General features: G+C 35.0%; 1 protein-coding gene and 1 long non-coding RNA gene across 11 annotated transcripts in view; both read right to left on the bottom strand.

The window, feature by feature from the left end:
* Window positions 1–48,267, bottom strand: part of PTPRD (protein tyrosine phosphatase receptor type D) — a 2,135,645-nt gene extending 2,087,378 nt beyond the window's left edge. For 8 of the 10 annotated variants that reach the window (XM_079926379.1, XM_079926370.1, XM_079926373.1 and 5 more), the window contains exon 1: window positions 47,412–47,679. The gene's annotated coding sequence lies outside the window, so the exon portion shown is untranslated. Of the gene's footprint in view, window positions 1–47,411; window positions 47,680–48,046 lie in introns of those variants that run through there. The other 2 variants (XM_079926376.1, XM_079926375.1) reach the window with 2 other exon arrangements.
* Window positions 48,268–120,846: 72,579 nt separating this feature from the next.
* On the bottom strand, window positions 120,847–417,398 carry LOC307189509. Its single transcript, XR_013829201.1, has 4 exons — window positions 417,281–417,398; window positions 218,952–219,027; window positions 139,524–139,667; window positions 120,847–121,287 (listed from the first exon to the last, which is right to left on the bottom strand). It is a non-coding gene; the product is annotated as an uncharacterized lncRNA (long non-coding RNA).
* Between the last annotated feature and the right edge of the window lie 159,318 nt (window positions 417,399–576,716).

Below are 576,716 nucleotides of genomic sequence, written 5' to 3'. Positions count from 1 at the left end.
TGTAACCAACATCCTTTAGATTAGTGAAATCACTGCCTATCTTCCCTTGGAAAATAAAACTGTTTATTTCCCTATTATGTGACACTGTAGACATCAACAAAATTACCTATATGCTTTCAAATTATTAATCATTATCATTAAGAATTTATAGCTGATGGAGAACAATTTCAAATACTAACTATAACTAAATATACTCTTTTGAAGACTGTGAAGGTTGGGAAAATTATTAATATTTGCTATTAAATAACAGAAATTTCAAAAGGAATACTAAAAAGATTTTTCTGAAAATCAAATGGGAAGAAAACAATGTGCTCTACCTAGTCATTGCATTTTATGACAGCAATAATCGAATTTTTTAGTCATGGTCTAAGGTAGAAAAGGAGTTGTAAAACACTAGTGTCTTTGTTCATGATCTAGAAATTAACTGTACACATTCCGCTTGGTAATTAAGAAAAGAACATTGTCATTTAAACCACTCTTATAAAGCATGACTTTATTATACATGCAGGATCAATAAAATGCATGAGTGTCAATCCAGCTCTGCTGTATCTGTCTGCCAACAAAAGAAAGTGGTCACTTATGGTGATTACCAACCACATCAAGTGTAGTCTATATGTCACATCTTCACAAGAGACAGGTGGCAGCTTGATGAATTTTCTTTTTTAGCACCAGTCTCTCCCTCTGTCTGGTCCTCTCCTCCCATCCTCTTTTTGTTTCTCTCCCTCCACTCTTTCTCTCCCTAGGGGTTCAAATGTCATTGCTACATTGCTCAGGAGATGAATCAGTTTTCTTTCCACTAACTCCCCTTCCTGGGAAGATTGAGGATCTCCTCATTGATTCTGACTAGGGAATTTTTAATTTTTTTAAGTAGAACAGACTTCTGACCTTTCAAATGATCAGATTAGGATGGTTATTTTCACATTATTAAGTAATCAAGGAACAAATGTATTAGAAAAGAGTTTCGTTCACAGGCAGGTCGGTCGGATTCTAAAAAAATATTTTGCCCTGACAGCTAACCCAGATTCCATTTCTTCCTTTGCCTGTGAACCACAGGGGAAGCTAAAATGCATTTTAACATTGCATTTTGCCTAAAGGCTATCAGTAAAATTTAATTTTCTTACTGCATTGATTTTTCCATTATAAGTTGTAACAGTCTAATGATACCTCATAAGAATTTCCAGTATTGAGGAAAAGGATGTGAATGGTTTAACAATGATAACTGCTTGGGAACACAGTGTGATTTTAAAACAAATCTTCTATGTCTCTTTTTGATGCACGGTTGTTTAAAACTATGGTATATTTCATACTCTTAGTGCTTAGATGATGCTTTTAATTCACCCATTATAAAGTTTAATATGTAACATTCCCCTTAAAAAAACAGAATCCCAATATTTGAAATCAAAACATTTTATCATAGGCAACAAATTCGCTATGTAGATACAGGGCTGGCTGGTTGTTAAAAATTAATGTGCCACACTGAAATAAGGTGACTAAAAGACACTAGAGTGTAAGGCTCTTGGCTCTTAGTCTAGACTGCATTTAGTAAAGGTCGACACCTTATCCTAATTACTTCAAAAATATCAAGTTGTCATATTTTTATTTTGAGTTTGGACAAAGCAAGTACAAAGATATCACACAGCCATGTCCCTACCAAAAAACAAACAAACAAACAGAAAAGCCTCTGATTCTTTTCTTTTAAATGGTTGTCTCATTGCTGAAGCTTCAGCAAAACTGAAAATAACCATGTTGAGAAAACATATAAAAAAAACAGAACCAGTGTCAAAGTGAAATCAACAGAGAATTCAATGTGCCATATGTTCAATAGCTCCAAGGGAATATTTTAATTATTATTTCACATTGTCATAAACACATGTGATTATAAATATGAAATGGAGATTTGTGAACAAAAAGCTAACCAAGTTAAATACCTCATTGTTAACAAGGGTAGATGCCACCAAATGGAAAATGTCTTAATTGTTATCACTCACCCTTATCTTTAGTATGTTAATTGTGGGCATGTCTCTGATACTTATTTTCACGCAATTTGGTTTCCACTTTTTTTTTTTTTTAACATTTAAAGGGCTTGAAATAGAAATGGAGAACATCTGTTTCAAAGAAATAAATTGTTATTTAAAATGTCATCAAAATAATTTAGAAAGTCAATCGTTTTCCTATTTTAAAACACTAAATTTTAATGTTTAAACTCCAAATTTTAATGTGTAAACCACTGTGCATACTGGGATAACTTTATTGAAAGAGTAAAGAAAATCATGCCTTCACTCTTGAATAAAGATATCCATTTCTGAGTAACTTAATAGACCCTTCCATATCAATAAACTTTCCAAATGTTTAGTTTTAGGAACTAATGTGTCTTGTGTTTAGTCAATATAACCAGAAAAAATTTATAATTATCAACTAATTATTACCCCTTCATTATTCATTGTCACCACTTCTGAGACATTGATCATCCATAGTAAATGAAAAATAAAATTACAGATTAAAGGCAAACGTCTGAGCCAATGGTGTTAATGACCAGATTTCGCTTTTATAATTTCCAACTTATCTTGACTGGGTCATGTTACATTGTTAACCTGTATTCACCTAGTTAACATATTTATTTATAAGTTGTAAAAACATGGGTCACATGGTAATTTAGAGTAGAAAACATCTGAAGTTGATTTTTCATTTTTAAGTTTTGCAATTAAGAACCAGAAGTTAATTTATTCTGAATAAATAAAAACATGACAACAAAGAAAAATTCTTTTAATCAGCCACTCATACTCTGAAATTTCTTCCATCTATGCTTAGGTTTATAAAAGTACCTCAGAGGTATAACACTTATAAATACGCTACCTATTGTACAAGGCTCTCCTGAATGGTCACTTTACCCTAGAAGTCTTTTCCAACATTCCTAAATGGAATTAACAGCTAATCTTAATGAACAAGACATGCATTTACTGTTTTCTTCTACTTCAGCTGGTTGATCTTTAGCCTGTCCCCTCCAAAATATGGTAATTTACTTCATAAAAAAAAATAAACAAAAAGCCAAAATATCCAGAAGAAGATACATACGTGTTTTAGCATGCAGTAAGTCAAGAAAATAAATGTCCTAAATGAACCACCTTTATCTGGTGAAAGTGCTTTTTATTGCAAGTAAGGAAACTCACTCAACTTACTTATGCAAAGGGAAAGAAACTGACTGCAGAATCTAGGAATAAGTCTGGCTGTGTGCTACTAAATATTCAACAAGTGGCCCTCCATCCCACATTCATAGCATTTGACAATTTCCACAGTGTAAATACTCCCATCAGGGTTGAACTCAAGCTACGAACATAAAGTCATTGAATACAGTATTAGGAAGATATACACACACTTGTCTCTCAAAAGCTCGTTCTCCAGAAAACTACTAGAGCTAATCAATGAATTCGGTAAAGTAGCAGGATACAAAATTAATGCACAGAAATCACTTGCATTCCTATATACTAATGATGAAAAATCTGAAAGAGAAATTAAGGAAACACTCCCATTTACCACTGCAATGCAAAGAATAAAATACCCAGGAATAAACCCAGCTAAGGAGACAAAAGACCTGTATGCAGAAAACTATAAGACACTGATGAAAGAAATTAAAGGTGATACAAACAGATGGAGAGATATACCATGTTCTTGGATTGGAAGAATCAATATTGTGAAAATGATTATACTACCCAAAGCAATCTACAGATTCAATGCAATCCCTATCAAACTACCAATAGCATTTTTCACAGAATTAGAACAAAAAATTTCACAATTTGTATGGAAACACAAAAGATGCCTAATAGCCAAAGCAATCTTGAGAAAGAAAAACTGAGCTGGAGGAGTCAGGCTCCCTGACTTCAGACAATACGACAAAGCTACAGTAATCAAGACAGTATGGTACAGGCAGAAAAACAGAAATATAGATCAGTGGAACAGGATAAAAAACCCAGAGATAAACCCACGCACATATGGTCACCTTATCTTTGATAAAGGAGGCAAGAATATACAGTGGAGAAAAGACAGCCTCTTCAATAAGTGGTGCTGGGAAAACTGGACAGCTATATGTAAAAGAATGAAATTAGAACACTCCAAACACCATACACCAAAATAAACTCAAAATGGATTAAAGACATAAATGTAAGGCCAGACACTATAAAACTCTTAGAGGAAAACATAGGAAGAACACTCTTTGACATAAATCACAGCAAGATCCTTTGACCCACCTCCTAGAGAACTGGAAATAAAAACAAAAATAAACAAATGAAACCTAATGAAACTTAAAGGCTTTTGCACAGCAGAGAAAACCATAAACAAGATGAAAAGACAACCCTCAGAATGGGAGAAAATATTTGCAAATGAAGCAACTGACAAAGGACTAATCTCCAAAATATACAAGCAGCTCATGTGGCTCAATATCAAAAAAACAAACAACCCAATCCAAAAATGGGAAGAAGATCTAAACAGACATTTCTCCAAAGAAGATATAAAGATTGCCAACAAACACATGAAAGGATGCTCACCATCACTAATCATTAGAGAAATGCAAATCAAAACTATAATGAGGGCTTCCCTGGTGGCGCAGTGGTTAAGAGTCCGCCTGCCAATGCAGGGGACACGAGTTCGCACCCCGGTCCGGGAAGATCCCACATGCCGCAGAGCGGCTGGGCCACTGAGCCATGGCCACTGAGCCTGCGCATCTGGAGCCTGTGCTCCGCAACGGGAGAGGCCACAACAGTGAGAGGCCCACGTACCGCAAAAAAAAAAAAAAAAAAACCGATGAGATATTACCTCACACCAGTCAGAATGGTCATCATCAAAAAATCTACGAACAATAAATGCTGGAGAGGGTGTGGAGAAAAGGAAAGTCTCTTGCACTGTTGGTGGGAATGTAAATTGATACAGTCACTATGGAGAACAGTATGGAGGTTCCTTAAAAAACTAAAAATAGAATTACCATATAACCCAGCAATTCTACTACCAGGCATATACGCTAAGAAAACCATAATTCAAAAAGAGTCATGGACCACAATGTTCATCGCAGCTCTGTTTACAATAGCCTGGACATGGAAGCAACCTACGTGTCCATCAACATATGAATGGATAAAGAAGATGTGGCACATATATACAGTGGAATATTACTCAGCCATAAAAGGAAACAAAATTGAGTTATTTGTAAGTGAGGTGGATGGACCTAGAGTCTGTCATACAGAGTGAAGTAAGTCAGAAAGAGAAAAACAAAGACCATATGCTAACACATATATATGGAATCTAAAAAAAAAAAAAAATGGTTCTGATGAACCTAGGGGCAGGACAGGAACAAAGATGCAGACGTTGAGAATGGACTTGAGGACACGACGTGGGGGAAGGGTAAGTTGCGACGAAGTGAGAGAGTAACAATGACATATATACATTACCAAATGTAAAATAGCTAGCTAGTGAGAAGCAGCTGCATCGCACAGAGATCAGCTCGATACTTTGTGACCACCTAGTGGGATGGGATAGGGATGGTGGGAGGGAGACACAAGAAGGAAGGGATATGAGGATATATGTATACGTATAGCTGATTCACTTTGTTATACAGCAGAAACTAACACAACATTGTAAAGCAATTATACTCCAATAAAGATGTTAAAAAACAAATTAATTTAAAAAAATTTTTAAAAATAGCTGGTTCTATCACACTATTGGCTTGCCATAAAACTCAAGGGCAATATGAATAGGTAGGCCTCACATGGAGTGAAACCATGAACTAGGAAGCCACGAATAAATGAGGATACTCTTGTGTTTCTTAATGGCCAGGTGGGGTCCTTTCTCTACTCTTCTTTCTGCATGTGCTTCAACTTTTCTTCTGCAGGCAGAGAGGCACTCCACGCTTTCTTCCTAGGCCATATTTCACCCAAAAGGCCTTTTCATCTGGTTTTCTTACCGTATGTCTGTTCAAGTCATAGAAGATACAGATGATCATTCTTAATCTTGAATATATAAATTTTCTAGAGGGACAATTTTGCTCAGCTTGAATGTAATAACCATCTCTGTATTATGACGGTGATGGCAGTAATTGTAATTGTGTGTGTGTGTGTGTGTGTGTGTGTGTGTGTGTGTGTGTGTGTGTTGTATGTTCTTGAGACATATTGGGACTACTGTCGAACATGGAAATAACAGAAATAGAGGAGTACATCACTGTGGATAGAGGCATAGTTTTCCAAGCAGGAAAAAGGGCCTGGCTTAGGCAGCTACCTATACCCCTTTCTGAAAATGTCTATTGTGCTCATTGGGGTAAGCAGAATAATGCCCCTCCCCACTCCAGAGATGTTCATGCCTTAATCCCTAGAATCTTTGAATATGTTACCTTACATAGTAAAAAGAACTTTGCAGATATAATTAAACTAAAGAGCTTGAGATGGGGAGATTATCAGGAATTATCTCATGGGCCCAATGTAATCAAAAACTTCCTTTTAAATGAAAGAGCCTGGCAGGAGAATTAGAGCCAGAAAAAGTTGCTAATGGAAGCAGAGTTCAGAGTTCAGTACTAGCAATAACAGTAATCATATTAGTAGTATTGCTAGTAACTGCCATAAAATAAAAAGTGATTCATTATGTATGAATAATATCTGAAAGTTATAAATTATAATACCCATCCTACAGAGTAAGAAACTAGGTATAAGGGAGATAAAATTATTTCCACTGTATCACATGCGTAGTGTATCTAGACACACAACCAGGAGTATCTGATCCTTAAATCAATTTTCTTTCTACAACATAATTTTATATGCTACATTTGAAGTATCATTAGACACATACAGATCTTAATATAGCATAGATATGCATGTCTGATGAGAAACAAATAGTTCACTGATTTTCCTCAAATATAGGAAATGTTTATCCGAAAAACATTGCTGTCTCAGTCAGTTTGGGCTGCTAAAACAGAATACCATAGAATGCGTGGCTTAAACAACAAACATTTATTTCTCATAGTTCTGAAGGAGAAGTCCAAGATCACAGTGTCAGCATGGTTGGGTTCTTGGTGAAGGCCCTCTTCTTGTTTTACAGACAACCAATTTATCATTGTATCCTCACATGGTGGAGACAGAGAAGGGGTTAGCTTTCTTCCTCTTTTAATAAAGTCACTAATTCCATCATGGGGGTTCCACCCTCATAACCTAATTACCACCCAAAGGCCCCATCTTCAAATACCCTCACATTATGGCTTCAACAAATGCATTTTGGGGATTGCAAACATTCAGTCCATAGCGAGTGTTGCTACAATAAGAGGCAGCAAAACACAGGAGTCTACAGTGAAGATTTAGGTGCCAGACTGCATGGGTTCCCATCTTGCTTCTTCCACTTTCCAGATGTGTACATTTACATAAGTTATATGCCACCTCTATCCTTCAATTTCCTCTTTTCTAGGATGAAGATAGAAATCATCCTTACCCCATTAAACTATTATGACGATTAATAGTCGATATTTATAAAGTACTTAGAATAGTATCTGGTGTATGTAAGGCACTGTGGAAGTATTGGTATTTGTTTAACAAATGAAAGACAATATTAGGTCTCAGAAGAACTGTGTCAATCTTAAAATGAACCAGTGGATTTTAACTGTATTCCAAATTCTGAAGAAAGATTATATGAGTGTGTGTTTTTCATAATATTTTCTATTTATTTATTTATTTATTGCAAGAAAAGATATTTGTCTTATAACTACTCTACACTTGAAAGGAGATTGACAAGTTTATAGTCTGCTGATTCGTTTATTCACAGACTTAACCAAACAGTTTAAACTTTCTCTTTTAATATTATGATGAATGTCATAGCAGGAGCAGTTAAAGAACTGAACTCTTGTCAAATAGTCCTTGAAGAAATATTCAATGAGTGACCAAGCAGAAGCATTCATGATTTCAGCTAATTTAGGACTATGATGCTATCCTCAGTGGTAGTAACCAGGAATCAAATTAATGCCAGTGCATTTAGCAGGGTTTATGTATTTTGTGTACAATTACCCACCACGTGCTGAAGTGAGACGACTCACTTGCTGTGTTAATTGGGTAAATCACCTTTTTTATTTCTCTATCCCTCAGTTTGGTCTCAGCAGTTCAAGTCATTTCTGAGGGATATCAGAGTATTAAATAGAATGGAAATGATATTATAAAAAGTTGAATATATTTAACTTTCTGATAGACATATAGCTTAAAATACAGGTTCTTATATTACTATTAATATTTCTCATAAGGTAATCACCAACAAGCTACATTGCTGATAAGGAAGTGAAGTCCTCTAACATTTTCACCAATGAAAAAAAAAATTAAACCAAGAATCTTGGATTTAAAAGTCCTACCACACAAGGATGCATGAACTCTGGAGTTGGAAATGTCTAGGGGAGTATGGTAGCCTTTTGGCAGAAGCAAAAAAAAAAAACAGTTTTTTTCTAGAGATTTGGTCAAGTGCTTCTTGGAAGTCTTCTCCTTTATTTCTCACAGAAAGTAAGCCAGGTTATGTGAGATCTAACCATATATTAGAGACACAATCTAGCTCAAGATGCTTCTGGATTAATGGGCATCAGGGCAAAGCTGTTAGTCAACAATAAGCAGCATGAACCATTATCCATTTCATCAATGAAGGTCAATTTCTATACCTAGATTTGAATTTTTCATACATTTCTCCTCTAATTTTCCCTTTCTCTTTTAGCTCTGCTTATGTTGTTGGCATTATGTCCCACTCCAAAACATAAGGTCTCAATGAAATGTGAAATCAATGTTATACTAATATCAACTAGCATTAATGCTACAATTTTTTTCAAAATTAACACAACAAATATATATTTGATTAGCTTATTTTTCTACTTTACCAATACTGTATAGACAAATTAATTGTCCTTTCATTTTGATCTAGAAAAAGCAAAGACTCAGAATTTCAGCAAACTCTAGAAATCTCCTCTACCACATCTCTATTGTTACTACCCAACCATTCTTGATTATGTCCATTTTGGAGCAGATGTAATATGTATCCATCCATTTAATACACATTTACTGAATGCTCCCTGTGTTCTGGATAAATGTGTAATAAAACAGACACAGGCCTTCTGGTAAAAAAAAACATATTCTAAGTGAATTAATGATACTAAAGAAAAATTATAGAAATAATTGTAATTGGGATAAATACTGTGAAAATTAATTCAAAGCTACTGTAAAAGTCAATAATAGCATAACCTGACCTAGTTAGCAGTGACAGGAATAATTTACTTAAGAGGAAGTAATATTTTAGTTAACTTACAAGGAAACAATAGAAGAAAATAAGATGAAGTGGAAGGAGGCAAAGGAGAGGAATATTTTTGATTAAGTCTAGCCAGGCCAGTATAGATTACAGGCAATAAAGTCTGTGAGTAGGTAATATTAAAAAAGTGATGAAAACGATACCATGCAGATTATCATAAAAAAGTAACCAAGATAATGGGCCATAGAATCAGGGGAGTATAGAGTGAGAGATAAAGACTGAGAGGATGCACCCATTTACAATTGCATCAAAAAGAATAAAATATCTAGGAATAAATTTAACCAAGGAAGTGAAAAAGCAGTATATTGAAAACTACAAGACATTAATGAAGAAAAAAAACAAAAGAAGGCACAAATAAATGGAGAGATATACCATGCTCATGGATTGGAACAACTAATATTGTTAAAATGTCTAAACTACCCAAAGCAATCTACAGATTCAATGAAATCCCTATCAAAATACCAATGGGACTTTCACAGAACTAAAACAAATAATTCTAAAATTTGTATGGAACCACAAAAGACCAGGAATAGACAAAGCAATCTTGAGAAAGAAGAATATAGTTGGGGGAATCACATAAACTCCCTGATTTAAAACTCTATTACAAAGCTATACTAATTAAAACCATATGGGGCTTCCCTGGTGGCACAGTGGTTGAGAGTCCACCTACCAGTGCAGGGGACACGGGTTCGTGCCCTGGTCTGGGAAGATCTCACATGCCGCAGAGTGGCTAGGCCCATGAGCCATGGCCACTAAGCCTGTGTGTCCGGATCCTGTGCTCCACAACAGGAGAGGCCACAACAGTGAGAGGCCCGTGTACCGCAAAAAAACAAAAACAAAGAAACCCATATGGTATTAATATAGAAATAGACATATAGAAAAATGGAACAGAATAGAGAGCCCAGGAATAAACCCATGATTATACGGTCAATTAATTTCCAACAAAGGTGTCAAGAATATACAATGGGGAAAGGACAGTGTCTCCGATAAATGGTGCTGGGGAAATTGGACAGCCACATGCATAAGAATCAAACTGGACCACTATCTTACACCATACACAAAAATTAACTCAAAATGGATTCAAGATTTGAACATAAGACCTGAAACCATAAGACTCCTAGAAGGAAGCAGAGGCAGAAGAAGCTTCTTAACATAGGTCTTGGCCATGAGTTTTTGAACCTGACGCCAAAAGCAAAAGCGATAATATCAAAAGTAAACAAGTAGGGTTACACCAAATTAAAAAGCACCTGCACAGCCAGGGAAACCATCAACAAGGCAACTACTAAATGGAAGAAAATATTTGTAAATCATATATCTGTTAAAAGGCTAATTATCCAAAATATATAAAAGACTCATACTACTCAATAGCAAAAAATAAACAAACAATCCAACTAAAATGAGCAGAAGATCTGAACACACATTTTTCCAAAGAACACATACAGATGGCTAACAGGTATATGAAAAGATGTTTTACATCATTAATCATCAGGGAAATGCGAATCAAAACCACAATGAGATATCACCTCACCTCACCTCACATCTGTTAGAACAGCTATTATCAAAAAGACTAAAAATAGCAAGTGTTGGCTAGGATGGGGAGAAACGAGAACCACTGTGCACTGTTGGTGGGAATGTAAATTGGTGCAGCCATTATGGAAAACAGTATGAAGAATCCTCAGAAAGTTAAAAAGAGAACTACCGTATGATCCAGAAATTCTACTTCTGGGTATTTATTGGAAGAAAATGAAAATACTAACTCTAAAAGATATATGCACCTCCAAGTTCATTGCAGCACCATTTACTAGACAAGTTATGAAAACAATGTAAGCATCTATCAATGGATGAATGGATAAAAAAAACTGTGGTGTATATATATATGTGTGTGTGTGTGTGCGCGTGCGTGTATGTGTGTGTGTATATATATATATATATATATATATAAAATGCAATATTATTCAGCCACAAAAAATAATGAGATCTTGCCATTTCTGACAAGATTGATGGACCCTGAGGTCATTATGCTAAGTGAACTATGTCAGACAGAGAAGGATAAATACCGTATGATCTCTCTTATATGTGGAATCTAAAAATGAATAAATAAATAAAACTCAAACTTACAGATACAGAGAACAAATTGGTTATTGCCTGACCTGGGAGATGAAGGATTGGGAAAAATGGGTGAGGTTTTTTCAGTTTAATTAAACTTAATTTAATAATAAGAAAACAAGGAGCTACTATGAACAACCCTAAGGATACAAATTAATCAACTTCGATGGGCTTTACTAATTCCTCCAAAAGTACAATTTACCAAAAATTCACACAATATAAGACAGGTAATCTCAATAGTTCCATAATTATTAAAATATATTGTACTTGTAATTCAAACTTTCCAAAAAACTTATTACCAGGCCTAAATAAATTTGCTGGTGCAGACTGCCAGACTTCTAAAGAAGAAATAACACCAGTTCTACAAAATACCTTCCAGAAAATATTTCCCAACTTAGTTTATGATTTTTCATTATCCTGATACCAAAATCAAATGAAAATAGTGAAAAAATAAACAGAAAACAAAAATTACAACCAATACATCAGGAACATCAGGATATATCCAAGTGAAGCTTATCCTGGAAACACAAGGCTGGTTAAATATTCAGACATTAATCAATGTATTCCCAAAGTTTATATTACAACAAAGACATGATCATATCAACTGATAAAGGAAATTTTTTTTAATTCATCGTCCTTTCATGATAAAAGATCTCAGTTAATTTGGAGTGGAAAAGAATCTTCAATATGATAAAGGACATCTTCAAAAAAACCTACAGATAACATCAAACTTAAAGATAGACGCTTACTTGCTAAGGTCAAAAACTGGTGAAGATGTCCTCTCCTCTCCTCATTCCTATTCAACATCATACTGGAAGTCCAAGGCAGTAAAAGAAACAAAAGACCTTCTAATTAGCAGGATAGGAACAAAATTGTTCTTTTTCACAGGCAACATTATTGTCTATGTGTGTAATTCTAAGAAAACTACAAATAAATTCCTAGAACTAATAAGTGATTTAGCAACTTTGTAGGATATAAGATCAACACCCAAAAAAATCAAATAAATTTCATTTTTTAAATTGAAGTTGATATATATATATATATATATATATATATATATACGTATAATGGTATTGCTTTCCATTCTTGTGTGTCATCTTCAATTTACTTCATCAATGTCATAGTTTTCATAGCACAGGTCTTTCACCTCCATGATTAAATTCATTTCCAGGTATTTTATTCTTTTTGATGCAATTGTAAAGGGGATTGTTTTCTTAGTTCTCATTCTGATAGCTAGTTATTAGTATATAGAATCACAACATATTTCTGTATATTGGTTTTACAGTCTGCAATTTTGTTGAATTCATGTATTAATTCTAATAGTTTCTGTTTCTGTTTTTGTTTTTTGGTGGAGCCATTAGGGCTTCTATGTATAATATCATGTTATCTACAAATAGTGACATTTTTACTTCTATCTTTCAAATTTGGGTGATTTTATCTATTTTTCTTATCTGATTGCTGTGGCTAGGACTTTCAATATCATGTTGAATATAAGTGGCAAGAATGGGACTTCCCTGGTGGCGCAGTGGTTGAGAGTCCGCCTGCCAATGCAGGGGACACAGGTTCGTGCCCCGGTCCAGGAGGATCCCACATGCCACAGAGTCGCTAGGCCCAAGAGCCATGGCCACCGACCCTGCGTGTCCGGAGCCTGTGCTCCGCAATGGGAGAGGCCGCAACGGTGAGAGGCCCGCGTATCAAAAAAAAAAAAAAAAGTGTCAAGAGTGGACATCCTTGCTCCTGATCTTAGAGAAAAACCTTTCAGTTTTTCACCACTGAGTATTATGTTACCTGTGGGTTTGTCATATATGGCCTTTATTATGTCAAGGTATGTTCCCTCTATACTCACTTTGTTAAGAGTCTTTATAATAAATAGATGTTGAATTTTGTCAAATGCTTTATCTGCATCTTTTGACATGACCATATGATTTTTATTCTTCATTCTGTTAATACAGTGTATCACACTGATTTGTGGATATTTAACCACCCTTGAATTCCTAAAATAAATCCCACTTGATTATGGTGTATAATACTTTTCATGAGTTGGATTTGCTAATATTTTGTTAAGGATTTCTGCATGTATGTTCATCTAGGATATCAGACTGTAATTTTCTTTTTTGTGGTGTCTTTACCTGGTTTTGCTATCAGAATAATGCTGGCCTCACAGAATGAATTTGGGAGCATTTGTTTGTGGAGAAGAATAAGTATTTACTCTTCTTTAAAAGTTTGGTAGCATTTGACTGTGAAGCTGTCAGGTCCAGGACTTTTGATTTTCGGGAGTTTTTTTTTTTTTTTTCTTTTTTTCCTGACTCAGTTTCATTAATAGTGATGAGTCTGTTCAGATTTTCTATTTCTTCCTGGCTCAGTCTTGAAACATTGCATGTTTCTAGAAATTATTCATTTCTTTTAGGTTGTCCAATTTGGTGGTATATAATTGTTCATCGTAATTGGTTATGATCCTTTGTGTTTCTGGGTTGTGGGTTGTAACTTCTCCTTTTTCATTTCTGATTTTATTTATTTGGGGCCTCTCTTTTTCCCTGATGAGTGTGGCTAAAGCTTATCAATTTTGTTTCTTTTCAAAGAACTCACTCTTCTTTCATTGACCTTTTTCTATTGCTTTTTTACATCTGTATTTCATTTACTTCTGCTTTGATCCTTATTATTTCCTTCCTTATACTAACTTTGAGTTTCATTTCTTCTTCTTTTTCTACTTCCTTTAGGTATAAGGTTAGATTGTTTATCTGAGATTTTTCTTGTTTCTTGAGGTAGGCCTTTATTGCTACAAACTTCCCTCTTAGAACTGCTTTTGCTGTATCCCATAAATTTCAGAACATTTTGCTTTCACTTTCATTTTTCTCAAGCTACATTTTTATTTCCTCTTTGATTTTTTTTGTTGAGTCATTGACTTAGTTTCATGTTGTTTAGCCTCCACATGTTTGTGTGGGGTTTTTTTCCATTTTTCTTCTCATAAATGAGTTCTAGTTTCATACCATGTGGTCAGAAAAGATGTTTGATTATTATTTCAATCTTCTTAAACTTATTGATATTTGTGTTCTGGCATATCTTGTAGAATGTTCCATGTGCCCTTGAAAAGAACATGTATTCTGCTACTGGAGTGGAATGTCTGTATATATCTACTAAGTTCTTCTGATCTAATGAGTCACTTAAGGCCAATATTCCCTTACTGATTTTCTGTCTGAATGATGTATCCATTGATGTAAGTGGGGTGTTAAAGTCCTCGACTATTATTGTATTACTGTCAATATCTTCCTTTATATCTGTTAATAAATGCTTTATGTATTTAGGTGCTCCTGTGCTGGGTTGACAGATATTTAAAAGTGTCATATCTTCTTGTTGGATTGATCCCTTCAACATCCCAACGGGATCCTTTGATCCCTTCAAAGGATGTTATGCAACATCCTTCTTTCTCTCTTGTTACAGTCTTTGTTTTAAAGTCTATTTTGTCTGATGTATTACCACCTCAGCTTTCTTTTTTTTCTATCTGCATGGTATATCTTCTCCATTGCTTCAATTTTGGTTTTTGTGTGTCTTTAAATCTGAAGCAAGTCTCTTGTTTTTGTTTTTTGTTTTTTTGCGGTACGCGGGTCTCTCACTGTTGTGGCCTCTCCCGTTGCGGAGCACAGGCTCCGGACACGCAGGCTCAGTGGCCATGGCTCACGGGCCCAGCCGCTCCACGGCATGTGGGATCTTCCCGGACCGGGGCACGAACCCGTGTCCCATGCATCGGCAGGCGGACTCTCAACCACTGCGCCACCAGGGAAGCCCTGAAGCAAGTCTCTTGTTGGCACCATATACATGGGTTTTGTTGTTCTATCTTTTCAGCCACCCTATGTCTTTTGATTGGAACATTTAGTCCACTTACATTAAAGTAATTATTGAAAGGTTTGTACTTTATGTATTTTGTTAATTGTTTTGTTTGTTTTTGTAGTTCTTCTCTATTCCCTTCTCTTTTTTTTTCCCTTGTTATTTGCTGACAAACTTTAGTGTTATGTTTGGATTCCTTTCTCTTTATATTTTGTGTATCCCTTATAGGTTTTTGGTTTCCATGAGGTTCATATATAACAACCCATGTATATAGCAGTCTATTTTAAGTTGATGGTTGCTTGAGTTCGAGCACATTTTAAAAAACACTACAGTTTTACTTTCCCCCACGTTTTATGTTTTTGACATCATATTTTACATCCTTTTGTGTACTGCTTACCTATTTTAAATATAGATGATTTTTACCATTTTTGTCTTTTAACCTTCATACTAGCTCTATACATAGTTGACCCATTACCTATACTAAGTGTTTGCCTTTACCAGTGAGATTATTTTTTGCAATTTCATGTTCTTAGTTATGGCCTTCTTTTTCCATTTAAAGAAATCCCTTTAACATTTCTTGTAACACTGGTTTAGTGGTGATGAACTCCTTCAGCTTTTGTTTGTCTGGGAAACTCTTAATCTTTAATTCTGAATGATAACTTTGCCAGGTAGGGTATTCTTGGTTAAAAGATATTTTTTTCTTTTAGCATTTTGAATATATTGTGCCAGTCTCTTTTATACTGTAAAGTTTCCACTGAAAAATTGAATATTAGTCTTAAGTCCCTTGTACTTAACTAGTTGTTTTTCCCTTTTCACTTTTAAGGTTCTTTATTTTTCTGATTATAATGTTTCTTGGTATGAGTCTCTTTGAGTTCATCTTATTTGGACTCTATGTGCTTCCTGGACTTGGATGTCTGTTTGCTTCACCAGGTTAGGGAACTTTTACGCCATTATTTCTTCAAATAGGTTCTCTGGCCCTTTCTCTCTTTTCTCCTTCTGGGACTCCTATAATACACACGTTACTATGCTTAATGTTGTCCCAAGGTTCCCTTAAACTATCCTCATTTTTTATTGTTTTTTTTCCTGCTTGCTGTTCTGATTTGGTGATTTTCACTACCTTATCACTGATCCATTTTTCTGCATCCACTAATCTCCTATTGATTTCCTCTAGTGCATTTTTCATTTCAGTTATTATATTCTTTAGTACTGATTGGTCCTTTTTTCTATTTTCTATTTCTTTGCTAAAGTTCTTCTCCAGAATTCAGTCAGCATCTTTATGACTATTACTTTGAACTCTTTATCTGGTAAATTGCTTATCTGTTTCATTTAGTTCTTTTTCTGAGGTTTTGTCTTGATCTTTCCTATGGAAGGTATTTCTTTGTCTCCTCATTTGGCTAACTCTCTGTCTTTTTTCTAGGTATCAGGTATATCAGCTATGTCTCCCAGTCTTGAAAGAGTGGCCATATGCAGAAAGTGTCCTGTGTGTCCAGTGGCACAATCTTCCCCAGTCAACACAATGAGGTGCTCCAGGGGTATCCTCTGTGTGGACTGTGTGCCCTCCTGTGTGGTTGGGCTGTAACTGCTGCAGGAATGTTGGTGGGTGGGGCTGGCCCCCATCCAGGCAGGCTGAGAGTTACAGGCCATGACTGCAGCAGGTGCACTGATGTTTGGGACTAGCCCCCAGCATGACTGGCTATGAGGCCCCGCCATGATGGTTGTGAGTGCACTGTTGTGTGGGGCTGTCGTCCTGGAGCAGGATACATTTTGGAGGGGTGCTGGTGCCAGCTGAGGCCACATGCTAGGTGGGGTGAGGTGAGAGCTGCTTTGGAGGATCAGGCAGACTGGGTGGGGCTAGTACGCAGGGGAACACCTGGGCAGGACACATGGTGTTGGCTTGGTTGATGGAAAGTGACAGATATGATATCTGCTAGTGCCACGCCAGCTAGTTGGGAGTTAAAAAAAAACAAAAGAGGCATCTGCCAGCACTTCCATCCCCAGAGAAAGTTCTACTAGATCCCTATCCTCCCAGCACATGCCCTAAAATTAGTCAATGAATCTCCTTCTTGCATGACCCAGGTGCTTTCCAAGCTGCTGCCTCTGAACTGTGACTTGGAGTGAGTGATCTTATCTGAAAGCCCTTCAAGACCTGTTTCCCACAGCCGTCAGCTCTCCTGGACATAAGTCCTATTGGTTTTCAAAGCCAAATATTATGGGGGCTTGTCTTCCCAGTGCGGATGTCCCAAGCTTAGGAGTCTGATGTTTGGCTCAGAACCTCCACCTCTCATACCTTGGAGGTACCTCCAAGATTGTGATATCCTTCCCACTTGTGGATCACCATGCCAGGGATGCGAGTTCTGACTAGACCACTTTTCTGTCCCTCCTACCTGTATTGATAGGGCTTTTTCTTTATATTCGTAGTTGTAGAACATATGTTCTATGAGTCTTCTCTTCATTCTCAGAGATAGTTATCCTATGTGTAGTTGTAGTTTTGCTGTGTCCATGGGAGAAGGTGAGATTGGAATCTCCCTACTCCACCATCTTGATCCAGATGTCCCCTCAAACACATTTCTATATATGAAGCAAAGTATAATTTGAAACTCAAACCTACATATCAATACTCCAAAATAATAATATTCATTTACCACTATAACAAAATATGTACAGGATCTATAGCTGAGAACTATAAAAATCTGATGAAGTAAATCAAATAAGACTTAAAAAAAAAAGAAGACTGGGAGACTGCAAAAGGACTGAGAGACTGCAAAAGGACTGATGGGCTGCTGCCACCCATGGGTTTAGCAGGCATTGTAGGAATTTTATATTGGATTTGATTAACATTTACAAGTACAATCAATATGCTAATGACTTCAACCAAGTTACTGATGAGATTGTTTTGTGATTTGTGTATTATAACACTGACCCAAGCTCATCAAGCAAAATGGAATGTTCATATAGCCTCAATATTCTGTGCAGTTATATTTTCTGGCAGGTCTTTGATCAAAGTCACGAATCTCAGTATACAAGAAATAAAATTATAAGCTTAAACTAATGACTATAGCTTATCACTCACCAAAACCTCATTCCTCAAATCTCAGGTCCCAAAATGAGTATATATGTTTATACAGATACTCTTTACATCTTGCAAATAGTAAGTTATTATGATTCTCTGTTAATACAGAGGGGAATGTAAGCTATTGGGTTGGCCAAAAAGTGCGTTGGGTTTTTCCGTGATGTTAAGGAAAATCCCAAATGAACTTTTGGCCAACCGAGTATTTGCATCCCAACAAATGATATATACCAGTAGAGATAATCCATTGAGGGCAAGGGCCAAATCCTATTCATCTTCAAAGGTGCAACATAGACTTGGTTGCCACAGAAGTTTGTTCAATGAATGAATATATCAATGAACAACAACAAGTATACAGCTCTAGTTGTTTAATAAGGGAAAACCTCTTGAACTTTTTTTTTTTTTTTTTTGTGGTACGCAGGCCTCTCACTGTTGTGGCCTCTCGCGTTGCGGAGCACAGGCTCCAGACACGCAGGCTCAGCGGCCATGGCTCACGGGCCCAGCAGCTCCGCGGCATGTGGGATCCTCCCGAACCGGGGCACGAACCCATGTCCCCTGCATTGGCAGGCGGACTCTCAACCACTGCGCCACCAGGGAAGCCCTCTTGAACTATTTCTGAACTAGAAATTTGACACCACTGCCAGAGGGACATTCATATTTTAGTTGCACCTTTGACAGCATCATCCAAACTACTCTTAGGCCAAAAATAACATGATATCTAGCTTAACAAATTTGAGCTTTCTGATAATAAATAACTGATGATGGTCTAAAATGTTAAACTAATTTTATCTTCCTTTGAATCATGGTTTACAGATTTGAGCATCCTAAAGTAAATTGTGAAATAGGCTCATAATAATACTTATTATTATATTTTAGTGCTCCTTCCTCCCATTCATCACTATTTGTGCAATTCTCTCATTGATGGAAGCCCACCTGTAGATAATACCTCATATTCTGTACCTTTCAGACAACCTTCTAACTCTTACCCAGACTTACCTGGCTAGGAGATAATAATTTATCTGATTAAATAAATTCATCTTTAAAAATAATAAAATGAATATATTATCCAATTTAGGGAAAAAATTACATTTTCAAGAAGGCTTTTAGAAAATGAATACTTTAAACCCAACAGAATTTTAGGGCTGGAAATTTGGTGGAGAAGTCTCACATCACATAATGGTAACTACTACAGCAACAGATATATTGAATCTAAAAATATATGATTTTTTTATGTTGCTTTTTTCTTCAAATAAAAAAATTGGAAGAAAATTAAAGTGTCTCTAAGCCCTATGAGTACAATCAAAAGACCATTAGGTTAAAAGATAAAACACACACACACACTCACACATACACACACACACACACACATACACACACACACACACACACACACACATACCTGTGTGCTGGGAAAAGGCCCCCCCATTAAAATATTGGAGACTTTTCAGAATAATAGCTGAGCATTCCATTTTTTATCATTTAAATAGCTTAGATTAAAAAAATAACCCATTTCACATGTTTAATGCATGAAAAACTCTATGTAAATGAATTCTACTCAGTGATGTAACTAGGTTAGTACGAAGAACCTGAAATTTAATGCTGATAAACAGAAAGTAATACAGTGGGAGCACAAAACTACAAGTATAAATGCATGGTAAGATTCATACTTAACATGAGATATGTACTTGAAGCTATACAGGGAAGATGTGCTTTTTAAAACACAATCCAGTTAAAAATACATAAAAATAAATTATAAAAAAATTTAAGTAATCAAAAGTTTTTCTGAGGTTTCTGTTTTTGGCTATCAGGCAAATGTCTCTCCACATTTTGCAATAAAATATTTAGTAGAGAGACTCAATAAGGACACACAATTATTTTGTCTAGGATTAAATGGCATGAGCTATGAGCATAATACAAAAAAAAGTGAACCTTACATCTTTGTAGCCTCACAAAGATGGTGAGAGGAGTTTTACAAGAAAGAATGCTAAATATAGACTGGTATCATGCCAATCTAAAATTGCTGTATTCAGCTCAATAAAAAGTGACATGGAAAAGAACATTCATGGGAATGAAAATATTCAGAAAAGATGTCAAAAAGCACTTTTTTTAAAGGAAGCGTAAAAATTACATGGCAATTCTACCTAAAGTAGTTTTTGAGAAAAAATCTTCTGCAGTTAGTCATAAGGGAAACAAACCACAATGATAGTAAGAATCCAAAAAGAATGAACTACATTCTCATGTCTTTCATCAGGTTTGCTTGTGGGCATAAAATTTTCTTGAAAACTAAAATGCAGTAATGACTAAAGTGCAGAGAAAGCCTTATTTCCTTTTACTTAATACTCAGAAAAGAGCAAGGGACTGTCAATCATGAAATGATTCTTCAAAAATTTATGGGTGTGTACACACACACACACACACACACACACACACACAACTTTTAAAACCAATGCTTTTTGTTGTTGATATAATTAAAGTTCCAGATGGATAACTACTCTCAGTTCACAAAAATGTTTCCTTATTTTCCAACCCTATAGAATGTTAACTCAACGCTCTTTCACTTATCCTTTGCATTTTACATGAAAATATCTTGCATATATTTCTCAATGAAATTAACAGTACACTTTAAAGGCAGGCTATTTCACCATCAAGATCCTAGAAATGTAATATCTGATAAAGAGAAACAGTGTTAAAATTTCGAGGTGATATTTATCACTAATAACAAGTCACTTAAATCGATAAAGTGGAGAACGTGGAAGAACAAAGAGACTCATTGTGACAGATGAGGCACAAACTAGCCAGAGCAGCTGACAGCAAAAGTCCTACTTTCAGCTACAAGGAAGCTGCAGAGAACAGCTCAGGCATCTGCAGGCTTGCCGTCCTTAGGAGGCTATTTCCCTTAGCAATGTTCTCCACAAATTTGTATTGTGGAGCAAATTATATTCACTCACCAGTATTTATATAACATGTATTCTAGTGCTACATACCTAATAGAGGCTCAATAAACATTATTTATGAACCTGAATTAATGAAAATCTATGGTATATATAGCATTTTCAATTCAATGCAAACAGCATCTACTTCCTAAACGTGAACTTGTAACAATAATTGTTAATAAGTATTCTTTTCATTATAATAATAAAGTATATCATTATATTTATATATTATATTAATTATATATTACATTAATAATAATTATTATTATAAAGGAGAGGAGGAAAAGTTACAGGAGGAAGAAAACAAGAGGAGATAGTAGACTTTGTTAAAAGTATCTGATCCAGATTATTGCATTTAACCCTCACAACAAACCTCTGATAGGCATGTCATGCTTACATCCATCCTTTCAGAAGAAGCTGACTTAGAGAAACTTAATGGCCAAGAGCACACAGCTTGTCACCAGAGGAGAGCACGTCAGCTTACACCTCCCCAATTAAGGACTATTAATGTATACCGTGTTCTCAGCACTGAACAAGGTACTCAAGATATAAACCTGAAGATGTGGCTTCTGCCTTTCACACAGTCTAGTGAGGGGACCATAGAGCTCAGGCATACATACAAATGCTCTATAAACACAGATAAAGGAAGAAACATGAAGAGCTCAAGGAAAACAGAAAATGAGGGATGGAACCAAAAATTGAATGAAAGCAGATCTTGCTGACAAGAAGTTTATATTCTTAGTCTACTAGAAGGAACTACAGCTCACATATAAGGGTCATCCCTAAAAAGATGAATCCAATACCTATCATACCATATATCTAATATGTAATAGGAAATAATGTTTTGTAAGTTATAAAGCACTATGTAAAACATGTTTTAGAAAGGGAAAGAGATAACTCTCTGTGAGGCCAGCAAGTAGTAGTTTCATGATGGTGACTTTCTAGACACCATTTTACCCTCCGTACCTTATGCAGTGCCTGATTCAAAATAGATGCTCAGCAACAACGCTGAATTATAAGTGGTCTCAGTTTTATAGCTGCAGTAACTCAAGTTTAGGTGTTTGTCAGCATGTGGTCAGACATTAAATTTAGGGGCTAAGATTGAAATCAAAAGTTTTCTGACTCCAAAGTGTGGGCTTTTTCTAAGGCAATCCAAAGTAAGTGACTAAGACGGTGTTCATGAGAGAAACAAGAATTCTGGAAGTGAGGATTCTCCACTTGGTGGTGATTTTAAAAATGCTACCAAGTAAGTATGCCAGCAGCCTATATAGGATCACTAAGTAGGTGTCACTGTGGCTTGCTGTACAAAAAAACACATGTGGTTGTCTAAACAATAAAACTAAAAATAGGTTAATCTCAATTATGTGGATAAATAGCCCATAGAATTAGAACTCATATTGTAATGTTGATGCTAGAAGAGCACCGGTTATACAGAATCATAATGCATACACTCAGGAACATTGCTTATTACTAAAATTTTGCTACTGAACAAGAAATTACTAAGTATATTTCACTGTGAGAAATTATCATCTTTGATGCCTTCTAAACAAGGGTCTGGAAGGCACTTAAAAATTTCTCTTCTGTAAGCTTTTTCCTCATATGCTTCCTTTTCAATGGAAGCCTCTCTGATCCCCTGTTTAAAATTTTATACCCCACTGCCTATAGCACCTTCATTACTTTATTTTTACTTCTTAGCACTTAATATCTAATATATTATGTATATTTTAAATTTTTAATTTATTTCCCCCACTAGGATATAAGTCCTACAAAAGGAAATCTTACTGAATGAATTAATGAAGTAAAGTTTCTCATTTTGCAGATGGAAAAATGGAGTTGAGATGTGCTCTATGACGTCTCAGGCCTGGACCAAAAAGAATATCTTAAGTTCATCTCCTGTATAGAATGTTATCAGGACTAAGGCCTTTAATTCTGGGTAAGGTTGGAATCATATCTGAGTGTCAGGAAACAGAGTAGGAATCCTCAATGAACCTAAACTGGGATTTCAGAAATGTCTGTGTGGGTCTGATACACAGGTCAAACGAATTGAGAAACTTTGTTATCAAAAGAAACTGAGAATATCATTTAAATAGAACATAGCCTAAGAGAAGAGGGAGCCAGACACGTTGAATTTGACCTAATAAAAAAGATTTAGTCACGGGAGAAGAAAGGAAATTATCAGTCAAGAGTGGAACCAGACACTCAAATTACCCAGGGTTGAGTTTCACATGTGAGTCCTATGGAGCAAAGAAGTGTTGCAAAGGAACTTGTACGTAAAACTGAAGGAACTGTCTCAACAAAATGACTAAGGCCTTAGAGCATAAGCAGAAACTCTATAGTAAAGTGTGACAGAAAAATTAAAGGGAGGGAGTGTGAGGAGAAGACATTCTTGTCTAGTTTGGCAATGTATTACCATGGAAACAGCCAGAGGCCTCCAGTGCTTCAACTAGGAGACAGGATGGAAACTATGGGCCCAGCAAATTCCTCACAGAATATAGCAGAACCTGAGGGATCCAGTGGCCATGGGATGTCAGGTGGACATAGCATTGCCCAGCAAGAGGCTTAGAATCAGGAAAAGAGGAAAGCATGACTATAGGCCAAGTAATAGCTGATTTGTTACCTGACTGAATTTGTGTTTGCACACATGTGAAATAACCTGTCTGGGACGCCTCAGAATACTTAGGAAGCATTCTTCCCAAAGGCTAAGAACATGTATAAACTAGAAACTTTCAATAAAAAATTAAATTTATGTTATTACTATTAATGTGACTCCATTTGTAACCACAGGATAATGAGGCCTATAGAAACTCATGCCAGTGAAAGAAGTACGAAAATAAATTTTAAATTTTTAAAAATAAAGTCTAATTGTCTAACTTTGACATCTGTGTCAAAGGAAAACATCTACAATGTCATACTTTCAAAACTGAACTTTTGATGTGCAATTCACAAATATAAAGTGATAATCAGCAAGATTCAAATTCAATGCTTTAAGAAAATTCATATGAATCAGAGTACTCAGGTTGAAACTCAGTCCATCATATTTTGTAATAGTAGGTAGAAGTCAGAAAATGCCATGTAATTATTGCAAATACTTTTGCCGCAAGAAATGGACTAGCAAATTCATTTTAAAAATATTTTTTAAATCAGTTTTATTGAGGTGTAACTCAGGTACAACTAATGCACCCATTTTAAGTGAACAGTTTAATTTGTCAAATATATATACTCATGTAATTATTATCTCAAGATACAGAGCATTTTCATTATCCTAAGATTACCAAAATGCCCCTTTGCAGTCAATATTCTGCATCTTCCCCTCCCTCAGGCAGCTGCTGATCTGATTTCTAACATTGTAATTTAGTATTGCTTGTTTTAGAACTTCATAGAAACAAAAACATATTGTAACTAATCTTTTCCTCTGGCTTCTTTCCATAAGCATACATTTTTCTGAGATTTATTTGCATTCTTAAGCGTGTCAATAGTATTTTGTATTGCTATATAGTACTCCATTATAAGAATACACTATAATGTACCTAGCTATTCTCTACTAAATTCATTTTTGAAGCAGGTTCTTCCATTACCTAAACAGCTCATTCAAAATCTCTCTTTACTTTCACAAATGTAAGGCAACAACCCGCCCATTATTTGTAGTGCAGAAATATGAAACTATCAGTCTGGATGCAGATATTTTATATTGAAAACTCAATACCTGGTGGTATGCAAATTACCTAATCTGCATATGTGCCTGCCTGTATGTGCATGGGGAGGAGGGGTTTCCAAGTGGAGGACAACTTTAAGGGAAGAAATATTATTAAATTTGTATGTATGTAAATGGCACCATTTACATGGCTTATACTACTGTGTGTTTTGGTGAATGTGAATGTTCTTGTGGATCTGTTCATTTTGCGTTGTTCTGGTTTGAAAGTTTCTTGCAGGAAATAAGAAGCCAAGATGGAAAGGCTTCAGAAATGATTTAAGGAGAGTTATCATCTAGCAGAGAAGCAGATGATATAAAACAGTGCAAAGGTGATCCCCCTGTTAATGGTACATGTAGTCTTATTTACTGCACAGTATAGTGACATTGCCTTTTGGGAGTAGAGAACAAAATCATACCTTGAGAGAAGGACCACTTACCAATCACCCTGAGGAAAAGACTGTAGAAAGCAACCTCCAAGATAGCCCCAGTGATCCCAGCCTCCTGGTATTCACACCCTTTATGATTTCTACCTGTTGTGTGTGGACTGCACTTAGTGACTCAATTCTACTGAATTCAAAGAGGGAGAAGAGATGTTCTGTGACTAGGAGACTAATAAAAGGCAGCATGACATTTCTTTCCTTTGCTCTCTCCCTTACTCTGTCTCCTGTCTTGTCATGAGCAGCAACAGTGAGCCACATGGCAAGGAATGGAGGCTTCTAGCTTAGACCCAGTCAGGTCAGAGTGACAGCATCCCCCCCCTCCACCTCTGGTACTTGACTGCAGACTTGTGAGAGACTCAGCCAGAACCATCCTGCTGAAAGCTCCCAGATTCTGGACTCCAGAAACTCTTAGATATGACTGTTAGTTATTTTAAGCCACTGAGTTTTAGAGTAACTTGTTGGGCAGCAACACATTAATAATACAAGATCAAACAATGAGAACTCTAGTGGTGAGCCTTAGACGGAAGTGAGTTAGAAACTTCTTACTCTGATAACACTTCCTAGGAGTTAGGTCTGAAACCCTCAGAAACATATGGTTCAATACTTATGGAAAGGGATCTTATGGCAAAGAGTTGTGAGCTAAATGAGGAAGCATCCTACAGTCCCCTGGAGACAAGTCTGAGCCTGTGAACTAAAAGAAATGAAATGGAGTTGCCAACAGTAAGCTACTCTTTAGGTATGCTGAACTATCATTGTCTCCAAAACTTTAAAAAAGGATGTTTAAAACTACAGCATGTGTGACAAAGTGAGAGAGTGGCATGGACATATATACACTACCAAACGTAAAATAGATAGCTAGTGGGAAGCAACTGCATAGCACAGGGAGGTCAGCTCGGTGTTTTGTGACCACCTAGAGGGGTGGGGTAGGGAGGGTGGGAGGGAGGGAGACAGAAGAGGGAAGAGATATGAGAACATATGTATATGTATAACTGATTCACTTTGTTATAAAGCAGAAACTAACACACCATTATAAAGCAATTATACTCCAATAAAGATGTTAAAAAAAAAACAACTACAGCATGGTTTCTTTTTGTGTGAAATTAAGGGGGGGTGCTTAATGGTTGAGGGAAAGTGTTAAAAGATAGAACATTACAAACATCTCATAAGAACAGAGTTGTGACCCCAGCTACAGGTAACAGCCACGCCAGTTACAAGTGGCCAAGCAGTGACCTAACATGTCCTTTGGCAGAATATAAAGTGACATGGCACTTTGACAAGTGAACCAAATCAGAAAAACATGGAGTTGAATTCTAAAATGCTGCTTAAACCTAACAGGAACTACTTGGGGATCTTCTTAAATAAAGATGATAATTCAAAAAGCCCGGCGTGGGGCCTGAGAGTCTGCATTTTGAACAAGCTTCCAGGTGATACGCATGCCACAGGTCCACAAACCATAATCTGAGTAACAAAGTTTTAGGGCATATGTGACGGTGATTGCCCATGAAGACATAAACAGAGCATTGGAACAGACATTGTTTAAGGCCCCAAATTCCTGCAACTAAAAACAAGGAAGCTCAAAGTCATCATTATTTGAATATTATTACAAAACTGACTTTCCTTTATATTTACAGGCTGGTTCAACCTAGACCAACAAGTTTTGTATAGAAAAAAAGAGGGATCTGGAGGTCACCAAGTGGTTTCAGAACCTTGTTTTTGTTCTAAACATGTCTATATTTCTCTACGGATACATCATGCATAATCCTGCTTCAATATATATGACACACTTCATATTAATACAAAGAGACTGGGAATTCTCTAAGAATTTTGGCAGACAGACAACATTTTGGAACTTGAGCCAAAGAGATTTTAATGAACTATTTTCAAAGGAAGGGAAAGCTTGAAGCAAAATATGCATTTCTATTAAAAAAAAAAAAAAACCTAAGCCTATTTGTAACCTTGACTTTTTTTTTCTTATTGCTGAGACAGAAAATACACAATCTACAATTCAAAATCTTACCTCTATCCAGGAAGGTGCTGCTTTTTTTTTTTTTTCTTAATTCAAGTCATTTCTCTCTCATTGCCATTACTGCCCTCTCCTTTGTTTTTAAAAATATACATTCAGCGCATAGCAAAATCACATTATCATTAAAAGTATTTAGATTTTACTCTTTCTTCCTAAAAAGAAAAATTAAACTCCTTTTTGAGTTGTGCTTCTATCTTTCCTACTTATTTTGAATTGTTTATATTAGTTGCCATCCATTGTGCAGAATAAGCCTAAACAAGCAGATTATATAATTTCCTTTACTGGCAATTACAGAGAACAGTTTCCTCTAGTTGTGAGAAAGCACGTGTTCTCTACTTTCCTTAAAAATAAATAAAGGAGAAATTAAATTGCACATGTCTTGAGTACAATTCAACTGGATATTGCTTTTTCAGTGCTTTGTAGTGACAGATGAAATGACTTTTTATATTTCAATCTTCACTCAACTAAACTCAAAAGAGTAAAGCACCTATAAAATTATGATCACTGATTAATATCAAATCAGTCTAACTGCAAGCAAGGAGCTTAGTATAGCAAAAATAAAGTGATGCTATTTATACCTGAATTTTCAGTTAATTTATGTTCTTTGAACTGCTGATTGCTTTAAGAGAGGCAGATATAAAAATGTCTTCAATAAATTGCTGCATTTCTCAAACAACTTGGTATGTTGTTGGAGTTTTGTGGCTGACAGCCTAATGAGAACGAATGGCTTACAATCAACTGGGACTGACCCACTTAGTCATTCACACCATCCATCAAATGGGAGAATGCTTCAGAGATACAAGGTCACACCCTTGCCACAATTATTCTGTCTAATGAGGTATCACGAGATGTCTACTAGTTCAAAGGTGTGTGGTAAGGGCAGCTGAGATGAAATATTTTGTATCCTTACACTGGAGTACGGATACACATTTCTGAGTGGGTCTTTGTCACAATATCAAATTAAATGAAAAATGCCACTTCTTTATGAAATCATTTGCACTTTAAAGAGGTAGAAGCGATACAAATTTTACTTTCATGTTGTCCAGAAGTGAAGAAAAAAAAAACCCTCAGGAGAGGTTTTTTTTTTTTTCTCCAAAAAAGCTCAATGACAGATTGACTTAATTATTCAAATGGTAATTTTTTATAGTAGATAATTAGATCATATGTTAACCTCAGAATGTAAAATAACCAATTTGCTTACATTGTGTGGTTCTTGTCTAACTCTGTAGAGGTACCATTTTCAGAGTGAAAAATGAGGCTTAGGTCAAATGAAAGCATCCATTAACATATTATTGTCTCCACAGAAATCCATAGCAGTGTATTAATTATCTAGGCAGCTGATCTAAAGAAGTTTTTTTTTTATTGTTAATTGCTAATTAAAGAAAATCAATGGTAAAAGTAAATTAAAAAATAAAAACATAGATGAACTATAAAAGATAATGAGGTAATTTACAATTAATTGAATAGTTTTACATGAATTTTCCCTCAAATAACCAATAATTAATTCCAAACAAGTTGGAAAAATCAGTGACAATTCATTAAGCTATCTTGGCTTTAAATTTCTACAAAGTGAAGCAAACATAACCAAGGCTTTTCAGAAAGATATGTTTCCTTCTCAGTTCACTCACCAAATAAGCTGATCTTCTATAGGCAGTTGGGTTTTGCTTTTTGGCTCATTTTGCTGGGTAGCTTCGGGGTCATAACTATGCCTTTAATACAATTTGCCCACATTATTAATAGTTCTGGGAACTTTTTTATTCAATCTGTGGATGTTATTAATAAATTATAATAAATTTATTTATATAATAAATTAAAATTAGAATTATGTATCAGTGATAAGCATTAACTAATTTCCAAAGCCCACCTTAGTGTGCATTTTAAAATACTTTCCCTACAAGCTGCAGCTACTTTATTAAAAAAAAATAAAACCTAATGAATGTACCAAGTGCTTTTTTCCATAATAAATCTAAGACTTTAAAAATTAAGAACATAACATGATGATCTCATGTAATAAGAGATAAAAATGCATATGCATTAGTCCACTGTATATTAATTAAATACGTTCTATACATTCTAAAAGAGAAAGGACGAGATATTGCCATTATCCCTACCTCTTTATGCATATTATTTGTAGTGTGATTTTAAAAATAATTGAAACTATTTTCCTTTCAAATATTTTCTTCTAATCCCTCATAATCACAGTCACATACATACAAACATACACCTTTATTTATACCTACATTTATGTTCTGACTTAATTCTACAAAAACACCTTAAAGGTAAGTAATAGAATTTCTGCTTTACAGATGAAAAAACTGAAGTTTGCTGACATTAGTAACTGGCTGAAGATCAAGAATCTAATAATTAGTAGAGCTAGAATTGATCTGAGTTTCACTATTTCTAAAGCCCAGGTTCCTAATCAATTTAACTATTAAACACTATACTTAAAAATAGTGAACTGTTTATTTTGTTATCAAATTTGTTAATCATTTATTTTGTTATAGAATGTATATTGAACAAAAAGAAGTAAAAGTTGTCAAAACTTCCCAAAAGCACTTAATTATGTTTATATGTAGCATATTCATCACATCCACATGTGTTGTGTGTTTGTGTGCATATGTATATATATACATATGTGTATATATATATATACACACACATATGTTTGTTAATCTACTCACTCACATTTAATGAGTCCATGTCATACACAATTAGATTAGGCCCTCATAGTCTTGCAATTACTAAGATAATTTTTTTCTAAAATAATATTTTTTGTGTGGTTATAAACAATGACCAAATTTTAAAGAGAGCATAAAATAAAAGGAAACAAAGAATAAGCATACATATTACAATGATTGTATACTATTTCTTATGGGCTTCATAATTTAATATGTACATTAATTATTTTCGTTAAATGGAGCACTGGTTAAATTTACCTTTGGCTCCAAATTGGGTATAATGGTGAACACCTTGACGAGCTGGTAAAATGTGAAAAATGAGAAGCTAGCAGTCAAGAATTGAAGTTACAGAAAAATAACTTATTTTGTTAGGAAATATATAATTTATACATATAAGAATTAGTTAAACTATAAGTTACAAGCCTCACAGTTGTTCAGAGTATTTGAATTTACTATTAGAATAACATTTGGTTACAGGGTATGAGAATAAGTATAACATGTGCAAACATAATATATCTGACTGGTAATAAAGACCAAGTCCTAGGTAGTATATGTAACTTTTGCCAAGTAAATCAAATCAAACATGAAAAATTTATGACTGTTTCTAAAAAGAATGATCCAAAAAGGCTAAAGACATTGTATAGCTATCTTTGTATCATGATTATTAAAGGATTTTCTCTAGTTTCATCATGGTCTTTGATTTATTTTTTGCTATTATACATAGCAAATGAGACACAAAGTATTGCATGAAAAAACATGCTTCATTACCAACAGCACAGATAATAAGAATATAAAAGTCTTCCTCTGGCTTCCCTGGTGGCGCAGTGGTTGAGAGTCCACCTGCCGATGCAGGGGGACACGGGTTTGTGCCCCAGCCTGGGAAGATCCCACATGCCGTGGAGCGGCTGGACCCGTGAGCCATGGCCACTGAGCCTGCACATCCGGAGCCTGTGCTCCGCAAGGGGAGAGGCCACAACAGTGAGAGGCCTGCGTACTGCAAAAAAATAAAAAAGGCTCCCTCAAAATTTCTCCCGCAAATATACTATTATTTGGTGGCAAGATTGTCCATTAAATTATTTAGCATATACAAATACACATGTTAAGTAGTTTATTTGGTGCCAAATAATAATATATTTGGGGAAGAAACTCGGGGGGAGCCTTTTTAATGGCCTTACTTATTATCTGTACTATTGGTAATGAAGCATGTCATTACTTGGTATCATGATTGTCCCTGAAGGTTGTTTAGAATATGCAGATACATGTGTTAAACAGTTTATTTGGCACCCAATAACGTATTTGGGGAAGAAATTTTGGGGGAGCCCTTTTATGTCCTTGCTTATTATCCATACTATTGGTAACAAAGCATGTTATATGTTGGTACCAAGACTGTCCATTAAAATTTTTAGCACATGCAAATATACTTGTTAAATACTTTATTTATAGCCTGTAATAATTTAATAACTTATTTGAGTTTTTTCTATCCAGAGCAAACTGATAAAAAGCTATTCTTTGTATAAACATACATTGAGCAATATCAGAGTTTCATTCTTCAAATGAATTTACTGAACTAATTCAATGAGTCACCATTTGACTCTATGAAGAAAAATTGGCATTTTATTAACACTGAAATACCAAATGAACAGAAATCAAAAAATGCAGTTGGATTCATTTAAGATCCATTTTAAAATAATGCATGACTTGAAACTTTTTTAAGGCATTAAAACAGCACATTTTAGATTAGAAAATATTTTTAATTAAAGCATCCTGCACTTCAACAGCAAGTTCTATAATACAACTGCAACGGTAAGCAAAGATTTCATTAACTTCTGCCAGAAGTCCCAGATTTAGGAATATTGGCTGTAATTAGAAAAATTAAAGCTACACTTCAGTATTAATTGAAATTATTAAAGTGTTTACTCTTGCATTATTTATAGCTAGAATGTCAGCAAGAAGCATTTTACACCTTCTCATAAGCAATTCTACAGTGTATATTAACAACATAACATGACTTCCATTGAATATTGGGTCTTTCCAGATGGGCCTGCTATAAGTTATCATTTTATTCTGATTCCCTGGACAACTTCATAAAAATTCTTCCCTGGGAAAGCATGAAGACTAATGCATTCCTGATGGATGGGTGTGATGCAAGATTCAGGCATTTGCTGCCCTCATCAAATTTACCAGCAGGATTCACCAGAAACCAAGATAGTCTTATCAGACAACTGCACTGTGTATGGAGTGACCAGCAAGCCACAGATTGAGGCTCAGTTTTCTAAAGGCAGAAAATTTTACAAAACCTGAAAAGACACTGATTATAACTGCAAAGTATCAATTCTACGTTTTTATTAACTCATTCTTTGATTTCATCTCAGACACTGTATTCATTTTTATCGTAAGTATTACGTATTTTGAATTTCTTAGCTCAAAGTAGATGTGTCTTCAGAGAAAGGAATTGACCTACTGTCATAATTTAAAGCAAATAAGACTCAGCCCATGATTTCTGTTTGTGAGCTCAACCCACACAGCACAGATAAATTCACTATCATGGACGGAAAATGAAGATTAAAAAGAAAAATTAGCTGCAACAATTTAGCAATCTTCTTTAAAGATTTACATTTTTAGGTGATTCTCTGTATAAAATACATTAAAATTTTACAGAAGTCCAGACACATTCTTTATTGCACAGTAGTCTGAAATGTTAGTTAAGTTACCTGGGTTCTAATTTCACATTTAATTCTGAAAAAATAATTATAAAAACTTGGTATTGAATATCATGGAGCCTCTTGTTCATTATTAGTAATACTGAATGTTTTCACCTAGACTTTTTCTTGCTAATCCAAACAACAGAATAGACGACAAAACATCTCAACTACCTATTCTAGATTCAGAGTATAGAAAAGTTGTGCAAGATATAAAGAAAAGAAGGGAGACAATGTTAAGTTCTCACCAATTTTTTTATAAGATGTAAATAACTAAAGTGGAGAATACTAACTCCTTCAGTATTTGTTTTCCTCTTCCTCCTTTTAATAGAAGTAACTCCCCAATTTAGCTAGTTACCTGGCCACCCAGCTAGGCACTACATTTCCCAGCTTCCCTTGCAGCCAGATATGACCATATGACTAGATTCAATGTGACTGGAATGGAAATTCCCTTAAAGCAATGCTGTTTCCCTTAACTTCCTATCTATTTATTATCTAAATTTGACCTTGAAGATAAGGACTCCTCTCTAGGTAATGGCTGAGCAGCAAGATGGAAGAAACCTGGGTCCATGAATGTCCTTGTGAAACAAGTGTCATCCCATCAGCCTGAGCCACTCAACTGAGGACTATTATGTAAGAAAAATATTTCTATTTCATTTCAGATACTTTGTTTTGGGGTCACACAGTTATAAAGGTTTAATATGTAATCTAACTTGTACAATGTTGAATGCTGACTCTTTATAATTATTTACTACTGATTTATTTTTTGAAGTGTACCATCTGGGTTAATAAGTATTTTAAATTCATTTAATTTTACATCAATTAGGAATACCGATAGATGAGCCAAAATGTGGGCGATGGGCTCTGGAATTCTTAGATTGGTTACTCTATGGGAAAAGACAAACAAATGAACAACCAACTGCTTACCAGCACAAATACTGCAACTTTTTTTCAAAGTTTGGTCATGAATATTTTATAATTTTCCAAACTATTCCAGTGATCCTGTGGCTGTTAAGTTACTTAATCAGAGAACTCAATTCTGAGATTTTGCATGGATTGCAATAACTCAAGATTACTCTATTTTCCAAAAACATAGGCGTTTTTTTCCCCTCAGTTTTGTGACTTTTTCAGCAATAACATCTTGATTCTTTCCTCTTCTGCTCAGCTTTCCCCCTTCCCAGTCCTTCCAATCTCCCCAACAGATCAGACTCAATAATTATCAGCTTTGGTTACTGATACAAAGAAACAGACCCAATAAAATGGGTTCTTTAGGGCTTCCCTGGTGGCGCAGTGGTTGAGAGTCCGCCTGCCGATGCGGGGGACACAGGTTCGTGCCCTGGTCTGGGAGGATCCCACATGCTGCGGAGCGGCTGGGCCCGTGAGCCATGGCCGCTGAGCCTGCGCGTCCGGAGCCTGTGCTCCGCAATGGGAGAGGCCACAACAGTGAGAGCCCCGCGTACCGCAAAAAAAAAAAAAAAAAAAAAAAAGGTTCTTTAGACCACAGAAATATATTAATATGGACCCAATCAATATTTTTGCAGTCATCACATTATTTTGGATGTGTAGTCTAAAAAGGGGTTCATGCAATATTTTCAAAGGTCACTAAAAATGCAGACATGGAAGCTGTGATTACATACTTACTTCATCTTATGATATATCACTTTAAAATCTGGGGTACCTTTCCTAAGACAAAATGGATTAAAAAATCAATGATTTTTTTCAAGCCCTTGTATAAACAAATTTCCTTAAAAAATAATTTCTACCTGGTAATTCAACAGAAAAGCAGTCATATGTTATCTAAATATCCAACAAAGGTTTTTCGGAAGTTCTTAATATCAAAGCTACATTGTAAAAACATACCATGAACTGTTTCCCTTTTTGATCTGCAACATTCTCTTCAAGACAGATTTCATGTTATACAGTGTGTGCCACGATCCTGGAAAGTGCACCCAAATTCTTAAGATTGATGACAGTAACTACATACATGCCATACCCAACAGATGTTACAGTAGCATTTCCAGCAACAAAGACCTGGAGCCCAGCCAAGCTGTGAGCAGCAGAGTCTGTTCTTATGAGGGCTGGGCTACAGTAAGAAACCCACACAGTTCCAGGATGGTAAGCCAAAGGAGGCTGACCACTTTGGAGTTGGCAGGGGAAACACAACATAAAATTTTGCTAGAGATCATTACTTTGTATGGCAGATACTGGCCGCTGCTGGGAAGCAACAGAAAACTGATTGATTTGTTGTGCAGAAATAATATAGTAGGTGGTTCATCTTGAGCAAAGCCACAAAAAGAAAGAAGTCCCTCAAATTTGGCATTCTATTGTATATATGTCATTGACTGGAAAGGATACTCATGATACTCTGAAGTCAGATTCAAAATTAGTGTCTGAAGGACACATACATGTAATAGTGCAAAATTTGAGAAGCCTCTTCAAAAAGGAAAAAGCAATTATAAATCGTCATCATCGTTATCATTTTCATCATAAGCTACCTAAATTATTCAGTTGTTAACTTCAATGTGTTTATATGGCTTTATTATAGAGTATATAGTGCAGCAGGGGAGAAGGCAAGAAATAATGATGAAAAGGTTGCAACCTGAGTCAGGAAGGCCCATTTACCGCACACTAAGTTTTCCTTTCAACATTATACTCCAGGCAATAAAGAATCTTTTAATGCTTTAAGCATGATCAGATTTGCATTTTGGAAAAAAAAAATCTTTTGGTGGCAGAGAAAAGAATAGAGGAGATAAGGTAGAAGTGGGAAGACAGGAAGTAGTCATCCAGATAAGATTTGTGCTATGGACTGAATGTTGCCTCCTTCCAAAATTCTTATGTTGAAATCTATTCCGCAGTGTGATGGTATATGGAGGTGGGACTTTTAGGAGGTGTAGGTCATGAAGGTAGAGCCATAATGAATGGAATTAGTGCCCTTACAAAGAGACTGCGGGGAGCTCCCCTGCCCTTTCCACCATGTGAGAATACAGCAGGAAGAAGGCTGCTTACTAACCACGAAATGGGCTCTCACCAGACACCAAAACTGCCAGCACCTTGACCTTGGACATGCCAGCTTCCAGAACCATGAGGAATAAATTTCTGTTGTTTATAAGCTACCTAGTCTATGGTATTTTTGTTATAGCAGCCTGAATGGAATATGACAATTTGGTAAGACCCTGAAGCAAAATTATGGCATGGGGGAAATTTTAGTAAATAATACAGGGTGGGCCTGACAGAGCTTGGTCACTAATAGTTATCATTTTTGTGGTAGGACCCCACTGAGATAAAGGTGGATGCTGGCACAAATTTGATGAGACAACCCAGACCTTTAAAAAACTTTACTCTCTTGAAGTTGCAGATTCTGCTTATTTTAGCTAATTTTCTGCACCTATTACATTTGTTTGCCTGCAGAGATCTAATCCAAGGTATCTTGTATAACCCATACTGTATATGCAAATTATACTGTATATAATGAGTATATTACATTTTAATAATAATTAGGACTACCCGTTTAAAAACACTTCGGATCTGAAGATTATGTCTTCTTTGTTCATAAATCAAAAGAAATAAAAAGATATTATTGCCAATGTGTGAAAGAGTCCAGGGTTTCTTTGTTTTTTATTCTTGACCACTGCTCCTCCTACAAGCTTTTCAGGGACAGAAGGCCAAACCCTTGCTTGTAACAAGCATTTTAACAGTTTAGCAGTCCTACAAAGGTCTCCAGGGCACAAGTTTGCATCACAGAACTGCCCAGTCTGGCACATTTTCTACTCCTCAATTCTCACTTTGAAAGGAAAATCCATTGAATTTTCTTGGCAAGTAATCAGAACACCTTAGGGAGGAAAGACTTTAGGAACACCTTGGGGGGAAAAGATAATCCAATAAACTTGTTCATTAAGTGTTTCCATACCTTCCACACCTGTAAGGAAGAGGTTTGTGCCTCTTGAAATATGAGTTATAAAATAACTTTAAATTTCTATTTTTGGTATTATGTATTTCCCCCAATATAGGGAACATGGGATTTTTTGTATATGCTTTGCCATCTTGTGGTATTAATTAAAACTATAACTTGACAAATGTATAGCTAATATTTTATTCAGTTTGATTTTTAAAACGTCACAAATTTCTGATAATTTTACAGAACATCTGAGATATTTCTCATGTCCTTTCAAAATTAGGGCACCAGATTTCCATCAATAAGCATCAAGCATTTCTCATATATTAGAAACCAAATAAATGTTTACTAAGATTATTTTATTCAACCTTTTTAAATTTGGTTAATGTACAGGTAATAGTTTAACTTTTCAATTCTTATAATCTTAAAATTAAATCATGATTTATGCTGTGACTCATATTCCCTCAATTTAAGTTTCAAGTAAACAGTCATGCAAAAATTCAAGAAAAGTGATCAACACACTGGAAAAAAACGAAAAGCAAAAGTAGTTTACTATTGCCATCTAATGAAATTTACAATGAATTAATCCAATGTGGTGCAATGGTGTAAATAATACCCAGACTACATGGCAGTGAGACATAAATAGTAAGAGTTCACAAAAATAATTGTAATTAAAATGACTCTTACAGGACCAATGTTTGGTTTACCTCTTCTTAATTTCTTTACTGCTGATAAACAGCAACACTTATACTTTGTACCAGTTAGTTATGCCAGTCTCATGTCATTATCATGGGACACATTCATTAAAGTACTGGTAGATGGGGCCCTCTTGACCCTAAATCTCACTCCATGGTACATCCTGAGCTCATCTTCCCTGCCTTTTCATTTCTATTCCTCTATGCCTTCTACATAAGACAAACTGACTCACACATCTTGGTTGATTCTCAAAAATTGTGGCTCTTGGTCACCAGTCACTACGTGTAACAAGGTATGTAAAAAGCTGATACAGCATAAAATCTATGGCCAAGAAGGGGCCTGCCTGTTTGGTGGGAACCACCTTGCTCAACCTACTCCTGAGAAGGGACCTGAGCTTGGAGGGACACCACTGGCAAAAACAGAGCACATCAGGTTCTCTTTCTACCAGATCAACACTCTCCAAGGAAGAAAAGAAATAGACACTGCTATATATAAAATAGATACCTAATAAGGACCTACTGTATAGCACAGGGAACTCTACTCAGTACTCTGTAATGACCTATATTGGAAAAGAATCTAAAAAGGCATGGGTATATGTATATATATATATATAACTGATTCACTTTGCTGTACAGCAGAAACTAACACAACATTGTAAATCAACTATTCTCCAATAAAAAATTAAAAAAAAAGAAAAGAAAAGGAATACACTATAAAGCATTTGCACAGTCCTTACCCACTCAACTTTGGCAAGAGCTATCTGGAGATAGTTGGCCTTGGTGTGATTTGTCCTCATTTCTTTGTTTCCCTGAGCAACACTTTCACAGTGTTCCATTCCTGTATGTTATCATTTACTTACAATAATTTGTGTTGGCTTCATTTTAAAGGAATTGTATCATAAAAGCAAAGCTGGGATACCTCATGTTTTCCACATTTGACATATAAAACCTATGCAATTGTGGAATTCTTATATACTAATGTTGTACACATGGGAGAACATATTATAAATCTATGTCAAAATGTCAATATAGCAAAGTGGTTTAAAATGTGGGATGTGCAAGCAGAGCACAAAGGTGCTTCACTTGATATGCTACAATGGGCAAATTTCCCTTGCTTCTATGAGCTTTAGTTTCCTCATCTGTAAATTAAAGATAATAACTGTACTGATTCCATGGGGCTGAGGTGAGAATAAGTGAGTTAATGCCCATGAAGCCCTTAAAATACTGACTGGCATACATTAAAGAGTCAATAAATGTTAGCTATTATTATCACCTCCTATCTTAAAGTTTTTTCAGAGCTCACGAGAAGATTCCACAAAACCAAAAAATTCCAAAACCCATGATGCCATCACTGATTAGGGAAAAAAATTGCTTCTTTCTTTTAATGTAATAAGAAGTGATGACTAGAACCATAAGAAGTGATGGACTAGTTATGAAATGTAGATTGTTATATCGATGAGAGCGATGACTGAGATGTAATGGAACTGCACAATACAAACAATGCTGTAATCGATTAACAAATCTTAACAATATACACTTCTATATTCTCACGTGACCAACAGAGTCATCCCTGTGTAACTGTGGCATCGGGTTCCTATTAAGATCAAAGGAAATGAGCAAAAAAGGGAAACTTGGCAGTAGAAATAGAAATGGGAAGAGATACTCAATTCCTATTGAATAAGGGAGAAAGGAAGCCTGCTCTAGTAGGAAACATATGATCTCTTCTGACCTAGCTCCATAAACGGATTTGTCTCCAGGTTCAGCCTATAAGATTTCACACCAAAACAAATATTGCCTGAAATTTCTTTCTCTGAAAACAGCATATATATAAACACACACACACACAGAGCATATATATATTGTCTATATTTATATATATATATATATATTACAATTGGAATATTTCTTTAGATGTACTACTTCAAAAAGCCAGTAAGTATCAATGTGTCTTAGGGAATGTGTAATTTATGCTATTAAATCTGGCAACTTTCCACAATGGAGGTGGTCTATGGGAAAATAGAAAGCACCAAAAAAAAAAAAAAAAAAAAGCACAAGAGGAAGGCATGCCATCCTGAGGGGCAGGGAAATGAGACACTGAAGTGCTGAATTCAATCCTGAGAGCACACAATTCTACCACAAGAAAGCCCTGTTGTCTTGAACCACACAGGTATAAATGATGAGGCTAAGACATGTCTTACAGAGCTAACCACATATATTTCCTAGGAGAAAACAAATGGATAGCACAAATGACACAGAATGAACATATCCATTCAGAGGAGAAGCCACCAGACATCCTTACACACTAAAATTACAAGCAATGATCCATTGCAATAAATACCATTAATAAATATTAATTAAGAACTGAGTATATTATAAAATAAAATGGAAAATAACAAATGATGGGAAGATACTTTCCTATCTTTTTAATGCACATAGTCCAGGATTAAAATTTAGAAATGTAAAAGTTTCCTTGTAGGTGAAACAATACACTATCTCAGGACAGTTTTTCAAATATTACTGTTGAGAAGTACAGTATCTTTGATAAGGGCTCTTAAGGAGAATAAAAACAGAAACTCTTTAAAATTAAATTAGAAACTAGAGAAATCAAGAGGTGCATTTATGGTAATTTTTTAACTCCAAAGATATCTAACAATCCAAGTAAGTTTCTAAAAATTTAAATTACACTTTTGTCTTCCTCTTTGGTTATTTGATCCAAAGTACATATTATAAGACCGCTTATGAAAATAAGCCACACAGCAAAATGTACAGGTAGAATTTCCTCTCTTTTTCTCTGTTCTCTTTCCCCGTAAAACCAATACACTTCTCCAATGATGCTTTGGTTACAACTGAAACAACACGATCGTTGACTATAACTTGTATTGTATCCCATGAATTTGGAAATACAAGGGACTGGTACATGGACTATAAACTGCTACAGTGGTCTGGAGATTTATTTGTGTTTTCCATATCTTGTCAATATGAGGAGGGTAGAGTGATATGCTTATCATACCCTACTGCCTGCCTCTCTGGAACTTTGGAGAGTGGGGAACATGACCAATTAGCATTGGAGTAATACAGCTTTGAAGATGTTGAAAGATGTCAACTTTGCAGTGGAATACAGCATAGCCTACAGCTGCTACATAAGCAAAAAGGATTCCACCCAGCTTCTAGAAGAGATGCCTCTGACTCAGGATGACAGCCAATGAGCAGGGGGAGATGATAAAAGAAGCCATGTACCAAGAAATTTTCCTGTGATTTAAGAGAAGAGATTCTTTAGGGAGATTACATTTTCTCCATGGAATAAAAAATAATAAAAAAAAATTCTTGATAATGGGGAAACATTTCATAAGAATATAAGATGGTCGCAATTTGGGCAATTTTAACTTGCTACCTTACGAGTGTTTACTCAGCGTTGCTTGGAACACTGGAGACAATAAATATTTGGGGATCAAGTGTTATATGGGTTATGCCGCCATGTGGTACATATTGCATAATCCTGACTAGTGATTCTGACTTGAAAATATATCCAAAATGGGAAATAGAAGAGAATGTTACTTCTAGGAGTAGTGCATACGGTGCCTGTATTTTCCCGTCCTTGATTTTTGTGGCAAAATCAAAGAGGAATTAATACAGATCAGGAACTGATAAACTAACCTCCTTAACAGTTCCAGATGGATACAAGGTAGCAATGGCAAAACCTGGGACTATGGCACAGTGGAGGTATGAGCCAGATTCCCTGTTAATCTGATGACCATTTACTCCAAGGTGAAAAGTCATATCTCAAAGTTTGAAACCAATTTGTGGGAAGAATAAAAAGTGGAAGAATATGGCTTCTAAGGCAAGATTAACAATTCTCTCCTTTCTTCCATCCTCTCCGCTCTGCATCCTTCATTCTACCTCTAAGTAGAATTTATGATCTTGATCCTAAAGATTCTAGGTCACTGTACTTGGACAACATCTCAGGGATACAGCATGGATGAGTATTTTTTTTTCCCTACCTAAATAAATATCTTGGACAAGTGGCCTAGAACAGTTCATTTACAAATAGGAAACACTCTACTGCTCTTATTTTTTCTTGGTCTGTATTCTAAATTAACCTTTTCTAGAACTGGAAGGAAGCTATGTTCTAGGCCTTTGTCCCAAGACAATCTAATGAAAGAAACAGGAGTATATCCTATGATACAAATCCCATAACACATGTGTTTAGTGGGTAAGTAGTAAAGAGGTCTATGTGCACACATGCTTGCCAGGCTTTGTTCTCTGTTCTTGTAGCTGCTGAAAAGGTCTATTTTTCAACAGTACAAACTATATTTGAGAAATATAACTTTGGGTAGTCTTTGAAAAGTATAATTCACAGGGGTCCCAACACAATAAATGTATTAATAGACTTGTGTAGCTGATTGCTTACATATTTGCATTCTTAAAATGGATTTTTTGTAAAAGTTCACTAATTCTGCATTTAAGTGTAATATTTTTTGTTCTTTGACAAAGTAAATCAGATAGCATCATATATGCAATGAATCTTACAACAAGACATCCCAGTTAAAATTATACACATTTAATTTGAGGTTAAAGATGGCTGCTTTTAAGTCACCAACCATGTTATAATCAAATATGAATCTGTTCCTTTCCTTTTTTAGCACCTAATGTAAGTACATACACTTAACCAGGTAAGTAAGGTCCATAATAGCACATGTAAAAGAACAGTAATTATGTTCTCTGCAATTCTATACATCTCAACCTTAAGAATATTTAATTATTACAATGTGGTATTCAGAAAATATATGAAATTATTACAAGGCGGAAGGCCTTGGTAATATGGTATACTGTTGAAATTTCATTTGATTTAAGGACTAATCAGAGAGCAATTTGATACAGTACACCCTAATATATGTTCTCTGTTGACTACTCAATTATCGTATATACACTTCTAAACTTTTTAAGCACACTATTTTCACTAATTTCCATCTTGAACAGATGCATTTAAACACACACACATACACAAGGGCACACATGCAAATACACACAAAGAAAAGCAAATACACTCTCTATAATTAATCAGTCATAATTTGCATTCAAAAGTAAACAAATTTTAAATATAGCATGATCTCCCGGTCTCCCATGATTTAAAACATAAAACATTTATAAAAATATAGGCCACTTGCTACCATCCAGAGATTTCTGTCAGAAAAGGAAAGGACTGGGCACACTGATTTTCTTAGAGGGGAGGAAGTTTCCAATTGCATCAGTTATATAACATGAATTGTATCTAGATAAATTGTATCTACAATTTTTAACTGTATAAATTATTGGCTTTTTCTATTTTAAAAAGAGCACTTAAAATTAACACCATATGTATTTTTTCTCTGTGTTCATTTTCCATGATGAGAAGTATGATCACTATAAAATATTTTTAAATGAAATGTATCCTACATCATCAATGAGATTTTTTTAACTTATAATTTACTAACGGGTATATAAATGACTGTCCGTGTGTTTTCTTGCCCATGTAGTATCTTAGATACTATTGCTCTGTGATGGAAAGCCTCTCTGTGAACTTCGGAAATTTATGTCACCTTTATAGTTCTTAATCTTTGAAGTCTTTAGTTTTGTCTTTAAAATATAGGGGTTGAAATAAATTCTTCTATGGTTTCTTCTAGCTGTGACATCTATAACAGATATCACAGAAAAAAATATGAGTTGACTTCAATTGTGCATATTTATCTAAACATTACATTGTAAGATAGCTTACATGAAGTAATTAAAAGAAGTAAAAAGGATGTCAAAAGAGACTAAGCAATTCCTCTTATTTTTACCTTCTCATACCCTCTGGTATTGAATAGAGTAATAAATCCAAAAACACTTATTTATACGATATTCTTTCAGTAGCAAGAGGGAAGGGTGATTTAGAGAAAATTTAATCAACCCCCTTCCTTCCATAATCTCCATCCTCCTCCTTTAAAAGCACTCCAAATAAACATTCAATCTACATGGCAACAGTGTCCAAGCACTTCCAACATGGCTTCAGAACAATTTCTTTAGCCATCCTTCAAACAAGATGGCTGCCCCAACGCCTACATAGATTCTCAAGCTGCCATAGTGTAATTCAACAATTTGCTAAACACTAATACTAACTATATTAGTAATTACATTAGCTTGTTTCTCAGATTTTGTTATTGAAATATTTTCAGACTGTAGGTCAATTTCTCTACAGAGAAGAAAACCCAGGTACAGAGAGTCCAGGTTACCTCCCTGGGGTCACACAGCCAATTATAACGGTGAGAGGAAAACTCAAAACTTCTGATTCTACAATCACATAAATGTTCACTTTGTGGGTAATGTTCATTTTTGGTTCTTCATTCATTCAACACACTTTTAAAGGGTTTGAAGAAACATAACCATTATTGCAAGTACAGTTAACATACACATTGTTTAACTGGACCAGTGGAAATCCATTTATTGTTCATGGATGGCAAATTGCTTTTGAAAAGCCTGATTAAAACTGACTGAACTGACAGTAGTCATAAAAAAATTGCATTTAAATATATAAGGAGATAAACGAATTCAAAAGGCACTCAACTGGATACAAAATCCAATTCATCCAATATTCACCGTAACTTTTAAATTAGCATTATCAAATATATATTTTCATATAATTTGCATTGCTGAAGTTTATTAAATTCAGTATAAGTGTAAGTCCAAAAAAGACATAACTGAAATTGAGGTGTTTTCTCCAAACAATGGAGGAATCTTAGTTATTTGTGATATTAAATTTGAGATTCATAGATAAAGACATATTGATAGATATTCAATTAGGCAATTTTGAAAGTCACATATTTTTCAGAAATGTCTAAAAAGAAGATTTTGGATGGGTGAATTTGAAATGTGTAACATGCATTTCAGGCCATCTGCTCTCAAATTACCATATAAAATCCATCCATTCCCCACCTACTCCCATAAGCCAGTCCTAGAAATGCAGAGATATCAGAAGTTACATCAATATTACTTTTCTAACAGCAAAACAATTTACACCAGTGGTAGCCACAACTGTCATGTGCACTAGTAGCCATTCCTAAAATTTCAACATAGTATCCAGCTAATTATTTTATATAAACCAGCAATATTTTAGCTTTTCTCTTATACTTAATCTCACTAAAGAAAAATATCCTTTGCCCTTGCAGGTTGCATCTGCACCCTACTAGTAGTACACAGGAGAGAAAGGATGTCATTTCATAGAGGGAAAAACAAAGTAATTTTTAACCACAGTTTAGCCTTCCGAAATCACATCTACTTTACAATGTCTTACTTTCTAAATTAAAAGTTTTAAGAAAATAATAATCACATTTAAGGGTTCCCTAAAATGCAAGACCATGTGGTCTACAAAAAACCACCTTTAAGTAATGATAGTGACAGGACTACACCTGTAAATTCTACGTTAATATTAAGAGAAAGAAAAGTATGTTTGCCCTCACCAACTGCAATTGTAAGCAAATGCAGGTATACAGCACTCTATTAGTAAGAACTCCTTTAGTAAGCACATGTTTCGAGGAATTAATCATTCATTCCCTGTAGACTGCTTATGTATTTCATAGGGCCATTATCTGATCTGAATAACAAGAACAATTGCATAATAAAACACATTACTGCTGACATTGGCAACTTTCTTTTTTCAACTTTAAAGTTGCAACCTCTGTATTCCACAAAAAGCTGGTGGCAAAAAAACCTGACAACTGAATCGCCCCATCCAGCTTTGACTTTTTTCTCTCTTATTACATAGAGACAGTGATCAAATATAATATGTGCAAGCTTTACTAGAAATGGTTTTAATTCAGGATATCTTCCCCAGCACTATGACATAATTAGAGTCAGAATGTGTGTCAGATTAGTTTTCATGTTAAGTGTAAATCTTTCAGAAATTCAAACAGGATGAAGAATTCTGTCATGTCTTTTCTTCTGTGGAATATGTGTCTAACAGTAATATAGGTAATAACATGTTTGAACCACTCTTAAGTTTGACTACCTCAGTACAAACTCACCTTTTATTTTTCAATAATTTTTTCAAACATCAAGTATGCTTTCAGATATTTGAGGTCACAAATGAGTAGAGGTCATTTGCTATAATCCAAATCTGATCAACCAAAGGCTTCATTTTAAATTATTTAAATTCACTTTAAACCAATGATAGAAATGGCAGCTGAGAGCAGTAATACGTCTAAGAAAACACATTTGTATAGAAAATAGAGTAATATACAAGAAACAATGATATATCTATCCAAAATGATTTCCATGTATGGTAACTTCATGTCAACAAATTCATCAACTGTCCTAATGTTATTTCATTACCTCCAAAACTTATGTCCCAAGATATTCAGAGCTTCTGATATTGAATAACCATAACAACTCTAAGAAGAGCTTTCACTCTTTTATACCACTGTACGTTAGTTCACTCTTAAATTTTTAAAAATCAATGCCAAATGAATTTAGCTGCTTTTATATATTTACTTGAGTAAATATAAAGGTAATTGTTTTTCACTTTACCATCATCAGCAACTAAATATAAGAAAACTCTCAGGTATTATTTGATAGTAAGGTGTTTTGTTAAAAATAATCTGTGAGATAAGTGATTTTAATTTTCAGTCTGGTTTCTAACTCTTCAAAGGATTTGATTAGAAAAGTGTATATTATACTAACACAGAAAGTTGAAAGTTAAAGATATAACAGAAAAACTTTTCCTAATCACTATTCTACACTTGTCAGTATGAGTGCTATTATGTCAAAGAAGTTTTAATTTGTTAAAAATCACCTCTGTTTTAACTAAACTGCAATTCCTACTGTATCTACTGTATATGTAACAATGCAGGAAGAATTAGATTCAGAATCCATTTGGCAGTGATAAAGGAAAAAAAATGCTGAAATGTTATTGATTCTCTCTCTCTTGTGCAAAACAGACTGACTCAACTATATTTTTCCTGACATAACACAAAGGTTTTATTTAGATATTACAAAATACTGGCAAATGTTAGACTGTATATCTCTCTTTTTTAAATTTTAAGATATTAACCCTTTCACAGAGAGATGAAGAGTGTCCTACTTGTTTTTACAGAAATGCTGCAGCTACTGACATGGTAATGTTAGCCCCAAGAGGGATACCACCTGCAAAAGTTTTTGATGCAGAGATATTCAGTCCTAGGAGACACCTTAAACCTGTCACTGGCTGCTGAGCCCCTGTCACAAGTTATAACCTGCTGTGTCAAAGTCACAGCCTCAGCTCCTGCCCTCTCCAAAACATTTTTCACATTCCCTCTCCAAATTAATTTCATCCAGTTTTTTTTTTTTACAAACTAGGCTAAAATTCCCAGATTTTCTTCCACATCTCCTCTACCTACAAGCATAATGAAACCTCAGCAGGGTTTTATTCCAGTCTTTCAAACCACCTATATTAACTTTCCCTTGACCCAATTTTTTCTTTTTTTTTAACAAGCTCTCTTCAGAACCAAAGATAAAACAAGCAACCAAGTATGTCAGAGAAGGATGAGAGTTGCTGTGGATTAAGGCTGAGGTTGAAGCTAGCAGTAGAAGGGAACCAGTAGGGTTAGAATGTTCAAGCTTTTTTTAAGGAAACCATCCTTAAATCTTAGAACCAACCAACGTTTCACAAACCAGGCTTCCCATAGCCCTTGAACAATCAGCGTTTAAAAAATCGGATTCCCAGCAAGACTGCCCATACTGAAGTCTGCTGAATGCAACGGTCTTCCAAAAAAGAAAGAAGAGAGAGAGAGAGAGAGAGAGAGAGAGAGAGAGAGAAGAACGGAAGGAAGAATGGAAGGAAGAAAGAAAGAAAGAAAGAAAGAAAGAAAGAAAGAAAGAAAGAAAGAAAGAAAGAAAGAAAGAAAGAAAAGGAAAAGAAAGCAAGCTTAGCAAACCACTTCTCAATTAAGAACTAGTGAAGTTATATAAATCAACCTCTTCCCCGGTAAAACGAAAAAACTGCCCGCCCATACCATCGGGGGAAAAGCATTCATTCAGCATATGCCTCAATTTACGACAAGAAATACAGAAGCACAGTTTACTTACTAAAGCAGCCGCTCCAGTCCTCCTTGGAAAGCCTGAGGAGTCTTCTCGTTTCTCCCCTACCAGTCAAATAAAGAACTGTCTTTCTATTCCACACAGGCCCAGAATAAACTGCAAGAAAGGACAGCACAAGAACAGCCGCCCGTCGGGCTTTGGCTTTGGTCGGATGCTTCGGGTTCTGGTTGTTTCAAAAGTGGGGTCTTCTTTTCGGGAGGGAGGGGGGCGAAGACAGGAGAAAATGAGGGCGCTCCGCAAGCTCGCCGGGGTCCTACAAATTATTCTGAAGGCAAAGTACCTGCACTCTCCCCGCGGAGGCTGCCTGTCAGCGCCGCGCTGAGGGGAGGACGCCGAGGGGGAGGAGCAGCCGGAGGGCTCGGGCTGGGAGGGAGCGCGGGGCGGGGGAGGCCGGCGAGCGGCTGGCGGAGAAGCCGGGGGGCCAGCCGCTTTCAGGGCGAGGCGCTGCCCCACGCGCTCGGGCCGCCGGGTGTGGGCGCGGCGGGGCACGGAGCCGAGGCGGCGGGCATCTCCCGGCAGCTCCCGCACTGGCCGGCTCGCTCGCGCTCCCTCTTGCTCCCGCTCGCACACACAGGCACACACCCCACGTCTCCGACAGCAGCCGCCCCGCCGCAAGCACTCACCTGCATTTCCTTAACAAGCCACTTGATGGCTGCCAGCGGCGCGGGCCCGGCTCCCGCTGGCGGGCAGGCGGGAGCCCAGGGCGTGGAGGACGCGGCGCGGGATGTTCTGAGCGCCCGCCCGGGAGGCGGCGGCGGCGAAGGCGGCGGCGGCGCCAACGGCGGCGGCGGCTGTGCGGGCGCGGGCTGGGGCGGGAGGAGGGAAGCCGCGCCGCGCCCCCGAGCTGCCCGGGCGCTGACCTGACTGACCCCGCGCCCCCGGGACCTTGGCGGGATTCCAGGGCTCGGGGCTCCAGTGGTGTCGGCGCAGGGAGAGGAGGACATGTCGGGCCCGGGCTATTCCCGACTACTAAAGCCACACAGGACTTGTCCAGGTGTGAATCCCGCTTGCGCTTCTTCAGGTGTTCGCGTGCTTTCGTTTATTTTACAGGTGTTTTCGCTTTTTGTTTTGGAGGGAAGCTGGCGGTTAGGGTTAGCGGGGGAGGGTTTAAAAATGCAAGGGCTAAAGATTTAACTTGCAATACGATCGATGCTTGGGAAGAGCCCCTTTAGTGAGAGGTAAGGAAGGGGAGCGGAGGCTCCGTGGCGCCCGGGGTGTTCTGTATCTCAGATACAGGATGTATCAATAGTCGTCGTTTGGGGTGCTTGGCACCCTGGCTGCCGGGATACAGGGAGACACTGGGCTCTGCCGAGGTGGTACTTGAGAAGGGAAAAACCTGTAAAAGAGTTGCTGGGAAACAGCCTCGCTATTGAGGAGAGGACGCGGACAGGCATTGGGGGAGCAATTTCTTCCCCACCTGCTCAGTCCCCCACCATAGAGCGGCCAACGCCACTAAGGTGGTGTGCCACAGACTCCGGATACCAGGGAACAGGAACTTAGGTCCCCTGAGCAAAGCTAGAAAAGGGGACTGGAGCTGGGGAAGAGGGTGGGCAGGATGAAAGAAATCTAGCAGAAAGCGTATCACTCCACCGTCATTTATGTCTGGTCAGAGCATACAGCTATGGCAACAAATGCTCTCTCTTTCTTGCTAAAGAGAGAGCAATGTCACTACGTCGGTGCTTTAAAAAAAAAAAAAAAAAGGCCAAAATAATTATCCTGTTTGTAATAACGCAACAGAGAGACTTCCAGGTACCCTTTAGTCAAACGTGCTGTAAGCACTATGGACACAAACAGAAAGCAGTGAGCCATCTACTTATTTGTCCATGACCTAATAGCAGAAATGTCACTTTCTCCCAAAGAGAAACAAAGCTTAATCAATATAGGTGACATTTTCCCCAGGGTGATTTTTCTATTCATGCCTGCTTCATTGCTTGCCATGCCCCTTTGCTCTTCAGGAGTGACCCTTCTTCTGAACCCATCCCCTACCAAGCTCCCTGCTCTGCCACCTTAAACCCACTGAGCTCACCCATTCAAGAAGGTTCACTTGCACACAGTTAGTATCACTTAAAGCTGTTCTTGTAAATAGGATATAAACCAAAAAGACTTCTCCTGCACGTGCAAGTGTGTGTGTATGTGTACTGCATGTCTATCTTTGTATTATGCAAAGCACCTGCCCCCCTTACGGTGTTGTCTGTGCAAGATGATGACTAACTCATTCTCTCTTCCTCTCTCCTTCTTTCCCTCCCTCCTTCTCCCTCTGCACAAATACACACCACTCACCCCTGTCTCAGTTCCTTCCTGTCAGTGTTCAGTAATGGTTTTACATGAACTTTCTGTTAGACAGCCTCTTGACTACGAAGAGCGAGTTGGAGCGGATTGGTAGGAGAAATGCTGGGGCTGAACACTGCTGCTATGTTTCCTGTCATCACTCACTCATTACATACACTACTGTACCTCATGCCAAGTGGCAGCAGAAATGATTTCCGCTCTTGCTATTTGTAATCATGTATTTGCCCTCCCCCGGAAACACTTATAATTAATAATAAAAGAAATAATGCATCTTGAAACGGTGGGAAGAGCAGATGGATGCTGATGTGGTGGCGTTAGTCACCTTTTCTGTTGCTGCTGCAAAGACGGTGTGACCACCTCTCCCTTTCTGCTGCTTCTGGCGGGTTAGGCAAAGCATCTGGCCCTTTCACTGTGTTCTCTTCTCCATCTTTCCCTTGACAATAGTTTGTGTATTTTAAATAAAGATTTCATTCTGCCAACCCGCAGGAAGCTTTTAACAAGATGCAGCTGAGTGTATCGATGTCATATCTTTTTACTGCTCTATGGGGGTGTTCAGGCACTTGAAACTCATCTCAACTTCAGCTCAAAGCTGGCATCTCACACTCACAGTGCTCCCTGGGGCTGATTTACTCTTACTTCTACACAACTATCTTTTGGTGTCCTCTAGAAGAACACAGGATTCTGAAAACAATCAAAACTGAGACTTATAATCAATCCCCTTCCTGCTGTACCTCGCCCCCCCCCCCCAGCTTAATGACACCACACAGGTTAATTGTGATTAGCTTATTGTAGAGATTTTATTGGTGATTCATTAGAGTTGGACTGGGGTGTCTTTTCTGAGGATAATGGCTCCAAGCCTGAAGAATTAAGACAATTTCATTATCTAACTACCTATCTTCACCTCCTATAATATTATGGTTTATTTTTCTTTTTTAAATGAAAAGGCAGCTTTAAATGTCCTCTTTGGGTTATTGTTGTATATTTACTTTTAAAAGGCAGCAACCTCTTTAGATTGGTCATTGAACCATGTGTTTAAAACAATCATAACAAACATGAAGTAGAAATTTAAAAAAAAAAAGTGGGATAGGGTAAAACAGGGTGGTCCTGAATATCAGTCATCTAAGATTAGTCTCTTTTGAAATTCTGTTTATTTTACCACATGATTTAATTTACCAAAACTTTAGTTAGCCATGTTACATTTAAGCTTATAATTGATTTTAAAAGCCTGCTTATGCAGAAGAAATCTCCAAATTTATATTTGGATTTTTGAGGGAATTAAGTACTTTCTTATCTTAGTTTTTGAATTAAGCTTAACAGTGCAACAAAAGCAACTCTGTGGCAATAATTTCCTGTTCTAATATGTCCTTTAAATGTATTAATAGCATTGTGATAAAACTTCCTAATTATTCAGCAGTCTGTATCGTGGAATTGAAAATAAAGGAGAAGGTATAGGTAACAGGGTAGTAAGGGAGCTAGGAAGAGCAAGTAACCTGCTACAAGGGAGACAGTGATCAGTAATTGAAAGAGGATAATTCTGTGACCACCTGATGGGTGGGTTTGATTTGTCAGTAGTAGTCTCTCACACTTTACCATCTTTTTTCTTTCTTCTTCAGTCTGCATAAATGGTGTACACTTAATTTCTTCTCCCTTTTCTCAACTTTTGCTTCTCAAGTTATGCTGACTGGCAGAAACAGTCGTATATTGATAATACAGTGTGAAATCATGCACTTAATGAGTCAGACTGCTTGTACGTATCTCACCTGAGACAAGGATAATCCTCTACTCTTCTACTTTTATTTTGGTCGGTGAGGGTAGAGTTCTAATCGAGTAAATCGGCCTAATTTACCTAATTTGTTACACATGCTTTGCTGCCAAGAACTCTGCTTAGGAAACCTTAAAACACAATGAGAGGGATTCCCTGGTGGCGCAGTGGTTGAGAATCTGCCTGCCAGTGTAGGGGACACGGGTTCGAGCCCTGATCTGGGAGGATCCCACATGCCGCGGAGAAACTGGCCCCGTGAGCCACAACTACTAAGCCTGCGCATTTGGAGCCTGTGCTCCGCAACGGGAGGGGCCGCGGCAGTGAGAGGCCCGCTCACTGCGATGAAGAGTGGCCATGCTCGCCACAACTGGAGAAAGCCCTCGCACAGAAACAAGACCCAACACAGCCAAAAATAAATAAATAAATTTTTAAAAAGCTTAAAAAAACAACACACACACACACACAATGAGAAAAAAAAATGCCTTGGCTGTACCCAATTTAAGGAGCCTTAATGAGTGGAATCATTTGTGATAATTGTCGGCTCATGGTTTAAATGTTATTCCACTGAACTTATCATGTGACTAATGCTAAGTTAAACAAAATCTAAATGCTTGGGAAATATGGGTTTTGATATAATGTATATACTTATTTTTACATTTGTGCTAATCATCTCTATTCTTCACCTATCCCCTAACCTTAGATCCCTCATTTGCCCTTCTTTGTGCCCTAGAGGTTAACCTCTAATAGCTGCATGTACCTGGTTTCCCTTGTCTCCTGGCTTTTGTTGGGGTATTGTCAATGAGAGGTACTGGAAGAGGGCAGTAGCAAAGAAAGGGGGGGCTGTTCTTGCCCCTTTTGCTCTAGAACTTGGACTGTGGTTCTTAATGGCAGTGGCTGCATTGCTGTACAAAGACAGCCCTTTCTTGTCACCACCCTTCCACAGTTCCAGCTCAAGTGTGCCTGTAATAACATCATCTTCTCCCTTACCCCTTTAGCTTTCCACTATGGTTAAAACCTAGGATACTCAGTATCTCTCCTCAGTTTCTCCAACCCAGCCACTCCTCTGGAAAGTATCTGTTACCTAAATTCTCTCTCAAAAATCACTCCTGATTGTGCCTTTTGTTTCCATCAGGTACTCTGACTGATACATTTTTGTAACTTAAATTTAAAGTGTTCAAAGATAACAAGAAATATTTTATTCAATTATTTCAAAGTTTAATATATAGTCTAGTGTGTATAGAAGTGCCCGAACCTTACCTTTACTGAAACTGAAGATAACTTTTACTACAAGAAAATATTTGATGGTACAGCTGATCTATATAGCTAAGTAATACAATATATTAATATTTTTCATAGAGGTGTCAGTCTCTGTGTATTAAATGAGCCAGATTTGTCCAACATGTAAAACTATCTTTTTCTTAAACATATATCTCAATGTTTTATGGTATATGATTGCAAAATAATAATAGCAATATATGTTTTGAAGGCTAGTATTTATTATTTGATGAAGCACACTATAGTTCAAAAGGCATTGCAATTTTCATCAATTTTAAAGAACTAAATGAGTAAGGAAGCCTATATGAATCTACTCTTCCAATTATTAAAAGAAAAGCCAATAATGAGGATGTAAAGGTGACCTTGGTTACCAGTGATAACCCAAAATAAATGCCCCATGTGTATACCTTGGAAAGAGAACAACTGGATATGAATACAAAGAATGTAATCCACCAAATTCTTTTAAGCAAGCATTAAAAAAAAATCAAATTAACAAGGATCAGAGTGAGTTCTTTAATAAAAATAAGCTATAATTTGAGAGAGAATATATAATAGTTCCTATGGATTTTTGGTCTAATTTTGACCTTAAAATTAATTAAAAACAGGTATTGAATGCAAGATTTTACCTATACATCCCTACTTAATAAAGTCATTGTAAATTTTACTTCTTCTGTATCCTGAGTAATTTTGTATTTTCTTTTATAAATTAGGCTTAAGAATGATCACAACCATATATTTATGTGCACACCACGTGTGTGCACATACTACTTTTCTAAATTTTTTAAAGGTCATTAGCAGTACACTGTCTAAACTTTAGACCTAAGAAACATGGAACACAGAAAACTGAGGTGGATTAGCTGACCCCAGAACAAAAAGTTATATTAGCATTTATTTTTATCACAGGCTTTATGTATATTTTCAAAAATTAAAATTGTGGATCTTTAAAATAGAAGCAAAAGAAAGAAATGTGACGACTGCATCATATAGGACTCTGCTTTTTAACAGTCTACATTTTATAGGTGACATGCAAATTAGAAACTTCTCTCTTCTTTACGGAAGGATATTTAAAGTAAATCAAAACAGCAATCCTATAGAGGCTTTAAAATTAATTTTTCCATGTAATTATCACTATTGCAACACAAGATGACTTGGCACAGCACCCTCACCTTCTTCCCCATTTTACACTACTAAACCCAGTGTAGGTGAAATGTTCATTTTTACATGACCAATGAGTGAAGTTCTGCTATTTCCAGGCAACTTTCCTCATCATAATTTAAGGAATACTTTTTTTTTTTAAGGAATACTTTTAATGTAAGAACATTTCATATATACACATATGTGTGTATGTGTGTGTGTATTATTTAAATTTAGTGTTTTTGTTATTTAAATTACAATGTGTGTTTTCATGAGCCCTGTCTCATTATCTTTTATGAGAAAAGTATTAAACTAAATCTTTAAACAAAATTTAAATGAGTCATTGAACAATCACTGCTATACTTAAAAGGGGAAAGAATCAGGAAAGACTTCTAACAGGGAGTCTTCAAGAAAGGGTGAAGAGATGATGTGGCTAGTGAGACATCATCTTTATGAGTTGTTTCACTACTAGTAGTAATCAAAATTCTCATCAGAGTTTCATCTAAGCTATAAAAATGTGAACAAAATAGGAATATAGGTCATGAATATGAATGTGATGGGGAAAGGATTTATTAATGCTAGTGTGTTCCCCACCAAAATCTCCTCCTGCCTCTTCCTCTTTTTCTCAGACACACACATGCATACACACCCCTACAGACACACTCAGAGAATATGAGTTCATATTTTCCTTGCTCAGCTCCAGTTCCTATCCTCCCTTCTATGGCTTTTTTGCCCCCCTTGTTCTCAGGCTTCTGTCATGCAGAAACTAGAGAAGTGGAAGCAATCTGGGAATGAAAAGACTCAGATCAGGGATTTAGGGAAATAGAGATAAGATTTAACACAGTTATAAAGTAAGAATCTCCCAAGCAACTATGAGATGTGGGAAAGTTGGAAAGAAGAGAAAAACACTATGTTTTGTAGAAGTGTCACTGGGGGATATGAATCAGGGCCTCCCAATAATGCTTTTGAAGGGCCCAGTATTAAAGACTGGAATACATTTTTATTACTTTTTTGTTTTTAGTCTTTGTATTTCCTCAGACAGTCAAAAGCTCTTATAGCATACCATAAGGAGAATGGAATTTTTTGTGGTTTTACACACACACACACACACACACACACACACACACACACACACATGCATATACATACACAGACAAATGTTTTCACCCAGACAAATATAGGTTACATAATTTATAAATTGATTTTAAAGTCTTAAGTTATTTTTATAGGGTACCAGCTTGATTTTAATATAAATAGGGTAAATATATTTTCTATATTAAAATTATTTTTCCTAAATCCCATAACATAAATATATTATTTACATTGAAGTTTTAATTAAATAAATTTTCAAATCTTTAGTGACAACTATAATATCTGTTCTCAAAAGAAAATGCTTATACATCATAAATATAAAATATCTAATAAATAATAAAATGCTTTATTTTAACATTGATTTATTTGGTAAAAACGCCTATAAACACTTTTCCTCACTTTGATTCTCTAGGAGAAATGTAAAAAGTATTACTGAAAGTCACATTATTTTTGAGGAATCCAATCAGTGCTTCTCAGATAATTTTATATCCAAAGCTCTCCCCTCAGTCTCTACTTAATAAGTCCTATGCAAGCCCCTGACACACAAAAATCTAGAATATACTCATTTAGACAAAAAAGATACTAACCACATTATCCATCCTTTGTCGTATTCCCATTGTGCCAATAAGAGGTGGCAGTTAGGACCAAAAGTAATACAAGACCATCATACAGTTTATTTAAATACATCTTATATGTCTTTCGGTGTAGTAAAACGGAGGGTACCAAATTTTAATGGACTTAGTGAGGACTTATTGTATGCAAAGTAGATGAGAACACATTTGTGAGAACTTATTGTATGCAAAGTTGATGGTGTATGTGTGTAAGGGGTAGGGGGAGGAAGGGGGGGGTGGAGTGCAGCTAAATGACTAATGCCCATATGCCCATAAACAAACATAATTCAGAAGTCTGGGAGCACATGATTAGATTTAAAAGATTTAACACGGAAAATTTAATCAAATTCATCAGGCAACCTTGCAACTAACATTGTAATACAGAATATTCAAAGAAATCTACATGTCAGCAAGATGTCTTAAGTACTCAGCCTGTCAAAACTCCAAACTGAAATTACTGATGAAATGCTAAATTAAAAAATATTTTTCAAAATCTCTGGAAACTTAGCAAGGGTGCTCTCAACTATTAAAATTAAAAGAAATTCCATAAACTATGTTTGTCCATAAACTATGTTTGTCCATAAACTATGTTTGTTTATAGAATTATAGACAAATAAGATATGTATGGCTAATTTCAAATTTGATCCTTCAGAATATAAGCACAGTGTCAAGGAAAATAAGCAGGAATATTCTGGAAAAACTCACTAAAATCCTTACATTTCTAGGGATAAGGATGGGCCACGAGGCAATAAAGGAAACTGAAAAATGGTAGGAAACAGAAAGTATGAATAAGCAGCATTGCTGGATGTTAAAACAAGGGGAGTAGGTTCCTCCTATTTGCAGTAGGTGGCAGCAAGGGCTAATGAGTAGTAAAAGCAAAGAAATATTTTGGCCCAGTTATCAACATGCTCTTTTAAAGATGAGTAAAGAAGATTTTGTAAAATAATGGGAGGAATGTGGAGGAAGTTATCACTTGAAACAATGTTTGAAAATAAACAAAAAATAGAAATTTCAGAAACACCTGCAATAAGCTTTGTAAAATTAAGAATATAAGGTGCTTTTGAAGCCACAATAAAAACAGAAAAGTGAAAGCAGATAATAGACTATAGTGTAAATTTTAGAAGTTAGCTTTCTGAGGAGGGAGACATAGAAAGAAACAGGTAAAAATTAAATTGTAAAAAGCTACAAATTAGTCAATAACATCAGAATTAGAAAGCAAAATGCAACAGAAATGGCAGAATTCATAATGCCAAAAATTACAGTTGAACATCAAGGTTTCTATTTAATAGTAAATATATTTTTTCTCAAAATTATTTAAAAACAGCATCATTTTCCCTTTATAATGTTAATTAATGCAAAAGATATGTAGGTGTGTGTATATATGTGTATATACTTATATATACATATACATGTATCTGTATATCTGGATATATATATATATGTGTGTATCTATTCATCTATCCTAATATTGTATTATATATGCAAGAACAAGTAATATGCACTGTAATAACTAGAACTATTTTAATTTTTTGTACATCTGTATTTGCTAAAATAAAATGATTCATTTTCATTACCAGAAGTATGTTTTAAATATATATAATTTTAAAATGGCTTTGAAATATACTCTGACAGTAAGTAAATCCTTTTCTTTTAAGTGTTCCCATTGCTTCCAGTAGAAATATACAGAATTTACAAAAGCCGCTAAATCAAAGTAATTACTATATGCAAATTTTTACAATACTCTTAAGTAGAGTTTCATAATAACTTTTCTATTTTTCATCTTACCTTATTTTCTGCTGTATATATTAAATAGTAAAAGATGGTAAAACTAATGTTTCACCTTGTTTGAAAAGCTTTTGCAAAATTAAATTTTGAAGAAAGTCTTTTCTATATTTTCTAAATATCTCCAGAACTTCTTGCTGTAATTAAATTTGTAAAGATTCACTTTGCACATTATGTCTCTCTTGACAAAAATTTTTTCCATTCATAAAGGGAACAAATTGATAACTGAATAGTGCCAGAAATAAAAAAGTTCAAGAAAGTTCAAATATGTGGTCTTTGAATGTTTTGTACAGGCATATTGTTTTTCTAAGTTCAGTTAAATGGTTCAGAATTGTGCTCCAGTAATAACCTTTAAAAAATTAGAAGGTACATTTGCACCAAATTGAATGGCCAGCTAAAATTTTAGGTTTTAACAATTCTAATTGGAAAGGTTTTAAAGTAGAAAAGGAATAGCTCATAATGTGAGTACATAAATGGTAAAACATTTAAAAATATATTTCTTTTTCTTTTAACATTTTAATAGTACTCTTAAATCTCATATAGAGATGCATATCTGCACACTATTGATTGTGCATTATAGAGATTTCATAATGAAATACCATGATATAACTTATGTGAATCACTCTACATTTTCTCAACTAAAGCCTAGGATTTTAAAGCACAGAATGAGAATCATACAGCCCAAAATGCTGAGTGCATAATGATTAAATGATTGCCTTAAATTAACTTGATGACTAAGTGATTTCAAATTTAATTCTGATAAACTAAAATCACTAGTGTTCTAACTACAAAAATATGCTCCTATCAGATATTTCATAAAGAAAGCCAGGGTAAAGGACAATAATTTCATTTATTTTAATTTTTATTTTTATAAGTCATATTTGGAATCAGAGTTGTAAAGATGCCATAGTTAACTTGAAAATCATGATTTTCTGAAACAGAGAGAATGGGAGGAGAGGGAAAGAAGAGAGAGACTTGTTTATCCTTGAGGTTAACCCCCATTGTACTGCTCCATACCATTTTACACTCAAAATAAAAATCTCTTAAGGAGAGATAATGCCACGATAGAGAATGTTTGTGGGTTATTTTTTCCCCTTTTGGACTTTTCAGTGAAATTTTTAAGTCCCTTTTCTAGGATGATTCTTCTCCATGGTAGAGGATTCCCAAGATAAGGAACTGACATTTTCTATTACAAGTGCCAATTTTGTAAGTGGTTTTAGTGGTTTGAACATTTGTCCAAGAGTAACAAGAGGAAAACCACCAATGTGTATCATATACACCACCAAAGAGCCATCAGACCCAAGTGGCTTTCAGTCACCATTAATTTCAGCTGTCTGAAAATACAGTTTCACAAATTTTGCCTGTTATTAACAAGACTTTCTTTCTGCCTTATTTTACTTTCCCACATTTTAATATTTACATACAAAGAGCAAACACTAAAATGCTAAAATAGGGTACCAAATATTTTAAGATTGGATAATATGAACAAGCCCTATCATCAGGCAACTCTGAGTTTCCTGTTCCCATTCTACAGGTGAGTCAGCAGAAAGTAAGAGAAGGTAAAATTTACCTTTCTAAAAAGAATTAGTAACAATTTTACTAAGAGGGAATGATTTTCCTTAAAAACAGTAATGGAAGATAATGCGATTTGAAGGTTATATGTATGCACTCAGGAGACAAACTGCCTAGGTTCACACCCCTGTTTTTCTACTTGCCAATCTGGGTAAATAATTTATGTAGAAGTAAAGTTTTTACTTCTACATAAACTTTCCTTCTCTGTAAAATGGGGATAATAATAAATTTCCTTCAGCCTCCTTCCCTTGTTAAATGTTAATAACCATAATATCTTCCTCACAGGATTGCTGTGAGGGATATCATAAGTAAAGCACTAGTAAATGGTAAAGAGTATATGAGAATTAACCCTTTATATTATAAACAAATATGGATGAACTGTACTGCTCAGCTTCCCTTGCCAGATATTTTATCTTTTATTGCTACTCTGGTTTAAGTGTTCAGAGTAGTTAAATTTTGGAGTGCCTACCAAAATCACACCCCTGCTTTGAAAATACTCCTTACTGATAGCTCCCACTAATGGGATTCTATTTGCACCACCTTCTGGGTGACCATAGCTGATTATGCCAGGAGGGGAAAGCTGATCCATGGGAAAACAGAACATCCTCTTATTTCCTACATTCTATCTTCCAAGGATTTCAATGACCAGATTCAGAAAACATAGCCTGAAGGGGATATGTTGGGAAACTCTGAAGTCATGTAGATTTGGGGCAGACACACCTATTCAGCCTTGCATTAGCAGAGAGACTTGACCACAAAGGGGAAGAGAAAGAGAGAGCCTGGGAGATGGGGAGAGGAAAGAGGCTATGCAATCATCAAGAGGTGTGTCTCAGCTCCTGACTTTCCTTCTCTACATCTAATTAAGCTTGTAATAAGACTGGCTAAAGTTTGTCTTACTACTTGAATTCTAATAAAGACATCTCACCCTAATGAACTTGAACTAGGATAAGTTCTATTTCTTTCAACTAAATGATCTCTGCCTCAAACAGATGTTTTTCTGTTGCACAACTATATGCATAAAGTTCTGTAAAAAATGCATTAAGTGGTAAGTGTAAGCAAACTGTGGGGGAGGGGAGGAATGAGCTGATTGCAGGCAATGCCAAGCATCTCTGCACTGAAAATGAACCTAGAAGAATTAATTCCTCTCACATCAGCAATGGATATTTGGAAAGAAGCACATCACAAGGCACTGTGAAATAAAAAGTGATACATTTTTGCCAAAAGGGAGAGAAGTGTTTAGAAGGGACAACCCAAAAAAGTAATCTCCTACAAGAGCATGTTTAAGGGAGAAGTTCACAAGATGGTATCAGTTTACTCAGAAATTTGGAAGGAAAGGAACCTAGGTAGAAGAAATAATGATGATGATGATGACAGCTGAATATAAGTGAAAAGGAGTAACACTATAGGGAGGTTGCAAAGTGTAATATAATGAGCTCAGAGGGTTACCTTTGATAGATTTGCAGAAAAACCTCAATTCTGCCTTGGACAAATGATTTCACACCTCTCCCCTCTGCCTCGTTATTCTAAAATTGGTATAGCAATGCTTACCATGCAGGGTTGTCATGAAGATTAAGAATAAGAACTTTGTCATCAAACAGACCTAAGTTCCTATCCTGCTCCATAAATTAAAGCTCAAAAAATGGGTTTTGTTGGTTTGTTTTTGCTTCTCATAATGATTTTTATTATTGCTTCCCAATCACAAGAGTTATTCATAAAAGAGGAATGGAGATTTAGCTTGAACCATCAAGCTTTAAACAACAGGAAGATTTTACCATAATCTTTTATTGGAATTCATTATTAAATTGTTCATTGTTTATCCACATAGCAACTTGCTGTTCTTAATAGCACATGAGATACTGAGGAACAACAGACCTCAGTAATGGTTATTTGTTCATGTTTTGTAATGACATTGCTCTCAATCCTCCATGTCACTTAGAGCATAACCCCATCTTTGTTCATGTGTCTGAACAGTTGTCATGTCCTCTCTATTCAGTTATAATAGGGACTCTTAGTTTTACAAGTAAAATCTTAAATCCTTAAAGAATTCTGAAATTAATTCATAAGGAATTTTACAACTTCTATATGCTCAATAAATATCATCATCTCTCTGAACATCAGTTTCATCATCTGTGAGGTAGAATTAATAACTAACTCTTAATATGGCGTCAAGTTGTGAGGACAAACACCAATCTCTCTGGCAAAATCTTGGAAAATGTATACCAACTCTACAGCTACAATCATAAAAGCAAACAAGCATAGCTCAAAGTGCTAAGCTTTTTCAAAAAGTCTATATAATTAAGCCCATTTCCATATTATATATATATTTCAAACCATTTCTCTAAATTTAGCTCTCTTTATTCACCATAAAGCCTATACAGAAGTAGTGGAGGGCTTCCCTGGTGGCGCAGTGGTTGAGAGTCCACCTGCCGATGCAGGGGACACGGGTTCGTGCCCTGGTCCGGGAAGATCCCACATGCCGTGGAGTGGCTGGGTCCGTGAGCCATGGCCACTGAGCCTGCATGTCCGGAGCCTGTGCTCCGGAACGGGAGAGGCCACAACAGTGAGAGGCCCACGTATCGAGAAAAGAAAAAAAAAAAAAAAAAGAAGTAGTGGAAAAGAGCCTCATCATGTACATTAATTAAAGTTAAACCAGAAATGAAAACTTAATCATCAATGTGAGCAAATGTGCCCTTTCAGTGATTCATGAGCAGCCAATATGCACTTGGAATCCTTTGAGAATAACATACTCAAATTCCCTCTGCACTGGTAATACATGTTGTGGTATGTGCTGCTAATTGCCTACTCAGTATCCATTCTCATTGTCTTCCTTATTAACCTGAGCTTGATGGGGGTGGGGGAACATACGCAGATAATATTAGTCATTTTACTAACACTCTTGTAGCTAGGAGTGGCCATGACAAATAATGTTGGCCAATTAGATACAAGAATCACTGGGTGGGGATTCCTGGAAATATCTGCAGAAAGAATATTGATATAGAATGAATGATTGTGTTCCCATAAAATTCATACATTGAAATCTAATCCCCATTGTGTTGGTATTTGGAGGTGGACCCTTTTGGAAGTAATGAGATCATGCAGGTGGAGCCTTCATGAATGGGATTAGTGCTCTTCTAAGAGCGGGCTAGACAGCTAGCTCACCCTTCTTCCATTTGAGGATCAAAAAGAATTTGGCAGTCTGCAACCTGGAAGAAGGCTCTTACCAGAACCCAACCATGCTAGCACCCTGCTCTCAGACCTCTAGGATCCAGAATTAGGAGAAACAAAGTTCTGTTGTTTGTAAGCCACCCAGTCTATGGTAATTTGCCATAGCAGCCTAAATTGACAAGACAGAAACATTCAGTTGCCCATGCTCAATTTTGCCTTTTCAACTTTCATCTTCTTCTTGCTGGTAACCCAGATATGATGTCTATGATGTTGAAAGCCACAGATAGGCATAATGGAGAAAAAAGAAAAATAAAGCTTAGGTGCCTGCTGCCATCACTGAGACACTCCTCCAACCCTGGACCAACAGATCCCTAAATTTCTTGTTTCATGAAAAAAGTAAGTCTTCATCAATTTAAGGCACTGTTGATTGGACTCTTGCCTACAGACAAAAGCCTTCATCACTAATAGTGCAGTCATCTTCAGTATTCTAACATCAAGACATAGGTGCTTCATGATTAAACGTATCTTTATAAGTATGAGAAAGATAAAGAAGAAAAATACAAGATATTTTAAGATAGATGGAATTCAAGAGGTTATTTTTGGGCTATATCAAATATGAAAATGTGTAAGAGGGATTAGAAAACCAAGCAGAAACAGTGAGTCAGATTTAACTGAATATAGTTGACCCCATTTCAGTTTGAGTAAGTCTCCTTTTAAGCAGCCCCTATAGAAAACAGCAATAGAAGCAAAAGACCTTTCTTAAGGTGATATGCACATTTTTATTACTGACATGCACACACCCATACCCATACACACACATATATATGTACTTATAAATCTATGAATTATGTTAAATGTAAGGACGCAAAGAGAGAAATAAATAGGCACACGATTTGAAAAGAAGGAACTATATCAGTTACCAACTTGATTCCACAAATGTTCTGCTTATCTCATCAATTTAAGGTCACTTGCTAAATTTACGTCAGAGCAACTGCATGAATCTACATTAAGAAAATAATAGGAAGATAAAAGCACTTATGGCAATTATATTTTTGAAAGAAGATTAACTGATGTGTGTTCTAAATAATATGGAAGCAATTATTATTCAGTCCTACTAAATTATATATCTTGAATCATCTCTTCATAATATTTTGAAGCTAAAAAAGGAATCTTAAGAGTATGTTGTTCAAATTATTTTTTTTCCATTATGAGAAAACTGAGTCCTGGAACAATGATGGAATTACTCAATGATGCTCCTTCAATTTAATTATTTTTTTAAAAAGTTGATATCAGGGTTAACATTTCAAATTGCTAACAGGACTTGAATTGCCTTCTCCCAATTTACAAATAAAAATGTGTAATTATGGAAATTTGTATATGAAAATTGTAGCTGTGCATTATGGCTATAGAGGTTTAATATTGAAATCTAAGAAAATAAGACACTTAGGCCCATACTCTAGAATTTAGAAAACTTTAGAATTCCTTATTCACCTGAGTGTAGGAAGGGGCAAATTATCCTGAAGTACCTTATAGTTAATAAATTATTTCTTCTGTTTCCTCTCCCAAGCTAATTGTTAAAATAATAATAGACACTAAATGCAGCTTCTTGCTGTATATTAAAGGAGATTATTTTAATGTTGTATGTAAGTCTGTGTCAAATTATGATGAAATAAATATTTTATAACACTTGTTCCCTTGGCATGCCTTGGATCCATGAGATCAATGAAATTAACAACATTCTTACCAGTAAGATTTTGTCTCTGTCTTTTCTAGGCTTCCTGGGACACTGTAACTTCTGGGCAAAGTTTCTTTTCAGTAACACAATGAAAACTAAAGATAAGTGAAGACTGCAGACAGTATGGTTGGCAAATAAACTAATGATTACTTCGTATGGGAACAGCATGCATAACATCATCAACTCACCTATTTTTTTTTTCCTATAGACTGAACATTGACCAAAAGAGCAAGCAATAATAATCATACATCTCTCATCTTTTTTTGAGAGTAAGAGTCATGTTACTCTCAACACTTTCTTCTCTCTTATCCCACTGTTCATGGATAACTCTGTCCTTCTCCATACACTGAGGGACTCAGTGGATATAATTTCCAATATAAAGCATAACTAAGGAAATGCACATTACATAGCTAAAAAAAGAATCAGCTGAAGATAAGCATCAAAGTCAATGGTAAACATAAGAAGAGCAGTCTATGACTGGAGAGAGGTTAGGAGACATGAAGAACATTAGCTCTTTCCTGTATTAGGCAAACGTATTATTTAACAGAGACCGAAAAAACCCCCAAAAACAGATCATCAGACTAATCACTCTTCTACACAGAGGCTCATAATCTGGGTTCCACGATGAGTTTCAAGGGTTCCAAAAATGCTTTGAAATTATATGTGTTTGTGTATTTGCACATATCTATATAGTACAGGACCACTTACTGAAAGCAAGAGAAATATTACAACTCAAAATTGTTTATGAAAAAAGGTGGATGCATTGCCTCATTACCAAAGCGCATGAAAGGACATAGGAGAAATTCCCATTGAAACAACTAGACTGGGAACCTAGATGTCATTAAAATATCTGTCCCTGTCACTCTCTCAACTTTTTCACTTTCCTACTGGTTTCATTATATCCCAAATAGATCAGGCAAGTTGCAAAACACTGGGACATGGCTGGATACAGGTTTGATTCACATACTATAAGCTTAGTAACTAGAGGAGAGATCCTCCACAATTTCCAATTAAAGATGCTGGGAAAGTGCTCTTGTTGGTAAAGTTTGGGTCATAAATCCTCCATATTTCAATTGCTCTATTCAAATAAAGACAGTGTTATTGTTGTCTCAGTTCAAATCATGTACACAATCAATTAATCACAGTGGCAGGAGCTATGATTGACTTAATACAGTTGAAGAAAATGGTTTGAAGAAGCATTTTCCATAATAAGGGAGGGGCTGTTTGGGTTCTACAGTAACCTTTTTTTTTTTTGAAATTGGTCAGCCCAGCACAAGCTGACACACACAATGACATGTAATAAGACAGTGTTAGGAATATTACTAAGAATTTTGGTTACAAAATTTATATTGTTTTTAAATTTTCAACTACATCTCTAATTCCCGATTAGACTTTTATTTTTCATTCTTATAGTGATTCACAGATAAAAAATTTCTAAGAATTTTAAGGCTTGAGGGGAAAAATATAAAACAAATCAGAACTAAATATGTATCCCCTTTTAAAGGATGAATAAACATTGGTAAATGATATTTAGGCTATATTTTAAGTGAAATTTTTAAGTTTTAAAAATTTTAAGTGAAATTTTTAGTTTCAGCACACATTTTTCATTTTGGCTTGTTCTTTAACTGCATATGTGTTAAATTTAATGCAGTCCTCTATAATTTGGAATACTACTAATTTATTCCTTTGTTTCTTAATTTCATAAATAGAATTTAAAAAATCAATTTGTGCTATTTTAAAACTACAAGCTGAAATTCAAAACTTTTTTGAGTAATAGTGAATGCCCTCACCTTTAACCCCTTCTCATTTCCCAGAGTGCATCACTGTTAGCAGTTTATAAGCTATCTGTTCAGATATTTTTCTATACAAATGCAAATATACTAACACACTTTTAAGCTTTATTTTTACTAAAATAGCATATTATATTTTTCTGTCACTTACTTTTTTTCAGTCAACAAAAATGAAGAATTCCTTCCATTTCAGTAGTACATGCTTATTTGTCTAGTTATTTTTTAATTGCATAATATCCCATAATGTTAACGAATGCTATCAAATATTGAGCACAAACCATATGTTGGTTAATATTCTGAGCACTTTAAATGTCATATCTAAATCCTCACTCACCCCAAAAATCTGTGAGTTGGGAATTATAGCTATTTTATTGACAAAGAAAAAGGCAAAATAAGTAATTTTCTCAATAATTTACCTAACCATTCTTTTAGTGGTGGATATGTATCAATAGAATATCACAAATATTTTCACCATTATGAATAAGGCTGACTAGAAAACTCAAAGTGAACATGTTCAGTAAAAAGTACTGTAAGTTCAAGTTTTAGAATTATGGCCCAGTTGCCCTTCTAAATTGCTCACTGCCATGTATAACACTGACAAGTTTAAATCGTAATGTTTTTGCCAATATGATAGGTGAAAATTTGTATTTAACTGTCACTTGACTTTATCTTTTTCTGATGAAAAAGTTAAGTGTATTTTCAGAGATTTTTTAATGATATGAATACATTTTTTACATCTAGGTCTGCTCATATCCTTACCCATTTCTAACGAGTTATTTTACTCTTAATGATTTATATTTGTCTTTTTCTCCCCTGTCTTTTGGAATGGAAATAAAAATATGCTACTCAGATCTCCCTCTGTGGGGAGCAACACTGACTCATGGCCCCCACTGCTGCCCCTCTGGATCAGTTGCCAGGTTCACTCACAGAAGGTGCTTCCCAACAAGCTGCTCTTAACCAGTGACTGAACAGGCAGGGAGCTAAGGCAGGTCCATTTCAGTGAGAATTGGCAGTCTTCTATGTGTAATGTTGGCTTGAGGACTCTGTATGAGACTAGTGAAAATTCTAACTGTGCAGTTGAAAGTTCAAGACTCTTCCTACTCAAACCTCCTTTCTTTGCTCTCTGCACATTGTCTCCTGAATCCTGACCTGAATCACCCCCAATTCTGACTTGGGGTTTGCTTCTAGATGAATCTGAATTTATGCACTTTCCACTTTTGTCTGTGAGGATCTTTCACTGTATAGATATTTATAGTTGATTTGTCTTTTTTGTTGTTTTGTTTTTTGTCAAATATATCTTTACCACTATGGTTTCTAAGTTTCACTCATGCCTTAGAATATTTTCTCTTACATTAGAAAATACATTTATGTTTTCTTCCAATACTTCTATGTTTTTAAAGTTTTCAATACTCCTCATATTCAACTGAAATATTTTAATGGTGTGAGATAAGGATTTTTTTTAATTTTTGAATTTTATTTATTTCTTTATACAGCAGGTTCTTATTAGTTATCCATTTTATACATATTAGTGTATATATTTCAATCCCAATTTCCCAATTCATCCCACCACCACCCCCACTCCCGCTGCTTTCCCCCCTTGGTGTCCATACATTTGTTCTCTACATCTGTGTCTCAATTTCTGCCCTGCAAATCAAATCATCTGTACCATTTTTCTAGGTTCCACATACATGCATTAATATACGATATTTGTTTTTCTCTTTCTGACTTACTTCACTCTGTATGACAGTCTCTAGATCCAATCACGTCTCTACAAATGCCCCAATTTCATTCCATTTTATGGCTGAGTAATATTCCATTGTATATATGTACCACACCTTCTTTATCTATTCGTCTCTTGATGGGCATTTAGGTTGCTTCCATGACCTGGCTATTGTAAGTAGTGCTGCAGTGAACACTGTGTCTTTTTGAATTATGGTTTTCTCTGGGTATATGCCCAGTAGTGGGATTTCTGGTTCATATGGTAATTCTATTTTTAGTTTTTTAAGGAACCTCCAGATTGTTGTCCATAGTGGCTGTATTTACCTACCCACCAACAGTGCAAGAGGTTTCCCTTTTCTCCACACCCTCTCCAGCATTTGTTATTTATAGATTTTCTAATGATGCCCATTCTAACTGTTGTGAGGTGATACCTCATTGAAGTTTTGATTTGCATTTCTCTAATAATTAGTGGCTTTTCATGTGCTTCTTGGCTATCTGTATCTCTTCTTTGGAGAAATGTCTATTTAGGTCTTCTTCCCATTTTTGGATTGGGTTGTTTATTTTTTTAATACTGAGCTGCATGAGGTGTTTATATATTTTGGAGAATAATCCTTTGTCCTTTGATTCATTTGTAAATATTTTTTCCCGTTTTGACAGTTGTCTTTTTGTCTATTTTATGGTTTCCCTCGCTGTGCAAAAGCTTTTAAGTTACCTTAGGTCCCATTTGTTTATGCTTGTTTTTATTTCCATTACTCTAGGAGGTGGATCAAAAAGATCTTGCTGTGATTTATGTCAAAGAGTGTTCTTCCTATGTCTTCCTCTAAGAGTTTTATAGTGTCCGATCTTACGTTTAGGTCTCTAATCTATTTTGAGTTTATTTTTGTGTATGGTGTTAGGGAGCATTCTAATTTCATTCTTTTACATGTAGCTGTCCAGTTTTCCCAGCACCACTTATTGAAGAGACTGTCTTATCTCCATTGTATATCCTTGCCTCCTTTCTCATAGATTAGTTGACCACAGGTGCGTGGGTTAATCTCTGGGCTTTCTATCTTGTTCCATTGATCTATATTTCTGTTTTTGTGACAGTACCATATTGTCTTGATTACTGTAGCTTTGTAGTATAATCTGAAGTCAGTGAGTCTGATTCCTCGAGCTCCGTTTTTTTCCCTGAAGACTGCTTTGGCTATTCGGGGTCTTTTGTGTCTCCATACAAATTTTAAGACTTTTTGTTCTAGTTCTGTAAAAAATGTCATTGGTAATTTGATAGGGATTGCATTGAATCTGTAGAGTGCTTTGGGTAGTATAGTCATTTTCACAGTGTTGATACTTCCAATCCAAGAGCATGGTATATCTCTCTATCTGTGGGTATCATCTTTAATTTCTTTCATCAGTGTCTTATAGTTTTCTGCATACAGGTCTTTTGTCTCCCTGGGTAGGTTTGTTCCTAGGTATTTTATTCTTTATGATGGAATGATAATTGGGATTGTTTCCTTAATTTCTCTTTCAGATTTTTCATCATTAGTGTATAGGAATACAAGAGATTTCCGTGCATTAATTTTGTATCCTGCAACTGTACCAAATTCATTGATTAGCTCTAGTAATTTTCTGGTGGCATCTTTAGGATTTTCTATATATAGTACCATGTCATCTGCAAACAGTGACAGTTTTACTTCTTCTTTTCCAATTTGTATTCCTTTTATTTCTTCTTCTTCTCTGATTACCATGGCTAGGACTTCCAAAACTATGTTGAATAATAGTGGCGAGAGCGGACATCTTTGTCTTGTTCCTGATATTAGAGGAAATGCTTTCAGTTTTTCATCGTTGAGAATGATGTTTGCTGTGGGTTTGTCGTATAGGGCCTTTATTATGTTGAGGTAGGTTCCCTCTATGCCCACTTTCTGGAGAGTTTTTATCATAAATCGGTGTTGAATTTTGTCAAAAGCTTTTTCTGCATCTATTGAGATGATCATATGGTTTTTATTCTTCAATTTGTTAATATGGTGTATCACATTGATTGATTTACGTATATTGAAGAATCCTTGCATGCCTGGGGTAAATCCCACTTGATCATGGTGTATGATCCTTTTAATGTGTTGCTGGATTCTGTTTGCTAGTATTTTGTTGAGGATTTTTGCATCTATATTCATCAGTGATATTGGTCTGTAATTTTCCTTTTTTGTAGTATCTTTGTCTGGTTTTGGTATCAGAGTGATGGTGGCCTCATAGAATGAGTTTGGGAGTGTTCCTTCCTCCACAATTTTTTGGAAGCGTTTGAGAAGGATGGGTGTTAGCTCTTCTCTAAATGTTTGATAGAATTCACCTGTCAAGTCATCTATTCCTGGACTTTTGTTTGTTGGAAGGTTTTTTTTTTTCCTCTCTCCTGTTCTGTGGGTTGCCTTTTCTCTCTGCTGATTCTTTTTTTTTTTGTTTTTGGTGGGGGGTAGGAGTTCATTTATTTATTTATTTATATTTGCTGTGTTGGTTCTTCATTTCTGTGTGAGGGCTCTCTCTAGTTTTGGCAAGCGGGGGCCACTCTTCATCGCAATGCACGGGCCTCTCACTATTGCCGCCTCTCTTGTTGCAGACCACAGGCTCCAGACGCGCAGGCTCAGTAGTTGTGGCTCACGGCCTAGTTGCTCTGTGGCATGTGGGATCCTCCCAGACCAGGGCTTGAACCCGTGTCTCTTGCATTAGCAGGCAGATTCTCAACGACTGCGCCACCAGGGAAGCCCCTGTTGGAAGGTTTTTAATCACAGTTTCCAGTTCATTACTTGTGATTGATCTGTTCATATTTTCTATTTCTTCCTGGTTCAGTCTTGGAAGGTTATACCTTTCTAAGAATTTGTCCATTTCTTCCAGGTTGTCCATTTTATTGGCATAGAGTTGCTTGTAGTAGTCTCTTAGGATGCTTTGTAGTTCTGCGGTGTCTGTTATAACTTCTCCTTTTTCATTTCTAATTTTATTGATTTGAGTCATCTCTCTCTTTTTCTTGATGAGTCTGGCTAATGGTTTATCAATATTGTTTATCTTCTCATAGAACCAGCTTTCAGTTTTATTGATCTTTGCTATTGTTTTCTTTGTTTCTATTTCATTTATTTCTGCTTTGATCTTGATGATTTCTTTCCTTCCGCTAACTTTGGGTTTTGTTTGTTCTTCTTTCTGCAGTTCCTTTAGGCGTAAGGTTATATTGTTTATTTGAGATTTTTCTTGTTTCTTGAGGTAGGCTTGTATAGCTATAAACTTCCCTCTTAGAACTGCTTTTGCTGCCTCCCATAGGTTTGAGATCGTCATGTTTTCATTGTCATTTGTCTCTAGGTATTTTTTGATTTCCTCTTTGATTTCTTCAGTGACGTCTTGGTTATTTAGTAACGTATTGTTTCGCCTCCACGTGTTTGTGTTTTTTACGGTTTTTTCCCTGTAATTGATTTCTAATCTCATAGCGTTGTGGTCAGAAAAGATGCTTGATATGATTTCAATTTCCTTAAATTTACTGAGGCTTGATTTGTGACCCAAGATGTGATCTTTCCTGGAGAATGTTCCATGCGCACTTGATAAGAAAGTGTAGTTTGCTTGTTTTTGAATGGAATGTCCTATAAATATCAATTAAATCTATCTGGTCTATTGTGTCATTTAACGCTTGTGTTTCCTCATTAGTTTTCTGTTTGGATGATCTGTCTATTGGTGTAAGTGAGGTGTTACAGTCCCGCACTATTATTGTGTTACTGTTGATTTCCTCTTTTATGGCTCTTAGCAGTTGCCTTATGTATTGACGTGCTCCTATGTTGGGTGCATATATATTTATAATTGTAATATCTTCTTCTTGTTTTGATCCTTTGACAATTATGTAGTGTCCATTCTTTATTTTAAAGTCTATTTTATGTGATATTAGCATTGTTACTCCAGCTTTCTTTTTATTTCCATTTGCATGGAATATCTTTTTGCATCCCCTCACTTTCAGTCTCTATGTGTCCCTAGAGACTAGGGACACATAGACCTAGGTCTGAAGTGAGTCTCTTGCACACAGCATATATATGGGCCTTGTTTTTGTATCCACTCAGCAAGCCTGTGTCTTTTGTTTGGAGCATTTAATCCATTCAATTTTAAGGTAATTATCAAATGTATGTTCGTATTATCATTTTCTTAATTGTTTTGGGTTTTTGTAGGTCCTTTTCTTCTCTTCTGTTTCCCACTTAGAGAAGTTACTTTAGTATTTGTTGCAGAGGAGGTTTGGTGGTGCTGAATTCTCTTAGCTTTTGCTTATCTGTAAAGCTTTTGATTTCTCCATTGAATCTGAATGAGATCCTTGCTGGGTAGTGTAATCTTGGTTGTAGGTTCTTCCCTTTCATCTCTTTAAGTATATCATGCTACTTCTTTCTGGCTTGTAGAATTTCTGCTGAGAAATCAGCTGTTAACCTTATGGGAATTCCCTTGTATATTATTTGTCATTTTTCTCTTGCTACTTTTAATAATTTTTCTTTGTCTTTAACTTTTGCCAATTTGATTACTATGTGTCTCAGTGTGTTTCTTGTTGGGTTTATCCTGTATGGCACTCTCTGTGCTTCTTGGACTTGGGTGGCTATTTCCTTTCCCATGTTAGGGAAGTTTTCGACTATCATCTCTTCAAATATTTCCTCGGGTGCTTTCTCTCTGTCTTCTCCTTCTGGGACCCCTATAATGCGAATGTTGTTGCATTTAATGTTGTCCCAGAGGTCTCTTAGGCTTTCTTCATTTCTTTTCATTCTTTTCTCTTTATTCTGTTCTGCAGCAGTGAATTCCAGCATTCTGTCTTCCAGGTCACTTATCCGTTCTTCTGCCTCAGTTATCCTGCTATTGATTTCTTTTAGTGTATTTTTCATTTCAGTTATTATATTGTTCATCTCTGTTTGTTTGTTCTTTAATTCTTCTAGGTCTTTGTTAAGCATTTCTTGCATCTTCTTCATCTTTGCCGCCATTCTTTTTCTGAGGTCCTGGATCATCTTCACTATCATTATTCTGAATTATTTTTCTGGAATGTTGCATATCTCCACTTCATTTAGTTGTTTTTCTGGGGTTTTATCTTGTTCCTTCATCTGGTACATAGCCCTCAGCGTTTTCATCTTGTTTATCTTTCCTTGAATGTGGTTTTGGTTCCACAGGCTGCAGGACTGTAGTTCTTCTTGCTTCTGCTGTCTGCCCTCTGGTGGAAGGATTTAGTTTTAAATTATTTTCTAGATTGTTAATTGTCACAGTATCAATAGTGGAATCTGTGCTCTATCACCTTTAACCAGTAAATTTCCATAGAAATATATATATATATATATATAGATAGATAGATAGATAGATAGATATAGATATATATATATATTCCTTGATATTTTAATGTGTTCTACTAATTTATTTGTAAATATTTGCTGTAACTTTGAGATGAAGTTTGGTTATCTTGTATGGTGTATTTCCTTTATTTTGCTTTCTCAAACATTTTTTCCCTATTTTCCTATTCTTGTATATTTATTTTTCCTAGCTGAACATGTGAATCAGCTTAAGTTAACAAATAATTTGGACATATTTTTAAAGTTACCTTTACTCTATCAATTAGTTGAAAGTACAGAAGACATATATTTGAAATAGTAGCTCTCCCCATTCAACAACATGATAGACCTCCCAATTATTTAGGTGTTTTGTGGGCCCTTCTGTAAAGTTTTATAAATTTTGGCATATAGTTTTTGTTGGTATCTTATAAAATTGATCACTAGGTATTTTATAGATTCATAGTATTGCTTAATTTACTTTTAAATTTTTGTTCTTTTTGTTAGAAACTATTGAAGTGTAACATGTTTTATATATCTTAATGGTACTAGGTTATGTGCAACAAAAAAAGTATAGTATCTAAGCGGTCTTTGAACCATAAAGCAAAAAAATATGTTAATGAAGTAAATAAAGACAATATGTTTTCGGACATGATATTAACAATTCATAAGCAGAAATAAACAAACGTTAATTTTTAATGTTAAAAACAATATTAACTAAAATTATTTTAAATTAACCTTGGCTGCTTAGCTACTTGGAGTTTTTCCTAACCTCATAACTTGAGCTATCAATATCAGTAATTTCTATCTATTTGCCTCTTATTTTGATTATCCTTAAAGAATTGTAAAAATTATTTTTCTGTTATTAACACTAATATAACATTCTTCCATATCTTAGCTCATTTTAAGGGGACTTTCTAAATTCTAGTCCTAATGCACTGCTTGGTTTATTATCATGTGAAAAATACAAATAATATTTTGACCACTTAGATTTTGGGCTTTGAAACTTAGATGTGTGGAGCATCATGATAACTCTGACAAAAAATAATTGCTGTATTTCATTTCCTTTTGTTTATAAAAACAAAACAGAGCAAAAATTCACTTGGAAAATCATAAATGGGAAATATTTGTTTTGGAGTGGTTAACAAAGTGTAATAAGATCGTCATTTTACATTTAAAATACTTATTGGGTGCATTTTGGAAATAAATTTTGTGAAATAAGGCAAATATATAATGAACACCTTATCTTAAACATTTTACTTACCAGAATGGCATATAATATAAAAATGCTGAAATAAGTGGTTGCAGGTATATGCTTAAAGAACAAAAATTAATATTTGTATAGTACTCCACAGTTTGTGAAAGCATGTGTATGAAGAGTTTAATATTCAGCAGTTTACTAGGTGAGTCTGGATCTGCTCTCTTGCAGCTTGGTGACAGTGAACCAGTCACTTACCTTTTCTGTTAAATGAAGAATAGTGGATTCTCATGCCTCTCTCATAGGGATTTTTGTGAAGATTAAATAGCAATGTGCAAATGGACATTCTTTTTATAAGATACTATGCATATATCAGTGCTGAACATTCTACAAAATCATAATTCAAACATTTTATTTTAAAATAATTTAAACATTAAGTAAACGCCACTGAAAATGTTTTAGGGAAGAGTGTACCAGATGGCAGGAAAAATGTCAGCGTGTTTAAGTAAAGGAAGGAAGGCTACTCTGACTGGAAAGCAGAGGATAAAGGGGTAGGCAGGAAAGAGAATTTCTAGGGCCAGAGACAGGAATAAGGCGTTTAGGTTTTACTCCACGTATGATAGAAAATAAACTTGATCAACTGCTGAACAAAGTAAAATATGCCCATTTAAATGTTAACATCTTTAAAATATTCATTCTATTTTAATAAAGCTTTCTGCGGAACAAAGAGGGAAAGGCTACAGTTTCCAACAAGATAACTCTGCTCTTAACTGCAAGTTTAAAAGGAAAAAATATGCAACACTTCTATGTGGTTGACTACAGTCTGACTGGTAAACAAACCAATGTGAGTTACAGTCACTAAGCTCTTGGCTTGCAGCCTTACTGCTTATAAACTATTTTTAACACAGCAGTCAGCGGGTTTTCATTAACATATGCATTACATTTATTTCCTCCCTGTGGTAGCCAGAATAATGACCTCCCCCCTAGAAGTCTATGTACTAATACTCAAAACCTGTAAATACATTATGTGGCAAAGGGAAATTAAGGTTGCAGATGAGACGATGTTAGGATTGTTAATCAATTGACCCCAAAATAGTAATATGATTTTGAATTACCCAGTAGGCCCAATATTATCACAGGGTCTTTAATGTGAAAAACGAAATCAGAAAAGAGAACCATCTAGATGCAGGGTGAGAAATATCAAGCCTGACATCGTTCGCTGTCTTTGAAGATGGAGGAAGGAGACTGAGCCAAAGAAAGAGGGCAGCCTCTAGAAACTGGACAAGGGAAGGAAAAGAATTTTACCCTAGAGCCTCCAGAAAGGAATACAGCCCTTCCAACACCTTGATTTTAGTCCAGTGACCACACTGCCCTACAAACTGTAAGATAGTAAATTTGTCCTGTAGAATCCATTAAATCTGTGGTAATTTGTTGCAGCAGCAAAAATAAGCAAACATTAACTTTATCTCCTTTTACATTTCTCCTTGAACTCTATACCTTAGCCATACTGACCTCCTTGCAGTTCTTCTGAGACTTCGCCTGTGCTATACTTCTCTACCTTGAATACTTATCCTCAGATATCCACCTTTCTCTATCACTTCCTTCAGGTCTTTGCACAAACATCCCTTTAGCAGTGAGGTCATCCTTGACCGTACAATTTGAATCTCCACCTTTGGCACATCCTTTCCTTTGCTTTATTGCTCTCAATTACATCAGTACCACCTGCACATATTTTTACTTATTTGCTTACTGTCTGTTCACCTTTAGAACATAAATTATGAGGGGAAATATTTTTGTCTATTTCCTTCTCTGCTATGCTTGGCACATTATAGGTGTTCAACAAATACTTATTGAATGGATCATGCTATCTCAACAAAGACCTTTTTTAAAATGTCCCATACATTGCTACAGCAAATCAAAAGATGAGTCCAGGAGAGCCTGTGGTTTATTGAAGAAAACAAAGACTGACAAAGCTTAGGTTATAGTCTGAAATCTGCAGCAGAACTCAGCCACAGCCAGTGGAAAGGCAGCCAAAATGTCTATAGAAATAAATTCTGAATGTTAATATTATTCTTTGAATTAGTAATGGTACTGAAACAAGAACCAAGCAACCCAGCACAGATTGCATGGGGCAAGTGAACCAAGGGGCACAACAGTGAACCAGAGAAAAACAAGGCTATTTCTTCAGCTCCTAACTTACGTTATTACATGAGTTCTCTGATAGGAAAAAAAAGATAGCAACATAAGACGGCACTGTACGACTATTATAGTTTACTTTATACAAGGCTGTAAATTGTCGTTTTCATTCCCTAAGGATGGAATAAGTGATCCTCATCAAATTCTATTGGTATCTTCATAAAACTCCAAGCCTCTTTAGACATGAGATATTAAGAATTCTATTTGGAATAAAATGCACCTTTTGACTTACAAGAGTCAAGATCTTACTGCTCAAGGTTCATTAAGACATGTAGGAAGGCATCTCGTCAGAATTCCATCCCTGAAAGCCAAGTACTCCTTACAACACACTAGCCGCTCACTCTGTCAACACTATACCTGTAACAATACTATTGTCTCTTCTTATCCAGTGGAGATTGGTTCTAGGACCCTGGAGGATACCAAAATCAGTGGATTCTCAAGTTCCTTATATTTAATGGCATAGTACAGTCGGCCCTTCTTATCTGCAGGTTCTGAATCTTCAGATGCAGAACCTACAGGGATACAGAGGACCATCTGTATCACAATGCATAGAAACCAGTTTTCCATTTGTTCCCAATGAAGAGCAGGGTTGTGCCAGTGCCCACAGAGGAAATCCCTGAAGCTTCTCTTCAGTCCTAAAAAAGAAGGCGAACATGCTCATGCTGCTCCCACGTTTCCCTCCGCAGACAGAGTTTTGGAATCCAGGATTCCATGGGCTATGAGGAAATACATGCACTGTTTTGAGGAGTCAAAATCTTGGATTAACCATTGAATGTAGTAAAGAGATCCTGTAGACAAGGAAGATGAGTGGAAGCTGCTCTGTTGTTGCCTCCTGGATAGTGCTCTTAGGTCATAAGTATTTTATGTTGAGTAGCAGCAAATCGGGGTCCCTGTGTCAGTTTGTTCTAAAGTAGCTCAACACAGTTCTCCCTAGTTATGTCCTTACTCTTATCTTCTGCTAGAGTTAGTTTGATGCAATCAAAATTACATCAAATTATCAGAATCGATGGATTCTGTCTATGTTGGGTTGGTTTTGCTTCTTTGTGTTTATCATGTCCAATTATTTACGTATCCACCTAACAGTAATATGATGACAACAACCAACATTTATGTAGATCTTTATAATTTGCAAAGTAGCTTTTTAAAAATTACTTTCACTTAGTCATTGCAATGACTGGTGAGGTAAGTATTCACTACCTTCATTTTGCAGATGGTGAAAATAGGACGTTAGGTAATTTCCCAAATGATAAATTATAAATGGCAAAGAAAAGATTTAAACATGTATTATATGATTCAAAATCAATGGCACTACATTAATTAAGGAGATAGGTCTTTCTGATGTGTTAAATGTATGTACAACAGAAGAAAAAATTTTATTGACAATCCAGTTATGCTGCATTCACTGTTTCCTCATTATAGAGTAAGAGATTTCTAGCCAAACAAAGGTGAATCATGGTAATATGTATATTAAACTCAATTCTGTAGCCAATTATAACCAGGGAAAAAGGACTCATTGTTTACGATAATATCAATTGTATTAATTAATGCAAATGTATTAATATCATTTATATCAATATAGTCATCAATACTAATGAGGATGAGAAAGGAAGCCTCAGTTTGTTAACTAAAAATAAATAAATAAATAAACTATTTTGAAGATAACTGTAAATAAATCAAATTTTGAATGTACACATAGAGTACAAATTTTTAATCAAACACAGAATCTTTGAATTAGGTTTTTGTTTGCTTATTTGTTTTTTTCTTCAAAGGATTCAAAACTGTAAGGATGTCAAAATAGTATTCATTTTGAGCCATAGAGTCATTGACTCCTATATCGGTCTACCTAACCTGGACATCTAAATTTCCTCAGAGAATGTTTTTTGTTTTAGAGTTTAGTAAAGTAAACATTTCAACTTTACTAACCTGGAGAAAAACCACTAGGAGGAAAGTCTATGTCAAAAAATTCTGGAAACAGTTTAGACTTTAAATAATACTTTGAACAAGAAGCATTTTTCAAACAAATCCTTTAGCAATATTATTTGCTAAAATCTCAAATTTGCTCTCTGTTTATAGCTTTAGATTTACAGCCGGTTAAGATTTTCAGGGTTTTGAGCCATAGTCTAAATTTAGAAGAAGTGTTATATTAATTTTTATTTAATGCAATTCTTCCTTGTCTCCATAATACTGGTTATCTTTCTAAACGTCACTCAATTTTAGTTGAATCTCTTTCTTTCATATTATTTTTCCTAATAACTATAGTTTCTCAGCAATGGAGTGCTTCCAAATATTCAAATAGCCTTTAAAACACAAGACTTAACATGAAGAAAAATATGTCTAGTGTGAATAAACTTTAAAAATTATTTTTATCCATAAAATCTGTAGGAATACCAGGTACCTATTTTGGCAAATATAAATTTGATTCACACTTAACTCCTCCACTCTGGTTTAAATGTCACTTTTTAACTTGTTCCACATTGCTCAACTAACATGAATAAAACATCTTATATTACGTAATAATCAAATCCCTGTTTTGTCAGGTAACCTTAAATGTTCCCTTAAGCTTTTCACATGCCCAGTAATATCAACTGAGAATTGACATCAACATTATAAGTGATTATCTTTTCTCATTAATTGCTTTTTTTATCATCTATAGTGGTTTAATGTCAGTAGCTACTTTAAAATGAGTTTTTTAAATAAAGATGTAAAAACAAACAAAAGAGGAGCTAAAATGATAATAATAACATAACTGCTTTAATTTTGACAGTGCTTTAATATCCATTATATGTTTGACTTTCCCAATAATCTGATAGTTAAGAAAGGCAAGTTATTATCCCTCTTTTATAGAGAAGGAAACCAGGACTCATAAAGTTTAAGTGACATGTCCATGGTCGGCTTGCTAATATGGGAAGAGCAGTCATGAAAGTCAGTGCAAGAATTAGAATTCTGAGGTCAGTGTGTTTTCTCTTCTACAGAAATAAAACACACACTATAATCACCATCAAAATGCGCAAAGCCAGTTAAATTCATTTCAGAGCTGAAGTGAAAATGCTTCATTTTGCTTCTTACATATAGCAACAATAACATGTTTTCTCTTTAATTTAAATATTTATAGATATATTTTTATGGTACACACATACATCAAGGAAGATAGCACATAATATAAAAACTCACTATCTTTATTTTTAACCAATAAACAATTATTATTTTGCTAGAATAAGGTAATTTTTTGTAATTTATTCTTATGTGGCTTATAAAACTCAAATGTTCAACAATTTTTGGCACTTAGTTTCAATACTCACTATCTCACCTTAGTAAACATTTATCCTGAAGACCATTTCAAATATTCTTCTGAAGAGGGTCACTATAATTCTAGTGAAACACTGATCACTATCACCAAGTTAGCCATTTCTCTTCTTCCTTAGAACCTAGTAAGAAGTATTAAATCCAAAAGTCCAGTATACAAATGTACTATTAATCTGCCAGGATTTTGGTAGCCTGAAATAAAGTAGGGGGAAGAACACACATCTATGCCAAAATTAAATCATTACAATTATTGAAATAAAAGTTTTCAATAAAAGCCACTAACATAGTTTAGAAGGGTATATTAGCTATCTATTGCCGTAGATCAAATTACTCCCAAACTTAGCAGTTTACAACAGTAAGCAATTATTACCTCATACAGTTTCTGAAAGTCTGAAATGCAAATGTGGCCTAACTATGTGGTTCTGGCTCAAGGTCTCTTGTGTGGTTTCAATCAGCATCTCAGCTGAGCCTGCATCATCTGAACACTTGACTGGGGCTGGAGGAGCAACTTCCAAGATGACTCCCCGACATGTCTTAAAAAATAAAGTTTTCTTTTTAAGGTTTTTATTTATATCTGAAACTTTCTGACAATTTGGATATTTCAGTTAACCTAAATTGTCCTGAGTGAACTAAGAATATTTCACTCATCTGTTTCTTTTATGTAATTCTGAATATATTAAATAATCTCTCTATATACCACAACTTAAAGTTTAAGCAGTATTAAAAAAATCCCATCACTATTCAGTGTAGTAAATAATGATCCCCATATAGCATGAGACATTTGTAAGGTACCAAAATTTCAATTATTTAGATTAATACAGATCATATATTTTCATAAACTGGAATGTGGGCATATGACCTTCTTTTATATTAATCTTGTTAACTATAATTGAAGTCTTTGACACTTCAGTCTATAAAAGATCGGCTCACTACCTCTGCAGTATGGACAGTCATCTTGCATCATTGAAAATGTTCCTTCTGATTGCGCTCAAATTAAGGTCATTTTGAGAATCAGATATCTTCTATCCCAGCTATTCATTTATGAAGATCCAGAGAATGCTGGATATTATAGTCAGATTTTAGCAAAAGAATCTTCCAGACATTGAAAAAGAGAAAATATTATATTTCTGAAAGAAAAGAAACCCATGAAGAAAAGAGAGGGATAGGAAGGCTTCCATCTTGGACAAGATGGTAAACAATAACTTGAAATAGTATTAGATATTTATAAATCTGTACTTTCTTATAATGAAGCAAATATACATTCAAAAGAAGCAACGTTACAGGCAACATATTAGCACTGCACTTACTCAAAAGATAAACAAACACATTTCTTTACTTTAGTAAAATTTTGTTGCAGTGTATGAGGCCTTACTATCGGACACATAATAAACCCGAAAAGTAGTCATTGGTATTAATTATCTCCATTTTGTTGGTAAGTGAACTAAAGTTCATCAACTAGCTTGCCCAAGTAGGAGCTAGACTTAGAATTCAAATAGAGACGTATTTAACATTAGTGTGCGTGTTCTTACTACTGTGTTCTTTGAAATGACATTCTAAAAGTTGTTTGCCTCTTTAACAACATCTGAGCAGAACTATAGTCTGGAATATTCATTTTTACTACTGTGTATAAAAACTACATTGCATATGTTTTTCATAAATTTGACTGACCTAATCTGATATTCTTCTATCTTGATTGGTATTATAGAAATGTAAACATATAACAAAAATGTGCAGTTATCTCTTTTCTACCATACCGTACTTTATAAATATAGATAATAATGACTAATGAAGTTATTTAAAATTATTAAATTAATGAAAATTAGAAACTTGTCTAAAAATTAATGTGATATATACTTTTAGGAATGATCCAGAAACGACATGAAGTAAGTTAGGATGGTGACATATCAAATGGATATCTATACAAAGCCAGATATCCACCACACACTCCAATATGATTGAGAATGACTGACATTAGATGGTCTGCTAACCCCAGGGATTGAGGAAAGACCACAACAACTGGGAATTAAATCAATTCTATTCCAACCAGTTCCTTCTTCCTGTGCCAAAAACTCAGAGCAGAGAGAATCTGACATTGATTTTTACATACGTGTGTGTGTGTGTGTGTGTGTGTGTGTGTGTGTGTGCGCGCGCGTGCGTGCTGAAAAGAAAGGTAGCGTAACAAGCAGTCATTAAAACATTGTAAGTCTTGTGGTTATTTACTGATTTTGGTAAACATCCAGATACATTTCACTATGCAGCTAAAAGTAACAAAAACAAAATTTCATCAGACTCTGTAGTTTTGGAAAGAACATACAGTGTGGTAACAATGGAGTTGCCTGATTGCTTAACACGTGTGCACTTTGGTTCTTCTTCTGTAGAATGCAGAGGATTATATCAAATATATTACATCACATACTACAAAATGAGATCTAGTCAGACTATCTGGATCTAGACCCAGCAGTTAAGCTATGTTACCTTGGATGCAATTTCAGTTCCTTGTCTCTAAAATGGAAGTAATTATTGTTCATCTTTCAGGTGATTAGAGGCAGTGAGACAGTGTATATTATATGCTCAACACATGGCTGGCCTTCATAAGTATAAATAATAACATATATTATATCAATAAATAATAAGTGTTATTATAGTTTCTGTGGTTATCACCCCAAAACAAACACACATACAAACAAACAAATAAAATATCCATAGACATATTTGCAAAACTATAGTCAAAGAGAAAAATGTAAAAAGGGGTTAATACCATCTTTACCAAGATCATTAGTTTTTACAGGCTGCCTAGAATACAAGTATCCAAACCCAAAGCATGTTGATAAACATAGACTTATTTGTTTAATAAATATGTTTATTCAGTACTGTTGATGAGTTTTAAAAAGAGCGATTGAATAAAGCAGCTAATTTTCAAAAAGAATCAAAAAACATCAAGCGTTTTCATAAAAAGAGTTTAGCTCATTTTCCCTACAAAAAAAACCTGAAAAATAACTCCTTCAAAAATTAGAATATGGTTCCAAAGCGCATATAAACTTGGAGGGGCTTGTCTTACCTGAACTCTCGAACCTGTTGAAAAATTCCCCATGAATATCTTTGTTTCTCTCATTATTTCTCTATCTTTGAAATATTGATACTTGCTTTCCCCGTTTACTTTCATTTTATTTCATCAAGCATTGCATACTTCATTTTCCTCTTGCAAGAGCTTCAAATATATCTGCTATTTATTCTTCAATAGCATGGCTCTTCTGCTTAACTAGTGACAATAAACCTGCAGAAGTACTGAAAAAATATGCCTATCTCAAAACAAAATGAGCTGTTCACCCACAAGCCCTTGATTATATCTCTCCTTCTGATTTTTACAAAAATTCTGCACTTATCCACTTTAATGAATCATTTTGCCCTTGGAATACCTTTTTACCTTTTTTCATTTCCTTTAGTACATATAAAATATGGTAGTTGGAGTGTAAATTGACTAAAAAAGACCTTAAAATATAAGCAGGTGGAGAAATAATTATGTTACCTAAATTACTGTATCAATTTGTTTCATAAAATTCTGTCTCTTCAACTTTCCTTAAAATTATTCAGTGATAATTGGGAAGGTGGAGAACAAACGTTGACAGAGGAAATTAACAGCTCTTTAAGCAGTTACTAAGAGATGGCCTGCTGGATGTTTGAATCAAGCTGAAAAGCTTGCTAAATGAAGAGGCTGATTCTGCTGTCTGCCTGGTTGGGCAGGTGGACCTTCCTCCCTCATGTTTCTAGATTTGCCTGCTCAGTTGAAAATACCTATTTCCTCTGATAGAAAACACACACCCACACACACACACACACACACACACACACACACACACACACTCACACATGAAAAAAAGCATCAGCTGTTTATACCACCAGATGAGATCAATTGAATTTGTCACATTTTGTTTTAAAATAGCCTAATAAGTTGACCGATCTTTACCTACGTGGCTAAGGGTGTGTGTATGCATTTTCAATAAGAGAGCTGAGCCAGACAATGACACTAAATATCTGTGTGACCTTAAATAAATCATTTAACTTTTCTGAAAGCTGGTACCTTCAGTATTACATGAGCTCATCTCTACTCCCAGTTTAAAATTATAAAAAGAAGACTGGCATATTTACTATAAATGAAAATGGTAGAGTTTATTTTTTATCTTTGAAGAAACAATATAAAATTTTCCCATTAAAAAGTATCAAAATGTTTTATTAACAAGCATTTCATCCATTCAATTGTTAGCCCTGATATGACCACACCACTCTCCCTGTAACTGCATTATTAAATATTTGATAGGTGCCTAACAAATGAGGATTCTAATGACACCACCTGCCATTGTTGCAAACTTACCAAATGCCCAGCATTATGATAATAGCCACAGGTAAATTAAAAATAAACAAGCAAATGCCTTGAAAAAGGGTTACTATGTAATTGATCATCCAAATCTGGATACTTCTGAGAAGGAAAGAAGCATTATTGATCATTATACTAGAAAAACAAGAGTAAACTAAGATCTTCATGGGCAAACTAGGGCAAAAGGTCACCTGCATATGTTGTAAATGTTTGCATGAACAAGGAGAAAAAGGTGTTAGGACATGCACAAGAGCATGAAAATTACCATAGTTGGATGGAATCAGAAGTAATGGTGGAGAGAATAAGCTTTTCATTGTATTGTTTCATTGGTTACAATAAATGGATTTACTGTTTTTGAAATCAGAAGTAACATTTAAAAAATTTTTAAAGAAATGATATCCCAGTGATCTTCAGATATCAGTAAATGTTTCACTTCTCAGATGAGTAAACTATCATAAAAATGTTCAGATAAACATTGCCCAAGGACACCCAGTAGGTAAGACAAAAAGCTGGAACCAAACTATGTGCAACAAAACTGCCTCCTGATTATGTTTCCCAACAGAAGATTTCTAGGTTCAGCATCATGGGAATTCATGCTTCTCCATGATAGATAAGGGCTCTCTTGACAATTTCAATTATCAGAATTGTGCCCTTAGGGAATTCATAAATTAAGTAAGAGGAGCATTCCACACATCTATTACTAGAACAATCCTTTGTGGCATTCATCTCATAAATATCATGCAACTGCTGTTCCCAGTTGGAGTACAACGATATCCAGTATATGAAAATGATAAATATTTTGCCAGCTTCAAATCCAAAGTTTTCAGTGAAGTTCATGGAAATATGACATTAAAGCATGTTCAAATAAACATCAAATGAGAAAAGTTATGTGAACTATAAACTGTTCCTAAACTATGATTGCACATTAGGTGGTGACACAGAGTGAGTTTTTCCCTCTTCTTTTGTACATATTTGGACAATATATACAAAATTTGGAGGAAATTTTAAAACAGCATTTATCACAATACATTATAATACAGACGTAATAAAGTGGTCAATTGTGTCATCATGTTATTAAACACGTTTGTTTGATCTCACTGAGCAATAGAAGTGTAAATCAATAACTGGTGAATGTCATCAGTCATTTAAAATATCACTACGTTTTTAAAAGCTGTATTTGAAATAACTTCTAAAATAACATATTTTATGTATTAGCCAGGTATAATGTCAGGCATTCTAAGCATTGAGAAATGTAAGTCTCCTAACTAGGTATATAAAATAACAAACTAGGAATGCAATAATAGACATTCATTTATTCATTCAGTCATTCATCAAATATTTGTTTAGTACCACTGTGTGCCAGGCATTTAGCTAAGCACTAGGATTTAGTAGTGGTAAATAAAATATATACTCTTTCTTTCTTATAGAACTTAAAATTTCTTGAGAATTTAAATATGTAACAATTAACATGTTTTGTGAAAAAAAATGCAAGCTGCTAAAGGGATGTGTTACCATGAGTTGTTACTGAGTGTGAGTAGCCATTTGAGACTTCAGAAGTTCCTGAAAGTTAACCAATCGGGATTGAGAGTGTGCTTGAAAAATAAGACAGAAGAAAGTTAAAAAGCTCTGCAATGGCCTTTCAGAGGAACTGAATAGATGTCAATGTGGGTGACACTACTTTATTTCTAGAAACTTCCGTATTGCAGATCTTTAGGGTCTGCAATCTGATTGAAGGGTATCTTACAACAAAGGGATGTTTCTTGATACTTTATTAGCATAAGAAGCACACTATTTTTCAACTATACTGTATGTTTTCAGTATTCTTGGGGGTAAAGTCCCCCAAAGTCACCTTTTGTGTCATTGCTCTGAAGTAGTAGAAAAAAATGAGGGGAGAGTGGTGAGCAGTTTATGAACAAAATTATAAGAGCTCAGAAGTTGGTATAACATTTTTTGGAGGATAACTAGTTAGGTACTAAATTACTTTCATTTTATTTCAAATTGTTCTTCTGCAATTATTACAGAAGATTGTACTGTTTTAAGAGTTAGTTATTTAAGAAAATCATCTCTCATATTCTATTAAGAGTACGAGTATAAAATTAAGATTCTGTAAACAGGAAAAACAATATTGTGTACAGAAAGCATGTAATGTCTGGTTGTCTCCCCAATAGTGATACTGTTGTTGATTGTTGAGTTAGAGGGTCATTGCTCATTGTAAAATTACACATTTCCTGTAGTAGGAAATGAAGGGTAATCTGGACTGTAAAACTATGCAATCATGCATATATACGTTATGCCCAATGATTAATCCAAAATTTAAAATATTTTCTTCAGATTGAAACACACATAAAGGACCAAGCAAGACTTACAAAAATAAAGGCATACCTTTGCACATATTAATGAAACTCTGGATCATCCAATATAAAGAAAAAATCTTAAAAAAGAAAAAGGTACACTAACAATGAAATATCAGAAAGAGAAATTAAGGAAACAATCCCATTTAACATCACATCAAAAAGAATAAAATATGTAGGAATAAACCTACCTAAGGAGGCAAAAGACTTGTACTCCAAAAACTATAAGATGCTGATGAAAGAAACTGAAGACAACACAAAGAGATGGAAAGACATACAATGTTCTTGGACTGGAAGAATAGAGATTGTTAAAATGACCATACTACCCAAGGTAATGTACAGATTCAATGCAATCCCTATCAAATTACCAATGGCATTTTTCACAGAACTAGAACAAATAATTTTAAAATTTGTATGGAAACACAAAGAAACCCAAATAACCAAAACAATCTTGAGAAAGAAGAATGGAGCTGGAGGAACCAAGATCCCTGACTTCAGACTATACTACAAAGCTACAGTCATCAAAACAGTATGGTACTGGCACAAAACAGACACATAGATCAATGAATCAGGATAGAAATCCCAGAATCAAACCCACACACTCATGGTCAATTATCCATGACAAAAGAGGCAAGAATATACAATGGAGAAAAGACAGTCCCTTTGATAAGTGGTGCAGGGAAAACTGGACAGCTACATGTAAAAGAATGAAATTAGAACATTCTGTAACACCATATACAAAAATAAACTCAAAATGAATTAAAGACCTAAGTGTAAGACAGGATGCTATAAAACTCCTACCAGAAAACATACGCAGAACACACTTTGACATAAATCGCAGCAATTATTTTTTGGATACATCTCCTAGAGTAACAGAATCAAAAGGAATGATAAACAAATGGGTCCTATTAAGCTTAAAATCTTTTGCACAGCAAAGGAAACCATCAACAAAACAAAATGACAACATGCTGAATGGGATAAAATATTTGCAAAAGATGTGACTGAAAAGGGATTAATTTCCAAAATATACAAACAGCTTATACAGCTTAATATCAAAAAAATAAAAAAATAAAAATATGGGCAGAAGACCTAAATAGACATTTCTCCAAAGAAGACATACAGATGGCCAATAGGCACATGAAAAGTTGCTCAACATAACTAATTATTAGAGAAATGCAAATCGAAACTACAATGAGCTATCACCTCACACTGGTCAGGATGGCCATCAACAAAAAGTCTATGTATAATAAGTGCTCGAGAGGGTGTGAAGAAAAGGGAACCCTCCTACACTGTTGGTGGGAATGTAAATTCGTGCAGCCACTGTGGAGAACAGTATGGAGGTTCCTTAAAAAACTAAAAAAAGTCACCATATGATCCTGCAATCCCACTCCTGGGCATATATTCAGAAAATACAAAAACTCTAATTCAAAAAGATACATGCACCCTAATGTTCACAGCAGCACTATTTATAATAGCCAAGACATGGAAGCAACCTAAATGCCCGTCGACAGATGAATGGATAAAGAAGATATATATATATATATATATATATATATATATATATAAAAACATATATATGTATATATATATAATACTCAGCCATAAAAAAGAATGAATTAATGCCATTTGCAGCAACATGAATAGACCTAGAGATTATCATACTAACAGAAGTAAGTCAGACAGAGGAAAACAAACATCATATGGTATCACTTATATGTGGAACCTAAAAATAATAATACAAATGAACTTTCAAAACAGAAATAGATTCACAGAAATAGAAAACAAACTTATGGTTACCAAAGGGGAAAGAGGGGAGGGGTAAATTAGGAATTTGGGATTAACAGATACACACTATTATATATAAAATAGATAAACAACAAGGACCTACTGTATAGCACAGGGAACTATATTCAATATCTTGTAATAAACTATAGTGAAAAATAATCTGGAAAAGAATATATATATGCATATACATACATATATAATGTATAACTGAATCACTTTGTGCACTTGAAACACTGTAAATCAAATATACTTCAATTTTTTTAAAAGTGTATAATTAAATTATACATTTATAATTATAATTTAAAGATATAATATATAATGTAATTATATATTATAATCTATAATTATAAATTAAAGAAAAAAAAGTAAAGCAAAAGGTAAAGCGAAGAACAGAAGAGAAAAGACACAGTGGGACAGAAATTATTTTAACAGCAGAATTCTCATTGGATTGAACAGATTCCAGAAGAAAATGAAGTAAAATCTTCTAAGTTTTTATGAAAAATAATTATCAATCTAAAATGGTATAGTAGCTAAGATATCACTTAAAAGTGAAGGCAAAATAAATTTTACCATCTGCATCTTTCATTGATAGAAAAACTTATGTATTCTGTTCAGAAGAAATGTTACTAAAACCACGATGCAAAGTACATTATGCCAGAAAACACAAAATTGAATTATAGTCACAGCTCTTGTAAGAATGACAGGAAGCCACCTTTCTTAGGTCATAGGGAGAGAGTGACTGTCTGAACCTGAAGACACAGTGACTGTGTGGAGAGGGTCTCCTGACCAGAGCTGTTACTTTGGTAAAAGGACTAAGCTAGGGAGGAGGGAGGAGACTGGAAAATAAATATCCTGATATCAATTTCCTCACCTTAAACTGAAGGTTATAGAAACCTATTAATGGAGTGCATATATTTCAGTCTCTAGGGACAAATAAGGGGTGAAAATGGTGGAAAGTAGATCAGGAATGGCAAACAAAAGTAGCTCATCTCCTAAGACTACAGACTTGCTTTCAATATCCGGTTCTAGTATTATGTATTTAATAACATCTGTTACTCAAGCCCATTTTGAACATGCGTTTGTACAGTTCCATGTATTAAACGGTAAGAAAATGTCTGAAGAGTTGGGGAAATCCAAGAGAAAATTAAAAAATGGGAAATGCAAATGCATATGAAACAATTTTCAACTTCTTCTACTGCAACTTATAATTGTAAATAATTTTTTTAAAAAATTAAATGGAAACATAATTTAGAAAATTAAGAAACAAAAATTCAAACACGTGAAACAACTGTCAAATTCACTATCACCAAGTTATATTAAATGATAATTAGATACTTTTTTTTCATTTTGTATTGGCAGATTCTTACATGCCACTCACTTTACCATAACATTCTATATTATACACTTCTCAAGCATACATATGATAGAAATGATATGGAAATCTATATAGACAGCATAAAATTTGGTAATTGTGTCTCAGTCATTCCTAGGAATCTTTAAGGGAATATATAAAGAATGGTTATTTATGTAAACATATTCACTGTCCACTGCATTAAGTTGAACAATAGTAAATTACATTAACTCCATATAAAGGAATATAAATTTTGTTAACAAAAATTTTTAAGTGAAATCTAATAAGTGACCATTATGCAGAAAAGAAAGGAAATGTAACAAAGGGTAACAGTGGTTAAAGTAATTAGATAAAAAATATCAGTCAAATTTGTTCAGTCAAAAGGTATATATCTATGTATATCTATATCTCTGTATAGATATATAGAGATATATCTTGAAGGGGAGAATAATCTGCCACGATAAAATGTGTCTCTTTAGCTTGTGGATTATTTCGAGTATTATTTCGAGCTGAAAATAATCAAAGCCCAAATGACACAGGAGGAAACTTTAACCTTCCCCCAACTGCCTAAAAGAATTTAGACAGAGGGCTTGTTCCTGGAATACAGCTATTACCACAGAGATCTATAAAGAATATGAAGTAGATGTAGTGGGGGGAACTCAGCAGGGCCTACAGATTAGAGTCCACTCTGTCCCATTGTCTCTGCAAGGCCCCGGTAACGTTTGTTCACCAAATATTTGCTTTTTCCTTCTCCATGTGAATTGCCTTCCTCCCCTCTGAAGTTCCAAACCACTACTCCCAACATCCTCTCTTGTTTTTAGCTGAAGATGGTATTTAAGGTGAAGGTTTCTGCCATTTCCGCAAGTTACTCAGTTCTCCTGAGTCTCTCTCATGTATACATGTTATTAAACTTTCGTTTGATTATTTGCCCGTTAATCTGTCTCATGTCAATTTAATTTTTAGACCAGTCAGAAGAACCTAGAAGGGTGGAGGAAAATGTCTTTCTTCCTGACAATCTCCACACACAACATGTATATGTAACCACACAGCATAGAGAAACTTTATCTGTGCAATAAAATTGAGCTTACTAGTTTATGGTTACATCTTGTATGTGTGTGTGTGTGTTTGTAGGTACATGTGTACCTTTGTGTACTTTCTGTGTAAAGGAATTTATAATACTTTTTATGGGTGCCAAGTTTTCTATGTGTCATTCAGAAAGTGCCTAGGGTTTTGTTTGTGTTTTTCTTCTTAGTAATCAAACTAAACTTCATGAACAAAGAAATAAACATTTTCCCTAGCAATACAAAACAAAGGGAAAGCTTCCTTCAAGTGTTTAAATCTCCTTTAAAAAAAAAATCTATTATAAGCCAGAATGCCATCAGGGTAATAGTTGCATTGCGTCAAGCATCTGATTCTTGTGGTAGACATGGTATAATGATGACTAGGAAACTATCCATCTTCTTCTTGACAGGTGACCTATTTTAGAATCAGGAAGGCCATCATTCAAGAGAAGTTACTTCAGCCATGTTGTTCCTTTAATCATCGCTTACAATTTGCTTGGATGATTTGCAGGACAAGGGCTTTTTGGTTTTCCTTTTCTAATTATACCCATATATATATATATATATATATATATATATATATATATATATATATATAAGAGTTTTCAGTTTTTAAATAATCAATTTTGGAACTATAACAAGCAGGTTACAAATTTAATTAATTTATCAGGATGTATGATTTTCTGTAAATTTATTTTTATTTAGAGTTTATCAGTTACCATTTTTTGTGTATTTTATTTGAAGTTCACATATGCAGAACACTAGAAAGGAGGATATATACGAAAAATTACCTAATCAATTGTTAAAATTCTGCAACTGCTTTATTTTCTAAATATTTGATATCCATTAAGTTTCTAAAAATTTTCATCAATCTCGTTTAAGATAAATGGTCAGTCAGCAAACCATTCTCTTTTGAGATCTATATTTACTTTAATATCCACAAAGCAAACGTAAGTGAGCATCAGAAGGGCCCTTGGTGTTCTGCTATTGATGTCTTAGCTCTAACATAAAAGTAGCAATTTAGCATCATGCTATAAATAGAAAAATATAGTGGACAGCATTGGCTCATCTTATGTTTTTAATATTCTCTTCAGGGTAAAGTATGACATAACTTAATTACAGTGGTGGAGCTTTCACTGTAGGGGATTTTGTTGTTATTTCATTTGACAATCAAGTAAGTAGCTTCTCTACTGGATGGTTTACTGTATGTTATTAATTAAGCTATCCACTGGAATAAAAGTTTACTTAAAAGTTAGTGAAGACACTCCTGTTATAACATTAAAGAAGGCAGCAAATACAATGCGAATTCATACTATGTGATTTTATCAACTAAACATATATACATTTCTCTCTCTAAAAAAGTTACAACATATTCACTCGAGATTTACATCTAGATCATCCGAATATACGTATGTTGTAGCTTTTTGAGTGTGTTAGGTTATAAAATCAAAGTTAAAGACAGTTATAAATGAGAAAAAATTAGTTTTTAGTCTTTAGTGTTTTAAACATGAAAGCAAATTTACAGGATTTATCTAGATGTCTAAATGTGTGTATTAATACTATGGCATTCCACCTTGATGACTAGTTAATTAAAAAACCCTTATTCTTTTTACTACTAAAATTCAGTGAATAATTTAATAGATTAATATAATGCAAATGATTTAGTAGTACTGTAGTTTACTGGTTTGGGGTTAAAACTCTAATTCTACAGGATACTAAGAATGATCTTGTGATGAACAAGTACAGTGAATATCTGAACCTGAACACCTGAACCTTACTGTGTCATGAACTGTGGAACTCAGTGGCCACAAATCCTCCTATGGAGTTCTTGTGCATCTATCATGAAAGACAGGTCACAAACCAATTGTTATAATTCATTACATAACTGCCAGTGTGGAAGTCACATGAGATGTAAATCTCAAGTGAATATGTTGTAACTTTTTTAGAGAGGGAAATGTAAATATGTTTAGTTGAGAAAATCACATAGTATAAATTTGCATTGTATTTGCTGCCTTCTTTAATATTATAGCAGGCGTGTTTTCACTAACTTTTCAGTAAACTTTTATTCCAGCAGATAGCTTAATTAACTGCAACGGTATTGAAGGGAGGATAAACAATGGGGATCTGACACAGTTTGTGATGGTGTCAGAACAGGCTTCTCCCTTGTTGGGCTTTCTAGCCCAAGAAGCAAAGGATAAGCATGAGTTGGTAAATGGGGAGGAGGAAAGCATCCCATGCAGAAGGAACAGCAAGTGCTGAGGTCTAGAGGGAGGAGATCCATGGGACGTGTGAAAAAATGAAATTTCTGGTATGATTTGATAGAAGATGGCGAGTAATCATTCTAATCATTCAACCACTCACTAGCATGTGACCTTGAGCTAGTCACTGAAGCTTTCTGAATGAAATTTTCTTTTTTGAGAAACTTGAGAGTTTCCCTAGAACTTGTTATTAAATAATTTTTAGATTGAACCACATAAATTGCCCTTTGTATAGATAAAAAATAGCCAAATATTTGCAAATTTATATGGTTTAGCCTAATGTAATTTTAATAGGTGCTACTGAGTTTATAGTCAGGAAAAGTTATTGAATTTCTATAATTAAACCAGATCAATAGCAGACAAAAACGTACTTAGGAAACACACCTCCTACACTGTTGGTGAGAATGAAAATTGGTACAGCCACTATGGAGAACAGTATGGAGGTTCCTTAAAACTCTAAAGATACAGTTACCATATGACCCAGCAATCCCACTACTGGGCATATACCCGGAGAAAACCATAATTTCAAAAAATACATGCACCCCAATGTTTTTTGGAGCACTATTTACAATAGCCATGACACGGAAGCAACCTAAATGTTCACTGACAGATGAATGGATAAAGAAGATATGGTACACATATACAATGGACTATTACTCAGCCATAAAAAAGAACAAGATAATGCCATTTGCAGTGACATGGATGGACCTAGAGACTGTCATACGGAATGAATTAAGTCAGACAGAGAAATACAAATATTACATGATATCACTTACGTGTAGAATCTAAAAAAATTGTACATGTGAACTTATGTACAAAACAGAAACAGAGTCACATATGTAGAAAACAAATGATTACCAAGGGGGAGAGGGGGAGATAAATTGGGAGACTGGGATTGACATATACACACTACTAGCTATAAAATAGATAACTAATAAGGACCTACTGTATAGCACAGTAAACTGCTCAATACTCTGTAATGACCTATATGGGAAAAGAATCTAAAACAGAGTGTATGTATGTATATGTATAACTGATTCACTTTGTTGCACAGCAGAAACTAACACAACATCGTAAATCAACTATACTCCAATAAAAATCAACTAAAACAAAATTTAAAAAATAAAATAAATTTTAAAAATGAAAAAAAAAACATGCCTCCTCTTTTGAACTGAATATTGCAAACTCACAATTTTAAGCTTCTGGGAGAGCTGAGTTTTATTATCATTAGACCTTGCCTCTCAGAGTCACTTGTCTGATGATGTCTGCATTTAAAAGAGTGGGTAACTGACTATTGCTGTTTTTTGCACTGCTTTGGCTGTCTAAATCAAGTCAAGACAAATTATACCTTGGCTGTGTTGGCAATAGTTGGTGCACTTTAGTGAACTATCCTTTGATGGTTGGATTACACTTGCCTTGCTACTTCAATGTAAATGTAATTTGAGAGGCTGTTGCCTGTTCCTCATAAGTGTTGTGACTTGAAGAAGAAAATATGTCACCCTGGCTTGTTGGCTCTACTTGGAAAAGGCATAGAACTGTCACCAGCGAGAAGGAGGAAAATGTTTCATCATCTACATTAAACTCTAAGGACCTACAAGATCTGCTGTGTAAACAAAGTTAAGTACTTTTTGTTCACTAACTTTTTGCAACTCTAAAATAAGAGGTGCTCTCGGCCCCATTTTTTCATAGTTATTGAAGATTATTGTTTAAAAGAAAAAGTTTCCCCTCAAGAAAAGAATGGCTTATCACTTCTGTCACATATCAGAAAAAAAGGCAAAACAAATATCGCATTAAGAAAAGAAATGATGGAAAATGTTCACTATGGAATAAAACTTTATCCTCTGAAAATACATTACACTTGAAATAACTTCTATTTTTAGATGAGGATGACTTTGCACTTAGAAATAGAGAAATAATAGTAATACAACAAACAGAAATCACTTCCAAAGATCTCTTTAATTAGTCACAGGGAATATGAACATCAACTAAGTTGTGACCCTGAAAAAAGGAAAGTGGATTTTATTTTACTTTCAGCTTCATGGCCATTTAAAATATGGGCTTGGAGAATGTAGTTGCACTTTATATTCAGTGCAGAATATTATTAAGGTTATTTTGTATATGATTATTATAATACCTCAAGATATCAAAAAATAACGCATACCTATTATGAAACATTTTCATTTCTTCATTTAATACTTAAAACAAAAGCAATGACAAAACCCCACGTTGGCATGGGTATTCAGATTGATGTTCAGATTATGATCTTTATCACAAATTATGATTTTTATCTGGTTTCTTTTTAATGAGATAAAGTCATAATGTATTGGCTCAAATCTAGTAGGAATTGTTATTTAGGTGGTTATTTCCTGTTCTTGATATTGTTTTTCCTATTGCCAGTTTTTCCCATTTCACTTCCATCTGTATTTCAGATTTTAGTAATAGATTATGTGCCAGACATAGTGTTTGTCGATGATGTGAATTTTCATTTCCTTCTGAGCTTTCATGTGTATTTTAGTGAGAAGGTGGGGGAGGTTGTATTGACAGATATACGCAAAATGCAAATTTGAACCAGATTTCAAATATAATCTTTAAGTTATATTTAGATTTAAAAATTTTATGACTCTAAGAATGGGTGGATATAAAGATAAAAGGAATAGAATAAGTGATAGGCAATAGGAAACAATGGTGTCACATTTACAGATAAAACATTTAGTAATTTCAATGCATTAGAAAATATTATAAAATAATATAAAAAAAGGGAAAAGATACGTGACATACAACGACATCGAGAAGGAAAAATAGTAAATTCATGGCAATGCATTAATTTTCTTTGTAAAACAGAATAGATTAGATATGATCACTAGGCTCTAAGCCAGACTGACCAGTAAGCATATATTTGAATTAGGTCATATTTGCTCATTTTGTAATTTTCTCTAAAAGTGCTCTTTGGTCCAGGAACTAGGGTGGGGAACTAATATGTGAGGTTGATTCAGGATTGAATACTGGGTGACAGTTCAGTAAAACATTTGAACACAACAGAATTTTAATAAAAGGTAAACACTAAAATGATCGAAGCAGTAAAGTAAGCTTGAAATAGAATTATGTGGGGGACTTCCCTGGTGGTCCAGTGGCTAAGACTCCATACTTCCAATGCAGGGAGCCTGGGTTCAGCCCCTGGTCATGGAACTAGATCCCACATGCTGTAACTAAGAGTTCGCATGCTGCAAACAAATGATCCGCATGCCACAACTAAAAAATAAAAAAATATCCCACGTGCAGCAACTAAGACCCAGCAAAGACAAATAAATAAATAAAATAAATATTAAAAAAAAGAAATTGAGTTATGTGGACCCAGAGAGTGGGGAGATTTATTTTTTAAAAAGACAGAAAGCTAAAGTTATATTGATGATTGATAAGTGTTGTATGTGCAATGAGATTTTGGTGGGGGTGGATATGACTGACACCACACTTGCTGGAAAGGCTGTTTGTTGACAAGTCCCAAGGTGACTCTGTGAGGGTTAACAGCTAAGGTAGAGAAGAATTAAAGATAAGTGAATCAAAGGAGGGCAAGAAACAGACATTAGTACCTCTCAGATGGGACTTCAATTTGGATATTAACATTGCCAAGAATGACCAGTGTTGGAGAAAAGAGACTCAGGTACTGCATTTGCTAGGGAAGTTGTAAATGGATCAGGGGAAATAAAAAATTGTGGTGAAATGATTTGAAAAGGGAGGTAAAATAGGATAGCAATCCTCCCCTCTCGCACACATATATACTGGACAACAGTGTCCTCAAGTTCTGAAATTTTGTTTTATGCATCCAAATATTCCTAATATCTAACTCAGCACTTGGGATAAGTACATTTGCAATGAAATTTAGTTGAAAGAATAAATGAAAGCCTTTCACAACAGCTGAGATAATTAGTGCTTACTATGGGTTATCATTAAACTGTACATTTTACATGTGTTCATTAGTGCTTTTCATTAAATATTTATAAATTTCCATCTCATCACATGTTAGAAATGCATTCCCCCCACCCTTTGTAGTTAGACGTATTATATGACCTGCTGTTGCCAACATAATGTGAGAAAAATTCTTTAGGAGCCAGAGTGTGATCTATTGCCATCTCTTTCCTTCTGACACAGCTACTAGCAATATTTGAGTTGACGGAGGCACCACAGACTTGTTTCTCTGATTGAGGACAACATGCAATGAAGTCTCTAGCTGCTCTGCGATGGTGGAAGCTCTCTTGTTATTCTATATGCTTACAAGAACGGAGCCCTCAGCCAACTGGCAAGAGACATAGAGCATGAAGCAGAAATATATCTCATTGCTATAGACTACTGGCATTCTGGGATTAAATGTTACTGTCACATAACCTAGCCTATCCTAACATATATGAAAGAGAGTGTCCGCGTACAGTGTAAAAGGTGGGTATCAATGCCTTCATCATTACAGATGAGGAAACCGGCTCAATAATGCTAAGCAAGAGTGAAGGAAATGTTGAGGTGTTATTTCATCCTTTATAGCCTGAAATGTTGGCCACCTTGATGACACACTAGTCCAAACATAGTTGTGGAGTTCAGAAGCATATGTTCCAAGGATTCCTGTGACCTAGCTAGAATTCATAACAGTGCCCAGAGCATTAGTAGAATTTCAGCAACACAAATTCTGAGTATTTCTGACTAGAAGGATTTGAAATTTCTAAAATGATCATAAAGGACTAACATAAGTATATGTGGATGATATGTACAGATGAGTTGAAAATTAAATACTTAGAAATATTTAGAGAAGAGAAGGAAATGTTCAGAAAAAAGAGTTGCTAACCCTGGATGTCATGACTTAATCGTTTTCTGTAATGTTTAGAAAATAATCCACATCTCACCATTTTATTACATTAAACCAAACAATTATAATCTTGAAAATGCGTAATTTTTAAAGTTCTTAAAAATTCATGGCTACATTTTCCTCCACTTTCTTTATGTTCAAAACTTTACATTTAAAAGTCAGACTTCTATTTTAGATTTCAGATAGTATATTATCAAAGGAACATAAAACATTTAAATAATCCTTGCTCTCCCTCACAGGTGATTTACATGTCAGACAGTTTTATATGAATCTTTGTACATTAAAAACATGCACATATAGGAGGCCTTATGAGATGAATTCACATTTATAAACAGAGAGAGAAGGATATTAAGGACAGATGTTACAGCTGGATATTGAAAACAAAGCCATAAAAATATAAAACATGTACTTCACTTTTTCATAAAGTTATCTCATTCTCTGGCAAGCAATTTCAATTAGTGACTATTCAACCAAATCCAAGTCACTCAGATATTATAGTTTCTTAACTGAAAATTGACACTGGTAATGAGACTTTTGTCTCCAAGTGATTAATTTGTGATCATACTTATGCCATACTCTTAGTTAAGGCTCAATAAATAGATGTCAAAAAAACACAGGAAAATGAATATAACTTTTATAATTTGAGGAAATTCTCCCTTTTTCATATTATCCTTTCTACCACTGTAAATTAAGTAAATCTTCAATTGAATCACTGAGAGTAAGGCTTAGTTTCAGGTAAAAGGATTTATACTATATCCTTACTTAATTCGTTTCTACAATCCTCAGGATCCAATTCCTGGAAGGAGCTAAAAGCAAAACTCAGCTATTGGAATTCTCTTTGCAAACTGTCTCCCAAACAAGCCAGAATTCTGAATGCTGATACTGATTGCCATCTAAAGGGATCTTCAAGGAGAAATAGTAATGCTCTCATAAATTCTAGCGTCTTTCTATGACAGTTCAAGATTCTTGCTAGAATTCCTGCTTCACAGTATACCTAGTAAAAGTTAATATAAAAATAATGCAAATAAATTTCAATAACATTTAAAATTCTTCTTTTGGTCTAATGCTAGTGGTCATATAAAAGTTACTTTTGTACTTCTTTGAAATTCTAAAAGGTGGCCATATACTACCATAATTAAAATGTTAAATAATAAAATAATTCATTATCAATCATACTTAAAGAAGAAATACTATTTAATGGTAAAGAAAAATATGACTTTCATCCTCATACATAAAAAACAAAACCTGGGCTTCCCTGGTGGCGCAGTGGTTGAGAGTCCTCCTGCCGATGCAGGGGACATGGGTTCGTGCCCCGGTCCGGGAAGATCCCACATGCCGCGGAGCGGCTGGGCCCGTGAGCCATGGCTGCTGAGCCTGCGCGTCCGGAGCCTGTGCTCCGCAACGGGAGAGGCCACAACAGTGAGAGGCCCGTGTACCACAAAAAAAAAAACAAAAAAAAAAAAACAAAAAAAACCCTCAGTTTTGGAAAATTAGCAAAATGTGGTAAAGCAAGATAATACTATATTAACATGTTTATTAATGTCCAGAAAAGTAATGGAAACAAAGTTACAAGGAATAAGGAGAGGAACATCTTCTAACTGCTGGAAAGAATGCCTTGGTGTCTTTTTAAAGCATGCATGTTTTATAATGGCTACTATCTTGGTCATGTTTTTAAGCACACAACTATCACTTGTGGTAAGATCAGTAAAAAAAGCAAGTTCTCTTAGGTTTTGCATAAGCTAAAAGCAATTGAACCAAACATCCCATAATTATGTATGCGATTTTAAAAATATTTTTCAAATCCATAACAACTTAGTTTAATGAAACTCAAGTTACAATCAAATGGAGAAATCTGATAAAATAACAACCACCTTATCTCTTTGAACTACTTTGCTCATTGTTCTTCTCATATATTAATTAGATTACAAAGATTTTTCTTGTAGAAATTACTGAAGAGAAAGTAGACAGAAACTAATAACACTCATAGTATCAAGTATGAGAATATATATGTCTTGGTTGTTAGATACCTGTACTTGCAAAGGAGCTAGAACTCTTGAGGTGTTATATTTGTTGTATTAGCTCTTTACTCAGTTATCTCCACTGCACGGCTTCCTTTTTTATTTTTATTTATTTTATTTAGCTTTCTAAGGTTTAAAATGTAGATGTGGAGAGAGAGAGAGACAGAGAGCACTGTAGTTTAGCACAAGATCAAATCAATGTGTTGCATGTTAAAACAAAGCAAGGGAGAAATCAGTGGTGTAAAATTGTATCCTGGTTACTAAAAATACTTTATTTTCCTTAGAAATAGGTTACTTATGGTGAACTGCGAAGAAAAAGTGACCTAAATAAGATTCACGATGCTTGCATCATTTATTTATTCCTTAACCATTTAGAAACATCTAATAATGATCACTATTGGTTGTTGAGAACTTACTGTGTGTCAGATGCTTTATATCTAAGGGTTATAACTACCAAGCATGGCAGCTACTGCCAGTCTCATTAAACTGATAAAAAAACTTCAGGTTTACGTATGCTATGTAACTTGTCCTAGCTCTTAGAGTTGGTATGTGCTGCAACTGGGATTTGGGCACAGGTTTGTCTGATTTCAATTCTGTACTCTTTTCTACTGTACCGTGCTGGACATTAGTCACAAGGAAATTTTGCTCAAATTCTAATAGGAAGGAAAGCATAAAAATTTAAGAAAGAAAAATTGTGTTGGTATAGAAGAAAAAGCACAGACCTCTGAAATTTGGCCTATAAATCATGTGAACACAGTATTAGAAATGATTCTCATGTCACACGTCACATATCACACACATAATGCAATATGTAGTCAAAATTCTAGCTCAAATTCATAAATATATGTATGCAGAAGAGGTTAAAAATCAGTGGATCACCCTATACATGAATCAGTCTTGCAATAAATCACTGCAAGAAGAGTAATCTGGAATAACAATTCCTGGTCATTTTTAGCACTATTAAAACATTGAAAATCTTAAAAAGAATAACTGGCAGTATTTTTGAAACCGTACTCATTGATCCAAAAATACTTTATTTTTCCTTTATTTACTTGTTAATCTCTTATACATTCTGATACAAGTTCTAATATTCTAATGGGGTGGCAGTGACCTTGATTTCTGAGCGGGTGACTGTGAGCTGCCATAACTCTTGGAATTACAGAAAGAGAGAAGTAAAACAGTATATTTGGTATCTGTTTAATACTTACATGAAATAGTCTTATTTTATTTTTATACTCAGAAAAGTTGAGGCACAGAGAGAAAGTCAAGGACATGACTAAGGTCTCATAACTATTAAACATCTGAAGCTAGGTTTACTCCATATCTACCTAACCGAAAAGAACAAGCTACGCTTACTACACTGTTGAGTCCCTTCAAAGAAGATAATATCCTCAACTCCTCCAATAAAATTAAACAAATAAGCAAACAAAATATAAGAGAAAGATAGAGAGCCAAAGAATATAGAAATAGATGACTGATCACTTTCCTCTTTTGCTGTCCTCTCTGGATCTCTCTACCTGTTCTGTGAAATTCGACACCAAGGGTCACTGCCAGCATCAGGATACACATTTTAAATAATAATTATTTAAGATAGCTTAAAGAAAACTTCTTGATAATTTTGACTGCAAACATAGATTTCTCAGTGTAATAAGGCAATGGCTAGATTTTGATGATACCTTTGGTTGATTTTTAAAATACCCATCTATTTGCAATAAAATCATTACCCCAAATCTGCTGTTTCCTGTAAAGTCTTTAACATTAAAATTTACAGTATATATTCTATAACAAGCATATGATCTGCAGAAGAAAAAGAATAAATTTTCTTTTTTCTGTTAGCTTCTTTGACAGTAGACAAGAAATGTACTTTCCATTTTGTCCTGATCACTAGGAAGCTTAGAACTAACTGTTGGCCTTCTGTCTTTTACTGTCTTTGTTTGTGTGTGTTTATGTGGGTGCATGTATTTTTATTCTAATATATCAAAAATAATTTTAGCACTTGGTTTATACAAACAAACATGCAAAATAAATATGTGAGAAATATCTGGTGTCATAACAGATGCCCATTTTTTAAACATTCTTTGTTAATGTATTTTATTAAAAGATGTCTTAAGACAGCTCACTTTTTTCTCTCTTCCTCATTGATACGATTAACTCAAGGTTATGTATATACTAAATTCTCCTTATATTAGCTTTTCTCTTTCTTCTTCTCTGAAGGTTTAGAAACTGTGTTCATTATAAAGACATTTTAGAGATGTTTTACTATATCATCCTAAAGGATATTCTTGTGCCATCACTACTATTATCTGACAGTGAACTAAGTTTGCATGTTTTGCTGCGGCACCATAGCTGCAATTAATCTTAAGTAGAATATATATGGTGGCTTCAGTTTAATTCTTAATGGGTTATACTGTACATAATAAAATCACCACAAAGAGTTGATCAGTAGCATTTAATTAGCAGATGACAGCCTGATCTTAAAGACTGCAATATCTAATTTCCCAAAAACATAAATATTCTTGTGAAAAATATAAAAAACATAGGAAAAACATAAAGTGGATTACTTATTTAGACTGCTTAAGCACAGACCACAGGGACAAATGGAGGGGAGGTGATTGATATTTGAAGTATTCACGGACAGTAGTGGCTAAGAGCAGGTAAAGCGTCTGATTTCCTGTGCTCAACTCCTATCTTCTCTATCTTAGCCTGAGTTGCCCAGATAGCATAACCTGAAGCAAAGATTTCAGCACCGCTACTTTATTAAAAAAATTGAAGTGAGGAAAAAACAAAATGAATCAAAGAAAGAGGGAGAGTAAATATATGAATGTGTTACTAAGCTGGCCATCACTGTCAAACATAACTCAAATTCATGAGATTAACTTCCAAAAGATAAAATAAACAAGCTTTTCTCAAGACACTTACTCCTGGGATTCGAAGATTTATCTTTGGCTCTAATCTCTGAGGATTAAATATCACCTCCTGGATTGTGATTTAATTTTCATTTCTGGGTTGCATCTGTGGAGGCCCTGAATAGATCCACATATCTCACTCATCAGGGAATAAGAGAGTGCCAAAATAGGAGACCAATGGTGTTCAGAACATCTATAAAATGAGACACTGATGGGTTTTACTTCATGAATCTTTTCAGAATCTACACAGAATGTGTTACCACAGTAGCAGCTTAGTATGGAACAAACAGTCCAAGATTCCAGAGATAATGAGGTTGAGATGATCTGCAATAACGTATAAGAAGCATCTATCTGACTGACCAGTTCTCAGATCTACTGATGCTCACCCTAATATCCAGGTACTTAATACAACATGGTACTTCCATAGTTGTAAGATGTCCTTACTTCTTCCCAAAGAGGTGAGATACAGGTCTGGTTGGTCACAGAATCTTATTTAAGAACAATATCTCCTTTAAGCCAATTCATCTGTGAAGCAGACCTGATTTTATGTTTATTCTACATCGATTGTTCACAGGAAATACTCCCAGAAGGCTGTTTAGGTGTAACCTTGAGGGAGAAATGCAAATGAAATAGAGGTTAGGTGATATGGGATTTCTGGCCACCAGTTCATCTAATTTTTCATGCTTTCTACATCTGCTCAGCTCAGATCCCTTGTACCATTTCCATCATACAATGGGTTACTGCTTCACACACTCGAAATTACAACTTGCCTGGTCTAATAATACCCACGTTAGGATAACTAGATGTCCTTACATAGGCATAGGATGTCTGGCTACTATGGCCTCGTAGTATATTAGGAATTATTTTTTCAATGATGGTTAATTTCTCAAATGTAGAAAGCTTGAGCTTGCTCTATAGCCTAGGATTTTACATGTTAATTTTCCTGCTGGAGTGTGTCAGAAATTCAATATAGCATCCTAAATATACCAGATACATCTAGTACTATCACATCTCTGGGTCACATATTTTGAGTTACAAAGCAGCTTGCATCAGAGTCTTAACTCACTACAGAATACTTCCTTGCTCGTGGCCATACCAAAACCTGCACTTTTTGGAGTTACCCAATAAAGGATCATAACAGTATTCTAAAACATGTTAAATGCTGCCTCAAAAATCCAAAGAGGCCCACCAAGCACTGTGATTAGGAAATGTGAGGTGTAATACATTTTTAATCATCTTAGAAAGAATATTCTGATATGTTCCAGTTGACGTGAACCCCCTAAAAGATTCACTTTTATGGCAGGCTCCTATATCTTCAACAGGATTTTCTTTCACCTTCTGGCATTCTGGTGTCTTACTAGGGCATATAGAACACTTGTTAGTTCCATATCATTGAGTTCAATTAGCTTGATACATCATTATAGCAGACCAGCATGATGTTCTGCAGCATAGCAAGGGGATCAGTGTTCCTGCAGAGCATGTCATGAACGTGAGCATGAGTGTTAACACAGCCCTGGGGGCAATCAGTGAATGTATACTGCTGCTCCTACTATGTGATGACAAACTGTTCTTGTTTCTCCCTATTGTCAGGAATCAAGAAGTATGCAATTGCCAAATAAATTCCTGTGTGCCAAGTGCCAGAGTTGTGTGGTACTGCACCAATAAAAATACCACATCATGCATGTAGTTGCAGTCGGGGCTACACCCTGGGTAAGTGTCCATAGTCATCTACCAATCAGGATCAATTTTTTAATTGATTTTTTTTTCAGCAGCCCAGTAGGTGAATTGAATGGGGATATCACAGGAACCACTATCCCTGCATTGTTTAAGTATTTGATTGTGGTGCTTATCATTGTAATTCCTCCTGCAATATAGTATGGCTTCTTATATATCCTCCAAAAGAGAGGAGGGCTTCTGCTTTTCTTTTTCTTAACCATAATGGCTTGTAATCCACAGACAATAAATCCATGTGAAGATTCTGCCAGGTAAGTATTTCACATTCAGTTATCCACTTGGGGACCATGGAAATAACTGTAGGGTAGTCATGAGGACATGGTGGATTCACTGAATTGTGAGACAGTGAGACAAACCTGAGCTAAAACTCCATCTATCACCTGGTATCCAAAGCTTCCATTCATGGTATTTCAGACTCAGTTTACAATCCTTATCAAATAGTCCTTAAAATATCTGTCATTCCTCTTTCTCAAAACAGTTATCCTAGCATTAAGTAAGTCCCTTTTGGAAAAATAAGAGGAACATTTATCTAATTTACTTGCAGTGATTCTACAAAGTCCATTCTCAAGGAGACCTAGATTCCCCTTCAGTCAATTGCTTCTGCGTCTGTGAACTGACTTAAGTCTGGAATTTTTGTGAGGAACCCTAATTTTCCATTTTGCTGGCTGATGTCAGTTATCAGTTCACAAGATCTCATTTTATTTATTTTATTATGTAGTTCACATAACACACTATTCTGCTTATCATCTATCTTTCCTCTAGGACACTAAGATTTATTTGCCATCATCACAGATACCTGTGTATCAAGACACCCTGATTTCTGCTCTAGCAATATCACCTATCAGAGTAGTTAAATATATCTTGTCTCTAAATATTAAGCACTGTCACCTATATTCTTCCATTCTAGAATCCTATTATTCCTACTTGTCCTGGAAAGCACGGTTTCATGGCAACATTTCCTACTGTCATTCAAGTTCTATGCGGGATAGGAACATTATGTTTCTTACGGTGTTTGTTCCTTCTTCATGCCCTGAAAAAGCATTATTCCATATTGCCTCAGTGAAGGAAATGGTCTCTGGCAACACTTTGGGAAAATAAATTAATGGTGTATTCTTAAGTTGCACATAGAAATCTATTCTTAACACTGCCAGTTTCTTGAGTATTTCTTTCCTCCTTCATATCTTGGCAGGGAAGTACTGACATCCCCACCTAATTTTCTGTAGGCTATCATTATGTCCAAGCTTTGAAGAATTAACTCAACAAATTATGAGGACTGACTCTACTTCTTGACAGAACATTGACTTTCACTTTAGGAGTGAATGCTTCAAACTCAATAAATTCTCATTTATTATAATGTTTGCTTTGGTGTGCTGCCCAGTTCTCCACTCAAGACTGAGGTTTGATTTTCCCAGCTTTGGCAGTGTTGGTTGATACCTCACAGCTGCATCTGTTTCTGAGAACTGCCCATGGCCACAGGGAGTTACCTCAAACGAATTCCTCTCCCTCTAGGGGTCAGCCCACATCAAATGATTGGTCTGTGAAGAAATTCAAAGGTCTTTTCCCTTGATTCAACTCCAGACAACTTTGATAGTCACTCAACTCCAGAGCTCCTTGAGGCACTGAGACTGCCTCTTCAAGTGCAGCACAGCAGTTCAGCTTCTCCCTTTGCCCAAACCTGTGTTCCGCAGCCTTTGTAAGTGCTACTTCCAAGACTGTCCTCAGTAAAACTTTTGCATGCAATCTCTATCTCAGAGTCTGTTTTCCAGGGAAGTCAATCTAAGATGCCTGCCAGGCCTTATACTCTTTTACCCTGCTCTGACACTTCAAAGATCCACTACACAATTATCCCCCAATTCCTACCCTGTACATATTAATCAGGTCCTACAATTCCAATTTGTGATTAAATAACTTTCTCCAGTGGGAATTACTGAATTTTCATGCTTTGTAATAAGCCTAGAAACAGTAAGTGTTGGTGGGGCAGCTCCTGAAGAGCACAAACAGTATTTGGGGAGGCATTTGCCTCTATGAGGTGCATGTGTTCCAAACTAGGAAAACACTTTCTTCTGTCACAGGAGAGGAACTATTTCTGCCCTTGTTCAGAGGAAAACAGAGTTCAAGATTCTCACTCCAGTCCACACAAATGTCCCCATTCCAGTTCTTGAAATTTTGCTCTTTTCCAACCAAAGTCCTGAACTAAATAGAAGAGATCTCTCAAGGCAACATATTTGGTCTCCTTTGTAGCTCTGTCACGCTTAAAATCAAATCTGGAGTCTGATTTTCTGCAGAGTGTCCTATAGTCATAGATGTTAAGGCTCTGCATAAGTGAAGCCATAGAGGCCCTCTGGCTTTCACAGAGTGCCTCAAGTTGGCAATTGGCTGTTCTAAGCCTATCACTTTCTCTTTTAAAGCTTCCAATATCATTAACAAAAGCCAGCCCAATTCACAGTCCCTATAATTATTATTGTCCCCATACCATATAAGCATACAGCCACTGCACATCCTAAAGTCTTATCTTCCACCTGCACCTTATCCCAATTAACCACATGGGAAAGCCTTAGTAATCATGATGTCACGGCACGCCAGAGCTAATCACCAGCCCCTCTTAGCACTAGCACTGGGATTCTTATTGCTGTGAGAATGGTCAGTAATGCAGTTTCAATTCATTCCCTAAGGGTTCACTTTCTGGGGCCATTTCTGATACCAACTGTTTTAGACTGAGTTTCTTAGAGCCTGAAGCAAAGGCTTATGTGTTAATACTTTATTCAACAGCACAATCCTGGGAAGCAGGGGTGAGGGCAAGGGGAAGTGAGGCAGAGAGAAGGGAAAGCTGATAAGTGGTGCACTCCTAAGCTGACCGCTACATAGTATTAAGTGTGATTGATTGCTTGATCTCATGGGAGTATCTCCCAAGAAGCCTTATTAATGACTGCTTCTTAGGACAGGCTATGCATGGGAGTGGAATGGAGAAGAATTTATTCTCTTCTTTCAGCTATTTTCTGTTGGTCAAAGATCCACCTTCAAGGTTATAATCTCTTCTCACTTCCAGGCTACTTAGGTGTAGGCACCAAATGGTCCCATGGTGTCTTTTTTTTTTTTTTTTTGCGGTACGCAGGCCTCTCACTGTTGTGGCCTCTCCCGTTGCAGAGCACAAGCTCCGGACGCGCAGGCTCAGCGGCCATGGCTCACGGGCTTAGCCGCTCCGCGGCATGTGGGATCCTCCCAGACCGGGGCATGAACCCGTGTCCCCTGCATCAGCAGGCAGACTCTCAACCACTGCGCCACCAGGGAAGCCCCCCATGGTGTCTTTTGCCTCAGAATCAACAGGGAATTTGGGCAAAGGATGAAAGCTGTGCATTGATTCCATGATGAAAGGAATGATAATGCTGTAGCCATTTGAATTCGGTCAGAATTCACATAAAGAGGATCTCTGTGGCTGTGGCCCAGGATGCAAAATTAGTCAAAGGCCTCTGGAATAGGTGAAGCAAAGAAGTTATGAAGGGAAACAAATGGTATCTGATAAAACTACTTACTAGCTTTGTGACCATTTAAAACTTACATTTTCCCTTTCACTCATTTACTTCCTCTATAGCATGGAATTAATAGTTATATAATATTAACTGCATGCTCTATGAATTATGATATCTTATTTGTAAATATTTTTTCACAGTTCTTGGACCATACAGTAAAGTATTATTTATTATTTCTGTTTTCATGAAGAAAAATTCTTGCAACCTAAATAAAAACTTGAAATATCCCTAGGTATTATTTAACCTTCTTATAAAGCACTGAGTATCAGGAAAATACTGCTAGAGGTATTTGGATGTGAGAGAAATATTAGTAAAATATTGATCCTGAATATGGTTTCTTACTTTAATTTAAAAAGACAGATAACTAACTTGCAAGACAACCAATACAAAAGAATAGAATTTTTCATCTCTTACCATAGAAAGACACAACCATACCTTTTTCTAGATGTAGTTTAGACTAGAAATGATTGTGAACTAGTATGCTTAGGGACTCTTTCAAGATTAAGACACCTGCTCATATGCACATTATAGTAGAGATAAAATGGTTTTGCCTTCTTGGTATATAGTACATATTCTTTCTCATAGCAAACACCTGTGCTATAATTGGGTAAAGTCATTTTGGAAAGATAACCTTAGCCTTGGACCACAGTTGGGATGTGATGCTAGTCTGGCTAATCCATGTGTTCAGTTTCTTATGGTGATTGACTCAGGAAGGGTCACATGACCTGAGTCAGTCCAATGTGGATCAATCTCAAGATCTGTCAGAAACATTATAGATCAGGGTTGTTAAGAATACCTATGTGAGCCTGAAGATGTTATGCATACCTTTCCTCTACGTTGGAAATTTCTGTCTGAATTATGCTAACAAAGGGAAGCAGAGCCACTCCCTCTTGTGAGAACACCAGAATCACAACTAGCTGCTGGATAATCATTGACAGGAAGACACTGGAACTCACCAAAAAATATACACCACATCCAAAGACAAAGGAAAAACCACAATGAGATGGTAGAAGGGGCGCAATCACAGTAAAATCTAATCCCATAACTGCTGGGTGGGTGACTCACAGACTGGAGAACACTTATACCACAGAAGTCCACCCACTGGAGTGAAGGTTCTGAGCCCCATATTAGGTTCCCAACATGGGGGTCCGGCAACAGGAGGAGGAATTCCTAGAGAATCACACTTTGAAGGCTAGCGGAATTTGATTGTAGGAGTTCGACAGGACTGGTGGAAACAGAGACTCCACTCTTGGAAGGCACACACAAAGTAGTGTGCACACCAGGACCGAGGAGAAGAAGCAGGGAGCCCAGATGAGACTGAACCAGACCTACCTGCTAATGTTGGAGGGTCTCCTGCAGAGGCGGGTGGTGGCTGTGGCTCACTGTGGGGACAAGGACACTGGCAGCAGAAGTTCTGGGAAGTACTCCTTGGCATGAGCCTTCCCAGAGTCCACCATTAGCCCCACCAAAGAGCCCAGGTAGGCTCCAGTGTTGGGTTGCCTCAGGCCAAACAACCATCAGGGAGGGAACCCAGCCCCACCCATCAGCAGACAAGCGGATTAGTTTTACTGAGCTCTGCCCACGAGAGCAACAGCCAGTTCTACCCACCACCATTCCCTCCCATCAGGAAACTTGCACAAGCCTCTTAGATAGCCTCATCCACCAGAGGGCAGACAACAAAAGCAAGAAGAACTACAACCCTGCACCTGTGGCACAAAAACCACATTCACAGATAGACAAGATGAAAAGGCAGAGGGCTATGTACCAGATGAAGGAACAAGATAAAACCTTAGAAAAACAACTAAATGAAGTGGAGATAGGCAAACTTCCAGAAAAAGTATTCAGAATAATGATAGTGAAGATGATCCAGGACCTCAGAAAAAGAACGGAGGCAAAGATCGATAAAATGCAAGAAATGTTTAACAAAGACCTAGAAGAATTAAAGAACAAACAAAAAAGAGATGAACAATACAATAACTGAAATGAAAAATACACTAGAAGGAATCAATAGCAGAATAACTGAGGCAGAAAAACGGATAAGTGACCTGGAAGACAGAATGGTGGAATTCACTGCTGCAGAACAGAATAAAGAAAAAAGAACGAAAAGAAATGAAGACAGCCTAAGAGACCTCTGGGCCACATTAAAAGCAACAACATTCGCATTATAGGGGTCCCAGAAGGAGAAGAGAGAGAGAAAGGACCCAAGTAAATATTTGAAAAGATTATAGTAGAAAACTTCCCTAACATGGGAAAGGAAATAGCCACCCAAGTCCAGGAAACGCAGAGAGTCCCACACAGGATAAATCCAAAGAGAAACACACCGAGACACATAGTAATCAAACTGGCAAAAATTAAAGACAAAGAAAGAAAACTTATTGAAAGCAGCAAGGGAAAAATGACAAATAATATACAAGGGAACTCCCATAAGGTTAACAGCTGATTTCTCAGCAGAAATGCTACAAGCCAGAAAGAAGTGGCATGATATACTTAAAGTGATGAAAGGGAAGTAGCTACAACCAAGATTACTCCACCTGGCAAGGATCTCATTCAGATTCGATGGAGAAATCAAAAGCTTTATAGACAAGCAAAAGCTAAGAGAATTCAGCACCACCAAAGCAGCTCTACAACAAATGCTAAAGGAACTTCACTAAGTGGGAAATACAAGAGAAGAAAAGGACCTACAAAAACAAACCCAAGGGCTTCCCTGGTGGGACAGTGGTTGGGAGTCCGCTTGCCAATGCAGGGGACACAGGTTCGTACCCCAGTACGGGATGATCCCACATGCAACAGAGTGGCTGGGCCCGTGAGCCATGGCCGCTGAGCCTGCACATCCGGGGCCTGTGCTCCACAACGGGAGAGGCCACAACAGTGAGAGGCCCGCGTACCACCAAAAAAAAAAAAAAAAAAATTAAGAAAATGGTATTAGGAACATACATATTGATAATTACCTTAAACATGAATGGATTAAATGCTCCAACCAAAAGACACAGACTTGCTGAATGGATACAAAAATAAGACCCATATGTATGCTCTCTACAAGAGACCCACTTCAGACCTAGGGACACATACAGACGGACAGTAAGGGGATGGAAAAAGATATTCCATGCAAATGGAAATCAAAAGAAAGCTGGAGTGGTAATACCCATATCAGATAAAATAGACTTTAAAATAAAGAATGTTACAAGAGACAAGGAAGGACACTACATAATGATCAAGGGATCAATCCAAGAAGAAGATATAACAATTATAAATATATATGCACCCAATATAGGAGCACCTCAATACATAAGATAACTGCTAACAGCTACAAAAGAGGAAACTGACAGTAACACAATAATAGTATGGGACTTTAACACCTCACTTACACCAATGGACAGATCATCCAAAATGAAAATAAATAAGGAAACAGAACCTTTAAATGACACAATAGACCAGATAAATTTAATTGATATTTATAGGACATTCCATCCAAAAACAGCAGATTACACTTTCTTCTCAAGTGCGCACAGAACAGTCTCCAGGATAGATCACATCTTGGGTCACAGATCAAGCCTCAGTAAATTTAAGAAAATTGAAATCATATCAAGCATCTTTTCTGACCACAACGCTATGAGATTAGAAATCAATTACAGGGAAAAAACGTAAAAAACACAAACACATGGAGGCTAAACAATACGTTACTAAATAACCATAGATCACTGAAGAAATAAGAAAGGAAATCAAAAAATACCTAGAGACAAATGACAATGAAAACACGATGATGCAAAACCTATGGGATGCAGCAAAGCAGTTCTAAGAGGGAAGTTTATAGCTATACAAGCCTACCTCAAGAAACAAGACAAATCTCAAATAAACAATCTAACCTTACACATAAAGGAACTAGAGAAATAAGAACAAACAAAACCCAAAGTTAGCGGAAGGAAAGAAATCATAAAGACCAGAGCAGAAATAAATGAAATAGAAACAAAGAAGACAATAGCAAAGATCAATAAAAGTAAAAGCTGGTTCTTTCAGAAGATAAACAAAATTGATAAATCATTAGCCAGACACATCAAGAAAAAGAGAGAGAAGACTCAAATCAATGAAATTAGAAATGAAAAAGGAGAAGTTACAACAGACACCACAGAAATAAGCATCCTAAGAGACTACTACAAGTAACTCTATGCCAATAAAATGGACAACCTGGAAGAAATGGACAAATTCTTAGAAAGGTATAACTTCCAAGACTGAACCAGGAAGAAATAGAAAATATGAACAGACCAAACACAAGTAATGAAATCAAAACTGTGATTAAAAATCTTCCAACAAACAAAAGTCCAGGAACAGATGGCTTCACAGGTGAATTCTATCAAACGTTTAGAGAAGAGCTCACACCCACCCTTCTCAAACTCTTCCAAAAAATTGTGGAGGAAGGACACTCCCAGACTCATTCTATGAGGCCACCATCACTCTGATACCAAAACCAGACAAAGATACTACAAAAAAATTACAGGCCAATATCACTGATGAATACAGATGCAAAACTCCTCAACAAAATACTAGCAAACAGAATCGAACTACACATTAAAAGGATCATACACCATAATCAAGTGGAATTTATCCCAGGGATGCAAGGATTCTTCAATATACGTAAATCAATCAATGTGATACCACCATATTAACAAATTGAAGAATAAAAACCATATGATCGTCTCAATAGATGCAGAAAAAGCTTTTGACAAAATTCAACACCCATTTATGATAAAAACTCTCCAGAAAGTGGGCATAGAGGGAAACTACCTCAACGTAATAAAGGCCATATATGACAAACCCACAGCAAACATCATTCTCAATGGTGAAAAACTGAAAGCATTTCCTCTAAGAGCAGGAAAAAGACAAAGATATCCACTCTCACCACTGTTTTCAACATAGCTTTGGATTCCTAGCCATGGCAATCAGAGAAGAAAAAGAAATAAAAGGAATACGAACTGGAAAAGAAGAAGTAAAACTGTCACTGTTTGCAGATGACATGATACTATACACAGAAAATTCTTAAGGTGCTACCAGAGAACTAATAGAGCTAACCAATGAATTCGGTAAAGGAGCAGGATACAAAATAATGCACAGAAATCTCTTGCTTTCCTATACACTAGTGATGAAATATCTGAAAGAGAAAGTAAGGAAACACTCCCATTTACCATTGTAACAAAAAGAATCAAATACCTAGGAATAAACCTATGTAGGGAGACAAAAGAACTGTATGCAGAAAACTGTAAGACACTGATGAAAGAAACTAAGGATGATACAAACAGATAGAGAGATATACCATGTTCTTGGATTGGAAGAATCAATATTGTGAAAATGACTATACTACCCAAAGCAATCTACAGATTCAATGCAATCCCTATCAAATTACCAATGGCATTTTTTATGGAACTAGAATAAAAAAATCTTAAAATTTGTATGGAAACAAAAAGACCCCAAATAGCCAAAGCAGTTTTGAGGGAAAAATACATAGCTGGAGGAACCAGACTCTCTGACTTCAGACTATACTACAAAGCTACAGTAATCAAGACAATATGGTACTGGCACAAAAACAGAAACATAGATCAATGGAACAAGATAGAAAGCTCAGAGATAAACCCATGCACCTATGGTCAACTAATCTATGACAAAGGAGGCAAGGATATACAATGGAGAAAATACAGTCTCTTCAATAAGTGGTGCTGGGAAAACTGGACAGCTACATGTAAAAGAATGAAGTTAGAACACACCCTAACACCATACACAAAACTAAACTAAAAATGGATTAGAGACCTAAATCTAAGACCAGACACTATAAAACTCTTAGAGGAAAACATAGGAAGAACACTTTTTGACATAAAGCATAGCCAGATCTTTTTTGATCCACCTCGTAGAGTAATGGAAATAAAAACAAAAATAAACAAATTGGACCTAATGAAACTTCAAAGCTTTTGCACAAAAAAGGAAACCATGAACAAGAGGAAAAGACAACCCCCAGAATGGGAGAAAATATTTGCAAACAAATCAACAGATAAAGGATTAATCTCCAAAACATATAAACAGCTCATGCAGCTCAATATTAAAAAAACAAACAACACAATCCAGAAATGGGCAGAAGACCTAAATAGACATTTTTCCAAAGAAGACATACAGATGGCCAAGAAGCACATGAAAAGCTGCTCAACATCACTAATTATTAGAGAAATGCAAATCAAAACTTCAATGAGGTATCACCTCACAACAGTTAGAATGGGCATCATCAGAAAATCTACAAACAGCAAATGCTGGAGAGGGTGTGGAGAAAAGGGAACCCTCTTGCACTGTTGGTGGGAATGTAAATTGATACAGCTACTATGGAGAACAGTATGGAGGTTCCTTAAAAAACTAAAAATAGAATTACCATATGATCCAGTAATCCCACTACTGGGCATATACCCAAAGAAAAACATAATTCAAAAAGACACATGCACCCCAATGTGCATTGCAGCACTATTTACAATAGCCAGGTCATGGAAGCAGCCTAAATGTCCATCAACAGACGAATGGATAAAGAAGGTGTGGTATATATATACAATGGAATATTACTCAGCCATAAAAAGGAACGAAATTTGGTCATTTGTAGAGACATGGATGGATCTAGAGACTGTCATACAGAGTGAAGTAAGTCAGAAAGAGAAAAACAAATATCGTATATTAACGCATATATGTGGAACCTAGAAAAATGGTACAGATGAACTGGTTTGCAGGGCAGAAGTTGAGATACAGATGTAGAGAGGAATCGTATGGACACCAAGGGGGGAAAGTGGCAGGGTGGTGGTGGTGGTGGTGTGATGAATTGGGTGATTGGCATTGACATGTAAACACTGATGTGTATAAAATTGATGAAAAAAAAAAAAAAGGGAAGCAGAGTCCAATTTTGACCAAAAGGAAACAATACTGGGGGGTGGATTTTGAGGACAATGTTGGAGGCCTAGTTCCAACCATATTTGAAGCTTTCATTATTCTCAGACCATTTGATTATCACTACTACTACTATTAATACTACTGGTACTACTTTGATTTAGTCTTCTGTTACTTGCAATCACATGTGTATTGGTTCATTTGTTGTACATTTTGGTTGATTAGTTTTAATAAACGTACTGTAGTTACAGGAGATGTTAACAGTAGGTGGCATTTCTGTGGGGTGTATAGAAACTCTGTACTATCTTTGCAACTTTTCTGTAAATTTAAACTAATCTAGAATTTTAAAAAATATTTTAAAAAGTATCATGTATAATACAAATCTGCTTTGCCATGTCACACTGCCCACGGGGATGTAGATCCTCTCGCTAATTAAGTCAAGAATGTCAAGGACAAGCATTTCTCTAATATTCACACTTGGGGAACCTCTGCTTCCTGAATGTACGGATAGAAAATTTTCAAAACACAAGTCAGTATGGTCAGTTTTGGGTGAAAACTTTTCAGTGAAGGGGAGATGAAAGAGGATGAAAAGATAGCATTTCAGTCAGCCATTCTGATTCATGACTGGTAAACAGTGGTCAGCTTTATATCTTGGTTTTCTAGTCATTCTAATGTCTGCTCTACTTATACTATAAAATACTATAACTAGAAGTAGGTTCTTTATTTTTATTTTCTCTGTCAATCTCATATCAATCAAGATATATGGGCATAAATCTAGAGAAAATCATAATTCAAAAAGATACACGCACTCCAATGTTCACTGCAGCACTATTTACAGTAGCCAAGACATGGAAGCAACCTACACACCCACTGACAGATGAATGGATAAAGATGATGTGGTATATTTATACAAAAGAATATTACTCAACTATAAAAAAAGAATGAAATACTGTCATTTGCAGCAACATAGATGGAGCTAGAGATTATTATACTAAGTGAAGTAAGCCAGACAGAGAAAGACAAATATCCTGTGATATTGGTTATGTGTAGAATCTTAAAAAAAAAAAAAAAAAAAAAAAAGAGATACAAATGGACTTATATACAAAACAGAAACAGACCCCCCCAGACATAGAAAACAAACTTATGGTTACCAAAGGGTAAAGGGCAGGGGAGGATAGGAGTTTGGGATTAGCAGATACAAACTACTATATATAAAATAGATAAACAACAAGGTCCTACTACGTAGTACAGGGAACTCTACTCAATATTTTGTAATAACCTATAAGGGTAAAGAATCTGAAAAAAAAAGATATAAATAAGTCACTTTGCTGTACATCTGAAACTAACACAACAATGTAAATCAACTATACTTCAATAAAAATAAATAAATTTAAAAAACCTGGTATTAATTAAGGCTCCACTTTTAATACAGGATTTTCTTTTTGTATTACAAATTCATATAATTTTCTCCTCAAAGTATTTTTTTCAGAATATTATGTTTAACTTGTAAAAACACCTCATTCCCAAATAACAGAAAGATTTTATTTTATTGTTGTTAATTCAGATATGTATCAATAATTTTCAGTGATTATTCTGTGGAGGAATCAGCCTTTAGCATATAACCTGAAGATATCCAATAACTGCAATTTCAAACAAAAAACAGAAATAGTGTAACTAAACAGAATACACTTAACTAAAAAATCTTAGCCCCCAGTCTTACACCTTGTGAAACATGACTTTTATTTAGCCTGCTTTTATTTCTTTTCTAGGCATTTTTTAACAGAAAGATTTGGTTGATTTCACAAAGGGTAGGAAGTGTGTATCAAAGTTCCAGAGGCCCTCCATACTTCCAAAGACAAGCTCACGGTGCTTCTGCTAACAGCATCAACATGGTTCAGAAGGAATACAAAGGAAAAGATAGTATTTATAAGCTAATATTCAAAATAGAATGTTAAAGTCTATAGGCTTAAAAACCAGGCATTGCTGTGAGAGAAGAGATTGTCTTTCCACTTTCCCATTGAACATATTATTGTCTGTGCTTGAGTGTTTAGATGATAGAGTTGGTTGTAGCAGATGTCCGAGGAAGAAAAGTAGAAGTAAATGAAAATCCCACCATTTCTGACTTCATAGAAATTGAGAAGAAAAGGGTAGAGAAGCAAGGAGACTGAAGAAGTGAAGATCAGGGCAGCCACCTACTCTGATTTTCCAGCCCTGGAATTACAAAGCATATAAGGGTTGGAACAGCAACGTTCAGTTTGAATGTGAGGTCAACTCTGTGTGGGATATTGGCCAGCCACCTCTTTGGGAGTTGGGGAGCAGACTCCTGCATAAAGCATCCCTGAGCTAACTTCGGAGGGCTTGGTATAGTTGGGAGGTGCAACAGTGTTTTCAGGCAAAGAGAAGGTCTAACCTGTACTTGCATAGGTCTCTCTCTTCCTGCGTGTCACTGACATACAGAGGATCAAAAGGCAATATGGCCTCCTGTGGTTGAGGGCAAAGTAATCTCATAGTAGATGCTACCATCAGACTATGGGTCAGATGGGAGAAGCAGCAGAAATTCAAAAGGTCAATTCAGCTGGGAGGGTCCTGAGACACTAGGAAATAAGAAAGAATAAGAAATCATCTGCTGCAGAAATCAGCCACTATTGCCAACCCAATCAGGCAAAACAACACCTTAGATAAATGATACATTAGCATACCAGCCAGGGCACATTATAAATTAGGAGAACAATACCCTTTTCCCAGTGTTACAAGATGATGCCATAAGCCACGACTCTACTCCTCTACACACAGATGACATCTTAGAGAATATAAGAGAACATTGATGCATTTGAGTCATCCAAGAAGACACATTTTGTAACGTAAAAAATTTAATGATTGGATTGTACTGAGATTAGCAAATAAAAGTAAGCTTTACTTTCTTTCCCTGCTACCTAGCCATTGGAGGGTAGTGTGAAAGATGAGGCAGTTATAGATAAAATACGGAATCTTTATTTCCTTCACACATCTGAGTGTAATGTGCACCAATCTGCAACCCTGCAAAGCATTTGTTTTCTGACTTCTCAATCTCAGACTACTTTATCTTCAGGTCAGTTGAGCTTCTCTCCATCTCACTTTGCATCAGTTTCTAGATGCAAACTCCAAATTCTGATGGAATTTTGGCACCAAATCTAAACTTTCCTTACTGTTGTTATGTTCCAGATGTCTTGAAATAGCCTCCTATAGTCATTGTCGTAGATTCTGTCATTATAGCTGCTATATCATACTAGCTCATTCATGATTGAATTGAATCTTATTTTTAGAGATTTGCTTTCCAGCAAAACTTCCTCAAAATCATTCTTATAACTTGTCTTGCTTTCTCCAGTCATTTCTCACCATATTTCTCATTGCTGGACTCCAAGCCACATTCAATACTACGAAACATGTCACACTGTTTGATCTCCTTTCAGTTAACTTTCACTCTTTATAAAACTGGCATTCCTGAGACTTGTGTGTGTATGATCATTCTAAAATAACTTTCCTGCATCCAAAAAGGCACAGATGGGAGACACATAAAATTCACTGGGAAAGTGGGTATTAATTACCAGGAAACACATACAGAGCCAACAACACAGATTTACACGCAGGAATCAATTAACTAATGATTAAGGACACTCACAAGGTCTGAAAAGTGCCACATCTTCTGATCTCTCTTAGGTCAAAAGCTATCATTCTTACCTCCTCACTGTCACAGCACCTTAATTGCACCTCAACCATATACATGCTTTATTCTCCTGCCATTACTGCTAGCGGTTTATTTGCCTTCCTTTTCAATATTCCTATGTTTTATTCATATTTCTCTAGCATATTTTCTAAGGCACTACTTTGCAAGATGCTGATACTGACTGCTGTTTGTTGAATCGAACGGCAACTCATTTTATTCTTAATGTGAGACAAGAGGTGAGTTCTAATTCTATATCCAATATACACATACATTGTAAGCAAGATTCTTACGTATTAAGTTTCTCTGAAATGACCACATTAGCTGTGTGATTCTTGTGTGAACAGGGGAAGTGCAAAGTAAAAATAAAGGGACAAGGAGTCTACCCAGATAGGAAAAGTGGAGAGAAAAAACTGTTTTCATTTCCTGAAGTCCCAGGCTAAGTCAAGTTCGTGACTATGGCCTCTTGTGAGAGGCACCATGTGGGCAACAGAAGATCCCTGAAGGTCTAACTCTATGTGCTTTAGCATGTCTTTGAAATGAAGGTAAGGCCGACTTAAAATGTTTACCTTTATGGGAAAGAAGTAGCAAACAAACACTTATTGTGAGCCTTCAATATGGCAGGTCTGTGAAGGGCAGGCCACTTACATATTTTCCTCAGGGAGATATAACCGTCCCTATACCAACTGAAATATCTATGTATTTTACTAAAATAATCACTCAAGTAGCTACTTGAGAATTTATTTCCATCATGGCAGTGGTTTTGCAACGATGCTTGAGGTGTTTGATTTGCAGCCCTGAGCTCAGCTGATTCTAAATATTTCCAGTAATCTATCCCTCTGGTCCATATCTCACTCCAGTTCTCCCCAGTCAATCTTCAAATTAAGAGTCCCCGATCGCCATTTCTCCCAAATATGTAGCTTTTCTTAGGTCTTCCCCTTTCTGATTTCTAATTGATGTTGGTAATCTACTGTGCCTCTGAAATGGCTTTTCCCATTGTGGAGAATTCTTTCAAACGAAACCTCTTAACATTTCTCCCTTTACCTCCTTGAAAGCCAATTTAACCAAATAGCAATGCTGATTAAAACTTCTGTTTCAAGATAGCACACTTTTTACACATTTTACAAGGAAGCATACAGCATCAGGTATTATCATTCCAGGTGTTGGTTATTTCATTCTGTTGTATATCAAATTGTTGTCCAATGTATTTATTTATTACTTTTAAAAGTTTCCAAGGCACCAGGCATTATACTGCAAACTGGGGTGGCTCCTAAAGATATAAAGGCAGCCATGCGTGAGCTTATAGCATGATAAGGGATTCAGATATGACTGGAGTACCAGGTGGCAACTGCTGGGAGAGGGGATTCTACCACTCTGAAACATAGTGGGATGACTAACCGTCCTATGGGGGTGCAGTGGATGCTGTGATGGGCCACCTAGAAATTCCTGCAGGTCTGAGATCCTCATTGTGCCTACAACGGGGCTGCTAACAGGTCTCTATCTATCCTTCTCCAGGAATTATCCTCAGTGAAAGAGATCCACTATGCCCAAGGTTATGCTTCCTCAGGGAAAACGCTTATTCAATGCTGTGCTATGATCTGCTCTCCTTTCTTTAAGTACAGAAATCTTGAACTATCCTCCCTGGCTCTAGGTCACCCAGTTGGATTGGCTAAGGGTTCTTTTCCACTTTATCACATTTCAGCCTCTCCCCTGACCAGTACTGCTTCCTCCATCTCCTTCATGCAGTATTGCCTCCTACCGAAAGAAAGCCATCATAGAGTCTCTAGGAATCCAACCTAAAATGGGGTTGAGTCAGGGAAAGCCCACAAGTAGTTCTTTTTTTTTTTTAAACTTTTTTTTTTTAAATTTTTTATTTTTTTTGCAGTATGTGGGCCTCTCACTGTTGTGGCCTCTCCCGTTGCGGAGCACAGGCTCCGGACGCGCAGGCTCAGCGGCCATGGCTCACGGGCCCAGCCGCTCCGCGGCACGTGGGATTCTCCCGGACCGGGGCACGAACCCGTGTCCCCTGCATCGGCAGGCGGACTCCCAAACACTGCGCCACCAGGGAAGCCCCCACAAGTAGTTTTGAGGGTAGTCCAAATAAATAGAAGTGACATGACCTGGTATTGTATTTAGGGGATAATTAGAGCAAACATACAGAGTGTGCTTATATGTGATGGATGCACTAAAGCTTGGGGTAAGGTGGTAGTGTGGGGAGTGGCTGGCAGTGAGGTTCAAGGCATGGGAAAATGCTGGTTGTAAAGAGCCACAGAAGCTTGCTAAGCAGTGAGCAGAGGCTTTAAATCTGAGGAGTGACAGGACCGTATTTCTCTATGGAGGTAATTGTAACAGCCACGTGGAGAAAAGGGCTGAAGGCAGAGAGATCTGTGATGGGGATTCAGTTTGACAGCTTTTATGATAGACCATAGTGAAAAAAACAAAGACTAAAAGAATGGCAATTATATTAAGATATCTACAGTGATATCTGTAGGATTAAAGACTTGTTGTTAAAAGAGTTAAGAGAGGGTTGGTGCCAAAATAACTTTAGGAATTCCAGGTTCTGATGTTGGAGAGACCACTGACAAAGGTGATAAATACAGAAAGAGGTGAAATGAATTGGACTATATCCTTCCATAATTATCTTCTACAATCCTCAGCACCCAATGCTGAAAATATGGGAAGAACAAAATTCAGGGAATCATCAAAATGAAATACAATAATTTATATGAAGACCTTAGAACAATGCCTGGCATAGAGAACACTACATTTATTAGTTTGATAACAGGGTGGATCTTCACTCTTTCAATTTACAGGTGGACAGATATACCACTTACTACTATTATCCCATCTCTCTTGGAGATGTTTGAAAACATATTACAAATTTCATACCATCCCTGACATATTTTATAAGCTAGCACCCAAACAAACAAAAATTTCAAAAGCAATCTTACATTTTATTTTTAAACCATTGTTACCTACTCTCTTCTTTCCAGGGGCTTGTGTCATGCTTGTGAAATCAATAGCAAGAAGCAAGTATTTCAGGAAGCAGACGGTCAAGGACAGCCTCTTATTCTGCTCTGCAAAGCGTTTCTTGCTCTAGAGGCACTCGAACATGTGATGACGTCTTTACTTTTCCGAAGCCTAAAAATATGTTAAGAAGTTTTTTAAGTATTATCATCAAACTTGGGTCTCCAGGACAGAATATTTCTTTTTAATAATAGTAGCCATTTTCACTGAACCCCCCCTGTGTGCCCGGCACGAAGTGAAAGACTTTATAAACATTATCTTTAATCTTGTTAGTAATCCCACAGGATTTTTATTCCTGTCTTCAGTTTCCACCTCAGGCTTTGGGATGTTGAATAATTGGTTCAAGGTCAACGCAGACCTCTGGTTGCAAAGGAGGCTTTCACCTGGGGCTCTACGCCTTTACAGCTGAATAGCTAAGTCATTCCTGAAAATTATCCTGTCAATTCCAGGTGCAGGACAAAAGGGAATGATGTCTGCAGTCTTTGCTTGCTAACTCACTGGATTGCTTTCAGGTTTCATAAGAACACCAGTGAAAAGAAAGTGAGGGAGGTAGAAATGTGGCCATTATTAGGTTCATACAAAAGACTTAGGCTGCTGAAGGACAGGGAACACGCTCAGTATTGTAAATACTTATGTTTCTCCGTGCAGACCAAGAAGAGGAGAGGTAGGATCTGGTATCAATGGAATCTAAAAGGAATAAAGCAGAATAAGGCAAGAAAGAAAAATCATCAATATGTAGATAATTCACTCTGTATCTGTGCGTGTGTGTGTGTGTGTCTGTGTGTGTGTGTTTAGTTAAAGCATTCTATACTTTCACTTCATTTTATCTCAGATTTTTAGCAGTCTCTTCTCCCACACCCAGGAGACTGTGTGTTAGATTTAGTATGATTGTTTTAAATAAGGCTGCTACCACGGTACCTGTCATTTAACTGTTAATAAAAGTACAGTTATACAATTTTCTCTTGGGCCTTTCGCCTCTCTTCATACTATACTGTCTTTCAAGTATGACAACAGTGGCCAGTATGAACAGGAAAAGTACTTTGAATGTCAGCTTCCTACTCACGGTGGATTTATTGAGTTCACCAATTTTCATGGCATTTTATAGGTTTTGGAGAGATAGATGACCATTAAAGGTAATCAGAAAACAGTATCATGATTTTGTAAAATATGATATAAATGCAGAAACATCTATTAAGTGCAATAAGAGTAATTTTCATTTTATCTATAGAATATTGGTAATTGAACATCTTTACCAGATAGATGAAAATCAATAAATATAGAATAAGATAGAATGATATATATTTATTTCACATGTATTTGTTACATATAGCACTTGTAATAACAGGAATAATATATTTTAAAAGATGAGCAAAAATAGAAATAACCAACCATAACCATTTTATTAGATATAACTAGGATGATCACTTTCAGATATATTCTTCAACACTTGTTTTCCACTAAACCCATACAAACAAAAATAATTTTAAAAACTTTAAGAAGAGATTAGGTGAATTTAGGGTCAATAAGGAAATACTCATTTTTATCAGGTGCTTTTCTTATTTTTATCACTTCCATATATCACTCATGTTGTGTTATGTTAACATGAAAAAGTTCAAATGCTGGATAGCTCTGAAGTCAATCATGCCAACATAAGTTGCATTCAACAATTGTCTATTACCTCTTGGTCAATTATGATAAAACTCAAAGAGACCCCATGATTACCATCATTATTGATTTTTACAATCAAACTTAAATTGAACAGATCTCTCTTATCAAAACGAATTAACAAAGATATATGAAACACAGGAAGAAAAACACTGACAGTCATATCCCATGTATTTCAATCTAACTTGAGAAGCATGTTAATACTATGACATTCTTCTATTTACTTTACAGAATACAGTGGATTTTGTTGCTAAGGAGCTCAAAATGACAGTTGCCTTTCTAATCCATTAGCAAAATGTAAAATGCAATGCTGAATGTCACTATTGCCCTCTTAAACTGTACTAAGTATGGTTTTAATATTGATTCTTGCACATGTCATACATTCCCCAGCATTCAGTACTTTTGATGGCAGGTTGTACTACAAATCACTCATATCTTTCATCCTGATCTTTAGATATACATTTTTAATACATTTTTATTATACTGCCGGTCTTCCTTTAGTCAGGATTATGAATGCATTTTACATGTTGGAAAAGATAGCTTTATTGGAGTAATGTGCCAGGAGAAATAGAGAGAATGAAAAGAGAAAAGGTTAGGAATAATGGGTATATTATGGCCTATAGTGCAAGTATTTAAAAAAAAAAAAGATAATAATAGAGGAAATAGCCTAACCTGAAACATAATCTATTAAAACGATTTTAGAAACAATAATAATACCTTAAAGTTGTATAGCAATTTAGTTTCAAATTATTTCTTAAAAATTAATTATTTATTTATTTTTGGTTGCATTGGTCTTCCTTGCTGCGCGCAGACTTTCTCTAGTTACAGCGAGTGGGGGCTACTCTTCGTTATGGTGTGCAGGCTTCTCATTGCGGTGGCTTCTCTTGTTTTGGAGCATGGGCTTCTCTTGTTGTGTGCAGGCTTCAGTAGTTGTGGCACGCGGGCTCTAGAGTGCAGGCTCAGTAGTTGTGGCACACGGGCTTAGTTGCTCCGCAGTATGTGAGGTCTTCCTGCACCAGGGCTTGAACTTGTGTCCCCTGCATTGGCAGGCAGATTCTTAACCACTGCACCACCAGGGAAGTCCCACTTTCAAACTACTTTTACATACATTGTTTCATTTGATCTTCAGAACCACTCTGTGATATAGAAAGAGTAGTTATTATTTTCTCTATTATCCAAAAACAGTCACTGACCAATAATTATGAGAGATTACGTGGCTTGCCCAAGGTTGTAGGGCTAGTAAATAATAGGGTCAAGATATGGAAGAATGTTCTGATTACTGGTCCAGTGATTTTACCTTACACTCATGAAGGATATCTTCTATCAGAATAAATACAAAAGTAAAAAAAAATATATATATATATACACACACACAAGCACACACACACACACACGCACACACACACATATATATATGAGCCAGGAAATTTATCCTGCCCCTCTTCTCTCATTTTTTTCTTCTCCGGTATTCTGTTGGAAATGTCCCAATATAAACTTGTGCCTGGAACAGTGCTTAGCATTCATGGGAATTCATTCAATGTTTTCAAATAAATGGAAAAATAAAGGAATAAATAAATCTACACTTTTGAATATAGTACCTGAAGAACTTCTGATTCCTGGTCATTCCCATGAATACTGTGAAACGAGTTTATTTTCACTTGTCACTCTAATTGTAGTGTTTTGTTTACATGTATAGAGTGATTGGATAAATTATCATTTGACCTAGCATATTACTGTTTACAATAAATAGTGAATAATGAATATTCAACCAAAATACAATATAGTTACATCAAACTTATGGCTAGAACATTTTATTTTTCTTCTTGATTTTAACTTCTTCTACTATCTCAGAAATAATAGCCATAGGAGATTATACTTACTTAAATTTAGATTAAAGGAGGATTTGGTCAATTGTTCTTATAGTTCTGATTTGGAGACTACTAATGCCCATTAGAATGACACATGAATCATATACTTTATATTAAATATGACTATTTCTAACCTCATTAAGATGTTTCAAAATTCAAATAACAGAGTTGTATAGGCTATATAAGTGATCCACCTAATTTGTGTAAAAACTGGATTTATTGGGTATTTGCTAATATGTCTCAAATTATCAATCAATATGAAGTCATAAAAAGCCATATACAATTGTTTGAATGTGTGCATTGTTTTACACTATATATTGATCATTTTTTGATCCTCGTGTTAGCCTCAAATCACACTGTATCAGGGTTTTGAAGGGGTGTATGTGGGGGGGCAAAACTGGCAAGATGCTCAACAAACTCATTTCATCTTTCTGCATCTATAAAAAGACTACAATTCTCATCTTCACCTAGAGTTATTTTGTTATGTAGGGCCATATAACTGGGTTCTGTCTAATGCAATGTGGGTAGAAGGGTGTCCTGTGCCTAGAAGAGTGTCCTATGCTTAGGCATAAGGCTTGCTCTGTGAGCCTCCACAATCTCTTCTACTTCAATGATGATTAGGACAGTTATATTGAAAGTAGTGACATTATATGTAGAAATAGCCTAGTTTTTCATTCATTTTTAGAATAAAGCCTCCAAGAGAATCTCTGACACCAAATGGAATTTGAATGAAGGAGAAAAAATTTTGTTGCGTTACGCCATTAAGTTGTATGATTTACTTGTTAATGCATCATAGCCTAGACTTCACTAACTAATAAGGATATGGGTAATATGAATTGTTGCTATGAAGTTACAAAAAAAGGACATTTGTAGGCTTAGAAATCAGAGAGTGTACAAAGAAGAAACTGAAATTGGAAGCTAGAAAGCTGATGAATTGTGTCACACGGTGGCAAAATACTTGATTACCAGGGATAACTGTGAAAGCAGACCATGGGCCTATGAAGTTTGTGGGTGTACAGAAAGAAGTTGAAAATCACGAGTTCAGTACAGTTTGTTGTTTATTATTGATTTAAATAGATAAGGAATTATAAGAAATAATGAGCTTAAGGAAGAATTGAAAAGATTATGAGCAAAACTGAATAGAAAAACTATAGAGTTTGGAGACTTCGCATTTGTAGAAAAGCCAACTACTTCTAAATCCCAAACAGGAAGATATTAAGAAATAAAATTTTCAGCAAAACCCAAGAAAAAATTTTCATTTGAATAAAGTGACCCAAGGAAAATATCAGATTAAGTTATAGCCTTCCCATTCAAGTCTGAAAGGTTCCAGATAGGCACCATTAAATTGAATGACACAGACATGGGAGTGAGAAAGTAAAAAAAAAATAAGTGGATTTGAGAACTATGTCTATTAAAGAATTTTAAGTGTGGAACAGACAATAAGCAAGGGGATCTGAAGCCTACTAAGTTTTGAAGAAAACTAGGACCATAAAAAAGTTAAGACTTTTTAAGATTTAAAACAACTCTTAAGACTTCAATCTGCATGAGCAATAGACACATTTCAAAAGCTCTACAGGTCTGCAAGAGTAATTTCCCCCCAAACTATTTTATATATAATACATAAACAATGAACTAGGAAGAACCTCCAGAGTGTGGAGCCAGGGGCCAGGGAAAACTATGGATAACACAATTCCTCTCATAGAGCAGCTTCAGAAATAATAAAAAATCAAAGAACTCCTGGCTCTTCTAGGGTTGAGGGATTGAACGCAATCAGCTCAATGGTGTTTAGAATTGCCAGAGACTGATGCCTACAAGTTCTTCTTTTATTTGCTTTTTCAAATGGGAGTATTTACTCTGATTATCTGGTCTCTACACATTATGTGTGAGTACATGGTCTGCTGTCAGGTAACTTTGTGGTCAAGGCACATGACCACTGAGATTTGTAGGAGATCATATAGGTCATCAAGACCCCAGGGATATGATTGTGTATGATTTAACAATCATGGACTTTGAACTGGGTACAATAACTGGGTGGGTCTCTGTATTGTCCCTTTTAGGGAGAAAGAAAGTATGTTCTAAGTGTAGAAAGAAAAGTGACACATTTGGTGAATAAAAAAGAGGATTATGTCATAGAATGCCTAGATGTTCAGTAACTCCAACAGTTCTTTCTGGGTACTATGTTTTCCAAACACTTGTAGTTAGTTTGGGCCTTCTGACTAGATAATGGCCATGTGACCAGCTTCTTCAGTCAGTGTGGGAACAAGTGATGTGTGCAATTCCCAGGCCTGGATGTGAAACTTCTTGCACACACTTTCACTTTGTCCTTTGCTTTTGTTACAACCAGGAAGGCCACCTAAGAGATGGTGGCATAAGAGGCTGGTAGCCTGGTTCAGTTGATTACTGCTTGAGAGACAGTCACTAAGAAAATCTCCAACCTAAAACATACCCTGTGTATCTTAGAAGTAAAATTTTATTGTATGATTCTACCAACATTTGGGGGCCTATTTATTACCTGAGCTTAGCATAGCCTGCCCTACCTAATCAAATATGTCTCATTCAACTAACAAATTTGGCAGTGTTTCATACATTTTTGTGTGTTGAGCACTTAGCAGAGTTCTTGGCATTTACAATAAGTATTTGTGTTCAATGGGTGTTTGCTTATGAAATGAATCATCAGTTCTATGAAGAAATAAGTTCTAGGGCAGGATTTACAGAGAAAACAAAGATCACATACGTATGCGGTAAACTGAATTATTGCTCCCAATTCTTTACTTCCCTGTATAGCAGGATCACACATGGACAACCTCCAGCCTGTTATTTTTTAGTGTAGTGTCTCTTTGAGGTCAAAATATACTTGCCTACCCCATTGATATTGGGCTTTACCATATGACTTGCTTTAGCCAGTGGCATGCATGTGTAAGTCACAATATATTATTTTCCAGCTGAGGAGTCAAGATGCATCCAGGTTTCCACTTGCCTCTTGGGCTTCTTTCAGGTCTTGAAGATAGTGCTGCCAGGGTGCTGCTTGTCTCAGAAGGAGACATGTAGGAGGATATGAACCCACCTTCAGTCTGGAGCCCAGCCCAGTTGAATCCTTGAAACCTAGCTAGGATTCGTTAAATCTTAAGAAATCAAAGATCTGTGAGTTATTAAAAAAAAAAGTTCTTGTAGGACAAAGAGATTCTGAGGTTGTTTTCTACATGGCAAAAACTGACATTATGGACTTCCCTGGTGGTGCAGTGGTTAAGAATCCACCTGCCTATGCAGGGGACATGGTTCGATCCCTCGTCCGGGAAGATCCCACATGCAGTGAAGCAACTAAGCCCATGCGCCACAACAACTGAGCCTGCGCTCTAGAGTCACAACTACTGAGCCCATGTGTCACAACTATTGAAGCCTGCATGCCTAGAGCCCATGCTCCACAGCAAGAGAAGTCACGGCAGTGAGAAGCCAGCACACTGCAACAAAGAGTACCCCTTGTTCGCCGCAACTAGAAAAAGCCTGCGCACAGCAACGAAGACCCAACACAGCCAAAATAAATAAATAAATTAATTAATTAAATTAAAAAAACAAAAAACCCTGATGTCACAGTAAATTCCATAGGTGGAAATTGAATTCAGTCTTCAAATTCAATGCTTTACCTACTACACAGTGGGAAAGATTTATTTTGAACTTAAGCACAAATTCTTCCATTCAACCCCTACTAAATTTTTAATTTGGAATGCATCTGTAGCTTTTAAACTCTTATTTTTATGTGTTGATATTTATTTTGCTCTGTATAATTTTTTAAAAAATAAAAAACTTTTAACTTTCTAATCTTCACTCAAAAGCAATTTGTTTCTGTAATTATAAAAACTGACAAGAAAAAGAATTACAAAATGGTCATTTTCAAGGATGCTGTTTTTCTTCTCTTATGAAAATATGCAATTGTAATGAATATTGTTAATGCCTCTCAGTTCCTCTATGGCATTTAAGAAATAATATTCACTGGAATTTATACACTATAACTATGCAATTATTTTTACATCTTTGATGTGTAGCATGAAGGAATGCTAATCTTTGTTTACATTTTTTTAGGTTTGCTTTTTATATTTAAAAACAAACTATTTAATGGCAAGGCCAATAAGAGTCCTAATTACTTGTATTTATTATTAGTACTTTCTTCATTAAATTAGACGTTAGAAAAAAGACTTTTATAACTTAACCTCATTGACTATCATTATTGATGTGTTCTTGTCCCTTCAGTAACCCTCCTGTTTTGTGTGCCTCATTGTTTATTTTACTGTAAATCTTTTAAAATAGAAATCTCATTTCCTCTTCTACTCTGAGCTAGATTTAAGACCTCTTCCTTGAAGTGACCGTTAATTTCTTTTAATTCAGTCAAAAAAATGATAAAAACTCTTGGCAGGAGGAATGAATTGACTACTCAATTATAGTTACTAGAAAATTCAGGCAAAATAACTATACTGGCTGTACATTTAGACACAATCTTTGTAATGTTAAACTTTATTACTTCATACACTTCAGCTAAGATTAGGCGAGACTACACTCTAAATTACATATACAGCACATTTTGGTGTAGTATATACGATATATTTGTATAGAATAAGACGATACGATAGCTAGTGGGAAGCAGCCACATAGCACAGGGAGATTAGCTAGGTGCTTTGTGACCACCTACAGCGGTGGGAAAGGGAGGGTGGGAGGGAGGGAGACGCAAGAGGGAAGAGATATGGGGACATATGTATATGTATAGCTGATTCACTTTGTTATAAAGCAGAAACTAACACACCATTGTAAAGCAATTATAGTCTAATAAAGATGTTAAAAAAAGATATTATGGTTGGAAGTTTTGGATACATTTTAAATATCTGCAAAATCACTTATCAAATTTTTTACCAGATGCATTTCTTACTATGTACTTATTAATTACTTAATAATAATTAAGAAAACAGGAAAATATTATGGAAGCAAATCATATACATTCAATAGTAGGATTTTGATATTTGTAAAGAGATTTTTGATTATTTGTTCCTGTGTTTTCCCAATTAGGTGTTTTTCCCTAGCAAACGCAGGTGCAAATTGGTATTGACAACACATACAACATTTAGAAGAGAATATATGTCTTATGAGAAAAATTTTCTTTAATCTGTCTATCCTTGCCTTCATAATCCTATATAACTTATCTTAAAATTTGTCAGAGGAGAGTTTCATTGTTTGTAGTTGTGAAACTGAATGTCAGACAGTGATTTTCAAGTTTATTCAGTAAGGGAAAGTTCTCTCATTCTGTAAGTTTCCCATTTAAAAAACCTCCTTTTCTTTTTCTTTTGAACTTGCACTAGTGAGTTAGCATGAGAGATTTTATTCATTCTGAAATGGTAGAGGAAACTCTGATGTTATCTCCTGGAATATTGGAGGCTTCTCCCAAATTACTATATTTTAAGTTCAAGTTGAAATGAATAGTGTCAAAGCAGTTCAACCACAAGGGAAGGAACATGAAATAGAATAACATGATTCTGAATTTTTTACCCTGACCTGATTTTACCAATACCTGTTAGCCTATGCAACAAAGTTCTTGTGTCCTGGGACCTTGTATCACCTTTGTATCTGTAGTATAGGTTTCTCAATCTTGGCATTGTTGACATTTGGGGCTGAATAATTCTTTGTTTTAGAGTTTTTCCTGTCCTTTATAGGATGTTTAACAGCATAACTGGCCTCCACCCATATAAATGTCTCTGATTCAATGCACATAAAGCATGCTGGAGGATGGCACCTCAAAGCTGGTGCTTTAGATTTTCCTTCAGCAGGCCATTCTAACACTATCAGGGCAGCAGCAGCTGGGTGATGCATTATGTATTACACCCAGTGAATTCTGTGGTCAGAAGCTGTCTGGGGATTACATGCCTGAGGACCAGGCATTCTGTAAGCACCTGGATAGCAGTACTGGCTGAGACCCAATAGCAAGAAAAGGAACCTTCAACTCAGACTAGGTATCTATTCCTGTGAAAACAAACCACACAGCCTTACCTGATAGAAGGACCCAATATAGTCAACTCGGAATTTAGTCTGTTCCAGGAAAAATGCCGTATTGGTCTTTGCTGTAGGAATTTTGGAGATTTGGAGGTAGTGGTAACAGTATTTGGACAAGCCTAGGTAGGTAGGAATCCATGCTTTTGGGCACATGCATAGCTGTGTCTTTGCTATAATAGCGTTGTTTTTCATTTACCCATTATGATAATACTATGGTAGCAGCTGATAGTTCTGCATCAGCTGACATCAACTGGATGAACATTGCTTCCATCTGGAAGTTTACTGCCTTTACTCTAGTGCATCTTTTCTGGTAGGCATTCACTAGTTACCATTCTCATATATCCATCCATATGCCTTTATCCCAGACCTCCTTGTGGCCAATATTCCAATCCTTTTCCTCCCAGATCTCTGACCAGCTGACCCAGTAATTTGTCACTGCCCATCAGTCTATTTATATTATGACCACAAGTTAATTCTCCTTCCATGCAAAGTAAATATCCAAGTACTTATGTATTCTGACTGTCTTTCAAGCTTAACCAGGAGTCAGGCTCTAACAAAGCCACCATTCCTTTTCAGCTGGTTTCCATATAATGTAGCTCATATGTAAAACAAGCTTGGAAATTTGACTTCTTTTGGAGCTGTTTGGACATGATTCTTCCAATGGTCATAGGTATGAGTTGGAAGAGGGAAACTAATGCAACTGTAGTAGGAGGATAAGGGGCCTGGGCTCCTTTCTCATGCAGATTCCTTGTGCTCTCTGACCCTGCTCCTGACTGCTCCCCAATACACCCCTTCTATTTTAAAAATTATTTCTTCTGGTTCCACTGAACCTTACGATTTGGTGCACTTGACAGTACCAAGTTCATGATGGACAGTTAGAGATAATCAAGACCGTTTCTCTGCCAGTGCTCAATAGCACTCCAGGAGCTTTTTTTTTTTTTTTTTTATGGCTTCCAATTTTTTATTGCAGATAGCATACTCTTGCTCCAGAGCCTCGTGATCCACGGGGGCTTGTCATACACGCCATACTGCATCTTTTACAACATCCAAACTTCAATTCCATATAATCTATTGAATCAACTGGGTCACAGTGCAGCTGATCGCACTGCAGACTGGAACTGATGCAGATCTGTGCCCTACTCAAAGCTGGCAGCCTTCACCACGGTCTACATCTTAAACATATATCATTTCTATTTGTCAATTATACCTCAATAAAACTGGAAGAAAAAATAAAACAGATGTAAAAAAACAAAAAATGGTGTGGCATCCTCATCTTCCGATATGTGGTCAGAGCTCTATTCATAGATGAAATATGTTTTCTCCAGAAAACACAGGAGACCTAGTAGGAGTTCAGTTTCCTTCTTTCTAGGTGGGTATGCAAGATACAGCAATTTATCTTTTACTTTGGAAGGGATGTCCTGGAATGTCTCTAACAATTCGACTCTTAAAAACTTTACTATAGTTACAGGGCCTTGAATCATTGTAGAGTTTATCTTCTAGCCTCTAGACTATGTGTATCCTACCGAGGCTTTCAGGGTAGGAGCCACTTCTTGCTTATCCTTCCTAATTAAAGAATTCCCTCAATGTAATGGATCGATGTGATATTCTGCAGGATGTCCAAACAGTCTAGCTCTTTTTTTTTTTCCTATATTATGATAGAGTTAACATAGTTCTAGGGCAAACTATAAATGAATACTCTTATTTAATCCATGGGAATGAGGACTGTTCCTGATTCTCTGTATTAACTGAATAGCAAAGAAGATATTTACTAAGTCAGTGGATGCATACCATATACCTGAGATCTATTAATGTACTTCACCAAAGATACCATATTTGGCCTAGCGGCTGCCATTGAAAATGCTGCTTAATTAAGTCCACCCTGGGCTATAGGCATTTGCTGGGATTCAGGATCCATCTGGTGTCTGCAAGGGGCAGACTGGTGAAGTAGTGGGAGATATGATAAAGACCACTATTTCTGTACCCTTTAAATTCTTCAGTGTGGTACTTATCTCTGTTCTCTCTGGTATGTGATACATATTTTCTTTGTTTGTTTTACTGTCCTAGCTGGAGGGGTAGTGGTAGTTTCTGAGACTTCACAGACATCCCCACTATTATTGCCCTTATCTCCGCAGGTGAAAGACACAAATTCAACAGTTATTCCAATGGCCAAATATGTCAATGCCAAATACACAGTCAGATGTCAGGGTGATTACAAGTGGGTGGGTCTGTGGTCTCAGTGGGCCTTTTTAAGTTGGACTTTAGTCAGGAATTGATTACCTGAACCCATGTGACCCCACTTTATCAGAGGAGCCATGGGCTACTTCAGCTCTGTAGGTATTAGTGTCAACTTAACCTCTGTGCCCAACTATCCTCAAAATGTCTGTGTAAACCCCTTTTTCCAGTGTATAGTAAATAACCAACAGGTAATGGCTCAAGTAAATGGCCAAAGGTCTCTGGGAAAGGCCTGGAGAAAACAATTCAGTGTATCTTTGCTACCAGTGCAGCATCTTTTGCTATGGGGACCCAGTGGTCCCTTCAGATAATAGTTTCTATATCTGAAACAGCTTCACATAATACTTCCCTGAGTCTTTTCATTCCATATTCTACCATTTGTCATGACAATTCAGGCATATCAACACCTGGATGAATGATGCTGTGACTTAATTTTGATTATAGCTCTGGAGGCCAGGAGAGGAGGTGGCTCTCTTGAGTTCTGAGTTGGCAACTGTTGTTTTGTGGGGTAAACCCCTTGTTATTATTTTCTGATACTGGAGGAGTGCTACATTTTAATGTGACAAGGTGAGCCACTTATGAAGGCTCAGAAGGTTAAGAGAAGTCTAGGAGTCAAAATCTTCCAGGGCATCCTCTCAGATGTCCCAATCCTGGGTCAGAGTCCCAGCGTTTCCCAACTAGTGCCCCAACTTTTGTATAACAGATCTGTTATGGTTGAGCACTCAATGATCTTCAAATTTTAGCACCCTGTTTTTCAAACCCTGGGCTTAATGTTATCTTTATCTGTTTGCTCAGAGCAAGACAAGAGGGTTTATTTGTGAGCTGCCAAAGAGACTCTCTGGCTCCAAGTTTTAAAATGATCGTTAACAGCTCTCTGCTTTTCATCACTAGTCTGCTTCAGTGCACTAGCCATACAATTCTGTTCTCCTTATATTTGCACTCCTTCTTCCACTGATACTTTTCAAAGGCCTAGATCATGATACTGTATTCACTTCTACCATGCACCCATCCCATCTCATCATGGGTAATAATTACTTACCCCCAAGCACAGGGTCCATCATCAATCATCTAGCTAACTTCTTGGCTTCCTAAGAGGATGAGATCTCAGCTTGAATCCTGAGGGACCCTGAAGGTGCTAAAAACTAAACTCTGTTGGCTAACCGTACTCATTATAATGGGAAAGCTAACCCTTCCTTGAGGGGGAATCTGAGTGGTACATCTCTATGTCTGCCAAACCATCAAAACATGCATATTTAGACTGTCTAAACTAGTTGTCAAGTTGATTATGTGGAAGAGATAGGAATGAAGATAAACTGTTCTGTGTAATAAACTGGAAAACTTTTTCATTTAGTTTCTTGTGAATAGAAAATGAGAGGAGATAAGGGAAAAAGAGAAAAGGGGAGGGGTGAGGAGCAGTGGAGAATGTGCAAGAGCCTGGAATTTATGAAGAAAATGCCAAGAATATCTGATTTTCAATTCTTAATCTTTTAACTGCTACAACATAAATGCTATGTGGTCTTTTGAAACCCGCAATGAAATTTGATATAAAATATAGATTAGTGCTTTATTTTGGTTGAAATCCAGTAAAATATTTTTGGTTCCACATCTGGGATAATACAATGTGGACCAAGAGAATCACAAGTGGATGATGAGATAATCCATCCATAATTTTACCACCTTCCACAGATGATCCTGAAATACACCTATCTCTTAACAGAGCCAAGGTTTGAATCTTAATCTGTGGATGGACTGTGCACCCATCTAGAGTCATAACATGATGAAGTTCCCTTTAATTTTTTTTTTAGTTCCCAGAGCACAATATTGGGATCATGTTTCACTCAGGTATATATAGATATATAATCCCCAAGCAGTTGATACGATACGAGGGGTCTTTATTTACAGGAATTTTTCATAACTTTCCTTTTACCCTACTCTTATTTGCCAACACTGATATCCAGATCCACAATCTACCAATCCCAAATCTCTGGCACGAGCCTCCTCCATTTCCTCTTTGAATTTCTTGCTTCTAAAATACAACTATTACCCTGTTATTTTAATATTCAAAAGCATTCAGAGGTTTCTCATGGCTTATTATTTTTTCAAATATTTTCGGTGGTTACTAGATGTTAGCAACTGTTCTAGGTGTTGGGGTACAATGGTTAATAAAGGTACAGTCCTTAATATTGAGTGTCATATAGTTGCAAACATGGCAGAACAGAGTTCAAGATAGAGATTTACATGGAGTGGCATTAGTGTTATGGAAAGGGAGATTTGTAATGATTATATCAATTCTGGACTCTTCTGCCTGGCTTTCAATATTGAGATGATTTGTTATGCCCTACTTACCCAAATTTGTCCAGTCACTGCCCAGCACAAATTCTGTTTCTCTTAGAAAAATACTTTAATTCGAGCCCTAGACATAAAGCTCCTGCTCACCTCTTTATCTTTGCTCTTCCCTCCTGCCTAAAATGGCTTTCGACAGCTCGTGTCTGCTTGTCCACATCCTTTTGCTAGCTTTTAAAAGATAAGTACCAAAGCCAAGGTTTTGTTTCAATCACACAGTTTTACCAAAGTCCACATAGTTTGCTCTCTTCTGTACAAACTGATTGCATCTCCCTCTTGGAATTTATCTCTATTTGTTATTGAATTCAGCATGAGAATATCATCTTTAAAATTAGCTTTTTTATTCATGAAGGACTTATTCCATCCTAAGAAGCACAATTAAACAGGCCTGTATTCCTACTATTCACATTATAGAGGAGTAGAAACTGATGAATGGTTTAGCCTATCAATGAACAATTACTTTCAGGATTCCCATCATTTGCCTCAGAAAATGTTTTATGTGTAGGAGATAGATTGGTGAATAAGGCAAAAAGGGTTTTTGTCTTCATTAAGCTTATGATATAAAAATATAGATATATTCAAACAAATAAATATTAAAAATAATAAACCTATATTTATAGACTTTGTAATAATGGAAATAATATGTTGAAGAAGAAGGATATGATAGAGAGTGCCGGGGAGTATGTAGCATCTTTAATGTAATGGAAAAATGCTTTATCAGATGAGTTGATATTTGATATTTATTATGTCAGATCCTCCCTCAGATGGCAAAGAGCTAGTCATATGGCAAGTACAGGAAGGAGTATTTCAGGCAGAGGAGATGATTAACACAAAAGGCCTGAGAAGCCAGTGTAACTAGACAACAGTGAACAAGCCAGGGATGGTGTAAGGGGAGGCCAGAAAGATAGGTTGTTCTTGTTAGCAAATGGTGTAGTTGTTTGAACTTGTTTCTCATTGATTCTCTCATACCAAAATGCTTTTTTCTCACTGGTGGAGTATTGAACACTGGTAGTCCTCGGTGCGTTGTTGACTCTTTTAAGCACATATAAATTGAAAATTAGGATCAGAGTTTTTTATTGAATAATGTCTTATGAAGGTTATGTCCAATCTTCCCAGAATAGCTTTTCAGCTTAGTACTCCTTAAAGTTGCACGTATCAAAAATAAGGTGCTAATACTGTGCTGGCAGTTTTCAAGAGCAAACCAATTCTCGAATTTAGTTGTTAGCAGTAGTGGGACTTATTTCAATCCTTGAATAATTGTGAAAAGTCAACCCATTGACTTGATACAGAGAAAAATACAATGAATATGTTTGCTATAGCTCTGACACAGATGTGTTCAGGTGACATAGAACTGAAATAGTCCATGCTCTGAGTAATTTCATTTTTTTTCAGGTTTAATTAAATTAATCTATTCCCTGCAGTTCTCCTTTCTTCTATTAGAGACAGCCCCTGAGGTAAGGTAGAAACCTGCCAATTGTGAGGGTAGTTTAATTAATGTAACAATTATAATAATATCCAATATTTACTTAGTATATGCCAGATATTTTGCTAAGTATCCTATATGCATTTTTCTCGTTTAATTTTCTCAAAACTGTAGGAGAGAGGTATTATGATTATCCTTATTTATAAGATTCCTAAACAGAGGTCAAGAATGTGAAAGCAACTTGCCTCTGGTCACACAATTAGTAAATGGCAGAAATAGGATTTGAATCCAGGTGGCTTAATTCCTGAGTTTAGACTTAATCATTACTCTGTCAATACAAAACAAAACAAATCATACCAAACCAGCAGATACACTTATTTGGAAATCTGAATTATGTGTGTTTTCAATCTCCAATAATCAAATTAGATAGACAATTATAAAGACACCACATCATCTCATGCTGTATTTTAACAACAGAAGACCTATTTAAAATGTAGAATCAAGTCTCAGTGTATTAAATAATAGATTTTGTAATTCCCGAATGATGTACAGACATTGAATATAAATTGGTGATGTAAATATGGTTTTACAAATAGAGGGTATGGTACAAAAAATTTCCAATTCCATTTCTTTAAATAATTCCCTTTATTAAGTCAGGGCACCTTAATCAATCCTCTGTCTGAGTTTCTCTGTGTATTATAAAGGCAAAAAATAACAGTTTCCCAAACATCGTAAAAATGTTAGTTAATTTTAGAGATCACCATGTATGTTTTCTGCATGCATAATTGTGGGAAACACTTAACAAAAAGGATGCTTTACAATGAACTTGCTATTGTGGACAAGGAGATTTTTAGCCTTCAGAGTGTTATGTACGTGCTTCCCCCATTAGACAATTATGTGCTAGTTATTCCAGGATGATTTTCTCAAATGGTGATCTAAAAAAATATATGTTTATTTTAACTGCTGGAGGACATTCCAATTAAGAAGAGTAATCAGAAAATAAAATATAACTTACATTAGTTTTCACTTTGTATATCAATCCAATAGATTCAGGACCTTTTTAAATCTTGTTTACTTTTTTGAGGTCTTTTTTTTTCTTCAGCTTTTCCTTGACTTCATTTTGAAAGTCTTGATATATCATGTTTGTGTTTGTGAGTGTGTGATACCATGTGAATTATCTCACCTTTTTTTTCATTTTCTTGTATGCTTTCTAGCCTCTTTTCTTTTTAGAAGAAGTCTGCACCTCAAGGGCCAGAGGGTAATGTAAGATGTGAACTGATTCAGGAAGCTTTAGGTAATATATAATACATATACTTACACCAGCAATGGGGAGCTGACTAACAGGAAGGACATTTTCCTTACTGCTACTTAGATTCTACAGGTCTGTCCATAACTGACAGATATCTGATTCTTAAAAAAAAAAAAAAAAAAAAAGTTTAAACTCCTTATTTTTAAAATGTTGGTCACTAATTTGAAATTAAAAAAGAAATTTGTGCCAAACAAAATATGTGCACAGCCTATCATTTGTGACTATGAAGGATAACGGGATTGACTCTGATCTAACTTACGAAGTTTGCTAACAGAATGACTATGGCAAGTTACTTTTGTTATCTGAACCTCTAATTTTCTCACATTTAAAAGAGAGATAATACTATATCATATGGTTGTTTGAGTATTAAAAGATGGACTGTAGATGAAAATTCTTGGCACATTTCCTGACTTATAGAAAGATTTAACTAAATTATAATTAACTTCCCTTTCTTGTCACACTTTTGACTAAATATGTGTTACTTACCTATCTACTCCATGAATCCTCCCCAACTCCCTTTTCTTCCTCAAAGTTGACCATCTTTTACTAATTATTATTACTATTTTAGGATAGACTGTCATTAAATGCATCCCCTCTTTAAAAAAATAATGTAGTTTTTTGTCCCTTTGCTTTGCTGAAATTTTCATTCCAGTGTTGAAAACGAATGGAGAAAACATTCTGAGCTGACCAGCAACTGCATGTGATCTATAGCAGTTTGCTGAAAAATGGATCTACTTAACTTGCACTTGAAGAAAGGAGACAAATAAATTAAATGTATTACTAATAAAGACATAATTGTGTGTGTTTGGATGATCCCTTTGAAAGCCTGCCCTGCCAAGCCTTTCAGGGAATGAATGTGAGGGCATACTGTTCAACAGTCATGGAAATTGTTCCTGATTTTCCTGTTTGATCTATTTGTATTTTTGCTGCATCTTTTATCATTCCCAGCATCAACTCCCACTTCGTCTAATTTCTGTCAAATCTCTCCAGACCCATTATTGCCTTTGTAGTTACCAAACTTTTTCTTTTCTTAGATTTTAATAATTGTCTTTTCCATCTGACTCAGTATTCTCATGAACTGTAGACTTAAATGTCCATGCTTGGCATGGCCTGGGAGTTCTTCAATATTTTTTACTGTCTTGTGGTTCTCCTCATATTAGGTAAGTCTTGCAGGCAATGGGATGTGGAAAAGGGAATGTTGCCCATCATCAAGCCGTTAGCCACTACACAGCGCCCCACCCCCTCCACCCTGCCAATGGTGCACTTTGGATACTAGCCTGAGATAGTTAAGATGCAAATCTAAGGAATAATTTCAATGAGTCCAGATTCTTGCTTCTTCTCATACATAGAAAAGTGCTAAAATCATTAACTTGAGATGTCTGTTTTTCTGATTAGCAGTAATCTTTTGATGTTCAACTACATGTTTCTTTGTTTTTTCTTCCCCAGCAAAATCTCCTATGTATCCTGGCTCCTCCCTTACCTCTTTGGAGCAGTTCCTCAGAGTTGTCTGGGAGGCTGTCTCCTGGGCCATAGTCTTCAGTAAGGTCCCCAAATAAAACTTAACTCGCAATTTTATGTTGTGTGATTTTCTTCAGTGGACAGGGAAATGAATATACCACATATCCTAAGGGAAATTTAAAAATTAACAAATAAATTCACTATTCACAATTTCCTATATAATTGTTTTCATGATTGAGTACTAAAACATATGATTAATTTATAATAGTTCCATTAAAAAAGATTTTATAGTTTTCATGAATAAATTATCAAAAACGTGGTTGTGAAAAAGTTTAACTGAAATATCTTGGATAGCTCATCATCACAAGGCCAGATGACATATACTCCATTTGATCTGTATGCACAAAAATGAATAAACTTTTACAACCCCATATACCTGGAAATATATGTTCCTCTAAGTGTCCAATTAAGAACCCTACATAGTTTATCCTAAAAGTGACACTGAGGAAATCATATGCTTCATTTTTTTTCTTTTATTTTTACTTGTAACATTCCATTTTTTATTCATACACTCATATTTCTTTTTCTCAAATGGTAGTTAAAAGAATGATTTTACTTTTTCATTTTTATAAACAGAAGTAAACATAGAAAACATATTTTCAAATGAAATGTGTCATCTCACATTTAAGGTGAGACTGTTTCATAAAAACTTTATATCACAAGAAAATTTTCCCATAAATCAATATTCTCTTTTCTGCTAGTAAATTTTTAGCAACATATTAAATCAATGAATTTTAGAGATTGTTCTTATTTTACAGTTTCACTTCTCTGATATCAGCTATAGAAATTGATATTAGAACCTGAAATATATAGTGCAAGAAAATTACAGACTAATTTCACATATAAAAATACAGTAAAAACTTAAAGTAGGAGCATATAAATCTATTAATATATTAAATATAATGGATAGTTTAATATTAGGAAATCTATTAATATAGTGCATCACATCAGTGTATCAAGGGAGAAAAACTGTTATGGTCCAACTGATAAATGCCCACCAAACAATATTCAGCATGTATTCCTAATTTAAAAAATCTTAACAAGAAATAAAAGGGTAACAAATCAATATCACAAAGTAAAAGTTGCTATTATACTTAATGATCAAGCACTACAAGCAAATTAAATCAGAAATAAGGATGAAATGATATAAGGGAAACAACAAAAAGCAGTGGGATGATGAAATATCTGTGTATTTCCTTAACATAATATGTTGTTATCTAGACTGAATAAGCTTTTTATCAAATGGCTAGGCACTGGAGACCTTTCCTTTAATCTCGGGGAGGACAAAGTTGGCCAACATAAACAATATTTTTTTAACATCCTTCACAGAAGTTCTAAAATTATTATTCAGGAAAACAAAATTTTAAAAATATATAAATGTATAATCAAAAGAGGAAAAGTAAGCATACATTGTTGATGACATGATTTTCAACTTGGGAAATTCAAAAGAATTAACTAAAAATCTATTAGAACTAATATACACAGTAGTATAGCTTGATTGAAAATAATAGAGAAATAAAATTTTCCTACATACAAATGACAAGCCATTAAAATAAAATAAAAAAATGAGTCATATATAGTAGTCAGGAAAAGTATGAAATATAAGCAATGAACTAAAATAAATTTCCCAGAACTTTATGAGATAAACTACATAAATTTTCTATGGAATTTAAAGGAAAGATGAAAATGAAGAAACGTACTTTGTTCTTCAATAGAAAGATTAGGAAGAGAGTGACAGCAAGATTTCCTAAATTAATCACATATAAGACCATTCTAACCCAAAGTTTAACTTTGGGAGGGTACCATAAACTTGACTAAGTAATTCTAAACATCATTTGGGTACACACACACTTCGAATAAAAAATAGTAAAGCATGGAAAGAGTTTTCTCTCACAACCATTAAAAAGTTTATAAACATATCATTAATAAGACAGTTTAGTAACAGCAACAGAGCATATGGATAGGTCAATGCAATAATGATGAAAGGTGAGAAGTAAAGATAATTATACATAAATACTTAGTTAATGAATCTTAAGTAGCCATTTTAAATCAGTAAGATGACCAAATGGATTAATCAATAAAAGGCAGTAGAATAACTGGTTAACACTACAAATACACACATGCACATACACACATACACATCCTACATCATACTTTATACCAAAATAAATCCCTGATATATTAAAGACTTATGGCTAGCTGTTTCTCACCAGGAATTATGGCCTGAAGCGTCGGTGCAAGGCCTCTGCCCATGGCAACCTATGAGCAACTGAAGCTAGATGGAGCACACAGGAAAACAAAAGGTACTACAGACTGGCCTCTTTGCCCTGAAAGCGCGCTTGCAGCCTGTTTCTAAAGGCCTTCAGAATTGTGTCTTGGAATGGTACTACACCACCGGCTTTCCTGGACCTCCATCTTGGAGAGGTAACTTTCAGCCTCCAAAATTGACTGTATGTCTGACAGGGTCTTGGTGCTCTGGCTGGGTGTCAGGCCTGAGCCTCAGAGGTGTGAGAGCTGAGTTCAGGACATTGACCACCAGAGACCTCCCGGCACCATGTAATATCAATCGGTTAGAGTTCTCCCAGAGATCTCTGTCTCAACACCAAGACCCAGCTCACTCAGCAACCAGCAAAATCCAGTGCTGGACACCCCATGCCAAGCAACTAGCAAGACAGGAATACAACTGCACCCATTAGCAGAGAGGCTGCCTGAAATCATAATAAGTTCACAGACACGCCAAAACACACCACTGGATGCGGTCCTGCCTACCAGAAAGACAAGATCCAGTCTCATACACTAGAACACAGGAACCAGTCCCCTCCACCAGGAAGCCTACACAAGCCACTGAACCAACCTTACCCACTGGGGGCAGACACCAAAAACAATGGGAACTTCGGACCTGCAGCTTGCAAAAAGGAGACCCCAAACACACCAACAAAAGTGAAGCAAAATGAGAAGATAGAGAAATATGCAGCAGATGAAGGAGCAAAGTAAAATCACACCAGACCAAACAAATGAAGAGGGAATAGGCAGTCTACCTGAAAAAGAATCCAGAGGAATGACAGTAAAGATGATGTAAAATCTTGGAAATAGAATGGAGAAAATACAAGAAACGTTTAACAAGTATCTAGAAGAACTAAAGGGCAAACAAACAATCATGAACAACACAATAAATGAAATTAAAAATTCTCTAGAAGGAATAAATAGAATAACTGAGGCAGAAAAATGGATAAGTGACCTGGAAGATAAAATAGAGGAAATAACTACTGCAGAGCAGAATAAAGAAAAAAGAATGAAAAGAATTGAGGATAGTCTCAGAGATCTCTGGGACAACATTAAATGCAACAACATTCGAATTATAGGAGTCTCAGAAGAAGAAGAGAAAAAGAAAGGGACTTAGAAAATACTTGAAGAGATTATAGTTGAGAAAATACTTGAAGAGATTATAGTTGGAAACTTCCCTAATATGGGAAAGGAAATAGTTAATCAAGTCCAGGAAGCACAGAGAGTCCCATACAAGATAAATTCAAGGAGAAACATATAAGACACATATTAATCAAACTATCAAAAATTAAATATAAAGAAAAAATATTAAAGCAGCAAGGGAAAAACAACAAATGAGATACAAGGGAATCCCCATAAGGTTAACAGCTGAACTTTCAGCAGAAGTTCTGCAAGCCAGAAGGGAGTGGCAGGACATATTTAAAGTGAGGAAAGGGAAAAACCTACAACCAACATTACTCTACACAGCAAGGATCTCATTCAGGTTCGATGGAGAAATTAAAACTTTAAAGACAAGCAAAAGCTAGGAGAATTCAGCACCACCAAAGCAGCTTTACAACAAATGCTAAAGGACCTTCTCTAGGCAGGAAACACAAAAGAAGGAAAAGACCTACAATAACAAACCCAAAACAATTAAGAAAATGGTAATAGGAACATACATATTGATAACTACCTTAAATGTAAATGGATTAAATGCTCCAAACAAAAGACACAGACTGCCAGAATGGATACAAAAACAAGATCCGAATACATCCTGTCTACAAGAGACCCACTTCAGACCTAGGGACACATACAGACTGAAAGTGAGGGGATGGAAAAAGTTATTCTATGCAAATGGCAATCAAAAGAAAGCTAGAGTAGCAATTCTCATATCAGACAAAATAAACTTTAAAATAAAGACTATTACAAGAGGCAAGGACACTACATAATGATCAAGGGATCAATCCAAGAAGAAGATACAACAATTGTAAATATTTATGCACCCAACACAGGAGCACCTCAATACATAAGGCAAATGCTAACAGCCATAAAAGGGGAAATCAACAGTAACACAATAATAGTAGGGGACTTTAACACCCCACTTTCACCAGTGGACAGATCATCCAAAATGAAAATAAATAAGAAACACAAGCTAAATGACACATTAAACAAGATGGACTTAATTGATATTTATAGGACATTCCATCCAAAAATAACAGATTACACGTTCTTCTCAGGTGCTCATGGAAAATTCTCCAGGATAGGTCATATCTTGGGTCACAAATCAAGCCTTGGTAAATTTAAGAAAATTGAAATCATATCATGTATCTTTTCTGATCACAACACTATGAGACTAGAAATAAATTACAGGAAAAAATCTGTAAAAAATACAAACACATGGAGGCTAAACAATACACTACTAAATAACCAAGAGATCATTGAAGAAATCAAAGAGAAAATCAAAAACACCTAGAAACAAATGACAATGAAAACTCGACGACCCAAAACCTTTGGGATGCAGCAAAAGAAGTTCTAAGAGGGAAGTTTATAGCAATACAATCCTACCTCAAGAAACAAGAAACATCTCAAATAAACAACCTAACCTTACACTTAAAGCCATTAGAGAAAGAAGAACACAAAAAACCCAAAGTTAGCAGAAGGAAAGAAATCATAAAGATCAGAACAGAAATAAATGAAAAAGAAATGAAGGGAAACCATAACAAAGAACAATAAAACTAAAAGCTGGTTCTTTGGGAAGATAAACAAAATTGATAAACCGTTAGCCAGACTCATCAAGAAAAAAAGGCAGAAGACTCAAATCAATAGAATAAGAAATGAAAAAGGAAAAGTAACAACTGACACTGCAGAAATACAAAGGATCAAGAGAGATTACTGCAAACAACTATATGCCTATAAAATGGACAACCTGGAAGAAATGGACAAATTTTTAGAAAAGCACAACCTTCTGAGACTGAACCGGGAAGACATGGAAAATATAAACAGACCAATCACAAGCTCTGAAATTGGAACTGTGATTAAATCTTTCAACAAAGAAAAGCCCAGGACCAGATGGCTTCACAGGTGAATTCTATCAAACATTTAGAGATGAGCTAACACCTATCTTTCTCAAACTCTTCCACAATATAGCAGAGGAAGGAACACTCCCAAACTCATGTTACGAGGCCACCATCACCCTAATACCAAAACCAGACAAAGAGGTCAAAAAAAAGAAAACTACAGGCCAATATCACTGATAAATATAGATGCAAAAATCCTCAACAGAATACTAGAAAACAGAATCCAGCAGCATATTAAAAGGATCATACGCCATGATCAAGTGGGGTTTATCCCAGGAATGAAAGGATTCTTCAATATACGCAAATCAATCATTGTGGTATACCATATTAACAAAGTGAAGGATAAAAATCATATGATCATCGCAAGAGATGGAGAAAAAGCTTTCAACAAAATTCAACATCAATTTATGATAAAAACTCTCCAGAAAGTAGGCATAGAGGGAACCTACCTCAACATAATAAAAGTCATATATGACAACCCCACAGCAAACATCATTCTCAATGGTGAAAAACTGAAACCATTTCCACTAAGATCAGGAAAAAGACAAGGTTGCCCACTCTCACCACTCTTATTCAACATAGTTTTGGAAGATTTAGCCACAGCAATCAGAGAAGAAAAAGAAACAAAAGGCATCTAAATTGGAAAAGAAGAAGTAAAACTGTCACTGTCTGCAGATGACATGATACTATACATAGAGAATCCTAAAGATGCTAACAGAAAACTACTAGAGCTAATCAGTGAATTTGGTAAAGTAGCAGGATACAAAATTAATGCAGAGAAATCTCTTGCATTCCCATACACTAATGATGAAAAATCTACAAGAGAAATTAAGAAAACACTCCCATTTAGCATTGCAACAAAAAGAATAAAATATCTAGGAATAAACCTACCTAAGGAGACAAAAGACCTGTATGCAGAAAATTGTAAGACACTGATGAAAGAAATTAAAGATGATGCAAACATATGGAGAGATATACCATGTTCTTGGATTGGAAGAATCAACATTGTGAAAATGACTCTACTACCCAAAGCAGTCTACAGATTCAATGCAATCCCTATCAAACTACCAGTGGCATTTTTCACAGAACTCGAAAAATAAAATTTCACAATTTGTATAGAAACACAAAAGACCCTGAATAGCCAAAGCAATCTTGAGAAGGAAAAACGGAGCTGGAGGAATCAGGCTCCCTTACTTCAGACTATACTACAAATCTACAGTAATCAAGACTATACTACAAATCTACAGTAATCAAGACAGTATGGTACTGGCTCAAAAACAGAAATATAGATCAATGGAACAGGATAGAAAGCCCAGAGATCACACATATGGTCACCTTATGTTTGATAAAGGAGGCAAGAATATACAATGGAGAAAAGACAGTCTCTTCAATAAGTGGTGCTGGGAATACTGGACAGCTACATGTAAAAGAATGAAATTAGAACATTCCCTAACACCATACACAGAAATAAACTCAAAATGGATTAAGGACCTACATGTAAGGGCAGACATTATAAAACGCTTAGGGGAAAACATAGGCAAAATACTCTATGACATAAATCACAGCAAGATCCTTTTTGACCCATCTCCTAGAGAAATGGAAATAAAAACAAAAATAAACAAATGGGACCTAATGAGACTTAAAAGCTTTTGCACAGCAAAGGAAACCATAAACAAGACGATAAGACAAACCTCAGAATGGGAGAATATATTTGCAAATGAAGCAACTGACAAAGGATTGATCTCCAAAATATACAAGTAGCTCATGCAGCTCAATATCAAAAAACAAAGAACCCAATCCAAAAATGGGCAGAAGACCTAGATAGACATTTCTCCAAAGAAGATATACAAATTGCCAACAAACACATGAAAGGATGCTCAACATCACTAATCATTAGAAAAATGCACATCAAAATTTCAATGAGGTATCACCCCACACCAGTCAGAATAGCCATCATTAAAAATCTACAAACAATAAATGCTGGAGGAAAGAGAACCCTCTTGCACTGTTTGTTGGAATGTAAATTGATACCACCACTATGGAGAAGAGTATGGAGGTTCCTTAAAAAACTAAAAATAGAACTACCATATGACCCAGCAATCCCACTACTGGGCATATACCCTGAGAAATCCATAATTCAAAAAGAGTCATGGGGCTTCCTTCGTGGCGCAGTGGTTGAGAGTCGGCCTGCTGATGCAGGGGACACGGTTCGTGTCCCAGTCCGGGAAGATCCCACATGCTGTTATGCACACATATACATATGTACATATACAGACATACATATTACACAAACACACAAATTGAAAAAATATATAGCAAAAGAGTAGTAATTGTTAGCAATAATACCTATTAAAATTTGTTTCCTTTTTGTTTTACTTGTATTTTCTGATTTTTTCTTTTCTCTATGGATTATCCATAAAATAGCTATTCTTAAATTATATATATACATATATAATGATGATTTTAATTATAATTTATTTTGTTAATAATATTTTTGTTAATTCTGCTTGCTTTGTTAATTAATTTTTTATAAAGCTATCTGTGGCCCTTATCAGACTGTAAACAGAGTCTTAATGTCTTAAACATTTTTGTATCCCCAATGTGTCTATAATTCTCCTAAATGATTAATAAACATTGGCTATATTACCATCATTTAAAAAGTATTCTCTTAGTGCTGAAAATACAGAGTTTAACAAACATGAACTTATGGTCTCTGCCTTTAAAAATCACATCAAATATAAAATAACAGATGCAGGATCAATTAAAATGATATGAGTAAGCAAATTGTACTATGGCAGAAGGTCATGCAAAGTTTTCTGGAGAAACAAGTATCAGAACTACATTGTAAAGAAGACTTAGAACTTAGCCAGGTGAAGAAGCTTTCAGAAATGAGTCTGTTGCTGAAATGAGGCAGGATGTAAAGAGGCCTAGAAACAAGAAAAATCACTTAAAAAAATTTTTTTTTGAAAAGTTGATTTATTGGATGCAGGTTGGAGTTGGGATTTCTAAGGGGTAAGCGTGGGTAGTAAAGGTGTCTAGATCTCAAAGAGCCTTTGATGTTGTGCTAACAAATTTAAATTTTATCTTTAAAATAATGGAAGGCTTTGATGTACATTAACTGTGAAAAGAGGAAATGGCCCATAGTATTAGAAAGCATTTTGAGATATATTTCATGTGTATAAGATGTCGTAGTTCCTTGGAAACGTTGGTAATATATTCTGGCTCGTGGTATATTTGAGTTTTGAAACTGACAAGATCTAATTCATCCACTTTAAGTGATGTATAGTATTTCACATATAGTATTTAATATACTATAATAATTTTTTCAGTGAGACAGAGAGAGATAACAAATAAGGCTATTTTTCACAAAAGTTCTCTCTGATACATGTTGGCTCTCTTTCATTTAATGTGTATTAGCCTTAAAACATATTTTATACACATAAAGACAAAATTAAAAAGATGAATTAATAAGCATCAAATAATACAGTGAAATTGATAGTCATAAATACTCAATAATGGTATAGCATAAACACAATTCAGGTGTAGATTTCCTGGGTGAGATAACTTTGAAGACAGACTTGAAAGGAGCTCTATATTTTACTTCACTGTGATGAACAAGTATACTAATGTAAGAAGATATGCACAATTTGGATAACAGGAATTGACTCATGTATGGGTTCTTGATACATGATGGAGAGACCTTACAGATGAAGGAGGAAAGAGCTAGGACAATCACCTTTCCATATGGAAGTGGAAAAATATAAATATATTAAAGATATAAATGTAAAAATATCAAAACTTCACAAAAATGATCAAATAAAATACAGATGAATGTCTTTCTTACATATGTAGAGGAAAAGTAAGAAACACACATAAAATAGAAATAATTCAAGAATGATGTGACTATCACAATTAAAAACTTTATTACAAAAGGCATAAAAATCAGGGCTTCCCTGGTGGCGCAGTGGTTGAGAGTCCGCCTGCCGATGCAGGAGACACAGGTTCGTGCCCCGGTCCGGGAAGATCCCACATGCCGCGGAGCGGCTGGGCCCGTGAGCCATGGCCGCTGAGCCTGCGCATCCGGAGCCTGTGCTCCGCAATGGGAGAGGCCACAACAGTGAGAGGCCCGCGTACCGCAAAAAAAACCAAAAAAACAAAAAAAACGATAAATCTGTTGGAAGTATAAATTAGAACAACTTTAAAGAGCAACTGAATATATACAAAAAAACCGACTGTACATATACCATGTCACCCAGAAATCTCACCTCTAAGAAAATCTCTTGCACAAGTAATATAGGAAATGCATAAGAGATGTTACCTGAATCATTATTTATAATATATTGGACATGGAAAGATGTATAACATAGGGGAAGTTGTAAAAAGTACTATAGCATATTCATATACTATACATGAGATACTGTACACCACTTAAAATGAATGGATTAGATTTTACCAATCTTAAAAGACACTGAATAAAGAAACAAGTTATAGATGCATGTGTATAATGTGCAAGCACATGATTTTTAGAAATGTAAAGCCATTTATATAGAAGTAGTAAAAGTATATCAACAGGGATGAGCTACAGATCAAATTTGTGGTAATTGTGTTTGGGGATGGAGAGGTATGGAACTTGGTAGGTGAATATAGGGATTTCAACTTTAATTTCTATAAAAATAAATAAAAAATAAGTACATCAAAATGACAGCCATTTTCATTTGCTTACTTGAACAGGTGAGTACATGGAGGTGAGTACGTAGATGTTAGTCGTTGTAATTTTCTGTTTTATAAAAATATTATTTTTCCTCTTCATAGGAATGAATAGCAAAATGATACATCATTCTTGTGGATGTAGCATAAAATAGCATTCCTTCTTCTAGCTCATACAATACCAGGCGTAGGAAATGGTTTTACTAACTAGATTTCAGCCCTCATTGATATCTCTAGCCAGTAGCTTTTGTGCAGAGCACAAATTTCGTTTTTAGTTATGCTACTTAGGGGATTTTATAACACAAGAAAGGATAAATTCATGTTGTACTTTTTGGCTTGATCCTATATTTTATGTCTTATGAAATGTATCCTCTAATCTAAGGATATGTAAGTTTGGAGTTTATATTAATGAGTAATAGAAGTTTCAACCATTGTATTATAATCTCTGCCAGGCCCTAGCCATAGTGAAGGCAAAGCCTATACCAGAAAAATTGTCAGAATTAGCCTAAAACTCTTGTTTCTATGAGTTTTGTTATATTATAGTCAATCTACCAAAGTTTACTTTCCGGGGTATGTCAGCCAACCAAAAACAAAACAAAAAAATAGCATGTTGGTAATGTGGACAAGATAAGCTTCAGGTACCATCTTTGAACTCACTAGTGAATGGCTTGTGATATCTTATTTTCACTTATATTGTTCAAAGTTGCAACCTCCTAAGCCAACAACCAAAGATGTACTATAGTACCCCCATTGTCTGTAATGTACACAATTACACATTGCACAAAGACACACCCTTTGTGTATGAACACAATCAATACTTGAAATTAATAGACCCACAACTTTTTAATAAGCCCTTTTTCTATGTCAACACAGTGTGACTGACTGTACATTTCCAAATACAATTGTAATGTTATTGTATATAATATATACATACACACAGATGCATGCATACACATGAACCAGGCTATAGCAAATATTTGATGGTTAAATACAGCGAGTTGGCCATAAATAATACAACTATTCCACAAGTACTTTGGGTCAAAATGTAGGGAAGGCAAACTAAGTCCTAGAAACCCACGAGGACAGATGTCAGGGAAGGGTGATAAATAGTTAAGTTTTAACACTTAAACCTCTGTGTCCAGGCAATCTGAATTATATATAGTGGAATAAAAGAGGAGCAAAAGGAATTGAGTGAAGATGGAAGAAAAAAAAATGAGAGGTGGGAAGCATAACATTGGAATGTCCCTGCCCTGAGGAATGCCTTTACCTTGGTCAGCAATCCAAAGTCAAGTATGGAAAGAACACTATTCTAGAAGTCAGGAGACAAGGATTCTAAACCTGGCTAAACTACTACCAAGTTGTTGACCCTGGGCAAATTATCTCCCTTTTCTGGGCCTTGGTTTATTCATCTCACTGCTGTTGAATCTCTATATTCCTCCAAGATACTGTAAGCCCTTTTAGCCCTTTTTCATGGTACTCAGGAATTACTGTTAATGAACTGAAGCATCCTGTAACCTCACCTATGTTATATCAGCTCCACTTCTTGGTTTAAATCTTTTTCACCACAGCATTACTAAAAGCTGGCCATTGCAAAAGTTTTTAATCTATCAACGGACTAGACTCCCAGGAGTGCATGTTATGGGCCATATGCTCCTATGAAAAACTGCTTTTTAAGACATCCTAACGCCTTAGTCATCTACAAACTTGGCGTCAGCGGAACAACTTTGGCATTACAGAATCATCATCTTTCCCTTCACTCTCTTAGTACTTTCTCCACAGAATTTTACCATAATGGGTCTGATTATTTATGTAAGTCCCACCCACTGGTAGAATATTGTTTTGATAAATGTTAAGAACAAGTTCAACATAGCAGAGAGATCAACATAGGTATCACTCAGGTAAAAGGCAAAATTAATTGCAAAATAAAAAGACAAAGGAAGTGTTCAGATCAGTCACAACACCCGGAAGACAGACTAGCAACATTTTTCAAAGTAGATGCACAGATGAACACCTGTGGACCTCTGAAACTCTCATCCTAGGGTTCACCATTGGGACTGTTAATATCTGAATGAATGGGGATCATCTCAGATGTTCAGTAAGCTCAATTATCCCCTCCAAATCTCATCATACAGGAGCAGTTCTAGTGGGCTTGATGAATACTTGCTGGAAACCACCACACCAAGCACTTCATCAATCTCAGGGTCATATAACATGAAATATAACTAAAGTGAGATTCAGAACAGTTAGGCCTGAGTAGGGCCTCAGTTAACACTCTCAACCTTCACAAAGTGAAACAGCCTGGTCAGGATAATTTTCTGAATCCAGAGCTATAGCATGAGGGCCAGGGCCAGTTTCCCAAATGTCCTTGGGAATCGTACCAACAGTCCCTCAAACCTACTACGTAGCCTAACCTACCCAGGATCAAATTCAGGAAGGCTGGAGCCTGAAGCACATGGGGGACCCAGTACCCTACACTGGTACAGAGTAAGGCATGCTGGTCCTTTGATTGCAGGGCATCACGTAAGGATGATCAAAAACAAAAACATGATCAACAGCAAAACACACTGTTAGAACGGTAACAAAAAAGGAAGTCAGCTAGGCTGGGGAAGGGGCAGAGTGCTAGGGAGGGGACAGTTCCAAAGAAGACATCGATCCAAAGATGACCCCAAGAGCGTGATCTGAACTGCAGAATTCAGGCAGGTGGTAAATGGGTAAATGAACTGGAAAGCCATGGCTGGAAACCCGCGAAGGATTCTGAGTACACTGAAGAGAAGAGATATCTTGGAATGCCTAGCTTATAGTTAGGTAAACCTCAGTTAGGCATTGCTCTATCTGCCGAGGCTTCTTTAAAAATGTGATTATAAAGCTCATGCATATACTTTCTCTAGCCAAGATAGATAGATGATAGGTAGATTAAATAGATGATGAATAGATATTCATGGAATTACACACAAAATACTTTTATGTGTATATCATGAATTGCTTTATTGTCTGAACTATACTTAAAAGCATTAACATGAAACGCGTTCAGTCAGGAAGTTCTGCCAAATGTTTGCATTGTTAATGGCGTGGCCAGCGAGGTGGTTAAAGATTCAAGTTCTACGGAGTCAGAGAGAAATCCCAGAAGATTCGAAATTAACTGTGTGGTATATCTTAACATATGAATGCTTCTAAATAAGTTTTCAAAGTTCTTATGGATTGACTGTCCCTCTGAACTTCTTAGAGTAATTCTTAGTGTTGCAGTAGAAAGTGCTGACTTTGGATTTAGATGGATCTGGCTTTAAATTCTTGTACTGACATTTTCTAGGTGTTTGACCTTGGGCTATTATCCTAACCTCTTCCATCATAAGTTTACTTCACCTACAAAATGGAAGCACTAATGTCTTGGTCACAGAGTTTTTATAGAAATTAGTGAGATGATTCACGTAATGCATCTAATGTGTGCTTGCCACATAAAAGATGCTATATAAATGAATTTTTATGACTTAATTTATGAACTTCCAGAAAAAGGTAGATGGCATTTATAAATGAACAATGAGATGAGGATTACAGGATCAGAGCACTAATATTATGAGCCAAATTAATAGAAAATGTAATTTGATATATCAAGATATGAGGGACACATCCAAAACAGAAAAAAGTATTTTACCAATATATTCTATGACACTGCTATAATTTTAACACAAATGACGTCATAAGGTCTAAAGGACCACGGCTCTCTAAATACTGTGAATCACTAAGTAAAACAATTTTTTAAAATTGTATTTAAACATAGCCTTGTTATAAATATTCTCTGCTCTTCATTATTTCTTTATTATACAAGTAACATGTGTAATTACAAAAAATGTGATGAGTGAAAGTATATCTTCATAACTCACCTGTTATTCTACTTCTCAGCAATAACTACTGCTAACATATTGTGAATAAATTTCTACACCATAGGTACATGCATTTATGTCTATGCATACGCATACAGGTATAATTTCTTTAAAAAAATAGAATCATATAATCATGCTATAAATACTCTTTTGTATCCTTATTATTCAACTACACATCCATTTTCTTAATATCCTTAATAACTTTAAAATAAAATATGCTACAATATTCTGTTCAATATGGTGACTGAACAAAACTGTAGCTATTCGAAAATGCAGTTGTAAAGAAGCTGCTCTAGAGACCAAAGGCTTCTGGAAGCTGCGTTATAATTTTATAGAATAAAACACCTCGTTCTATTTAAGTTTTTCGTCTAATCCTGAACCCATATTTTTATTCCATTTTGAGGCCATGACATACTGGTTTGTAAAATACCTTGTGATCTTTTGTTGAAAGTGCTGAATATTATTATAACCATTTATCTTCACATAGTACAAACCCTTGACTGGAAAAGGCATTGTTTTATTTTCCTAATGCACTGGGGAAGTTGTTACATTTTTGGCTCTAGCTATTGCTATTAATTCCTCAACTTTTATGACCATGAACCACGGCCCTCAAATTCTTTTCTTCCCATTTTCATCAATACAGCTATATATAATCTTGCTTTTGCAATGAGAAAACAGACCAACAGTGCATTACAACTGGTTGGCTTATGCAAAATTAAATATTACCTGTTGACTTGAGGAGACCTTTACAACAGCTCTGAATTTATAATTACTTTTCATATGGACCCCATCCATTGATTTAGGTACTGGCAGACAATCAGTAAAACAATATTAGCGTCATAAATTTTCTTTATTAATAAATACTAGGAAGAATGAAATTTCCCATGGTTTAGCATTCCAAGTCACCAAAGCCTTTATATACCTGGGATGGATGACAAAGAGTTTCTTGTATCTTAGTAATATAAAAATTACCTTCTCAATTTTTTTTTAGTATTTCATAAACACAGTCTGAGAATTTAACTCTAAGAGGATCACTATATAAAGAGAAAAATTGGCTTTTAAGTCATGTAAATATAAACTATCCTCTAAAGAATCTGTATCATATCATCTGTCTCTACTTTGTCCTATCCCCATCTATAGCAAGTTTTCTATATCATTACCATTATTCTGATTATTTTCTTTGTTCCAACATGGGTTTTGTTGTTTCCTATGGCCTCTTCTTCATCAGGTACCTATTAGTTGTTAAGATATTAGACTTGCTTCCTAAATCTTAAAGTCTTAAAAAACAAAACAAAACAGAGAACTAAGTACTCTATGTGCTGGGAAGGTACAAGAGAGAATACACCTATAAGGAGATGACATTTTATATTGGGTCTGAAGAGATCATAATTTCTTTTACATCATGGTGGCTAATCTTGTCCTTAAGTTTTCTGAATTGCAGCGCCATTGATCATTGTGTTGCAGTAGAAAAAACACTCCATGGTAATGTAACACAGGACATTCAAATTCTCCTCCTGCCACTGCTGTGTGGATTGAAACCACTGGCAGAAGCAGTAAGACCTTAATTTAGTGCCTGAGTCTCATTTATTTGTCATGTGCCCTGGAAAAGCTACTTGCCCTTTTTGCGCATTAGTCTCCTCATTTCTAATAAGGGAAAAATAAGACTTTTCTTGCAAAGTTGTTGGTAAGATTACAACTGCTGCATATACTGTCAAGACTAACACCCAGTACCTAATAGCTACTCAAGGAAGGGTGGCTGTAATTATAATAGTTGTTATTAATCACTATCCTCAGATTTTCTGAGAAACAGGCTAGACAAACTTTTGTTTCTTTCGCACCCACCCCTTTACAGATCCCATCTGCATTTTAAGACAGAAGAATTTATAATACTTGTTAACGTAATTGAATGCTATAGAAGAAAACAGTACAATAAAATACTTCCTGTAAAAAGTACTTGATTGGACATTTTTAATAAGAACTTATTCTCTCTCTTTCTCCCCACCCTTTCTCATTTTTTACTTTTTTCTCTCTCACTTTTACTTCCCTCTGTACACACATACACACATACATGTATACTCTCACCATTTACTCCAAACCTGTTTTCTCATTCTCCTTTTTGCCTTTATAGATATTCTGAAAGTTCTTTAGGATTTTTGTGCTTAGAAGAAAGAATATCAGTGTCTCTCACTTAAATATTTGAAGAATTAGTAATTTATGCTTATTAGAAATTTGTGTATATAAAATCTCATATAGTAGCCTCAGATAAGTGAAAGTATAAGATTTTAACGTAAAATATGTAGAAGAACGTCTTCAGTTAACTCCTGATAAATTCTGAGGATAATTTATTACACATATTCCTTAGGAACCATTTTTCAAACTACTGTAGTAATGTGGATAGCATACTTTTAAATCAATGTATATATGTTTAAATACTTAGGGTCTGTTTAGATATTTTTTCTAAAGGCCCTCTTACCCATATGAAAGGATCTACTTTTATTTTTCTCTATATATTCTGTCCCTTCTTAATGGAAGGAATGGTATTTCTGAGCTACACACATCCTATTTTTGCATTAAGGAAGAGTTGTCAGTCTATTTATGGAATCCAAGTGTTTTTGTTTTTGCTATGTTCCCTTCTCTAGTGATACAAAACTCCCAAAATAGTTAGGTTAAAAATCTGGTGCTTAGATTCTAAACACTATGATGATTAAATAATCAGTTGTGATGATTAAGTAATGACAGCCCTTTTCTGCCTTCTACTGTCCTATCTGACATCAGCTTTGACATTTGTTTTGAAGCCTCTGAGTTTTGGGTGAAGTCTCCGTCATGGGTGTTAGGTAGTTAGATTTTCCATGAACTGAAAGGAAATGCGAAGAACGAAGTCTTCCATCTAATATGCTTCCCAAAGTTGCAACATCAGGATTCACACAATAATATACCGGAAGAATGTGGCAGTATCACATTGTTCCACAGCATCTCAAACCATCTGAATTGTAAGTGATATTCAGTGACCTCAGCTTGTCCTTGAGGCTCTAGCAAAAATATAGTGTTGCAGTTAGAGCCCTGGCAGCGACCGGAGCCAAGTTTAAAATAAAGAATGCTGCTGTCTTCTGTCTCTACAAAACCAAGCTTGTAGAGCTAATGTATTAAAATGATTTGGGGTAGTATTCTGCCCTTTTATGAAACTTAATGAATTACTTTCTCACAATTAGATAGCAACTAAATAACCCTGTGTGCTTTTAGATATTCAAATAGACTTAAAACCCCCTTAAGCTTTTTTGGATGCAGTTTTCTATTGAGGAAAGTGGATAAAGTAAAAGATCATTAAAAAGATTGACAACTCCCAATGTACTATTAAAAAAAAAATAAATGGTTTGAAACTACTTTTTATCCTTGATTTATCAGAAGTTGTTCTAGCTTTTTCAAGAGAGCAAAAGAGAAAAATCTATTTGCATCCTTTAGAGATTAATGTGAGTTGAAGTTTTGGGTTTTTTTTTTCCTTTTTAAACTTCAAGTAAAATGAGTTGTTATGAAGGATAAAGTGTGTTGAAATAAAGACTTGCTATAGTTGTAGGAGTTGAGGATCCACAATTCTGTTAACATAAATTTATTATAATTCCTACTTAGGAATATGCTCTTTAATGATGTTAAAGATAAAATTTGTTTGTTCTTATTAAATTTATATTATTTATATTATGTGTGATACTCATGCATGAGAAATATCCTTTGAACATGAAGACATAATTCTTTTTTTTTTTTTTAACATCTTTATTGGGGTATAATTACTTTACAATGGTGTGTTAGTTTCTGCTTTGAAGACATAATTCTTTTCTCATTATTAACTTTCAGTGATAGAATAGATCGAGATATTTTAACCAGTCATTCAAAAAAACTCTCAGGTTAGGGCTTCCCTGGTGGCGCAGTGGTTGAGAGTCCACCTGCCGATGCAGGGGACATGGGTTCGTGCGCTAGTCCGGGAAGATCCCACAGGCCGCGGAGCGGCTGGGCCTGTGAGCCATGGCCGCTGAGCCTGCGTGTCCGGAGCCTGTGCTCCGCAACGGGAGAGGCCACAACAGTGAGAGGCCCGCGTACCGCAAAAAAAACAAAAAAAACAAAAAAACCTCTCAGGTTAAACTTTGCATGCAAATTAGATGCAAAGCCTTTGTAAAACAGAACTCTGCAATTAAATACATTGGAAATATTCATTAATAGAGTCAAGGTAGCTCTTTTACACTTACCCTGAAGTTACTCCCAGTATAGCAGAGACTTGAAAAGACTAAGTTAGCCATGGAAATAGATCAGGAAATGTATATGTATTTTTAGTTGCAAGGTAATAACTCAGTGAGATACATGCTACTGACTGAGCTTCTCTAAACTATTGTTTCTTAGTTTTGTTTATGGATTCAAATGTTATTGTTCAATATATGCAAGAGCCACATAAATTATTGTAGTGCACAGGCAGTATGAAACCACCAATTTACTTCACCTCGCCATAGCATTAAATGTCAAGGTGTCAAGTTGTCCCTTCAGGTTTCATTGGAAAACATAAATTATTGCTAATAGAATGCACCAGTGAAATTTCTGAATAACAAATGACTTTGCAAAGCATCACTTCAAGAAGGAACTATAGGATACTTGAGATAATTTATGATACAAATAGTTTCAAAAGCTGGTCTGCCTGGAAGGTTAATTTCTAAATGTAAAATAAATAGCTGACTGAATTTCCTGTGCTCAACTCATCCTCCTGCAATTTCCGTCAAATACATTCTTAAAGAAGTCGTAGCTCTGACTGCAAACCTGAAGTGCCCTTAGGGCATCAGTGGTACAAAGTAGAAGATTCAGCTTCAAATTAATAGCTTGAGCTCTTCCAAACTAACTTCCCCTTTTTTACGGATTCAAATGTTATTGTTTCATAGAACATATAGTGTCTGTTTTATCCCCTCAAATACTCTTAGCTCAAATAGAATAGAATTTCCGAAACTCTAATATCCTGAGTTTACTCATTTTGCTGTACTGCTTCCTTCCCATTTTTATGAGGAACATATAGCGGGGCAAAAAATGTACCTCTACATATTTTTTAAAAAATTATTAGAATTTCTGGCAAAATCATTAACATTTGTAGAAGATTCTGAAGGTAGTTTCTACCAAAAAATCTTATAAAGGAAATAATCCGTAAAAAAATCTATGATGGAAAAACACAACAGATCTCCACCATTTGCGATAGAAACTTGTGTATTCTTTTATATGGGCTCAGACAAGGCAAGACTTGGGTAGGTTAAGTATAGATACAGCTAAGAGAATCACAAAGGCCTGCACATTTCCTCTGTAAGTTGACTTTTCCTTCTCAGGAGCTTGTATCATGAAAAAGTAAACCTAACATGTATCTAACATGTGAAAGTTGATATAATTATCAATACTTTAAAGTGTTATATTTAGGAAAATATCATAACAGTCACACATATATACCTACATGAGATATTAGAAGTAAATTGTTTAGGAAATATTTTGAATATCTCAATACCTATTTATACTTTATTATATTATTCTCTGTTTTTGCAATGTTTCTCATCCATTTTCCTCATGGATATTCATGCACTAACAAACTCAGCATTTATTAGTGATTTTCAGAATACTTGTCTTTAAAGAAAAAAATAAACTATATCAAATAGATTATCTGTAATAAGAAGCAAAATTATTCCTAGGCTTCAATGTAGAAAACATTTCAGTTCTTTTCAGTGTAGAAACACACATTCTAAAAACAACACAAGTTAACCTTGGAAGAATGCCTTTGGAAAAAATATTTAATCCTCAAAATTTAATTTGCTATCATTTAATTTATTTTAACGTCTTACAGTTTTTCCTATCAACCCCTTTATACAAAAAAGTTAGATTCCTCACACTTGTATTATGTGACCCTAAGTTTGCTTTCATAACTTTATTGTTTAATAGCATGTTAAAATTTTTATGCCTATTCTCTTTCTTCTTTACAGACAGATAAATTTGGCGGAATACATAATTCTAGATCTTATGACAGGGTTTCTCAACAGTGGTGGACCACAAAAATTATATGGAGGCTTTATTAGAATCGAGATTGTCCCCTCCGTCTCCAGATATTCTAAATCATGCCCGAAGTGTAGCATGAGGCCCACAAAACTACATTTTAATAAAAGCCCATATGACTCAGTTGTTGGTATTGTATGGACCACACTTGGATTAAAAATAGCCTGAGTGTCACTTGGCAAGAGATTTTTAGCAGTTAAAAATTACCCAATATTCTTAATATGATTCAACTTTTGAATCTGAAATTAAGAATGAGGGGATGCAAGAAGATGTAAGGAATTTTGTGAACTTTGGAATCAGATATGCCTGGATTGAAGTCCCAGCTCTGTCACTTACTAGCTGTGCAACCTCAGGCAGTATTTGTTCAACTGACAAAACTGTATACATTTATTTATTTATTTAATTTTTGTCTGTGTTGGGTCTTTGTGGCTGCACGTGGGCTTTCTCTAGTTGGCGGTGAGCTTGTTGTGGTGCAGGGGCTTCTTATTGCAGTGGCTTCTCTTGTTGTGGAGCACGGGCTCTAGGCGAGGGGGCTTCTGTAGTTGTGGCTCATGGGCTCTAGAGCGCAGGCTCAGTAGTTGTGGCGCACGGGCTTAGTTGCTCCGCGGCATGTGGGATCTTCCCGGACCAGGGCTCGAACCCATGTCCTAGCATTTGCAGGCGGATTCCTAACCACTGTGCCACCAGGAAAGTCCGAAATGACAAAACTAATAATAACTACATCGAAGGGTAATTATAAAGGATAAATTAAATTTTTGTATATGCATGTAACCAGTAGTAGAGCATCTATAAATGCTTCATAAAAGTCTGTAATTATCTTACTTTTTCCTGTTGTAGGAAAATATACAATGACAATGGTTATTTGGTTTTCCTAGCAAATAAGCATACCCTTCTACTGGCTAATTTATTAAATTAGCTGTCAGATCCACTTGCTCCTTTCTAAGGTCAGGCCACCATTATTTCTTACCAGGATTACTAGAAAACCTTCCTAATTATTTTCCTTGACTCCAATCTTACCCCCTTTTCAATCTGTTTTCTGCAGTGCATCCGGCTGATTTTACTAAGATCCAAATCTGGTCAGCCTGCTGAGTCTTTCATGATATGGACATTGCTTATTTCTCCTGTATTATTTCTAGTCATTCCTAATTGACTCTACACTCTAGCCATACAGAAATTGAATATTCCATTAAGAAGCTAAGTTCTCTCTTACTAATCCCTATCCACCTTCACCTGGTTCAACTATACATGCATTTTAGGTCTCACATTAGACATTATTTTCTTCTTAGATGCTTTTTGCTTTCCTAGACTCTCAGGTTACACTTCTGCAGAAGTCTTTCTATAACATTTATAACAAGTATCATGCTGTATTGGAGTTGTTATGCTTGCCACTCTCTTCCAATAGATCATGAGCCCCTTGAGAATAGTTAATACATTTCTTTAGTTATCAGATGCCAGTGCCTAACACAGTGCTTGGCTCATAATACTTCCCCACAAAAATATTTATTGAGAGAATGAAAGCATGTATTCGATGACCTTATTGAATTCTACAGTGTCAGAGGAGTAGTTCCTAGCTCTGGACTTATCTAAAATTGACAGACATGGTAAAGAAGGGGATGTGGTAAGGTTAAAAGCCAATAGGAAACCGTAAGACAATCAAGCGTCTAGACAATGTGAAGGGGTGTTCCAGATGAACACAGGCATTGAAAGCTTTGCAGCAATCCTTGTATGACTGCAGCTGGAGCATATCAATATATTCTCTGTAATACAATATATTTCACAGTGTCGTTCTAGCTCTGAAGTAACAGGGGCTAGTGTCTTCATTATTCTTCATTTCACTCCATCTTGTATATGTTAACATTAAAGGAGAAAAATGCCCCAAATTCAGAAAATAGAGGACTCTAATGATTGGGGTTATATTTGCACTCCTTTTAAAAATAAAAATCATTTTCGTTTAAACCAAAGTTTTCTCTAATGTATTAAAGACATTATTTAACATGGTAAGAAATGTTTCACACATATGTGTAATATGTATGTAAAGATTTTATTTTACCAAAACAAAATACAGCCCTAATTATTTTATTAATTTTTGTCATTATAGATATTAATTTCAATATTAGCAATGAAGACAAAGTCAAAACTCTTCTAGGCACATGTGATCATGACACAAATTTACATTCAGTACAAGTTGTATTTTCAGCAATTATTCTGAAGCATTCTTTATAACTTTTGTTAAGTTTTTCTTTAAGGCAATTTTTCAGGTTGATGTAAATTGGCTCTGATAAAAGACAGTATATAAATTTCTTTGTAAGGAATTTTAAGTATAAAATTTACCAAGTCTTTATATTTGGAGTTATTCTATGCCTAGCTAAAATACTAAATAAATAGGTGGAGGAAAGTTTGAATTGTTTAAACTCTTCATGTCAGAATTAGTGTTAAGTCATGTATCTGATTACTACTGTAATGCAAACCAGTAAGTGTATTATTATTATTATTTAAGTTCAGTTGGCAATACAGCAGGCAGATTGACAAAATGCCTGAATACTGAGAATAGATTTTTCTAAAATAATAGTATAAAGTTAAGGAGAGAAGCCATAAACATATATTAAATACCTGCTGTGTGTCAGACAGAGTGCGAAGACTTTGACATATGCTATTTAAGCCACATAGATGTTGTGAATATTAAATTAATATTGAAAAAATACACAAATTACCTACTACAGTGTTTGGAATACAACAAGTGAATAATAAATTAAAATATGATTATTTTACTCTTTACAAGCAGGCTGAAAGAAAAAAGTTTCCATTTTACAGATGAGGAAAATGAACTTCAGAACATTGCTTCTTGCTCAAACTTCCTTCATTTGTAAGTGGCAAGCCAGGATAACCCATTTCTACTTGCCTTTGTTTTATGCCAAAATCACGTCACTAAATCTGACCTTTTGGACTAAGGGGTCTTGAATGTAGTGAAGGGTATATATTTCCGTATGTAACAATCCTTTTTTTTTTTTGAAGCATTGTTCAGTTATTTTTCTTGCATAATGATAGTACCCTGATTTTCAAGTCCATTTACTCAAAGTAAAGACCTGAGGACACATTGCAAACGTCTCAGTGATGGGTGCTCTATAATACAAGAAATCAGGAAGAGGATGCAGAGAGTACAGTGTTAGTCATTAAGGAAGACATCTTCTCATAGACAGGGAGAAAGAATAGGTAAGTTAGTCATGGTAAAGCTGCTTCGTAGACTTAAGTAAGAATTTGGATCTTGGAAGAGAATAGAAAATATTATTTCTTACCATACTCAACAACAATAAAAGTTAAAAGTACAACATTCAATTTCTTTTTTTTTTTTTAATTACATTAGGCACTGGATAAGATGCATGGTTCAATAGCAGTTACTTTGAAAAAGGTTTCGAAAGTATGTATGTGTCTATATAAGTATATATATATATATGTGTGCGCGTATACATATACACACATATACATATATATATATATATATATATATATACACACACACACTCACACAAATAGCAAAAATAATTGCCAACACTTCAGTGTTATGCTTAGCTACCAGCTAATAGCAGTATAGCAAGGCAGCTAAAAACATAAATGTACCCATAATCTGTCTTAATCAAGACAAGGAAAGCAAGAACCTGAACCTCATCGGGGATATTATGTTCACTTTTGTTCAACATTAAGGTGAATATTGGTTAAAGAGTTGAAAGACTGAGAAATTCTTGGCTTTGGAAAGATGAACTTGGGAAGACTAGCGTACAGATTGGAAGAGTTACCTAAGGCTTTGACTTCCTTGTACCATGTGATTGTCCAGAATTGGCACTAAATAGAAGGAGAGCAGGGAAGTGTATTTTTGCTCAACATATGAAAAAGTGTTTTAGCCATTAATACTAAGTAATAATATATGAACTACAAAACTTCTATTTCTGCATATTTTCAAGGAAAGGCTAGATGCTTTTCTGTCAGGTACATATAAAAGACACTGCTATAACTGGCTAAATTAGATGGCCTTAAATTCCTTTGTAACTCTGAGATGTGTGTTTAAATGTAGATTTTGCCTTTAATTGCCTTTATACTGCAGAACATGAAATTATCTTTTGTTAATAGTTTAGGATGTAGCAGGGTTTTTTTTTGTTTTGTTTTGTTTTGAAACTTGGAAAATAAATGTCTAGTCTTTACCTTACTATTTCCTGGTAACATTATCCAGGGACACCATTTCTTTCCAGGGACATTATCTTTTAAATAATTATTTGAGAGGAAGTCTTTTAAAAATATTTCTGGAACAATTTTGTTCCCAGTGTTCTACTTATTTATATGTCTTTCCTCTTAAATCCATTCATGAAACAAATTCCCTTTTCTATTGATAGGAATATATACATTTTATTTGACTAGTTTAATGATGAGGTGGACCATTGATTATAAAAGATGCTTTGATCAAACAATCTTCACTAACAGCTTAGAAAAGTCTTCAGTACCAAGAGTTAAAAGATGTTGAGGTTCTTCAGGGAAAATATCCTATCTGGAGAAAGAAGATTGTGGCCATTTATTGCAGCAATAAGTAAAGACTTGGAAAAAATTTATCTTTCAGTTTTAATCAGGTTACTCAAGTAGAACAGCTTCAAGAAGAGATTGCTGTTTAAGCTGAAAATGGGAAAGACTCTTTCTTATAAAGTATAATGCTGTAGGGTCATATATGAAAAATGGGACCCTTCTCTGCTCTTTACATAACAAAGCATAAAAGTATGTTTTAACCGGCTTGGGTTCTAACTGGGTATTGATTAATATCACCAAATAATGGCCCAGATATACTTTCAAGGACAAAGGTGGATAAAATAATCAATGTCATCACAAAATTCATTCTTTTTCATACATCTTTTCTTTGGATTATGATTTCCAAATTATTAAAAATCATGAAAATTAGAAGTCTGAATGAAAGTTTCTTTAAATCTCTAAAATACCATCTTTGAGTGAGGTTCTAAGTTACAACAAAAGCTGTTTCTAAAGTGAATCTTGCCTAAACACTGAAGGTTTTAATATTCATTTTTTTATTTGAGGTAAGTGGAGATGCATTAATTGACTCATGATGTTCTTCTTTTTCTTCTTTTAAAGGAAGAATCAAAAAAAATCAGAAGCATGAAATACTTCCATCCTGATTTAATTAACATCGATCTAATGAAATGATATATAAAATGTCAATTTTCTTTAACAACATCAAAGTGATGCCTAGGTTTAATCCTGCAAGTGTTTAAAACTATATAAGCTGTGATGAGCTAAGATTTCTTTTTAAGAAATTGAAATAAAAGACACTTCCTTCATCTACTCATCCTTTGAAGCATGAGAGGAATCAAATGAACTGTTCTGAGGCCATAAGTGACATTCATAAATAACCTGCTGTCTACAGACACTGCCCTTCTTGTTTAGCTGATTCTCCCTGTCTTCCTAGAGGCAAAAAAGAGAAACTTCTTGTAGAAGGAATATTTTCAGTGCATAATAATCTTCATCCCAAGAGCTCTGCTTTTCACTCCAGAAGTTACTGTCTGGGTGTATTTGCCACTCTTTGCTGGACAGCACCTGATCACAACTCTGCTTGAGGGATGTTCAGTAGTGGCACCCTATTTCTTCTCCTTCAGTACAACCCTGGCACATCATCTGTCATTTTAGTAACAACTCTTGGAGCTTTTGAAGCTTATATAACAAAAATTCTGATAAATTTTAATGTATTTTAATAGGCTGTAATGACTACAATAACCCAGTTTCTTTTATTTCGAGATCATCCTATTGACGAAGGGGAATGTGTTGTACAACAGAGAACAGGCAGAAAGAAAAGAATTTAGGTCAATTAGAAATGTGTGTGCACTGCTGTTTAAGATTTGAAATATGTACTTTCAAGGATATGGAGCAAGAAGAATGCTCAAGCAATGTTGGTGCTAGTATAAGTGTGTGTAAATACCTGTCTTTGGGAGATATTTTCAACTAAGAAAAAACATCACTCTTCCCTTCTTAATGCCTTCCACATTGGCTTCAATGACTGGCTCAGTATCATCCCCAGTCCTTAAGAGTTAGTCCTTTTTAAATTTTTTTTCAAAGAACTAAAACAAATAATCCTAAAATTTAAATGAAATCATAAAAGACCCAGAATTGCCAAAGCAATCCTGAGGAAAAAGAACAAAGCAGGAAGAATAACCATCCCAGATTTCAGACAATACTACAAAGCTACAGTTCTCAAAACAGCATGGTATTGGCACAAAAACAGGCATATGGATCAATGGAACAGAATAGAGAGCCAAGAAATAAACCTACACCTACACACCTATGGTCAATTAATCTTCGGCAAAGGAAACAAGAATACACAATGGAGAAAAGACAGTCTCTTCAGCAAGTGGTGGTTGGGAAAGTTGGACAGCTACATGTAAAGCAATGAAGTTAGAACACACCCTCACACCATACACAAAAATAAATTCAAAATGACTTAAATATAAGACATGACATCATAAAACTCCTAGAAGAGAACATAGGCAAAACATTCTCTGATATAAATTGTACCGATATTTTCTTAGGTTAGTCTCCCAAAGCAATAGAAATAAAAGCAAAAGTGAACAAATGGGACCTAACTAAACTTACAAGCTTTTGCATAGCAAAGGAAATCATAAACAAAATGAAAAGACAACCTATGGACTGGGAGAAAATATTTGCAAATGATGCGACAGGCAAGGGATTAACTTCCAAAATATACAAACAGTTCATACAACTCAATAGCAAAAGAACGAACAACCCAATCGAAAAATGGGCAGAAGACCTAAATAGACATTTCAGTGCTTCTTGTTGATGTTATTATGCTTACTTCTCCCTGAGGAACAGAAGATGAATTGTGGGACTTGCAATTGTTGCCTTTGTCTATGCTGTGCTTGTATGCTTTTGATGCAAAATAAAGCTTGTCAGCTGAACAGATTTATTCTGTCAAGTATTGCAGTTAGTGTCATTCTTTCACACTTGGACTCAAGAATGGCACCATAAAACTACTAGACTTCCAAAATACATTGGTAGGAAGTCATTGTTATATGAAAAGACATACATTGTTTAGGGTTTTAGTGACTTTACAGAACTAGAACACTTTCTCTAAGTTGTATTCATATTTTAGTAGGCAGAGTGCCTGATATAAATTTTATTGTGTAAATGCTTGGATTCAAAAGTCTTCAGAATTATGTAACAAATTTGTTAAGTAAATGGTGTGGGGCAAACAATAGCAGCAGCACTTGGCGGGGTCTGGAACTCATGAGAACAGTCAACAAGCTCATCCATCCCCAGATCACTCAGCACCATACACGGAGTGATGCTGATGTCCATTTGCAGCTGTTGTATCCCAAGGCTCTGCCTCTTATTTCTCTTCCTTTGTGTACATATCCAAGAGGAAGATCTCCTGAGCTAGAGAACAAAGGACCTGATCTTGGTATTGGGGATCCTGGAGAGGAAGGACAGGAGACTCAGTCCCAACCTTAGTCTTCTTTTGATTGAAAAAGTTTCACATTTGGGAATTAGTCTCCTATGTTACTATTTATTCAGTGGTGAAAGCATCTACAATATATTATAAGTGACTATCTCCCCTTTTCTCTTCCCCTAAATCTCTAGGACCTCTGGAGACTGTTGTGACTTCCTGGATGGAAAGCAATTGAAAATCATCTCTGGAAGGGAATCCGGCCTAGCAGTCCTTCCACACTCACTGCTCTAGATGCTCCCCATTTTTTTTCCTTTTCAACCAACCATCTGGATGATTTTTTCCTCCTTGTACAGTCTTCTAGATAGTGCTTTCCTTTTCTAATAATGGTTCCTAGCTTCTTACCTATTACTTCCACCCAGATTTTTAAAATAACTTTTCAACTTAACTTCTCATAGATACCATCCCAAGCGTCAGCATCCAGCAGACTAATGAGTGTCACCTAGAGTAGGCACAGCCTCCTACTGACAATTCATCTTATAACTTTCTTAAGACTCTGCCCAGGCTATGTGACAGACTGCCAGTTCCTGAAGCTGTGTTCTACTAGGGCCTCCAGACTATAGACTTGGTTTTCCTAACTTTGCTCCTCTCCCCCGCTCTCCCTGACTTGCTTGCAGTCAATGCACCCACCTATTTATAAGATATTCATAGAACTACCCTTGTCGCCTGGGTGAATGTGTCCCACCTCTGGGTATTACAACTGAACGCCCTCCATGCCATAAAACACTGTGTGCTCCATGTTGGGTGTATCATTTAAGCAAAATCTTGAAATTAGCACTAGCATTATCACTTGGTTAAGATCAGAACTCATACTTCACAGCAAGGTACTTGGGCCAAGGTACAGCTGTACAAGCCATGTGGTAGGATCCCAGAAAAGATTCCCTCCTTACTGTTTTCCTTAACAATGAAAATCAGAATTAGCGTGGTCTTGTCATTGGGGGATGGATATTTAGGGCTTGGCCACTGTGATAGACGTGAAGATACACAGCCGAGATTCCCCATTAAGGAAGAAATTACAGCCCAGGTATAGGGGATGTGGTCCAGGAACAACATCTAGCTGTCAGCTCCTTCAGGATCTGCTTCAGCTGAAGACAGCCTCCTCAAATTAGGTTACACCCTTCCCACAACTACCTGCCTTCTACAATTTAAGACTAAGCCAGGGCTAGGGAGAGAAAGCCAGAGTAGGGTCAGGGATCTAATCTCATCCCATTGCCATTTAGCTACTTGGAATGTAAGGAACTTTAGAAAATTCTAAATTCAAACCTTTCATTCCATGTCATTATACAAGTATATCTGTCAAAATAAAAATACAGAATATTTTACATTTGAAATTTTTAGCCAGATTTAAAATTTTAAAATATTTATACATATTATGCTTTTAATCTTGCCCCAGGCCAAGCAACTGCACACTTGGACACTTGGTGTGCAAATGAAACACTGAAATGATCTAATGATGACCAGAGGACTTCTTCTAGAGCGTAAAGCAGTCATACATTCATGTTTAGTATCTGAGAGAACAATTTGTTTTTTACTGTGTGTATACACTTCTGGACTTTCATTTGAATTTTTCATGAATGACTTGAAAGAGTTTGAACTCAGATTATCAGCTATTATCACTGTTGAGCAAAGGTCTTTGGCAAACATGAGGAGCATCACTTGATATAGACTGGAATTCACAGGCAGAAGCGTTAATGGGTACAGGTATCTTTCTTTGTCATCCGGTGGAGACATTGTGGGCTGTGCATGATCAGAGGTACCTCCATCTCCCTGCTCTCCCTTTGTATGTCTCTAAAATGAAAGTGGTCTTGCATGAGGGGGCTATGCATTTTGGGCTAGGCACCAAGCTGTCTGAGATTATATGTAAGATAAGTCAGGAGGACCTTAGGAAAAAAACCTAACTTCCCCAAACCTAGAAACCTTGGGCGATCCCAGTTCCTGTGGAGAGATGAGCTGTCTGTGTGCAGTCTCTATGGTGGAGAGATGGGTGCTGAGTCTTTGGTTCCAGCTGGCTTGTTACAGGCGAGACAATGACTTGGATCTTATTTTTCTGTACAGTCTACAGAATGAGTAAATAGGTAAGAATGGAACCCATGTTTCCAAAAGCAAGAAATTAATAGGTAAAATATTTACAGAAAAGGAAGGGTTTGTATTCTAGCAGCCAGTTTAAATTAGAGTTGCTTTTCTCTTTGGTTTAGCATTTGAATAAGGAATATAATTCCTCTAAATTACAATGTGATTTTCTCGTTACCTATAAACCCTACATAAGTCCAAGAAAAAAATAATTTTATGTTAAATAAGTATTTAAACTTCACTTTTCATAGTTAGAGAAATTCAATTTTAGACCTGAAGTTTCTCTAGTGTTCATCTAGTGTAAATACGTGACTTTTAAATATTAACTGCTTCAAGTATTATGTATATTTCTTGAGCCAAGGCATTTCTATAACATAAGCGTTTTTATATGATTAAAGTAAGTGGTAAAATTTAGTTCACACATATTCATTGCTTAATAGGGGTGTAAAAAATTCATAATTGAAAAAGTGAAACAAAATATAATATTTAAAAGGAAACATCTCTTGTTGATAGCATTTTTTTTTTTAAATAACAAAACTGCTTGATACAATTATAAGAAAAAAATAACTCTCATTGTTCAGACTGGCCTCTAAAGGTCCAACTTACTTTTACAAAATAGGCGTTTAATCTTCTAATAATCCCAGACAACCAATCAAGAAATAACTTACTGGATTTTTAGAAATCATGTTTCCTTATTATTCTTAATACACTGTGTTCTCTGTCTTTTCTTCTGGGAAACATTAGTGGAACACCCTAGTATCTGCCCTTGCAAATTCTTGAGGCTTTTTTTTTTTTTAAAGAAGATGTTGTTGGTAGGAGTTTATTAATTAATTTATTTATTTTTGCTGTGTTGGGTCTTTGTTTCTGTGCGAGGGCTTTCTCTAGCTGTGGCAAGTGGGGGCCACTCCTCATCGCAGAGCGCGGCCCTCTCACTATCGTGGCCTCTCTTGTTGCGGAGCACAGGCTCCAGATGCGCAGGCTCAGTAGTTGCTCCGCGGCATGTGGGATCCTCCCAGACCAGGGCTCGAACCCGTGTCCCCTGCATTAGCAGGCAGATTCTCAACCACTGCGCCACCAGGGAAGCCCGAGGCTACCTTTATAGAGGCAAATATGATAGCACCTAACATTCAGGAAAGCTTAGAACACTCCTTTAAATTGTAATGTAGTGGCCTAAACGCCAATGCCTGGCTCTCACATGTTTTCTCAATTTTCTTGATGCAAATCAGAAGGGGTTTAAAGTCGGCTAGGGTCATTTTGCTATCATTAATGCCTGCTTCAAGACAGTATAGTACAGGGGTTAAAAGTGAGGACTCTGGGGAATAGTTGCCTCAATTCATGAATGGGTTCTAGGATTTACTGTTAGCCCCACTACCCCAACAATTCATAGCACAGTGTCTGACACACGGTAAGCCCTAAATTTGAGTCCACAAATTAATATTATATCTTAGACTAGATTTTAGTTCACTGGGCTTACCTTTTAAAGCAACTAGTTCCTCCTCAACTTTTGCAGGTCCTATGGTTTAATGAAAATAAATGAACTTTGGAGTTAGATATCCATGGGTTGTTTACTATGTTCCCCAAACAAGTTGTTTTATATCCTTTCAGAGCCTCAGTCCTCAATCTTTTGAAACAAAGATAATATTATATTGTGACAATTAAGATAGATTATCTATATAAGATAATGCCCATCCATGTTAGTACTCAGCTAGGGTTATAGGATCCAACCTAGCCCAGCTCACTGTTCCCTTGACCCATCCACTCAGCTAAAGCATGCTGAGTTGCCACTGTCTCGTTATTAATCCTGACAGTTTCGAAAATCAAAAAAAATTATCTTTTAACTTTCTAATTAAATTGGAAAGCCATGTTTGAACTCTGAAACCTATAAATTTTAAACCTCAACATTTAGTTAATAACAATTATTTTAATTTTTAGTTTTGTCTCACCACAGAAAATCAAACCTTTTCATCACAATAATAAATATTTGTTTCGGTTCTTCATTCATTTACAAATTTCTTGAAGACGTTTAAAGGATTTTGTTTATATTTTTTTTCCCCAGGCCATAAACACTGTTTCATGATACTGAAGTCAAATCTTTAACTTACTAGTAAGATGTGAAAAGCATATTTAATGAGGTGCTAAATACTGGTCTAGTTCAAAAAATGCTGCTAGTCACCATTAACATTAGACATCTACGGTAGCTTAATATGTTACATATAATTAGTACTAATCTTCAATCATTTGGCATTTAAAGGCATTGAAAGCTACTCAAACTATCTAGCTAAGAAACAGCTGGTAATTGATAATATCTACCTCCAGCTTTAGAAAACTGTAATCTCAGCTGGAAGTCTCCAGATGGGGTGAGTAAAAAAAAAAAAAAAAGTTCCTCAATGCTCTCAGTATAGTCTGAACTTCAGATCGAACACAGAGAAAGAATATAGAATGCTAAGAATTAAAAACTGACTTTGTCCATCACTTTGTTATCCTGATATTTTCATTAAATTGGCTGAAAAAAAAATGAATCGTACTACGTCTAGAGGAGAAAGAAATAAATCGATCTATTTAATTTTTCTAGACAAATGTTAGCTCTTCCAATTCCATAACTAGTAATTTAACCCTACAATGTTCTTCTTAACAACAAACAACACTCAGGTTATAGGAATACAGATTTAGAGGAGATAGAAAAATTCCTTGTAAATACAGATGGGATCAATGAAACTCAAAATTATCAAGATGTCACACTTTTCAGCAAGTCATACAAAAAGACTGGCTTAAACTCAGATTTTTAAATTCCTGGTAGAGCCATCCTTTCACCAAACTATAATACGTCAATGAAACTTAAATAGCGAAAACCCAAATTTATCATAAAGCAAATAATAATCAGTATGTTAAGTTTGATGAACTAAAAGTTGGAAATTCTCTAATTTTTACTTCTAGGCAAGATAAAGCAGCTTTGAAAGTCTAAGGTGAATACTAAGACTTTAAAGACAAAACCAAATCCATCTTTCAATTGTGTCATTAAAGCCTAGATGTGCACTCAGGAAACAATTTCTAAAATGATTCAGATAATTATTTGATGGTAATGTGAAACACTTTAACTGGAGATTAGTTATGAAACAAAAAAAATTGTTCTCCTGTGTATTTTTTTTCTTGGCTCCAGGAAATACGTAAAAATACTTAGTAAGTGGGGGGAGGGAAGAAAAAGAGAAACAGCAGGATGTTTCAGAATATTTTTTCCTCCCATGCAGAGAAAGCAAAGTAAAATAAAAACTAAAGTCCTCTAAAGAATGGGACTGTCCTGTCCCTCCTGCCCCCAAGCTCCAGTTTTTCTTAAGCCCTTCATCTGAGAAGCCTGGAGATAAAAGGAATTGGTTATCTTAGTAGATAAAGGATGTCACTGGAGAAAAACTTAAAGATTTAGAGACGGTCAAAACTGTGTGGATTGCAAAAGGACAGCTGGAGAGAATGAAGTCTTGTAAAAAGTGTCAACGAACTTAGTGAAAAAAAATGTAAAAAAAGAGGCTTACAGATGATTTACTTACACAAAGCTCTACGATTTCCTTCTCAGGAGAAAGTTTTCATAGTCGTTATTCTAAACCCTCTCACTTACAAATTGGCTCTTTTGTAATGTGTCACTGGAAACATTTTACATGAGAAAAGCAAAATTCAAATATAAACAAATATTAGCTGTGTTGCCCAAGTTCTCCCATTACATAACTTAATATATTTCCTGTAATCATTTATTGTGTTTCCCTTCAAAGATTGCCAAGCTGAATTAGTCAATGAACTAAAAAATATTTGAAAAGTATGAAATATTACTCTAATTCTGTGCTAGGCAACAACTCCTCACTTATCCGTAGCACACTGATTATGAGAACATAGCTTAAAACCAGGATAAAGAGAAAAAGGACTGCATAAACAACCAAATCAGGTCACACACCTTCTAAGTATTTCATTCTAAAGAGAGCTTTCCAGAATCTTAGGCACTTTTACATTATACGCAATTCAAATACACATGATTGTCTTGTTTCTCAATTTGTAGAAAATAGGAGGTAACAACATCTAAATTACAAAGTAGGATTCCCATTTGGAGGCTCCTAGCCCTTGACCCAGCAACACCATATCTAGAAACTCATTATGCAGATATATCTTTTTGCAATTGGCTAAGTATAAGGATATTTACCACTCCTTTACTTTTTTTTAAGTAGCAAAAAAGTTGTAAACAAAACAATTCCCATTCTGAGGTTAAAAAAAGGATGGTTCATTCACACAATGGAGTAGCATGTGACTGTTTTAAAAAAAAATGATTGTGTTCTATCATACTAATATGGAAGAATTGAAAAAATATGTCAGTAAGCGAATCAGTAATTTTTAAATGTTTAAGTCCATAAATATTTCTGAAAGTTTATATGAGAAAATTTTTAATTGATTACATCTGGAAAATGAGAGTGGGGTGAGGAGTAGTATGCCAAATCACACCCATTTTACAGAAGACACTGAAGCCAGGAGAAGTTAAAGAACTTGAAAAAGTTCTCCTGTTTGAATTCTGTATTCAAACCCAGGAAGTCTAATTCCAGAGTAGGTGCTTTTAATCATTTCACAATGCTGCTTTTCATGAGAATAAGAGCAAGCCTGTATATCATATATTAAAATGCCAATTTGATAGCTAATTCATTTTATCCATCTAGTCACTTATTTAATTTTATTCAAGATTCACTTTAAAACAAAACAAAATAAAAACATGAAACAACAAAAAATAATTCTCTTCTCTCAGATGCTCATTTCTATGTCATGTAGTGTGTATTTGTGTATTTCACAAAATAGACCAAGGTTGTAGAGTCTTTCACAGAATAACTTTGCCCTCTAGAATTCCCAGGCACACAGTGTCTCCAACTGCCACTGGTGGAAAAAGCAGCGATCTATGAGTAGAAACAGGTTTAGAGGCCGTTCACCAGAGCTCTGCAATCAGTACTAACTACTATAGGCTTCAGAGTAAAATTCACGTATTGATTTTAATTTATAAATCCCCTTCTGGTGGCCTGCCATGTTGCCTTATAGATTACCTCTGCACCTGTAAATCATCCCACAGCTGGGATTGGTTGTGCCACTCATAAACCTGATTCTTTGATTTAAATGTTAGGGGACTGGAGGCAGATATTTTCATTAATCTTTTATGTATTTTTTCTTACACATTTTTCTTCAGGATAATATGAAGATAATTATAGAGTTTTAACCCTCCTTGATTTATAATTTAAGATATTTGGCTTATAGATAGTATAGTGTAAGAAAGGTTAGCCCGGGGCAAATTTGTGAAATACGTATTTTTAGAAATCTCAACTTCCTTATTTGGCTTCTTTTTTTCACCCTTTAAGACTTCTCTCCCACTCCCTCAGGCACCTACTGCTTTGACTGTTTTCTCCTCTTAAACATTTTAATATCAATTTACATTGCTATAAATTGCATGCAACTATTGCAAGTTTTTAAATGTTATTTCCATCCTACTGTTTAAACATTGACAAGGATCAGCCCCTTTAAGGGAAGCCTTAAGGTTACCTTGAATTGGAGGTGCTTCATGTGAGGTAGCCAATTTTTGGAACATCCACCAAGTTCATAATAATGTCTTTAACTATCCTTCTGGTAGTCACTGGTAGAGCTATGGTAGCCATATTTATTCTATCCAGCCTTGCCCAGCTACAGCCAGTTGGATGACCATTTGACACTTGTTGGTCCAATCAAATCCTTTCAACTAAGAAGATTCACTTGAGAATATGAGTTTCTAATTGAGATCTGAATAGTGATATAAAATCTCGGGAGTTGTGACTCTGCATTCAAATGCCCAGGGATTGAGTATGAGAGAAATCAGGGCTGCAAAAACAAAGGGTGAAGATTTTAACTGAGAATCAGAAACCAGAGATGGAGAGACACAAACTGTTCAGAAGTCCCTCTTCCATTCTTACCCTTGAATTCGAGCTATTTTTATTTTCTTGTGAAAATTAGGCCATTTCAGTTAAGTTAAACTAAACTGGTTTTTGTTACTTGCGACATCACCTACCATCTCCTTCCCTTTTAGGATAAGATTATTCAATATTCTCTGAGGAAATAAATTTATTTTACCCACAGTCCTTTGGCTCAGATGAAACTGCTTCCACTTCTAGCTCCAGAGTTTACCTTTTGATCTAAGTTAACCAGAGCATCATTTTTTCAGTAAGTGTGACTGTTTACAGATTGAAACATGGTACATTGAGAGTCAATGGAATGAAGTGAAACTTTGATGGAATTTCTGAGACAGCCTCATTTTCCTTTAAAATTTGAACCCGCAAGTTCATAGTCTAGAACAACTTGAACTCCCTTGCTCTGAACAAGAGTTGGTTTATATGAAATCGAGTCAGTCTAAAGAAGTGGCACCTAACAAAAGAAAGAAAAAACAGGATTTTAGTGTCTTCAGCTGAGCCCAGGTTCAAACCCTATCATATGTTATATACTTTGGTTGTACTTTTCAACCAAAAGCCTCCTAACTGATATAACAACCCCCCCGCCAAATACCACTGTGCCATTGTTGCCTTCTTTATCTAAATTATATCTTATTCTTTCAAATAAAAGAAAAATTTCAGTTGGTAAGAGCATTACATTTAAATTTTAGGGCTTCCCTGGTGGCGCAGTGGTTGAGAGTCCGCCTGCCGATGTAGGGGACACGGGTTTGCGCCCCGGTCCGGGAAGATCCCACATGCCGCGGAGCGGCTGGGCTTGTGAGTCATGGCCGCTAAGCCTGTGCGTCCGGAGCCTGTGCTACGCAATGGGAGAGGCCACAACAGTGAGAGGCCCGCGTACCGCAAAAAAAAAAAAAAAAAAAAAAAAAAGACACTGCCTTTTATTCTTACTTTTATGAGAGTTTTTAATCATGACTGGATGTTCAGTTTTGTAAAATAATTTTTCTAAATCTATTGAAATCTTCATATAAGTTTTTCTTCTCTTTCCTTTCCCTATATATAGTGATGAATTTCAGTGGTTGATGTTTAAAATTGTATATTTTTTCAAATAGTTTCATAAAAAATTCCAAACATACAGATAAGATGAAATAATTTTACAGGGAACACCTATGTTACCACCACCTACACTTTATAATTGTTAAGATTTTGCTATAATTGCATAATTATCCATCTCTCCATGCATCAATCTGTCATTTAAAAAATATTATTATTGATTGTTCAACCAATCCTGAACAAATTCCCCTTGGTTTCATATGTCATCTTTTCTTTTTTAATATTTCTGGGAAGATTTATCACTATTTTGTTAGGTATTTGCATCTGTCTTTGGAAATTGTATATTTTCATTTTTTTGCAATGTCCTTTATCAGGTTTTGGAACTCAAGATATATTAACCTCATAAAATGAATCACTAAGGGTTGCCCTTTCTCCTTGATGAGGAAAGTTTGTATGAGATTCTAGGTATATCCTTTTTAAATTTGGGGGGCAATTCAGTAACATAGTTAGCTGGGACTAGAATTTTCTTTTGGGGAAGGTTTTCTGTAATGGATTCAATTTATTTAATAAATATAACTATTTCGTGTTTCTATTCTTTTTTTAGTTTTAGTAGGTCATGTTTTTCAAAATATTTGCCCTTTCCTAAATTTTCAGCTTTAATGGAGAGAAGTTATTCATCATATATTTCTATTGCGTTTTTGTTTGTTTGTTTGTTTGGTTTTGCGGTACGCGGGCCTCTCACCACTGTGGCCTCCCCAGTTGCGGAGCACAGGCTCCAGACGCGCAGGCTCAGCGGCCATGGCTCACGGGCCCAGCCGCTCCGCGGCATGTGGGATCTTCCCGGATGGGGGCACGAACTCGTGTCCCCTGCATTGGCAGGCGGGTTCTCAACAACTGCGCCACCAGGGAAGCCCTCTATTGAGTTTTTAATGTCTGCAATATCTATAGTGATACTACCTTTTCTTTCTTGTTATTTATAATTTGTGTTTTCTTGATTTGTTCATGACTGGTCCTACTATAGTTTTATCAATTATTTTAAAGAACAAGGTCTTGGCTTTGTTGTTTTACTACCCTTTTCTATGTTTTTGATTTCTGTTCTTATCTTTATTTCCTTCTTCTAGTTACTTAGGTTTGAGTCACCACTTTTTAATTCACTTCTTAAGAAGCTTCCTTTCTAATAAGTGTATTTAAAACTATAATTTTTCCTCCTAGCACTGCTTTAAATGCATTCTACATGTTTTGACATGTTCCATTATGACTATCCAGTACAAAACAGTTCTTACTTTCTTTGTGATTTCTTCCTTGAACAATGGGCTATTTTGAACTATATTGTTTCACTCCCAAACTGTTGGGTATGATTTAGTTTGTTGTTGTTGTCGTTATTGTTGTTTATTTCTAGTGATTCATAAAATATTCTGAATCATTTTATATTTATTAGGCTTGTATTATTACCCATCCTATTGGCAGCTTTGGCAAATATCTCATGTGTACTTCAAAAGAATGTGTATTCTGTTATGTTGGGGTAATATATTCTTTAAAATAACTATAGCTTGTTAATTATCTAATTGCTTGTTTTTTTTTTTACACCTTCTCTAATCTCATTATTTTTCTTGCTTGCCCCAGAAGCAGTGTTTAAATATACTTCTCAGATTATGGATTCATCTTGTCATCCTTTTAATTCTATGCATTTTTGCTTCATATATTTTGAAGCTATAGCATTTGATAGAGCTAGATCTAGAAATGTTTAACTTTTCTAGTAGAATGATCTTCTTACCATTTCAAAATATTTCCCTTAGTCTCTATTAATACTTGTTTCCTTGAAGTCAATTTTAATATTAGCATAGCTTCAACCAATTTTTTTGTTGGTTAATGTTTGTGAAGTGTATCTTTCTCCAGGCTTTTACTTTCAGTATTTTCGTGCCTTATATTTAAGGAGTGTCTCATTAAGTAGAAAATAGCCAACTCTCATTTTTTAGTCAAACTAATGTTTTTTATCTTTTAATTAGACTATTTTTTAATGTAATTAATGATAGTGTTGCTTTATATCTACCATCTGACTATTTGTATTCTACTTGACCCACAGTTTAAGTTCCATTTTTATTCCATTTCTTCTTATGTACTAATCAATATATTTCATATATTTTTCAATTAGATTATAAATTACATTTTTATTATTTTATATGTTATAAGGGGTCACAATATGCATCCTCAATTTATTAAAATCTAATACAAATCATTCATATCCCACTTGCCCAATACATTAGAAGCATAGAACCCTTTGTTTCCACTTATCTTTCACTGTCTTTGTATTATTGTTGTCAAGTCTACACTTACATTTTAGTTTGCACAGCATATTACACTTATTGTTTTGTATTGCTATTTCTTATTTAAATTTGTCCATGTATTTCCTCTTTCCATTAATCTTCATTCCTTTATGAATTTGAGTTTCCTGCTGAGAGCATTTTTCCTCTGCTTTTAGTAAAGCTATGCTGAAAACAAATGTTCTCAGTTTTTGTTGTTTGTTTTTTGGTTTGAAAACACTCTATTTTGCCACCTTTATTGAAAGTGTATTTCACTAGGGATGGTCTGTTGATTGGATTTTTCAGCTCCCTTAATATATCATTCGATTTGGTCTACTGCAAGCAAAAAATATAAAATAAAACAACAAACAAACAAGAGAACAAAAAAATCAACAACAAAACCTATCCAATTTTAATTTAACTCTTTCCATCCTACATTTCTCCTTATTCTCCTCTTTGCCAGACTACTACCTAGTTTACAAAAATATCTTCCTCATCCTTGCCTTTGCATCTTTACCTACATTCCTTATTTTATTTACAAAAACCTTTATTAATATTTATTTTGACTACTTAGTATATATATATATATATATACACTAAGTATATACTAAATATATATATATATACTAAGTGTATATATATATATATATGTATATATAATCCCTGTCTTCTATATAGTAATAGCATTCTTATTCTCTTTTAGAGAATCCTTTTTCTTTTGCAGATGACTTGGATGGGATGTCAATCAAAATGAATCATCTTCTCTCCACCAAGGATGACTACATAATCCAGTCAAGGCCAAACATATTTTTCTTTGAAATATGAATCTTGAGCTTAGCTGCCTAAAGACTGAAAATGATTAGAATTAATTCTTCCTGATGATGATACATTATAGAAACACTATAATTGTCCTTATGGCCTTGATATTTTCTACTGTTTTTTTCCAAAACAAATGCTTGTACATAGTAACTAGAAGAGTAAAGATAATATATTTTGCATTGGTAAGACCTACTATAGTATTTAATTAAAAGATGATTAGGGCTTCCCTGGTGGCGCAGTGGTTGAGAGTCTGCCTGCTGATGCAGGGGACACGGGTTCGTGCCCCAGACGGGGAAGATCCCACATGCCGTGGAGCGGCTGGGCCCGTGAGCCATGGCCGCTGAGCCTGCGCGTCCGGAGCCTGTGCTCCACAACGGGAGAGGCCACAACAGTGAGAGGCCCGCATACCAAAAAAAAAAAAAGATGATTATAGCAGAGTTTCTGTAAGAGAACAACCAAAAAGTTGAGGGGACTTTAATCCAAGATATTTGAAGACTAGGCAAAAGAAGATTGAGGACACCAAGATTACACACCAAAACTGCTGTCTTCTGAAAAAGTATTCCCTTCTGCATGTTTATAGACTCAATCTGAATATGGAAAAGAAACAGGGATACATTTTTAATATGTATATTTACTTATTTTGTCCAGAAAGCAAACATGAGGTTTCTGCATATAAGGAGACATTATTATCACTAATAACAATGACTGTATTGGTTCCCGATACTCCATTCTCTTCCTTTGGGTAAGAGAATGAGAGCCAGATGGCTGGGCATGTGTATAAAGGGGTGCATATTTCAAACTTATGAATCTGGAGCTTATATAAAAACTAATAGTGAGAGTGGGAGAGAAACTCTCCTGAGAGTGGGAGAGAAACCTTATCTCCCTAATGTATTCTCTGTGAAGAGAAGAAGTCAGTCCAAGTTTACAACTCTTTTGAATATAAATAAATCACCTTTAGTTTTATTATGTTTTGAAATGTATATCTATGGCTCCAGGTAGCAATAAATCTCTTTATCTCTCTAGAGGCCTCTCTATTTTATTAACCCTTTAACTTTCAAATATTTTCCCTTGTCCCAGGTTGCAGCTTTCCACATTCAGAAAGCTCTAACCATGCAAAAACATGAAAATATTTTCTCTACAGTTGCACAAAGAGTTACTGCTATTTTGCTATAAATAAGAGATTAAATCCAGTTAGATATTGATTAAGGAGCGAGCAGGCTGTCTCAGGGAGTAAGGAGTTCCATGCTACTACATTCATTCAAACATATGTTCACGTTGACCATTTAGAAGAAAAGTTATAATGGGGATTCAAACATCCAACAAGTCCACTGTATCCTCAGGACATGGCAAGAAACAGAATGGCACACTCAAATAGGGATATTGCCAACACTTCAATGAATAAACTCTTTGCAAAAGCATGGTTAAGTTGAAGGGAAACTAACGAGATGGTAGAGCATCTTGGGGCTAAGAATGATGGTGAGGCAGTACCAACCTCGAGTTGAAGGGATAAGGGGAGTGATTGGTTGCCAGAACTCAGAGATCCCTATCCCTCCCTCTGTGGGAGAGGGCCACACAACAGGAAATAAGGCCTAAGATGAACAGCATAACCACTGTAACCTCCTGCAGCCTGGTAGACAGAAAGCTGAGGAAATAAATATCTTGACTACTCTCTGATATCCTTAACCCACCAACTTCAGCCTTCTGCTGGTGATCTTCATTTGTCTAAACCAACAGGACACCAGAAGACAAGAGAGCCCAGTCAACTCAATCCACACAGGCCACCCACCCACTCAGTGCACAGATTCTTCTGGTAAGATGGCATCTGGTGAGTAAGACAGCAAATATGCAGTCCAACCACTTCCAGGTGAATGTGAACTTAACTAATCCCTAAAAGTCTCTGATTCTTTGAAAGGTTAATCCTAATACATTCTTTCAAGAAAAGTCTCATAGCCTGAAAGAAACACTTAAAGAATGAATGAACAATTGCTGTATAGAAATGGATATTTAGAAGTCAGCCATTAAATACAAATTGATATAACTTGATGTCAAAGGTTAAATAAACCTCTGCTAATGGAGAAGGCTAAGCTTTACTTGTTGCTGGCTCCTTTGACCCATATATGCTATTCTGAAATCATCAGGATAGACCATCAGCCAGTTTGCTTTCAATTATTTTCTTATCTCAGGCAGACACTTCAAGAGTCAGGGATCCGTACCATCTGGGCCAGATGAAAGGAGACCCAGTGCTGGGTGCCAATAACATACTGATGACACTACATTATGAGACATCTCACTCTTTCCCTGTGAGGCTTCACTGAAAAGACTTCACAGACTACCATATGTCAGTGAGAACTGCAATATCTAGTCAAGAGTTTGGAGAAGCAAGTGTAAAAGCTACTAGTTCCTTGTGTGTTTAGTTTCAAATCTATACTCTGATAGGTATAGCTGATCTAAAAATGCTTTTATCTGTCACTTTTTGTTTCATTTCAAATTTTGACTGGCAGTCAATAGTAATGCTATCCAGATATTCAAAGCAATTTTATGCTGCCTTCTGTCATAAATTAAAATGTTCCATTAACTAAACAAATTCTCAATGCCATAAATCAGCCCACACTAAGTAAATCACAGTTAGTGAAAACCAAACTGTAATTCCATAAAAGTGATTAAGTGCGGGCAAGATATAGTGAGATATATTATCTGTGGTGGATAGCATGATTATTCAATATCTGTATTCTGTTTTTTAGACTGGCTAATTTCCTCCACAATATGTATTTTTACTGGAAATATTTAAAGAAGAATATATATCACATAAAACTGTGTATTTTGTTCTTGTTTTGGAATGTTTTGTTACAGCCTCCTCATTAGAGCATACTTTGAAATATAGCTGATAGTTTACAAACTTGAAAACCATAACGGATAATTTATTTACCCTAAGATGGAAATAACCTTCCTGTCAGTAGAGTCAATCATTTCTAAATTACAAAATTTATTCTCTCTGATATGTTATGAACACTGTTGGACTGCTTTCAGTTATTCCTTTCAGAAACTCAGTTTTTTTCCCCTTATCAGTTTGCTGACTGCTTAAAGCATGGGAATTTTACAGATTAATATGTGGATATGGTAAATTTACATTTAATAACTTCTAAGAAATTTTGATACAATTACTATATAGATATAAAACACAACAGCAAATAATTATAAAGTACTTATTTGTACAAAGCACTAAGTTTAACTGTTTTCTTTTTTTTTTTTTTTGGTTGCACCAGGTCTTCGTTGTGTCAGGCGGGCTCCTTAGTAGTGGCATGTGAACTCTTAGTTGTGGCATGCGAACACTTAGTTGCGGCATGGGTGTGGGATCTAGTTCTCGGACCAGGATCGAACCTGGGCCCCTGCATTGGGAGTGCAGAGGCTCATCCACTCCGCCACCACGGTAGTCCCTAACTGTTCATTTTTGATGAACTTTAACAAATTCATCACATAGTCTATGATAATATCATCCTAAGTAATCTCCTTGTTTCCATGTTTAACATCACCATTTTGTTCTTTACAATCAAAGCAATCACATTTTATGCTTTTTTTTTTTGTGGTATGCAGGCCTCTCACTGTTGTGGCCTCTCCTGTTGCAGAGCACAGGCTCCGGACGCGCAGGCTTAGCGGCCATGGCTCACGGGCCCAGCCGCTCCGCGGCATGTGGGATCTTCCCGGACAGGGGCACAAACCCGTGTCCCCTGCATCAGCAGGTGGACTCTCAACCACTGCGCCACCAGGGAAGCCCGCAATCACATTTTAAAGAAATGTGAATGAGGTCATAGTATTCTTCACTTAAAATCCTCTAATGGCTTTCCATCACAATTAACACAAAATAGGGAATCCTCTAATTGTCCAAGATGCTACATCCTCCTGTCATCCTCAAGCTTCATGCCCTCCTACTCTCACAGTTGCTCAGTGTGCTTCTTATGCAGTCTTCACTGTTATTCTTTAAAGCTACCAATTAACTTGACTGTGGTAATCATTTCACAATGTATACATGTATTAAATCATCCACGTACACTAAAAAAATTACATATAACAGACATGTTTAACTTTATGTATCTTCTGACCCATTCCTCAATACTCTGCAAGCAAAATTGAACATGTCCACCTAGTTACTGTAGGATGGCATCATGTCCAAACTTTAAAGACACATGCTGGTAGAGTTTTAGGATTGACTCCAGATTTATTTGTCAGGATATTAAATTCTGAGGCACAACATGAGATTCCTCACATGTTAATAAACTTTTCACTACTAGGCTCTTATTTTACCCATATCTTCTATTTCAAAATGCCCTCAAAATCTAAATCTACCCACATTCCACTGTTCCTGCTGTTACTTATTAACTAGTTGCCATAACTCTTTTTCACATATGCCCCATTCAGGCTATGCAGAGATCTGACATCAGTTACTGTCTACAGGCATTGAAAGAAGTCAGGAGGGGATATTTTGGAGAAAAGGCATCATCTTCTATAGAAATAATGGTATGGGAGTTCTTTGCATAGTCTATAGGCAGAGAGGAAGAATGAGAGGGTTACTTTTGCTGGTTTGTACTGTTAGTGGAATCTATTCTCAGGCACATCCACCCAAAAGTCCCTATCCCTGTTCTCAGGGTTTTCATCATTCCCTATAAAGACATGATTTTTATAAGAGTCCTGTCAAGGCTGTGTATTGCGTCTCCTTAGCAATTTTGCCACCTTTTAAATTAAATTCTTGGCTTATCAGAACAATCTTCACTGCAGCTGCAAAAGATGAGGGGCTTTTTTAATAGGGTCCTGGAGCCCTTCTCATTTTCACAGCACACACAGAATAGAGAACTGGCTAACCTGTAGCTGTTAGTCCTTTTTAAAGGCTTTTATAGATATTAACAAATCCAAGCAACTGACAATCTTTATAATTACCATTTTTCCCATTACCTCCAAATGCTAGAGAACTTCTACACAAGTCAATTTTACCTCTTCTTCCATATCTCCTAATCCATAATAGGGGGACAGATTAGTAATTTTTATTTGACAGTATGCCAGGAGTTAATAGTACCCACTTATATAACAGTAATGGGGTCCTTGTGGCTATCTAATCAGGGAGTGATCTAGATCTACATTCCAACCTGAGGGTTGTCTTCCAAGGACTCTTCCATAATCACATGTACTCATTTGCAGCTCCTAAAAGCAAAGCCTTAGAAAAGGATTTAGATGTGGTAGTTTACTTGGCAGGAGATCCCTTGGGAAAATATAAAAGTGAGGAAGATAGTAGTGTGAGAGAGAAAAGCAGTGAAAAGCAACTAAAGATGTCTTATTAAACTGGTTACCACTATGTGCAACTGGAATTAACCCCCTCTGGGTATCCTCTAGATCACTCTGTAGAATATACTTCTGGTTAATTCCTATGCACAAGGAGGCTTCAGTATTACCTCTCAACTCCCTCTTCAACTGGTTGAAGAATAACTCCCACACAATTCTTGTCTGGGTCCCTGCATGGAGTAAGAGAACTTCTATGGTTTTGGAGACAGGGAAAAACAGATAGAATGATCTAGAAAATTATCAAACTCAGCTGCAGCTCAGATGAGCTGAGGGAATGTTGTTTGTAGCATCACAGACATCTGCCACAAGACTCAAGCAGGTTTTTTTTTTTGCGGTACGCGGGTCTCTCACTGTTGTGGCCTCTCCCGTTGCGGAGCACAGGCTCCAGACGCGCAGGCCCAGCGGCCATGGCTCACGGGCCTTGTGGGATCTTCCTGGACCGGGGCACGAACCCGTGTCCCCTGCATCGGCAGGCGGACTCGCAACCACTGCGCCACCAGGGAAGCCCTCAAGCAGTTTTAAATACAAAGATTTCTAAACTTTCAATGAACAGTCATCATTTTACACAAAATATTTCAAAGGAATGAAAAAGAATAGAGGTACCAAATTTATTTATGAAGCTAGTAAAACCTTTAAAAAAATTAGGAAAGAACAAGAATAGAAAACCATACACCCATTTTGCTTGTGAACAAAGATAAAAAATTCTGAAGAAAAGATTACAAGTTGCATTTGGTCATGTATTAAAAATGGTACTACCCAATGGTCAAGTATACATTATTATAACTGCAGAAAAGTTTCAAAATTAAAAAAAACCTATGAATATAGTGCAACATATTAACCAAAATGAGTGAAAAGTTCATATCATCATTTTATTAAATGCAGAAAAATCATCCAATAAAATGGAGTACTCATTCATGATAAAACAATAATTTAGCAAATTAAAAATACAAAATAACTTATTTAACCTTTTAAAGATATATGCCAAAATCTCACAGGAAACATGGTCTATGTTACTATTTTAGAAGTATTTCCACTAGAGAAAAAGGGAGCTATTATAGATCCTATTTATTTAATATTTTACTAGAAGTTCTAGCTACTACATCAATTAAAAATAGGAATAGGCAGATAAATTGTAAAAAGGATATGAATTTGCTCTTATTTGCAAACAATATAGTTGTTTGGAGATAGTTCACCAGGGCTGTTTATTTGTTTGTCAGTGTATAAAAATTTAAACTATTTATATACAACTGGAATGACTGATTAGAAAATGCAAAAGAAAAAATATCCATTTATAATAGCATAAAAACCTACGTGGAGTGAATCTGACAAATATGAATAGGATCTTAATAAAAACATTATAAAATATTATGAGTAAAAGTAGACCCGAATAAATGGAACATTATAGCATATTCATGAAAGAGAAGATACAACTTCATAAAGATGTGAATTGTCCCCATATTATTCTATAAACTTAAGTCAATTCCAATCAATACCACAAAAGGATTATTGTGGAACTAAGCAAATATTCTAAAATTCATATGGAAATTTAAAACCTAATACAGTTAAGAAAAGACAGACAAATAGTAAGACATAAGGACATTATACAAAATAGGTATCAAAATGAAGCATAAAACTGTAGTATGGTTTGACATACAGACTATAAATATATAGATCAGAGTTAAAAGCCCAGAAATATAACATAGCCTGTATAAGAATTTTTTTATAAGAAGAACACTACCAATCAATGAATAACGATGAACTAGCTAAGCAGTGGTGTTAGAATAACTGAATTTTCATATTTAAAAAATGTGGGCTTCCCTGGTGGCGCAGTGGTTGAGAGTCCGCCTGCCAATGCAGGGGAGGTGGGTTCATGCACCAGTCCGGGAGGATCCCACATGACACGGAACGGCTGGGCCCGTGAGCCATGGCCGCTGAGCTTGCGCGTCCGGAGCCTGTGCTCCGCAACGGGAGAGGCCACAGCAGTGAGAGGCCCGCGTACCGCCAAAAAAAAAAAAAAAGTCATTGAACTTACCTCAGACTTTACTGAAGTGTAACTTCTACAGAGATAAAAGACAGAAATTTAAGGAAAAAATGTACAAGGTAGTTGTTTTGACCTCTGAGAAAACAAAGAACATCATGATAGATTTGATTAAATCAAATTAATATTTTATAGGACACAAGATATCATATATGATGTTAAGGACCAGTGTGAGATTAGAAGATATTTGCAACACAGACAATTGATGTAGCATTAGCATACAGAATATATAAAGTCTACAATTTGTCAAGGAAAAGGTAATAGAAATGGGCAACATATATGAAAGCACATCATAAAAGAGGAAACATGGACAATAGCATAGGAAAATATACTGAATTACTTTAGTTACCAGTTGTTAAATGTTAAGAAAAAATTTTATTAAAAAGAAACAAACAATGTTATACTACTTTTGGATTGGTAAAAAACTCATATAATCCTGATGGAGATTAATAAAATTAAAATGTTATGCATATTGAAACTCCTAAATTCTGATTGTAGGTGGAAGAGAGAAACCATAAAGAAGCTTTTGTTGACATACACTAGAAAACAAATCAAAACAAAAAGAATTTTTTTTAGTGTAGGAAAAACTAAAATAATTTAAATGGGAAAATGTAAATGAAGCATATTCATATAATGCAATATACAGAAAAATTAAAAGTAATAAAACGTATATATATAAATCAATATGTATAATTATCAAAATTAACAATGAATGAAAACAGTAAGTTGGAAAATAATAGCTAACATACATCATTAATGTAATTAAGAAAAGCTCTGAAATGATATTATATGTGGTCATCAAATATACATTTAATGAAATATTATCAAATAATATGGCTTGAAACAAAAATAAAGAAAGCTATCATCTTTCACTACAATTTAAAAAGTAATTTCGGTTAGTAGGCATTTGAAATAAATTGGCTGAATAATTGTAGTCCTTTGATGAATTTATAGTCCAGTAGAAAAAAAACAAAGAGAAGAATCTAATTTTAATGTTAGGGCAATGGCCTCCATGCTATGGTATCAAAAAGAGAGCCACTTGACCGAGCTGTGTGGAGTATGTGGGGGTGAGCAGGTTGACATAAAAAATCCATTTCTTATTTTTTGACTTTTTGAGCCACTTTATTTTATACTTTACAGTATACAAAGGAAGTTCTAGCATTCCAACTTCTGAATGTAGGCCACCACTGGGCACAGTTTTCAGTCAAATGACAGAGCAAACAATAGAGACATTCCCAGTTTAGCTGCTCACACTAATATGTACTAAATTCAGAATCTCTGAGCCACTCCTCCTTATCAGTAATTTGTCTCAATCCACCAGGATTTTCCTTTTTCCCTGGTGAAATAGCTTTACCATCTATTCTTAACATATTCCCTAGGTTTCTACAGATATTAAATAGATAATAATTATAAAAATATTGGAATTCTTTTGTTGAGTATAGTACCTCATCCCAGCTCACATCATGGTGTGTACTCATCCTGCTGTGGTGGGTATTTACTCTCCTGTGGTCTGTTAATATCTGAGCCTAGTTAAAGGATCTAGGAACAATGAAAGGTGGTAAGGTTAGGTCTTAGGGAGGGTTGGTATTCACCTAAATGCAGTTAACTCATACTTTAATGATTATGTTTTTCAGACAAGGTGAGATAGGGCTGCTTCTGCTGGCCAGGGAGTCTCGCACCCCTGAAGAATGAGTAGAGTTTAGGTAAGAGTATGAGTGAGGGAAGGAATTCTATGAGGAGTCAAGACAAGGCAAGAGATCAAGTGCATGAAAGAGCATGGTCAGTGTGAGAGTATCCCCCCCATCTATATAGCTGAGTACACAACAATACAGCAAAGCCTGAGACATGAATTAGTAGTTAAAGGAAGACCAGATCTCAAGTGTCCTTGCACACATGTAGGGTTTAGATTTTGGACAGAGAGGTATCAAATACTTTTGAGCAGGGGAGAGACATGGTCATATTAGAAATTTAAATGTAACACTGGCTACAATGTAGAGGATGGAATTAGAGAGAAAAAATGCATCAGATATCAGTATTATCTCAGTCGAAAGTTTGATATTTCTGATGCTAATATCTGGAAATGCATTTTGCAAAAAAAAAGAGCATTTATAATTGATTTAATATAATAAGGAAGATATCACTTGCCAGAAGAAGCTTAAAATTAAGTGGCATGGTAAAAAATCTACTGAACTAGGTGTTAGGACACCTTTTGTTCGGAACAATCTTTTAACTATCTGACCTTGAACACCGACTCAAAACAAAACAAAAAGATATGTAGTTATTTGGTGACTACTGTGTGCCAACCTCTAGGCAAGAGAATAGATAAAGGAAGCAAGTAGACTCAGGTGAAATAAAAAAGAAATTGGGGATATGGCTATAACTATCTATAACTAGTGAGTTTGAAGCACAGAGTTTTGATTGAACATGAATTTGCTTGAAGAAGTAGGGAGAAGTTGTGTGCTTTTATTGTTGAAAGCAATAGCAAATGAACCCAAATGTCCATCAACAGATGAATGGATAAAGAAAATATGGTACATATATACAATGCAGTATTAAGCAGCCTTCAAAAAGAAGAAAAACCTGTCAAACGCTACAACATCACTGAAACTCAAGGACAAAGGACAAATGATATATGATCTCACTCACAAAAAGTATCTTAAATAGTCGAAATCATAGAAAAGTGGTTGCCAAGGATTGGTGCAGAGGGACAGTTAGTGTTTGATGGGTATAAAGTTTCAGTTTTGGGAGATGAAAAATTCTAGAGATCTGTTTCACAACTATGTAAATATACTTAACACTACTGAGCTGTACACTTAAAATGGTTAAGATAGTAAATTCAATGTTATGTGTTTTTTACCACAATTTTAAAAAAAATAGAGAATGTAGTGTAGAATTTGTGTCCATGCTCAGCATGGCAGACTGATTTTGATCCCTTTTGCAGAAAGAGTTCATCCAGAGAGCTGTATTAATTATTTTCCTGAAAGATATTCGAGGCTCTGGATAAAACAAACCCCACAAAACCATGGGAAGAATAAGGAGCGGCAGCACTTGTACAGCTGGGCAGCGTGGTAGGGTAGTGGGAACCTCACAGAGGGCAAAGCTGCCTTTGCAGTGGCGTATTACCTCCCGCAAACAGAAACAATGAAGCCAGAGAGAAAGAAAATGAATAGACTCTGAGATACCCCTTAGGACCTCCTGGGGAACACTCTGAGAGGGGAGGTAAAACCTGTGTATTTTAGGCATAATTGTAATCATGGTGAAGAGCTTGGGCTCTGGACCCAGACTGCCTGGGTTTGAATCTTGGCTTTGCTATGAGTGACCTTGGGTAAGTTTCTTAAGCTCCATATCTTCACCCAGGAAACATGGATTATTATAGTATCTATACCATAAAATTATTTTAAACATATTTTAAAAGAGATACTGTGTGTGAGGTACTTAAAACAGTGTCTGGAACCTATACACATATCAGCTATTACTAGTTTCATTTATAATCTTAATCAGGGAGTCTTGAATTTATATGGGATAATAGTAAGCTAAAAAGTCCAGGTTTTCAAGGGACTCAGACTAATTGTAGAGAAAGACATTTAACAATCCAGACTAAGAAAATTAGATAAATGATATAACAAAAGGTAAGTGCAGGGAGAGGACATGTGAAGGGATTGTATTTTAAGTCTTTTGGGGATATTGTTTCATCTAGGTTGGGAAAGATGAATAAAGATTGCTAGAGGACCAGTTGTTTAAAGTTATAGTGGCTTTAGATTGCATGCATATTGGGGGATGTTGAGGAGTTAAGTGTGTTGTAATGGAATATAAAATGTAGGAATGAGGGAAAGAGAGCAGAAATATCAGGACAGAAGACTGAAGGGGCCAGAAACCATAAAATGCAAAAATTGTAGTTCAATGCAAACAAACTTTAGAAATTAGACCATATTAGTAGTTTTAAAACTTTAGTGCACATTAGATTCACTTGAAGAAATTTCAAAATACTCATTTGTAAAGATCTCTCCCTCTTTTATGAGATACTGATTCAGTGGGCTTGGAAGAAGGCCAGGCACTGAAACAGGTGCTCTGGTCCTCACAATATTTTGAGAACCAGGGCTGTAGACCAGTTGTTGTCCAACTGTGGCATGTGAGAGAGTCTCCTGCAGTGCTTGTCAAAACACAGATTATCACACAGCCTCAGGCTTTCTGATTCAGTACATTTAGATGGAGCCTAGAGATTTGCATTTCCAATAAATCCCATCCTGTGAAGTAAGGCTGATGTGGGGACATATTTTGAGATCTACTAATGTGGATCATTGATTTAGAGCTCGTTTAGAAATCCACAACAGAAGCACTAGAGGACCTTACTCAAAATGTCTACATACAGGACCCAGACCCTGTACTTTCACTTTCTCCTAACCCCTTGCTGCCCCTACCTCATCCTTACCTCTACCTATGATATGCCTGAGAATAGGAGATGTGTGGTTTAAAGCACTTTCTAAGTTCAGTTGTTACAAAATCAAATGTGATACCATAACTAAAAGTGCTTTGTAACTGCAAAGGGCAATATGTATGAAAGACATTAATTTTGTTTCTAACTCAGTACACCGATACTGCTCAACACAATCTCAAGTTCAGAACAATTCCTAGGTGGCCCATGTTACCAAGCTGTATATTTAGAAAGAGAGGGAAAAAAACCTTAGAGAGAAACAATAGAAATTTAATACACTTTAGAAATAGTTATTGAGGATCTATTCTTATGCCCACTTCTGTAAATGTTAGTTTGTTCCTTACATTGTGGGCTAGGCAGAGAACAGCAGTATTTCATAACTATGTGCCCTCGTATGCCTAGTTGCCCGATATTTAGAATTACTTTAGTGCAAAACATAACAGACCCTGAGGGTGCTCAGCAGAGTGGGAATTGTTTTCACAGGCACCATAGGATAAAATCTTGATAGAAAATGAGAACTACCTCACATTCGGTAATCAATATGGAGAGCTCAATGAAAGAAAAAGGGACAAAGACTAGCATTTCAAATATTACCTACTGAATAAAAGTAATCTCTCTGTGATAAACTGAAGAAGTTAATTGTGGGGTAGAATAAGTGCTTTGTTCAGAAAACCCCTCCGTACACAATGATAATTCATGGAGAACTCATATAAAAGGTGTCAGCTGGAGATGGTCATAGTATGAGGTTATTATCATACTTTCTCAAGTTCTAGTAAGAAATAAATAAAAACAACTACTTGTAACTTACTGTGATTACATTTATGGGAAATTAAAGAAATTACTACTACAGTAAAATGACTGCTTTTCGTGAATTTTCTCATTAAAACTGTTTTATAAAACAATATTCAAAATACATTTTCCTTCAAAATATTTTGGATAAAAAATAAATTTCTCAGTATTGCCTTTGTCTTTCTTATGGAAATTTTCATCTGTCTTAAAATGCTAAGAGTGGAAGGAAAGAGTCAGGTAAGAGAGAAAATAGGCAAATGCCCAAAGAACTCAATGTAGGCAGGGGAAATAGGGAACTTTTATATTTAATCACTGACAAATCTGCCCTCAGTGATACAAGCATAATATTTTATAAGTTTATTTAGTTTTTGTTTTAAGCCCTAGAAAGATGAGGCTGTTAATACATTTTTAGTGAATATTTATTAAACTTCATTTGATGTTGAATGAATATGCAGACACTAAGATGGTTAAAACTAGAAGGTAAATGGGTGTCATAATCTTGCTTTTAAGATTACTTCCAATTGCAATCAGACCCTACCAGAGGTCAACACCTTTGCAGACTTGATGAACTCACTTTGAGATAGATAAAGTATAGTAATTAAGTTAATGGCTTGGTTCCCGTATCTTAACATGGCAAAGAGCAGGCGAACTATCAGGAAATAAGCGGGCCAGAGCCAGAGAGAGCATAAACCATTCTAGAAGACTGCAGATGTAAAAGTAAGGGTGAGTGGAACTAGATTAAATCAGTGTAGGTGAAGATGAGTAACTATTGGCAACTGTCTCTAGGAGAAATGAGCTAAACATAATTATGACAAATTACAATGTCTGGTAAAATATATTCATTAGAATCTTTCTTTAAAACTATTACCACTTTACCCTTTCTATAGTGAATAATTTCCATTTCTGTTATATATAAAATGACTTCATGAAAGTAACCTCTTGGTCATTTCTGTCAGAAAAAGGCAAATATATTTACCAAAAAAGTGTGTCATATAGTACAACTTTGGCCCCATTTCCAATTTTTGTTTTATAAAGAATAAGTCTTCCTTCAACCATACAGAACACAACACTTGGAAAATTCACAGTACAGTCTTGAATGTACTGTCATGCTATATATCAAAAACGTATCTGAGACTGTGATCTTTAAAGAAGATATTCAGAGATCAGCAATTCAACTCTAAATTCTTCTCTTAGATTGAGATAGACTAGCAGAATATTGTGTATTTAGAAAAAAGTGGTTAGTTCCACACAGTATCACCTTCTCTGAGGTCATTTCTAATGTAACATCCTCTGCTTTTGCTAAAGGCTATTATAAGAAATAGCCATGTGGAAACGAATTTGTCATTCACCACAAAGCTGTTGTAAGGAAGGTGGAAAACTATATTTCTTATATAAGATCCCAGGTGAAATGTTTCTTTGGGATTTAATTCTAGCAAGAACTTTTTCTTCAACTAAGTAACTTGTTTTCTATGTAACCTTTCCCCAAGGACATATAGCTGAATGGCTAAGGGAATAGATTGTAGAGACTGACTCTATGAGCATATATCCTAGATATGATCTAGGTAAGGTGTTTGTGTCTTATTTCTGTTTTTTAACCATTTAAAAGGAATAGTATCAATGGTTCCCATTTGTGCTTGCTTCTGAAGATGAAATTCACCTTCTGTTTGTAAAGAAGTATGGCTTCTGGCAGTTTCTTGACTCCTCTTATTAATTAGTCAAGACCAACTCATATAATACTTCTCTACTAAATTTATATCTTCTATATTATACTCCTCCTTCCCTTTTCCTCTAACCCACAACAGTATTCCTCACCACAATTTCGGGGCTTTCTGACTCAGAAAGTTTGCTCCGGATATTGTCAAATCAATATAGCAACGAACACAATAATTCATAGCATTACATAATATTAAAACAGTGGGCTTAGAAGAAGACATAAAAGTTATTTAAATCCAATCACTTGATAGAATCCTATCCAGAACATCTATAGCATGCAGCTTTCTACCTATGGATATTAACATCTCTTAAGGCTGCCCAATTCACTTTGTTATAATTCTGTATAACCTACCCACCACTATAGTTATACCACTTTAGAATATTTATTTAAAAAGTAGTATAGCAGTCTTTTAGGTATTAAAAGCTAGTTATTTTCTACCCATGGAAGGTAATTGATAATAAGTATATATATATATAAAGTTTATGTACTATATATTTAGATATATAATTTTTAAAAATGTATATGTTCATCAGCTCGGTGCTTTGTGTCCATCTAGAGGGGTGGGATAGGGAGGGTGGGAGGGAGACACAAGATGGAAGAGATATGGGGATATATGCATATGTATAGCTGATTCACTTTGTTATACAGCAGAAACTAACACAACATTGTAAAGCAATGATACTCCAATAAAGTTGTTAAAAAAATAAATATATATGCTTGATAAAGCCTTTTAAAATAAAAAAAGAAAAGATAATGATCCTGATGACAAAAATAAAAACAAAACAAAAATAAAAACACCTCAGTAGGATAGCAACATTTTCTGATCTAGTTCCTGTTGACTTTTCTAGCGTAATCTCCCACTGTTTTCTCCACAACTTTGCTTTGTTTCAGTAATGCTTCCCTATTTGATATTTCCAAGTGCACTCTCCTTTCTTAAGCCCAGTTGCTTTTATATATGCTATTACCTCTGCTAGGAAAGATCTTAATCCCAATTCTTATTCTGTTTTGAATCTTTTATCCATTCTTTCAAGTTCCAATTTATGAATCATTTCTGGGTATATGCCCTGACTACCCTCTACCTTCATGAATCTCCCCTCCCCATGAGGACCTATGACACATACACACAATCAGGCAGTTAGGCACTCATCCTTTAGTGTGTATTCTTTTCGCAAAGACATTGTTAAACTTGCAGTTTTATACATGTGTTTTCTTCACAACCCTAAATTCTTTGAGGGCTGAAATCATGCTTTATCAATATTTATATCCCCAGGTCCTGGCACATAAAGTGTTTTCAATTCCTTTCTCCAGTTTTCCCTCTCTCTAATCAAGTCCTGTGGAGGTATCTTTCTAAATATAGACTTGGTCATGCTACTCCACAGCTTAAAAAATCTTCATTAAACCTTCACCCTAACAGACATGTGCTAAACTCCTTAGCATGACATGAGAGATCCTTCAAAATGTGTACCCAATATCATCTCCTCTTACTTTCAGCACATCTGACACCATTCCTCAGACATACCACCGGCTATCTAAAACTCATATTTCTATTCATGCCTTTCACTTTGTCTCATTCATCTTTGTATTGTGAAAGTTGCTTAGAAAATAGGGATAGTAAATAAGTATTTGCTAAAAAGAAGAAATAAATGAAATATTGAATATATTAACTTGTTTCAGACGATATAAAAATGAATAGCTATAACAATATATTTCCACTTTGAAACTGACAACTCACTATTTCTACGGAATTGAAATTTTGACAACACAGGCAATTCTACCATAGAATCCTAAAGTAATGAGGGAAACAGAGATAAATCATGGACTGAGAAATGTTTTTCTCCTTTGAAACACCTGTGAGTTTTCCATTTTCCAGGTGATTCAGGAGTACTTGGTATAGTTTCAAGAGTTAAATCATCTTTTAGCCTAAAAAATAATGTTTTTTGTCAGTGCTTTTGCTCTGACAGGTTATATATGGAAAAAGTGAATTCATGGCTTGTTCACTAGATAACAACGAAGCAAACTTTAGTGTATTAAGTATAAAACGTAATGCTATTTTCCTGTGTAGCATCATTAACTATAATGTTGGATTATTATTTTATTATTATGTAATGCCATATATTTCGGAATGTGTGATTTTGGTGAAGGAGGTTTCCAACATAAAGAAAAATTATTACAAACCAATGGAGACTGAGCTTTTATTTTTACCTCCTGTGTGACAAAGTCTAACTTAGAAATATCTCTCTCTTCCTCTAAACCCCTATCTAGGACATCATTTTTTTAAAATTCCTGACTGCATTTAGTAAATGCCTGAGTTCAACTGGTTGTAAGAACTTCATACTAGTAACTCATGTACAAAGGAAAAAAAGCAACAGAAGGTGCATGGGGATAATTTAGTGATAATCTTCTCATTAGTTCTCCTTCTGAAAAGGACTGAGGACAAAACCATAAATGGCTCTAGATTACAGCATGAGTGATTTAAGTTAACCATAAGGAGGATTTCCCTGAAGGGCAATGGTTGTTAAACACTGGAATAGGTTTCCAAAAAGAGGTTGTAGAACAGAGCAGAAAGGGCATAACTTTAAATATGATCTACATTATATTCCAAAATGTTGGCTGAATAATACTTCTGACTAATGAAAAATATGTATGCATGTGCGTGTGAATGTGTGCGTATGAGAGAGAGAGAGATTGAGTGTCAGGGAAGGCATTTTGAAACTCTTTCAATCCTTATTGTGTTTATAATATGACTTGTGATATTCTGTTCCTTGAAAAAAATAATCAACACAATAAACATTGATTAAGACCACTTAATATTGGTCTGTTTAAAAAATTAATATTATATCTAAAATATTATTTTAAGTATACTTAATGCATTTTATTTTAAATATTTGGGGCTAAATTCCACTTTATTATTATGTAAATGAAAGTCATGCTTTTCTAAACAATGCCTATTTATTAAAATAGTTTTTAATGGAGTTTTAAAAGATGCATTTTCCCCCTAAATCCATATTTATAATGGATTATTGCTCTAGATATATTCTATTTTACTTAGAGCATAGATGAGGTGGGACGTCAGCCAAAATATTAATAAAAAGATAAACTATCTGGATCAGACTTTCCTTCAACATTGAGCTCTCCAGTCTCCACAGAGAGAACAGTGGAAATGGCTTTTTAACCAAGCTCATGAATGGAATCCTTCTGCCCAAGAACTGATGTCCCAAGTGGCTGGGTAGAATACAACTTGAGAAGGATAAAATGAGCTTTTCCCTCAGAAACACTAACTATGGCCTATTCTCTTCAAACCAAATTTCTCTCACTCAGGGTGGTTTACTTTCTTGTAAGTTTATCAACTTTCACATGAATGAATCCCAGCAATCACAGCAACTTGCTAGCATGATGTCATTATTGGTTTACATGAGTACAAATAAGCATCTTTTAAGTACATTATAATAAGAAGTTTGGAAAACAACAATTGGATTTTAGAAGTGAAACATAGGGTTCTTTAATGCCAATGCAATAAGATTTAGTTGAGAAAAATGGGGTGAGTTCTTTTTTCATAATTCTCGTAAGTGGAATCAGGAATGAAATGTCAGGAATGGAACTAATTTTCTAGGGGGGAAGAGTACACACATAAACCATTATAATTCCTATAAACTTCTAAATCAGCTAAAATATATTCCAAATAAAAACAATATTCAAGAATGAATATTTTCTGCTGAAATTCTCAAATGCATTGGGCAAACACAAAGTCCAGTAACACACAGGTAAAAAACTTTGTTTCTTCTAAGATAAAGGAGGTTATTAAAAACAAAAAATGAACTCTCTAATCTTTATCTTAAAAAATCATTAGAATCTGGTTGATTCTTTTAATTGACTTTAAGCAATAAATTCCATACTATAAAAGAGGATTTACTAAGACATTTTAATTATGAACTAATTTATCAAGATACATTTAATGAAATTCACATCATTCTTCTCTTATTTCTCCATCCACTTTTCTCTCCCCCCACCCATTCCCCACATATAAAAATTCACCAATGCTTATTAGCAGATTGCCAGGCTAGGCATGATTTGGTCTACATATTTATCCTGAGCACAAAATAATTAATAAAAAGAAAATCTTATCACTTAAAAATGAGTAAATGTTGCATAATGGAAACTTAATCTAGTATAACTGAGAAATCTGCCCTTCCTTGAAGCTTCTTATAAAATCAAGTTTTACAAGATTTTCCCTTCACTAAATTATTTTCAAAAATACCCTTCTTTGACAATAATTTCTCCTAGATAGAAAACAATTTTTTTCTTCTAAACTTAGAATTCTTGAGCTGTCTTTAACTTTGACACCACCTTCAGCCTGATTCGATTCATTCATTTCATCAGATTTTACTGAGTACCTATGAAGTACCAAGTAATGTGCTAGTTCTAGAACTAAAACTCATAGTTCTCTTCCAATGAGCCAAGATCTACTGTGTGGCAGGCACATCAATAGACAACCACAAAGTAAGATGCAAGCACAAATAGCTAAGGAAACAATCAGGAAAGAACCTTAGCAAGGTCAGGTCCTGGAAAGACTCACAAAAGAAATAAAGCCTGGTTTGAACTTTGAGGGATATGAGGAAGTAGGAGCAATACAAGTCTGTTGGGTTGGAAGGGAGATAAGCTCTAGTTCTCTCAGGCAAGGCATGAAGGATATGCCAAAGCTAGGAGTAGACAGGGATCAGGGTTTTTTTCTGGAACCCACAAGTAATTAACTATAGATGTAACTCAGTGCAGAGAGCACAAAGTTGATGGATGGTACTGGAGAAGTAGGTAAAAAATGAATCTTGCTTTAGACTTATGATTTAGCAGTAGGGAATAATAGAATGATTTTAGGCAGGGATGTGATGTGATCACATGACCCAATTAGAAGTATGACAAATGGTTTAGAAGGGGCAAAAATGGTGAAGAGATTATTCCACTTATCAATTGTACCAGCTTGCTAAATTGCATAACTTTTCTGAGCCTCAGCTTTCTAATAAAAAAAACAAACTAGTGGCTACATTTTAAAGTTGTTGTGAAGGTTAGAGGATATGTATATTAAACAGCTAGTATAGTGACAGAAATCTATTAGGCACTTACTAGTAGATTCCCTTCACTAGCTCCTAGCCTCTGGAAATTTAGTCTCCAGTTTTATAAGGAAGATGATTTTTCTCTACAACATAACTCCTCTCTCTCTCATGACAACCTACTCTTTCACATGAGCAAAGAATGAGGAGGTAGCTCTCCTGCTGGGAACTGATTAACATGTACATGTATGTGGTTAGAAAAGGAAAACAAGTCATTTTTAAATAGGTATCTCAAAGGAGATCATACATTGCATGCATTATGCAGCTTGGACTAAAAATCCAGGCAGAAATAGTGATTCAAAAAAACTCTAATACTGCTACTTTGCCATACAATCACAAAGGCGATGTGTTTGCTAGAGCCATCTCAGTGAAGAACGCTAGCTAGCACTGAGCAGATCTAAATATATTTTTGCAGGTGGATAGATTGTTAGTTTCCAAGTCGGCTTGTCATGGTGAGTGATATTTAAGTGTGAAGATCAGCTGCGAAGTTGTTCACATTACCAGTTTCTCCTTCTTGGCTATCATTTCACAAGACAAAGTCAGTGAACCAGATAAAGGAAAATGTGGATATGTATGTTTGCATATGTTTGTCTTTTTTACCCTTTCCTTCTGTATCCTGTTCTCCAGTTGGTTTATCTCCCCTAAATTAGTGCTACATATTACAAAGATAGAAAAATGCTTTCACATAAATACTTTCTGTTTGACCTCAAATTAGTCTTTGAAGGAGAAAAAAGCATTTTCAAATGATTTCAGAAAAGTAAGATTCCTATGTTGAAGCTTTAAAATTTTTTTCAAAGCTATGCCTAAGGAAATTTTCAGAAAATTAGCAACTGAACAGACTGGTTGAAACTGTCTCCCTTGTGGAACACAGTGTTATTTTTAAGGAAAATTTAACTGTGTAATTGAGGGGCAATTAAGTGGTGTAGAGACTGCTAGTCATGGGTTAAAATAATTTGTAAGGCTTAATTAATTGCTAGAACAACTGATAGCCCTGTCAACTTGGCAAGTAAGTTCATTGACCTTAAAATTCAGCTGAGCTCAAGAGAAAAACTGACAAAATAATTTGTAGAATGTGAGAGATAGCTAGAGATAAGTAACATATGAAGGTAGAGGATATACCACCAGAAAAGATAAAATAGAGATGGTATTTTCAAAAAATTTTATGCCCACATATCTCCAGAGACAAGACCCAAGGGGCCAAATATCTATCCTGTTCATGTATTGCACATAAGATTTTTTTATACTTTTAATGACTTCCTACTTTTCAGTTTGCACTGAGCACATGATAAATAGGTCAAATCCTGTGCCATGTCCACTTAATCTCAAGTTTTGAAAGAAGAAATAGCCATAAATCCAGCCGAGTATAGAGCACTAAGTGTCTTCCTTCCCATTAACTGCCAACATTTAGGCTTCCATGTAATCCTCTCAAGGTTGAAATAATGCCACTCCATTCCTCTTTTTTATATTACGGACAAATGGGTATTTTTTTACCCTGTAGTTTGGAGAACTTTTAAAAACTCAAGACTCCCTGACACCTAAAATAACAGGCCACCCCTCCTTGATGTTCACTTGTCTTTAATTGATGGAATGAGAGACAAAGGAAAACAATGGGCAATATTTTTACTTCTTCCAAAGTTTTATAAATGAGAAAAGCCAATCCTTGAACGAAGTGACTGAACTGTGGTACAGAAGTTCTAATCATTTCGGCTATTCCTAAAAACAGAAGCAATCTTCTGATTTGTCAGGGGATGTACTACATCGTCCACAGAGAAGGCTACAGTAATCACATAAGCTATGTTACATTTTATAATTTTGCAGTCATAGAGTAAATAGGTAGTAATGATCTAGAAAGCAATAATTAGAAAGAAGGAGCAGAATACTGACTATAGTGAAGCAGTTCCAGAAAAAAGAATCTGGATAAAACTTAGATACTTTGTATCAGATACATTTTAAGTGCCATATCAGATCATCTCAGCATCATGCATCTCCTGTCTTGGGGACCTCTTTCACTTCCTACAACCATTGCATGACTACTGTGCTCAACTCTTGATTAAGTTATTCTCCAAATTCCAATATCTGTCTAAAGAGAAAGTCATGTCTGTGGCCTTTCTGAAGATGATCATGCAAAGTTGAACAACAAATCATGACTGATACCAGTAACTGGTCCTTGATTTGACTTTTCTTCTTTCCTGTTTCAATCCCTTTGCCCTCACTTCTGCTCTACGGAATTTCATTCCATTGTAAGCTAACAGTAGTCTATAAACTTTTTCCTTGCATCTGCTTTCCAGTAACCTATAGCAAAACATAATTCATTTCAGAAGTAGCAAAAGAAAAATAAATTCTTAAGTAAAAATGCAATAGCATGGTGTCAATAAGATGTAAAAACTAAAATACTATGACTTCTTTTTATTGAAACACAGCTCTAAGTCTTCCAAGGCAATAATGAGGTATTCAGGAGTTCTACGTTACTCATGTATTTAACTGGGACGAACTATTTGGGCAATGAGGATGTTCATACTATTGTCAGTTTCAAAAGGAAGAATATAAGATGTGTGAATTGCTGCAGTCTGTCATAGCTAGGGCACTTTGTCTTTGTGTATGGATGCCTCTGCTTTAGAACTAAGAATCCTTAGTTCTAGTGAATATGTTCATATCCATAACTTCAGTTATTAACAGCCTCAATAGTTGTAGCAGAAATCATGTTTTAGAACCTACAGGCTGTACTGCTATCTCCTCTATCCATTTCTCATACTCTTTCAGAGTCATCTTGCCTGAAGGGCTTCTTTCCACTGGTGTGAAACCAAATTTTTTATTTCTCATTTAAACTGGCAATGCACTACTTTTAGTCATGACTATCTTTCCAGTGGAGTGTTTTTAAAATCTCTAAGGAAGAGTCAAATCTAGTGGAAATTAATGAACTGGAGCTTTCTGAGTTTTTGTTTAAATATATGTAATTTCAATGTGAACTCTAATTGCAAAAAGGCAAGATCAAAGAACTACAGAAAATATCAGACATTTGCAAACACTGGAATCAATGATATTTCCCAGTCCTTGATGAAACGTCGAAGATGTAGTTAAGCTCTCTCTAGAGAGTGATAAATTAGGATTATACATGATCAATGAAATATGCTGCTATATTTTCATACCATTTATTTGTTTTATTTCTAATAAATTATTGGGTTAACTTTTGTGTGTGTAGGCATTTCAGTTGGAAAAAAAGGGAAAATGTGATGCCATACATACCATATTAATGCTTAACTTTTAAAGTTTTGTCTACCAAGTTGATTATTATTTTATCACATAAACACTTATCAGGCAATTTTGAAATGCCAGAATCATCCTTGACATTAAGCTTCTAAGCTTCTAAGGACTACTTAAACATAGTTTTACTGTTCAACTAGTATCTGGAGTCAAAAAAGTAAATTAAACATGACAGTTTATTATAATCCAAGTTATGAGAGATTTATATGTGGAGGATTACTGGATCATGGGGTAGAAGCACTTATATTAGAAACCTTGGGGATAAGAGTTGAGGATCAAGGGACACTTCTCTGAGAAAATAAAACTTCAGTCTTTAAGGATGAGTTGGAGATATTTGGGCATATATTGGGTGTTGAGTTTGTAAAAAGAGTGTATTCCATATAATGTTAAGAGCCATGCTGGTGTTAAATGGTATCATGCAAATAAAGGATCTGCAAGTCATTGCTCATGGCTGGATCAAATGTTGAGGGATAAAGTGGTATGAGACAAAGCATGCAAGACAGGAGTACAAAGCTAAACTAGTAGTTCTGAAATCTGTGGGAAGCACTGGAAGCCTTTTTAAAATAAGTGTATATTGTGATTAGGTTTGTGTTGGAAGAGATCTCTTGATCAGTGTCAGGGAGGAAGAAATTGTCCTATATCCTTCTAGGTTTTTCTGGTTGGTTTAAGAATTCAATTGACATGAGACAGATTAACAGGAAAAAATCAAACAAAAGTATAATAACATGTAAACATGGGAGATACCCAGGTAAACTAAGTAACTCGCCAAAATGGCTAAAATTCTCACCTTAAATACCATCTTTAGCTACAGACAAAAGAGGATGTTGAGGGTAGTGGTTTTGAAAGCAAATATTTGCTGGGCCATGCAGTTTACAATGGGTTACAGAATAAACTCTGATATCCAGGCCCTGCAAGTTTCCTCCACCACACCTAGACCCATATTCTTTTCGGGTATCTCTGGTAAAAATAGCTGTATTCCAGGACCAGGCTCTGTTTCTAAATTCTTAATGCAGCTAAGGGGGAGGTAAAAAGAAAGACTTCCTGAGTCTTCTGTATCTTATAAATAATCAGCCTAAATTAATTCTCATGCCAAAGAGACATTTTGGGGCTGCAAATTTTGCATCCCAACAACAGTATGTAGGAAGACTAGAACAGAGCGCAATTGCAGACAGAGACCAGTTAAGCATCTATTGCTCTACGTGGCTCCATTTCTAGACTCTCTATTTTGTTGCATTATCTGTTTTCTACCTTTCACCAATACCACACTCTCCTGATTGCTATAGCTTTATAGTAAGTTTTGAAATCAAGTTGTGAGAGTCTTCCAACTTTATTCTACTGTTTAAAAATTCATTTTGGCTTCTAGTTATTTATTTTCCCATATAAATTTTCATATTACTTTGAGTTCTACAAGAAACCCTGTTAGGCCTTTGAATGGAATTTTGTTGAATCCATCACTTTGAGAAGAAGTTATATCTTGACAATAAATAGTGAGTCTTCCAATCCATGAAATGGTATGTCTCTCCACTTATTTTGGTCATATTTGATTTTTATTTATTGGAGTTTTGTAGTTTTGAGCCTATAGATCTTGTACATATTTTGTATCATATTTCTGGTACTATATAAATGTTTGTTTGAAAATCAATTTTAAATTGTTCATTGTTATTATATAAACATACAATTGATTCCTGTATTTTGTTTGTATACTCTAATCTTGCTAAACTCACTCATTATTTATTGTCATATTTTTTGTAGATTCTTTGAATTATTCTACATAATCATGTTGATACACAGATAGTTTTATTTCTTCCTTCTCAATCTGTATGCCATTGCTTTCTTTTACTTGTTCAATTGCTCCAGATCAGAGCTACAGGAAAATGGTGAATACCAGTGGTAAGATTGGACATCTTGCCCTTTTCTTGATGTTAGAAAGAAAACATTCAGTCTTTCACCTTTTACATTAGCTGTAGGTTTATGGTACATGCCCTTTCACACACTAATGAAATTATTTTCTATTCCTTGTCCACTGAGATTTTCTATCATGAATGGATACTGAATTTTGTCAATTTTTTTTTTGCATCTATTGGAACGCTCATATAGTTTTCTTCTTTATTCTATTGATATGATAAATTAATCTGATTGACTTTCAAATGTAGCATTAATCTTGCATTCCCAGAATAAACCCACTTTGCCACACAATGTTATTCTTTTTATACATTGTTGGATTTTATGTACTAAAATTGAGTAAGAAATTGGAAGATAGATATTTTTCTCTTCCAATGTCTTCCACTGTTTTTGGTGTAAGTGTAATGATGACTTCATTGAGTAAACAGGGATGTGTTTCCTCCTCTTCAAATTTCTAGAAGAGTTTTTTATAGAATTGCTATTATTTTTTCTTTAATGTTTGGTAGAAACCACCAGTGAAGACATCTGTGCTTGACATTTTTTTTTTTTTTTTGTGGGAAAGTTTTAAACTACAAATTCAATTCCTTTAATAGATTTAAAGTTATTCAGGTTATTTATTTCTCCTTGAGTGTTGGTAATTTGCATCTTTCATGGAATTTTTCCATTTAATATAAATTTTCAAATGAATTGGTATAAAGTTTTTAGTACTTATCTATTGCTGTGTAAGTAATTACCTCAATGTATAATACTTAAAACAACAAACATTTATTATATCCAGTTCCTCTGGTTCAGGAATTCAGAAGTAGCTTATCTGGATGATTCCGGCTCAAGGTCTCTCATTTGGTTGCAGTCAGCTGAAGGCTTGATGAGTCACAGTATCCAGTTCCAAGATGGATCATTCACATGGCTGTTGGAAGAAAAGCTCAGTTCCTTGATGACTCTTGGCAGAAGGCCTTAGTTCCTTACCACATGGGCCTCTCCATAAGCTGCTTAAGTACTTAAGCTTCCTATCAACATGAAAATTTCTCCGAGAGCAAGGAATATAGGAGAGAGTGAGAGAGGAGGAAGCCACAGTGCCTTACATTTGCACAGCATCAATTCCATTTCATCCATTTGTTAGAAACAAATTGCTAAATCCAGCTTACAACTGAAGGAGAGGGCAATAAGACTCCACGTTTCACATATTTTTAATTTTTTTTTACAGACAATTATTGAAGAATTTTTATTTTGGTAAAAGATACACATTTAGCCACCTAATAGTTCTGACATTTGTAAGTGTAACCCTATAAAGCAGTTCTTTTTTTTTTAATTTTTGAATTCCATTTTAGTTATTTTTTTATACAGCAGGTTCTTATTAGTCATCAATTTTATACACATCAGTGTATACATGTCAATCCCAATCGCCCAATTCATCACACCACCACCCCCACCATGGCACTGCTTTACCCACTTGGTGTCCATACGTTTGTTCTCTACATCTGTGTACCAATTTCTGCCCTGTAAACCGGTTCATCTGTACCACTTTTCTAGGTTCCACATATATGCGTTAATATACGATATTTGTTTTTCCATTTCTGACTTACTTCACTCTGTATGACAGTCACTAGATCCATCCACATCTCTACAAATGACCCAATTTCATTCCTTTTAATGGCTGAGTAAGATTCCATTGTATATATGTACCACATCTTCTTTATCCATTCATCTGTTGATGGGCATTTAGGTTGCTTCCATGACCTGACTATTATAAACAGTGCTACGAACAATGGGGTGCGTGTGTCTTTTTGAATGATGGTTTTCTCTGGGCATATGCCCAGTAGTGGGATTGCTGGGTCATATTGTAATTCTATTTTCAGTTTTTTAAGGAACCTCCATACTGTTCTCCATAGTGGCTGTAACAATTTACATTCCTACCAACAGTGAAAGAGGGTTCCCTTTTCTCCACACCCTCTCCAGCATTTGCTGTTTGTGGATTTTCTGATGATGCCCATTCTAACTGGTGTGAGGTGATACCTCATTGTAATTTTGATTTGCATTTCTCTAATAATTAGTGATGCTGAGCAGCTTTTCATGTGCTTCTTGGCCATCTGTATATCTTCTTTGGAAAAATGTCTATTTAGGTATTCTTCCCATTTGCCGATTGGGTTGTTTGCGTTTTAATATTGAGATGCATGAGCTGTTTATATATTTTGGGGACTAATCCTTTGTCCGTTGATTCATTTGCAAATATTTTCTCCCATTCTGAGTGTTGTCTTTTCATCTTGTTTATGGTTTCCTTTGCTGTGCAAAAGCTTTGAAGTTTCATTAGGTCCCATTTGTTTATTTTTGTTTTTATTTCCATTACTCTAGGAGGTGGATCAAAAAAGATCTTGCTGTGATTTATGTCAAAGAGTGTTCTTCCTATGTTTTCCTCTAAGAGTTTTATAGTGTCTGGCCTTACGTTTAGGTCTCTAATCCATTTTGAGTTTATTTTTGTGTACGGTGCTAGGGAGTGTTCTAATTTCATTCTTTTACGTGTAGCTGGCCAGTTTCCCAGCACCACTTATTGAAGAGACTGTCTTTTCTCCATTGTATATCCTTGCCTCCTTTGCTATAGATTAGTTGACCAGAGGTGCGTGTATTTATCTCTGGGCTTTCTATCTTGTTCCATTGATCTATGTTTCTGTTTTTGTGCCAGTACCATATTCTCTTGATTACTGTAGCTTTATAGTATAGTGTGAAGTCAGGGAGTCTGATGCCTCCAGCTCCATTTTTTTCCCTCAACACTGCTTTGGCTATTCAGGGTCTTTTGTGTCACCAAACAAATTTTAAGATTTTTTGTTCTATTTCCATAAAAAATGCCATTGGTAATTTGATAGGAATTGCATTGACTCTGTAGATTGCTTTGGGTAGTAGAGTCATTTTCACAATGTTGATTCTTCCAATCCAAGAACACGGTATATCTCTCCATCTGTTGGTATCACCTTTAATTTCTTTCATCAGTGTCTTATAGTTTTCTGCATACAGGTCTTTTATCTCCCTAGGTAGGTTTATTCCTAGGTATTTTATTCTTTTTGTTGCAGTGGTAAATGGGAGTGTTTCCTTAATTTCTCTTTCAGATTTTTAATCATTAGTGTATAGGAATGCAAGAGATTTCTGTGCATTAATTTTGTATCCTGCAACATTACCAAATTCATTGATTAGCTCTAGTAGTTTTCTGGTGGCATCTTTAGGATTCTCTATGTATAGTATCATGTCGTCTGCAAACAGTGACAGTTTTACTTCTTCTTTTCCAATTTGTATTCCTTTTATTTCTTTTTCTTCTCTAACTGCTGTGGCTAGCACTTTCGAAACTATGTTGAATAATAGTGGCGAGAGTGGACATCCGTGTCTTGTTCCTGATCTTAGAGGAAATATTTTCAGTTTTTCACCATTGAGAATGATGTTTTCTGTGGGTTTGTCATATATGGACTTTATTGTGTTGAGGTAGGTTCCCTCTATGCCCACTTTCTGGAGAGTTTTTATCATAAAGGGTGTTGAATTTTGTCAAAAGCTTTTTCTGCATCTATTGAGATGATCATATGGTTTTTATCCTTCAGTTTGTTAATATGGTGTATCACATTGATTGATTTGTGTATATTGAAGAATCCTTGCATCCCTGGGATAAATCCCACCTGATCATGGTGTAGATCCTTTTAATGTGTTGTTGGATTCTGTTTGCTAGTATTTTGTTGAGGATTTTTGCATCTATATTCATCAGTGATATTGGTCTGTAATTTTCTTTTCTTGTAGTATCTTTGCCTGTTTTGGTTTCAGGGTGATAGTTGCTTCATAAAATGAGTTTGGGAGTCTTCCTTCCTCCACAATTTTTTGGAAGAGTTTGCGAAGGATGGGTGTGAGCTCTTCTCTAAATGTTTGATAGAATTCACCTGTGAAGCCATCTGGTCCTGGACTTTTGTTTGTGGAACATTTTTAATCACAGTTTCAGTTTCATTACTTGTGACTTGTCTGTTCATATTTTCTATTTCTTCCTGGTTCAGTCTTGGAAGGTTACACCTTTCTAAGAATTTGTCCATTTCTTCCAGGTTGTCCATTTTATTGGCATAGAGTTGCTTGTAGTAGTCTCTTACGATGCTTTGTATTTCAGTGCTGTCTGTTGTAACTTCTCCTTTTTCATTTCTAATTTTATTGATTTGAGTCGTCTCCCTCATTTTCTTGATGAGTCTGGCTAATGGTTTATCAATTTTATTTATCTTCTCAAAGAACCAGCTTTTAGTTTTATTAATCTTTGCTATTGTCTTCTTTGTTTCCATTTCATTTATTTCTGCTCTGATCTTTATGATTTCTTTCCTTCTACTAACTTTGGGTTTTGTTTGTTCCTCTTTCTGCAGTTCCTTTAGGTGTAAGGTTAGATTGTTTATTTGAGATTTGTCTTGTTTCTTGAGGTAGGCTTGTATAGCTATAAACTTCCCTCTTAGAACTGCATTGCTGCATCCCATAGGTTTTGGATCATCGTGTTTTCATTGTCATTTGTCTCTAGGTATTTTTTGATTTCCTCTTTGATTTCTTCAGTGATCTCTTGGTTATTTAGTAATGTATTGTTTGGCCTCCTTGTGTTTGTTTTTTTTTATGATTTTTTCCCTGTAATTCATTTCTAATCTCATAGCATTGTGGTCAGAAAAGATGCTTGATATGATTTCAATTTTCTTAAATTTACTGAGGCCTGATTTGTGACTCAAGATGTGATCTGTCCTGGAGAATGTTCCGTGCACACTTGAGAAGAAAGTGTAATCTGCTGTTTTTAGATGGAATGTCCTATAAATATCAATTAAACTTATCTGGTCTATTGTGTCATTTAAAGGTTCTGTTTCCTTATTTATTTTCATTTTGGAATATCTGTCCATTGCTGTAAGTGAGGTGTTAAAGTCCCCTACTATTATTGTGTTACTGTCGATTTCCTCTTTTATAGCTGTTAGCAGTTGCCTTATGTATTGAGGTGCTTCTATATTGGGTGCATATATATTTATAATTGTTATATCTTCTTCTTGGATTGATCCCTTGATCATTATGTAGTGTCCTTCCTTGTCCCTTGTAACATTCTTTATTTTAAAGTCTATTTTATCTGACATGAGTATTGCTACTCCAGCTTTCTTTTGATTTCCATTTGCATGGAATATCTTTTTCCATCCCCTCACTTTCAGTCTGTATGTGTCCCTAGGTCTGAAGTGGGTCTCTTGTAGACAGCATATATATGGGTCTTGTTTTTGTATCCATTCAGCAAGTCTGTGTCTTTTGGTTGGAGCATTTAATCCATTCAATTTTAAGGTAATTATTGATAGGTATGTTCCTATTACCATTTTCTTAATTGTTTTGGGTTTGTTTTTGTAGGTCCTTTACTTCTCTTGTATTTCCCACTTACAGGAGTTCCTTTAGCATTTGTTGTAGAGCTGCTTTGGTGGTGCTGAATTCTCTTAGCTTTTGCTTGTCTGCAAAACTTTTGATTTCTCCATCGAATCTGAATGAGATCCTTGACGGGTACAGTAGTATTGGTTGTAGGTTCTTCCCTTTCATCACTTTAAGTATATCATGCCACTTCCTTCTGGCTTGTAGCATTTCTGCTGAGAAATCAGCTGTTAACCTTATGGGAGTTCCCTTGTATGTTATTTGTCATTTTTCCCTTGCTGCTTTTAATAATTTTTCTTTGTCTTTAATTTTTGCCAATTGGATTACTATGTGTTTCAGGGTGCTTCTCCTTGGGTTTATCCTGTATGGGACTCTCTGCCCTTCCTGGACTTGGGTGGCTATTTCCTTTCCCATGTTAGGGAAGTTTTCTACTTTAATCTCTTCAAATATTTTCTTGGGTCTTTTCTCTCTCTCTTCTCCTTCTGGGACCCCTATAATGGGAATGTTGTTGCTTTTAATGGGTCCCAGAGGTCTCTTAGGCTGTCTTCATTTCTTTTCATTCTTTTCTCTTTATTCTGCTCCACAGCAGTGAATTCCAGCATTCTGTCTTCCAGGTCACTTATCCGTTCTTCTGCCTCAGTTATTCTGCTATTGGTTCCTTCTAGTGTATCTTTCATTTCAGTTATTGTATTGTTCATCTCTGTTTGTTTGTTCTTTAATTCTTCTAGGTCTTTGTTAAACATTTCTTGCATCTTGTCCGTCTTTGCTTCCATTCTTTTTCTGTGGTCTTGGATCATCTTCACTATCATTTTTCTGGAAGGTTGCCTATCTCCACTTCATTTAGTTGTTTTTCTGGGGTTTTATCTTGTTCCTTCATCTGGTACATAGTCCTCTGCCTTTTCATCTTGTCTATTTTTCTGTGAATGTGGTTTTTGTTCCATAGGCTGCAGGATTGTCATTCTTCTTGCTTTTCCTGTCTGCTCTCTCTCAAGACTACTTTTTAAAAGGGAATTAATAAAGAATTATGGATATATTTTAAGACTACTATAAAGTTATTCACATTTCTCCCTTATTATTTTATCTGATTTGTAGGGATATTCACTCTCTCAATATTGATCTTGGTAATTTTGCCATATTCTTTTTTGGAAGTGGATTAGATTTACCGATCTCCACAAATAACCACTTTTTGTTTCATTGATTTTTTTCAGTTGTTTTTGTTTTATATCATTATTCGTGCTTTCATCTTTACTATTTTCTTTCTTCTATGAAAATTATCTTTCCTCTAAAATTGGGCTTGATTCCTGTTTTGGTGTTGTTTGCTTTATTATGTGTAAAATTAATCAGTATTTTGAGAGCTTTATAGGCATTTAGTACTATAAATTTCCCTCTAAGCCATATTTTAGGTACCTCTCATTAATTTTGACATGTTGTGTATTCAATCTCATTCTATGAAAGATATTTTTCTAATTTTTCCTTTACAATTTGGTGTTGGTTTGCTTAGGAATCTGTTATTTCATTTTCATGTACTTGGAAATTTTCAAAATATCTTCCATTATTAATTTTGAATTTAATTCTATTGCAATCAGAGAGCATACTTTATATAGTTTGAGTACTTATAAATGCTTTGCGGTAGTTTTATTGCTCAGAACATGGTATATTCTGATGAAAGTTCTTTGGGGCCTTAAAAATATACATTCTACATTGTTGTGTATCAGTTAGGTGAAATTGGTTGATAGACTGTTGAAGTCTTCTATATACTCACTGATTTTGTGTCACTGTTTTCTCTTAGTTATTGAGAGAACAGTGTTGATGTCTCCAACTATAATGGTGAATTTGTCTACTTCTTTTTGCCATCCTATCCATTTTTGCTTGATGTATATTGGGTTCTGTTATTGGGTTCCTAAATCTTTAGGATTTATGTCCTTTTGATGAATTTATGATGGTTTTATCCATATTAAAATTTTTTTTTGCTCTCAAATCTAATTAATGTGATATTACTATAAGTACTCAATTTTCTTTTTTTTTAACGTCAATTTTCTTTTGATTACTTTTTGCATGGTATATATTTCCATCTTTTTACTTTAAACCTTTAGTTAGGTTTCTTGTGTTTAATACATAATCAGATATAGATTTTCCCAATATAACAGTATCTATTAGGGTATTTACCATTTACATCTAATGTGGTTATTGACATGGTTGGAGTTAAATCTAGCAGCTTGCTATCTGTTTTCTATTCTTCAAATGTCCCTTTGTCCCTTTCACCCCCCCATTTTTCTGCCTTCTAAGGAGTAAATGAGTCATAAATGAGAAATACTGCAAAATGACAAATGCAACTCTAAAGTGATTTGAAAATTCATACTGAAGGTAACCTCTCTTTCTAGGATGACTGCAAAAAAGTGTTATTTAGAATCCTAGGAAGAATTCAGCCAGCCCTATGATTTAGTGTGAGCAGGATGAAATAGTTAATCACTCAACAGATATTTATGAAGCTCCTTCTAGGTAACTACCATTTAATAATGCATTTTCCTCTACTCACATACAAAAACGTATAATTTAACTTTCTCAATTAAGCAGAAAACTGTGTATTTCTTGATACCCATTTGTCAAAGATAAAACCAAAAGCAGTAAAATTATGAATGATGAAATTCACAAAAGTTATGAAGCACTTTTCAGACCAGTTATTATGTTTATAGTTAACTCTATTGTCCAGTAAGATATTTTCTAGTCAGTATCTTTTTGGAATCGTTCAAACTACAGCTCTATTTCTCAATCTTAAGTAGTATTATTATTATTACTATTATTATTATTATCATTATTATCAGTAGTTGTAATAATGACACACACTGTAAAAATTCTAAACATATCTAGAAGTAAACAGTACTTTAAGTTATACATTCAATATCATGGCAAACAAAATTTACTTTCTCAGCTCTTTCAACTGCTGTCTGCTAATTTTGAAGCTGCTTAGTTATTATGTTTATTTGTTTATCTAGATCAGAGTAAGGTCTAAAACACAACTGAGGACATGATCGTCCTGGGCAAGAAGTATACTTTCATTGGTACGATAATGAATGCATCTGAAATACCTTTCTTAACTCTCATTTTGGGCTATACTAGGCAGGGTTAAAGGATTTTAATCTGGATTAAAGGATTAGGTAACTCATAAACTAGTGTTTCATCTTAGAAAAGAAGGAAACATATTCATTTAAATTCTTTGTGTCAAGGGATGAATGACTATTTATGCTTTGCAACCATGCTTTTTTCCCATTTAAGCTACAATAGCAATATTTTTTTTTCAGTCTTTTGATCCCCTGCTCATCTTTCATACTGAATGCTTAGATATGCCTTATGGGCTACAAAAAGTACACTGCAATTAAGTCTCACTGCCTCTGATGATAATGTTCTTAGGTAATCATTGCTGTAAGTCACAAGAAATATGATAGCAAAAACAGAAAAAAAAAACTTAGAAATATAAAAATATTCCCTAAATATTTGTATTTCTAGGAAAAAAAGAATAAAGAATTTTTTTTTTTTGGACATTTGTATTTTCAGCATGGGTTAAAGACTTTGCTAAGGCTTAAAACTCCAATGACTATTTCCCACAAGTGATACATGAAATAACCTCCTTGCATGGTGTTCACTCCTCCCTTTATGCTTTTTTTTTTTTTTTTTTTTTTTTTTTGCGGTACACGGGCCTCTCACTGTTGTGGCCTCTCCCGTTGCGGAGCACAGGCTCCGGACGTGCAGGCTCAGCGGCCATGGCTCACGGGCCCAGCCGCTCCACGGCACGTGGGATCTTCCCGGACCGGGGCACGAACCCATGTCCCCTGCATCGGCAGGAGGACTCAACCACTGCGCCACCAGGGAAGCCCTCCTCCCTTTATTCTTAATGCACAAGCCTTTGATAACTGGCAAGGACAGCCTTGGTTAATTACTTGGTTGGACCATGGTGCTGAGCTGCCAAACTTCCTTAGTCTAAGAGATACTTCAAAGTAAAACTTCCAGTTCTTGCCATCATATTCAGTTCAGAAGCTATCTAAAAATTTAAACTGGGTTCTGTGACAGATTTTGACTCTCCCATGGCTAAAAGCCCATAGGCAGTACTGGATGAAGTATAACCTCATAAAACTGCATAGTGGTTTATTTGTGGAAAGCCATTCTAGACTCATAAATCTCTGAAATGCAAACTTTGATCACATTTCTAATTCTGTTAATTCAAATTATTCTGCCTTCTTTCATCCTTTTCTTTTCACTCTTAGGAGTACCTCTCTCAAAATCATTGTGAAGATTTAAAAAGTTACCCATCAGTTGTCCTATCTCATATATTCCCAGTCTTTCCTATTCTTTCATTAGAAATTTCAACCCCAATAGACCACACTGGAAGCTTACATCTGGTCATTGCCTCCAAAAGGCACCTAGCTACTATCTCCATTTCTTTGCTTATCCTCATATTTATTCTTATTTGGAGAAAATGATGCTTCTATACAGAAGAAACCCCACTGCTAACCGAAGTCACTATAAAATACAGCTGGTAATTAATATTTGCTCATACCTTTAGCTGCAATAGGAACTGTTGTTCAAGAAGTAGTAGTTCAAAACAGATAAGAGCATAGAAAATGGAGCCAGAGAAGTTCGATACACCTCATTTGACCAATTACTATTTGTATGATCTTAACAGCTTGTTTACCTTTTCTGTGCCTTAGTTTCCTTATTTGTAAAGTGAGGAAAAGCATCATGCTTAGAACAATAGCTGGCTTGTAATAAATGCCATAGAAGTGCTAGTATTCTATTTACAAGAAAGCGAAATATAATCATTAAGGCTTTACTCAGAGACATCTTCTCCATTGAGTTATTTCTGGTTCTCAGGTAAGATCTGATTGATTAAGAAGACTCCTGGTAATATATCTTTCATCAAAAACCAATTCAATATAAATAAATTAATTAAGTAAAAAATTTTATTGGAGTAGAGTTGCTTTACAATGTTGTGTTAGTTTCCACTGTAAAGCAAAATGAATCAGCTATATGTATACATATATTCCCTCTTTTTTGGATTTCCTTCTGATTCAGGTCACCCCAGAGCACTGAGTAGAGTCCCCTGTGCTATACAGTAAGTTCTCATTAGTTATCTATTTTATACATAGTATCAATAGTGTACATATGTCAATCCCAATCTCCCAGTTCATCCCACCCCCCCCCCCATTTTCCCCCTTGGTATCCATACATTTGTGCTCTACATCTGTAATTTTGTGTACTACACAGTTTTAAAGTTTCCTTGGATATTTGTTTGGAAATATGTTATAGTAGTATGTTTAAGATGTATGTATTAGAAAACAATACTCAGCCTGTGGTTTTAAATGTTCTTCAGGTTTGTTTTTTAGCAGTTGGTAGCTTCCCTAAAATGCTAGAAAACCATAGCAGATATAAATCAACAAAATATAATTTCATTTTCTTCTACTGTACTACTCAGGGAAATGAGTTTGAAAGAAACTGAATAATTATTGTACTAATTTTAGTTTAGATAATATTTCCTGTTTCATATATTTTGTAATATAAATAAAAATTATGAAACTGCCTGATATTTTTCTACCCCAAGCATTTTTGACTTTAAAATTTTAAACATTGCCATTTATTTAGTTGCCAGAAACAACTATTTACTGAATATCTATTATATGTTCAGCACTTTCCTAAATACTACAGGTCATTTTCAAAACAACACTGATGATCAAGAAAAAATTTGTGGAAAATGTGTAATACAATGTAGAGCCATCAAATAAACAGAATGTACAGAAGTAATTAGTGAGTTGAGGAAAATATGTGATATTTAAGGTTTAGTACATTATTGTTCGTTATTGGAGCCCCCAAATATGTAAGTAGAAATTCAAATTGGACCCAAATATATATAGATATTTATATAGATAGATATAGATAGATAGATAGAGATATTTATAATACACTTTCCTCTGTGAAAATGCAACCAGCAATAGAAAAAACAGGCCCACTTCCACTTGCTTACCTTAAAACCATAGACATTTAAACTTCTATACCTAATCATTAACTACTTTAGAGGGGGGATAAAAATTGAGGATGTTCACGGAACATTCTAATCCTTCAGAAAAATAAATTATGCAATTCATTACATTCAATGGGAATAAATTTGAATTTCTCTTGCAAAATGTATTTTTTTTTACTTTCTTCTACAAATTTTCAAAAAACCAAATGAAAAGAAATATCAAGGGTATTTGTAACTAAATAAAAAGTCCTCAAATCAATGTTCTTAGTTAATTAGTGATGGCATTTCTAATCCAAATTACATATATAGGTCATACTTTTGTTATTAAACTGTAACTGTATTTTCATTGAAATTATTTCAAGTCTAGTTTCATAAACCTTTGCAAAAACATCATTTAATACATTTCCAATTCTGTTAATTCAAATTATTCTGTCATCTTTTTTCCTTCACATTTTTTGGTTGTTTTTTCCACATTATTTTGACCAACTTGACTGATATCAGACAAAAAAAACTGTGACTATTTTGATTAATATTATGTACACATGTATTTAGTATAAATAATTTTTATTCTTTCCTCTTAAAAGTATCTATATTATTCTGTTTATTTCCATTGCATAATATTTTCTTTCCTAAGAAAGTAGAGAATGTTAATAATAGAACCTTAGGACTTCTCCTAGTAAATTCTAGTAAATGTGTCAGATTGACATCATGGTTAAAGTAAAGCAAAACAAAATGCAATGACCCAAAATTACTGACAGAAAAGAAGAAAAGACAGAGACAATTTTAACAAATTTTTAGAAGTAAAAATACGCATAGAGAAGTGGTATGCTCATTGCTGTTAGCCCTCCAGTCATACTTCCTTTGATCCCCTTACCTTTTTCATGGACACTGGCTCTGTTTGACACTTCATTCCCTTTAGCTAATACTAGCATTTCTATCAGAGAACTGTTTCCAGGCTGCTAGAAGCCACCCATTTACTTGTATATACCAGAAAGCAGCAGGTGGCCCTTATCCAATGACTTATAGGTGTGGGAGCCTACATACACCAACTTACTTGCCTCCTGATTGGACCAACACTGGTTCTCCTGAGCTCTCATGTGGGATTGAACTAAAAAAAGTCTCTGGGGCACTCTACTTGATACAATATCGTTGTTTCACCTCCTTCCCTTCCCAGTCCCGCTGCCTCAACTGACTACTGTTTTTCCCTGGGAACACTTCCTACTAAACACTTTCAAAAAATTCCTCATCTTGGGATCTGCTTTTGGGAAAACCACCCAAATACAGTGATAACTGATTTAGCCCATTTGATAAAATCACCACTTAAGTTTGTGCAGAAAGACACATTAATGATAATCCATCATCAATAATAAAATCCTGCAGAACCTCTGAAAATCTCAACACTGGAGACATTGGAAATAGCTTAATGTAACTAACAAAAAAAAAAGAGAGAGAGACCGGTTGAAAATCTCTTTAAAAAGCATTTGGACTTTCATGTCTCACGTCTTCATATATTTATCCTCTGCAAGAAAACAGAGTGGACTTGGAGATATGTGGAACTATAGAAAATATGAGGAGAAGGGATTAGATAAAACAATGCATAAAGAATTGTAAGACCCTCAGCTTTCTCTCCCTATCTAGTTCCCAGAAAGTTAGTATATGTCACCCACCCCAACTGTATACCCCCACCAAGGTTTAGAAAACTATCTTAACAAAATAAATAATTCTGGGGAAAGGAGTTTCAGATACTAACAGTTGGAAGTCTTCCACTGAAAAATGTAAGATTGACATTTAAACACCACCAGGTGAGTGGCTCTGTCAATGCAATCAACTCACTCTTGAATAGGGAGGGACAAATGGGCTCCCCAGCAATGCAGGGGAAGCCTCCACCAAAAAAGAGAGTCCAAAACAAACAGATAAAAAAAAAAAGTGCCTAGGAAACAAACTAAAGAAAACTTCATAAAAAACTAATTTAATTTAATTTAATTTTTGAGAATAAGTAAAATGTTGCAGCAAACATAAAGACTGATATGCTATCAACAAGAAATTCAAAGAAGGAAGCCCTTGGAAATTAAAAAGATAGTTAGTTTTTTCTATGCTTCAGTGTCCTCCAGGGGGATAAGAAGATAAATTCAAGGAAATCTCTTCAAGTGTAGGAAAAGGTAAAAACAATGTGTTGGAAAATAGAGACACAAGTAGCAATTTGGAGTATCTATTCATAATCTTTGACATCTTTCTAATAGGATTTCCAAAAAGAGAGACAGGGAAAAAGGGAGGAAATTGACAACAAAGGGATAGAAAATAGTCCCCCTCCAAACCAAAGATCCCCATCTCTAGAATAAAGGACCCACCAAATTTCCTGTATAGTGAAAGAAAAGAGGGCCACACTAAGATACATTGCACTGCAATCAAAAACAAAGAAACAAAAAACAGAATAAAAGATTTTAAGAGTGTCCATAAATAAGGAGAGGAAAAAAAGTCACACTAACATAAAAGGGGATAAAGTGACATTTCCTAATAACACACTGGATTTTATGAAATAGTGCCTTCATTATTATTCCAAGGTGGGTGGGTGATTTATTCCAGACATTTTCTTACATATAAGCTTTCAAATAATACTTCTTATAGAACCTCATTAGAGATTTACTAGAAAATAAGCTTTAACGAAACAGGTGACAAACTAAAAATGAGAAAGTGATAAGTTCCATAAAGTAATGAAAACTTCCTTCATTGAGTTTATACTCTAATAAAAGAGAGGCAATAAGTACGTAGAAAACAGATGGTGATAAACATTAAATAAAAAGGAAAAGCAGGGTAAAGAGACATAATAGTTAAGAGGATACTTTGGTTAAGGTGCAAGAGAAACTTCACTGGGACCTGAACGAAAAGCAGAAGAGCCAAAGAATACATGGATGATAGTGCTATAGGCAGAGGGTGCAACATATGTCCCTGAGAAGGGAGCATGTTTGGCTTGTTCAAGAACAGCAATAAGGCTAGAGCAACTGAAGCAGAGATGAGCTGGGGTGCACATGGAGAGACAAAGTGGGAGAAGGAGTAAGAGCCTATGTCATATGGGGCTCTTCAGTCTTGGAAGGGACTTCAAATTTTTTTCTAAATATGACTGCCCATGAAAATCTGCTACAGGATTTTGATCAAGGGAGTAGTATGACCTGATTTACAATTTAAAACCCTGCTGTGTGGAGAATAGCTAGTAGGAAATCACGCAAAAAAGCAGAAACACCAGGTAGGCTACTGTACTTGTTTTTATACCTCCTTATCTTTCAGTACTTAATATGACTCTTTTGTTCTCAGAGTAATATTTTACATCAGTACCATTGCCTTATCATTTCCACTTATATTTGGGACATTTTGACACATATATCTATCAGTATGACAGGAACAATAAACAACCTAAAATCCGAGAGATGATCTCCCTAGAAACCTACTCTGACGCAATATGATGATTTTCTCACTTGTAACCATTCATTATGACTTCTGTCAATAAAGAATACATGGAAACATAAAATGGCTAAAGTGTATTTATAAATTATTGAAGCAGTTATTAAAATTGCTGAAATATTTTAAGAGCATGTGGTCAGATATGACATTTTGAAACTTTGAAGTTAAATAATTGAGTAGGAGGGAAAAGAAAAATAATGAGTGATTGGTTTGCACACTTCAGATTTTAAACTTGACAATCATCACCCTAGCATATTGTCATCTTCAGCACATAAAGTTAACCTGATAGTCAAGTTAAATATATGAACAGACAATTGCTTACTTGATATGCATTCCAATTTTCTTTTATTTTGTTTTTTTCTTTTTTTTCCTGGATGCCATTTGATGTTCTTTTCTCACTAGAGAAGACAGAATATTTTTAATTAAAAGAAGTACGTACTTCTTAAGTGGAAGAAATGTCTATATTAAAGCAGCCATTACTACATTAAATTTACCCTGGGACCTATGCTAAAAATGGACGCTGGTGTCATAATGTGCCTCTGGTCCTTTGGGAAACTTTTCTTTTTAACTCAACAGGCTATGAAGATCATCATAAATCCTTAGGGCAGTAACTCTGAAACTGCTAATGATTGCATTCTTGCATGTTAAAGAAGATGTGCAGGGTCAGCAAAGAGCTACTAATGACAAGCATGAAGAAGATGGAAATCATGGCCTGCCTTCACAAGGGATCTTTACATGCAGACTATGGTTTTCAAGCTTAAAAGTTGTCAAGAAGCTCCACTGCCATATATTCCAAATGATGCACTGATTAAGAAAGGTCAGTATGTCTTTTGGGAAGTTAACTGTCATGATATAGTAACTATGCAAAGCGGCAAGTCTCTGGAGTAGTATTTGTGTCTAATATATATGGTCACAGGAAATATAACTGCCAAGGATGCCATATTCATCATCTTGAGTAGTTTTATCAGCACCACCTGATGTCACACTCAAAAGAAAAATCACCAAAAATCTTCTTGGCCATTCAATCATGCATCCTTTGTGAGATGTGCTTGGGGTAAACTCTGTGCCTGGCTATCAGGATATAAAGACAAAAATAATATAACGTCTGTGCCCTCACAGTGCTCTAAAAAAATAAGAGGTAAAAGAAATAAGGAAAATATTACAACATAGTGTGGTAATTGCTATACTAGAATTAAAATAAAAACATTAAGGGAAGTGCTAAATTGGCTTTGATGAGTTTCCATAAAAAGTATATCTATAACCTGTGATTCAAGGAGAACTTATGGAAGATATAATTAAAATGCTTATTTTTGCATGAGAAAAAAAAATTTTCACATTCTCTAAATTCTTTATACTAAGATCTAGTACTAAAATCTCTCAGTTCTGACTGTGACTCTGTTACTTTTTTGATAAACTACACAAGCAAAGGTCATTTCTTCATTAATTTACACATCATATAAATATTTATTATATGTTCATTATATATGATTACATTTTATTTATTTATTTATTTTGCGGTACGTGAGCCTCTCACTGTTGTGGCCTCTCCCATTGTGGAGCACAGGCTCCGGACAAGCAGGCTCAGCGGCCGTGGCTCACGGGCCCAGCCACTCCGTGGCATGTGGGATCTTCCCAGACCAGGGCACAAACCCATGTCCCCTGCATCGGCAGGCAGACTCTCAACCACTGCGCCACCAGGGAAGCCCTATATGATTGCATTTTCTAGAATCTGGAAATAACATTGCAAGCAAAAATAGACATTTTTACTGCAATCAGAGAAGAAAAATAAATAAAAGGAATCCAAATCAGAAAAGAAATAAAACTGTCAATGTTTGCAGATGACATGACACTATACATAGAGAATCCTAAAGATGCCTCCAGAAAACTACTAGAGCTAATCAATGAATCTGGTAAAGTAGCAGGATACAAAATTAATGCACAGAAATCTCTTGCATTCCTATACACTAATGATGAAAAATCTGAAAGAGAAATTAAGGAAACACTCCCATTTACCACTGCAACAAAAAGAATAAAATACCTAGGAATAAACTTACCTAAGGAGACAAAAGATCTGTATGCAGAAAACTGTAAGACACTGATGAAAGAAATTAAAGATGATAAACAGATGGAGAGATATACCATGTTCTTGGATTGCAAAAATCAACATTGTGAAAATGACTATACTATCCAAAGCAATCTATGATTCAATGCAATCCCTATCAAACTACCAGCAGCATTTTTCACAGAACTAGAACAAAAAATTTCACAATTTATATGGAAACACGAAAGACCCCAAATAGTCAAAGCAATTTTGAGAATGAAAAACGGAGCTGGAGGAATCAGATCACTGACTTCAGACTATACTACAAAGCTACAGTAGTCAAGACAGTATGGTACTGGCACAAAAACAGAAGATAGATGAATGGAACAGGATAGAAAGCCCAGAGATAAACCCATGCACATATGGTCACCTTATCTTTGATAAAGGAGGCAAAAATATACAATGAAGAAAAGACAGCCTCTTCAATAAGTGGTGCTGGGAATACTGGATAGCTACATATAAAAGAATGAAATTAGACACTCTCTAACATCATACACAGAAATAAACTCAGAATGGATTAAAGACCTAAATGTAAGGCCAGACAGTATAAAACTCTTAGAGGGAAACATATGCAGAACACTCTATGACATAAATCACAGCAAGGTCCTTTTTGACCCACCTCCTAGAGAAATGGAAATAAAAACAAAAATAAACAAATGGGACCTAATGAAACTTAAAAGCTTTTGCACAGCAAAGAAAACCATAAACAAGATGAAAAGACAATCCTCAGAATGGGAGAAAATATTTGCAAACGGAGCAACTGACAAAGGATTAATCTCCAAAATATACAAGCAGCTAATGCAGCTCAATATCAGAAAAACCAATCACCTAATCAAAAATGGGTGGAAGACCTAAGTAGACATTTCTTCAAAGTAGACATACAGATTGCCAATGAACACATGAAAGGATGCTCAACATCACTAATCGTTAGAGGAATTCAAATCAAAACCACAATGAGGTATCACCTCACACCGGTCAGAATGGCCATCATCAAAAAATCTACAAACAATAAATGCTGGAGAGGGTGTGGAAAAAAGGGAACCCTCCTGCACTGTTGGTGGGAATGTAAATTGATACTGTCACTATGGAGAACAATATGGAGGTTCCTTAAATAACTACAAATAGAACTACTATATGACACAACAATCCCACTACTGGGCATATACCCTGAGAAAACCATAATTAAAAAAGAGTCATGTACCACAATGTTCATTGCAGCACTATTTACAATAGCCAGGACATGGAAGCAACCTAAATATACATTGAAAGATGAATGGATAAAGATGATGTGGCTCATATATACAATGGAATATTACTCAGCTATAAAAAGAAATGAAATTGAGTTATTTGTAGTGTGGTGGATGGGCCTAGAGTCTGTCATACAGAGTGAAGTAAGTCAGAAAGAGAAAAACAAATACTGTATGCTAACACATATATATGGAATCTAAAACAAAAAACAAAATAAGTTCCGATGAACCTAGTGGCAGGACAGGAATAATGACACAGACGTAGAGAATGGACTTGAGGACACTGGGGTGGGGAGTGTGGTGGGAGGGGAAGGGGAAGCTGGTACGAAGTGAGAGAGTAGCATTGCCATATATGCACTACCAAATATAAAACAGATAGCTAGTGGGAAGCAGCTGCATAGCACAGGGAGATCACTAGGTGCTTTGTGACCACCTAGAGGGGTGGGATACGGAGAGTGGGAGAGAGGTTCAAGAGGGAAGGGGTATGCAGATACATGTATATATATAGCTGATTCACTTTGTTATACAGCAGAAACTAACACACCATTGTAAAGCAATTATACTCCAATAAAGATGTAAAAAAAATAGACATTTTATGATATAGCTTTTATTCCATAAGAGAGGCTAGTAAGTTTATTTTTAGAAGTTGACAAGTTGATTCTTACACATATATATGTGATAAGTCAACAATCTAAGAATAACCAAAGCAATAACTGGAAAAAAAGAAAAGTTTAGCACATATACCATGTGAATTCAAGACTTACTGAACATCTGTTTTTATCCAGTAGTGTTATACTTACACAAGGTTATACATATAAATGAACAGGACCAATAAAGTCTAGAAATAGATCTGCACATATATGGTTAATTCACTTTTTTTTTTAACATGAAGAGGCAATCAGCGGGGAAATAACAGTCTTTTCACAAATGGTGCTGCAACAACTGGATATCCAAAAGGAAAAATAAAATGAACATCTACTCTTCCCTCACATCATACATAAAAATTACGGATCATGAGTCTAAAGTAAAAGTATAGCATTTTTAGAAGAAAACAGAAAATCTGTGACTGTGGTGTAGGCGAAGATTTCTTAAATAGGACATAAGGGCAAAAGCAATAATAAAAAATAAATAAATTAGATATTATCAAAATTGAAAAAACCTGCTCTGGAAAGAACTCAGTAAGAAAGAAAAGGCGAGTCACAGCCTGAGAGAAAATACTCATAATACATACAGCTGACAAAGGACTTATATCCAGAATATATAAAGAACTTTTACAAACCAATCATAAGAACATAAATCCCCCAATAAGAAATGGGCATATCTGAACAGACGTTTCACAAAAGAACCTATGCAAATGGCTAAGTGCAAGAAAGGCATGTGTGACACAATTTCTCGTCCAGCAAATGCAACTATTACACACCCAAGAGAATGGTTAAAATTAAATAGCTGATAATGCTTACTATTGTTTATATGGAGCAACTTGAACTCTCATACACTGCTAATGTGACTGTTAAATATTACAACACACTGGAAAACTAAGAAACATGAAAGTTTCTTAAAATGTTAAACTTTCACCAAACATCTGATCCAAGGTATGAATCCAAGATCCATGCACACATACATCAATCAGGTTTATGAAATAAAGACAGACATAGACAACAGGTAGATAGGTAGATACATACATATATACATTCACACACATACATATATACATAAGTACATACATCCACCCTTACATAGATAGGTGATGGACAATCGGAAATCTCAGATCTTATGGGTCAAAGTATAAAGCCATTTTTGATGAAACAAGCAGGCTGACCAACATTTCCCAAGATTAAACAAAGTAGAGGAGTGTATTTGAACTACAAAACTGCTATCATTTCATCAAAAGCAATATATTGAATTGAATAAGCAAGTTGAAAATGGAACAAGTAACTAGAAGCCACATGCTATACAGATACTATAAAAAATAAATATTAGGTGTCAAGGAATATGTCTGTTGATTAATACTAGAGACAAGGTTAGGCATAAGGTCTAAGGTCAAAAGAGAAGTTGCTGTTAACTGAGAACAAAGAAACCTCGAAAGGGAAAATATCTATTTCAGATTAGAGACACATATTTCTGTGTGGGGAAGAAAGATCAAATGTGTTTAGCCCAAGGCTTAATCTACCCAGAGAAAGGGCAAGTATAGACACCTGACTAGAGTAAAAAGTAAGGACTGAAAGATAAAAAGATGGATTGTAACAAGATGCTACTTATTCACAGACCAGAAAAAAAAAAAGGAAAGAAAAAAAGAATAGAGCAAAATAGATTGGGTTTAAACAGGAGGGTGCTAAAGTAAATTGGAGTAATTCTAGGAGCCATAATCACAGAAGTCAGGGTCTAATTAAGCTTTTAGCCTACAGAGGAATAACCAAAAGCAAGAACCTAAAGAGTGTGTGTGTACTTTCTTTATCCAAAGAGATTTAAATCCTTATGTTTCTAACTAGCAAATCACAAACTACAAAGAATCTGAACATGAAAGGCACTACACCTATCCCTTCTCTGGGGGAACCTCCCTGCTACTGCAGGCATTGGGCCTGTTAAGAAAATATTGACTATTCTTAAAGAATTTGTAGATTCTGAAATAAAGGAAAAAAATAGTATGAAAAGTAGAAAGAGCTCATATGGAAGCTAATTCCTAGGTGTAAATTCCAGAGAAGGCTTGTCCCGTCTTTTGGGATCTCCACCCAAATATATATCTTTCCACAATACCTGAGTGTTTATTTTTCCTTGCTACAAAGACTACAGCTTTATAAAATAAAAATTCAATTGGCCAGTATGAGGAACTAGATATCATTCCCACATTATGTGGGTAAACTTAATAATTAATAGATAACATAGGAATTATTATAATCAGTTGTGTTGTGGAAGTTTTGATTAGGTGGAGGCAAATGATTTGGAAGAGTATTACCAAAGAGAGATAGTGAGAAAATAGTAGAACAGAAGATAGAGAAAAAATATAGGAAAGTGACAAAGAAAAATTACAGAAAATGTCCTTATCCTTTTCCAAATCAAAAGTGTGTGGAAAGGGAATGGGGAGGTATCTTTATTTTCTTTCCTATATCACATGACCAACTGCTCTTTGACACCAGAAATAAGCTAGTTATGGTTCTATAGTTGAATCTCATTGTAGATTAAATAGCCTTTAGTAGATTGTTTAGGGAAACCTTAGTACCCATTACAGCATTCCTGTGTTTTTATGTGACAAATATGTGTTTTATATAAAGAAATAATTTATAATTTGGGAATGTGGAGAATGGTGACATACTTCAATTACTAGAAGTGGCCACCTATCCTTTAAGAGTTAGCTATGGTCTTTAACTCTCTATGTTTGAGATAAGGCTAAGAAATGCCAAATCTTAAAGCAGAAATTATATTAGAACAATAGAAACAGAACATGTCATTGCTGACCTGGGGTAACTCCAAAGGAAGCAAGACAGCGGCTTTGAGAACAACTGTTGTGAGCACAAATATCACTAGTGTTCTGGCATTCTAGGAATTCTGTATCATTGGTACCAAAAAAAGTTTAGACAGTGAGATATAAAGGCCTAATTTTCAAGAAGTCCAAAAATGTATAATCAATTTAATCACCTGTTAGGTAAAAATTTGACACTCAAAATTGATATTAAAAATATAACAACAATGGTTGAATTATGTTTATACTTTGGTGGATGTTTTTTCAAATCTGGTGGCCATCACCTAAACTCAAGGACTTTATGAGCTTTTGAAACAAAGTCCCCCTAAAACCAAGTTCCACTGTTGAGTTTATGATTCACCTCTCTATCCAAAACTTTATTCCCTTTCTTGTCCTTCCCCTGTTACCCTCAGGATTGAGAACTATAAAAGAAAAGGGGAGATTGAAACCAAGCAGGACCCTGCAGGGCCATCCTGGGTAGAAAAGCCCCTCCATGTCCCCCATTTCTTGTTTGTTGAAAAGGCTTTAGTTTCCTAGGTCTTCCCTGAGTTCCAAAGAACAGGCACAAGTACTTACTAATCAGGGAAATGAGGGGATGCAGAAACAAAGGGAAATCAGTTAACAAGAAAAGCAACAACAATAGTTCAGTGAAAAACAGAGTCCTAGTTCCTCCTCAAGGGATATACATAACAATCTGACACATATCTTTGAATTGCTCTGCAGGAAGTTAGAACCCCTGCCCAAGTGGCGGATAGTGACTACATTCTGAGCACAAGCACTAGACCCCAGACTGGTTGGAACCAGAAGCTTGATGATTAAGATTCCTGAAACATCACCCTGTTACCTCACCACCAACCAATCCGAAGAAAGTCATACACCCTGCAGTCTTACCCCAAATGCTGCCTTTAAAAAGCCTTCTCTGAAAGATATCAGGGAGTTTGGGTCTTTTGAGCATGAGCCACCTTGCTTGGCACCCTGCAAATAAACACTGCACTTTCCTTCACTACAACCTAGTGCCTGTAGATTGGCTTTGCTGCATGGCAGATACTCAAGTATGGTTTGGTAACACTTCTGAGTTTAGAAGAGTTTCCTTACTGATCATAATCCCATTCTAACAGTTTTGTCTTGTGAAACAGATCCCAATTATTTTCCAAGAGAACCACACTACTCAAAACATTTCTGTGTCCTATATTTCTGAACATTTTACCAAGTAGTTTGACATTTTATAGAATGGGAAAAGTATTCCAAGAAACAGCATCAAGCTCTTTCCTGTTATGGCTAAAATTCACACTGGAGAGAGTAGTTAAGCTTTTAAAAAATCTTCCAAAACAGGAATCTCTAGAGTAAAATCTATCAGGCTGTTCCTGCATACAAAGATAGATAAAAGCCTGAGGAAAGGAAAGAAAAGGATATGTTGGAGGAAATTAAGTTATATAGCTGGTCAAAAATGTACATAGAGTTTTATAAAAAGATCTTAGTTCCTATATTGATATCCAATACATTTATTGTCAAAATATTAAACTTCACATTTGAGTTCCTATTAACTGAATTACTGATGGCAGCACCCAAATCTTGCATCAGGAGTAAATTTCATCTTGAAACTACCTGCTGGATAAGAGTCTTGAAATTGTCAAGTAACTAGAATGCTGTTTAACACCTTTGCCAAACTGATTAATTCTTCACTAATTTGTTTCAAATTCAAACAGGTTTTATCACAGTATGTTTATATTCAAAGACTAGGGGCATGAATCAAAATGTCTGTGGGCCCATGAATTAGTGAGAGGTGGTGCAATATGCCAGCATTAAACTGGTGAATAGCAGCAGGAGGAATTATCTACATGAGGATCAATATTGCTATTAGACTTAATGCTACAAATATTTGTCCTTATAGATGCTAACTATCCTCAGATTACTTTTATCTAATCCTAGGCCCAGATCATGAAAATCTGGTTGGGATAACATTATTTTATTGTTAATGATTATACTTTTTCATGTGTACTAAATGAAAACTGATTAACTAAAATATAATTTACATTCACACATATCTACATTTTATAAGGGAAGAAATTCTTTATCATTCATAGATACTTATGGTATATAAAATTATATATTTATGTCATATATCAATTATTATCAAATAAAAAATGAAAAAGTTTATCTATTTATAAGTCTATATCCTCATACACATATACATATATCTATATATATAGTACCCTCTGCACAGTCAAAAATCTGTGTATAATTTATAGCTGGTTCTCTGTATCCATAGTTCCTCTGAATCAGTGGGTTCAACCAACTCCAGATCATGTGGTACTGTAGTATTTACTATTGAAAGAAACCTGTATGTAAGTGGACCCATGCAGTTCAAACCCCTGTTGTTCAAGGGTAAAGTGTATATATACACATACATATTCATACACATATGTGATTAAAACATATATGTATGTAATTTTACTAGATCCTAAATTCTGTCTAGATTCAGGATCATTAAAAACCAATGAGAAGAGGGACCTTCAAGATGGCAGAGGATTAAGACAGGGAGATCACCTTCCTCTCCACAAATACATCAAAAATACATCTACATGTGGAACAACTCCTACAGAACACCTACTGAACGCTGGCAGAAGACCTCAGACTTCCCAAAAGGCAAGAAACTCCCCATGTACCTGGGTAGGGCAAAAGAAAAAATAATAAACAGAGACAAAAGAATAAGGAAGGGACCTGCACCAGTGGGAGAGAGCTGTGAAGGAGGAAAAGTTTCTACACACTAGGAAGGCCCTTCACTGGCAGAGACGGGGGGTGGGTGGGGGGAAAACTACAGAAGAGAGCGCAGCAACAGGGGTACAGAGGACAAAGTGGAGAGATTCCCACACAGAGGGTCGGTGTCGACCAGCACTCACCAGCCTGAGAAGCTTGTCTGCTCACTCGCCGGTGTGGGTCAGGGATGGGAGCTGAGGCTCAGGCTTTGGAGGTCAGATCCCAGAGAGAGGACTGGGGTTGGCTGCATGAACACAGCTTGAAGGGGGCTGGAGCAACACAGCTAACTGGGAGAGAGTCCAGGAAAATGTCTGGAAATGCCTAAGAGTCAAGAGACCATTGTTTCAGGGTGTGCAAGGAGAGGGGATTCAGAGCATCCCTTAAAGGAGCTCCAGTGACAGGCGCAAGCCACGGTTATCAGCGTGGACACCAGAGCCAGGCATGAAACACTAAGGCTGCTGCTGCAGCCACCAAGAAGCCTGTGTGCAAGCACAGGTCACTATCCACACCTCCCGTCCCAGAAGCCTGAGCAGCCCACCACTGCCAGGGACAACTTCCCCAGGAGAACACACGGCACACCTCAGGATGTTGCAACATCATGCCAGCCTCTGCAACCACAGGCTCACACTGCATTCCATACCCCTCTCTCCCCCTGGCCAGAGTGAGTCAGAACCCCCTAATCAACTGCTACTTTAACCTCGTCCTGTCTGGGCAGGGAACAGACACCCTCAGGCGACCTTCACACAGAGACAAGGCCAAATCCAAAGCTGAACCCCAGAAGCTGTGCGGACAAAGAAGAGAAAGGGAAATTTCTCCATGCAGCCTCAGAAGCAGTGGATTAAATCTCCACAACTTGAAATACCCTGCGTCTGTGGAATACCTGAATAGACAACAAATCATCCCAAAATTGAGACGGTAGACTTTGGGAGCAACTGTAGACTTGGGGTTTGCTTTCTGCATCTAATTTGTTTCTAGTTTTATGTTTATCTTAGTTTAGTATTTAGAGCTTATTAGCATTGGTAGATGTTTATTGATTTGGTTGCTCTCTTCCTTTTTTTATAGATATACTTTGTTTCCTTTTTCTCTTTTTGTGAGTGTGTATGTGTATACTTCTTTGTGTGATTTTGTCTGTATAGATTTGCTTTTACCATTTGCCCTAGGGTTCTGTCTGTCCTTTTTCTTAGTATAGTTTTTAGCACTTGTTATTGGTGGTTTTATTTTTGGATTTGGTTGCTCTCTTCTTTCTTTCTTTTTTGTTTTATTACTGTTATATTCTTTTAATTTTTAATAATTTTTTTTATTTTTTACTTTAATAACTTTATTTTATGTTATTTCACTTTATTTTTTTCGTCTTTCTTTCTTTGTTTTTTCCCCCTTTTCTTCTGAGTCATGTGGCTGATGGGGTCTTGGTGCTCTGGCTGGGTGTCAGGCCTAAGCCGCTGAGGGGGGTGAGCCACATTCAGGAAATTGGACCTCCAGAAACTTCCCAGCCCCACGTAACATCAATCAGTGAGAGCTCTTGCAAAAATCTCCACCACAACGTTAAGACCCAGCTCCACTCAGTGACCAGCAAGCTACAGTGCTTGACACCCTATGCCAAACAATTAGCAAGACAGGAACACAATGCCACCCATGAGCATAGAGGCTACCTAAAATCAAAATAAAGTTGCAGACACCCCAAAACACAGCATCGTATACGGTCCTGACCACCAGAAAGACAACAACCAGCCTTAGCCAGAGAACACAGGCACCAGTCCCCTCCACCAGGAAGCCTACACAACCTACTGAACAAACCTTACTCACTGGGGGCAGACACAGAAAACAACAGGAACTACAAATCTGTATCCTGTGAAAAGGAGACCCAAAACACAGTAAGTTAAGCAAAATGAGAAGACAGAGAAATACACAGCAGATGAAGGGGCAAGATAAAAACCCACCAGACCAAACAAATGAAGAGGAAACAGGCAGCCTACCTGAAAAGGAATTCAGAGTAATGACAGTAACGTTGATTCAAAATCTTGGAAATAGAATGGAGAAAATACAAGAAACATTTAACAAGGACCTAGAAGAACTAAGGAGCAAACAAACAGTGATGAACAACACAATAAATGAATTAAAAATTCTCTAGAAGGACTCAATAGCAGAACAACTGAGGCAGAAGAATGGATAAGTGACCTGGAAGATAAAACAGTGGAAGTAACTACCACAGAGCAGAATAAAGAAAAAAGAATGCAAAGAATTGAGGACAATCTCAGAGACCCCTGGGTCAACATGAAATGCACCAACATTAGAATTTTAGGGGTCTCAGAAGAAGAGAAAAAAAAGGGACTGAGAAAATATAGGAAGAGATTATAGTTGAAAACTTCCTTAATATGGGGAAGGAAATAGTCAATCAAGTCCAGGAAGTGCAGAGAGTCCCATACAGGATAAATCCAAGGAGAAACACGCCAAGACACATATTAATCAAACTATCAAAAATTAAATACAAAGAAAAAATATTAAAAGCAGCAAAGGAAAAGCAACAATTAACATACAAGGGAATTTCCATAAGGTTAACAGCTGATCTTTCAGCAGAAACTCTGAAAGCCAGAAGGGAGTGGCAGAACAAATTTAAAGTGATGAAAGGGAGAAATGTACAACCAAGATTACTCTCTCCAGCAAGGATCTCATTCGGATTCAACAGAGAAATTAAAAACTTTACAGATAAGCAAAATCTAAGAGAATTTAGCACCACAAAACCAGCCCTACAACAAATGGTAAAGGAAATTCTCTAGGCAGAAAACACAAGAAAAGGAAAACACCTACAAAAACAAACCTAAAACAATTAAGAAAATGGTAATAGGAATATACATATCGATAACTATCTTAAATGTAAATGGATTAAATGCTCCAACCAAAAGACAAAGACTGGCTGAATGGATACAAAAACAAGACCCACATATATCCTGTCTACAGAGACCCACTTCAGACCTAAGGAGACATACAGACTGAAAGTGAGGGGATGGAAAAGGTATTCTATGCAAATGGAAATCAAAAGAAAGTTGGAGTAGCAATTCTCATATCAGACAAAATAGACTCTAAAGTAAGAAATGTTATAAGAGACAAGGAAGGACACTACATAATGATCAAGGGATAAATCCAAGAAGAAGATGTAACAATTATAAATATATATGCACCCAACATAGAAGCACCTCAATACATAAGGCAAATGCTAACAGCCATAAAAGGGGAAATCAACAGTAACACAATCATAGTAGGGAACTCTAACATCCCACTTTTACCAATGGACAGATCATCCAAAATGAAAATAAATAAGGAAACACAAGCTTTAAATGAGACATTAAACAAGATGGACTTAATTGATATTTATAGGACATTCCATCCAAAAACAACAGAAGACACGTTCTTCCCAAGTGCTCATGGAACATTCTCCCGGATAGATCATATCTTGGGTCACAAACCAAGCCTTGGTAAATTTAAGAACATTGAAATCGTATCAAGTATCTTGTCTGACCACAACTCTATGACACTAGATATCAATTACAGGAAAAAAAAAAAAACTGTAAAAAATACAAACACACGGAGGCTAAACAATACGCTACTAAATAACCAAGAGATTATTGAAGAAATCAAAGAGGAAGCCCAAAAATACCTAGAAACAAATGACAATGAAAACAGTATGACCCGAAACCTATGGGATGCAACAAAAGCAGTTCTAAGAGGGAAGGTTACAGCAGTACAATCCTACCTCAAGAAACAAGAAACATCTCATATAAACAACCTAAACTTACAGCTAGAACAGTTAGAGAAAGAAGAACAAAAGAACCCCAAAGTTAGAAGAAGGAAAGAAATCATAAAGATCAGATCAGAAATAAATGAAAAAGAAATGAAGGAAATGATAGCAAAGGTCAATAAAAGTAAAAGCTGGTTCTTTGAGAAGATAAACAAAAGTGATTAACCATTAGCCAGACTAATCAAGAAAAAAGGGAGAAGACTCAAAACAATAGAATTAGAAATGAAAAAGGAGAATTAACTGACACTGCAGAAACGCAAAGGATCATGAAACATTACTACAAGCAATTATATGCCTATAAAATGTACATCCTGGAGGAAATGGACAAATTCGTAGAAAAGCACAACCTTCTGAGACTGAACCAGGAAGAAATAGAAAATATAAACAGACTAATCACAAGTAATAAAACTGAAAATGTGATTAAAAATCTTCCAACAAGTAAAAGACCAGGACCAGATGGCTTCACAGGTGAATTCTATCAAACATTGAGAGAAGAGCTAACACCTATCCTTCTCAAACTCTTACAAAATATAGCAGAGGGAGGAACACTCCCAAACTCATTCTACAAGGCCATCATTACCCTGATACCAAAACCAGACAAAGATGTCACAAAAAAAGAAAACTACAGGCCAATATCATGGACGAACATAGATGCCAAAATCCTCAATAAAATATTAGCAAACAGAATCCAACAGCACATTAAAAGGATCATATACCATGATCAAGTGGGGTTTATCCGAGGAATGCAAGGATTCTTCAATATATGCAAATCAATCAATGTGATACACCATATTAACAAACTGAAGGAGAAAAACCATATGATCATCTCAATACATGCAGAGAAAGCTTTCAAAAAAATTCAACACCCATTTATGAAAAAAACCTTACAGAAATTAGGCATAGAGGGAACTTACCTCAACATAATAAAAGCCATATAGGAGAAACCTGCAGCCAACACTGTTCTCAATGGTGAAAAAATGAAACCACGTCCTCTAAGATCAGGAACAAGACAAGGATGTCCACTCTTACCCCTATTTTCAACATAGTTTTGGAAATTTTAGCCACGGCAATAAGAGAAGAAAAAGAAATAAATGGAAGCCAAATCAGAAAAGAAGAAATAAAACTGTCACTGTTTGCAGATGACATGACACTATACATAGAGAATCCTAAAGATGCCATCAGAAATCTACTAGAGCTAATCAATGAATTTGGTAAAGAAGCAGGATACAAAATTAATGCACAGAAATCTCTGGCATTCCTATACACCAATGATGCAAAATCTGAAAGAGAAATTAAGGAAACACTCCCACTTACCACTGCAATAAAAAGAATAAAATACCTAGGAATAAACCTACCTAAGGAGACAAAAGACCTGTATGCAGAAAACTATAAAACACTGATGAAAGAAATTAAAGATGATACAAACAGGTGGAGAGATATACCATGTTCTTGGATTGGAAGAATCAATATTGTGAAAATGACTATACTACCCAAAGCAATGTACAGATTCAATGCAATCCCTATCAAACTACCAATGGCATTTTTCACAGAACTAGAACAAAATATTTCACAGTTTGTATGGAAACACAAAAGACCCCAAATAGTCAAAGTAATCTTGAGAAAGAAAAACTGAGCTGGAGGAATCAGGCTCCCTGACTTCAGACTATACTACAAAGCTATAGTCATCAAGACAGTATAGTACTGGCACAAAAACAGAAAAATAGATCAGTGGAACAGGATGGAAAGACCAGAGATAAACCCATGCACATATGCTCACCTTATCTTTGATAAAGGAGGCAAGAATATACAATGGAGAAAATACAGCCTCTTCAATAACTGGTGTTGGAAACACTGGACAATAACTAGTGTTGGAAAAACTGGACAGCTACATGTAAAGAATGAAATTAGAGCACTCTTTAACACCATACACAAAAGTAAACTCTAAATGGATTAAAGACCTAAATGCAAGGCCAGACACTATAAAACTCTTAGAGGAAAACATACGCAGAACACTCTATGACATAAATCACAGCAAGATAATTTTTGACCCACCTCCTATAGAAATGGAAAGAAAAACAAACAAATGGGACCTAATGAAATTTAAAAGCATTTGCATAGCAAAGGAAACCATAAACAAGATGAAAAGACAACCCCCAGAATGGGAGAAAATATTTTCAAATAAAGAAACTGACAAAGGCTTAATCTCCAAAATACACAAGCAGCTAATGCAGCTCAATATCAAATAAACAAACAGCCCAATCCAAAAATGGGCAGAAGACCTAAGTAGACATTTCTCCAAAGAAGATATACAGACTGCCAACAAACACATGAAAGGATGCTCAACAGCACTAGTCATTCGAGAAATGCAAATCAAAACCACAATAATGTATCACCTCACACCAGTCAGAATGGCCATCATCAAAAAAACTACAAACAGTAAATGCTGGAGAGGGTGTGGAGAAAAGGGAATCCTCTCGCACTGTTGGTGGGAATTTAAATTGATATAGCCACTATGGAGAAGAGTATGGAGGTTCCTTAAGAAACTAAAAATATAACTACCATATGACCCAGAAATCCCACTACTGGGCATATACCCTGAGAAAACCATAATTCAAAAAGAGTCATGCACCACAATGTTCATTGCATCTGTATTTACAATAGCCAGGACATGGAAGCAACCTAAGTGTCCACTGACAGATGAATGGATAAAGAAGATGTGGCACATATATACAATGGAATATTACTCAGCCATAAAAAGAAAAGAAATTGAGTTATTTGTAGTGAGGTGGATGGATCTAGAGACTGTCATACAGAGTGAAGTAAGTCAGAAAGGGAAAAACAATTACTGTATGGTAATATATATATATGGAATCTACATATATAGATTGGTTCCGAAGAACTTAGGGGCAGGAGAGGAATAAAGATGCAGAAGTAGAGAATTGACTTGAGGACATGGGCAGCGGGAAGGGTAAGCTGGGATGAAGTGAGAGAGTGGCATGGACATATATACACTACCAAATGTAAAATAGATAGCTAATGGGAAGCAGCCGCATAGTACAGGGAGATCAGCTTGGTGCTTTGTGTCCACCTAGAGGAGTGGGATAGGGAGGGTGGGACGGAGACGCAAGAGGGAGGAGATATGGGGATATATGTATATGTATAGCTGATTTACTTTGTTATACAGCAGAAACTAACACACCATTGTAAAGCAATTATACACCAATAAAGATGTTAAAAAAATATATATATATAAATGTAAAAAATAATAAATAAAAGATGCTAACCCAGATCTTATAGCTCTGAACTACTGCTTTCCCTACACCTACGAGAAAGCAGCAGCAGCAGAGACATTTCCGGAAGGTTTGTGGTGGCAGCAGCCTTGTGCAAGACAGCCAGTGGGATTTGTTTTTCATCTGCATTTTATATTTACAAATATATTGTGTATGTATTTAGAGTAATTTGGCAGAAAGCTAATAGGCTTTATGAGGAAGCTAAAGTCCCTTGCACAGTTGCAAGCTATTTTTTGGTGCTTCCCCTGAAGGACTATGTGTGAGTGAACAGAATAGAAATGAAACAAGCAGCTGATAAATGGATAATTTTTAATTGCCATTTTTTTGCTGAAACTATTGATGTTTTTCTTTATTCCAGTGAAATATCCCAAGTAAAAAATGTAGAGAATGTCTAACAGTTTTAACACGGTGGAAGGTAGAGCAAACAAATGGAGAAAAAAATCCAGGGGAAGGATTAATAATTGAATAATGAAATGGTTAAAATTAATTTGAAAATATCCTTGAACTTTGACGAAGATATACAATACAATATAATAGATATGTGTCCAAATCCCCTTGGATACTTATATCTGGAAATCCCGAGAAGTAAAAGGAACATACTAAGGAGGAAACTTTAGAGCAGCAGTGGACTGAGTGAGAGTTGAGAGAATCAAGTCCTTTCCCCATTTCACCCCTACCCAACCCAACCCCATTCCATTAGCAGTTCTGGTGCCTTCCTTCCTTCCTTCATTCAAAAAAGTCCTCCTATGTGCCAGACTCTATTCTGGATGCTAGGGATTTGGCAGTGAGAAGGATAAACAAAATTCGTGTTGCATAGAGCTTATATTTCAAAAGAGAAAATAGATAATAGACAAATTATATATAAATATAAATATAAATATATATATATATATAAAACATAGTGGTGTTAGGATAAAAATTAAGTAGGTTAAAAGGGTGAGAGAGTGCCTGGTAAAGGCACAGTAGTATATTTTAGATAGGGTGGTCAGGAAAGCCCTTGGACAAGCTCACTGGGTTGTATCGTAACTTCTAGGGGCTTAGCCCAGTCTCTTCATACATAAAATGGGGGCATCATTAGGTGATCACTAAACAGCTTCAAAATTCTGTGCTTTCTTTAAGAGACATATCTTTGGGTCATGTAATCTTTTGTATGTATAAGTTATGGTCTTCATTGTCCATTGATCTGAAAATGTAATAAGAATATTCATTGATTTCCAAGCTTAATTCCATTTTACATTTAGGGAATTTAAACCGAGAATTCCCAAAGGTTGCATAATGGTAAAAGACAGATTAGAGCTCTTGATTTCTGCTGTTCTCAGTCTGAAATTCTGCCTCACTGTGTGATATGATAAGAAGTGGAATTGCAGCGTCAGAGCAGTTCAAAGTAGAGTTAAGATGTGTGAGCTATGACAGACTAAAATATGTACGAGGAAGGAATTGTATAAGTATATTCCACTGCAATCATTTATGGAAGGCAAGTAAGCCATGTGATATGCTTTAAACCAGTAAAATAGCAAACTCCCTCCAAGAAAATCTATAATTTTAATCAAAAGTTTGTTTCAGTCATTGAAATTCTGTTATTGCTGCTTACAAACATTAAAGTCAATCAAAACATAACAAAAAGAAAATGACAAAAGAGGAAAATGCCTTGAAGACTTTTAAACTTATACCAAGAAAATGAGAATTCTGTATATTTGACAAATGGTATTCATACTCAGAGAATAAAATAATGACAGATAAAACTAACTAAAAATATTAGTATGTGTAAGAAAATTAATATATTAAAAATAGACAAACATCTGACCAAAAAGTAAAAGACTTAAATTTAGAAAAATAACTGACATATAAGGATTGTGACAAAGAGATGGCCAATCTAACACCAAACAATACCTATAAGATAAATGCATACATTTATAAATGTGTGTAAAAATGATCTTCCAAATGCAGCAAATAAATGCATGTGTTTTTGCCCCCTTTGGATCATGGTCCTTACACATTTGGAAGAAAACAATCTCATGTTCTGATTATTATGGAGGAAAACCTGTATGGGTCCAATCCAAAGCAGCTAAAAATACATAGCTATGCCCATTATAATGACATGGGAGGTACAAATACAAGCTTCTCCTTGAGCACAAGGAGTCTTGTACTCAAGGTGGGTGGAATTATAAGGAAACCTAGATACCACAAAACACAAAACAAAGGAGAGTTTTGAGATTCTGTATAAACATTTAAATCCAAATACGCATTTTGGAACAAATCTGTTGTTTTAGTTGTTTCTCCAACTCACTCAGATTTTTGTTGTTTCCTCTGTTCTAATATTTTCCATTGGAGATTGACACAAAGCCCAGTTCTTTGACTAGACATAGAGAGTAAAGGCAACACATAAGTTCATATCATTCTGACTTATTCTCCTGCATTATGATACCGATGTACAAGATCAATACTTTTATTTAGTTATAGAAAACACCACTCAACAGGCTTTTTCTGAAAATTTAATTATTTTCTGGAGGAGTGTAAGGGAAGTCAGAAGTTGGAAATCATAGTTAGCAGAGTGAAAATGTAGAGAGATCAGGAATATTAAATTAAGGTTAAGGGGAAGGAAGGGTGAGGGTGAATCACTGCTACTTTCTTATATTTAGGATCATTCTATGTCTTAGGATAATCAATATTTGGCATATGACTCTCTCAGGTATGCTGGATCTAAGAACATATATAGTCATACCTGCATAAGCATGCACACATACACAAACATAAATGGAATGGGGGGCTTCTTTCATCTGATGGAATATTCACTCTATTAGCAATATCCTAGTGAATAATAGCTTCCATGAAAGGTTTCACCTGCCTCAGTGCAGATAAAACAGATATCAGTAAAAAAGAAGCATACACCTCATGGGTCTCCTAAATTTTGTTGTTATACAGAAGGTAAACGCTATAATGAAAAGTACCCAACTAGTATTTGGTAAAATATTAGAAAAGTAGCTCTCCAGAGGGGAAAAACAAAACAAAAATATTCTGTGTTGAGGTATGGTCGGAAATGCTTAGATAAGCAAAGGTAAAATGTTTCTTCACTCTGAAACTTCTCAGAGCATGTGTGGGGTTAAAACCTGAGTACCCTGCTTTCAGAATCACTGTTATTCAAACCAAATGCTGCTCTATTTAGTTCACAGAGTCCAACACCCTCAATTTGAGGCTCATGTGAATCCAGTAGCTTTGAGAAATGATGCCCTCTTATCGGAAACATCACAAATTCAGGGAAGCTGACCAGGGAAGGGGTATAAGCAAGGGGTACAAGAACAGAAAGAAAATGCAGAGATAAGAGCATTGCCTCTCAAGTCAAAAAGTACTAGATGTTTATCCCAGTGTCACCTTACCGTAGCTGTGTGAACTTGAATAAATAAATTCCTTAAGGCCTAGTTTCCTCTCCTTTAAAATATGATTGTTTAAAGGATTAATACGAGTTTCTTTAATGTTAGCATTACTATTCTTATTAATTTTTGTTGTGTCTAACAATTCATCACTCTTTAAATGGGGTTAGCAGTTTCATCTCCAATTATAAATATTAGCTCTTTCATTGGCTTTCCTAAAATGGTATCAAGGAAAAACAGACAGGCCTTAGAAGAAATTAAGAGGTTTTACGTCCAAAGACACTGTATTAAAACAAACCCAAAGTAATTGTTATTTTAATTAAACTGAGAAAATCAATCTCTCTCTCTCTCTCTCTCTCTCTCTCTCTCTCTCTCTCACACATACACACACACACACATACACACACACACAAACTTATTTTCCCTCTTTCTTATGTTTTGTGTGAAAGGACCTTTACCTGGTCCTAGTGGCATCATATTAATGAGTGATCTTCAGACAGTGTAGAGATTTTAAGGATGATTTCAAGTATGGCTTTCTGTACTAAAATGCTCAGTACCTTAGAGAATAACACACTGATGTCAACCTCTTCTCAGAACCAGAATGAACAAAATTTTATTCTTTTGTCAGTCTGATCATTTAATGTGTTGTCATGCTACTTACTTTAAAGAGATTATATGTTGCACCCTTATTCCTTAAAATTTCAATGCCAGTGTCTATTCCCTAACCTTATTTATATTGAAAACAACGATCTGAGAATAAAAAAGTTAAGCCCTAAGAACTCTTCAACAAGTGTAAACATACTTAAGAATTACTGTTAAACATACTTTAAGACAGAAAAGCTGTGGTTTAAAAAAATTAATTGAAAACTAAAATTAAAGTTATCCTCTCTTATGATAATAAAACTGTGATCGTGTTATTGCTATAAAACAATATTGAAGTGATCCATATGATCTTGTTTAAATAAGTAGTTCTCCAGCTTAATTATATATTAGAGTCATCTGGGAGGCTTTTCCAATAAGGCACTGCATAAACCCCACCCAAGACTAATTAAATAAGTTGGTGGAGCCTATTATCAATATTTTTACAAATCTTTCCAGGTGTTATAATGTGCAGAAAGATATTCCAACCAGGGATCTTGTTAATTAAACGAAAAACCATCAGACCGAGGTGGTTCTAATACCTTAGCTGCCTATATAAGCAAACCCAAACCTAAGACTGTAAATGCTTCAAGGTTAAGCAATGGAAGGCAAAGAACAACCGAACATATACAGCATACTAGGCTTTTCCAAATAAGGCAAACACTTAAGCTATAGCAAATCAAATCATTTCCTTGCTTTATTTCCACCTTTTCTCTACAAAAGTCTTTCCCCTAACTCCTGTAGGTAGAGTGTTTCTAATCACCTCTGCTTGTGTGCTGCCTGATTCCAATCAATTTTTGCTCAAATAAACTCTTAAATTTTTAATATGCCTCAGTTTATCTTTTAACAATCTAAACTGTTGCTCCCTATAAAACAATGGCTTTCTTATAAACCTTTTGCCTCATGGGAACTTTTGAAAATTGGATGTTAACTATTGGTATTTCTGCCCCCTAAAAAATGAACCAGGGCTTCCCTGGTGGCGCAGTGGTTGAGAGTCCACCTGCCGATGCAGGGGACACGGGTTCGTGCCCCGGTCTGGGAAGATCCCACATGCTGCGGAGCGGCTGGGCCCGTGAGCCATGGCCGCTGAGCCTGTGCGTCCGGAGCTTGTGCTCCGCGACGGGAGAGGCCACAACAGTGAGAGGCACGCGTACCGCAAAAAAAAAAAAAAAAAAAGAACCAAAACATATCTACATCCACCCACAAATCCAAATACATACCCACAAAGACACCTAGACACATTCTCATACTCAAACACACATGTGATTTTGCATACAGTTTAAAGGCATAGCCATAATTCCTGAAGCCCTTGTTAAGAAATGTACCTCTAAGAACAACACTTAAATGCATTCAAGAGGAAGAGAAGCTGTTGTCTTTTCAATGGATCAAGTAGCAACACCTTGGCAACTGCCTCACTGTTTAAAAATCTCTAGTATTAATGACATTCCTTTGTAGCTTCAACATAAACCCATTTTACCTGCTCAAGTTCTCAAGTCAAATGGAAATCAATGTGTGCATGTTTTGTGTGACTGTGAGTAATTTACTTCCCTTTTCCAAATCTCAGTTTTCTTGTCTGATAAATGAATAAATTGATAGAGCATAGGTTAATAATTCAATACAACATATCACACTGGCTTTTAAAGAATCAATGAATATTAGCTGCCACTATTAGTGTTGCTTTTTTTAATATAGTCTATTAAAGATAGTTTCATATGCTTGTAGTCTTAATGAAATTTCTCATTTAGTATTTTCATTTCCAGAAAAGTCACAAAAAGTCAAAAGAAAGCAAAACAAGCAAGCCATAAATAAACGAAACAATGTTGATTGTAGCCATTGCTATCTCCTTTCACTTTAATTCATGTTTGAGTAAAGAAGTTTTCAATACAGAGGAAATATTGGGACATTCCTTGTGTTTCCATTTTTAAAATCTATCCCTGTTAGCTTGAATACACTAAGATGGCTATTTAAGGAAAAAGAAAAGTACAGCATTGTGTTTTCCCCCTTTGCCTCTTAGATCAGACTACTTCTATAAAACAAGTCAATTTTGGTTGTTAATTAAATATCATTTTTCATTCATATTTTTCCATACTAAGTATTAGTATTGTTTCCAGATCATACATTTAATCATCTGTGATCAATTTGAATATCAATAATCTGGCTCTTCTTCCATGCAGTTGTTGAAATGATATATGTAAGTATGTTTTTTCTGTCTGTTTCTGTAGCTTTTTATTGAATTATAATTAGCATAAAATATTACATTAGTTTCAGGTGTTCAACATAGTGATTCGATATTTTTTATACATGATGAAATGATCCCCACAAAAGTCTAGTTATCATCTGTCACCATACAAAGTTACAATGTTACTGCCTATACTTCCTATGCTGTGTATCACAACCCCATGATTTATTTATTTTATAGCTGGAAGTGTGTGCCACTTAATCCCAACCTATTTTGTTAGTCCCCCAACAATGGTGCAGCCGTGGTGCAAAACAGTATAGAGGTTCTTCAAAAAACTAAAAATAGAACCACCATACCATCAAGCAATTCCATTTCTGGGTATTTATCTGAAGAAAATTAAAACACTAATTCAAACAAACTTATGGTTACCAAAGGGGGAAGGGGTGCAGGGATAAATTAGGAGTTTGGGATTAACATATACACACTACTATATATAAAATAGATAACCAACAAGGACCTACTGTATAGCACAGGGAACTCTACTCAATATTTTGTAATAACCTGTAGAGGAAAAGAATATCTGAAAAAGAATATATATGTATATATATATATATATGAATCACTGTGCTGTACACCTGACACTAACACGACATGGTAAATTGACTATACTTCAATTTAAAAAAAAAGAATCAATAGAAATTTTTAAAAAAGAAAAGTTATATGTACTCCTATGTTTTCTGCAACACTATTTACAATAGTCAAGGTATGGAAGTAACCTAAATGTCCATGGATAGATGAGTGGATAGAGAAGATGTAGTATTTTTTTAAAAAATACCTTAACCTAGATTTTTAGTTCCTTCTCTTTCTCTTCTTCAAACCTCCAAAGGTTACATACAACTTTCAAACGAATCTAACACTTCCAAGATGTGAAAAACACCTTGAAACTGAAAGTGACAAAGTGAATCACATTCTTCTCCCAGTTAAGATCTACAGAGGCAGAGACACGCATGTGATATATATACACAAACACAGCTGGGCTGAAACCTGATTTACCTACATTCTAACTTGACTTTTAAAATTTCTCTGAGTCGCAAACTTGCATGGCCTTGGTGTTCTGTGAATATCGCAAAGCATTTCTGTTACATTCTCTTGCTAAAGAATTTAAATTCACAATACAAATATTTATTTAATTACCAATTGTTTAAGAAATGAAGATGATATTCTTTGAGGAAGCAAAGAATAACAATATAACCCAAAGTTTACATGCCTAGAAAGCAATTACTCTGTGTCAAGCCATCTATTATTTGCATTACTGTTCATCCATACAACCACTCTATGAAGCAGGTATAACTGACCTCACTTTTACAGAAGAGTGGCCTATATTTTAAAGGGGTTAAGTGCCTTGCTCTAGATCACACAGTGTGCAAATAACAGAGGTGGAATTTATTCCTCTTCTGCCAAGATTTTCTATTCCAGTATATAATTATGACATACTGCTCATTTTAGCTTAAGAGAATCAAAAAGTTAGCTTTTTTTTTTTTTTTTTTTTTTTTTGCGGTACGTGGGCCTCTCACTGTTGTGGCCTCTCCTGTTGCAGAGCACAGGCTCCGGACGCGCAGGCTCAGCAGCCATGGCTCACGGGCCCAGCCGCTCCATGGCATGTGGGATCTTCCCGGACCAGGGCACGAACCTGTGTCCCCTGCATCAGCAGGCGGACTCTCAACCACTGCACCACCAGGGAAGCCCTAGCATTTTTTTTTTTTATACTTAACAAGTTAAAACTAAAAACAGCAGTACTTGTGTAAATCATGGTACTGCAAAGACCAGCATAAGAAAGACTTAAAATCACTTTTGTACTGTAAAGTAATTATAAATGTGAGATAGCAATAAAAATACTAAATGAGAAATTCTGTTGTACTTAATTCCTATAAATGGCTCTATAACTTCTCATGTCTGTTCTCTGTATTTGGATAAAGCTTGAAACTATCACTTAATTCTATATCCTATACATGAAACTCAAATTGTAATAGAATCTTTAAAAATGTCTGAAATGATTAAGAGAAAAATACTCTACTATAATGAGAGTTTTAGGTAGACTTTAAAAAGAACCATAAGGGATAATCTGGTAAAATAAAAGCTACAGAAGACAATTATGATTAAACTCAAATTATATACAAGGTAAAAATAAACAAATAAGAAGTAAACATTATAAACTCTTATATATTGGTATGTTTTTTGTCCCAGTTGAAGATTATATCTGAATATAAATAATATCTTTGGATAATTAATCAATGGAAATAACCAAATCAAAGCTGATCATTTTGCTCTAAGTCATCTGATTTGAGTATTTCCATAAAGTAAATTAATGATATTCACTAGAATTTAGAGAATATTCTTATTATTTTAAACATGTTATTCAGTTTGTACCTCAGTGATTCTATTAAACCACAAAATTTTCATTTTGTGATATTTAACTAAACAGGACTAAGATGAGTGATTTAGATATCTAAAAATATGGATTTTTAGATCCTGTTTAATTGGCTTGAGATTAGCACTCTTTCCTTGCCTAAAAATTGGTAATCCATTAAATAAATCAAGAATTCATACACTTTAGCAGTTTTGCTTTTATAGTTATTGGATATGTCTTGAATCGTTTTTCCTGCTCTTTTCCCTTTCCTTACAGAATGCTTTCATTGCCAACTACTGTTACAGTAGCTTATTAAGATTAGCTTGGCTATGCTATTTGTACAAAATATTAAATTTGATGTATTCTTTGCAGACTAGGCATGGGATGTGTATATTAAAAGACTATATTTAAAGGCATATTCTAGATTCTTCAAATACATGTATGTGTGTGTGTGTGTGTATATATATATATATATATATATATATGTCCCTTTTTAATACTTACAGAGAAATAATACAGCTCCCAGATGTACTAGTGTATTGATTTTTGTGTATTCAATTAAAAAAAAATCATGTGTGACCTAGCTGCAAAAATGCAGCCCACTTTGGTTCAGATTTCTTTCCTGTGTGACTCATGTCCTATGAATTTGGAAGGGAATGACTATGCAGGGATTAAGAGTATTGGAAATGTGCCAGTTGAGTATTCTCTGTGGAGTCTTAGGGAAAAATAAATGATGATAACAACAGGCTGTTACAGAGGACATTCTTATTTGTCTTAAACTTTACTGTACATCCTAGTGGTTAGAGCTCTGGTGTCAGACTTTCTGGCTGTAAATACCTACTGTATCATTTATTAGGTATGTGACCTCAGGAAGGTGAATTACCATCTCTGTGATTCGGTTTCTTCATTGGAAGAATTGAGATAATAATGACACCTACATCATAAATTTGTTGTGAAGTTTTAATTATCTAAAACAAGAGTTAGCATAGTCCCTGTTCATGTTAATTGCATAAATATGTGTTCATGTTTTAAAAGTTATTTTTATATATTTCAGAAGAGTAAAGCATAGCCTACTTTTAATCATTCTCATGTGAGAAACCATTTGTAGTCAGAGTCCTATTTCTAGACTAGGGAAATATCACCTCTTCAACTAACATATAAATGTGAGCATAGACTTCCTTTTTCCCTCTATTGTTTACTGCTGTATCCTCAAGGCTTAGATTAATGCCTGGACCATACATAGTATGCTGTCAGTAAATGTTTGTTGAGGAATCATTGGTCAACTTTCAGTTTCTTCATGTCAGGGAAAGAAACCCTCCGTAATATTTTGTAATAGACAAAATGTTTCCTTTTGGCATCCATCATGGATAGACTCTAACCCATGCTAGGATTCAATCTAATCTTCTTCTTTAGTCTGCTTCCTCCTGCTCCCACTCTCTAATGGATACCTTGGGTTTGGGGAAAATTCTAAAAGTCCTTTTGATATCCCACTTGGGGTTTTCCAATATAGGCAATCCCTTTAAAGGAAAATAATCCCTCTCTATTCAGCTCTATCAAGATTCTCATTCCTGGGTAACATGAAAATAACAATAATGATTGGTATTTATTGGGTGCTTACTGTATGTGGCACTGGGATAGCTTTTGTGTAATCTTGTTTAATCTTCTCAACAACATTCAATGTTGCAGATTGTAGAAACCTTTTAAAGGTGACAAAATAGAGATTTGGAGAGGATAATTATTCATTATAAAGTCACAAACTATAAAGGGTGAAACAGACTTTTTACCAGTCTGATGTTAACATCAATGATCTTAAGAACCAAATAAATTCTTCTACCTATGCAGTTAGTGTTCAGTACTAAAGCTATTAGGAGGCCTTATGTTTTCACACACACTAAGGTATTAAAGATTGATAATACGTTAACTATTATTTAAAAGGTTATCCTGGCTGTATATGTTTTCACTTTGAAAAATGTTACCTTGAACAAAAGTATATTGAACTGAATGAAAGAAATTCTCATGGTGAATTACATACCTTGTGACAGGTAAATAATTTGGGGCTGGAGAATTTTCCAGAGTTAACAACCTTAATATAATTTTGTTGAGTTTCATTTACAAATTTATCTATATAATTGCCCTTTTAACCCCTTTCAGATAAATAGATATTCTCCTCTAGTTAATTAATTCAATTATTCAATTCATAAAGGATTTTGGAATGTCTACTATGTGCCAGACACTGTTTTAGACTTGAATGTAAATGACTAGAAAATTCACAACTTATTGCAGGACAAAGACATTTAGATACATAACTGCAGTACAATTAAAAAAAAAACTATAAGAAAGGCACTTAATACAAAAGTGGGAATGAATGGTACATACACCTATTTGGGTAAAGACACTGAGAAAACCAGAACCTTCACTGGAGCAGTTACATTTATGGCAGAGAGAGTACAGAATGGTGAAAAGAAATTTACCAGCTGGAATAGTTTGTGTAGGGAATTCTAGACAGAGAAAACAACACATGCAAAGGCATGTAGGCTTGAAAGAATGCAATTTGTTGGGAGAATTAAGATTAACTGGCTATAAACAAACATTCTCTGATGACTTTAATGAAAATACTCTCTATTGGTTCTTCCTCTTCTAGGTTTGTGCCTTAAATGTTGGGGCTACTCATCAGACTGTCCTTCTACCTCTCCCAATTAGGTTTCTGTGAGTTGTCTCATTTATTTCAGAGCTTTAATTAGCAGTTATCTGAATGCTGGTGGTGGTTCTTTAGGGGTTTCCAGCATACTGTTACTTAGATGAGTCAGCCTAATTTAAAGTAGATAATTTGAAGACATAGAATAAAATCAGGAAATGTGAAAAAATAAAAATTTGAAAGGTGGGAGAAATTCAAAAGTAATTGTCAGTAAGAACTCACATTTAGCTTAACACTGTTACAAATGGTTACATATAGATATAGATAGATAAACCTATATAGATATGTGTATATATAGGAGTTAATAAACAAATATGTATTTCTTTACTCTGTCAGGTAAGAGAGCCTAAAAGAAATAACACCCTGATAACAATGTGCACACCTAGGGCCCATATCTTGGTTTTGAATAATATTTTCCAATAAAAGAAAACAGGTTTCCTTTGAGAAATGGCTGATTTTGGACTATGGAAGGAAATATATAAGATGAGCCTGGAGAATCTTGCTGTGCCAAAAGTAAGGAAGTGTTAAAAGAAAAACAAAAACACATTATTGGGGTTTGTCAAAGAGCACATGACCTAATGGAAAGAGTTTCCAATGCCCTAAGCTGGAACTATTAGAGCAACAAAATAAATTATTATTGGATTACAATGCAAAGTATAAAATAAGTGTCCATGAGCCCAAGTTGATATAAATCATTGAATGAATTAATGAATGAGAGAGAAGAAATACGTCTTTCAAGAATTTCACATAATTTACATATATTCTCTGCACTAAAAGAGGGAAAATGTAACTCCCCACTCATGAAGTATGGACTGTGCATACAGACGCCCTTTCATAGGACGTCAGAAATAGGGGGAAAAGAGTTACTTTACAGTGGGGAAAATTTCAAACATTATTTCAAGGGGTGAATACCCAAGGTCAACATCAATAGTCATAAACCATGTTGATACTATGTACCCTTGACATGATGAAACTGGCACTTTTTACCTCTGTGATCTTCCTCTCGAAAACCCCAAACCCAAGTCTAATCAGGAGAAAAACATCAAACAAGTTCCAATAGAGGGGGATCTTACAATATACCTGCCAAGTATTCCTCAGGAACTCTCAACCTCACGAAAAACAGAATAAGTTTGAAAAACTGTGATGGCCAAGAGAAGCCTAAGGAGACATGTCAACTAAATGACTGTGGTATCCTGGATGGCCTCTTGGAATAAAAAAAGAACATTAGGGAGAATTCCCTGGCGGTCTAGTGGTTATGACTCTGTGCTTTCACTGCTGAGGGCCGGGGTTCAGATCCCTGGTTGGGGAACTAAGATCCCACAAGCTGTGCGGCATGCCACCCACCATGCCCCACAAAAAAATTATAGGTAAAAATTAAGGAAATAGAAATTAACTCTTCTTATAATATCTATTGCTTACTGATTCTGTTTGCAAAGTGACCTTATATAATTTGTTGTCAAATGACATTGGATGAATGTGTTTTAAGGAGATGTTGACCAAGAGTTTCTTAGAAGTTGTGTGCTGCAGTAAATTGGGAATCAGTAAACTGTGGTTTTTGTCCTCTCACTCACTGTGGGACTTTGGAGAAGACATTCTCACCTGTTTGGATCTCAATTCCTTGTGTCAGCTTAAACCTTAGTTTTGCTTACCATTGCATTCATGCATATAGGAGTTCCACTGAAGGGTTTGAGGGGCCATAAAACATTTATATGAGGAGCTGTGGAGTCTCCTGGAAAAATATCTCATTACCGTAAAACACAGACTTCAGGCACACAAGCCTTAAAAACTACGTCTCAGGGTCTAATAGGGAAGAAGGGACAGACCAGTGTTAATTATCACATTGTTTCTAGCCCAATCTTTAATCAACATGTGCCTAAATCTGAGGAGAGGGAATTGGTAGAAAGTACAGATTTCACTAATTTCTGAAAGTCAAAGCACTGCCTAGAAACTTATGGATTACCATAGTCATGAAAGTGAGATTCTTTCCCCAGATAGGAAGAGAGCACATTGTGTTTCTTTTTGCATAAAGAGCTCAGAGACCTCAGGTTTCTCTGCAGGCTCCAACAGTACTGGGGTATTGACACATCAAAATAGCTTCCATACAATGAGACAAAGTGTGGCACTGACTCAGTGTGACTTCAGCAGTTACCAGAGATGGCTTTGCAGGGACAATACAGACATGGAGGTTTTGGTGTTCTGAATCTCACTGTGTATGCCTAAACAGACAGGTTTGGAAAAGGGTGGGGCCTTTCCATGTACCTGAGACAAATAGGAAATGAATAAAATGGATTCTGATGTCCTACAATTGTAAAGGAAGCTAGACTCAGGGAAATAACATTTGCTACTATCATGCTTGAACAATGGAAGTTGAGAAACAGAAAATAGGAGATTTCCAAGTAATTAATCACTAAAATTGATATTTCATGAAATTTGAAGTGGAACTCCAATATCAGATAAATTGGAGTTACTCTCAAAGAAGAGTAACATGCTCTCCGATCTTAAGATCTCAATTATTGACCTGAGAAGATCCAAGAATATTTCTCAGTGGAACATAAGGGCACTCCAGAACCCAGACTGAAAAACTCCCAACTGAATGATGGCTAAGGTTCTGCCTACCTTTAAATATTTATTGGCTCTAAGCCAGGGAGGAAGTTTAATATAGGAACATTGATTCTGACTCTAGAGATTGTGAGGAGATAAGAAAAAAAACAATACTTAGGAGTAGCTGAAATTATAGCTTGGCTACTTGGCGAAGGTCACACTTCTTTTCCATCTTCAAACAAATAAAGAAATAGTAATATTCTGAACTTTGGGCTCCCTGACAAGTCTCTCCATTCCAAGTTTCCCAAGTTAACTATTTATACATCAGCCACGTACAACAAAACAAAACAAAACAAAACAAAACAACTTGCTCGTCTGAAATCCTTGACTACATGACCAAGATTAAAAAGAATTCTAAGAGAAAGGAAAATCTGGCTGTTTCTACTGCAAGCAGTCTACTTCATTAATTTCATTCCTAAAAGCGCCAGGGGAAAAAAGGCATTGACTTTGTTCAGTCTAGGAGTGAGAAGTTAAGAAAAAAAATGTTGGGAGAGAATGAGTATTTTGCAACTGAATTGCAGGCAGTCCAGGGAAAGAAGAGATAAGATATCAGTCTCCCAGGGCACTTCAAACACAAGGCCCAATGAAAGAAAAAACATATACAGAAATAAGAGATAAGACCTGGGTTTTTTTGAAAAGGTAACTGACTGTGAACTACTTGTCAATCAATGGGTGCCACTGGCCAATTAGATGGAAAAGAAGAGTCCACCAGGCTAGGAAAAAATTTATTTTATTAAGTTGGTGGCCTTTGCAATATAAACAGAGTTTAAAAAGTTACTAGGTTTGTCATTTACATCAGTCAAGAAGATGCTAAAATCAAATGATTATCTCTTAGTATTCAGTAAAACAGTTTAATGGGATTCAAGTTCCCAGTGTCCATTCAAGTGTGTGACATTTCCCATACATGGCCATATAAGAAGTTTTGGGAAGCAAATTAATAGGTTAGTCTTTAAAACAACTACATCTTGCATCATTCTAGTTTGAAATTACTAAGTAACAAAACACATACTTCCACAGTTCAATCGTTGACAGGATATCATAGGGAGAGGTGGTCGGAATAGTTTCAATCATATGAACTAGGATAGAGGAACATTTGTGGAGGTTTCCTTAAGAAATACATTCTCTAGCCTCACTTTTGATATTTACATATTTTGCGAGCTAGAGAAGTATTGAAGAGTAAATATTTCAGTATATCACCTGAGCAATTCTTACAGGTAATACAACACATCCTGCTTATGTAAAATTTACCTTTTCAAGAAGTTTAAAGAAGCAGGGTCTCTGGCTTTTAAGAATCAACTCTTCCAAATTCATACTCACGTTCACTTAGAGAGCACCCTTGAAAATCCTTGCAAAGTATAGTGGGTTTATTTTTTATTTGCAGAGTTCAACTGTGTTCTAAGTTCAAAAGTTTGCAAAAAGCCTTTAGAAAACAATGAGAAAACTTAATCTGAAGCATAAGTATGTCATTGAAAATCTAAATTAAGATATTCAGACTTTGGTTTCAGTTAGAGGGAAATAAAAAGATATTTTTCATTTGTACCTGTAAATGCTTTAGTTTAGTAAGATATTTTCCTTAAAGGCAATTAGCTAACCAAGATAATTACTTCACCTGACATGTGTAAGAATTTATGGATTTGTCTAGTCCATAATTTTGAATTGTGCTCCGTTTAAAAAATGAGCCATTGTTCGGGTCCTCTACAGAGTCAATGAATGAAAATTTTCTTCAGTGCTCTGGCACCTTTCATTTTACAGTATTTATTTACCTACAGGATTTTCTAAGGATCAGGCAGCTTCTACTGTTTACTTAAATGAAGAATAGAAAGAAATTCAACATCAGAAAATCAGTATCTAAATACATTTAACTAAGTGATCTCATATTATACATATGTCACCGAAAAGTAAAATTTTCATCATGCCCAGTGAAAATTCTTTTTAGTATCTTCTTACAATTTTTGAAATATGATCACATTCTTACTTTTATTTTGAACATTTTCCCCTTAAAAATAACTATCATTAGATTAAAAACTTAAATTTAAGACCTTAAACCATAAAACTCCTAGAAGAAATCATAGGGAAAAGCTCTTTGACATTGTAATGGCAGTAATTTTTTGGACATGACACCAAAAGTACAAGGAAACCATTAACAAAATGAACAGGCAACCTACTGAATGGGAGAAAATAATTTGCAAATCACATATCTGATAAGAAGTTAGTATCCAAAATATATAAGGAACTCATTCAACTCAGTAGGAAAAAAATATCCAATTTTAATATAGGCATAAGACCCAATTAGATATTTTTCCAAAGAAGATAGACAAATGGCCAACAGGTACATGAAAAGGTGTTTGACATCACTAATCATCAGGAAATGCAAATCAAAATCATGAGATATCACCTCACACCCGTTAGTATGGCTACTACCAAAATGACAAGACTTGGCGAGGATGTAGAGAAAAGGGAAGCCTTATGAACTGTTTATGGGATATAAATTAGTACAGCTACTATATTAGGTGAATAGATATTTGTGTTCTAAAATACAGAATTTTTAATACAATGAATAAATATATTTGAAGAATATTGATCACAAAGTTAATTTATATAAACCATTCTCTTTTCCAACTTCAAATATAAAAATTGGGAATTGTTTTTGTGTGCCTGTTAGAAATGGTTCAGTTACAGAAAATTTGATTGATGATGAGTTAAAATATAGAGACTCATTTTTCTCTCAGTAATCTGGTTCTGCTGGTCAGTTTTCCCATGATTCAATCTGGACAAGACCCTGGATTGGCATCTGTGTAACTCTCTTGGCTTTACCTCAGAGTAACAGAGGGCTTTTAAACTCCATTCAAGAAAAAACAAACAAACAAACAAGGAAAAGACATGGATATAGTCAGATCTATTTTTCTTATACTAAATGAGAATCTTTCCCAGAAGCCCTGCCCTTCCAGTGGATATGCCCCACCACCTCATAGGCAAAAACTATACCATGCAGTCAACCCTAAGTCCAGGGGAGCCTTACTATTATAATATTTAATTTCTTTAGCCTCTATAGTGGTGGCTGTCATGGGGAAAGGGCAATATAGGTAGATATTATTTGCTGAACTCATAGTGCTTTGTAGTACTGTGCTTCTTAAACTGTGGTTCATGGAACACTTGATTTGGAAACAACTGATGTAGCAGAAACAGAGATCTGTACTTTTTTCCTAACTGTGCTCTTTTCCTTCTAGGCATCTATTTAAATGGCATATCCCAGTTGGACTGAATTTAGGCTAAGGGAATGTGGGTGTAAGTGATGTATATTATTTCATGACGTGGCCTTAAAATCCTCCATGCTCTTGTTTTCCCTTTCATGTTGACTTTGGAGACCAGAGGATGAAGACTGTATGATTACCAGATAAAAGAAACCTGGATTCTCAATTAGCTACTTGGAGTAGAACTGTCCAAGAAATCTACTATACTAGGAGCATCCACATTAGATTTTATCTCATTGTGATATAAACTTTCATTTTGATAAACTTCTCACATAGTTTCAGTGCTGCTGTAATGTTCTTTTCCACATAGCAAATGTTTTCTACTTTTTTTTTTTCCTTTTTGTCTCAACCTTAATATTACTTACTCTCTGAAATTCCCTACTACTAGGTTGGGTGGTCCTCAGTGCTTCCATATTAGCTAATATAATTTGTCACCCATTGTTCTAAGAATGTATTTGATCTTTTTGTTTCTCCTAAAAGCCTATGAGGACAGGCTTTGTTCATCTTTTTGTCATCTTGTTTTAGCAGAGGGCCTGGTTTAATACATAAAAATAAATGTGTTTACTGAATGAATCTGACATCCTGAAACCATATTTATGAACACCCTGGTTAAGGTATCGAAATATATCCAATGCTTGAGAGGAGAGGGAGGAGAATTAGACTAAAGTAAAATCCTGGGAGAGCAGTGGGTTAAGAATGAATAGACAACTGCAAAGAAAGGAGAAGATTGTTTTGTCAGCTTTAGGGAGACTGTATCCATGAAGGAGTAGAATGTGAGGTATGAAAAGACTGTAGTGAGAACAAAAACATGGAGAATTAAATGCAAACCCTCAAGGAAAGAAGATTAATGAGTAACAGTTTTTTCTATGAATGTTCATTTGGAGATTGCAGATGAAGAAACCAACATTAAAAGCTTTTGATGGCGAATTTGGGGGGAGGGGTGGCTGACAAAATCACTGCAGTTTCTCTTCAAACATAACTCTGATTTTTGGAAATTTCTGGAAAACTCTTTGTTCTGGAAGGTTACCACTCAGCAAACTAACGTCTTTAGATGTCTAGTGCTTCCTTTTTAGTCAAGATCTGCCAAAGTTGATGTAGCCTTGGGAAGAGAGTCTAAAACCAACCAAGTATCAGATTCCTTTTCAGTGATTGAGAATATGGGTTTTTTTAACTTGAGTTCATTTTGACTTAGGTCTAAGTTTCTATCCAAACCTGTGCTATAAACTCCGTCCATAACAGTTTAACAGCACTAAATCCCAAGGATCCAACCTAGAAATAAAAATTTCATTCAATAATTACATGGTAACTTTTCTGTGCTGGAAAATTGCCAAAATTTCTGAAAATGGGATAGTACAAAGAACAAGATGCAGCTCTTTCTTAAAGATTAAAAATATTTTAGAGTATGAAATAATGAGTCTTATGGATGTAAAATGACTTTTTTGGTGTTTTACTTATTTTATTTGACTAGTTATATGGAAACCAGTAAGATATTACAACTGGTTTAAAAGAGATTTCAAAATACTACACATTTAGAGGCAGAAAAAGAATACCAAATAAATGTGTAAGTGGATAGAAAAACTGGTTAATATTTGCAGGGTGATAATCAATTGCATTCTACTGGACACAATTTTCGTATTATATCAGTATTCTACAAGTTATTTTCTATTTATGGCTGTAAAATAGCCTAGTTAATGACAAACAGAGGCAAGGAAAGCCTAAAAGGTGAATCTGGTCAGCACATTTACTTTCAAAGTCTCTCACAATTTTTCCTTACATCTACAAGGAACTCATAGCTTACAGTCTAATCTGTAGTGGGGAGTAATTAGTCAGACATAGAAGCATGAAGAAGGGATATTCATTTGAATATGTGAGCAGGGGAGAGACTTTTAGGGGAGATGATACCTAACCTAAAATACATGTAAAATATTTGCAACTAAATTGTATTATTGTTGTCCATTTTACTGACAAGAAAGCTGAGATACAAAGGAGATAAGTAACCTGCCCTCAGTTACCAAGTGGACAAGTTTATTAAAAGAAGGAGAATTCTAAAGTATAGATTTCTCTTCTATACTTGCTGTAATGAATGCCCAACTCTATCTGCAATGGAATTTAGTTTTGGCAAATGATAACACTGATCTTTTTTTTTTTTTTTTTTTTTTTTTTGCGGTATGCGGACCTCTCACTGTTGGGGCCTCTCCCGTTGTGGAGCATAAGCTCCGGATGCGCAGGCTCAGCAGCCATGGCTCATGGGCCCAGCCGCTCCACGGCATGTGAGACCTTCCCGGACCGGGGCGCAAACCCGTGTCCCCTGCATTGGCAGGCGGACTCTCAACCACTGCGCCACCAGGGAAGCCCAACACTGATCTTTTATCTTAGTATTCCAGGGTAGAGATGAATGGTCTAGGTGATTAGACTCAACAGAACTGAACCTTTGGAGGTGTATGATCTTTTCACTTCACTTGGTGTTTCATGAAAGCCAGGTAGCACTCAATGGCAAGTACCTTCCAATAAGGCAGGTCCATGCATTCATACATATGTTTACTCTGTTTTCTGTAGTTTAATTTCCCCTGAGCAAATATCAGCCAAATGATCAATCCTCATGTCTCCTGCAGAGAATTAGAGGGTCAGTTCATACTGAAGTCCTCTCTTGCCCTCTTTACTTAATTCCGAGAACACCATCCCTTCTCTACCCATCCATCCCATTTGAGCCAACCATTTACTTTTCATTGTTAGGTTAGGTATCATCTCCCCTAAAATTTGAATTAATATTAGATAAAATATGTTATATTTCTTTATCTCTGAATATTTATGGTCAGCTGCAGGAAAAAAATGTACCTTATAAGAACCCTCAGTTTTAACATGTTAATAGTATTCAACACAATTTGTGCAAAAGCTGGGAGACATTTTTTGTAGTATATGTGTTATACCATATATAACAAAAGATTTAATATTGAAAAGAATATATTGCTTCTGGAAGGCTTTTTCCGCATCTTCTAGATCACTGTAAATATATTTCTTATTCAATTTTCTGGTATTCCCTTCCTTGTAATAATGCTGAGTTAGATAAAATACTTCAAGAATACAAATTTTTCATTCATAAAGGAAAAAAAAATCCATTGAAAAAACAGCAGAATTGGTGTCAGTTTCTGAGAAACATCAAAACTGGATGTTCTTTTTTTTTTTTTTTTTGCGGTATGCGGGCCTCTCACTGTTGTGGCCTCTCGCATGGCGGAGCACAGGCTCTGGATGCGCAGGCTCAGCGGCCATGGCTCACGGGCCCAGCCGTTCCGCGGCATGTGGGATCTTCCTGGACCGGGGCACAAACTCGTGTCCCCTGCATCGGCAGGTGGACTCTCAACCACTGCGCCACCAGGGAAGCCCTGGATGTTCTTTTTTATGTGCAACATTTCTTCCTTTAACTTCTGTTGTTGCATAGCTACATCAAATGAATCAATAAAATAACACCGACTTCAATAGTATTTTGACCTTCTCTACAATGAAGTGATGGGCTTGCCAAAGCTGAGTGAATTTTTCAAACACTTGCCCTAATAAAACTGGCTAATTCACATCAATTCTGACTGCTTTTTCACAAGTGGTAAAAGTTAAAGGACATATTTGAGTCTCTAAATTGAAATAGCATTTGTCTAGCAGATCCTGATATAGACTTACTACCTTGCAGCTATAATGTTTTTAAAGACAAAGAAAAGGCTTAAAAACAAGCAAATGGTTCTGAAAACAAATATATAGCAAGGACTTTTTATTACAGTATAAGACAAAATCCATGGAATATTAGTGCGATGCAACTAAACTGAGGAGGGAAAAACCCTGGTGGTCTAATAATACTTTATTGCATAAAATAGAAGAATCCCATTTCTGGGATTCTTCCCTCAATTTCTTCCCTCAATTTCTACCTCATAGGTCAGAGCATGGGATTGCAAACTTTCCAATGTAAGGCAGCAGCTCTTTGAGTTTGGATAATGATTTGAGAAAATGTTTGTGAAGTGTCTTTCATATCAGCCTAGTCCATTTTAGAGACTCAATAAATAGTGCATATGTGACTATGATTTCTGCCTCTCCCAAATCAGCTGAAAATATCCCGTGTATACCTACTTTCTCTATGTGAAGCCCAGAGCTTAGCATCCTTCATTGGTTCCAAAAGTATTTTCTCATGAGCGATGTTTTGGAAGCATTAAGTCACTTACTGAAGATTTGTGGGTAATGACAAGTCATCAGTTTATGCACCACTTAATCCTTCCTTCAACACTAATGGGAAGCCGTCAGTGGTAATACCCATCAAATCATTAACTCCCTTCTTGGAAACTAAGTTAGGGAAATGATAATTCATTCACATAGTTAATATATAAAGAATATATATGAGAGCCTTCAAAACAGCAAATATTGGATAGTCTAAATAATAGAATATTATGTCAATATTTAAAATCATGTTTCAAAGGAAATTTAATAAAAAGTGGATTGCTTCCCATAACATAATGTTGAAAGACCAAAGCATAAGAAATTGTACAGCTATGGACTAAGATTATAAATTTAAAAAAATTAGAAATATTTTTTCCCCTTATATTCTAAATTTTTACAAATTAGCAGGAATTTCTCTCAATATGAGAAAAAATAGTAAATATTATAGACGTGGACTTTAGGGTATGGATAAACAATCAATATACAGTGCTAACAAATTTCTTTAGCTTACTTTGTTCTAGAAAATAAAATATTGTTCAAATTTACAATATGGTCATGTAAACTACAGATCTGTATTTAAAGATTGCAGACACTAACATTACTGTTAATATTTGTAAAATATTTTATAATTTATTGTATGTAAAATATACCAAAAGACCCTAAATAGCCAAAAGAAATTCTTGAGAAAGAACAGAGCTGGAGGAATCATGCTCCCTGACTTCAGACTATACTACAAAGGTACAGTAATTAAAACAGCATGGCACTGGTGCGCGCGTGCGCGCACACACACACACACAAACACACACACACACAAGGACACATAGACAATGGAACAGAATAGAGAGCACAGAAATAAACCCACACATTTATGGTCAATTTATCTATGACAAAGGAGGCAACAATATACAATGGAGAAAAGACAGTCTCTTTCAATATGTGGTGCTGGGAAAACTGGACAGCTACATGCAAAAGAATAAAATTAGAACATTCTCTAATACTATGTACAAAAATAAACTCAAAATGGATTAAAGACCTAAATGTAAGGCTGGAAACCTTAAAACTCCTAGAAGAAAACATAGGCAGAACACTCTGAAATAAATAGCAGCAATGTTTTTTTGGATCCGTCTCCTAAAGCAAAGGAGATACAGCCAAAATAAACAAATGGGACGTAATTAAACTTAAAAGCTTTTGCACAGCAAAGGAAACCATCAACAAAATGAAAAGACAACCTACTGAAATGGAGAAGATGTTTGCAAATGATATGACTGATAAGGGTATATCCAACATATATAAACAACTCATAAAACTCAACATTAAAACAAACAACCCGGGCTTCCCTGGTGGCGCGGTGGTTGCGAGTCCACCTGCCGATGTAGGGGACATGGGTTCGTGCCACGGTCTGGGAAGATCCCACATGCCGTGGAGTGGCTGGGCGCGTGAGCCATGGCCGCTGAGCCTGCACGTCCGGAGCCTGTGCTCCGCAACGGGAGAGGCCCGTGTACCGCAAAAAAAAAAAAAAAAAAAAAAGCAAACAACCCAATTAAAAAATGGGTAGAAGAACTGAATAGACATTTTTCTAAAGAGGAAATGCAGATGGACAATAGGCACATGAAAAGATGCTCAATATCTCTAATCATCAGGGAAATGCAAATCAAAACCTCAATGACTATCACCTCATACCTGTCAGAATAGCTATTGTCAAATAGAAGACAAAAATGTTGGCAAGGATGTGCAGAAGAGGGAACCCTCATACACTGTTGGTGAGAATGTAAATTGGTGCAGCTGCTGTGGAAATCAGTATGGAGGTTTCTCAAAAAACTAAAAATAGAACTACCATATGACCCAGCAATTCCATCCCTGGGTATATATCAAAAAATAAAACAAAACAAAACAAAAACAAAAACACTTATTTGAAAAGATATATGCACCCCAATGTTCACAGCAGCATTATTTACAATTGTCAAGGTATGGAAGCAACCTAAGTGTCCATCAACAGATGAATGGATAAAGAAGATGTGGTATACATAAACAACGGAATACTACTCAGCCATAAAAAAAGAATGAAATTTTGCCATTTGCAGCTACGTGGATGGACTCAGAGGGCATTTTGCTAAGTGAAATAAGTCAAACAGAGAAAGACAAACACTGTATGGTGTCATTTATATGTGAAATCTAAAAAATACAACAAACTAGTGAATAAAACAAACAAATAAAAAAAGGAGACTCACAGATATAGAGAACAAGGGAGTGATTACCAGTGGGGAGAGGAAATTGGAGGCAATGTAGGATAGGGGGAAAAAGGGTTATTATGGGATTATATGAAAGCATGTGTGTGAAACTTCTCAAAATTGTAAAGCATTATAGAATTTAAAAAATCTTTCATTCCATAAAAAATAAAATACACAGGTACATAATACACACATATACACACAGTTTGTTTTGTTTTAGACATTTAAATAATTATATAAATCGTATATATGAACTACATTTTTTTCCATTCCCTGTGTGTTTCAGCTTAATGCCTGTTAAATCAGACACAATTCTTAAAATTGACTCTTTCAAAAATGTTCTGGCCATACTAATTTAATCATTACTTCTCGATTTTGTGATCCAGTAGATGTTAGAGATGGTATTACAAATTCCATAAGACTTGCAATACAAATTTGCTTCTTTAGGGTTTAAATTTGTATGCATCTATATTAATGAGTTGTATCTGAAATTCTAAAACTGCTAATGGGTTACTTTCTTTACAGTTTCTCATTAGGAAATAGAGAATCCAAATTAATTTGGTCCTATTTTTCTTTGTTCTCCATGAAATTAAATCCATGATTTGAAAATACTGAGATTTTAATTTTTTTTAAATCAAGGTAAGAGATAAGAAAGAGATAGTCTCTCTCTCTTCCTGGTTCAATATTCTACAAAGATGGCCCTTTCATAATGATGAAATTTTATTTAGTCTTAGAGAAAATTCTAGCTGTCAACCATGTTTTTTGAAGTGTTCTTCAGAGTAGTTAATAAGATCTACAGTAATCTGGGAAATAACTATGAAAACATAAGTCCTATTAGCATATAGTAGTAGTATGCACAGTAATCAGCCAAATAACTCACGATTTCCCTGTTCTTAGATTGAGGAAAAGTGACATGACAATAAAATAAAAATGCCTACCCTGTAATAATTGTGAAAAGAGAAATGTGGCAGATGAAGGTAGAACTGTTACTGAGATTCCATTGTAGCATATTTAACAGATTGATTTTAAATTATTATCAGGAACACGAGAAAACAAATTAAGAAACTTCAGCTAAAAGTCTGTCCTATAAAAACCGTATTTTTATTTATTCTGTACTTTTAATTCTTTATAGACATCACTATAAGCTTTTATGGTCATTGAGAAGTGACAGTTCTGGGATCATTAACAGATTTAAAGGAATCTGAAAAGGTTTGCAAACGATATGGTTGGGCCAGATTTCTTTAGGGCTCAAGAGCTAGTTCTAAAGACTGCTCATGTCTGGTTAAACACCAACCTCACAATGTCATCTCATGATTATGACTTTCTTGACCTTACATTCAACATCAGCCAGTTTTAGACCTAAGACTCTTGAGGAACAACTGAAGGTTATATTTTGGTAGAAGGTGCTATAAATTAGAAATCTGGAGGCCCAGGCTTGATCTGGTCTACCATTAACTGGCTAAATTTATAAATGTATTTATTTTGGCACCTTCTATTGGTGAAGTAATTATGGAGGAATAAACCAGATGATCTCTAATTTCTCTTAACATCCATATTTTCTAAGAAGCTTAGATGCTTCCTAAACATGTAAAGACTCCCATAGTCTATCCACTTTTGAGGGCTAACTAATTTACTTCTTTGGAAAATTCTGAGTCAGAAGGAGATTCCACAGAGAGGATGTCATTTAGAACATGTCCCTAAGGTAAGACTTTGGAATTCTAGACATTTTCAGAACTATTATAGTTTTCAGAAGTGTGTGACAGAGAGATCACATGTGTATTTTAGATCATGAGCACATGTTTTGATTATGGATTATAGGCTAATTTCTTCTCTTGATTCCTGTAGTACACTGGTGGTCCCATAGTAGGTGCTCAATATACATTCATGAATTGAACTTCCCCATTTCTCAGTTAACCCAGGATCTAGCAATTAGATTTTATGTAAGGGAACCTTGGAGGGAATGAGGTTACTTAATTGTTAAACTATTGCTTATCAGGAACTCAGTAGGTGTTCAGTAGCTCTGTTGAAATGATGGATGATGTCTATTTTTATGCAAGACTTGGCTTTGTGTGGCTATTTGTCATTGCTTTTGATAATACTTCTTTGGCATAACATCTCAGGGCTTAGAGACCTGGTTCTTATTTTTTAAGTTTATCCCCTTTAGTTGTATGGTGTTCTTCTAGGAAATTTATAGCCCTTTTGAGCTTCCACAATATGGTCATCCTAATATAAATATTGTTTACAACCAGGATAAACATGTTAAAAAGCAATATAAAAACAAATATCAATCATTTTCTCAAAAAGGACATAAGCTTTCTTTCAAATTTACCATGTAGCAATTAATTTTAGATTGCTTTCTTAGTCGAAAAAGGCAGTAGTAGGTAGAGGTTACAGACAGTTTACAGCCCTAATTAATGACCTGTAGGTAGTAAATGAAATATGGATATTTAGAGCTCTTAAATAAAAATACATCAAGGCACTTCAAAAAATGTAATGCCTTAAATACCATCAGTAACACAGTGATTTTGTATATTAATGAAGCAGTCATTTATTTGAATATGTTTTTTAGACATAGAGTATTTGTAGTAAGTGCTAAAATTGTTAGTAGCTTTGGGTTCAAAAACACCATCAACTATTATCTTTTTGATTCTCCCAAACTCTTTTCTCCTTAAATTTAACAAGCTATATAGCTTGCTAGAAACACTGAATATCAAGCAAACAATAAGTAATATCAGCTAAAGTTCTAAATATGTACATTTACTCTGTAGTTGAATCTCACACAGGTTAGTGACCTTATTTATTTACTTACTTGTTTATTTCTTACAGGCATTAGTTTATATGTCTATGAGTGATAGAAACCTAATGTAGATCAACAGGATATTGTTAACTAGAAAGTTAATAGATTGATTTCACACTGAAACTTTGATTCTTAACCTGTATTTAAGTATAATAATGGGTCTGCTCTCACTAGGACCCCTTACTATATCAAAACCTTCTTGCTGAGTCAAGCTGAATGACATATATCTTATGTTTTCCCACGGCTAATTGTTTTAAAATACCTTTTTATATGCTATAAGTCCTTGAAACAGATTGAATATTTTAGTTAAGTAAATCAATTATTGTGGGGACAGCAGGGCCAAAACAACCTGTTAATTTGTTGATTTTTGATGAAGATAAAGTTGTGAAGGGATATTAACTAGGACACATACATATGCATTTATGAGTAAACTAACTCACTAGAGACAATATCCATTTCAGTATATGGCCATCACTATGATTCTCCAATATCATTAGATTTCATTAAGTAATTATGAATGCATTATACTACCTCAACTTAAAATAAATTTAAAAGGACCTGGTAGGGGAGGGACCTTTAAGATGGCAGAGTAGTAAGATGTGGCGATCACCTTCCTCCCCACAAATACATCAAAAATACATCTACATGTGGAACAACTCATGCAGAATACCTACTGAACACTGGCAGAAGACCTCAGACTTCCCAAAAGGCAAGAAACTCCCCATGTACCTGGGTAGGGAAAAAGAAAAAACAGAGACAAAAGAATAGGGACAGCACCTGCACCTCTGGGAGGGAGCTGTGAAGGAGGAAAAGTTTCCACACACTAGGAAGCCCCTTCGCTGATGGAAAGAGGGGGGCCGGAAGTGGGGGGAAGCTTCAGAGCCACAGAGGAGAGCACAGCAAAAGGGGTGAAGATGGCAAAGCAGAGAGATTCCCACACAGAGGATCGGTGCCAACCAGCACTCACCAGCCTGAGAGGCTTGTCTACTCACCCACTGGAGTAGGTCGGGGCTGGGAGCTGAGGCTCGGGCTTTGGAGGTCAGATCCCAGAGAGAGGACTGGGGTTGGCTGTATGAACACAGCCTGAAGGGGGCTAGTGCACCACAGCTAGCTGGGAGGGAGTCCGGGAAAAAAACACATGGAGGCTAAACAATATGCTACTAAATAACCAAGAGATCACTGAAGAAATCAAAAAATACTTAGAAACAAATGACAATGAAAACACGATGATCCAAAACCTATGGGATGCAGCAAAAGCAGTTCTAAGAGGGAAGTATATAGCAATACAACCCTACCTCAAGAAACAAGAAACATCTCAAATAAACAACCTAACCTTACACCTAAAGCAACTAGAGAAAGAAGAAGAAAAAAATCCCAAAGTTAACAGAAGGAAAGAAATCATAAAGATCAGATGAGAAATAAATGAGAAAGAACTGAAGGAAATGATATCAAAGATCAATAAAACTAAAAGCTGGTTCTTTGAGAAGATAAACAAAATTGATAAACCATTAGCCAGATTCATCAAGAAAAACATGGAGAAGACTCAAATCAATAGAATTAGAAATGAAAAAGGAGAAGTAACAACTGACACTGCAGAAATACAAAGAATCATGAGAGATTACTACAAGCAACTATATGCCAATAAAATGGACAACCGGGAAGAAACGGACAAATTCTTAGAAAAGCACAACCTTCCAAGACTGAACCAGGAAGAAATAGAAAATATAAGCAGACAAATCACAAGCACTGAAATTGAAACTGTGATTAAAATCTTCCAACAAACAAAAGCCGAGGACCAGATGGCTTCACAGGTGAATTCCATCAAATATTTAGAGAAGAGCTAACACCTATCCTTCTTAAACTCTTCCAAAATATAGCAGAGGGAAGAACCCTCCCAAACTCATCCTACGAGGCCTCCATCACCCTGATGCCAAAACCAGATAAAGATGTCACAGAAAAAGAAAACTACAGGCCAATATCACTGAAGAACATAGATGCAAAAATCCTCAACGAAATTCTAGCAAACAGAATCCAACAGCACATTAAATATTTCATACACCATGATCAAGTGGGGTTTACCTCAGGAATGCAAGGATTCCTCAAAATATGCAAATCAATCACTATGGTACACCATAATAACAAACTGAAGGATAAAAACCATATGATCATCTCAATAGATGCAGAAAAAGCTTTTGATAAAATTCAACACTGATTTATGATAAAAAATCTCCACAAAGTAGGCATAGAGGGAACTTACCTCAACATAATAAAGGCCATATATGACAAACCCACAGCCAGCATCATTTTCAGTGGTGAAAAACTGAAACCATTTCCTCAGATCAGGAATAAGACAAGGATTCCCACTCTCACCACTATTATTCAACATAGTTTTGGAAGTTTTAGCCACAGCAATCAGAGAAGAAAAAGAAATAAAAGGAATCCAAATCATAAAAGAAGTAAAACTGCCACTGTTTGCAGATGACATGATACTATACATAGAGAATCCTAAAGATGTTACCAGAAAACTACTAGAGCTAATCAATGAATTTGGTAAAGTAGCAGGATACAAAATTAATGCACAGAAATCTCTTGCATTCCTATACACTAATGATGCAAAATCTGAAAGAGAAATTAAGGAAACACTCCCACTTACCATTGCAACAAAAAGAATAAAATACCTAGGAATAAACCTACCTAAGGAGACAAAAGACCTGTATGCAGAAAATTATAAGACTCTGATGAAAGAAGTTAAAGATGATACAAACAGATGGAGAGATATACCATGTTCTTGGATTGGAAGAATCAACATTGTGAAAATGACTAGGGTTTGACTTAGGGTTCACCTAAGTGATACCATATGCAAGCACATATAATGGAATCTAACAAAAAAAAAAAAGGTTCTGAAGAACCTAGTGGCAGGACAGGAATATAGACGCAGATGTAGAGAATGGACTTGAGGACACAGGCATGGGGAACTGTAAGCTGGGACAAAGTGAGAGAGAGTGAAATGGACATATATACACTACCAGATGTAAAATAGATAGCTAGTGGGAAGCAGCTGCATGGCACAGGGAGATCAGCTCGGTGCTTTGTGTCCACCTAGAGAGGTGGAATAGGGAGGGTGGGAGGGAGACATAAGAGGGAGGAGATATGGGGATATATGTATATGTTTAGCTGATTCACTTTTTATACAGCAGAAACTAACACACCATTGTAAAGCAATTATACTCCAATAAAGATGTTCAAAAAATAAATAAAAGGACCTGTTAAATGAGCATTTCATAACCTATTTACAAACTACATTTACACTCATTTATTTCTTGATTTCCAGACTTGAAAATAGATTATACAGTTAAAGGTTTAAAAATTAATGCAGAATATTTCTTGTTCTCATATTGTGTAGTCTAAACCTCTCAAAGAACAACTAAAGTGAGCGTAAATAACAGCTAATTACTACAACCAAGACTTCCAAAGAAATAAGCTGCTGAGAATCCAAACACTAACGAAATAAACTTAACAGGAGACAGAGAATGTAAGATCTAAGGAGGTTCATTCTTCCCTTTACACAGTATTTCTCAGCCCTCCTTGGGGTATGTTACTGTAAAAGACTAGAATCTCAGTCATCTGGCAAAAAAGACATATTTGGACAACAAAATATAATTTGTTATATATTATTGTTGTTTACATTAGTGACCTGATGTAATGATTCTAAGCTCTGACAATGCAATTCACAAAATCATAAAATCTCAAATTTACTAGTCAGTTCCACAACTGGTGGTCTCTATATGGAGTTATCATTGCAACTTATTTTACTTGTGCATCTACTATGTTATAAGCATAATCAGCATTTAAGGATTTTCAGGTGGTACAGTAAAAAATTAAACATATCTGAGGATATGACAGTAACTTAGATCAAAATATCTGCCTCTTAGAATTTAGTTCAAGACAGTATACCTCTTGGGTGGCAATTCAAATGTGGCAATTCAAATGTGATGCCTGATGATAGTGAAATATTTACATATATTCTGTTTTGCTATTGGTATACTTATCAAAGAATGCAGTTTAGGAAAAAAAAATTAACCAGACTACCTGTCTGGTTAAAAGTAGAGTCTTAAAATATGCCTTAAAAAGATCTTTTAGGATTTAACTGAAAATAATAGTTGCTATACATAACATATTGCATTGATATATATTCACACTCACTGTATTTGAAAGATTTTCAATTTGTTCCTTTCTGTTTTTCACAATTTCTCTGCTTTACATTTTGATTCTAATCCACATGCAGGGCAAATGCCAGCATCAAATTAGGTTGAAATTAATGATAATCATAGAGTCTTAATTAAGGGAAAGCCACTAGTGTTCGCAGGCTATTCTAAAAACTACATTTTGTAAGAGAAGGAACTAGAGTAAAAATGACATTTCATATTAGAGACTTATAACCTGTTCACAGTATAGAACAGGCAGCCATGCAACTGACTGGGGTACAAAAGGAAAAATATTACTGCAGATGCATTAATTTAAAATAGAATTAGATTGTTATAAATTGGAAAGGAAATATACAGTATGAAATAGAAATATTTCTGTTGCTGCACTGAAATAGGGATTACAGGGCAATTTCAGATAAGAGGATTTCCTGTTTTATTCAACTTGAGGTCATTTTATATACTTTGTGTTTCTTCTTTTCCTTCTTTTACTCTTCTGTATTTACTCAGGCAAGGTCAACAGTCTATCTGGAGTGTTCTGCAGCCACCCATTTATTTTAAAGAACCAACCTTCTGTAGTGTTAAAATACCCCCATGCCATTTGTGAGATATTTTCTTGTCTTTCTTCTTCCTGTCTGTTGTTGTGATGCATCCAAATAACAGATGGTTTATTTCTTCCAACTCTTCCACGAGTCAGCAGGTGGTGATCAGTCAATAGATATAGTTTTATTTTTGACTTTCAAACTATATGTGTAACCTTTTCATTATTAACAGGATGATTCAACTATGAAAAGTATTTCCTGACCTAGGTTCAAAGAATTTACTGTATTTTGTGGGGTAAAATATAATATGATATTTTGTTATTGCTAGTATTTGACTGTTGAGTAATGAAATATTGGAGAAAACAAGAATTTCCTATTAGAATTCAACATCTTGAAGTAGTTTAATGAAAGTAAGAACTAGATAGTAAATTGATCTGTGGATGAGGGGAAAGGTGAAGAAAATTAAAATTTTGTAAAGAGTTAAGTACTTCACATATGAAACATAAAATATAAAAATTGAAATTTCATTAAAGAAAAACACATTCCACAAATAATACTCAATAGGTAACACCATGTGGCCATTAGGTCTTATTTACTAGCATTGTGTAAGGTATTTGTTTTGTAAAGAGAGATCATCCCATAGATTTTCTCTCAACCTCTCCCTTGATTGTACATATTTTGAGGTCAGCAATATAGCTTATAGTCCTTTATGTCCTTTAAGTGAATAGCACTATGTAATTGCTGAGAATATATAAATTGATTGGCAAGATGGTATATTCTGAGGTATGCTGCATAACACATATGCCACGTTTCAAGGACATGCAGCTTTTTCTCTCCAATAAAGTATATTTCCTCTGGATCTGTTCAGGATCCATGAAGCTATGAAGTTTAAATGACTTCAGGATATACAGTATGAAGTATAATCCTAAATCCTGACCTTGCCTACAACATAATTTTAGAGCAGCCAAAGGAGGACAATTCTCAGAGTAACATATGTTTTCAAGATGTAATTTCTGGAAATTTACTAAGTAAATCAAAGAATGAAGAATTTCTTAATAACCAGCTTATCCTCATTCATAATCAGTTATCCCAACTACGGAGTGTCTTTTCAAAAACACAGCTCTTACCATGTCATTTCTCTATTTAAACCCTCTGATGACAAACTATTTCCTTCAAGATAAAGTCCAAATTCACAACAGTAAGTGTAGGTGCATCTGAGGGTTCTGTCCTCTGCAGTTTTTTTCAGCTAATCTCTGTTTATTTTTCCTGCATAGTTATGTCTGTTTCTATGATTTGGTTAACACCCAATCCATATCTCCTATCGACACTCCAATTTTGAGAACCAAACTCTACAAATCTGACAACTGGCAATACAATCACCTAACATTTAATCTCCCATGTCTATAACTAACCTCATGATCCTACTTGTAAACCCTGCTTTTCCTAATTTAACGTATTCCACCATCACTTTAGTATTATCGAGGCCATGATAAGCAGAAAAATCTCAGTGCCTTTAAAAAATACAAAAATTCATTTCATTTCATAATCTCACAAATCTGTGTGGCCTGGATAGGGAGTTTGCTTTGCATAGTTTTTACTCAAGGACCCAGGCTGTTGGAGCAGACACTGTTACATTACCAGCAAAGGGAAAGAGAGAGCATGGGAAATCACACTCGTGTTTCTAAAGTTTCCTCTTAGAAGTAGACATGTCACTTCCTGAATTTCATTAGATAAGGTAAGTCACATGGCCACACTCTCCTACAAATGGCAGTTGGCATGTTCTTGGTGAAAGCCATAAATACTGTGATACAAAAGCACTAAAGGTGATTATATCTACCCTCCTCACTAAGCTACAAACTAGCTAATCTTTGCACTTCTTCACTAGCAACTATTGTCCATATCCTATCTATTACCAGATCTTATTAACTCCAGTCGCTAAATATCTTCTCATATCTGTTTCCTTTTCTCCAACTCAACTACTACCTTATTGCTACTCAGATCTCATCATCTTTCTGCTAGACTATTGCATCAGCTTTATTACTCTTTGACTACAAACTCTCCATGCCCTAATCCATTCCTCATACTGTAACTAGAGGATGTACTAAAAGGTGGATTTAATTTTATCTATCTTTTCTTAAAATTCTTCAGTACTATGGATTCAATTCAATGTAGTTTTAGTTTAAGCTTCCTAGCTTGGAATACAGGGTGCTTCATTGTCAGATCCTGGTCTACTTTTCTGTCATCATCTCACACCTCTCTTCTCTGACACTTTTTTATGGTCCTGACATAATGCACTACTTGTTATTCTCCCAAAGAAAATCATCCTTTTTCATGTTCTTAAACGTTGTATGTACTCCCTCTTTTCCAAAATGTTCTTGTTGTCAAACCTCTATTTATCTTTCAAGATAAATAAGTCCATTATCATGGTTTTCTTGGCTCTTCCTTTCAAATGGCAGAATTAATTTTCTCAGCTTCTGCTTTAAGATACTAGAGTACTTAATGCACAGCTCTATTAATCTATCTCTCAAGTTGTATTCAACTGTATGTGCTTATGAGTTCCTTCAGGGCCAAAACTGCATCTACTTCATAGTCTATGACATGGCTAGGGGATTCTCATACATGTATGTATGAAATTTAACTAAGTATTTAAATTTATTCTATTCTTTTTGAGCCATTTTACCAAGTATTACTTTAAAATGTTTAGGTAATTTACCACATGAATTAAAAATGGGGGAAGGGTGGCTCTTAGAAAGCCAATTTTTTAAACAATTTTATTTAAACCATAGTCCAAATTACTCATTAGAAACTGGATTTAAGTAACATTGTGTCAAAAATACTACTATGTAGGCAAAATTTATGAACTGCATATTTAACCTTCTCATTTATAAAACCAATAGGCCTAGTAATGTAGTTTACAATGCAAATTTTAATGTTTAACCTGTTAATTTGAATTTGACTTACAGGACTTTAGAGAATATCAGGACCATCTGGCTTTTCAGTTGGTGGTCCACTGCTACCTAATATAATGGACACACCTTTTTATTTTCCTAACGATTGTTTATACCACAAAGAAATTACTACAATCAATGTTGTTTTACATATTTTACAGCAAAGAAGTAGATATCAGAATGTGTAGTAGAAATAAAGTTTCCTGGTAAAGTTGATGCACATTTGTTGAAAATTTTCAGTAACTATACCATATATACTTAAAAGAGTGGACAGATGTGTGCTTGGTTTTAAGTCATCAACATTATGAATAATTAAGGCATCGCGTACTTATTGATTGCCTGAGATATTCCTGGAAAGGATTTTGCTAGGAATAAAGTAACAAAAAGACATATTGCTTGTTCACAGGATGATTTTAGTCTAGTAAGAGAGACAAGAAGGCATATAAATGGTTTCACTGAGTATAAAAAGGGCAAATATAGAAACAATAGCTACTATTACAGGTTCTCCAGTAAGTGCAATAATCCTTTCAACAGCCAGCTTTTCTTTTCCCAATCTTGAATCATTGTGCTTAATTGTAAGCATATTAACATTTAAGCATCTATACTTATTAGTAATTTTTTCTTACAGATATAATTATACTAAATTGCAATATTACTTTATGTCGTTATAGCAATTATAAATTTAATCTAAGATCTAATGTGAAACACTTGAACATGACTGCTGAAAGGACTTCTAATAGGGCTTCAACTAGATTTTTTCTCCTTTCATTGTGTCATTGGAATGCTACTGAAAAAGGGAATAAACACTAATTTGATAATTTTCCTTTGGAATTATATAGATATATTTTAGTTTTCTCTTTGTTGAAGGGTCGGCATTCTTCATAATATTTAGGGGGAAGTCATAGCTGAGGGTGTAAATCAATTAATTGAAAATAAATTCAATATATAAACATATTTTGAAGTCATAGTGATTACTATATCTATGGCTTTAAATTGGATAAGGGATATTTCATAGTGTCATTATGTTAATTGCCATTGTAAATAACTGTAATACATGAAACATAATTGTAGTCCATTTTTTATTATAATTATAACAGTTAATGTACTTAAATTTAAAATAAGAAAATTTTATTTTTCCAGGGAAAAATATAATGTATTTTATAGGCACCACTTATTATGCAGAGTTCTATCTAAGCATTTCCAATAAAAGTTAATTTCACTTGAAAGTAAACAATGTAAATGAGTTTCTGGATATATTTCTTTATAACTTTGAAAAAAATATCTTCATTCTTACATTTGAAAAAGAACTATGAATATATGAGTTATTTTAACATATGTTAAAATATATGATATGTTTTTTGGATAAAAAACATAAAATAAAGATACGTTTTTTGGATAAAATAAAAGATATGTTTTTTGGATAAAATAAAAGATATGTTTTTTGGATACAAATGTGAATTTAAGTATCAGATAATAAAGAAGACATATTAATTTAGAAAATTTGTCCTCTGATAAAAAATTACATTGGGTTTAAGTCATTTAAGCCAGTTAACCGGCTTAAACCTCACATAAGAGGTAAATGGAGATTTGTCCCCATGGGAGTTAGATTTCTATAATTTTGTTTATTCATTCCCTGAGATATGGTATTTAAAACATTTTGAGAAACAACTTCAAAGTTTCTATGCCAGAATAGTTATTATATGTTTTATTAATTAGTAGTCTATTGTTAATCAGAAGAATTGCTTCATACAATGAATAATTTTATGAGGTCTGAATGTATAAAGATGATGAAACTTAGTAGTTACAGATTCAGACTTATTTTTTATTTTTCTTTTAGCATAAACCTTTTATTTATAGAGAACCATAGTTACCACAATGTTTAGGAATAATGGTTACATAATGGCACTATTTAAAATATTGATGAAAAAATACTTTCTTAATATTAAAGTTTCTCTTGCTTGTTCTAATAAACCAGTTGCAAAGTTTCTAACTTTATTCTATTTATGGTAATTTAAGGTCTTATAAAGGTGTCTAAGATTACTCTATTAATTTTCCTTTCTGTGATGAATGATGTCGTTTCGATGAGAATATATATGAATTACAAGTACTGTACTTATTTTATGATCTATGATTAATTAACTCATATCATTCTGATATTAAGAGAGAAGAGAAACTTCTCAGAATACAAAAAATAAGAGAAAGTAGGAAACTAAATGAATTTAGTCAAGATTTGACTCCAAAGGTCATATTTTCTCAGAGAAACACAACTGACCTTTGCAATTTTGAAAGTAATTTCACATTCATTATATTATTTGATCTTTACTAAATTTCAGTAGATATTGTCGTCATTATATTAATTTTGCAAATGAGAAAATCGAGCCTTAGAAGGGTTAAGTATCTTTTTGAACATATGGATTTAAATATTCATTCTTGCAACAGATCTTTATTGGAAAACCATCATATGCTGGGCCTGCTCTGAGCACTAAGGGTACAGACATAAACAAAAAGTCTGTGTCCTAATGGAGTTTGCATTTTAAAAGGAAAGACAAACAGAAACCAAATGCATAAATAAACAGGTTGCATTAAGTATTGGTAAAGAAGGCGAAGGAAAAAGAATCTGGGAAGGAGAACAGAGTATGATATGAGGGACAGTATTATTTTAGATAGGATGGTTAGAAAAAGCCTCTTGAGAAAGTGGCATTGAGCAAAGGCATATATTAAGTAATGCAATAAGCTATGTGAACATATGAGAGAAGAGTAATCCGGCAAAAGAAAAAATTAGAGCAAAAGGTCTTGAATTTGGAGCATGTTTAGCTTGTCATAGGTGAATCATGAAGGCCTTATATGCTTATATGGGAATGTGTCTAGATTTTATTCTGAGAGACATGAGAAGCCATTAAAGAAATTTTAGCAGTGAAATGTTTATCATGTTTATATTTTTAATTTTAATCATTTATTTATTTATTTTTTTGCGGCACGCGGGCCTCTCACTGCCGCGGCCCCTCCCGCCACAGAGCACAGGGCCCGGACGCACAGCCCCAGTGGCCATGGCTCATGGGCCAAGCTGCTCCGCGGCACGTGGGATCCTCCTGGACCAGGCACGAACCCATGTCCCCTGCATCGGCAGGCGGACTCTCAACCACTGCGCCACCAGGGAAGCCCTCATGTTTATATTTTTAAAAGTTCACTCTGGTTGATTAGAAGGAGACCAAAATCTAAATGGCATGTGTACTGACCAATCAGAATGGTCAACATCTATAATACCTGGTAGTTTCATACTGAGGAACAAACAGATGAATATAAAACTGTCACAGAGAGAGGGAATAATAAATACATCATTCTAAATGCTGAATGAGAATTAATAAGAATTGGTAGACATTTGACTGAAAACTAATACTTCTAATCTGGCATTCTTTTCATTATCCAAGACTCCCTCATATTACTAAACAAAAGGTTCTACTCACTGCACAAGACAGTTTTCAAACTTATTTTCTACATATACTAATATTAGAGTTAGTCAGACAATTCAAGCTTTGATCTGAAAATGTATTTCCTTCAAAAAGGTTGTGATTCTTTTCCATACGAGAATTTATAGAAAAAAATACAATTAAAAAAATATATACCTGATGGCAGTCAGAGAGGCTTATCTCAGCTTAAAAGCAAAGAGAGAATTTAACCTTTAAATTTTTTCTCAACACCACATTGCAAATATATGATAGAAGTCTTAAAATCGTCCCTATGCTTTTAATCTTTTACTCTTTCAATCAACTTTTAGCAATATAACTCAATGAAATAATCAGAAATGAAGCATAAAAAATAAACAGTAATTATAACCCCACTCTATGTAAAGTAGTAAGAGTATAAACTAAAGTAAAGAAGAAAAAACAGGTAATAGAATAAAACAAGTTATGTTATGATCAGAGGATGAATTACTATTTAGTCATTAATACCCACGCTTTCACTGGCTATTTAACATTAGTGTGATATGTTTAGAATTTGTTTCAAGTTTAAATGGTGTCACGATATAGTAGACGAGATAAAATGCAAAATAGTTTTTAAGGTGTGCTCCCAAACACTGATTGCAATTATAAAACTATCAAAAATAGCAATTAGCTATCAACAGGAATACAGTCAAATGCTAATTTTTTAAAATGTCTTCTATCTTATATCTTTTCTATAATGAATGCATTGATTTTATCAGAATATGAGAAAATAAAATTGGAAATAAATCTACTTGGTATGTATTATATAGGTATCTGTCATATATGTCATATATATCAGTTCCCATTATATTGAGTGCTATATTCCCCTTCGACCACCTCTACTTTGTTCCTTTGTACCAAGTGTTGAAAGAGTTTATTTCTTGGCTTTAATTATTTAGAAGCATTTGTTTAGTAAACGTCACTAATTTTAATTTTAGATTTACAGCATGCCTAATTTTACACATGGTTTCACACAACTGCTTTTCGTTAAATTAAGCTCTCTATTATTTGACTAGAATAGAAGTAAAATTTTGATTTATATCTCTTGAAATGCATTAATGTCTTTATCAGTTTAGAATTTAGAGCCCTAGGTTTTATGTAAATTATTTTTACAAAATACATTTTAAATGTTATCCTCCACTAATGATTAATCATAAAATGTTCTTTTCCTTTTAAAGTTATGTATTTAAAATTTTCCATTCAACTTTGGAAATAATATGTATTAATTTAAAACAAGGGCATATCTGATAAGTGTACATAACAAATATATATGCAGAATAAAATATAAATGGATTTCATGCTTTTCTTTAAATCTAAAATTCATCGGCACATGCATATTATGTTACTGTGTAGTTCTAAAGTAATTTGATAAATGAATGCACTTTTGCTCTTAACAAGGAAGTATGAATCTTTCAAGATTTATTTCTGAGAAGTTCATTTTTCACATTTCTGATGCCATAAAACACAGGTCATTATAAAATACTCAAATACCATAGCATAAAATGTCTTTATAATTAAATCATTCTAGACAGAATTAATAATCAATGGATCAGTTATAGGGTCAACATAGCCTGTAAGGTATTTTGCAAAAACTATTTATTAAAAGCAAGTTAGGGCTTCCCTGGTGGCGCAGTGGTTGAGAGTCTGCCTGCCGATGCAGGGGACATGGGTTCGTGCCCCGGTGTGGGAAGATCCCACATGCCGCGGAGCGGCTGGGCCCATGAGCCATAGCCGCTGAGCCTGCGCGTCCGGAGCCTGTGCTCCGCAACGAGAAGCAAGGTAGCTCAATATGAAATATTACTTTTAAGTATGTGCTTTTACCTCATTATTCTATTAAACATTTAATAAAATATAAATAATTTGATAGTCTCTAAATTTCACATTTACATTTCTAAAGCTAAAAATATTTAGACATGTCCCTATCTTGACAGTTTATATGATGGAATTCTAAGACAAGAAATTCTGTATATATAAATGTGATTTTGGCAGGAAATAATGTAAAGAAAGCCTAATATGAATACATCTTGACCTTAACTATTTCACATAAATAAATTTGTCACTTTTGGTTAACATTTTTCAAGTGAAACTGCAAGGAAATATAATTGTACATTCATTAACAGTGTGAAAAGATTTTTATTATATAAATATAGAGGAAGGTTGAAGTATAGAGGGACAATTAGATGACAAAACAGTGTAGCAGAAAGTACTCTGTGGAGAGTAAGGGAAAAATAGAATTGAGAAAGACAGAAATCCCAGAAAAACAGATTAACTTCTCTCTACCTCCCCTCTGACTTGAGGAATCAGGAAAGCTTGTTTAACTATGAACCATTGGTTTGCAAGAAGCCTGCTAGGTGTCTGTGGCCATGATAAGGCCCAGAGGGTTTCTGAAGGCATGAAAGTCTCAAAGAGTACCTTGCAACAACTTCATGGAATCAACATGATATAATTACTGCTCTTGTCTGCCTTGCATATATATCCCTGTCCACAACCTAACTTCCAGTAATGGAGCCCTCCTTCTCGATTATGAGGGGACATGGGACAAGCTTCAAGTCAATCATGGTCATCAATGATGTGTAGTTGAACCAAGCAGGGCCAATCAAGTCCTTTCCCAGGAGCTTTACTACTATAAAGAATTGATAGGAAAACTTCTTTTCCTTTGGCTAGCTGTACAGGAATGACCTGAGAGCTGCCTGGATGATAATCTATCCAGTAAGAGAAACAGAGGCCAATTGTGGAGAAACAGAAAAATTAGATTTAAAGAGAAAGAGAGGAAAAATGATGAAACACAAGTCCTAGATTCCAGACCCTCAAGTTCCTAACTTCTTCACGTCCATTTTTTTTTCACATCTGATGTGTCAATAAGAAGATATGCAAGATATGAGCTATTAATTGTGCCAAGACTTAACTATTCATAGTTTTTTTTTTAACATCTTTACTGGAGTATAATTGCTTTACAATGGTGTGTTAGTTTCTGCTTTATAACAAAGTGAAACAGTTATACATATGTTCCCATATCTCTTCCCTCTTGCGTCTCCCTCCCTCCCACCCTCCCTATCCCACCCCTCCCTGTGGTCACAGAGCACCGAGCTGATCTCCCTGTGCTATGCAGCTGCTTCCCAGTAGCTATCTACCTTACATTTGGTAGTGTATATATGTTCATGCCTCTCTCTCGCTTTGTCACAGCTTACCCTTCCCCCTCCCCATATCCTCAAGTCCATTCTCTAGTAGGTCTGTCCTATGTTCTTCATGACATTTTTTTCCCTTAAATTCCATATATATGTGTTAGCATACGGTATTGGTCTTTCTCTTTCTGACTTACTTCACTCTGTATGACAGACTCTAGGTCCATCCACCTCATTACAAATAGCTCGACTTCATTTCTTTTTATGGCCGAGTAATACTCCATTGTATATATGTGCCACATCTTCTTTATCCATTCATCCGATGATGGACACTAAGGTTGTTTCCATCTCCGGGCTCTTGTAAGTAGAGCTGCAATGAATATTTTGGTACATGACTCTTTTTGAATTATGGTTTTCTCAGGGTATATGCCCAGTAGTGGGATTGCTGGGTCATATGGTAGTTCTATTTTTAGTTTTTTAAGGAACCTCCATACTGTTCTCCACAGTGGCTGTACCAATTCACATTCCCACCAGCAGTGCAAGAGTGTTCCCTTTTCTCCACACCCTCTCCAGCATTTATTGTTTCTAGATTTTTTGATGATGGCCATTCTGACTGGTGTGAGATGATATCTCATTGTAGTTTTGATTTGCATTTCTCTAATGATTACTGATGTTGAGCATCCTTTCATGTGTTTGTTGGCAGTCTGTATATCTTCTTTGGAGAAATGTCTAGGTCTTTGGCCCATGTTTGGATTGGGTTGTTTGTTTTTTTGTTATTGAGCTGCATGAGCAGTTATAAATTTTGGAGATTAATCCTTTGTCAGTTGCTTCATTTGCAAATATTTTCTCCCATTCTGAGGGTTGTCTTTTGGTCTTGTTTATGGTTTTCTTTGCTGTGCAAAAGCTTTTAAGTTTCATTAGGTCCCATTTGTTTATTTTTGTTTTTATTTCCCTTTCTCTAGGAGGTGGGTCAAAAAGGATCTTGCTGTGATTTATGTCATAGAGTGTTCTGCCTATGTTTTCCTCTAAGAATACAACAGCACATTAAAAGGACCGTACACCATGATCAAGTGGGGTTTATTCCAGGAATGCAAGGATTCTTCAATATATGCAAATCAATCAACGTGATACACCATGTTAGGAAAAAACCATATGATCATCTCAATAGATGCAGAGAAAGCTTTCAAGAAAATTCAACACCCATTTATGATAAAAACCCTGCAGAAACTACGCATACAGGGAACTTTCCTCAACATAATAAAGGCCAGATATGACAAACCCACAGCCAACATCGTCCTCAATGGTGAAAAACTGAAACCATTTCCACTAAGATCAGGAAAAAGACAAGGTTGCCCACTCTCACCACTCTTATTCAACATAGTTTTGGAAGTTTTAGCCACAGCAATCAGAGAAGAAAAGGAAATAAAAGGAATCCAAATTGGAAAAGAAGAAGTAAAGCTGTCACTGTTTGCAGATGACATGATACTATACATAGAGAATCCTAAAGATGCCACCAGAAAACTGCTAGGGCTAATCAATGAATTTGGTAAAGTAGCAGGATACAAAATTAATGCACAGAAATCTCTGGCATTCCTATACACTAATGATGAAAAATCTGAAAGTGAAATCAAGAAAACACTCCCATTTACCACTGCAACAAAAAGAATAAAATACCTAGGAAAAAACCTACCTAAGGAGACAAAAGACCTATATGCAGAAAATTATAAGACACTGATGAAAGAAATTAAAGATGGTACAAATAGTTGGAGAGATATACCATGTTCTTGGATTGGAAGAATCAACACTGTGAAAATGACTCTACTACCCAAAGCAATCTACAGATTCAATGCAATCCCTATCAAACGACCACTGGCATTTTTCACAGAACTAGAACAAAAAATTTCACAATTCGTATGGAAACACAAAAGACCCTGAATAGCCAAAGCAATCTTGAGAACGAAAAACGGAGCTGGAGGAATCAGGCTCCCTGACTTCAGACTATACTACAAAGCTACAGTAATCAAGACAGTATGGTACTGGCACAAAAATAGAAAGACAGATCAATGGAACAGGATAGAAAGCCCAGAGATAAACCCTCACACATATGGTCACCTTATCTTTGATAAAGGAGGCAGGAATGTACAGTGGAGAAAGGACAGCCTCTTCAATAAGTGGTGCTGGGAAAACTGGACAGGTACATATAAAAGTATGAGATTAGATCACTCTCTAACACCATACACAAAAATATGCTCAAAATGGATTAAAGACCTAAATGTAAGGCCAGAAACATTCATAGTCTTGAAGTGGGAACGACAATTACAAGGAAGTTTGAAAATGACTGAGTATTTTGGTATTATAAAAGCACAGAAGGTAAAAATAAGCTGATATTTAACAAATGAGAAGGGACACATAAAAATGGTAAAGTATCATCTTTCTTGATTTGTCCCTGATGTGTCACAGTATATTTATTTTCTGAATATTCAAATTTAACATTACCAAGTAAGTGCAAGTAAACTGATAGCTTAATATTCTACTTATGTTCTACATGATTACGTTTATAGTACTGGCCATTCTTTACAAAAACATATTGTGCACTTGTAATGGCTCTGCTTAGAAAATTTCCTTTTAACCCCAATGTAAAAAGAGCTTTTGTTTATAGCCGTATGCAAAGTCTAAAAATATTCTTCTACATTTTGATTTGCAAATACAGGAGACAAGGAATACAAATTATTGCTAAGAACCACTGGGAAGGATTCAGCAAAGAGACTGTCAACAGCTACTATGGGAGAATAGAGTGTATAAGGAAACCAGTGACTGCACATCTACCTAATTGTTACAATATCTAGGTTAGCAATCCCTAGTGATTCCATCCTTGTGATAAAACAATTAGAGAGATCCATACCTAAGTTGTATACGATGCAATGAAGACATTTAAATCCTGAAAAAATGATCTTAAACGCTAAAACGTTTTAGAGTATTTTGCAAAATCTGCAATTTTATTACTGATTGTCTGGTTTACCCCATGAAAGTAGATATAATATCCTTTCCCAAGAAGAAACTATTAAAATTAGCTAAAGGGTAATAAATAAAATTGCCACATTAAAGAAGGTATCATTGCAGAAACAAATCCCCAGCATATTGTCTATTATTTTCCCTTTTAACACTGATCTACAGTCCTTCAGGCTACAGTGCTTGGAGCCATTTACCCTCTACAGTTGTTCTAATTATATCTATCAAATGTGATGCATGTTTAATTGCATTTTAATAGGACTGTAGCTCCTTGTTTAGCAGTAAGTTTTAACAGGAGAGTAATTTATTGCTGATAAGGTATGAGGTCTTCAGTTCCTTCTACTAAATAAGAATTGGAAATGCATCTGAGAACCAATGTCTTGGGTGAAGTTCCTGTTCTGAAAGCAAATCAATGTGGGTGATTATTTTGCCCATGTTATAAGTGGGTTGAGAACAGATATTAAAATGTTTAATAGCCCTGCCTTGCCTATGAAAAATATTGCTTAAAAAATTACTGCCTAAAATTTTCTTCAAGTTAATTAGACACTGGGTGCAAATTTTCATGATAATATTGTAACAACAGGTACATTTCCTGCTTGAGGGAAATTAATTCTGTGAAAACAAACAAGCTAGCTGACCAAAAGTTGTACTATTCATCAAAAAGTCAAAACATTAACATGTAAAGAAGGTGCAGAATTTTTAAATAGTAATTTCAAGGCAATTGAATCCATTACCATGTTAAGTTCTGATATTATTTTTGTAAGAATATATTAGAAGCTTTTTAACTATATTAATGCAGCATGGTGATTTAAGTGGCTGAAACTTAATCACAACCCCATTTTTTGGCTATGATACCAAAAGCTCACAAACTTATCTATCTCAAGTGAGTTGGTTTCCATTTTTATAGTAATGACAGAACAATGGGTAGGTGTTAATTGTTACATTGTCAGAACAGCCCCATGAATGTCTGAGTAGTAATCTGAGGCATCTTTGGAAAAGCAGACACTAAAGGAGACAAGGGGAAGTAGGGCTTCAGCAATAGTGTGCCTTTATCATTAATACATATGATGCCTTTTTTTTTTAATTGGAGTAAAACTGCTTTACATTGTTGTGTTAGTTTCTGCTGTACAATGAAGTGAATCAGCTATATGTATACATATACCCCCTCCCTCTTGAACGCCCCCCGCCATGTCACCCATCTAGGTCATCACAGAGCACTGAGCTGAGCTCCCTGTGCTGTACAGCAGGTTCCCACTAGCTATCTATTTTACACGATAGTGTATTTCTGCCAAACCTAATCTCACAATTCATCCCACCCTCCCCTTCCCCACCTGTGTCCACATGTCTGTTCTCTACATCTGCATCTCTATTCCTGCCCTACAAATAGGTTCATCTGTACCATTTTTCTAGATTCCACATATATGCGTTAATATACGATATTTGTTTTTCTCTTTCTGACTTACTTCACTCTGTACGACAGACTCTGTGTCCATACACCTCTCTACAAATGGCTCAATTTCATTTTTTTTATGGCTGAGTAATACCATTGTATATATGTACCACATCTTCTTTATCCATTCATCTATCATTGGACATTTTGGTTGTTTCCATGTCCTGGCTATTGTAAATAGTGCTGCAATGAACACTGGGGTACATATGTCTTTTTGAATTATAGTTTTCTCAAGGTATATGCCCAATAGTGGGATTGCTGGGTCATATGATAGCTCTATTTTTAATTTTTTTAAGGAGACTTGTTTAACACAAATTAAATAGGTATCATTATTTTCAACTTTTTTAATTTCACAGTAATGGAAAATGACTAAAGTTAAGGCATATTAGAAGAGTTGATGAAATAAACTTTGACAATTGCAGTTGAATCACAAATCATTACCTGTGTTTGTTACTAACATCCTGTTTCTCATACTATTTATTCCATGAAATATATAAAGCTACTTCGAAAATACCTCATTAATACTTATCAACCTTCTGTGCTTAATTGTATGAAGGAGGGCAACAACAGCAAATTCACTTATGAAAACAAGATTCATTATGTGATGTGCAAGTGCAGGTAAACTAAGAAAATACGGAACATTATTTTTAAAAAATCCATTAGGATATTCAAGACTATATTTTCCAGAACTCTAGATCATAAAGCATCAAGATTGGTACACCTCTGCTCAATTAGATTTTGATTAAAAGCATGAGAATATCTTCTGTATGTATGAATGTCGCCTACATCATTGCACCTTGAATTCTGTCATGACTTTGAAGCCAGCAAAGCATAAGTACCTGACATTCATTTTATCTCATGGCTTCTATATGTAGGGCATGGCATGAACTAATTTCTGTAACCTCCTGTAGCAAGAGTGTAAATCAAGGAGCTACATGGTAGGATGCAAAGGGGAATGAATGACCTCTGCCCTTAATTAGGCCAGATACTTCTTGCAGAGAAAGAATATATACATAAAACATAACTCTGCAATACAGCTTATGAAAATGTCAGTTGAATTTAGATCTACTTTTAAACACTGCGGGAAAGAGAATTCTAGCCAATTTCTACAAAAACTACTGAAAAAGTTTTACTATATTACCATTCACCTTCAGGTGTTTATGAATGTCCCTCACTCCCAAGATTTGCAGTGAAACCTATCTTTTCCCAGCTGGTTCACCAAAATATCCAGAACTCACATCTTCTACAGAAGTGTGCATAACAGGGTAAACATAAGCATGACATTTTAAGTCATGTTCCCTGGGTTTCTGTTTCTGGCTCTGCTAATTACAAGTTGTATGATTCTGAATACATTACTCATTATCTATTCTATGAAACTTGCTATCTGTACTTGTAAGATGTGGATTATAATGTTGAATGCTGTTGTATTAAAAGAGGTAAAGCTTTCACTTAGCACACTGCTTGGCTCATAGTAAATGCCCAGGTGCTGGCTGGTCGTTGTTGGTGATTGTCATATAGTCCTCTATCTACATGCTTTCGTTTAAGTTGAATGTGGGAACAGTACACACCTAATACCTGCATTGTAAATATGGACTTTCTTGGACGGAACTAATGTTGTCTAATTGCTGATTGCACTTTGAAGCTGGCATGGCTTGATGAGAGAAAGTAATGACAAGCATACACTCTTGATATTCAATGCTTCTTTTCTTGGCGATTATGGTAAACATAAAGTTGAAAGGATACAAGTAAGATGCATTTATCTAGGATTATGGCTGATATTAATTTGGTCTTCTATGAAATGTGTTCTATTGCCTAATATCATTTAGTGTGAGTATTTTTGTTAATTATTAGTAAGAAAATAAGAGGCATTAGTCTTTTATTTTTGATTATTCTAATTAGCATATTAAATTTGTATGAAAACCAGCAAGATTTAACAGAACTTCAAAGTCATGCAATTAATTTTGTGCATTTAGTTTGGCAATGATTTCATGGTTATGATACCAAAAGCAAAGGCAACAAAAGCAAAAATAGACAAGTGAGACTACATCAAACTAAAAAGTTTCTGCACAGAAAAGGAATCAATAAACAGAATGAAAAGAAAACTTACAGAATGGGAGAAAATATTTGCAGACCTTATATCCGATATGGGGTTAATATTAAAAATATGTAAAGAACACCTACAACTCAGTAGGAAAAACAAAAACAAAACCAAACAAATAACCCAATTCAAAATGGGCTTAAAATGTCCAAAGAAGACATACAAATGATGAACAGATATATGAAAAGGTGCTCAACATCACTAATAGTTAGGAAAAAGCAAATCAAAAGCACAGTGAGATATCACATATTAAGATAGCTATTATCAAAAAACAAAAGATAAGTGTTTGCTAGAATGTAGGGAAATTCGAACCCTTGTACACTGTTTTGGAGAATGTAAGTTGGCACATCTGTTATGGAAAACAATATGAAGGTTCCTAAAATATTAAAAATAAAGCTACCATATGATCCAGCAATTTTACTTCTGGGTATATATCCAAAAGAATTGAAGTCAGTATCTTGAAGAGATATCTGCACTTCTGTGTTCATTACATATTTATTCATAATGGCCAAATACAGAAAAGACCTAAATGTCCATCAAAAGGTAAATGGATAAAGAAAATATGGTATATACATACAGTGGCGTGTTATTTAGCCATTAGAAAAGAAAATCCTGCAATATGCAACAACATGGATAAAACTTGAAGACATTATGCTAATTGAAATAAGCCAGTCACAGAAGGACAAATATTGAATGATTCCACCTATATGAGGTATTTAAAATATTCAAACTCATAGAAGCAGAGAACAGAATGGTGGTTGCTTGGAGTTGAGGGAGGGGTAAATAGGGAGTTGTTCGACGGGTGTAAAATTTTAGTTATGCACAATGAATAAGCTCTATAGATCTGCTGTACAACAGAGTGCCTGCACTTAACAATACTGTATTGTATACTTAATAAATTTGTTAAGAATCTAGATCTCACATTAGTGCTCCTAACACACACATGTAACAAAGGGGTGAGAAGACTTTTGGAGGTGATGGTTATAAATATTGCTTTGATTGTGGTTGTGGTTTCTTGGTTATATGCATATGTCCAAACTATCAAATTGTATACATTAAATATGTGCAGTTTTTGTATATTAATTACATATCAATAAAGCTATTAATTAAAAAGTAAAATGAAATAAATTTATAATTGGGTATTTGAGTTTAGGGGTTGTGAGGATGTGTGCTGAAGTCCTGAGTTCAAATTTTATTTCCACCATTTATGAACCATATAGTCTTGGGTAAGGCGGTTAGCCTGATTGCACCTCAGTTTACCCACATTTAAAATGAGAATATTGATAGTACACCCTTACAGCATTATGTTGTGGTTTAGAAGAGATTGTATTTGTGAAGCACTTTGCATAGTGCCTGACATATTCTAAGTGCTCAATAAGTTTCTGTAATACTATTATCCACAACACAAATTAGAATTTCCTGGGGTTTGAAAATTATTATTATTAATCTAATGCTTGAAACCTACATTAGACCAATTGAATCAAGAATTTTTGGAGAGGAGACTCAGGCAAGTGTATGTTTTTAAAATTCTCCCCGGGCTATTCTAATAGTATTCAGGACAAGATGGAAACTACTAGATTAGAGAAATACTTAGAAGGAAGAATAGACAAGACTTGGTTGACTGGCTGTGGTAGGTTAGAAAGAGGTAGGAGTTAAGAAGGGGTACCCATATATTTCGTTTTTATCACAGGATGGATTATGGTAACAATTATTGAGAAAGGGAATGCAGAGAGAGAGCAAGTTTTTGGTGAAAGGGTGGATTCTGCTTGAACATGCCGAATTCGATGGTCCTATTATACATCCAAATGCAGAGTTAGGGGAGGCAGTTGGGTTTGAGATCTGGGACTCAGAAGAAAAATGTGGTATGAGGGTATCAAGCTAGAAAGCATTGTCTATATATAGATGGCACCTGATATTATGGGAGTGGATACAGTCTACAGAAAAAGCTGACAGTGAGAAGACTACCTGGGATTAAACCCCAAGGAATTTCGACATTGAATATTTAGATAAAGTAGAAGGAACCTAGAAAGAAAACTGAGAATAAACATTGTGGTATATTCAAATCCAAGGGAATAGATTTCAGCTAGGGGATTGTGATCAAATATGTTTGCCTTTGCTAAGACATATAGTAATACTAGTACTGAATGTGTTTACATTTTCACCTGAAAAAAATCCAAGTGCCTTGCAATTCAAATTCTGCCTACCTCTTGTCTACACTGAAACAGCACAAAGAGTGTCCAGAGGAAAATAAAAAGCAATAAAGAATAATAAAACATAGTCCTACCAAAATTTCCTTGGATATCTGATTTCTCATATTCTCACATTTTCTCCAAATTTGTAGCTCTTCACCCCTTGGTCCTTCAATATTCATTCCCCACTTGTTATTCTTAACTGATGGACTGATTCATTTTTACTAAGAAAATAGAAGCAAACAGACTATTTCATCCTCCCAGTTCTTTCTCTATAGCCTATCTGTATCAATGCTTACAATCTTTTCTTTTATTCTTGTTACCATGGAGATATGTCCTTACTCCTATCTTATGTCAGCCCCTCCAGTTTTAAACTGAATTTTAATTTATTCCATCAAAGTCTGCTATTGCTATGAACCTCCCTCAATCCTGCATCACCGTTTTCCCCTTTTTCTTAAATTCTTTAATCTGTTCCTTAATGTGTTTTTGTATACCAACATGCAAACAAATCTCCTATCTAAAATTCATTATCCTATTTTGACTCCAAAATGCCTTTATTTACCTAGTCATTCCTTCTTCCTCTTTTGTACAAACTATTTTTTTTAAAAAATACTTTTTTAAGAGTATTTTTTTTTAAGTTCACAGCAAAATTGAGGGGAAGGTACAGAGATTTCCCATATACCTCCTCACCCCATACCCCCCACATGTAGAACCTCTCCCATTATCAACATCCCCTACCAGAGTGGTACATTTGTTACAATTGATGAACCTATAATTGACACATAATAATCACCCCAAATCCAAAGTTTACATTAGGGTTCACTCTTGGTGTTGTACATTGTACATGCTTGGACAAACATAGAATGACGTGTATCCATCATCATAGTATCACACACAGTATTTTCACTGTTCTTAAAATCCTCTATACTCTGCTTATTCATTCCTTCCCTCATCCCCCAATCCCTGGCAACCATTGATCTCTTTACCATCTCCATAGTTCCCTTTCCAGAATGTCATATAGTGGAAATCATACAATATGTAGCTTCTTTAGATTGGCTTCTTTCACTTAGTAATATGTATTTAAGTTTCCATTATATCTTTTCATGGCTTCATAGCTCATTTCTTTGTGTCTGAAGGTATTCTCTTTTTAATGCTGTAGTTTATTTATTTACATCTTTTATCTAGCCTTTCTTTTGATAATGACCAATATTTTATAGGTGTGAAATACATTTCAGTTATGTTAAACTTTTATGTCATTGATTTTTCTCTTTTTTAAAAATGCTATTTTATTCCTTTCTGTCTTATTCAATGGGGCTTTTGTTCCTATCACTTCAGGGAAGTTATTCTGGTCAGAATCACTAACGGCCACTTCATGTCAAATCCATTAGCCAATATTCACACTTATTTAACTTCTTAGTTACTTATGACACAATCACCCACATCCACTTTCTTCAGACACTTTTTTACTTGGTTTCTAGCATATTACTCTCATCTAATTGTATTTCTACCCCACAGTTCTCCTTCTGAGTCTGCCTTTATGGTTTCTCCTCACTTGTGACTTCTAAAGTTTAAATTATCCCTAATAATTTTCCTTAACCCACATTTTTTTGCAAATTTTTGTTATTTATATTACGTCCTTTTGCGATCACATCCTACCTCATGGCTTCACATTCCGTCTATAGACTGACAGTTCCTAAATTTATAGCACAAAGTCTGACCCTTCCACTGGGCACCAAAATCATATATCATAGCTCCTTTTTGATATTTCTGATTTGATAGCTAATAAGCATGTCTAACTTAACAAGACCAGGCCAGAAGTACTTACCCAGATTCTACCAATGCCAAACTGCCCTGCCCTTAGTTCTCCACCTCTATCATAGTACCATCATTGACATAGTTTCTGGTATAAAAATTTTCAAAGATTTTCTTAATTGCTGTCATTCTTGCAAACCAAGCTTGTTATTGTTTCAGGGACTTTATATGTAGTTCTTTTATTTCTAGAATGTTTTTCAAAACAAACTCCTTGAGGCTCAGTATTTCTCATCATGTGAGTCTCTGTTTAAATATTTCTTTTTCAGAGAGGTATTCTTTGACAGGCATATCTGAAATAGCCTACTTCTCATTTGTCCTCTGTACATAAAAGCAACTTTATTATTTCCATAGCATTTTTCATCATCTGAAGCTAAATTACTTACTGGTTTATTTACCTTCTATCTCCATCATTAAAATGTAAATATAATGATGGTGAGGACTCTATTGGTGTAGTGCAACACTCGACTCATTATCTGGATAATTATGTATAGATCAGGGCTTATATATATTTGTTGAAAGACTATATGATAAAAAGAGGCTACATGTTTAAAAACACATGGAAAGTAACCAGAGCAGTAGAGACTGAGTATGTGTCACTGTCAAAGACAATAAACCAGAAGAGAGAGAGAAAGAGAACTTAGAACTGAGGAGTAAATGAATCCTGTTTTGTACAGAACTGCCCACTGAAGTGTAGGTGTCTCCCGTGTGGTTGGTGGGCATGGATATAGGACATGAATATGCTTGCTAGACATTTATATTTCATTTGGTAGATTTGGTGCCTAAGGTTGAGAGGCAGAGATTTCAGGTTCTTGGAGAACAAATGGAACAACAACAACATGTATGTGTTGTGTGTGTGTGTGTATATATATATATATATATATATATATACACACACACACACACACACGTACTTGTTCAGATATAAAATCTTTAGAGTCTGAATATTGTGGTACATTTAATGCTCAGTTTTATCTTTAAACAACCTTGTATGTTCGAGTTAATTTCAAAGAGGCTCAGGAAACAATATGTTGTGGAAACTAATGTATGGAGTTCAGAGTCATAAGCCTTAAGTACAGATCCTGGCTGCCCTGACAACTGTCTGTATAAGAGGACTATGGCTTATTCATTAATCTCTGCCATCCAATGTTCCATATCTGAATAAGCAGGGATAATGATGACAAGGTTGAATCTGAGGTCAACTGAGACAGTATGTACAACTGTTAATTCTCCCTCCCCTCTTTACCAGTGCTTTACCCTGCATTATTCCTTTTGGATATGGCTGCATGTTCTAAATAATAATGGTTTTGAAAAATTATTCGCTGTGTATAAAATGATAGCAGAAAACATTTGGAAGTAACTTTAAAGGAGTTTTGAGGGCTTCAGTTATGCATGTCTTAGTGAATTTGAAGAGTATTTTCAGTAACAAGGCCAGGTGTTATTTGACAAGGTATCTTCATGTCATGTAATAGTGATTATTCTTTGTTCTTGTTCAAGTATTGTCCTGTAAAGTGTGTATCCTTAATAGATACTATTGGATATGCTGTCAAGTATGCTTTCTCTCTTATTCAAAACTCCTTTTTCGTAGAATTCTAAGTAAAGCAGATAGCTTCAACAAAGTATATTTGTTATGAAGAAAGAGTTAGCAACATTAATGTCAAATGGCAAATTCAAATGTCTTTATGTTTGTAATAAAAAAATAGCTCATGTAAAATATGCATCACATTGTTAGATGCCAGTTTAATAATTTGAAAATGATGGTAAGGTGATGGTAAGTGGTGTCTCAGTGTGTTTCTCATTGGCTTCTGCTTCAAAGAAAAGGCCAAATTAAATTGGGCTTTTGAACTTTGAATTTAAATATGTCTCAGCAAAGCAATTAAGCATCTAGGTGACTTTAGGGTCAAGTGCATGGTTTGTTATACCAGGTTCACCAATTAGTAACTGTGTGACTGTAGATTATTCAAACTTTATGAATCTCAGAGTTCCCCATTTTTTAAATAAATATGAATATAATTATAAAACTAAACCCACCTATTTTATGTGACAATAAAAGGACATAGTACATACAAAGTATGTAGAGCAACCAGCATTTAATAATTCAATAGAAGTTATTATTACTATTATTTTATTAACAATCCAGACTTAACCTCTCCATGAAACATTTATAGAAGCCAACCCTTTTAAACCAGTCAGGTATGTATAATCCCTTTGCAAAGCCACTGCACTTAGAAACTTTTTTTTCATTCTGTTCACATGACTGTCTTCTTCATGAGCCTTGAGTGCCTTAAGGTCTGTGAATTTGTTTCTTATTGGTGTTCCCAGTGCCCAACATATTGCTTGGCACACAATGGTCCTGCATTCAATACTGGTTGAATAAATTGGATGATTCATGTTCATATAACATGGCATTATCTGAAAAAACTTAAACACTCTTTGAAAAAACATTTTATTGGGCCAGCAATTTAAATCATTTTCTTATTTATAAGAATCCTTTGGGACTTCTCTGGTGGCACAGTGGTTGAGAATCCGCCTGCCAATGCAGGGACACAGGTTCAACCCCTGGTCCGGGAAGATTCCCACATGCCACGGAGCAACTGAGCCTGTGCGCCACAACTACTGAGCCTGACCTCTAGAGCCCGTGAGCCACAACTACTGAAGTGCACGCTGAGAACCCATGCTCCACAAAAAGAGAAGCTACTGCAATGAGAAGCCTGTGCACTGCAATGAAGAGTAACCCTGCTCGCAGCAACTAGAGGAAGCCCACGCACAGCAACGAAGACCCAACACAGCCAGAAACAAAAATAAATAAATTAATTAATTAATTTAAAAAAGAAAGAATCCTTTGAAACAGGAGGGAAGGGGGCAGGACACAACCTTTAAAAGAATGACATAGCCACAGTACATGAGGAAAACTAGTGAGAACCAACTAAGTGCAAGATGGTGGAAGAGTCCACTTCCAATAGACCTTGAGCCTCATTATACGCTCATTGTAATACATTAGCATCTAAATGACACTCCCACCAGAGCCATGACAGTTTTGAGGCCAACCATAAAAGGCCAAAAAGTGGGAGGTGGCACAATTCCTGGCAATCTCCACCCCTTCCCCAAAATAATTGGAATAATCCTCCTACTTATTAGTCTATGAAATTACCCAGCCCATAAAAACCACGCTATATTTCAAAGCTCTCGCTTTCTCTCACCTTCTGAGATGGCCCACATTCTGTGGAGTATGTTTCTATCTAAATATATCTGATTCTTACCTATCATTTCATCTCTAAATTCTTCTTCATGAAGAAAGAACCTCAAATTCAGTGGCAACACCCTGTTTTCATAGAATATGTCTGCATGTTAAATTCTTGATGATTTTTACCATTTTAGGAAGTGTGTGAATGCTGGGATAATTAAATTCACTTCCTGATATAATTTCTATAAGAACTAAAGTGGAGAAAAATTGCGGACGTTATATCACATTTTCGTAACACATATCTATTGACTTTTTGTAATCTCCCTTCAGGTCACTGAAGAGACATATAAGTCAGTAACCCTTTGAAAACTCATCAGAGTGACTAGGTCATGCAGAAACTAAATATCCTATTAACATTTTCTAAAAATGAGCTTATTTCCTGTAGCAAAGGTGTAGTATACTATTCTTCAAGGGTTGTTTTTTTTTTTCCCCTACATGATGCATGGTTAATTTCATTTTGAAAAGTGATTAGACTACCTTATTGATTGCAGTGATTGCTTTTCTTGTCTTGAGAAAGGAGACAGAATGTATAATTCTTATTAAAAGTTGATTAGTATTTAATACTGTTAGTCTTGTTGAATGTTGCATAATAAATTCTAAAACTGAAACCTTGCATGGCCAATTACTAAATATAAATACAAAGTAAATCACATCTTCAAGTGGTATAAAAAATTCAAAGGCATAATCTTCAATGTTAAAACAAACCTGAAAAAAAATCTCATTAAAGGCAGTAGCTCTGTGGTCTTAAAGAAGCTTTTGTTGTCTTCTTTGTGGATATGTTTGTGACTTTAGTCCAGGAATAAATACAGCCTGTTTTGTCCCTAATGCATTTAGAATTTACACAACATAAAACCGTACAGCTACCCAATTGTTTTATTTTCCTAAGGATTTTATCTACACCATGAATTACACCATGAATTAAAATGTATATGTCTTCAATGTACAGATCTAATTTACAAACTCATATTCTAATAATACTCTGACAAAATATTTATTTGTATTTTGAAATGGGTTTGCTAGTAAATAGAATCTAAACTGCTGAAACAGATATACAAAATGTTATCACTGTGAAAATATACTTATTTCTTCCATCTGTTGAACAGTTCTCAGTAGGTATAAGATCTCATATGACTGCTGAATGAAAGGACTTCTGGAGAGTGTGGCATGAGAGAGTTGTGACCTTAAGGTGGTATTTATTTTGTGACTCTTTGGCACTGTGACATCAGCTGTTTTCAGAGAGATCAGGGCATCACTCCTTCCTGCCAGCTTAGAGTATACTGCCTATGGCCACTGGGGACCATACACACTGCATACCTTTAAATCTGATATAGAGGAGCAAACCCCCCCCCCCCCACAATGACTGCAGAGTACAATGGAATCTGTGAGTACACTCTGGTTAAATTTTATGCAGTGGTTGCCTGAGCCACCTGCCTCGAATCTCACAGCCCATTGTGCAAAAAGTATATCACTCTGTTGACAGCAATTGAGATTAGTGGTAGTGACATGCACATGTGGAGGAGTGCTGAGTAGGCAGAAAAAAATGAGCAAAAGGGAAATGAAGTGACCTCCTAATAACAGATGAACATGACTCAATCAGCAATGGAAATCAATGAGCTGAAAGGAAGTGGCAGGGAAAATCAATGAGGGAATAATACACTGACCAATGAACTTTGTCCCCTCTTTGTATTCTCGTCTGGCTGTAGCAACCTAAATATCCAAGTGTACCCCTTCCAGATCATTCTAGCCTTTCCATTCCTATTTATATTCTCAGTTGCCTCTAGTTCCCATGCTACTATACATCAGGTTCTGTGCACAATTTAAAGCATCGAAAGATGATGCAACTGTCATCCCCCACACCCACTTCCCATGGGAAAGCAACCAGGGATAAAACTTCTTCTGAGAAAGTGGCTGTGCAAAACATGGCAGAGTGGACATCAGCAGAAAAATTTAGACGGGGTTTCCAGGGCCTCGAAAGCAAGTTTCAGCTTTGCCATTAAGTTGCATCTCTGTGTCATTTACTTAAAATTTGAGCCTTAATTACAATGGACATTATATGTATACAGGTTAAACAACTGTAACACATCAAACAATTGTTGGAAATATCCTTATGTCTCACAGGACCCTAAAGTTTCTAAGTTATACATTATCATTGTGAATTAAGCAAATATTAACATTGAAGAAGTGGTATCATTTTGTTTCAAGGGCAAGTAAGACCCATAAAGTCAATTTTGCATTTAATAATAAGATTTTAAGGTTTATTTAGAGTTTATTATTGTAAACCTGGAGGAAAAAAAAGAGCAACTCATGAGAAGGAACAAGGCCACAAATTCAGCTAATGACTATGAGATTAAATTCTGAATATCTGGAATTTAGTGTTCTACCTTGTACTGTGTGGTCTTCCACAGCCACAGTCACTCTCTGTTCTTCCATTTCCTAACCTAAATAATAAATCTAATCTAAATCTGATGTCTTCCGAATCTTACTGAGACTACATTAAGAAAAAAATTCATAAAAGTATCTCAAAATCTATAAAGTTTAAAATAAAATGTAAGGTACTATGATTGGGAAAAGAGCAACAATCTGTACATACAGACAGAGTTAACAGGGAAAACAGACAGCTCTGTTTTTTTCAGCTTAAAATAAAAATTAAAAAAAATTTGTGGACAGACTCAATACTCTGTCACACTTTGTGATTCTAGTTGAGTTGTTTTCCTCTAATTTATCAGCAGGAGGTGATTTTTTTTTTCCTGATTGATAACGTTGTGGTCATTGATTGAATATTTCAGCCGGTCAACATTTCTGTTTGGTTCTGTGAGTCTCCGATCTGTTCTCTTGGTTCTTTCCCTAAGCAGAATATATACACCTGGATGGCCTGGCTATGATTCAGACTTCTTTGCATCTCCCATCAAATTTAGCAAAGTGCCTCATTTGAGAATAGATGCTTCAAATATAGTTTTTGTTAATGTTGCTCATGAGTTGCCTAACTTGTGTTAAGTACTTACCAATAATAATGTATAACATTTTAACATTAAGTATTTTATTCTTTACTAAATCCTATACATGGATTTTTCAGCTTTACATTTAAGAAAACCAGGATGCAGAGCTTTCAGGAAAGTCAATTGTCCTAGAGTATAAGACTTGTAATTGAAAGAACCAGAACCTTTCAGCTTCTCTCTGCAGCTGTCCTTGAGAAAAAGAAATCGTAAATATAGAGCTCCCATTGGAATAAAAGTCCCTTTTTGAGGCTTTTCTGAGAGTAATTCCTTCTGTAGCCTGAAGAGCCTTCTTGTTTGGTCTGAGTGTCTTTCTTTAGAGAAGGGGATACCCCTCAGCTCATATTGCTGGTGGAGTTAATTTTATTCATACAGATGGGTTCTCTCCAAAGGAATCCCTGAAGAACTCAAAGTCTGTTTTCCATGGGCTAATTTATTGGTTTTCAATTTTTTCAAACTGTTGTGGTTTTTGCTTATTTGGTATGATTTTTTTTCCCCCAAATAACATCTTACATGAAATGTCAAATTATAAGACAGAATGCTGTTCCTCAATTTGAAGTGATGGAGTTAACGGCCAGGAGTCTTGTCCCTTCCAAGCTTTAGACCCAGCCCTACTTTACCACTGGGTTCCAGCATTTTGCAAACTGCAGACCTATGCAAATTGAAAGCTGAAATTTTCTGTAAAATGTGATTTTAAAAATGTTTCTTTCTGGTCAAATTAGAGAGTGAAATAGGGAGAATCAGAAATCCAGCCAAGGGTCACTTTTCTCTTTTGCTAAGGATACTATGATATGTACTTTTATCAACCATACGCTGATGCCTATTTTAGGTATGGCACAACGCATGCACAGAATACCAATCCTGGTTCCAGATGCAATTAGGTTCGAATCTACCACTTACTATATTTATGATTTTTGATGAGCTCTTTAATCAGATTATCAGGGGTTTCTTTTTCATATGAAAAGTGGTAAAACAATTCATCTGACAAGGGGTCCTATGTGGTTATAAATAATAAAATGCATGTATAATGCCCAGCACAGTTAGTGCTCATGCATACTAGGTATGCATATGTTTACTCATATCCTTTGTCCTAATAAATCTCACAAGAGGAGAGAACGCTATTTAGAAAAATACAGGTATTACTTTCACAAAACAACTATCAGCTCTATTAGCTCCACAGAGTTTGCATTCATTTACTTCTTATTTCACCATTTCTATACCCTGATCATGGGACATGCAGTCAAGAAACAACTTAAGCAGGAGCATAAAAACATTATGCCTTCCTGAAGATTATAGTCAAGTGAGGGGACAGGGCTATGGATCAAATAATCACACAGATAAAGGTAAAATTATAACTGGCATGGTGCTCTAAGGTCAATAGAGACTGCTTGAGGAAATGACAGATATGAAGAATGAGTAGAAGTCAACTGCTAAAGAGAAAAGCAACTGTAGCTGGAATGAGATAAGACATGTTAGAGCAGGTGCAGAAGAAATATGAATATAAGGTTTCCAGGTAAATCAGCACTTAAGCAGGCATTCCAGTCAGGACTCAAGCAACAAAATAACTTGGAGTTCAGGAAATAGTAGCATCATTCAAGCAAAGTGATAGAAGAGTGTGGGTAACATGTAGTCTGTTGCCTTAGGAAAGCATACAGTCAATTAGCTATTAGCACAAAAGTGTATCAAAGATGTTATTCTGTGGGTTAGTCTTAAAAGGGACAATTGTGTAAAGGATGGATAGGACATCTGTCAGACAGAACTGAAGGGATATTTAAGAAGGAGCCCCTGAGGATAGAATGGTGATGATTACTGGCTGTTGACCAGAGTCAAACAAAGTGATTGAAGAAAAGAACATCTTGGGCAGCAAACATATCATCGCTGGGAGCTGACAGAACACAAGTTCTCGGTTAATTGGAACTAGACTTTTGGGGAATGAGGCACTGTTAGGGCATGACTGCACATATTAAATTTTGAATACTTTTCAAAACAAAGACAACTCACTACCATATAATGCAATACAGCTTGTAGCAGAATTTGGCTATTGATTGGCCATGAGAATGGAAAAAACGAAGTTTATCCTTCTCATCTCTCTTTTGCACAGAATGTGAATATTATCACTGTTAAGCAGAAATAATGTTGGTTGTTAAAAAGCTGAAAATATGAGAAATAAACAGATTACGCTCAAAGGAAGAATGTTGTCCTAAAATGTTAAAAGAATGAAGTATATCTATTTACATTGTAATGTTGGTTTACAATAAGCAGGATATAGTACTTTATGAGCAGTGTGAAATTGTCTATGCAAAACATATATACAAAAAATGATAAGGAGATATTAGCAATAGTTAGTTGCCTCTCAATGGTAGAACTACATGCAAATACACACAGACACACACAGATACAAATAATTTTTCTTTTTTAAACTATCTATGATTTTAAACTTTTTCTATAACTGGAAGGTAATACTTTTATAACTGGAAAAAGTAATAACAATCACAGGAAATGATTAATATAGAAGAAAAAAACATTTAGAAATCTTAAAGTATTTTGTAAAATTGACCTCCTCCCTAAAACTTAGTTAGGTGACTAGTTCAGAACCAGACACAATTTGGTCACATTTTCAAAATTTTCAAATGAGTTCAAAAAAGCAATGACATTTTTGGGGACAGTATTGAAATTTTGTATACTTAGCTTATTCAGTGTGAAAATGTTTTCAAATATCCCTAAAATTGTCTGAATATTTGTTAAGGCATGTGACGAAATATAACATGGGACATATATCTGCAAAGATAATTGGCTCTTCCATTCTGCATGTGTCCTGTTGATGATCTCACTGTGTGAATACAGGCCAACATTTCCTCACTCATCATAGAATATCAACCTTTCCACTTAAACATCTGCTATACAAAATACCTGAATCTCTCTGAGAATACCTGGGGTTCAGGTTTTTGCAGGTAAATTTAGCCTTACCTTTTTGCTACCACACCTCTGTCAAAAATCGAGCTAAGATAAATGCTACTAAACAAGCTAATCTGAAAAACAAGCTATTCCCTCCTCTACTTTATGTTCAATCTTTGCATAAACTTCACCACCAGATTTTGGCTTAGTTTTCTGTAGCTCTTCATTAACTTGGTTTACAGTAAGAATATGTTCATTGGGTTAAGGTATGATGCTGTGGTAAACAAAATTTCGGCCTCCACAATCTTTGCTTCTTAATGTTATGCCTGGAGATAAATTAGGTAACATGGCAAAAGGGATTTTTCAGATGGAATTAAGATTATAGACTTTAAGACAGGGACAATATCCAGGATTATCTGGGTGGGTCCCATCTAAACACTTGAGCCCTTAAAAGCAGATAAATTTCCCCAGTTGGGTCAGTGAGAAAGATATGGCAGAAAAAGAGGTAGGGGAGATGAGAAAAAGGGGAGATGAGAGATTCAAAGGATAGGAAAAGGATTTCACCCAAGCTGCTGGCTTTCAGCATGTGGAAAGGGCCCAGAAGCTATGGGACACAGGTAACCTCTAGAAACTGAGACTGACTACTGGCTGAGAGCCAGTAAAGAACAGAGACCTCATTCTACAACCACGAGGAACTGAATTCTGTCACCAACCTCAATAAACTTGGAAATGGATTCTCCCCAAAGCCTCCAGAAGGAAACCCAGTCCTGTCAACACTTTGATTTCTGCCTTGAATACTCTATGCACAGAAACCAGCTGAGCCACACTCAGGCTCACAAGTACTTGGGCGTGTGACCTACAAAACTCTTAGATAATATATTTGTGTTGTTTCAAACCACTAAGCTTCTGGTAAAATTTTTTATGGAGACAGTAGAAAATCAATACAATGTTCTACTTCTGGTTTTTATGTGGGGTCAATTCAAGAATGGTCATATAAAGAATGCTTACACATTTTCTAAAAATCTAAGATCTAAAATCTAAGATCTTAAATTGCCCCTGCATAAGAAAATATATGATATAGTTCTATTTGTGAATAATAAAACCATTATCATTTATCTCACCATGAAAATATGAAAAGGCAACCTATGGAATGGGAGAAAATATCTGCAAATCACATATCCAATAAGGGGTTAATATACAAAATATACAGGGAATTCACATAACTCAATAGCAAATAAAAAATTAAAATCAGAAATAAAAAATGGGTAAAGCACCTGTACAGAAATTTTTCCAAAGACATACAAATGGCCAACAGGAATATGAAAAGGTGCTCAACATTTGCAATTCAAAAGTGAAATGCAAATCAAAACTGGTTATTATCAAAAAGACAAGAAATAACAAGTGTTGGCTAGGATTTGGAGAAAAGGTGACTCGTGCACTGTTGGTGGGAATGTAAGTTGATGCAGTCACTCTGGAAAATAGTATGGAGGTTTCTCAAAAAATTAAAAATAGAACTGCAAATGACCTAGCAATTCCAGTTCTGGGTATTTATCCAAAGAAAATACTAACATAAGAAGTTATATGCATACCTATGTTCACTGCAGCATTACTTACAATAGCTGAGGTATGGAAACAACCTAAGTGTCCATCAAGGGATGAACAAAGAAATTATGGTATATATATATACAAGGGAATATTACTCAGCCAGAAAAAGAAGAAAATTTTGCCATTTATGATAACATAATTGGACCTTGAGGGCATTATGCTGAGTGAAATCAGACAAAGACAAATACCTTATGATCTCACTTATATGTGGAATCTAAAAAACAAAACAAAACTAAACTAAAAAAAGCAAAACTGATCTCATAGATACAAAGAACATATTGGTGACTGTCAGAGGTAGGGGATTGGAGGGTGGACAAAATGTGTGAAAGGGATCAAAAAGTATGAACTTCTAGTTATAAAATAAGTAATTCATGGAGATGTAATGTAAAAAAGAAAAAGAAAGAAAATCATCTATCTACACACACACACACACACACACACACACACACACACACACACAGGTATATAATTCATCCTTAAGAAAGAAGGAATTCCTGTCCTCTGTGACAATACAGATAAACCTGGAGGGCATTATGCTAAGTCAGACAAGTCAGATAGACAAATACTACATACTATCACTGATATGTGTAATTTAAAAAAAAATAATAATAAAGAAAAGAATTGAACTCATAGAAACAGAGTAGAAAAATGGTTGCCAGAGGCCAGGGAGTGCAGAAAATAGTAAAAGGTTGGTGAAAAGGTACAGAGTTTCAGTTATAAGATGAATAAGCTCTGAAGACCTAATGTATAACCTGGTGACTATTATATAATTAAAATTTGCTAAGTGAGTAGAACTTAAATGTGCTCTCTCACAGACACAAAAGGTAAATATGTGAGGTGATGGAATATGTTAATTAACTCAATGAAGCAAATCCTTTTACAATGAGTATATATATCAAAACATCACATTGTATACTTTAAATATTGTACAATTTTATTGGTCAAGTATACTTCAACAAAGCTGAAAAAGGATATTATAACATCTTACATGAAAGTAATTGCCAAATGGATTAGAATTAAGTATAAGATAAAACAAACATTACTTTATTAAAATATAAATGTAAAAAGAGAGGTGAATATTGATCAATTTTTATAATCTGAAGAATTTTCTAAATTTAAGAATGATGGAGTATGTCACCAGAAAAAAAAATCTTTAAGGTATAGACTACATGGAAATATACCATATAATGTGACTAAAAATATACAAGAAAAACAAGAAGAAATTCCATAAAACCAAGTGAGAAAAATAACTGAAGTAGATATAATAGGAAAAGTTTTATACCCTTAATGTATAATAATTTATATCTAAAATTTGTTAAATACTTACTGTGTCCTAGGCATTATTCTAGGAGTTTCACACATCTTAAAAGATTTCAATTTAAATTTTACAACATTTTATTCTGAAATTCAGATGAGAGAAATGGAGGTAACAGAGAGGCTAACTTACTCAAGACCACATTAGTAGTGAGGACTGTTGGGAAAGACAAACGGTGGAGTATGTCTGATGTAAATAGTTTGTAAGTCTGGAATCTATTGGAGGATTCTAACATCCAGGGAAAGGCTTGGATGGTAAATTGTGGTTAATTTTGATCAATTTCAACTCTTAGCACTTTACTAAGGCACCCATCTCCCACCCCTACTCCACAGCAGGTAGCCATGCACACATTCGGGAAAGCTTGCATGTAGCTTGTGGCAGCCAAGGTGGACAAAAAGCACCTTGTCCTCCAAATATTGGGGAACTGTGGTCTGATCACTAATTGCTGCTTCTGATCTCAGAGGTGCAAAGAGGCAGGTGGCCATTTTTGATGCACCACCCTCATTTTTTTCAAGCTTTTCCCCCTCTGGCTGAAGTGAATTCCAAGGGACTTAAAAACCTATCCCCCTTCCCACTTTCATTTTTCTGTTTTACCCCTTTTGGGAGCTAGAGATTAAAGACTAGCACATTCAAAAGCAACTGAATATATTCACCATGCATTCCAAGGAAAAGGTACAGGCTGAGAGAAGACTAGAAAGCATCTTAAGTTTATACATTAAGTTGATTCTCAGCACAGAGGCAGTCTACAACAATAACAAAACCCATAAACAACAGTAATAAAAAAACACTAAAAAATACCAAACCCCAGGAAGGGAGGAGAATCCAGTTTCTAGAGTTACCATATTATTAGATTCGAATGTCCAGCTCTTAGCAAAAAGTCACAAAGCATACAAAGAAATAGGAAAGTATAGCCACATTCAAAGGCAAAAATAAATCAACAGAAACTGTCTTAGAAAAAAATCTGATGACAGATCTACTAGGCACACAATTTCAAACATCTATCCTAAAGATGCTCAAAGAGGTAAGGAAGATGTGGAAAAAAGTAAAAATGAAATGATGTATGGAAATATTAATGAAGAGACAGAATATATAAAAAGAAACCAAAGGAAAATTGTAGAGCTAAAAATACAATAACTGAAATTAAAAATTCACTAGCAAGATTCAAAGAGAGATTTTATTGAGCAGAAGAGAAATGTGTGAACTTGAAGATAGGGTAATAGAAATTATCAAGTCTGAGGAACAGGAGAAAATAAAGATTGAAGAAAAAGGAAGAGCAATTAAGGGAACTGTGTGACACCATCAAGCGGCCCAACAAATGCATTTTGGAAGGAGAAGAGAAAGATAAAGGAACAGAGAGAATATTTGAAGAAATAATGGCCAGATCATTCTAAATATGAAGAAAGATATGAATATAAACATCTAAGAACCTCAATGGCTCCAAGTAAGATGAACTCAGGAGATGCACACTGGGATACATTATAATTAAATTTCTGAAAGACAAAGAGAAAATCTGGAAAGGAGCAAGAGAGAAGTGATTTGTCACATACAAAGGATCCTCAATAAGACTGTGAGTAGATTTCTCATCAGAAACTGTGGAGGTCAAAAAAGCAGTGGGCCAATATATTCAAAGTGCTAAAAAAAAAAGTCAGCCAAGAACCCTATATTTGGAAAAAACTGTCCTTAAAAAATGAGGGAGAATAATTACATAGCTATTATTTATGAAATGAGTATTTTATAATAAAATAACATGTATTTCACTAAACAAATGTCTAGAATGCATTAATTACAAAAATATTTTTAAATTAGGGAGAAATTAACACATTCCCAGATAAACAAAAATTTGAGGGAGTTTATTACCATTAGACCTGCTTTGCAAGAAATGCTAAAGAGAGTCCTGTAATTCAACATAAAGGAACACTAGACAGTAGCTAATAACCAAATGAGGAAATAAAAATATCTTTGTAAAGGTAAATACATGAACAATTATAAAACCTCGTATAATTATAACAATGGTATGAAACTCCACTTTTTGTTTCCTGTATGATTTAAGAGACTATTACATTAAAAAACAATCAGTCTAAAAGCTAGTAATATTGTAACTTTGGTTTGTACTCCACATTTTGTTTTTAACATATTTTAAAAGACAAATGCAATTAAAAGAATTATTATTTTATGTTGTTGGGCAAAAGATGTATGAAGATGTAATTCTGTGGCATCAACAATTGAAAGGGGTGGTGATGGGGCTGTAAAGAGCAGAATTTTTCCTATGTTATTAAAGTTAAGCTGATATAAATTCAAATTAGAGTGTTATAACTTTAGAATGCTAAATGTAATCTCCATAGTAACCATAAAGAAAATAGCTATAGAATATACACAAATGGAAATGAGAAAGAAATTTCAATGTTTCATTACCAGAAAATCAACTAAACAAAAAGAGAGTAACACAGGACATGAGGGACAAGAAGCTATAAAACATATGTAAAACAAATAGGAAAATGACAGAAATAATTACCTTCTTACTGGTAATTACTTTAAATATAAATGGATTAAACTCTTCAATCAAAAGACAAAGATTGACAGAATTTTTTTTTTTTCTAAAAAAAGAAGCAAACAAACAAAAAAAAAACCCAGGAACCAGTTATATGTTGTGTACAAGGTACTCACTTCAGATCAAGAGACATATGTCTGAAAAGGGATTAATATCCAAAATATATAGAGAATTCCTAAACCCATCAACAAAAAACAACCCAATTCAAAAATGGGCAAAGGTATTAGATAAACATTTCTCCAAAGAAGATATACAAATGGCTAATAAGCAAATGAAAAGGTGGTCAACATTAGGAAAATGAAAACTACAATGAGATACCACATTACACTCATTAGGATGGCTACTATTTCTTTTTCATTTTTAAAAAAATTTATTGGAGTATAGTTGACTTACAATGCTGTGTTAGTTTCTGCTGTACAGCAAAGTGAATCAATTATACATATCCAATAGGATGGCTACTATTAATAAACAAACAAAACCAGAAAATAATTGTTGGTGAGAATGTGGAGAGATTGGAACTCTTGTGTGTTGCTGGTGGGAATGTAAAATGCTACAGCAGCTATGAAAACAGTATCCTAGTTTTTCAAAAAATTAAAATTATAATTACCATATGATCCAGTAATTCTACATCTGGGTATATAACACAAATAATTAAAAGCTGGGTTTCAAAGAGATATTTGTGCACCTATGTTCACAGCACGGTTACTCACAATATGAGGAAGCAACCCAAATGTCCATTGGCAGATAAACAGACATGCAAAATGTGGGATATACATAAAATGGAATATTTTTCAGCCTTAAAAAGGAAGGAAATAATGGTGTATCCTACAACATCGATGAACAGTGAGGACATTATATAAGTGACAGAAGTCAGTCATAAAAAGACAAATACCATATAATTCCACTTATATGAGGTATTTAAAAGCAGTCAAAATCATCACGATAGAAAGTAGAATAGTGGTTTCCAGGGGCTGAGGAAGGAGGAAATGGGGAATTGTTGTTTAAAGAGTATAGAGTTATAGCTTCAAAATATGAAAACAGTTCTGGAGGTAGATGGTGAAGATGGTAGCACAACATTATGAATGTATCTGATACCACTAAACTGTACACTTAAATGGTTGAAATAGAAAATTTTATGTTATGTATATTTTATCACAATAAAAAACGGGTAAGAAGGTTTATTTATCATTGTATAATCTCTATTCTGAAAACTCAAATTAAATTTGGCAAAATAGACATAAAATGAAAATGTTCTTTAAAAATGGTATTAACAACCTTTAAATAATAGTTAACTTATTTGAAAATGGTAATAAAATGGCATGTATTATGTATTACATGAAGGTGGATCCTTTCAGACTTCCATAGAGCTGTGTCTTCTGTAATTTGTATCCTATAATATCTATAAATTCTTATATAGGATTGTATGATTTTTTTGCTATTGCTTCCTTTAATTTTTTTTACTTAATAATAAACTATGTTCATGTTTGATTATTTTGGACTAGCTCACTGGTGTTCAAGTACCTGTTATATAGCTAGCAGAGCATAAAATTATCCTTTTTTTGTCCTTTAATTGGCCAAAGCTGCAACATCTGTCATTTTTGTGAGAATCATTTCAGTTTCAAAGGCAGCATGAACAGTCTGGCACAGCCACATCAGTATCTCTGGTTTAATCTTCTTGCCCATCCTCCCTCTTTTCACTAATCACTTTCCCCCCTTCAAATCTCCTTCTCTTCACAAAGCTTCCTTTCACCTTATGGGACCCACTACTGCATCTTGTCTGGCTATTGATTCTGCAGAGTGTGCCACCTCAGTAATGCTAGGTCATTCATAACTACATGTAGAATTTTTATATCCCTCTTCCATCATTTTTCCCTTTGCCAAAGAGTAAAATTTCTATCTAGTAGCCACAATAACATGCTATGAACTAGAATTTAATCAGTAATAAGAGTATTAATGATCATTAAAAAGGATGTAATAGTAGGAACCACACAGAATTTTTCTGGTTCTGTGTGTTTTGTTTTTGTTTGTTTGATTTTTTACATTTCAGTCTCTGTGGATTCCTTCTGGGATACTCCTTCTGGAGTTAAATCTGCCCAAACAGATAAGCTCTGCCATGAATTAAAAAAAAAAAAAGGCAAGGTATCATAGAAGTGTGAGCATAAAATTTGTTCCCTGCTTGATAAAATCCTTTAGAATATTGTAATGTTAGTATTATTTTTCTCCCCTTTTCTTTTATCAACTGGAAAGGCAGTTTCACCTTCTGCTATTATAGCACCATACGCTCTAGTCACACTGACACTAAAATAACAAAAAAAGACACCATACCCTTTCTTTTGTCTCCATCCTTTGACAAATTTTGCCAATAAGCATAATTTCTAACTAAAAGAAAATCGAAGGAATAACTCCCTATTTGTTCATTTCTGCTTTTTCTGAGATTACACAGCAGCATGGGCAAAGTTGACTACACTATTAAGTAAAACATGGCACAAAAGTTTTACACTTTAGTATCAAAAATGTATGAAGTTTTTTCCAAATACATGAAAAGGAAAAAAGTAATTTTGGATCAGTGTAACTAGCTTCACCCAAAAAGTTCTGTTACCATAACAACTTCATTATTTATTCACTTAATGTGATTTAATTTAACAGTCAAGGCAATTGATTTTTCTGAGGCGTAATTCCTTTATACTTTGGGGAGTGTAAATAAAAAAATAAAGTAAAATATGTGAAAGTCTATAATGCAGATACTATAAAATTTAGTTGTAAAAATCAAGCAGCACACATAGAAATCAATACATAAAATTGATTGAAAAATAACAAGAAAATAACTTAGTATTCATCATGGTGAAATAATGGCAGATTAACTTTTTGCACATCAATTCCCAATTGATAACTATGAAATACAAAAAGCATGCCTTTGAAGACATCTGAGGTACACCAAAACAACCACAGCTTGAGGGGTGAGAATCACAAAAAGATGAGAAGAATACTAAAATAGATCCAAATTATTCAATGTTTTCCCCACAAGATATATAATATTTCTGAAAGTAGCAATCAAAGGAGAAGCTAATAATGAAGTACAAAGTGATGGCTGTACCTAGTAAAAATTGGTTAACTTTCCAAAATCTCATGGAGCAGGAGGACAAAATTTGAGTTTCCGGGCTATAAGTCAGCCACGACATGAAGGGCTAATATGTTAGAGTGAAAGAAAGTATTTACTTTAAAGTGAGCCCATATGACAAATCCACAGCCAATGTCATTCTCAATGGTGAAAAACTGAAACCACTTCCTCTAAGATCAGGAACAAGACAAGGTTGCCCACTCTCACCACAATTATTCAACATATTTTTGGAAGTTTTGGCCACAGCAATCAGAGAAGAGAAAGAAATAAAAGGAATCTCAATCAGAAAAGAAAAAGTAAAACTGTCAATGTTTGCAGATGACATGATACTATACATAGAGAATCCTAAAGATGCCACCAGAAAACTACTAGAGCTACTCAATGAATTTGGTAAAGTAGCAGGATACAAAATTAATGCACAGAAATCTCTTGCATTCCTATACACTAATGATGAAATATCTGAAAGAGAAATTAAGGAAACACTCCCATTTACTACTGCAACAAAAAGAATAAAATAGCTAGGAATAAACCTACCTAAGGAGACAAAAGACCTGTATGCAGAAAACTATAAGACACTGATGAAAAAATTAAAGATGATACAAACATGGAGAGATATACCATGTTCTTGAATTGGAAGAAACAATATTATGAAAATGAGTACAGTACCCAAAGGAATCTACAGATTTAATGCAATCCCTATCAAATTACGAATGGCATTTTTCATAGAACTAGAACAGAAAGTTTCACGATTTTTATGGAAACACAAAAGACCCCGAATAATCAAAGCAATCTTGAAAAAGAAAAATGGAGCTGGAGAAATCAGGATCCTGGACTTCAGACTATACTATAAAGCTACAGTAATCAAGACAGTATGGTAGTGGCACAAAAACAGAAATATAGCTCTATGGAACAGGACAGAAAACTCAGAGATAAACCCACGCACATACGGTGACCTTATCTTTTATAAAGGAGACAAGCATATACAATGGAGAAAAGACAGCCTCTTCAATAAGTGGTGCTGGGAAAACTGGACAGCTACATGTAAAAGAATGAAATTAGAACACTCCCTAACACCATACACAAAAATAAACTCAAAATGGATTAAAGATCTAAATGTAAGGCCAGACACTATAAAACTCTTAAAAGAAAACATAGGCAGAACACTCTATGACATAAATCACAGCAAGATCCTTTTTGACCCACCTCCTAGAAAAATGGAAATAAAAACAAAAATAAACAAGTGGGACCTAATGAAATTTAAAAGTTTTTGCACAGCAAAGGAAACCATAAAGAAGATGAAAAGACAACCCTCAGAATGGGAGAAAATATTTGCAAACGAAGCAACTGATAAAGGGTTAATCTCTGAAATATACAAGCAGTTCATGCAGCTAATATCAAAAAGAAAAACAACCCAGTCCAAAAATGGGCAGAAGACCTAAACGGACATTTCTCCAAAGAAGATATACAGATTGCCAACAAACACATGAAAGGATGCTCAAGAGCACTAATCATTAGAGAAATGTAAATCAAAACTTCAGTGACGTATGACTTCACACCCGTCAGAATGGCCATCATCAAAAAATCTACAAACAATAAATGCTGGAGAAGGTGTGGAGAAAAGGGAACCCTCTTGCGCTGTTGGTGGGAATGTAAATTGATAGAGCCACTATGGAGAAGAGTATGGCGGTTTCTTGAAAAACTGAAAATAGAACTACGATATGACCCAGCAATCCCACTACTGAGCACACAACCTGAGAAAACCATAATTCAAAAAGAGACATGTACCACAATGTCCACTGCAGCACTATTTACAATAGCCAGGACATGGAAGCAACCAAAGTGTCCATCAACACATGAATGGGTAAAGAAGATGTGGTGCATGTATACAATGGAATATTAATAAGCTATGAAAAGAAATGAAACTGAGTTATTTGTAGTGAGGTGGATTGACCTGGAGTCTGTCATACAGAGTGAAGTAAGTCAGAAAGAGAAAAACAAATACCATATGCTAATGCATATATATGGAATCTAAAAAAAATTGGTTCTGAAGAACCTAGGGGCAGGACAGGAATAAAGATGCAGATGTAGAGAATGGACTTGAGGACATGGGAAGGGGGAAGGGTAAGCTGGGAAGAAGTAAGAGTGTAGCACTGACATATATACAAATGTAAAATGTAAAGTGTATTATTTTACCAAATGTGAAATAGATAGCTAGTGGGAAGCAGCTGCAATGCAAAGGGATATCAGGTCGGTGTTTTGTGACCACCTAGAGGGGTGAGATAGGGAGGTTGGGAGGGAGACGCAAGAGGGAGGAGATATGAGGATATATTTATACATATAGCTGATTCACTTTGTTATACAACAGAAACTAACACAACAGTGTAAAGCAATTATATTCCAATAAAGATGTTAAAAAAATACCTGTAATACAATAGCTTCCAATGCTAATTTGTTTAAAAATGCATTTTCTCTATAAATAAAAGCTCATTCTCAATATAAAATTTGAATTGTTATATACATTAACTATTTTGATATTAAGAGAATGTTTGTTCATGTGGTACAAAAAGCATATTAGAGTTCAATCATCAAAGAGAGTAAAAATGGGACCTTCTTAAGGACAATGATACAGTTCTTACTTTACTTTCTGATGGCCTCACAAATCTCATAACCTCCCACAACCCTTTCATAAGATAAGGCAAATGAGTATCAACCCATGGTTTTTTAACCTTAGAATACTTTGCTATTTATTTTAATTGAATGTCGAGACTCTTCTTCTCATATCATTGACATTATTGATCCAATAATTGACAGAAATCATCACTGGACAATTGTTACTGTTGCTGCCGAAGATGTGGAAAAAAACCAAGAAATTCTTAATTTGCATATTGCAGTCATAATTTAGTTTGTGCCTTCAAGTATACAAGATTCTTCTCATCTACATATTTTGTTTGACCTTACAGGTGACTAAAAAATAATGAGAGTAGTAACAAACTTGTATTTCCCAAAAGATTTCCAAAGCTTTAACTGATCTTTCTGGAATTCCCAAAGATTATTTCATGAGCCTCTGCTGTATCTTCTAGGAATTCTTGACCAAGATAAACCCTAAAGAAACTGTCATGAATTTGAATGGCTGTTCTATGTAAAAGATATGCAAATCAAAGCATTACCAAAATGCATTAAGTGCTCCACTGCCAAACTTCATGAATCAAAGATGGGCGGAGTCACACTGAATTCTATTTCATAATGCTGTGGTTTATTTACTCCCTTAAAAAAACACAAACTATTTTAAAAATCATTTAATTTATAGATACTCAAAAACATTGGTCTGAAAAAGAGTAGTGTTATTTTCCAAGTAATATACAATTTTCAGAGGGGAAGAACAAACACCCAGGTAAGTGATTTACTTACTTAAGACCAACTCATGCCTTAATGTTGAAGAAGGAAACAGCATCTTGATTTGATACTGTACTGGGTTCACTTGAGCTGATTATATGAAAATGGAAGGACAGGAAAATGAAGAAAAGAAAGATGACTTTTCATTTCAAGCTCCAATGACACTTTGCTGAGATGTTATGCTAAGCATTTTTAGACATGTAGTTAAACCACTTAAAGTTAATCTAGGATCCTAGGAGTAGCCATTTTTTGAGATTATGTGACAGGTATCAGAGGGATAGTAGCCAGGAAAAATAAAGGCTAATAATACATTTTTATTTCATGGTGATTAAAACAATAATAGAAATGAAAAGAAGAGTTCATAATAATGAGTCAAATGTTTTGCGTCTTTTGCAGTTCTCAGTTTATATCCATATTAAGATAAGAGCATGCCACTTTAGGACTAGGTATATATTATTAGACGTTGTCAAGCTCAACTTTCTTATTTCATAAAATACTGCATCTGGTATTTCAAGAAAGGTTTATGAAACATCTTCACTACCCATAATATGATATAAAAAATTCTGTATTAGAAAGCTTTCTGTTTTAGTGTTGATATATTAAAATAGCAACTTCCCTAAAAAATAAATAAATAAAATAAATAAATAAAGTGAGCGCGACAGTTGAAAGTACTTTTAAAATCAAGGCATTTACTGATTTCTAAGTGGTGTTGCTATGATAGACTTAACACCAGAGAAAAGGATAGTAAATAGGTTAGGAAGCTGATGAGAGCTTTCAGGACTTTCACAGTGATGTGGAAAAAAAAGTGTGTTTCAGAGGCCACCATGTATTAGTGATCTTCATAAACACTTTTACAGACACACACACACACACAGAAGCCCACGTAAGAGCAAACTGGAAATAGGCTAGGCCTTAAAAAAGACTGAATAACAGCTTTGACCAAAATCAGTCTCAAGGTTAAACTAATCTGCTCCTGTTCTAAGAATATGACATATTTTTAAGAGGAAGTTAACTATATATTTGGAGGACCAATTTATTTCTAATTTGTTTTCATATAAAATGGCAAGAATAATTTTTTTAAAAGACTGGGATGTCAGAAGACAAAATCAAATAAGTAAAATTGGAACAAACAAATAGTAATATCTAACATAGAGATGATCCTAAAATTGTAGTTATCAGAGGAAAAGAATAGACAACAAAAGGGATATTTTAACTCAAAAAGGTGAAAACTATAAAATAACAATTAAATTGAAATTATAAAACTGAAGACTCCAACAACTGGCATTCAGAAAACACTAGAAGACTTAACAGCAAATTAGGCATAAAAGAAGGGGGGGATCACTGAATCAAAAGAAAATACCCAGATGCAAAATACCAGATGTACAGAATAAAGTTCAAAATGTACTTGCAAGACCAAAATATATATAACAAAACATACTGAAAAGTTCTGACATAAGTGTACATGGAGACCCAAAGGAGGAAAGGAAATATGAGGAATAGACACTATTAGAAGATAAGATGAGCAAAAATTTTCTAAACTGGTGAAAGATAAAAACACTCAAATTTAGGAGTTCTACAAACACCAGGTGGGATAAACCTAAAGAAAGCCACTGTTAGAACAAACAGAAGAAAAAGAATATTGTATTATCAGAAATGAAGAGAGACATCACATACTGATAAAAGGGTCAGTTCTTCAGAAAGACATAACAATCCTAATTGTGTGTATATCTAACAATAGAGCCTCAAAGCATAAGACAAAAATTGATAGATCCAAAAGGAAAAATATATATATCTACAACTAAAGTTAGAAACTGCAATACTTCTTTCTCAGTAATTGAAAGACTAAATGAGCAGAAAACCAGTAAGGATGTAGATGACCTGAAAACATTATTAACTAACTTGAAGTAATTCACATTTTTGGAGCACTCGACTCAACAACAGTTGAACATACATCCTTTCCAAGTGCTCAAGGACACATGCATAACATTCTACTGAAACTCTGATCTGCTCCCAAAATGAGCCAATGAAGCACATTTTCCCAAGGACACAATCTATTGTATAGAATTCAACAAACTAATGTCCTCACAATACTCTTCCAGATAGGTGGAAGAGTATATTAAAAGTAGAAATGGGCAAACGAGATTACAAGAAGTGGTATGATGTATAATGAAGGCTATTGATAGAGATTTCCAGTTTCACTTGGATATGATTTTTTAAAATGAAGCCTCTACTGTGATCAGATCATCCAGAAAAGAAGATGCAATAGAGCTTGGACAGGTTAGAGATGAGGAAGTTCAAGTATTGGGAATCCAGAAAAGAGGTTATATTAATCAAAAACGGCTCTGGTTTTCATTTTTGCAGTAGATTGGAAAACAAGTAAAACCTTATAACTTGGTAAAGGCAAACACAAAAGTTTAAAATGAATGCGAGAAGTCAAGAGTGAATAGAGCTGGAAATTCAGTAGTTAACAAGCTAGATGACCAGCAAAATAATGGAGATTTTAGTGGAGACAGAGGAAGTTTTCAGAAAAAAGTGAAAAGGTTAAGGTACTTGTATCAGCTACCCAGACCACTTGAATTAGTAGAAGAGTCTGAAACTCTTATAAGAACAGATTCTTTCACTATCCCTTCAAGTCTAAAATTCAATCTCAAAATATGTGCTGCTGAAAAATCATTCACAGACAAGACAAAAATTTTCTAGATTTAAAAGTTTTATTCAGGTACATCCAGTCTTCTCTTTCCCAATCTCACTCATCTCAATGAATTGAATGTGTTTTGAAGACAGAATGATGGTTTCCCTGGTAGAAGGCCTAAGAAAGAATAGTATTTTGTCAAAGTAATGTATACACAATTTTATATATATATATATATAAATTTTATATTATATATATATTATATATATATAAAATGATATCAATATATATATAAAATATATGTAAAAATGATCACATGAGTGAGTGCACATTCACAATACTCAGCATTACAAATACAGGAAAAATGACTTACTCTTTTATTCAATAAGATCTTTTTATTTTATAATTATTTGCTTTGATAAATTGTACCATTTATTTCTGGTATTCAAGGAAATATTTAAGAACACGCAAGTAAGAAATGGCTTATTTTCTCAAACATTATGTTAATGTTAAGTATGACTTTCAATGAGTCTCACTGTTAAATATTATAGAATTCTAAAGGGTCATAAAGTACATAATTTTAGGTATTAAAAAGGCTGCCAAAATGCTGCTTCTTTGCTAATTTACAACTTTCTGGAAAAAGGTTCAGCAATGAGTCATGATTCTATTCCTGGAGGGTCATTATCTGCCTTCTCTCTTGCTCCACAGCTAGATTCTGGCTCTAACAGCATCATATATGTACTCATCTGCTCGGTACTATAAGACTTCATAAATAGTTTCACAATTACTGTGTGCACACAGCTACAAAAGCAAACCTACTGAACTTCCATTTCCACCTAGGATAATAAAGCTTTAATAACAATAATAAAGCTTTAAAGAATGTTGCTTTCCCAAAAACAATGAAAAAATCCAGATACACTAAAAATCATAATTTTCATTAAACCCATTAGAGAGGTGAGGGTACAAAACAACCAAATAACCTGAATTTCAAAGAGGCACAAGTCCAAAAGAGTCAGAATGCACGAACTTTATTGCCTATAGTAAAGCACTGGCAGAAGAAGCACAATCCACTATTTAAATAGATGAGAAGTCAACAAAATTTTAATAAAAGGCTAAATAGAGGATAGAATGTCATTCTGGAATAGGTAGGGGCCACAGACCGAAATGGAGTTGTTACTCCCCCCAAAGCCTTTTCATACACACCTCTACTTGAGTGTTTATAAAAAAGATTGGAGGCAGGAGAGAAAACTAAAAAGAGCCCCTAGCTCTTGATAATGGCAAGCATGTAGGATTTGATCAGTGGTTGTGGGAGCACAGGCATATCACAGGACTCACTTCCTTACACTCTTGTAAGAGCCTTAAATGACAGAGAGAGAGATAGCATGGCTGTTCCCTGTATAAAGGCAATGACATTTTGGGGTTAGGGGTCAGAAAAATAAAGCCTCTTTTTCCTGAAGGAGAAGTAGAAAATCATCTTAGACTCAAAATACTCTATGGCTACCAATCATAGGTCTTATTCTACTGCGAGAGTATAAGAAAACTCCTTAACCAGCACCAATTACAAATATAAAGCAAAGTTTGGTTATCATTCCAAGGGGCAAAAGCACTGAGAAAGCTCCCGTAATTTTGGCTCAGGTGCAAAGGACCTCCTTCAGACTGAAGCTGGATCAGAACAACACCCCCTTACCCCTCACATGACTCTAACAGAGAAGTCTACGGATAAGGAGGGGCAGGAGCATGGAGAGAGTCCACCTTTGAAGTGCGCATAGACAAAGTGGGCTAAAAGTTGATGGTAGAGAACTAAAACTGAGAGAAACTCTCTGACACCAAAATCTCTACCCTACACATAAGGAGATGGAAACCCACCACTGGAGGAGTCTGATGATTGGGATTACTGATATTAACTGAAGTCATAGTAAAAACAAAACCCAAATAAACTTCATTCCCTTGCCTAGACTATGTCAACTCCCACTTTAATGTTCTGAGAGAAAAGCCATGTTTATTTCAAGATGCAGATACTATTTACTTTAGAATTTACTGTTTTACACATAATGTTCAGCATATGATTAAAAAATAACATAATTTTTGTGATATAAACAACAAAATAAGGGAAAAGTACCTCAATACATTGTGAAGAAACAAAGGGATCAAGAGAACCTGACTCAGAGTTGAACTATAACCCACTACATAACAATGTTAAAAGAGCTATATTTATTATGTTAAATGATCTAATGGAAAAGGTGGGTGACATGCATGAATAGATGCAGAGGAATGCAAAGAATAAGAATTAAATGGAAAAGCCTAGGGAAATTAAAAAAACACTCCAATATTAGAAAATGAAAGTCTTTTTACTGAATCAGTAGTAGATTCAAAATGGTCCTCTGGATTCTCCATTAGGGTCTCAAGATTGCTGCACTTCTTTTGTGATGGCTCAAAGGGAGAGTGTCCCATGAGTCCTAGGTTGAAACTGCAGGACTTCCTCTTACCTAGTCTCCACTACATTCTATTAATCTAACAAGTCACTAAATTCACTCTAGATTCTAGGAGAGAGAAAATAAACTCGTAAATGCCACCCCAATGGGAAGAGTAGCAAAGAATGTTTACTTTTCTTAAATCTCTCATTATATATACCTCATTCTCCTAATCCACATTTGTTGTTAAAACTAATCAGGGGCATTACAATTTAAAATATTCAAATATAAGTAACTTTAGAGATGAATGCCTGTAAACTTTACAAGCAGAAAGAAAAGGCAAGTAGGAGAAAATAACATTTCCATTTTCTTATCTCTAATTTATACTCTAATGGAAAACAATATACCATGCTAAGGACCTGTTTTACTTATTACCTAACTAAAATTTTTAACTTATTTTCTGACATTTAACTCCAAGCTATTTACTTTACACTACAATTTCTTGATTAATTTATTATTTTAGAATAAAAGGTTATTAATCTTAAAAACATATGTTTTAATTTTTTATATTATCCAAGGCTTTTCACATATAATCTTGTATTTTATCTCCATTATGCTACAACAAAAGGTGAAATGAAGGCAAATTCAAGCAACAAATTATTTCATTTCTTTTGTGACAAAACCTAATCTAACTGATTTTATTCCTTTGGATTTAATGAACTATTTGAACAGGTTTGTTCTGTAGGATGGCCTTGTTGGAATGAAACGTTAAGAGAAATGCTTGAGTTTTAAACAGTTGAAGCAGTTATATTAGAATCTTCCAGAATAAGCCTATCTATATCACTTTATGCTTTTATATTTAAACTCTCTTCTTTTTACTGCCAATAAAAACAGAAATGTTGAGAAGACAGAGTGTGATCGTATAAGCCAAATGTTGACATAAATGACATTTTACTTTCATTCTATCCTTATTACTTAAATGGTTTCTCTCGAAAGTCACGAAGAAGCATTGTGATTCATATTTATGACTGATTCTGAATCCACAGAAATGAAATAACTTTGCCGTTTTGTACAGATTTAGAAATAAAAAATTATTTTGAGTAATTTTTAAAATTATGATATATAGAACATTTTGCCTGTTGCTTTAAAATGTATTTTAATTGGACAAAGAATAAAAAAAGAAGCCAGTGAATCAATTTGATCATTTTGAATATTTTAATCAGAAATGTGATCTAAAGCAGTTAGAAATATCATTTATTTATCAAACTTAGAAATATTTGTCTTTTAATTTGGGCCTTTTTGATATTGTATACACTTAAAACTTTAAACATAGCTTTTGGTTGCTTAGGAAAGCAATTATTTGTCTTTATTCACTTAGTAAGCTTGCCATAAATTGTCACATGAGTAAAATTTGGTTTGTATTGGTCTGACATACTGCACTTCTCGTTAGCAATCATAGAAAGCTATACTCAAAAACCCTAAGATGAAGTTTAATAATACTCAGTACCTTTTCCAGTGATGGGATATGGTGCTGGCCTATAATTCATGTTGTAGTGTTACTATCTAAAATGTGTCTAGGCTCTTTGATCAAAAAAATATCTTCTAAAATGTATATAAGGTGTTTCCGGGTCTTTGCACTGAAACATACTCTGAACCTGTCCACATGTATATTTTTTTGGTCATCATTTGCACTTTTCTACCTTAGTTTCCTTTATTTCAGAATTTCAAACATCAGTTTCTAGAACATACTCTGAAGAGTATTTCTGTAAGGAAAATCCTATCATCTTCAGAAAATCATAAGAAAGTCAAAGTTTAAGAAAAAGTTGTATGTTAACAAATGAATAGGTATATCCTGTGACTTCAGTTTAAATTATAGCATGTGCAGTCTTTGTTAATGTCCTTTTATATTTAAATCAAAGCATTTATTTCACATACAAAATTAGAAATGTTAATTACTAACACATTAAAGAGAAACAAAATGTAATTATTTCTTGCCCAACTGCACAAAGATTTGTTAAATGAAAAGCCCTATTAATTTAAAAGCAATTACAAGTTATGAGTAATCTTAATAGTTACAATATTATTGAGGATAAATTGCTTAAACCTTTAATTAAAAGTTGAATCATCATTAAAACTATGTAATTTGGAAAGGAAAGGGTCTTGAGTTCAAACAATTTTCTAATTCAATACTAAATCTAGTTAAAATTTAGTTACACTACAGTAACTTTCACAACCCTGATTTTGAACTAACAGTTTGAGACATGCTTACCTGGTATACTTTTCTCTACTGTGATACTAAAATATAACATGCTGGGACTTCCCTGGTGGCACAGTGGTTAAGAATCCGCCTGCCAAGGCAGGGGACACGGGTTCGAGCCCTGGCCCAGGAGGATCCCACATGCCGCAGAGCAACTAAGCCCGTGCGCCACAACTACTGAGCCTGCGCTCTAGAGCCCATGAGCCACAACTACTGAGCCCACGTGCTGCAACTACTGAAGCCCAAGCGCCTAGAGCTCGTGCTCCACAACAAGAGAAGCCACCACAATGAGAAGCCCACGCACCTCAAGGAAGAGTGGCCACCGCTCGCCGCAACTAGGGAAAGCCTGTGTGCAGCAACGAGGACCCAACGCAGCCAAAAATAAATAAATAAATAAATTTATTTAAAATATAACATGCCAAAAATTGTTTTTATCTAATGGCCAACATCAGTGACATCCATGAACTTTGATCTTTTAAAACAGCCATTTCCAAACCATAAACCCATTCAAACTAGACACAGTTCGCCATTCTTGATGGATTCTTCTATGCCTTAGTATGCTGTCTTTGGACAGGTTGCAAATCAAGAAGAAACAGTCATAAATAGGGAAATTAACCCATGGAAAGACCAGCAATTACGATGCAGTAGCATATTAAAAATGAATGCAGTATCAGTCAGAACATCAAAGCAGATCCACTGAACTAGGGCTCTGTGTGTGTGTATATGTATGTATGTATACTTATACTGGGAAACACAGAAAACATAAAACAGCTGGCAGAAAATATGCTGCCCCTTGGCTTTACACTAACAGCAGCCAGAGAAGAGAATCAGTTAACTATAATGGAAGTATCATTCATAGACATCTGTCCACTTTGAAGAGAAACCAACACACTTTTATAAGAAAATAGTGTCTTAGTAATTACTACACGCACGCACACACACACACACACACACACACACACACACACACAAATGCCCAAACACATGCAGAAAACTTTTTTCATTCTTCATTCCATAAGAATTAATTATAACATCTGGCTCAAAAGAAATAAAAATGAAGTGGAAGTATACATTCCAGCTTGGGGCTTTCTATTGTCCCTGAGAAGGTATTTTACTGGGAAGTGTGCACAATTATGTCCTTTTTGAGAAAGAGTGTAGAATTGTAGTTGAAATGTATAGGTTTAGATGCTTGCAATATTCAAGGTAAACAACCACTTAAGTGCCCATATGTGTCTGCCTTTTCCCTTTAACACTGTTTCAGCAATTAGGAATGTTTAAATGATCCAGTAACTACCACCTCTCACATCCAGAACTAAAAGCAAGACTCAATACCATTAATGAAAAATTCAGCATATTCAAGCAGTTGAGTGAGAACCAGGCCCTATATATCCACAAACATCTCCATGTCTTGGTTTTAGATGGCTGTTTTTTTCATGCATTACTGGGATAATAATTTGTTGTTCTAGTCACAAATTTGTTCTTGACCTCTGAAAATTCTTACTATAAGAATATATAGAATTCTTACTTCAGAAATCTACATGAAGATTTTTTTAGTCTATTAAAGGTTTTAGGGAGAAAGATACAGCTGAGTAAACTAAATGATGGCAAATTCCAAACCAAAAAAAAATGAATAGTACTTTCAAACGTTATTTGTAACTGATTATATTAGAAATTGGAATGAAGATCTCTATTGATGCAACTTATAAGTGACAATTATATTAAAAATTTAACCATAAGGGTCATTTTAACTTCTAATATTAGGAAAATAGTTATACTTATTGCTAGTTTGCTTTTTGTTCTCAATCTCAGCCCATCTTGGTTTTGAATTCTATGAGGAAGGCAGGTAGTGAAAACAAAAAACCAAACCACCAACCAACCAAAGTGGAGTGATGCACAGCCAGTGGTTCTGTGAGGTTCCCTGAAGGGTAGGAAGGTATATGTAGAAGCTAGGTACAGAGACTGAAGAAAACAGAGGTTCTGGAATGCTCCTGCTACAGAAGAGTAATTTATGAACATATGGCTTTCAGGTAGTCAATAACCTTTGAATTTGAGTATGGTATCACCTAAAAGTTTCTTTAAATTAACCTCTTGCTAAATCCATGAACAGGTTATATTATACAATAGGTCCTCCGATAGGAGCTTTATAAGAGATAAACAATGTAAGAAAGAACCTTGAATTTTCAAAACTGAAGGACAACAAAGTGGTAAATAGAAAAGACAAATTTTTGTTCTCAGGTATTTAAAAACATAGGTACAACTGTAAAGCAAAAATGATAGCATTACCTGTTTTTTCAATACATGGTATGTAATACTTATAGAAACAATAAATTAAAGATTGGTTAGAAGCGATAAATGAGCTTACAAAGTTGGCGTTTTCTGGATTTTACACAAAGTGATATGATATTAACCTTATGTAGACATGAAAGATCTATATATTAAAAATGAGTTTAAAATGCAAAGAAATGTATACAAAAAGTCAGTAAGTAAATGAAGTAAAAATATAAAGAAAGAAAAAAAAGAAAAAATAAAAAAATTAATTTAAATATTCTGAAAGAAGTCAAGAAAGGAAAACACCACCACAATGCAAAGACAAACAAAATAATTATACAAAATAATAACAAAATAGTACAGTTAAATACACATTGATAATTATATGAAATGTTAATGCTGTAAACAGTTCAAACAAAAAGCAGAGATTGAAAAATTTGAACTAAGCGATCATGAAAATACAACATATCAAAGTTTGTGGGGTGAAGCTAAAACAGGGCTTAAAGGGAAATGTGCAGCTTTAAATGCATGTTTTAAAAGAGGAAAAATATCTAAAATTAATGACCTAAGCCTCCACCTTACAAAGAAAAGAAAAGTATGGCCAGGTAAACCTGAACAAGTTTAAAGAAGGAAATAGATTTAAGAAAAGATATTAATAAAATAAAAAACAGAAAGACAATAGAGGACATAAACAACACCAAGTTTATATATATAAATCTTGGTTCTTTGAAATCACAAAAAAAAATTGATTGATTAGCAAAAAAGGAGAGAACACAAATCAATATAAGCACCAATAAAATAGGTGTTTTCACCATAGATCCTATAAATTTTAAAATAGTAAGAACACAATACATAATTTTCTGCCAACAAATTTAATAAATTAGATAAAATGAATAAGTTTCTTGAGAAATACAATTTAAGAAAATTGACACAAGAGGAAATGGAAATTCTGAAGACCCCTATGTCTATTATGGAAATTGAATGTGCTAACATTTCCTCTAAATAAATCTCTAAGTCAATATTTTATTACTGGTCAATGTTAACAAAGAATAAATAACACCATGCTTACAAAAAATGTTTTAGAAAACAAAGGGAGAAATATCACTTTTACAGCTCATTTTATTAGGCAAGCATCACCCTAACCCCACAATTTGACAAGGATATTACAAAACAGAAAGAGCATGGGAATATAGATGTGAAACAATTTTACATCTTTTTTCAGGAATATAGAACAAGTAGGAACTATCATAGTAATGCAAGCTTCATTTACTACGTCAAATGCATCAGCAAGCATCAACATATTAACTGAGTAAATGGAAAAATCACATGAATATTTTAAAGGATGAAAAAAAATAGAAAAATATCCTATAATTGAAGGACATGAGTTTCCATATTGAAAGCACACAATGGGTGCATAACAGCTATGGATAAAATTAGATTCACACTAAGACATATGGTAAAACAACACATTACTGTCTTTCAGCAGAAATTCTAGATAAAACACAATGCTACAAAAACTCAGAATGACTTTGGGCTTTTTGAATAGAATAATGAAAGTAAAAAGACAATGGAGGGGGACGGCTTCAAGATGGCAGAGGAGTAAGATATGGAAATCACATTCCTCCCCACAAATACATCAAAACTAATCTACATGTGGAACAACTCCTACAGAACACCTACTGAACGTTGGCAGAAGACCTCAGACTTCCCAAAAGCAGCCTCAGGAGCAGTGGGTTAAATCTCCACAATTAACTTGATGTACCCTGCATCTGTGGAATACCTGAATAGACAGTGAATCATCCCAAAATTGAGGCGGTGGACTTTGGGAGAAACTGTACACTTGGGGTTTGCTTTCTGCACCTAATTTGTTTCTGGTTTATGTTTACCTTAGTTTAGTATTTAGAGCTTATTATCATTGGTAGATTTGTTTATTGATTTGGTTGCTCTCTTCCTTTTTTTATTTTTTAATATATATATTTTCCTTTTTCTTTTTTTGTGAGTGTGTATGTGTATACTTCTTTGTGTGACTTTGTCTGTATAGCTTTGCTTTTGCCATTTGTCTTAGAGATCTGACTGTCCTTTTTTTTTTTTTTTTAGTATAGTTTTAGTGCCTGTTATCATTGGTGGACTTGTTTTTTTGTTTGGTTGCTCTCTTCTTTTTTTCTCTTTCCTTTTTTTAATTACATTTTTATCTTTAATAATTCTTTTCTAACTTAATCACTTTAATTTATATTATTTATTTCTTGTTATTTCTTTTCTCTCCCTTTTCTTCTGAGCCATGTGGCTTACAGGGTCTTGGTGTTCTGGCCAGGTGTGAGGCCTCAGCCTCTAAGGTGGGAGGGCCGAGTTCAAGATATTGGTCCACCAGAGACCTCCCGGCTCCATGTAATATCAAATGACAAAAGCTCTCCCAAAGACCTCCATCTCAATGCTAAGACCCAGCTCCACTCAATGACCAGAAAGGTACAGTGCTGGACACCCTATGCCAAATGACTAGCAAGACAAGAACACAAACCCACTCATTAAAAGAGAGGCTGCCTAAAATCATAATAAGTTCACACACACCCCAAAAAACACCACCAGACGTGGTCCTGCCTACCAGAAAGACAAGATCCAGCCTCATCCACCAGAACACAGGCACCAGTCCCCTTCACCAGGAATGACACACTGAACCAACCTTACCCACTGGGGGCAGACACCAAAAAAAACGGGAACTACGAACATGCAGCCTGTGAAAAGGAAACCCCAAACATGGTAAGTTAAGCAAAAGGAGAAGACAGAGGAACACACAGCAGATGAAGGAGCAAGGTAAAACCCCACCAGACCAAAAAACTGAAGAGGAAGTAGTCAGTCTACCTGAAAAAGAATTCACAGTAAAGATAGTAAAGATGATCCAAAATCTTGGAAACAGAATGGAGAAAATACAAGAAACATTTAACAAGAACCTACAAGAACTAAAGAGCAAACAAACAATGATGAACACACACAAATGAAATTGAAAATTCTCTAGAAGGAATCAATAGCAGAATAACTGAGGCAGAAGAACAGAAAAGTGACCGGGAAGATAAAATAGTGGAAATAACTACCACAGGGCAGAATAAAGAAAAGAGAATGAAAAGAATTGAGGACAATTTCAGAGACCTCTGGGTCAACATGAAATGCACCAACATTCGAATTATAGGGGTCCCAGAATAAGAAGAGAAAAAAAAAGGGAATGAAAAAATATTTGAAGACATTACAGTTCAAAACTTCCCTAATATGTGGAAGGAAACAGTCAATCATGTCCAGTAAGTGCAGAGTCCCATACATGATAGATCAAGGAGAAACACGCCAAGACACATATTAATTAAACGATCAAAAATCAAATACAAAGAAAATTATTAGAAGCAGAAAAGGAAAAGCATCAATTAACATACAAGGGAATTTCCATAATGTTAACAGCTGATTTTTCAGCAGAAACTCTGAAACCCAAAAGGGAGTGGCAGGACATAGTTAAAGTGATGAAAGGCAAAAACCTACAACCAAGATTATTCTCCTCAGCAAGGATCACATTCAGATTTGACAGAGAAATTAAAATCTTTACATATAAGCAAAAGCTAAGAGAAGTCAGCACCACCAAACCAGCTCTACAACAAATGTGAAAGCAACTTCTCTAGGCAGGAAACACAGGAGAAGGAAAAGACTTACAATAACAAACCCAAAACAATTAAGAAAATGGTAAAAGGAAAATACATATTGATAACTACCTTAAGGTAAAGGGATTAAATGCTCCAACCAAAAGATGTAGACAGGCTGAATGGACACAAAAACAAGACCCATATATATGCTGTCTACAAGAGACCCACTTAAGACCTAGGGAAACATACAGACTGAGAGTGAGGGGATGGAAAAAGATACTCCATGCAAATGGAAATCAAAAGAAAGCTAGAGTAGCAATTCTCATATCAGACAAAATATACTTTATTTTATAAAATAAAGACTATTACAAGAGACAAAATAGGACACTACATAATGATCAAGGGATCAATCCAAGAAGAAGGTATAACAATTGTAAATATTTATGCACCCAACATAGGAGCACCTCAATACATAAGGCAACTGCTAACAGCTATAAAAGAGGAAATCAACAGTAACACAGTATTAGTGGGGGACTTTAAAACCCCACTTTCACCAATGGACAGATCATCCAAAATGAACATAAAGAAGGAAACATAAGCTTTAAATGATACATTAAACAAGATGGACTTAATTGATATTTATAGGACATTCCATCCAAAAAAAGCAGATTACACTTTCTTCTCAAGTGCTCATGGAACATTCTCCAGGATAGATCATATCTTGGGTCACAAATCAAGCCTTGGTAAATTTAAGAAAATTGAAATCATATCAAGTATCTTCTCCGACAACAATGCTATGAGACTAGATATCAATTAGAGGGAAAAAAAGTCCTGTAAAAAATACAAACACATGGAGGCTAAACAATACACTACTAAATAACCAAGAGATAACTGAAGAAATCAAAGAGAAAATCAAAAACTACCTAGAAACAAATGACAATGAAAACACTATGATCCAAAACTTATGGGATGCAGCAAAAGCAGTTCTAAGAGGGAAGGTTACAGCAGTATAATCCTACCTCAAGAAACAAGAAAAATCTCAAATAAAAACCCTAACCTTACACCTAAGCAATCAGAGAAAGAAGAACACAAAAACCCCAAAGTTAGCAGAAGGAAAGAAATCATAAAGATCAGATCAGAAATAAATGAAAAAGAAATAAAGGAAACAATAGCAAAGATGAATAAAACTAAAAGCTGGTTCTTGGAGAAGACAAACAAAACTGATAAACCATTAGCCATACTCATCATGAAAAAAGGGAGAGGGCTCAAAACAATAGAATTAGAAACAAAAAAGGAGAAGTAACAACTGACACTGCAGAAATACAAAGGATCCTGTCAGACTACTACAATCAACTCTGTGCCAGTAAACTGGACAACCTGAAGAAACAGACAAAGTCTTAGAAAAGCACAACCTTCCAAGACTGAAGCAGGAAGAAATAGAAAATATAAACAGACCAATCATAAGCACTGAAATTGAAACTGCGGTTAAAAATCTTCCAACAAACAAAAGCCCAAGACCAGATGGCTTCACAAGCAAATTCTATCAAATATTTAGAGAAGAGCTAATACCTATCCTTTTCAAACTCTTCCAAAATATAGCAGAGGGAGGAACACTCCCCAAATCATTATATGAGGCCACCATAACCCTGATACCAAAGACAGACGAAGATGCCACAAAAAAAAAGAAAACTACAGGCCAATATCACTGATGAACTTACATGCAAAAATCCTCAACAAAATACTAGCAAACAGAATCCAACAGCACATTAAAAGGATCATACAACATGATCAAGTGGGGTTTATCACAGAAATGCAAGAACTCTTCAATATATGCAAATAAATCAATGTGATAAACCATATTAACAAACTGAAGAAGTAAAACCATATGATCATCTCAACAGTTGCAGAAAAAGGTTTTGACAAAATTCAACACTGATTTATGACAATAAAACCCTCCAGAAAGTAGGCATAGAGGGAATTTACCTCAACATAATAAAGGCCATAGATGACAAAGCCACAGCTAACATCATTCTCTATGGTGAAAAACTGAAAGCATTTCTCTAAGATCAGGAACAAGACATGGAGGTCTACTTTCACCACTATTATTCAACATAGTTTTGGCAGTCTTAGCCACAGCAATCAGAGAAGAAAAAGAAATAAAGGGAATACAAATTGGAAAAGAAGAACTAAAGATGTCACTGTTTGCAGATGACATGATACTATATATAGAGAATCCTAAAGATGCTACCAGAAAACTACCAGAGTTAATCAATGAATTTGGTAAAGTAGCAGGATACAAAGTAATGCACAGAAATCTATTGCATTCCTATACACTAATGATGAAAAATCTGAAAGAGGAATTAAGGAAACACTGTCATTTATCATTGAAACAAAGAGAATAAAATATGTAGGAATAAACCTGCCTAAGGAGAAAAAAGACCTGTATGCAGAAAACTATAAGACACTGATGGAAGAAATTAAAGACGATACAAACAGATGGAGAGGTATACCGTGTTCTTGGATTGGAAGAATCAACATTGTGAAAATGACTATACTACCCAAAGCAATATACAGATTCAATGAAATCCCTATCAAACTACCAATGACATTTTTCACTGAACTAGAACAGAAAATTTCACAATTTGTATGGAAACACAAAAGACACTGAATAGCCAAAGTAATCTTGAAAAAGAAAAACAAAATTGGAGGAATCAGGCTCCCTGACTTCAGACTATACTATAAATCTACAGTAATCAAGACAGTATGGTACTGGCACAAAAATAGAAGTATGGATCAATGGAACAGGATAGAAAGCCCAGAGATAAACCCATGCACATAAGGTCACCGTATCTTTGATAAAGGAGGCAAGCATATACAAGGAGAAAAGACAGCCTCTTCAATAAGTGGTGCTGGGAAAACTGGACAGCTACATGTAAAAGAATGAAATTAGAACACTCCCTAACACCATACACAAAAGTAAACTCAAAATGGATTAAAGATCTAAATGTATGGCCAGACACTATGAAACTCTTAGAGGAAAACATAGGCAGAACACTCTATGACATAAATCACAGCAAGATACTTTTTGACCCACCTCCTAGAGAAATGAAAACAAAACAAAAATAAACAAATGGGACCTAATGAAACTTAAAAGTTTTTGCACAGCAAAGGAAACCATAAACAAGACAAAAAGACAACCCTCAGAATGGGAGAAAATATTTGCAAATGAAGCAACTGACAAAGGATTAATCTCCAAAATATACAAGCAGCTCATGCAGCTCAATATCCAAAAAACAAACAACCCAATCCAAAAATGGGCAGAAGAGCTAAACAGATATTTTTCCAAAGAAGACATACAGATTGCCAACAAACACATGAAAGGATCCTCAACATCACTAATCATTAGAGAAATGCAAATCAAAACTACAATGAGGTATCACCTCACATCAGTTAGAATGGCCATCATCAAAATATCTACAAACAATATATGCTGGAGAGCATGTGGAGAAAAGGGAACCCTCTTGCACTGTTGGTGGGAATGTAAATTGATACAGCCACTATGGGGAACAGTATGGAGGTTCCTTAAAAAACTAAAAATAGAACTACCATACAACCCAGCAATCTCATTACTGGGCATATACCCTGAGAAAACCATAATTCAAAAAGAATCATGAACAACAACGTTCACTGTGGCTCTATTTACAATAGCCAGGACATGGAAGCAACCTACTTGTCCATCGACAGATGAATGGATAAAGAAGACGTGGCACATATATACAATGGAATATTACTCAGCCATAAAAAGAAATGAAATTGAGTTATTTGTAGTGAGGTGGATGGACCTTGAGACTGTCATACAGAGTGGAGTGTGTCAGAAAGAGAAAAACAAAACAAATAATTTATGCTAACACATATATGTGGAATCTAAAAAAGAAAAAAAAAGAAAAAAAAGATGGTCATGAAGAACCTAGGGGCAAGACAGGAATAAAGACACAAACCTACTAGAGAATGGACTTGAGGATACGGGAAGGGGGAAGGGTAGGTTGGGACAACGTGAGAGAGTGGCATGGACATATATACACTACCAAACGTAAAACAGATAGCTAGCGGGAAGCAGCCGCATAGCACAGGGAGATCAGCTAGATGCTTTGTGACCACCTAGAGGGGTGGGATAGGGAGTGTGGGAGGGAGGGAGATGCAAGAGGGAAGAGACATGGGAACATATGTATATGTATAACTGATTCACTTTGTTATGCAGCAGAAACTAACACACCACTGTAAAGCAATTATATTCCAATAAAGATGTTAAACAAAAAAAAAGACAGTGGAATAATGGCACTATATTTCTGCAGAAATATCATTTTTTAACCTAGAATTTTAAATCCATCTAAGTTATTAATCAAGTTTAGAGCAGAATAAAAACATTTTTAGCTATGCAAGGACTATAAATATTTGCATCCTGTTATCCATGCAAAAGAGGCCTCTGGATAATATCTACCATCAAATGAGAAAGTAAAGTACAACAGAGTAAGATATGGAACATAGGAAACAAATAAATAGAATATAGGAAAGAATTAGAGGGAACCACCAATAAGAGATGAAAAGAGATCCCAGTGTGAAACATATGTACCAGACATAGAAGTTAACCATTCCAGATTGAATCTGTTTGACAAGATACAAATATTCTCACAACTGATCGACAACATTAACTTCTATATCTTTGCCAACCTTTTTTAGAACAAAACAAACAAACAAAAACTACTGGAAATTGTATTCCACAAAAATAAGGAATTAACTGCTACATGTATAAAATCCAATCTTTATGAAGGGAAAAAAAAAACCTGAGAGTAGTTTTTTTTTTACTTAAAGAAGAAGCCATTGGAGTTAGGAATCAGTAAATTTCATGAAAGAAACAAATGGGCATTGACATATATTAATGCTCCATGTTTACAGTCAGTAATTTTGGATATTATGCAGATATTACCCAAATAATATTAAAAGGCTTGCTACTAAGGCTTCTTCCCAATTTTCCTCACCTTGAAATAATAATTTTTCTACTATGGTAGCCACCAAAATTACTTTACTATTATTTGGTTTTTAAAAAAATTGTGGGCATGATATACTTTGATTTAAAAAAATTTAAAGGTATCAATAATTTTAGATCTATCATTCCTTAGAAGAGATTTGTTTGGATGAGTTAAAAGCTGGATTTGAAGGCTAAGGTAACGTTCTATAACTGTATTTCCTTTGGAATACCCATTCCTCCTCCAGTTAGGAATTGGTAAGTTTTGATGAGTTTGAAGAAATTCAAGAATTATCGTTTTCACTCTTGCCCTGATGTTTTAAACTATCCTACTCTTGAATATTGTCAAATGATATTTTATAATCTATGTTGTTCCATGTAGTACTGGAATACGTATAGTCTTGCTACAAATTAGTGCATTACCAAAGTTTTTCCTGCTGCCTCTCGGTATTTTTTTCACCTTGGTAATACTTTGATTATATTTACCTTTTTTTTCCTGTCTTTCATCTTTCTTTTTCTTTCTGCATCCCCCCACCAACTACATATTTCTTTTCAGCTAACTCCCTTTGCACTTACCCAAAAAGAGTTTTTACTGCTTTGTTCCCCCTTATATTTTACAATCTTTTCTTTTTTCTCATTTTCTTATTCTACCTTCCGGGGGTTTTTAACTTGAGATCCATAGACCTCCTAAGCTTGGATGGGCTTCAGGAGATCCAGAAGCACTCTGAAAATGAGTGCATTTTACCTGTGTTGAATGTGATTTTTTTTCTCAGTAGAGGGTCTCTAAAGTCTTAAAGAAGTAAATGAATAATCAGAAAATTATCAAGCAAACTTTATTACCTGTTTCATATTTCCCCCTATGTTCCTGTCTAGTTTCTGGACACTTTCCTGTCACAGCAAACTTCTAGTGAAGCAGTTGTGTCTCTCTTCGTGTTTTCATATCCAGACTTTCTCTTTCTACTTTCATTTATAAAAAGGATGAAATGTTCTTCCTTAAGGAAATTCAATGTACTGGCAGGAGAGGAATAGCTTCCTGGCAGTGCCATATGGGAGGAAAAACAAACAAACAAACAAACAAACACAAAGCTTGAGTACCTCGCACTTGCTGATTCTCAGGAACACAAACTAGTAGGATGCTAAGCATTCCTGCTGCATCCATGTAATAAAGATAAAATGCATTCCACTGTGTTCCAATTTATTTAGAAGTTGAGAAAGAAGCCTTACAACTCTTAACCCACTACTATAAGTTATCTTAAGACATCAAAACATCCAAGAGAAAGTCAGCCATTCTTCCACAATTTCTCTGGAATAGACAATTATTACAGACTTTTCTCCTCTCTCTCTTCCCTCATGACGTTTTCTCTTCTTAAATACTTTTCCTCAGCACATTTTAAAGCTAATGAACTACTATTAATTTATTTTAAAAAAAACAACTTAGAGGTAGTCTTTTGTATAAGATTTTTCCTCATTCAAATGTACTCTGATGACTACTTTTTACAGTCATATATACAATGCTTCATCATGGTTATGAGTGCCTTTTGGCAGGGACTGAGTCTAACTCATCTTTGTATGTCCCACTATCTGTAAGTGCAGACTGTTTGTAGATACTCAAAGTACATAGAAAGAATGAATAGATGAGTATATTTATAAATTACATTTAAGTTTAAATGATTTATTTTAATTTCACAGTCACTTAAATATTAAAGCCAACTAATTCTTTTTATAAGATTCATTATTTGAATTGCTTGATATAGATCAATGTGAAAATAAAAGTGCTTCTCAAATTGTGTGCAAGATAACAGCAAAAGGTGTTCCAGAAGAAATACACACACAGCACATTAAAAACTTTTGATAGTCCTTTACCAAAGAAATTAATTTAATTTCACATTTCCACAGGCATTAACTTTTGGGACAACTACGATATTTTAATTGTCCCAGAAGAGAAGTATTCCACAGAAACCATTAGACAACTCGGGGAAGTCACAGACCAGATACTAAATATTCTACTTCATTTGATCTATAGAGATAACAGAATTAAAAACATTGATCCTGAATATCATTTCATTCCAATATCCACACTTTTTAAAGAATATAAAATGTCATCAAAGCCGACCATACAAAGAAATTACAAAAGTGAAAATGAAGAACTGCAAAACTCCACATCTAACCCACATATACAGAAAAACAAATAAAGGTATTACAATATTATTTGTAATCATTTACATTCAAAATGGTTAGTAGAGAGAAGCTGAATCTTCTTTTTCATTCAAAAGTTTTATCTTGACTCCAAGCTGTTGAGTCGGAATGGTCAACATACAAAAAATAAAAGTAATTTAGAATAAGAGTGAAATCCCATAGTATTTGGGGAGAATTAAATGTCCTTGAAAATATCATTGGACTGAATTTAAATCTCATGATATACTAAATAGAAAAGGGGAAAACAAAGGAGATCTCTATTAGTATTGCTGAACAATACTAATAGAAATTTCCACTGAAATTAATACTTTGCTGGGAGGGAATTACAGAACATCATCATGATATTTTAATTGGTTTATTAATTCAAGAAAGCAAAATGCAAAGATGAATTTTATTTGTGAGGATGCTGTGTAATGAAGGCAAGCTGGAAAATAAACATATCAAAAAATCACATACAGACTGCAAAAGGGAGATGCTTTAACATTGGCCGTAAGACTTCTCCCATCTACGTTCTCACATTGCTTTCGGGATTTGACCTTATGAGACTCTATCTGCTTTCTGATGTGGGCAACGGGCAAACTGCTGGCAAGGCACTATCAATGTTCCTTCTGAAAAATCAACAATGACAGGCTTTCCCTAGTCTTGCCTGTGCTCACTGTCCATGTCTCCAAAACTAAACCACTTAATACAAACAAAATGTCTTCTCATGTTTAGACCCGTAGAAAGTATACATTAGCTATAGACTAGAAATCATCCCCAGGGAAGATGCTTTTGTTTGCTATATGAATTTTTGCCTGCAGAAATATGTAATAGTCATTTTGGTGATTCTGATTTCTGTGAAATTCAAAAATGGGTGCTGCAGTGCTAACTCTTTATACTGACATTTACTGAGAAGAGCTGAGGCTCTGGACTCGGGATCTTTTAACACCTGAGAACTACCATTTACAAGCTGTGCACTTTAGAAAATTATTAGGTATGTTTAAAATGCAGTTGCCTGCCTCATTTGAAAAATCAAGCTCATGATAGCTATCACATAGTACTTGTTTAAGGAGTATCCATGTATGTACAGTACATCCCATGGAACTGGGACTTAGAAAGTGTTAAAAATAAGTTTCTATTTCTCCCCTTTTAAAATCATTATCAGCCCAATATCTCTTTTTCGTGGAAGTCATTTGCTTTCTGATCCTTGTAAACTAGTCTATATCCACAATCATTATGAATTATTCCATATAGAGCTAATAAGTACACACATATCCACATATTGAAATAGGCAATATGAAGTTGTTAATGTCATCCTCAGCAGTGTTAGCAGTGGTTAGCAATGTGGACATTACAAGCAGGGAAAAAAGGGCATGTTTTCTCACAGGGCTTAGCCAGGGTCTTTGGAAATGTTCTGCTACCATTACCATCTCACTACTGATCAGTCAAGGAAAAGGATGACATTCAGCCTAGAAAATCACTAGCATAGATCAGTGTGACCAGGAGGTGAGTAGTCTCTAGAAACTTGATGCATTGAACAACTTAATTCAAGGAAAACAGAGTAGGATTGTTTAATAAGAACTTGGCTTACTCTACTGTCAGATGCTTCTAGAAAAATAAATGCTCTTTACTGAAACCTAAAGATATGAATACATTTTCAGCCATTTTTCTTTGCCCTAAAGTAAAGAGACCTGTATAGAATATGAAAACAGAAAACATTATTAAAATCACAATGGTGCTATGACAGAAGTCCTAATTTGGGGGGAACATGGGAAATTTTCTTTTAGAAATATAACTTTAGTGATCTTTCAGAAACATGATTAGCAAAGGGTACATTAATTTTCTGAATGTGTATTTCAGGATATATATGTATTTAAATGTTAATACATTTGACCTACACAATGCCTGAGTAAAACAATAGGTCTGTTAGTAATAATTTCTCAGATTTAGTTTTGTTATAAGAATGCAGAAAAAGTTAAGAGTCTTAATTCACTTTATGTTTCTTAGTAATTTTCTGACAATATACTCAAGACACCACATTTACTTAGACATTGTTTATAAACTATTTCAAAGGACAAAAGTGGAAGAAAGACAATAGCACAATTTTGTAATTTACTCATGTAATATCAAGTGTATGTGGCATGGAAATATTGTTTCATAGCTATTGAAAGAAACTAAAATGGTCTTCATTTCTAGCCATAGATGCTAAACAGAAGGGGATTTTATAAAGCTTTCATAAAACATAGAGTAAGCTTAAAACTGCTTATATTGCTTATGCATTCAAAATATTGGAAAGTTTAACTATGAAGGTTGTAAGTTTAAGCATATTGTAAACATATACTTTATAAAATAAAACTGCTACGTGATTCTTTAAAATGTAGTCCTTAGGATCTGAATACTATAGAGATTTGATGCCCACAGTCTTCAATCATGAATGGGCTATATTCTGAAAGTAGAGATATTTCTAAATATGTCTCCTACAAAATTATAACCTAATTAAATATACATTTTGTGCCTGTTTCTTTCAATATTGAAGAATAATTCTATGCAAACTGAAATATAATTGAATATTTTTGTGATCATAAATTCATAGTCCAGCTAGAAGTCCAAGTATTTAAAATGACACTTGATTCTTGTCTTTCTCAAGAAATATCCCACATATCCTGTTGTCTCTACCTTCAAAATATATCTAAAATTTTTACCATTTTCATTACTACAATACTGGCCCTAGCCACTATCATCTTTTGGCTGTGTTTTTCCTATATTCCAACCTGTATTATTCAGCTTTGATGAAACAACAAACAACCTTACAAATATCATTGATTTTCAGCAACAAACATTTATTCTTGTTTACATTTTATGGGTGATTAGTGGTGCCTGTAGCTCTACTGGGCTCTCCTAAACTTTTTGGGCCTTGCTTGCCTTGTTGTGGTACAGCTGGGAATGGGCTTTACATTCTTTTATTTTAGCATCAAGGAAGAAGGAACAGTTACTATCTTTGGCTTGCCGATTTCATGGAAGATGACAGCAGCCTGAGGACAGAGTCGGTGTGTTGACTGGACAAAGTCTAACTATACACATGTGCACTTAAAGCTTCTACTTAAATGTGGCAAAAGTCACATCTGCTCATGTTCAAAGTAGGTCTATTGCTAAGCCCACAGCCAATGCAATGGGAAAGTATATATTTTAGTTATATGAAGAAATTATAAAAGCCAGTAATGATCAAATAAATGTGAAAAAATAATATAATCTATCATTTCTCTAAAACAGTATCTCTGCATTTACCCTTGTTATATCTGAGGGTGGGGTTTTGTTTCTTGTTTCGGGGTCTTTTCTCAAAACATTATCCAAATAATCCTATTAAAGTAGAAGTCAGATCATATCTCTCCTCTGCCTAAAATTGCCCAGTGACCTCTTACCTAATAAGTGAAATACAAAGTCATTACAATATCCTGCCTTATCTTCTATTTTCTCTTACCATTGCTCTCTTTGCCAAGAGGCTAGTTTTGGGACACAGCTAGCACCATCCTATCTTGGTGCCATTGCAATTTCCCGTGTGTTCCCATGGCTTCTTCCCTTACCTACTTCAGGTCTTTATTTAAATATCTACTTCTCTGTGAGGGCTTGATTCACTATTTTATTTAAAATTTTAACCCTCTCCCTGAGCTATCTTAGCTCAACCTTTAAGTTTTTTCTTCTGAATTAAAAAAAATACTTTTGGGGTATGTGCTCCAAATCACTTGTTTAGAGGAGGACTGGCAACTACTAATAGTCTCTCCAAGAGTAAGTTCAGGGGGGTAGCTGTAGTTCCCCAAGGCAAAACTGGCATATAACTTAACAGAGAAATCTGAGCGGATGATGGGCAAAAGCAGATGCTGCAAACTGCATTCAAATTATTTTATGCCCAAATAGTTTTAATTCTTCATTTACTGCAACATAATTTTGAACAAATAAGTATCTTCTGAAAATTACAGGTATAATTAAAATAGAAATTTTCAGTAAGTGACATTTAAAGTTTCTCTTTATTCAAAATGTATTTAGGAATGCACAGACTAAATCTATGGCCTAAGTGACTTAACTATGTGATGCCTACACTACCACAGACAGTCAAGAGAACAGAAGGTCAGTTCAGCTCTTAGTTCAGCCCATGATTCAGCACCACCAGTTTATGTGCTCACAAAGCTTACATGTGCCATATGCTCAGCGAGATCACCCCCTCCTTGAATCTAGCCTCATTCCCCAAGGGCTGTCAAGTGGGAGGGAGTGGTAAAGTCATCTGGGCTACTATTACAATGGTGAGGAAAGGGATAAGGAAGATACAGTGAAAGCTTCTTTATCTCAGATGCAAGAGCAGCAAGTAAAGTGAGCACTCCAAGGTGGATGCAAGCACTTTGCTGTAAAAGTGAATTTGTTGGGATGTATATGAAACTCTTTTAAACAGCTGAGCTGGTTTATGTAATTCAATCAAAATTATATGTCTTAAATATTAACAAGACACAATTGAGGAGCACTGAGGGTGGCTAACTACTGATGGCTGATATACCAAAAATCAGTCATCAATGCTGATAACTATATATATCCCTACCTTTGTCCTTGTTTCCATCTCCCTTGTTGTACTTTCATTTTAAAGAATCAGAGCCTCTAGCTTCACACTGACTGCTCACACCTTATCTCTCAGATATTGTCTCTCAAAACAACATTTTAGGGTCAAGATTGTTTTGCATTCTCAACTAAACTTTAATTTCTATGCACACAGGATAAAGTCTGTATTTATTCACTACTATTACTCCCAGAATCTAGCAGCAGATATTCAAAAACTATGAAATAAAAAAGTAATTAAAAAAAAGAAAACACAAATAACCAAGAAAAAGGATATGGTACCAGACAGTGCAATAGTTAAACCCAGTGGTCAAAGACTAGCTTTGCCAGTAACCCAATGACGCTAATTCAGAGCTCACCTATTAAACTATATACTACAGCACAGTGTTACTTCAAAGTGTGAACTAAAGAACCATAGTTCCTTAAAATAGTGATAGGTATAACAAAAAAAGTGTTCCATGGTCAAAATGTTTAGAAGACACTGAATAAAATTCAATAAAATAGGGGAAAAAAACAACAAATGAATGAATGATAAAATAGAAAGGGAAGTGAATTTGCCCTATTTTTTTTATTCCTAGGAACCTGCTAATGAAAATGATTAATAATAATCCCAGACTAATTGTTACTACATTATACAATTTCATGTGTTCTCTGCTGCTCCAGGCAACGTATATCTTCCAAGTGTCCCCTTTATTTCACTTAACCAAAAGAATGAGTGAAGTGGGAATCACATTCATTATGAAAATTTCGAGGGTAGGGAGACATTTTTATTTTAAATATTGCACGTAACACACCACCACTGGCGGTTGTCAAATGTTTCAGTCAAAGAAAGACATCAAAGACAAACTCGAACACACACAAATGAAATGTAAAACAACTTACCACTGTACTGAATTACTGTTAATGGGTCTTACTAACACAGCTATAAAAAGAAACGCAAAACTCCATATATCAACTTCAAATGAATCCTAGGGAAAACTACAGCAACGTTTGGGACGGTGGTTGGGGAAGTGGTGGCGGTGAGGGTATATGTATATATATGCACGTGTATGTATTTTGTGCCTGTCTGTCCAACCAAAACATATCACCCTGCTCAAGTTTAAAATTAAAATCATTCATTATAAAAGAATATTTTTACAGTCTTAACAGAATAAAGAAGAAATCCAGCTTTGTACTCTGGCCAAAGTCTTTCAAGCACAATTTTAACGAGAAAAGATATAAAAGGATATCTGTGAATTCTGAAAGATTGATTTGAAATTTCTTTTGCATTCTCTAGCCTTGCTCAATGACTGTGTTTTGTTAAAACTGTCTGCTGAGCTCTGATGACTCCTGGTCACTGGAATATGTTGTTAACTGACCTGTTGGAAGTACTAGTGCTCGCAGCTAATGCATTCTTGGAGCTGCACAGTATGAACACAGCAGGTGTAAAGTAAAAGCAATAATAAAAAATTGAACAGACTTAAGTGCTATGATTATTACTGTAGGCCAGTTTTTATCATCCCTTTTGAAAGTGTACTTGAATTTCCTGCATCTAAAAGTATTGATAGCAATATTACCCTCATAATTTCTTTCTTAGTGATGGGAACTACATACCATATTTTTTTTAAAAAGCAAGTAATATTTGAAAGGACTTTCCCAGAGAGGGGAGAGGGTAGACTATTAAATCTACAAATGAAATTATCTGAAGAAGATTTCCTCAAATAACCTAGTAACAGGCTAGCAAAATCCAATATAGCGATGGCTGAGATTTTTAACATCAGCTTTCCTCTAGAGAATTTGTACCCATTGATAAGTTTTGCATCCTTATCAGTAAAAGGAGGACAAGAGTTTGTTTTAGAGGTAGAAACTCTAAGTGCAGCAAGGTTTTGCATTGATGGTTGGAGAGTAGAAAGATGGTAGTCACATTCTACGTTCAGCAGTCCTTTAGTTATGCAAGACTGTGTTTTGAGATTAAAGTAAATTCATCTCTATCTCTACCTAGACAGATAAAAATAGATATACATATTGATGGAGATGTAGAGATAGAGACAAAGACAGAGATAGATATAGAGATATACTACCTGGTAGCAGGTTACAAATATGGATTTATTAAACCCAAATTATTGTAAGTAAATAATACATTTTACTTATTTACAGAAAAAAATGTTTTCACAAGTTAACGTTAAAATCTGTGTCTCCTTTAGTAATGTTTAAGAGATGAAAGCTTTAAAATTAGTAGGAAGTGCAAATTGTATATGTACCTGAAATCTTTACAAAAGGGTGTCCACACTGACATATCATACATCTGTATAACCTTATAATCTTGTGCATACTTTTTTTCCCCTACACCCTGCATCTGATCCATCAGCACATTCTGTAACTTTAAAATGTATTTAGAGCTAAATCACTTTCACCCCTCTATTAATACTGCTCTGGCCGTTACTGGGCTACAGCCACCTACCTTGATCTCTCATTTAAATTACTGCCACGGCCTCCTAAATGATCACTGCTCTGCACCATATTGATTTATTTTAATAGAGCATCCACGGTGATACCATTAGATCTTGTCAGTTTTGAACTCAAAACATTCCAGTGGTCCCTGTGTGATTCAAAGTGAAGGCTAGGTCTTTATAACACTCTACAGGGCACTACATAATCTCTCCTTGCCCCAGTACACATGTGATCTCCTTTCTTAATATTGTTCCTCTCCATCAGTGTTCCAGGCACACACACCTCTTTGCTGTTCTTCAAATATGCCAGTCACAGTCCTACCTCAAGACTTTCACACTTGTTATTCATTCCGTCTGGAGTGTTCTTCCTCTGGTAACAGTTTTGCTAGCTTTCTTTAAATCGTTTCTCCCATATCGTTATTTAAGTGTAACTTCCATTGCCCGCTCTATTTAAAAATCCACCCCTTCACTACTTCCTAATCTTCTTTTTTATTTCTTCCTTCTTAGCACTAATGAGTGCTAATATATTGTTTATTATTTATCTTTCTAAATAGAATGTAAGAAATATATTTTTGTATGTTTTGTTCACTGCTTTATTGCAGGGTCTAGTACAGTATGTGACACACAGAAAGCAGGTGCTCAATAAATATTACTTTAATATTTATCCTAGATATGGGAAATATTTTTTTGTAAATCATAAGATTTTAGAGATGGAAAAATCTCAGGTGCCCCTTTCTTCCAGAATTCTTATTTTATGGAAAGGATACTAAAAATAAAATGTTAAGCATCTTTTCCAAAATCGATTAAAGTCAGAAGCTGGAATGGACGTTAGAATTTTTTGTTGTTTTTATTCTTCAAGTGATTATATTTCTTATATATTACTAATAACAAGATATTAGTTATAAATTTTAAGGGATAAAATATGCAATATAATTTTAAAGAACAAAATATGTTCAAGAAAAAATAAGCATATAAAAGTAATATTCCTAAGAGACTGTGAAATCTCAGTTAATGACATTAAAGTTATCTATAATTAGAATAGAAAAAGATCTAGAGTCATAGGATATCACAAGTCAATTACAAATGAGAAACACTACAATGTGAGTGAAAAAATGTACAGTACAAGCACACATTATACTGGAAAATACTGTAATTGAAAAATGATCACCTCATTGTATACTCAACACTGGTCAAATCCTTATTAGAATAATATCTTCAATTCAGAGCTCAGAAGCAAAATGGAGATGTGGACAAATTGAAGTGTGCTCAGTTGAGAGCTACAGAGATAATTAAAGTGCTGGGAAATTTGGCCTCTGGGGATAGGTTAGAGTAACTTGGATTACTGAAACTGAATCAAAGATGGTTGAGGTGATATTAGATAATAGTTACCAAACGTAAAATAGTTATATTTTAAAGAATGAGAGTCAGCTGTCAGTTTCTCCATTGGGAATTAAGAAAAGGGTCAATGACATTTCTCTGCAGCATGCTGAAATTAGGTTAACTGTAATGAAACTTTTCTTTATATGGGAAAATTATTAAATGAGAAGATGTTACTGAGAAAACTATTTTCATCTGGTAGTCTAAAATTGCCTATGGCTTCTCAATGTTCAAGACTGATTAAATCTTCCCTTTGTTGTGGATATAGATGAAGTAACAAAGCAAATTCTCTCCTGGTCATTTCATGTATGGTTCTCATTAATTGCTCCAATTCTTCTTGAAATAATGTTTGATTATGATTTAATCACAATTTCATTTTGCACAGATATCTTGGTCAGATTACTTTCGGCAGTAATCTAATTTAATATCACTGAATAATGTTTGGGTAAAAATGTTATGAAATTCTCACAATCACTAATATATAAAGACTCTTGCAATATCTTCCCAAATTGTTTTACCTTCTGCTCCTCCTCCCCAGAAGTCCCGTCTATTAAACTCCATCCTACATCCTAGCAAAGGAATTAATCCCTTCTTCTAGCATAGCTCTGATCATGATAATGATAAATTTTTGCTAAGAAGAAAAACACGTGCACATTACCTATTTGCACATCCCTGTTTTCAGGGGAATAAAGGCTCTACTTACCTCTTGCACTTTAATCCTAGTATAATACGTCTCTATGTTGGACACCATTTTCCTTTGATAAACTGTCCTATAGGTTATACTGACCTGTTTCTTTTTTATGAAATTTTATAGGCTGCATTTTGAAAGAGCAGAACTTAATTCACCTCATCACTGATCATTTTATATTCCTTGTCCTCTCAGCCACCTGGTGTACCCTTTAAAACATCATGCAGATGAGTATGCCTTCACAGGGACAACTCTGTGACTTTGGTCTGAATGATTCCCACAGTCCTCTGGGAAGGAATGTGATTGACAGTATCTTCTAACTCTAGCTATCTGTACTGCTCTAAAGATAGGGATTGCCTATGCATTCTGTCATTTGAAGCTGAAAAGAAATAGCTCAATAACAGCCTCTGGGAATATTGTTTTCTCAGCAAAAACAGATTGTTTCTCTTTAAAGTCTTTTCCAATTTTCTCTTTCCAAAATCTATTCCATATTGTTTCATGACTTCCCAGCAAAAAAACAATATATAAATAACATTTAAAAAAATTTTTTACCAAAAATTCCCTTTTCATTATTGAGGTATTTAAATTTTCCTTCTCAATATTTTAGGTAGATATTGCTACCATAAACATACACAAAAATCGTAGTTTCAATGTATAAAATGATAAAATAAAGTGGTTTAAAAATTATTCACAATTTTATAACAACAATAACACTGTAAAAATGGGGATTTATATTTTGAGAGAAAAATTATATAATATAAATGAAATTTAAATAAATGAATAATTTTTAAAAGTTCACTTTAACCAAAATAAGATGGTTTTTCAAGCGATCTTTTATAATTCATCATCTCCAATATTTAACATATAGTGAGCCTCTTTCCCTATGATTAAGTCCAAATTTATTCTGTTTTAACTGCTGCATAGTATTCTACTGTTTTGGTATAAGGTTGTCATGTATAGTTGTGTAGATTTTCCAATGATCAAGGGTCCCTTACTGATGGGACAAGTGGAGCTGAAATTTAGTCCATACAGCCTTTACCCAGCTCTATAATCACTTGTGTCTGGCCAGAGGAATTGTCTTTTTTAATTAACACAAATTATCCATATGGGTAGCAATGGTCCTGTAGTTTTAACTGAAAAGTTTTACAAGTGCCTAGTTTAAAATATTAAATAACTCAACAAGGCTTATAACCAAATACAGCAGTATACCTGTCCCAAATCTTCTCATCCTTAATTTCTGATACGTAGTACTATCATGCAAGAAATATTCCAGAATTTACATCCACATTTATCAGTAAGATATTTACACCCATATATTAATTTTTCAGTTTCATATGTTATCTACTGAATTCCTACTATGAAAAAAAAGGAATTTCCTTTTCTTACTGTCAACCACACCAATTCCACTATGCCAAATGTACACACACAGTGTTCCCAATAAAATTACTCAAATATTTTTACTAGATCAATATTTAATGTCCATATGGTTATGACTACATACATTGTATTCATTATTAAAGTGGTATTTTATACTTCTAATCTATTTCCTTTTTCATGAAGCTTTTTGCTTTAACTGCACTTAATAATTATTTTGTTTATTTGCTTATATGTGGTTAAAGGTTACTTGCTATTAATTCATCCCACAACTCTCCTCCAGAAGTATAACTATAATTTCATTATGTTCACACATCACATATTTTACTGGCTTAATTTTTTCCTTAGATAAATAATTCTTGAAGCTCTCTCCTTTTCTTCTCCAGTCTGGAGTCTATTCTTTAATCCTGCAGGATACCTATTACTTTGTCACCTTGGGATCTCCATTCAGCCTCATCAGAGAGATGTTCCCATTAACTCCTTCCTGCATTGGATCCCTGTTTTCTGATTTTCATTTTTTCCTTATTCTTGCTTTATGGCTTAATTTTAATGGACGCATATCCTACAGTAGGTCATTGAAAATAAATTGAAAACAAGTAAATTTCTTGAGGTCTTGGATGCCTGTAAATAAAATGAGAATGGTAGCTAATGCTTTTAAGAACTTCCTAAATGTCAGCGACTGCTCTCTGCATTTTATACTTATTTACTTGTTTAGTCCTCAAAACAACACTGAAATAGGGTTGATCATTATTTCCTGGGGAAAAAAGAAATTTAAGAAATTTAAATTTAAACCCTAAATCATGGAGAGGGTTGTCATACCACCATATAAATGCTTGAAATCAGGCTTCAGAATCCATGACACTACATAACAACTCAACAGGGACTTCCCTGGCTGTCCAGTGGTTAAGACTCCGCACTTCCAGTGCAGGAGGCAAGGCTTTGATCCCTGGTCGGGGAACTAACATCCCACATGACGCGTGAAATGGCCAAAAAAAAAAAAAAAAAAAAAAAAAACCAAAAACTCAATAGCATTATTCTACCACCACATGTGATGAATAATTAGAATTGATAAAGAATTCTATCTTCTAATGGCACCAATAAATTTATTTACTCCTTTTTCACTGTTTCATTCTACTTTTCACTGTTATCTCTTTCTATTGTTTGGATGTTGGATATCTTATGTGGGTCCTCTAATGTTGTTATTTTTTCCCCAGGTATTTTCCATTTCTGTTCTGGGAAGTTTTGTTAACTTTATTTTTCAGTACCTTTATTGAAATTTTAATTTTTCTTAACATTTTATTTTTCAAAAATTTTTTTCTCCATTGTTCTCAGCCACTTTTTCTTGATCCACGAACACACTCCCTTTCCTCATTTTTTTTTTTTTTTTTTTTTTTGCGGTACGCGAGCCCCTCACTGTTGTGGCGTCTCCCGTTGCAGAGCACAGGCTCCGGACGCAGAGGCTCAGCGGCCATGGCTCATGGGCCCAGCCGCTCGGCAGCACGCGGGATCCTCCTGGACCGGGGCACGAACCCGCGTCCCCTGCATCGGCAGGCAGACCTCCAACCACTGTGCCACCAGGGAAGCCCTCCTCATTTTTATATATGTATAGACTGTTGGGCTTCTTTGTATGGTGATCAGGTTGAACTGTTTCTTAGGGGAACTTCAACTGTCAAAGTCTGTACATCTCTCAGTTTCCCTGGAGGGGAATTATTTAATATCCTGCCTATAGGTTACAAGCCCAGCAGCCAGTGTTCTCAGAGCTGAGTAAGAGAAGTGGTTTTACTATACTCTATATTGGCTTTCACAGGTCTCTGAGTTTCCACTTAGTATCTTCATCCTCATCTATGCCTGGTGCCCCCATGTCCAGATCCATGCCTGGCTCAACCTCTTCAGACAGCTAAACTTCATTTCCATAAAGTGATTGTTTCCTTTACAGATTTTTAAGCATTTCTTTTCATCAGCCCCAGTAGCAACCCGCTTTCAGAGATGCCTGTATACAGAGACAGTATTTCCGAGTATTTGAGCCTATTAAATGGGCTCTTAAATGTATAGTCATACTATACAAAACATCACTGTTACTCTTTATGGTTTTGTTTCAGACAATGCTATCAAATACCAAAAAAATTCTTAATATCTTCCAAAACTGAAAATTTTCAGTATCACAAAAGATATAAGTATATAACAGTGCATTCACTGCTAAGTCTAAACCTAGAATACAAACGTAGTTTACATATTGTGATAGAATATTTTTCTTACATATATCCAGGCCTGACCTCCTGAGAAGTTAGACATATATGAGGACCTACCCTTCTAAGAGATAAATAAGGTTTCAATTTTATTGATTAGAAGCATGCATTTTGAAATCACTGAAACAATAGCATTTGCCAAGTTACGCATGCTATGTGTAAGATAAAATAAATTCTGCACAGTAATCTCCACTTGGAGGATTCTGCAGGTACATACAAGGTGGAAAAATTCATGTCTTCCGACACACTATGCCATTTATTCTGAACAAGGAGTAAGTATGTTTCACTCACTACAGTTTCTGCAAAATGGCAAAGGTGTAGAGAAAATTGTGAAGTTTTTTTTTCATTTGTTTGTTTTGTGTTGTTTTAAATAGGAAACCTTAACTACTATCACTAATGATAGCTTTCTTTGCCATGTGATATTTATGGTGAATACTTATTTTCTAGTTTGATAATCCAAAGTATTTGAAATGTAAAGATACCTATGATTTTCAAATGCATTTTGATGTTTAAAGACTATAATCAAAATAAATATTTTCCTTAAAATGTTTTCTTTAATTGTATGTATTTTAATCCCTTAAATATAAAATAATTGACAAATAAGCCTACTAAATCAACACAGCTCAATATCTTTTCAAGTCAAGGTTGAGAGACATGCAAGTACAAAGTCATCCATTAGGCCAATAGTTCTCAAACTTGAGGGAGCATAGAAATCAACCAGAGAGCAAGTTAAAGGTCCAAATTACCAAGCTTCTCCAGCAGAGATTTTGTTTCAGTTTCTCTAGGATACTGTGCTTTTCCAAGGATACAGATTGTTTCTGATGCAGCTGGCATCTAATCTTAGTTTGAGATACACTGGAGTAGGGTGTAAATTACATTATAGCAGATACTGTGTCATAATTTGGTTCTCCCAAGCGTTGACCTTAGATTAAGATTCAAATGGGAGCAGTGGCCAGCTGAAGCCTAATCCCTTAGGGAAGTTCTGAGAAATTCTACAACATAAGTGCCTTAATGTTATCCCACTGACAGGGAAAGGGAACTGGGGTATTTATATAGTAACTCCAGAGAGTCAATGGTAAAGACCACTCCTGAGAGTTGATTTCTCTTCACTCCCAGTCCACTTGGGCAGGGTAGCTGGGTTGTCTACAGTTCTTCAGCACAGATGCAGACTGGCATGTGGAAGTCACACAGAGCACCTACTAGTAATGCGTGAGCACCACAGACCAAGCACTGACAGTGTCTACCACAAAACTGGCTCTGCATATTTATACCTCTCTCCTTAGTACCTGCAACATAGTAGTCAATAAATAAGTATTTTTGAAATAAATAACAATGAATAAATGAAAGATAAATGACACAGCTTGTAAGTGAGAGATTTATATTATGCTCAAATAAAATGGGATGAGTGATTAAGGCAAAATGCTAAGCCCTGATAGCACGGGATTCTGGGTAGTGGAATTTGAAGTCAGGAAGTTTTCCTCTTTATGTGATTTTCATCATATTAATGTGTACCATAGAACTGTTTGTTCTGTATTGGAACCTCTTCTCACCAATTCCTTTTAAGAAACTCCTTTGGAAATATTTTTTCTAGATTACTCTTTTTTTTTTTTTTTTCCCGGTACGCGGATCTCTCACAGCTGTGGCCTCTCCCATTGCGGAGCACAGGCTCCGGACGCGCAGGCTCAGCGGCCATGGCTCACGGGCCCAGCCGCTCCGCGGCATGCGGGATCTTCCCAGACCGGGGCACGAACCTGCGCCCCCTGCATCAGCAGGCGGACTCCCAACCACTGCGCCACCAGGGAAGCCCTCTAAATTACTCTTAATAGGAAGATGCAACAGAGTTCAATGGAAAGCTTTATGTTACAACACAAATATTGGCTATAGTGAATATCCTTCTATCTTCCTAATTAAATATTAATCCATTTAATCTGTTTTATCTAATCTTGATTTTTTTATATCAGCATTGCTTTAAGCCATCACAAAAGCAAATAGGGAAGTAGATATGAAACTTTAGTCTTATAAAACAGAAATAAATCTATATCTAATTGGCAGATGTTTGTTCCAAAAATAATATGCGAACACTCATATGTGTACACTTTATTATACACACACACACAAATCCATATTCCTGAGTAAAATGCATGCTATCAAATCCCCTGAAAGTGTTGATCCAGGTAGAAAGTAGGATGGCCTTTCAGATTCTCTGTCTTACTAATGTTTCTCATATTTCCCATTCATATCTAAAGAATCAAGGTCACAGAACTTGGAAGCCAAAAAATTCAATATCCCAAATAGCTGCCTCATATCCTGCTTGGAATTGGAGGGGGAAGGGAATGTACAAGCAAGTAATTAACTGGTCCTAAATTAGAAGTATCCCACAGCCATAAAAATACTCAGTTCCACACCCATAACCAATTTGTTGATCAAAAGTAGGGATTAGAATTCAAAATTAAAAATGTGAACAAAGTAACAAAGAGGTGTCAATTAGTTTAACTGCATATTGGATCATGGCAAATGGAGAAGGGAGAATTAAACTCTATGAACTGCACAGTATATGTCTTGCCTAAGATCACTGAAATAAAATAAAATGCTCCTGCATGCACAAGTGCAGGTACACACATGCACGCACAAACACACACACACATACACACACACATAAACATATCTTCTGGAGGCTAAATAAAGATGTGGGGTGTGTGTGTGTGTGTGTGTGTGTGTGTGTGTGTACAATGGAATATTACTCAGCCATTAAAAAGAATGGAATTCTGCCATTTGCAACAATGTGGAGGGATCTAGAGGTGTTATGATTAGTGAAATAATTCAAAGACAAATACTACATGTTACCCTATATACATGGAATCTAAAAAATAAAACAAATGAATGTAACAAAACAGAACAGACTTACAGATATAAAGAACAAAGTACTGGTTACCAGTGGGGAGAGGTAAATGGGAGGGCCAATATATGGATAGGTGTTTGAGAGATACAAATTACTATGCATAAAATAAATAAGTGACAATGATGTATTGTACAGCACAGAGAAACATATCCATTATTTTGTAATAACATTAGATGGAGTATAATCTATAAAATTATTGAATCACTATGCTGTACACCTGAAACTAATATAATATTGTAAATCAAACTTCAATTAAAAAAATAAAGCATATACAAAACCCAACAACAACAAACGAACACATTTAGGAAGTGGTTTTTGTTCCTTTTATTCACTGTATTCAATTGCATGTTACATCTACAGAGTTAAATCAGTTGCCTAATGTTGTGAGTATTATAAAACCAAAGAAAAACTTATATTATGTAAATAATGTTTAACCCATTTTATCGTATTTTTAAAAACCACATTAAATAGTTTGGAAATATATTTTCCTCAAAAATGGAAAAGTGTTCACAGAAAATTTTAGTGACCTGACCAAAGGCACTAAGCAACTCTTGGGTTGAAACAGGACTCAGCCCAAGATGTCAAATGTCTGGCCTACTTCTCTCTTTTCAGGGCAACAGGCTGAAAGCAGTAATGATATGTATTAGCAGCCCAATGCATGAATGCTTGAAGCAAAACACGTTCTTGTGGTGTCACAAGCCTTTTAAAGCAGTTTTATCCACACTAAAATGAACAACAAAGGGAACATGGGCTCTAGTCCCATGAGAGCCATATTTTCTAATGTTTCTATTAGAAATAAACTCTGCCTTCAACTCCCCATAGCAACATTATTATGAACATGATTTTATGTGGATAAATTACTACTATATTTCAGCTACACTGTGGGTTAAATAGGCTTTTGTGAGCTGCACTGCAGATATCCTCACCTCATATACTGTTGCTACTACAGAAAAATGAATTCTGACTCCAAGCCAAAAATTTTAAAAAAGACATTTCATTGACATGGAAAATATATCCTAGTAAAGTGCTTTTAATTCCTCAAGCCTGAAAATTTGACCATGATGGCTTTGGAGTAGAAATTGGTATTTTCTTCTTATAAGTGCCGCATATGGATATTTATCCCCATAATTTATCTTTAAAATAGTTTCAGAATACATTAGGCTGAGACAAAAAACAGTTAATATTTGACCTACAAAAATGGCTATTTTATATGGTTCAATTTAATACACAGATATGAACCAGCCCAACTCTCCGTTCTTTATTGCAAACCTTTTCTCTATTTCCCATTATATGATAGAAACACCAAAGCATATCAAGTTGTATACTATTTTGAACATTTTGATTAATTTTATTTTCATTCAACCACTATTTATTTAGCATCTCTTATGTGCCAGGCACTTTTTGTTGTTGTTGTTGTTTAATAAAAGTAAAACACATTTATAGCAGATGTGTTAAATATAGAAACATAAATAATAAAGGTCATTAATAATTTCAGAAATACTACTGATAATTTTGGAATTTTCTGGTTTTAGAAATATATGTGCTTAAAATGGAATCATGATATATATTCAGTTATAATTTTTAGATATTTATATTATATCTTTCCCGTATCATGAACTACTCTTAGCATACAGACATTTCAATGACTGATAGTCTCCCATGGTATGTTTGCACCAACACCATGCAATTCTACTCTAGCTTTTGGATAGTTGGCTGTTTCTGATTTCTCTCTGCAACATGATGAAATGTTTAGTCTTGCATATAAAAGTTGCATGCATCTCTGATTCAAACCGTAAGAAAATATTTTCTTAGAAATGGACTTTCTGGGTTAAAGAGTAAATCCACCTTAATTTTTTTCCAATTAGAAATATCTTCTGTATTATTTTAAAAAGGACATATTCATTGCAAAACCCCCAAATAATACAGAAGCATGTTAACTATGGGAATAGTCAGAGAGATGCAAAATTGCAACATTGTTGGCTTTGAAGATGGAGGAAGGGGCCTCAGCCAAGGAATGTGGGCAGCTCTAGAAGCTGGAAAAGGCAAGGTAACAGATTCTCCCCCAGAGTCTCCAGAAAGGAACCAGGCCCTGCTGACACCTTGAATTTTTAGCCCTGGTGACCCATTTTGGACTACTGACTGTAAGATGATAAATTTACATTGTTTCAGTTACTAAGTTTGTGGTATTTTGTCATGACACAATAATTTGTGACAATTTGTGAATAATGCATTTGTTTATCCATGCACTTTTTTTGATAGACATTTGTGTTTTTTTCTAATTCTGTGTGTAATAAAGAAACTTGCTATTAACATTAGTGTGCAAATCTTGTATGAGTATATACTTTTATTTCTCTTGGTTGAATTCATGGGAGCTGCAATCACCCATTTCTGTGGTAATTGGGTATATAACTCTTACCAAAGAATGCACAAAATTTGTAGCATTTTACAATCCCCACAAAATAAACGAGAGCTACAACTGCTCACATCTTCACTAACACGTGGTCTCATCAGACTTGAAATTTTAGTCATTCTAACGAGTGTGAAGTGTTATCACAATTTTTAAAAGTTTTAATAAGATATAGTTCACATAAAACTAACTCATTTGAATTGTACAATCACAGTTTTTAGCATATTCAAAAGATGTGCAACCATCACTACAATCAACTTAGAACATTTGCATCAGGACTTCGCTGGTGGCACAGGGGTTAAGAACTTGCCTGCTAATGCAGGGGACACAGGTTCAATCCCTGGTCGGGGAAGATCCCACATGCTGCGGAGCAACTAAGCTCATGCACCACAACTATTGAGCCAGCATGCAACTGCAACTACTGAAGCCCGCGCACCTAGAGCCCGTGCTCTGCAACAAGAGAAGTCACCACAATGAGAAGCACATGAACCACAATGAAGAGTAGGCCCTGTTCGCCACAACTAGAGAAAGCCTGTGTGCAGCAACGAAGACCCAACACAGCCAAAAATAAATAATAAATAAAATAAATAAATTAAAAAAAAGAACATTTGCATCACTCCAAATAGAAACTCTGTACCTATTAGCACTTACTCCCACTGTTGTCCCAAATCCTCTACTCCCAACCACCACCCAAACACAGACAACTAATCACCTATTTTCTATTTTTATAGATATGTTTATTCTGGATGTTCATATAAGTGGAATCATATAATATGTGGTCTTTTGTTATGTGTTCATTTCACTGAGAATAGTAATTTCAAATTTTATCCACATTGTAGCATATATCATTACTTAATTCTTTTTTATTGCTGAGTAACAGTGTATTGAATAAATATACCTTATGTAATCTATCCATTCATCAGTTGAGAGTTGTTTCCAAAATTTACAATCACGAATGATGTTGCTATGAATATTTGTGAACAAGTTCTTGTTGGGATGTATGTTTTCATTAATCTTGGATATATGCTAGGAGTGGAATTTCTAGGCCATATGGTAACTCCAAGTTGTTTTGAAAAGTGGCTGCATCATTTCACATTCCTACCAGCAATGAATGAATGTTCCAGTTTTTCCATATCCTTGTCAATACTTGCTATTATTATTATTTTTTTGAATGATAGCCATTCTAGTTGGTTGTGAAGTACTATCTCTTTGTGATGTTGGTTTACATTAATCTATTCACTAATGTTGTCGAAATATATTTACATGTGCCAATTTGCCATTTGTATACCTTCTTTGGGAAAACGTCTTTTTCAATCATTTGCTTATTTTTCAGTTGGGTTATTTGTATTGTTATTTATTTATTCTGGCTACAAGTTCCTTGTCATATATATTATTTGAAAATGTTTTCTACCATTCGTTATGCTGTGTTTTCATTTTCTTCACTGCGTCCTTTGGAATACAAAAGTTTTTAATTATGCTGAAGTCAAATTTATCTACTTTGTGGTCACTTGTGCTTTTCATTACTATTAGTTTGGCAGTAAGTTTTAAAGTCAGGAAATGTGAGTTCTCCAGATTTGCTCTTTGTTTTCAAGATTGTTTGGCTATTTTTCATCCTTTGAATTTCCATATGAATTTTAGGATCATATTGTCATTTCAGCAAAAGAAGCCAGATTGAATTTGATAGTAATTGTCTTGAATCTAAAGAATAATTTGGGCAATACTGCCATTAAAACAATATTGCCTTCTGAAAAATGTACATGTAATATCTTTCCATATATTTAAATCTTCTTTAACGTCTTCAACAATGTTTCGTTGTTTTTATTTTTAATGTACAAATCTTGTACTCTTTTGCTTATTTTTAAATATTTTATTTTTCATGGCATTAAAAGAGAATTGATTTCCTAATTTCATTTTTGGATTATTCATTGCTAGTGTATAGAAAATACAATTGATTTTTGCACTCTAACCTTGTATTCTAAAAGCTTGCTGAACTTGTTTATTAGTTCTAATAGTTTTTATTGGATTCCTTAGGATTTTCCATATATAAGATCAAGTCATCTGTAAATAGATATAGTTTTATTCCTTCCTTCCTTCCCAATATTGATGCCTTTTATTTCTTTTTCTTGCCTAACTGTTCTAGCTAGAACTTCAGTACAATGCTGAATAAAAATAGTGAGAGCCGGCATCATTGTCTTGTTCCTGAACTTAGGAGGAAATCATTCAGTCTTCACCGTTAAGTATAATGCTAGTTACGGATTTTTTGTAGATGCCCTATGTCAGGTTGAGGAAGTTCCCTTGTATTCCCAGTTTTTTAGTGTTTTTATACTGAAAGGGTGTTGGACTCTTTTAAATACGTTTTCTGCATTTGCTGATATGATCATGTGGTTTTTGTCCTTTATTCTATCAATATCAAGTATTACTCTGATTTATTTCCAAATGTTAAACCAACAAAGCATTTCTGGGATAAAATACACTTGGCCATGGTATACAATCTTTTTAATATAATACTGTATATGATTTGCTGTTTTTTCTTTTTTTTTAAAGAAAACTGCATCCAGATTCACAAGGGATACTGGTGTATGATTTTTCTTTCCTGTTACATATTTGTCTGGTTTTGGTATTAGAGTAACACTGGCCTCACAGGATGAGTTGGTAAGTGTTTCCTCCTCTTCTAATTTTTATGGAAGAGTTTGTGACGGATTGGTGTTAATTCTTTTTTTAATGTTAAGTAGAATTCACCAGTGAAGCCATATCGGCCAGGCTTTTCTTTGTGGGAATTTTTTTTTTTTTAACATCTTTATTGGAGTATAATTGCTTTACAATGGTGTGTTAGTTTCTGCTTTATAACAAAGTAAAACAGCTATACATATACATATATCCCCATATCTTTTCCCTCTTACGTCTCCCTCCCTTCCACCCTCCCTATCCCACCCCTCTAGGTGGTCACAAAGCACGGAGCTAATCTCCCTGTGCTATGCGGCTGCTTCCCACTAGCTATTTTACATTTGGTAGTGTATATATATCCATGCCTCTCTCTCACTTTGTCCCAGCTTACCCTTCCCCCTCCCCGTGACCTCCATTCTCTAGTAGGTCGGTGTCTTTATGTGGCAAATTTCTTAATCACAATTTCAATATCTTTACTTCTTTTGAATCTATTCAGATTTTCTATTTTTTTCTTGAATCAGAATACCAAATTCTGTGCCCTACCAGGAATTTGTCCATTTCATCTGAGCCATCTAATTTGTTGGTATACAATTGCTCACAGTATTCTGTTATAATCCTTCTCATTCTGTGACATTAGTAGCAACGTCCTCTCTTATTTTAGTAATTTGAGTCTCTCCTATTTTTTTTCAGTCTGTAAAAAGGTTTATTAATTATATTTATCTATGCAGGAGCTACTTTTGGTTTTGTTCATTTTTTCTATTGTTTTTCTAGTATCTATTTCATTTATTTCTACCCTATCTTAAAAATTATTTCCTTTTTGCTCATTGCTTTTGTTTTAGTTTCACTTCTTTCTCTAGTTTCTTAAGGTAGAAGGTAAGGTTACTGATTTGAAATTGTTCTTCTTTTCAAATATAAGATGTTTAATGATATAAATGTCCCTCTAAGCTCTTCTCTATCTATATCTCACAGTTTGGGTATATTCCATGCTTGCTTTCACCCATTGCAAAGTGTTTTCTAAATTTTTCTTTTTTTAAATTAGGAATATGTTGTTGAATTTCCATTTTTCTGGGAATTTCCCACTATTTCTTCTGTTTTTGATTTCTAATTTATTCCATCTTCTTTAGAGAACACACTTTGTCTGATTTCAATCATTTTAGATTTATTGAGACTTGTTTTATGACCAAGAATATGATCTCTCCTGGAAAATGTTCCATATGTTCCTGGTCTTGAGAAAATTGTGTACTGTCTTGATATGGGGTGAAGTGTTCTATCCATGCCTGCTAGTGTTGCAAAGTTTACTATAACTTGCTTATCTTCTGTCTAGTTATATTTAAGCACCAATGAAAGTGGGGTGTTAAGAACTTCAACTATTACTGTTGAATTGTGTATTTCTTCCTAGATTCTGTCAGTTTTGCTTCATGTATGTTTTGGGAGCTCTGTTTTTAGGTGGATGTATGTTTATAACTATTATACATATCTAGTGGATTGACCCTTATGCCATTATGAAATGTCCCTCTTTATCTCTAGTAACACTTTTTTTAAAAAAAATGTCTGTTTTATGTGATACTAGTATAGCCACTGCAACTTTGATATATTATGTTTGCATGAATATATTTTCCCATTCTTTTGTTTTCAAGCTACTTGTGTCTCTGAATCTAAAATGTGTCCCTATTAGACGAAATATAGCTGGATCTTGCTTTTCTATCCTGTCTGTCAATTTCTGCCTTTGATTACACTGTTTAATCCATTCACATTTTATGATATTATTGATATCTCTGGATTTATCTCTGCCATTTGCCTTTCTGTTTTCTTTATGTCTTGTGTCATTTTTGTTCCTTGGTTCCTTCTTTATTACTTTCTTTTGCATTGAAGGAATATTTCTCAGTGTAATATTTTAATCTTTCATGATTTTTCCCAATATTTTTGTGTTAATTTCTTAGTGAGTTCTCTAGAGCATACTCATTTATCTTATGAGAATCCACTTCAAATTTAAACTAAATTAATTCCAATGAGCTGTAGAAATGTTAGTCCTTTATAACTCGATTCCCCCTTCCCCTTTTCTTGTACTGTTTTGTTTACATACATTGTATCTATATGTGTTACAAATCTAACCATATACTGTTATAATTATTAACTTATGTAATGTTATATCTTTTTAAAAAGCTGAGAGAGAAAAATAGAAAGCATATCTGATTATACTAACCTTCTTATTTACCATTTCTAATTCTCTTCATATGTTTCTGTGGATTCAAGTTAATTATCCGGTGTCATTTCCTTACCCAAATACAGCTTCGTTCCCACCCACCTCCTTTGCGCTATTATATAATTATATACACTTTATATTATGCCATAGCTTTTTAATCAGTTGACATAAAAGAAGAAGAAATATGCAATTATTATGTCTTTTAAAATTACCTACTAATTACCTTTACCAGTGCTTCTATTTTTTTCATGTGGATTTGAATTACCTTCTGGTATCTCTTGCTTTCAGCCTAAAAAGTTCCTTTAATATGTTTTGTAAAGCATTTCTGCTAGAAACAAATGTCTCCCGACCCCCCCACCGCCCCCCCAATACACACAATCCAGGGATGTCTATTTTTTTTGCCTTCATTATTTTTTTTCTTTTTTTTTTTTTTGCGGTACGCAGGCCTCTCTCACTGTTGTGGCCTCTCCCGTTGCGGAGCACAGGCTCAGCAGCCATGGATCATGGGCCTAGCCGCTCCACGGCATGTGGGATCTTCCCGGACCAGGGCACGAACCCGCGTCCCCTGCATCAGCAGGCGGACTCCCAACCACTGCGCCACCAGGGAAGCCCCTGCCTTCATTTTTAAATATTAAACATTTTATTTGAGAGAATTGCAGATTCATATGTAGTTGTAAGAAATGATACAGGAATCTACTGTGTTCCCTTTACTAAGGTTCGCCTAGTGGCTGCATTTTGCAAAACTACAGTATAATACCAAAACTAGCTGTTGACAGTGATACAGTCAAGATGCAGAAAAATTCTTTCACCACAATGTTCCCTCATGTTGTCCTTATATAGCCACTCACCCTTGCCTCCTCTTTAACCCTTTACAAACACTGACCTGTAATCTGGTTCTATCATTTTGTAATTTCAAGCATGTTATATAAATAGAATCACACAGTATGTAACCTCTCGAGAACTTTGAGATTGGCCTTTTTTCCTCAGCAAAATTTTCTGGAGGTTATAGGTTGTTTTCTGTATTAATAGTCATTCCCTTTACTTTATACTCTGAATAATATTCCATAGTATAAATGTACCACAGTTTAATTATCTACAAGTGAAAGACATCTGAATTGTTTCCAAATAAAGCTGCCATAAATATTTGTGTACAGGTTTTTGCATGAAGATTTCAGCATTCTTTGGGATAAATGCTCAAGGGTCCTATTGCTAGGCTATATATGATAGTTTTATATATAGTTTATTGAGACATTTCCAGACTGGTGGTACCATTTTATATTCCCATAAGGAAAGTATGAGTGATCTAATTTCTCCTTATTTTTACCAGCATTTGGTGTTGTCATATCTATTCAATAATTACATCTATCTAATATTATGCAATATACAAAAGGCTATTCAGCAAATGCACTGTGATTTTAAGTTTGACATTTATGATTGCATCTTCATTGTTGTCTGCTCTATTTTGATATAATCAATTGCTTGTTGAATCATGACAGTGAATGAGAAATTTTCTAAATTGTTATGTTACTTGTATGTTAGAAAGATATTCATACTGATTCACTGAGCAGGGGTCAGCAAACTACGGCCTGCAGGACACAACTGGCCTGTGACTTATTTTTATTTTTATTTTTTTGCGGTACATGGGCCTCTCACAGTTGTGGCCTCTCCCGTTGCGGAGCACAGGCTCCGGACGCGCAGGCTCAGCGGCCATGGCTCATGGGCCCAGCCGCTCCGTGGCATGTGGGATCTTCCCGGACCGGGGCATGAACCCGTGTCCCCTGCATCGGGAGGCGGACTCTTAACCACTGCGCCACCAGGGAAGTCCCCCTGTGACTTATTTTTATAAAGAAAGTTTTACTGGAACAGAGCCATTCCCATTTGTTTACATATTATCTATAGTTTTCTCTATGTTGCAAAAGCAGAGTTGAGTAATTGCAACAGAGACCTTCTGACCAACAAGGTGAAATATTTACTATCTGGCCCTTTATAGAAAAAATTTGCCAACCCCTGCTTTAGAAGATTTTTTCTTTGAAATGCAATATCTTTCCTATAGTTGATAGTATTTCTCTGTTAAACAGAGGGACTGGTTCCAGTATTGAAAGTGATATTATGAAATTTCTCTCTGAATCTGTGGAACTAAGCTAGTGTTAAAAGAAAGTACTTTAGATTTATTTTGCTATTTTGCATATCAGATATCAAGTAATGGTTAAAGCATGGGAATAAGAATAGAATCAGAGTTAGGAACAGTTATGACAGTGATCTTTAGCTTTCTACTAAGAATGTTCCTCATTAATTTACCCAGGATTTACTTACAGCAGTACCTAAATCTTTGCTAGACTATAATTAGGAGCCAGCCATATAATATCCCTGTTCTGTCCTAACATGACCAAATCCAAGCTGGGAGTAAACTGAAGTTTTGATTCCTAGGTTGATGTAGAAACTTATATATTCCTGATTGTCAAGGGCCTAAATTCCATCCTTCTCTTGACATATCTGAATTAAGATTCCTCTTCTACCTACGTTCCCAGGCCTACTTCCTTCATGTTCAGGTATTAAGGGGATGAATTGATAATGACTTTTCTAGTTTCTACTGCTGCCTTTACTTTTTAAAATTCAATTTTAAAAATATATTGATAACTTTAATGGGAATACTGAAATGAGCAGGAGAAGAATACAACCTTAGGTTACCATCTTCCCAGAAGTCAACTGAATATTATTAAGAGGAAAGGAAAGGGAGAGACAGAGGGAGAGGAAGAGAAAGGAAACTGCCACTTTTATAAATGGTAAAAAATAAAAGAATAAAAAAGAGCAGTAATAGTAAATAAGCAACCCTGGAAGTAAAGTGATATCCAGGGGCCTCTGGCAACATCAAAGCCTAGGGAAGACATAACCAGGTAGGAGTTCAGATAGAACACAGAAGAAGTGGCATCATCTCAGTGTTCATTTTTGTATCTCTTGTGCTTCATGTCAAAGCTCATTTGACCTCAAAAGGAAAACCCAAAGGGAAACATTTATCCTGCAAGGAAAACCAAGCAAAATTCAGCTTCACAAGGCAAATCCCTTTTGTGCTCTAAAGAGTGTCTTCAACAATGAATGAAGCAAGCAATAAAAGTCAAGCTTGTCTGCAAAGCTGGTTTGTTTTGCATATCCCAATTCAATCTCACTTTATCTCAAGGCACATAACAGATTTATATACAATCATAAAACATTCACACCTGAGAAATAATCTCTACAGAACTTGTTTTCAATGATTTGGGGGTCACAGACTCTTTTGAGAATCTATAATGGCTACAGATCTTCATTCCAGAAAAAAAAAATTGCTTATAATTTCAGGGATTTCAAATATCTTGTAGTCCGACGTTTGTTCTAAAGAAATTTTGTAAAAGAGCAAAAAATAAGGGAATTTGGTGCTGTCCATATTCTCATTGCAATGTTTTCTTTTTTAAACGACGGCATTGTTCTATAACAAACCACAGAGCGATATTTCACTGATGTCTAGATTACTTAACAATGATGCCCGAAGTTGTTGTTATTTTTATTGTCTGTCTTAAATCTAGACCATCTTATTTTTTTTTTTCCCCACAGATGCCATAGGGAACCATACTACTCATTTGGTTCCAGTTTTGCTGTATTTAAATTCTGACCACAGAGCGAAAATAGAAGGGGAAACAGATGATTAAATGTGATATCTAAATTAGTCCCCACATTCCAATTGAGCATTTCTCATCGTAATAACTTGAGGTGTTTTAAAGACTTCAAACAGAGCAGGTTGTATCTTAGATATAAATCATGTAGAATTGAGCTCTGGTCATTAGCTAGAGTAAATCTGCCTTAGCCTTCTTTCTCTCAAAGACTTCAGTGATACTGAATGTAATTCAGTGATACTGAATTACAGAGCTCAAACTGTAGAGGAAGTTTATATGGATCTCATTTAATTCACAGACCTAAATCACTCATACTGTTTCTTTTAATGTATTTTTTACTTCTATCAAAACCTTTGCTCATCTTCACTGGCATTACCATATCACAGTCTATGATTATCTCAAACCTGCTTTCAGAATAAGTTGCAACACCTCAATATGCTCATTAAGTCTTTCAATACTTTCTAATTTCTTAATTTTCCAGTTCCTATTATTTCCCTAGGAAAGTACAATTAAGGGGATAGAGGGCTGTCCAATGTCCTGATCTATTAATAAAGTAAAAACATCAATGATGATAACTGTAATTATGGTGGCAGTCAACTCCTATTTCAATACAATACTCTTTATATAACTTATATAATGCATATTAGCCCATCTCTCACAGTTATAGATATCACCCTCATATACAATATAAAGGTACGGGGTAGAGAAAAACTACCTTCTTCTGTAGCTATAGATCTTTGTACTAATTATGATATCAGCCCTCTGAGAGACAGCTAAAATTGAAGTCAATCAGATGGAACTCTAGAACAGAACAACAGGTAGCAAATATTTATCTATTATTTCTTAGATTATCTATCCAGTCTGGTACACAAACTACCACCTAAATTTCTTTTCTTACTTTGAACACAAAGAAAAGAGTATATGATATTTACTTATAGAAATCCCATGTCTACAATCCCATGAACTCAAAGGTGAAAAACTTTATAAATAATATTGGGTTAGATGTTTATTACTCAAGACTCTTTTAGATAAGAGTGATAAAATAAATTCAAAAGAGCTTAATTCAAAAAGCATAAATAAGTATGTAAACAAAGTGAACTATCGAAATTTTGGCTCAAATAATTTAAAACTTCAGTTAAAGTATGATTTTAGACATGATTAGGTATAGGATCTCAAATAGTGTCATCATGACTCAGTTTTCCTCCTTCCATCTTTTGGCCATGTGTTTTTATGTTTGCTCCACTTTCAGGTAGGTTTTCCTTTACTGAGAAAACATGTTCCCTGGTAGCCCCAGACTCCATTCAGTCCTTCCAGAAATACCCAGTAGGAAAAGCAAATGAATGCAAACAGTCTCAAATAATGCAAACATATACACACACACAAGCAACACACACAAAACCCAATAAGCCAGAACTGAGTTTCATTGGGCTTCATTGGCCAGGTTTAGGTCATGCTCACTATTGGAGTTATGGGAGCAGAGTAAAGTTCAATAGAATTATATGAACTAAGATTTCTGAAGGAATAATTACTCAAGGAAAATAAAGGTAATATTAATAAAAGAACAAGGAATGAATGTAGGCAGAGAAATCAGTAGATATCCAGAACTGTTTCACTACTCCCAGAAGTTTACTATCCTTACATTACTCACTTCTTAAACTATAAGTTAATACATAATGAATCATTCAAAGTTCCTTAAATATGATATGTTCTTTCTGATCTCTGGACTATTGAACGTTTTCTTTCCTTCATCAGGAATACATCCTCCCTCTATTTTTCTTTGTGTGGCTGAAACTTAATTCTCTTTTGTGCATTAGTTTGGACACAGTTTTCTTGGAAGTTAGGTACTTACACTATGTACCTAACCCCATTTTACATCTCCTGCACTAGACTCTAGGCATTATGAAGGCAAAAGCAAACAACTGTTGAAAAGAAAAAACATCAAGTAATCACCACAATACCTGGCAACAATATACGCTCAATAAATATTTATTGGATGATGGATAAACTTACACATGTACAAAATTAAGCCAAATATTTCTCAAGTGCAAACTTAAAGTAAATAACAATATGAAGGACCTGAGGAATAAAGAAAATGGAAGAGTATTTCTGAGCTCTTTTCCTTGATAATAAGAATATTTGTGTTTTTCATACACAAATTTTCCTCAAGGTGTTTTAACATCTTGAATTCCCTACTATGATAAGTTTTTGAGATTTCCCTTTTATAAACTCATTACATATGAATTATCTTAATATTTCTTTCATAACTAGAGTATACATTGTGTAAGTATAGGGATATCACCTTTCTTAATCATTGCTACAAGCAACACCCAGCTGAGTGCTCAGCACAAAAGTGGATATTCAATAAACATTTCTTATCAGTGAATGCATGAATCATTTGAGTAACTGTTAAGTCACCAGAACAATGGCCTTCCACTTTATGATCCCTGCAAACAGGGAGAGGTCTTAGGTAAATGGCTTGATCCATGACACTTAAAATCACTCTGATTTCAACAGGAAGACCATTCTCTAAGCACAAGAGTCATGTGAAAAACGAAAACTCAGCTGTCTCAATACATTGTCAATAGTAAGTACTCTTGCAAAAAATTTCTGTAATAGAAATCTTTTTCATCATGAACATGAATGCCACTTCTTGTAAGACACAACAAAGCACTCAAAACCCACCTACAAACATACCTTGCACACACAGACACACAGACACACAAATTTCATTCCCAATGAATTCCCCTGAGAAACAATTACAAATATATGGGTTTATTTCTGGGCTTTCCATTCTATTTCATTGGTGTATATGTTCATTTTTATGTTACTGTCCGACCATTTTGATTAGTATAGCTTTGCAATATCATTTGAAATCAGGAAGTGTGATGCCTCCAGTTTTGTTTTTATTGCTAAAGTTTGCTTTGGCTATTCACGGTCTTTTGTGGTCCCATACAACTTTTAGAATTCTTTTCTTCTGTTTCTGTGAAAAATATCACTGGAATTTTGATAGGGTATTTTATTGAATCTGTACATATTTTTGAGCATCTGATAAGTGGTTAATACACAAAATGTAAAATGAACACATACAATTCAACAGCAAAAATAAGAACAACAAACAAACAAATAATCAGACTGAAAATGGGTAATGGATCTGAACAGACATTTCTCCAAAAGAGATATACTAGTAGCCAACAAATATATAAAAAAGTGCTCAACATTTCTAATCATCAGGGAATGTAAATCAAAACCACAGTTTTGATGAAGTTAACCACAGTTAAGATGAAGCAGTATCAGTTTTACAAGATAACTAAGTTCTGGAGATCTACTATACAGCATAGTGCCAATAGCTAACGATATTATATTATGTACTCAAAATTTGGTAACTGGGTAGGTCTTATGTTACCAAAAATAAATAAATAGGGGCTTCCCTGGTGTCGCAGTGGTTGAGAGTCTGCCTGCCGATGCAGGGAACACGGGTTTGTGCCCCCGTCTGGGAAGATCCCACATGCCACGGAGCGGCTGGGCCCGTGAGCCATGGCCGCTGAGCCTGCACGTCCGGAGCCTGTGCTCCGCAATGGGAGAGGTCACAACAGTGAGAGGCCCGCGTACCACAAAAATAAATAAATAAATAAGTAAGTAAATAAATAAATAAAGGGATGGGAGGAAACTGAGGGCAGTGATAGATATGTTTATGTCCTTGATGGTGGTGATGGTTTCACAGGTGTATAGCTGTTCTCAAACTCATCAAATTGTAAAATTAAACATGTACAGCTTTTTACATATCTATCATACTTCAATAAAGTAATTTAATTAATCAATTAATTCGACACTGAAAATTATAATAATTAAAGTCATTGATCTTGGATCAGAAAAAAAATATGGACTTCACTATTCAAATCCACTTCACTCCAGTTATCCCATAAAAAAGAGACAAAAAAAAAAAACATATGCACACAAAATACACAAGTTGCAGAGCAGCTTGATAAGGAATTTGTTATATTATTTTGCTAATTTTGTTTTTTTTCCAATACTTGCTCTCTTCTAAAAGTCATATGACGCATTGCTAATATTATACTTTCCAGATGTGCTACATCAGGTGCACGACATATGATGACTGGGAAAGTAGATAGATGCCTTAGGACACTCCTTAGTAGGGGCCCAAAGCCATCACACCTATGCACAGGTTATGACCTTTGTCTTATCTTACTTATCCCAAAAGAAGGTACAGAACACTATAGAGATTGAGATTAAAGAAATATATGTCTTCCACTCTGACTTTGCCTTTCTTGCAATTTTTCTAAGGGGGAAACTGTTTCTATATTACATATCCTATTTCAGATACATATTTGTCTATTTCCTGAATATTAATAAGGAATAATAGTTTTAACACCACAATAGAAATAGGATATGTTAATTTTTGTCAACTCCTGATCTTAAATAGTAAATACATAAATAAAATTCTTGAAGCTCATTTCCACTCTTCCTATTGATTTCCACTTGCCATAAATTCTAAACACTAGCTGATATTATGTAATAAAATGAGAGAAAATATTTCCATTATTATTGTCAATATATTTCTGCTTGTCTCAGCCCCATTACCAATATGTCAAATACTTAAAAGTCCAAAAATGTCATTAGGATTTCAGTTGATGTTTTCTCAGGTGCTCTCCTCCTCATATGCTGTAACCAATACACAGAGGTTGAACAAGATAGCTCCATGAATAGCTGCCATTAGTGTGGAGATAATTTTGGTGGCTAGAAAACTCTTCCTTCTGTGTGACTCTACTAAACAGAGTCACAAAATGAACTCAGAACCATTAAAGGTAATATCTACCCGCTATGTGGATATGCTGGGGTTATAGCTCTCCTTTCTACTGAGCTTTTTAAATCTCAAGGTCCCTTTCTTTTTGACAGGGTGAGGAGGCTAAAACTATGACTGTGTGTGAAACATCACAATTTTGTTGGGCAGAGGGGAGAGCTTCAAAAAATACCTTTGGAGGATTATTTATTTCAAGTGCACAGCCATGCTAAAAACACTTTCAGATCTTTCATTTATCATCCCCATTCAATTTGTGTCCCTTTTACAGGAATATCTGACACCAATAACTTGCACAGTTTCTACAAGTCACACTTGGTGACTAAATAATGGGCTTAAAGTTAACTTTAAATGTATTTAAATGCTATCTTTTCTCCTACCAGCAATCTTTCCTTGGGCGTGTTTCTTAACTTGATAAGCCTCTCTTTTTCTTTTCTTTTAACCACCCTTCATTGTGGAAATACCCATATCATATGTCAATCTGTGATCCACACATATTAGCTTCCTTCCTCTAATTATAATGTGTTTTCCTCTCAGGATAAAATCTTTATGACCTAAAGACCTTATAAACATAAAGTCTTTGTTAACGTCTAGTATATGATATCTAACATATGATTAAAACAGAACTGGTAATAACATATTTACCATTTTAAAATCATGGTAGGCGCTAAGTACTTATTTAAGGAGTCATATTACACATTAAAATAATCTTTTAAAACAAATTTTACTTCTAAGAATAATTTACTAATTTTATTCTAGATTTGAATTTTATTACATTTCTGTAACTAAATAAGTCAAACTTCTGTTGACTAGTTACTAGTCAAATACTGTGATTTGTAATCATATAAGCATTTATTGATATATATTTTTTATTTTTAATTTCATATTTTGTAACTCTATACATTTTTTTCAGATGACAAATTTCTTCTTAAGTGCTAGCAAATGCCATAAGCCAATAAGTAACCTAGAATTCTCAAAGGATACGATAGCCCTAATATTTAAGATGAATATTGTCCACTCTTATTGCAGTAGTGTACATTTCAATAAGTATTAGATTAAAATTTTTGATGTTTTGATAAGTAATTAGAAGAGTTGATTTTCTAAAGGCATAAAATAAAAGTGGGCACAAAGACTACTACATTTGGGGTGTTCAATAGATATCTGGTAAATAATAGAAGAAATTACCTTATTTGCATAGAAAACTTCGTTTTCACTATTCCTAAATTTCTCTGTTTAATCTCCTTTGCCAGAGATACATTTTTTTCTCCTTAGTTTATTTCTGCAGTACTCTTAAGTGGGATGGCTATATAAAAGCATTTCTCCAACTTATTTGTTATGGATATATTTTAAAAAATATGTTGACCTGTAATTATGTCAGTATACTTTATGGCATTTTTAGTGTATATTTAATTTAATATTAAAAAAACCCAAAATAATAGGATGTCTCATTATAACTAATGATAAACTATCTCTTCAGTAGTATAAGGGAATTTTCCCTCTGAATGAAGTATTTATTAATGCTTGCCATATCGACAACTGATTTCTAATAACATAATAAATTTTTAGTCTATTAAGAAATAAGTACTATCCTAGTGCAAAACAGGGTCATTTATTTGTACCACCTCTAAATGTAATTAAAAACTTTGTAATAAGGCTACTTATGTGTTCTTTTAGTGTTGCCTTTATCTGATTTGCTAAACAACTTTGATTGTTCAGTTGTTAAAATACCTAAGACATACATATTTTGGTACTAATTGATCTAAGAGAACTAGCTGCAATCTGCATCTTTTAGCTTTTAAATAATTTGTTTTTGGAATCATTTTTTAAAAGCTTATACTCATGAACTAAAATACCCACATCTAAATCTACTCAGCTTTTTCTTATTAAATTTTAAAGCACATATTTTAGAAGAACATTTTCAAGTTTTCAAAACCCTAAATATCAATAAAATAGAAATGAACAAGCAAGTCCAACTCCAGTGGGAACTTGTCTTATGAAGTAGATCAATAAAGATTCCAGCTAAGCTCCTAAGAAAAGAAAAATCATCCACCTGCTAGGGAATCTGCATTTCAATAGGCTGTTTATATATTTATTCACGTTGAAAAGGAGCCAAATACTGTGGTTTTTACCTTTTAGCTGTTCCAAACAGAATTTTTTTCCTTAATAAAGATGTACTTTAAAAGTAAGTTAGGGACTTCCCTTGTGGTGTAGTCATTAAGAATCCACCTGCCAATGCACAGGACACGGGTTCCATCCCTGGTCTGGGAGGATCCCACAGGCTGTGGAGCAGCTAAGCCCGTGCACCACAACTACTGAGCCTACGCTCTAGAGTCCGCGAGCCACAACTACTGAGCTCGTGTGCCACAACTACTAAAGCCTGTGCACCTAGAGCCCATGCTCCGCAACAAGAGAAGCTACTGCAATGAGAAGCCCGCACACCACAACAAAGAGTAGCCCCCGCTCTCCGCCACTAGAGAAAGTCTGTGCACAGCAAAGAAGACCCAATGCAGCCAAAAATAAATAAATAAAATAAATAAATTTGTTTAAAAAAACATAAGTTAACTACTGTGCACTTTTTTTTGCCTTTTCATATTTAAGGAAAACGATGCATATAAAATACAGAGCAAATACAAAATCTGAAAGAGTATGTAAATTGGAGTAAATGATATATCCTATTTAACATTTTACTTTCAGGGTTTTATAGAAATACAATATGACTTAGAAATGAAAAACTAGGTCAGTTGAGGTTTTGTGTGAGCATAGTCTCCCAATGCACATGTGATAATGGAAACACATCAAAATACACTGACAAAAATTCTCCCCTCAATTGCTTTCTTCCAGAGCATCAAAAAATCAGTGGTGGAGCAACAGTAGTAAAATGCTTTTCCAGGATGCTCAATGATGCAGTGACTTGAAGAGAATCAATAAGAGAAAGATGAGAGAGTCAAATCCATTCTAGCTATGGAGTAAAACTTCTTAATCTTCCTTAAAAGTCATTTGTGGTCACCTAGTAGAACTACAAAGCCTTCTCTCGAATACCACAGGAGAAAGATGCATGCCTGTGCTGCTAATTCTGATATAAACCTCTTAACTGGGAGCACAGTATAGTTTAAAGAAAGGACACTGGAGTCGTAGAAATCTTAATTGAAATCCTACCTCTTTCAGATACTTATCTGTATGTTTTTTGGCACCTTACCTATTTTGAGACTCAGTTTTCTCACCTATTAATTAGGTATGATAATATGTACATCATAAGACTGTTTTGAGAAGTATATAAGAGAACATTTAAAATCTATCATATCACTCAATAAATGGTAGAGGCTTTAACACTTTTAAAAATAGTCTCCAAAGTATGTTAACTTTAATGGTTTTTGATTAATCAATTTATAAACAGAATTTGTAACAAGTTATTACATTAGCACTATCTACATCTGGGATAAATATCAAGCCTTTAACTATATAAAATATGAAATAACTCACAACTTCAGGAAAAAACTGTCAGATTTTTTTAGGGTAGCCATGATAGGGTAACTTTACTCCTTAGGTTGAATTAACTAATTTCTTACAAACTGTATAGCAGACAAAGTTAATATAATGAGAATTCCTGTAAGTCTGGTCACATCACAGGTACTTGGATGGTACTGTGTAGATTCATTTTAACGATATTCTTACTTCTGATTTCTTACATGAGAGTACTGAAATTATTTGTAACTTTCACTATACTTTTTCAAATGTCCATAGGTTTTTTTCTTGTCTATATATAGTATATATATATAATCCTAATAATGTACCCTAATAATGTACCCAGATAACATAAAAGAACACCTTCTATTGATAGTTACAAAACACATGTGCTTCTAGTTAAATTGCTTTCCCTATAAATACCAAAAGAAATATGTGTATAATGTAACAAAAATACAATGAAAGTGCCTTACTGGCCAGAGCCTTGATATTTTAATTCTGTAAGAGAAATCCAGAAGCCAAATGTCATGACTAGATATTAGTAACCAGTTCCATCTACCTATCTAACTTTTAACATCTACATTCATGTACTCTGCCTTCACCTATCATATTATGATTAAACTATATTCCTAGATAAGACAATTTTCCACTTGTGCAATAGATCTCATCTCCTCTCACCTAATTAGGACTATTGCTTCAGGAATTACCCCTCTCACTCTCTTCTGAATCATCACATGTTTCTCTGAGTCTCTAATGGATCATACTTATCAGCATATGAATATCCTCTTATTTCTCCCATGAAGGAAAACAAAATATTCCTTCTGACACCAAATCACTCTCCAGCTGCTACTGTCCTGATTGTCTGCTCCTCTTTTGACAACACACCAAAAAAAAAAAAATTGTGAATTCAAAATATGCAGCTCCTTTCCACATGTTTTCTTAATTCCACTCCATTCAGGTTTTTGTTCCCACTACAACTCCATAGCACTCTCATCAAGGTCAACCATAACCTACACGGTGGTCAGTCCAATGGTCAATTTTCAGCCCCTCCCTTACTCCATCCATCACCAGTATTTTACACAGTCAATTATTTCCTCGTTCAGGAAGCACTTGCTAAACTTGGCAAGAAGGGAAGGTTCTTCTCTAATATCACCAGTCACACTCTGTTTTAGTCTTCCTTGATGGCTCCTTCACTCTCTTTACTCACTTTCTATATAATCTCATCAAGTCACATGGCTGTAAGCACAATCTATGCTGTTGATTCCCAGCTTCATGTCTCTAGTCTGGAAATCTACTCTGAATTTCTTATACAACACTGTCAATTGGAGGGTAAATAGCAGTAGCACCTTAACATGTCCCATATATAGTTTCCCATATAGCAAATAATAATTATATTTAATTCATTCCTCTGGTTAAAAAAAATCATTGATATAACAGCATTTCATTCTCTTATTCTCCATCTCCCATCTATCAGTTGTGCCTCTGTTTTCAAAATTTAACCAGGATGTGACCAAGTTTCACCATCCCCAACAAAATGCAATAACCAAAAATCTAATCACCAAAATCTCTTATCTGGTTACTCAGTATCCTCCTAACTGTTCTCCATTCTTCCATCATATCCCACTTTCATGTATTCTCAAAACAGCAATAGTGAGAATATCTGCTATATTTTATTTATTTTTTATTGGAGCATAATTGCTTTACAATGTTGTGTTAGTTTCTGCTGTACAGTGAAGTGAAACAGCTATATGTATACATATATCCCCTCCCTCTTGACCTCCCTCCCATCTGACACCACATCCCACCCATCTATATCATCACAGGGCACCAAGCTGTAACAATGTAACAATTATAAATATTTCTGAACCCAACATAGGAGCACCTCAATACATAAGGCAAATGCTAACAGCTATAAAAGAGGAAATTGACAGTAACACAGTAACAGTGAGGAACTTTAACACGTCACTTACACCAATAGACAGATCATCCAAAATGAAAATAAATAAGGAAATAGAACCTTTAAATGACACAACAGACCAGATACATTTAATTGATATTTGTAGAAATTGCATCCAAAAACAACAGATTACACTTTCTTCTCAAGTGCATATGGAACATTCTCCAGGATAGATCACATCTTGGGTCACAAATCAAGCTGCAGTAAATTTTAAAAAATTGAAATCATAGCAGGCATCTTTTCTGACCACAACGCTATGAGATTAGAAATGAATTGCAGGGAAGAAAATGTAAAAAACACAAACACATGGAGGCTAAACAATACGTTACTAAATAACCAAGAGATCACCGAAGAAATCAAAGAGGAAATCAAAAAATACCTAGAGACAAATGACAGTGAAAACACGACCATCCACGGGATGCAGCAAAAGCAGTTCTAAGAGGGAAGTTTATAGCTATACAAGCCTACATCAAGAAACAAGAAAAATCTCAAATAAACAATCTAATCTTACACCTAAGGAACTCCAGAAAGAGGCACAAACAAAACCCAAAGTTGGCAGAAGGAAAGAAATGATAATGATCAGAGCAGAAATGAATGAAATAGAAACAGAGAAAACAAAACCAAAGATCAATAAAACTAAAAGCTGGTTATTTCAGAAGATAAACAAAATTGATAAACCATTAGCCAGACTCATCAAGAAAAAGAGGGAGAGGACTCAAATCAATAAAATTAGAAATGAACAAGGAGAAGTTACAAAAGACACTACAGAGATACAAAGCATCCTAAGAGACTACTACAAGCAACTCTATGCCAATAAAATGGACAATCTGGAGGAAATGTACAAATTTTTAGAAAGGTATAACCTTCCAAGACTGAACAAGGAAGAAATAAAAAATATGAATAGACCAATCACAAGTAATGAAATTGAAACTGTGTTAAAAATCTTCCAACAAACAAACATCCAGGACCATTTGGCTTCACAGGTGAATTCTATCAAACATTTAGAGAAGAGCTGACACCCATCCTTTGCAAACTCTTCCAAAAAATTGTGGAGGAAGGAACACTCCCAAACTCATTCTATGAGGCCACCAGCACCTTGGTACCAAAACCAGACAAAGACACTACAAAAAAAGAAAATTACAGACCAATATCACCGATGAATATAGAAGCAAAAATCCTCAACAAAATACTAGCAAACAGAATCTAGCAACACATTAAAAGGATCATACAACATGATCAAGTGGGATTTATCCCAGGGATGCAAGGATTCTTCAAAATACTTAAATCAATCAATGTGATACACCATATTAACAAACTGAAGAATAAAAACCAAATGATCATCTCAATAGATGCAGAAAAAGCTTCTGACACAATTCAACACCCATTTATGATAAAAACTCTGCACAAAGTGGGCATAGAGGGAACCTACCTCAACATCATAAAGGCTACATACAACAAATCCACAGCAAACATCATTCTCAATGGTGAAAAACTGAAAGCATTTCTTCTAAGATCAGGAATAAGACAAGGATGTCCACTGTCGCCACTACTATTGAACACAGTTTTGGAAGTCCTAGCCATGGCAATCAGAGAAGAAAAAGAAATAAAAGGAATACAAATTGGAAAAGAAGAAATAAAACTGTCACTGTTTGCAGATAACATGATACTATACATAGAGAATCCTAAAGATGCCACCAGAAAACTACTAGAGCTAATCAATGAATTTCGTAAAGTTGCAGGATACAAAATTAATGCACAGAAATCTCTTGCATTCCTACACACTAATGATGAAAAATCTGAAAGAGATATTAAGGAAACACACCCATTTACCACTGCAACAAAAAGAATAAAATATCTAGGAATAAACCTACCTAGGAGACAAAAGATCTGTATGCAGAAAACTATAAGACACTGATGAAAGAAATTAAAGATGATACCAACAGATGGAGAGATATACCATGTTCTTGGATTGGAAGAATCAATATTGTGAAAATGACTCTACTACCCAAAGCAATCTACAGATTGAATGCAATCCCTATCAAATTACCAAGGGCATTTTCTACAGAACTAGAACAAAAAATCTTAAAATTTGTATGGGGACAAAAAAGACCCCAAATAGCCAAAGCAGTCTTGAGGGGAAAAAACGGAGCTGGAGGAATCAGACTCCCTGACTTCAGACTATACTAAAAAGCTACAGTAATCAAGACAATATGGCACAAAACCAGAAACACAGATCAATGGAACAAGATAGAAAGCCCAGACATAAACCCATGCACTAATCTATGACAAAGGAAGCAAGGATATACAGTGTAAAAGACAGTCTCTTCAATAAGTGGTGCTGGGAAAACTGGACAGCTACATGTAAAAGAATGAAATTAGAACACTCCCTAACACCGTACACAAAAATAAACTCAAAATGGATTAGAGATCTAAATGTAAAACCGGATACTATAAAACTCTTAGAGGAAAACATAGGAGGAACACTCTTTGACATAAATCACAGCAAGATCTTTTTTGATCCACCTCCTAGATTAATGGAAATAAAAACGAAAATAAACAAATGGGACCTAATGAAACTTCAAAGCTTTTGCACAGCAAAGGAAACCATAAACAAGACGAAAAGACAACCCCCATCATGGGAGAAAATATTTGGAAACGAATCAACGGACAAAGGATTAATCTCCAAAATATATAAACAGCTCATGCTGCTCAATATTAAAAAAACAAACACCCAATCCAAAAATGGGCAGAAGACCTAAATAGACATTTCTCCAAAGAAGACATATAGAAGGCCAAAAAGCACATGAAAAGCTGCTCAACATCACTAATTATTAGAGAAATGCAAATCAAAACTACAATGAGGTATCACCTCACACCAGTTAGAATAGGCATCATCAGAAAATCTACAAACAACAAATGCTGGAGAGGGTGTGGAGAAAAGGGAACCCTCCTGCACTGTTGGTGGGAATGTAAATTCATACAGCCACTATGGAGAACAGTATGGAGGTTCCTTAAAAATCTAAAAAATAGAATTACCACATGATCCAGCAATCCCACCACTGGGCATGAGAAAACCATAATTCAAAAAGACACATGCACTCCAGTGTTTATTGCAGCACTATTTATAATAGCCAGGTCACGGGAAGCAACCTAAATGCCCATTGAATGATGAATGGATAAAGAAGATGTGGTATACATACACAATGGAATATTACTCAGCCATAAAAAGGAACGAAATTGGGTAATTTGTTGAGACGTGGATGGATCTAAAGACTGTCATACAGAGTGAAGTAAGTCAGAAAGGGAAAAACAAATATTGTATATTAATGCATATATTTGGAACCTAGAAAAATGGTACAGATGAACCAGTTTGCAGGGCAGAAATTGAGACACAGATGTAGAGAACAAATGTATGGACACCAAGGGGGGAATGTGGCAGGGGGTTAGGTGCCGTGGTGTGATGAATTGGGCGATTGGGATTGACATGTATTCACTGATGTGTATTAAATTGATGATTAAGAAGAAGAAATAAAAGAGAATAGTAAAAAAGCACTTGGAGGACAAGCTCCATGCTTTTTCTTATAACTTCACTAAGATACCTTATTAAATTAGTAGAGGCCAAAACTTCTAGGATTTTAAAGAGTAATTGATATTTTTATTAAATTTTAGCACTTAAATAAATAAAAATATGATTCTCAAAAAAATGAATGAACTTTTAATTTTTAACAAAGTTTTTGCTACACTATAGTTCAAAATGTACAAAGAATAATAATGGTCATATACCTGCCATCAGCTTTCTCAAATATAAATATTTTAGAATATTTATGTCAGAATTTTTTTCAAATATAGAGATAACTAATTGCAAATGAAGTCTTCTATGTATCCCTCATATACTTCATTGCTCTCTGATGCTACCCAGATGTAAACACCATTCTGAATTTGAGGTTTTTTAAATATGCGTTTGCATTTTCACTGCATATAATCTACGTACTCCTCTGCAATATGCGTTTTTAATTTATAATATATATTTTATATTTAAATATGTTGATATAGACAGCTCTATGCATTTTATTTTCACTGTTATTGCATCATATAAATATGTTTATTTATTTTCTTATTAAATAACATGTTGGTTTCCCTCAATATTTCCAGCATTCCAAATATCTCACTAACAATATTGCAATAAGCCTTCAGATATATGGTTCATTATATATATCTATGCATAAATTTGTTTTAGTGTTATATATGTTATATACTTCAGGTGGAATAGCAGGATAGTAAGGACTGGATTTCCCTATGCATGTCTTCAATTTTATTATTTAGATATCAACTAATAGTGTTTCTCCAAATGACATTCCTAAGTTCTACTTGGCTACCATGCACTTTAATACACTGTGGAATTTGACTTCCTATTATTTAGTTAGTATTTTGTATCTATGCTCATAAATAAACTTCTAATAATATTTTCTGCTCTTGTCTTTTTGCTTGTTTTATTCTACCTTCATGAAATGAATTGGGTAACATTCCCAACAACTGTTGAATTTTAATTCTCTAAAATGTGTTGTAAAACATGGGGATTAATTGCACTTTGGAGATTTGGTAGAGTATGGTTTAAAATAATACGTATTCAGTGACTTTCACAGGGGGATAGGGATTTTGAAAACTACTGAATTTTTTACAAGTGTTTTTAAACAAATATTCTATTTCTTTTTGAACAATTTTGCTAATACAGATTTCTTCATTAAAATATTAATTTTTCCTATTTTCCAGATTTATAGTCATATATTTGTTCACAGTATTTTCTAATATTTAATGTTTGTACTTGAATCTTTTTTATAACTATTCCTTTTTCCCACCTTTTTAATGTTGGTTGTTCTAATTACGGTAAAACAAACACAACTGTGTTTTAAATGGAAGCAGTGGGATATTAATGGATTCATGACAATCAAATTAATAGATGTTCATTTTATTATATATATAGATATTATATAGATATATACACCACATTTTCTTTATTCATTCATTTCTAATACACACATTCAGTGTTGTAGGTTTTGATGTAAAGCACATTAGTTTTATCCCCAAAATTTTGATTTTCATTCAGTTCATAATATTTTCTATTTCCCTTACAATGTCTTCTTTGACTCATGAATTTTTTAGAAATATGTGTTTAGAGGTGTCTTTTTTTCTTCTGGCATCTGTTTTTCTAGAAGGAACATTTTCTGGCCATTCTAAGCATCACTGTATTGATGGTTGTATATCTGTTGTAGCTTGTAAAGATTTTCCACATTTAAGAATACTGCAATTACAACATATTGAATCTCTGAGTTTATTCTTATTCATATTACTTTGTTTTCATAATCTTATTTTAATCTAAAAATGCATGTCTTCTTGCAATAATAGAGTCTTAGTTATTATGTCTTCAAAGATTATTTTTCAACCATACTTTTTCCTATTTGTAATGTCTATTACATGTGAATTAAAATAATTCAATCTCTTTAGCATACCCAGTAACTGTTCATATAGAAAACTATATATGCTTTCTATTTATAAATCAGTGTTGTGTTCCAAGTAAAATCCTCTGTAATATTTTCTCAATCACCACTTTTGGCTTTGGCACTACAGAGATAGGATTATCATATCTATTATATATTTTTCAGTAATGATATTTTCATTCAAAATTTTCTAATTGTTTGTTTCCCATATCCAGCATTTTCTGTTTCACTTCTGCCTGTCTTTTTATTTATAATTTTTTTGAAACTCATTTTAAAAAATTGTTCATAATAAACATTCAAATTTTTTACAGACAGTTCTATAAAGTTGACTTAAACTCTTCTAAGCTTTCATTTTGACTGTTGTTTTTTATAGGATTAGAACTCGTCATATGTTTTGGAGTTTTTGTTTGTTGGCTCACTTTTAGTTTAGGTTTCTTTGGGTTTTTTTTTTAATACTTTCACCTCTCTTTTTTTCTTATTATTTATCTCTATTCTCACTCTTTCTTATCTAGATTTTTCTGTAACTTACTCCCCAGGGCCCCCAGGTTACAACAGTTTTTCTGGTGATGTTTCTTTGAGTTCCTATCTTCTTTTGATATCATAGATATAGTTATCTACTTAATGGACTGCTTGGTTCATATTCTTCAGGAAAGGCTGTATTGATGTGCTCCTGCCTTCCCAAACGTAGAGCTTCCTGTAAGAATAACCACAGTCTATCGTTGGGCTGGAACTTTTATTCACCATCCATTCCTGAGCAGGGGAGTAGGGGCTGGAGGGAAAGCCTCACCCTAACCTCAGATTTCAAGCATTAAGCTTAATTCAGCTCCCTCATTTGTGGACTAGCTTAAGCTCCTATTACCTCCATGAAGTCAAAATCCTATAGCCACCATTGCCAGTTCCTCACAAAGACCCCAGCATAACTGTGAATTCACCTTCGCTTTACTTTTCTATTTGTTTCTAGTTTATTTAGTTGTTGACCCCGTTTTATAACTATGTCTTTTTGATTTTATGTATTTTTAAATTTACCTATCATTGGTATATATTTGGAGCAGAACATATGCAACAGAGCATAAACTTCTTGAGTTATGCTGACTGTAAGCCCTACTACATAAAATTTTTAAATTTCTATATTGGATAATAGACTATTATTCTTTGAGCTTTAATACAGGATTTCTGATTCAGATAAAGGCATCCAAAATCTAATTAACCTTGATACTGACACAATGCTTCTTTGAAACCTTGGCTATAAGAACTACTCTTTTATTATTCTATTTTTTTTTTCAGTCACAACAATTGAAGCTCAGATGGACTCTGCAGTTCTTTTTAGAGATCACACAGCTCTTGCTTCACAGAGGAAAGACTAAAGGGAATTCTAGGCTTCCCTAGGTGAGTCCAGATGCTATCAAATTAACCCATATCCAGTGATATGCAAGACAAATTTGACCCTATTGCAGGATCAAAGAAAATAACATTTGGCAATTAATGTCTTTATAATTCTTGAATATAGGGCAAGAAGATCTATATTCTCCTGGAGAAATCTTTCTTATAAGAGGAGAAGAGATATAAGGTATTGAATATTACAAAACAATTTAAATCCTAGAATTTTTATATCCAGATAAGAAAGAGAACTTGTGTTTTCTAGTTATATGCAGAACTTGAAATAAGAAGAAAATTCAAAAACTGTCATTTGGTTTATAAAATTTTTAAAGAGCAATTGGAATGAATGCTTATCTCAGCATTGATTAAACTCACTTTTTTTTTTTTTTGTCTTAGTAAAGTTGTAGCTGGTACTTTAAATCTGAGTTTGCTATTTTGTTCCATATCTGAAAAGATGCTTTCTTAGTACAATGCCTGCAAATATTTCTTACACTGTAATACTTCTGTAGAAATCCTGCAATTCTGCATGTAAAAAACTAGGTGTATCTTGAGTAGAATATAAAATAACAGAAGTATGCTTAGAAAAGTAAACATAATTTTGAAAGCTCAAATGTATTAAATAAAAATAATTGCCTTTAAAATTGACTCCAGGAGTCTCTATTAAGCAGTTTAGTACAATTATTTGGGTTCTCTTTCTCATATCAAAAAGGTGGCTCATGTGCTGCAAATGAAATAAATGAGTTACCCAAAATAACCTAGTTGCCATGTCTACATAGTGCATAGAAACTGGCAATTATTGGTGGAATGTGGGTGGCAGGCACAGGCAACCTATAATATTCTAACCAAGACTTTATTTTTCTTAATATCTTCTTATTTATTGGATAAAAATGGAAACAGGAGGGCAGAGCTTGGTGATGGGGATGATTAGAATTTAAGTGATTATTTATATCTTTGTAGTACTGGTCAGTGTATTCTTGGGAAATTGAAAGCACAGAAACTACCTATTCTCCTCGAATTTACTATTGATGTTCATCATCATTGTAAGGAACTGATGGGAAATGTTCATCTTTAGTTCCCATCTGTAGAAAAATTAAAACTTTTATTTGTATGTATATTTGTGGAATTGTAATGCTTTGACAATACTCTATAAACATTTTCTATTTCCCAAAGGGCAGAACACTGCCCTCAACACTGAGCGGGTGCTTAGTAGACATGATTAATTGGATTATGAGTATCTGTGCTGTCACTATTGCTCCATTTACATAAAATTCCCTTTTTATTCTAGTCAACTTAGAAAATGCCTAATTAACTTTTGACACTCAGATACTTTTACTAATCTTTCACTCAGAGAAAACCGATCACTCCTTCCTTTTAGTATAAGTTAACCAAAAATGTCTCTCCTGCAGAAAATGTTCCTCCAATGCTGCATCCACAGCATGGCTGTTGGCACAGTAGACTGTTACTAATAGGGAGATAAGCCATAAAACATATTCTTTCTTTTTGACTCTATCTTTATGACCAATAGGCAGGGGCATTTTGGTTGAGAATTAGCTATATGCTCAGAGTTGATTAAATGATAATTTAAAAAGAATGCGCTGTTGGTTGAAATCAAACCAAACATTAATTTTGACTGGTTTGCACTTAAAAATATGTATGCATATAATCATAACTTAGATATTGGTGGGATTAAACATAATACAAGTAAAAGTCTCATAAAGGAAAAAATATCTTAAAACTAATGGAGTAGGGCTTCCCTGGTCGTGCAGTGGTTGAGAGTCCGCCTGCCGATGCAGGGGACACGGGTTCGTGCCCTGGTCCGGGAAGATCCCGCATGCCGTGGAGCGGCTAGGCCCGTGAGCCATGGCCGCTGAGCCTGCGCGTCTGGAGCCTGTGCTCCGCAACGGGAGAAGCCACAACAGTGAGAGGCCCGCGTACCGCAAAAAAAAAAAAAAAAAAAAAAGAAGTTTATATAGTCATGTAAATACAGAATATTTCCCTTTTTGAATATTGGAAGATCCATATTTTAAAAATTATATTAGAAGCCTCGGTTAGTAATTATACATTATTGGAGAAGTCACAGAACTTTCTGAATTTCTCTTACTTATCCTGTCAATTTCCAGGGCTACTTTTAGGATTGAATGCATATACTATTTTTTAAATGTTACAATAATAATGACTTTATTTACTTATTTAATTTATTTATAATTAATTGAAAGTTATTATTTATGTAATATTACTTATTAGTATTTTATGCTTACATAATCAATAATCCTGAATGAGCAATTTAGATAATTTAGTTTCAGCATATTCTTACTGCTTTATATAAGATGACATTTTGGAAATGCCTCTAAATTCTGTGTTTCAGTCAAGTATATATTTCTAAAATTATAATAATTGATCTCTTAAAATTTTCTTGAATTTCTTCATTAGAAATAAAAAAATGGAAGTTCTAACATAATTTTCTCCTGTCATTTTCTTTATTCTTCAAATTCTTCACTATCACTCTCATATTTTCATGATCTCTATTATATAACAATAATCTAATCTGAAAATTTAAATAGTTGAAAGATGGAATGGAAAATGATAAGTGAATTTATATTCTGTGTGATTTCAAGAGAAACTTACAGATAGTTCCTTTTATGCTGGAAGGTTTTATATTTAAGAGTTTTTCCTGATTAAAATGTTAAAATCAGTTTGCTAATAATTATTATTTGCATATACATGATTATAGTTTTATTACAATATTTACTGACGGTAAAAGAGGGGGCTTTTTACACACTTTATTAGAAAGACAGGTTTAGAATCTACAGATGTAGTGTTAATGTAACGATGACTTAGTTTTTCCATATCCTCTATTTCTATAATATCCAAGAGCATTATTTTCCAGAGAAGAGAAGATTATATTATTTGGGTTGGAGCCTCTATTAATATTATTAAATGTTATTCCCATGTATCATTATACTTTTAGACTATTTCAAATTTTAGTTGAGCCAGTGTTATTTCAACATCATGGTGGTATATCATATTGCTCCTACATGTTTATTCACTACATTTTTATATCATTGATTACTTAAACTGCTTTTGTTAATAGTTAGAGAAAACTCAAAATGAATTAAAAATAAGAAACTAAATTAGCTCATGAAATTTGAATTCAGATGTAGAGCAGGCTTTCTTCGAATTTAATTCAGCCAGAGTGATCCCATTTCTCTATAATATTCCAGGTCTCTCCATTCTCTGTATCACCCACCTCTTAACCATTCTGGTAGTAAAATGGCTTTAGCTTTTCTAAGTTTTTATTTGCATAAGGCAACAACAAATTGCAAAGCAAATCGAGACCAACTTCTTCCTCTGGACTTTTTTTTTTTAACAGGGAGAATTTTTATCCATAAAATTCTAGTATGCTTCCACTTGCGTTACTGACCCCAATTTTATCATATACCCATTTATGAGTTCACCCATTAGGCTTAATTCTGGGTTTCTGACAGATCATCAGCAAAGGAGATGAATGACCATGATTGCCTAGGTCAACCCACGTCTTGAGCTTGGACCAATTCCTCAAAGCATAAGACAGCTAAATAAAGGAGGGGGAAATAAATTACTCTTGGGATAAAAAAAATAAACTGTTTACAGAATATTTCCACATATATTATCTCACACTAAATGACTGCCCTGAGTGCTGCTCCATTTGCAGCTGCCTTGATACATGTGTCAACTCTTCAACACTACAAACGTTATCAGAGTTATAATCTAAATAATAGTCTCAAATATCGTTGGGGTCCCAAGAAGTAACAATGAAGTTCAACAAAGGACAGGCACCAATAGAAAATTTATTTCTGTATTTAGAAAAAAATAGCTGAAGGAAAAATGTTAATCTCTTTGATTTTTTCAATCTTTTTAGTTCCTGAATAATACATTAATTCATATAATACTCTCCACTTTTTAAAAAATCCACTGTTCCAATATCCTAAGGCTAGCATGCTATATGCCACATGAGCAGACTAACGTAAATCTTATTTAATCATTGGAGCCATGTGAAAATTTGGTCAGATTACTACACCACTCATCTGGTTGCTAGACGTGTTTGCTATGAAAGTAGATCAAATGGCAAGATCACCTGTGTAGTTTTCCAGTTTTACAGATGTAGATTGATATTCTTTTTCAGGATTTTCACTTATTTGCTATGTAGTCATTTGAATGCATGCCTTTTATTTTACTTATTTTTATACTCAAAGTAAATATTTTGAATCACTGCCAGAAACAAGTATCTTCATTATATTATAGGTTTTGCTTGATTTTTTTTCTTAAAATAGTAAATTTTATTAAAGACCACAAACTTCACTTTTTCAATTTGGCACAAAAATAGTCCACTTCTGGCTTTAGGGAAACCATATAATTCTATGCACTAATGCCTCATTATTAAAAACAAATGAACAACAACAAAAATCAATAACAAACCATTTAGCAAACATTAGTCTCCTACGTTTGCTTAAAATGACTTAACTGCCTATGAGAACTTAAAATCATATCAATATTCAAGCAGAAAATTCACATTATTTATATTCACATGAGAAGAGCCAGACATTGGAAAAACATCGTAATAACTCAGTGAGGAATATTATTTTTTAAATGAGTATAATAGCCTTCTTCTGTTGATCAAATAATTAACACAGCTGTCCAATCAAAGCCTTATATATTGGATATTAAAAGAGAAAGAGATTTTACACACTTAGCAATTCAATGGGCACAACTAGTCTTAATATGTACAATATGCACATGGCAAGGTTGTGTTGTGTTAGCAAACATCTAACATCATGTGCTTCGATGGATAATATATAGTTTAAGGACCAGGGTTAACATACTGTCTATACTTCGGTGTTGAGCCTTACGTTGTATATGAAAATTACTAGTACGTAAGCTGACCAGAACCTTCCTGTCTCAGGCTCTTGAAAGGAAGGACTGGAGCTGCAGGGTAGGCCAATCCCTTCTGTTTCTCTCATACTACACTAGGAAATGGTTGCAACTGGACTAACTTGGAAAGGTGGCTGTGGCTCCAACTGTTCATTCTGGCATTTATAAAACATTTTATTTACAGTGGTGGATGCTGCTGCTAGCAGCCTGCCTTATAGCCTCATCTGTCAGCCCCCATGGAAAATATATGGTTGTTTCCACACAATGTGTGACTGTCATCACCCTGCCCAAACATTTTTGTTGTAATCTATGTGATTCACAGCTGAATGTTTTTTAGTCCTTTAAGAGATGTGTTTGCACACCAGTGATTTCCAATTCCAGTATTTCTCATTTCATTGGAAATGGTCATCATCGGTGTTTTCAAGTACTTGGGCTAGAGGTGAAGCAACTAAGAATAAAATAATATGAAGCTACATGAAGGAAACTATATGACTTCCAAGAAAAAGGCTAGTCATATTGTTTTATAAACATGGTTAATGAAATTGCACACCATAACTTACAGAAAAATCTACATATCCAGGTTCAAATTTATATCTGCAAGGAGTATATAGACATACTTGGCCCTTTTCCCCTAATCTTTGGGTTCATTAACAGAAAGATGAACATATAATTCCTAATGTCAATACCTTTGCATATTTCTTATAAATAAGAGGGCTTTAGTTTTTGGTGATTTGTTTTTGTTTTTTTCAGTTTTGGTATTTATTACTTTTTCTGGTCCCTGGGAACATTTTCCTTCTGTTTCTTATATATTATTAAACTTATAGTTTGCTATTACCAGTATATTTAGGATCCAGCTAGATTCATCCATGATTAAACTGTTTCTGTGCTTCTTTCTAAAAGAGTGAGCTCAATTTTGTTTTCTAATACCGTTTTCTGTTTTTACTCAGCGATTAGAGTTCTCTTCTATAGTTGCATGAAATACCCAAGGCATAAAATTTAAGTGACATCAACAATCTACAATTTTTCATAAGTCCTGAGCGCAGGCATAGACTTCTGTGCTTCTGACCTACTTTGCCTCACAGAGACCTGTAGCCAACAGGTGTCAGGCATCTGTGCCTCAACTGCTCACAGGTGCTGCTAAATATGTCTTTGACATTCAACATATAAAATGCTGTTAAATTACAGAAAGACTTGGTGAACTTTGAAAAATCTTGTCATTAATTTTACAGTTTCACCAGAGACAGCACCAAGAAATCTGATAAATAACAGCTTCCACTTAAGGTAGATTAGCTATTGAGCTACTTTAAAATATCTTAAAGTATAAACATGACTCTGGGAAAAAGAAACGCTGAATCTAGTTGAGCAAATATCTATTTAGGAAATTATGGCACACTTTGGAATGAGTAGACTTTATGATTTTCCTAATGTCTAAGATAAAAGTGAGATCCATTCAACAAAAAAGTTGAGGGCTTCCCTGGTGACGCAGTGGTTGAGAATCTTGCCTGCTAATGCAGGGGACATGGGTTCGAGCCCTGGTCTGGGAGGATCCCACATGCCACGGAGCAACTAGGCCCGTGAGCCACAACTACTGAGCCTGCGTGTGTGGAGCCTGTTCTCCGCAACAAGAGAGGCCGCAATAGCGAGAGACCCGCGCACCGCGATGAAGAGGGGTCCCCGCTTGCCACAACTAGAGAAAGCCCTCGCACAGAAACGCAGACCCAACACAGGAAAAATAAATTAATTAATTAATAAACTCCTACCCCCAACATCTTAAAAAAAAAAGTTGAATAAGATTATGAAATGGTTGAAATAATAGACTAAATCGTTAAAACTATCTTTTAAATTCATTATCTAATGCATTTTGGAACACAGAAATAATTGCTGGAACCGATTACATTGATAGACTCAGGCAAGTGAAATGGATTGAAATCATAAGAAAAGGTGATACTAACACTCATATCATCTAGTAAATTTAAGTGTAGATTCTGGTTAGTAGGCAGAAAGGCCTTAAGTAAGGTTGCTAATAGTGTACTTCCCAAGAGCTCACTGTTGATAGCATCTTCAGATGATAGAATAATTCTGAGTAGGCTGACTTCATTTGACCCACACATATCGGATGTTCTGATGCTATTTTTAAATTAGAATTCATCTAAGAAAGTAAGCATGGTAAAATGTTATGGTGGTCGCTGGATATACTGCAGAGAATGGTTTAACATGAAGCAAGAAAGAAATCATCAATTTGATTATTAAATAAAAATCATTATCCTTGTTATTTGACAGGTTATAAAAAAGGACAAATATAAAATACATACACAGAGAGAAATAAATACAAATATACACAAATCTTGGATGTTTATTTTGATTAAATTTTGTTAAATTATAAATTATGACCTGACCTGGCAAGTCTTAGAAGTGTAATACTTTTACCTGCCTTTCAAAGTCTTCGATAATATTTGTATTTGGTACTTAATTTTGTTCTTTGTTTGATTTAGTACTCTGACTGAAAAAATGTACTATTGTCAGGCCAATTTTCTAATAGTTGTACAAGCACAGTTTTCTCATCTCAGCTTGTGTTTTTTTTGTTTTTGTTTCAATTGCTGAAAAATCATGAAATTTCTTCAAAAATCCAAATGACCTATCCAAGCCTTAGACATTGTTTCAAGACCTGGTTAATATCCTACTTTTTGATAGATCTCTCTCTTCCAAGACAACATTTTTTTCTAGCCATCAGGTGTGTCAGATTATTCATTCAATTTTCCTACTAATTATAGTACATTGCCTTTGTTTATGTATTGCTTCATTATTTGTCATGTTATTTACAAATAGATATTCAATTTTTAGAGAAACAGGATATGTCACATACGTGTTTTACATATTCTTACAGGGCCTCATAAAGTGGTGACCACATAGAAGATAGGAAATAAGGACATCCTTGGATGATTTACTGATTGTCTGATAAATACTTATATACACGTTTCATATTTAAACCAGTTGTGTTAGCTGTATGCTCATAACTTGCATTTGGCCATGAAATTTTAATAAATTTCACACTCAATCACAAACTGCAGATGGGAAAAATCCCCTCGCAAAATTGTAGACATCTGTGCTGTCATCACATAAGAAATGCGAACAGACTATGGCTAACTTCTGATTATTAAACTTCATGATAATGAGCTTCCTTTCACCTGAAAAAGGAGGAAATGTGAAGGACTTCCTTCTCTCTGCTTTCTATACTGACTGCTAGATATTTGCCTAGAAAATGAAGAAGAAAAAAAACGTGCCTCTAATTTTGTGGGTAGTATTAGAATAAGATCTCTTGAATGATTGATGCCATAGATAACATCAAAATTCAAACTAAAGCTTATGGTTTACTTTTTTGACACTCAATCCTCTTTCTTCATTACCATTCATAGTTTTTACCTTACATATCTATGCTGCCTGTCTCAAAACTGTTATATACAAGTGCTGCTAAAAATGCTCTTTTATTCAACTATTCTCTTACATATGCTTTCAGAATCTTACTTCTATGGTGTTTTCCTGTCTTTCAGTTTCTTTTTCTCTTTTTTCTCTTTTGTTTCTCTTTTTTTAATGTCTGATGGCTATTCACTTTCCTCTCACTCTCAATTTTTTCTTTTATTTTAGTACTATATATTAGAAAACTATTTAGTGCAAATCCTGATGTTAAACTTTGAGATGTTCCAATGTCAATTTATATAGATTCTGTCCTTGAGGTACTTACTGTCTTAAGACAGATGACATACACATAAATTAAACATAATACACACTACAAGTGATAAATGCCATGAGAAAATTCCTGATACAGAATTTCTCATATACAAGCCACCCTTTTCCAACCTTTTAAATCATAACTTCCGAATCCCCCTGTCTACTAAATGACTTACTAAGCTTTTAGTAAATGTTGAGCTTTCATTAAGCTCAACATTTACTAAGGCATGAAGACCCATAGAAGGTTTAAGAATAAGGACTTGAGGGACTTCCCCAGTGGCACAGTGGATAACACTCCATGCTCCCAATGCAGGGGGCCTGGGTTCAATCCCTGGTCAGGGAACTAGATCCCATATGCATGCCACAACTAAAAGTTCACATGCCACAACTAAGGAGGCTGCCTGCTGCAACTAAGACCCGGTGCAACATTCCACATTCCTTTGTCAGTATCCTGAGTTAAAAGGTGGAGCCCTGGAATCTTGGAGCGGCTGTATAAAACAGAAATTGCTAGGTATCTGAGTATGGATGAGAATGGATGTTACCAACTCATGATCCTTCTTTAAGTAAAGCAGTACTTTCTGGATAAATATATAAACATATATACATTTGTATATGTGGATGTATATGTATAAAAGCATTACACGTTTATTCAGAGGGAGCAAGACCTTTAGTTTTCATTCTCATGGTAAATCAAATTATAAAATACCATCCTAACAAATTATAATTTCTCCATAACTACATCAATCTATACTAAATGAAAGGGAAGTTAGAAACGTGAGCTGATAGACTGAGAGAATTTTTCCCTCTCCATTTCTGGGTGTATTTAGACTTAACAGGCAATGCAGTACAGTTAGTAAAACAATCTACTCTTGTCACCTAAGCACTCACAAGTTAAGAGGAATTACATGCTCCAGGCTGCTTGAAAGAAAGGATTCACCTGAAATGAATGTTCCCAAGAGAGGGGTGTGGACAGTATAGTTAAGCACCAGACAGGTTATACTGAATATTTTCATATACACACTATATGTCTCTGATATGTCAGAAAAGGAACATTTCAAAACACTCAATTGTAGTATTTTTCTATCTGTGTAGATGCCATAAATATAATCTTCATTGAGAGCCTCTTGCTTTGATATCTTTAACAGAAACACAAAGGGTGCAGGTCTATCATCATAAAGCAAGGCTGAAGGCCCAATTCTACCAATAATCCACCCAACAGTGAAATCAACTGGAAGTATGTCCTTCCCTCAATTTATACAGAATTCCAGGCATATAACTTAAAAATTTTAAACCTCTATTTCATGGCTATGAATAGTGAGAGAAAAAAGTCAGGTCATATGAACACATGACAAGAAAAAAATATAAAGGAAAATAGCAAAGTCTTTATTTTTCATTTCAATGTTAAAGCAATACCACCTGTACAGTCAGAAATGCCCACATTATTAACAGACTGGGAACCGTGAGAAGTCAAGCAAATGCTGAGGAGAAAATAGTAAAGGAAAATAAATTTTCTAAAAATAAATAAAACATTTATTTTCACGTTTTTGACATCCTGTTTATTTCTCTTCCTATAAAGTTATAATGAGTAAAACATATATTGTCAAAGAAATGTCAAGAAAATGTCAAAAAATAGATGAATCAAAGTTTTTGAGGGTCTTCAGTTTTTGTTTTTGTTTGAAAGACAATTCCAAAAAGGAAAAAAAAAGTTCTCATCAGGTGCTTATGTCCTTGGAACCAACAAGATTACAAAAATTATCTACAGAGTGGAAAATCCTGCATGTATAACGACTGTGAGAGTTAAAGAAACCCTGGTGTAGCCATACAGTGAAATGGATGCTGCAGGTATAGCCATGGTTTGTTTACTTATAAATAAAGAAAACCTCTCAAGGCGCCTCTAGCTAAATGAAGACTGCCTTTTAGGAAGGATACCAAATGTATGGATACCAGATAAAATGCAGGATAACCAGTAGTTCTGAATTTTAAATAAACAAGTAATATTCTAGCAAAACCATGTCCCATATATTGTACTATTATGCTATATTTATACTAAAAACTTGGTTTATGGTTTATCTGAATTTCAAATGCAACTCGGTGTCCTGTATTTTTATTTGCTAAACCTGTCAACCCTAACAAGGTGACTTAGAAACATCAAAGTAACAGAAAAGACTAAAAGAAGGATCTGAAAATTCCACAGGAAGCAATGCAGTTTCTTGCTCTCTCTCTCAATGACCCTGACTCTCTCTCTGTCTCACTCTCCACCTTTTCTTTTCTCTCTTTTCTCCAGAACTAAATAATTTCCTATTTTTTTCTCATTTTTTCCTCAATATAGAGTAATTTTCTCTCTCTTTTTTTTTTTTTTTTCTCTGTACTCAAATAAAGAAACAGGTTGTCCCAGTTCTGGTCATGTTCTCTGCCTCTGGTCAAATCAATACTCAACAGGGTTTCAAGATCACATGGCCCAGTGTCTTCTCAATAGATGTAAAGGAACGGACCCAAAAAAGAAATGTGAATCAAGCAGGGAAATAAATAACAGCCTATCAAAGCCACAATGACAAGTCATGTCTTTAAAGAATATTAGCTTATGAATTGCAAGTTTATAATACTAATTGAAAATAAGAGTGAGTATATAAAAATCATCTACACTGTAAAACCCCAATTTTGTTATACATAAACAAATGTACATATGCAAACATAACTACAATCACCAAAATTTAGAAAAAAATAAAAGAAAATACACTGAAAAATATTCCCAAGGATGGCTGTTGCTATGATTAAAATTATTTTATCTTTTACATATATTTTCCTACTTGCCAAATTGCCTATAAAGAGCCCTCATTATTTACAAAAAGAATCATAACATTAAAAATAGATAAGATGAAGGAAAACATGTTTTCTAAGAAATACGTATTTGGGGAAGGTTGTTTAGTAACCCAGTGGATTAGCAAATATTTTTTTAAATATGAACTGCAAGCTGTTCAGGCTGAAGAGTTCTAAAAATGTGTTTGAAGGGCAAGAAATTTTAAAAGGATGATATCTAAGATACCTTATGATTAAAATAACATATAAGGAAAAATTGAGCTGTTTATGTAAAAATACATTATTTTGAGTTGTTTCTTAATTTAATTATCAAATTCTATACAAATATAAGCAAGGCCAGAAATTGGTAGGCATGTTCTCAACACAAAAGCAAAAAAATTAAGAACTAAAACATATTTAAGGTTATATAAGATAATGAGTCTTAAAAACTTTCATCATCTGTACAACAATCTTACCAAATATATCTGTTATCACCTTTGGGAATATCTATAGTTTCAATCTTTTGATAACCCATTTCATCATTTGTTAGAAATTTATTTTTTATTCTAAGTATCCATCTGTAACTGCCAATGATTGATCCTGGTTCTGTCTCTTTGTGTAGCTATGGACCAGTGCAACTCCTTTTTTACACAGAAGTCCCTCTTAAATCTGAAGATATATTTTTCTTCTCATTTGTCTGATCCTCAATTACAACCTTCTATTCCTTCAGCTTAGCTATCTTGCCCATGCCTTTTCACTTTGACCTTCTAACTTTTGTCAAAATGACAATTTGTCCAGGCATTAAAAAAAAACAAGACCCATATATATGCTGTCTACAGGAGACCCACTTCCGACCTAGGGACACATACAGACTGAAACCAAGGGGATGGAAAAAGATATTCTATACAAATGGAAATCAAAAGAAAGCTGGAGTAGCAATACTCATATCAGGCAAAATAGACTTTAAAATAAAGACTGTTACAAGAGATAAGGAAGGACACTACATAATGATCAAGGGATCAATCCAAGAAGAAGATATAACAATTGCAAATATTTATGCACGCAACATAGGAGCACCTCAATACATAAGGCAAATGCTGTCAGACATAAAAGGGTACATCAACAGTAACACAATAATAGTGGGGAACTTTAACATGCCACTTACACCAATGGACAGATCATCCAGACAGAAAATTAATAAGGAAACACATTAATTGATATTCATAGAACATTCCTTCTAGAAGAGCTGAATATACTTTCTTCACAAGTACATACGGAATAATCTCCAGGATAGATCACATCTTGGGTCACAAATCAAGCCTTGGTAAATTTAAGAAAATTGAAATGATGTCAAGCATCTTTTCTGCCCACAACATTATGAGACTAAAAATCAATTACAGGAAAAAAAAAACTGTAAAAAATACAAACACATGGAGGCTAAACAATATCCTGCTAAATAACAAATGGATCACTGAAGAAATCAAAGAGGAAAAAAAACTACCTAGAAACAAATGATAACAAAAACATGATGACCATAAACCTATGGGATGCAGCAAAAGCAGGTCTAAGAGAGAAGTTTATAGCAATATAATACTATCTCAAGAAACAAGAAAAATCTCAAGTAAACAACCTACCCTTACACCTAAAGTGACTATAGAAAGAAGAACAAACAAAACCCAAAGTTAGTAGAAGTAAAGAAATCATAAAGATCAGAGCAGAAAGAAATAAAATAGAAAAGAAGAAAACGATAGCAAAGATCAATGAAACTATAAGCCAGTTTGCTGAGAAGATAAAATTGATAAACCTTAAGACAGACTCATCAAGAAAAAAAGGGAGAGGACTTAAATGAATAAAATTAGAAATGAAAAAGGAGAAGTTATAACTGACACGACAGATATAAAAAGGATCATAAGACACTACTACCAGCAACTATATGCCAATAAAATGGACAACCTGGAAGAAATAGAAAAATGATTATAAATGTACAATCTTCCAAGACTGAACCAGGAGGAAAGACAAAATATGAACAGACCAATCACAAGCAATGAAATTGAGATTGTGATTAAAAATCTTCCAACTGACAAAAGTCCAGGGCCAGATGGATTCACAGGCAAATTCTATCAAACATTTAGAGAAGAGCTAACACCTATCCTTTTCAGACTCTTCCAAAAAACTGCAAAGGGAGGAATACTCCCAAGCTCATTCTATGAGGCCACCATCACCCTGATACCAAAACCAGACAAAGATATCACAAAAACAAGAAAATTACAGGCCAGTATCACTGATGAACACAGACGCAAAAATCCTCACCAAAATACTAACAAACAGAATCCAACAACACATGAAAAGGATCACACACTATGATCAAGTGGGATTTAACCCAGGGATGCAAGGATTCTTAAATATACACAAATCAATCAATGTGATACACCATATTAACAAATTAAAGAATAAAAACCATATGATCATCTCAATAGATGTAGAAAAAGCTTTTGGCAAAATTCAACACCCATTTATGATAAAAACTCTCCAGAATGTAGGCACAGAGGGAAACTACCTCAACATAATAAAGGCCATATATGACAAAAACACAGCAAACATCATTCTCAATGGTGAACAACTGAAAGCATTTCCTCTAAGATCAGGAACAAGACAAGGATGTCCACTCTCACCACTATTATTCAACATAGTTTTGGAAGTCCTAGCCACAGCAGTCAGAGAAGAAAAAGAAATACAAATTAGAAAAGAAGTAGTAAAACTGTCACTCTTTGCAGATGACATGATACTATACACAGAAAATCCTAAAGGTGCCACCAGAAACCTACTAGAGTTAATCAATGAATTTGGTAAAGTTGCAGGATACAAAATTAATGCACAGAATTCCTATACATTAACAATAAAAGATCAGAAAGAGAAATTAAGGAAACTATCCCATTTACCCCTGCAACAAAAAGAATAAAATACCTAGGAATAAACCTACCTAGGAGACAAAAGACCTGGAGGCAGAAAACTGTAAGACACTGATGAAAGAAATTAAAGACAATACGAACAGATGGAGAGATATACCATGTTCTTGGATTGGAAGAATCAATATTGTGAAAATGCCTATACTACCCAAAGCAATCTACAGATTCAATGCGTTCCCTATCAAATTACCAATGGCTTTTTCACAGAATTAGAACAAAAAATTTTACAATTTGTATGGAAACACAAAAGACCCCGAATAGCCAAAGCAATCTTGAGAAATAAAAAGAGCTGGAGGAATCAGGCTCCCTAGATTCAGACTACACTACAAAGCTACAGTAATCAAGACAAGATGGTACCAGCACAAAAACAGAAATGTAGATCAATGGTACAGGATAGAAAGCCCAGAGATAAGCCCATGCACCTATGGTCACCTAATCTATGACAAAGGAGACAAGAATATACAATGGAGAAAAAAGATAGTCTCTTCAATAAACGGTGCTGGGAAAACTGGACAGCTACATGTAAAGAATGAACTTAGAACACTCCCTAACACCATACACAAAAGTAAACCAAAATGGATTAAAGACCTAAATGTAAGGTCAGACAGTATAAAACTCTTAGAGGAAAACATAGGCAGAACACTCTATGACATAAATCACAGCAAGATCTGTTTTGACCCACCTCCTAGAATAAAAATAATAACAAAAATAAACAAACGGGACCTAATGAAACTTAAAGGCTTTTGCACAGCGAAGGAAACCATAAACAAGACAAAAAGACAACCCTCAGAATGGGAGAAAATATTTGCAAATGAAGCAACTAACAAGGGATAATCTCCAAAATATACAAATAGCTTGTGCAGATCAATATCAAAAAAACAAACAACCCAACCAAAATATGGGTGGAAGACCTAAATAGACATTTCTCCAAATAAGCCATACAGATGGCCAAGAGGCACATGAAAAAGATGCTCAATATCACTAATTATTAGAGAAATGCAAATCAAAACTACAATGAGGTATCACCTCACACCAGTCTGAATAGCCATTATCAAAACATCTACAAATACTAAATGCCAGAGAGTGTGTGGAGAAGAGGGAACCCTCCTACAGTGTTGGTGGGAATGTAAATTAGTACAGCCACTATGGAGAACAGATTGGAGGTTCCTTAAAATACTAAAAATAGAACTACCATATGATCCAGCAATTCCACTCTGGACATATACCCAGAGAAAACCATAATTCCAAAAGATACATGCACCCCAATATTCACTGCAGCACTATTTACAATAGCCAGGATATGGAAGCAACCTAAATGTCTATCAGTAGAGGAATGGATAAAGAAGATATGGCACATATATACAATGGAATATTACAGAGCAATACAAAGGAACAAAATTGTGCCATTAGCAGAGAGTGGATCGACCTAGAGATTATCAAACAGAGTGAAGTCAGTCAGAAAGAGAAAAACAAATATCATATAATATCACATATATTTGGAATCTAGAGAAATGGTACAGATGAACATATATGCAAAGCAGAAAGAGAGACACATGTAGAGGACAAACATATGGATACCAAGGGGCAAGGGAGGGTGGGATGAATTGGGAGATTGGGATTGACATATATACACTACTATGTATAAAACAGATAACTAATGAGAACCTACTGTATAGCAGAGGGAACTCTACGTAATACTCTGTGGTGACCTAAATGCGAAGGAAATCCAAAGAGGGTATATATGTATACATATAACTGATTCATCTTGCTGTACAGCAGGAACTAACACAACATTGTAAAGCAACTATACTCCAATAAAAATTAACAAAAAAGAATACATTGAATTTTTATTTCCAAGAATGCATATTAGGAAATTACATTTTTGAAAGAAAAGCTACAATGTTATAAGTGAAATCTAATGAGTAATAGTCTTGAAATCTGATTTTTATATATAGAACCTTGATTTTATAAATAACTGAATATCTCATGCTGTCAATTTGAAGATACCTCTAGTCAAAGGAGGCAAGAGCAGCTGGTAATGGACACTCTCTTGTTAGCTAAGAAAATTACTCTTCCACACTAGCCTCACTTGGTCTAATCTAGATTTAAGCTAAGAGATCAGTCTAAGAGTACGCATTTTAGATTAAGCCTTGGCTTCGTGCTATTCAACTGTGCTTTCAGTTTACAAATTGGCAGATACTTCCACTACAGCTGCAGAAACATGTAATGGATGGAAGGAGTAAAGGTTAAGTGTGGAGAAGTAGAAGGAGATAGTATCTTGAAGGAATATTAATGACATGCCAAGAAGCTAGGACTTTTCTCTGTAAGTTATAGAATGTTCGTGAGCAGAGTGATGTGATCTAACATTGCTGTCCTGTAAAAGTGCTGCTCTATGTCTACTCACAGAGGGATTTTTAAGATAATCCTCACACTAGGAGAGCTGTGTTTTCATTTTTAATAAGCATCACTGCTAAGGCTTCACTCTTTGTCATATCCATAAGAAATACTGTCAAATTTTCGAGAAAAAAGGAGCTGTCACATTCAACCATGTCATTCTCTAAATATCTGCTTTTGACAAGGAAGTATAGGTAAAGATAAGCACTGCTCTTATACTGGACTAGACAAATACATTAAAATTCTACAGTATTTAAATTGACAGTATAAAATACACGAAGTTTTACATAAGAAGGAAAAATAAGTAAGAAAACTATTGCATACAGAAAAACATGTTAGCTTCGTTTGTGAAATTGTGTTTTATAGGGACCTCTGTTCAAAGGACACAAGGAAATGCATGATCAGCCAATTCTTCCAAGACTTATTCAGTAGAAGGCTACTCTAGGTGTGTTGTTTCTGCTTCTTTTTTCTCTTCCTACACACATTTAGCTATTCACTCAATTTATTTGTTTCTACACCTTTACAAAGGAGTACATTTACAGTGAAAAACACAACTTCAAATAAGTCTACTCATTCTACTTGTTTCCTACTCTGACTAAACTATCATGCGAAAGAATTAACAGCCAGTTAAAATAAATATCTGTGGCTTTGTTTTTCCATGTTCTCACTATCTTCTGCTATCCTGGAGAAATAAACATTGGCTTCATATATTCCTCGGAATCAAATATTTTCAAACAAGAAAGAACTAGGTATGTATTTTAAGCACAGAAGCATGTTAATAGAAGAAGCAGGAAAATTTTTATAAACAAAAACAACAAAAAACAGTGCAGGATATCTGTGATACACCCATAATTGGCAAATAAAATAATTATTTTATTTCAAAATAATCATGCAGGCAATACATGACTAAAAATTGTGTGTCAAATTTGAAATTCTTACACCAGTTCTCAGTATCAAATATTAATTGTTCAATTGTATGTCAGTGTTCTGACTAGTTCAATATGAAATTAAACACAAATATCAATCAGCATCTATTAATGTCCTGCATAATTAGAAAAGTATTTAAATAGAATTTATTTCTTGTACCTACAAACTATATAAAATGAAGAAAAAAATTCAATGAACAAAACACAGGCATTGGCATTACATCCACATGTATACCAAAATGTTCTCACCAGTTAGTGAATTTCAAAGGTTGCTTGACACTAACAAGGAATAGTGGTATAATCAGAAATTCGTGAGACTGAAATTCAGACCGCTGTGGTTTTAACTCTGCATGCAAATTACGTAATCTTTAGTAAATTATTTAACCTCTCTGACCTATTGTTTTCTCTTCAGTGGGAATAATAAATTGTAAGGTTAATAATGTCTCTAAATAACATTACAGTACATACATTATAAACCTATAAGTATAAATGTATAAAAATTAGTTTCTTTCCTTCCTCTCAGAATGAAAGTATGATGACTGTATTTTGCAGGGTAAAAATTTATGCTACGCTTGGAAAAATACTCTAATAAAAACGTATCCCTACGTTTATATTTCTTCTCTCTGTACAATCAGAATATTGTTTTAACATATAAGAGGCCTGCTGACATCCATTCACAGTCACTTTTTATTATACCTTCCTATTCTCAGAGTACACATCCATGGAACAAGTATACTCCCTGGGAGGCTATCCAGTTATGGTCAGATGCAGCATCTTGTATCTCACTGGAATAAAAACCAAGTAAATATAAAGGTAAAATATATGTTGTTCAAGATGAGCTACCTAAAGAGGTCATGGCCACTCATTGTATTCATTTCTCCTTTTTGTGCATATCTTACCATTACTGGCAGCAGCCCCTGAACTTTGAATTTTACTATATTGTAAAAGGAGACTTAGTGTCTTCCTTTTATATCCATACTATTTGCATTAGTCAGTATTTGCTAACTGCTGTAGAAAGCAACCCTCAATCTTAAAGGCTTAACATAATGTTTTGGGGTTCTTTTTCCCTATTGACATCACAGTGTATGTCTGAAAGCTTTCTTCTAATTGGAGACTCAGGGATCCAGAATACTTCTATCATATAATGTTGCCATCTTCATCATGTGGCTTTCCAAATCTATGTGGAAGGGATGATACAATGTCAAGTATCAAGCAGGGTTTTCAGGGATGGGGTTGGATGTGGTGTATTACCTTGAACATATAACTTTGGCTATAATTTCATCACATGACCCCAAGATAACTACAAGGGAGGTTGGCAAATGTAGTCATTTTGTAGGCCAAGAGGAAAATCATGGAAATGGGGGAAACATAGCATTGCTTCTGCTATACTAAGTTAGTGTGTATGCCCAATGAAAATGCCCAATGAAATTTGAGACTATGTGTTTCTTAATGATCACTGCCTTGCCAGTGTCTAAAACAGGGTTATATTATGGATACAATATTTTATAATGAGTAAATACAAGTTACAAGTAAAACAAAATATACAGATAAGCATGGAGCAACCAAAGACAGCATATATTTTTGAGCCCAATCATACAATCATACAAACACTAGACTAATAAAATGCCATCACAAAAACTATATTAATATCATGTTATCTACATGAAATGGAGGAATGATAATCTTGAAATATCATTGTCAAAGGGAAGTATTTGAGTATTAAATAGTATATTTGAGATGTATTACTTTTAAATGTGAAGAAATATTTCTTAACTTGGGTTTAACCTAAAAACTGGTTTTTCTTAGCAAAAGCCAGTGGACTCTGGCTCTGTGAGAGGTAGGTGGAGGGTGAAGAGTGGTACAAAGGATGCCAGTAGGTACAAATGGGATACACTATTCCCTGAGTATCAGGTGGCAGATATTTTGAAAAGTGCAACATTTCTTAAATGTCATCACGCCAAAGATCTGTGCAAATCCACATATCAGTAGCTAGAACCACAGAAATGGTGTAAATATAGTACCTGGAAAAAGGAAGGAACTATTGTAGAAAAGACAGCATAAAAGAAATCAGGTATTTCCTAGAGTTGGGAAGAAAATGACCTCGTTAGGACCAAATTTTAAAAAAAATTCCCCTTGGTTAAATCTTTCAAAAATTAACAGAACCACATTAGAAATAAGCTAAATTTTTTGGAAGACTTACGTATTTCTATATTTTCTGGAAGATAAACCTATTTCTTAGTAATCTGTCAAAGATGAATTACGTGAGGACTGTAGGAGGACTCCCTAGACAAACGAGCATGTTCATGAGTTCACAGATACAAGTGACTCCACTGAGCCCAAATGGGACCTACTTAGTGAAGAGTGTTTAGCTTCCTCTGAAGAAAGTGTCTGAAGTATAAACATTATACAATTAATGCCATTGTCTAGCCATTCAAAATAAAATCCAGAGATGAGGCTCTTAACAGAAAAAACATGTGTCTTCCTGATCCACAATTACATAGAATTTCTGGAAATAATTTGCTAAAACAATATTTTTTAAAATTCTGAATATTTACCTCAAAATAGACTCAACTAGATTATAGCAAATTTAATCTCTTCATATGAGTTTTGCTAGGGTAAGCTTCATCCAGGTTACTGTGGGTTTGTAGAATATATTCCACAGGATTTCTAAAATTCTTTCAGGTGTTTACAATTAGCTGAACTGTTTCCTTACTAATTGTTGGCTTTTATTCTAGAGTAAACCTCACTTCACTAAGTTTTTTATGCCTCTGAGCAACAAAAAAGATAAAACAAAGCAAAAAAAAAACCCAACACAACAAAAAACATTTGGATACTTACAAAATCTAGAATTCTTTATTTTCTATTGGGGGTAAAAACAAAATTAGATTACTTTGATTCCATTGTGTGTGCATGTGTGTGTGTGTGTGTGTGTGTGTGTATGCATGTTTATACATGTTAGATTAGAAGTTTAGGCAGAGACACCATTACACACATGCATGCACACACACATCAATGCATGAGCTAGCTTTAAAAGCACATTCATTTTGTTTTCTGTGGATTTTAGAGCAAATATTTTCAACATGCAAAATCTTTCACCAAAAAAATATTTCTCCCTGATCCCTAAATGTTTTTTAAGCTCTAAATGTCATAAAATTGTTTCTGAACAAATGCTTAACTCACCATTCCCAGTTAAACATAGGTGACTATTTGGATTCCAGAAAGAAAAGAAGATACAGTTAGTGTCTATAGAACAGAATAGCAAAAATAGATAAATGTTAAATGATTGACAGATAGGTAGGTAGATAGATAGATAGATAGATAGATACAGTCTTGGTAGAATAAAAAATAAGCCATTTTGAAATGTTATAATAAGTTGTTAAATTAAAACGGGGGGAAAAATAGGTTCTACAATTGCCAAGAATACAGTGAATAATCATGGAGTATTTTAGAAAGTATTCCCTGACCAGGTCTAAGACCCAGCCTCCTAGATTCACTGTGTGATTAAATATATTTAATATATAAAATCAAATGGTACACATCTATTAACCAATATTTTAAAGAACTCAAACCCTAAATTAGAACACTGCTAGACATCCATTTCTGTTTCCCTTCTAAGAGCAGAAGGCTTTTTTGCTTGTTTTTTTTTTAATATAGTCTTTTAATTGGCTGTTTAAGAGTAAGGAGGCCACAAAGCCTGACATGCTGAATTAGGAAGGAAATGCAGCTACCCTTTCTCTTGCAGACAAACAGCAATTGTTCTGATGGTGGTATGGAGAAGCACTGCTCACCTCATCATGCCATCTTTGATACCCACATTATTCTAGTCTTACACAAAACAAGTCTTAACAAATTCAAGATGATCGAAGTCATATCAAACATCATTTCTGACCACACTGGTATGAAACTAGAAATCAATAACAGAAGGAAAACTGGAAAATTCATGGATACATGAAAATTAAACACAATCCTGAACAACCACTGGGTTGAAGAAGAAATTAAAGGGAAATCAAAAAATATCTTGAAACAAATGAAAATGGAAACACAACACAAAAAAATTTGGTCACAGTAGAAGCAGTTCTAACAGGGAATTTTATAGCAGTAAACACCTATATGAAGAAAAAAGAAAATATCAAATAAACAACCTACCTTTATACCTCAAAGAACTAGGAAGAGAATAATAAATTAAGTTCCAAGTTAGTAGAAGGGAGAATTTCTTTTTAAATCAGAGAGGACATAAATAAAATAAAAACTAAAAAGACAATAGAAAACTCAACAAAAATAAGAACTAGTGTTTTTAAAAGATAACTAATAATGACAAACCTTCAGGAATACTAACTAAAATGAAAAGAGAGAAGACTCAAATTAATAAAATCAGAAATTAAAAATGAGATATTACAATTGGTAACACAGAAATACTAGTGATCATGAGAAACTATTATTAACAATTATACACCAACAAATTGGATAACCTAGAAATAGTGAATAAATCCTTAGAAACACACAACCTACTAAACTGAATCATAAGGAAATAGAAATCTGAATAGACTAAGGAGATTAAATCAGTAATAATAATTTAAAAATCTCAACAAAGAAAATTCCAGTACCAGATGGCTTCACTGGTGAATTTTGCCAAATACTTAAGAAGAATTAATGTCAATCCTTCTCAAATTCTTCCAAAAAATTGAAAAGGAAGAAACTCCTCCCAACTCATTTTACTAAACCAGCATTACCTTGATATCAAAGCTAGGCAAGGACACTACAAGAAAATTAAAGGCCAATATCCTTGATGAACCTACATGCAAAAATCTTCAACAAGATATTAGCATACCAAAATCAACAGCAAATTGAAAGAATCACACACCATGATCAAGTGGTAGTCATCCCTGTGATGCAAAGATGATTCAACATATGCAGATCAATAAAATGCCACATTAAAGGAATGAAAGACACTAATCACACAGATCAGCTCAATAGATGCAGAAAAAATAATCTGACAAAATTTAAATCCTATCATGATTAAATTTCTCAATAAATTAGATATAGATGGTATGGACCTCAATATCATAAAGGCCAAATATGATAAGCCCACAGCTACCATCATACTCAAAAGATGAAAAACTGAAAATTTTTCCTCTAAGATCAGGAACAAGACAAGAATGTCCACATTCTATATATCTACTCAATATAATACTGGAAGTCTCAGACAGAACAATTAGGCAAGAAAAAGAAATGAAGGCATCCAAATAGGAAGAAGTAATATTGTCTCTATTTTCAGGTGCTATGTTCTTAAATAGAAAAAAGACTACACCAAAAAAATTGTTAGAACTAATACATGAATCCAGTAAAGCTGCAGGATTCAAAATCAATTTACAAAATCATTTGTTTCTATGCATTAACAATGAACTATTGGAAAGAGATTAAGAAAACAATACCACTGACAATAGCATCAAAAAGTTTTAAATAATTAGGAATAAATTTAACCAAGAAGGTGGAAGATCTGTACACTGAAAACTATAAAACATTGATGGAAGAAACTGAAGAAGACACAGATCAATTGATAGACATGCTATGTTATTAGACTGAAAAAATTAATATTGTTAAAATGTCCCTACCACACAAAGCAATTTACAGATTCAATACAATCCCTACCAATATTTCAATGGCATTTTTCACAGAAATAGAAAAAAATACTAAAATTCCTTTGGAACTAGAAAAGAACTCAAATAGCCAAAGCAATTTTGACCAAGAAGAACAAAAGTGGAGGCATTACACATCGTGAATTCAAGTTATATTGCTAAGTTATAGTAATCAAAACAGTATAGTATTGGCATAAAAACAGATACATAGATCAATGGAATGTAATAGAAAGCCCAGAAACAAACCCACACATGTATGGTCAATTAATTTTCAACAAAAGCACCAAGGTATACCCAAAATTTTTTCTTAGAAAAACTGGATATCCACATGCAAAACAATGAAATTAGACTTTTATCTTACATCATACAAAAAAAAATCAACTCAAAATGAATTAAGTATTTGAATGTAATACTGGAAACCGTAAAACCCCTAGAAGAAAACATAAGGGATAAGCTCCTTGACATTGGTCTCAGCAATAATGTTTTTGTTTGACCCCAAAAACACAGACAACAAAAGCAAAAATAAACAAGTGGAACTACAAACTAAGAAGTTTCTATGTAGCAAAGGAAACCATCAACAAAATAAAAAGGCAACTTATGGAATGGGAGAAAATATTTGCAATCCACATATCTGATAAGGGATTAATATACAAAATATGTAAGAAACTCATACAACTCAACAGCGAAAAAACACCCACAAAAAATAGCAAATAACAAAATTGGGCACAGCAACCAAATACACATTTCCAAAGAAGACATAGAACTAACCAATAGACATATGAAAAAATGCTCAACATCATTAATCATCAAGGAAATGCAAATCTAAACTGCAATGAGATAACACCTCACATGTGTTACCATGTCTATTAGTAAGAAGACAAGAGTTAACAGATGCTGGTGAGGATGTGGAGAAAAGGGAATCCTTCTGCACTACTGGTGGGAATGTAAATTAAACCACTATGCAAAACAGTATGGAGGTTTCTCAAGAAATTAAAAATAATACTACAATATGATCCAGCAATCCCACTTCTGGGTATATGTCCAAAAGAAACAAAATCACTATGTGAAAGAGACATCTATACTCCCATGTTGTTTGAAGCATTATTCATGACAGCTATGTTGTTTCACGGAAACAACCTAAGCATTCATTAACAGATGAATGGATAAAGACAATGTGATATGTACACAAACACACACAACGGAATATTATTCCACTTTAAAAAAAGAAGGAAATCTGGCCATCTGTGATAAGATGGTTGAATGTGGAGAGACAAATGCTGCATATCACCTATGTGTGGAACCAAAAAAAAAAAAGTCAAGTATACTGAAACAGAGTAGAATGGTAGTTGCCAGGGGCTGGGGAGTAGAGGAAATGGCGAGAGGTTGGTAAAGGGTACAAATTTTTATTTATAAGATAAATAAGTTCTGATAATCTAATGTATAACATTGTGACTACAATTGATAATATGCAGATACTAACTGATAATACTGCATTAGATACATGAAATTTGTTAACAGAGATCTTAAGGATTTTCATCAAAAAGAAAATAAAAGGTAATTATATGAGGTGATGATGTATTAATTAACTTGATTGTATGAATCCTTTCACAATGTATACATGTATCAAATAATCATATTGTACACTTTAAATATATTACAATTTTGCTTGACAGTTATACCTCAAAATAAGCTGTAAAAAAATACTTGGTAGTTCCTGCTTAATATACCAGACTCTACCTTAATATTGGAAAATGTCGAACTTCTCAAATTGCCTTCTCCATTACTACTTGAAGCTACTGCAGAAGCTCTTGCCTCTACTTAGATTACCTCCATTCTTATCTGTCACTCAAGAATATACCTATTTATTTATCCTCATGGCTTAGCTCAGCTGCAGCCTCATCTGGAAGTCTTCCTTGTCAAGTTCCTCCTCTACTTCAGGTAGATGTAGACACAATTTCTTTTTGGTATTCATAATATGTTATATAATTATGTATACACACATATGTGTAAAATATTTATGTGTATACATGTGTGCATATATATATTTAAGATACATCATATTATACTGTCATTATTTCTTGTTTTTTTCTTCAAGTAGATTGTATACTCAGCATAGATTTGTACATTCAGCATGTAGCACAGTCTCTGAAACCTACTAGGTACTCAATGAATGCTGGTAGAATTGTTTTCATGGTTGAATCATTCCCTGCCTCCTCTATGTATTGGTTCCACCAATTATTATTGCTTTCTCTTATAATTACAGTTTCCTTTCGGCTAGAGATGTCCTTTAACTTTAAAACAAAACAAAAAATTTACTGCATGGAACTACTGTATTTCTGAAAATAAGAGTTTATCACTACTGACTCTTCTGTCTTACCCCTCATTCACTCACTAGTCTTTCACATATATTTTTATCTAATTTGACTTGAATTACTTCTCTGAAAGTCACTAATGAGTCCTTAATTACCACATATTTTCTCATTTCTCACCTTGCTAGAACTTAATGTGACATTTGATACTTGTTAACTATCCCCTCTTCTTGGATTTTTTAATCTTAGGTCTTTGAGACTTCATGCTATCCTGGTTTTCTGATTATTTCTGACTTCTGTGTCCCTCTTACTCTTTCTATAATCTATAGGAAATTTTCCAGTTTGTGTCTTCTTTTTGTTTATCTCAACATTCACAACACCTGCTCTCATTTAGTTTCCCTATAACATGGGGAGCATAAAATCTATGTCTTTATTCTGTACCTGTTGCTCATGTCTTCCTGGATATCCTGCTGGTGTTTGATGTTCCACATTTCTGAATTAAAATGTGTCATTTTCTCCTATATCATACATACCACCTTTCTACTTATGTATTTCAATTAATGACGCTGCATTATTCTCTCTACTACCACATGGATTTGGAACACAAGCATATCTTGACATGCCTCTGTTTCATATGCTTCTGATACAATCAGTGTCTCATTCCTATAAAGTTCTCTTGAACGTGTACATCTTTAATTGCTGATTTTCTATTTTCCATTTCTGTATTACTTAATTCATATTCTGTTTCATTGTACCTTTGATCTATTTATAATTTATATTATCTCCTAATTTAATTCAACATTTACAATTTCTGCTTAAATTTACCTAATATAAAAACTACTCTATAAACTTACAAAATTTTATAACTCTTTACATTTGCTCATTACTAATCAATCTGAAATGCTCTTCCTTCATTCTTTACCTGTTGAAATTTTTCTCAACTTTAAAGGCCTAGCTCAAAGACCATTGTCTCTGATTCCTCTGTCAGAATTACTCCATCATCTAAGTCCCAGCAATAGCTCCCTTTTAACTCTAACACTTTCATCACTTGGTTTCTTTTACAGTAAATCACCCATGTGTCTTTCCTTAATTTAATGTCACTGACATTTAAGACCTGTCTTATTCATCCTATTCTTAACTTGGCACTAATAATCACATTTTATAGCTTACTAAAGTGCGGGGAACTGTGTTTTATTTCTCCTAACATCCTGCCTGGTGCTAAGTAAACGTTTCCTAAATATTTACTGAATGAATTGTCATAATTGCTAGAAACTAGTTCAGAACTTTGTACACAGGATCTGTGTACGTCAGCTTGAACTACAAAGCACTACATGATATCATCAAAACCCCAAATGTTCCATGTTTATATGTTAAAAAAAAATTAGCATGACTGGGACTACAATGATTTTGAATTTTGCTGTGAATTTTAAGATATTTTGAAATAAGTAAGATCACCATCATTACTGTGAATATCATTTTAAATTGCTACAATTTTTGGGGTGCTTACTAGATGTCAGGCACTGTGTTAAACATGAAACACATATAATTACATTTCATTTTCACAGAAACTAAAGAATATTAGTAGATACTATGTTTTGTTCATATTTTACAGTTAAATATGTAAAATATGAGTAAATGTTGTAGTAGGAATTCAAACATTTCTGTTTCAAAACCACGAGCTCTTAACCGGTTCATGAGATCATCTTCCACTTTGCATATTACACTCCAAATGTGTTTTTATTTTTCCTGACACAAAATAAATTGAAACGTTCTTTGTTAGTCATTCATTTAAGTACCATCAGCTGCCCTTTTCCTGATAATAGCATGATTCAGAACTTTTAATAATGATTATAATTAAGCAATGATATCATTGCCCCCTCTGCTTTATGAGACAATAATCCAATTCCTAAATGGCTAAACTAGAAGGCCAAAGGCAGAGCAGTTTATCACAGCTAGAGAATCAGATTACTGCTGAACAAAACAGAGAGCCCTGATATTATTACTATATAATGCATGTTTCAGGGTTAATAGCCCTCTACATAGCATTATTTTTTTTAATGTTATATTGGCAAGGTTAAAAACAGAAAGGAAGGATGCTGGTTCTGTTGAATATGTCTGCTAAACCCTCTCTGAATGAGGAAGAAAATTAATTCTCTAAAACAGAGCACATGACTTGGAGTCAAGATAACTCAAACCTTTTTTATCTGATATGCTTCTTAAGTCATTTAACTTCACTGAAATTCAGTTTCCATGTTTTAAAGTAAGAGACTCCTTGTTCTAATATCCAATGATTAGACACACTGGGGGAAAAAATCTTTGAAATCATATGTAATGAGGAAAATATAATGTATATATTTATTGATCAGTCTCAGTTTTCCTATATATATGAACAAGTAACATCTTGTACTATATTGGTATATAGTACATGTTAGGAAAGAGCAATTTCCACGTTCTACCCTAAAAAGGTACAACATAATGCCTCCCACTTTCTTACCTCCTACACAGTCAATTTAAAAAGGGCTTCTCTACATAGGTTTCTTTCAAAGGATCTGTCACAAGAAGCTGACTGGCATGTCAGAGCTTCAAAAAGATTAGAGAAAAGGCATTCTCACATATTTTAAACACTGGCATATGGATTTATATTAAGACCATCCTTATTTGCATAAACATCTAAAACCTTCAGGACTATACCTATTAGAAACATGTCATCAGCAAGAATGTCTATACATAAATGCATATATCCAAAATGTGTTCTTAAAACTGGAGTCCAGTTTCAGATATGTATATACTAAATCAGTAAGTGAAACACTTTGTTTAAAACATATCTTAGGGAATTATTTGCATGGCTATAACAACTAATATATGGTTTTAGGGGAAAGAGTAATAATTTTGTAAAACAGAATGAATTTTGCTGTTTGAATAACAATGGCATGAGCCACAGAGAGCAAATACAGTCATTGCCATAAAATCATAAGTTCCCCCTTTTTAGAAAGTACTACAAAATATTTAAGGATTATTTTGATATTCCATTTCAGTTTGAAAATTTAATTAAATAATTTTAGATGATACGTATAAAAATAAAAATCAATTGGGTTCAGACTAATAGCTAGTATACTAAATAAAACATGGTTTTGATTGATTTTATCTGTTAAGTCAGGGGTCCCCAACCCCTGGTACCGGTCCGTGGTCTGTTAGGAACCGGGCTGCACAGCAGGAGGTGAGCGGCAGGTGAGAGAAAAGAGAGAGGGAGAGAGAGAGAGAGAGAGAGAGAGAGAGAGAGAGAGAGAGAGAGAGGGAGGGAGGGAGGGAGGGAGAGAGGGAGAGAGGGAGGGAGGGAGAGAGGGAGAGAGGGAGGGAGGGAGAGAAGCTTCATCTGCTGCTCCTTATCGCTTGAATTACCACCTGAACCATCCCCCCTCCCCGTCCGTGGAAAAATTGTCTTCCACAAAACCAGTCCCTGCTGCCAAAAGGTTGGGGACCGCTTCATTAAGTGACTATTTTGCAACTCTTTGGATATAACCTTAAAAACTCATAATTCTCATCACTTACACACGTTAAAGAAAAAATTCTTCATTCACTTGTTAAAGAAGAGTAAGGCAGACTTCATTCAAGGTAGGAAGGGCAAAGAGGTTTTGCAGTGGGGGAAGAGAGACTGGGCTCAACGCTGAACACACCAAGGAAAAGTGGGAGTTTATAGCCAAAGAGCAGAGCAGAATGGGGGTCAGTCATTTGAAAACGGCTATGAGGAAACATCTGGGTAAGAGGAGATTCTGGCTAAACTAACCTAACCAAATTCAGGCTGAAAGCAGGCCAGGGTGATTAGACATCACCTGGGAGATAGTGGAGAATGAGGAACCTGATTAGTTATCAACAGTGATCAGATATGGAGGATGAGCAATTATGGCTAAACTGATTTAGCAGGATTCTTGCTAAAACTGGACAAAGACAGAAGTCCAAATGTCAAGGTCTAGTTGAAAAAAAGTTCAGAGGAGCCTGATTAGAGTTTGTTCAAGGAGAGAATCTTTGTCACATGGTTTATGAAAGAAAATGGCTTCTTTTATCTCTTCTTCTCAGGCAAGTGTCACTATCAAAGTGCCACCCACCACCCCCATTCAGACTTTGTGCATATCTTCTTGCACATACATCAAAATTTTTATAATGGCATGTACGTTCCTTTTTATGAGCTAGGTCAGGAGTCAGGAAACTATGCCACATGGGCCAAACTCAGTAATTGCCTGCTTTTATAAATTAAGTTTTATTGGAATGCATTCATACCCATTTAGTTATGTTTTATCTATGGCTGCTTTCTTGCTATAATGACAGTGTTAAATAGTTGTGATAGAGACTGTATGCCCTTCAAAACCTAAAATACTTACCCTCCAGCCATTTATAAAAACTTGGCAACCTCTGTTCTAGGCCAAAACTTCCATTTCAATTTAATTTTTCTTTTGTTTCCTCATGTATCTTAACATCCTATCAAAACAAAGCACTTTTTGAGACCAAATTATGCCATCTCCATTTCCTTTCCTGTACATTTGTATATGCAAACAGCCTTTACCTCAATGAAACTCTTCCCTCTGTCAGCATTAGAAACCATACTCATTTTAAGGCCTAACTTGAATTTTACCCAAAGTCTTACATCTCTCTGTTGAAATTGAGCTCTCCTCTTTCTGAACTCCCATGATCTTTACTTTTGAAAATTGTAACACTTGCTACATTAGAATTTGTGCATATGTTTCATATCTCTCATAAATCCATTAACTCAGAGTCATTGCTAGGAATTACTAATCTAGTTATGGTCCTCAGACTCCAGCACACAGTACATAATAACTTTCAGAGCTGATAGGTACTTGAGAGTTCACAGTATTTCACAGTAGAAGCAGTTTAAGAAATACAAACAGATTGTCTGATAAATAAAACAACAGAAGGGAAAAAAAGGGCGAGAGAGGTATGGGAGATATGGAAAGCATCTGCCTATTCACTGTGTGTGATCTGAGTCGAGTCAAAAGCAGTGTCTGCTTCAATGTAACTAACACCAGGCATTGCCTTTCAGGGTGGCCAAAATATGTACCATGAGAAATACTTCTTTAAAATGTATCAGATTATTTTATTGGTTAGTTAGAGTGTTTTTATTGACAGAGAAAATGAAATGTTTACCCTAGGAAACACTGCTATAAAAATCATTTAACAATAAAATTATAAAGACCAAGTAATGACAAAGGTAGCAGCTAATTCTACCAGAAAATTTATACAGACAAAATAATATAGTGAACATCAAAACACGTCTCTTATTTCTCTGTCAAAGAGTGAAGGAGAACACATACAATATTGCTTTTATGAGATATCCTTAAAATATGTACAATTCACTCAAAAAGGTTGCACTTGAACAACAGGCCACAACTTATGTTCAAATAACTGGTTGTCTCCAGTTAGAGTGTCGAAATGAGAAAATGGATGTCAGGCACTTTTTAATAGACTTTATTTTCTACAGAAGTTTTAGATTTACAGAAAAACTGAGCAGAAAGAACAGAGTTCCCAAATACCACACCTCTTACCTCCACATAGTTTCAATTATTATTAACTTCTTGCACAAGAATAGTACATATGTTAAAATTAATAAACCGTTATTAATAACAATACATTATTAACTAATGCCATAGTTTGGACTATAATACACTTTTTGTGTTGTGCAGTTCTATGTGTGTGTGTGTGTGTGTGTGTGTGTTTGTTTTTGTTTTTATTTTAGGTAAGAAGTGGATTTATTTAGAGAGATACACATTCTATAGATAGAATGCAGTCCACCTCAAAAAGCAAGAGTGACCCTAGGCCATGGGGTCTTCTTGGAAAGTGAGAGAGGCCAAGGGAAAAACACTCCACAGACAGAGTGTGGGCCATCTCAGAGGCTAGAAGCCTCTATGTGTTTTAAAAAATATATAATGTCATGTATCCGCCACTACAGTATAATACAAAATAGTTCCACTGCACTAAAAATCCCCTGTGCTCTACCTCTTCATCGCTCTTTCCCTCTCCCAAAATTCGGGGAACCACAGCTTATTTTTTTTTTTAATTGTCTCTATAGTGTTGGCTTTTCCAGAATATCATATGGTTGATATCATATAGTATACAGCCTTTCCAAACTGATTTCATAGGAACATGCATTTAAAGTTCCTCCATGTTTTTCATGGCTTGATAGCTCACTTCATCTTATTGTTGAGTAAGATTCCACTGTATGAATGTACCATTGTTTGTTTACCCATAAATTTATCAAGAAATTTTGTGATGAACATTGTGGTACATGACTCTTTTTGAATTATGGTTTTCTCAGGGTATATGCCCAGTAGTGGAATTGCTGGGTCATATGGTAGTTCTACTTTTAGTTTTTTAAGGAAGTTCCATATTGTTCTCCATAGTGGCTGTATCAATTTACATTCCCACCAACAGTGCAAGAGGGTTCCCTTTTCTCCACACTCTCTCGAACATTTATTGTTTGTAGATTTTTTTTTTTTTTTTGGCGGTACGCGGGCCTCTCACCGCTATGGCCTCTCCTGTCGCGGAGCACAGGTTCTGGACGAGCAAGCTCAGCGGCCATGGCTCACGGGCCCAGCCGCTCTGTGGCACGTGGGACCCTCCCTGACCGGGGCACGAACCCGTGTCCCCTGCATCGGCAGGCGGACTCTCAACCACTGCACCACCAGGGAAGCCCTGTTTGTAGATTTTTGGATGATGGTCATTCTGACTGGTGTGAGGTTCCAGGACTTGGAAGCAACCTAAGTGTCCATCGACAGATGAATGGATAAAGAAGATGTGGCACATATATACAGTGGAATATTACTCAGCCATAAAAAGAAATGAAATAGAGTTATTTGTAGTGAAGTGGATGGGTGTAGATTCTGTCATACAAAGTGAAGTAAGTCAGAAAGAGAAAAACAAATACCATATGCTAACACATATACATGGAATCTAAAAAAAATTGGTTCTGATGAACCTAGGGGCAGGACAGGAATAATGACACAGACTTGAGGACACAGGGAGGGGGAAGGGTAAGCTGGGATGAAGTGAGAGAGTAGCAGTGACATATATACACTACCAAATGTAAAATAGATAGCTAGTGGGAAGGAGCTGCATCACATGAGGAGATCAACTCGGTGCTTTGTGACTACCTAGAGAGGTGGGGTAGGGAGGGTGAGAGGGAGATACAAGAGGGAGGGGATATGGGGATATATGTATACATATAGCTGATTCACTTTGTTATACAGCAGAAACTAACATAACATTGTAAAGCAATTATAATTAAATAAAGATGTTAAAAAAAGAAAAGAAATTTTGTGAAATGCATAAGGCATAAAGTGTATAGATTTTTTTTCTTCACATGTGGATGTCCAGTTGTTCAAGAATTTTTTGTTGAATGGTAATCTTTCTCAATTTAATTACCTATGCTCCTCTGTCAAAGATATGTTGACTATATTTGTGTGGATCTATTACTGGGCTCTCTATTATGTTCCATTGATCCACGAATACTACACTGTTTTGATTTTGGTAGCTTTGTAGTAAGTCTTGAAGTCGGATTGTCTCAGTCCTTTAACATTATTCTTTTTCAAAATTGTGTTGGTATTCTGAGTCTTTTCCCTTGCTTTGTAAACATTAGAATCAGTTTGCAATATTCATTAAATAACTTGCTAGGAGTTTGATTAGAATTTCATTAAATCTATAGATCAAGTTGGGAAGAATTAACATATTAACAATAATGAGTCTATTGTAACCTTACTATAATCAGTTATGAGTTCCAGAAATTTTCATTGTTTTTGATTCTTTGGCACTTTCTATGATCATGTCACATGTGAACATGCAGTTTTGTTTCTTACTTCCCAATCTGTATACCTTTTATTTCTTTTGGTTTACTGCATTAGCTAGATCTTCTAGTATAATGTTGAATAGGAGTGGTGAAAGTTGACATCTTGCCTTATTTCTGATCTTAGGGGGAAAATTTGGGTACTTTTGATGGTTAGAAATAAAAATTGTGAAGATCTTAAACATGGTCTATACAGGACACTGCTTTGTTTGGGGCTCATTGCATGGAGAAATCACAACAGTGAAGTTCAGGAGCTGGAATTTACATTCATTGTAAAAGCCATTGATGAATGTTGGGAATCTTTGCAGAGAGTCGACACCAAAGGACTAAGTAGAATTCTCCAGTCATTTTCTTATTGAGGCCAGAATGGTCTGTTCAAGACTTTGGCTCAAGACTCATCAAAACATAGCTCAAAATATAAAAACATATGGGCAGTCAGTCATATTCTTTGATCACTTTAGAATGGATCAAGAACTTATTTTAGCTCATCAATCAGTCCTTATGCAACTAGTCAAGAATATTTATCATCTTATATATGCTAGTCCCTATCAGCTATGGACAGAGACTAGATAGCTTATATATGAGAAATTCCCTTCACTCTGTATTATTTCAGTGTTAACAAAAATATTTTAAAACATGGTTTAACTTATAGTTTAGTTTGTCAGAATTTGATTTAGAACCTGATGGTTTAGTCTGTCAGAATTTGATTTAGAACCTGATCAGATGTATTTGGCTTTAGATGGAAAAAGATTTTTTTTCATGGATCAGTGACCAGATACATTAGTCTCCTATAGCTGCTGTAAAAAATTTCTTCAGTGGCTTAAAATAACTTATATTTATTACCTTATAGTTCTCTAGGTCAGAAGTCTGACACAGTTTTCTCTAGGATAAAATCATGGGGTCAGTTAGACTGTGTTCATTATGGGAGGCTCCAGGAGAAAATTCATTTCCTTATGGTGGCCGGACTGAGACTGCATTTTCTTGATGGTTATCAGCTGAGGGTCATTCTCAGTTTCTAGAGGCCATCTGGATTTCTTGGCCAATGGCCCCCTCCCTCCATTTTCAAAGTCAGTAATGAAGGTTGAGTGCTTCTTCTCATGGCTCATGGCTCTGATCCACTCTTCTGCCTCTCTCTTCCACTTTTACCACTCATTTGATTAAATTAGGCACACCCAGTTATTCTGGAATAATATCCCCATTTCAAGGTCTTTGAAAGTCCCTTTTCCCATGTAAGGTAATATATTGATAGGTTCCAGGGATGAAGGTTTGGACATCTTTAGGGATCTATTATTTTGCCTGGCACACTAGGTATTGAACAGGACAAAAGAAAGTCAAGTAAGAAAATATGTAAGAGAACGTCAAGGAAAATCACCCACATTTTTGGATAACAAAGATTTTGCAGCTTAAAAAAGTAAGTAATTCAGCTTAATTGTGGGCATTTATTTTTTCCAAGTTTAAAAAACATGATTTCCTCAACAGTTACTCTTTCCAGACATTTTGTTTTAAGATAGTCATATATGATGCAACCATTCTCTTAAACTTTTTTTTTTTTTTTTTTTTTTTTGCGGTACGTGGGCCTCTCACTGTTGTGGCCTTTCCCGTTGCGGAGCACAGGCTCCGGATGCGCAGGCTCAGCGGCCATGGCTCACGGGCCCAGCCGCTCCGCAGCATGTGGGATCCTCCCGGACCGGGGCACGAACCCGTGTCCCCTGCATCGGCAGGTGGACTCTCAACCACTGTGCCACCAGGGAAGCCCCATTCTCTTAAATTTTGGCGAATGTAACATACTGTGTAGATTTTCAGTGCTTAAGAATTCCTTTTTTTCCCAAAGCTTTGAAAATAGATGTTTCATTGAAATATCTGGAATGCCTGTATCATATGAAAAATGTTTTATATGAATACCTATCACTATGGTAAATATTATCAGAAAAGCAAAGGATGAGTGAGAAATAGGCACCATTTCTAGGATAGTCAGGTTTCAGTTAAGATGTCAGAGTTTAATTTCATTGCTATAATACTTTGTTCTTATCATTGATTTATTTAAGATTATATATGATATTTCAATTACTGGTATGATTCTTCTTCTGAACTGTTATATGCTGCTGGAGGACAAGATTATGTTTTAATTTTTCATTTTTTTTTCTCAGTGATTTGCTTAGTGCTTGGCATATAGTAAACACTCATTTTGCTTATTTTAGTTGAATTTAGAGTCACAGCAAAAGCCAATATTTTTCTTTGCTTAGGTGTTAATAAGTTTCCATAGAAACTATTATATTAGCCAAGCTAAATACCTATTAATGTGTTTTTTATAAAATGGAATAACCTCGAGGAGCCAGTTTCGGTTTCACTTAACCAGTTTTATTACTTTTTAGTGTATGGTGGTAATAATTTAGGATAAAAAGGAGATTTGATTGCAGTCTTTTGATTGCCAAGTATTCTAACAAACTAAAAATGTCATAAATATGTGCAAAAGTATAACTAATAAAATTGTCCTGCACACTTAAGATGGTAGTAAGCAAGCTTTCATTTTTAATATACTTAATTCAGACATTTGTTATTTCTAATAGAAATAGAAATTTGATAGCAACATAACTCAGTGTATATTACTGAAAACTTTTACTGATAATTCCTTCAGTCAATTTCAATAAAAACTCCAACAGCAGAAAAATAGCATAAACTTGCTTAGTAATTGAAGGTCTACCATCCTGATACAAATATTTCTTAAAGAGAAATACCAATCTACTGCTAGTTTTACTCCAGTAAGTTCCTTTTTTAAAAAATTCTTTATTTTGTGTGACAATCACTTGCAAGGCAATTCCTGTGAATGAGCCTGAATGAACTCTTTTTAGGACTTTACAAATAAACTCATTAAAATCTGACCACAACCCAACAAGGTAGGTACTGTTATCATCATCTCCAGTTTTTAGGAGAGAAAACTGAGGTCTGGCAGAATTTATTAACTTGTCTAATGCCAGAGGGCTGTAAGAGGAGGAGCCTAGTTTGAGCCCTAGAAGTCTGTCTTCAGAGATAATCCCCACCACTGGGTCAGGCTTCTGCTCCCTGACAATTTTCCCAGCCCCCTCACCATATTCCAGTCCCCTGGTCATGATCCCTCTCCTTTGACCATTCTCCCAGTTCCCTGACCAGACTCCCAGCCTCTCGTTAATGCTCAATCCATTACCTGGAGGAAGTAAGGGTCTTCCTCCATAACAGGTAGAACTAGGCCACCCCTGTTGCTCCAGGAAGACACTTACAGAGAGAACACCCACCCTCGTGACAGAGAACAAGGGCAGAGTACACTGGAAAATGCACTTTGCCCGAGGATTTCTGCACAGGAGAAAGCTTTCACACAGCTCACAGGGGGTCACCTGGGCCTCAGATCCAGCAATTGGTATTATGGTAACTACTTAAATTAATCCTGATGGTCAAAAAATAAATTGAATAAAATAGATAACTAATAAGGACCTACTGTATAGTACAGGGAACTCTACTCAATAATCCGTAATGGCCTATATGGGAAAAGAATAAAAAAAGAGTGGATATATGTATATGTATAACTGATTCACTTTGCTGTACAGCTGAAACTAACACAACATTGTAAATCAACTATGCTCCAATAAAATTTTTTTAAAAGTACTGAATGCAATAAATTCTATTTTTAAAGGGGCCTCCTTTCAATAGCACTATTGAGTGTGCTCTGGGGCTTTCTTGGAAATTCTCTTGGCAATGAGAATGTGGACTATGTCTCCATATTGGGTTAAAATCTATTGCTGGGTGTGGTACTTTCACTTTGAGTCATCAGATATGCTGTCCTTCCTGAATTGTTTAGAAATTTTTCATTTGCATATAAGCAAAATCTGACTTCAACTAGTTTTTGAAAAGAATTCATTGTGAGGGTAATGGCATGGCTTGTACAACCAAAAGGATAAAACCAAAGATAGTCCATCAAAAGCAAATGGGACTAAGGACTACAGATCCAGATTCTAATGCCCTTGCTCATCTCTGCAACTAAGTATGCTCAGTTCCCTGTTTTTTCTTCCCCTCTCCTCTCTTTCCTTCCTATTACGTACCCTCCCTTCCTTCCCTCTCTCCTTTTTTCCCCTTCCCCCTCCTTCCTACTTTTTCTCCAGACATGTATTTTTCTCTTCTACTGTAAACATAATACTTTATACTCAGGATTAGTTCTGCCAAATACCAATACCAAATATAACACTGATCTCCATTATTCCAAGTACAGGAAAAAAATTGGTATTTAAAAAAATTTTTTTACTTGTTGGTAGGTAAGGCCTGGGTCAGCAAACACTTTCTTCAAAAAGCCAGGTGATAAATGTTTTAGTCTTTTTAGGCTATGTTGTCAAAGTTGTGACTACTCAAATTTACCATAATAGTGAAAAAACTGTCATAGATAACATATAAATGAATGAGTGTGGCTATGTTTCAATAAAATTTATTTAATTAGGGGAGACCTGTATTCAACCTCCAGGCCATAGTTTGCCAGTTCCCAGCTTAGGCTAAATCATCTTACATAATCTTTTCAAGTGTTCTTTTTTCACTGTGGATTTAGGTATTTTAGGTGACTCATCAAGGCTACTTGTAGCTGATTATGGTTAGAGATTAGTTTGAATTGCTCAGATTCTCCTAACTCAGCAAATTTACCCAACCATATACCATTATAAAGGGTCACTTTTGTCTTTATACCAGCCTGTTCTCAATCAACAGAGAGACAATAAACATTAGTGTTATTTAAAGTACTATGGATTCTTTTCTCTATTTTGATGTATAATAATGTCAAAACCCTGTAATAGCTTAATCACTGCCTTAGCTGTACAATTCTCATTTCCTCTTGACTTTCCTAAAAAGCAATAAGGCAGCATTTGTTCTGAATTAGAAGCTTGATCTAGTATTAAAACTAATTTCTTCTGCTCAGACATTCCTACCTGTCAGTGATGCTTCCTGCAAATAAATCGTTCTGCTTGCCCTCCAAAATTCATGACATCCTGCCTTTCTCCAACATGGAAGTCCATAATTCCTTGCTACTTTGTATTGATAGATTGCCACCTAAACACCGTTTCTAACTATCACTTTAGAAGATTGGTTGGTTTGTTGATTAGTTGACTGTTCTTATCTGTTATCTTCTATTTCTACGTGATTTGTGATAGTTAACTTTGTGTATTAACTTGACTAGATCATGGGAAACCCATAAATCCAGTTAAATATTACTTCCGGGTGCGTTTGTGAGAGCACTGAATCAGTACACTGAGTAAAGTGGACTGTCTTCCCCAGTGAGGGTGGGCATCATCTTTTACTTCAGGGCCTGAGTAGAACAAAAAGGTGAAGGAAGGGAAGATTTACTCACTATCAGCCTGACCACCTGAACGGGGACATCAATCTTCTGTCCTCAGCTTTCTGGTTCTCAGGCCTTCAGACCTGGACTGGAATCTTCCAACTACACAATTGGCTTTCCTGTGTCTACAGCTTGCATTGCAGTGGGCAGAGTGTGGGATCTCTCAGCTTCCATAATTGTGTGAGCCAATATCATTCATTTATATATACTTTTATCCATATATCCCCTATTGGTCCTGTTTCTCTGGAGAACCCTGACTATTACACCACCCTAGAAACTACCCAGTAACCTTATATATCTACTTATTTATTCATGTCTGGTTCTTATTTCTGCTCTACTTTGTACCATTGACAGTCAGTGGTATATGGAATATTATATTCTAAAAATAGCCAGTGGCCAGGTGAACACTGAACAGACATTAAAATACAGGGTATTGATAATTCCAAAGTTTTTTTCTGGCTCAAATCCAGTAAAGCAGATTTAAAGAGGTTGATTATAATGCCTACAACTCCCACTGCCCTTTGCTAAGGGAAACCAATACATTCCCAAACCCCTGCTGAGAAAGCAATCCTAGGCAGAAATTACCTATTCACTACCAAGTGAGACTGGCATCATCTTTAGGGCTAGGTTAGTACCTGACCCACTCAAGCCAAAATATAAGTTTTTCAGTGACAATCAGCTTTAAATGAAAGCTCTGCCTTAATAGGAAAAAGAGAAGTTAGGATCAGGAGATTCTCCCCTGGAATTTGACCTAGAGATATGCCTAGAGCATCATTCAGTTATTAGTATGGACAGAATAGAAAGAGATTCCAAAAAACAAAAAACAGATACAGAGAGATCTGTTAAATCACATTAACGAAGTATGCTAAAGTGATAACTCAAGAACTCTTATTGTGATTAGGGGACCCACACAGTGCAGCCACCCAAATTGCCCTGGGTCCTGAAATATCTTCAAAGCCATCAAATATGTTTCCATTTTGGAGAGGGCTTGGTATCTCTGGGTCCTATGATTTTCTAGTTTCTTTTATTGACACATGCTGTTTGATAATAACCCACTAGAGATAGTCTAAATTGAGTCTTAATTTTATCCTAAAAAGAATAACTAAGACATATCCACTGAACTCAAAGAAACAAACAAACAAAAAAAACCACATTAAAAAACTGGAGAAAAACATCTTAGTTCACATGTAACCAAACAGAAGGTGAAGAGAATATAATATTGTTAAAACAAAAGGTTTGGCAATTCTTATTTTATTTTCTTCCTATGTACTGATGTTTGCATCATAAATAGGGAGATATTGAACAAAGTTAATAACACCACATTAGAGCTACATAATGTTTGGAACACGCTGTCCTTATGAGACTAATCAAAAAGTGTTATTAGCAATGAACAGAACAGTGAGGGTAATTAGTGGAGGATTACTTATAATAGATATTAACTTTATTTAGATCTTTTAAGTGTTGGTAATTGGGTGGGTGCTGTGAAAATAGCAAACATGGATAAGTTGGATGTAAGCAAAAGATTTTTTTTTTTTTTTTGCGGTACGCGGGCCTCTCACTGTTGTGGCCTCTCCCGTTGCGGAGCACAGGCTCCGGACGCGCAGGCTCAGCGGCCGTGGCTCATGGGCCTAGCCGCTCTGCAGCATGTGGGATCTTCCTGGACCGGGGCACGAACCCGTGTCCCCTGCATCGGCAGGTGGACTCTCAACCACTGCGCCACCAGGGAAGCCCAAGATTTATTTTTAATGAACAAAAGAGATTTAATTTTAATGAAAATTGAAAGAATAGCTAATTCTGTGGAAAGCTGATATAATCCTTTTTACACATCATGGTATTCTTTATGTAAAGTTCATAAAGATATGTAGAAGCTTGGAATTAACTTGATTTAAGTACCAAAGTTTTAGATCTTTAAAAGGCAATATCTCTGTTGTACTGACATGAAAATAAAATTTATTTTCGAGGTACCCCCCCAAAAAAGCAGTTGTTTTACGATTAGTTTATGTTTCATTTCAAGCTATGATGTGTAAGAAATGTAATGATCTTGTTTAGAAATATTTGTAAGTGTTCAAAAAGTTATTCAAGAGCAGTCTGGCTTTTTATGGTGATCTGAGAGAGTACCATCTCTAGTTAGTTTAAGATTACAGCACTGGGCAAAATTTTCTAATAACATGATCAACATTTTCCATTTGTTAGTCATTAATATTTCATTTGTTAAATTGATTTCAGTAATCAAATTCTCTTCATTAAATCACAATGGTATTCACTGATTTACTTACTGAGTGTTCACATAGTACTCAGCGCTTTTCCTATTTTTCTCAATAAAAATGGTATCTGCCTTTCATTGAATTATTCATATGGGCCAGGGAGTATATCGAGCCCTTACATACATTATTTAATTTTATCCTTATGACAGTTGAATACAAAGAAGTCACCAGTGTAAAAAGAAATGATTAAAGAATAAAATTTAGGTGATACAGACTTTATTAGCACTTCATGAAGTAGACAGTCTCCTTTCGGAGAACTGCAAAATGGGGTGGAAGGCAAGAAGCTTTTATAGGATAATTAATAAAGAACTAGGAACAGTAGAAATATTGAGACAAATAGAAAATATTTGATTGATTTGGGGGTCACACAGTGGTCTGGGGTGAGAAGGCACAGAGTTGGCTTGACATATGTGGATTGTCTGACTGAATATACTTGTTTCCAATCAAGTGGAGCATTTACATGGACACAACAGTTATCTAAATTTCAGTTTGCTGCTGTGGTATGCCAGGTAGGAGCAGATCCATCTTGGAGAAACTTATTTCAACAGTTCTTCCCTTTCGATCATCCTTTTGTCTAAGAGGTATGATCAAAAATATTGGTCTGGGGCTTCCCTGGTGGCGCAGTAGTTGAGAGTCTGCCTGCCGATGCAGGGGACATGGGTTTGCGCCCCGGTCCGGAAAGATCCCACATGCCGCGGAGCGGCTGGGCCCGTGAGCCATGGCCGCCGAGCCTGCGTGTCCAGAGCCTGTGGTCCGCAATGGGAGAGGCCACATCAGTGAGAAGCCCGCGTACCGCAAAATATATATATATATAGGTCTTAGTGTAACTCTCAGCTACCATTGCCTCTTTGAGTCTCAGTGTAGTATTCATAGGAGTTGATGTCAGGCTCCTATTCTTGCAGTGTCTATTCTCTTTTGTCATTCCAGTCAAAGAGAGATCATCTGTCAGCTCGTTAGTGGCTGCCCAGATGCATTTAAAACTTTTGAGGAAATGCAGCATATTATAGACAATAATTATTAAGAACAAAACAATGTCCATGGTTTGGTAAGGACTCCTGAATTAGGGTCTCCATGACCCCCAACAGGTAGAATCAAACAGGTCAAGAAATGATCCCAAGTAGGGGGATAATTTGTTAAGCCAATTGGCCTTTTCATGTATTTCATGTAACTGTGTTTCTACATCCCCAGAACTGTTTATCCAGTGATCTTGTTCCAGAAAAAACAAGGCATTGAAAATCAGGGAGACGTTTGTGACAGGCAGAAAGAACTACAGGATCAGCATCATGGTAGCAAATCCAATAGCCAGTTGTAGACTGGATTATCCTCCTCAATGGCCTGAGATATGTGAACTATGGCATGATCTTTTCAGCCAGAGAAGGAAAAAGGTGGACAAAAGAATCAGAAAGACCTTCATAGTGTAAGAATTTGGAAAAGGATGGTCAGAGAGCGAAGTAAGAAAGAAAAGAAACATTCTTGATTCTCTTGACCTCACATCTTGGGAGGAAGCTGTCCAAGTACTTTTCTTCCTAGTTAAATTGATTTTAAGGTCTCCAGCAATCCCACAGGACCATATGTCAGGTGGAGCCTTCTTCAGTTGTGAATATGCCCAAGGTTTGAGACCTTGTAATTTGGCAGCAGTGTCAGTGGTCAAGAGTACTTGGTAGGGTCCTTTCCATGAAACTCACTTTTGCAAAAGCTTAAGAGTAAAACAATAACTGTCTGTAAATGACAAAACACTTAAAAATGCCCATAGTTAAGGATCTGATGAGAGTTCATTATAATGGAATTGACAATGAAATTTGGTTATTTCTGTGATATACAACATTTTAAGATAATAACTGGAATTACGACTGATAACATTATACTAGAACATATCAGATTTAAAGGAATTTCATACAATTCCTAGAATACTTATATTAATAACATGCCTCCATACAAACATAACCTAAGAAGGTATAACATTATTTGATAATGCTTCCCATGTAATTTAACAAAGCAAATAAATCTAATTAGTTTATTATTTTACCAGGTGAGAGAAAAATCCTTTGACATTTTCCACATGCCCTCTGGGAATTCTCAAAGTTACTTTGAGGTCAAAAAGACTTCATCTAGAATTTTATTGGGGGGAAGTTTGTCAAAAACTATCCATTTAACCAAAGTGACAGTTAAAGACTTTGAAGGCAAAGAAAGAAGGTTACAGAGCTGTAAAAACCTTAGCTCTTTTAATACTGAGAAAACTGGGTTTTCTTAAATAATCAAAGACCTGATAAAGACAACATGAAACACAGTAAATTATTTTGGTGAGAAACAAAATCTTTGACTTCTAGGTAGATTACTTAAAAGGTAAAGAAAAAACATTGTTTACAATTTCTTATCAAGAGAAGACCAATAATCTAATAACACTTTCTTTTAACAAAGAGAAAACCTAATTCTAATTTTACACCCATGTACTTTTGATATTAAAACTCATTTTTAAACTTAAATAATTCCATTCCAATCTTAGCCTTCTTGACCATACATAAAATTCCTTTCCCAAGATTATTTTTTCCACAAAGCTTCTACAACTTTTTATATCCATTCACATTTTGTCCTATGTTTCCCCCTTCTTTCTCATTCTGGACTATATGTTTTACTTTAGGACAAAACTACTTTATTTTTCTCTTAACAAAAACACCTACATACCTCATACCTCTTCTTACCAAAACATATCCTACTTTCCTTGCATAGACATCTTTCCCTTACTATTTCCATATATGTTAGTCAGAATTCTTAACTCTTAGAATCTTTAATTCCTAGTGAAAACTAAGAAGTAAGAAATTTGTAGGTTGTCTGTTACATTAGTGTTCTGTGGATTAGCAAATTTATAAATACATTTCATGATTTCTAGAAGTATATTTTTCCTCACTGAATTTTTCAATGACACAAAATGTGTTTACTAATAAACCCAAGTATCTTCACTTCCTCTGGAAAAGAAAGCCAGAAGTGGATAAACTTATGCTTGTAATTAATGTTTCAGTATTTTCTCTAACTTGGAAATGATTTATATATTCAATGAATATCAATCATTAACTTTTCTCAGAATAACTTTAAGGTTTCAAGTTACCAGAAAGATTTTAGTAATGATTTTTAAGTAAACACACCATAAAGTATAATTATTGTTGAAAAGTCCATTTATAAATTTTCTCTTACATCTAGTTAATTTACTTGTTTTTAACACTTATGTTCAGATTACTCATGAAAATATCTTGAGACACTAAACAGCTAACCATCATCTTAAGTTAACTTTCTTGCTGACAAATTCTGTAATAGATATAACATGAGCTTATTTGACTTATAGTAAACCTAGGTGGGATAAAAGTTGTATATCTACAGTATATTCAATACCAATAGCTCTAAAACACATGCTTGTTTTAATTAAACAACAAAAAAAAAAAACCTTAATTAGCTTTTATTTATTGAAGAGTATCCTAGATCATGTGAACCTGAACAACATTTAAGTTAGTTTTTTAGTATTTCTGAGAGTATACTTGATTGATATAAATGCTTAATTTTCTTTACGCCCATTAAAAGTGCTCTTTAAAAATTAATTTTGGCAATACCATCTGGAGGTTGTAAAATGCCACACATCTATAACATATATACATAGACATATATAAAAATATAGACAGACAAAAACAGACAGCTTATAGCTTTCACTTAATTTTAATCATGTGACAGGTACAATAATACAATACTCAATATTTAAAAAAGAGTTGGATCTGAACCATGTCATAGTGCAATTTCTGACATATGGGATAAGTTAAGTTATGTGCTCAGATGGCTTAAACTTTTTATTAATATTTGTGGAGAAGACTTTTAAGATTTTCATTTCAACTAGTTTCCAAATAGCTTGTCCTCATTTTTTGTTTTTTCCTTCTGATAATAATTACCTCCCTGATGTTTGCATTTCAAAGAGATGGCTCTCAGTTCCTAGAGAAGACCAGATAGAATATTTACATCTCCAAAGCACAGAGAAAGAATACAAGTTCCTCTAAGGACTTTTGTTTCCTAAGGCCAGATTATTTACAATACCTACAAGCCTTCTGAAATAAATGGGGGAGGGGAGAGGGATTGATAAAAAGAATAGGTGGGCTTTTTCTGTTCTTGTAAAGACTCAATTTGTAGGACAGATGCTTTTAACTCCTCAAAGAATTGGGTAATAACCTGAATGAGAGCAAGACACTAATCTACCAATCCAAGTACATTATCTTCAATTTGCTTCTTTATATCAAGGTGAAGGTTTTCAACTGAGACAGAAATCAAAAGACTCCTATGTTTTGGACTTAGAGCTGTTTTCCCAAGTTCCTCAGTAGTTTATGCTGTGAATTTACCTTGAAGTTTTGTGAGTCCTCTAATGGTAGCCACCCATCATGGACTCCCAGAACCTTTCCAATATGTCAGAGCCTTACTGGGAACCATATATACATTAAATAAAGTTTGTTTTGAAGTTTGTTTGAATTGTAGAGTTGCACACAAGGGAGCAGAGGTCGAATCAAAGAGTGACTCACCCACAGCCATCAGTAACAACAAGAGGAACAGTGAACAGTTCAGCAGCCACCTGCCCGTACATCTTGTGCCACAGACCATTAGCAGTCAGCTCCCAATCCCATACTGGGCGTCAAAAACTGTTAAAAGAAATTATTAAAGAAGACAATTTAGGTGATATGAACTTACACTTCATGAAATGGACAGTCTCCTTGTGGAGAACTGCAAAACGGGGTAGAAGGCAATAAACTTTTATAGGATAAAGAATAAAGAACAAGGAAGAGATGAATAGAAAATATCTGATTGGCTGGGGCCACACAGTCAACCTTGTTTAGGGCGAGAAGACCTAGAGTTGGTTTGGCGTTTGAGGACTGGCTGACTGAATATACTGTTCTAATCAAGCACAGCATTTATAAGGACACAAAAGTTACCTAAGTTTCATCTATTGATGTGGCACCGCAGGCAGGAGTGGCTCCATCTTGGGCCTAGAAAATTATTTCAGCATCAGGCATTCAGATAGTGAAATAACCCCAAGCTGGAAACTGCTAAAGCAGGACTTCAAATTCAGGTCTACCTATAGTCACTCCAAACATTCTGGTGTTTCATAAAGTCAACCTTCAGAGACATGGTGTTTTAAGATGCTCTAAATTGTAAATAAGTTTCATATGAGCAAATACATGGTTTTATAACAATGAGAGATTTTATTTTGGCAGTCTACTTATAAAGCTCAGATGTAAATAAATCTGTAAACAGAATCAATAACAAATTGTCATTGCTTTAGCCAGGTAGAATGAAGACAAAAACTGGAGGCTATTATTTATCTGATAAATCTACACTTGCCCAAAGAATCCACAATGCATTATCTGTACATGCCACCACATTTAGATGTACCACTTGCATACATCATTTTACACAATTGACAGTCCTCTGTTCTAAGCCTCATTTTCTCTATGTATTCATCCAAAACGAAAGATTTAATTATCTTTGCTTTTTTCCTGAGTTTACGTGTTCATCATCTGCAGTAGGTGGCCTATTGGATTTAAGTTTGAAATGGAAAATGATAAGTTGCTATGGAAAGGATTTCTAATTACAAATTATACTGTGTAACTTAGGAAGACAGAAAAGAAAGCATTTTCAAAATTATGAGCATATAATAGGATTCTTATTTTTACAAATAGCATCTTAATTTGCTAACTAAATAATTAGCCTTTCAATAGCACCACTAATTGATGAAATCATTCTTTCAAACTGCCACTGGAGAAGAGATTCTTTTGGTCAAACTTTTAGTTTTGTTTTTCCTTTCCGAGGGAAAATATCCAGCTGAAGAAAACAACCAGTGCGTGTTCTAGAAGGTCAAATCAGGGGCCAACCAGTGAAATGACCAAAGGGTGATTTGTAGTTATATTCTGGAAGGGTAACAAAAATAAATGGTAAAAATATTCTCCATAAACTTTTTTACAACCCATTAAATTCTTGAATTTTAGACTCTCAAACATTCTGTTATCTCCTATTTGCTTTTGTAAAGTAAAATATTTGTTCAGCATTCCTTTACTATATGATAATGATGGGTTAGGATTAATTTCCTGAATCATATGCCAAATCATGTGAAACAGATTAGTCAATCTAAGATATATTTAAAAAATTGTGTTTTAAGTTCTGAAAATTGGTAGTCCAACTATATAGCATACGATATGTTTCCAGGATTTGCTTTAAAGCACCTCCCTATTCTTCTAGCAATGGTCAATGCATATTGACCAAAAAAGAATTATTATTTCTTTTTTGGCTGTTTCATCTTTCCAAGTCTAATTTTCTGCATTTCTTGCTCTTAAATAGATTTAGGTTTAATCATAATGTGCTAAAACTATATATCGTATTGGCTCTGTTGAAAATGTTCTTATAGACTTGTCTAACATATCTGCTGATGTAATATCTTTGTGGGCTAAAGCTGAAGGGAGAGTACTTCCAGCAAAGGCAAAACACATAGGTCAGACGTAAATTAGTTGTAATAAAATGGCAATATAATTTAAATTAATATGTATTAATATTATCATTAATTTTAGTATTTCAAGGCATAATCTTCATTTTTATTATGTTGTTTTTAATATCTTGCTGACATTTAAATCTAGCTGTTTGCTTCCTAAAGATTATGTGATGTCTAGACTATTTGTATTTGTGTTATTGGCAAAGAACAATTGACGGGGTTCTTAGAAACAAAGAGGTCTTTTTACATGCAATCTCTCGAAAAATTAAGTTTACTACCAAAAAAAAAAAAAAAAAAAAACCACTTGCTCCAACTCTTTGGCCAGATTAGAACTGGAGGATGTAGTAACAGTATTTTTAAAGTGATGTATATATACAACTTAATGATTTTGATATTCTAGTTTTTTTTTTTTTTGATTGTGTTCTTTTGACAATTATAAAGTACAGTGCCAAACTGATAGGCTGGAAAGACTGAAGCGGCTGTATTTGTACAGATGAAGTATTGTACCTATTGGCAGATTCAAGTGCTGAAATCAGTTGTCCATTTTTCAAAGATATTAGCTATGTAGATCAGATAACACCTGGGCTCTGACATTTGCTCTGACTGAAAATTGGTTGTAAGTATAAATTTAAGTGTTGACTTGGATCTTTGAGTATCACTATTTTTTTCAGTCTTGGCTGTATCAAACCACTTTTCTAAATGTAAACATTTTCTACATGTTGGCAGAAGTATCAGTGAAAAAAGTATGGTGGATGGGGTACAATGAATAATGGTCCAATGCTCATAGGCTAATCTTAGTAGAGAATTTATGACTTTGGTATTGTTCTCCAAACGGTGATTCTCAATCCCTTTGAGGATGTCATTCCCTTGAGAATATGAAAGTTATAGAATAGCACTGTCCAAAAGAAATATAATGTGAGTCGCATAATAGTAAATATTCTAGCATCCACATTAAAAAATAAAATAAAAATGACTGAAATTAAAATGAATTCTAGAATAAACACAGTTGTTTCTCAGTATCCATGGGGGGATTGGTTCCAGGAGTCCCCAGGGCCCCTAGGGATGCTTAACTGCTTTATATAAAATGATGTAGTATAATAAATACAGTCAGCCCACTCTATGGGCGGGTTTAGCATCTGCAGGGATTGAAATTTCAATCTCTGGTTGGTTGCATCCACAAATGCAAAACATGTGGATACAAAGGGCTGACTGTACATAACTTTATATTTATATGGGTATATAAATAAGACATATACATAATTATCTCAAAATATCTATCAAAAAATTTGAGATATTTTAATGTTTTTTCAACTAATTCTTTTTTTAACATCTTTATTGGAGTACAATTGCTTTACAATGTTGCGTTATTTTCAACTAATTCTTAAAAATCTGATATGTATTTTACAATTAGAGCACATCTCAATTCACACACTAAATTTTAATTGGATATATGTTATCTGTATTCAAATTTCATAAAATTTACAGTTGAATAATTATCCTTACATATGTACAAGTTGTTCCAAACATATTTATGCTTTACAGTAACTTAATTGAACACCACAAAATAATTTTCTTTAATATTTATATTCACATTGACAAGACAGATTAACTTTGGGAAAAACTGATTTAACTTTGAGGTAAAAGCATATTACTTTCAAGACTGTATCCGTCTAAATTAAGTAAATTCAATACTTCTTGTTTTAATTACTATAGAATTCAAAGCATCATTACATACATTGAACAGCAACTCTAAATTTATCAATATCAACCAAATTCTTCAATTTTTTCTTATAGACTTTGTAGCCAATTTGTATCATACTACCAATTACGACTATATTTTCTGCATGTTGATTCAAGTAAGAAAATAGGTAAAATCAGTATTATTGATTTATACTATGGAAATTTTAAATCAACATGCTATTTTACCTGCCTAAGTCATGACTAAATTTTCCTTTTCTTACAGGTTCAAATTTATCTCATTCATGGGCAGTGTGATTTTAGTGACGTAATATAAATCACAAGGCCATTTTTTGTCTTTGATGACAAAAAATGTATATGTTCTAGTATATAATGTTCTAGTATAAAACTAGAAATGAACTACAGAAAGAAAAACAGGGAAAGCACAAACATGTGGAGACTAAACAACACGCTTGATGAGCCAGGCTCATCAAGAAAAACAGAGTCAGGACCCAAATAAACAAAATAAGAAACGAATGCAAAGAAATAACAACAAATACCACAGAGATAACAAAAATCATGAGAGAATATTGTGAATAGTTATATGACAACAAATTGAAGAATCTAGAAGAAATGGACAAATTTCTAGAAACATACAGCCTGCCAAGACTGAGTCAAGAAGAAACAGACATTTAAAAAAATATTTATTTATTTAAACTATTTTTTAAAAATTGAAGATAGTTAATTTACAATGCTGTGTTAGCTTCAGGTGTACAGCAAAGTGATTCAGTTATACACATATATATATACATATATATATTCTTTTTCAGATTCTTTCCCATTGTAGATTATTACAAGACATTGAATATAGTTCCTTCTGCTCTACAGTAGGTCCTTGCTTTTTATCTTTTTTATACATAGTAATAGGTATATGTTAATCCTATCCTCCTAATTTATCTCTCCCCCTGCCCTGCTATCCCCTGATAACCACCATAAGTTTGTTTTCTATGTTTGTGAGTGTATTTCTGTTTTGTAAATAAGTTCATTCATATCATTTTTTTTTTAGATTCCACATATAAATGACATCATATGGTATTTGTCTTTCCCTGTCTAACTTACTTCACTTAATATGATAATCTCTAGTTCCATCTATGTTACTGCAAATAAATTACCATATGATCCTGTAATCCCACTCCTGAGCATATATCCAAAGAAACAGACATTTTGAACAGACTGATCACTGTAAGTGAAATTGAATTTGTAAAGAAATCTCCCAGCAAACAAAATTCCAAGACCAGATGGCTTTGCCCGGGAATTCTACCAAATATATAAAGAAGAACTTATACATATCCTTCTCAAATTAATACAAAAAACTGAAGAGGAAGGAACACTCCCAAATTGATTCTGTGAGGTCACCATTCCCTGATACCAAAACCAGACAAAGATACTACAAAAACAAAAATACAGGACAATATTTTTGATGTATATAGATGCAAAAATCCTCAACAAAATGCTAGCAAACAGAATCCAACAATAGGGGCTTCCCTGGTGGCGCAGTGGTTGAGAGTCCGCCTGCCGATGCAGGGGACACGGGTTCGTGCCCCGGTCCGGGAAGATCCCACATGCCGCGGAGCAGCTGGGCGCGTGAGCCATGGCCGCTGAGCCTGCGCGTCAGGAGCCTGTGCTCCGCAACGGGAGAGGCCACAACAGTGAGAGGCCCACGTACCGAAAAAAAAAAAAAATCAAACAGAATCCAACAATAAATAAAAAGGGTCATACACCATGATGAAAGTGGATCAGCCAACATAATACTCAACAAAGAAAAACTGAAATCCTTCCTGCTAAATTCAGGAAGAAGACAAGTATGCCCACTCTCACCTCTTCGATTTCACATAATAGTGGAAGTTCTAGCAATCAGACAAGAAAAAGAAATAAAAGGCATCCAAATTGGAAAGGAAGAGGTAAAACTAGTTGCATATGATATGATACTCTATATAGAGAACTCTAAAGTCTCCACCCAAAAAGTATTAGAGCTAATAAATAAATTCATCAAATTGCAGGATATAAGATTAATATACAGAAATCAGTTGCATTTCTATACACTAATAATGAAATGTCAGAAAGAGAAAAAAATTTTTTAAATCCCATTTAAAATTGCATCAAAGAAAATAAAGTTCCTATGAATATTAGGTTCCTCCTAACCAAGGAGGTGAAATACTTAACAATTTATCATTTCTATGACTATGAATATTAAGTCATCAAAGGTTGCTCACTACTGGATACATGATCACTTACATGTCATATATAGTTTCCTATATATCAGCTGTAACCTCAACCTTCTCACACACTCAGAAAACCGTTGTCTGAAAGAAGGTGATGGTGATATTACTGAAAAATTATATTCAAAATTATATTGTTATTTCTATTGTAAAAATTAGTTGATAATGAAATGTATTTGTTATTTATAACACAAAGAAAATTTAAAGATACCTCAAACAGCCCACATCAGTGATGCCCCTTAATACTTGAGAATAAATAACCGGGTAGATAGAGAACCAGACAACAAATATAAAGAATACAGAGGGAAATATGCCAACAGATATGATAAAGCTGTCAGAACTTACATAATTTAAAAAACTGGTGCCAAGAAAAGAATCACACTTAAATTATGCCTGCATATTGTTTCTGTCATGTCATTTTAGGTAGAAAGTACCTTTTCAGTTAATGGTATATAGATAATTATATCATGTGAATTTAGTTGTTCTTGACAATTTTTTTGTTGTTTTTTTAATAACTAGTTAAGATCTCTTTAAGGGTAATTAAGTAGAGAATCTGAACAAATATTCTGAATCAAAAAAAGTAACTGATATTTTGGTGTCAAGAGGAATTTTGATATTACGATTTAAGTGTCAAATTTTGGTGATCAGGTAAACAGTAAAAAAAAAAAAAAATCATACTTAAAGGGACTAATTCTGCCTTACTTATTTAATATGTAACATTTCAGGTGTGTTGCCAGGATAGATTGTGGAGCAATTTTATTATCCCTTTGCCTATCTTGGTCCTTTCACAGGAAACAAGATTTAATGACATACATCCCTTAACAGATCCTACTTCTTTCTGCATAGGACAATTACAATTTGAGGATTCATCTGTTGCAAAAATAACCTGGAGTTGCAAAAATAACCTGTTGAATATTTTTGAGTCATCTGGAAAAATTATTTGCCTGCAGAATCCAATTATCAGTATCAGGAGAGCTCATGTATTAGTAGGAGAGAAACTGTTTAACATTGCACTCAGCATTGTTGTTGCATTAGAAACTAAAGGGTAAATTAAAAAAAATTTATTATGATTAGTAGAAGGCTTATTGCATTCCATATTTCTGCAGAAAGAGTTTAAATGCAAGCACTGATGTTTAATAAGATGAGGGGGATTAACACGATAGACAATTACTATGAAAACATTGAAAATATTTTATCGTACTTTTAATAACTGTCCCTTTAAAGATATAGATCTCTCCTCATGATTCATGTACTTATTGTCTTTTGTCTCTAAAATCTAAATTTCTTAATAGAAAGCTTCAAAGAAATCAGTAAAGTTCAAACGAAACAAGTTAAAAATTATTAATTGTGACTCAGCATAAGCATTTCCTATTTCTAATGTCAAGATTTTGTTATATTACAAAAGGCTGCCCTTTAATCAATTTAACATTTTATTTAAAGGAACATGTGCACTGTGTATGTCATGCACTGTGCATTATGGATAAAAAGAAAAATAAGATGTAGTTTCTGCATTCAATAAGCTCAGCATGTAAGAAAACAACCTTGTAAAAATAATTCCAATACCGTACACTAAGTTAATGGAACGTCCCATAAATAAAACATGGAAAAAGTACTTCTGCTAGCTTAAGGTTCAAGTTTTCCTGGAGGGAGTAATGTTTGAATTGAGCCAAGATGGTTGACTTAAATAAGTAAAAGAGGGTGGAACTACAAACCCAAAGACAGTCTTACATTCTGATATAGCTTTAAGCCACACTTCCAGTTGCACCTAGGAGTAATCTAAAGCTAACATTTCGGATCTGATTTATGTTGGTACTGTGTAGAGAACGAAGTAGCAGGAACACTCATCAAGATATGAACTTAATTTTAACAGCAGGATACAATAATCAGGAAAGACATAATTATTATATTATTACTATTATCAGTCATTCATAGACTAATATATGTTTGTTTTTACTTTAACTTATACCAAGAGTGAGCAGGATTGTAAGAAAGTAACATTAAAATGAATAAACCTGGAACAACTTTCAGATAAGTTAAGAAGTTGTCAGAAGAATGCCTGAGAAAAGTTTTATAAACAATACAAGTCCTTTGGGCCTACATTCCAAGTTTGCCTTGTTCAAATCTGAATGGTCTTGAAGAAATAAAAGCCAAGGTCTGCACTGTAGGGAAGACCAATGTCCCTCTGACAACTCAAATACTACTTCAAAGCTCTGTTTTATTTAGAAATACTAGCAAAGAAGGCATGAATAGCAGGGTGAAAAGTAACTCATTGCCTCCTACTACAAAAAATTAATGGGGACCTGGCTTACAATGCACAGATATAGTTTCTGGCAGGTAGTGGCCCATTTCCTATGCAAATTTTAAAAGTAAGTAAAATATATCTTTTGGTGTCTTGGCTTCTCTTTGTTGTACTTACTTTGTACTTTTGCTGTACTCTTTCATGATAACATTAGTAAAAACAAATCTTAGATTTAGAGAGCCTCATTTTCCTGATCCGCAAACTTGCCGTAAGTATTTCACGTGATTGACAGGAGAATTCAACACCTAAAACAATTCTTGGCCTAGAACATCACTGAAAATGATAATTTCCCTGTGTGTCCTATCATGGACCTTCTACCACCTTAGAAGCCTGGAAGCCTAACGCTATTTTTTTTCCTCTCCACTTACATTCATATAAAACTCATTCATACTATGGTGTAAATGACTAAATTACACCTTCCAATTGTAAGTGGAAGATTTTGTTTTAGCAAGACTCTTGTCTTGCCAAGCCAAACATGTAGCAGCTGAGTAGGAACTTCTAACATCAATATAATGGCAGAGGAGGGTGAGGAGACAGGAAGCACAGCAAATGCCCTGGTCTCTTTTTAATGTATATTAATTGTGCTTCCTGAACAGGTGGTTTGATTGTCTTAACTCAAAAATGTGTCATATCTATTTTGTATAAAGAATGCAGTACTCGAAGCCAGGTGGCTGGATTCTCAGAAAATCGAATGCTAAAACTGATTAAACTGAAGCAAAACAAAACAAAACTATTTCACAACTTTGTAAATACTAAATGTAACTATTATAGAAGGAGCCATATTAGCAATTGTGTCTGACATTGTCAAACACACAAATAAGGCTATGTACTTAACCTTCTTGTCATCATATTTGGATTTTTTATTAAAGGAAATTAGGATGCTATTCTTAACCATGCACAGCTGTCTGTACAGTGAGGTCTGGGCTCATTTAGGATTATGATCTCTGATTTTCTTATTTAGCTTAGTGACAAATGGCTCATCAGTGCCCCATTCTGCACTACATACCTGCCTCTCCACAGAGTTCATTTTCTCTTACACCTCAGTTTTTCTGGCCTCTCTGATGTCTGTTTCAATGCATTGAATTTATATGTAATCATTAGCAAAAAAATAGAATATAATAACATAGTTATCAGAGGAGAACTACCAAATGCAACCTAGCATATTCACACCTTTCTTTTTTTCCCATTCCCAAGTAATACACACATAAGCATGACCATGTGCGTGTGCACACAAATATATAAGAATCACATTCTATCTTCAAAGCTTTGTCATCTGGCTCATATCAAATAAAGCAGATAAACCCATTATTCTATCTTATTACATCTGGTAGCAATAGTTCCAATGTAGGTGATTTTGTTTTAAGGAGTTGTGGAACAAAGTAACAAAATAAGGACTTTCACAGGAGGTTAGATTTAATTGTTTTTAAGCCTTTTGGTGGAAAATAATGCTATTTAGGATTCTAGCGCCCCTCCAAAAACCCACAGAATTTCAAAATAGTATTAATTTTCATTTTATTTCTACACTAGTAAGAATATAGGGTATAGGCACAAACCAATGATATTAAATTATGGTGGTTAAAGACAAGAAACCATTAAAACAACTGTCTTAACTGTGAATTTCCCCCTCATTCTGGAACTGTCCTTAGGCAAAATCATGAAGTCTATCTTCAGAAATGCCCTCTGCATTCCAGGGCTTCTCTTTCCCAGCTCTGTTATCTGATCCCCCAAAGCAATCCCCTGGGGCAAAGGCTCTCAGCTTGAACTGATGACCCTCAGTTCTCTATGCCATGACATTTTCCCAGCTCTTCTCTAGATCAGAAGTTATCTATCCAGTGTCCAGTCATCTGTCTGCTTTCCAAAGGTAAAATAAATACATAAGTAAACACAAAAATAAATTATCTATGCTAAAAGTTAATGTTGACTTCCCCTTCATAATACCATTTTAACACAGTAAGTACATAAATAAAATGACAATCGTAGATATTTGAAAAAACATTTTAGGGGACCATTTATTCATCCACTATCCATCAACCACATCACATAGAAGGTTTTCTACCAATGTGAGTTAAAAAAGAAAAGGGATCCAGGATGGGGCATCCTGGTACAGTGATGAAACACATGGATTTTAAAATCAGTTGGATTAGAAACCTCCAGTTGGGGAAAGTATATATAATTTGGGGGAATTTATTTAACTTTCTTAAGAGTCAGTAAATAGGAAAAATTAAGGCATCCATGCATAGGGTGGCCCTGAGCATTAAGTAAAACACTGCATTAGAAGTTCAATACACATTAACTACTAATATAATTATCACTGTAATTACAATTGTTTAAAAATAGGAATATGGGGCAAAAAATGGAAATTTCTAGAGGGCACACTATATGTCACACATTCTATTGGGCAATTCATAAATGTAGTACTGTTATATCTCAATTATTAGCCTTTTTCTGCATAGTATTTTCTATCTGATCTATTATTGTTAATTTAAGGCACCTCTTAGTTGAATAAAACCATACACAAAGACTCAAAGAAACAGTTAAATATTTTTCAGGAGAAATAATTCAATGTATTTATGCTTAGCAATTTTTTTTTTTTTAATTTCTTGAAACTATGTTAGACTAGGGCAGGGGGAAACAAGAAGGGGAAATACCTAGAGAACAAGCCATGGAGGGAGCCAAATTCCTGATATGGAAAGAGGAATAAAGGTCACCTGTGGTGAGGCTCATGTATTATAGAGAGAATCAGCATCAAATTAATTTTGAGTGTGCACTTCCTGATGATAAATCATCTGTGAATAACCCACCATTTAACTGTCCTTCACCTCTGGAAGTCCAAAAACAGAGTCAGGTTTTATATACTTACTATGGGGATCAGGCTAAAGGATAAACTTCAATTTCCAATCAGCATAGAATCAAACATATCAGTTACAAATATTCCATTAGCTGGGGACCTAGTATACACCCAACACTCATGTACATGTTATCTACTTTTATCTCCAGAATACTACTGTTAGGTTAACGAATACTAACCTAACTGTACAAGTGAATAACTGAGGCTTAGTTTTTCTCAATCTTAAGTATCTTACTCAATGTCACATATGTAGTATAGGTGGAATATAGACATGTGTCTAAATGATTCCTTGATGTACTCAACATAAATCCTGCAGTACTGTTACTGTTTTTCCCCATAGAGGTAATGGTGACAGAGACCTCAGACATAAGAGAAGGAGGAACAAAAAGCAAGATTTTCAAACTCAGTAGGATAATGTTATACATTCATATTCTACAGACATAGAAAGGCAAATACTATACAATCTAACTTATATGTGGAATCTAAAATAGTCAAACTCATAGAAGCAGAGAGTAGAATAGTGGTTCCCAGAGGCCAGGGGTTGGAGGAGATGGGGAGATGTTGGTCAGAAGGTACAAAGTATCAGCTATTCAAAATCAACAAGTTCTGAAGAGCTATGTACAGCATGGTGAATATAGTTAACGATATTGTATGGTGTACTTGAAATTTGCTAAGAGGTGCATTCTCATCACACAAAAAGAAACAGAATATTAACTATTTGAAATGATGGCTATGATAATTAGCTTGATTGTGGTGATCATATTACATTGTATACATATATCAAAACAACAAGTTGTACACCTTAAATACATATGTTTTAATTTGTCAACTATACCTAAATAAAGCTGAAAAAAACACACCTCACGCTATAAATACATGGATATTTTAATTTAATATTTAGTATTTCTAAAGCAAAAAGGAGAGGAGACTACAGCAAAAGAAAAACAAAAATAAAAATGCAAGAGCTAGAAAGCACACTTGAAAAACTGAATCCTGAGACAACTATTTAAAAGCAAGAAAGCGTCCAATTTGCACCACAGAATCCCCAAAGTAATCAGTAATTGGTGACATCAAGTATGGACAACAAGTATGCACGGGTAAAGATGACAATGGAGTCAGAAGCATTGTGGTACATCATTTTAAGAAGATCTCTACTTCCACTTTGTATAGACAGCTAAATCTCTATCTTAATCAGTTTGGGATGCTGTAAAAAAATACCACAATGAGTGGCTTATAAACAAGAGAATTTTATTTCTCACAGTTCTAGAGGATGAGAAGTCCAAGATTAAGGCACTGACAAATTCAGTGTCTGGTGAGAGCCCACTGCTTCGTTCATAAATGGCCATCTCTTTGCTGTGTCCTCACATGGTGAAAGGAGAAGGGAGCTCTCTGGGGTCTCTTTTATTTTTTTTAATTTAAAATTTTTTTTTGGCTAAGCTCTTGTTAAAGCCTTTTTTTTTTTTAAATTGGGGTATAGTTGGTTTACAATGTTGTGTAAGTTTCTACTGTACAGCAAAGTGGAGTTCCCTATGCTATACAGAAGGTTCTCATTAGTTATCTATTTTATACGTATTAGTGTATACATGTCAATCCCAATCTCCCAATTCATCCCCCCCACCTCCACCCCCTGCTTTCCCCCCTTGATGTCCATACATGTGTTCTGTACATATGTCTCTCTATTTCTCCCTTGCAAACCGGCTCATCTGTACCATTTTTCTAGATTCCACATATATGCGTTAATATACGATATTTGTTTTTCTCTTTCTGATTTACTTCACTCTGCATGACCGTCTCTAGGTCCATCCACGTCTATACAAATGACCCAATTTCGTTCCTTTTTATGGCAGAGTAATATTCCATTGTATATATGTACCACATCTCCTTTATCCATTCATCTGACAATGGGTATTTAGGTTGCTTACATGACCTGGCTATTGTACATAGTGCTGCAATGAACATTGGGGTGCATGTGTCTTTTTGAATTATGGTTATCTCTGGATAAACTCCATACTGTTCTCCATAGTGGCTGTATCAATTTACATTCCCACCAACAGTGCAAGAGGGTTCCCTTTTCTCCACACCATCTGCAGCATTTGCTGTTTGTAGATTTTCTGATGATACCCATTCTAACTGGTGTGAGGTGATACCTCACTGAAGTTTTGATTTGCATTTCTCTAATAATTAGTGATATTGAGCAGCTTTTCATGTGCCTCTTGGCCATTTGCATGTCTTTTTCAGAGAAATGTTTATTTAGGTCTTCTGCCCATTTTTGGATAGGATTGTTTGTTTTCTTGATACTGAGCTGCATGAGCTGTTTATATATTTTGTAGATTAATCCTTTGTCCATTGATGCGTTTGCAAATATCTTCTCCCATGATGAGGGTTGTCTTTTCGTCTTGTTTATAGTTTCCTTTGCTGTGCAAAAGCTTTGAAGTTTCATTAGGTCCCATTTGTTTATTTTTGTTTTTATTTCCATTACTCTAGGAGGTGGGTCAAAAATTACCTTGCTGTGATTTATGTCAAAAAGTGTTCTCCTATGTTTTCCTCTAAGAGTTTTATACTGTCTCGTCTTACATTTAAGTCTTTAATCCATTTTGAGTTTATTTTTGTGTATGGTGTTAGGGAGTGTTCTAATTTCATTCTTTTACATGTAGCTGTCCAGTTTTCCCAGCACAATTATTGAAGACTGTCTTTTCTCCATTGTACATCCTTACCTACTCTGCCATAGGTCAGGTGACCATAGGTGTGTGGGTTTATCTCTGGGATTTGTACCCTGTTGCACTGATCTATATTTCTATTTTTGTGCCAGTACCTTATTGTCCTGATTACTGCAACTTTGTAGTATAGTCTGAAGTCAAGGAGTCTGATTCCTCCAGCTCCATTTTTTTCCCTCAAGATTGCTTTGGAATTCGGGGTCCTTTGTGTCTCCATAGAAATTTTAAGATATTTTGTTCTAGTTCTGTAAAAAATGCCACTGGTAATTTGTTAGGGATTTCATTGACTCTGTAGATTGCTTTGGGTAGTATAGTCATTTTCACAATATTGATTCTTCCAATCCAAGAACATGGTATATCTCTCCATCTGTTTGTGTAATCTTTGATTTCCTTCATCAGTGTCTTATAGTTTTCTGAGTACAGGTCTTTTACCTCCTTAGGTAGGTTTACTCCTAGGTATTTTATCCTTTTTGTTGCAGTGGTGAATGGGATTGTTTCCTTAATTTGTCTTTCTGTTCTTTCATTGTTAGTGTATAGGAATGCAAGAGATTTCTGTGCATTAATTTTGTATCCTGCAACTTTACCAAATTCATTGATTAGATCTAGTAGTTTTCTGGTGACATCTTTAGGATTTTCTATGTATTGTATCATGTCATCAGCAAACAAGGACAGTTTTACTTCTTTTCCAATTTGTATTCCTTTTATATCTTTTTCTTCTCTGCTATGGCTAGGACTTCCAAAAGTATGTTGAATAAGGGTGGCGAGAGTGGACATCCTTGTCTTATTCCTGATCTTAGAGGAAATGCTTTCAGTTTTTCACCATTGAGAATGTTTGCTGTGGGTTTGTCGTATATGCCCTTTATTACATTGAGGTAGTTTCCCTCAATGCCCACTTTCTGGAGAGTTTTTATCATAAATTTGTGTTGAATTTTGTCAGAAGCCTTTTCTGCATCTATTGACATGGTCATAAGGGTTTTGTTCTTCAATTTGTTAATATGGTTTATCACATTGACTGATTTGCATATACTGAAGAATCCTTGCATCCCTGGGATACATCCCACTTGATCATGGTATGATCCTTTTCATGTGTTGTTGGATTCTGTTTGCTAGTGTTTTGTTGAGGATTTTTGCATCTATATTTATCAGTGATATTGGTCTGTAATTTTCTTTTCTTGTGATATCTTTGTCTGGTTTTGGTATCAGGGTGATGGAGCCCTCAAAGAATGAGTTTGGGAGTGTTCCTTCCTCTGTCATTTTCTGGAGGAGTTTGAGAAGGATAGGTGTTAACTCTTCTCTAAATGTTTGACAGAATTAGCCTGTGAAGCCATCTGGTCCTGGACTTCTGTTTATTGGAAGATTTTTAATCACAGTTTCAATTTCATTACTTGTGATTTGTTTGTTCATATTTTCTAATTCTTCCTGGTTCAGTCTTGGAAGGTTATACCTTTCTAAGAATTTGTCCATTTCTTCCAAGTTGTCCATTTTATTGGCATATACTTGCTTGTAGTAGTCTCTTATGATGCTCTGTATTTCTGTGGTGTCCTTTGTAACTTCTTTTTCATTTCTATTTTTATTGGTTTGATTCCTCTCCATCATTTTCTTGATGAGTCTGGCTAATGGTTTATTAATTTTATCTTCTCAAAGAAGATAGTTTTATTGATTTTTGCTATCATTTCCTTAATTTCTTTTTCATTTATTTCTGATCTGACCTTTAGGATTTCTTTCCTTCTACTAACTTTGGGTTATTTTTGTTCTTCGGTCTCTAGTTCCTTTAGGTGTAAGGTTAGATTGTTTATTTGAGATTTTTTGTGTTTCTTGAGGTAGGATTGTATTGCTATAAACTTCCCTCTAAGAACTGCTTTGGCTGCATCCCATAGGTTTTGGGTCATCGTGTTTTCATTGTCATTTGTTTCTAGGTATTTTTTGATTTCCTCTTTGATTTCTTCAGTGATCTCTTGGTTATTTAGTAGCATATTGTTTAGCCTCCATGTGTTTGTGTTTTTTACAGCATTTTTTCCTGTAATTTATTTCTAGTCTAATGGCATTGTGGTCGGAAAAGATACTTCATATGATTTCAATTTTCTTAAATTTACTGCGGCTTGGTTTGTGACTCAAGATATGATCTATCCTGGAGAATGTTCCATGTGCACTTGAGAAAAAAGCACAATCTCCTGTTTTCGGATGGAATGTCCTATAAATATCAGTTAAATCTATCTGGTCTATTGTGTCATTTAAACCTTGTGTTTCCGTATTAATTTACTGTCTGGATGATGTTTTCATTGGTGTAAATGAGGTGTTAAAGTGTCCCACTATTATTGTGTTACTGTCAATTTCCCCTTTTATATCTGTTAGTGTTTGCCTTATGTATTGAGGTGTTCCTTTGTTGGGTGTATAGATATTTATAATTGTTATAACTTCTTCTTGGATTGATCCCTTGATCAAGGTAGTGTCCTTCCTTGTCTCTTGTAACATTCTTTATTTTAAAGTCTATTTTATCTGACATGAGTATTGCTACTCCAACTTTCTTTTGATTTCGATTTGCGTGGAATATCTTTTTCCATCCCCTCACTTTCAGTCTGTATGTCTCCCTAGGTCTGATGTGGGTCTCTTATAGACAGCATATATACAGGTCTTGTTTTTGTATCCACTGAGCCAGTCTATGCCTTTTGATTGGAGCATTTAATCCATTCAAATTTAAGGTACTTATTGATATGTATATTCCTATTACCATTTTCTCAATTGTTTTGGGTTTGTTTTTCTAGGTCCTCTTCTACTCTTGTGTTTCCTGCTTAGAGAAGTTCCTTTAGCATTTGTTGTAGAGCTGGTTTGGTGGTGCTGAATCCTCTTAGCTTTTGCTTGTCTGTAAAGCTTTCAATTTCTCTGTCAAGTCTGAATGAGATATTTGCTTTTTAGAGTAATCTTGGTTGTAGGTTCTTCCCTTTTATCACTTTAAATATATTGTGCCACTCCCTTCTGGCTTGCAGAGTTTCTGCTGAGAAATCAGCTGTTAATCTTATGGGAGTTCCCTTGTATGTTATTTTCTTTTCTCCTTGTTGCTTTTAATAATTTTTCTTTGTCTTTAATTTTTGTCAATTTGATTACTGTGTGTCTTGGTGTGTTTCTTCTTGGGTTTATCCTGCCTGGGACTCTCTGTGCTTCCTGGACTTGGGTGGCTATTTACTTTCCCATGTTAGGGAAGTTTTCGTGAATAATCTCTTCATACAATTTTTTGGGTCCTTTGACTCTTCTCCTTCTGGGACCCCTACAATGCGAACGTTGGTGCATTTTATGTTGTCTCAGAGGTCTCTTAGGCTGTCTTCATTTCTCTTCCTTCTTTTTTCTTTATTCTGTTCCGCAGCAGTGAATGCCACCATTCTGGCTTCCAGGTCACTTATCCATTCTTCTGCCTCAATTATTCTGCTATTGATTCCTTCTAGTGTATTTTTCATTTCAGTAATTTTATTGTTCACCTCTGTTTTTTTGTTTTTAATTCTTCTTGGTCTTCATTAAACATTTCTTGCATCTTCTCGATCTTTGCCTCCATTCTTTTTCCGAGGTCCTGGATCATCTTCACTATCATTATTCTGAATTCTTTTTCTAGAAATGTTGCTTATCTCCACTTCATTTAGTTGTTTTTCTGGTGTTTTACCTTGTTCCTTCATCTGGGACATAGTCCTCTGCCTTTTCATTTTGTCTATCTTTCTGTATTGTGGTTTTCATTCCATGGGCTGGAGAACTGTAGTTCTTATTTTTTCTGCTATCTGCCTTCTGGTGGATGAGGCTATCTAAGAGGCTTGTGCAAGCTTCCTGTTAGGAGGGACTGGTGGTGGGTATACATGGGTGTTGCTCTGGTGGGCAGAGCTCAGTAAAACTTTAATCTGCTTGTCTGCTGATGAGCGGGGCTGTGTTCTCCCCCAGTTGGTTGTTTGGCCTGAGGCAACCCAGCACTGGAGGCTACAGCCTCTATGGTGGGGCTGACGGTGACTGACTCTGGGAGGTCCCATGCCAGTGAGTACTTCCCAGAACCTCTTTTGCCACACCAGTTAGAATGGACATCATCAACAAACAACAAATGCTGGAGAGTGTGCAGAGAAAAGGGAACCCTCTTGCACTGTTGGTTGGAATGTAAAATAGAATTACCATATGATCTAGCAATCCCACTACTGGGCATATACCCAGAGAAAATCATAATTCAAAAAGACACATGCACCTCAATGTTCACTGCAGCACTACTTACAACAGCCAGGTCATGGAAGCAACCTAAATGCCCACAGACAGACGAATGGATAAAGAAGATGTGGTACATGTATACAATGGAATATTACTCAGCCATAAAAAGGAACGAAATTGAGTCCTTTGTTGAGACGTGGATGGATCTAGAGACTGTCATACAGAGTGAAGTGAGTCAGAAAGAGAAGAACAAATATCGTATATCAACGCATGTACGTGGAACCTAGAGAAATGGTACAGATGAACCAGTTTGCAGGGCAGAAGGTAAGACACAGATGTAGAGAACAAACATATGAACACCAAGGGGGGGTAACCACAGTGGGGTGGGGATGGTGGTGTGCTGAATTGGGCGAGTGGGACTTACATGTATACACTGATGTGTATAAAATTGAGTAATAATAAGAACCTGCAGCATAAAAAAACAAAAACAAAAAAATTGAAATAAAAAAAAAGTTACATGTAATGTCCTATCTATTATACTGTCATAGAGGTTCAAATGGATCTTTAATATATTAATTAAAGAAATTAAATTAATATTATCAATTTAGTTAGTATGTAATTTATGTATGTTGTAAACATTATTTGGTATATGCACAATGCATCCAAGCTATGATAAAGATGTTTGTCAACAGGAAAACTGATAAATAAGTTATGCTCTATTCATACAAAGGAATATTATGCAGGGTTTAAAATGAATGACTAACATATTTTTCATCAAGAAGCATAAATCTGAAAAACATACTATTAAGCAAATAAAGTAAGTTTAATAATTGTTTTTAAAAGTGATATTTAAGAAATTCAGGAAATACAATTATAAATTGTAATAAATATAAAATTCAAAAAAAAAGCCATCAGGATACAACATTTGGTTTAAATCAGAAAAATTTTCAGAAATTGGTAGTAAGAAATATGCTAGTAAAAAGTTAAAAGACAACATCAAAATATTTGCAACCAGTATCACATCCAAAGGTTTGACATCAATATTTACCCACAGGACAGAAGAATAATTTTAAAAAGATTGCTAATATCAGAGTTGGATGAGGAAGTGCCAAAACAGGTATTATACTGACTGATGGAAGGAATATAAGTTCCATCAGGAATTCCTGATGGCAGGAATATAAGTTCTATTTTAGAAAGATTATTTGATTTAGAATTTTAGGTTCCATACCTAAGGCATACCTGCAAGGATAAACAGAAACTTTGACAGTTTTGCCTCTGGGAAGAGAATATAGGTGGCTGAAGGATGGTAGAGGAAGAAGAATTTGCTTTTATTATATACCCTTTTGTACCTTTTATTTTTTTAATAAAATTTTATTGGAGTATAGTTGCTTTACAATGTTCTGTTAGTTTCTGCTCTACAGCAAAATGAACCAGTTATACATATACATATATCCCCTCTTTTTTATTTTTATTATTTATCTATTTATTTATTTTTGCGGTACTAGGGCCTCTCACTGCTGTGGCCTCTCCCATTGTGGAGCATAGGCTCTGGACGCACAGGCTCAGTGGCCATGGCTCACGGGCCTAGCCGCTCTGTGGCATGTGGGATCTTCCTGGACCGGGGCAAGAACCCATGTCCCCTGCATCAGCAGGCGGACTCTCAACCACTGCGCCACCAGGGAAGCCCCCCACTTTTCTTAGATTGCCTTCCCATTTAGGTCACCAAAGAGCTCTGAGTAGAGTTCCCTGTGCTATACAGTAGGTTCTCATTAGTTATTTATTTTATACACAGCAGTGCACCTTTTAAAATGTATACTAATTATACATATAGTCTACTTTCAAAGAGGAAAATATTAAAATGAAAGAAATAAATGTGTATATTCCTCTATTTTATGCTATTACATAGTTGAAAATATAAACATTAAATAAATGATTTTACAATATTACTTCTCAGGCAAAAATTATAAAGTTGGCATACAAATGTCTGCAGGTTTGAGTAATATAGGAATAATCTATAACAGCCTAATCTGACACTTCCCTTCCTTGAAATTGCAGTGATTTTACTTTAAAGAATGAAATATGGAGTCTTGCCTTTTAATGAGGTCTCAGAATCTAGTAAGCATTTGGAAAGGTTTGTTTCTATTTTTGTTTTTCCCATTAAGGGGGCTTCCTCAATTAACTCCCTAAATCAAGTGCATCACAGCATTTCTGTGTATTTTGAAAGGGTTTTATATAGTTATTTTTATGTATGAAGAGTTATACATATGATTTGACATATGCTTCTTAATAATACTGAGAGGCAAACAGAGGCTCACTTTACAGCTGATGTCTGATTCTCAGCGAGGGCAAATTACTTGTTCAAGGCCAAGATTAAGCAGCAAATTGAAATTTAAACTTAGGCTTTCTAAATTAGCCAACTTTCCACCTCCTGGTCTTACCTCACATCTTATATTGTGGGTTCACCCTATTAAGTTTATTCTGCTGCACCAGTGAACGGATCTTAGCCAGATTATTTAATGTCTTTAATTCAGTTACATCTTCTGTAGATAATTAGTTACATGAGTATCATTTATGTGGATGAGAGTATAACTCCAAAGTCCTGTTTTGAAGATTACCTGAGAAAGTAAAAAATTTTGACTTACATATGAGATACAGTAAGCACAATATAAATGTTAACTCTTAGTAGTATTGATATTTTGTTATTTTTCAATGTTGTTCATAGTTTGCTTCTATTACTGTTTTGTTTTAGAATGCAATGCTTCAAGAAAAAGAATCTTGCGCCTTTAACATGTATAATGTATTTAATATTAATACTTAATATTATTAATTTCATACAATAATTTTCTAAGAACTGATCCCAAGGAAATGGAGATTTGCAATTTGACCAATAAAAAATTCAAAATAGTAGTTTTAAGGAAGCTTAGTGAGCTACAAGAAAACACAAAAACAATTCAACAAAAGTACAAAACAATGCATACATAAATGAAAAGTTTAACAGCAGAGTGTATCAAGCAGAAGAGAGAATATATGAAGCAGATGTCAGATCTTTTGAAATTATCCAGTCAGAGGAGAATAAAATTATCCTTTCAATGTTAGAATAAAAACAGTGAAGAAAGCCTGCATGAATTATGGCATATCAATAAAAGAAACAACATATGCACTATTGGAGTCCCAGAAGAAGAAGAAAGGCAGGCAGACAGTTTATTTAAAGAAATAATGGCTGAGAACTTCTCAAACCTGGGGAAAGAGTTGACGTAAGTGCATGAATCACGTAAGTATCCACCAAAATTTCAACCCAGAAAGATATTCTCCAAGATACATAATACAACTATTTAAAATAAAGTTACATAGAATTTTAATGGCAGCAAGAAAAAAAAAATTCCACCCAAAAAAGAAAACCCCCATTTAAGCCTTCAGTGGATTTCTCAGCAGACACCTTGCAGGCCAGGAGAAGGTAGAGTGATATATTCAACCAAGACACTTTACACAGCAAAGTTATTCCTCAGAAATGGAGAAGAGATAAAGACTCTCCCAAACAAACAAAAGAAGGAGTTCAATACCACAAGACCTGTCTTACAAGAAATGCTGAAAGGAGTTCTTCAGCTGAAATGAAGTGAAGCTAAATAGTAACATGAAAACATAAAAAAATACATCAGTAATGTTAAGTATATAGTCAATAAAGAATGCTATAGTACTGGAATACAGTGGTGTGTTAACCACTTAACTCTGGTATGAGGGTTAAATGACAAACGTAATAAAATAAGCATATGCACAATAATTTGTAAATGGATATACAATATAAAAATAGGCAAATTATACATCAAAATATAAAATGGGGGTGAGAGCAAAACGGTAGTATAGGTATGCAATCAAACTTTAGTTGTTATCAGCTTAAAATAGACTATTACATCAATAAGATGTTTTATATAAGCCTAATGGTAACCTCAAAGCAAAAACCTACAGCTGATAAACAAAAGATAAAAATAAGGGAATTAAGGCATGCCTCTACAGGAAATTATCAATTCACAAAGGAAGACATCAAGCAAGGAATAAAAAACAGAGGATGCAAAACAGCCAGAAAATAATTAATAAGATGGTATTAGTAAGCCCTTACCAACCACTACTTGCTCTTTATATTATAAATGGATCAAATTATCTAATCAAAAGGCACAGAGTGACTGACTCAAAAACAACCTCAACTATATGCTACCTACCAGACTTACTTCAGCTTCAAGGACACACATAGGACAAAGTAAAGATATGGTAAAAGATATTCCAGGCAAATGGAAACAAAAAGAGAGCTGGAATAGCTTTACTTATATCAGCTAAGACTTTAAGTCAAACACTGTAACAAGAGACAAAGAAGGTCATAATGATAAAGGTATGAACTTATCAAGAGGATATAACAATTATAAATATATGCAACCAATGTTGGAACACTGAAATATATTAAGCAAACACTAACAGATTTGAAGGGAGTACTAGAACAAAATAGAATAATGGTAGGGGACTTCAATACCTCACTTTGAGCAGTGAATAGATTATCCAGACAGAAAATCAACAAAGAAACACTGAACTTGAACTATTCTTTAGACCAAACAGTACCAACAGACATATACCAAACATTCCATCCAATAACAGCAAGCATATGTGGAACATTCTCCAGGATAAATCATATGTTAGGTCACAAAAATAGTTTTAGCATGTGTAAGAAGACTGAAATCATACCAAGTATCTTTTCCACCTCATAGGTATGAAATTAGAGCTCAGTGACAGGAGGAAAACTGGAAAATTCACAGTTAAAATTAAATAAAACAGTCCTGAATAATCAATGGGTCAAAGATGAAAGAAAAAGAGAATTAAAAAAGTCTTTTTAAAAATGGAAACAAACATAAAAACCTATGGGATGCAGCAACTGCAGTTCTAAGAAGTTTACAGCACTAATGCCTACATAAGAAAAAAGAAAGATTCCAAACAAAAAACCTAAATTTTCAACTAGGAGAAGACAAGCTAAGCCTGAAGTTAGCAGAAAGAAGTAAATAACAAAGATCAGAACAGAAATAAATAAAATAGAGACTAAGAAAAAAAAAAACAATAGAAAAGATCAATGAAGCTAAAGATCTGGGTGTGTGTTTTTTTGGTAAGATAAACAAAATTGACAAACCTTTAGCCAGACAAAGAAAAAAGACAGAAAACTCAAATAAGTAAAATCAGAAATAAGAGGAGATCTTACAATAAAACTACAAAGGATTAAAAGAGTTTATTATGAATAACTATATGCCAAAAATTGGATTACCTTCAAGAAAAGGGAAAAAAAAATTCCTAGAAACATACAACCTACCAGGACTGAATCAGACAGAAACAGAAGATCTGAACAAAGCAATTTCAAGTTAATGGAATTGAATCATAAATCAAGAAACTCCCAACAAAGAAAAGCCCAGGACCAGATGGTTTCACCGGTGAATTCTACAAACATTTAAAGAAATAATATCAATCCTTCTCAAACTCTTCCGAACAAATGAAGAGGAGTAAATACTTCCAAACTCATTTTACAAGGCCAGCATACCCTGACAAAAAAGCCAGATAAGGTCACTGAAAGAAAATCACAGAACACTATCCCTGGTGAATATATACACAAATATCCTCAACAAAATACTATCAAACCAAATTCAACAGCACATTAAAAAGATCATGCACCATGATCAAGTAGGATTTATCCCTCTGATGCAAGGATGTTTCAAAATACTCATATCAATACCACATTAATAGAATGAAGGAAAAAGTCATATGATCATCTCAATAGATGCAGAAAAAGCACTGACAATATTCAACATCCTTTCATGACAAATACTTTCAACAAATTGCTTACAGAAGGAGTGTACCTCAACATAATAAAGGCCATATGTGTCAAGTCACATGCTCAATAGTAAAAGCTTTAAATCTTTTCTCTAAGATCAGCAATAAGATCACTATCTCAATGATATATCTGTACTCCCATATTCACTGAAGCTTTAGTCACAACAGAAACAACTTAAGTGTCCCTTGGATAAAAAAATGATACACACACACACACATATAAACACACGTAGACAAAACGGAATATTATTCAGCCATAAAACTAATGGAAATCTTGCCATATATGACAACATGGGTAGGTAATAATGGTGTTGTGTGAAGTGAAATAAATCAGACAAAGAAAGATAAATACTGTATGACCTCAATGATATATAAAATCTAAAAAAGCTAAATGCATAGACATGGAGAGTAAAAAGGTGGTTGCCAGGGTTGCGGTGGAGGGGAATGGGGGATGAGGAGATGCTGGTCAAATGATACAAACTTCCAGTTATAAAATGAATAAGTTCTGGAGATCTAACATACAGCATGGTGACCATAGTTAACAATCCTTTTTATATACTTGAAAGTTGCTAAGAGTGTAGATCTTAAATATTCTCACCACAAATTAAAAAAACAGAGGGAATTACATGAGGTGACAGAAGTCTTAACTAACCTTACCATGGTAATCAGTTTGCAATATATACATATCTCAAATCATCACACTGTATACCTTAAACTTACACAATATTATAGGTCAATTATATTTCAATCATGCTGGAAAACTAAACTAAAATAGGTGACTGCCAGGACTTGACCACTGGGTTGTAGTTTGACAACTCCTGCTTTAATCTATTTTGTTCCTCTAACGTAACAAATGGTAATGGCCAAAGTAGAAAATTTATCAGACCCAGCCAGTCCTTCAAGCAAAGGAATTTATTACAAAAATGACTGAAATTGAGAAAGATCCTAATATGCTTAAAACATGCACTCAGTATGATGTATTTTAGCCTCCAAGCATTGTAAAGGCTGGAACTGTATGTTTTGTAATTCTAAGTGGCTAAAGTTATTATACAGAAATAAAGGTTTTACATGATGTCATTGAGAGAATACAAAGTTAGGTATCAAAATCAATTTTCAATGAATGCTGTTAATTATAACTAAGTCCAACAAAAATTTGTGAATTTCTCTTTTAACTTATTTCATCTGAACCTGAAATTTCTACTGTGAATATATGACTATATATGTATTGTGTAAATAGTGAAAGAAAAAAAAAGATAAAAAGAGAAAGAAATCACCTTGGCTTGAATAACAGTAGCTCACATCAATTCTAAGAAATTTTAACATCAACTTTTCTGTCAACACTCCACTGGTGGTGTTTATTTTTCATTAAACTCTGATTCTTGACAGAATAGCTTACCAGCAGTAAAAATAAAAAAATAATAAAATGAAATACAGAAAAAAATAACCTTGAGCCATCCTAGGTAGAATCATTCCTTTAATCAAGCCAGAAAGATTAAAAACATACTTTCAGGGCTTCCCTGGTGGCACAGTGGTTGAGAATCTGCCTGCTAATGCAGGGGACATGGGTTCGAGCACTGGTCTGGAAGGGTCCCACATGCCGCGGAGCAACTAGGCCCGTGAGCCACAACTACTAAGCCTGCGCGTCTGGAGCCTGTGCTCCGTAACAAGACAGGCCGCCATAGTGAGAGGCCCGCGCGCCGCGATGAAGAGTGGCCCCCGCTTGCCACAACTAGAGAAAGCCCTCGCACAGAAACGAAGACGCAACACAGCAAAAATAAACTAATTAAAACCAAAAAAAAACATACTTTCAAAAATTTTTTTCTAGTACTTAAGTTGCTATCTAAAAATAATTTTGAATACCAAATAGAATGCATGAATTTTGGATTTGGAGTGAGCCTTTTTAATACTGAGATCACTCTCAGATTAATTGGAATTTAATGAAATTGGCACCAAGATGACAGTAATAATGATAAAACATTTAAAGATTGAAGGAAAAGGAAAAGTTGGGCTTCTCTGGTGGTGCAGTGGTTAAGAATCCGCCTGCCAATGCAGGGCACATGGGTTCGAGTCCTGGTCCAGGAAGATACCACATGCCGAGGAGCAACTAAGCTTGTACACCACAACTACTGAGCCTGCACTCTAGAGCCCGCGAGCCACAACTACTGAAGTCCGCGTGCAGCAAGGAAGACCCAACGTGGCCATAAATAAACAAAAAATAAATAAATAAATTTATAAAATAAATAAAAAAGGAAAAGTAAACAATATAATATTCATTGGTATTAATTGGTGAATATGATACAGAGTAAGCTGATTGTGAACATTTTCATATCAACTACACATTTGTGTAGTGAGATGTTAATAAAAAACAGATGGTATGGTGAGTTAAAACTTAGTGTAAAATATGTGATATGGAGTGCAGGAGTTGAAATATTTCACCTGGGCCAGATCAAGATGCCAAGGTAACAATGCATGAAATCCACTATGTCAGAAATAAGTGCCATTTTTTCTTTTCCAAAATAAAGCATATTTACATATACCCTTTTTATGGTGAACAGTCTCCCTCAACAAATTTTTGATACGTCAGCTTCAATTCAGACCATTCACATTGTTCTCAAAGTCTAAAATCTCTGGGAGGTTTTCTCCTATACTGTGAAGGATATGAAAGAAAATAAATCAAGGAGGGAAAGGAGGAATAAGAAAGTAAAAGAAAAATAGGATAAAAACACAGATGGAAAGGAAATTCCACCCTGTCTCCCTCCCTTTTTTTTTTCCTTAGAAGCAAGAGAACTAGATACAGAAGTTTGTGAAAAATAGTAGGGATTATCTTTGCTGATTTGGGTTGGTTATTACATCTTCAAAATTTATTAGCTACATTCAGATGCTACGCCAAGAGGCATAGTAATGACACCAATTAAGTTTATATAGTTTTTCAAACCTCACTATCAGGAGATTGTTCATCTGTTCCAAGAGCAAGACATGAAGTAGTCTTATGTTTGCCTTAGGTACGATTAAAACCATATAGATAATATTCTCTCTATATAATACAAGTAATGGCCTAATATGGTCCAGGCAACTTCCATGGGATGAGGATGTCTGTACTTTTCTCAGTTTAAATTCTAAAATCTTTTTGTCCTCACGCAGAGTAAGGAGCAAAAATCATGACATTGTATTGGCACTGGGGAATCTTCTGTTCCATGATGGATATCTTCCTTCTAGGAAGAGGAGGTTGCTATTGGGCCTCATTCATTAAGTTGATGTAATGGTGGCATGAACTATCATCCACAGAGATTTTCAATTGAAAGTTATCCCACCATTCACTGTCTCACAGCCTAATGGAGTGTCCCTGACATCAGAGTCTGATAAATTGCCCAGTGCCAATTAAAAAAGACACTTTCCCTGTCATTTAGCTGCAATATTCTCCTTTACTAGATTAGGTTCCATAAAAATGACAGGAATGATGAAAGTTTATTTGTAAAATTCTTCAGTTTAATTTGTGAAGCTATGTAGGCTTCCGGGTTTCTGCACTGTGTCCAGAGTCAGGAAGGGCACTTATTGATGTCATTAGAAAACAGTTCCAAGTAGATATTATTGTAACAGATATACTGAAGTACTCATACTTTTAGAGTAAAGATGAAAAAATTGTGAAGAATAATACACCCATTCATTTTTCAAGTATGTGTTGATAACTTCCGAACACCATGCAGGCCTGCTGTCTTGATAGATTAGTAGGCAGCTTAAATTCTCCAATTTCCCTGTGTCCCATACTTCCCCACCTCTCCCAACTCATCTCAAATTGTTGGGTTTTACAAAACTATTATCTTGCCTACAGACACATTTTCTTCTTTAGTAAGCATATTTCATTCATCATGCAAGATCTCTGAACATACATCAGCCTCTGCTTTTTGATAGGTTTGTTGTCAAGCTACCAAATAACAGATTTTAATATTCTGTATTACCTCCATTAAAATTTCCTTTAGGATCGTTTAGCATTCAACACAGTAGAAGAAGTATTTTAGTGAACTTTTATCATGGGAATTCTTTAATGAATATATCCTGTTCTCTTGCATGAGAAATAGCATATCATACTATTTAAGAGTTTTGTGTCAGACCATTAAGGTTCGAATCTTATTATTCACTAGCTGAATGACATTGGGCAAGTCACTTAACTGCTTTATGCTTATGTGCCCTTCTAATAAGATTATTATAAGGTTTAAATATAAATTAAATATAAGTATTTAGAAAAGTGATAAGTACAGTATTAGCATTCACTCTCTACTAGCCATTATTATATATTCACATCAAATACAAAATTAAAATTTCTCTTGAAACAAAGTAAATAAAATGCAATCATTCTTTCATTTAAAAAGCATTTTGCTGCTTCACACTAGCTATCTATTTTACATTTGGTAGTGTATATATGCAGGGAGATCAGCTCAGGGCTTGGTGACCACCTAGAGGGGTGGGATAGGGAGGGTGGGAGGGAGGGAGATGCAAGAAGGAAGAGATATGGGGATATATGTATACGTACAGCTGATTCACTTTGTTATAAAGCAGAAACTAACACACCATTGTAAAGCAATTATACTCCAATACAGATGTTAAAAAAAAAAAAAAAAAGCATTTGGTTTATACCAGGTCATGGACTAGGTATTAGGGATATTAGAAGACTAAAAAAAGTGCAGATGCTTTCCATGAATTATGAAGAGCTATAGAGATAGATCATACAGGTAACAAAGTAGGTGAATCACAAAAATATAAATAGGTGCTAATGTTTTACGGTGAACATACCATAACTGTATTATTTGCTCCTTTAACATTCACTCTCTCTCTCTCCAAAATTTTAGATAAAAATAGAGGTCTCTGTCATTTATCTCTATCTATTGCTGCTACCATGGAGGTTAGTGGTACATTTGTCCAAGTTAATATAATTAAAGGAAACACTGGAGGAATCATTCTTTAATTTTGCCCAAAGGACAATGTTCAGTAGAGGGCACTAAGCTTTCTTCTTTAGTTATTTAATGACGGAACCACATTTCAAACCTTGTTTGGGACATCTGGTTTCACTTTGGCATTGGGGAAACTTCATATTGTTTTATTGTTTTTCATGTTCCATTTTTCTCTCCTATAAAAATATCACATTTGCAGTATTTCAAGAGTTTTAGGACGAGGATGCAACTTTTATTCAATATAGTATTGGAATTCCTAGCCACAGCAATCAGAAAACAAAAGAAATAAAAGGAATTCAAATTAGAAAGGAAAAAGTAAAACACTCACTGTTTGCAGATGACATGACATTTTATAGAAAATCCTAAAGACACCACCAAAAAACTATTAGAACTGATAAATGAATGCAGTAAATTTGTAGGATACAAAATTAATATACAGAAATCTGTTACATTTCTATACACTAACAATGAACTACCATAAAAAGAAATTAAGAAAATAATTCTATTTACAATTGCATCAAAAAGAATAAAATACCCAGAAATAAATCTAACCAAGAAGGTAAAAGACCTGTACTCAGAAAACTTTAAGACATTGATTAAAGAAATTGAAGATGACACCAACAAAGATATACCGTGCTCATGGACTGGAAGAATTAATATTGTTAAAATGACCATACTACCCAAGACAATTTACAGATTCAATACAATATTTATCAAAATACCAATGGCATTTCTCACAGAACTATAATAATTCTAAAATTTGTATAATAACACAAAAGATCCTGAATAGCTAAAACAATCTTGAGAAAGACGACAAAGCTGGACGTATCATGCTTCCTGATTTCAAACTATACTACAAAGCTACAGTAATTGAACTGTATGGCACTGGCACAAAAACAGACACATGGATCAGTGGAACAGAATAGAGAGCACAGAAATGAACCTATGCTTATAAGGTCAATATATATGGTCTATGACAAAGGAGGCAAGGGGAGAATAGACAGCTTCTTCAATAAATAGTGCTGGGAAAACTGGACACCTATATCCCAAAGAATCAAATTGGACTACTTTATCACACTATATGCAAAAATACATTCAAAATGGATTAAAGATCTTATTACAAAATAAACCATAAAACTCTGAAACCATAAAATTCTTAGGAGAAAACATAGGCAGTATGCTCTTTGACATCAGACTTAGCAATATTTTCTTGGGTATGTCTTTTCAGGAAAGGAAAACAAAAACAATCAAACAAACAAACAAAACCAAATGGAACTACATCAAACTAAAAAGCTTTTATGTACTGAGGGAAACTATCAACAAAATAAAAAGGCGGAAGATATCTGCAAGTGATCTATCTGGTAAGAGGTTAATATTTGAATAGGAGAAGACATTTGCAAACAATATATCCAATAAAGAGTTAATATCCAAAATATACATAGAATTCATAAAACTCAACATCAAAAAAACAAACAATCTGATAAAAAAAAAAAATGGATAGAGGACCTGACTAGAGATTTTCCCAAAGAAGACATACAGACAGCCAACAGACACATAAAAAGATGTTCAACCCCTCTAATCAGGGAAATGCAAATCAAAACCACAATGACATACCACCTAACACCTCTCAGATGGCTATTATCAAAATGACAAGAAATAACAAGTGTTGGTGAGGATGTGGAGGAAAGGGAACCCTTGTGCACTGTTAGTGGGAATGTAAATTAGTACATCCACAATGAGTAATACTACAGAGGTTCCTCAGAAAATTAAAAACAGAACTACTATATGATCCAGCAATTCCACTTCTGTGTGTCTTTCTGAAGAAAATAAAAACACTAATTTGAAAAGATATATGGTCTCCTATGTTCACTGAAGCATTATTAATAATAGCCAACATATGGAAGCAACCTAAGTACCCAGTGATACATGAATGGACAGAAGATGGGGGATGGATATACATAGATATAGATATAGATATAGTGAAATATTATTCAGACATAAAAAAAGAATGAAATCTTGCTATGTGTGACAACACGGATGGATCTAGAGGGCATTAAGTTAGGTGAAATAAGACAAAGGCAAATACCACATGATTTCACTTACATGTGGATTCTTAAAAAAAATGAACAAATATAACAAAATAAATAGCAATACAGAAACAGACTCATAAAGTGAACAAACAGGTGGTTGTCAGAGGGGTGGTGGATGGGGGTGGTGAGTGAAATATTCCACCTAGAAAATAAATGAGTCACAGGGATGAATGTATAGCATAAGGAATAGAGTCAATAATAACATAATCACTTTGTATGGTGACAGATGGTAACTAGATTTATTATGGTGATAATTCTGTAAAGTAAACAAATATGGAATCACTACGTTGTGCACCTGGAACTAACAGTGTTGTAGGTCAATTATACAAAAAAAAGAGTTTGAGGGACCTATGACACTGGCTCATCATAAACAATAATAAAATTGTATAAAATATATGAAGCACCTATTTTCACAAATTAGACAACAGCTAGCCCAAGGCTGTGATCCTGGACAGATGGGACACATATAAGAAGAGGACGAAATTGGCTTTGCTTTTCTGTTTTTGGTTTCTTTTTGTGGGGGTCAGTTGACCTGGAGCACTTTACACATAGCTGTGATCTAGAAGGCAGAGGAGACTAAGATGACAGTTTGGGTCTACTGAAGTGGCAGTAATTTGTGGTGTAAGGTAAGAGAGAGGAGAGAACTAAATAAAGAAGACACTACAGAAATCTGCATAAGGATCCCCTTGAGTCTTTTACCACAGATGTACACATGCTTAGAGTCAGATAACATGAGACCTGGAAGAAACCAGATCCTGAACAGAGAGAGGACTGGGAGCTGACAGTAGATTCTGAGGTCACACACTATTGGGAGAACTGGAAGTTCTGAACAGCCAGAGTAGCAAAAGTTAACAGACCTTGGTGAATATATCAGGCATTTAGTAAAAACCTCCCCTCCTTCCCCAAACTCCTAAAACTATACTTTAGGAGTAGGACTACTCTAGATTACCATAACCAAACCTAAAATCAAGCTCTGGTAGAATAAGCTGATCCTTCAGAAAAGTAAATGCCAGCAAGAAAAGATAAATTAAGGCTTCCCTGGTGGCACAGTGGTTAAGAATCCACCTTCCAATGCAGGGGTCATGGGTTCGAGCCCTGGTCCGAGAAGATCCCATAGCCAGTGGAGCAACTAAGCCCATGCGCCACAACTACCGAGCCTGTGCTCTAGAGCCCGCGAGCCACAACTACTGAAGCCTGTGCATCTAGAGCCCATGCTCCACAACAAGAGAAGCCACCACAATGAGAAGCCTGCGCACCGCAACGAAGAGTAGCCCCCGCTCACCGCAACTAGAAGAAAGCCCACATGCAGCAACGAAGACCCAATGCAGCCAAAAATAAAGTAATTAATTAATTTAAAAAAAGAAGATAAGTTAATGCTCTTAAATGGAAGAAAACAAAATCAAGACACTAAAATAAATAGCATTCACAGGATCCAGTAAACAATAAAGAGTTACAAACAGGAATAAGCTGGAAAAGGTGACTGATAACCAAAATAAGCAATTATACAGAAACAGAAGCAGAGATGACAGAGACATTGAGATTTGAGGATAAGGAATTCAGAGTAGCAATGAAAACAGAAATCATCTAAACATCTAAAAGAAAATTAAAAAAAAAAAACATAATGGGTGAACAATCAGAAAATAGAAATGGAAATCAAATACGAATTGAGTATAGTCATGGGAAGTATAACAAACCCAAACAGAAATTCAAGATCTGGAAAATACAAAATCTGAAATGATAATGTAGGGATGGGATTAATAATAATAGAACAACAGTAATTTAACTACTACAGGAGAAGGGATCTATGAATTTGGGGGGAAAAAGACAATAAAAATAATCCAGACTGAAGAAAGCATATGAACAACTGAAAATAATAAACAGTGATTCAGTAACCTGTGGGATGATACTGGAGGTCTGACTTAAGAGCTCATCTCTGAACCACTGTGTCATTATTAGCTTAATGGCAGTAATATGCTTAACTAACCTACTATCTGTAGGTTCCTATAGGATACCCAGTTATAAATATGAAAATTAACACAATATGTGCCTACATTTCAAGTAATTTGGAAAGTGGTTTATAGAGTTCTGCCTGGTTTGGAGATAACAGGAAGAATTCATTGCAGCCATTGGCTAAATAGTTCCTTGGAAAGATGAACTGTACAATGCTAGGGTTTTCAAACCTGGAATATGTCATTTCATTAGAATTAATCTCTTATGTATCTCAATCTATAAAATCCTTAATTTTGTTTTACAACAGGAAAAGATTCGGCATCTAAGTGTAATCTACTAGATATGTGGGGTTTTTTTTTAAATCAAAGGTAACCAGATTGAAATATTTACCATTGCCTTTTTAAACCTCATCAAATACATGGATAATTCTAGTAATATCATTGCATTTTAGAATCATCTCTATTTTCTTACATTCTTTTTTTGTTTGTTTGTTTGTTTTTGCGGTATGCAGGCCTCACTGTTGTGGCCTCTCCCATTGCGGAGCACAGGCTCCGGACGCGCAGGCTCAGTGGCCATTGTTCATGGGCCCAGCCGCTCCACGGCATGTGGGATCTTCCCGGACCAGGGAACGAACCCGCGTCCCCTACATCGGCAGGCAGACTCTCAACCACTGCGCCACCAGGGAAGCCCTCTGTTTTCTTACATTCTTAAACAAAATTTGTATTTTGAAATATCTATCATTTTTGTCAACTATCTAAATATTACTGTTTTAAATTCCATGAACTTTAATTTTTTTCTTTCAGATTTGTTTTTCTTAGCTAAAGTCCATCAGAGAAATGTTATGTTTTATGCACAGTCTTTCAAAATATATTATTATTGTTTGATATCAATGACTAGATTGAAAGTTTGCAATTGGTAATAATGCTGCAACTCTGAACATCCTTAGGAAAGGAAGCCAATTAGCACTTATCAAGGACTACAATGTGTTAGACACTATACTCGACTCTTGACCTGACCCCAGAGAGTCATTTTATTATTACCATCTTGCACAAGAGAAATTTCAGGCTGGAATGGTTGAACAGAGTTAAGCATCTAATAAGTGACAAAATCAGAATATGAACTCCAAGGATCATACTCTTGCCTCTGGAATACTTTTTCAGTGGGGAAATGGAAAGCCATAGGTGACTTTGCCTCAAGGTTTTACAATTCAGTTACTAAATCATACTATTTTTGTTACATGCAATAAAACCCTTTATTGGGTTCTTCTTGTCTATGCCATTACCTGGGGGTTAGTATGACTTTATCTTTTTTTCCTCAAACTATTTTTAGAATAAATATAAACACTTTACTGAATTTTTTGGTATTTATCTTCTCCATGATGACTTTTAAACTGTCTAAGTTCAAAGTCATACAGGGCAGAGAACCATATAACACTAGATAGTTGAAAACTTAAATTTAGCTCCGGATGATCAAGTCTGTGTTAATTCAGAAATAACACTTAGGTCCAGAAGTGTAGTTATTTTTCCAAAGGCACAGAGAATATTTTAGGTTAGAGCTATACAACACTATTTAGAAAACTTTCTTACATATTTCTTTTCCTTCATTTTTTTTCTTGTAATATCTCATGAATCAAAAGAAATTTCCAGTGGTGCATTTCTTAATAAATGTTCCCTACTTGTAGTGATGTTCAAAGGTGTCATGTGAAACATATGTTCAAAGGTCATATAAATTTGTTAAGCGATGTCTCTAACAAAATCAAATGGATTTATTTAGTGAAGAGCATAAGTCTTCTGAAATGCTCATGTGCACTGCGGTCCTCTGAACCATATACAAAAAGCAGGTTTCCTGGATATATTTGATAAATCACTCCTCTTGTAGTGGTTGGTCTTTTAAAGTATTGTTTTAGGGGAAAAAAAACAAACCAAAGTATTTTCTGAATGAGTCTACCAACTTTAACCTATAGGTAAAAGTCAACTTTCCTTTTAGAGAAGAATACTTCTAAGTATCACCCATCATAATAATTATATACAATATTTTCATTTAATCTGCATGATACTTGGTCATTTATTATGCTTCCATTTTACAGATGTGACATCTGAGTAACAAAGACTTATTTACTATTAGCTTATTATGGAGCAAAATGTACTACTGCATCACCACCCTCCAAGAGAAAACAGGGACAAGCTTTAAAGCAAAACTAATGAGATGCATTCAACCAAACACAAAGCCTGAGCTGGTAGGTACAAAGCACTGGCAGCTACAAAACCTGTGTGATACCAGATTATAGTTTAGAAAAAGTAAAGAGAAACAATGAGGCATTTACTGCCACTAAGAAAGGAAGCAACCCCACCAGCAAGTATGAGAATGGCCACAGCAGGCCCACTTGGTCCTGACCACTGGCCCATTACTAACTTCAGTCACTTCTGAGGAAAGCTAATGACATCATGGTACTGTGGATGCTATCTTCATCCTCAACTGTATCAGGTCCCCTTGCCTGTTCAGAGAGGTCACCACAAAGAGAAGAGGCACAAGGGGCCCTGGGCCGACTTTCCCCATTTCAGTGGATGCATGTGTTTGCTTCTCCTTTAGCTGTCTTTGTTGTAACCTCTGATTTCCCCAAAAGAATAGAAAATAAATACCCAAATTAATCTTTCATAATTTTTTTTTTCTTTGTTGAAAAGAGAAAAGATACTCTGGCTGCATAGGATCTAGAGGTAAAGCTGCCTTGAGATACTTTGAAAGGTAAAACATGTTTTTTTCCCCTTTGCTGGGGTGAAGCTGAAGATATTTCAGATAACACTCCTCATCTTCTTTGTGGCTATGTTCTGGATTGGGCTGAATGACTTGAGAACTATACTACACAGTGCAAGAGGGAGCTATGGTCACCTGAGTCGGAAGGCCAGCGCTAAGAGCTAAAGGAAAACTAAGAGGATACAGAAGCAGCAGGAGGAGAAGCTCCTTCAAGCTGCCAAGCAGAGCTCCGGAGGTCTCAAGTGCTTGAATCCCAGCCCCTCCACCCACAAAATAATACATATGCAGTTCCTTGCTTAAAAAAAATTGGATTGTTTGTTTTCTTACTATTGAGTTTTGAGAGCTGTTCATATATTCTGGATACAAATTTACAACCAGACGTGTGGTTTGTAAATATTTTCTTTCAGTCTGTGGCTTATATTAAAATTCTTTTGCAGTGACTGTCAAGAAGCAGAGTTTTTAATTTAGATGAAACCCAGTTTAAGTATTTTATTCTCTTATGAACTGTGCTTCTTGCATGTTTTAAATTTTTTTTCATATATAGAACTATATAGATTTCTATATTGATCTTATATCCTTCAAATGTGCTTATTGTCTTTAGTAGAATTTCTTTAGATTCAGTAGAATTTTCTACATAGACCTGTCTGTGAAGATGGGCAGTTTCACTTCTTCCTTTATAATGTGAACAATATTTATTTTCTTCTCTTGCCTTAGAGCACTCAATATAACCTTCAGGACAATGTGGAATAGAAGTGATGAGAGCAGACATCCTTACATTATACAGGCTATTAGGGAAATTGCCTTCAGTCTTTCAAGATTAAGTATGTTCAAACAGATTTTGTTTCATGTACTTAACAAGTTTATTGAATAAGTGCATACATGTGTAAGATTTTTATGTCCTCTTTACAATTTTAAATGATTCTCCTTATCCCTAATAATGTACTTTGTTCTGAAATCTACTTCATCAGATATTAATATAGCCACTCCATCTTTGTTTTAATTACTGTTAGCATGGTATATCTTTTTACATTCACTATTTTAACCTAATTTTTAAGTCTCACAATTTCTACCATTAATATGGGGTATTTTGACCTTTCACATTTAACATAATTATTGATATTGATGGGTTTAAACAAATTATTTAATATTTGATACTCTATTTTTCATTCTTTTAATTAATAATTTGATTAAAATCTTATTTCTATGTTAGTTTTTAGCTATAATACTTTTTGTGATTGCTTTACAGTTTACAGTATAATTATGTAACTTATTGTCACCTATTTTCAAGTGAGAGTATACTACTTCATGTAGTATGCTTCCATTTTCCCCTGCCCTTTGTCCTGCAGTTATCATACATTTTACTCAGATGTGTTATACAAATCCTAACACATTTATATTATTTTCTTCTTTGAACAATTACCTTGTAGACATTTGAAATTTTTTTTTCTCTATAGTTACCCACATAGTCACTACTTTCTCTGCTTTTGATTTCTTTGCGCAGGTTCAGACTTCTATCAAGTATTATTTTCTTTTTGCCTGAAGATCTTGCTTTAATATTTCTTCTAGTATGGTTTTATTGCTGATGATTTTTGTTTGTTTTTGTATCTGTGTAAGTCTTTATTCTGAATTTGAAAGATATTTTAAATGGTTATTGCAGTTTGACAGACTTCTCATGTCAGTCTTTGAATTGTCTTTGAAGAGAAGTCTGCTGTCACTTTTTCTTTTCCTAGTATGTAATGTGTCTTTTGGCTTCCGGGCTTATTTTAAGATTTTTCTTTTTAATCATTCATGTTGGCAATGCAATTATGAAATAATTTGGTATACTTTTGTCTTTATTGTATTGGGGTTTACTGAGTTTTTTTGAGTTTGCTAGTTAATAGTTATTGACAAATCCAGAAATTTTTCAATTATTATTTCAATATATTCTTTGCCCCTCCCCTTGTCCACCACTTCTTCCTTCTCCTTTACAGACTCCAAATGCATGTATATTAATCTTCTTGAAGTTTTCCCACAGCTCACTAATACTTCTTTTGTTTAATTCAGTTTCTTTCTTTTTTTCCTTGTGTTTCATTGTGGATAGTTTATTTCGCTGAATCTTCAAGTTCACTAATCTTTTCTTCTACAAAATGTCTAATAGTTTAATAATTTTTCAATATAAACATTGTATGTTTCATCTCTAGAGGTTTAAGTCTTCCATGTCTATATTTAGCATACTTAACCTTCCCTATTTTTTTTAACATATGTAGATGCAATAGAGTTATAACTACTCCTTAATGTTCTTGTCTACTAATTCTATCTAGTGTGTCATTTTTGCAGTCTGACCATGGATTAAATCTTACCCTCATTGTAAGTCAAATTTTCCTGTTTCTTTTTATGACAGGTAATTTCTTATTGGATGCTAGACATTATATATTTTACCTTGTTTGAATATTTAAAAATTCATTATTCATTATTATTCCTATTCATATTCTTTGTTCATTTTCTTTGTTCATTTTTTTCCCCAGTTTTTGGTGTTATTATTGGTTTGATACCCTTAAAAACACTGATGTATGGAACAGAAAACACCACTTCATGGTCTTTCTCTTTCACTTTTAATTAAGAATGTTAAATGAGCTTATTTTTGTAATTTTAAAAAGTAGAAGCAGTTTTTTTCTACCCATGGAGGAAGTATCTTCTGAAGAGCAATATCAATTTTGAATGTATATGGTAAAAAAAAAATGACTATGATCAGTGTAAATTTCCAAAATAGTTCACCTTTTTCAGTGTATAGTTAATTTCATAGATATCTCAATTTAGAAATTTACAAGTAGAGCTTCTTAATCAGATTAGCAACATCTTGTCATAACTCCAATTGCTAAATGAAGAAAATATTTTCAATAGTGTCTTTGCTTTTTTACGCTGTTGACTAAAATTAGCTTCACTTCAAAAAATAACATACTAGAGATTATTACACCCATGATGTATCTTAAAGCATTTAGACAGCTAAAATAAAATACACATGGCAACTTTTCATAGTCTTTCCATTATATAAGATTATTTTCTTATTTAAACAAATCAGCAACATAATCTTTATGTACAGGGCATACACATTTGAAATAATTTAAATTTATGCATTTGATAAGATGTAACAAAAATAGCTTATACTTTGTATAAATGCCTAATTTCCTATATTTTTTCAAGGAACACAGTTCAATCCTCCTATTTAGTAAAACACTTTAGGTTATTTAAAAAATGAATATATAACATAAATATTGTCATTATCATAACAGAAGGACTAACCAAGAACAAGGACTCAGCTTAAATTAATCACATATATATATGTAATTCTCCTGTTAAATACAAAACTATTTTCTAAATTGGGTCTATATTCCACACATAAAAGTTTGTACACATACACACACATCATGCATGCCTTGAATAGGAAGCAGAAACTCTAAGTTTAAATGGTTAGAAAGGAATATGTAAACAGCAAAGTGATGATCTTTAATAATTACAGAGAATGGAAACTATTAAAAGCTACCTGGAGGGCAGTAACTGCATTAAATCACAGTCTTGGGGAATGTTTACCAATTTAGAACTTACTCAATCACTTCTCTCTAAGGTGTACAGTAATTTCATTTTCCTTGATGTATGTAATCCTCCAAAACAGAAAAAAAACAGAAGGAAACAACTAAAGCCTAAATAATATATTCACATAAAGGGGCCAAAGGATCTGTATCTATTCTTCATGTTGTATTTGGGCAATTATATGGAATATTTGGTCATTCAATATGTGCTAGACACACCCTAAGCACTTGGAATACCCCAATTCATAATAAATAAGTCTTGCTTTCCCAGACCATACAGTCTAGTGGAGGAAGAAAGTGAATAGACAAGTAAATTAAAATGATATTTTCAGAGATAATAAATGCAAAACCTGGATATGAAATTAATAACTCCAAAGTAGAATCATTTAGTGAATATGTAATTTATGTAAATATTTATAGTTGTTTGGTTATCTAGTTGTACCCTTATTCAGCACTTCCTGACACATTCTCATATATACATACACACACGTATATTCCTTTTCTCACAATATAGTCGATTACAAAAGGAATACAGACTATGTCAGAAGAGTTCAATATTTTTCATCAAATTTTTTTCCTAAAGATTCAGAAAGGATAGTTGGTTAAAATGTATCATCTTTCAGATGGAGGGGTCTCCTTTGTAGACTGACTTGCAATTCTTTCACAGTATTAATATTGATATGAGTGAGTGTATGTGGAAGTCACTGAATCAGTTCTTTTGTGACCAATATGTAGGAGAACCTTCATCTATTTTGTAAGATTATTCACACATTTGGTTATAGACCTAGGAATAGGGATGGGTTTACTAACCATTAGTGTAAAGGCCCTGTTTCCCACTCCAGTCTATGTTCTAAATTACTTTACTGAAATCACTTAATTTACTTGTTTAGAATGTGTATTAATGAGATAAAGTCACAGGATCAATACTGTTTTATTCAGTGAGGTTTGATTATAGAAAGAAACAAAACAAAAACTAGCCACACTGTGTATCCTTAGCCAGAGAATGTTCTAAGCATGCTGGTATTGACTAACATCAAGGGAGGAATGCATAAGGCAAACCCTCTGTAACACTGGACAGACCACTATAGAAGAAGTAGATAAGGTCTTTGGTCCATTTATTAATCCAGTTGTTCATTTTCTTATTATTGAGCTTTAAAAGTTCTTTGCATACTTTGGACATTTTACCTTTTACAAAGCAAAATCGATTAAATGAGATAACGCAGTGAAAGGAGTTTATAATTTGTAAAATGTTGTATGAATTATAAGAAATTGTATAGATATCTAGATTAACATAGAAGATAATTCAGAGCTAATTATCTCCTTTACAAGAAAGTTCTTCATATTGTAAAGCATGATTTATTATACAATTCCAGCAAATGGTGATCACCTAGGTTGTTTTGGGAGAATATTATTCCCCAAATCTAATTTGCTCTCTTTTGAAGAGAAACTTCCATTACATAAAACCATACAGAGACTTATCTTTTACATGAAGAGATACAGGAACTTATCTTTATTCCCAGATGATTATTTTTCCTCATACCCTCTGAATAATTACCTAGACGTTTTTGCTATATATTTTAAAGCATTATGTAATGAAACTACTTTTTAATCTAATTTGAATTTCCTGAACAACTAAGGCAATTGATTAGTCCTAAAGATGCTAGTGCATATATTATAAATGGTGACATTATCTTTACACGATCTATTTAGTTAAGTCACAGTTTTAGGGTCAAGAAGTTTGGTCACTTTTCTCCCTGATATTTTAATGATCCACCTTTACGTAATGGGTCAGATTGAATTTTCAGTTGATCTAGTTCTGTCATTAACTCTGCCAAAATCACTGACTCAGACATTTTCCATTTCAATGCTTTTGGTCACACAGTTTCAGAGTGCTTAAACTTTTCCAACTCTTAGGGTGTAGGGAAGGACTATTACTGTCTCTAGACATAACCTAATTCCTACTGTTCATGACAGGATCTGTTACCTGCTTTAGACTGTGTCTTTTCATCTGGGCATATAGGTGCTTCTTATTTGGGTGCTATTTCTGACGCCTCTTTTTTCCTTCAGGGTAAGATTTTAAATGAAAGTGATAATTTTTCAAACTTGCCTGGTAAGTGGTGCCTGTCATGTACATGGCTGGTGTCATTCACTTTGTAGTTTCTGACATTTCTGGGGAAATTTTTAAAATTACAATTTGTACAATCCTTAACTTAGAGTTTTTCCCAGTGATTTTTTTTTTTACTTGTGGCACAATATGACCATTACTTGTGGCACAATGTGACCATTTCCACTAGAAGTCATTCCACATCTTGGTCAACACTCGACATGATTTGTTTTTTTAATTTTAGCCAATACAATAGGTGTATAGTGGCAACTTACTGTGGTATCAATTTGCAGTTCCTCATAACTAATGATGTTGAAAATCTTCATGTGCCTATTTCAAACCATGTATATTCTTTGGTAAAGCATCTGTTCATATCTTTGCTCACTTATTTATTGGGTGGTTTCTTTTCTTATTATTGAGTTTGGGGAGTGTCTATAATTTTGGATATAAGTCCTTTGTAAGATATATGATTTTCAAATATTTTCTCCCAATCTGTGGCTTGACTTTTAGTTTTCTTACCCCTGTTTTTTGAAGAGCAGACATTTTTAATTTGGATAAAGTCCAATTTACTGTTTTATCTACTAGTCTATCTTTGCACCAATATCAAATTGTCTTGATTACTATAGCTTTATACAAAGTCTTAAAACTAGGTAGTAGTCTTTCAACTTTGTTCTTCTTTTTCAAATTTGTTTTGGAACGTGAAGTGATGACCAGGGTGATCCTAAAGAGCTAGCATGGGAAATGAGTCACACTGTTCCTCTTGTGGAAACTGTTTAAAAGTTCAAATCTAACTGAATTATCCTGTAATTACACATCTTGGAGAGGTAAAATTGATTCATTCAGAGGAAAGCACCAAAATCTAAAATTTTCCTGGTTTCTCCAATAGTGACTAGATGTCATCTAAATTCTCAGTCAGCTCAATAAAACCAAATAACTCAGGGTTTATATTCAGGTTAAGTGATCTCACAGTCATACCAGATCAGCCACTCATGCAAGGTTGGTTTCCAGTCTGGTTCCAGTTCAAGGGTCTGCCACATAAAATTAAGTGCATATTGATAAAGTGTCTTTAGAGAACTAATGTAAATTTTAGAGGGTCCCAAAGGAAGCACAGGGAAATTTAATTCTTATGCATTGTGAAAAGTGACAGAGGCATAATTATTAAACAGTCATAATGTCTACTCCAAATGAGAAAAAACAATAGAGTAATGACCCAGTTCATAATACTTCTGTTTCAAGAACATAGTGAAATCCTGGGTGCACATTTTCTTTATGTCGCCTATAGAGCCATGTGATTATAATTAAGAATAAAATGAATCATATGGTGAAACCTCTTCATTCACATTGAAAATAACCCCCTTAATATTACTTTAATGAAGATTATATTATGAATAAGTTACTCCAGTGTAACTGAGTAGCTATTATTATTACCTGCTTTTAGTAATTAACCATAGGGTAAATGTTCTTTAGTAGAATATTCCACATACAACTGTCTTTGCCATATTATTTTGGGGAAATAGTAATCTAAAATAATTTTTGATGAGAAGCAGAATTCCAGAGGAGACAACTGAACTGAAATTTTATTGGCTCTTTCAGAGTCCTTGTTGTTCATTAATTTAGATTATTTTTCCTCCAACAATATATGCAAAGATTACGAACTTTTTATTTTTTTAAATATCTTCTCAATATTTTCTTTAGAAAATGTAGATTTAGGGAGCTTGCATATCTATTTTCCATTTATTGTATATTATCCACATATCAGTTACACTATTAACCTTTCAATGCTGAACAGGAAACATGAAAAATCATAGGGTCTTGATTCAGTCTCAAAAGCCCAAAGTAAATGCAATTCAGACTTTACTAAGATGCCTGGAAACACACAGGCCAACCTGTGGGTGTTACTTCTGCCCTCTTTCTCCACTTTCAGTTGAAAAAGAATTTCTTTGTTAGGAAAATAGACTTTATGACACTGTGGCTTACCTTAATATCCCTCTCTGAAATGAAAGGAAATTGTGAGCTTTACATGAGGACTCCTATAACTCTAAAATAAAGCCTGCTATTACACAGAAACAAGCTGTGGTTGCCAGCCTTTGATATTGTTTACAATTTTGCACAAATCTGGTGACTACAGTGATACCTTGGCAAGGCCACAGACATGGAAGAGTACCTATAACTACTGAAGAGAATTATCTGTTCACTGACTTTCAACTGAGAAGACTGGTGATTCTAGGTCAGGTTTAAAAGAAAAGGATCCTAGGAGGAAATGTATAGTACCCATTTGAGCTAAGCAACAGGACAATCACAACCATAAACATATCTAGGCTCACCAACTTATTTACATCCATAAATGCTCGGATTATGCTCGGATATTAAGTGGTGTATATAATACATATTTAGATACATGTTTTTAAAAATGTATTGCCAAGAAAGTAAATGAATAAGTAAATTCCCAACACATACAGCACGCATTGTTTTTTTTGCTAATTTAATTTTATTTATTTTTTATACAGCAGGTTGTTATTAGTTATCTGTTTTATACATATTAGTATATATATGTCAATCCCAATCTCCAAATTCACCCCCCCCCCCGCCACCAGCTTTCCCCTCTTGGTGTCCATATACGATATTTGTTTTTCTCTTTCTGACTTACTTCACTCTGTATGACAGTCTCTAGGTCCACCCATGTCTCTACAAATGACCCAATTTTCTTCCTTTTTATGGCTGAGTAATATTCCATTGTATATAAGTACCACATCTTCTTTATCCATTCATCTGTCAATGGGCATTTAGGTTGCTTCCATGACCTGGCTATTGTAAATAGCGCTTCAATGAACACTGGGGTGCAAGTGTCTTTTTGAATTATGATTTTCTCTGGGTATATGCCCAGTAGTGGGATTGCTGGGTTGTATGGTAGTTCTATTTTTAGCTTTTTAAGGAACCTCCATACTGTTCTCCATAGTGGTTGTATCAGTTTACATTCCCACCAACAGTGCAAGAGGGTTCCCTTTTCTCCACACCCTCTCCAGCATTTATTGTTCGTAGATTTTCTGATGATGCCCATTCTAACTGGTGTGAGGTGATACCTCACTGTAGTTTTGATTTGCATTTCTCTAACGATTAGTGATGTTGAGCAGCTTTTCATGTGCTTCTTGGCCATCTGTATGTCTTCTTCGGAGAAATGTCTATTTAGGTCTTCTGCCCATTTTTTGATTGGGTTGTTTGTTTTTTTTAATATTGAGCTGCAAGAGCTGTTTATATATTTTAGAGACTAATCCTTTGTCCATTGCTTCATTTGCAAATATTTTCTCCCATTCTGAGGGCTGTCTTTTCATCTTGTTTATAGTTTCCTTTGCTGTGCAAAGCTTTTAAGTTTCATTAGGTCCCACTTCTTCATTTTTGTTTTTATTTCCATTACTCTAGGAGGTGGCTCAAAAAAGATCTTGCTGTGATTTATGTCAAAGAGTGTTATTCCTATGTTTTCCTTTAAGAGTTTTACATTTAGATCTTTAATCCATTTTGAGTTTATTTTTGTGCCACGCATTGTTTTTAAATACATCTAAACATTCACCTCCAAGATCATTTAGATTTTGCAATTTGGTTAAAAAAGGTACCTTGAGCAAATTATAGACTTCTCAGTTTGCTACATGGTGAGCAGGTTTTCAGAGAACATGTCCCTAAAGGTATCAAGTATTGGCATATAAATTTGAGAAGACTGATATGTTCTCATCAACTCTGAACAGTATGACAAACACAAGTCTCACCTTTGTGTAATAAAACATCTTGTTGATTTGTTATAGCTGGTAACACTAGTCATAAACCAATGACAGTAGTAATGAATCAGAATTTAATTGACTTTGAATTAGGCTCACTAAAGAGAAAGAAATATTTTAAAAAAATAATTACTTAGATTAAATGTATATGTAATTGAAAAGGATGCTGCTATATGTTGGGACAAAATGATCTTTTGAAATAATCTGTTTTACCATTTCACCTTGAATTACCAAATCAAGAATACAGTACAATTGAATACTAAAACTAATAAGGCCCACATGTAACTTTTTTGTGTGTCCCTCCTATAAATTAAGTTGCATTTTCTAAGACATTCTAATTATAAAATCCATATTTCAGTTATTTAAGCCAACTGTGAATAAATGGACCCGCTTTAAGTCTGATTTCACCAGCTGTATTAATTTCAGACCACGTGTCTCCTTTCTTTGGTTTCCTCTATTGATTCTGGAAAAAGAGAATGGTATTTGATTAGAATGAAAGTGTATACTCCAGCCAATTTTTATATTTCATTTGCAAGCGACTTCATGTAATGTCCTTCTCCTTTGATCTAATAATGAAAATGTGTCAGTATATTCTCATTACAGTAGCAAGGTAAAGCAGCCAAAGCCTCCTGGGGCCAGAAGGACTACACTTTGTGAATTTAAAATTGGAAAGCTATGCGCCCAGTGCTTGGCAAGGAGTGTGCTGCAGACCTATTTCTCCCTTTAGCAATTGAACCAACTGAGAATTTAAAAACAGATGCCACACAAGGTTTGATAGAGAGAGGGAGAGGGAGAGAGAGGAAGAAAATACAAATACAAGTACATATTAATGGCTGCCTGGAAATTTTCTGCTCACTGTAGAATTAGGTTAGCTAAAAAAACTTAAAAACAAAAAATAAAATCCTCGGTTGTATATTCATCTCAACTTACACAGTCATTGTCATTCCTGAAATAAGAATCAGGATGTTTTTTGTGGGGGCGGGGTTACGAGTACTCTGAATAGCAAAGGCTGGCATGAATATGAACAAACACTGGATATATTGCTCAAAACATTTCCCTGTAAGTTCACATAAAATAAATTTGAATAACATTCACTTCTAAAAAGCTGACAAGACATGAATATATCTGGACAACACCAAAATTCAGTATAGTGGGTGACTCAGATGATAATTAGATGCATCTAACAGGAAATGCACATGCTAAATTTATTTCAATTCTAAAATTATAGCTTAATTTGTAATTCATGCATATATCACATATAGGTGTGAAGATGGTTAATGTCTTTAGAGTTAGAGAAACATTTAAACTCTAAAAAAAGCACAGACATAATATTTGTTTTAGCCTTGCCTTAAAAGACTTGAAAAACATGCATGACATATAACTAACACAGTTACACATCTATGTTAATGTATTCATGTCATTTCTTAGATGTGTATCTTTAGAATTCAGTGATTTTAGTGGATCAAATAGTGTCCTTCCAAAAGATATGTCCAAGTCTTAATCCCAGGTACCTGTGAATGTGAACTTATTTGGATGAAGGGATAAGGTCACCCTCGATTTAGGTTGAGCCCTAAAACCAATGACAAATATCCTTATAAGAGAAAAGAGAGAAAGACTGAGACAAGAGATAGAGAAAAACCATGTGAAGACATCGAGATTGGAGTGATACATCTACAAATCAAGGAAGACTGCCAGCACCCCCAGAAGACAGAAGTGAGGCATTGAATAATTCTCCCTAAAATCCTCCAGAAGGAAGCAACGCAATGACAACTTGATTCCAGGTTTTTGGCCTCCAGATTATGGAGAGCACATTTCTGTTGTTGAAGCCACAAAATTTGTGGTAACTTGTTACTACAGGCCTAGGAAACTATTGCAGTGAATCTAGCATCAAATGAGAGACATCTGATAACAATTTTAATTAGCTACCCGTAATCTCAAACATCAAGGGTAACTGTATCTAAGAATCTAAATAATCCAATAAAAACCATCTCCTAAAGCATGCATACTTTGACTGCAGAGGTGAGGACAGAGAATGTTTCCTGAGAAAATTAAAAGACAGCACTGTAAGTATTTCAGAAAAAAGCAGACATCAGATAGTGGGAGAAGGATCAACACAATTCCACAAGCATTCAAATGTTCAGAAGGCAACCTGATAATCTAACAGGTGATATAAATCTGCCTTTGATCCTTTAGGAAGAAAGAACTCATTTCAAGTAAGAAATTCTTAGTGCTTTCACATAAAATTTGGAATCTGCTTTTTTGACCAGAATTTTACTTTTCATTCACCCAAATTTCTCAAACTTAAGTCTAAAAGCCCTTGCTTAAAATATAGATTCCTGGGTTCTTCCCTAAAGATTCTCATTTAGCAAGACTGAAGAGAAAAGAGTTTGTTGCTTTTTTAGCAATCATCTGGGTAACTATGACATAGGAAATACTGGACAACGTTTTGAAGTATACTGCTTAGAAAAATGTGTTCCATTCTTACCCCATCATAAAATATCCCACAACAACTTGTTAAAAATACAGATTCCCCAATTCTTACTCCTGATCCACTGAATTAAATCTGAGGTTTTTAAGACCTGATGTGATTATCATGATTAGGCAATTTCACAAGACACTGACTTAGAACCAAAAATCTGACCTTGATTGACTTTGATACATGCATTGGCATCAATACAAGAAAGTAGGCCCTGGTGGCACAGTGGTTAAGAATCTGCCTGCCAACGCAGGGGACAGGGGTTCGAGCCCTGGTCTGGGAAGATCCCACATGCCACGGAGCAACCAAGGCCGTGCACCACAACTACTGAGCCTGTGATCTAGAGCCAGCAAGCCACAACTACTGAGCCCATGTGCCACAATTACTGAAGCTCGGGCGCCTAGAGCCCATGCCCCACGACAGAAGCCACCGTAGTGAGACGCACGTGCACTGCAACAAAGAGCAGCCCCTGCTCCCTGCAACTAGAGAAAGCCTGTGTGCAGCAATGAAGACCCAATGCAGCCAAAAATAAATAAATAAAAATAAATAAATTCATTAAAAAAATTCAGTAATTTAAAAAAATTAAAAAAAAGAATGCAAACCGTTAAATACTACATATCATAGGATATGAGTTTTGGTAAACATGGCAAACCTGACCTTCTGGTAGAAAATTCAAGTTTTGTTCACAAGTATCTTTGAGGTCAGTGTTCATCCTAGTGTCTTTCTCAGCATCTGCAGATTCCCTCAGCCTGCTGCTTGAACAGTTGCTAATGAATGACGATCACCCCAGCATGCCCCCCTGCTGTTGCTCATTTGCCCATTAGCATCTGCTTAACCAGCAGGCTGGGAGAAGCTCTGGTGCCCAATCAATGTAGCTGATGAGGGCTGGGGTAGAGAGGACTCCGATGCCAACAGAGCCAGAGCATAAATCAACTCTAATCTTGGCAAAGATTATTAATCTTAGAAAGGGTGACACATATCACAGTGTGGGCATGGATAAAAAACCCTTCACATTTATGGGAAACAGGATAAAGCTAAAACATTATATATATGCTAACTTTTGCAAACCTGTTGAACACCAGCAAGTCTCAGGTTCCTTTAAACCTGATTTACAATAAGCTTCTTTCTTGTTCAAACATTGTCTAATGCTAGGTATATGCCCAGAGATACGAAACCACACCTAGAAAGAAAAGCATCCTTAACATTTTTCTGGAGTGAGTTACCTTACTGCTTTTACCAATAGTACAATATTACCTCATTATCAAACTTATCAGGGAAAGACTCATTCCACTGTCTCAGTCTAAATGGACATTTGTTCTTACCATAATTTCCACTTTAGAAACTGGATGACTTCAGTTAAACATAGATAACAAGAGAAGTTGGCTATAAACTGAAAAGTAAAAATACACTCCATTCTGAGGATGGCCACTAGCTTTACCCTCACATGGGATGGTCTACTTTATATACTCTGAACAGAGGCAGAATGTCTGTCAAAGAAAGGATTACATATGCTGCAGTGTAGTGGGAAAAAGAGGGTTGGCACCAATAAGGGTGAGGTTAAGAAGAACTACTGCCAGTAAGGGCTTCCCTGGTGGCGCAGTGGTTGAGAGTCCGCCTGCCGATGCAGGGGACACGGGTTTGTGCCCCGGTCCGGGAAGATCCTGCATGCTGCGGAGTGGCTGCGCCCGTGAGCCATGGCCGCTGAGCTTGCGCGTCCGGAGCCTGTGCTCCGCAACGAGAGAGGCCACAACAGTGAGAGGCCCGCGTACACAAAAATAAACAGGGTGTAAGTTACACAGAAAATATGGAATGTTAAACGATGATGGTGTTTGAACGTCTTTTGCACATCGGAAAGTGCTAAGTGTAAAAAGGTTACTTTGTGAATGAGATGTTAACGTTATTTGGTGTGAGAGATTGCTAAATGGCACAACAAGCAGCATTCAAACAGATCCACTGAGGATTCAGTGTTAAGTACCTCACAAATAAAAGGTACTTCATAGAAAAATCACTTTACATATTCTATAGCCACTGTAGGCCAAGCACAGTGCTTGGAATTCACTCTTGGGTATATCTGAGAAAAAAAGATTCCTCTCTCAAGAAGTTTATAGCCTGTTAAGAAGATGTCATCCACACAGGAAAAATTAAGTCACTATACAATAATATAGAAAAATGAGCCAAAATTAGAGAAACAAAGTGAACAGTTTTATTTACGACACTATTTACAGTCACCTTTCAGCACCTCAATATTCTAAGACAGTATATAATGATTTACATAATTTCTATAACATAATTTGCTTCAAAAATCTTGCTTCCAGAAGAAAATTCTTATTACTTAACATGGATCCCTATAATATTTATTGTAAAAATGCCAATTCTACTATTAATAATAGAGTAATAAAGTCAGTAATATGTCTGTGTAATAATATGCAGTGAATAACAGTTTATCTTGTCATCAACTTAATAAAGTCCAAACATTCCCAAAGCAACCAGGATTTTGAGAATTACAGAGCCTGGACATCAATGCTTGCATTTACCCGGTTGTCTGCTAGAAAGCTGGTACAACTGGCACTAACATTTTTAAGTGACTTTGGGAATCACTTTCACATATAAAAAATTCAATTAAAAAAATCAAAGAAAAATATACGGTATTCCAAGCATTGTTCCTTATAATATTTCAACTTTTTTGCATTGATTAAAATACAATCTGAGACAGAGTAAAACTGTGTTCAACAATTTCCAGAAATACATATAGTATCCATACATATGAAATGAACCACCTCAATAAAACAAAATAATATTTAATATTTCAAACATTCAGAAACATGTGAATGCATTAGAAAAGGTCTTTAAAAGCTACTTAATAAACCAGTAGTTAACTCAGGAGAGGGATCTAGGTTTGAGTAAGGTCAAAGGTGAATTTTTAATTTCTGTTGATTTTTTATAAATATATTCTCCATTAATTTACTGTGCTAAACATAATTAAAGTGTGGAGCACTGAAGATAATGCTCACTAATCTAATCGAACTGTCCAATAATTAAATCAGAAACTAAATCTATCACATGTAGCAATATCAAAATAAATTTTCCCCATATGGCTTGATTCTGGACATTCTAAACCAAAATCTCTGAAGCTGGTCCTTTAACTACTGACCATGTGTTCTGAGACAGGCCAACACTGAGAACCTAAGATCTACCCAAGCCATAAATAGGGCAGCTGGGCCTGAGCTGCTGAAAAACATTGTTGAATCCAGGTACACGTGAGCCACTACCTATCCCATGAACACACTCAGGGATCCAAGGTTGACCCAGGTGGCTCCTTTTATTTGGCCACAGATTCTAGAATCAGCTCTTCCTTGCTTGAGTGCCTTTAAAAGACAATACTTGCTTGGGCCTTTCACTGGTAGCTGGTCAGTGTGGAAGATTACTATCTACTGCCCACAACAGGCCAAATCTGAAAAAAGTTGTGTTCTAATTAGGGTAATCTTGAGAGCTAAATATAGGGGCTTGGGTCTGGGGGAAACACCCCTGGAACTGAGAGGCCTCAGGCTTTCCCATGAAGGTGAAGGTTATGGTAGTCTATTTTGTTTGTCTGTTTGAGTCAGAAGTGTACTGAATGAGGGACTGTCTACATGAGCATAAGCCAGCAAAATGTTTCCCCTTAGGCCAGCCCTCTTCCTAATCAGTGAGTTTCAAACCTGTGGTATGCTCCTGGCCCCACCAATTCACTTAGTGCACCCTGGAATCAATCTTTTGTTTTGCCAGTTCTAGCATCAGTTCTCTCAAGAGTTCCAGGAGATCTCTTTCAAAACTCTGCAAGTCCCTGAGATCCAGAAATTCATGCTCCTATGCCTTGTGTCCCTATATGTGAAGAGTTTCTGTTTCCAGCTCACCCCTAATTCTCTCTGGAGTGAAAAGCCTTTAATACTTTACTTCCATTTTGGGGATCATCTCCTCAAATGGAGCAGGAATGTCCACCTTCACCCCTGACATATTGCTTTCCAATACAAACATCTGTACCTTGACACCCATCCACAAATCCAGTGGGGTAAGGAGGGATTTTCAATAGCATTTTAATTAGTCTCTGCATGTTCTTTGCTGTAAAAATTCAAGAACTCTCTTCTTACACCAAGAAGGGAACTTAAACTTTTTTATTTATTCATTAATCTATATAATGAATGAAATAAAATGCATGAGCTTGCCTGAAGCCCAGAGCTCACTGTGGCAAGTGGGAGCATCATTCTTTCAGTCAAGAATATCGGTTGATATTACCCTTGTGTTATGGGTTGAACTGTGTTCCATCAAAATTCATATGCTGCAGTCCTAAGCCCTTGGACCTAATAAATGTGAACTTCTTTGGAAACAGGGTCATTGCATACATAATTAGTTAAGATGAAGTCACACTGGAGTAGGGTGGGCCACCAATCCAATATGACTGGTGTCCTTATAAAAGGGAAACCTGAACACAGGCACATACCGAGACCACTTTGTGAAGATATAAGGGTGATGCGGCAGAAGTCAAAGAACACCAAAGATGCCAGCAAACCACCAGAGATTAGGAGGAAGGTTTGGAACAGATTCTCCCTCACAGTGCTCAGAAATAGTCAATCCTGCCAACACTCTGATCTCAGACTACTAACCTCCAGAACTCTGAGACAATAAATTTATGATTTTTAATACTTCCAGTTTGTGGTACTTTATTATGGCAGCATCAGAAACTAATATGCCTTGATATTTAAGTTTCACAATCCATCTTGAAATAACAACAAAGCAAACCTTTATTTCATGTACTATACAGGAAATTTAGCTCCTAGTACAGACTGCAAACTGTTTTGCATTTTATTCAAGCCCCAAACCATAAAAGATTTTTAAAAGATGTCTGAAGAGAAAACCACTACCCCATTCGTTATAGACTATATGAGAGAATGGAAATTAAGACTCTGCAGCCTAAATTTTATCCCCAAAATAGTTTGGCTTCCCTGACACAGTGCTTTCAAACACTTAACATATCTGAATGCTTTTAGATGGGAAATATGTATTTCAGTTGTACACAGATGCCATCCCATTCTACAGCTTTATGCACTGCAATTTTACACATTTGTATAGTCTTCTTGGCACCTGAATGTATTGTCTTGGCTCTGAATGTCTTAATCCAAGGATATTTCATATGAAATATCAATTAATTGGTTTCATTGAATTGTGTATTCATCTATGTCCTAGGATTACATCGAGGTCATTACTTAATCATCAGCTATTGCTCCTCAGCAATTGCCCACTCTGTCATCCACTGACAATGATTTAAGAGTATTATTTCTTTATAAATGCTATAGAAAAACGATATAACTGATCAGGGATTCCCCTTTAAAAGCTCATGTAGGTATTAAAAATGATATTTTATGTATCTTTAAATCATTTTCATACAATATGAAGTATTACAAAACATGTAGATGAAAGAAAAGTGTGACAATAATTGTATAATATAATGGGGACATATTCCAATAGCAATATTTCAGGAACATATCACTCTTTTAGACTGAACTGTGTCCCCCAAAAAATCCACAGGTTGAAGCTTAACCCTCCATGTGACTATTTGTAGATAGGGCCTTTAAGGAGATATTAAGGTTAAACGGGGGTCATAAGTGTGTGGCCCTTCCTTATTCTGTTTGGGCTGCTATAACAAAAGTAACATTGGGTAACTTATGAACAACAGAGATTTATTTCTCACAGTTTTGGAGGCTGGGTAAGTTCTAGAATTCAATGTTTGGTGCAGACCTGCTTCCTAGTTCATAGTTCATAGATGGTTGTCTTCTCATTGTGTCCTAAGATGGCCCAAGGGGCAAAGGAGTTCTCTGTGTCTATTTTATAAGGATGTTAATGTCATTCATGTGGAACACTCATGACCTAATCACCACTTCCAAATACCATCACGCTGGGGATTAGGTTTCAACATATAAATTTGGGGAAAAAACAAACATTCAGTCTACAGCAGGCCCTGATACAATAGGACCTGTAACCTCATAAGAAGAAGAGACACCAAGAGTGTTCCTGTACAGAAGAAAGGCCATGGGAGGACAAGGTAAGAAGGTGGCTGTCTGCAAGCCAGGAAGAAAGGTCTCACCAGAAATCAACCCTGCCAGCACCTTGATCTTAGACTTCCAGCCTCTAGAACTGTGAAAAAATAAATTTATGTTGTTTAATCTGCCCAGTCTACGGTATTTTGCTATAGCAGCCTTAGCTGACTAATATAATTATTTATCAACATAGCTTGACTTTCAGTAATAATGTATAAGTAAAATATAATCATGTAAAAACATGTTATATGTAAAAATTAACCAGACATTGATTAAATATGTAGATCTTATAACCACACAAACAAAATTCAAACATTAGTGTTATCTGAATTTTAAATTGAGAAGGAATTTCGATGATGATAAAAGGACAAAGATAGAAAAACTGAAAGAATGTAACTTGAATATATTATTAGGATAGTTTGTTATTTTCTTATTCTCCACTCCTACACTATACCTTCCTGCTGTTATCATTCCTTGCTCACTGAAATAAAAAATATTTTTCTTCATGAACTCATTTTTCTATTATCAATAAATGAATTTTATTTTCACTTAAAATGCCACCAAAAAAACCACGAAGGAATCCTTGAGAAAAATTTGAAATAGGTGTTTTTAACAAGTAGACGAGTAGCATGCACAAAAGCAACTAATCTACACTAAGAAGTTAGTTAATAATTTTATAGAACTCACAGAAATAATACCTAACATAATAGTAAAAGTGCTGTAATAAATATGTTGGGAAAGCAGTCAAAGCTAAGTTCAGACATACAAACAGATACAAAAACCAAAGGTCAAAGTAGTTAGTAGAATGTTTTCTAGTTGAAATCTGCTGACAGCTAGCTTCTTTATAAGTCATAATCACATGTCTACAGCTACCTATAAGCCACTGCTAAAGGCATGTAAGAACAATTTTAGACATAATATTCAGAAAATCATGTCTAGACGATCTGGAAATATATTTATATGCATTAGAAAATTCCATTTAACATTAATTAGGACCAATATTGTTTTTGTAATATGGGCTTTAGTAGCAAAAAACAATGCATATATATATATATATATATATATATATACCCATTTTCTTGTAATATACACAAATGACAAATGAGTCACTATCTAAATTTTTAAACACTGATAATTTCTAAAGTAGACATACACAGTTAGTCTAAGAGACCTTTTCTGTTTACAGGTAGGTCAGGAATTATTCTCAAAACCTCATCTGAGGGAGTTTCTTTTTGGTTTGTTTTGTTTTTTGCGGTACGCGGGCCTCTCACTGTTGTGGCCTCTCCCGTTGCGAAGCACAGGCTCTGGACGTGCAGCCTCAGCGGCCATGGCTCACGGGCCTAGCCGCTCCATGGCATGTGGGATTTTCCCGGACCAGGGCACGAACTCGTGTCCCCTGCATTGGCAGGCGGACTCCCAACCACTGCGCCACCAGGGAAGCCCCAGCCTGTGTCTTTTGGTTGGAGCATTTAATCCATTCACATTTAAGGTAATTATCGATATGTATGTTCCTATTACCATCTTTTTAATTGTTTTGGGTTTGTTTTTGTAGGTCCTGTTCTTCTCTTGTGTTTCCTGCTTAGAGAAGTTCCTTTAGCATTTGTTGTAGAGTGGTTTGGTGGTGCTGAATTCTCTTAGCTTTTGCTTGTCTGTAAAGGTTTTAATTTCTCTGTCGAATCTGAAAGAGATCCTTGCAGGGTAGGGCAATCTTGGTTGTAGATTTTTCCCTTTCATCACTTTAAATTTGTCCTGCCACTCCCTTCTGGCTTTCAGAGTTTCTGCTGAAAGTTGTTAACCTTATGGGGATTCCCGTGTATGTTATTTGTTGCTTTTCCCTTGCCACTTTTAATATTTTTTCTTTGTATTTGATTTTTGATAGTTTGATTAATATGTGTCTTGGTGTGTTTCTCCTTGCATTTATCCTGTATAGGACCCTCTGTGCTTCCTGTATTTGACTATTTCCTTTGCCATGGTAGGTAAGTTTTCAACTATAAACTCTTCAAATATTTTCTCAGTCCCTTTCTTTTTCTCTTCTTCTCCTGGGACCCCTATAATTTGAATGTTGGTGCACTTAATGTTGTCCAGAGGTCTCTGAGACTGTAATCAATTATTTTCATTCTTTTTTCTTTATTCTTCTCTGTGGTAGTTATTTCCACTATTTTGTCTTCCAGGTCACTTATCCATTCTTCTGTCTAAGTTATTCTGCTATTGATTCCTTCTAGACAATTTTTAATTTCATTTAATGTGTTGTTCATCATTGTTTGTTTGCTCTTTCGTTCTTCTATGTCCTTGTTAAACGATTTTTGTATTTTCTCCATTTTATTTCCAAGATTTTGGATTATCTTTACTACCATTACTGTGAATTCTTCTTCAGGAAGACTGCCTATTTCCTCTTCATTTGCTTCATCTGGTGGATTTTTACCTTGCTTCTTCATCTGCTGTATATTTTTCTGTCTTCTCATTTTGTTTAACTTACTGTGTTTGGGTCACCTTTTCTCTGGGTGCAGGATCATATTTCCTATTGTTTTTAGTGTCTGCCCCCAGTGGGTGAGGTTGGTTCAATGGGTTGTGTAAGCATCCTGTTGGAGGGGACTGGTGCCTGTGTTCTGGTGGGTGGGGCTGGATCTTGTCTTTCTGGTGGGCAGGGCCGCATCTGGTAGTGTGCTTTGGGGTATCTTGAACTTAATATGATTTTAGGCAGCCTCTCTGCTAATGGGTGGGTTTGTGTTCCTGTCTTGCTAGTTGTTTGGCATGTGGCGTTCAGCAGTGGAGCTTGCTGGCCGTTGGGTGGAGTTGGGTCTTAGCATTGAGATGGAGGTCTGTGGGAGAGCTCTGGCCAATTGATATTACCTGGGCCAGGAAGTCTCTAGTGGTCCAATGTCCTGAACTCAGCTCTCCCACCTCCAAGGCTCAGGCCTCACACACCGCCAGAGCACAAGACCCTGGCAGCCACACAGCTCAGAAGAAAAGGGGGAAAAGAAGAAGGAACAATAAATAAATAAAATTATTAAAATAAAAAGTAAAGAAAGTAATAATAATTTTTAAAAAAAGTGAGCAACCAAATAAATAAATCTACAAATGATAACAGAAGCTAAAAACTAAACTAAGATAAACATAAAAATCAGAAACAAATCAGTCGCAGACAGCAAACCCGAAGTCTACAGTTGCTTCCAAAGTCCACCACCTCAAGTTTGGGAAGATTCATTGTCTATTCAGGTATTCCACAGATGCAGGGTGCATCAAGCTGATTGTGGGGATTTAATCCGCTGCTCCTGAGGCTGCACAGAGAGGTTTCCCTTTCTCTTCTTTGTTCGCTCAGCTCCTGGTGTTTAGCTTTGGTTTTGGCCCCACCTCTGCGTGTAGATCACCCTCAGGCATCTGTTCCTGCCCAGACATGATGGTGCTATAGCAGCGGCTGATTAGGGGGCTCATTCAGGCAAGGGGGAGGGATGGGTACAGTATTTATAACTGGAATGTGGGGCGAGCCTGCTGCAGCAGGGGCCTTGTAACAGCCTGGGACACACTGTGTGTTCTCCCGGGTAACTTGTCCCTGGATCATGGGACCCTGGCAGTGGTGTGCTGCACAGGCTCCTGGGGTGGTGTGGATAGTGACCTGTGCTTGCACACAGGATTCTTGGTGGCTGCAGCAGTGTTAGCATTTCATGCCCGTCTCTGGGGTCCAAGCTTATAGCCGTGGCTCATGCCCATCTCTGGAGCTCGCTTAGGCAGTGCTCTGCCTTCTGTGGGCAGACAGGGAAGGAATCCCCTCTCCTCGAGCACCCCAAAACAATGGCCTCTTGCTTCTTAGGCAAATCCAGACTTTTTCCAGGACTCCCTCCCGGCTAGCTGTGACACACTAGCCTCCTTCAGGCTGTTTTCACACAGCCAACCCCAGTCCTCTCCCTGCGATCTGACTTCTGAAGCCTAAGCCTCAGCTCCAGCCCCCACCCACCCCAGCAGGTGAGCAAACAAGCCTCTCCGGCCGGTGAGTGCTGGTAGGCACCAATCCTCTGTGCAGGAGTCTCTCCACTTTGCCCTCTGCACCCCTGTTGATGCGCTCTCCTCCGTGGCTCCAAAGCTTCCCCCCGCCCAAACCGTCTCCGCCAGTGAAGGGGCTTCCTAGTGTGTGAAAACTTCTCCTCCTTCACAGCTCCCTCCCAGAGGTGCAGGTCCCGTCCCTATTCTTTTGTCTCTGTTTTTTCTTTTTTCTTTTGCCTTATCCAGGTACGTGGGGATCTTCTTGCCTTTGGGGAATTCTGAGGTGTTCTGCCAGCATTCAGTAGGTGTTCTGTAGGAGTTTTTCCATATGTAGATGTATTTTTGATATATTTGTGGGGAGGAAGGTGATCTCCACATCTTACTCCTCCATCATCTTGAATGTCCCACTTCATAGTTTCTTTAAACCTTCACTTTTTTCCTTCGTAAGATGAAATAATAGGATTATTGTCTCCTAAAAAATTACATCAGATAACAACGGCATTAAAATACCTGGTGCTGTGGTCTGAAAGTTTGTGCCCTACCTCCCAAATTCATAGGTTGATACTCAATGTTCAATTTGATGGTATTAAGAGCTGGGACCTTTGGGAAGTAATTAGGTCATGAGCGCAGAGCCCTCAGGAATGGGATTAGTCCACTTTTAAAAGGGACCCCAGAGAGCTCCCTCAACCCTTCTGTGATGTGAGGACATAGTGAAAATACAGCTGTCAATGAGCCAGGAAGTGAGCCACAACGAGATATCAAATCTGCCTGCACCATGATCCTGGATTTCCCAGTCTCCAAAACTGTGAGAAATAAACTTCTATTGTTTATAAGTCACCCAATTGATGGTATTTTGTTATAGCAGCCTGAATAGACTAAGGCATCTGGCTCTTAGCAATCACTTAGTGAATACTATTGTTATTTTTTTTGTTATTTTTGCTAGTATTCTTTATTAATTATTTTGCCTTTGGTTGTCTTCCCAAGAGTTTCTGAGAATGCATTATGCAGAAAATCATTAATCTTCATTAAATAAATAAATCTTGATTCCTTCTCATCCTGAAGCACACTATATACACTTGCCTGGATTCAGCTGTTGAAAAATCAACACATGTAATTCAAAACATCTATACTTTGACATCCGATTTACAGTTTATATTTGCAAGCACTGATCTTTTACTCTGGTCATAGCATCTTAATATCTCTTGCCTGTCCCTTCTGATGTTTGGTCAAAGGGACTTCTTAGAAAACATCAATTTCAGCTCTCTGGAAGCTGAATTGCCTATGACTATAATATGAGTATCAGTATTACCCGCATAAAAATTGTGAGTACACTCAATCGCCTAGTCCCTTTTCCTATATCCTCAGGTTAAAAATGAATCAACCAATCTTAACATAATTATATCTATACATCATCTCTCTTTCCTCCCTCTCAAACTTTATTTGGGAATTTCATACAGGTGGTAGTTTGAGTACAATCGCTAACTCCAGCACCAAATCTCTTAAAGTTATAGAAAATATAAATGAGATTACGAGTATGAAAAACAAGAGGCACCATAAGAATAATTTGATGGAATCACACTGACAAGATTGAAGTCAGTCACAACCAAGAACATACATATAAGAAGAAAATTCTCCAAGTGGTCCAGGGAAACTCTGGGTTCAGAGTAAGCAAATGACAAGTAAAGGTGTTAGAAAACTTATCAGCATAATCAGGGTAATTTATTAAGAAGCTATATTTGTAGGAACTTGTTCTTCATCTAATTCTGATGGATCCAAGAACATTGATAATCAAAATCATGAACTGTGCTCTAAGAGAAAGTGAAATATCCACCTGGGGGAAGGCCCTAGTGAGCGTAGGTATAAGGACTTTAAAATGACTGAAAAGGACAATTTTTCTTCAACTTTCACAGGAATTATTTTATTTTCAGCTTATATTTTCATAAATTTCTGTAAAAGGGTTTAATTTAAATGACAGGCTAATAAACAGTCCTATTCCTTTACTCATTCCTTTATTCATTACACAAATGTATCGATCTTGGATTTTCCCTAAAAAGTCTGGAAAATATTACACTAACACTAAATATTTGCAAGCAAAAACTTCTCTTTACACATTTCTAAATCACAAAGTACTGCATAAGCCTCTGGGCCTGACTGCCCTCTAGAACCAGTTCTACAGAAGACCTCATTAGAAACTAATGAAATGACAGAGAATACAATAGGGGAAAGGATACACTGTCCATTTTCTCTTAATTCCCATGAATGGGGAGTACAGGAAAATAAACACTGTCAGCCAGCAAGCTTAGTTTAGTACCTAGACAACATATTAATTTAAAAAGTAGAATCCAGTTGTGAATAAGTATAGGTGTCAGCTGAGTATAGTTGTCATTACCAATTCGTGGAAAATGAATTATGATTGACTAATTTAATTTCTGTAACAAATTGGAACATGGAAGAAAGATAAAAGTAGAATACTCATTAGGGCATAACTAAGATGTTACAAATTAAATCTTCATAGGAAGAAGAAATTAATTTGAACTATTTATATTGCAGATAAAAAGTTTGGAAAATCAATTTATATGAGAGGTCATATTACATACTCTATATAATGACATAATAACCTATAATTACATGTGTACAACACAAACATATATTCTGAGATTAAAAAACAAATATAAACATGCATTTTGTGTGTATGTTTGCACATATACAAAACTATGGATTTAGGTTAGATGACAAATTTGTCACACCTTGAAGCCAAAAAAAAAAAGAACTTCCTGAACGCAGCCACTGGTAGATTTTATTGCCTCTTGGAAAACTGAATTTTTTCTCCAGAGATTTAAAAATAGAATAAACACTTAGATGTTTAACAGACATTTGATAAAGGCTGACTCAATAGCTTTTGTTTCTATGAGTGTTACAGTAGAAGAGTGCAGGCTTTGGAGTCTGGAACACACAGAAATGAATCCCACTCTGCTGTTTATATTAAACATGATCTTGTGTTTCAGTTTCCTTATTTAAATAAGGATGCTAATGATGGTACCAAGTTACACATTTGATTCCTCACAATTTTGTGAGAATTAGAGATAATCATCCCAATAACTTTTATAAATCCAATAGATGTTTTGTGGTTATTATTATTTTCTTCTCTGAGCATGCTTGGGAAACAAACTTAGAGTAATATCAAATGTCAATTGTATAAATCCAGCAAGTATGACCTGGCAGTGATTTTCTTGACATTATACCCAAATTAATGCTTAATCATCAGTAGTAAATTGGATATGCAAATTACTATCTGATAAGAATTTCCTACACTTTACCAGAAGAAGGAGCGCAGGAGTGAGATCAAATGGGAAGTGGAGAATATAAAAACTACAGGACTAATTTCTTTTCACTCTCCTATATCGCCAAGTGCTATATAAGGAAAAATGGCATTGTAAAGCTTTTAAAGCCATGTAAAATTGGACAATCCTCTGTGAAGTCCTTTTGTTCCTCCACACCTTCAAGCGTAACAAACACTTGGCTATTTGATATCTGGGGTAAATGGAAAGCATTTAATAAGGAACATGAACTAATGAATATAACTTTAATTTGTAAGAGAAATGCTACATATTTAGCAGCAGGCCCATGGACGGGTTCATATTATAAGAATGGCTAACTCACCCTGCCTCCTGGGATTTGTTTTCCGATGCATGATATAAACTGGTATTAAAAATACCATTATTTTATGCCAGAACAGCACATTTTGTAAAAATTTATCGATAATGTCTGAAAGATTTAAAAGGAAGTCTTAAATATGAGGTAAGCGTTTTGCAAATTTTATTCAAAGTCTTTAGTTAATTTTCTGACTTGGAAAGCTGAAATTTATTAAAATACATATTCATATAATCTTTAATCATTTTGAGCCAAAAGCCCACTCTTAAATATCCACAGGCACAGCTCTTATGCCACAACCATTAGGAGAAGACAGCAGTTTGGGGTGCAGTGGAAGGGCTTGGTTTGTCATGTCCCTTGGCTCTTTCATTGAAATTACTCCAGAAACTCACGGGGTGATGACAGAAAAATTATTTGTCTCCTCTCCTTTAGCTTCTTCATTTCTAAAACAAAAGAACTGAATTAATGATCTTTAAAGCCTCTTTAAAACCTTTCTCTTGTGGATGAATGTAGATTGTTGAGAAAAGGTTTTGCTTCTGAGGGAAATAAAAAGGCCCTTGGTTTAAGAAATGTTGCTTCTGTTCACAATGCCTATGTCTAGGTTATGCCTTCTAGATTAATATATTTCTAGATTAAAATATTTAGATTAAACTATTTCCTTAGGATTTCTGATATACTATACAGCTAGATATCATGATAATCTCTTCAATAAAAAAAAATCTAATAATTTGTGTGATTTTTTTTCTTTTGTATACAAACCGTCACAAGAAGTAAAACTAAACTCCTTAAAGCTTTGAGGAATTATTCATGAAAAGTATGAAATTATGGCACAATAAAGATGACACTGTCAAAGAGGAGCTATTATTTATAATTAAAATTCAAAGTACATGTTTTTTGATTTATTAATAATTTTTAAAAGCTTTAGAGATTTTTATTCTTGAATGACATCCAAAAGGGAAGGCTAGAATTCATCCTTATATCTTCATTTTATACAATTCCTTCCATTTTCCAGTTCACTTATTTTAAAAATCACTACATTTTATAAGACAGGCAGGAATAAGTACTAAAATTTTTATTTTAAAAATAGAGAAATTAAGATTCAGGGTCACAGAGCTGAAAAGAGAAATGAGACCTACACCAAAGTACTCTAAGGCTAATAATGCCTATATGTTAAATAAATACTGGAAATCGGTTTCAAGGATGAGAATGAAATTGATTCCCAAAAGCTCAATTGTTTTGCCTTTATAACCATATTTTCTTATCGCATGTGTTTACTGCTCCTCTGCTCTTTTTTTCTGTAAATAGATACTCTGGATCAACAATGTGATTAGCTTTTAATCAAGGCACTAACAGATGATGGAAACATGCAAAAAACTGGTAAGCCATTTAAATGTGTCTCCGAAACACAATATATTAACAGCCTTTCTTTCTATTCTTTTTGGGTTCTCCTACTCAGTGCCACAGTCAGTAGCATGGCCTTAGAAGGACCTTTTAGATCATGATTAATACTTTTTCCCAAAATATATTAGAAAGTTTAAAATGCTTTTATAGGGCAATAAGTGGAATTACTTTTCATAATTTGTTTAATAGTTATTTTAAAATATGCAAAGCTGTACTGCCCACACAGATATTTTTAAAATAGTTGATTTTCCTGGTTATAAAACTAATACATAAGCATTTTAGGGAAAAAAATTAGAAATGATATGAAATCACCCATAATCCTTACTAACTCAAGAACATTCATTTCCACCTGGTAAAGATGCCCCATTATAATTAACCATTTCTGTATTTTCGGATATTCAGATTTCTTCCATTTAAAAAATGTATACCTTGTGTTTAAATTAAACTTATTACTATACATGGAATTTTATAAAAGATAGCCAGAATACTATGAAATCTTAATATTAACCTATAAATTAATTTTTGATAAAGCATTATACTAAATTTCAATAAATCATTACAGTAAATTTCATTTTTTATACAAAAAATGTGAATAAATTTTTGCAATTGGGAAATTTTTATGCATTAACTTGAATTTGTCAGCTAACTGGTAAAAGACAGAAATCCTATCTTCCCATCTCGTACAGACCTGCAATTTTCATTCATCCATTCCTGGAAGGAACCAAAGATTAACTAATGTCTGTACCCATAGAAGATGAAAGGCAGAAAACAGGGGGTTGCTTGGTAGAGTAGAGTAGAAATTAGGTAAAAAGAAAGATAAAGTCTCCTACTGAATGGTGAGACCCTTTCACTGTCTGCTCTAAAATTCTGCAAGTCACAATCATAACACAGAAGTAGCAGATTTCAGCATAATTCTTTGGAGACACTGAGTAACTCTAGAGCAATGGCTTAGACATACTGATACTTGGGGATCACTTACAAATGAATTGCAGTTTAAATGTCATCAGACTTCTCCACAACACTGGAGAATAATAATAAATTGGAGCAAAGGACTGAAAATCCATAGGCAAATTATTTTCCTAAAATTATACTTTCCTTTCATTATATACAAAGTTAAACGATATCATCAATTGTAAAAAGGGAGTATAGATGTTTTCAGACCTTTAACAACTGGACCAATTCACCTTCCATTTACTTTAGAAAGATAAAAGTAAATTTACATTTATCTCCTAATTTACCTTAGGAATTATTGTAATATATACCTTAGCATGCAAGAAAGAGGATAACATGAAATCTAGAAACCAGGAGATTCAATAATGACATGAAGTTCCTAGTTGTAACTGTGCACTTTGCTTAAAGAGCAATACATCTAGGTTGGAGCCACGTGACATATGCAAAAGTGAAAATTTTCCAAGAAATAAAAATATAACAAAGCAAATTTAGAACAATTTTCATTTTGAAATATTATTTATAAGCATAAGGCAATTCTGTTTGCACTTTTCAATGATATAGAAACAGGTGCATTAAAGACTAAACAAATGAAAAATGCTGTTAAATAATTTTTAACTGTGGGAAATTAAAATTTGTACAAGAAATATAATCATACTATACTACTACTCTCAGCAGTGAAATTATTTCACATAAATGTGAATACAGATTAGCAAATTAAAAAAAACTGTAATAAATAACATTAAAAATGTTAAGGGCATGAAGAAACTGAGGTAGGGAAGGAGAAAGAAGTTAAATCCTCAACTATGGTAACAGAATCACAAGATGCAGCAATGTGACACATGGACTGAGCAACTAAGATTTTTTTCCAAGCATTTCTAGCCCTAGATTTAAAGAGTAGTTTTTAAAAGATCTAAAATAAATGAACAAAAGGCTTTCAGTGGTATGAGTCATTTCAAGATTACAGAATCCTTTTCAGCACTATCCTGTATGCTTCTTGGATTCTACCCAGAGGCGAGCCAATGAACATACAGAGTGACATATAGAGTTCAGAACTGGTTGAAAACTCCCTTCATTTTCTAATAAGGGGAGGGAATATTTTCTAACCCCTGACTCAACCAATCACTGCATCTGAATTTTCGGCTGCAATGGGGAAGTATTATTTTACTGCAAAAATCAATGGACCCAAAGGGGGAAAGGGTTGGGGTGGGATGAATTGGGAGATTGAGATTAACATATATACACTATTATGTGTAAAACAGGTAACTAATAAAAACCTGCTATATAGCACAGGGAACTCCACTTTGCTGTATAGTAGAAACTAACACAACATTGTAAACCAACTATACCCCAATTAGAAAAAGAAAAAATCAAAAAAGAAGAAAAAAGAAAATTGCATGTACCCTCTTTTTCATGAGCTAACAAATATTTCATATGTATTTATATAAGTGCAGTGAAGGTAAACGAAATTTTTTTTAGAATAAGGAACTACCTTAGAGTTTGCAACTACAGGAAAAATTTTAATAAAATACAAAGAAAACTGTAGAGGCTTCCGGGAAGATGGCAGAAGAGTAAGACGCGGAGGTCACCTTCCTCCCCACAGATACACCAGAAATACATCTACACGTGGAAAAACTCCTACAGAACACCTACTGAACGCTGGCAGAAGACCTCAGACCTCCCAAAAGGCAAGAAACCCCCCACATACCTGGGTAGGGCAAAAGAAAAAAGAAGAAACAGAGACAAAAGAATAGGAACTGTGAAGGACAAAAGAATAGGGAGCTGTGAAGGAGGAAAGGTTTCCACACACTAGAAGCCCCTTCGCGGGCGGAGACTGCGGGTGGCGGAGGGGGGAAAACTTCGGAGCTGTGGAGGAGAGCGCAGCCACAGGGATGCGGAGGGCAAAGCCGAGAGATTCCCGCACAGAGGATCAGGGCCGACCGGCACTCACCAGCCCGAGAGGCTTGTCTGCTCACCTGCCGGGGCAGGCCAGGCTGGGAGTTGAGGCTCAAGCTTCGGTCCGAGCGCCGGGAGAGGACTGTGGTTGGTGGCGTGAACACAGCCTGCAGGGGGTTAGTGCGCCATGGCTAGCCGGGAGGGACCCCAGGGAAAAGTCTGCACCTGCCGAAGAGGCAAGAAACTTTTTCTTACCTCTTTGTTTCCTGGTGCACGAGGAGAGGGATTTAAGAGCACTTGTTTAAAGGAGCTCCAGAGATGGGAGCGAGCCGTGGCTAAAAGCGCAGACCCCAGAGACGGGCATGAGACGCTAAGGCTGCTGCTGCCGCCACCAAGAAGCCTGTGTGCCAGCACAGGTCACTACCCACACCCCCCTTCCGGGGAGCCTGTGCAGCCCGCCACTGTCACGGTCCCGGGATCCAGGAACAACTTCCCTGGGAGAACACGCGGTGCGCCTCAGGCTGGCACAACGTCACGCTGGGCTCTGCCACCACAGACTCGCTCCACACTCCGTGGCCCTCCCTCCCCCCGGCCTGAGTGAGCCAGAGCCCCCGAATCAGCGGCTCCTTTAACCCCGTCCTGTCTGAGCGAAGAACAGACACCCTCCGGCGACCTACACGCAGAGGCAGGGCCAAATCCAAAGCTGAGCCCCTGGGAGCTGTAAGAACAAAGAAGAGAAAGGGAAATCTCTCCCAGCAGCCTCAGAAGCAGCAGATTAAAGCTCCACAATCAACTTGATGTACCCTGCATCTGTGGAATACATGAATAGACAAGGAATCATCCAAAATTAAGGAGGTAGACTTTGAGAGCAAGATTTATTATTTTTTCCCCTTTTCCTCGTTTTGTGAGTGTGTATGTGTATGCCTCCGTGTGAGATTTTGTCTGTATAGCTTTGCTTCCACCATTTGTCCTAGGGTTCAATCCGTCTGTTTTTTTTTTTTTCTCTTAATAATTATTTTTTTATTTTAATAACTTTATTATATTTTATCTTACTTTATTTTACTTTATCTCTCTTTTTTTTCTTCCTTCCCTCCTTCCTTCCTTCCTTCCTCCCTCCCTCCCTCCCTCCTTTCTTTCTCTCTTTCTACTTCTACTAATTCTTTCTTTCTACTTTTTCTCTCTTTTATTCTGAGCTGTGTGGATGAAAGGATCTTGGTGCAACAGCCAGGAGTCAGTGCTATGCCTCTGTGGTGGGAGAGACAACTTCATGACTCTGGTCCACAAGAGACCTCCCAGCTCCACGTAATATCAAACGGCGAAAATCTCCCAGAGATCTCCATCTCAACACCAGCATCCAGCTTCACTCAATGACCAGCAAGCTACAGTGCTGGACATCCTATGCCAAACAACTAGCAACACAGGAACACAACCCCACCCATTAGCAGAGAGGCTGCCTAAAATCATAATAAGTCCACAGACACCCCAAAACACACCACCAGATGTGGACCTACCCACCAGAAAGACAAGATGCAGCCTCATCCACCAGAACACAGGCACTAGTCCCCTCCACAAGGAAGCCTATAAAACCCACTGAACCAACTTGAGCCACTGGGGAGGAACACCAAAAACAACAGGAACTACGAACCTGCAGCCTGCGAAAAGGAAACCCCAAACACAGTAAGTTGAGTAAAATGAGAAGACAGGAAAAGACAGCAGATAAAGGAGCAATAAAAAAAAAAAACCACCAGACCTAATAAATGAAGAGGAAATAGGCAGTCTACCTGAAAAAGAATTCAGAATAATGATAGTAAAGATGATCCAAAATCTTAGAAATAGAAAAGACAAAATAAAAGAAACGTTTAACAAGGACCTAGAAGAACTAAAGCGCAAACAAACAATAATGAACAACACAATAAATGAAATTTAAAATTCTCTAGAAGGGATCAATAGCAGAATAACTGAGGCAGAAGAACGGATAAGTGACATGGAAGATAAAATAGTGGATATAACTACTGCAGAGCAGAATAAAGAAAAAGAATGAAAAGAACTGAGGACAGTCTCAGAGACTTCTATGACAACATTAAATGCATCAACATTCAAATTACAGGGGTACCAGAAGAAGAAGAGAAAAAGAAAGGGACTAAGAAAATATTTGAAGACATTATAGTTGAAAACTTCCCTAATATGGGAAAGGAAATAGTTAATCAAGTCAGGGAAGCACAGAGACTCCCATACAGGATAAATCCAAGGAGAAACACACCAAGACACATATTAATCAAACTATCAAAAATTAAATACTAAGAAAACATATTAAAAGCAGCAAGGGAAAAATAACACACAAGGGAATCACCATAAGGTTAACAGCTGATCTTTCAGCAGAAACTCTGTAAGCCAGAAAGGGCAGGACATATTTAAAATGATGAAGGAGAAAAACCTACAACCAAGATTACTTTACCCAGCAAGGACCTTATTCAGATTTGATGGAGAAATTAAAACCTTTCCACACAAGCAAAAGCTGAGAGAGTTCAGCACCACCAAACCGGCTTTACAACCAATGCTAAAGGAACTTCTCTAGGCAGTAAACACAAGAAAAGGAAAACACCTACAATAACGAACCCAAAACAATTAAGAAAATGGGAATAGAATATACATATCAATAATTACCTTAAATGTAAATGGACTAAGTGCTCCCACCAAAAAGACACAGATTGGCTGAATGGATACAAAAACAAGACCCATATATATGCAGTCTACAAGAGACCCACATCAGACCTAGGGACACATACAGACTGAAAGTGAGGGGATGGAAAAAGATATTCCATGCAAATGGAAATCAAAAGAAAGCTGAAGTAGCAATACTCATATCAGGTAAAGTAGACTTTAAAACGAAGACTATTACTAGAGACAAAGAACGACACTACATAATGATCAAGGGATCAATCCAAGAAGAAGATATAACAATTGCAAATATTTATGCACCCAACATAGGAGCACCTTAATACATAAGACAAATACTAATAGCCAAAAAAGGGGAAATCAACAGTAACACAATCGTAGTAGGGGACTTTAACACCCCACTTTCACCAATGGACAGATCATCCAAAATGAAAATAAATAGGGAAACACAAGCTTTAACTGATACATTAAACAAGATGGACTTAATTGATATTTACAGGACATTACATCCAAAAACAACAGAATACACATTCTTCTCAAGTGCTCATGGAACATTCTCCAGGATAGATCATATCTTGTGTCAAAAATCAAGCGTTCGTAAATTTAACAAAATTGAATTTGTTTCAAGTATCTTTTCCAACCACAACGCTTTGAGACTACATACCAATTACAGGAAAAGATCTGTAAGAAATACAAACACATGGAGGCTAAACAATACACTATTTAATAACCAAGTAAACACTGAAGAAATCAAAGAGGAAATCAAAACATACCTAGAAACAAATGACAATGGAGACACGATGACCCAAAATCTATGGGATGCAGCAAAAGCTGTTCTAAGAGGGAAGTTTATAGCAATACAATCCTACCTCAAGAAACAGGAAACATCTCAAATAAACAAACTAACCTTGCACATAAAGCAATTAGAGAAAGAAGGAAAAAAACCCCAAAGTTAGCAGAAAGAAAGAAATCATAAACAGATCAGGAATAAATGAAAAACAAATGAAGGAAATGATAGCAAAGATCAATAAAACTAAAAGCTGGTTCTTTGAGAAGATAAACAAAATTCACAAACCATTAGCCATACTCATCAAGAAAAAATGGGAGAAGACTCAAATCAATAGAATTAGAAATGAAAAAGGAGAAGTAACAACTGACACTGCAGAAATACAAAGGATCATGAGAGATTATTACAAGCAACTATATGCCAATAAAATGGACAAACTGAAATAAATGGACAAATTTTTAGAAATGCACAACCTGCTGAGAATGAACCAGGAAGAATAGAAACTATGAACAGACCACTCACAAGCACTGAAATTGAAACTGTGATTAAAAATCTTCCAACAAAAAAAAGCCCAGGACCAGATGGCTTGACAGGCGAATTCTATCAACCATTTAGAGAACAGCTAACACCTATCTTTCTCAAACTCTTCCAAAATATACCAGAGGGAGGAACACTCCCAAACTCATTCTACGAGGCCACCATCACCCTGACACCAAAACCAAAGATATCACAAAGAAAGAAAACTACTGGCCAATATCACTGATAAATATAGATGCAAAAATCTTCAACAAAATACTAGCAAACAGAATCCAATAGCACATTAAAAGGATCATACACCATGATCAAGTGGGGTTTATTCCAGAAATGCAAGGATTTTTCAATATACGCAAATCAATGAATGTGATACACCACATTAACAAACTGAAGGAGGAAAACCATATGATCATCTCAACAGATGCAGAGAAACTTTTGACAAAATTCAACACCCATTTATGAAAAAAACCCTGCAGAAAATAGGCATAGAGAGAATTTCCTCAACATAATAAAGGCCATATATCACAAACCCACAGCCAACATCGTCCTCAAAGGTGAAAAACTGAAAACATTTCCAATAAGATCAGGAACAAGACAAGGTTGCCCACTCTCACCACTATTATTCAATATAGTTTTGGAAGTTTTATTCACAGCAATCAGAGAAGAAAAGGAAATAAAAGGAATCCAAATAGGAAAAGAAGAAGTAAAACTCTCACTGTTGGCAGATGACATGATACTATACATAGAGAACCCTAAAGATGCTACCAGAAAACTACTAGAGCTAATCAATGAATTTGGTAAACTAGCAGGATAGAAAATCAACACACAGAAATCTCTGGCATTCCTATACACTAATGATGAAAAATCTGAAAGTGAAATTAAGAAAACACTCCCATTTACCACTGCAACAAAAAGAATAAAGTATCTAGAAAAAACCTACCTAAGGAGACAAAAGACCTGTATGCAGAAAATTATAAGACACTAATGAAAGAAATTAAAGATGATACAAATAGATGGAGAGATATACCATGTTCTTGGTTTGGAAGAATCAACACTGTGAAAATGACTCTACGACCGAAAGCAATCTACAGATTTAATGCAATCCCTATCAAACTACCACCGGCATTTTTCATAGAACTAGAACAAAAAATTTCACCATTTGTATGGAAACACACAAGACCCCGAATAGCCAAAGCAATCTTGAGAAAGAAAAATGGACCTGGAGGAATCAGGTTCCTTGACTTCAGACTATACTACAAAGCTACAGTAGTCAAGACAGTATGGTACTGGCACAAAAACACAAATATAGATGAATGGAACAGGATAGAAAGCCCAGAGATAAACCCATGCACATATGGTCACCTTATCTTTGATAAAGGAGGCAAGAATACACAGTGAAGAAAAGACAGACTCTTCAATAAGTGGTGCTGGGAAAACTGGACAGGTACATGTAAAAGTATGAAATTAGAAGACTTCCTAACACCATAGAGAAAAATAAACTGAAAATGGATTAAAGATCTAAATGTAAGGCCAGAAACTATCAAACTCTTAGAGGAAACCATAGGCAGGACACTCTATGACATAAATCACAGCAAGATCCTTTTTGACACACCTCCCAGAGAAATGGAAATAAAAACAAAAATAAACAAAGGGGACCTAATGAAACCTAAAAGCTTTTTCACAGCAAAGGAAACCATAAACAAGACAAAAAGACAACCCTCAGAATGGGAGAAAATATTTGCAAATGAAGCAACTGAGAAAGGATTAATCTCCAAAAGTTACAAGCAGCTCATGCAGGTCAATATCTAAAAAAGGAAAAACCCAATCCAAAAATGGGCAGAGACCTAAATAGACATTTCTCCAAAGAAGATATACAGATTACCAACAAACACATGAAAGAATGCTCAACATCATTAATCATTAAAGAAATGCAAATCAAAACTACAACGAGATATCATCTCACACCAGTCAGAATGGCCATCATCAAAAAATCTAGAAACAATAAATGCTGGAGAGTGTGTGGAGAAAAGGGAACACTCTTGCATGGTTGGTGGGAATGTAAATTGATACAGCCACTATGGAAAACAGTATGGAGGTTCCTTAAAAAACTAAAAATAGAACTACCATATGACCTAGCAATCCCACTACTGGGCATACACCCTGAGAAAACCATAATTCAAAAACAGTCATGTACCAAAATTTTCATTGCAGCTCTATTTACAATAGCCAGGACATGGAAGCAACCTAAGTGTCCATCAACAGATGAATGGATAAAGAAGATGTGGCACATAGATACAATGGAATATTACTCAGCCATAAAAAGAAACAAAATTGAGTTATTTGTAGTGAGGTGGATGGACCTAGAGACTGTCATACAGAGCAAAGTAAGTCAGAAAGAGAAAAACAAATACCGTATGCTAACACATATGTATGGAATCTAAGAAAAAAAAAAAAGGTCATGAAGAACCTAGGGCTAAGATGGGAATAAAGACACAGACCTACTAGAGAATGAACTTGAGGACATGGGGATGGGGAAGGGTAAGCTGTGACAAAGTGAGAGAGTGGCATGGACATATATACACTACCAAACGTAAAACACATAGCTAGTGTGAAGCAGCTGCATAGCACATGGAGATCAGCTCGGTGCTTTGTGACCACCTAGAGGGGTGGGATAGGGAGAGTGGGAGGGAGGGAGATGCAAGAGGGAAGAGATATGGGAACATATGTATAAGAATAACTGATTCACTTTGTTATAAAGCAGAAACTAACACACCACTGTAAAGCAATTATACTCCAATAAAGATGTTAAAATAATTAAATGAATAAATAAATAAAATAGAAAAGGAAAATAAAAGAAAATCTAAAATACCACCATGGGAAAATGTGGCATTTATAAAATTGGATGAAGAATTTACTGTTATTTTTTCTAAATGTTAGATTACTGATGTTCATAAGGGCGACACTGTAAACCAAATAGAAATAGGGACTTTAGGTTTTTAATATACATTTTTTCCCAAATTATCAATATTTTTTAATAAAGGAAAAGAGTGAGTGAAATCTCTCACTAGACAGACTAGATTCTCTAGTGAGAATCACTCAGTAGACAGTAATCTATTAAGTGCCTCTTTTTAAAGAGTAATGTATTAAGCATATTACTTAGAATATTATATTGAATCATAAGGACAGAGAAGTTATTATTTATCACTGCAACTCTAAGGTATCAAAACTTAATAACAGATAAGCAATCAAACTCTTCTGTTGAATAACTGGATGGATTGGTGGTTGAGAAGATTGATTTTGTAAAAGTACTGAATTAACAGTGAATAGATTAGGTTCAAGTCTGAGTTCTACTACTGATTATTTTACAATCTTCTACAGGTCACTGTATTCCTTTGCTTCAATCTCCATTTTAAATGTACTGATTACACAAGTTGTATCTCAGGGTTTAGAAACTTTTAGATTCCGTCAGATTGAACCCGATGACATTATTGTTTTTCTCCATCTAGTACCATCAATTTCATAGGCTTCACATAATAAAAAGTAACCTATTCTTCCCAATGAAAATCTCACCAAGTTATTTTGTACGTACTGACAAATTGATCTTAACTTTTGTATAGAATGGGAAAAGGCCTAATTTAGCCAACATAATACTGAAGAATAACAACAAACATGGAACACACATAATATTTATTTTTAATGTATCTCCATGTATATACACACACACCTGTTTCTGTTTATCTTGTATATGTGTGTATACACACACACACACACACACACACACACACACACCACAGACACACATTTATGCTTATAGTTTATAAGGTGGAACTACGCCAGGTGTTAGAGATAAAACAATGAATAAAGTATGGCCCTAAATTTGAAGAATTCAAGTTTTCTCCATTGGATGTTATAATTGTGTGAAATGTTGGAAAGATAGACAAATGTCATGCTAGATTTGTTGGGACTGGTAAATATTCTTCAGGAACAAAGAGTTATCTACACACCTGCCTCCTCCCCAACACATATATTTTGCCAGTGATCGGATTAATTCTGGCCACTGAGTCAAAAGGAAAAGTGTTTTCTGTTATTTTTAGATGATATTCCCTCCAATAAAAAAGACTGATGATAAAAGGGAAGAAAAAACAAACCAAAAAAACTTTTAGCTCTATCGTCTTCCTTCCAATTTAGAACACAGACATATGAAGATGTGACATTTGAAGCTATGCAGCCATGAGCCTAACACAGTACTTAATGTATGAAAGGGCTTACTGTGAAAATGAGGCCCTCAAGAATAATATGGTGTGAGGAACAATCTGTAGAATCATGTAGTTATTTTTATATAACAAACATTTTTTACAAGCAGTGATTAGTTTGTCAATCTTTCATTTATAATCAAACTACCTTACTCGATTCAATAAGAAAGGAATTAATTAAGTGGAGGCCTCATACCTGTCTACTTGATCTCATATCTGAATAAGCATAATTAAAGTAGAGCCTTTGATGCATATTGTTTTACATAACATCATGATATAAAATGGAAGTAGCAAATGTTGATGCACCAATTAATGAAAACGAAGTTAAACAAGACAATCTGTGAACTACTGGGACTAAATGGCCAGAATTTACAAAATGTATTTCCTAAAATGATGGGTGGGATGGTTATACTGGATTTATTTATTCGAATGCCTCCCTGTTTCTCTCTCTCTCTCTCTTTCTCTCTCTCTCTCTCTCAGCACCGCCCCCCCCCGCCCCCAACCTACTGTCCCTCACTATTAGCACAGCAGTGATCCTGATGATCACTTCACTATACAATTTTAATGTGGCCCACTGATTTGCAAATTAACATCCTACAGAAAATTGTAACATGTCTCAGAACAACATGAATATGATTTGTCTCCTTTACTAAAAAGTATCTGTAATCAGGGTTCATTCACAGCTTAATCATTTATATATCGTCTACATGCCCACATTAAACATATTTTTTTTTAAAACCAACACAATCAGACAGGAAATACCAATGTTGCCATGTTTATAATTTTATTTCTTTTGCAATGTAGGCCCCAAATGGTGATTTGCAAGTCATTTTCATATTTCAGCCTCTTAGAATAGCCATGCTCACAAATGGAGATTTACAATATCGGGCATGCTTGACAATGGAAGGTCTGAATGCCAAGTGAGGAATCTACTTCTAAACGGATGCCAAAGCATTGTGTGTTCCACATAAATTCATAACTGCCAAGCAGCCTTTCTAAGTGACTTTTTCTAATTCCTCTGCAGATTATGCTTCTAATTTTTAAAACAGTTAGTTAATAGCTATAGATCTCCCTCAAACTTTCCATTTTTCAATCATGAAATTCATGTAAAGATTATTTCGCGTAGTTCTGAGAGCATCCCCTTGTCATTCATCATATTCTGAGAACCAATGTGCTCATTTTCTAATCCTTGTTAATCTGTCACTACTGTTGAGGAAAAGACCAGTTAACACTGGCAAAAAGTATTAAAATGATCATTTTTTTAATACCCTCTGTCTCTTCTCAGCTTGCTAATCATGGAATAAACACTATTATTTTCAAGTATTACATACAAAAGAGAGTTTAATAATTTGTTGCTATAGATAGGCAGAATCTCTCAAGGAGACACATAAATACTTTAAACAACAGAAAGGCACAGATTGCAACAGGAGTAGTCAGGTATACTTCATGCCCTCTAGAACACATAACAAGAAAGGGTACAAAGTTTTAGACATCTAAGTGTAAGATCTGGGGGAAAGAACTGTTGGATTGTCTAAATCTAGAATGATCCTAAAGAAATGTATATATTTTTCAAATAAAAAACCTAAACACAAAAAGCAGATAATGTTCAATATTTTGTACAAGCAAAAGCTACTGTCTTTAGTGTTAGTATGTAAAGATTCTGTTTACCTAAAATTTATACCAATTTACATTGTGTAATCTTAATTTAGGAACATCATTATCCACTCTTTACTTTTCATTGTGTCCAATTTATCTGTTTTGTTTTGTTGTCTGTGCTGTTGGGGTCATATTTAAGAAACCACTGCTAAATCCAAGGCTGTGAATATTTGCTCCTCTGTTGTCTTCTAAGAGTTTCATAGCTTTAGCTCTTAAATTTAGTTATGCGTTTCATTTTGAATTATTTTTTTTGTATATGGTGTAAGGTAGGGTCCATACTTCCTTCTTTTGCTTGTGTATATCCAACTTTACCATTACTATTTTTGAACACACTTCCCTTTTCCCATTAAATAACTTAACCACTTAACTGCAGTATCAAGGTTAAAGGAAAAGAGTACTAAAACTAACTATAGCTACTATAATTTAAGGAATATACAACATAAAAATAGGTAAATTGTGACATCAATAACATAAAAGGGGAGAGTAAAAGGGTAGAGTTGTAGTGTTCTTAACTAGAGAGGGACTGTAATTATTGGTATACATTATTTTATATATTGGTATAAAATCATTCCGTATTATCTTTTATCAGAAATGTAATAACGTCTGAATAATTTATATAAGGTTTGACCTATATTATGAATTAACCTTGAATAATTCTGCCCATCTCTAAGGTGCAGTGTTGACTAGTTTTCTCCATTGACTGAACTGCTTAAGACAATGGGCCAATAGGGATCATATCAGGCAGGGAAGACAACTGCTAGCACCTAGGAATATTAAATCAAGTAGTAAGCTTTCTCTCCTAGTTTCTCCAGTTGCATTTGCTTGAGAAACCTATACCATTTTTTAAAGTCCTTAGGGGCAATGTTCGTGTCTGATTCACTTTCATTTATTTTCGTCTCTCTACCTCACAAAGCACCTCTCATACAATAAGTACAAAATAAGTAATTATAAAGTACACATAAATTATTTAATTAAATGTTAAGTTTTGCAATATATCCCTCCCATAGCACAGCAATATGATAATTACAGCAGATTCTAATAAATAATTGAATGTATTTAGAATTGTACCAAATAACCCTACTTTTCTTTTTTCTTTGTCTTTTTTTCTCATAGTTTATAATCCATTTAAGGATCCTCAGTCAAGAAAGAACAAGTCTTCTCCAAGTATTTGGCCTCTCCCTCTCTTTTTTTATTTCAAAATTCTTTATTGACCCAAGGAAAAATCATCAGGATGGCAAAAAAAAATTCTTCCAGCTTTAGTGGGATATATTTGACATATAAATCGAAGTTTAAGTGTCAAGCGTACATCTTGCTGATTTGATACGATTATATATTGCAAAATGATTACCTCCATGGTGTTAACTAAAACCTCCATCACGTCACATAATTACCATTTCTGTTTTTGTAATAAGAACATTTAAGATTTATTCTCTTAGCAATTTTCACATACATAATACAGAATTGTAAACGATAATCACAATGCTGTGCATTAGATGATTAAAACACTTCTTAACTGGAATCTTGCAACATTTGACCAACATCTTCTCATTTCTCCCACCTCTCATCCACTGCTAACCACTATTCTACTCTCTGTCTCTAAGTGTTTATGTATAAGTGATATCATACATTATTTGTCATTTTCTGTCTCTTTCACTTAGCATAATGCCATCACCACCTATCCAGGTTCTTGAAGGTGACAGGATTTTCTTCTTTCTCATGGCTGAATAATATTCCATTGTATATATATATATTTTCCCACATCTTCTTTATCCATTCGTCCATTCACAGACAGGTTGTTTCCATATACTGGCTATTGTGAGTAACACTGCAATAAACAGGAGGGTGCAGGTATCTCTTTAATATCCTATTTTCATTTCCTCTGAATATATCTCCGGAAGTGAAATTGCTGGATAATATGGTAGTTTTTAATTTTTTGAGGAACCTCCATATTGTTTTCCACTATGGTTGTAGCAGTTTAAAGTCCCACCAACAGTGCACAAGGGTATTTTTCTCTCTTCATACTCACCAACACTTGTTATCTCTTGTCTTATTTATGATAGCCATTCTAACAGATATGAGGAGATATCTCACTGTGGTTATGAGTTGTATTGCCTCGATGATTAGTCATGTTGAACATCTTTTCATGTACCTGTTGGCCATGTGTATGTCTTCTTTGGAAAAAACAATCAGATTGTTTGATTTTTGTTATTGAGTTGTATGAGCTAATTATATATTTTGGATATTGACCCCTTATAAAATAAATGGTTTTCAAATAATTTCTTCCATTCTGCACATTGCTGTTTCATCTTGTTGACTGTTTCTTTTGCTGTGCAGAACTTTTCAGTCTGATGCAGTTCCACTTAATGATTTTTGCTTTGCTGTCATATCCAAAAAACCATTGCCAAGACCAATGCCAAGAAGTTTTTCCCTATGTTTTGTTAGCAGTTTTATTGTTTCAAGTCTCATGTTCAAGTGTTTAACCCATTTCAAGTTAACACTTCACTTACAAACAGTCATCAAAGGAAAAGGAACAACCTAATTTGAGTTTAATGACTTAGAAGCACATTGCCCGAGTGCACATCAAAGATTCTCCCATTGTTTTGTACTCAGATATTATAAAAGGGCCTGAGGAAAAAAAAAAATCAAGTTGAATTCTAAGTCTCTTGAGAGGAAGCACCTGAGTGCCATTTATTTCTTAAACACAAAATCTCTCAACTCTCCTGGGTAGATATGGAGCCATATTATACAGGGCTGTGGGGCAAGAATTTCAAAGCGGCTTACACCTATGTATTTCACAAATGATCTTTGTACTTCATGAGTGATTTACCCCTAGGTATTTCATCATACATATGCTTTTTTGATCAAAAGTTTTGGCGCTCTATAATAAAATCAGGATTTTTATTTCTATAATGTCTCAATTATACCCCCCTTTTTTCTATGTTTGTTTCTTCTCTTTTTTAGGGGTTTTTGGAGTTGGTGTCAGGTAGCTATAGAGTATAATGGTAAGCAAAATGAGTATTTTGGTCTTATACATAACACTTGACGTCCTGACTCCACTTGACATTTCTCTGAGTTTTCTGGATTGAGAAAATAGGCACAGAGAAATACCATTGTTCTCTATATTGGAGTAAGAAATAAAATGTAGGTTTTTTGAAAGATAAGGATAAGTTTAATTTTCCATATGCTGGATATATGGTGATTCATGTGGAGATCCTGAAGAGGCAGTTGGATATACAGGTCTTTGAGAAGTGAAGTCTGGGCTGGAAATATAAATGATGAAGTTGCTAAGTGGTTGAGGTCACATAAAGAACACAGAGCAAGAGACTAGAGTCCAGGCAGAGCACAGACAGAAGAGGTAACTATGTGAAGAAAGTTTCCAGATAGAAGATTGGAATACTGGGTAGAATGCTGTTGAATTTTCACATAAGACCAGGACTCAATGTTTCATTTGCATTTAATGACACAGCAGGGTATTTCATAAATTAATATTTGTCTACCAAAAATTATTTTCCCATTCTCCATTATGAACATGTAGGAGATGAACATATACAATTCATTTTACTTTTCCAGCTTCACTGAGATATAACAGACAAAACTTTGTGTTAGTTTAAGGTGTACAACATAATAATTTATGTATATATTGAAAAATGATTATCACAATAAATTTAGTTAACACATCCATCACCTCACATAGATACATTTTGTTGTTATTGTACTGAGACCTTTTAAAATCTATGCTCTTAGTAACTTTCAAATATACAATACGGTACTCTTTACGGTCCCCATGCTGTACATTACATCTCAAGAACTTATTTATCTCTTAACTGGGAGTGGCTACCTTTCAACCACCTTCACCCATATCTGCCCAAACCCCCTTTCCCCTGGCTCCTCACCTCTGGCAACCACCAATCTCTTCTCTGTTTCTATGAGTTTGATTTTTTTTTTATTCCACATGTGAGATCATACAGTGTTGTCTTTATCTAATTTATTTCACCTAGCATAATGCTATTTAGGTTCATCCAGATTGTCACAAATGGTAGGATTTCTTTCTTTTTCATGGTTGAATAGTATTCCATTGACTATACTACATATACTACATTTCTTTATCCATTGATCCATTGTGGGACATGTAATTCATTTCCATGTCTTAGCTATTGTAAGTGATGTTGCAATGAACATGGTGGTGCAGATGTCTTTTCAAGATAGTGACTTCACTTCCTTTGGATATATACTCAGAAGTGGAATTCCTTTTTGACAAACCTCCACAGTATTTTCCATAGTGGTTTTGCATTGCCACCAACAGTGTACAAGAGTTCCTTTCCTCCACGGCCTTGAAAACACTTGTTATCACTTGTATTTGATGATAGCCATTCTAACAGGTGTAAGGTGATATCTCATAGTGGTTTTAATTTGTATTTCCGTGATGATTAGTGATGCTAAGCACCTTTTCATGTTCCTTTTGTCCATCTGAATATCTTATTTGGAAAAATGTCTATTCAGGTCCTTTGCCCATTTTTATTTTTTTTTTTTTAACATCTTTATTGGAGTATAATTGCTTTACAATGGTATGTTAGTTTCAGCTTCACAACAAAATGAATCAGTTATATATACACATATATTCCCATATCTCTTCCCGCTTGCGTCTCCCTCCCTCCCACCCTCCCTATCCCACCCCTCCAGGCGGTCACAAAGCACCGAGCTGATCTCCCTGTGCTATGCGGCTGCTTCCCACTAGCTAACTGCCTTACGTTTGGTAGTGTATATATGTCCATGCCTCTTTATCGCTTTGTCACAGTTTACCCTTCCCCCTCCCCATAGCCTCAAGTCCATTCTCTAGTAAGTCTGTGTCTTTATTCCTGTTTCACCCCTAGGTTTTTCATGACTTTTTTTTTTTTAATTCCATATATATGTGTTAGCATACGGTATTTGTCTCTCTCTTTCTGACTTACTTCACTCTGTATGACAGACTCTAGGTCTATCCACCTCATTACAAATAGCTCAATTTCGTCTCTTTTTATGGCTGAGTAATATTCCATTGTATATATGTGCCACATCTTCTTTATCCATTCATCCGATGATGGACACTTAGGTTGTTTCCATCTCTGGGCTATTGTAAATAGAGCTGCAATGAACATTTTGGTACATGACTCTTTGAATTAGTTGGAGTTGTTTTGCTTATGAATTGTATTAGTCCCTTATATGTAAGATATGCAATTTGCCAGTATTTTCTCCCATTCTGTAGGTTAAGCTTCTATTTTGATTCTTCCTTTCGCTGTGTAGAATCTTTTACTTTGAGGTACTCCTACTTCTTTATTTAGCTTTTGTTTCTTATGCTTCAGGTGTCATATCCAAAAAGTCATTGCCAAGACCAATGTCAAGTAGCTTTTCTCCTTTTTTTCTTCTAGTTTTATGGTTTCATGTCTTACACTTAAGTATTTTATCTATCAAGTTAATTTTTGTGAGTGGTGTAAGACAGGGAGGGGTCTAGCTTCATTCTTTTACATGTAAATACCTAATTTTTCAGCACCATTTATTAAGGAGACTCTCTTTTCTCCATTGAGTATTCTTGGCTCCCTCTCAAATATTAGTTGACTGTATATGCATGAGTTTATTTCTGGGCTCTCGTTTCTGTTCCATTGATCTATGTGTGTTTTTTATTGACAGTACCATACTGTTTAATTACTATAACTTTATAATACAGTTTGAAATCATGATGTGTGATGTCTCCAGCTTTGTTCTGTCTCAGTATTGCATTGCACATTCAGGGTCTTTTGTGATTCCATATAAATATTACAATTGTTTTTCTACTTATACAGAAACTGCCATTGCAATCTTAACAGGAATTTCATTGACCCAAAAGATGTCTTTGGGTAGTGTGGCCACTTTAAAAATACTATTTCTTCCAATCCATGAACATGAGATATCTTTCCATTTTTTTTGTATATTCTTCAGTCTCTTCATCAATGTCTTACAGTTTTCAGTGTATAGCTCTTTCACCTCATTGGTTAAGTTTATTCCTGCATATCTCATTGTTTTTGATGGTACTGTAAAGGAGATGGCTTTCTTTTATCTTTTCAGATAATTCACTGCTAGTATATATATGCTACTGATTTTCATATGTTGATTTTATATACTGCTGCTTTACTGAATTTGTTCATTAGTTCTAACGGTTTTTTGGTGGAGTCTTTATGATTTCCTATATATAAAATCATGTTATCTGCAAAGGTAATTTTACTTCTTCCTTTTCAATTTGGATGCTTTTTATTTCTTCTTCTTGCCTGATTGCTCTTGCTAAAATTTCCAGTACTATGCTGAATAGAAATGGTCAGACTGGGCACCTTTATCTTGTTCCTGATCTTAGAGAAAAAGCTTTCAACATTTCACAATTAAGTACAATGTTAGCTGTAGTCTTGTATAAATATGCAATTTTTAAAAAACTATATTCCTCATCTTATCTTGCAGATAGGGCAGGTGAATCCATGTAAGCCAAATTCCTTGGCCAAGGCTGACTCAGAAGGCAATTGCTCTTATACCCATTTTCTTTCTGCCTTCCTGCCCAGAATATGAATATAATACCTTGAGCAGGCCATCTTGCAGTGTGAGCATGGAAGCTACCCAATAAGGAATACAGAACAGAAAATCGGAGCCTAGATTTTTAATATATACCTCGCAGCTGCAATTCTGGTCTTTCTTGTGCTTTTCTCATATGAGAGAAATATAAGCCCTTAGAATGACAACACTACTGTTATTTTGGGTCTCTGTTACCAGAAGTTGAACACATGTCATATGTGATACAAAGTAGTTATTACAGTTAGTAAGGGCTGTTCCTATTAAGTTGGAATAAGACAGAAAAGAAGCCACTGAGTAGGTTAAGGAAAAACTTATTTAACCATTACTAAAAACATAAAATAGGCCTGGAATTAAGTTAATCATTTGCAATACAGTGGTGAGAAGACGGATATGTTATTTGTCACTGTAGAGCTTATGGCCTAGTCACTGGCCATATTTCAATACCCTTTCATCTAAAAAGGTAGTGCTCAGAGTTTTAAACCATCATTTTGTAAATGAAGAGTTGATAAGTCTACCTGTGTATCTTTGAGTTTGCTTTTCCTTTTTCCTCTGGGTTTTTGTTTTTCTTTGTACTTGTTTGTTTTAGTCTCAACTGCCTCCCTTCTCTCTGCACTGCCTCACTGACAAATATATTACGGGAAAAGATAATACTCGATTCCATTTATCTGTCAATCTAGACTAAGTTGTCTATGACTGAGGTCACAATTGACTTCCAAATGTGATTTTTAAGTATTTCTCCATAGTCATATTATCTGATCTTTCTCCAGTATAGGACAATGTTGACTACTCCCTCCTGGAAGGACTCTCCTCTTTTTGGCATTTGTAATGGTATTATTCTATTTTGGGATTCCTCCACTCACTTGAAATGCTCAATATTTATAGATTCATTTTTCTTAATGTCAGTGTCCCTCAACCTCCAACCCAGGTTCTTTGCTCTCTTCAACATATTTATTCTTCCTGAGAAATGACATCCATGTGTATGGCTTCAATGACCACCTTTGTCTTAATGATTTTCAACATTAGTAGCCCCTAGCCTAGACCTTGATTTTGAGATTCCTTTATTATTTAGTATAGTTTGCTATTACTGTTAGTTCAAGCTAGTTGGCCCACAAATAACTCAAATGCAATCCAGTATAATCTATTTCTACATAATAAGCCATGTCTTATTTTTGTATAGTTTTCCCTATTTTCCCATTCCTCTAACAAGTATGTACCTCTTTTCATTTTTCCTGCCAATTTCCTATAGAAGTAAACAAAACCACCACCTGCAACTTTTTCAAGATGAACATATAATTATCTATGATTCAGTCCTCTCTTTTCATAAATCCTTAGCAGCCAATCAGTTACTAATAATCTACAATCGGCTTACAGACATATATGGAATCTGTTCACTTTCACCAAATCATTTCCGTTATCTTATCTCATCTACTTTCAAATATTCAAAATAAATTTTAATGGGTACCTTTGCTCATAAATATACATTTGTATTTATTTACATATACACATATATATCTGAATTTCTTAATATCTCCTAACTTTAGCTGCGCATAACCATTTATTGCTTTAAAAGTCCACATTTTTCTGTAACTCCAAGTCTTCGTATATTCTACACTTTTTCCCTTTATCTATTTTGAAGGTATCTTCTGCATCAAAATAATTTTTTAATGTATATCTCTCTTACTGAATACTTATTGTCTCTTCTTTCTCTGAATCTTGGGTTCTATATTCATGCAGATATAGGAGTTATAGGAGAAATGCCTCCTATTTTGGGAAACAGTTAAACTACTGAGATTCCTAAAAGAGCAGATATTCTGCTCTTCTTCACGTCCATGGTTTAAGGCTAAGAAAGTGGGCCAAGGAAGGTGGGCATTTGTCACCATAAGTTCTATTTTTCATGAAGCCAATGTCAAACTTCCTAAATTCCAGATTTTTGGTATTTAGCAATGTATTGACAAATAATGCTCGATAATTACATGTTAAATGAATACAACGTAATGACACCCAGCACTTTTACACCATTCTCAGGCAAAGGTGTATAAGGAGAAATCATAGGAGCAGATAATGTTAACTGTCATGCATTCTACTTACTCTCAATAAGAATTCACTAATATTGATTAGCTGAGAGTTATTAGAATAGGAATAAACACACTATTTCTCATTAAGGGGAATTATTACTTTCTGGCATTCTGTTCAGAATAAAGCACACTGCTTAACTAAAGAGTTAAAATTTAACCTTTGTTCCTGCCTAAATATGTTAAATAACCCATTTTTCATTTTTCCTGACATCTGTGGCCAACACTGTTGCAGTCTCAAATAAGAATAGATTGTGTAACTCCACATTATTTTAGGAAATAGGTGTTACTGCAAGGGATAGAAGATAATATAATCTGAAGAAATGGTCTTGCTCTACTGTTGTGACAAAGATCACACTTTCCATTCCATGAGGTCAAAGAATACTTCTAATAGATCTAGCATGGTACTCTCCCAAAATCTAAAATAGTAAGCACTTAATACTAAAGTATATATTAAATGTTGGGCTAACATTAAATGAAGATATCTGTGAAATACTCAGGGCTGCAGTTTAGTCTTTAATATACTTTTAACAATTGAATTTCTAGAAAAAAAAATATCATTTGTTCTATTATTCTTATTCTACTGAACATCAATTTAATCTGTATATTTATTCGGTCACACATACAGACATACTTTTCTGAATCACTAGCAAAAACAAACCTATGAGTACATAAAACTCAAAGAGAAGGGAAAGAAAGAATATGCTAGTATTTGCAGATTTCTAGACAGCACTGAATGCCAGCTTCTCTGATAAACCTATAAAGCAACAAGAACTAAGGTAAAGAAGAGGATTTATGAAGCTGTTACATCAGTGCCTCAATAACATTTACTCCTCATTTTACAGATACCCACATATGGATAATATTGAAATTTACATGCTAACCTGACAGTGTTTCCATAGTTTTTATTAATTATCTATTTTATACATATTAGTGTATATATGTCAATCCCAATTTCCCAGTTCATCCCACCACCCACCCCTCATTTTCTCCTCCTTGGTGTCCATACGTTTGTTCTCTACATCTGTGGCTCTATTTCTGCCTTGCAAACCAGTTCATCTGTACCATTTTTCTAGATTCCATATATATGCATTAATATACGATACTTGGTTTTCTCTTTCTGACTTACTTCACTCTGTATGACAGTCTCTAGGTCCATCCACGTCTCTACAAATGACCCAATTTTGTTCCTTTTTATGGCTGAGTAATATTCCATTGTATATATGTACCACATCTTCTTTATCCATTCATCTGTCAATGGGCATTTAGGTTGCTTCCATGACCTGGCTATTGTAAATAGTGCTGCAATGAACACTGTGGTTCGTGTGTCTCTTTGAATTATGGTTTTCTCTGGGTATATGCCCAGTAGTGGGATTGCTGGGTATATAGTTTTTCATGATATTAATATATAAAATGAAGTTCTTTCCAAAAATGTAATTATTTTTTCTACCAAATGATAAATGAAGTAGGTATTATTTCACAAACTTTACATGAAAGTTCAAATAGTAATTTAAAACCACTTTAATTCTCTTGTTTTGCTTCTTAATTTAGCAGTTTTTGCACATTATCTTAAAAATAAGTATAATGAAGAAAGATTTCTATTTACTAGAGCAGACATTGGCGTTACATGTTATATATCAAGTTTAATATGCATTATAGAATACTTCTGAATTTAAATACACTATTTTGAATACAAGTATGAATATCAGATAAACATAATTACATTTTGAAAATCATATTTCACATCGCTAAAATGAATATTAGTAAATCAAATTTTTATTAGAATTACATTTGATAAGAAAGTTTAAATCATAGCTTAATTATCATTGATCAATGCTCAGCTAGTAATTGTCTACAATTTTGAAATGCTTTTTAATAACTATCTGCCCCACCCTGTTGAGAGGCTACAGTAGGCTCAGCATAAAATTAATATTGTGTATTCAGTGCTGTTAGATTGATCATTTGTATACTTGTTTTGAAACTTGTGTTTAAATGCCCTCTCAAACTCCATTTAACCACAGATCTTGTAGTGTTAATATTCACCCCTTTCCCTTGACACCTAATCTAGTCTTTATTGGCTCTGATGCTAGGCAAGCACTTTTAGTTTGCATAGATGGTAATTACTTGTATTTACGATACAGGTTTTGTGAATTGAAAAATCTAAAAAGGAAAGGAAAATAGCTGCAACTGCCTGAGGGTCAAACTTGTGGGAAAGTAGGAATACAAAATCCACAGCAGCTTTAGTGACACATCTTATCTATTTGCTGGTCCAGCAGTTCATACATTTGTCCCCTACTCTAATGTACAATTTGGTGATTCAGCTACTCTGAGATCTTCTATGATGCCTGCTATGGATTCCAGATTTCTGCTTACACAGAATTTCTGGGTACAGTCCTTTCTATGGATGACATTTATCCACTGCTCCCACTACCAATTACTAATTCATTCTCATTCTGCATTCAATTTACTCCTAAAGAGTATTTCATTTATTTAGTTTTTCATTATCCAGTTTCAAGAGTTTCATACAGGGCTTCCCTCGTGGCGCAGTGGTTGAGAGTCGGCCTGCAGATGCAGGCGACGCGGGTTCGTGCCCCGGTCCGGGAGGATCCCACATGCCGCGAAGCGGCTGGGCCCGTGAGCCATGGCCGCTGGGCCTGCGCGTCCGGAGCCTGTGCTCCGCAGCGGGAGAGGCCACAGCAGTGAGAGGCCCGCATACCGCAAAAAAAAGAAAGTCTCATACAGGTAGTATTCTCATTCCAGGTTACTTCATAGTTTCCTGGGCACTCTAAAGAGAGCTGTCTATGGCCAAAGAACTCAACCCAATTCCAGACATCTATGACCAAAGGAGATCAAGTACTCCATTTTTTCAGAAGGGGTGTGGGGAGGTAGCTTGCTATATGAGTGTATGTTCATCCAGCCTCCTTAGCAGTACACAGTTTTTGGAGATCCCTTTCTGCAACATGACTTTCAGAACGCTCCAAAGCCAAAGACCACCATTACAACACACTGCTCCTGTGGGCAGTCCGCACCCCGTCTGACCTGGCCTCTGAAGTGACACACAACTTTTTCTCACCATCCACAGTTTGCAGCACTTGTATCACAAATACGAAAACATATTTAACTGGTAATGGCTTGGCATGTAAAAACAAAGACTTACATGATTCATATTTAAAATTTAGATCCTCTTTTATAAAAAAGCTGGATCATACTGCATAGCAGCTAGGGAAATAAGATTTTATTCTTTGAAATGAAGAATTTCAAGGCAACATTTCTTTTAAAAGATACCTAAATGCTAGAGCAAAGGAAAGATACTAAGCTTCTAAGAAGGAAGTTTGATATTTTCAATGAAGTATGGGGTTTGCATTGCCAAAATAAAAGGTGGGAAGCAAATTCTAGGTATAATCTAAATGATCAATATAGATTTATATTTATTTTTGTCAGAGGAGAATACTGACCAGCATTATTAGAGCAAAGATATATACTGGGGATCTGAAAACAAAACTGAATAAGTAAAAATGTGATAGTGGGATCATAAATTCTAGGACAGGTATTTTTAAGTCAGTGTTAACTGGAACAGGGTGCAGAGAGGAGAAAATATTAGTTTCATGATGACTGAAACTTAAACTACTTTTTCTTTCTCTTTTTCTCTCTTTCAGAGAATCAGGCACAGTGGCCTATCAAGCAGTGTGGCAAAGTGGTTACGGTCTTGAACTTTGGCAACAGAAATACGTGGATTGTCATTCTAAAGAGTCCTTACATTAGCTTGGCTAAATAACTTTACTGAATCTAGCTTTCCTTACCTATAAATTCAGGATAATGCTACTCAACCATATGGCTGTTATGATAAACAAACAAACAAAAAAACAAGCAGAAGATGTTGCAAATAATATATGCCCATGAGTTAATAACTATTCCCATAGTATCTTGAAAATAATACTAAACTGGAAATTAGAATTTAGGGTTCTAGAACCTACTTTGTAAAAACTGCCCCTTTTGGCTTTGCTATTTTCTCCTGAATAATAAGAGCTGGATGAAATGATCTCTGAATATTTTTCTTGAGTATAATGTTTCATATGCCTTCAAGAAAAATTACAATAGTATATGATGCTTCTAAATGATAACTATATTTAAATTTACATGAACAAATGCAAAATTGATACTTCTTCATTACCAGTAAGCCTGTAAGACAACCCTATCATTTGTATCACTAAGAAAGCTGACATATTTTATAGGGTCATCATCACAGAATTTGACCCTATTACTCCAGTCTACTACTGAGGACCCTGTTACCATCTTACCTATCTCTTCCACAGTTTTAGGCTAAAAGCAAGAATAGTTTTTGGCACACTTTCATTGCTTAGTTAGAATCTACTGAATAAGAGTGAATAAATCCATTAATTCTTAAACTAGATTTAAGCAACATTGTGAATAACATGCCCTTTTGTGAATTTGTCAAAAATCCATCAGATTTTACATTATGGCTTCTTTGTTGAAATGCATTTCCATTTTCAAACAGTGAATATGTTAGAAACATAACTTATTCCTAAACATAGTGTAGGGTATGTCTAGATAAGGGAGTCAAACTCATTGTTTTGGTAAGTGGTGACATTTTAACATACAACAATGTTAAATGTTTATTATTCATTTAGCACTCAAATTAAAGAGATAAAAATGCCATTTTCATTTTTAATGTTATTTAATAGTCATAATGATTATGCCATTATAGACAAATTTAATAAAATATAAAAATTCATATTTAAAATTATTTGATGAAGAACGTAGTTTGTTAGAATTGTATTAAATTCTAGTCACGGTCTGAAATGCAAATCTTAACACTGACATTGAGAGAAGACAAACATTATTTCTAAAATATTATGCCATGACTATGTAAAACTTAATTGAGCCCAGTAAAAATTAAGTCCAGTAAGATATTTATAATAGAATCATCTAAGTATTTTACATAATGGTGATTCTGAAAATAAATGATTCATACGTGATTGTGAAATATCTAAAAAGCTTTATGAAAATCAGGAAAGCACAAGAAGTAATGCTTCTCTTATTTCAAGTCAAAAGTCTCAGACTGCAAAGATATTAAATTTCTGGACACTGAACAGTTGGTGTCATACCTTAGGTACACTTGGGCACTGAACATTCTTTCTCCTTTCAGTTTCTTAATGCAGATTCTAACAGAATGTTGATGTGGGTTGCAAATAAAAGGTGGAGACACAGTATAAATGCATGATATTACCTATTTTGACAGTGACAACAACAGAAGCATAATCCTTAAGCAGTCACCTAGAAAGAAAAGCTATGCATAGTTATCACCTCACTCTGTATAGCCACCTTGGTTCTATAAACTTCCATGTCATTGCCTGAACAAATAGAAAATTTACAGCAGATATGGTAGATTGTTTGCAAATGTAGCTGTTATAATATTTCCCATCCTTGTACAGATGCATCTCTGCAATGTGACTATACTACTATGACAATTAACAGGTGGAGCTTATTTCTCCATCTCCTTGAATCTGGACTGGTAGTATGTCCGGTTTGATTTGACCAATAGGTTATGGCAGATGTGAAATTGTGCAATGTCCAAAAGCTATTGCAACTCCTGCTCTACTCATCTTGATATTTGGAAATTGAAGTGTAAAGAAACTCAGCCTAGCTTCTCTGAAGATGAGAGATTTTATATAGAGACAGTCAAAGCCTACCACCAGAACAATCCATAGGCATGTAAGTGAGATCATCTTGGATCACCTAGTCAAATGACTACAAACCAGAGTTGAGATCAGCAGAAGAATGGATCAGCTGAGCCTAATTCAAATGATCAACCAAGAAAATCATGAGCAAATAAATGGTCATTGCTTTTAAGTCTCTGTATTTCAAGGTTGTTTGTTATGCAGCAAGAAATGACTGAAAGCTGGTGTGTGTGTATGAGGTTTTGTGTATGTGTGAGTGTATGCACACATGTATGTGCATGCATATCCTTATGCATGCACCTAAGTGGTTTACTCCCACTGATCCATATATCAATTGCATGTATTAGGAAAACCAAGCAAAATATTACAAATTTATCAAACTCTAATAAAATTTTGCCATTATGATGTAGACTCCAACATAGTTTTTCCAATAGTGGAAGTCTTAACAATAGTATTTATTTTTACAATCGCACACATTTATAGCATAATATAATGAGGTGGGTCTTAATACTACACCATGTTATTAAGACATATTTGAAATAAACCCTTTTGAATTTCATATATAAAAAACATACTGAATGTTCCCATAATAAAATGCCAAAAGCCTACCTCTTTTTCTACTTCACTATATGAGAGTCAAAACTATTCAGCAGGGATTCCCTGGTGGCGCAGTGGTTGGGAGTCCGCCTGCCGATGCAGGGGACACGAGTTCGTGCCCCGGTCCAGGAGGGTCCCACATGCCGTGGAGCGGCTGGGCCCGTGAGCCATGGCTCCTGAGCCTGCGCGTCCAGAGCCTGTGCTCCACAACAGGAGAGGCCACAGCAGTGAGAGGCCCGCATACTGCAAAAAACAAAACAAAACAAAACAAACTATTCAGCAGTAATAACCTATAATGGAAAAGAATCTGACTGAATCACTTTGCTATATACTTGAAACTAACACAACATTGTAAATTAACTATACTTCAATAAAAATTTTTTAAAGAAAACAAAACTGTTCAGCAAAGTGATGTGTTATTTCTAAAAACATTTATCAGTTGAATGAGTAAATAAATTATTCAAAAGATAAGCATGAGAAGTATATTTAATATGGTCACCAATGTCAATACATATTTTCATTTTTTTCCAATGATAATTTTAAGATGCTCTATATAGGAAACAAATGTGTATTTTTTAAAAAGAAACTTTACCAAATGTATTTTAGTTGGAGGTTACCACTATAACAAAACTCAAGTCAATGCCAGTGGCAGAATGAGGTTGAATGCATAAAGCCAAGTGAAAACATAAGAGATTAAAATAGCAGATATATATCTATCTATATCTATATATCTATATCTATATTTTCTTCTAGAGCCTGATTGTTTTTTCTCTGTAGTTCTGATCTTAATAAGATCTGTGTTGCCTTCAGATCAGGGTAAAAACGGAGACACTGTAGTGTAAGTTATTACCACTCACCTTGGAAAAGTCTGAAACTCTATTAGGGTGCTGTTAATTTAGCAAATATATGGTGATCTCAGTCACTAGTGGAAAAGTGAGAAATATACCTGGGATTTGTTGAAGAGTTTTTTGGGAAAACTCACTATTCAGTTAATGAGGTATGCTGTCCAATATAATCTGTTAGTCTTGTCATCATCAGTTAGTTTTTGAGTCAACTGGATGAGCAAGAGAGCTTGGTACCAAGAACAAATTACTTAAAAGCATGAATCATTTACCAGTTACTATTAGACCTAATTATAAGAAGTATCCTTGTTAGACTACAAATTCCTACATACAATGAGGAGGTGATATAACTATTTTATGGAATTTTATAATATTAAATTATATTAATATAATTAAACATCTTGGTAATTATGACAATTATACTAATACAACTTTAGACATTATTCTTACTACTAACTTCTAGTAAGGGTTTGCATTGTTGCTTATAATTCTGAAAAACTAAGAAGCAGTTATTAATGTTCCCATTAGATGAAAGAAGAAACTGAGTCTTAGTAAGGTTCAGTAGCTTCCAAGTTCATCTTGCTTAGTGACAGATCTGAATTTGAAACCAGATATACTGATTTCAAATCACTTATGTTTGTTTCATTAAACTAAATATTTAATATTCACTGAAGTCAATGGTTCTTTTAGATAATTACTGAAATAAGCCTACAAAGAAATATAAATCTATTCTACCAATTCAGTAACTGGAACAAAGTAATCTCACTACATAAATAGGATGTGAGATTCGACAGAACACAAAATTCAAAATATTTAAATAAAACTGTAATAGCAAAACATTCCCAAAGTAAAATGTCAAAGGTAATCACTTTAAAAATATTTTAGAAACTGAAAAAAAAATTAAAGTTGTTTTTAAGACACTAGGCATTGTGAAAGAAAATACAGTGTTCCTGAGAGATGGGACACAAATGAGAAGAATCCTATGACTGCCACAGTTTACAGCTTTGAAAGGGTTTTCAAGCACAATGCAATGAGAGGGAACCTGGAATGATCAAGCACATACCCTGAATAGGGAGAGACATCTGAGAACCTATAAAAGTGAATGTGGCTAGATTTCATGGAGAGACTAATGCAAAGGACAGCTGCACAGCAAGAGAGAACTTTGGAGAGTTGTAGAAGGTTCTCTTAGATTATTAGTAATGAGATTGATTAGCACGTGCTCATGAAGAAATTACCTGAGGCCAGGGAGAAAATGAAAAAAAAGGATCAGAAGGAACAGTACCTGATATTTACACAGAACTTTTAAAAAATCTTCATTTTATGTTTGTTTTATTTCTATTTCTTTTTCTTTATTTCTACCAACCATGCTGGAAAACCTCATAATTCACAAGATACTGGGAAGAGTACTCAGAAGGGAATAAATTAGCTCTAGACTAAATATAGCTCTTGTCCTGCCTGAAGAATCTTTCATGCAAGAACCCAAAGGGTCAAAGGGATTCATAGTAAGGGATTCACACATAGAACTGTGTCCTAGGATACAAAACAAAGTTCAGAATAAGTATAGGAATACAAAATTAACCCACACCCAACAAGGTAAAATGTACATCTGGCACCCAATAAAAGTGTCAGGTGTGCAAAGAAGCAAGATTATATGATCCATTATTGAAGAAAAATCAATTAATAAATACCTGCTCACCATTGAAAAGATGTTAGAATTAGCCAACAAGAATATTAAAAGAGTTATTATAAGTTATGAATATATATTCAAACATCTAGGAATGAAAAGTACAATGTCTGAGAAGAAAAATAAGCTAGGACTTCCCCAGTGGTCCAGTGGTTAAGCCTCCACACTTCTACTGCAGGGGCCACAGGTTCAATCCCTGGTCAAGGAGGTTGCATGCACGCGAGGTGGCCAAAAAAAAAAAAAAGAAAACGAAGCTAGACAGGATTAATAGCAGACTAAATATTACAAAACAAAAGATTACTAAGCTTGGAATCATAGATATATAAGCTATCCCAAAGAGAAAATAAAGATATATTACATTTATATATAATATAGGTATATGATTTATTATATATAGTAAATATATATATAATAAAGTACACAAACACACACATATAAAGCATCAGTGAACCATAAGACAACTTCTAATAACCTATCGCTCATCATAATGGTACCTTTTACCAAAGATGAACCTACTTGACATACCTTAATCACTCATAGTCCATAGATTCCCTTAGGATTCACTTGGCGTTGTACATTCTATGGATTTGGACAAATGTATAATGATATACATCCATCACTATAATGACATACAGAGTATTTTCACTGCCCTCAAATTCCTCTGTGCTCTGCCTATTCATTTATCCCCTCCCACCTCTGGCAACCACTGACTTTTTTCCCCCACCTTTTTTGAGATATAAATTAACATACAACATTGTGTAAGGTTAAGGTGTACAGCATGATATAAACAACTTTTTAAAAGATAGTTGACTATTTAAATATAGAACAGGGCCTAAAACATATGCAAAAGTAAAATGTACAACCTCAGTAACCCAAAGAATAGGAAGGGAAAGATGAAAGCACATTATTTTAAAGCTCTTATATTATCACTTAAATTTAGACTGCAATCATTTAGAGATGCCTGTGATGAACAATGAAGCAGCCACTAAAATGACAAAATCAGGTGTTGTAGTCAATAAATCAACAGAGGAGGAAAAATGTAATCATAAAAAATAAATAATCCAATAGAAGTCAGAAAAACAAGAAAAATGCTCAAAAAACAGGACAAATAAAAACAAACAAAATTGTTGAATTTAAGCATAATTATATTATCTTAAGTGAAAAAGTAGTAATAAATATTCAAATTAAAAGGCAGATATTGTCCGATTGCATAAAAAATGCAAGACAACTATAAGAAATGCAAGTAAGAAATAAACAACATAGACACACACACACTCTAAAGGAACAAAATATTTGCATAAATCATCTCAGTCAAAATACTTAATAACTACTGTGGTGATTTTAACGTATGTCCACAAACTCCTTGATACTTCTCTGTCCAGTAGGTAGAAATTCATTCCCCTCTCTTTGACTGTAGCTAGATTTAGAGACTCATTTCTAACTAATAGAACATGAAAACGGAAAAACAGTAAGTTTACTGTAGGGAAACCTGGCAGATGCTACCTCACCCAAATGATCAAAGTTAATATCACCACTGAGGAGTCATTTTGATATGCATTCCCTGATATGAGAGAAAGACACATAATCTCTGTGGTATTCTTCCTTAAAACTCATAATCTCATTGTAATCATGAGGAAAAAAACCCTATATTCATCAAAATAACAGCACTAATCTTCCAAAATGTCAAATTCATAAAGCTTAAAGACTGAGAAACTGATAGATGAGAGGAGGCTAAGGTGACATGACAACTAAAGGCAACGTGATATCCTAAACTGTGCCCTGGAAGAGAAAGAGGGAAAACTGGAGAAATATATGCATGTATTTCAAAATTCATATATTCGAAGTCTGTCGTTTAGTTAATAGTATTGCATCGATGTTAATATTTCAGGTTTGATAAAGGCACCATAATTATGTAAATGTTAACATCAGGAGAATCTGGGTAAAGGGGATATGGATAGCCTCTGTCCTATCTTTACAACTTTTCTTTAAATTCAAATTCAATTCAAAATATAAAGTTAAAAAGATATTATTTGCAACAGAGTTATTAAAGTATATTTAATAAAAAATTAAGTATGATTTTAGAATGTCCTGTAAGCCATCACAGGTAAGCTTCGTTTGAAAAAACAATCAACTTACAAGTTGAAAATAATTCAGTTTGAAGTTACTTTATTAGAAATAGTACAGCAGTTAAAAAAATAGGTTACCTAAAGATCTCTGAATAAAGAATATATGTCTTCAGACAATATGACACCATTATCCTAAGTATTGTAGAAGCATCTACCATGTGTGCAGGCTAGCGGGTGCACCTCTTGATTAAATGCCTCCATAGAGGGTGTTTTAGATTCAGACATTTTTAAAGGGATTATTCAATACTCTCTTTTATTCAAATGTGAATGTAAATAATCCCATATCTTTACCCTTCCTAGTCCTACTTCAATATAGCAGAGAAGAGAAAGAGACCATATTTTTAAGAAAATCCAAGATGCTGGTCATGGGAAGCAGAAATGACCATTTTTCCAAATCTTTTTCTCAGGTAGGCCTGTTAAGTTTGAAACTGTGTATAGCATAGAATTCAAAGCAATGAGGCCACTGTCTACTAGGATCACCTCTCACTCAGCAAATTCAATGAGACACTCCTTTATGTCAAGGCACCATGTTTAATTGTTTCTGTAGCAGACAGAATACATTTCCTCATAACAAATTTTGAATTCCTGTGAGGCTCTCTGACCATTTAGCACTGCCAGACTTTCTGCAGTTTTGTAGTTTATCATTCTGTTGTATTTTCAGAAGGATTGCCTGAGGCAGTTAGCAGTCAAGTGAAGAGAGAGAAATAATGTGCATCTCATCTCAAGTCATGGTTGGCCCAATAAACATTTCTGGTGCTATATAATCATTTTATGCTGTTTTTTAAAAAAATCTGTAACAAAATCTTCACAATAGCTCAATGGGCCCACTTTCAAATCTTGCTGCACTCCTCAGGCAGATTCTTAGAAAGGGACAAGGAGAAATTTAACTATATTTACATACACAAAGATAACCCTTATAGACAAGAAAGAATGTAATAGTCCTTCAATTATCTGTGGTTAAAATGAGCTTAAATGTGTCTTGCCCTTATTAGAGAACCACAGTGTCATGTTACTTTGGCCACCACACAAACCTTAGAAACTAGCAACTATCAGCAAGAAGCTGTTCTTTCTGTTATTAATTTTTTGTCCAAAATAACTCTGGATTGGTATTTTGGAGAAATTATATATATCAACTGCAGAAGGTAATTAAATTATAGTGATTTCTGCCCAGTGAAATTCTTATTTAGAGGTCCATCATTGAAGTTGTACACAGCATACACTTCCATCTTGAAAAGACTGGCAGCTCCCTCTGCTGTTTCTCCGGGTGAGGTGCGAGGAATCAAGGCTCACCTCTTTGTGTAATCTCCTTCCCTGTGATGCTGGACTTTCACAGCTTGTCAATTAATGGCCTTCAAGCTGGCAAGCTTTCAAATACTGGCTGACTTTCAGCAGTATGATGGCACCTTTAGGACACCTGCTTCGAAGACCAATCTACTTCAAAAGAAAGCTTGATACTGCTATTAAAGCAAGGCATGTGAATCACACCCTTTCTTTGAAGCTTTCTATTTTTGTGTATATCCGTCTGGTCTGTTTATAACAGATGTAGGCTTCTGAAAAGCAGTCCTGCTTGGCAATAAAAATTTGTGGTTTCAGAATCTAATTTCTTTTACATTTTTTACAGAAACATTTATTTTTTTACGAAGCACAGACTGGCTGGTATCTATTCTTCTAGACCTCATTCACATTTACACAAACCAACTTTTCATTTTTTCCATCCTACTGGATACATTTCTTATAATAAAGTCGACATCTCTTTTAACCATGCTTTTGGTATTGTGACTACAGAGAAATGGGAAAGAAACAGGTGCTATCGTCTCTCTAAATAGAATTTTCCAGAAATTTGTCTGCATTTGTAATTCCCTTTTTGTATATTGAGAGAATCTTTTAAATAGCCTTGAATAAAAGTATTCATTATATTATGGTGGTTCAACAATTTTAGCTTAAAAGACAAGGATAAAATAACCTGCTTCATCTGCTAAAACATGTAGAAGCATAATTACTTTCTTTTCTTCCTAAAATGAAATTCAGCTCAAGAGTACAGTTCTCCATTATAAATCAATCTAAATATATAAGAAAATGAGAAAAGAACTAAATGACCTCACTCCAGTATCTGTCCTTAGAAATATTACTATTTATGAAAAAGAAGATACTTATTTTTTGAGTTTTTCTATATCAACTAAACATGGGTACTATTACTTTTCAAATGGACTATACTATGACTTTATTTTTTCCAACAAATATCTCTGAAACATGGTAAGTGTAGATTAAATATAAAGGGCAAAGTAAAATCTACCTCTACTTGAAAATAATGACTGTTCTTTGTGTCTAGAAGGAATTACTCTGTGTATAATGGTGATAATATTCCGCATCTCCTCTGAAGTCAGATATCTGTTTTCACTGCAATGAGATGGAACAGGGAAAGATTTCTATGTATTCCAAAATGTGTAAGAAAATGTCCCTCCTTTTTCCCTCTACCTTTTTCAAGGTGCTGTAAGGCAGTCATGAATGTTACATTTGAAAGGCTTACAATTTTGAAAGGAAGATGTGTACATAAATAAAGTTCAATGGTTAAGAGCCCTACACAAATAAAGATGCAGTGCTTACAGAATTTGAAGCAAACAGCATTTAAGTAAATTGGAAAAATTCAAACTGTGAAACAGTATCATGAGAAAACAGTCTCTGTTTCTATATAACAATGAAGCAATCAAGTCAATTAACAAAAAAAATAGTCAATTTCATCTCATAAGCAGATTGCAGAAATTCTCACACTGCTGTTCCTTAAAAGCTAGGCAGATCACTATCTACTGAGAATACTTCATAGATTTTAGATCCTAGAACTTGAAAAGATGGAATGAATAACACAAGGATACTTACACTTCTATTGTGTGATCATTCAATTGTTCTCTATTCATTCAATAAAATTATGAATAGAAAAGCTTTATTGGCATATTATTACAAGAAAATGTTGAAATGTATAAAGCTACATTGAATAAAATGGACATAAAGGATCATAACTTGAATTTTAAGAGAAATCTAACTTAGTCCTTGGCCAAGGAGCATGAAAAAAATCAAACTCATGTGCACCAATTGTATGATGCGCTTATCAAGACAACTGATAAAAATCAGTGGCTGAAAACAACAATAAATATTTATTATCCTTATCAAAAAAAAGAATCAGTTATGGGGTTCTATATAAAAATTATCTCCAGTGCCTATAATATACTCTCTACCACTCTCTGAAAGTTTACTGAACTAACTCAGCCGCCTCTGATATGCGGCTGCATTACATCTGTCATCTTATGTTATTACAGTATTCACTGGAGCATTGTCCAAAGCCACTTCGTACAGCTGCTGAACTTCGATGGGACACTGAAATATTTCCTTGTCAGGTATCTAGCTCCTAGCTTACTATGCTGAGACCCAATAACTCTGTATTTCCATTTCAACCATGAACTCACACAATTGAAAAACAGGGCATAACAGACATATACTTGCAGCTACCGAGACTGTGAATAGAAAACCAAATGACTCTATGATCAGATACCTAATTACGATGTACTGAAATAGTTTGGTGAAACAAACAAACACAAAATATGATTCAAAAATGACTCTCAATCCTGAAAATCACTGATTCAGGGGATAAGAAATATCTCACATCTGTTGTTTTTAAACGAAGAGTGTTTTTGTATGTATTTCTTGCCTATCTCTCTGCAAAGTATCTTTTTCTAAATTTTTTAATTTTTTGACGTGGACCGTTTTTAAAGTCTTTATTGAATTTGTTACAATATTGCTCCTGTTTCGTTTTTTTTTTTCTTTGCCCGCAAGGCATGTGGAATCTTAGCTCCCTGACCAGGGATTGAACTCGCACCCCCTGCATTGGAAGGCGAAGTCTTAACCACTGGGCAGCCAGGGAAGTCCCTGCAAAGTATCTTTACAACAGGAAAAAAATGTCTCTTATTCGAAGTACAATACCTAATAAGTAACTGAAAAATTTGGTGCTTGACATTGTTAAATATGAAAAATAAAGTACACATTACTTACTAAACACTGAAAAAGATCTTTGATAGAAATAATTTTTAGAGCATCAGGTATATCTTGTTATTAATAAAGGGAAAACAGATGCATTATCAACAGTTTAAAGTGTTTTTTTTCCTTTTGCAGTTGTTAAAAATAATTAACAGGATTTTATCTGTATTACCCAAAGAACAATGAACAGTATGCTATTACACAAGATTTGATAGTTTCATAAAACACCCCCATTGGCAAAAAGCTTTGTCATCAAATGTCAATACACCTATATGCTTGGACAGTCACTGCTATATGTTCTTTTCTACTGGTGGTGTTGCATAAATTGTCTTTTACAGTTTCTTGTTTTGCAGATGAAACATGTAGAGTATGTTAGTAATATAAATTTGTGTGCTGGCTCATTGGACCTTTCTTGATCCAATGAAAATGGCACATTATGTTACTAAGGAAACTGACCAGAAACTGTCTAGTACCTCTTCTGTTCTCTGAATTGCTGTCTTCCAACTGTAAATCTGAATGCAATAAATGTTCACTATACACATCAACACGTGTTCTACATTGATTTTTCATGTTTGAAAATTCTGGTATCAAGATTTGGAACTTCCTGTCTTTTCTGTGGGAAAGTGTGATCACATGAATTAAAAAGTTTATACCACCTGACTAAAAAGTCTTCTAAGGTTTTATGTCCCATTTTCCAAGATCAAAATGACATATTTATATGATACTGAAAAGACATATTGCCAGTTACTCATAGATATGCTTAGTAAAGATACAGTGATAAAAATGATCATAGAACAACTTGAATCAAGTATGTCTGACACTGTATTTGTAATACTTACAACTAAAAAAAGTTTTATAGAGCTGTCAAGGGTAACTTTTCAGACTCTTCCTTTACTGTAGTTTAGCTGCATTTAAACTTCTTTCTTAGGAAGTATATTTCTACTTAATGTGTTTTATCTGTCACATGCTTTTTAACTTAGCTTCACTCAAACAGCAAAGAATATTTTAGATGCCTCGACCAAACTCTCTACTAGTTACAGCTTTAAACTAAAGCATGAAGTGGATGGAATCAAATGATTAACTTCATTAAAATGGTGACTCATATAATGTGATTTTAAACAAAACAGGTGAGTCTCATCCCTAGATAAGGGTAAGAAGGACTAAAGCCTGGTTTGGTTCATGGACATTTATCATACTGGATTTAGAGTACAGCCCTGTGTAATCTCTATGGCAACTGGGTATGCTAAAATAAAGTATAATATGACTGCAATACTCCAGGGACTTCAAAATATGATCAAATTGATGTTTTTCTTTCTGAAATGATTGTACCAATAAGTAAAATTGCTAATAAATCAATAAATCCACATATAACCATGGATGTTAAAACTATCAGTTCAAAGTTAATTAGTCAATGAAGAGTGATAGTTGAAGAAGATAGTGTTTCATGCATTCTATTAAGCATATTTGTGAAGGAGCAAACCCACATTTGTGTGATTCATCAGCTCCTAGCATAACATCATTGTTTATATCCCTTTTGGAAGAGAGTCCTTATTTCTGTTCTATATTGAATTACTATCAAGGCTGGGGTGGGGAAAGCAAACATGTATTAACTATACACTTAGAGAATCAAACAGATTAGTTTAAATATAGTTGTGTTCTACAAATATTAAGTAAATATGCTTTAAGTGTGACTATTATTGTTTCACATTTTCTAGACTGTTTCTTAAAAAGCATCACACTTTTAACTTTCTCCAGACAGTATCATGTGCTGGTGGCTCTGTTTTCAAAACAAACACATAATGTTACTAATCTTTTTCAAATAAAATATATTGTAGGAAGCCTCAGAGAGAAGCACTCATTCTACCTCATAACTCCCTAAACAATCCCTGTATCGTACTCTAGCTTAAATGTGCTGGTCATGTATGTGCTCATACTAATGCATTTCTGCCACTGTATTTCATGCAATTGTACGGCATGTTGTAGTCATGGAAATGATGAATCCTTGAGTTGCACACCAGGGTCACACTTGGCACTCGATTTCCTGGGGTAGATTAAATATATATAGGGAGAAATCCAAAAGAGACCAAGGGATATTATTTTGATCTGGCTCAAAAGAATAATACGGTGAACTCTGTGGACATTGGTAGATCGGGTCTGAATATATGACCTAGGGATCTGAGACTTAAAGAACCTCTTTAGACTGTCTTTGGCCTGGGAAGGAAAGACTCAGGAAAAAAAATAATAAGAACTTTTAAGTGCAAAATGTCCAGGGCCTACTCCAATATGTCAATAAATAGTAATGATAATATTAAGAAACAAAACTTAAAACAAACAAGAATCTCTGTGCCAATACTGTATTAAGAGTTTATGTAAATTGTCTTTTTTCATCTTCGATATTACCATGTAAAGTAAGTTGGCAGTTGTATTAATTCCAATTAAATGATGAGGACACAGATTTGTTTTTATTAGTGTTTTTATGTGATACTCATATTTTCTACCTCTTTTCAAATCTATTTTGGTAATTTTCATTTGTCTAGAAAAACATTCATTTTGCTTAGTTTTAGAAATTCATTGGAATGAAGTAATTCATTTTAATCTCATACATAAAGTACATATCTATTTTCACTATAGTTTTTGCTTCTTTTACTTTTTAACATTTTGTACTTTTCTCTTCATACCTTATAAGTTCTACTAGCAGTATGTCTCTTTTGTTGGATTTTAAGAAAGTCAGGTTTTAATTTCTTAAAGCTCTTCCACTGTGGATTTTAAATTTTCTCTTTATTGTTCTATAATTTAATTGATTTGTAATATGTGAATGTGGCCTGTAAAGTTCTGGTCATTTAACACTTGTAAGGAAGTTCTATATGTCTTAATTAATGGTCCAAACATAACTTGCCTAATTACTTAGTAAAAGCGTCCCAATTCTTCACCTTACTATTCAGAGTTTTAATTTTTAATTAAAAGTTTTAATTTTGCTAGTTTACTGAACAGAGAAAAAATTAGTTATAATTTATATAATCAATAGCTGGCAACACTTTCTGAAATAATATGTCAATTTCTGAAGCACTATGATTATATTTTATTCCTCCCCTTTTTTGGTTCATTTACATACTTGCTAGTGATTATTTTTCAAAGTATGGAAAAATTTCTCTCATCTTTTTCTATCAGAAATTTCATGATTTTGCATTCACTCTTTCATGATACTTTGTGTATAAAATTCAGAGCTTTCTAGTATTATTTTGAAAATATCATTTGGTTATATCACTTGGGAGTTCATAAGGAATCTGCTGTAAATCAAATAAACTTTCATTTACAAGCAATTTGCTTTTCTCTCTGAGAATTATATCTTGTTCCCTTGGGTCTTATAGCTATGAGAATTGTATCTTATTTCCTTGCTTTTATTCATCTTGCAGTGTAAAATTTCCTGGGGTGTGTTTATTAAAGTTTATTCTTCTAAGTTACTGGAATGAACTTTTGATCCAAAAACACAAGGTCGTAAACACTGGGGATTTCTCTGAAATCACCTTTTTGTATATTCTTTTAACATATTCATTCTGATATGGTTTTAAGAATTCTTGTAACACATATATTATAGTCTATTAATTTATCCTTCTTGCCAGATGCTTTTATTTTCTTTAAATTTTGACATTGCAGATACCATTAGACCAGAAGGCAACATCAGAGTTTCCTGAATTTCCCTCCTCACCACAAACACGTTAAGTGCACAGCTACACATGGAGCAATTCCCTCAGAGAGAAATCTAGAAACTAGGTGAGCGACTCCTATACATCAGGGGACTGAGAAAATATCCTCATCAAAATGCATAAAAAAGGCTGAGACACACTCTCACCTTAAACCCCAACCCTGACCCAGCACCATACAATCAAAAAAGAACCCCTAACTCCCAGCTTTCCCCTGAAGAGTTAAGGTTTGAACTGCACAACTACCACCCCAACTTTTAAGGACACCACTGGAGGGATGGGTTCCTAAAATACCTAGCTCAGAAAGCCAGCAGAGCTTGCATTCATGAGTCTCTCAGGAATATAGCAAACCAAGAAGCAGTTCTTAATGGGAATAGGAGTCTTTACCATGGCTATCCCTGCAGGAATCAAGGCAGAGGGAGCAGGCAAAAATGCCCCTCCCCCAGCCTTTCCATGAAAGGGATTTGACGGCATACTTTATAAGCTGCTGCCTGAGGATCTGCTTCTAATCAGCACACTTCTAGGTGCTGACTGTGATCCTCCCTGGAGCCTGAAATAGCCTGTGGGCACTTCCCCTGCCATCTCCCTCATGCTTGCTCCAACAATAAAACCAAGCCAGTATCTCCCTGGAAGAATGTCTAGTGCCCCAATTTTTAAGACTCCCACCTGAGGGACAGGACCCTGAATAGTCTAGATATGATAAGTACAAACCTATCAATAACTACTTCAAATGTAAATGAAATGATTATTCAATCAAGAGACACAACATGGCTGAATACATAAAAAAATCAATCCCCAGCTATACTCTGATCACAAGAAACTCACTTCAGCATTAAGGAAACACATGACTGAAAGTGAAGGAATTGAAAAAGACAGCCCTTGCATACAGAAACAAAATAAAAAAGGGGTAACTACACTTATATCAGAAAAAACAAACTTTAAGCCAATAACAGTGAAAAGAGGTCATTACATAATGATAAAGGGGTCAACTCATCAAGAGAGTGCAAAAATTTTAATATTTATGCAACCAATATCAGAGCATCTAAATATATTAAGCAAATATTAACAGACCCAAAGGGAGAAATAGACAACAATACAATAATAGTAGAGAACTTCAATACTATATTGTCAACAATAAATAGTTCATCCAGACAAAAGGAAAAAATCAATAAGGAAATACTAGACCTAAACTCAGGTCAGGCCAGATAGACCTTACAGACATATACAGAACACTTCATTCAAGAGCAGCAAAATACACATTCTTCTAAGGCACACATGGAACATTCTCCAGTATAGATCGTATGTTAAGTGAGCAGCAAAATACATATTCTTCTAAGGCGCACATGGAACATTCTCCAGTATAGATCGTATGTTAAGTGAGCAGCAAAATACACATTCTTCTAAGGCACACATGGAACATTCTCCAGTATAGATCGTATGTTAAGTGAGCAGCAAAATACATATTCTTCTAAGGCGCACATGGAACATTCTCCAGTATAGATCGTATGTTAAGTGAGCAGCAAAATACACATTCTTCTAAGGCGCACATGGAACATTCTCCAGTATAGATCGTATGTTAAGTCAAAAAACAAGTCTTAATTGTTTAAGCAGAGAGAAATTGTACCAAGCATATTTTCTGATCATAATTGTATGAAAGCAGATATCAACTAAAGAAGGAAACTGGAAAAATCACAAATGTAAACAGATCAAACATGCTCCTAAACAGCCAATGGGTCAAAGAAGAAATTTAAAAATCTTGGGGACTTCCCTGGAGGGGCAGTGGTTAAGAATCCACCTGCCAATGCAGGGGACAGGTTTGAGCCCTGGTCAAGAAAGATCCCACATGCTGCAAAGCAACTAAGCACATGTGCCAAAACTATTGAGCCTGCGCTCTAGAGCCCGTGAACCACAACTACTGAGCCCACACACCTAGAGCCCATGTTCTGCAACAGAGAAGCCATGGCAATGAGAAGACCGTGCACTGCAACAAAGAGTAGTCCCCACCTGCTGAAACTAGAGAAAGCCTGAGTGCAGCAACAAAGACCCAACACAGCCAAAAATAAATAAGTAAATAAATTAATTAAAAATCTTGGAACAGGGGGAACCTTCAAAATGGTGGAGGAGTAAGACATGAAGATCGCCTTCCTCCCCACAAATACATCAAAAATACATCTACATGTGCAACAACTCCTACAGAACACCTACTGAATGCTGGCAGAAGACCTCAGACTTCCCAAAGACAACAAATTCCCCATGTACCTGGGTACGGCAAAAGAAAAAAGAATAAACAGAGACACACGAATATAGATGGGATCTGCACCAGTGGGAGGGAGCTGTGAAGGAGGAAAAATTTCCACACACTAGGAAGCCCCATCACTGGTGGAAACGGGGGGTGGGTGTGGGGGATCTTCAGAGCCATGGAGGAGAGTACAGCAACAGGGGTGCGGAGGGCAAAGTGGAGAGCTTCCAGCACAGAGGATAAGTGCCGACCAGCACTCAACAGCCTGAGAGGCTTGTCTGCTCGCCCGCCGGGGCAGGTGGGAGTTGGGAGCTGAGGCTCTGGCTTTGGGGGTCAGATCCCAGGGAGAGAACTGAGGTTGGCTGCGTGAACACAGCCTGAAGGAGGCTAGTGCACCACAGCTAGCAGGGAGGGAGTCCAGGAAAAAGACTGGGCCTGCCTAAGAGGCAAGAGTCCATTATTTCGGGGTGCACGAGGAGAGGAGATTCAGAGCACTGCCTAAACAAGCTTCAGAGATGGGCACGAGTCACAGCTATCAGCGCAGACACCAGAAACGGGCATGAAAAGCTAATGCTGCTGCTGCAGCCACCAAGAAACCTGTGTGCGAGCACAGGTCACTATCCACACCTCCCCTCCCAGGAGCCTGTGCAGCCCACAACTGCCAGGGTCCTGTGGTCCAGGAACAACTTCCCCCAGAGAACAAATGGGGCACGCCTCAGGCTGTTGCAACATCATGCCAGCCTCTGCCACCAGAGGCTCGCCCACATTCTGTACCCCTCCCTCTTCCCAGCCTGAATGATCCAGAGCCCCCTAATCAGCTGCTCCTTTAACCCCTCTTCTCTGGACGAAGAAGAGATGCCAGAGAGCAACCTACATGCAGAGGTGGGACCAAATCCAAAGCTGAATCCCAGGAGCTGTGCGAACAAATAAGAGAAAGAGAAATTTCTCCCAGCAGCCTCAGGAGCAGCAGATTAAATCTCCACAATCAACTTGATGTACCCTGCCTATGTGGAACACCAAAACAATCTTGAGAAAGAAAAATGGAGCTGGAGGAATCAGGCTCCCTGACTTCAGACTATACTACAAAGCTACAGTAATGAAAACAGTATGGTGCTGCACAAAAACAGAAATATAGATCAATGGAACAAGAAATAAAGTCCAGAGATAAATCCATGCACCAATGGTCACCTAATCCATGATAAAAGAGGCAAGAATATACAATGGAGAAAAAAGAGTCTCTTCAATAAGTGGTGCTGGGAAAACTGGATAGCTATATGTAATAGAATGAAATTAGAACATTCTCTAACACCATACACAAAAATAAACTTAAAATTGATTAAAGATCTAAATATAAGACCAGATACTATAAAACTCTTAGGAAAACACAGGCAAAACAGTCACTGACATAAATCACAGCAAGATCTCTTTTGATCCACCTCCTAGTGTAATGAAAATAAAAACAAAAATAAACAAATGGGACCTAATTAAACTTAAAAGCTTTTGCATAGTAAACCATAAACAAAATGAAAAGAGAACCTACATTACGGGAGAAAATATTTGCAAAAGAAGCAACCAACAAGGGATTAATCTCCAAAATATACAAACAGCTCATGCAGCTCAATATCAAAAAAAACCCAAACAACCCAATTAAAAATGGGCAGAAGACCTAAATAGAAATTTCTCCAAAGAAGACATACAGATGACCGATAAACACATGAAAAGATGCTCAACATCACTAATTATTAGAGAAATGCAGATCAAAACTACAATGGAGTATCACCTCACACCAGTCAGAATGGCCATCATCAAAAAATCTACAAACAATAAATGCTGGAGAGGGTATGGAGAAATGAGAACCCTCCTACACTCTTGGTGGGAAAGTAAATTAGTACAGTCACTATATAGAACACTATGGAGGTTCCTTAAAAAGCTAAAAGTACAGTTACCACATGATCCAGCAATCCCACTCCTGGGCAACTATCCAGAGAAAATTTTAATTCGAGAAGATACATGTACCCCAATATTCATTGCAGCACTATTTACAATAGCCAGGACATGGAAGCAACCTAAATGTCTGTCTATGGAGGAATGGATAAAGAAGATGTGGTACATATATACAATGAAATATTACACAGCCATAAAAAAGAATGAAATAATGCCATTTGCAGCCCATGGATGGACCTAGAGACTGTCATACTGAGTGAAGTCAGACAGAGAAGGACAAATACCATATGATATCACTTATATGTGAAATCTAAAAAAAATGGTACAAATGTATCTATTTACAAAACAGAAATAGAGTCACAGATGTAGAAAACAAACTTATGGCTATGAAGGGGGAAGTGGGGGAGGGATAAATTGGGAGATTGGGATTGACACTACTATATATATAAAATAGATAATAAGAACCTACTGTTTAGCACAGGGAACTCTACTCAATACTGTGTAATGACCTATATGGGAACAGAATCTAAATAGAGTGGATATGTGTATATGTATAACTGATTTACTTTGCTATACTGCAGAAACTAACACAACATTGTAAATCAACTATATTCCAATAAAGATTAATTTTAAAAATAATAATAGGAAATAAGTGATACCTCTAAGATAGACCAACCATATTTGCAATAAAAGAATACTAGAGTGAGCATGACGAGTCAGGAAGGAAGCAAGAAAATATTAGGTATTGGTATATCAGAGAAAGCAAAGACCTAAACCCTGCCTCCGGGAGCTTTTCAGAAGTCATCATGGAAAAGTAGCAGTAGAATAATGCTTGTGCTATACAGACATATTCCCATCTTCCCAGATGTAGTATAAAGGCGAGATTCACAGGCCTTTGACAAAGGGCTACTATAGCACACACATGGCCCCAAACTAGAATGCCAGAGATGATATCATTCAAAGTCAGCGTGCACAAATGATGATCATAATATAGATGTGCCTATATGCATATTTGTAAGCACCCCACCCCACAATCTGTATCCAGTTCAGAGCAAAAGGGATTCATCAAATTGCTATGTGGTTACACATCTGCCACCAACAGGGTTTCAAAACAGAAATTTAGATAAATTACGAAAAACAAAACCAAGGCAAACATTTCAAAATGTTACATTTTCTGCATCTTTGAGTCTACATTTAGAAGAAATTAAACACTGTAAATGCAAAGTGAGTCACAGAATCTCTTTAATCAAATGGAAAGAATCACTGTGAGATGAAAAAAAATACATAATGTAGGTAAGTGAACAGGAAGGAAACTAGAAACAGAACTGAGAATTGTATTTACCTATTAGTGGCTAGAAGATTGTGAGAACAGATTAAAGACCAAATAAGGACATATGTTATTATCTCCACAGTAATTAGTTATACATGAAACTAATTAGTTATATCTGCAGCCGTAATTTGTCTGGAAATCCCTCAAATAGTTCACAAATGGTCTTGTTTAGGTCTTCTCAAATGATTTTTTTCAGTTGATTCAATATTTATTCAAAAAAACTTACTAAGAAATCAAATACCATGAAGTTCTGAATAAGACAAAAATAAGAACGGGCCCCCTCTCTCATGGGACTTACATAGGGGACATATAGTAAACAAATAGTTGCATCAGTAAGTTTTAAATTTCAGCCATGCTTAAGTGCTAATAAAGAATTTGAAGTAAACAAGTCAACAAATAAGACAATGTCTACCAAGGCTGCAGGTGCTGAGGATCTGGAGGTGACAGTGAGTGAAGTGTCTCTCATGACAGTGACGTTTAAAATGTGACCTTGAAGGTCAGACTTCTAGACAGATGGGTAAGGTAGAAAAGGAGAGAAAATATTCAAGGCAGAGAGATCTAAATATATTTTATGGTTGGATTTAAATATCCTTCATTAATAATTAAGTCACCTTATTTGAATTAGGTGATCATGAATGGCTAACAGGCCAGAGGCTTGGTGTTAACAGAGGCAACTGAGACCACCAGGCTTCTATTTGAATAGACACCCATCTGTACCTCTTAGTAAGTACCATCCTCACGTGTACCTCTTAGTAGTAAGTACCATCCTCTTAGTATCCTTAAGAATCCTTAATATTTTAAAGATAACATTAAGTATTTTACCCCTAGAGATCTACACTAATACTCGTTTACCTTAGGACTTCATAATGAGGATTGAGAATTTTAGATTAAAATCAAAGTTTGTATAAAAAATGAAATGCTGTTTCAAAGTAAGAGAAATCATGTGAAACAAATAATTTATCTGTGACATCCAATATTCATTTAAAAGAAAAGTGGAGTAAGTGAAAAATAAATTATTTAATTTTTAATTAATAATGCTATTAAACACTCCAAGTGGTAATAAAGCCACATTGGCTGTAATATCATATATAGTTTTATCTTTTATGATTTTAGTTGATAATGCATGTCTTTTAAAAGAAGAAATAAATACTGTAAAATTTCAGTATACTGAGAAGTTCCTCAGTTATTTAGATCAAAAATAATTTTGAAGGGTCTTGAAAAATTTACACATTTCTCAATAATGACAATTTTCATGATATGCAAAATCTAATCTCATTGCTTCTGCAAGGTAAATCTAATGTTATCTTCTAAGTATTTGAACAATACTTTCAACATTTTTTTTAAATCAAGGGTGAGGGAAAGACATACATGACAATCAACTTTTCAAAAAGTAAAGCAGGAATACTAATATATATATTTTCTTACATAAGTCACTGGGATGATTACTGGGAAGGGTGAAAACCAAATACACACTGGATAAATAGTTTTCTAATAAACTGGATTTCACATTTGATTTTTGAAATCCACAGATACTGGTAAAAGTTTTGTGAATAAAAAGCGTTTGTTATATATGTATACTATACCTTGAGACCAGGGCACTATAAACGTATACAAAAAAGTTTCATAGAGTTTTACATTTATCAGTTACTCATACACTTCATAATATATATTAAACGACTGCTGGCAGGGTTTGTGTTAATAGGTGTGCGAAAATCAGATAATACTTTCCAATCTCCCTTATCTTCTTTTTGGTTGCAGAATTTTGCTTCTAAAGGATTACTTCTTTGAATTTTCGGGTACACAAGATTTGAGTAAAATAAAAATTCTGAGCTCTAACATTACTTACAAGTTACTGTTATAGTTTGAATATTAGTTGCCTGAATATGATACCTGGGAAGTCAAGGTACATGTCTTAAGATTTGGAGTCATACAACTTGAATTCACTTTTGACGTTATGACTTTGTGACCTTGGCAAGAAGTAATTTGTCTTTCAAAGGCTCAGTTTCTTTACATGTAACATGGGGCTCATAGAATTCATCTCATAGGATTGTCGACAGACATAAAATATGCTTCGCACAGAGATGATGCTTATCAAATGTCAGCATTATTTTAAAATTTACTTTTCAGCCTAATAAGTGGTGAGACTCAGTAAAAGAATATAGTAAGTTGCAGCAGTTTCTAAAACAATATTACTATTTCACGAAATAATAAAAATGAATGCCATTTCTTAGAAATAAAAACTATTACTATTTTCTAACCACATGAATGGTAATATTCAGAAGTATTATTAAATTTATTAAACACAAATTTTGCTTCTGCGGTACCAGACACTGTTCTAAGTACTTCAAAAATATTAACTCATTTAAGGTTCATAGTAACCCTTTGACGTAGACAGGGAAACTGAGTTATGAGTTATTAAGAAATTACCTCTGGTTACATTTCTAAGTGAAAAAGCAGGGTTCAATCCCAGACTCTCTCTCTCAGGAGTCCAACATCTTGACTGAACGTTATTTTTTAATTTTGAGTAGTACAGCATGATAAAAATTCTAACGTCATTAAAAAATCCTAGATGAACAAGAATCATAGATGAACTAGAGAAATATTTCATTGTCTGCAAGTTGCAATTTCCAGGTATTGTGGCACTTCCAAATACTTGCAAGTATTAAGTAAAAAATCTTGAATCTGAGAAATTTCCTAATTTCAATGTCAATAAACACACTTTTCCTATAAAAAGTACAAAATTTTAAACTTATGTACAACTACAATATGGATAAACATAACTCTTCAGGATGTAATATTAAATATAATTTTCTAATGATATCAAATATTTACTTGAAAACAACTTAAACAAGGAGTATTAAAAAATTATTTTGATAATCTCCAGACTTACACATCCAATTTTAAAATTTATATGCCCCTAGGTTGTCCTAAATGTGCATAAATAATGTCACAAAGTGGATTTCTGACCTTTATCTCCCCAAAACTGAACCTTTTAAAAAGTAGCATCCTCCATCAATCTGCATGCTCATCATCCTTTTTAAAGACACTACACACTAATAACAAGAATGGGCCTACTAAAATTTTTATAAATTTAAATTTTTTTCATAATTCAGAACCAAATCATGTATAACAATACACAAAAATTCAGTATTCATAGTAGTGGAAATCAAAATTTCTGCCACACAATGAAAAGAAAGAAACTTTCCCAAAAACAGTGCCTCCAATAGGGAGATCAAATCTCAGCTGCAAAATATTTGAAGACATAATACATAAAAGACATAGATAGCTGTGTATCTGGACAAGCAGATTCAAAGTAACTGTCTGATTTAATGAAAAAGGGTAATAAGAAATGTATTAGAGGGCACAAAAATTAGAAATAAAAATTAGATCTCTAGAATCAGATAGCCTAATAATTCACATATATTATTTTAACTAATCTACAAAAATGTTAAAGCTAATAATTACAGTCAGCAAATTTGGAGAATATAAAGTCAACATTTAAAAAATCAAGGAAGAACTATAAAAGTAAATTTAAAAGTACCAGAAAGTAAAGCAAAAGTGTTTAGAGATAAGCTCAACAAAATTTATAAAGTAACTCTGCACTAAAACTTACAGAACATTGGTAAGATAAATGCCAGAGGACCTAAATAAATAAATGCTCATCAAATAGAAAACCTAATATTTAGATAACCACTCTTCCATTACTTCACTCTGTATCACAGTCTTTAGGTTCATCCCCCTCACTACAAATAACTCAATTTCATTTCGTTTTATGGCTGAGTAACATTCCATTGCTTATATGTGCCACATCTTCTTTATCCATTCATCTGTTGATGAACACTTAGGTTGAATCCATATCCTGGCAATTGTAAAGAGAGCTGCAATGAACACTGTGGTATATGACTCTTTTTGAATTATGGTTTTCTCAGGATATATGCCCAGCAGTGGAATTGCTGGGTCGTATGGTAGTTCTATTTTTAGTTTTTTAAGGAACCTCCATACTGTTCTCCATAGTGGCTGTATCAATTTACATTCCCACAAACAAGGCCAAAGGGTTCTCTTTTCTCCACACCCTCTCCAGCATTTATTGTTTGTAGATTTTTTGACGATGGTCATTCTGACCAGTGTAAGGTGATACCTCATTGTAGTGTTGATTTGCATTTCTCTAATAATTAGTGATGCTGAGCATCCTTTCATGTGTTTATTGGGAATCTGTATATCTTCTTTGGAGAAATGTCTATTTAGGTCTTTTGCCCATTTTTGGACTGGGTTTTTTGTTTTTTTGATATAGAGCTGCATGAGCTGCTTGAATATTTTGGAGATTAATCCTTTGTCAGTGGCTTCGTTTGTAAATATTTTCTTCCATTCTGAGGGTTGTCTTTTCATCATGTTTATGGTTTCCTTTGCTGTACAAAAGCTTTTAAGTTTCATTAGGTCCATCTGTTTATTTTTGTTTTTATTTCCATTACTCTAGATGGTGGGTCAAAAAGGATTTTGCTGTGATTTATGTGATAGAGTGTTCTGCGTATGTTTTCCTCTAACAGTTTTACAGTGTCTGGCCTTACATTTAGGTCTTTAATCAATTTTGAGTTTATTTTTGTGTATGGTGTTAGGGAGTGTTCTAATTTCATTCTTTTACATGCAGCTGTCCAGTTTTCACAGCACCACTTACTGAAGAGCCTGTCTTTTCCTCATTGTATGTTCTTGCTTCCGTTATCAAAGAAAGGTGACCATAAGTGCATGGGTTTATCTCTGGGCTTTCTATCCTGTTCCATAGATCTATATTTCTCTCTTTGTGCCAGTACCATACTGTCTAGATTACTGTAGCTTTGTAGTATAGTCTGACGTCAGGGAGCCTGATTCCTCCAGCTCCATTTTTCTTTCTCCAGATCGCTTTGGCTATTTGCAGTCTTTTGTGTTTCTATACAAATAGTCAATTTTTTTGTTCTAGTTCTGTGAAAAATGCCATTGGTAGTTTGATAGGGATTGCATTGAATCTGTAGATTGCTTTGGGTAGTAGAGTCATTTTCACAATGTTGATTCTTCCCATACAAGAACATGGTATATCTCTCTGTTTGCATCACCTTTAATTTCTTTCATCAGTGTCTTATACTTTTCGGCATACAGGTCTGTTGTCTCCTTAGGTAGGTTTATTCCTAGCTATTTTATGCTTTTTGTTGCAATAGTAAATGGGAGTGTTTCCTTAATGTCTCTTTCAGATTTTTCATCATTAATGTATAGGAATGCAAGAGATTTCTGTGCATTAATTTTCTATCCTGCTACTTTACCAAATTCATTGATTAGCTCTAGTAATTCTCTGGTAGCATCTTTAGGGTTCTCTATGTATAGTATCATGTCATCTGCAAACAGTGACAGTTTTACTTCTTCTTTTCCGATTTGGATTCCTTTCATTTCTTTTTCTTCTCTGACTGCTGTGGCTAAAACTTCCAAAACTATGTTGAATAACACTGGTGAGAGTGGGCAACATTGTCTTCTTCCTAATCTTAGTAGAAATCGTTTCAGTTTTTCACCACTGAGAACGATGTTGGCTGTGGGTTTGCCATATATGGCCTTTATTATGTTGAGGTAGGTTCCCTGTATGCCCACTTTCAGGAGGATTTATATCATAACTGGGTGTTGAACTTTGAAGAAAGGTTTTTCTGCATCTATTGACATGATCATATGTTTTTTCTCCTTTAATTTGTTAATTTGGTTTATCACACTGATTGATTTGCATATGTTGAAGAATCCTTGCATTACTGGGATAAACCCCAGTTGATCATGGTGTATGATCCTTTTAATGTGCTGTTGGATTCTGTTTGCTAGTATTTTGTTGAGGAGTTTTGCATCTATGTTCCTCCCTCTGCTATATTTTGGAAGAGTTTGAGAAGGACAGGTGTTAGCTCTTCTCTAAATGTTTGACAGAATTCGCCTGTGAAACCATCTGGTCCTGGGCTTTTCTTTGTTGCACGATTTTTTTTTTTTTACGGTACGTGGGCCTGTCACTGTTGTGGCCTCTCCCATTGCGGAGCATAGGCTCCATACACGCAGGCTCAGTGGCCATGGTTCACAGGCCTAGCCACTCCGTGGCATGTGGGATCTTCCCAAACTGGGGCACGAACCGTGTCCCCTGCATCGGCAGGCAGACTCTCAACCACTGCACCACCAGGGAAGCCCTGTTGGACGATTTTTAACCACACTTTCAATTTCAGTGCTTGTGATTGGTCTGTTTACATTTCCTTTTCTTCCTGGTTCAGTCTTGGAAGGTTGTGCTTTTCTAAGAATTTGTCATTTCTTCCAGGTTGTCCATTTTATTGGCAAAGAGTTGCTTGTCGTAATCTCTCATGATCCTTTATATTTCTGCAGTATCAGTTGTTTCTTCTCCTTTTTCATTTCTAGTTCTATTGATTTGAGTCTTCTCCCTTTTTTTCTTGTTGACTCTGTCTAAAGGTTTATAATTTTGTCTTCTCAAAGAACGAGCTTTTAGTTTTATTGATCTTTGCTATCATTTCCTTCTTTTTCATTTATTTCTGATCTGACCTTTACGATTTCTTTCTTTCTGCTAACTTTGGGAGTCTTTTGTTCTTCTTTCACTAATTGCTTTAGGTGTAAGGTTAGGCTGTTTATTTGAGATATTTCTTGTTACCTGAGTTAGGATTGTATTGCTAGAAACTTCCCTTTTAGAACTGCTTTTGCAGCATCCCATACGTTTTGGGTTGTCATGTTTTCACTGTCACTTGTTTTTAGGTATTTTTTAATTTCCTCTTTGATTTCTTCAGTGATCTCTTGGTTATTTAGTAGCATACTGTTAGGCCTCCATGTGTTTGTATTTTTTACAGATTTTTCCCTGTAATTAATATCTAGTCTCAGAGCATTGTGGTTGGAAGATACTTGATATGGTTTCAATTTTCTTAAATTTACCAAGGCTTGATTTGGGACCCAAGGTATGATTTATGTTCCATGACCACTTGAGAAGAAAGTGTTTTCTGTTGTTTTTGGATAGAATGTCATATAAATATCACTTAAGTCCATCTTGTTTAATGCATCATTTAAAGCTTGTGTTTCCTTATTTATTTTCATTTTGAATGATCAGTCCATTGGTGAAAGTGGGGTGTTAAAGTCCACTACTATTATTGTCTTACTGTTGATTTCCCGTTTTATGGCTGTTAGCATTTGCCTTGCATATTGGGGTGCTCCTATGTTGGGTGCATACATATTTACAATTGTTATATCTTCTTCTTGGATTGCTCCCTTAATCATTATGTAGTGTCCTTCTTTGTCTCTTGTAACATTCTTTATTTAAAAGTCTATTTTATCTGATATGAGAATTGTTACTCCAGCTTTCTTTTGATTTCCATTTGCCTGGAATATCTTTTTCCATTCCCTCACTTTCAGCCTGTATGTGTCCCTAGGTCTGAAGTGGGTCTCTTGTAGACAGCATATATATGCATCTTGTTTTTGTATCCATTCACCCAGTCTGTGTCTCTTGGTTGGAGCATTTAATCCATTTATGTTTTAGGTTACTGATATGTATGTTCCGATTACCATTTTCTCAATTGTTTGGGATTCTTATTGTAGGTATTTTCCTTCTCTTGTGCTTCCTGCCTAGAGAAGTTCCTTTACCATTTGTTTTAAAGCTGGTTTGGTGGTGCTGAACTCTCTTAACTTTTGCTTGTCTTTAAAGGTTTTAATTTCTCTGTTGAATCTTAATGAGATCCTTGCTGGGTAGAGTAATCTTGGTTGTAGGTCTTTCCTTTTCATCACTTTAAATATGTCCCGCCACTCCCTTCTGACTTGCAGCGTTTCTGCTGAAAGATCAGCTGTTAACCTTATGGGGATTCCCTTGTATGTCATTTGTTGATTTTCCGTTGCTGCTTTTAATATTTTTTCTTTGCATTGAATTTTTGATGGTTTGATTAATGTGTCTTGGCGTGCTTCTCCTTGGATTTATCTTGTATGGGACTCTCTGTGCTTTCTGGAATTCATTGACCCTTTTCTTTCCCATATTAGGGAAGTTTTTAACTAAAATGTCTTCAAATGTTTTCTCAGTCCCTTTCATTTTCTCTTCTTCTGGGACCCCTATAATTTGAATGTTGGTGCATTTAATGTTTTCCCAGAGGTCTCTGAGACTGTCCTCAATTCTTTTCATTCTTTTTTTCTTTATTCTCCTCTGCGGTAGTTATTTCCACTATTTTATCTTACAGGTCACTTACCCGTTCTTCTGCCTCAGTTATTCTGCTATTGATTCCTTCTAGAGAATTTCTAATTTCATTTATTGTGTTGTTCATCATTGTTTGTTTGCTCTTTAGTTCTTCTAGGTCCTTGTTAAACATTTGTGTTTTCCCAATTTTATCTCCAAGATTTTGAATCATCTTTACTATCATTATTCTGAATTCTTTTTCTGGTAGACTGCCTATTTCCTCTTCATTTGTCTGGTCTGGTGGGTTTTTACTTTGCTCCTTCATTGTCTGTGTATTTCTCTGTCTTCTCATTTTGCTTAACTTACTGCATTTCAGGTCTCCTTTTCACAGGCTGCAGATTCGTAGTTCCTTTTGTTTTTGGTGTCTGGCCCCAGTGGGTAAGGTTGGGTCTGTGGGTTGTGTAGGCTTCCTGGTGGAGGGGAGTGGTGACTGTGTTCTGTGGATAAGGCTGAATGTTGTCTTTCTGGTGGGCAGTACCGTGTCCAGTGGTGTGTTTTGGGGTGTCTGTAAACAATATGATTTTAGGCAGCCTCTGTGCTAATGGGTGAGGTTGTGTTCCCTTCTTGATAGTCGTTTGCATGGGGTGTCCAGTGCTGTAGCTTGCTGGTCACTGAATGGTGCTGGGCCTTAGTGTTGAGAGGGAGATCTCTAGGAAAGCTTTTGTCATTTGATATTATATGGGGCCGGGTGTTCTCTGGTAGACCAATGTCCTGAACTTGGCTCTCCCACCTCAGAGGCTCATGCCTGACAACCAGCTGGAGCACCAAACCCCGTCAGCCACACAGCTCAGAAGAAAAGGTAGAAAAACAAAAGAAAGAAAGAAAAAATAAAATAAAGTTGTTAAAAAAATTTTAAACTAATTAAAATATAAAAAGAGGAAGAAAAGAGCAACCAAAACAATGAACAATTCCACCAATGATAACAAGCACTAAAAACTATACTTAAAAATCCAAAAAAAAAAACCCTGACAACGTATAGAGAGAACCCTAGGACATTGATAAAAGCAAAGCTATACAGACAAAATCACACAAAGCAGCAAACACATACACACTCACAAAAAGAGAAAAAGGAAAAAATATATATATATAAAAAAAAGAAGAGAGCAGCCAAATCAATAAACAAATCGACCAATGATAAGCTGTAAATACTAAACTAGGATAAACCTAAAACCAGAAACAAATTAGATGCAGAAAGCAAACCCCAAGTCTACAGTTGCTCCCAAAGTCCACTGCCTCAATTTTGGGATGATTCGGTGTCTATTCAGGTATTCCACAGATGCAGGGTACACGAAGTTGATTGCGGAGATTTAATCTGCTGCTCCTGAGGCTGCTGGGAGAAATTTCCTTTTCCCTTCTTTGTTCACACAAACCCCGTCTCTGCATGTAGGTCGCCTGAGGGCATCTGTTCCCTGCCCAGATGGGACGGGGTTAAAGTAGCAGCTGATTAGGGGGCTCTGGCTCACTCAGGCCAGGGGGATGGAGGGGTACGGAATGTGGGGAGAGCCTGCGGTGGCAAAGGTCAGCGTGACATTACAAGAGACAGAGGCGCACCATGTGTTCTCCCGGGGGAAGTTGTACCTGGATCATGGGACCCTGGCAGTGGCGGGCTGCACAGGCTCCCGGAAGGGGAGGTGTGGGTAGTGACCTGTGCTTGCACACAGGCTTCTTGGTGCTAAGAAAAAGCAGCCTTAGTGTTTCATCCCTGTCTCTGGTGTCCATGCTGATAGCCGTGGCTCATGCCTGTCTATGGAGCTCGTTTAGGCGTTGCTCTGAATCCCCTCTCTTTGCGCAGCTGGAAATAAGTGTGTCTTGCCTCTTAGGCAGTTCCAGGCTTTTTCTCGGACTCCCTCCTGGCTAGCTGTGGTGCACTAGCCCCCTTCAGGCTGTGTTCACACAGCCAACCCCAGTCCTCTCCCTGGGATCTGACCTGTGAATCCCCAGCCTCAGCTCCCAGGGAGAGGACTGGGGTTGGCTGTGTGAACACAGCCTGAAGGGGGCTAGTGCACCACAGCTAGCCAGGAGGGAGTCCGAGAAAAAGGCTGTGGCGCACTAGCCCCCTTCAGGCTGTGTTCACACAGCCAACCCCAGTCCTCTCCCTGGGATCTGACCTGCGAATCCCCAGCCTCAGCTCCCAGGCCCCACCCACCCCAGCGGGTGAGTAGACAAGCCTCTCAGGCAGGTGAGTGCTGGTACGCACTGATCCTCTCTGCGGGAATCTCTCTACTTTGCCCTCTGTACACCTGTTGCTGCACTCTCCTCCATGGCTCCAACGCTTCCCCCCCTCACCCCACGTTCTCCACCAGTGAAGGTGCTTCCTAGTGTGTGGAATCTTTTCCTCTTTCACAGCTCCTTCCCAGAGGTGCAGGTCCCGTCCCTATTCTTTTGTCTCTGTTTTTCTTTTTTTCTTTTATCCTACCCAGGTACATGGGGAGTTTCCTGCCTTTTAGGAAATCTGAGGTCTTCTGCCAGAGTTCAGTAGGTGTTCTGTAGGAGTTGTTCCATATGTAGATGTATTTTTGATGTATTTGTGGGGAGGAAGGTGATCTCCACGTCTTACTCCTCCGCCATCTTGAAGGTCCCCCATCCATAATAGATTTTTATATCCAATGAAATTTGAGAAAAAAAGTAATAGGCTTTTTTCAAGACAAATAAAACTAGTTCTAAAATTTATATGAAAATGCAAGGCATTTAAACAGCCAACATAATCTTGAAAAAGAACAACGCTGGATAAACTATACTACCTTATTTCAAGATGTACTATAATGTTACAGTAAATAAGAGAGTGTAATGTTTGTACAGAAATAAATTATTCCATGAGATATAATAGACTACCCAGAAGTAGTTCTACTTGTATACAGTCAATTGATTTATCACCAACGGCACCAGAGCCTTTTAATGTGGAGAGAAGAGACATTCCAACAAATAGTGCTCTCTACAGATAAAAAAAGAATCTTTATCCATCCCTTACACCATATATAAAAACTAATTAAAGATGGAGTAAACAAAAATGTAAATACTAAAATTATAAACATTATAGAAAAAAGGTATGACAAAATCTTTCCTATCTTTGTAGAGAAGATTTCATATTCTATGGAAAAGTACAGGCATTACCCAGAAAATGCTACCCACAAAATAAAAATTGACACAATAAACTTCAGCAAAATAAAATATACTGCTCATCAAAAGATACCTTTAATAAAACTAACAGGTAAGACACTGGGAGAAAATGTTTAAATAAATATTCCAGCTGAAGGACTTGTATCCAGGATATATAAAGCATTTCTCTAACTTGCTAATAAAAAAAACACAATTAAAAGTTGGCAAATGACTTGAAAATTTTCTTTGCAAAAGTAAATATACTTATGGCCAATAAACCCATGGAGAAGAGTTCAGTATTACTAGTCACAAGAAAAATACAAAGTAAAACCAAAATGAGATACCACTTCATACTCAATGGAGTACCGCATTTAAAAAGACTGATTTGGAGCAACTGAAACTCATGTTGCTGGTGTATGTGTAAAATGATATAAACAGTTCAGAAACCAGTTTAAAAATGTTTTCATAAAACAAACTCCTACCCTATGACTCAGCAATGTGTGTGTGTGTGTGTGTGTGTGCATGTGTGTGTGTGTTTACATTTATAGTCAAGAGAAATGAAAATAAAACTTATATGTGAATGTCCTGAGAAGCTTTATCGATAACAGTCAAAAATGAAATAATTCAAATGCCCATGAGCAGGGCATGGTTAAACAAATTGTGTTTTATCCATAAGAATGAGATACTACTCAGCAACAAAAACAAAAACTAGCATATAAAAAACTCAATATATATGCAACACAACTGATCTATCTCAAACTCTTTTTTTAACTCCCTAATCGAAAGAAGCCAGACATAAAAGTGTACTTATATCAACAGTATGATTTCATTTATATGAAGTTGTAAAACCAGCAAGACTGATAAACATTGAAAGAAATCAGAAAAATGATGACCTCTTGGGTTAGGGTTAGGGTACTTTCTATGAGTAATTTCCATGAGTGCATGCATTTGCAAAACACAGATCAGTACATTTAACTTTAAATTGTACCTCAGTGTAAACATTAGACAGAAAAAATAAATATAAGAAAACAAGTCAAATAAAAGCTTACATATATAATATTGAAGTTATATCCCACATCTGAATAATGGGTTGCATTTATTTACCAAAGACTGTTATTTTATGCTTAGGTATATTAAAAACATATTTCAGATGACAGAGCCAAGTATTTAAAAAAAAGTTTTCCCCCACAACTGAATCCATGTGGACGGGTAACAAGCTGTCCTTTCTTTTTAACTTTTTTGTCCCTTTGTTCTATCATAATTTTAATCAGAGTCTCTTTTGTTCTTCTGTTTCTGATTCTCCCTCCTCCTTGCTCTATCCTGGTGGTTAGCTATGATATCCCCATATTCATGGTGGTATTATCTTCTTGACTTCAAACTAAAGAATATTCATGGATTTTTTTATGGCAATATAAATATCATTCATAAGTATTTAAAATTCTTCACAATGGAGCATCAAAAAGGTTTTCCTCTTGTTTATAGCACCTTTCTCTCATAGCAAACATTTATGAAAAATTATGTATCAACCTCTCTCTGAAGAATGAGAAGTAAAGGGGATGAAAATGTATTGGGGAAGAACACAAAATCCCTTCCTGCTATACTTAACTTCAGATAGCTGTACTTAACTTTAGACATCTCAGGAATAATTTTTGTTCTTGAGAGTAAGGTATTTTAGATGGCAAGCTGGCTGTCAGAAAAAAATGCAGTAGGTTTTGTAATCTTTGGCACCTCTTCTCTTCAGATTCAGCTTCATTTGCCTCCCGTAACATCTCACCTTTTCCTTCCTGGACTCCCAAGGGCAGGCTGCACATGGCTGCTATTCTCTGCTAAAGTGTTAGCCGATAATTAAGATGATAGCTGAAACCCAAGGTGTTAGCTGACAAAGTTTAAGGTATCAGCCCTCTTAGTGAATTTATACTTTAACAAGGGACTGTGAAAAACAAAGTCCTTATTTTGTCCTTTTCATTTTCAATGCTGTCTTTAATGCATTTTCCTTTATTCTGAACATTTACAAAAAATATTTCAGTTCATGAAATTAGAGTGAAACATTATATTTATATCTAAATCTATCAGTTCCCATTATCTGTCCCTTCCTACATCTGTACTATTTATCAACATTCAAGATAAAACAGCCAATAGACATATGGACCACACCATACTTACAGTTATAATAATCATATATTACATATTATAATAAGTATAACATAACTGTATCTATTTCTTTTAGTCAATGCTTTCAACCATCAAAATGACTATTAGTAATTTAAACTGATATATTAAATCAAAGTATGACTAACCACAGGATTCTTAGCCTCTACCTATATGAATAAAATTTTAGTGATTCCTTAACCAAATAAAAATTTCATAAATTCTCAAAACAAGTATTTTTTTGATCCCCTTAATAGTGTTCATATATGTTCTAATTAACCACCTGCAGGGAAGGGAATATCATAACTTTGGAGACTGACAATACTTTTGATCATTTAAGAAGTATCTGTTTGTTTCAAGAACGATTTTTCTATGATTTCTGTAGAAATACTATTTTTAATGTAGAGTTATGTCTGGACAGTACCACTTTACTACAAGTATACTTTCTGATGTACTCTGTGTAAAAAATTGTTATACCACCTATGACTTTCCTATCCAGGTAAAACATTCCCAAGAACTTCATGTAAAATAATTTTTAGATAATTCGTCATCCTGCTCCCTTTCATCTGAAATAATTTAATTTTTTTTGCTTTTAACTTATTTCCAGTCATTAACATTGAGGATCAGTTACTAATGATAAGATAGGTAAGACTGAATCAGTATGTTAATTAATGACTGGGAAATCAACTGAATCTTTGTAGACTGTAGATACAGAGGTTTAATCTGTCATCAATGCAAAAGGATGTAGGAGATGCTGAAAGTCAGAAGACAATACTAAGGACATAAGTTACAGTATGACAAAGTGAATATACAGGAGTGACTAGAGTTATACTGAAGGTAGAATTCATGTTATAAGGCAAATGATTAACTGTGGAAGATTACAACACAATCAAAAGTTAGAGTGACTATGAGTACAGAAGTAGCACTAACTGAAATTTGAGGATAATTAGACAAGGATTAAGGAAACAGATGAAGTCAGACTGAAGCATGTGGAAACTGAGATATCAGAAAGATACTTAGAAATATTCTGAAGGAAATATGAAATTTAAAAGATTATCTTCAGAGTAGGTATGCCTAGAAGTTTATAGTCTAGAATTCAAATGATTAGAATCAAGAAGAGATTTTTGATTCCAAGAGTATTTTTGTCAGCTACTAAAACAAAACACCATAAACTGAGTCGCTTAAACAACAACTTACTTCTAACAGTTCTGGAGACTGGGAAGTCCAAGATCAAAGTGAGGATAAATTCACTGTCTGGTGAGAGGCTGCTACCTGGTTTGCAGATGACAATCTTTCCATTGTATCCTCACATGACAGAGAGCAGAAAGAGAAGCATTAATTTTTATAAGGCTTTTAATAAAGGCACTAATCCCATCATGAGGGGTATAACCTCATGATCTAATTACCTCCCAAAGACTCTATCTCCAAACACTGTCACTTGGGGAGTAGAGTTTCAATACATGAAGGGGGGCGGATGGCAAATATGCAGTCCATAGCAAGGAGAGAAGATAAGATCACCAAGGGCAACCTATGGACAGGTAAAAATGTTGAGGAATATGTAAATATAAGAAACGGGAGGAAGAAATAACAACTGAAGAGATTAAGAAATAATCAGAGAAGTAGGATGAGCATGATATAAAATTCACAGAAAATGACAGATCAAGAATACTGAGAATAGGGGACACTTATCAAGAAGGCAGAGTAGGAGGACATGGAACTCAACCCCTCCACCCCAATAAAACATCAAAAATACATCTACATGTGGAATAACTCTCACTGAAAACTAACTGGAAACTGGCAGAAAGACTTCTGTACAGCCAAGACTGTAAGAAAGATCCACACATACTTGGGTAAGAAGGGAATAAAAGCAATTAGTTCTGGACCAATGCCCCTGGAGAGGGACTCAGGGGAAAAGGGAGAATATATGGGCAGAGATCTGCTCTGAGAAGTGAGTTGTGAGATCCACAGATTGGGAACTCCAGTCTTGGGACCTTACACAAGAGAGACAGGCCCCCTTGGCTGGCTGGAGGACCACTGGGCAGTGAGAAGCCTGGACACCACTCTTGAGGACCAAGCCTACACTGGCTTGCCCTGAGGCAGTAGCCATGACATTTTTCACAGAACTAGAAAACATAATCCGAAAATTCATATGGAAACACAGAAGACCCTAAATTACCAAACAAATCTTGAGAAAAAAGAACAAAGCTGGAGGGAGCACCTTCCCAGACTTCAGACTATACTATGAAGCTACAGTAATCAAAACAGCATGTTACTGGCACAAAAACATAGATCAATGGAACAAAACAGAGAGCCCAGAAATAAACACATGCACCAATGCTCAATTCATCCACAATAAAGAGGCAAGACTGTCAGGCACATGAAAAGCTGCTCAGCAATTCTAAGCATTAGAGAAATGCAAATCAAAACACAATAAGATATTACCTCCCACCTGTCAGAATGGTGTCATCAAAAAGTCTACAGGGGGCTTCCCTGGTGGTGCAGTGGTTGAGAGTCCGCCTGCCAACACAGGGGGACACAGGTTTGTGCCCCAGTCAGGGAAGATCCCACATGCCACGGAGCGGCTGGGCCCGTGAGCCATGGCCACTGAGCCTGTGCATCTGGAGCCTGTGCTCCGCAATGGGAGAGGCCACAACAGTGAGAGGCCCGCATACTGCAAAACAAACAAAACAAAACAAAAAAAAGTCTACAGGGCTTCCCTGGTGGTGCAGTGGCTGAGAGTCTGCCTGCCGATGCAGGGGACACGGGTTCGTGCCCCGGTCTGGGAAGATCCCACATGCCGCAGAGCAGGTAGGCCCGTGAGCCACGGCCGCTGAGCCTGCGCGTCCGGAGCCTGTGCTCCACAACGGGAGAGGCCACAACAGTGAGAGGCCCGCGTACCGCAAAAAAAAAGTCTACAAATAACAACACATTGGCAAGGATGTAGAGAAAAGGGAACCACTGTAAACTGTCAGTGGAAATGTAAATTGGTGTAGCCACTATAGGAAACCTATATGGAGGTTCCTCAAAAAACTAAAAATAGAACTACCATATGATTCAGCAATTCCACTGTTGGGTATATATTCGGAAAAAGGACAAAAATACTAATTCAAAAAGATATATGCATCTCAGTGATCACAGCAGCCCTATTTGCAAGACCCAAGATATGGAAGCAAAACAAATGTCCATCAACAAATGGATAAAGAAGATGCGGTATATATATACAATGCAGTATTACTAAGCCATAAAAAACAATGGAATTCTACCATTTGCAGCAACGTGGATGGATCTAGAGTATATTATGCTTAGTGAAATAAGTCAGACAGAGAAAGATAAATTCTGTATGATATCACTTATATGTGGAATACAAAAAATAAAACGATGTATATAGCAAAAGAGAAACAAACATAGAAAACAAGCTAGTGATTCCCAGTGGGGAGAGTGAAGAGGGGAAACAGGGGTATGGAATTAAGAGATACAAACTACTATGTAAAAAATAAACAACAAGAATATATTATATAGCACAGGGAATTGTAGCCATTATTTTTTAATTGTAATAACTTTTAATGCAATATAATGTGTAAAAATACTGAATCACTATGCTATACACCTTAAACTAATATAATATTGTAAATCAACTAGACTTCAATTTAAAAACAAGGAATCCTGGGAATGGAAATCATGTCTAGTATTAAAAGTTATTGTTAATATATACCAGATCTTGTACAAGCACTTTACATACCTTATCTCACTTAAAATCACACAATCTCTTTAAAAGGTTAGTATCAGCCACATGAAGTAACAAGCCTCAGGCAGTTTAAGTAAATTATCTAAAGTTTTATATCCAGAAACTGGAGAAGCTGAATTTTAATTTCGGGCTTATGTGAGCGTGGCTTAATCACTAAACTACATTACCTTCAATACTGACTGTAAGCTAAGACTGAGAATGAAAAAGGGCCAAAGGTACTTGTTAACTAAAAAAGTCATCTTTTAAAGAGCAGTTTGAGAATATTTACCAGGACAGAAACTCAGTCACAAACAACTGAGATGTGACTGGGCAGTAGACAGTGCAGAAACCGACAAGAAATTTAGCAGTGAAATAGAGAGATAGTTTAGTTTGATAGGCTACTGGAGTAGATGAGAAACATCTTACATTAAATGTCCATTTTTAATGATTAAGGAAACTAGAAAACTGCTGTGTGTTAACAGAATCATTTCACATTTGTGGTATAAGTGGTTCTATGGGTCACTGACTCAGAGATGAGAGCTGACACAATTGAACAGCAATTTATGCTCACTGATGCATCACTAGGAAATGACCTAAATTAGGTACCCCTCATTAAAAGTAATTACATACATGAAATTAAAGAAAGTGAAATGTTAAGATATTATATAGAAATCAAAAAGAATTGTACTAATTTGGTAGAAAATAATATTTGTATTTGTATAAGAAATATTAGCATCCATAAAACTCAGACTGTACCACTTCCTGGTATGGATGTATAATTTATAAGAATCTGAAAAAGTACACATATTCTTATAAAAAGACCCAGTATGATGACTTTTAAAATTTAAAAGAAAATGGTAGATCCTTCATTTTATTTTTCTAATTCCAGGACATTAGTAATTTCACAACAAACTGTGGTATACTATAGTAACATCATTCATAGCATGTCTGGCTAAGCACCACTGCTGGGCACTTGTGAGTAGATTTGTATAACTGATATTTTGATTGAAGATTCTAATTAATTTGACATCATTCTTTGAACTTTGAAAGAACTAAACCTATTAGAATATAAGATAGGAAACTGCATTTTGCAACATTTCAACTGATATGGCCCTTAAAGATGTAAGCGGAATTTATTATTTATTAACGTTTGTTAATTTCATTTTCCTAATGCACAGAAGTACTTTTTCATGCTGTGGTAGTTAGCATCTAATTAAAGCACATAGTCATCTACTCTAATACACTGAAAGAAATTTTTGACACAAATAATATATTTTTAAGACAATATTCAAGTATAAACATATACACAAAACACATTAAATGTTGACCTAGGGAAAGGGTAAGGGAAAGGGTACACACACACACACACACACACACACACACACACACACACACACACCCTTTGTCTAAGTGTGGTCGTATGACCAAGTTATCATCAATGGAATGAGAGTAGAAATGAAATGTGCACTCACTTGAGAGCCTCCCCTGCCCACAGGAAATTGTTTCTTTGGGTCTTCTATCCTTCCAAATATAAGGTCACCCAATTCTGATTATGTTGAAGAACACAATCATCCTGGGGAGACCAGAACAATAGGAAAGAAGAAACGTGGGTCCTTAAATAATCTCATCAAACAGTATTGCTTTGGTAGCCTAGATTTGTCAGATTGTGGTGGAGGGGGGCAAATAATAATTTATCTTATTTAAGCTACTGCACTGTTCTAAACTGGATCAGAACTCCAAGGGAACACGCATAAAGTGTATGTGCTTTGTCAATTACCAACACTAATAGACGATATTCACATGCAGGCTAAAACTTCTGTACCACTGCCTAACACCAAGAAAGCATAACTGGAAGTATCACTGATTATGACAATTGCATCATCTTTTTGGAAAAGACTAAAAATTATTAAATAGTAAAACTCACCTAAAATCCTCCATTTTCCTTTTTAATTATATAAATTAGAAAAAGAAAATTCTTCTGCCTATTCCTTCAAGTATGTACCCCACAGACACCCACAGTTATCAGTTTGGTGTCTTCTCTCACCCAGATCATAGAAGTCCATCTCCATGTAAAAACATACATATCTGTACATAATATATTTACAAAATAGAATAATATGACACATAACATTCATCAACTTAATTTTTCATTTACAAAAATATCATGAATAGATCCCTAATCCAGTACATAGAGATCTACATTAATATTTTTTGGAAATGCTCTTTAGTATTCTATTCTATTCCTCTACTATATTTAGTAATTTACCATGGTCACTTAAATTGTTGCCAACACTTTGCTATTATTATGTTTCAATAAATTATACATAGGTAGACAGATAATGTCTCTATGTATTAATGCTACTATTTTTGTAGCTAGAATCCTATAAGTATTATTATCCTCCCACAAACAAGCAAAATTTATCCCAAAATCTTGCCTCTAAGATGTTGGAACCAAGTTATAGACATAAGTAATATATATGAATATCATCCACTCTCCTACTACCAAATGTTAGGTCTTCACCTTCAGAATGTAATTAATTAAATAGTACTTACAACTGGGCAAGATCAGACACACACACAGTATCCATAAGTAAATGTATAAGGAAAATAAATATACAAGTTCACTGAGAGAAAGTTGCTAACAGTTGGGGTATGCTGTTATATATATATACACACATATATATATATATATTTACATCTTTATTGGAGTATAATTGCTTTACAATGGTGTGTTACTTTCTGCTTTATAACAAAGTGAATCAGTTATACATATACATATGTTCCCATATCTCTTCCCTCTTGCGTCTCCCCTCCCTCCCACCCTCCCTATCCCACCCCTCCAGGCCGTCACAAAGCACCGAGCTCATATCCCTGTGTTATGCGGCTGCTTCCCACTAGCTATCTACCTTACATTTGGTAGTGTATATATGTCCATGCCTCTCTCTCGCTTTGTCACAGCTTACCCTTCCCCCTCCCCATATCCTCAAGTCCATTCTCTAGTAGGTCTGTGTCTTTATTCCTGTCTTACCCCTATGTTCTTCATGACATTTTTTTTTCTTAAATTCCATATATATGTGTTAGCATATGGTATTTGTCTTTCTCTTTCTGACTTACTTCACTCTGTATGACAGACTCTAGGTCTATCCACCTCATTACAAATAGCTCAGTTTTGTTTCTTTTTATGGCTGAGTAATATTCCATTGTATATATGTGCCACATCTTCTTTATCCATTCATCTGATGATGGACACTTAGGTTGTTTCCATCTCTTGGCTATTGTAAATAGAGCTCCAATGAACATTTTGGTACATGACTCTTTTTGGGTTATGGTTTTCTCAGGATATATGCCCAGTAGTGGGATTGCTGGGTCATATTTGATATATACTTAACTTACCATCAAAAAGCAAACAATAATTACTTTTCTCTTTTTAACTTTTCAAAACACATTTGGTGTAAATATTCTCCTTTTGTTCATATTGTTCATATTGATGCCTCTAGAAGCATCAGATGGTGTAATTTGGAGTTTACCCCATCACAGTAATTGAAATATGATTATATCCAAATTGCTTTCACAATTACTAAGGCTTGAATTCAATTATTTTGGTTAACATGAGTAGTAGCGGGGCACAACCACAAAAATAAATAATCTATTCCCTGCTGTTCATGGCAAGGAACCAAATACTACATAGGCACGAAGCTAATACAAAGGACATTAACTCTCAAAGATTTCCATTTGGAATTCTGTAATAAAAAAATTAACATAAAATGAAGAAGTTGATCTTGACTGAAAATAACTTTATATTTCTCTGGTATATTTCTATTTTACTCTTCTACTTTCTGTCTCTTTATTTGTGGGGTAGGGGAGCTAAGTGGTTCTTTTTAGAAAGAGTAAAAGAGAAATGGCTGGAAAACACAATCTAGTAGAGTAACTGAGAAACCTGAAGTGATGTTAAGGGAATGGGACTTTAAAAGAGAACACTTAGCGAACCTGACTTTCCCAAGATCTGAATTACAAAACTGAGAAAACCCAATGGAAAAGAGACTAGTGAAATTGTGTGCAATAAAAATGAAATACACAGTGTATATCACCAGAGAAATCAGAACAATAATAAATACTCCATGAAACGCAGGCTTTGTCATTCAGACATCAGAAGCCTTTATACCAAGTGGCAAATTCTTTAAATGAAATGGAAGCAAATCACACATAGAGGGTATTGTTCAATTTGAAAGTTTAGAAGATCCTTGATTCCTCACACAAAAGTAATACAGTGCAGAACAACACAAAATTACCATTCTGCCCTCATGCTATGCCTAAGGAGTACATTACTGGTAGGAAGACAGGTTTCAAATGATATCAGAGAAACGTATAGAGCAAATGTGCATACAAAATTTCCAGTTGTGCTTGTTTAATTAGATTCTGGTAACAGCAGCAAACAACAGTAAAGAAAGCATGGAAACAGAGTGTTAATGAGATTCAAATAAATCAGATATCACTGGTGGGCTGCAGATAAAAGATAAGCCCCAGTATATCTGCATTTTAATCAGCCTGATCACAGTTTTGATGAATGTGCCAAAGGGACTGTTCTTTGCTCTGTTTTCACAGTGAGTGAAAGGCAACAAAAGGAACAGTTTTGATTCTCATACTTCTTGACAGATGAGTCACATGGGATTAATGCTGGAATTCATTAAAACTAGAATTCTAGCTAAGGATATTTCACTTGATATATGCATTACCATTTTACAACTGTGATACTTAGGAGCCTGGTTAGCTAATTAACTGATTTTTGACAATTGGGCAGAACCTGAGTATGTGAGTGTGGTGTGTGTGTGTTTGTGTATGATATGCATAAATATATACCTAAACATACATAAACACACACATAACACAATGAATGCCACTTTTCCAAGGAAAATATTCTGAACCATATACAACAAAATATCAATTTTGTTGTCACTGAATAAAAGCTAGAGCTTCCAAATACAGTCGTTCTCATGATCTAACCATGCATTAGTCAAGTCTCTAGAATTATAAGGTTCATAAAAAGAAAAACTATTTTATTAGGCAAATATTTACCAATGAATTAACTACTTAAAAATGAGTCTCCAGGGCTTCCCTGATGGCGCAGTGGTTAAGAGTCCACCTGCCAATGCAGGGGACACGGGTTCGTGCTCCGGTCCGGGAAGATCCCCCATGCCGCGGAGCAGCTGGGCCCGTAAGCCATGGCCGCTGAGCCTGCGCGTCCGGAGCCTGTGCTCCGCAACGGGAGACGCCACAACAGTGAGAGGCCCGCGTACCGCAAAAAAAAAAAAAAAAAAAAAAAAGTCTCCAGTAAATACTTACCACTTAACATTAAAACTTATTCAAGATGGATGTTGCCTGTCAATCTTTTACTGAATCTCAGATGCACAGAACATCTGACAGTATAGTGCAAATGCAAAAGAAAATGAGACCAACTTTACATTTTAGATCTTGAGAAAGATGCAAGATTTCTTGAGGTTGATGAAATTGTTGTTGGAGAACTGCCCAAATCATCTACAAGGCACTGACATAGGAGTCTTTTTGAAAATTAAAACGGGTAAATAGTTGAAGAAGTTAATTTGACAACAGTGTTTGACACTTCAAAAGAAAATGGTTTGAGGATCAAAAGATCTAAGACCTTTGAAAAAGTGTTAAAGATCCTGAAATGTTCTTCTAAGTAAAAATTTTCTGAACATGCTTTAGAAGTGAAGATGAAAGAAGAGATGCTTTATCACACCATCATATAATACCTTCAGAAACAAAATTTAATCACTAAATCCTTTATTCATGTTTTAAATATCTATCCTAATTATTAGGCCATATATGTAATTATAAATCAAAAATTTTGCTGAACACATGCAAAAGTAGTTTTTATAATAAAAAGTTTTTATATAAAAAAGTTTTTATAATATTTATCATTAGATAATAAATTATATCTGTGCATATAAGTTTAAATCACTGTCTGAACTTATCTGATTGACTTCTTTAGGTTAAGATGTCAACCATTTTGTTAGGCTAGGCATGAATAAGACACAGCCGCCCTACAGAAGTTCACAGTTTACTGGAAAAGATATTCATGACACAATAACAATATTCTATTGTGATAAGCAGAACAAGATTTGTAAATTCGAAAGTGATATGCAAGTGGATAATATGGTATTTTGGTGCACAGAAGACCACATAGATACTATTCGATACAGAAGTTTTTATCTGTATCTGCTTTTCTTCATTGTGAAGATTCATTTCATAGGGATATGAGTACATGTGCTTATATATTTATATAATAGTTTACATTATCTATGCTTTCTCGTATTTTAAGCCCATTTTTTCTCTCTTTGCATGTATAATTTACAGCTAACAATAGCCCACCTCATTAAATCAGCTTGGAGAATTTAAAAGGACATCATAACTGCAATTCTGAAAGATTCCAGGATCAGAAAGAGCTGTGTAAAAACATGCACTTGGTTAGAGAATGATAAAAAGAAAAAAACATAAAAATGTTAAAATGTTTAGATATAGACAGCTGCTTTGAAAATCTAATGTGAAGCTTTGGAAAACCTTGTTTTTTAAGATAAAAATGTAGCTGCTCAATCTAGGGGTGAACACATCATGAAATAAAACAAACAAAAACAATTAAATGAAAGGAATATCTAGTAGCAAGAGTAAACATGTGGTTGAAGACTTCCATGGAACGGTGGGCCTAGGCCCACAGTTGGCTTCATGGTGTTTGCCCTGTTTAAATAGGTCTTCATGCTTAGAGGGCCCCTTATGTTTGGTTTAGGGCTCTGCTGCCTATGTTTTGAAATTATTTCTCATTTTAGACAGTGCAGTAACATTTTGCATCGGACCCTGTAATCATGTATAAGGCAAAGCTGTTACATTTTTTTCAAATATATCAGTGGCCAAAGTAAAACAGTGGTAATTCTTAAAAATTAGGTTAACAACTTTAAAGTTTATGCTTAAAAGTACTGCAATATTCATAACCTTCTTCACATGAGTTGAAAATGGGGATGTTTTCAAACTTCTCACTCTTTCTCAAGCAAAGACACAATAGGGTATATAAGACTCAAAAACACAAAGGCAATCTGCTCATTTACTTGAGGTATTCCTTGGTTCCCATCTAAGTCTAAAAATGAGACTCTAAAACATTTTGATTTTAGTACTCCTTTATACTCTTAACAAGTATTGTACAATCTTAATCTCTTAAAAGAGCTTGTTTTCTGGGTTATATTTTAACATATTACTCTTTAATAATTCAAACAGAAAATTTAAAATACAAATTAGTTCATGTAAAATAACAAAATTATATTATGTGTTAGTAAAAATAACATTCTGTGAAAAACAAATATATTTTTTTCAAAACGGGATTTCTGGTTACTGCTATAGAATTTAGAGTTGGAAAGAGTGTCACTCACACCCTTACAATAACAGCAACAATAAAACCCAGACTAAACTGAAATAATGATGTATTTTATCAACCAATTACAGAGCAGAGCAAACAACTGGCCCCGAATCTAAGAAGAGACTAGTGCATGCAAAGAGAAAGGTGATATGAGTACTCACTGGGGGAAAACATAACTAGACACCAGTAAAATGTCTGTAAAATACAAGTTCTAGAAAATAGTGTTAAGTTCTTTGGGGCTGCAGAAATTGGAGAGATAGCCACCTACTTGTAGGCTCTCTCTCTGCAGATAGCACTAGGCACACATAAACATTTAGGGAGAATCCTACAAAAATTTTTGTTTTGGCAACCAGCAGGAGGGAAAGAGAAGCTATGAAGGCCAGACACAAATCTCTGCCTGAATCCTTTCACTATGTTCATTACGGCACAGAAGAATTAATAAGTTGGGAGAAGGGCACTGGTGAAAATACAAAGCAGTTGGGGGAAGGAAACAGAATGAAACAATCCTGAAGGAGGGGCAAAAGAATGAACAGGGCCCAAAACAATGGCATGGCAAGGGGCAGAACTGTAAAAGTCACATTCACAAGACCCAGGGTCACTGTGACTGCGGAAGACTGAAGCTTCAGAGAAAAATAGAGATTATCCTCTCTTTTCCCCCTGCCCCACTAGTCTATATCACCAAGCTAACAAGTTTCCATTCATAAATGGCTGCTGAGTAAGGAATCAGAAATAAATAAGCACAAAGAGATTTAACTCAGCTGTCATGCCTAAAGTCCAACAGACAACAGACATTATTGTGGCAAACCAACCCCTACTATGAACAACAGGTATGGCTGCAGGAATTTTTTTTTTTAATTGGAGTATAATTGCTTTACAATATTGTGTTACTTTCTGCTGTACAATGAAGTGAATCAGCTATATGTATATATATATCCCCCCACTCTTGGACCTCCCTCCCACCCAACCCCCATCCCAGCCATCTAGGTCATCACAGAGCACCGAGCTGAGCTCCCTGTGCTATACAGCAGGTTCCCACTAGCTGACTATTTTACACATGGTAGTGTATTTATATCAACCCTAGTCTCCCAATTCATCCCATCCTCCCCTTCCTCCCGTGTCCATACGTCTGTTCTCTACATCTGAGCCTCTATTCCTGCCCTGCAAATAGATTCATCCATACCCCTTTATAGATTCCACATATATATGTGTTAAAATACAATATTTGTTTTTCTCTTTCTGACTTACTTCACTCTGTATGACAGACTCTAGGTCCATCCACATCTCTACAAATGACCCAATTTCCTTCATTTATATGGCTGAGTAATATTCCATTGTATATATGTACCACATCTCCTTTATCCATGCATCTGTCAATGGACATTTAGGTTGCTTCCATGTCCTGGCTATTGTATATAGTGCTGCAATTAACATTGGGGTACATGTGTCTTTTTGAATTCTGGTTTTCTCAGGGTATATGCCCAATAGTGGGATTTGAAGTATATGGCGCACAGATGTTAAACACATAGTAACAAATCTCAAACCCAGCCCAACTCCTAGCTAGATTAACTCAAACCCCAGCATTAAGGCCTAGCAGAAAGAAAGTCATGTTCGTTCCAGGTAGAAAATCTATTTACCTAATTTTCTACTGTCCTATCAAAGTTTCACCTTTCAATAAAACTGTAAAAAATATTAAAAAGCAAGCAAAAATAACACAGTCCTAAGATACAAAGCAATCATCAGTACCACATTCATATATGAGAGATGCTGGAAGTCTCTGAAAAAAACCTAAAATAATTAACTTGTTAAAAAAATCTAATGGAAAAAGTAGAAAACATGCAAAATCAAAAGAAAGATGAAACCTGTAAGAAAAGTTCAAATATAAATGCTAGAAATAAAAGCCACAGCAACAAATAAATAATGCCTTTGGTAGACTTTTCAGAAGACTCAAAACAGCTGAATGAAGAATTAGTAAACTTGGAAATCAGTCATTAGAAATAAAAGCAAACAAACAGTGACAGAAAGGAAAAAAAGAATGAAAGAACAGAGCATCCAACAGCTGTGGCACACCATTAAACCATCTAATGCAGACAAAATTGGAATTTCAGAAGGCAAAGGTGGAGAGATCATGGCAGAAAAGTATATTTGAAGAAATGGTCATGCTTTTCCCAAAATTTATGTCAGACACCAAACTAAGAATCCAAAAAGCTCAGAGAACTCCAATGTAAATATAAAATCCCCCCCCCCACAAAAACATACAAACCTAGGTATATCATATCCAAATACTGAACAGAAAAACCTTGAAAAAGGTTTTTAAAGAGACATATTACAGTGCAGGAACAAAGAGAAGAATTATAGCAAATTTAATAAAAACACCATGAAAGGCAGAAATCAATGGAGTAGCAGCTTTAAAGTGTTGAGAGAACAACAGACAAGGAAAAAAACACCCCACAAAGTAACTAAAAACCCAAAATTATATAGAAGCATATGTCATTTTATTACTTTGCTTTATTGCACTTCTCAGATATTGCGTTTTTTAACAAATTGAAGGTTTGTGGCAACTCTGCATAGAACAAGTTTATAAGTGCCATTTTCCCACAGCATTTGCTCACTTCATGTCTCTATGTCACATCTTGGTAATTTTCTCAATATTTCAAACTTTTTCATTTGTTATAGTGATCTGTGGTAAGTGATCTTTGATGTTACTGCTATGTCTTTCTGAAGGTTCAGATGATTGTTATTAGCATTTTTTAGCAATAAAGTATTTTTTATTAAGATATGTACATTATTTTTATACATAATGCTATTGCACTCTTAATAGATGACAGTATAGTGTAAACATAACTCTTATATGCACTGGGGAAAAAATTATGCAACTTCCTTTACTGTGATATTCACTTTATTTCGGTGGTCTGGAACTAAACCTGCAATATCTCTGAGGTATGCCCATACACAGCGAAAATTGTGGAAAATGGAGGAAAAAAATTCTCAGACTAAAAACAAACAAAGCAACTAAGAGAACTCAGTACTAGCTGTATTAGTTTTCTACTACTATGTAACAAATTATCACAAGTGCAGTGCCTTAAAATAACATAAATGAATTTTCTAACAGTTTCTCCATGGCTCTGTAGCCTGGTTCAACATGGCTGAGTTCTCTGCTCAGGGTCTCACACAGCTGAAAACAGTATCTTGATCAGGGCTGCTATCTCATTGAAGGATTCTTGTCCTCTTCTATTCTCATTCACATTATTGGAAAATATCACTTCGTTGCTGTTCCAGGACTGAGGTCCTCATTTTCTTGCTGGCTGTTGATCAGCGACAATTCTCAGCTCCTAGAAAATGCCCATCATTCCCTGCTACAAGGCCCGCTCCACAGCAATGAAATGTTTCTTCAAGGCCAGAAAAAGAATCTCTGCGACTCTGAATCTCTGACTGCCTCTGTTTCTAACTTCTGGAACAGATTTAAAGGGCTCATAACATAAGGTCAGGCCCATACAGGTAATCTCCTTCTTGGTAAATCAAAGACATGATTAGTAACCTCAATCATATTGGTAAAATTCTTTTCCATGTCATAGAACATAACCCCTAGAAGATATTACTTATATTCACAGGTGCCACCGACACTCAAGGGGAGAGAATTATGCACTATGTGTACTCCAGGTGGTGGGAATCAAAAAGTCACAGTTGTTAGTATCTCCACTGATCTCATCATAGTCTTTCAGTATTGGGAAGCTACCAAGCTTAGATGGTAGGAAAAAATTTTCCAAAATTCTAATTTTACCTTGACAACTCAAATTTTCTCTCTAAATAAATATTGTCAGTTTACTTGAAGTGGCAGACCCAATTTGTTCTTTTGCAAGAAAATATCTGCCAAATAGCAAGTTTTCATAGTTTATTTATCAGTTATTCTTTCAAGTAAAATGGTGTTGCAAACAATAGAGGCTATTTTGGCTTGCAACTCAATCAGCTGGTACTTTTTCCTCTGAGAACCATCATACTTCAGTATGCAGCAGAAGTGCTATATTTGTACATCCTATTTTGTCACACAGACACACATAGACACACATATAGAAACACTCACGTGTTGAGATTTAATAATAATACATTTGACTCTTTCATCACGGGCACTTCAGTTGAAACTTACTTTTTAAATTTGTAGTTCATGACAGTAGAGAGTATAGTGACTACTAGTAAAGTTTAGTACATTAATTTATGCTAAGGTGGCAGGAATTTTTTTCTTCCATTGCTTTTGCACCACTGGTGCAAATTTCAACACACTTAAAATGCAAATAATGCCTTAATATTCCTATGAGAATAATTTTGAACTTGCAGAGCTCCTGAAATGATTTCAGAGACCCTGTAAGTCTGCAGACCATATTTAAAGAACCACAGCTTGATTTTATGAATAAATTACATATGAGCAGGCTACGTCCTCTGAGAAATAATTTCCTGTTTCTAAATTAACCTTCTATAGAGGGACTACACATCTTAGTTTGCCTGGTATATCACTTGCTCATTTATCTGTTAACTCATCATAATGTTTATAAGGTGACTTTTTTAATTAACATCTTTATTGGAGTATAATTTCTTTACATTGTTGTGTTAGTTGCTGCTGTATGGGGATATATGTATACATATAGCTGATTCACTTTGTTATAAGGTGACTTTTACTCTTAAAAGTGCCCCAATACAGAAAATAAATTATATGCTCCTCTCATGATCTATAGTAGACATCATTTATCTGGATAAAAACATGGTATAAAATATATATTCTGCAGCAGAGACACAGGAGAGTCTCCTCCATAAGTCATTTCACCTTACAGAGAAAAATGCATGGGTTTGTTCCCAAGTAAATATCTGTATTGGATTACACCAGATTATGAGCATGCATTCCAAACCTGTAGACCAAGCATGTAAACCTGAGATCCCTGGATAGCTGTTGTATTATTTACAGGGTCTGAAAATTTATGTGTCCATCATACATTCTTTGGAAATTTAATAAATTTTACAGATAAGTACAGTTATTTTTAAAATACTATAATTTATCATTTTTAAGATACACTTTTATTGCTTAGATAGTTAAGGAAAATTACTGCCAATTAAAGCAGGAAATGCTATTGATTGTAAGACAAAGCCCATTTTCATTCAGACATTAAAACGTGGGAAAATGTTTGTCTTAAAATTGATAAAATGCAGTATAATATTGCTACTTTGCATATGGCAGCACATGAATAAAATGACATTACTGAATCTCAAGATTACACTTCATAAATATCCTTACATTCAAGCTAAATATGTACGAGTATATCAATTGTCCTGTGTAAGTCTTCACAATGTCTTCTGAGATTATAATTTAACAAGTTTGGATATTGTACAATATCTTTCAATTTTTTACCATTGTTTGTAATTTTAAAATTTTTTTTGTGTGTGGTAATTTCTGAATTTGAATTTTTGTATAAGTGCTTTAATCATAATTGTTTCATTTACTTACTCTAATCTTACCAATTTATAGTGAAAGTGCTATGGTTCCAGAACCCTTCCCAAAGATAATATTCACTCACTTTGATTTATGAACACTTATTTAATAATCCATTCAAGGGTGTTTAGTTAGGCACAAAATTGAAATAATTCTACAATTAATAGTTATAGGGAAAGTTCACTTTAACAACTCAGTATCTTTCCTTAATTGAAATTAGAAGGCACACACTTGGCTCTCAAGCCTAGTGTATATAAATAAAAAGACATTATAAAGTCTTTAATGCATATATAGTTAAATTTAGCTGAAGATTTGAAAGAGAATCCTTATCTTTTCTTGGGCTATGGTTTCATCAGTATCATTCAAAACAAAAGAGTCCTCATTCTTCCATGAAATACAAAAGTATACACATTTGTCTTTTATTGCTTTTGTTGGGCTGGTAGCATCATAGCACCTTTTGCAGGTTACCCACAGGGTCTTTCTTGAATACCCAGATCCCGGAACCAAGAACATTACATCACAAATGTTAGCACCCCTTAGAGGTCTCCTGCCCACCACGAGTTCGGGCAGTAAAACACAGTGGAAGGAGATTTATATACTTCCCCATTCCCAGTAGGTACCTCACATTTTTATTTTGCAATGGGCCCTACGAAGTACGTAGCCTGCCTTGGAAACAAAATGTTAAGTTTTCATATGTTCATTATCTTGATTGTGACAATGTTTTCATGGGTGTATTCCTGTCAAAACTTACCAAATCACAAACTCTTTAAATATGTGCAAATTATTGTATGGCAAATATGTTTCAATAAAACTGTTAAACAAAATCCAAGAGCAATGAAAAAAATAGGTTAGTTTAATTCCAACTGATAAACCTGTATGTAAACATCTGTTTCTACATGTAATTTAGATAAAAGAAGAATAATATTGTCTCCACACCCTTGGAAGGAAAACAACTGGCAGCACCTTATCAACAAAGATGGGCTTTGCACGTATCAAACACATAACACAGGAAAAATTAACTTTTCATTTTATATTCACATGCTAAAATAAAATGGTAAATTTATAAGACTAGTTTGCACTTGGATCAGGCAACACTATAAAGCCACACTGGCGTTGTTTCAAATCACTGCAAAAGATTTTCTGGCTGGAAACTTGGTTAGATTGAAAGGAAGGAACCAAGTATGAGGGATATACAGTTTCTTTGAAATAAGTAATTCCAGATGTATGTGTTTCCAAAAATCTAAAACACTGAAGTCTTCTTGTTCTCCCACTTATCTATATGTCACTCAGAATAAATAAATAATTATCAGAATTTCATTTTGTTATCTTCTCTATCTCCTATTATGAGGATGTCTTATTTTTAGGCTGGGAGATCAGGAATTTCACCTCCTAGCATCACGCTGGAATTAATCTGGTATTGTTGTGGTTGACCATGGCAGCATCTTGCTACCTCCAAACAGTTTCTTACTATGGCCACCAAAGAAGGGTGAGATTATCCAATTTAAAATTGAAGAGGGGGGAGCTGTCAATATGTCCTACAGAATATTAAACATCAGTTTAAAGTAATAAGATGGATTCACTTGACACAGTATTACCAAGACAGAATATAAATGATATATAAGTATATTATATATCATGTACATAGAACATGTATTTAATAATAATAAAGAACCAGACAATCAAAAAGTAGCTGCTGGATGATGCCATTTAGATTGTTATCTTTGTATGTGTTCATTATGTATATAAATGCATAAAAATATTCACAAAAAATTGACAAATCAATTATCCTTTAGGAGGTATCTTAGACTGGGGGAGTAGCCAAGAAGAACCATTACACTGTTTGTTTGAATTATTTTACAATGAGAATGTTAATATTTGTTATGTGTATTTTAAAACGATTTTCAAAATTATACATGAATGTGCTTTAAAAAAAGGGAAGCATTATACAAAAAAAAAAAAAAAAAAAAAAGGCAAACATCAGAATCTTCCACAATTTAGAGTTCTTACTCTTAGTACAGGGATGAGCAGCAAAGAATATACCAGAGCTATAACACAAGAAAACTAATAAAAGAGTTATCAGGGATGCTGGATAAGTATTCTAACCAAAAGGGAAAAAAATGTGCCATGAATTCAGAGCCACTTATTAAGGAAAAGCAGTATGTGTTATAAAGGGGACATTTATGCCTACAGACTTCCTGTCAGTCCACAGTGAGAGTACAACTAAAAGAAATTTCCTCTTTAATGTTCCTCCATAGCAGAGAAGAATTTAGTGACTCATTGGAAATAACATTTGTTGAATGCACACCAAATTCTAGGTGTTGTGCTAGGCAGAGGGATTCAAAATATATGGGATATCTAATTGCTGTGACAGAATAATGGGATGCCTTGACTGAATTATTCCAATTTTCCCATTATTATAAAACACACTGATCTGACTGCCTAAAAGTTACTGCCCTATATACATTTTCAAGATTGCTTCATTGATATTTGGATACAAACTAAACACAAGAAAAAATGGAATTGCTATCGATACATTTCTAGATTTTTGTGTTTAATATTTATTTAACACAACATTTTCCAACTAAATCATGAACACAGATATGTTGTTTCATTCCTAACTTTCTCACTCAAACGGATGGTGGTGTAGGGCTATTCTAGAACTCTAACAGCATTGAGGCAAAGTCTCTAAGCAAAATTATTTTAGCCTCTGTGCTTAGGGCTCATGTCTTTAATACTCCACTGGATCTAAAATTCTGACATTTCAGAAATGTCAATAATTTTGTGTACATTTATGTTAACTGTGCAGTTTACAGCACATAAACTAGATACTCACTGATATCCTACTCAAGTTGAAATTTAACACATGTTAAGTTTATATGTCCCCTCCTACAGGCCTAAAGTATATGACAAACTTTTGTATGTCAAGTTAACCACACAGTCCATTTTAAAGGGAATAAACTGCAGAGAAAATGCTATTTTGATTGTTTAACAAAATTTAAAAAGATGATTTTCCCCCAAAACAAGCTGGTTAAAGATTTATTTTGGATAGCAAAAGTGCTCTCAATTTTAGTTTTTTTCATCATTTGTCATAATCCAAAATTGGAGCAGGATTTGAAGAATGGTACAATTAAGACAACAAATGAAAGTATGCATCTAAATCGAAAAGAAAGAGGTAAAAATTAAAATGTCCCTATTTGCAAGTGACATGATAGTATATATAGAAAGCCCTAAAAACTTCACCATAAAACTGTCAAAACAAATTCAGTAAGGTTGTAGGATACAAACGCAATATACAAAAATTAGCTGTGCTTCCATGCACCCCAATGTTCATTGTAGCACCATTTACAATAGCCAGGTCATGGAAGCAACCTAAATGCCCACAGACAGACAAATGGATAAAGAAGATGTGGTACATATATACAATGGAATATTACTCAGCCATAAAAAGGAAAAAAATTGGGTCATTTGTAGAGATGTGGATGGGCCTAGAGACTGCCATACAGAGTGAAGAGTGAGCAGCCCATGTACATTGGACCAGAGTCCTTCATTCCTGAGTATCCAGGAGAGAGCACATGCCGTTCTTAATTGTACTTATCAAAAGTAAACAGTTTTCAACTTCCATTGGTTCAGCCAGGAGCCTGGGAAAGGACTTGTATCTTTGACTTTAATTCAATCAAGCCAGAAAGAGCAGGCAGACAACAATTTTAAAGAACTGCTTGGAAAAGAGAAGTTTTAGTATTTTACATATATCAGCCTCCCACCCTGGAGGTTTAGCCACCTACTTTTGTGCTTTGCGACACAGTGCTCTCCTAGCACCTGCAGCCTGTCCCACAACTGGCAGTTGGACCTCCTGACAGGGGTCTAGCCTTGAGGGTGGGAATGAAGGTGTTTTCTTTATCTACAGAGGGAATTTTCTTAAAATCTCTGTCTCCAAACAGAAATTAAGAATAATACACCACTCCCTTATGTGATGAATCCGAAGTTATATTGAATTAAATTTCCTTTTGTTACCATTGGATGTTCATTCCTCAATGCAGATTGTGCTCATCTTGGGTCTATTTGCCCAGATTCCTTCCACTGTCTACCCTTCAGGTCAGAGGGCAGACCCCTTTATGCTCAGGCTCCCAGTCCAGGAAGCAAGTTTTCACCATGTTGTACCCTCACCAGTAGTGTTTTCCTTATTGGTTCAGAGTCTTCATGGTATTTTCTATATCTGTGTACCACTTATACCATTATTTACTAATTAATAGTAAGTTGGTTTTTATATTAAATAGACGTTAAAAATGACTATGCAAAACAAAATTAGCTGTGAACGCTAATTTCTGAACTATGAGAAAGAGAAATTAAAAAAATTTACAACTTACAATTGCATCAAAAAGAAAAAAAAAAAAACTCGGATTAAATTTACCCAAGGAGTTGAAAGATCTCTACATTGAAAAATATAAGACACTGATGAAAGAAATTAAAGACAACACAAATAAATGGAAAGATATTCCAGGCTCATGGGTTGGAAGAATTAATACTGTTAAAATGGCCATACTGCACAAAGAATGTAGTACTATGTACTACAGATCTAACATAATCCCTACCAAAATTACAATGGCAGTTTTCACAGAAATAGAAAAAACAATCCTAAAATTCATATGCAACCACAAAGATCTCAAATAGCCAAACCTATCTTGAGAACAAAGATCAAAGCTGGAAGCATCATGTTTCCTTTCTTGATTTCCAACTACATTACAAAATTAAAGCAATCAAAACAGTATGACATTGGCATAAAAACAGACACATTCAATGGAACAGAATAGAGAGTCCAGAAATAGAGCATGTACATATATGGTCAATCAATTTACAACAGAGAAGCCAATAATATAAATGGGGAAAACACTGTATCTTCAATAAATTGGGGAAATTGGACAAATACAAAAGTATGAAATTGGACCCCTCCCTTACACTGCACATAAAAATTAACTCAAAATTACTTAAAGACTTGAATGTTAAGATTTGAAACTCTAAAACTCTTAGAAGAAAATACAGGGGGTTACCATTGGTCTTGGCAATGACTTTTAGGTTTTGACACCAAAAGAAAAGGCAAGAAAAATAAAGAAGTGGGACTACACCACACTAAAAAGCTTCAAAGGAAACCATCAACAAAATAAAAAAATTAACCTACAGAATGATAGAAGATATTTGCAAACCATATATCTGATAAGGGGTTGGCATCCAAAACATATAAAGAACTCATATAACTCTATGGCAAAAACAAACAACCTTATTTAAAAACTGGTCAGAGAAACTAAATAGACATTTTCCCAAAGAAGACATACAAATGACCAACAAGTACATGAAAAAGGTTCTCAATATCACTAATTATCAGGAAACTTACAATCAAAATCACAAAGAGATATCATCTAACACATGTTAGAATGACTATTATCAAAAAGACAATAGCAAGTGTTGACAAAGAAGTAGAGAAAAGGGAACACTTGTACACTGTTGGCAGGAATATAAATTGGTACGGTCAAAATGGAAAATAACATAGAGGTTCCTCAAAAAATTAAAAATAGAACCACCATCCACCAATCCCACTTCTGGTTATATATCCAGAGGAAATGAAATCACTGCAGCATAATTCATAATAGCCAAGAGATGGAATCAACTGAAATTCCACCAGTGGATGAATGGATAAAGAAAAGGGTGTGTGTGTGTGTGTGTGTGTGTGTGTGTGTGTGTGTGTGTGTGTGTGTGTGTGTGTGTGTGTATAAAATATATACACACAATGAAATATTATTCACCCATAAAAAATAAGGAAATCCTGCCATTTGCAACATGGATGACCCTTAAGGACAGTATGCCAAATGAAATAAGTCACACAGAGAAAGACAAATACTGTGTGATCTCACTTACATTTAGAATCGAAAATAACCAAAGACATAGAAACCAAACAGCCTGGTGGTTGTCAAAGTTTGCGTGGGGTATATGGAGGAGTAGGTCAAATGATATCAACTTCCAGTTATAAAATAGATAAGTTTGGGGTATATAATATACAGCATGTTGATTATAGTTAACAATACCGTATTGTATATTTGAAAGTTGCTAAGAAATTAGATCTTAAAAGTTGTCATCACAGGGACAAAATGTGTAATCATGTGAGGTGATGAATGTTAACTCTACTTATTGTGGTAATCATTTCACAATATATACATAATCAAAAGATTATGTTGTACACTTTAAACTGATATAATGTTATATGTCATTTATATCTCAAAAAAGTGGAAAAATGAAAGACGACAATGAAAGCGGTCTTCAGGTAATTTCTAAACAAACAACTTCCACTAAAAGCAAATGAATATATAATACATAAACTATGTGTTCCAAGTAAGATGACAAAATTTTAAGATAAATGAAGAAGAAAGTATGTCTCTCAGTCTTATCCTTAAAAGAGTAAATTTATTACTCCACAGCTATACATATTTCCATCTTTTTTTATTGTATTTCATCTTTATCATCTATATATACACATAATTATATTAAATAAGAACATGAAATCAGAGGTAAAAAAATGTGACTAAATTTAAAAAGTCACTAAATGAGTTAAAGGCCTTAAAGATGAAAAAAATACATTAAAATGTTGCTTAATAATGTCAAAAGTTCACTGTTGCTTCAGAAGAAATGAAAGTGTAACCAGATGAAGAAATTCATAAAATTCTGAATAAATCACTACTGAAATAAATTCTTAAAAGGAAAATAAAGAAATATGCTTTAAATTAGGAAGCTTTCATCAAAATGTATTATACCAAAAACAGTAAAATAGAGCATGAGATCCAAAATCTTACTTTAAAAAAAGGTGAAAATAAAAGTTGATGCATAAATTGCAACCCATTCTTTACAGAGATAAAAGAAAAGAAAATGGCTAAAGCAATTATCAACCCCATTTTAAAGAAGTTCAGTAAAGGTGTGAGTTCAACAGAATGAAAGCACTGGAAATGCAGGAATGTAAAGTCACTTTGGGAAACCTACTGGAGTTTCAAAGGCTAAGAGGAAAATCAATGCACATATTTTAAAGTGCATTATTGTTTTCATCCATTAGAGCATCTTTCAACAATTAAACTTTTTCCCATCAAAGTAAATGATACCCTGAGGGCTTACCATGGTTAATATACCTTGAGAAACTTAGCAATTCTCTTTTTCTCAGCAATAATGTTTTGAAAATTACTGTTTTTTTGTGTGTGGAAAGCACTTTACACATATTAGGTCATTAATAAAACTACTCCTATGGGAAATAAGTGAAACTTTTTTTCTAAGTTAGATTTGAACACTTCTTGTAAACATGCATGCCTACAATACAGTGAAATAGACACACATTACAATTTTTAAAAATCATTATTATTGCTAACTCATTTGTTAGATTATTTGGAACAGTGTGTCTACAGAGATTACTCTAATAAAGGCAAATAAATATTTTCATCCAAAGCTCAACTTGGAAACATGAGAAGGTCATCTGGGATTTACATAGCTAGAGTTCTAATTAGGACCGTGTCCTGAACATGCTGCTTTTTTATTTTAATAGAAAAAGTTCAATTGCATAGATTTGTATAAGGTTTAAAACGTTTATTGAAAATGTTGTCTTCATATTTTCTACTGATTCTTTAATATATGTATTGATACTTGATAAAAACATAGTAAGATATTACTTACTCTTTATAGCAGGCATTCTTTGACCCTATTACAGGCAATAAGGGCAGTGAGATCTCAGGATTTCACTGAACAGTTTTAAAGCAATAGACAAAGTAGTTTCATTATCACAGGCTTAGTTTTCTCTTGTGAGTCTTAGGCAGTTCTTTCACTGTCCTTATTGCAGTCAATTTGTTATTTTAACTGTTTTCCTCTGAAGTCATGTTGTTTCATTGAGATCCTTGGTCTGTCTTGACTCTCAGGGTACCCTTTAAACTAAGTCATCCTGATGGGTCTATGAGACAGGAATTACTCACAAAAATCAATTTGAAGACCACAAAAATATTTAGTGTGGTATCTGAAATATTACTTTATGTTGAGACACCCATCCCTAAAGGGCAAGAAGTAATATAGTCGAAGTAATATGTTATTGGCAAATCTTAAATAAGTTCTATCTTCTCATGGGTTGAGAGGCAAGATTGCTTATGCTTCATGAGAGCCAAGAGCTTGTCTCAGGAACATTAAGGATGAGCTCTCATCCACAAGGACCTTTTCACAAATACTGGTATTTTTGTAGTGTATCTTATTTGTTTTAATAAAACATATCTATCTTTCCAGTGTTTCTGAAGATTGATATTGTGATCAGATTTTCTCTTGCTCAAGCATACTGCCCAAGGCAAATAGCGTCACTTCTAGTAACACCATTTTGGATTATGAATCGAATCCAATCCCAGAGAAAGGTTCATGGGGAGCAGTCTGATAGCAGAGCAGAGCAGGCTCTCTGTAAGATGAATTACCCTTAAAGTTTTTTGTCTTCTTTTAGTCATTTACTCATTATAAGCTGGAATTGTTTTCAAATTTCAATTGTTTTACTATAAACGTCAACAAAATGTTGTTTAGTCCACAACAGAACCCAAATCCATTTCTTTGGTAAAAATGTTTAACAAATGTGTGTTAGGAACAACTGTACACATTTTAAACCCACTGGGTCTTGATCTTATTTAAAAAATAATAGGGTTGATTTAAATCATCATCAATGTGTCTGATGTTGTTTATCAACATGATCAAGCAATTTAATCTATTTTCTATATGATAATATTCAGGACAGTTTCTTATAACAATTTAGAAAGCAGAAGCTTTTGTTTCCTGCAGAGAATGAATAGTTCTCTTTTCCTATGTGAGAAATTTTAAAAATGGAAATGACTATGAAGGACAAATAACAAAGAGCCATGTTCCCCCTACTGCAGGTTTACCTTAAACATTTGGTTATATTGCTCCCTGCTATTTGAAAATTGAAAATAGAAACATAAATTATAACAGATTTAGTTAAAGTTCTCTTCAGTCTCCTTAGCTCTCCTTCTCTCCAAAAGAAAAGTACTATGAAAAATGTCATGCATATCTCTCCATCCCAATAATTTTATATTTATAAACAGATATGATTTTCATAAACAATGTATTAGTTGTTTTATGTTTTTAAAATAAACTGTATTCTTCTTTTCAATCAATCAGCATCTTCTCTTCACCTACATTCTGTTTTAGAGATCTACCCACATTGATATATGAAGACATAATTCATTCATTCTTCTAAATCCTTGCACAATGTTATTTTGTTTAAAAATTATTACTAATAAATATTTAAATTGTTTCCTGGCTTTTAGAGTCAAAATATGCTGCAAGAAACACCCTCGTAATTGTCCTTTTACAATGCGTGCAAGAGGCAATTTTGTAGAAGAAAATAAATAAAAGTGATGCAAATATATAGTATTATTCCACATGAAAAGAGAATTATCTGAGGTTCAAACTTAAAATTTAATAGTTCTATTAGCTAGTCTGTTTTTAAAAAAATCTTTATCTGATACATACAAAGAAGTATCTGCTGTATTACCTTATATGTTCTTGAGTGAACACTGCCACACACATTACCCATTTCTCATCTGTAGCAACAAAATACTAATAAATCACAATACCTGAGTGATTTTCAAATTTGAAAACCTTCTAGATAGGTACACAATGGGTTAGAAATGACACACACACAAAACAATAAAAACAAAGACAAGAAAGAGAGAAATCCCTTTCGACCAGTTTGAGCACACTAGATTGAAAGAAACTATGTGCGCACACACTAGATTGAAAGAAGCTATGTGCGCACACACACACACACACACACACACGTATACACACACAGAGTAACACAGTAATAATCCATTAAATAATAGTATGAATCTTTTAATAAGAAGAAGAGGAAATTGGCCAGGACTACAAGAACTGATTCGCAAACAGATAAAAAGGTAAAAAGGCCTTTTCCAAGCTTAGACATCTGTGGGAAAATATTTGAGCTGCCTACTAATTATTAATTAATTAAAATTATATTTGTTACATTTTGCTTAACATTTCTTGTTCCAAGGACCACTGATGCAATTTTTGAATTATTTGTAATTATAAATCAGTATTCCTCAGTTGAGAGATAAAAAAGCAAATGATCAAAAACTATAAACATAATTGGAGTGTCATAAATGTGCCCAAACTCTATCGCTGCCCAGAAAAAGATCACAAAATAGAAGGAAGCAATACATACACAGAGAAGAGATCTCTGCATTTTCCATGTGAAAGACCTCCGGTAAAGAAAAGCTAGGTCCAGGTGTGAGTGTGAGGGAATGAATATGTGTATGTGTGTGAGGGAGAAATTACTGGTGAGCAGGGCAAGGCAAGAGAAACAAATGAATAGCAAATACCAAGCAAAATCACAGCACTTACTGTGCTGAGGAATTTCATGTAAAATAGTGCTGGTGAAAAGAACTGGAAATGCAGTAATACGATAGAAAAATCTGCAGTTGGATTAAAACATAGGAACTCTATATTATGATTAAATGAGAACGTGAGTCAGAAGTGCTGCATAAACTAGACTAGAATTTTTTTTAATGTTCCTTCTTATACTACATTTTTATATGAAAAGTGAAAATATTTTAACATCTGTACACTGCTGCCTAAAAACGTTCTGCCATTCTCTAAATATTTTATCTTAGTTTCTCCATTCATAAAATGAGAACAAAGGTAGTATTTATTTCAAAAGTTTCTTGAAAGAACTGGGTTTATACATGTAACACTCATAGAATTGTTCATGGCATATATTAAGCCTCAATTAAGTAAACAGAATATTAACAGAAATACAGACACTGGAAGAATATAAAAAAAATACTAACAGATTTTGTCCCTCTATGGTCATATTCTGTTTTTTTGTTCCAACATCATATTTTCTGGTATTTTATATTTTCTAATTTTGTCTTAAACAGTTTTGACTATTCTGATATCCCATCAAAAACATGTTCCTGTATTTATAATATTTTTATCATTTAACATTTTTCCATTAATAAGATTTTTAACAACTACAGAGAGTGGGAGAGCTGTTGAGTTGAAATGGTAATTATTTCCCTCTTTTATTATTGCTCTAGAGTTGGGATCCTACCTCCATACTTGTCAATACCTTCTATTCTTCATACTTTTCCTGAATCCAAGCCCACGATCATGGGAAAATATTGTGTGAGGTCTGTTTTGCTTCTTCTTTTCTTCATTCCTTCCCCTACCTCCAACTTTTTGATTTATACTATTGTCATTGTCTTGATTTTGTTTTTGTTTTTTCTCTAGATTACGAATCAGACCAAACTTTGCCTGGTCATATTTATTAGAAAGAAAGAGTTAATTCATCTATTTAGAATTCTGGTGTATTTTCTAAATAAAAAAGTTCCAAAGATGATAGGTGAGAAATGGTAGAATCATGGAGGATTTACCAAATAATTCAGTTCATGGACAAAGGTCAGAATATTGATGGGAAAACTGGGTTGACGGGTTGACTGGTTGCCAAAGAGAATGCGGGAGGAAGACTCTGAAGTCAACTTAGCTCCTCACACAGTAGTCATTTCTCCTTATCTCTTGCTTGGCATAAAAGTGAGTAAAAAAGGTAAAATTTTAAAATTCCAACCTACTCATTTTTGAACTGTTTTTTTACACTTATTTTTATCTTTAATTTGTTATACATATGCTTTCCACTTATTATAACATGTGAAGACAACTCTTTCTTTCATCCTCAAAACCATGAAAACACAGACTTTTGACTTTTACCTGTGTAGGAAGCCAATGGGACACACACACACAGTGTCTGTCCCCAGGAACTGTCTCTAGGTCTCTGGGAAGAAATCTCATCTCCATTCCTAAACAAAAGTATTTCTGTGGAATCATCCAGGGCAGAGTTGAATTTCCCAGAATCTGAAGTTGTTATATGTGGCATCGGACAGATTTTGATTATTTATTTATTGCAGATTAAAAAAAGAGAGAGTGAAATAGTAAACCTATCGGGAGACAGTTGGCTGTACACTGTCACTTTGAAGTTAAACGTTCTACTAAATTTAGGTTATAATTCTTAGAGTTCTAAATCAAAAGCAACTTCCTTTCAACAAAACTGCTTTCCTCTCTAAACTGTGTATGGTTTAGGCATATGGTGAATGATAGTTTTTTAATTATTATCAATGAAATACGAAATCAACACAAGATCTTATTAAAATTTTATGGGTATTTTTTATAAATCAATCAGAATAAAATATCAGGAGTAAAAGAATTATCCCTCTACATACAGGAGAAAATAAAACTAGCAATGTCTAAGGCCATCTTATTTAAGAAAGTTCTATATCTTTATTACATAAAAGTTCATAAAACTGTTTTTGAAAGACATTTTTTATTTTTAAGAATCAATGAATTTTTAAAATTTTCATCATTCTACATACTTTCACCTACATGCTATTTTTGGCATTTGCAGTCTTGACCAATACAAGGCAATGAGAATCAATTATTTTTAAGAATGAATACTGAAAAAAAGTAAGGAAACCTATAAACATACTCTGGATATCATGAAAAAGGATCCAATGTTCAGAGAATATGCAGGAATTTCCAAAGTAGATTTAAATCAAGAAGAAATACAAATTTTATAAAATATGTGTTCTCTGTTCTCCATAAGAAAATATTTCCTCAATGGCAACAACCAAAAATGGGTAAACAAATAAGCAACCTACGCATTAGATACTTAGGAATGATACAGATTCAACTGGATTCTGCAAGACTACTAAAGAAAAGAAAGAATTGTTGCACATAAATATCTCCATACAGGATGTGTTTTGACTCTAAAACATAACACTCACCTGAGGTTAACTTGATGATTTAGACTAAAGAAAAAATTCTCAAATATTCAATCATAAAATATATGCATAGGTATTCTTCCTAAATAATAAAACAATTTAAAGATTTGTTTTAGAGCACAGGGTTCTCCAAAGCTGAAGCTGTTGCTCTAAAGAAAAACTGGTCAAAAAAAGAAAAAGAGAAAAAATATTTTAAAATATGCTTTTAAAATTATAATGTTTTCTAGATTCCACATATATGCATTAATTTGTTTTTCTCTTTCTGACTTACTTCACTCGGTATGACACTTTCTAGGTCCATCCATGTCTCTACAAATGACCCAATTCCATTTCATTTTATGACTGAGTAATATTCCAGTGTACATATATACCACATCTTCTTTATCCATTCCTCTCTTAATGGACACTTAGGTTGCTTCCCTGTCCTGGCTATTGTTAATAGTGCTGCTATAAACATTGGGGTGCATGTGTCCTTCTGAATTATGGTTTTCTGTGGGTATATACCCAGTAGTGGGATTGCTAGGTCATATGGTAGTTCTATTTTTAGTTTTTTAAGCAACCTCCATCCTGTTTTCCATAGTGACTGTACCAATTTACATTCCCACCAACAGTGCACGAGGGTTCCCTTTTCTCCACACCCTCTCCAGCATTTGTTTGTAGATTTTTGGATGATGGCCATTCTGACCGGTGTGAGGCGATACTCCATTGTAGTTTTGATCTGCATTTCTCTAATAATTAGTGATGTTGAGCATCTTTTCATGTGTTTATTGGTCATCTGTATGTCTTCTTTGGAGAAATGTCTATTTAGGTCTTCCGCCCATTTTTTGATTGGGTTGTTTGTTTTTTTGACATTGAGCTGCATGAGCTGCTTGTGTATCTTGTATATGATTTCAAAACAAATTGATTTACATTTGTAACAACTTGATAAAACTGCCAAAACAAAATAACACAGACTGAGTGATTTAAACTACTGAAATTTATTTTCACACACTTGATATACTATGATCAAGTGGGATTTAATCCTAGGATGCAAGCATGGTTCAACAAACGCAAATTGGTACATGTGCTACATGACATTAATAGAATGAAAGCTAAAAATCATATGATCATTTCAATAGATGCAGAAAAAGCACCTGAAAAACTCAGCATCATTTCATCTTAAAACTCTCAACAGGGGCTTCCCTGGTGGTGCAGTGGTTGAGAGTCCGCCTGCCGATGCAGGAGACACGGGTTCGTGACCCGGTCTGGGAAGATCCCACATGCCACGGAGTGGCTGGGCCCGTGAGCCATGGTTGCTAAGCCTGCGCGTCCAGAGCCTGTGCTCCGCAATGGGAGAGGCCACAACAGTGAGAGGACCATGTACCGCAAAAATAAAAAAATAAAAAAAATAAAAACTCTCAACAAATTAGTATCAAAGAAACATATTCCAACATAATAAAGACCATATATGCCAAACTCACAGCTAACATCATACTCAAGAGTGAAAGGGTGAAAAGTTTTCCTTGAAGATCAGAAACAAGAAAAGAGTGCTCCTTCTCACCACTCCTACTCAACATAGTACTGGAAGTCCTAACTACAGTAATTAGGCAAAAAAAAGAAATAAAAGGAATCCAAATTGGAAAGGAAGAAGTAAAATTATTTCTGTTCACAGATATGATCTTATATATAGAAAATCTTAAAGACTCCACAGAAAAATTCAGTAAAACTGCAAGACACAAAATCAACACACAGAAATCAATTGTTGCTATACACTAACTATATGAAAAAAAAGTAAAGAATCTCATTCACAATAGCATCAAAAAAATAATGAAATACTTAGGAATAAATTTAATCAAGGAGGTAAAAGATCTGTCTGCTGAAAGCTGTAAGAGTTTCATGAAAGAAATTGAAGACACAAATAAATGGAACAATATTCCATGTGCATAGATGGGAAGAATTATTATTGTTAAAATGTCCATATTACACCAAGCCATCCATAGATTCAATTCAGTTGCTATCAAAATTCCTACGGCATTTTTCACAAAAATAGAAAAACAATCCTAAAATTCTTATGAGATTCCAAAAGACCCTATATAATCAAAACAGTCCTGAGAAAGAACAAAAAAGTCAGAGGCATTATGTTGCAAACTATATTACAAAGCTACAGTAATGAAGTCAGCATGATACTTTCATAAGAACAGACACAAAAACCAATGGAACAGGGCTCCCCTGGTGGCGCAGTTGTTGGGAGTCCGCCTGCCGATGCAGGGGACGCGGTTCGTGCCCTGGTCCGGGAGGATCCTACGTGCTGCGGAGCAGCTGGGCCCGTGAGCCATGGCCGCTGAGCCTGCGCGTCTGGAGCCTGTGCTCCGTGACGGGAGAGGCCGCAGCAGTGAGAGGCCCGCGTACCGCAAAAAAAAAAAAAAAAAAAACCCAATGGAACAGAATGGAGACCCCAGAAATAAATCCATATATATATACATAACATACACATACATATATATAAATATAATCAACTGATGTTTGACAGGGGATCCAAGAATACTCAATTGGGAAAGGACAGTCTCTTCAATAGACAATGTTGGGAAAACAGGATAATCCCATGCAAATGAGTGAAACTGGAACCCTATCTTACACTATTCACAAATATTCACCCAAAATGGGTTCCAGATTTAAATGTAAAAATTGAAACCATAAAATTTTGAATATGAAACCAAAAGCAAAACAACAAAAGGAAAAATCAACATGTGGGACCACATCAACCGAAAACCTTCTTCACAGGAAAAGAAACAACTAACAAAATGAAAAGGCAAGCTACAAAAGGGGAAAAAATATTTGCAAACCATATATCTCATAAGGCATTAATATCCAATATATAAAAGGAACTCATACAACTCAACAGCAAAAAATCAAATAGTTCAATTAAAATATGGGCAAAGGACCTGAATAGACATTTTTCCAAAGAAGACATACAAATGACCAACAGGTACATGAAAAAGGTTCTCAATATCACTAATTATCAGGAAATTGCAAATCAAGACCACAAACGGGTATCATCTCACACATGTTAGAATGGCTATTATCAAAAAGACAATAGATAGCAAGTGTTGGCAAGGATTTGGAGAAAAGGAAACCCTGTACACTGTCAGTAGGAGTGTAAATTGGTACAGCCACTATGGAAAACAAAATGGAGGTTCCGCAAAAAATTAAAAGTAGAACCACCCACCCACCAATCCCACTTCTGGTTATATATTCAAAGGAAATGAAATCACTCTCTTGAAGAGACACCTGAACTCCTATGTTCACTGCAGCATAATTCATAATAGCCAAGACATGGAATCAACTGAAGTTCCATCAGTAGATGAATGGATTAATAAAAATTATATATGAATACATATATTAATATGTTGTATTAATTAAATGATTGAACAAATATTTTATAGTCAGTTTCTGTATGTTGGTGTCAGTGTTTTGAGAGACATGTTTAAAGTTGATGGCTATGAAAATATTCCCCATTCTAAACTGACAATATGGATTAATTTAAATTATCACTGGTGAAATATACAAAGGAAGTTTGGGTCATGAAGTTATTTTGAAATGTACTTACTCATTAATCAATACATTCAATATCCAACCCCTTATTGAACACCCATTTCAGCTTCATATTAGGCTAAGTTTTGAGGATGCAGGATGAAAATGCATGTTTTTGCACTGGGCATGCACCTAATCTCTTAGTGTAGTCAAAATATAGCAGAAAAGAAACTCCTTAAGTAGGCAGAAGTCACTTTGTAGGTATGCAAAGTTATAAACAATAAAGGATCAACAGTGTTACTATTTTGAGAGTCATCAAAATTTTTAACTGATATTATCTTTGTAAGAAAAAAATAAAACCAACCTCTATATGCAAGCACAATGGATAAAATAGTAAAAGCAGAATACTCTTGCTGGAGAGGTGTTTGGTGGGCACTCAGGGCGGGGGGGATGGGAGGGAGGACATAGGGAGATTGAAGGCCTCCAAAATCCTATGTGATCAGTTTCTGCCCCTAAGCCTTCCCACACCCCCGCAAGACAGTTCCTGAAGATAATGTTCAACAAGAGCTCTAGGAGCACAATCCGAAAACCACATTTTGAGATCAACACCCTTACTTTAGAAAAGAGGAAAATAAATAGCAAAGAGGTAAGATGGCTTGACAATAATGAATGCTTGTTAACTTATAAGAGAAGTGGGAAAAGATCTTGATGTATCAAGACTTTCTTTTCCAAGGTGTAAAGCAAAAAACATTATAATGCCATATGTGAAAGAGGAGCGACACTTAACAGAAAATGCCATGTTAATCTGTGATTCCTACACAAATGGATCCAATTTATTGATGTAATCATAGAATCCTAATTATTTAGGAATTGTAAAACAAATACAAATATCATTTTACAAAGAATTGGTGAGCACATGACATGAAATGTAAAAAAACACATGTCACTTGCTCTTGGAAAACACTGAAAAGAGAAAAAAATTTTTTCATCTACTTACAGTAAATAACATTACAACATGGAGGTGGAAGCTGACTTTACACCCCAGTGAGATAAACTGAAGTACATTTAATTTTATCCACTTTAAATTAAATCAATATTCTCTATCAAGTAAAATGAAAATGTGAATAAATGACCATCAGTGCCTGAACAAACCAAAAACTGTTTGGACATCTTCTTAGTAGCCTAGCTAGTTTCATTCTCAGATCAGATTCAATACACTGCTATAACAGTTTGCAAAACAATAATTTCATCATCACATTCTAGCAGGTTGGCCAAAGTTGTTTTATTCACATTTCACCTTTTTCTTGTATTAGCAAGTTGCTATCTACATATTAGACAAGCCATAGCTCTGACAGCACTTCCTTTGGGAATTACATAAGATTGTTTCAAAGTGATTCATGAAAGTCTGCAGATTGAACATGTCTCTCCTCTTCTTCTCAAGATATTTTTCAAAAAATTAATAAGAAGGTTTATTCACACAAGGGCAAAGAGAAATAGAGTGGATTAGTGTGATATTTTTTTAAATGATTGAAATAAAAGATAGTTAATCATTCAATAAATACTATTCTATGTATCCAATAATTTTCTTATTGGGATATTGTGAAAAAATTGACAAAATGTCTATTAACACAGAGCTTACACTCTTGTGAATAGACAGAAATAAGCAAACACTCCATAATGTAGTTAATGATTTATATATCTGTCTATATGACATATAACGTGCATATACATAATGCAATTAAAACACAGTGTTATATTACATTAAGTACCACATGGGGATGAATGGTATGAAGACTGATTAAACAGGATAAGGGGTTAGAGAGTAAGCAAGTAAGGGGAGGGTACCTGTGTAATGGAAGATGGTTAGGAAAGGCCTCTAAGATTAGGTAATAATGGAATAGAACCTAGATGAGTAGAAGAGGCAGGCCATGCAGATATATAGGAAACAACAATTACCTGAAGAGTGATCAGAAAGTGCAAGTGTCTTGAGGCAGAGAATGCTAATGAATTTATTATAAGATGGAGCAAGAAGACCAATGAATCTGGATTTCCGTGAGGGAAGAATGCTAAATCTAGTTTCTTGGAACCAATGTTTCTAGTATGTTTCTCCTGACAGGCAGTCCAACTTCCACTCCTTTCTGGAGAAAGGGTATGAAGGAACATAATTTTTGAGTCCTTTAATGTCTGAATGCCTTCATTCTGCTCTCATGCTGCTTAAAAATTTAACTAGATATAGAATTCTAGCTTGAAAATAATTTCCTTCAAAATTATAACGAAACCATGTTATTGTTTTCTAACATTCAGGAAGACTCGAAAATATGGTATCAGTCTGATTATTTTTCCTTTATTTGTGTCCTTTTCCTATTTTTTCCAGAAAAAATGTATTTTTTAATAATTTTGGAGATATATTTTAAAATCTTCTTAAACGTCTTGCTTTTCTATACTTTAATTTATATACAATAAACGAATTATATGTGTATATGTAATAAACATACCTCTGTAAAACTGATGTGTAATAAACAATAAACAGAAAGTAAGATGAATAAACAACTGTTTACTGAATGAGCTTTGGCAGCTGCATGCAATTGTGTATCCACTGCCCAAAACAAGATGTAAATTGTTTCAACCATCTCAAAATGTTCTTTTGCCCTCTTTGGTCAATTCCACCATGGTAATATCTACCATTGCCCTGTCCAGGGGCAATGACTGATCTGATTTCTATGACTACACTTTCCTTTTATCTATTCTTAGGTTTCATATAAATGAAAACATACAATGTTAAGCTTTGTTTTTGTCTTCTTTAACATAGTATTTTGAGAACCATGTTGTTACATGTACCAGTACCTCACTCCTTTTCATATTGTATAGTATTGTACTGTAAATATGTCATAATTTTTCCTCATTCTGTTTCATGCTATGGTTTTCAGTGTTTGGCCATTATGAATAAAGCTGCTATGAACAGCCCTGTCAAGTGTTTTGTGAATATGTATTTTTATCTATCCTTCTTTTAAATTTCATTTAAATTCCTAAGAGTGCAAAGACATCATATAGGCTAGATGTATAATTAACTTTTTAAATAAGTATCAAATTGTTTTCCAACAATGTGTACCATTTTACACTCCCACCAGCAATGTCTGTGCGTTCCAGTTGCTCCAAATCCTTTAAAATACATATCATCAACAGTCTTTTTAAAATTTTACCCATTTCACTGATTTGGAGAGGGAAGAAAGGATTTTCAAAAGCTGTCCTGTAATCCACATGTTCACTTTACTAGATGGATGTCCCCAAGAGAAAGAAAAGAATACAGATGATTTGGTCTAATATCTTTGTCTAACTGGGTTTCTGGATAAATAGACTAATGATTATTTTCTTGGTGAAGAGACCTTATGTCTTGAGTGTCCTTATCATGATGTTCCCGGTAAGAGGATTACTCACAGCAAAGCTTGTTAGCATGCACACACAAGCGAACACACACACACACAATCAATTTGAGTCATTGCTTCCTAGAGAACATATAAGTTAAGCAATTCTCTGGAATATAACATGGAAACCATTCATAACTTAGAGAATCTCTGCTCTGTGAGGCATATCACAAAACCTCATTTGGAGACATAATCTATAATTCTTGGCCTAAGGGTGTGGTGTTTCTTCCTTGTGTGTTCCTGTTTATTTTGATTACCTATCTCATCCATGTTGCAGATTTTCTTCATGTGTCTAGTAGCCTCTGGCTTTCTTTTTATAATCAAGAGAAAAGAAAGGGACTATGTTGTTGGTGAAGAATGTCTGTGACTACGGTGGAACCTCTGAGCTCTGACGCCTTCATTTTTAGTCGACTATAAAGGCAGACATATATCGTATTTGTGGACTTTACTTATCAAAATGTAGATCTTTTCATTGGGGACTCTTCAATTTCTCTAATAAAAAGTCTTAATTCCTCTCTGGGATGTTGAAATGGTTATTGGATTTCTGCAAGAAGTAGAAAACTGGGACTATGTATTTGACTTTTTGATATTCAGACTTGGAAATAATTCTTGACTTCTGAGACGCTCACATAAACCCTGCTTTTTTATGTGCCTTATGATTATAAGACTTAAGCCTGTTAGATTATCTACAGAAAATTTTTATACTTTTTCCTGAGAGGGAAACCTCTACAGGAATAGCACTAGAGAATGTGACAATAATCCAGGAGATCAAACCTTCAAGTAAAGGTTAGAAGACTGTCCAAATAAGTAAAAACAGTGGGTGTAATGGTTTGAACATAAATTCAAACCTGGGGTGTTCTAAGTAAGAGGAAAAGAGAATGTCTACAAGTATCAGTAAAGAGAAAAAAAGAATTTTAGCACACTATAGAGGATAAGGTACCTTCACTGGAGAACTATTTTTCATGAGAAGGGGAAGTTTTTTTAAAATTAAATGCCTATGTTATATAGTAGGTACTTGTTTCAGTAAGGGATGTGTTTAGCTGCAAGGATCAGGAAAAGGACCTATAGAGGCTGAAATGTATAAGGGTTTATTTTTCTCTCTTAACAGTCTTGAAGTAAGCATTTGCTGATTTAATTTGACTTACCCAGTGGTGTCACCAGGAAATAAAACTCATCCTGTTTCTGCTTCTCTATCCTAGCAGCTAGGTTTTTATGGTTGCACTTTGTCTGCGTGGATGCAAGACTGTTGCTACAGTACCAGACACCTCATTTTAATTTAGGTAGGAAAAAGAATGAAAGTATGCCATGAACATATTTTCTGCTGGCACTTGTCTATTTTTTAAACAAAGCTTTCTTAAGAAACCTCCCTAATGACCCTGAAAACGTCATACTGGACACCCCTAGTTTCACTGGATAAGTGGATATTTTTCTTTTCCACCCTCTGTATTAAAAATAGG

The sequence above is a fragment of the Stenella coeruleoalba genome (assembly GCF_951394435.1).
Source record: "Stenella coeruleoalba genome assembly, chromosome: 7".
Taxonomy (NCBI): domain Eukaryota; kingdom Metazoa; phylum Chordata; class Mammalia; order Artiodactyla; family Delphinidae; genus Stenella; species Stenella coeruleoalba.
Note: the sequence above shows the minus strand (reverse complement) of the source record. Positions and strands in the feature narration are given on the sequence as shown.